The sequence below is a fragment of the Hippocampus zosterae genome, chromosome 6 (assembly GCF_025434085.1).
Source record: "Hippocampus zosterae strain Florida chromosome 6, ASM2543408v3, whole genome shotgun sequence".
In the NCBI taxonomy this organism is placed as follows: domain Eukaryota; kingdom Metazoa; phylum Chordata; class Actinopteri; order Syngnathiformes; family Syngnathidae; genus Hippocampus; species Hippocampus zosterae.
In genome coordinates, this window is record NC_067456.1 from 13,371,897 (window position 1) to 13,946,779 (window position 574,883).

The 574,883-nt window shown below is 42.2% G+C and overlaps 30 protein-coding genes and 5 long non-coding RNA genes across 87 annotated transcripts; 12 read left to right on the forward strand and 23 right to left on the reverse strand.

Annotated features, from left to right (window-relative positions):
- Window positions 1–10,626: 10,626 nt before the first annotated feature.
- On the reverse strand, window positions 10,627–14,517 carry eif4ebp1 (eukaryotic translation initiation factor 4E binding protein 1). Its single transcript, XM_052067759.1, has 3 exons — window positions 14,049–14,517; window positions 11,271–11,459; window positions 10,627–11,114 (listed from the first exon to the last, which is right to left on the reverse strand). The coding sequence occupies exons 1-3, from the start codon at window positions 14,182–14,184 to the stop codon at window positions 11,083–11,085; spliced, it is 357 nt and encodes a 118-aa protein (XP_051923719.1). The 5' UTR covers window positions 14,185–14,517; the 3' UTR covers window positions 10,627–11,082.
- A 793-nt stretch (window positions 14,518–15,310) lies between these two features.
- ank1a (ankyrin 1, erythrocytic a) lies at window positions 15,311–98,046 on the reverse strand. 11 transcript variants are annotated; one of them, XM_052067716.1, is made up of 46 exons: window positions 97,747–98,045; window positions 68,814–68,906; window positions 52,440–52,541; window positions 50,232–50,330; window positions 49,483–49,581; window positions 49,128–49,226; window positions 48,761–48,946; window positions 48,588–48,686; window positions 47,700–47,798; window positions 47,527–47,625; window positions 47,187–47,384; window positions 45,275–45,373; window positions 44,310–44,408; window positions 44,067–44,165; window positions 42,976–43,173; window positions 42,795–42,893; window positions 42,589–42,687; window positions 42,304–42,501; window positions 42,121–42,219; window positions 41,454–41,552; window positions 40,707–40,805; window positions 40,537–40,629; window positions 40,376–40,448; window positions 40,247–40,267; window positions 39,188–39,284; window positions 38,943–39,021; window positions 38,405–38,517; window positions 38,103–38,327; window positions 37,763–37,917; window positions 37,474–37,685; window positions 35,011–35,215; window positions 34,784–34,880; window positions 33,858–34,086; window positions 33,654–33,782; window positions 33,455–33,574; window positions 32,888–32,972; window positions 32,638–32,712; window positions 32,307–32,438; window positions 32,052–32,204; window positions 26,973–27,612; window positions 26,254–26,599; window positions 22,571–22,654; window positions 22,115–22,261; window positions 20,710–20,811; window positions 16,452–18,530; window positions 15,311–16,045 (listed from the first exon to the last, which is right to left on the reverse strand). In XM_052067716.1, the coding sequence occupies exons 1-44, from the start codon at window positions 97,870–97,872 to the stop codon at window positions 20,737–20,739; spliced, it is 6,072 nt and encodes a 2,023-aa protein (XP_051923676.1). In that variant the 5' UTR covers window positions 97,873–98,045; the 3' UTR covers window positions 15,311–16,045; window positions 16,452–18,530; window positions 20,710–20,736. The 11 variants fall into 11 exon arrangements, with proteins under 11 accessions (XP_051923676.1, XP_051923673.1, XP_051923683.1 ...); XM_052067713.1 differs by having other exon boundaries at window positions 39,164–39,284; XM_052067723.1 differs by having other exon boundaries at window positions 26,973–27,045; window positions 39,164–39,284; window positions 97,747–98,044.
- Window positions 20,542–24,487, forward strand: LOC127601978 (uncharacterized). Its single transcript, XR_007962676.1, has 2 exons — window positions 20,542–21,183; window positions 24,183–24,487. It is a non-coding gene; the product is annotated as an uncharacterized LOC127601978 (long non-coding RNA).
- Window positions 98,047–107,076: 9,030 nt separating the features above from the next.
- LOC127602841 (uncharacterized) lies at window positions 107,077–112,219 on the reverse strand. Its single transcript, XR_007962889.1, has 4 exons — window positions 112,034–112,219; window positions 111,733–111,846; window positions 109,062–109,162; window positions 107,077–108,256 (listed from the first exon to the last, which is right to left on the reverse strand). It is a non-coding gene; the product is annotated as an uncharacterized LOC127602841 (long non-coding RNA).
- A 3,877-nt stretch (window positions 112,220–116,096) lies between these two features.
- Window positions 116,097–149,200, reverse strand: ebf2 (EBF transcription factor 2). 4 transcript variants are annotated; one of them, XM_052069147.1, is made up of 16 exons: window positions 148,037–149,200; window positions 146,508–146,664; window positions 145,103–145,166; window positions 142,775–142,830; window positions 142,602–142,675; window positions 139,006–139,074; window positions 121,387–121,468; window positions 119,995–120,136; window positions 119,362–119,492; window positions 119,117–119,243; window positions 118,819–118,907; window positions 118,635–118,700; window positions 118,236–118,410; window positions 117,952–118,134; window positions 117,712–117,882; window positions 116,097–117,538 (listed from the first exon to the last, which is right to left on the reverse strand). In XM_052069147.1, the coding sequence occupies exons 1-16, from the start codon at window positions 148,168–148,170 to the stop codon at window positions 117,507–117,509; spliced, it is 1,752 nt and encodes a 583-aa protein (XP_051925107.1). In that variant the 5' UTR covers window positions 148,171–149,200; the 3' UTR covers window positions 116,097–117,506. The 4 variants fall into 4 exon arrangements, with proteins under 4 accessions (XP_051925107.1, XP_051925108.1, XP_051925106.1 ...); XM_052069148.1 differs by having other exon boundaries at window positions 145,103–145,160; window positions 148,037–149,199; XM_052069146.1 differs by having other exon boundaries at window positions 116,097–117,882; window positions 145,103–145,160; window positions 148,037–149,199.
- A 3,672-nt stretch (window positions 149,201–152,872) lies between these two features.
- On the forward strand, window positions 152,873–154,520 carry LOC127602805 (uncharacterized). 2 transcript variants are annotated; one of them, XR_007962881.1, is made up of 3 exons: window positions 152,873–152,887; window positions 152,964–154,294; window positions 154,367–154,520. It is a non-coding gene; the product is annotated as an uncharacterized LOC127602805 (long non-coding RNA). The 2 variants fall into 2 exon arrangements; XR_007962880.1 differs by lacking the exon at window positions 152,873–152,887 and having other exon boundaries at window positions 154,104–154,294; window positions 154,343–154,520.
- LOC127602802 (eosinophil peroxidase-like) lies at window positions 153,094–161,845 on the reverse strand. Of its 5 annotated transcripts, none has more exons than XM_052069144.1 (17): window positions 161,722–161,845; window positions 161,508–161,570; window positions 161,332–161,416; window positions 159,122–159,297; window positions 157,307–157,439; window positions 157,052–157,178; window positions 156,738–156,944; window positions 156,300–156,654; window positions 156,051–156,211; window positions 155,716–155,974; window positions 155,469–155,639; window positions 155,152–155,389; window positions 154,877–155,076; window positions 154,738–154,782; window positions 154,367–154,525; window positions 154,271–154,294; window positions 153,094–154,104 (listed from the first exon to the last, which is right to left on the reverse strand). In XM_052069144.1, exons 2-17 carry the CDS (start codon window positions 161,566–161,568, stop codon window positions 153,692–153,694), a joined length of 2,814 nt encoding a protein of 937 aa, XP_051925104.1. In that variant the 5' UTR covers window positions 161,569–161,570; window positions 161,722–161,845; the 3' UTR covers window positions 153,094–153,691. The 5 variants fall into 5 exon arrangements, with proteins under 5 accessions (XP_051925104.1, XP_051925102.1, XP_051925103.1 ...); XM_052069142.1 differs by having other exon boundaries at window positions 154,343–154,525; XM_052069143.1 differs by having other exon boundaries at window positions 154,271–154,399; window positions 154,472–154,525; window positions 161,722–161,838.
- A 13,075-nt stretch (window positions 161,846–174,920) lies between these two features.
- sftpbb (surfactant protein Bb) lies at window positions 174,921–179,497 on the forward strand. 2 transcript variants are annotated; one of them, XM_052067648.1, is made up of 11 exons: window positions 174,921–175,246; window positions 175,454–175,506; window positions 175,677–175,745; window positions 175,885–176,007; window positions 176,082–176,192; window positions 176,796–176,876; window positions 176,955–177,138; window positions 177,217–177,359; window positions 177,566–177,646; window positions 177,779–177,886; window positions 178,357–179,497. In XM_052067648.1, the coding sequence occupies exons 1-11, from the start codon at window positions 175,111–175,113 to the stop codon at window positions 178,393–178,395; spliced, it is 1,128 nt and encodes a 375-aa protein (XP_051923608.1). In that variant the 5' UTR covers window positions 174,921–175,110; the 3' UTR covers window positions 178,396–179,497. The 2 variants fall into 2 exon arrangements, with proteins under 2 accessions (XP_051923608.1, XP_051923607.1); XM_052067647.1 differs by having other exon boundaries at window positions 174,930–175,246; window positions 175,674–175,745.
- usp39 (ubiquitin specific peptidase 39) lies at window positions 178,633–186,594 on the reverse strand. 3 transcript variants are annotated; one of them, XM_052067641.1, is made up of 13 exons: window positions 186,371–186,594; window positions 184,957–185,035; window positions 184,772–184,866; window positions 184,558–184,694; window positions 183,593–183,745; window positions 183,285–183,510; window positions 183,116–183,190; window positions 182,967–183,034; window positions 181,153–181,341; window positions 180,835–180,977; window positions 180,565–180,700; window positions 179,547–179,633; window positions 178,633–178,832 (listed from the first exon to the last, which is right to left on the reverse strand). In XM_052067641.1, coding segments are annotated over exons 1-13 (1,443 nt in total). In that variant the 5' UTR covers window positions 186,372–186,594; the 3' UTR covers window positions 178,633–178,778. The 3 variants fall into 3 exon arrangements, with proteins under 3 accessions (XP_051923601.1, XP_051923602.1, XP_051923600.1); XM_052067642.1 differs by lacking the exon at window positions 186,371–186,594 and adding an exon at window positions 185,845–185,985; XM_052067640.1 differs by lacking the exon at window positions 186,371–186,594 and adding an exon at window positions 185,328–185,521.
- c6h2orf68 (chromosome 6 C2orf68 homolog) lies at window positions 185,905–189,143 on the forward strand. Its single transcript, XM_052067662.1, has 4 exons — window positions 185,905–186,050; window positions 187,360–187,475; window positions 187,564–187,709; window positions 187,788–189,143. Exons 1-4 carry the CDS (start codon window positions 185,929–185,931, stop codon window positions 187,908–187,910), a joined length of 507 nt encoding a protein of 168 aa, XP_051923622.1. The 5' UTR covers window positions 185,905–185,928; the 3' UTR covers window positions 187,911–189,143.
- A 4,019-nt stretch (window positions 189,144–193,162) lies between these two features.
- mat2ab (methionine adenosyltransferase II, alpha b) lies at window positions 193,163–198,350 on the reverse strand. Its single transcript, XM_052067646.1, has 9 exons — window positions 198,123–198,350; window positions 197,266–197,343; window positions 197,057–197,179; window positions 196,631–196,743; window positions 196,393–196,536; window positions 195,634–195,852; window positions 195,373–195,555; window positions 195,145–195,278; window positions 193,163–194,753 (listed from the first exon to the last, which is right to left on the reverse strand). Exons 1-9 carry the CDS (start codon window positions 198,214–198,216, stop codon window positions 194,651–194,653), a joined length of 1,191 nt encoding a protein of 396 aa, XP_051923606.1. The 5' UTR covers window positions 198,217–198,350; the 3' UTR covers window positions 193,163–194,650.
- A 3,824-nt stretch (window positions 198,351–202,174) lies between these two features.
- On the reverse strand, window positions 202,175–221,096 carry inpp5jb (inositol polyphosphate-5-phosphatase Jb). Of its 2 annotated transcripts, none has more exons than XM_052067630.1 (13): window positions 220,964–221,096; window positions 213,651–214,156; window positions 212,560–212,667; window positions 212,264–212,372; window positions 208,406–208,522; window positions 206,982–207,157; window positions 206,701–206,812; window positions 205,917–206,026; window positions 205,378–205,576; window positions 204,941–205,078; window positions 204,781–204,864; window positions 204,608–204,712; window positions 202,175–204,536 (listed from the first exon to the last, which is right to left on the reverse strand). In XM_052067630.1, exons 1-13 carry the CDS (start codon window positions 221,015–221,017, stop codon window positions 204,216–204,218), a joined length of 2,139 nt encoding a protein of 712 aa, XP_051923590.1. In that variant the 5' UTR covers window positions 221,018–221,096; the 3' UTR covers window positions 202,175–204,215. The 2 variants fall into 2 exon arrangements, with proteins under 2 accessions (XP_051923590.1, XP_051923591.1); XM_052067631.1 differs by lacking the exon at window positions 220,964–221,096 and adding an exon at window positions 220,011–220,903.
- A 1,220-nt stretch (window positions 221,097–222,316) lies between these two features.
- On the forward strand, window positions 222,317–225,359 carry selenom (selenoprotein M). Its single transcript, XM_052067663.1, has 5 exons — window positions 222,317–222,525; window positions 224,031–224,066; window positions 224,151–224,185; window positions 224,547–224,625; window positions 224,792–225,359. Exons 1-5 carry the CDS (start codon window positions 222,433–222,435, stop codon window positions 225,026–225,028), a joined length of 480 nt encoding a protein of 159 aa, XP_051923623.1. The 5' UTR covers window positions 222,317–222,432; the 3' UTR covers window positions 225,029–225,359.
- A 978-nt stretch (window positions 225,360–226,337) lies between these two features.
- On the reverse strand, window positions 226,338–274,548 carry smtnb (smoothelin b). 7 transcript variants are annotated; one of them, XM_052067608.1, is made up of 21 exons: window positions 274,177–274,548; window positions 258,099–258,256; window positions 256,803–256,881; window positions 256,154–256,232; window positions 255,284–255,363; window positions 249,189–249,285; window positions 244,700–245,388; window positions 243,703–243,745; window positions 242,193–242,768; window positions 240,821–240,897; window positions 233,427–233,597; window positions 233,098–233,173; window positions 232,903–232,944; window positions 232,179–232,358; window positions 232,001–232,063; window positions 231,815–231,887; window positions 231,306–231,482; window positions 231,101–231,227; window positions 230,799–230,950; window positions 228,876–229,054; window positions 227,357–227,505 (listed from the first exon to the last, which is right to left on the reverse strand). In XM_052067608.1, exons 1-20 carry the CDS (start codon window positions 274,234–274,236, stop codon window positions 228,907–228,909), a joined length of 3,147 nt encoding a protein of 1,048 aa, XP_051923568.1. In that variant the 5' UTR covers window positions 274,237–274,548; the 3' UTR covers window positions 227,357–227,505; window positions 228,876–228,906. The 7 variants fall into 7 exon arrangements, with proteins under 7 accessions (XP_051923567.1, XP_051923566.1, XP_051923572.1 ...); XM_052067607.1 differs by lacking the exon at window positions 228,876–229,054 and having other exon boundaries at window positions 226,338–227,505; window positions 232,912–232,944; XM_052067606.1 differs by lacking the exon at window positions 228,876–229,054 and having other exon boundaries at window positions 226,338–227,505.
- Window positions 274,549–276,262: 1,714 nt separating this feature from the next.
- On the reverse strand, window positions 276,263–284,716 carry trafd1 (TRAF-type zinc finger domain containing 1). The gene is made up of 12 exons (XM_052067638.1): window positions 284,284–284,716; window positions 283,972–284,019; window positions 283,756–283,891; window positions 283,551–283,604; window positions 280,978–281,410; window positions 279,867–280,133; window positions 279,722–279,786; window positions 278,229–278,480; window positions 277,936–278,068; window positions 277,395–277,611; window positions 277,229–277,286; window positions 276,263–277,010 (listed from the first exon to the last, which is right to left on the reverse strand). Exons 2-12 carry the CDS (start codon window positions 284,004–284,006, stop codon window positions 276,972–276,974), a joined length of 1,689 nt encoding a protein of 562 aa, XP_051923598.1. The 5' UTR covers window positions 284,007–284,019; window positions 284,284–284,716; the 3' UTR covers window positions 276,263–276,971.
- A 444-nt stretch (window positions 284,717–285,160) lies between these two features.
- Window positions 285,161–290,648, reverse strand: LOC127601936 (MOB kinase activator 1A). Of its 2 annotated transcripts, none has more exons than XM_052067657.1 (6): window positions 290,457–290,648; window positions 289,243–289,409; window positions 288,539–288,632; window positions 287,655–287,788; window positions 286,991–287,154; window positions 285,161–286,736 (listed from the first exon to the last, which is right to left on the reverse strand). In XM_052067657.1, the coding sequence occupies exons 1-6, from the start codon at window positions 290,468–290,470 to the stop codon at window positions 286,659–286,661; spliced, it is 651 nt and encodes a 216-aa protein (XP_051923617.1). In that variant the 5' UTR covers window positions 290,471–290,648; the 3' UTR covers window positions 285,161–286,658. The 2 variants fall into 2 exon arrangements, with proteins under 2 accessions (XP_051923617.1, XP_051923618.1); XM_052067658.1 differs by having other exon boundaries at window positions 289,243–289,406; window positions 290,457–290,647.
- Window positions 290,649–292,376: 1,728 nt separating this feature from the next.
- antxr1a (ANTXR cell adhesion molecule 1a) lies at window positions 292,377–312,188 on the forward strand. Its single transcript, XM_052067637.1, has 18 exons — window positions 292,377–292,879; window positions 294,797–294,868; window positions 294,943–295,014; window positions 296,597–296,678; window positions 296,807–296,840; window positions 297,142–297,221; window positions 297,636–297,704; window positions 298,591–298,671; window positions 299,306–299,366; window positions 299,480–299,578; window positions 301,300–301,369; window positions 301,453–301,531; window positions 302,364–302,459; window positions 303,138–303,179; window positions 304,130–304,225; window positions 304,297–304,464; window positions 305,200–305,280; window positions 310,979–312,188. Exons 1-18 carry the CDS (start codon window positions 292,725–292,727, stop codon window positions 311,387–311,389), a joined length of 1,848 nt encoding a protein of 615 aa, XP_051923597.1. The 5' UTR covers window positions 292,377–292,724; the 3' UTR covers window positions 311,390–312,188.
- Window positions 302,371–310,147, reverse strand: LOC127601944 (uncharacterized). Its single transcript, XR_007962674.1, has 3 exons — window positions 309,846–310,147; window positions 302,536–302,628; window positions 302,371–302,469 (listed from the first exon to the last, which is right to left on the reverse strand). It is a non-coding gene; the product is annotated as an uncharacterized LOC127601944 (long non-coding RNA).
- Window positions 312,189–314,884: 2,696 nt separating the features above from the next.
- On the reverse strand, window positions 314,885–330,383 carry gfpt1 (glutamine--fructose-6-phosphate transaminase 1). Its single transcript, XM_052067632.1, has 19 exons — window positions 330,283–330,383; window positions 327,725–327,832; window positions 326,914–327,021; window positions 326,689–326,814; window positions 326,057–326,115; window positions 325,835–325,969; window positions 325,707–325,768; window positions 324,945–325,024; window positions 324,757–324,862; window positions 324,472–324,635; window positions 323,589–323,684; window positions 322,414–322,511; window positions 322,175–322,295; window positions 321,801–321,958; window positions 319,927–320,041; window positions 318,626–318,753; window positions 318,179–318,346; window positions 317,467–317,628; window positions 314,885–316,340 (listed from the first exon to the last, which is right to left on the reverse strand). Exons 1-19 carry the CDS (start codon window positions 330,287–330,289, stop codon window positions 316,296–316,298), a joined length of 2,046 nt encoding a protein of 681 aa, XP_051923592.1. The 5' UTR covers window positions 330,290–330,383; the 3' UTR covers window positions 314,885–316,295.
- Window positions 330,384–330,676: 293 nt separating this feature from the next.
- Window positions 330,677–334,658, reverse strand: nfu1 (NFU1 iron-sulfur cluster scaffold homolog (S. cerevisiae)). The gene is made up of 9 exons (XM_052067656.1): window positions 334,533–334,658; window positions 333,683–333,727; window positions 333,126–333,208; window positions 332,904–333,039; window positions 332,103–332,169; window positions 331,913–332,030; window positions 331,761–331,824; window positions 331,495–331,669; window positions 330,677–331,134 (listed from the first exon to the last, which is right to left on the reverse strand). Exons 1-9 carry the CDS (start codon window positions 334,589–334,591, stop codon window positions 331,102–331,104), a joined length of 780 nt encoding a protein of 259 aa, XP_051923616.1. The 5' UTR covers window positions 334,592–334,658; the 3' UTR covers window positions 330,677–331,101.
- An 18-nt stretch (window positions 334,659–334,676) lies between these two features.
- c6h9orf78 (chromosome 6 C9orf78 homolog) lies at window positions 334,677–336,997 on the forward strand. Its single transcript, XM_052067651.1, has 9 exons — window positions 334,677–334,830; window positions 334,984–335,043; window positions 335,150–335,201; window positions 335,326–335,396; window positions 335,486–335,563; window positions 335,708–335,905; window positions 335,980–336,116; window positions 336,192–336,302; window positions 336,375–336,997. Exons 1-9 carry the CDS (start codon window positions 334,754–334,756, stop codon window positions 336,470–336,472), a joined length of 882 nt encoding a protein of 293 aa, XP_051923611.1. The 5' UTR covers window positions 334,677–334,753; the 3' UTR covers window positions 336,473–336,997.
- On the reverse strand, window positions 334,703–341,134 carry med22 (mediator complex subunit 22). 2 transcript variants are annotated; one of them, XM_052067659.1, is made up of 4 exons: window positions 340,673–341,134; window positions 339,696–339,776; window positions 339,261–339,469; window positions 334,703–337,571 (listed from the first exon to the last, which is right to left on the reverse strand). In XM_052067659.1, the coding sequence occupies exons 1-4, from the start codon at window positions 340,793–340,795 to the stop codon at window positions 337,376–337,378; spliced, it is 609 nt and encodes a 202-aa protein (XP_051923619.1). In that variant the 5' UTR covers window positions 340,796–341,134; the 3' UTR covers window positions 334,703–337,375. The 2 variants fall into 2 exon arrangements, with proteins under 2 accessions (XP_051923619.1, XP_051923620.1); XM_052067660.1 differs by lacking the exon at window positions 334,703–337,571 and having other exon boundaries at window positions 337,919–339,469.
- A 1,298-nt stretch (window positions 341,135–342,432) lies between these two features.
- LOC127601919 (AP2-associated protein kinase 1-like) lies at window positions 342,433–359,440 on the reverse strand. 14 transcript variants are annotated; one of them, XM_052067616.1, is made up of 18 exons: window positions 358,626–359,440; window positions 356,127–356,245; window positions 355,538–355,646; window positions 355,082–355,224; window positions 354,872–354,993; window positions 354,704–354,785; window positions 354,464–354,596; window positions 354,056–354,159; window positions 353,669–353,748; window positions 353,419–353,582; window positions 353,093–353,280; window positions 352,543–352,731; window positions 351,957–352,141; window positions 351,539–351,726; window positions 351,381–351,443; window positions 348,832–348,996; window positions 347,541–347,630; window positions 342,433–344,401 (listed from the first exon to the last, which is right to left on the reverse strand). In XM_052067616.1, the coding sequence occupies exons 1-18, from the start codon at window positions 358,783–358,785 to the stop codon at window positions 343,677–343,679; spliced, it is 3,009 nt and encodes a 1,002-aa protein (XP_051923576.1). In that variant the 5' UTR covers window positions 358,786–359,440; the 3' UTR covers window positions 342,433–343,676. The 14 variants fall into 14 exon arrangements, with proteins under 14 accessions (XP_051923576.1, XP_051923575.1, XP_051923579.1 ...); XM_052067615.1 differs by having other exon boundaries at window positions 351,533–351,726; XM_052067619.1 differs by having other exon boundaries at window positions 351,533–351,726; window positions 352,543–352,629; window positions 358,626–359,439.
- A 25,727-nt stretch (window positions 359,441–385,167) lies between these two features.
- On the forward strand, window positions 385,168–394,439 carry LOC127601927 (beta-1 adrenergic receptor-like). 2 transcript variants are annotated; one of them, XM_052067645.1, is made up of 4 exons: window positions 385,168–385,276; window positions 385,496–385,595; window positions 385,678–386,978; window positions 392,958–394,439. In XM_052067645.1, the coding sequence occupies exons 3-4, from the start codon at window positions 385,696–385,698 to the stop codon at window positions 392,983–392,985; spliced, it is 1,311 nt and encodes a 436-aa protein (XP_051923605.1). In that variant the 5' UTR covers window positions 385,168–385,276; window positions 385,496–385,595; window positions 385,678–385,695; the 3' UTR covers window positions 392,986–394,439. The 2 variants fall into 2 exon arrangements, with proteins under 2 accessions (XP_051923605.1, XP_051923604.1); XM_052067644.1 differs by lacking the exon at window positions 385,168–385,276 and having other exon boundaries at window positions 385,283–385,595.
- A 12,439-nt stretch (window positions 394,440–406,878) lies between these two features.
- On the forward strand, window positions 406,879–416,478 carry LOC127601930 (prolactin-releasing peptide receptor-like). The gene is made up of 3 exons (XM_052067649.1): window positions 406,879–407,067; window positions 409,172–409,631; window positions 415,623–416,478. Exons 2-3 carry the CDS (start codon window positions 409,192–409,194, stop codon window positions 416,257–416,259), a joined length of 1,077 nt encoding a protein of 358 aa, XP_051923609.1. The 5' UTR covers window positions 406,879–407,067; window positions 409,172–409,191; the 3' UTR covers window positions 416,260–416,478.
- Window positions 416,479–416,766: 288 nt separating this feature from the next.
- On the reverse strand, window positions 416,767–430,568 carry rab11fip1a (RAB11 family interacting protein 1 (class I) a). 3 transcript variants are annotated; one of them, XM_052067601.1, is made up of 7 exons: window positions 429,829–430,568; window positions 424,132–424,556; window positions 422,201–423,083; window positions 420,181–420,554; window positions 418,590–420,132; window positions 418,165–418,270; window positions 416,767–417,974 (listed from the first exon to the last, which is right to left on the reverse strand). In XM_052067601.1, exons 1-7 carry the CDS (start codon window positions 430,176–430,178, stop codon window positions 417,780–417,782), a joined length of 3,876 nt encoding a protein of 1,291 aa, XP_051923561.1. In that variant the 5' UTR covers window positions 430,179–430,568; the 3' UTR covers window positions 416,767–417,779. The 3 variants fall into 3 exon arrangements, with proteins under 3 accessions (XP_051923561.1, XP_051923560.1, XP_051923562.1); XM_052067600.1 differs by having other exon boundaries at window positions 418,590–420,554; XM_052067602.1 differs by lacking the exons at window positions 418,590–420,132; window positions 420,181–420,554 and having other exon boundaries at window positions 429,829–430,567.
- LOC127601943 (uncharacterized) lies at window positions 419,991–421,457 on the forward strand. Its single transcript, XR_007962673.1, has 2 exons — window positions 419,991–420,132; window positions 420,181–421,457. It is a non-coding gene; the product is annotated as an uncharacterized LOC127601943 (long non-coding RNA).
- Window positions 430,569–431,719: 1,151 nt separating the features above from the next.
- adgra2 (adhesion G protein-coupled receptor A2) lies at window positions 431,720–471,441 on the reverse strand. The gene is made up of 19 exons (XM_052067599.1): window positions 470,614–471,441; window positions 450,483–450,554; window positions 440,642–440,713; window positions 438,965–439,036; window positions 438,803–438,874; window positions 438,334–438,497; window positions 438,041–438,254; window positions 437,776–437,940; window positions 437,500–437,698; window positions 437,263–437,412; window positions 436,520–436,681; window positions 436,200–436,400; window positions 435,928–436,117; window positions 435,076–435,284; window positions 434,876–435,003; window positions 434,630–434,753; window positions 434,403–434,551; window positions 433,749–433,838; window positions 431,720–433,594 (listed from the first exon to the last, which is right to left on the reverse strand). Exons 1-19 carry the CDS (start codon window positions 470,856–470,858, stop codon window positions 432,175–432,177), a joined length of 4,098 nt encoding a protein of 1,365 aa, XP_051923559.1. The 5' UTR covers window positions 470,859–471,441; the 3' UTR covers window positions 431,720–432,174.
- Window positions 471,442–476,033: 4,592 nt separating this feature from the next.
- On the forward strand, window positions 476,034–487,242 carry idua (alpha-L-iduronidase). Of its 3 annotated transcripts, XM_052067634.1 has the most exons (15): window positions 476,034–476,592; window positions 478,289–478,429; window positions 478,518–478,600; window positions 479,535–479,642; window positions 479,976–480,071; window positions 480,676–480,878; window positions 481,713–481,892; window positions 482,132–482,342; window positions 483,301–483,519; window positions 483,642–483,763; window positions 484,757–484,882; window positions 486,264–486,340; window positions 486,413–486,513; window positions 486,925–487,061; window positions 487,096–487,242. In XM_052067634.1, exons 1-14 carry the CDS (start codon window positions 476,456–476,458, stop codon window positions 487,023–487,025), a joined length of 1,905 nt encoding a protein of 634 aa, XP_051923594.1. In that variant the 5' UTR covers window positions 476,034–476,455; the 3' UTR covers window positions 487,026–487,061; window positions 487,096–487,242. The 3 variants fall into 3 exon arrangements, with proteins under 3 accessions (XP_051923594.1, XP_051923593.1, XP_051923596.1); XM_052067633.1 differs by lacking the exons at window positions 486,925–487,061; window positions 487,096–487,242 and having other exon boundaries at window positions 486,413–486,749; XM_052067636.1 differs by lacking the exons at window positions 479,976–480,071; window positions 486,925–487,061; window positions 487,096–487,242 and having other exon boundaries at window positions 486,413–486,749.
- A 2-nt stretch (window positions 487,243–487,244) lies between these two features.
- LOC127601938 (purpurin-like) lies at window positions 487,245–489,307 on the reverse strand. The gene is made up of 6 exons (XM_052067661.1): window positions 489,153–489,307; window positions 488,920–489,034; window positions 488,613–488,749; window positions 488,414–488,526; window positions 487,704–487,916; window positions 487,245–487,597 (listed from the first exon to the last, which is right to left on the reverse strand). The coding sequence occupies exons 2-6, from the start codon at window positions 489,031–489,033 to the stop codon at window positions 487,587–487,589; spliced, it is 588 nt and encodes a 195-aa protein (XP_051923621.1). The 5' UTR covers window position 489,034; window positions 489,153–489,307; the 3' UTR covers window positions 487,245–487,586.
- A 6,347-nt stretch (window positions 489,308–495,654) lies between these two features.
- Window positions 495,655–498,650, reverse strand: LOC127601925 (potassium voltage-gated channel subfamily V member 2-like). 2 transcript variants are annotated; one of them, XM_052067639.1, is made up of 2 exons: window positions 497,196–498,649; window positions 495,655–496,114 (listed from the first exon to the last, which is right to left on the reverse strand). In XM_052067639.1, the coding sequence occupies exons 1-2, from the start codon at window positions 498,522–498,524 to the stop codon at window positions 495,848–495,850; spliced, it is 1,596 nt and encodes a 531-aa protein (XP_051923599.1). In that variant the 5' UTR covers window positions 498,525–498,649; the 3' UTR covers window positions 495,655–495,847. The 2 variants fall into 2 exon arrangements, 1 of the variants encoding a protein (XP_051923599.1); XR_007962671.1 differs by having other exon boundaries at window positions 495,992–496,114; window positions 497,040–498,650.
- Window positions 498,651–502,552: 3,902 nt separating this feature from the next.
- tmem150aa (transmembrane protein 150Aa) lies at window positions 502,553–511,961 on the forward strand. 3 transcript variants are annotated; one of them, XR_007962672.1, is made up of 8 exons: window positions 502,559–502,856; window positions 504,355–504,402; window positions 504,511–504,597; window positions 505,136–505,203; window positions 506,821–506,948; window positions 507,026–507,203; window positions 508,231–508,583; window positions 508,696–511,961. XR_007962672.1 is itself a non-coding variant. In XM_052067653.1 (7 exons), the coding sequence occupies exons 1-7, from the start codon at window positions 502,792–502,794 to the stop codon at window positions 508,366–508,368; spliced, it is 729 nt and encodes a 242-aa protein (XP_051923613.1). In that variant the 5' UTR covers window positions 502,553–502,791; the 3' UTR covers window positions 508,369–508,515. The 3 variants fall into 3 exon arrangements, 2 of the variants coding, with proteins under 2 accessions (XP_051923613.1, XP_051923612.1); XM_052067653.1 differs by lacking the exon at window positions 508,696–511,961 and having other exon boundaries at window positions 502,553–502,856; window positions 507,009–507,203; window positions 508,231–508,515; XM_052067652.1 differs by having other exon boundaries at window positions 508,231–511,961.
- On the reverse strand, window positions 511,703–518,150 carry rnf181 (ring finger protein 181). Its single transcript, XM_052067664.1, has 6 exons — window positions 518,041–518,150; window positions 517,672–517,763; window positions 514,659–514,789; window positions 513,630–513,745; window positions 513,455–513,529; window positions 511,703–513,387 (listed from the first exon to the last, which is right to left on the reverse strand). The coding sequence occupies exons 2-6, from the start codon at window positions 517,755–517,757 to the stop codon at window positions 513,328–513,330; spliced, it is 468 nt and encodes a 155-aa protein (XP_051923624.1). The 5' UTR covers window positions 517,758–517,763; window positions 518,041–518,150; the 3' UTR covers window positions 511,703–513,327.
- A 606-nt stretch (window positions 518,151–518,756) lies between these two features.
- On the reverse strand, window positions 518,757–537,357 carry LOC127601917 (proline-rich protein 36-like). Of its 2 annotated transcripts, none has more exons than XM_052067605.1 (14): window positions 537,169–537,357; window positions 526,063–526,265; window positions 525,763–525,845; window positions 525,539–525,678; window positions 525,281–525,461; window positions 524,974–525,088; window positions 523,631–524,878; window positions 522,911–523,177; window positions 522,395–522,805; window positions 522,115–522,273; window positions 521,858–522,031; window positions 521,689–521,770; window positions 521,451–521,599; window positions 518,757–521,359 (listed from the first exon to the last, which is right to left on the reverse strand). In XM_052067605.1, the coding sequence occupies exons 1-14, from the start codon at window positions 537,179–537,181 to the stop codon at window positions 521,093–521,095; spliced, it is 3,492 nt and encodes a 1,163-aa protein (XP_051923565.1). In that variant the 5' UTR covers window positions 537,182–537,357; the 3' UTR covers window positions 518,757–521,092. The 2 variants fall into 2 exon arrangements, with proteins under 2 accessions (XP_051923565.1, XP_051923564.1); XM_052067604.1 differs by having other exon boundaries at window positions 525,281–525,464.
- Window positions 537,358–537,980: 623 nt separating this feature from the next.
- ctu1 (cytosolic thiouridylase subunit 1 homolog (S. pombe)) lies at window positions 537,981–540,718 on the reverse strand. Its single transcript, XM_052067650.1, has 3 exons — window positions 540,525–540,718; window positions 539,368–539,868; window positions 537,981–538,837 (listed from the first exon to the last, which is right to left on the reverse strand). The coding sequence occupies exons 2-3, from the start codon at window positions 539,861–539,863 to the stop codon at window positions 538,302–538,304; spliced, it is 1,032 nt and encodes a 343-aa protein (XP_051923610.1). The 5' UTR covers window positions 539,864–539,868; window positions 540,525–540,718; the 3' UTR covers window positions 537,981–538,301.
- Window positions 540,719–574,883: the final 34,165 nt, after the last annotated feature.

The following is a 574,883-nucleotide window of genomic DNA, read 5'->3' on the forward strand; positions in this document are numbered from 1 at the left end:
TTTTAGCCGAAAAAGAAAGACCATGTATAGTAGGGCGTTTTTAGCCCCAAAAAACGACCATGTATATTAAGGCGTTTTTAGCTGAAAAAAATGACCATGTATAGTAAGGCTTTTTTAGCTGAAAAAAATGACCATGTATAGTAAGGAGTTTTTAATCGAAAAAAATGACCATGTATAGTAAGGCTTTTTTAGCTGAAAAAAACGAACATGTATCGTAAGGCTTTTTTAGCTGAAAAAAATGACCATGTATAGTAAGGCGCTTTTAATCGAAAAAAAAATGACCACGTATAGTAAGGCGTTTTTAGCCTTAAAAAAACGACTACGTATATAGTAAGGCGTTTTTAGCCGAAAAAGAAAGACCATGTATAGTAGGGCGTTTTTAGCCCAAAAAACAACCATGTATATTAAGGCTTTTTTAGCTGAAAAAATGACCATGTATAGTAAGGCGTTTTTAATCGAAAAAAATGACCATGTATAGTAAGGCTTTTTTAGCTGAAAAAACGACCATGTATATAGTAAGGCGTTTTTAGCCGAAAAAAAAGACCATGTATAGTAAGGCGTTTTTAGCCAAAAAAAACGACCATGTGTATTAAGGCGTTTTTAGCTGAAAAAATGACCATGTATAGTAAGGCGTTTTTAATCGAAAAAAATGACCATGTATAGTAAGGCTTTTTTAGTTGAAAAAAACGACCATGTATATAGTAAGGCGTTTTTAGCCGAAAAAAAAGACAATGTATAGTAAGGCGTTTTTAGCCGAAAAAAACGACCATGTATATGAAGGCGTTTCTAGCCGAAAAAAAATTTACCACGTATAGCAACCCTTTTTTGGCCGAAAAAAATGACCATGTATAGTAAGGCATTTTTGGCAGAAAAAAAACGACCATGTGTAGTAAAGCGTTTTTAGCCGAAAAAAAACGACCATGTATATATAGCAAGGGGTTTTTCGCAAGGCGTTTTTAGCCGAAAAAAACGACCATGTATTGTAAGGCATTTTTAGCCCCAAGAAAACGACCATGTATAGTAAGGCTTTTTTAGCTGAAAAAAATGACCATGTATAGTAAGGCTTTTTTAGCTGAAAAAAATGACCATGTATAGTAAGGCGTTTTTAATCGAAAAAAATGACCATGTATAGTAAGGCTTTTTTAGCTGAAAAAAACGACCATGTATATAGTAAGGCGTTTTTAGCCGAAAAAAAGACCATGTATAGTAAGGCGTTTTTAGCCAAAAAAAACGACCATGTATTTTAAGGCGTTTTTAGCTGAAAAAAATGACCATGTATTAAGCCGTTTTTAATCGAAAAAAAACGACCACGTATAGTAAGGCGTTTTTAGCCTTAAAAAAAACGACTACGTATATAGTAAGGCGTTTTTAGCCGAAAAAGAAAGACCATGTATAGTCGGGCGTTTTTAGCCCAAAAAAACAACCATGTATATTAAGGCTTTTTTAGCTGAAAAAATGACCATGTATAGTAAGGCGTTTTTAATCGAAAAAAAAAAGACCATTTATAGTAAGGCTTTTTTAGCTGAAAAAAACGACCATGTATATAGTAAGGCGTTTTTAGCCGAAAAAAAGACCATGTATAGTAAGGCGTTTTTAGCCGAAAAAAACGACCATGTATATGAAGGCGTTTTTAGCCGAATTTTTTTTTACCATGTATAGCAACCCTTTTTTGGCCGAAAAAAAAATGACCATGTATAGTAAGGCATTTTTGGCAGAAAAAAACCGACCATGTATAGTAAAGCGTTTTTAGCCGGAAAAAAAACGACCATGTATATATAGCAAGGCGTTTTTCGCAAGGCGTTTTTAGCCGAAAAAACGACCATGTATTGTAAGGCATTTTTAGCCCCCAAAAAACGACCATATATAGTAAGGCGTTTTTAATCGAAAAAAATGACCATGTGTAGTAAGGCGTTTTTAATCGAAAAAAACGACTACGTATATAGTAAGGCGTTTTTAGCCGAAAAAGAAAGACCATGTATAGTAGGGCGTTTTTAGCCCCAAAAAACGACCATGTATATTAAGGCGTTTTTAGCTGAAAAAAATGACCATGTATAGTAAGGCTTTTTTAGCTGAAAAAAATGACCATGTATAGTAAGGCTTTTTTAGCTGAAAAAAATGACCATGTATAGTAAGGAGTTTTTAATCGAAAAAAATGACCATGTATAGTAAGGCTTTTTTAGCTGAAAAAAACGAACATGTATCGTAAGGCTTTTTTAGCTGAAAAAAATGACCATGTATAGTAAGGCGTTTTTAATCGAAAAAAAAACGACCACGTATAGTAAGGCGTTTTTAGCCTTAAAAAAACGACTACGTATATAGTAAGGCGTTTTTAGCCGAAAAAGAAAGACCATGTATAGTAGGGCGTTTTTAGCCCAAAAAAACAACCATGTATATTAAGGCTTTTTTAGCTGAAAAAATGACCATGTATAGTAAGGCGTTTTTAATCGAAAAAAAAATGACCATTTATAGTAAGGCTTTTTTAGCTGAAAAAAACGACCATGTATATAGTAAGGCGTTTTTAGCCGAAAAAAAGACCATGTATAGTAAGGCGTTTTTAGCCGAAAAAAACGACCATGTATATGAAGGCGTTTTTAGCCGAAAAAAAACGACCATGTATATATAGCAAGGGGTTTTTCGCAAGGCGTTTTTAGCCGAAAAAAACGACCATGTATTGTAAGGCATTTTTAGCCCCAAGAAAACGACCATGTATAGTAAGGCTTTTTTAGCTGAAAAAAATGACCATGTATAGTAAGGCTTTTTTAGCTGAAAAAAATGACCATGTATAGTAAGGCGTTTTTAATCGAAAAAAATGACCATGTATAGTAAGGCTTTTTTAGCTGAAAAAAACGACCATGTATATAGTAAGGCGTTTTTAGCCGAAAAAAAAGACCATGTATAGTAAGGCGTTTTTAGCCAAAAAAAACGACCATGTATTTTAAGGCGTTTTTAGCTGAAAAAAATGACCATGTATTAAGCCGTTTTTAATCGAAAAAAAACGACCACGTATAGTAAGGCGTTTTTAGCCTTAAAAAAAACGACTACGTATATAGTAAGGCGTTTTTAGCCGAAAAAGAAAGACCATGTATAGTCGGGCGTTTTTAGCCCAAAAAAACAACCATGTATATTAAGGCTTTTTTAGCTGAAAAAATGACCATGTATAGTAAGGCGTTTTTAATCGAAAAAAAAATGACCATTTATAGTAAGGCTTTTTTAGCTGAAAAAAACGACCATGTATATAGTAAGGCGTTTTTAGCCGAAAAAAAGACCATGTATAGTAAGGCGTTTTTAGCCGAAAAAAACGACCATGTATATGAAGGCGTTTTTAGCCGAATTTTTTTTTACCATGTATAGCAACCCTTTTTTGGCCGAAAAAAAATGACCATGTATAGTAAGGCATTTTTGGCAGAAAAAAACCGACCATGTATAGTAAAGCGTTTTTAGCCGAAAAAAAAACGACCATGTATATATAGCAAGGCGTTTTTCGCAAGGCGTTTTTAGCCGAAAAAACGACCATGTATTGTAAGGCATTTTTAGCCCCCAAAAAACGACCATATATAGTAAGGCGTTTTTAATCGAAAAAAATGACCATGTATAGTAAGGCTTTTTTAGCTGAAAAAAACGACCATGTATATAGTAAGCCGTTTTTAGCCGAAAAAAAAGACCATGTATAGTAAGGCGTTTTTAGCCAAAAAAAACGACCATGTATATTAAGGCGTTTTTAGCTGAAAAAAATGACCATGTATTAAGCCGTTTTTAATCGAAAAAAATGACCATGTATCGTAAGGCTTTTTTAGCTGAAAAAAACGACCATGTATATAGTAAGGCCTTTTTAGCCGAAAAAAAAGACCATGTATAGTAAGGCGTTTTTAGCCAAAAAAAACGACCATGTATATTAAGGCGTTTTTAGCTGAAAAAAATGACCATGTATTAAGCCGTTTTTAATCGAAAAAAAACGACCACGTATAGTAAGGCGTTTTTAGCCTTAAAAAAAACGACTACGTATATAGTAAGGCGTTTTTAGCCAAAAAAATCAACCATGTATATTAAGGTTTTTTTAGCTGAAAAAATGACCATGTATAGTAAGGTGTTTTTAATCGAAAAAAAATGACCATTTATAGTAAGGCGTTTTTAGCCGAAAAAAACGACCATGTATATGAAGGCGTTTTTAGCCGAAATTTTTTTTACCATGTATAGCAACCCTTTTTTGGCCAAAAAAAAATGACCATGTATAGTAAGGCATTTTTGGCAGAAAGAAACCGACCATGTATAGTAAAGCGTTTTTAGCCGAAAAAAAACGACCATGTATATATAGCAAGGCGTTTTTCGCAAGGCGTTTTTAGCCGAAAAAAACGACCATGTATTCTAAGGCATTTTTAGCCCCCAAAAAACGACCATATATAGTAAGGCGTTTTTAATCGAAAAAAATGACCATGTATAGTAAGGCTTTTTTAGCTGAAAAAAACGACCATGTATATAGTAAGGCCTTTTAGCCGAAAAAAAAGACCATGTATAGTAAGGCGTTTTTAGCCAAAAAAAACGACCATGTATTCATTCATTCATTCATTTTCCGAGCCGCTTGATCCTCACTAGGGTCGCGGGGGTGCTGGAGCCTATCACAGCTGTCTTCGGGCAGTAGGCGGGGGACACCCTGAATCGGTTGCCAGCCAATCGCAGGGCACACATAGACGAACAACCATCCACGCTCACACTCACACCTAGGGACAATTTAGAGTGTTCAATCAGCCTGCCATGCATATTTTTTTGGAATGTGGGAGGAAACCGGAGCACCCGGAGAAAACCCACGCAGGCCCGGGGAGAACATGCAAACTCCACACAGGGAGGCCGGAGCTGGAATCGAACCCGGTACCTCTGCACTGTGAAGCCGACGTGCTAACCACTGGACTACCGGGCTGACCATGTATATTAAGGCGTTTTTAGCTGAAAAAAATGACCATGTATTAAGCCGTTTTTAATCGAAAAAAACCGACCACGTATAGTAAGGCGTTTTTAGTCTTAAAAAAACGACTACGTATATAGTAAGGCGTTTTTAGCCGAAAAAGAAAGACCATGTATAGTAGGGCGTTTTTAGCCCAAAAAAAACCCATGTATATTAAGGCTTTTTTAGCTGAAAAAATGACCATGTATAGTAAGGCGTTTTTAATCGAAAAAAATGGCCATTTATAGTAAGGCTTTTTTAGCTGAAAAAAACGACCATGTATATAGTAAGGCGTTTTTAGCCGAAAAAAAACGACCATGTATATGAAGGCGTTTTTAGCCGAAATTTTTTTTACCATGTACAGCAACCCTTTTTTGGCCGAAAAAAAATGACCATGTATAGTAAGGCATTTTTGGCAGAAAAAAACCGACCATGTATAGTAAAGGGCTAAAAATGCCTTACTATACCTGGTCGTAGGGCGGCCCGGTAGTCCAGTGGTTAGCACGTCGGCTTCACAGTGCAGAGGTACCGGGTTCGATTCCAGCTCCGGCCTCCCTGTGTGGAGTTTGCATGTTCTCCCCGGGCCTGCGTGGGTTTTCTCCGGGTGCTCCGGTTTACTCCCACATTCCAAAAACATGTGTGGCAGGCTGATTGAACACTCTAAATTGTCCCTAGGTGTGAATGTGAGCGCGGATGGTTGTTCGTCTCTGTGTGCCCTGTGATTGGCTGGCAACCGATTCAGGGTGTCCCCCGCCTACTGCCTGGAGACAGCTGGAATAGGCTCCAGCACCCCCCGCGACCCTCGTGAGGATCAAGCGGTACGGAAATGAATGAATACCTGGTCGTTTTTTTCGGCTAAAAACGCCTTACTATACATGGTCGTTTTTTTCGGCTAAAAACGCCTTACTTTGCATGGTCCTTTTTTTTTGGCTAAAAATGCCTTACTACATATGGTCGTTTTTTGGGGGCTAAAAATGCCTTACTATACATGGTAGGTTTTTTTTTCGGCCATAAACGCCCTAATATATATCCTTGTTTTTTTTTCGGCTAAAAACGCTTTACTATACATGGTCGTTTTTTTTTCGGCCATAAACGCCCTAATATATATCCTTGTTTTTTTTTTTTTCGCTTTACTATACATGGTCGTTTTTTTGGGGCTAAAAACGCCATGCTATACATGGTCGTTTTTTTCGGCTAAAATCATGGATGCCAGATGTGGGCCACTGCAGGACCGGCAGTCATTGAGGTATGTGGGCCGGGTGTACGTCCCATGTCTGCCCCGGAGGTGAAAACTCTGAATAGAAAACTCATCTTCCTAACCGCTTGATCCTCACTAGGGTCGCGGGGGGTGCTGGAGCCTATCCCAGCTGTCTCCGGGCAGTAGGCGGGGGACACCCTGAATCGGTTGCCAGCCAATCGCAGGGCACACAGAGACGAACAACCATTCTCACTCACACACACACCTAGGGACAATTTAGAGTGTTTCATCAGCCTGCCATGCATATTTTTGGAATGTGGGAGGAAACCGGAGCACCCGGAGAAAACCCACGCAGGCCCGGGGAGAACATGCAAACTCCACACAGGGAGGCCGGAGCTGGAATCGAACCCGGTACCTCTGCACTGTGAAGCCGACGTGCTAACCACTGGACTACCGGGCTGACCATGTATATTAAGGCGTTTTTAGCTGAAAAAAATGACCATGTATTAAGCCGTTTTTAATCGAAAAAAACCGACCACGTATAGTAAGGCGTTTTTAGTCTTAAAAAAACGACTACGTATATAGTAAGGCGTTTTTAGCCGAAAAAGAAAGACCATGTATAGTAGGGCGTTTTTAGCCCAAAAAAAAACCATGTATATTAAGGCTTTTTTAGCTGAAAAAATGACCATGTATAGTAAGGCGTTTTTAATCGAAAAAAATGGCCATTTATAGTAAGGCTTTTTTAGCTGAAAAAAACGACCATGTATATAGTAAGGCGTTTTTAGCCGAAAAAAACGACCATGTATATGAAGGCGTTTTTAGCCGAAATTTTTTTTACCATGTACAGCAACCCTTTTTTGGCCGAAAAAAAATGACCATGTATAGTAAGGCATTTTTGGCAGAAAAAAACCGACCATGTATAGTAAAGGGCTAAAAATGCCTTACTATACCTGGTCGTAGGGCGGCCCGGTAGTCCAGTGGTTAGCACGTCGGCTTCACAGTGCAGAGGTACCGGGTTCGATTCCAGCTCCGGCCTCCCTGTGTGGAGTTTGCATGTTCTCCCCGGGCCTGCGTGGGTTTTCTCCGGGTGCTCCGGTTTACTCCCACATTCCAAAAACATGTGTGGCAGGCTGATTGAACACTCTAAATTGTCCCTAGGTGTGAATGTGAGCGCGGATGGTTGTTCGTCTCTGTGTGCCCTGTGATTGGCTGGCAACCGATTCAGGGTGTCCCCCGCCTACTGCCTGGAGACAGCTGGAATAGGCTCCAGCACCCCCCGCGACCCTCGTGAGGATCAAGCGGTACGGAAATGAATGAATACCTGGTCGTTTTTTTCGGCTAAAAACGCCTTACTATACATGGTCGTTTTTTTCGGCTAAAAACGCCTTACTTTGCATGGTCCTTTTTTTTTGGCTAAAAATGCCTTACTACATATGGTCGTTTTTTGGGGGCTAAAAATGCCTTACTATACATGGTAGGTTTTTTTTTCGGCCATAAACGCCCTAATATATATCCTTGTTTTTTTTTCGGCTAAAAACGCTTTACTATACATGGTCGGTTTTTTTTCGGCCATAAACGCCCTAATATATATCCTTGTTTTTTTTTTTTTCGCTTTACTATACATGGTCGTTTTTTTGGGGCTAAAAACGCCATGCTATACATGGTCGTTTTTTTCGGCTAAAATCATGGATGCCAGATGTGGGCCACTGCAGGACCGGCAGTCATTGAGGTATGTGGGCCGGGTGTACGTCCCATGTCTGCCCCGGAGGTGAAAACTCTGAATAGAAAACTCATCTTCCTAACCGCTTGATCCTCACTAGGGTCGCGGGGGGTGCTGGAGCCTATCCCAGCTGTCTCCGGGCAGTAGGCGGGGGACACCCTGAATCGGTTGCCAGCCAATCGCAGGGCACACAGAGACGAACAACCATTCTCACTCACACACACACCTAGGGACAATTTAGAGTGTTTCATCAGCCTGCCATGCATATTTTTGGAATGTGGGAGGAAACCGGAGCACCCGGAGAAAACCCACGCAGGCCCGGGGAGAACATGCAAACTCCACACAGGGAGGCCGGAGCTGGAATCGAACCCGGTACCTCTGCACTGTGAAGCCGACGTGCTAACCACTGGACTACCGGGCTGACCATGTATATTAAGGCGTTTTTAGCTGAAAAAAATGACCATGTATTAAGCCGTTTTTAATCGAAAAAAACCGACCACGTATAGTAAGGCGTTTTTAGTCTTAAAAAAACGACTACGTATATAGTAAGGCGTTTTTAGCCGAAAAAGAAAGACCATGTATAGTAGGGCGTTTTTAGCCCAAAAAAAAACCATGTATATTAAGGCTTTTTTAGCTGAAAAAATGACCATGTATAGTAAGGCGTTTTTAATCGAAAAAAATGGCCATTTATAGTAAGGCTTTTTTAGCTGAAAAAAACGACCATGTATATAGTAAGGCGTTTTTAGCCGAAAAAAACGACCATGTATATGAAGGCGTTTTTAGCCGAAATTTTTTTTACCATGTACAGCAACCCTTTTTTGGCCGAAAAAAAATGACCATGTATAGTAAGGCATTTTTGGCAGAAAAAAACCGACCATGTATAGTAAAGGGCTAAAAATGCCTTACTATACCTGGTCGTAGGGCGGCCCGGTAGTCCAGTGGTTAGCACGTCGGCTTCACAGTGCAGAGGTACCGGGTTCGATTCCAGCTCCGGCCTCCCTGTGTGGAGTTTGCATGTTCTCCCCGGGCCTGCGTGGGTTTTCTCCGGGTGCTCCGGTTTACTCCCACATTCCAAAAACATGTGTGGCAGGCTGATTGAACACTCTAAATTGTCCCTAGGTGTGAATGTGAGCGCGGATGGTTGTTCGTCTCTGTGTGCCCTGTGATTGGCTGGCAACCGATTCAGGGTGTCCCCCGCCTACTGCCTGGAGACAGCTGGAATAGGCTCCAGCACCCCCCGCGACCCTCGTGAGGATCAAGCGGTACGGAAATGAATGAATACCTGGTCGTTTTTTTCGGCTAAAAACGCCTTACTATACATGGTCGTTTTTTTCGGCTAAAAACGCCTTACTTTGCATGGTCCTTTTTTTTTGGCTAAAAATGCCTTACTACATATGGTCGTTTTTTGGGGGCTAAAAATGCCTTACTATACATGGTAGGTTTTTTTTTCGGCCATAAACGCCCTAATATATATCCTTGTTTTTTTTTCGGCTAAAAACGCTTTACTATACATGGTCGGTTTTTTTTCGGCCATAAACGCCCTAATATATATCCTTGTTTTTTTTTTTTTCGCTTTACTATACATGGTCGTTTTTTTGGGGCTAAAAACGCCATGCTATACATGGTCGTTTTTTTCGGCTAAAATCATGGATGCCAGATGTGGGCCACTGCAGGACCGGCAGTCATTGAGGTATGTGGGCCGGGTGTACGTCCCATGTCTGCCCCGGAGGTGAAAACTCTGAATAGAAAACTGCTGGATGGAAATATTTGAGCTTCAGAAAACACACATGCAATACACACCACACTGCAGTGGATGAACTCTTTCTTCAGTGTAACTTGCTTAACCAGCACAGAGGTCCTAATATGTTTCTTCATCCTCCTGTGAATTGTATGCTGGGGTCACATCATCATCATCACCATTCCTTAGTAGGCATCTCCAGCCTCTTTTGTGGATTGTGATCACACATGCTGGCTGCGCTGGATCAATGTGGCGAGGAAGAAAAGCAGTAGCACTTGTTTGTTTAGACGAGGGGGTGTCAGGAAGCAGAGGTGACAAGGAGAGAGTTGAGGCCAGCAGGCCAATGCGGGGGCGGCGGGGGCCAGCACAAGCGTCTGGATGCGGAGGCTACCATGGAAGGAAGACAGGATGGACTGGAAGTGATCACACGAAACTGTCCAATCCACACCTCACATGCAGCAACACAAGTAGACAGAGTCATCTAACCACTGTGTGTGGATTGTTTTGTCAGTCACGCAAGGTATCTTTGAATAAAAGTGTGTTTTGTGCTTTATCAGAAACGTCCCAGTTTCGGCTTAAATACTCGTATAGTTTCAAGTGTTCAAATCATGTTCTAAATGTTTGAGGCCATATTTTATGCTGAAGTGGTGGCTGTGGGAGTTGCCTTTGTGTATATTGACCTTTTCTTCTGCACGCGGGCAGATGAATGAGCTTATCAGTTGGTGTACGCTCTTTGAGGAATTCTGCTGATATGACTTGTGTGCAGGAGACCTTGCATTCTCCCAAACACATCTGAAGTTCTAATAATAATAATAACAGAAATGACCTCCTACCGTGTAGAAATAAAACAAAGATAAGGTCAAGGTCAAACGGAGGTAGTCTTTATTTCTGAAAAATACTTAAGCGAGCAAATGTAAATGTGTGTTGCCCCTTGGAGTTGGTCTGGCCCCATTGTGTATTGCGACCAATGAAGTGAAGCAGAAGCAGATCGTTAAATCACAAGCACACACAAATGTAGAATGCAGACAAAAATGTGGAATTCAATTATATTTTCTTTAATGTCGTGACTCTCACAAAAGGACAGCTCAGATTCAAAATGGCACTCTTTTGGAAATGAACCCGGATTTAAGCCTCAAATGACATCTCGCACATTTCAAGACTGAAAGTCTGACAAGTGAAAGCGTCTGTGGAAATAACTGCATATTTTGCAGGACATATTGGGAAATGGTCCCTTTCATTCTGATTGTCTCATAGTTTACAATATGCTGAGCGGGCTTGTTGGCAAGTGTACATTTTCAATTTAGAGTAAGGCACACTTGTTTTCAGCCTTAAGACTGACTGAGGTTCGATCACAGATTTGCTCTGGGTGTGGGGGCGTGGGGTGACTGAAAATCATCCATCTTCAGGAAACAGGCAGCTGGACATGATGGTAGCCCGGGGCCTCTTTTCACAGCATCTTGTTGGTATGATTCACATGGCACCAAGACCACTCAGATGTCCATTTCAAACTGTGCATCATCACCTTAAAACACACATAAACACGGGCAGTTTGTTTTTCTGTGCGCGCAGGAACTCGTGTAAAGAAATGAATACACAAATTATACTACAGTTGTTTTGTTAACAGTCCAGTGAACTTTTTGTCAAATTGAAATATATATCGCGGTTCTCTTGAACGTACCAGTGGGGTTGCTTGCAGCTTCAGCGCTGTTGTTTAGTAGTTCTCCATCGCTGGCCTTCTTCTCATTGGTTCCGGCGGAGGGGGGACTTGTCACACCGGGAATGTCTGGAAGGCATCGCGGAGGGGTCTTGGCCAGAGGAGAGCTGCGACACCCCAGCAGGAACTTTCGGTCATAGATAATCCTGGTACCTTTAGGATTTACACACAATAATTCATTCAAAAACATTTGATAAAAAGAGTCCTCTTAATGCATGTTAATGAAACATGAGCCTGTTTTGATCCATTGAAAATTGAAACTTTTTCTATTGCATTTAATCCTCTCCCTATCTCCACTCGCAGTTGAAGGTTACTGTCAAACTAAACATAAAACAAAGAGAATTTCACATTGTCCATTGAAAGCAAACATAGAACCTGCAGCTACCTGAATGCTAACATAGGATAGGAAACCACATACGCATGTTCTAACAATTAACATCTAGGTGGCAATGGTGTTACCATTTAAGCAACACAAACGGTGCGGCAACACCTAGACAGGCCATTAATATTCGTTCACCTCCACGAAGTGAGGAAAAACAACAAATCTTTCTCCCAGAGTTAAGTTTCTCTGTGATTGAGGTGGCTTGCTGGATAAAACAGTGCACATACAAATGGGACAGTAGATTTTGTGGCCAACCAATTTCTTTGGCAAGCTTGCTCTGATATTGCTGAACCACAAGATGCATTTGTTCCATGTTGATAAGGTACAATGCATATTGACAGCATCTGTAGCAGAGGTCTTCAACCATCAGTCAGCGAACTGGTACCGACCGGGCCTCGACCTGCACTAAGACAGACCTGCAAGCATATTTTGTCCGTCAGACGGGCGGAAATGTGCGTGACTCTTTCCAAATCGGAGTCCTTCTAACATTGGTTTGCAAGTTGAAATAAACAGAATCTGCCAATAAATGAAAGAAGAAACAGTACACAGAAAGCAATAATAATAAACTGACCAAATGAAGGGCAACCATGACTTCCAAAGATGAAGCTATTTTGACGAGAGACGTTCCTACCCTAGTGGTCTCGCTAGAGCGACGCGGAGGAGGAAGCTGTTGTGCGTGCTATGTCGTCAAACACAAGACAATGTAAGAAATTCGCTGAATCATTTGAACAAGGAGCAACCATGTGATCAAGAGGAAAGCATGAAAATACGAGCAGAGTTTGCACAGCCTGACCATGTTAACATTAGCAGTTTAGTTGATAACAATTAGCCAGCAGCCACAGGATGCAGCAATCAATCATGTCGTCTTTTGTAATCTTGCAAGTAGCAATGATGCTAACACCCATGTAGGATCGTAACTTCATAAATAATAATGCTTACATCCTCAGGGGTATTCATTTATTCTATTTGTCCATTTCTCAGTAGTTCACCGTGTTATTTTATTTTGTTGTGCAGTAGAATGTTGAAAAAACGTTGAATTACTCTATAATTATCTTTGTTGTCAGTAGCAGTACTTTAAAATTGGCACGGGTTGCCGGTGCGCAAACAACATGTACTTGTCTCGACCGGTTCGTGACACAAAAAAGCTTGGGGCCCACTGAGCTATAGCACTGTGTTGATATGTACAACGGAATACTAGAAGTCAGGAGCCCTTGGAAGTCTCTCAATTTATGACGTCAACATAAACAAGCAAAAGAATGTAATCAATAAAAAGATGAATTGATTGACTGATAGAAAAGAAAGAGGCAGCGGTGTGCACTCATGATTTGCGCCTTATAGTTTTGAAGCTTGGGGCTGGAATATCTGCCCCAGCGTTCCAGTGTGGAGTTTGTATGTTCTCCCTGCGTTTGGGAACGTTTTCTATGGGTACTTTGACTTTCTCCCTCATTCCAAAAACACATTCGGTAGGTTAATGAAAGAGTGCAAATTGTATGAGAATGTGACTCTATATGGGCCTTGCGACAGGAGGTGAGTAACCAGACCACGGTGTACCCACCTCTAGCCAAAAGTAAGCTGGGACTTGTGATCGGAATGATGATAAGCAGTATAGCGAGCTGATGGATGGAAAAAACACAGACTGAATAAGACCTCATCAATTACCTTTACAAAGTAATTTTAAATTTGCTTTCTTACATTTATTCAAGGCTAGGGAGTTGACGTTTTTGAAGTACAACTAAGAAATGGGTAAAGGTTAGTCTTAAAGCTGATGTTTGTGTATAAACAATTCCAAAAATTATATAAGCAACAATAGTAATAATTTATAATAGTGTGTACAGAGAATGGATGAGTAGACAGAATTGTTTTCCTTGCGTTGTGAAATTGTTGATGGCACATTCCTCCAGACAAAAAAGTGACCGGAAGTGGCGTCACAAGCACAGGGACGGAAAATCGATACAGCCCATGCATGCACTATCAAGATAACAAATCCACTGTATCATTTTCACATTACGTAAAGACAAGATTTAAAAAAAAAACATAATTTTTCTTACTACTGCCAGTTTTCTTTTCTCTTCGACTGATACTCTCCGACTTGCACAGTTTTGTAGGACATAACTTTGGCTTTTGTAGTAACGCGTTCAAAAAGAGATTAAATGTAAAAAAAAAAAAAAAACTATTACAAGTTTGGTGCTCAATTCCAACCACCTCGTCCCATAAACGACGCTCTATCCATGAACCTTAGCAACTAGCACTAGCATGGCTTGCGACAGTGGTAGGAAGGCTCTTCGATCCTATGTCTGCAACATCCATATCCACGCTCGCGGGGAACATTCATTAAGGTGTAGACGAATTAAAGTACGTACCACCAGGAGTGGTGCTGAAAGCGGTGCCCCCGGGAGTAGTGGAGTAATCTTGGGGCATGTGCTCAGCATCGTGGATGGCCACCATCCTGCTCGACGGGATTGCAGTTGCATTGCTCGACTGGCAGTCGGTGGACATGTTCTCCAAATAAGATGTTTGCAATATCAATGGGATAGCGCTAACTAAAATCTGCTTTAACTCAAGTAGACCAGGACAATCGAGTATCCGCCACCTCGCTGTGCCTCGGATACGAGTATCCTCGCATAAACACAAATAAATACCGGATATCCTTAAGTGCAAATAATTGGAATACGTATGGAAAAAAAGTCACATTTCACTGAAATGCACACACAGACGGGTGGTTCAGGTTCTTTGTTAAAAGGACCTGAACACGTCCCCTCACTTGCACGCGCACACGCACTCACAAAAACCAAAACCACCAAACAGCCACACAGGGAAGCTAAGTAACATCCACACGTGGACACGGTGAGCCTTCACCGCCTCCAAGCGGCCAAAAGACATTCCTGCACTCAGTTTGAATAAACACTTATGTACATTGACTTGCTAAAATGCCAAAATTGCAAACTACCTTGACTTTTAAAAACCTTGAGCTATTTTTTGTTTGAGTCCCCCTTTTAAAAATTGAATCATATTTGAATAAACAGACCCAAAGACTGAATATATAGACTGGAGAAAAGGCGACAGAAACTGGCTCGATAGGGACATGGAAAGTCACCTCTCTGACTCGGAAGGACCTTGAGAGAGTGTACAGAGTGTAGCAGTTCCGACGAGATATACAGTACTTAGGCTGTGGTACCAGTCATTGTGAGAGGATTCTCTTCCAAACTGGAGTTGGCCACAGTGAGCGGCACGATACTTTTGCCTTCCGGATCAGTGTCTGTACATTGGGGTTCATCCCTGTGGATGAGCGCGTAGCCTCCCTCCCAGTTTTTCCCCCTGACTGTGGTTGATGGATGTGCTCAAACAGCAGTTCAAAGTTCCCATTGAAGTGCCTGGAGAGATGCTAGTGAACGCTCCCGCAAGGGACTCCCTCATTCTGCTTCAATGCTCACACGGGAAACAACAGTGAGACTTGGAAGAGTGTGATTGGAAGGACAACAGTGTCAGAACCCAGGTGGTGTTCATATATTGGACTTCTGTTCATAAACTAAACAAAACATTGTTTTTCATCATTATGATGTTATAGATCAGGTGAAAGGTAGAGCTGCATGATGTGTCTCATCAGAAAGAAAACACACACAAACACATTGCATTTCTTTATTAATTTTGTAAATGTTGAGCTGGTGTACAGAGAAGGTCGTCAACAGATGTTCTTGGATTTGATTGGATTGATAGTTTTTTTTAACATGTCGACTTAAAATTCATGTTTGATTCCCCATAACAATAATAAAAAATTGCAAACAAAACAAGTTCAAATGCCTGCGAGACCCTTATTCATCTTCAGGTGCAGGCATTACCCAGAAGTCAACAGTCTCTTTGTAGCTACATCTGAAGGTTTGATGCTAAAAGTACATCCATAACATAACTAGAATCCCAGTTGACACGGAGAGGTGCATAGCATTCTAAGTAAATATATATTCTCTCATATTATATCTATATATATGTCTATATATATAGATAGATATATATAGCCTTTTATGTTAAAAACATTTTCTGTGCATGTGTGCATTTGCATTCCTTAGTATTGAGTAATATGCTATTGCGTTAATATCCATCCATTCTAAAAGGAATATACAGTACATGTCTTCTCTAATTTTTGCAATGGAAATGTTTTTGCTTGGATTGGTGCATGCCGTCACTTCAGTCATCTCTTCATCAGTGAAAAAGCATCCCTCTGCGTGCACATAGCAAGACTCCTCCACATTCAGCGTGACGCCATATGGAAGCCTTTGAAGGAATATACTGGAGAGTATAGGGTAAGGCGTGGGGGGAGCAAATTGGGAGGTGGGCTGTGTTGAGGGAAAATACTTGTCATCACCTTACCTCTCTGAGCTCATCCGCCCCTACACACCTGCCCGGCGCCTCAGGTCTGTGGACCAGACTTTGTTAGAAGTACCAAGAACTAAACTGAGGCTCAGAGGGGATCAAGCCTTTTCTGTTGCTGGTCCCTCTCTCTGGAATGACCTCCCACTGAACATTCGGCAAGCCTCCTCGCTGCCCATCTTCAAAGCTCTCCTCAAAACTCACTTGTATTCTTTGGCATTCGACTCAGCATGACTTAGATTTGTTCTTGGTTTTACTGTTTGGTGCTTTCTACCGCCTTTATTACCGATTTGTCTTACTGTTTATTGTGCATGTTAAATTGCTCCATGTACAGCACTTTGTATGCAGCGATGGCTGTTTGAAAGTGCTCTATAAATACTGTTGACTTGACTCGTCTTGACTTAACCATTGGAGCCATCGAGATTTTTTTATTTGCACCCATGTAATGTCTTTAATAGATCCCCAACCCTGACATCAGTAACAGCCCCTGCTTCAAAAACAAAGCCCTTCTGTGCAAAACATAAGGGAAAGTACAGCTTTACACGCGTTCTCTTTACCTCATTAGTGTAGTGAAATGCATCGAATAGAAAAAAATATTGTGAATGATGGTTGGATCTAAAAACAAAAACAAAAAGTTGGTGGCTTCATTGAAATTAGTGTAACATATGTTTGCAATGAGGGTAATGATCGACAGCAAATACGGAGCGTACATTATACGTCTCATCTACTATTAGCATAGTCACTGCATCAACACATAACATTTACAGTATTACCAAGACTTTACATTCATCTATGACTGCTAAAAAAACCCCCATCGTACATCCATGTTTATTGCAACTTTTTGTGAGACTAAGAACAGGTAGTCAACACAATCCAATGAAGAAAAGGCTTACTGTAATTAAGTGATGTGAAATAGTACATGTACCGAGGTCAATCAATCATTCAACTTGGGAATTAGCTTTGACGGTGACCAACAAAACAGTAAGCACTTTGCTGACAAACCATCAGCATGAGGACATTTTCCGTAATCAGGACCGTGATCTCAAATAAATGATTTAAAATAATAGTTTCTCAAAGAGGCAAAGTGATCAGAATGTGCAATTCTAATGTGCTGACATCATTTCTGAATGGAGTAAAGCTGCGACCCACAGACTGAAACCCCGACTGCGACCCCCGGAATCCTCTCTCCGTGTTCTTTTATTAGTGCGCTTATTGCTTCCTCAGCATGAGACACAATGACAACTAAACACGCTTGAGCGAGGGCGGGCTCACAGTTGTGGCTCAGTCTCTCTTCACAGTGATTGCTGGCCGGCTCTGCAATATGCAAAGCCAAGGAGACAAACATGAGAGCTCAACACATAGACGACCCTCAGCAAAATATGTGAAATCCTTTTTCCCTCATGGATGGAGGGGGGCGGGGGGTGACTTTGGAGACCATCAGGGATTCTGGAGGTGGGCTGTACTGTAACGCTACATTGTTTAGAGGGACGCAGAAGTTGCATTTTGGCTTCTACGGATGAACACAAACCTCACGAGTGTAAGAAAATTGTGACGTAACTCCTCCTGGTTATCTGCCATTTACAGTGTTTAATGGCGCAAAGGTTCGCACACGGTCTCCTTCACTCCCAAGCACACTACACACTGTAAGAGTAAATGGACCCTCTGTGTGTCAAGTCAGAGGCGAAAAAAGCACATGGAGAGCATGAGGAAAAAACGGCAGATCACATTTGTATGTTGCTGTCCACACAAAGATACAGTCTATATAATATCATAAGTGATTATAGGTTCAGATTGAGAGGGAGAAGAAAAGGGAGGAATACCGTAGCAGCATCAGGAAGATGTTAAACAACAATGCAACACCGCAGTTAAGTGCATACCGTAATATGTACAAGACACACATCCTTAGGTGATGGTTGTAGCACTGCTAAGCTTCCAATTTCTGCTTTTTGTTGGAGGAGAGGTCATAGGTCACCTCGACGTCTGTAGCTGTTATTGCTCCCATTTTGTGAAAAGTTAGATCAATGTTTCCCGATTGATTACACGTACAATACCCCATATTGCATAACCGTATCCACATAGCCGAATCGACCCTGTCGCCCCGATCCTCCCCTTCCCCATCCACCATCGGTATTTGTATTTAAACACAGGCCATGCGGCAGCAGTCGCTCATGCTGACAGACAACAGGAAGCATGTCTGGGGTGCTACTTTTTTGTCCGTTTTGTTTTATAGGAAATCATGCTTCTCCTTTAGTAGTTTGTACTCATGTTGTTGTTGTTTTTTTAATAATAAAAAATTGTTGGTAAAAACTACGATTACCCTTCCAGTATGTGCGAAAGCAGTGACTTGGTGCCATTTGTTTCCTTTGCCATTTTTTGTTTGTTTGCTTGTTTGTGAGTGTTCTTCAGTTTGTGTCATCTGCTGCTGGTCATGTGTCCATGTAGGATGTTTTTGGGGATGGGCTCAACTCCTGCAGAGAACTCTGAGGACAGAGGAAAACATTTAGCTCATTTTGGACAATCACCATTTTTGACAGACCGCTATTGATGATAACGTTGGCCATCTATTGTGAGCCTTTGGGGAAAACAACATGGACAGTCAACCGCTGCATCCCCGCCGTGAGTAGATTTATACTATTCTGTACTGCCTTGAGATATGAGTGCTATTTGTTCATTGATCACACTTACAACTCATGGACATTGTTGCAGCCACCCTGCCAAAAACGTTTAATGAATGCATTTCTGAATAATGAAAATAAGACTGAAAAAGTGTGTCATGATAATACAATTAGACACACTTAAATACATGTTTACTGTATTTTCCGCACTAAAAGGCGCACCTAAAAGCCTTCCATTTTCTTAAAAGCTCACAGCACCAATACCAACGATAATACTAATCAGCCAAACGATGGCTCAAAATCTCGAAAAACTCACGTTGGGTCACCTGGGTCTCAAGGCACCTCCGTGCCTGTAATTGCCAATCGATTCCACAAGGACTACTTTTGTCTAAATGAAGCTCTTCAGCTTCCGTCAAAAGTTCATTTGCAACAAGCTACCATCAGATGTTACCAAAGCAATTCTGTTATTGCTTTGGCCTGAGCAGAAAAACAGTGAATAGGTGAGTTTTTTCTAAAAATAATAATAAATAAATAAATAAATAAATGGAGGGTAAGTTCCCCCCAAAATTTGTGATGAGGCAGCGGTTGACTGTACAAGTAGTCTTGTGAAATAAATTGGACCACATTTGACATTTATCTGTCCTCCACCTCCCCAGCGCCATTGTATTAGATATCCTGTTTACAACATGGAGCAAGCAGAAAGGCGCTGGCAGAGCTTGCTTCACGTTCAGCTGTCATTTACTTGAAATACCAACAACCTGAGGAATGTAATGGCCCCACTGTTGGAAATGGCAAGTAAGGCACGCTACCACACAGACATCTCCGTGCACACATATACACACTCGGGCTCGCGCATGGGTGCACACAAGCATGGTCACTTCAACCTTGACAACAACCTTATTTCTTTTGCTCAACTGGTCATACCTAACATGAAAAACAAAACATTTGCCCTGATGTGCGTATGCTGATGACGTTGTAAAAGAGGAAACAACAGGACGGATAGAAGTATTGGCAATATTATTAAATATGGCTAATTTCTATTTAGCAAGTGTCATGATTCATCCGCAACATAAACATATTGATCTATGTTTCTACGATCCAACTGCATCGATCTGTGCAGAGGAAATATGTCGATAAAAATCAATAGATTGTGTCGATACGAGGAAACAGCATACTGGATTCACACAGACTTTATATGAAAGCGTGTATATTACTCTGCTCGGTGCACGTTGAAGTCTTTCAAGTGAGTTTAGCTATGCTTGCAAGCCGCTAACATATGCACACGTTTGGGACTTATTTGTCATGGGCTAACAATTGGCCCCTCATGTTCAAAGCCAGAGGGCAGCCGTCTTACGTTGCCATTTGTTAGCAGCAATATTTGTTTGGTTTTCGCTGCAAACAGATTTGTTCACTTTTTCACTCGCTCTCTGTGTATATCTAACACATTATTCCCAAAAGCTTTGTCTGATGGAAACCTCATGCTGTTTTGTTTCTATCCATTAGCATCTGACTGTTTACAGGCACTGCTGAGACGCACACATCACCATTAAAAAAAGCTCTGAATTCAAGATTAATTCTCTTTTTCACACATAATTCGTTTTCTTTCGCCCAACCTTAATCCCCATTCACAGGACACTACATCAAATGCACATGCACAATAAATTAATCCAACATAAAAAGATACCCTCCCTATCTTGCTCTCTCTCTCTCTCTCTCTCTCTCTCACTCTCTCCCTTCCTGTCTGCCTCATTCTGCAGGTATAATGTTGGATCTACATGACTACTTATATTGGATTTCATTAGTTTGTGCAGGCATGCCTAATTAAATGTCCAGTGAGTATACTCAAACCCAAACAAATCGCTATTCATCAAATATTTTAGGTAAAGCTAGTCATCTTTCGGTTTTGCTGTGCCAGCATCACATTGCAATATAGGATTAGTGTTGAAGTTAAAGGTACATGCCGTGGCATTTAATTCAGGAGGAGAGTGGAGAGTGGATTAAATGCTCTCTCCCAGCACAGGCGCACTGTGGGTGAGTCCCGTACCTGCGGGAAAGCAGCGCTCAGACTGCCTCACTGCTTAACTCTCCGCAGGCTGGCACATTTCACTATCTGAGCACCTTTCTTCACAGTATCCACAGTATCGGGCTACAGTCGAAGGAAGAGATGGGATGACAGGGGCGGAACGAAAGGCGGGAGGGAATATTAATGAGGTGAAATGTTGAGGGAAACCAGAGAGGCAAAAAAAAAAAGAGGATGGACAGAATAAATAAAAGTCAGAGGTGAAGAAAGAGGGAAACAAGGGGGGAACAAAGAAATGATATACATATATATAAATATATCGACAGGCAGGCAAGGACAGAAGTGAAGGCTGGCAACTGTAGATAAGAACTATACACTATGTGGACTGGAGAGATGAAAGGTGGAGCGACAGAGCACACAGTCTGAATTGAAGTACCACAGACTTTAAATGTCACACATTCATGAAGCATTTGTCAACAAACAGGACAAACGTGTGAGGTAGGTGCAGTTTAGCGATTGTTACAATAGCTGGAAACTTGAATTCTGTGACTGGTGACTTGTGAGGATTCTAGCTGGCAGTAATGACAGCGGCTGAGTATTTTTTGCTTCGCTTCCATGCAGAGATCACAGGGGAACCTCCGAAGGTGAACACTCAAAATGTGGCACGACACGAAATGCGAGTGAAATGATTGGGAACAATATACTTCACATGTTAAAAGAAAGCGGGTACAGTGACGAATCTCAAAAATGTGTTGAGATGATTATATTGACATGACATTTACTGTTAACAAACAAACACCTTTTTGATGCCATCATGGAAGCCCAAGTGGTGGTAAATGAAAGAAATTAAAAGTGTGACGACGACCTATTTAGTACAACAAAACATGCATTTATTTCTTTTTATTAGCCATTAGAAAAAAAAAATCAGGGCAGTCGAGTTTTTCATAAACGTGCATGTGAAGGTTCCAAATAGCTCATAGGTGTGAATGTGAGTGTTAACGGGCATTTGTGCCCCGTAAATGCTTGTGGCAAGTACAGTACAGGGTTTCCCAGACTCCAGCTGAGGACAGGCGCTACACAAAACGGGTGGATGGAAAAAAAATCAAAAGGGAGTTCAACGTGCATCTTCCTGGATTGTGTTCAACTTTGGAGGTTCCACCAAACATCACACGCCTCTTTTCTACTGCTTGACAATTATCATCATCATCATCATCATCAAAGAGTGACGCTCATGCATGTTAAGCTTCTTGGTGATCTTGATGCGACCCTGATCCAGGAGCTCAAGCCTCACCAAGATACATGATGTCAATCAAAGCATCGCATCAGATGACTGAATCATCTGATGTAAATCGGTCCATCTGGGCTAAAAGTAGGAGCGGAGGGATGGGGTGGGAATGGTGAGACAACTGGCTGCAGATCAGAAGCCCACCTTGCTGCTTTCCCGGCCCAGGATGGCGTAACTCATGAACTGCTCGGCGTCCACCTCCAGCTCGTTGGCGTCCTGCAGAGAGCCGTCCACGCTCACGTCCTGAACGCCATCCTCACCCTTTCCTCTGCGCACGACCTTTCGCACAATCTGCCGCATACAATGGCGGAGTTGGCAGTGGGCCGCAGAGACATTCAGAGTTTCATATTCAGATTCGCGTAAAGACGCCCCATTTCGACATGCTCCCTTAATCCGCTACAAAGCAATCATTAAAATACTAGTGAATACCCAAATAAATAATTGATGATAATAATTTTTAAAATGCTTTGTTTTCTGACCGGCGGGAAGAAATCACCAAATGCTCTGTCGTGATTTAGCTTCACTTTGAAGATACCTACATTTGTTGGTTGCCCAATAAAATGCTTGTACTCCATAACAGAACAATGACAAGTGTCTGACCTTTTTAGTGATCATGTTTCCATGCTCGTCCATAAATTGTTCCTCGCTGACCTGTTCCCCAGGAAGATCTTCCATTTCATCCCCCTGTGGACAGGGAAGTGATCAACATACTATTACTACCGTTCGTAGACTAAAACATTCAGGAGATACAAATTGCACAGTAAAAAGGGTGGATGACATTTGCGTGAACAGATTTGTCCTTCAAGGAACTGCATTATACTGACGATGATCTGATTGCAGCTTGCGAAAAAAGTAACTATGACATCCATGATCACCAAATTTGACGTAGACAGTAACCAATGTTCAGAATTATCAACAGTCAAAGTTCAGAGTGCAAACAAGGGCAGAGCCCCCCCCAAAAAATGTCGGTGGGGTGGCCAAGGTGACACAACACCTCACTCAGGGGTGGCCGTGGGCACACATCACTCACATGATTTTAAGCCCCGCTGAAACAAATAAGTCATTGTTCATCACACCATCCGCAGTCAAGATGTACACACTTTCCCAATACGCTCAGAATACAAGCAGGAACAAGTCGAAAGAAAAGCAACCTTTGGCTGAGTTTAAATGATTAATGCCTTTTTCCCCCTGTTGCTTTGCTTTTGTTTACCATCTCGCAGTCTATGTCGATCTCTTGCATTGATTCGGTCAGAATCAATGCAAGAATCAATTGACCAATCAGAATGGTCAATTGTCACCGATGGCCGATGCCATTTTTTCATACTGTGATTGATGGCGCCTTCATTCAAATCATATCTAAAAAGCACAATGGCACAAAAACTCCTCATGCTTCACAATGCTAAACTTTTAGTTTTACTTTTACTTTTACTTTTAGTGTTGCTCCTGCTTGTATTATGAGTGTGTGTACAAGATGGATATACTCTGTGTGTATGAGACCATGCCTGTGGATGGTTTGATAAACAATGACATCTCTGCCATGTTGTTTACTTGAGAGAGTGAAAATGATGATTTGAATTCATACGTAAGAATAAAATGTCCTTTACTGAAAAGATTCTTTATGCATTTGCAATCAGATCACTTGTAAAGTCCATCTTTAACTAAGCATGTAGATTGGCCCCTGTGTGCAAAAACTTCACCTGACTAAAATAACTAAACAATTAAGCAAAAAAAAAAAAAGTACCTGTAAGTGCAGATAATCACCCCAAAAGCATGACCTACATGTTATTCCTTTTGTCAACACTTCAAAGCAGTTAGATGAACGGTTTTCAAATTTCCTGTGCAACAGCAAAATATGTCCATTTGCTACTAATTGCAGAGCATTATTAGTTTTTCCTTCTGAAAAACAAAACGATGACTTATCAGCGACCGCAGCGTATCCCACTGGACATAACAGCTGTTCTACAAAACAATCTGCTTCAAATAAGGTTAGCTCCAACCAAACCAATGACAACGATAGAAATGTCACAGCTTCATCAGAAACGAACATTTTTGTTCATTATGGGATCCCATGACTATGTGTGGTCCAAAACATTAGTTCTAAAATACATTTAACGTAATATAACTGAAAGGAGAGTTCTGCAGGAAAAAAAAAAATTCCTCTTTACGGTAAAGTCAAACAGTGCATCTAATGTTCCTGTCCTCCCTTCCTGAGGTACCTTAAGGATGACTCTCCTGCGAACCACCCTGGTGGTGACGTTCTCCTCTTCGTCAGCCACGCCCTCCCCCTCGCCAAGCTCATGGTCAAGCTGTACGTGGACGTAGGTGAGGATCGAGCGCACGGAGCCGCTGGCTATGTGTAGAATGTTCTGACAGCTGATGACCAGAAAGGCCAACAGTACCAAACTGAAGAGGAGCTCCGTCACCAGAGCCCACATTGCCCCGCTTGGATCAGCCACAGAACCGCGCAGCCCCTTGACATGCACCCCGCAGAGCAGCTCGTCAAACCTTCAGCGTCTTCTTCAATCCCAAAAAACAAACCCAGCGACAGCTGCAGCCCCCGGCCTGCCTTCACCGTCACACTTTTGCTCTTTGGTTTCTATCCTTGCATAAAGCGGGGCAGTGGGCCCTTTCCCTTCGGACTCGATTCCTTCCCCCTGGAGGACCCTGTCAATGACTTTGGTGGTTGTGGTGGCGGGGGTTCTACTCCCACCTCTCTGTCGCTTTGACCATGTGATCTGTGAGCTTTAAATACCTTGAGATCATTCGGTGACCCTGGGCAGCCACACGCAGCCATTCTTGATGTAGACATTACTTTTAGCACTACCTGGGTGTCTTACGCATTATCACGTACAAGCGCAGTAAAACGTCACAACGATGTGCAGTTACAAATGAGCTGCATAAAAATAACCTATCTGTGAGTTTGAAATTAAACAAAGCTTTGTCACCACCATACAAAGTGCCCAGATGCTCCAGAAACAAACGTCTATTTGTGCTTTCTTCCGCACTTCCAAAATTGTGGTTGTCCTTTGCAGCGTGATGTCATGAACGTCAACACGTGGGAAGGACCAGGGTGGGGAGTTTGTAACATGAGTGGCACAGTGAGAATTCTTTCTATATTTGGCCTCACGTGCTGTTTGTGTCCATCTTCGTCCTCAGACTGTATATGCCTGCTTAATGTGTACGTATTTTGGATATACTGTACAGAGTGAGGAATCTAATGAGTCTTAGACAAAATTAAGATATACTGGACTGAGAATCCACATATACCAGCTGTGAATCAGATTTGAAAGCATCTTGCTAATTTCAGTATTTGCGTGTGGAGAAAAATAATATTTATATTTTGACATATACTGTATTGGCCCGAATATATGACGGTGTTTTTTTGCATTGAAATAAGACTGAAAAAGTGGGGGTCGTCTTATATTCGGGATCTAGACATTATACCCATTCACGACGCTAAATGGCGCCAGATATCATTGAAGCGAATGCTGAACTTGACTCCCCAGGCCAAAGTGAACCCCTGTCACGAAGAATAAAAATAAAAAATAGCGGTAAGAAAGAAAAGAGAAGAAAATAATAGAAGAGATAACAGAAAATGGAGAAACGTAGGGACAATCTGGAGAAAAGTGGATCGAATATCGGCCAGGTTAACCAGCAACTAAGGAGAAGTTACGATGTAATTTACATTTCAAGAATTAGAAGTCATTCATTTATGAATGTGATTGCACTTTAGTTTACATGTTTAAATGTTCAGATATTAAGATTTGAATGAGGCAAAATAACATTTAACTTTCCCTCAAATATATTGTTATAATCATTTGTTTCAGGTGTACTGTAATTATTTTCGGCATAAAAATTAATTTGGTGTTCAAAAAGTCTTTTTTCAAACTTGACTCTTGAAAAAGAGGGTGTCGTCTTATAATCGGGGCCGTCTTACATTCGGGCCGTTTACGGTATTAACTGAAGTGGGCTATGTCACAGCTTACACTTGCAAGCTAATGAGATCCAGTACAAGGGCTGGAGAATGCCTGTCTGCAAAAATAAACGATGATCAGAGTCAGTTTTTACTAGCAGAACGGTATATATTTTTTAGAAGTTGAATACTACCGCCAAACAATGTGAAAAGTTGTTTTCATCACTGCTTTTATGCTTACATCGGAAGAATCACACAAATAATTGCAGAAGATTTGCTGAAGCACTTTTAAAGTAAAGGCCAAACGAGGAATTGGTTTCCCCTTTTTCCCATTCATGCTTGCTAGCAGTACTGCCCGGTGTTTGCTCACCTGTCCTTTGAAGCGCACGTCATCCCAGGCCCTCAGCTCTGGGGCCCTGTGGGGGAAGCCCAAACCCTTCTCAAACGGCTGGGTACCGCGGAAGTGCCCGCGTAAACTCTCAGAGTGTCCCATGTCCCTCACAGGCTGCAGCAAAGCCTCCTGGGACAAATGGGACTGGTCTCCGTCCATGGCGTTGCAGCAAGACGATATCATGGTGTCAATGACTTGCCTAGATTTTGGCTGGTTGGCCACCCAGGTCTGCGGGTCTGTGACTGGGATCCACCCTTGACCTGTCTGTTCCTGGAGGTAGGAAATGAATGAGCTGCTTCCACTTCCATTTCCTCCATTAGATGACCTGAAAAGGAAGAGCACATACTCAAGGTTCATGCACACCAAAATACAATTCTAACAATACGCTGCATTTTTATTTCTACAAATCTTTGCAAATGTTAACATTTTCAAATGATGACTTCACCAGTGAGATTTTTTTTTTAGAACAGGCCTGTTGCCTACTCATGTGGTCCTTGGGCGCTCCCTGGTGCCCGCGGGCACCATGTTGGTGAAGATTTTGAAATGAGCCTGCTAGCGTGTTTTTATGGCGTCGTTTAGAATAGTTTGTATGAATGAGCCGTCAGGCACAATGGACCTTACGTCAGATGTGAATTGTATTTTGACAAGCCGATTGTTTTGCTGGCGTGATGAATGTGGGTGGGCGGGGTCAAACTCACCTGTCACCATTACGATCCGCAACACAGGTGAGACCGGGTGACTCACTGAGTCGGGCATACAACCTTTGCTGTCCTGCAACAAGAGAAAGCCCTTCCTCTGAACTCTGAGTCCCTCCTCCTCCTCGTCTTCCTCCATTGCCACCAGTTGTACTGGTGACGGCCGACATCTCCGAACTCGCCTCTGACCCCTGCCCATCGTTCAGTCCGTTAAGATTGATACCAGCGATGGTACCGCCAAGCGAGGCCGGCGTGGCGGTGCTAAGCGAGTCAACACCCATCTCCGAATCGTCCTCGGGCAGTTCGATCGAGCTGCTCAGCACGACGCCCCCTGCGCTGGCGGCGCTAGCCCGACTGGCAGGCCGACCCAGACTTCCATAGGGCAACCCGAGCAGGCCCTCTGAGTCGTCGGCATTACTGCACTCTAACGAGGAATCCTCCACAGGCACTAGGGAGGGGGAGTTGCCGGAGGGCCACACCTGCACGTCTGACATCTCCATGAGGGTGTCCTCCTCTGTGGTGGCGATGGGCGCGCAGTCCAGGCTGGAGACCTCCTGCCAGTAGGGCTCAGCACCCAGAGGCGAGGGCAGGTTGTATTGCATGGAGGCCGGTGACAGAAGCTCATCCTGCGCCAGCCCATAACCTGGAGCGACACACAGAGAAGCACACTGACACCCGCCCCCCCCACCACCTCGCTCCCCATCTCACGGTCGCGGTACCGGGAGCCTGGGAGGGGGAGAGTGCCCCTTTGCCCGGGAGCTTGGCAAATTGGGGAGGGGTAGAGGAAGCTGAAGGGGGAGGAAATTGTAAAGGAGTAGGAAGCGAACACAGGAATGAGCCAAGACAAAGAGGAATAAAAGTGCAGAGGAAATCGAGGAAAAGAGCATGGATATTTAGAAGATGGGGGAGGGTTGTCAAATGCTGACAGGAGGGGAGGGCCAGTAGTAGCAGCAGCAGACACATATGGACCAACAAGGTTAGACTGAGGCCAACTTGAGACTGATGCTGCTCTGCTGGCTGCCACCTGTGGGGAAACGACAGCGGTTACAGCCCCCCAAAAATGGAGCCGTTAAATCCATCCACATGCGGGAATCAACCCACTCGCGTCACGTGCCTCTCATCCAGACACACAAAATCGCCGTCACACTTCTGCATGCATTCAACCCCGCTCAGGTTAGTATTGTTGTCAGGCTAAAGAACATGCATGCAAGCTATCTCATTAACATACACACACACACACACTGTCTGGCCTCAAACCATTTTGATCCAATCCTAATGAGAGCGCGAGAAAACATTTAAGCTTCTAAGTATAGGAGAGGTGGCGTTTCCGATGTAGCGACAATTTTCAGGATTAAAATAGTCAAATAGCATTAATTAGTGAAATGGCTTTGGACTCAGGTCACTCCCACATGTGGGGAAAAACATACTGTACACGGAAAGGCAGGCCATCTGTTTTAAAGCACAGGAGCAGAAGTTTTATTTTCCTTTTGTTTTGTTCTTCAAAATAAGACTGGAACTGCACTTGAACACACGTTGCAATCGGCATGAAAATGATGAACTGGGGTGAATTTGTTGAAGTTGCCCTGGGCAAAGTAAACAGGCTGCAAAGTGGAACGTAGAGCACACAGTGAAACGGGAAGAATTCTCCCCCTCCCCTTCCCCCACCTCCCACAACCAGGCCTTCGTGCACAGCAGAAAACGAGCAAGAGATAAGGGTCGGCGTTTCATTCGCTTCATGCTCAAGCACTGCTGAGAGTGCAGCAGACATCTGAGACAACTTGCGACCTCAACCACCTTGTGACCTACAAGCTACACGAACTCTCATACTCCAAACTGCTGCACTGTGATCACAGTGACAAGTGCCTGTTGCTCATTGCATTCGGTCGAATAAATGTGAAACTCATTCTAAAGGGCCTCACACCGTGATCATGTGCAATTACATTTACACGCAATCGTGTTGTGACTGGAAATCTAAGAGGAATGTAATTACCATTCCCAATGTTGACGCTAATAGTTTACAGTAAAAATGGAGCAAAGGTCGTAAAGTATATGTATCTGTATTTCTCTGTATTACAAAATATCAGACCACTTTTTGAGGTCATCGGGGGGGGGGGGGGGGGGTTCCCCAGCAATCTGCAATTCAGCATATTACATACAGTACAGTAGTTATCTAACTTGCCCGCTTCCTGGAAATAAATCAAAAGATACTGGAAAAATGACATCTGCAAAACAGACGGAGTTGACTGTGTGATCAATAACAGACTTAAGACTGGAAGGCAACCCAGTGAAACCGATGGGAAATGTACATTACTGTGCAAACGTCTCACTTGCTTTCTTATTTAAATGAGCTGCTAATATAAAGACAGATTTTGCAGGATTAAAGATTTCCACACACTTTGAAGAAAGGCACACGGTGCCCGGATCAAGGGAATACGATACATTCTGGATCCGGACCAGAGGATCGAGATTAGGGTGTGCCGCAAACATTTAATTTCATTCATTCAACCACTTTGACATCATTGGAACATGCTTTACTACTTTGTAGTCACAATCTGGAGGCTAATTTTAACTTGGTCTGCCCAAACTCGGGTCCCGCCCGCTGCTGGATTGAACTCCTTCCTCACACTATCAAACACTACTGGAATTCGCATCGTCACCCAATGACTCTCTCTTTACTGACAAATATGATTTCCTTCCTGAGCTTGTAAATGTCTTTGAATCTACGGTAAATGCATTTAAATGTTGTCATTGTGTGTTCTGTTAATAAGCTGCTTTTCCCTTTGCTTTGCCTTTGAATGCCTTGAGCTGCTCTTTTTGTAAATGATTTTGGTTGAGTGTTACACAAAGGGATACCTTGTGTGTAAAATATCATTAAAATTTGCATTGCCTTCCCTAACAAATCTAACAATGATCTTTTTTTCCATACTTTTGCACGGTATTGTAAATATATGATACAGAAATAAAGCGATGACATGACACACTGATGGGAGGACGTGAAGTAGCATTGGCTCAAATACAAAAATTGATTAACAAGGACGTATTGAAAGTTGGGGTGGATGAGGTGTCTGGAGTGGGGGAGGAGGTGCAACATGAAATTGAAACCAACGCGATACTACACACGATACAACACTTTGATTGGTTACACAAAACACTCCATCAAATGGTCACCCGTAATGGTGAATCAATCACAAAAGCATAACATTCATTCATGAAGACAACAGACTCTTGCCATTGATTACAAAAAAGGTTCGCCACCTTTTTTCACCCCCCCATATGAAGACCTCCGAGGACAGAAAGGAACATTCACCGTAGTCATGCCATGCAAAGGTAACCGTGAGATCCAGTTTCAATGCATTGTTAGAGATCTTAACTCGTTCGGCTCAAATGCAACTATGAGTGTGCAAATGCAGGGGAGGCATGCACATGCAAGGCTTGCTGGGCAAGGAGGAGGACATTGTGGGGGGGAATAATAAATAGAAAGGAGAGGGTGATGAACATAGAAGCAAAGTAGGGGAGAGAGCGAGGGTCACCTCCCCTCTCCCATTGGCCACTGAGTGCACACAGACTGTGTGATGTGAATCATTCACAGAGCGGACACTTACAAACGTGGGAGTTTCAAGACTCTTACCAAAAAAAAAAAGGGCGAGAAATAAAACAATCGCAAAAGAAAAATGCACGAAAACGTCGCAAGTAAATCAAAGAAAAAATATGGGTCAGAGGTCAACACAAGGTCGGCAGGAGGTCGGAGTTCGGAGATCAGTAAGGAGGAGGACGAGTGAGGCTGCAAATGACATGTCCACAGAAAAAGAGGAGGACAGATTCACAGGGAAGGACAACAGGGCTTCCAAAATGACATTCAGTTCACCAACAGCATTATTGGTTCAAAAGAAACTTCATGCTACATCGGGCATGACGAGTTCATCAAAATTAAACTGCAACGTCTCTCCAGAATCAGAGGGTACATTTTATTCTCTCTATGTACTTTCGACTGTCTTAACTGTGAAGGTTCTGAGCAGGAACATCGTCAGACAAAAAGTAAAGCAAGCACCCTCATTTCCTGCAGTTATATTTTTTAAATTTACTTCCACCTAATATCGATGGATATTTTTAAAAGAACGTGTTTTCCTTTGCATCCTTGCCGTTCCCGCTCATGTCAAAAGACGCGATCCGCACCTCGCACAACACTTGCACTAGGCATAAATTTAGAACCTACTGACACAACCCTGACACAAGATCTCCATGAAGTCAAAAATTAGTCTAGTATGCTCAACCTGATCTATTTAAAAATAAAAATAACTTTAATTTAAGAGGGAAGTAATTGCTTGTAATAACCGTTTTGAAAAAAGAAAAAACATTTCATTTTATTGTATCGCTCTTAATGACAATTACTTTGACAGAGCAGAAAATGCATTTGGGAGGCAAATGGGACACGACGGGATGGCAATCATTCGATGTGATCTGAATGATCTCTTCCTTTCTTTGGCTTTGGTTTCCGCTGCACGGTTACATCTCGTTACATTGCCTCCGTTTTTCACACAATTGCGCCAGCAGCCTGTCGGACATCGGATACAGGCAGGAGTGGCCAACTTTCCACCGGTGAAAATGGAGTCAATAGGATGGAAGGCACGTGTGAACGAAACCACAAGAAAAAGGGAGTAAAGGACCACCGGATGTACTGACTTTTGCTAGTCAGGCAACACTTGGGATCGATGAACGGTCTGCATCATGTGCAACAACATGCTGCAATATGAAGCAGGAATAAGACGGCGGTGAATGCTTGCAGCTTATCAAAACATTTGCGGAGACAATTCTTGTACTTGATCTCATTAGATTGTGAAGATCTATCTAACGAGTGTAAATAAATGCTTTGTAGTGGAAGGCCCGACTGGGGTTGAATGGCAGTAGGAGTGTCCTGAGTCCATGAGCATTTTGCTGCGGTTACATCCTGCAAAAGTCTCAAGGCGGCATTCGTACGCATTAGATAAGCAGGGAAATAAGAGAGGGGGATTCGGAGAGGGCTTCAGAGGATGGAAGGGAGGGAGGTAAGATGGTACACAGTCAAGCTTGTTGAGGAGCACTCACCATTGGTCATGGCAGGAGAGAGGTGCTCCCTCTCATGATGCCGTCTGCCGAGTTCACGAGATCCTTGTCGGGGAGGCTGCGCCGGTTGGCCCTCAAGCATGGTGACGATGTCCATGCGGTCGATACTCTTCAGGGCCGCATACAAGGTCTCCACTGCAGCGGCGCAAGCCGACACATAAACAGAGGACTGTCAGGACAATCGGAAGCTGGACGGTGAATGTGACGAGAGAGCGATTTGGAGCAGCCTGCACGGACTTTTGGCTCTCTTGCCCTCACGAGTTGCCCACAAGTTGAGTAGCGCAGAACTCTGCTCCAGCAGGGAGTTGGGATTCTCCACGCGGATCTTATTGATGTCATCCACACTCAGCTGAAGCTCACGAGCCAACTCTAAGGAGAATGAATCGCAAGATAAGCGCATTACGAGAACCTTGTTTCCGCCCATGCGGACAGAGGGATGACCGCTATCCACCTAAACAATTTTGAGTTTGTTGAATCAGCACAGAGGGAGACATGATGATGAGACGAGGTGAACACAGTTGGTTTTCAAAGACGAAAAGCAACATGCGCGACATTTCTGTTGACTTACCGGCCCAGCTCAGTCCTAACTGTTCCGCAATCACGGCCATCTTTAGCTCAGTCCTCTCCATGGCGCTCATTGATGCTGCGAGTTGCACATGTGACCAAAAAAAAAAAAACCCAAATTGGCGGTTTTTACTTTGTAAGTTTATTTGGCAGTGTTACCACAAAGATATTGAAACGAGGTAATTTGAAGCAACTTATTTCACAGCAAGATCATTTTTGACGAAACGTGTGAAATTGGACTGGGTGATTCCTACCCATGGCGGGTTCATTGAGAGCACTGTATCTTTCTCTTAGAGCCAGCGGGGTCAAAGTTCGTCTGCGGTCTTCACTTCCAATAATCTATCAATCAAGTACACAATAGTGAACATGGTATAAAGATCTCGACAAGACACACTGGCGGGTGCTGGTCATTCAAATGAGGGGGTAAGCTCAGCTCCGCCTCAAACAGATCATCCAATCATCATGCAGAAACTGAGCGTCCGCCCTGTAGACCCCCAGAGACGCCAAAAGCGGGATAAAGCCCCGCATTTATCCAATGTATGGCCAGTCTCGCGAAATGGCACAGCCCACTGAAGCTGTAGTCGCTCAGCGTTCGGCTGTGGAAAGCACCGTGGTGCAGCGGGCAATGAGAAGGAAGTTCATAATCATCAGTAGCTGATTATGAATAAAAGCTGAAGTCATTCGAGCGCATTTTTAGTCAATAAAATATCCAGACGGCAGTACATATTTCACCACTTTTTGGTGAGGATGCCGAGCTTCCCTCTAAGAACAATCGCGACTGCCATAGACAGATAGAGAAGCGAGCTGGCTCTGATTTGTACCTTGACACATGGAGGCATGGTGATGTTGAGGTTACACAACACATGTTGACTGTCTTCATACTTGGTGGTCTTGCGAAGGAAAGACAGGAAACCAGCGTGCTCTTTGCTGCTATCTCTCACCTTGCACACAAGCAGCAAAGGAGCAATGAAGACACACTCTCGTGCTGTACAAGGACAATTTCACTGCACATGTTGGCACCTTAACAGAGACAAGAAGTCTGTTATCTCTGAAGGCCTGGAAGCTGAAGCAGCGAGGCTGCTGGGTGGCCTTCCGTACTGGTACGAGATTGCCGGAACACTCCAGGTGAAGCGGCATTCCCTCCATTACCTGAGAGAGGAGTCGGTAAGATTCGTAAATAGCGTGTGTTGTGAAGCGATGCTTTTCCAGTTTTGACCAACCGACCTCAATGTCCCTGCTGCGGGCCACCTCGGTGAAGTTCTCATGCTGTTCCAGGGTTTTATCCATCTTATCGTCTGTCATGCAGTAACAGCGCAGGCGGCCTTCGCGTAACTCGTTCATCTTGGCGAAAACCACAAACTTTGCCATGTAAGGTACGGCTGACAGCTCTTTGTAGAGAAGGTTGGCAAAGGAGACAGACTCTGCTGTACGAGGACAGTCTGCCAACCAGAACCTTTGAGGCACCAAAAAAAAAAAAAGCTGATGATATACATGCTTATATCGGCAATTAGCAACATTTTTAGAGGGGCATAAACAACAGCATTTTTTTTTCTAACAAATCATGGCAGGGCTCAGTTAACGATGTTGAATTGTCAATTACTTTTCCTGTACAGCTAATAAAGCTTTTGGAAAGTTTATTTTTTTTCTGAATGAACCATGCTTGACATTTCATTCATTCATCTTCCGAGCCGCTTGATCCTCACTAGGGTCGCGGGGGGTGCTGGAGCCAGCTGTCTTCGGGCAGTAGGCGGGGACACCCTGAATCGGTTGCCAGCCAATCGCAGGGCACACAGAAACGAACAACCATTCGCACTCACACTCACACCTAGGGACAATTTAGAGTGTTCAATCAGCCTGCCACGCATGTTTTTGGAATGTGGCAGGAAACCGGAGCACCCGGAGAAAACCCACGCAGGCCCGGGGAGAACATGCAAACTCCACACAGGGAGGCCGGAGCTGGAATCGAACCCGGTACCTCTGCACTGTGAAGCCGACGTGCTAACCACTGGACTACCGGGCCGGATTGCTTGACATTTATGGTCAAGAAAATGAGCATTATCTGTTCTTTGAAGATGTCATTAGAGCTCCAGCTCTAATGTCGTCTCCCGTGGGTACGGGCGGGTGCATGCAGTGCAACCAAGTCAACTTACCGTGCAGATACATTGGTTGTAAAACTGGCACATTGGTTTGCGTAGACAAGCTTAGTGGTGCCAGTGATGTCCTCCCATTGGGCTGCAGCTGTCCCGCCTGAGAAGGACAAGATGAGACCCAGGTGAATACAGATATCGCATCAAAATATTTGCAATCCGATATATGGTTCCTTGAAAGCGCAGACCAACAACCAGTTCTCCTGCCAAGTAGAAGGAGCATGAAGTACCTATGACAGAGCAAAGCAGGCGCAGACTGGTGGTATCCCCCTCCCCGGAGTCCCGGGGGCTCTCCCGCCAGGACGGAGGCAGGGGGATGCGAAGGCCGATGGGTCGGTGGAATTTTCGCCGCCGAGGCTCCACCGTCACCACGGGGCCAAAGTTGGCTTGGTTACCAAGCAGCTTAGCAACCAACTCATCTGGAACGGGCTGAGCCTGAGGTCAAACGTCAGTGATGCAGGGGTGGAACACCACAACGGTGATGAAGCACAATGTGCAAATGTGGAAGGGATAGCAAGAGAGAGTCATGAGTTGACGTGAGGCAAGATGAGAAGGGAAAAACATGAGAACAGAGTAAATAACAGAAATCGAAACTAAATTGCTTATAATAACGCATAGACAAAAATCAAACCAAACTGTGTGATACAAAACATTTTTATTCCGTGAGATTTGATATTAAAGGTTTGTATAGATTTTGCCAACAAAGAAGAAACATAAAACATGAACAAAACAGAAACATAAACATTAAACTTAAGAGTGTGTGCTGAAACTTTGAACCGCATTCGTTTTATTTTCAGTCGTTTACCATTTTCCTATTGATTTTACAACATGAGTGGTGGTTTTAAGTTAGGAATAATTCATTAGGCTATCCATATATACATTTTGGTGTCTAACTGACACTAGGCACATGATGTGTTTATCACAGGGATGGGCAACTTGTGGCCCTCGTCCATTCTTAGAGAGGGAACGCTTTAAGGACCAACTTTACTGCACTACACTACACTGTTCACACAGGTGAGTTAGCCAGACTGGTAAATTGAGGATTGGAATAACATGCTGGAAAAACATATGGTACAGTAGTATTCAGGGATTCACGCTAAGTACCAGACAAGGGTGCGGTGTAATGTCAGGGGGACTGCGTGCAAACCCAGGGAACATGTTTTTTCCCCCTGTATTAAAATAAAGTGTAATTGCACATTCACTACAGTAGGTGGCGGTGGGGCTCTCATTTCAAACGAGTGTACAAAGTGTAGGTCCTCTACAGAGGTGTGCTTCTGACAAATCAGCACTTTTGTGCCATCTTTGAATGGGAATTTTTATGCAAGAGAGGCCTTTGCACTGGGGAGTGGGAGGAAATCACAGTATGTGCTTATTATTTTTTTTTTTTCAGTGTGTATTTGAAAGTCAAAATATATGACAATAATGGTACTCTTCTGCAAGTTGGTTTAAAAAAAAGCCATATTTTGTTCTCATTAAAAATTACATTTTTATCATAGATCTGGTTAGGATGTGTGCGGATTGATGCGGTCCCGCAGGTGCGCTAACGAAAAATTGTGGCCCCATCATTTCAGTTGACCATCCCTAGTCTATCATTTCATTTATTTACTGTTAAATATTCAGACATTATATTAATATATATAACTGACATTGCTTTCCCTTATAGTCATATTTGTGAACTTGGGTTCATCAGTATTTGGACAAAATTAAAAAACCCAGACAAAAAAAATTGCACTTCAGAAATCTGATCATTTGTTCCATACTATCTTGAAAAAAAGAAAGAAAAGAAAAGAAAAGGTTGGTTACTGTACTGCTTAAAAAACATTTAAAATTAGATTTCTCATATTAAAATTTTTGTACCCAACAGTATGAATCAGATAATTGGACCGATAAATCTATTCTAAGTTACACTGTACACGGTTCTAATAAAATGATCAACAAGATTTTCTGACTACTCTTGCAGTTGTGTAGCTGGTGTTTTTAAATTTACACCAATGTGTCCTGTCCATCTGATCATTGGAGTGAGCAAACACATACAGGAGATTCAAGGTCCAATAAAGAGGTCAAGTTTTTGTCAGGACACGTCTCCTGCACGTGTTCCACCTATTTTCAAAATACTTGAAATCAAAATCAGAAAGAACAATAGTGGAATATATGACCAGGAAAAAAAAATATATATATATATTACAATATATGGACATAAGTATTGGGTCAATACAAATCTTATTTCCCTTAGAACACTATTCTATGCTTCCAACTTTGTTGAAACCGATTGGACGTGTCATTTTCTGTTGCAGCACAAATATGTCCCAGTGCACAAAGTGAGGCCACGATGAATTGAGGAGAAGAACTCAATCATAACACAGAATGCCCTCGAGTTCCAACATCCAACATCCAACACTAATTCTGGATGAAGAAAACATTTTCTTCCATTTTTACATCCCCAAAATGTCCCCCAAAGTATGTCCATACAGTGCATGAGTAAGGAAATGAGAAATAAAAACAAAAAAAAACACAAGGCCACAAAGTAGCTTACTAGGATAAAGGTGCAAAGTGCATGCACTGTGTGATGGTGACAGCAAAATAAAATCACAAGCATGCAAGGCAATAGCGGACATGGGGACGAATATATCCAACAGGCTTTTCTTTCATGATTCTGTCGTCCTTCCTTCCTTCTCCTCATCGTCCCATCTCACCTGCAGTCCCAGCCGGACTCGCTTGGTGACCGCCGTCTCGGGAAATGTGGCCTGGACCAGCGGCACCAGTTTGCTCGTCAAGGAACCCCCCTCAGGCCCAATCAGGTCGCTCTCTTGCTGGACCCGTGACACAACGGCAAAATAAAGCGGGAAATCAGTTGAGATGATGCGGCGAATTCGCTTCTTCCCAAGTTCCTCCTGACTTTCCAAGTCTGACAAAAGAAAATGACCAAATGAAATGATCGTGCATCAGGCTGTAGTCATGCACACAGAGTGGAAAGATTCTCACCTTCGTCCATCCCATTGAGAATGGTTTCAAGAACCTCGTCACCATAGCGATTGCGGTGTTCCTTCCATACAGATCCATTCTCACTCCTCAGCACCACAAGCTCGCGGTCACCATGACTCAGAGCCGCAAAGTGAGGGATCTCCACGATCACTGGCCTGTCACATGACATTAAAACATTATTTTATGAAAACTTCTTCACGTCATTGTATTTTGTTATTCGTGTGTGGTGGGTGGATGAACAATTTTAAATCCAACATATCCTGGTGGGATACCCCAGTCCACCTGCTCTGCACCGCTTTGGCTAAAACAAAGCAACCAGGAAGACCAATTACGTCCTCACCCAAGAAACTGCATGCCGGCTGGGCCGAGGGAGATGATTCTGCTGGCCAGGCCCTCTCCCTCCACAAGCGGAGGTGGACTTGTGAGCTTCTGCGGCTTCACCAGGCGACAGGTGATGCGGGTGGGAGCCGCACAGGTCTTTGGGGGAATAATGACCCGCAGACCATTGTGCCTACTGCCTCGCATTGAGCCGCCTCGGGCATCCACCATAAAACTGACCAGAAACCTGTCGCCGGACAACATAGAATTTCTTTTCACACCCTGATCACAGATTAGGGTTGTCAAACGTTGTGTTGAGCTGACCCTGTGTGTATGGGACTGGCGACTGGGCTGACGTTGTCGGATGTTTCAGTTGCTGGGCTGCTGGGAATCAGCGAGTCTTCATCATACTCTTTTGGCAGTGGAAGTGGAGTGTGCTGCAGACAGAACAAACGGATCATGAAACCGGTAAACCAACGCTGCAATATGTTTGACATGCAAAGAGTAGACGCAGACAGAACTAAACATAATCCCCCCCAAAATCTAACATTAAAATATGTCTTCAAATGTTATGTTTGGTGGGTAATGTCATGATTCACATTGTCAGAGTGGAATTCATTTCGGAATGTTTACGACCAGCAAAGAAAGTTCCGTGATAGCGTACAGTTTTACATCAATGCAAACCGCCACACCAAGGACCTTCAAAGGAGTCCAACACTATAAAATGATGCACGTCATTAAAAGACATTTAAGCAGATTGCGAGTATGCAAAGTGACCTTGTGAATGAATTAGTGATGAATTTAGATGAAAAAGATCCTCTCATGTCAAATATGTGACGGCCAATTCATGCATGTGCTCAACCTGATCGAGCTCGTGTTCTTTCAGGATCACAGTCTCGGGTGAAACGCGGGGAATCCTGGGAATGGCTGGCGAGTAATTTCTGTTGAATGAGAAACAAACACAAAATTTCAGATGGAGGTTATTTCACTGGTGCTCGAGTGTTTTTATTTCATAAGTAAATCCAAGTCGAGTCCCCTGCTATCCGGTTTTGCTCTGTCCCCTGTTTCCCACAGCCCCCTTACGCTGTGCCCAGCCCTCTCTCGTACTCCAGCGACTTCTTGGGGGAGAGGAAATCGTCATCATGGTCTTTCATGTCATCCATCTTCATGTACCTGGCCCCTTCTGTCCCCAGTAGCTCCTCTCCTTCATACAACAACATGCCAACGAGAGTGAACAGACCGAGGTCAGGTTGGTCAAACCGCAAAAAGGGGAAAGAGGGAAAGAGAGAGAGAGAAAGAGAGAGAGAGAGAGAGAGAGAGAGAGAGAGAGAGAGAGGGCAAGGTGTTAATCAGCCGTTTGAAGGGTTAGACATCATGGAAACCGGATGAGATGATGCATGAGTGACGTGGATCTTGTTCATGCAAGTAGTAACATCACAACGAACACTTCAAGGATGAAACATTGCCTCATCAATTGATAGGCATGATGAATGTGGTCAAGATTGCAAGAATGTTGACATATTAAGATGATTACGATAAACAAAGTCTTCAGAACAGAGAGGACGGCATAGAAATCTAATGTCAGTCATATTCATTACTTACCCTTCCAAAACATGACCATATTGTTTTTTTGTTCAAAAGTAATGAAAAATATCATTTTGAGTTAAAATACTAAATACTAATACTAACTTTATGACCCAGCATTGATATAAGACTTAAAAGTGTTTAATATAATACATGCTATAATGAAATAGTAGTTGCTACAACTGAATCCTAACAGTGTACATTGGAGCTTTGTAAATACAAAGAAGAGGGTAAAAGGAAGTTGCAGTCAGGTTATAATACTGAGACTTTATCAAGCCTACCACAAGTGCTCAGTGATGCAAAATTTAGCCACGATTAGACCAACATCAACAACACTATTACATCATTTTAGATAACATTGTTTTCACCCACAGTTGCTCTCATACCACAGACATTTGAATTAGTGAATGAGTTGTGCGCACATGGCGGTGAGAAACTGGAGAGGAGACCACAGTGAACACCGGCACAGACAAGCTAGCAGAAGATAACAATGGAGAGGACGAGCTTGAAATGGAGACGCATACTGTACTTCATTACGTAAACCTCCAAATGGCACACATAGAGATAAAAAGACATGCATACCTAATGTTAGCTGTGCAAGGCCTAAAAAAAAGTGAAAAAACAGTTAAAAAAAAAAAAAAGAACTGTGAGGCCAGTTCAATTCAATTTATAATAAACCGGCTGCATTGCTATTTAACTGACGTGTCATACCTTCATCCTCGGACACATCCAGTATCTCGTCCACTGTTTCTGGGAAACTCATGCGGTGTTTTTCCGTGATTGTCTGAGGGGCACACAAAAAGTACATGGACATTTGAATCGTTTGTTCATACCGTTGTCCGCGTTGACAGCGAGATTTCAAACCTCCTCACCATGGAAACAGTCTCCTCAGTCACAAGCTTTAACACGTCAATCACAGAGATGTAGCCCAGCCTCTTGGCAATCGCGAGTGCTGACGTCCCATTCTAACGGACACAGACATACAATGATCCCACGGTAACGTTTCATGACAGTTGGGAGGAAAAGGTCCCGTCCTGCTCACCGTTGTTGTCTCGTTAGGCTGAGCTCCATGCTTCAGCAACAGCGTGACAATGTCTGTGTGTCCTTGCTGGGCGGCCTGGTGCAGGGGAGTGTAGCCAAGCTAGATAAGATAAGAGACAGTTATCGGTACCACTTTCTTTCTTCCTTTCTTTATGCACTAACTACAGCTGCATGACATCTAACTAATGGCATTCCCTGAATGATGCACTACATCTCTACCTTTTCCTTTGTTAGGGCTTCTCTAAGTGTCACTACACGCCCATACACCAGAAAATGTTTATTTTACCCTGACACAGAAGCCTGATTGAAGTTAATTGGCTGTAGGTTGTGTTTATAAAGCATTACATATAAACATTTATGCTGACAATATGTTACTGGCCATGTTCCAAGCAAATGTTTTACTCCATTTGATCTCCCCCAAACCTCGAAAGGAAGTGCCAAATCCTCCGCAACATCCATCATTTCTATGTCAACATAGACAAATATACTTTTATTAAGCCTGTGAGGTTCAATTAGGAGAAGATGCCAGGGCCTCCTGCATTACCCCCAAGCTACATCCTTCTGTCCACATTGTACACACAACTACACGATATGCATTGAATAAATGGCTTGTCTGCAAATACATAATTGCTTATATAAGTTAGGGTATGTTCCACTGAGTGCTACAATTGTATCAATTAGTTCATGTACAGCCATTCCGCTATAACTCTGTTGCAGATTAATTTTACAACCCGAAGGAGGAGCTCACCCTTGTTTTGCTGTTGACATTGGCCTGATGCTGCAGCAGGAATTTCACCATTTTGATGTTGCCATAGTGACATGCGATATGGAGAGGTGTGTAGCCCATCTGAGATGACACATTCAAACAGTCAAGGACTTTTAACACTAACGCTTAAAAAAAAAGACTGAAGTTCAATCATAATGAAGTTGATTTCATGCATAATAGCTGATTGTATCCGATTGTACACATTTCATTCTTCATGATACATTTTTAGTTTCTGAGACATATCTATGGCAGTGATGGTAAAATAATTTTATAAAGGGACCACATGAGAAGTGGTTGTCGAGGGCCACATCAACATGCTAACAATAGCATTGTTTTGATAAGTTGGAACTTGTGCAAATATGGTTGGAGTTGTTATAGTTATCGGAAATATAAGTGATGTGACTAAGTACATAAAAATGTTCAGTGACCTCTACTACTTAATGGCTGCTGGTCAAGTATTTTGACAATCATGAAACAAAAATATACAGTAAATTCAGTCATTTCGAATTCACATTTACAGCACATACTAACATGATTTAATCATGTTCACAGTGCTTATCAAGTTTTCAGTATCTTTTGTTGTGCTGACATTTTGACCACCAACTACTAACGCATATTCAGGTCATTGCATCATTTTTAGAAACCTTACCCGTGTGGCCGCTTGAACCGAGGCTCCTTGCTTTACTAAAATGTCAGCAATGCCAACATGTCCCTCCTGTGCCACAAGATGGAGTGGTGTCAGTCCACTCTGAAGTGAAAAAAAAAGAAAGAAAGAAGTCATACACATTTTAAATCACACATGCACACAAATATGTCTAAACGGCCTTCTTGCCTTGTTGCCAAGGTTGACATTAGCCTGTTTGGAGATGAGCAGAGAGACCATGTCGGGCCTTCCTTCCTGCGAGGCCAGGTGGAGAGGTGTGACTCCCTGTAGAGACTCAGCATTGGCTGAAGCTCCATACTGCAACAGGCTGTTAGCCACCTCCATTTGATTCTGCTTGGCTGCGATATGCAAGGCTGTGTAGCCGTTCTAAATAGAAATTATGAGGGGCAGTTACAAATAAGTCCCATCGCATGAATCGCATATACTGTATGAATGAACTTAATGATCCCTCACCCTGGCTGCACTGTGTGGTGAACCCCCCTTGCTTACAAGCAGGTTGACAACATCCAGGTTGTTGTGATGCACAGCGACGTGCAGTGGAGTCAGACCATTCTGCAAGAATGTATCATGGTAAATACATACACAGCATGCCGGTAGGTCTGAACTGACTTGAATGGAGTCTGACACAGTCTCCAAAGGGTTTTCCAAGAGTTTCTTACCTTCCCGGCGGCATTAGGGTTCGCTCCCCTTTCCAGCAACAGCTCAGCCACATCTACCTTGCCGTACTTGGAAGCCACATGAAGCGGAGTAAACCCTTTCTGCACAGACACCAACGGGAGTATGGACCCGTTATTGAACAGTCAGAAGAGCGAAGCAACCAAACGGCGCTTTGAGTCGTACCTTAGTCATCTTTGTTTGCTGTGCTTCCTTGTCCAGCAGGATACGCACAGTTTGCACGTGACCCTCCCGGGCTGCGATGTGAAGAGGCGTGTGTCCTGCTGTGGTTGTGGAGTTTGGTTTGGCTTTGTGCTCCAAAAGCAGTTTCACAATCTCCTTGTGGCCCATTCGAGACGCACAATGCAGGGGTGTTTGGTCATCCTAGCAAAGGTGGTGAGAGATGCGATGAAATGTACTCATTTACATAACTGGTTGCTTCACTCTGATGTTTAGCTTAACGCATTTAAGGTTGCTGCTTTGGTGTGTGGAGAGAAAATTGATTTAAAGTTCGAAATGCAACTAGCAATTCAGAATATTTGATTCATTTTTCAAATCCCATTTAAAGATTGGGATTTTGATTCGTGTTTAGGCATTTACTCTTTGCCAACAATGTCATGCATAGGTAACTCCTCTCCTTTCCCAACAGCACTTTCAAAACGTAAATTATGCCTTCGTCGCATCTCAGCTGGATGACTGTAGTGCACTTTTGTTTTGGAGTCAGCCAAGCCTCCAACAAGCGTCTTCAGATAATCCAAAATGTTGCTGCTCATTCTTCATTGGTACTCATAAGAGGGCCGTCCCTTCACTAACTCCCTGTACATTTTAGAATTCTTTTTAAGATTCTATTATTTGCTTTTAAATCTTGAAATGGTCTCGCCTCATCTTATCTCTCTGAGCTCTCTTACCCTTTGGCTTACGTCAGCGGTCCAGGTGCAATTAGAGGTACCGAGAACTAAGTGAGGGCTCAGAGGGGATGAAACCTTTTCGATTGCCGGTTCGTCTCTTCGGAATGCTAAAGCCCCCTCAATGCCCGTCTTTAAAATGTGTCTTAAATTACATTTTTATTCTTTGGCTTTGTACTCAGCATGAGACTTGGTTTTAGTTTGACTGTTTTTGTGCTTTTTACCCTCTTCATTATTCATTAGTTTTAACCATCTTTGCTGTTGTTTGACTTATTTTTGTTCCATGGCACTTTGTAAGCAGCGGTGGTTGTTTTAAAGTGCTCTATAAATACAGTTGAGTTGAGTTGAGGTGACGGAAGTGTAGATATCCACCTTGGCTTTGGCATCCACTGGTGCTGCATTCTGTAGTAAAAACTCTGCCACGTCAACGTGTCCTGCCCGAGAAGCCATATGGAGGGGGGTTTCGACTTTCTGCCCACGCGCACACAAATGACAAATACACACATCAACTACATCATCAAAGTCAAAATGAATGTACCGGATCACTTCTTGAAGTAGATCAGCACAGTAACTCAGACGCTCTGACTAAGCTTGTCATTGAAGAATATAACTCACCACATTAGAAGCACTGGGCGAAGCGCCTTTCTGCAGAAGGATCTTGGCAATGTTGAGGTGGCCCATGAAAGATGCCACATGCAAGGGCGTCAAGCCAGACTATTTAAAAACAATGTTGCTTTAGAAGGACTATGGCCATTAGGTACTGTATATAAGAACACAAATATTTATGTTATGTTATTTTGAAGTACAGGAGGTCTCCAAGTTATGGATGTTCATAAAATGTCATATTTTTAACCTTGTACCACATCATACTGTATGGTCATGTAGTTCCTCTTTCTGCCGAAACATGCCAAGCAGCAATGCACCTTACATGCATTTCCAACACACATCTAAGATGAGAAGAAGAGGAAGACTACTTCCGTGAGCTTGTCAGGTGCTATTAAACACCACAAAGAAGAAAAAGAAGAAGAAGAAGAAGAAGAAGAATGAAGACAACTCAGGCCGCTGAAAACTCTGCAATGCTTTCGTGATCACCTGCCTCCCCAACAATGCCAACTCAGCAGCTCACTTGAACTTGGCGCTCTTCTCCGGCGAGTATATTTGTCTATCGCCACCAATAATTTCTCTTTCCTCCACTTCCATCTATATATTGACACTCTAAAGGTAAGTTACAGTACAATACGACTGTGGTGCTTGTTGACATAATTCCAACATAAATCCATGAAACTGGTCATTGAGGGAGTCATTCAGGAAGGAGTGGTTTGCGTGTGGTGGACTTCCAGTTGACTACGTTTTTGCCAAGCAAAAAAAGAGTAAAATATTTAGTGAGACACGTCCTGTGTCTCCTTTTCTTTGGCACCTCACTCGCGTTTTTTGTTGTTGTTGTTGTTGTTATGACCTCAAATAGCTATTATAAATTGGAATTTCATGTGTCTCAACTTAAGAACAATTCATCTTATGAACAGCCTCTTGGAACCCACTGCGTTCATAAACTGCGAACCCTCTGTACTTCATGTCTTTACCTCAGTCACGGCCTCTAGTGATGCTGCGTGTTTGAGCAGAAGATCCATCACGCGCATGTGGTTCTTTTTACAAGCAATGTGCAAAGGAGTAAAGCCATTCTGAAAATAGGAAAATAATTTATCTTCAGTACATAACGTGCATACATCTTCAGCTGGAAAAGTTCAATTTAAACAACCTCACCAGGCACTTCTTTAAGTTTACGCTACAATAATAATTTTCAAAGGAGATAAGGACACTATGATGATATGACATACAATGCAAGGGCGCTCCCAAAAGTCCTTGACAGAACTAATGCTCTGCTTTAATTAACAAGAATTAATTCAATGGTGTGGTTGCAGATTCCTGATGTGGTTATAGTTTTCAGAAGTAAAGCATTGCAGAACTTCTCATGAGCTCGCCACCTATGGGAGGTGGCCAATGAGGTTGGATGCTTTGAGGGCTGGGTGCCAGCCGAATGTGGGAGCCTTGGGTGCTCCAGTGTCAAGCTACATAAATTGGCTGTCGGGACGTAGAATGTTACTTCTCTGTCAGGGAGCAGGACAAACTGGTGTGTGAGGTTGAGAAGTTCTCATTGAATGTCATCGGGCTTACCTCTGGCTCATCAGATTTAAGAGATACGGTGTTGATTTCATCCTGGATATGTAACAGGGGATCAGCTCTACACAATCCACAGATGCGTGGGAGTTCACCCAACCCGTCTACATGTGTTTTGTGGAATTGGAAAAATCTTTCGATCTAATCCCCTAAGAAGATCTGTGGTGGTTGCTTCGAGAGTATCGTACAGGGGTAACCTGATACAGGCTGGTCGACCCTTGTAATCACTTGTGTCAGAGTTTAGAGCTCTAAGTTGGATTTGTTTCCAGTGTTGGATGGACTCCACTATGGCTGCTCTTCGATTGTGCTCATAACCTTTATGGATAGATTTCTAGGCGGAGCCATGATGTTGAGGAGGTCCGGTTTGGTGACCACATCCCTGCTTTTTGCAGATGATCTGGTACTGGTGGCTTCATCAAGCCATAATCTTTCACTGGGTGAAAGTTCACAGCTGGGTGTGAAACAGTTGAGATGAGAATCGGCACCTACAAATCTGAGACCATGCTAGTCAGTTGGAAAAGGCTGGGGTGCTCTTTCCCGGTCGGGAATGAAATTCTGCCTCGATTGGAGGAGTTCAAGTACATTGGGGTATTTTTCATGATTGAAAGAAGAATGGAGCGGGAGATAGATAGACCGCTCAGTGCAGCGTCAGCAGTCATGCAGACTCTGTATTGATCTGTCATGGTGAAGAAGGAGCTCAGCCAAAAGACAAAGCTGTTGATTTACTAATAGATCTACGTTCCTACTCTCACCTATGGTCACAAGCATTGGGTCTTGACCGAAAAAGCAAGATGGCGCATACAAGCAGCCGAAATGAGTTTCCTCACGAGGGAGACCCGGTTATCCGTTAAAGATAGGCTAAGAAGCTTCATCATTCATGTGAAGGAGCCAGAAGAGGTGGCTCGGGCATCTTGTTAGGATGCCTCCTGGATGACTATGTCTCCCAGTTGACCTGCGAACACCTGAGGATTTCCCCAGAAAACTTGGACGAAGAAACTGAGGAGATGGAAGACTGGGCTTCTTTGCTTAAGCTGCTGCCACTGTGTCCAGATCCCGGATAAGATGAAGAATGGATGAATGAAAAACTGCAGTAAACTAAGAGGTGTTAATGATGTTTAGCTTATTTTAGTGCTCATAGGCTAACTGAAATATTAGAAACACTTTCTGTGTAATACAGTACAGTTCTACACAAAATAAACGTTTTAACACTTTGTAAAAGCAGTTTATCTTACAGCTCATGTCATGGATCGTATTCGATTGAGCAGGTCTACTTGAACCTAAATATATAGTGTAGTAACAGGTTTAAAAGTCACTGACCAGTGCCCGAGAGTTGGGTTTGGCCCCCTTGTCAAGGAGAACCTTTGCCATTCGGTGGTGTCCACAGTGTGCGGCCACATGTAGAGGTGTTAAATGGTCCAACGTGATGTCATCAATGCCTGCGTTGTACTGCAGAAGCTGCTTGACGCAGTCTGCATGGTCCCCTTGTGCTGACATGTGGATTGGAGAAAGGCCATTCTGGGGAAAAAAGAAATGTTGACATTCAAGTCCCTTGAAAAACGGATATATATGATATTATACACCGGTACTATGAAGAATTATTGCCAGTGTTAGTTTTATTTTGCTTGAGAAAAAATGCTCTTGACTCAAAATAGATTACCTTGGTCTTGGCCTGGATGGGGGCCCCATTGTCAAGCAGAATTTCTATTATTCTGACATGACCATTTCTAGCTGCACAGTGCAGAGGAGTGAGCTCATCCTGGTGAGAGACGGTATCTATTAGTGGCAGTGAAAAGCACGGAGTGAATCCAAGACTGTGATAAGATGCTGCACCTTGGTCTTGGCATCTATTTGTGCCCCTCTATCCAGGAGGAGTCGGACCATGATCACATTCCCCCGTCTGGATGCGATGTGCAGAGGTGTAATGCCGTTCTACAATGATATATAGATGCAATTAGATCCACACACAAAATTACAGTAGTGGAAAAAACAAACCACACGAGCATACAATGTTCTCCCGCTATTTGCTGATGCATCATTCGCACACCTGCTGTATCATAATAAAAAAAAACAGTTCTTTTTTTTACAGTCAAGTCCAAATTTAGAGCATGTAGTGCGGAATGTTGTGCGAAAACATGCTGGGTAGCCCCGAGATCTACTGTCAGAGACACAGCAAATGAAGAATAGCAAACAGAAGAGGCAGAAAACGTCCCCAAGCCCCAAACTCCAGTAATGGTTGTTGTTCTGACAGAACGTGGACAGTATATATATATGTACCTGTGAGTATTACTGTATGCTCTTTTTGAATATGTCGCTGCTCCATGTATGTGAAAGTAGAAGTCGTTACCTTCTTTGCTTTAAAAGTGTATCATTACTGTAATCTATTTTCGTTAGCCTGTGGCATTTTGAGTTATACGTTAGCATGAAGCTCGTAGGCTTTTTGTTGAAATCGATTTGTTGAACATTTCGGCGTTTCAATATCCAATGCCTTATTCTTGTTTGTTTTATGGGTCCGTTTTGAACTTCAAACAGGAGCTTAAACAGACTTTGCCTTATATTTGGAGAACTGGTAAAGTTTAAGTGTTTTAAAATGTGTTTAAAGCTTCTGAGAGGATAAAAATACACATATAGGTGTCTACAGTGCAGATTTTCACCTATATGGTTAGGTCGGGCATGTATCTCCCACTATAAATTGGGGTTCACTCTATAGTAATTCCATACCTTTGGGGTGAAATTAACATTGGCTCCTCTGTTGAGAAGAAGTTGGGCAACGTTCAAGTTTTCATAATGTGCAGCAATGTGGAGGGGTGTGAATCCAGTCTGCAAGGACAACAAAGTGGCACCTAAGTGTCACTCATTCAATGGATGATCATAACACCAACGGCGTCACGTACCTTGCTGAGCACATCAGGGTTTGGGTCGTTCTGCAGTAGCACTGCAGCCGTGCGTGTATCGTCATTGCGTGCTGCAATGTGCAGCGCAGGGAGGCGGACCTTCCCCTTGGTGCCGTAGTTAATGAGCAGCGCAACAATATTTTCATGGCCCTGTTGTAGAGCCACAGCCAGAGGAGTGAATCCATCCTGTAGAAGACGGCAGAAACTCAGAAGGCAAGTTGATTGCAGACAGACAATTAGAGCAATGTCAGCGGTGAAGACTGATGAGCACACAACACGATGGTTTGACAACGAGTCAGGATCAGCAGGATATCATCGAGCAGATTTGTTGGAGTACTGATTGAACACGTCTCTTGCTCTTTGGTACCTCGGTTGGAACGCTCTGATTAGCCCCGTTCTCCAGAAGAAACTTCACAACCTCTAGATGGTTTTCTTGTGCAGCCATGTAGAGTGGAGTGAAACCCTTCTGTCTCAGAAATAAACACACACGCACACACACACACGTACACGCACACGCACGCACAGCAGAGATGCCAAAAGCGACGAGATAGATAGTTACACATACACATAACAAGGATGCACACCGATACTCACAAATATAGAAGCAAAGACACATGTGTACATCGGCATTGTCAGTACAATACAATGGTTTCACAGTAGGCGCCGGATAGAAAAGCAGCTGAGAGAGAGAGAGAGAGAGCGCACAGCATGGGGGGCCTCACCTGCGACTGAGCATTAACGTTGGCACCGTAGTTAACCAGCTCTGTGACCACCAGCTCCTGTCCCGCCAAGGCAGCAATGTGCAGGGCCGTGTTTCCTTTCTGGGTAAACACCGATACGCGGGAACAAAAGTACACTTTACACTCGACTCTCATGAGGATAAGCGGCTTGGAAAATGGGTGGATGGATGAATGATCAGGGATGACAGGAAATTATGTTGTTTGTTGTTTTCAAACGTCTTCTTTCAAGAAACGACTGATTCAATCCGCAAAAGTATTCAGCATCAAAGCCAACTAATATACCGTCTGATTGTTTGAGTGGCCATAACCCCGTCTGCAACTCAACTCACTTTATTGATAGAGTGCTTTAAAAAAAGCAAGGCTACATCCAAAGTGCTGTCGAGAAAGTCAAAATCAGATTTATAAAAACCAAGACGGTTAAAACACTAAATGAATAACATCAAAACAGTAAACACAATAAAACACAAAAACAATGTTGATTCTCATGCAAATGCACTTTCAGACCAAGTTTAAAGATGAACAGAAAGGAGAATCAAAAAAAAGATGAAAAAAGAGAAAAAGAAAAGGGCTGCTGGCGAGACAACAGTTTGCTTTCTGAACATCTACTCATTTTATTTAATTCTAAAGAATATTGATTAACATTACTGCACAATCACTGCGCATTTGCATTTCATCAACAGTTTTTGGTAAAAATGTCATTGGTGTGGACAGACTGCTGCTCGGCGAGTTACCTTTGTTGTCGTCTCCAGGACAATTCCTTTGTGAAGTAACTCCAGCACCATTTTGACATGGCCTTCTTTTGAGGCCAGATGAAGCCCATTGAGCCCATTCTGAGGGGGAGAATCATTTTATAGGCAAGATTTACACAACGATTCCCGAATCAATAAAGCATAAGGCCAATGAGTTAACCAGTATATAGACCATGCGTGATCAAGATTTAGTTTGTTGACACAGAAGCCAAAACACTCACAAACCAGACCAGGCCATGACTGACACAGGGCACCACAGATCATTACCAAAAATAAAGTCTACAAAGATGAAAATGAGAATGAAACCATTGTCATTGGATTAATGATAATGACAGCAGAAGAAGCGAACGGCGGCAGAAGAGGAGGAGGACTGGAGCGAGATGGCAGGCCGTTGGTCTCGTGGCTGGGAAGAATACAAGCCGTGTGGGATAGGTCTGACCTCACACAGCCTTCATTCAGCCGCACAGGACATGTGAGGTTGGACCTTTCCCACACCACTGATATTATTCCTCTGAGTGGAGAGACCACAGCAGACCATCACTCTACGGCAAATGCAGGAGAGGGGTGTGACAAGGAAGGAAAATGCAAAATAATCAGGGAGAATTAAAACAGCGCACTAATACCGAGGGGGAGGCGGTTGTTGGGTTGAGAGATAAAGGAAAACAGACTGAAGCAGTGTGCCGGTGAGCAAGCCATTCTGAAGACACCAACATCACCACCAGCACCACCACAGTACAGATGCACTCCACCCCAACTCCCACCCCATTGGACCAAAATATTACACGAGCGTAAGTCAACACGGGCAGGATGGCAATGCATCATGTGCAAGTCACAACCAGTAGTTCAGGTCAATTTGAAACATTGACATCTGGGGCTTTATTTTAGAAGACAGCGTGGTTGTGCTCTGCATAAAAAGTGACACGTCTTGATTTTCTTGCCTGGTGTGGCTCCTGTCGTGCAACTTGTCCGTTCTCTGCCGTGAGTACGCACACTCATGCAGAGAAAGGTGGAATAGCGAGGGAACAGGAGGTGAGGGGTTTGTTTAAAAGACCAACTTGACAGCCAGCGTGCGGATCGGGGCTTCGGGATGGCAATGCCGCTTTAGAGCGCCCTCTTGTCGGCCTTGAGTCACAGAGAAACATTTGTGAACAATGTCTTCACACTGGTATGGCCACTGTAGAGCGCCTTGTTGTCACGACGTGGGGAGGGAATAGCCTCCAGAGGTTTCCAGCAGATATATTTGTTTTGTTACGTTTGTCGTTCAAACTTGGAAGTTATGTGCAGGCATAAGAAAGATGCTAGACAAAGTAGCATCCATTTTTCCAGGTCGAAGAACTGATCATTGATTGACAATTGATAGAGGAACAGGGCGTGACTTCAGCGCTTTCAGTGGACACGCCCATGGTGCCTGAAAGAGCATAGCGATTTTCACAATTTTGAATAAATACTTGGGGATCTAACGGGGTTGTTGTCTCTGTTGTTTAACACATTTATAATCAATTTTCACTTTCCGGGGACCTCAAGCCACTGAGAAAAAAAGTAAATAAGATTCACAGACTTTTAAATGACAATAGTTAGAATGGTTTTGTCTAAAGGCAGTTTGGAAATTTTCACTACTTGTGCATTTAAAGTCTCTCTTCGTTGGGTGTCTTGCTTCATCGCCGTGGAGAAGCGAACTACTGTTGCTGTACAAGCGCATTTGTCATGAGAGGTCCGTGTTGTTGAGGTCCACATAAAGAATGACATGATGTTGAGGACAAAGTGACAGTACTCATGCTTGTGGTCACGTTACAAGTGCTTGAGGGCAGCAGTTGGAGGCCCATTACCATGGAGAACAAGCATCAGATAAAAGGATGCAGGATGAAAGAGGTGGTGCAAAGAAGACACCATTTGCCCATTTATTACCTACCCTGGAGGCCTGAGCATGCATATACAGTACATGGCAGAGTGCAAAGTCGCAAACAACTATAATATTGCTTGGATTACTGCACACATCATGCACACCTATGATTTAAATCCAAAGTACAGAGCATCTGGAGACGACCGAGACAACGATCCAGCATTTCACATTTTCTAGGTCATTTCTCTTTGCGTTTGAAAGAGATAGTATCCATCCGGGGAGCTGTTTCATTTGCGATGAAATCTCATTATGATCACATCTCGAAAATGGAGCTCTTGCGACTCCCTCACCTGATTGGCGGTATTGATATCAATGCCATTTTTGATGTGTTCCAGAGCCTTGTCCAGGTTGCCAGAACGGGCCGCACGGAGAAAACTGTTGCCAGCATCTGCCTGCAAACACAGCGGACAAAAGGAAAGGAGGGAGGGATAAGGGGTAAAGTAAAGGACACACAAAGAAGAGGAATAAAGAGGAAAATAGAGAGAGACAGTTGCGTTAAGCATAAGGACTGTTCGAAATGACCCATCAGCTTTCCACTCATTTCATTCCTCGCTTGTGATCATTTGTTCTTTTGGTAGTGCATTTTAAAACCACCAGCACTTATAAAGAAGTGTACTGAATGCTGTGATATCTGTTACGGGTGACCTAAAGCCATGATTTCATCAAGCGGGATAGTCCAATGGAAGTTTACTGCGAAGGCGAACTAATGTTATTGTAACCAGGCTCGCATTTTGTCATCTTTTCATCGTGGCATGTGGTGATGTCTTCGCAATGTTTGGGTTCTTCCTGTTCAACACAGTTTGTCAGACTGTTGTACATTATATGTCACCATGGTTGGGACACCAGACAAAAGGTGTCCAAATGTTGAATGCAAATTTTAGAAAACAAAACACAAACAAAAACAACAACAAAAACAGAGTGCCATCCCAAAACAAGGAAAACAAAAGTTTAAGGTAACAGGTACCACTTCTCATTTGTGATGCTTCCCCATAAAAATCTAGTCACTCGATTTAAGTAAAAAGGCAAACGTGACATTTGAATGCCATTGTCTGTTCAAGCAACACCAAGTCACAGTGAACTACGTGGCAAAATATACATTGCCGACATGGCACTTTATATCACCCACGTTTTGCTTGTGCGCACTAGTTTATTGCCACTCCTGGGCAGGTGGGGGCGCTGCTGAAACATGATTACGCATGCAGCACTGAAAGGAGGAAAAGTAAGAAAGGGCAGAACCTGAATGCAGCACACTCTGCGCCCTCTCATCTCATTTCGCCTGGGCGCAACATACTCTTCCTTACGTCTAACTATTTATCTATCTGTCTAAACACGCTGCTCAGTAAAACTATAAATTCAGCAATGCATTCATTGGACAGCACAACACTTAATGCTACATCACAAACACACCGCTGAAGCGGATTTTTTTTTCTGCTCCCCTTTCAACTTTGTACCACGGTGCCTTAAGCTGTGTCGTTTATTGTTGCAGTCCGTTGGTCCTCTTTTGACAAGAGGCAGTGAGCTTGAGTAAGGGAAAAAAAAAGTAGTGAAAGGATCCACATGCCTGCAGCAGAGGCATAGCAACAAACGACACAGCATAGCCTCAGCATGACTCTAATGGCAAAGCACTGTGCAAAGACAGAGGTCACTTTAAAAAAAAAAAGGTTGGAGTGATCGCACTCGAAAGAGAAACTCGAAAAGCAAAAGCTGCTTCCAGCTAAAACACTTCCGGATTAATTGCACGTACAATGCACGCCTTGTTCCTGCCAAAATATAGACCAACACTTTCTCTTGTTGGGTAGTTCAAAATAAAGCATTTAGAGTCACATAAATTGTGCTACTTTGTGTGAGCACGCTAACCCTGCTGAGCGACTTTCCTGAGTCAGTCACTCTGACAAATTCTCACTCATTCCAAATTGGAACAGCTTCCAGGATTAGGAAAAAAAAGAAAATGTGAATTGAAAGTCTATTTTCATAAAAAATTCAGTTTTATTATTTCTGGATTGGTTGAGCGAGCGCATGTCTCTGAATTACTTACACAGTTGCCGAGTTGAGCACGTCTCCCATCTGAATGGACTCTCGTATTCCATTCTATTGGGAGATGATAACCCAACATCTGACTCGCACACGTACACGCCATCCATCAATATTGTGACCTGACTGCAGCTCGACATGCGACCACAAAAAACAAGCATAGTTGTCTCTTGAATTACAGTTATTGCATATCGAGTATGCTACATAACTCACAGAAACTGGTAAAAACAAGCAGGTGGAAATTTAACCCATTTTGCATGAGGCCAAATGAAGGGGAAGCTTTTTACACTGTCGGCAAGTAAAACCTGTTTTGTAAATATGTTACTAAATGCAAAACTGTTAAGATATAAAATGCACCAAGGACAACAGGCTGGCATGCTGTTGCATGAAATGTTTTTAAAGTGCCATGGTGACACCCCAAGCATCCTCTCATCACTGTGGGAGCAAACACAGCTGATGCGGGCCCACATCCACCATGGTGACACCTTAGAAACCCCCCCATACAAGGGCGCAGGCAACAGCTTGCCCACAGAGCTGTAGGTTAATATCACGGGAATGACAAACACATTTTCTCACCTAAGTGAAGCATTTTTGTCTTTGTGTCTATCTGCGTGGGTCATGAAATGTCTGTGCACCGAGATAAGGGTGGATGAACTCCACCCATTCCTTTACTCAGAAATAAACAGACGTATGCAGAGAAACACCCTTAAATATTTGGGGGGGGGGGGGAGTTGCTTACATTACATTGGCTGGGACGCTATGGCATGATTTAGACAAATGTGTTGCTCCTTGATTATTCCCAGGGAAAGGACACGCTTACCCACTTGGGCTGAACAAAGCTGCGTGAGCCAATTTATCATTCAATTTGTAGGAAAAGAAACAAGATAAAACACCTCGCTTCACAGCTCCACCATAAACAAGAACGACATTGCAATTGTGCATGGTTGAGTAACACTAACGAAGACGTGCTTGGCGTAAGAGAATGCAAAATTACATTCTTTAACTCACAGTGAAGGCCAAAATTCACCTTACCAAAAATCGGCATCTATGCTCACCCCCCCCCCCCCCCTCGCCCCGCCCCCCAGCCTTGTTTCTGTTCTGCTGGTGCTGCAGCAGTCAGAATGACATCACCCCCTCGCTGGTGGACTGCAGTGTCTGAAAGCTCAGAGTTTGCGTGCATGTGTGTGCGAGACCAACATCCTTGCCTTCCTCTGAAGGATCCCCATTTGGACAAAGGCTTAATTGTGTTGGTGAGAGAGTAAACAGAGAAGCAGCAAGTCAATTATACTGGATAATAGAATCAAAATTTGCAGAATGCAGATCCCATGTCATTTGGATTTGTGACATTTGGATTCGAGAAGACAACAGAGGGGTTTTCATTGGGCCGCGGGTGCTTCGTATAATCACATTTCTCACTTGTTTATGCCGTTTATTCCGAATAGAAAGCATTCTGCGATCTTTCCGTTCTATGCCTTTCATGAGGATTTTCATGCTGACACATTTGAAGGCAATCTTTCAATACTATCAAAACAGTCAACCATTTTTTTTCAGCTGAGTGAATAGTTATTGATCATATTTAAAGTAAATCAGGGGGGAAATTGCTACACGTAAAGCTGCTCTACTGGATGGTACAAGTATTGTCATACGTGTTCCGATACCTTTCGCCGTCTATGAGCAGCTTGACTCATCCAGGAGCCTGACGGTTTAATCCACATCTCTTTTCTCGCAGTCTGAACATGTTGGCCTCAGGAAGGGAAATCAAGCTAGGGATTAAACTAGCACCTTGTTAGCGGTGCAAGGGAGCTCAATCCTGTAGGTCTTCCGTAGAATGCCAATGGAAGAATATCACTGCCAAACATCCGGGATTTGGATACGGTTTCAGTGAACCGCAGCACTCTAGCAAAAAATGAAAGGCACACTCTTGCTTTCTGTTTATTTGCGTTCACCCTTCAGGTTTGCTGTAAGAGCACCAAGACCAAATCATACAACTTTGAAATCTTGCCACTATTGTCTGTTAATTTCAGGGAGAAAAGCCTGTTTAGTAAATTATGAACAATTTAACCCTTTCAGGGACAGCGGCTGCCGCAGTGGACAGCTTATCATGCTATCAGGTTACAGGGTTAAATGTGCAGAAATTGAGCTGCAAAAGAGAGTGGGATCGGAGAGTTTCCATACAATTTACGGGAACATGCATCAGCGGATATGGAAATTCCTGCAGAGTACTTAAACAGCAATTTCATCATCCTTTTCTGCTGACTTGCATTTACTCAATAAATTGATTTCCTTTCTTGGGGCCTTTTCCCCGTTAGCCTCAACACCCTGGCTTTTGTCTCTCAGGCTGATCCATGGAGATTGAGCAGGCAGCGAGCTGGTTCCGGATTCAGAGATGTAGTAAGTGTTGACTCACTGGAAAGGAGGCCCGTGAGACTGCTCTGCATCGGGCACATTTACAGGAAGCGAGCGAGCACTCCTTTGAAGCTGTTCAAATGTTTCAACTCGTCACGTGTGTCTGTATGGAGATCACAACACATCATCTCCATCTTTACTATTTACTTTTTTACACAGCATGTCTCCCCTCTGCCTTGCTTATTTATCAGCTTCTTATACGTCTCCCTGCTTTTTTCATCCACTGTGCTTCGTCAAGGTCATTGTCAATCTCTTTCAAAAAATGACCATGAGGATTAAAGCCATAGTGGTAGGAGTTCATAAACACCCGATATGGTAAACACCATGTGCAGAGTAACTGTCATTACGTACACATCATTATCTTATAATGGCCAGATGACTGATCCGCAACATGACAGCTTTGAGCTGCCAAGTTTGTATCATTAGTGGGAATAAACAAAATCTATCAGTTTGCACTTGCCAATAGCAAAAGCCAGTGAAGTAAATTACAGTTATCACACAAAACTTTTCTCAATAGATCATCAAAACATGATGAATAAGGCCAGAATGTCTCTACGCCCATTATGCCATCTTAGTGGATATTTGGGACAGAAAGATATGTTTGGAAACTTTTAATTCGACATTGTGTCAACTACTGCTGATCCACAAATGTTGAAATGAATCTACTTGTTGATGACTCACTCTGATGTATTAATAGAACTAAATCCGATGGCAATGGAATGACTAAACATTTTAGGACAGTCAAGAACCACAGTGGAAATTGGCTGCAATTTCTTTTCAGACCTGCAAAGAACAAAACTGTCCAAACACTTGGCTGTTAGCGGTTGCATGTTCTTTGTTGGTTCTTTGGATGCTTAAGTCCATAAAGTGTTCAGTAAAGTTACTTTTGAATGGATTTCATTAATTGACCACCTCATCAGTTGCCGACCTCTAGTTTACTTACCCGGCTAATCCTCGTTGACAAAATACAATGGGAACGTTAAACAGAGGAACGAGTGAAGTCAAAAATAAGATTAAGCGTAACACAACAGACACACACACACATACACTAATCTTGGATGCACACGCGACTAATTTTCGTAGATAATCCTGAGCAATCAAGCTCCCACCCATTTTGCAAAAGTGGGCCTCATTTCAATAACTTTTATCAAAAAACATCTTTTCAAAGTGAGCGCTGCACAAACAACTTGCGCTTTTAACAACTCCGATGTTGGGTAAGGCAGTGACTGAAAGTAAAAGAACGTGCCAGGTCAAACTCTTACCTCGCCGGTAGGGTTGTTACATGCTTTCTGAGTGTGTTGCTCTATCTATCACACTTTTTGGGGCAGTGTCAGACAGAACAAGATAAATTAAGGATGGGAAACATTTAGGGGTAAAGGCAGGAGCAGTCTTTTCAATGGTAGACACAAACAAACATGAATGTATATTAACGGTGTAATGTAATATAATTGACAATAAAGTTGACTTGAACTTGAATAGTTGGTGGATAGAGTCACTTCAAGCTGAGAGCCCGACCGACACTGAACAAAAGTGGCGTACCGTCCTGAGACAATGTGAGAAAATGTTTTGATGATCACAGTAATAAAAATGGCCCAAAACTCCATGAAGCATGTGAGAGAGAGAGACATTACATTGCAAAAGAGGAGAAGTAAAACGTTTGCAGTACTCACTCCGAAAGTGATGCTCTTGATTGGCATGCCTGCTGGCGCTCCACTGCCTTTTTTTTTTTAGGTTCTGTTTCTTCCAATTTGAAAGATGTCTTTCCAATTGCGCCTTGCAAGCGCCACCACGCAAGGCACGCCGAGCCCCGTCCGACGTAAACACGGGCGTACACACCCACACAGGCGCACACACTTCAGTAAGCTGGATCCGGCTCGGTGGGTGGAGAGACAGGGGGAGGGTGGGGTGAGGGGGCCCGGGGTTTTTATCTCTACAGGAATGTTGCCTGTATCTAAAGACACACATTTTACTAGCAACCAAAAACCAATGGGCGCCCCGAACTCTCAGCAAGAATCTCCTACCTACTGTACATCCTTAATGGTAAATGTTTCTGTTTTGTCCAAAGAAAGTTCCATCCAGCTTTGCACCTTTGAGGCCTAACCTCGCCATCCTCCATCCTCATTCTCCAGGCTCTGCTCTGCTCTCTACCTCACATACCCTCCACCATTCAGGATTTAGTTGCACTGGCACCTCCACTTTATCCCGCCTTTCTCTTGTCCCGTCTCCCCGACATGTCACGCCCATCTCTGCATCTCCTGTATGTTTAGTGACAGCCGCACAATCATTTGTTCACGGACCATAAATAGACCAAAATAGAGTTACTGTGGAAAATGGGTGGATTTTTTTTTTCTTGGTGGAGTGGAGGGGGAAGGGGGGCGAGGGGGTTGCAGATCTGTTTCAGTTTGTGAGGTGACTTACAGTGACAAAGCGCTTGGCGAGGGGGTTGCTGCCACCACCCCATGACAATGGGCCAGACACTCAGCTTGGTGGTGGTGGTGGTGGGGGGGGGGGCATAAAGGGGCCAGCCCCTCAAAAGGCCCTGCCTCCTTTAATAAAGCGTCCGTCATTCCTCAGTTGAAAAGGCCCTCTTTTCTCTACCTCTCCCTCCTCTCTGTCTCTCCTGGCTAAATGCTGGGAAAAGTACATCACTGCCAAAACCATGCAGAGAGATAAATGCTGTAGGAGAGTGTGTGTGTGTGTGGGGGGGGGGGGGGGGGTGTAGAAAGAAGGCGACATACAACTCAGTAGCATTAAACCATAACCTGGGCAAAAACACTATATGGGCTCTCTCTACTGTCCACACTAAAAGCATTGAGCGCTACACTGCTAAATAGTACGTGTCCCAAGAAGACACACTTTAATAGAATATCAATGAAGACTTGACAAATTGTCCTGTCGCCCTCGGCTATTAAAAGCCTGAAATTCTCTGAAATATACCTCCACTGTAGAGCGCACTACAGTACATCTGAGAAAAAGAACGATAGCTTATCACCAATGTGTGAAGAGGCTCTCTAATATGTAGCTAAGTAAACTCTTTTGGGGAAGTTGACATCAATCATGGCACACTACGTTTTGGTAGCAGAGTTGATTTAGATTCGGGTCGGATGTGCCCTCTGCACCCGATGTCAGGACCGCCTTGTCGACAGGATAAAGGGCTTCAGTTGTCCACGTGTGCTGCTTTTAGTGGGGTGCCGGATGAGCTAAGGGAAGAATTAACACGAATAATGGCCCGGAGTCAACCTCCAACTTGTCTCACTCCTCTTGCTTGATATGGCCCTGCTGCCAACAGGATCTCTTCGATATTACTGGATTTGATCAAGGGTCCAAATATCCATCCATCCATTATTCATACCACTTGTCCTAATTCTGTAAAATACATCTGATGTAAACAAGTGTTCACTTTTCTGATTTGGCTCACTTCAATTTCGTTCGCCATAAAACTACTGGGCTGTCACACTCGGAAAAGCCTTGGGGTGCCAGACTGTGATGCCTAATGAATCAACACTCGCTCCATGGCATGTAGGTGTCAGTGAGAGAGTCTGCAGCAAATCGACGGCCGCAGCAGTTTCAAATACTGTGCACATATGCACACACATATCCAACAATAAGCCTGCGAGAGACCGAAAAAAAGGGGGATGTAAGTTAGAGCTGATCATTATATACATAAATGACAAAGGATATCGAAAGCCTCGCATGAATTTTCAAAGCCCTGTGGGAGAAAATTCAAGGTATTAGAAACACAGGATTACACCACATATGAATGAAGCCAATAGAAAGAAAGATGGCATGAGATGATGGGTCGTCACTGGTCCAGGTTTCCATTCATCTTCCTAAGTAGACAGGTGGAGATAGTGTGCGTGAGCGACGCGAAAAGAGAAGCTCTTTTGGGGAGGGTATGTGTTCTTCACAAGTCTTTTGATACTGAGCACCATCTGCAAACTTTGAATGAGTTTCAAACAACTGGAGATGAGTCAGGATCAGGCAGCAGCTGCTCACACACACCACATTTTCTTATCAGTCTGGTTTGTCAAGAAGCCCTCCTCGGAATACCTTTTAATAAGAGACGATGCACCGCAAGCATGTGGCGAACCTGCTGGTCATCCACTTCCGTGTGAAATGAAGAATGATGCTCGATTGAGACAATTCACTGTGTTGGTGATTGACAGTGCAGTCTGATACATTCGCATATAAGAATGGTGAATGGCAGTGATGGCAATACTGGACAATTATTTCTTGATTGAAAACAGTTGGATATGTACTGCATCAAGTTCAGGCCACTTTCTCTAGGTTTATTTTTAGGACTCTGACATGAGTAAATAATGTTGGAATTTGATTGAGTCAAAGAAATGTGGGTCCATTTTGATAAATGGAACTCAAACAATGAAACTAGAAATAAATTACCGGTATAACAGTAGCTGTTATTAATGAATAATCTAAGTTTCATTGTATCTCTTTTTCCACAGTACTAATGACTCATGTACTAATGTAAAAGCAGGAGTGCCCAACCAGTCGATCGCGGTCAATTGTTAAACAGCAGCTTGCACCCAAGTCGACCGCGAGGGCTCTAAGGGAAGGGAAAAAAAGAATGACGCTGTGTGTGTGTGTGTGTGTGCGTGCGCGCGCGCGTGTGTGTTTATATCACTATTGGGCTACTATTGCTCAGGTTCATGAATGACAGTTTTTGGCAAAACGTAATCCTGAAATGACATCTGATGTCCATTCAACCAGCCCCAGTCATGGCTTGTTCAAACCATGCCATGAAGATAAAAGTTGGCCACCAGAACAGACAATTTCAAGAAAAACTTAATGACAGAAAGACATTATGTTTGTTTTTTGTTTTTTGCTAAGCACAGGAGCATCTGTTATTAGAACTGAAAATTAATTATGAGCAGTTCACTCAATGCAGGTTTCGCATTATTAATTTCGGAACAGCGAATGCGTGGAGTCAGCGAAAGGGGCTGCTCTACTCCGCGTACCCTGACCCACAGCATGCTGGCCGCAGCGTGGCTAAGCCAGGGACGTGCGGTCAGGGGAGGCAGGTGAGGCAGTGCCGCACCTCTGAACGCGCATTGCATTGCGCAATCATCACAAACTGGGTTGATACATGCAACTGGCACGTCCTGCTTGCCGTACATCTGCACATCAGCAATATAACATTTGCAGATACATTTATTTCATCTGCTTTTCTTAAGTCTGGCTAATGTTTTTAAAACATTTATGTTGAATGTTTTTTGTGACATATTTAGATTTGCTGATGGGAAATAAAACCGCAGTGAAAAGGCATAGGTTGCGGCAGATCGTTCTCTGCCGCAATTAAGAGGGCGTACGTGAGCAAACAGGTACTTTTGCGCTCTTCTTCTGTGCAGAGGCGCCAGGCGAGTCAAGTGCGATCCTTTTTTAAATTTGCTCCGTCGGACAGCCAAAATGGAAGAAAAGGATTATATATCGAAGCTTAAAAACTTCTCAAAACTTGACTTTCAGTCAAAAGTGGACGTGATTAACACAGGTAGACCAACGCCGGAGTGAAAAGGTTTGCTTCAAACTACGGGACAGCCCGGACAACTTTTCAAACGGAGTGGTAAAGAACAGTGATGTGGCTGTCCTTCGAAAACCCGTCTTTACTGTTTTCCCTGCCTTTTGTTCTCGATTTGTCTGGATATTGTGATATAAAAAGCGCAAGGATCGATTTGGCATTGAACGAACAGCGGAGGTTCAACGTTAGCATCCGCAATGCCAAGGTAAGGGAAAACCGAGAGATTGTGAAAGACCTCATTCATGCAACCTGCTTTTTCGCTAAACGGGAGTTGGCATTTCGTGGTCACGACGAGAGGGCAAGCTCTTCTAATCGTGGCGATTATGTAGAACTATCACATGCTTTTGATGAGAAAGATGAGAGGTTAGCTAGACATTTGGACTCATCCAGTGTGCTTTCTGGCTTGTCCAATAGAATACAGAACGATACAATTGAAGCTTTCGGTGATGTGATAATAAATGATCTAAAAAGGGAGATCAATGCTGCCCCATTTGTTTCCATAGAGTTGGACGAGACTACGGATATCACAAACAAAGCACAGATCTGTTATTTTGCGCTATGTTGCCAAAAGTGAAGTGGACTGTGGTGGTGGAAGCATTTTTAGGATTTGATGATGTAAGTGATGATAGGCGAGCCCCTGCTGTAGCTGCGTATGTCTTGGAAGTGTTGGAGAAAAAAGCTGTGTTTAAAAACTAGTAGCGCAAACCTATGATCCCGATCGCTGGGACAATGATACTCAAATGATGGTCACTGGATATGATCGATGGCTGTCAGAAGCATCGACATGCTTTTTAATGATGGCGTATGAGGGCATTTTCAGTGAAACTGATGCACTTTTTAGAGTGCTGCAAAACAAAGTCATGGACATTGGATATTGTTGTGCGCGAACCCACGACACCATCGGAGTTGTTGAACGCATGAGACGGGACTTTAACACACTGTATGAGCGATTTGAGCAGAAATGCAGCACACTTGGCCGAAACAACAGTGGAAGAAATCAGTCGGTGAGAGACGAGAGAAAACAAATGTTCGACAAGATTATGGTCAACATCAGTGTTCAAATGAAAGCTAGGTTTGATCATTTTGTGAGCTAGCTTTCCTCGGTTTGGTCGACTGTACAAAATTTAATGACATGTCACAACATTTTGATGACACCAAACTGCAGAGCCTATCAAAATCTTATAACAAAATAAATTAGGCTAAGAAAAATACAATAGAATATTGTATTTTTACCCATGGGGTCAAATTTTGGATATGAAATAACTAGTAGCCAATTGAATAAGCTACTGTTTTTGGTTGATACATTTGTAAATCTGACACTAAAGGAGTCGGTGCCTCACCAACCATGAACCTCACCGCACGCCACTGGGCTAAGCAGAAGACCGAGGATCAGGAATGAACTTGAACATTGGCTGCGGGCATTCACTGGCGGCTTGCTAATCTGGAAACGGCGCAGGTATCCCATAGTTGGTGCGAATTGGCTCTGGCTGTTGAATACACGGTCAGATACGTAGCAAACCGTGGATTTTGGGAACCATTCCACCCCTAGTCTAAATAAATTCCCATGTCATGTAAATGTGTTGGCTTCCATTTAAATAGTACACTGTATATGCCTACTTCTGGAGGAAAATGCTTAGCTCCCTGAATATGAGCTTGACAGAAACAAACAAGAAAAATAAGATACATTCTAATCGTAGCAAGTACGTGTAAAACCTAAAATGAATTTGACAATAAGAACTAAGCTAACTGCATTGGAATAGAGTACTTACAGTAAATGCTGTCTCACACAAACATACACATTCAAAATTGCACACTTTCATGACTCTAAATCTCTCTCTCTCACACACACACACGCACACGCGCACACACACACTTCGGGGAAATTCATGCAGTTATAAAATACAGACATAAACCATGTTGACATAATGCAGCAATTAGTAATCATCCAAATGCATACAAGGCTTATATTTCAGGCAGCGTACTTAAATAAAATAAAATAGCTTCTGAATAACTGTGCAATTCGGGTATGATTACAAGTGATGTACATTAATTGGGCTATGCTCACTCCTCATGAATAATATTTGGATACGGTGTAGTATACCCATTCCAAACTGCTATAAGGCAGCAGGTAGGTTCAAACTGTAGCCTTACAGCAAAGAAGTTGGGGGGTTCAAATCTCAAATTGCACATTTGTGTGATTTAGTGATGTCCTCCCTGTGCTTCTGTGAGGTTTCACTCCAAGTTTAAGTTGTGCCCCAGGTCAAGAGGGACACACTCCAGCCTTCCTATGGCTTCCCATGAGAGAAAACAGACTGCTATAAATTAATCTAAAATTAAAGGGCCCTTATGCCATGAACAAAGAATCGGTTCTCATTTATAAATAAATATTTATTACTGATGGTAATGTTGAAATCTAATCACCTATTTAAGTTTGAAAACAGAAAACAAAAGTCAAAGGTTGTAAAATGTGGACATGGAACAGAATTTTCATAAAGTTGCCTAAAATTCTGTCAATGCTTTGTTACCATGACGCGCGACAGTTTCATGAACATCAAACTCACTTGAGCCGTATGACGGGATTGATTACATGCCCTAAGACTCTTGACATTAACAGAAGTTGATAGAGATGTCCCGGTCGGATCACGTACTCTGAATTTTTTTCTGATCACGAGGTTTGCAGTTGAGCGGGCATCGGGGAAAAATGATTGCTTTTCTTCCTTTTCAGAACCTGTATAGGTCACAAAGGGACCAAATAATCCAAAGCTATAAAGATCTTGTCAAATGGAGCAGTAATATCTTTGTTTTATGTTCGGCAATGTTAAGTTTTGTTTTTTCTGGCAGCGGTCCGAGTGGCAGTAAGAGCCATGCACGCATACAAAGAGGCTCTGCCTGCGCGCAGTGCTCACCCTCCGTGCTGCAGCAGAATATAAATTGGTTGGAGCAACAAGGAGACACAGACGATACGGAAACACTCACGGTATGACATAACATAAAATAGCTAAAGTTTCCCTTGCCTGATATAAAGCCATCTTACGAAACTACATAAGAGTTTAAGAGAGCGACGGACGGGTTAGCAATTGTAAAGTGCCCAAATGACGTTACTTGAACTGAAAGTTGAGCAAGGGTAAATTATTTGGTGACAAGCGAGCTTGTTCCCCACTGGGTGCATTTAACGATGTTATAAATCAATGTCTTTTGTAGATGATAAAAGTCCCACACGTACCGACGAACATGTAGCTCTGTGGTCATTTTAGACTGCACGCGCCAAGAAATAATAATGATGTATTTATTGCTTAGCATCAGATAAATCAAGTGCACTCACACACAGGAGTCCCTCATTCTATGTTAATGCTTATATGTATACGCCATTCTACTAATTGGTGTCATTTGCTTCCCTGGGAAATAGAATGTATAAATGCACGATACAGTTACATGAAAATAAAATAAAATAAAATAAAATATAAAGCGTCCTGCACATTGTTGTATTGATGTAAAATGTGTTGTGCTTAAATGTTAGCATTCTATTAGAATAAATGTCATGGCTATACTGTACGCTTTTGTTAACAAAAACGCATGAAGAGTTTCAGTACAAAAACAATGATGTAAATTAAAACGTCTGAAATTCAACAATACACATTTTGAGTTGAAAAGAATTTAGTAGAAAAAGAAGAGAGAATCATAGAACAACAACAACAAAAAAGTGTGATCGGGACATCTCTAGCAGTTAACTTATTTTTAGACTTGTGTGACAGTTAAGAATGCTAGAATGTTGGGTAGAAAATTATCTATAGAGCTTTATGGCGGTAACAATTTGACCAAGAAGCAGGTTAGCTTTATTCCCTTTGTATATATGGGAAATTTTCTTATGAGGTCGGCCAGTACCCCTACCCGGTATCTGTTTGACCTTTGAGGTCCCACTGTATATTTTTCCATCAGGTGACACAGGGCTGGCAGATTAGCTCCGAGACCTTTGATATGTAGAACAAGCAGCCGATAGGAACTTCACTCATTCCCAAAGCAGACCAGCTTGGTTAAAATCTCTTTCCATTCACCTGGTGAAAGGTGGAAAGAGCAAGAATCTTTGCCTTGAGACTTTCTGACCACCTTCCCCACGTTGTCTGCGCATTCATCTTAATGACATGCACATGCACGCATGCATGCATTGGTTGTCACTCAAGTTTCTCTCCTTTTTAACATCACTTAGAATATGTCGTTAGATAGACTTCTCTTCGGTGATGAATGTCTTTATTGTGACTTACTGCTGCAAAAATCTGTGGGAGAACAATTCCGAATGGCTGACCATTTCTGTTGCTCTGTCTTCTCGTTAAAGTCTGTATCTAACCAACTGAGACCTTGATCTGGTGGTTCAACACACACACACACACACACCAAAAAAAACAAAAAAACAACCCTTATCCTTTAATCTGAAATCTTCAAAGCTGGTATTAATAACCCTGGGATAAAAATGAGTGTTTCAATATTTGAATAGGCCATGGCCTTTCACATGTAAATTTCACCCTGCGCCCCCTCACTGAAACAAATTACAGCCAACTGCTGGCGGTTGGACTTGAATGGGCGTTCTAATGTAGTCTGCGTCTACAGTGGGCTGGGGGAGCATCTGGAAAAGAGAAACTGAGACGGGGGAGAATTTATATGACAGTGCAGAGTTTGACAGTTTGCTTTTCTGCATATTGAATGTGCTATGCAACCACAGTGTGACGAATGGGGCTTGGCTTCCAGAGCGTCTGTCTCTGAGGACTAAATGAGGGCTAGTTAGAGCTGTAGGGGACCTTCTCCAATCTTAATAAGTGGTAATAGTATCAGAGGGGCCACGGCCTTTACACAGACCACTGACAATACACAACTGCCTGATAGGAGGGGCGTGGCGGGTTGATGAAGACGGTTTGAGTTCTCTCATCACCAAGCGGCTGGCTGAATTATCTGCAAACTGCTTGGATATCAAAACAACACTAAGTTTTTATGTTGTTTTGTCATGATAATAATTAGTGATCTGTAAAGATTGTGAATTATAAAATTTCCAGACACACCAAAATCCAGAACCTTTTTTAATCCAGACGGTTGATACTTATTTTCTGGTTTAACTTGGACCTACTGGTTTCTCTGTTAAATGTTACCATGAAAAAAAATGAAACCGTCTCAATTTTTCATTTAACTGAAGTTCAGTGTCATAATGGTACTGCACTGGTACTGAATGATTATTGATCAAAGGAGAGAAAGAAATATGCAACTGCCCATTACATATGTAAGAATGAGCAACAACAAAAATAACGGTAATAATAATAATAATAATACATTTTATTTATAAGCACTCTATATTGTTTTTAATTGCCCGTTCACATGTTTCCACTCGCCGTCTATTGGATTTGCACACATTGAGTACAATTTAAGTTTTCTGGCAAGACAATGTTTTCTGTTAGTTTGTTCAGAACAGGCATCTCCTGAAATTCGGGCTTTAAGAAACCTCATAGTGCCCCATCAACATTGGGAGCACGATGGAGATAGAAAGGGTGGCATGAGTAAATTTGAGATAGCAATCGCGAGGATTTGAGGGGAAAGAAAGGTCTGGAACAAGTTTCCCAGTGGCCTAATTGCACTTAGATGAACTCTCTTCCACTTAGTCATCATGGATTCAAGATCATCTATTCGATAGGTGCAATGAAACCGCATTGGTGAAGGAGTCCCAGACTGTTTACGTAGATCAAGGCAGACAAAAAACAGACACAGCATGTGGATTGCTGTCACATTAGAAATACACAAGAGCCACAATAAACAAATAGTGACATCAAGGCGTGCACAACCACAATGGCGCAGCAGGAAAGCGCACCCGCAAACAAACACAGCACATCGAGTTGTTTCACATCCACCGAAATGTTGAAGCACTGAAGATGCCATGCAATACTGAGAATAAGCATGCACACAACGCACTGATAAGGTCGACCGCCAAGACACAACAACACACGCCCACACACAAATGCGTCTCACACTCGCACGCACAAACACTCTTGATCGAATATGATGGGCGCCTACATAAAATCACAGCGATACAGATGAAACAAGCATATTTACTAAATTAGAAGAACCCACAGGAAAAATACTTTGACTGTGTTATCATTAGTGTGAACCTCTGCTGCAGGAACTATTTTGTGTGGATGGATATCACAAGTGTTACACCACTACATAAAAGTTATATTTTGCCCGTGGACTCTTGCCATGTAATATGCTGACTTGATAATACCAGTTCCTGATATATCACGAGACACGGAGAAAGATGTTCATATTAAAACACACTCGTGTCGCTAATGTGAAACAACAACAACGAAAAAGTTTCTACAACATTTAAAAAAAAAAAAAAACATCAAATGAATGAAACGTGTCAATCAGCAAGTTAGTACGATATGTCAAGCGGGGACAGGGAACAGTGAAAAAGCTCCAGCGTTATCTACGACACCTGTACCACTGAATTAGCTCACAGCACAACAGCGCGACTTGAATGAATTAGCGCTACGATACCATAAGCAACACAAGAAAAGTGACACCAAAAAAATGAAACAGCGGCAGTGTGACACAAAATTTACATGATGGGGTGACCATCAGTACAGAATATAGAAATACACATATATACACATATTAATATTTTAAAAAAAAGCGAGATATACGTGTTGCAGATATTTACTTCATCATCATTGAGCCATACTCCTTGGCCATCGGGCATCTCAGAGCTCACACTACTGTCCTGATCGATTAGCCAGCGATGCACGGCGTGGGCCTAAAAGAACATACGACATAAAGAGAGAGCCCAGTTAATAGCAACAGTGAGATGCAGAAGATGGAGTCACAGAAAAGAGAGCAGGAGAGAAAACTGGACATGAGAAGCAAGGAATATCAAAGAGAGCAGCAAATGAACATCATATTGAGACATGAGTAGAAACCACAGATTAGGCATCGGAAGGAAAGGGCAACAGAAGGGGCAACAGCTCCAACCAAACCTCCCCTGCCCTCCCCCCCGGCAAAAATAATTTGTCTGTGGGAAACAGGTAAGGATGATCAGCATCGCTACGCGCACCACAAGGATGTCACGCATGCAGTGGCCCTCGTGGGCAACGGGAGACTGATGGCAGTGGACAAGGTGGTTGGTGGTGGTGTCGATGATCACAGATGAATCAACAGAGTCGTGGTTCAAGTGAGTCTGGATTCCCTTTAATGCTTGCTTCAGCGGGTGTACTTACATAGAATACAGGCCTCACCAGTGAGCGGGGCAACTTCAGCCATGCCAGATTTGATCCACAATGAATACTGACCAAAAAAATATGGATAATAATAGAATGGCACACCATAGAGCACAGATCCCCCCCAAACTGTATATACAGTATATGTGAATGAGTTCATTGATTTTGGTTCGTCAGATACTTCCTGGTACATGGAGTGTGATGCAAAAAACAGGTTGGTGATGCTATTCAATCCCCCGGCTCCCAAAACACACACACACACACACACACACACACACACGCACACACACACACACACGCACACACGCACACACGCACACACTCTTGACAGTCCCATTGTCAGCATGATGACGCCAGCCACAAAAATGAATTCCTCACTATTTGGTACCTCATTAAAATGTACCGGTAAAGAGTTCTACCTTGGTCCACACAGCACCTGAAGATGCAAGGTTTCACCATTTCCATTCTGAAGCCGGGTCAAAATTGTGGCTAGAAAATAACAGAACATGAAAAGTTCCTTAGAAATCTTGCATGTTCTCCCCATGCCTGTGTGGGTTTTCGCTGAGTGCTCCATTTTCCTGCCACATTCCAAAAACGTGGCAGTTTAATGGAAGACTCAACATTGCCCAGAAGTGTGAGTGTGAATGGTTATTTGTCTAGATATGCCCTGCTAGGCAATATCCAAAGTTGCACATTACTAATTCCTATTTTTCATATCCAGGAGGTGGGCAACCGGAGGACGCTAGCCAAGCTAATAGCTATGATGGACAGACCCTCCCACCCCCTCCAGGCCACCCTGACCGCACTGGGCAGCTCGTTCAGTGAGAGACTGATACACCCGCGCTGAAAGAAGGAGAGGTACCACAGCTCATTCCTGACGACTGCTGTCAGGTTATTGAATAGATGGACCTGAAAACTGGGACTCACCCCCACTCACCCATTTTTAATATGCTTATATTTATATTTTATAGTTTATATTTATTTATGTACTTTTTGTTTTGCTACTTCTCCCTTTCATATTTGTGCTGCTGTAAATTGGGAATTTCTCCATTGCAAGACAAATAAAGGTTTTCTGATCTTATTTTATTTTTGTCTATTTAAAGTTAATGCTATCAGTTCGGAAAACTAATGAATGAATGTTAATGCCCCGTTTGACTAAAATAAATAAATAAATACATACATAATCAGAAGTCATTCAGCAGTAACATTAGTCTTACCGAAATACACATTTTGGCGACTCGACCCTCCTCTGCTGAGAGTCAACAGTGTGCAACTCGCACAAAAAATCCCCATCTGTTTCTCTTGACTGTTGCGGTATCAGCACTAAAAAACAAGCAAACACAGCTACTTTTGGAATGTCTGGCACTACTCTGCTGCAAAAAAGCCCATCAAGATGCATACAAACCGCAGATTTCTGTCATGGCGACAACTACAACGATAGCGTGAGGCTGGTAGGCGTCCCCTTAGCAAAATGATATTCGCTGCCGACTGCTGAGTTACATAAAAGTATTGTTTTGTGTTTCACAAGTTTAACCGTCTGAATCTCACACAAACCTTCCACGTGTAACTCAGGAAGCGCTGCTGGTTGCCTGCCTCCGCAAATACAGCACCACCCACATTCTCTGAGACAACTATAGTTGGCGATTCGGATACACATGCTGTTAAATACGGGGAATGTCAGCCTACTTGTGGTTTGCTAATCCCAAATTCATCTATTCTTTTTTTTTTGGAGGGGTTGGGGGTGAAACAACCTACTGTAATCTTATTGCTGAAAAATTCAGCTATGCACATATTTTTGGGCTCTTATGGTAATGCCTTAAGATGCTGCGTCAAAGCACTGGCTCAAAGTAGTAAATAGTATCAATGGAGTATTGTGGAAGTGACAAAAAAGACCAAGGGCTGGTATACCAAAGATCATCACGTAGTTTTCTGACCAGGTGTTGCCACTTCCAACAAAAGATGAAACACGCCATCCAATAACTCAACTTAATTTGGAGCACTTTAAAAACAACCACAGTGCTTTACATAAAGTAAATATCAGACACGTGTTTGTTATTCATTTAAAACACTAAATGAATAACAAACATAAAACCAGTAGAAGGTCATTCCAAAAGGAAATGAACTCTAAAATGTATGAGGAGCCAGTATGGGGAGGCCAGAACTCCGATGTCATTTTTATTTACTTATTTATTTGTTTGTTTCTTTTTGTAGAAAAGTGGGTTCCCAAGACATATTTCCTTCAGGAAGTCCTTTTTGGCCGTAGCTTCTTGAACGTTTAGATTTTCTTCTTGTACTGCATGCTCATAATAAAAACGTTGAGTCAATCAAATCAAACATTCAATCAACTATTTTTCTATTATGGTTATCTATTATGGTTACCGCTGTCATTTTAACATTGGACATCCGAGTTATTGTTTCATGCAGCATATGTGAACACAAGCCAAGCGCACCGTACCGGAATTCACTTTGATGTGCACCCAAAGAGTTTGGTGCACCAGGGATCACATGGCAGCGTTCACATTTGACTAACCTGACTAGTGTGAACACAGCAGAAAACAGGTCGTACATTTTAAAGGCAATCCACAACAACCTTTTCCCGGAGGATTTTTTTTTTTGCGAGGAAGTTTGATGTACTCGCATGAGATGCAGACGCACTAACACTCATCAAGAGAAGGCCAAAGTTGAGGTGTCAGCAGAAACAGATGCAACAGTCAACACGCGACAGCTGAGGACACACGTGGAGTCACCTCAAGGGTACTGTGAATCACACGGTGACAGCAGAGGCCAAAGCCTTTGCAAGGAAACCTTAAAATAGACAAAACCAGGTTAAAGCACTGCAGTACACTGTATCACTTTACAGACAAAGTTGTCAAAGTTGCACTTTGCGTGACCTTTCTTTTTTCATTTTTGGGAAGACTGCTCATTAAATCGCGCTTGTGATTTGCGCGGCCCTGTTTGTCAATGTTGGTGCGAGCAAATGAGATGCGGCGGCGTCATTTGCAGAGTTTGTGGCGAGTTACAGAGCGTGTCGGCTTAAAAGGATAATTGGATTAAGTAGCAGACGGGTAGTGATGACAGGAGAAGAGGGGCAAAAGAAGAGGAGGAGGTGGGAGACGGCTGAGGCAGAAGGGGATTGAGAGCTGCTGATAAGAGGAACGGGCCATTCCACTGAGGAGCCTTTGGGAGCCTTAGGGCAGCCAAAAGAAACAGGGGGAACTCCAACCGTTACGCTGTAGCTTAGAAGGATAAAGGAGATAACATTCGTCGTCTCTGGACACCTGACTCGCAGCGCCTTGCTAGTTGGGTATACTCGATACAATCAGAAACGGCGGCTAAGAAGGAAAAAAAATAACACTCGTTACAATGCCGATGTCACCTTAACGGCTGTTAAGATGCATCAGAGCCTGATAGCTCCCCACGTTCCCGGCTTATTCCTCACAGTTTGATCTGCAGGGGCAGGGTTGAAGAGTGAGGTGAAGACAGCTTGTGAGAGCTCCGCAAATCTCAAAAATGAAGACGAAATGATGAACAAGTGAGAGTGGGAGCACCTTTCTGAAAGCTAAGCTCTATACAGGAGAAAAACGATATTGAATGATAATAGTGAATCGATCCTTTATTTTCCTCGGAGCAGAGCAATTTAATTGAATACGCACATTGATTTCCTGCAGGAAAGAAGAAAAAAAACACGGCTGTAGCATAATTGACTCAACAGGCGTGGGAGTATTTAAAACTTTTCAAATTAGATTAGCCGAAAATGACTTGCTCAAACTACAAAGCCGACCATGACTTATGAAGTAAATTATCAGCTCGGCTGCCGGGATTTTTGCTAGGAAGGCATTTTTTATTTTAAGAGTTGTTAATTGGCTTGCAGCTTGCTGCTTTTCTTTATCACACCAATGAGTGGATAATCGTTTTAAATCAAGGTTAACATTTCTGGGATCGGATTTCAGAAGAATAAACATCTAAAAGAAAAAAATAAGATTGCACAACACCTGAAGAGCTGTGTTCTGATATACTGTCTATGCTAAATGTATATTTGGTCATGGCGTTGTTGTTTTTAAACAGAGGCATTGTATTTAGTACAAGAGTGACATAATGCATGTCTCACAATTTGAGACTAGCAACATCATGAGTGAAGTTACCGGCACACATGATTGATGCATGTTGCTCTTAAATCCCATTTCTTCTACTCTAATATGTTCTTGGGTTATTAAGTGATGCCTATCTCACATGTCTTACAATGTCATCTTTGACAGAGTTGCAGTTGGAATCTATGATGTACAGAAAGAGAGAGTTCAACTGAAAAGGGATCCAATGTTAACACCCATAATGCACACCAACCCTGAATATAAATCTTATCAACGTATACGGTATATAATTATCAACATTTAATGGCCATAACAGTTAACAGTGAATAACGCTCCACCAGCCATGCCAGACGTTCACCATAACAACCAAACTGATTTAGGAACTAAATAGCACCACACTAAGAATGAAGTCTAAGCATAAATATCAATCTGACCCACATATACAGTATTTACTTTGACGTTGCATCTTGATCGGCACACAGGAGAGGGTGGAGAAGCAGGTACTTTGTAATTCAAATGAATAACGTTCTCCCAGCCATGCATGTCCTTTTACTTCCTGCCCGGTGTTGACTGTTTCGTCATTAAGTACGATTATTGCGGCGTTTAACCGGTAAAATTTGGGCTGATTATTATTATTTTGAAAATATGTGCTAGGGAATAAATTGTTCGAACCCTAATTTATATCGGAATTTATTTTCAGGGAAAATAGTGTGATGGAGACTTTGCTACATTTGAAGAAAAACACAGAAACAAATAAATAAAGTATGTTGTGAGAAAGTTGCAACGGGTGAGAGGTTTTACATGTAAGCAGCCGTAAATGACTGGCTGGAGAAGTTACTAGGAAAGCGTGAGTGAGAGTATCAAGGGCTGATTAATAGTGCAAAGCAGACAGCTGGTAGCTCTGCACACAGCACACGGCAAGCAAACGAAGCTCACTGAGCAGGTGAGATGAATCTTGGAAGGGCACAGGTGGAAGCTCCAGGTGGTATGAAAGGGGAAGATGGTACAGATGCGTCTATTTTCACTCCGTCCCTGCCTTCCTCACCATCTTTTCAATTGAAGGGCAATGTATTGTTGTTGTAAAGTCAAACTTTTCTCGGGATTTACTCCGAGGATACCAACAGAGGGCTGGTTGAGGCACCAAGTGGAAATGTTTAAAGCACAAAAGTTAGTGACACCACTGTGTTCAATTTATACTGACAGGGTCAAGGGTGCATTGGGAACAAAAACGTGATGCTCAGTGAACATTCATTGCCAACATGGGCGGTGTATTGTTTGGAGGGCTGTGAGTGGAAAAAAAGGTGAGGACCTTTGGATTTTATGTTTACTAATGACTTTTAGCTGTCTCTGATTTTTGTATTTATATTGCACAGCACTGGTTTTACCATGCCAGACAAATTAAATTGTATCCACCGATGCATTACCATAATAAAACACATGCATGAAAACAAGATAAACTCAAAGAGACAGCGCGGCCAAAAACCTGGATTTGAGAGGCTTATTTTCATCTTTCTTTCTTGCGTTTCGTTCTTTTATGTTGCTCTTTTCTTTTCGCCCAGAGAAATAGAAAGAGACATGCCTTTTCTTTCAGCCTGTGCCTCATTATGGTGCTTTTCAGGTCTGCTCTTTTGTAAGGGGCCAGCCTAGAGCCTTGCACGCGCATCGCGGAACAGCCGGTGGATTACCCAGAGTCTTGTCAAGACCGCATCGGTACCCGCGACCGCTCTCGTCCACTCCCCTGCCAACTGCAGCGCGAACGTTACATGCGTTAATAAGTGAAGCCAAAGAGCCATGCCAAGACTAAACCAGCAGCAACAGCTGCCGTGCCACATACATCAATGTAAACAATACATCCACCAGGGCACGGCTGTCATATTAGCGGACACAGTCTGATGTCAAATAATCAGCATAAAATGTTTCAGCGAAAAACATACAAAGAGCGCCACGCCGCATCTGAACAGCAATGAGATTAGAAGTTCAGAAGTGATCTTCACCTGCTCCTCCGACAAACATTTGCTTAAATTAGACCCATGAGAATATCTTGTCAAATGGCATATGTAGACGTATAAGAGGAGAGCAAAGCAGGGGACGTTAAGCTTTGCAAAGGATGACACCATTGGGTAATTACAAGGAGAAACAAATATAATGAATTATTTAATCAAAAATGCATATTTTTTTTCTGTCTGTTGATATTCTACTTTGTACATACAAATGAGCGCTCTCAAAATGAACGACCTCCTCCTGAACGACAACTAATCGATTATCAAATGAATCGACATTGTTCAACGTAGTCTGTAGCAATTAGTTGAACAAAACAAAGCAACAACGGTCTACTCTTCGAGATGTGACTCTCTGTTAGTTCTCAAAACAAACAGTGGTGAGTGGCAGATGAGCCCGAAAATGAAAAACCACGAAAGAAATCAGTTGTGGATGCAAACAGTGAACAATGCAAAAGTCAAACTTGTTCTCTGCCGCGCCGGTGTGGCGTTTTCCTGCTTCCTCTCACTTTACACAAACATTGATGGTAGAATAGTGGAGTTGTCAAAATTGTGGTTGTGACTGTGAGTGTTTTGTTGATACAGGGATTGAAGAACAGTTTGATCTATATGAAGGACATTTTTTGCCTCAATGGTCACGGTTGGTATGACTTGACAAATTGTATGAAACAAACCAGTCTATTCGACATGCTAGAATAATACAATGTTAGTCACGAAAAAAAAAGTGTATTTGTGGATGAATTGAGCAGTCAGCAGAAGGTTTGGAGTCCATCTAGCAGAGCTGTTCTCTCAGCCTATGGCTGTTCCCTCTGGGGACATGAAACACCGAAGCCCTCCTCAATCACTGCAACGTGTGGCGCTAAATGAGACCCGCTGCACTTGTATGTTTACTATGTAACATATGAATTAAAGTTAGCGTATGTCAAGGCTTTTCATGTGAACAACTGATGACAGGAGGCAAATGCAAGTAACCCTTCAGGAACATGTTCGGCCTGCGGTGCGACATCGCGGAGGAGCGGTGAAATCGCATGCGGAGTGAGCGCAGACCTCTCTGCTTTGGGAAATTAAATTTGGCGCGAAATTGTCAAGTTGACAACCCCAACATCACCATATTAAGACAAAGATGGGGGCGCTAACAGCTGTAAAATTTTACTTTGCTGGCCCAGCATTATGGACTCACGACTCGATGAGGGTGATGAAGATTGATGATTCGTCAGGACAAAGACAGATTACGGCAACATCTTGAACGAAAAACAGAAGATCCTCTCCAGATGCTCCAATGTGTAGCTTCTTCTTCTGCTCAATGATGCACAACAGTACACCAGCTGCTTTGCAACCAGTCAGTGATAAAAGCCAAGAAAAACACAATTCGCCTTTGTTAATGTTTAAAACCACTGTGTGCCGTGAGGATTTGCAGGTCCCAAGTCGGGGACACGGGGGATTTATTGCGGATTCACGGTAACTAGTTACACAATGATTGACGTAATTGTCCAGCCTATGTGATAAAACCGGATAGATTGAGAAAAGGACTGTGTACACGCGGAGTGCACAGTTTGAATAAGGAATTGTTTTCTGCATTCCTCCGTTTTACTTTTCACTAAGAGTTTTAATTGTTAAATTATTTAACACTGCCAATAATATCTTCTCTGGAAGGGGACCGTCCTGCCCCTCCCTCCCCGACATTCATGAAAAAATGAAGACCACTCATGCTGTTGAAAAGCTAACGCCCAGCTGTTTGGATTTATTGATTAATTATTTACAGAAATGAATAGCAGTCACTGCTGGCTAGAGGAAGGCATCCAAAGTCTGTTACTCACACAAGCCAAATGCACTATGGTGTCGCACAGTCCACATTGCATATTCTGGGAGGAGTAGATGCAAATGCTTCAATTCAGAATGTGCAATTGTTTTTTGGATTTTTTTAAGATCTCTTCCTGTTCCTTGATCTCTGTGCTTGAAGCCATTATCACTCTGAGGCAGATGCCAGATCGTCATCAACAAGCATTATGTTGATTGAGTCCAAAACTCGAGCCATTTACTGGATACTGTACTGTCTATTGCATATCGCAGTACCCCACAATGGCAAGGAGCCACATTCAAAATGAGAGGTAACGGGGAGGACAGATCTTCTCTGCTCGTGTGAATATTTTTGAAATGCCAAAAACAAGAAATATTGCGACATGTTGTCTATTCAGCAATGGATTAGAACTTCTGATTGATGAAAGAGGGCTAACTTGAAGCCAGTCATGGTCACCTACGACCAAAGTCCTTTCAACTCTGCATTTCTGTGCACCCGGGTCAAATGGTGCTGTAGACTTCCAGAGCTGCCATTTGCATGACTCAAGTTATAAATCCAGTGTTACGCAGGATGGCCCAAAATGATCTGAGCCACATGTTTCTTTCTCCGTAACATCGTAATGTTTGTTTGCCTCTTCCGCTAACAAGTCCCTTCAAACTACAATTTGTCAGAGCAGAGCTCTCCAAAATGTTCCATGGTGCAAACCATTCTTTTAAAAGGGAAGTCTTGTCAAAAAATGTTTTGACAATATGTTCTCTGCAAAACCCCTACTCATTAACACAGTATGCTGATTCATGTTGCAACTGTGGAATGTGAATTAAACAGCATAATGGCCAGTTCTGCCAGCGCAAAATCAAGCAAAATACCACAAGAAAAAAAAACTGGACCCACGCGCACAGTTAGACTGCACTTGGCGTTGGATTTGCGCATAGAACGAAAATAGGGCCCCAAGTGGAAAGATGGCTGCCACCTTAAAATTGGGCGGATTTTGCTGCTTAATTCACATCCCCAAATGCAATATTAGTCATAATCCTTGGTTTGGACTATAAAACATGATTGTCAAGAAAACGTTTGACTTGACTTCCCATTTAAGTACAGCGCTCGCCACCACTTTTACACACATTGCCAATAGCACTCAATCTGTTACTGTGAGTAAACACGCAATCTTTGCAATTCCAGGAAAAGATTACAAATTTGGTCGATGATCTGCAACATGCCCAGTAATCGCTCGTTGCAATCTATCAGAGCAATCATGCAATTTAGCACTCGCTAAACTCGCTAAGATCCCCCTTATGATATCAGGCCCTGTGTGTTCATGAAGTGGGCGCGCTCCTTGCTGCAGCTCTCAGATTCTGCAGTCGACAATAAAAAGTCATCCAACCGTACGCCCCCTACACACAACAGGGCAGGAAACAATAGACATGAGCTAAAATGCCGTATTGTAAACCATGAGCAGGAATACAGCCGAGCATGTGGCTGCAAATATGACCTGTTCATTCAAGTAGCTCCATCCTCATTCCTCACATGCAGCACAGTCATGCACACACAGCAGGAATGCCGAATGCAACTAAAAATAGCAGCGCGTTTGCGCCGCACCGCCATCATTATTCCTTTCATCGTCCTTATCAGCAGAGCGGGGCTCCGTGAGTTGGTGGACAGTCAAATCGCTTTCATGGAGCTTTTTTAGCCTCACCCTCACTTTGACACCTCTCTGTTTTCAGCACTCGTCCTCCATGTTGCCAAAATTCAAACTTGTTTCCCCAAGGATGCCGCTCCTCATATGCACATTCACCTTCATTTTATCTTGCTTAAAAAAACATGGCAGCTGACATCCGAACACTGGACCAGGAGGAAGGACAGGAGTACTCATCATAGAGAAAAATGTGACAAGGTCACACAAATCAGCAGTCGCGCTGGCAAACACATTGAACTCATGCAACACGCCGTTTCACTTGATTATGAAGCATACTGTATATGCAGCACGACTGTTTACAGAGTATAAGTCTTCATTTGCTGTTGAAAATGTGTCCTTGTCGACACAATCTGTGAATAACAATCTCATTTATAGCTGAGCCGCCGAGATCAAAAGCACAATCTGTTGCAAAGTACAAAAGGTCAAACATCTTTAAAAAAATGCACACAAGCTTTCAAGTAACATTTTAACATTCTTAAATGTTATATGAAAAAAAGTTAAACAATAAGACAATAAGCTTAAAAATGATGGTGGTTTAAGGTACCGGTAGTTGGCAAGGTGAAAAAAAATCTTGTTCACCCACAAACTGATACCACATAGCACAGTGAATGCCCCCCAATTTAGTGTTTTCTATCAGCCTGCCATGCATGTTTTTGGAATGTGGGAGGAAACCGGAGTGCTCTGAGAAAACCCACGCAGGCCCGGGGAGAACTTGCAAACTCCACACAGGGAGGCCTGAGCTGGAATTGAACCCGGTACCTTTGCACTGTGAGGGCGACGCGCTAACCACTGGATCACTGGGCTGCCTTCACAAATTCAACAATTTCTAATTTTTTTTAATGAAAAATTAGTCATTAGCTGATAAACGTGCATGTTCTCATTTTGTGGGACATATTGTAACACCATTAGATGCCACAAGATGGCTTCAAAGATTTGGCAAAGTAGAAAAGTAATAATTTTTTTGTCAAAGCATTACGTGGGAGTGACATGTCGACAGAGATTACAGTATTAGCATTGTACAGTATGTTGGGAAGAAGCTACGTTCCACCCGGGTTGTTAGTGGAAATTAGAATGATTCTTCATAGCATGAGCATTTATTATTATTATTAATATTTTTTAATCAAAATTATCTTGTAACACATTTGCTAAGTTTAACGATGACATTGTAAAATGTGTGCATTCAACTGTTTTGGGATCACAATGTGTTCTGCATTTACAGTTCAAGCAATATGGGCAAGTATAAACATTTTGGGGGGGGGGGGGGGGGCGGACACATCAATTACTCACACTTATTCTTTTTTTCAAAACAGAGCTTGGTCCCTGTTCCACAAAAGATCCCGCGTGACTGTACCGATCTTATTTTCCTCGTTTATGGCTTGCGCGATAATCAGATAAAAGACAACGGTTATTTTCTTTCTAAACTTACGCCCCATAGAGTACTTTGTACGTTACACGTGAAGGTATGCATGTAGGTTGTGGAGTAAGCGTTGCAACTAAAAGGTACAAAAAGCCAAAGCAAAATTTCATTTGATGCTATGGTTTTAACTCGTAGGTTTTGGGGGACTTCAGCAGCATATTTTGAGCGAGCTAACTTTTCATAATTGATTTCCCTTTTCATTAATCTTCTTGTGATTTGGTTTCATGTGGAGGACTGAACAATTCAATTCACAGATTCATGTATGAGTCAACCCCTTTCTGGTCCTATTGCTTCACTGAGATACAATTAAAAGACGATCAACCACGTTCACATGGATGTATGCATTATCCTTCCACTAACCTTTGAAATTCCCCCCGCGCCCTTTTTTTTTTTGCACAGTTAATCACTTTTTGCCCTTTTGTTGGAGCCTCTTTTGGCTCACAACACAGTTATACTCAACACCTAAATGAACTTGACCAGAGCTGCACACACCTGTGGCCTGTGAAAAACACACACATCTCTTTTCACACACCCAAAATCTATCGCACTAGCACAGAGGAGACCCTCACCCTCAACAGAAAAGGAGCACTTGAACTGGGATTCCAAGGGCATGAGTGACTGAAGTAGGTTGTCGAAAGCAAGCAACGGAAAGGACCATGGTCAGCTTGGGGTTGAACAAGAAAGAAAAGCAACAAGGAAAAGCACGTGAGCATGCCTGAGAAAGCCGAGTGGTAGGAGAGAGAACAATCCCAGAAAAAGAAAAGGGCAGATTGGTTTGGACGTGATGAGAGCAGGCATTGTACCGATGAGAGTGATGGAGAGAAGAAAGGAGCCAAGTGAAGATGGGGCTCTTTTGAAGGACTAGAACAGTGGTTCTTAACCTTGTTAGAGGTACTGAACCCAACCCAACCAGTTCATATGCACATTTACCAAACCCTTTATTAGTGAAAAACAAAAACGATTTGTTTTACAAATTCCAGACATTTAAAAAAAACGCATTTATTATACACAGAAAAAAGTAAAAACAACTATCAAATACAGTCAAACCTCGGTTTTCAAATATCTCTGGTCTCGACCAAAAATTTTGAGTTTTTTCATGCCTCGGATGACGACCGAATTTTGGTTCTCAAACAAAGTGAGCGCACAAGAATGCGTCACTTGACTCCTCTCGCCGTCCTTACACGAGGAAGTGACGCTTCCTCGTGTAGCGTTACATTGCGAACAGACATGTTCAATAAAGATTTTTTTTTTTTTTTAAAGAGCGTGGTTTTGGTTTTCGAACAAATCGGTTTTCGAACAGCCTTCTGGAACGGATTAAGGTCGAAATCGAGGTATGACTGTCTACGTTTTTTTTATTGTGCACAAAATGAACCAGCCAGTGATGGCTAAGCGGGCATGACATAACTAATTCGTCGGGTGTGTCTTAACCTCCACGGCAGAGGCAAAACCCCACACAGGCAAGGGGAGAACATGCCAAGTCTGACGTGCTAACCAGTCGACCACCGGGTGGCCCGCAACATAACATATGGCAAATTTTCATTTTCTGTTGACCCTTTGAAGTCTGGGCTACCCTGCTAAAGCCGTTGTCCCCGCGACCCGGCCCCGGATAAGCGGAAGATGATGGATGGATGGATGGATGGATGGATGGCTGTTGGAATTTTTACGATGACGTCTGATTGGTCATCAATAATCAGTATTTTTCTGTAGTCGCTCATGATATCAACTAAAATATCAAATGATATGGAGTATCAGGGCTCTCAGAACAATTACATCCCTGTGATTGGATTCCTGCCTACAATCCCCCAGTTGTCCTCATTGGTACACTAGTACTTCAAAGCAGGCTGATAGTACATCTCGTTCTTGTTGCCTTACTACTGATCGGAGGACTTGGAGCTGTTCAAATGCTGATTTAGTTGCAGTTGTTGTCCTGGTTAACATCCACATAACTGCAATGTCGGTATTTCATTCCCATTTACTCACTCTCTGCTTTTATTGCTGTTTGTGAACCACTCCATTCAAAAGAAAAGGGCCTTTGGACAAAGAAACTGTGTACTAGTGTCCACTCAAGCACAACAATTGACTTGATGGACGGCGGCAGAATTGCAACGCACACGATTCTCAATATATGAGTAAAGGAAATCCGATTTATTCATACGACTGAAATGAAATGAAAATGAATCACTTTGTCGGGTCATAAATGACACCTTGAGAGCATGTGGATGACGCTCACCTTTGCTGTCTTTAAATCATTCATGACCCTGTCTCGCTGTGTGCCACGCAGTGTCACAGTTGCATCCAACAATCAGGATCCCCCGCACCTGCAATCACCCAACACTCCCAGATTCATTGTTCCATTTTTCGCACTAAAACTGACCTTAGGAGACAACGTATTAAAAAAAAAATGTCCCTCCGATGACTCCATTCACCTCTTAATTGTTCCAATAAATCCGATCTGTTTCAGTTTTATACTCGGAGCAGAAGAAGCAAGGAAAATAACCCCTGCACAGAGGTTCCCCTTTAGGATTCCTACGCGTCAACAAAGATCCACTCCCCTATATGTCCGAATCGGCTTTATGGAATTCTTGAAATGATCAAACAAACAGCAGTCAGCATTGTAAGCGGAGGACTTTTCACTTGAATCTTAATAAGATTGCTGCGTACCAACATAAATATGCTGCAGCGATGTGGTTATTTATAGAAGTTGCCCAACTATCAGTGCTGAGAGGATGTGTTGATCGCAGGAAAAGGCTGGACAGAGCTTGCAATGCTTTACTGGTGGTGACACTGTCGTTTTTTCAAAATGTCCTTAATGGCTGCTCAATGTCTTCACAAGCTTAAGATTTGATTGGCCGGGCAGACATCAGTATTAACAGCGTGATGTAGCTACAGTTGTTTTACTGACGCGCACTAAGAAGTTATCAGTTCTTTAACGTCTAATTTGCCCTCTTTGTCAAGTGCATTGCTGAACAAAAATTAATAATTGATGAGTCTGCGTACCATTATTGCGAAGCCGCGTTGAATTGCTGCATTAGAAAGGAAGGGAGGGAAAGGCGGGTGTGAACAGTGCATGTGTTTGAGTATGCATGTGTGTGCCTTTGTGTGGGTATACAGTACACACTTTTGCAATCTGGGAAAATGGAAAGCGCTGTGAGCTGGAAAAAGACGGACACTCCAAGAATCGCACCCACCGCAACTGACTCCACACAATTTGAGAATAGTGGTAGTGTCACATTCTTGAAAGGTGCTGTCCTTTCACTCCTCCTGAGCAGCTCCTGCACAGTAACACACCGTTGAGGTTTCATGCGAAGGAGCGCTAACCTCCTCGGACCAGCAGGGGGGGCAAAACTAAATCATCATCATCATTCACTTTTCTCCTAAACAAATATGGTGCAATATCAACAGCATAGCATTCAGTCAATTGACATAACATTTTTGCATTTAGATGTGTTGCGGTGATGCTGAAGCAAAGGCCTCACCTCTCAGCATCCTGAAATTACTTTCAAGAACCACAAACCCAATGAAAACAGAGATATGAGAGCAGGATTAAGAAGAACTGCTGGAGGATACTGAAGTAGGACAAACCTGTTAGTTGTTAGTTGTTTTGGTAAAGTATTTAACGCCAGAATAAACCGGATTTGCATTAAGTAGTGTCAAAGATATCATCAGACATACAAACTAGATTTTTGCACTCCCTCACACACCGCAGCTCTGTATGAGGATATTCTCAGTGCATTGCATAACAACCCGAGGCTGAAGGTCAAGGATTCTACAAGTGTCTAAAAGCAAGTGTTAAAAATACATGCGATGCAGAAAACTGAGAAGCTGCTACAGTAAATGAATTACGTTTAAGACTAAGAAACTTGTATACCGGTACAACACTTTAGTTGAAATCATTGTCATGCCCAAAAGGGAATTTTACTTTTTCCAGCCTGCCATAAGTTTTATTTATTCATTCCCGCACGCCCCCAGCATTTCCTCTCACTGATAAATGGTATCAGCGGATTAAGATGTGGCTGTTATTCAAAAGGAAACAGTGGCCACGTGAGTTGTGGTAAGACGGAATAAAGAAAGTGATGAAGTGGGTCCTTTTTCATTGACTCAGCAGGATGCAAGAATGAAAAAGTGAGTGAAATGGAGTGAAGGCGGAGAATGCAGAAAAGAAAGAAAACAGATGAAGTTGGAAATTAGCTCATCTAGGGAAATAAGTTGACATTCTCGACAGTCAGAGGCCACTTCTGTCTTTTTACAGTGAATCTGTCCTAAAATGCTTTTAAATAAGCAGTAGGGAGAGTTATTGTACGGGTAATTTTTGGCCATATGGTCCCAGAGGCCATATGGCCATACCAAAAAAAATGACATTGGCTTCTCTTATACGGGCATGTATGCACACACTTTTAGGTGAACAGGCAATTAAATATCTGCCAGAGTGGTGCAGAACAATTTCTACTTTAACAGCAACTAAGCACGCTGAGATGCCTCAAGCCCTGCTATAGATTCGCGTGCACTTTAAGTTTGCAGCAGGGGCAAAGCGCCACGGGCTAAGGAAACGAGGGAAGGAGCGGCTTGACTGTATGTGTACCATAGGGAAGCAGCAGAAAGATGGATAAGGACAAGATGAAGAGAGCCAAATGCTGAGTTGTTCGAATATGACTCCAGTCATCGATAACAATGAATAATTCATCAAATAATCTTTATAACACTGCCAATTTTCTGTGTTTCAATTAAAAAAGAAACAAGTGTATTGCCTTCCAGTGTGCAGGAGTGGGTCATCGATGATAGTGTTAGTAGAACAAGAAAGTACCTAATGAGCAGGTAATGAGACTTGGTACTTAGTGTCACAATACTTTCCTCTGACCAATTAGTGGAATTATTAATCATTTTCGAGTTTGTTTGTTTTTTTTCATCCTTGCAAAAGAGAGAGGATTTAGATTTTTTGCAAGTGTCAACTAACAACCATACGGGAAGACAGATTCTTCTGATTACAAAAAATGCTGTACAGTCTATGACGTCAGTCTTCATGCATGTCCCCGCTAGGACCACTAGGTGGCGACATCCTACATACACAGTGGGTGCTGACTAAGATCTTGCTGACAGTGAGTGGGTGTGCTTGTGCCAAGTCTACATGCATGTGCGTACTAATATGATCCAGTTGGGGGTGTGTTTGACCTTGTGGAGCAACTGCATTCCCACAAATTCGCCTCCATCCTCAGTCGACATCACTACTTTCCCTGAAGTCTGCACACACGTGCCCACACATATGTATCAGCACAAGAGAATGTAGCCAAAATGTAATCCTAAGGTTGCACACAGCTTGTGTGTGATGGAGAGTCTAGAATTTAATTGTTTTAGTCCGTGAGACTGAAAACCCTCCAACATTACTTTGTTGTATACTAATAGTGCTTCACTGTGTCACTCCAGTGCCAAATCGGCCAATGGGAGCAGAGGAGATGTTGCGATAAGAAATCCTGCAGTGTTGCACCGTGCCACAAGTAACTGCAGCAGAGAGGTGCAAACTAGGAATCTATATTGGAAGAAGAGAATTGATTCTTGGACGGATGCACGCCGAGGTGCAATGAGAATGAGAGAGTAAGGCAAAGAAAGGCGTGGGCACCTGCCTCTGCATCAGCTGGAAGAAAAAAAAAAACAATCTCGAGGGTCAGCCAATTAGAGGGAGGGTGACACTGCTCTCCTCACAGCTCGCTTGTAAATCCTGCGCCACTTTATGAGCCACGTGCCTCTGCTCCATAAATGTGAGTGCTCGCTATGAAGCACGACGGCACAAAATATAATGCTCATACAGGAGGACTGAATTGTTGACTAATTAATCACGCTGACCTATCTTTGACATGTGGCTGTTTTCGGACTATGTTAAAAATACGTATAAAAATATGTCTCATATCATTGTCTGACAAATAGTATTTATACAGCAGAACCTGAAAAAACCATATCTTAAATTGCACATGAGCGGGCAGGTCAAGATGTCATTACGTGAGACATCAACTCCAAGAGCTTGTAAAATAAGGGTGTGTTTCCACCACAGGCCTAATCCTAGTTATGGTTGCCCTCATGGGCCAGTTCAAATGGGGAAGCCACATGAATGTATAAATGCCCGGGGGTGTAGAAGTGCACCAAAAAGCACAGTTGTGTATGTATTTTTGTTTTGGTTCTTATTTGCTACAGAAAGGAAAAAAGAAAAACATGTTTGAGGTTAAACAGGGATAGATTGAATTGAATTTTAAATGAAACATAAAGAGCTTAAAACCTTTCTTTTTAAGAAAGTGTAGCAGTAATTGTTTGTCGTCTTTTTAGGAAGTTAGTGTCAGATGTGCAAGAGTGGCCCATGTGGCTCCAGTTCAACATAGTTCACATCTTGTCCTTTACCAGATATGTTCTGCGTATGTTATGTTATCCTTTGGTCATTATCATCCTTATGCTGGATAACTTTTTCGAAGAAGTCATGAACAAATTTGGCAAGCTTTCCAAGCATAGTCATCGACTCTGGTCCTCGAGGGTCGCTTTCCTGCAATGTTTTAGATGTTTTCCTCTGCAAAACACCTTATTAAAATGATCAGCTCATCAGTAAGATCTGGTAACAATCCTGATCATGCGAATTTGAAACAGGGGTGTTGGAGGAGGAAGCATCTAAAACTTGCATGATAGTGGCCACTCGAGGACCAGATCCCTGATTAACTTTGAATTTGGGTGTGCACTGCAACTCACCGAAAAATCAACTGGAATGCTAATATTTTACACACAGCCTAAAGACTTGTTTTTTTTTTTTTTAAAGCGCAAGAGACTAGCATAAGGACTGTTTTGTAACAGATGTGCTCAAAAATGATCAAAGTGAACCTGTCATCTCTTGATGGCATTATAAGGAAACGATGAGTGACTTAAGATAGTTCTGGCAAATGGAATCACAGCTCTCTTTCATGCATGTTCTCTTAGTTTTTTTTGTTGTTGTTGGCGATCCTCCTATGGAGAGGAATCAAATCAAAGTAGAACTACTTCTTCCCCTTGTGACGACACACTTGAAAGGGTTTACAAATGGCTCGGCTTTTAATTACAGGGCCATGATGCTATGACACTGTGGTGACACTTGTCTCAAGGATTAGACGACTCAAGAAATCATCATTGCACTCAGTCAGATGGCATTCAGGAGTACTGAGTATCCTTAGAAGCACCTAGGCCAAAGGCAGGTCTTTTGTTACCATCTGCATCATGAACGCCTCATCACTGGGATAAAACACAGGCTGGTTTCAGGTTTGAGGTGTCCTGAAATATTCAATCATGCTTTAGGAAATAACTCAGATGTATTGAGGTCATGTCTACATTCAAGCTTGTCTGAAAATTTGTACAAACTGCCCATTACAAAAGTACATCACAGACGTAAGATGTTTTTCAGTTACGCGGGGGGAAAAATGTCTAAATAATCACTAAAAGGTCAGTCAGCACCGAGACTTAGGAAAGGACGTGACTCAATTTTCTTGCTCAACTAGTGGAAATGAACGATGAATAAATCAATGCACAAAGAATATATACAGCGTTGAAACTGCAAAACGACAAGGTAAACTATATATTTATCTGAATATCCATATATCGGTCTCTAATCTTTTTATTTTATCGATTAACGAAATGTTTTGTAACAAAAGAAACAAACCATAAAGAGAACAAAAACCAGAACCCCCCTAAAAAAAGCAGATACATTTGTCTTGCCTGTGTGAACTTAGATTATTTACATTCCATCTTTCGGTGGGGGTGCAATTAAGATCTGCATGGATGAAGTTCAACTTCCCATGTCAATCCATCCATCCATTCATTGTATCTCGCTTATCTAGAGTGATTCACGATGGCAATAGCTTTAGCAGGGAAGCCTTCCCTCTCCCCAGCCACTTCTCCCAGCTCCTCCAGGGGGTTCCCAAGGAGGTCCCAGGCCAGCTGGGGGACGTCGTCTCTCTAGCGTGTCCTGGGTCGTCCCCGGGGCTTCCTGCCAGTGGGACATGCCCGCAAAACCTCACCAGGGAGGCGTCCAGGAGGTATCGTAATCAAATGCCCGAGCTACCTCATCTGTCCTGTCACGATGTGGAGGAGAAGTGGCTCAACTCTGAGCCCCTCCCGGATGACCGAGCTTCTCACCTTATGTCTCAGACAGCGCCCAGACACCCTGCAGAGGAAACTCATTTCGGCCGCTTGTATCCGGGATCGCGTTCTTACGATCACAACGTCACAGCTCGTGACCATAAGTGAGGAGAAGAACATAGATCGTCCGGTAAATCGAGAGCTTCGCCTTTTGGCTCAGCTCCTTCTTCACCAGGACTGACCGATACAATGTCCACGTCACAGCAGACGCGACACTGATCCGCCTGTCGATCTCCCCCTCCATCCTGCCGTCACTCGTGAACAAGATCCCAAGATACTTGACGTCCTCCAATTGGAGTATAGATCTCATCCCCGACCCGGAGAGGGCACTCCCCCCTTTTCCGACCGAGAACCATGGTTTCCAGACTTAATCTTTAGCACCGCTGCTGGTTGCAGATATGTACTGGACAAGACTCCATATATGGCTTCAAGACCACTCAAAACTAATTTTGTGTCAGAAGACATGGGATTGCATTTATGGTCAGGGCAAGGTTGATCAGTGGAGAGGGGATCCGAGACTGCCCACCGCACAGGCTCATATCTTATGAATGTCTCAGAGAGAGACTCTGCAGAGAGTGTATCACAGCAGAACCCCGAGCGTCTGCAAGCAAGCACCTGATTCCACCACCTGCTCTTTCCCTCTCCGCTGTCTCGTCAAACAAGGAGCTTAAAGGGAAAAGACCGAGATGAGGTCCCCATAGTAAAAGCTTTCTGAGAGCAAACAGCAATGACCTGTCACATTACTCACTGCACTGCATCTGTATCCGTTTGCTATCTCCGTTTTCCGTTTTATTTTTGTATTACGAGGATACATTTCAATAACCCTGATCTCTCTCAATTCTTGTTTCAGCGACTTATGAAATAGCTGCGCTGTCAGAATAACAATTGAGGGGAGAGATTAGCGCGATTGGCCAAGGAGAGAGATTGTGAGGAAGATGGGAGAGACCGAGGGAGGCACTTGACAGAGAGTCTGAGGAAGCCCCTCTCAATATGACACATCATTTCACGTGCCATCTCGGAAATAAATAGATTATGTGCCGCAGTGGGAGGATGAACGAAGGCAGATGCTTCCGTCATTAAGGTTTCACGCCGCAACTGGCGCAGTTGTATGTGCCAGCTCAGCTTTATTTACCATCAGTAATCATCACGTGCTTTTATGACACAGAAGTTCATGCGTGCACGAATGAATCATTACAGCCGCACTAAAAATCCATCAGTGACAGAATGAAAGTGTTTCATGAGTAAATACTCAAAAGCTTTAGAGTTCTGGGAAAGCCGGACGCCCTGCAGAGGAGACGTGCCTGATGGATGTTTGATGTTGCCTCTTTTCTCTTCTCGTTCATCCATTTTATGAGGAGAGAGTTCAGATCAACTTAAAAATAAGGGCAGACTTCTCGAAGGAAGTAAATCTGTTACAAGTAGGCACGCCGCAGACTGCGTGATGCTTCCGAATTCACCTGCAACCATTGCAATTAATGACAACTGGACATTGTGGTAGGTTATATGTATCAACAGCGATATCGCTGTCAACATTTCTTTCACATTGTGCAATTTTTCAGGTACATTATTGTGTTTTAATACTGCCTCAAATGAGAACACGAACGAGCCCACCGATTAGCTGTAAGGTAGGAGAGAGTGATGAAAGTCTTCATTCTGTGAAACGGCGGATTCGGAGCTGCAGCATTCAGTCACATTGGTGGCCCCAGCCAAGCGGAAGACTGCATTGCTTCAAATTGAGAGTCCTGTCACCCTGGAAATGATTCAGGCTTGACAGGGTTAAACTTGGACGGATGTTTGATATTCTCATAAGGTTCAATTTTCACACGCTCATACTCCGCATCATGCGACGATGTGCACTATGCGTAGGAACATTCCCGAAATGTGACTGCATTTGTTGTCAATTCAAACGTGCATGCAATATCAGCGCTACCGGCTCCATTTCTCTTACTGTCTGTGAAAAGGGCCGTCCGCAAATCACATATTCCAGATAGACATGTGGCACGAATCATGCTACATCAAATAAAAATCTATCTTCTTTATTTTGACTGCTGCAGTAGCTGGAAATGGTGGAACTGTCCAAATTGCACATTAAACTTGACGGATATCTCTCATGGAGAAACTACATGAAATAAAGTGTCCGAAATATTAATCAGAAATCTATTTAAACACATTTTCTCACTCTGGCAAGTTTAGTTGTTGACAGTGGGAAAACAATGCCTACTGCAGCTCAAAATGCGAATCTGACACTATGGAGTAATAGGGAACATTTAAGTGATGTAAATAAACCCCCAAGAATCACTGAAAACACTCTATATAGCCCGTGTATCATTTGAATTTCTTCATTGTTGAATATGGCCATAGAATATCGTTGTGCAACGTTTTGCAGAAGCATGAACCGTCAATCACAAACACTGTCTATCCAGAATTGTTCTATGTAGCAAATGCATTTTTTGTGTGAAATCAAATTATTGTTTATTTAAAAATACATACAGTATGTCTATATATTTATGTTTTTTGCCAATGTCGCTCATTGATATTTGGCCCCTCACATTGGGTGATGTAGCTGGGACTCCTTGTGAACTGGGCAATACTGAACAACGTTCTGATTCTCTTCATACAATACTGTATGGTGTACCACATCATTTTTTTTTTATTCGTAAAAAGATGGTGTGTAAGTTAAGGAAGACACTAGTTGCAACAGAAAGAGGACATTGGAAAGAGTAAAGACAAAAAAATATATTGAAAGATGGGGCTCGCTTCCATTCATCTCAAATACATTTTTAACACAAACTTCATTATTTCATCCACATGTGCATATGAAATTCTAAATATAGTTCAGTGTTGTTAAAAAAAAAACAAGAGGTGTTCTGTGTATACTGTATTTTGCGCACGGTAGGCGGCTGTGTCGAGCTCACTTGATTAATGTTTCCATGCATTTTAACTAGCTATACTGTAATTCGTGTCGTCACCACATCGATCAACTGTGATTCAAATTTTGAAAATCGCTGCAAAATCAAATGAAATCTTGTGTACATTGCACAATTGTGCAGTGGTGTCAGCCACATCAAACAGCTATGAACTCATTCTCTACAACCTCATTGAAAAAGCTTGAAGGCAGGAGGAGGGAATGGTGGGTTTGGTGGATTGGCCTCATGTGCATCTTCCGTTGCAGCGTTAATTAAAGGACGATGCAGCTTCCGGCCGACCTGCTCACGCAGCTCTTATACAGTCATTCCCGGCCTCCATCAACCTGAATGAGTGCCTGGACCAAGCCTGGCGAGTCATCTGACTGTGGGCTTCCACTGGGCCACCTGAGCGCACACACACTCCATCAATTCAAAGGACACGGAACTGACAGAAGTGATTTACAACCATTTCCCTGATGATTTTCCTCATGGTAAAACTATTGCCTAATTCTTACCGTACGTCGTCTTAAACCTGAGTTGACTTAGACATAATTAATGACACAAGAGGTCACAACCATAATGACAACTCCATACTTAATGTCATGTATAAGGTGTGGTTAATAGGGTCAAATATAATACGATATAATGCTGTAGCACTTCAAATCAAACACACAAAATACAGCCGAACCTTGATTTAACGGACTCAGATTCAACACGTTTTGAATGTAACAGCGAAAATAGTGTCCAATGCACTCAATGTGCCCTTTTGTACAGCAGTTGTCAAAGTCTGTAGTGGCCACGCTGGCAGGGAGCAATGGAAAGCTTGGACGCAGTGGAAAGCAGTGTAGGCTCGGAGCTCGAGATGAGTTTACAAGTTTACACGTCTATTGAACCCGTTATACTTATTTTTAGTAGAGTATACAGTTGTTTTATATCGCAAGTCTTTCTCTATGGCATCCAATTGTAACAGAGGTGCGAAAAAGCAATATGTAGTTCCTGTGCTGCCATAGAGCGAAACCTGGTTAATTTATTTTTCTCTGCTTTTGTAATAGACTTAAATTTAGTTGTCCTGTGTCGTATGATGTCATTGTCACTGTTGCAATGGGCCAGGGCCAAGGGCTAAACAGAGATGTACCGTTACCCTGGCAACCAGGACCGGCAAAGTGATGGGCAGGCCGTAGCCACGTGTTACGGAGCTGGGGCTCCTCTTCTATGATCGATTGCAATATCTATTAGTTCTCACAGATAGGTGCATTCTTCATAGATGCACTAAGAGTTGTCATAGTTTAGTTGGGTTGGGCCGGTAGGAGTGCTGCCAGGACTGCCTGGATCACCTATTCGGGATGTATACGTTGTACATTTCACACAGGATTAATTCTGCAGATTGTGAACAAGCTAGCAATAATGGCCTATAATATAATAATAGCTACTTTATATGCTGACAAATCCCGCTTGCTGCCTGTATGAGGCAATCACAGTAATTGTGCTTGTGGAACATGGAATGGAACATTACTGTCTGTTATCTAATTGTGAAAACAATAAATGCAAATGGGAGGTTGTATGTATAAAACACATGCTGCAATGTTAATTGAATTTCCCCCTCCTCTATGGATCATGCTAGAGGAATCACATGCAGGAGATGCTGCCGATGGCCCTTCTTGATCGGATAGTCTCAGGGTCAATCATTTCATCACAATTTATTTTAAACTACAGATGGCTGAAAAATTGATTGTGAAGGTGCCAATGCAGATTCTGTCTCTTGGGGGCAATTTACAAAGAACAGTCTCTGTATTGTTAAAACACTCATAAAAATGAGGAATCAGATTGTGATGGAGAGAGCTCACTGCCTTTTACAACTCACTGAATCTGACAGAAAGCTGTGTTGAACCCTCCTGTTGTCCTCGGGTCAAAATGACCCACATTGTGTTAAAAACGCCCCAAAAATGCCCTAAATTATATTTTTTAACTTGAAATTTTATGACTTTTCCTAGATTAGCCCCAACTGTAGAAACATTGAAACATTTTATTCACATTTCCACGGAAGCTGTACAAAAAATGTACAAAGGTGCTCTTCGGGTCAAAATGACCCATGAGTCAAATAGAGTTGACATCAAGGTCACAATGTTATTTACACACCATAGAATGTTTCAATGTTTTAGTTGTGTCTCAGATAAATTAGTAGAACACGTGAACAAGACAGTAGCAGACATAAATAAGACAAGATAGGGGGCGTTCTCATAGATGGCAGAACTCTTTTTTTGTGGATTTCAAGGGGTTATAAAGGTGCTACAGATGACAGGACTCCGAATTCTCTCTATGCTGATGCCACGAGTGTGCGTTATGACATTGAAGAGGCTCAAGAGCTGATTTTTTTCTGCTGTCCAGCAAGACAACAGATTCAGAAGAGGAAGTAGAGGATGTATCAGAAGAAGATGGGGAGGAATAAAACCCAGAGCATGATGAATCATCTTCAGAACAAGAATAAATCCCTGAAGCTGAAAGAGAGACTTTCCTTTCAAAAAATGGCAAAATAACATGGTGCTCAGCAGCATGAAGACCAGGAAAAAGCAGGAAAAAAAGAAAGAAACTTTAGTCATTGGAATGAATACAAATGCATCCATAACTCATTTTCGCACATTTCTTTTCCTTTTCTTAAGCTATAGAAATACAAGTGAAGAGGGAGAACTATATCTCACATAATGTGGTGAAGGACAAGTTGTTTCTTCAAGCAATATGAAATTTGGTGTTTAAAATTCAATTTAGCTGCTTATTTGTGGGGCTTTAGTGAAGATGGGTCAGTTTGACCCGGAGGACACAGGGTGTGTACAGGAAATGAGGACAACAGGAGGGTTAAAATACAGCTGACTTTGCAGAGGTAATTAGGGCTACATCTTTGTCCATAAAACTGACTAACTAATGACATGATGTAGCAGCCAATAACCAAAGTGCACTGCCAGTGGTTCAAATTAAAGAAGGATAGCTTGGAAAATGTTCACTTTAATCTCTCATTACAAGGTTCCAGGTATGCGGACAGCTATGATCAGACGCCAGTTGCTCACTGTGATGGGCTTAGTCACCACTGCAGCACCGCTAATCCATTGCACCAACCTGCATACGCAGCCATACAGTAACACACACACACGTACGCGCGCATGCACACACGCACACACACATTAACATTGCATCGGCACTTAAGACAGCCATTACAACATTGGCACAGGTACTTTGAGAAGGCTCTATTTTCCAGTTCAGGCAGGAAAAATAAGAATTTGCAGGGCAGAGAAGAAGAGCAAAACTTGAATTCTAACCAACTAAATCTTTATGCGGAAGAGAGGGACTCACTGTCGATATTTGCACGGTGCTATACCACTGGGGGGTGTACTTAAAAGATGCCTGAATGTGATGTGATGCAGCAACAACACCTTGGTGCTCGAACAGTCTACAGTAGCGAAGTAGCTTTAGTGCATACTGACCAGAGGAATTGCATTAATGAGTCTTGAGAGGGTGCACCACTAATGGGTCAAGACTTTGCTGCCACAACTATCTTTCATTGCAATTCCCTGCCTTATAAGTGTCGAACACTAGCTTACTCAACTGCAGAGTGTCGGCACCAATGGTGACCTCTTCGCCAAATCATGATACCGACTACATACACATCAGCCTACAGCGGTCTTCACACCGCTATGTTTTTTTTATTTGTCCTTCCCGTTATACAAAATGAAATGGTCAATAGAGGCAAAAAATACCGATAGAGACACTGTGGTAAGAAACATAAAAGCATCTACAATTGTAGCCAGCAATTTTTTTTTCTGTCAAACCAGCTGCTGATTGTTCACCCTATGACATGAAATTATGTATGATGATGCATGCCACTACGAGCCCAAACTACTAAATGTAGGAAAACACATGGCACATCAGAGAGAAATTATTGTATTTGAGAGAAATTGAGTGGAACGAATGAGTGTTTTAAACACGGTAGTGCTCACTCGCAAGATCAAATACCGAAGCAGCAAAGGAATTACTACAAAGAGGAAGCATATCTGTCACTGATAATAAAAGCCCATTCACAGATTCTAAAATACAACTTTTAGGTTTTGTTTACATGATAAATCTACCCTAATGTTTTGCAGACGGTGATTAACTGGGGACTAGTCCACAGTGTAAACGGCCACTCGAAGGCTACTGGGCTGTGCTCAGCTCACCCACAGCCATTTGGACAAGCGGGATAGGAAACGGATAGATGGATGTTTTGTAGAGTATAATGTCTCAAGTTAAGGCCTCGAATGGCTCCTCTGCAGAGTTCACGTGTCCTCTCTGCTTGCTCCCAGAGTCCAAACACATGACGTCTAAATTTCTCTTACATGGCAATGACCGATGCATCAGCACTGTAATCGACGAGTTATGTGGTCTAATTCCAGAGTTGTTCACCATGACCACTGCCCAGGAAAAACAGATTATTAAATGGATGGATGCTGGATAGTAACACATGGATGTTTGAAGAAATCATTTTTTCATCAGGACCAGAAAGGTGCTGACAATGATTTACCTCAGTGTTGTTTTTAATATTTCAAACTTTTTATGTCTGCATTTCATGAAATACCTGATGACCATGAGTAGAGAAAATCCCATTGGCATCTTCCTCACAAGACAATTGCCATCATGAAAATCAAACTCTTACGTACTGTCTCTTCAACATAACACTGGCGTGCTGAATCTTCAAATAAAATGTGAATAGGGTCTATCTTTAGACCTCTGAATTTATCATGGGTCCAACACGATAAACAATGCAGTAAGGTGAGCAATATAAGGTGGCTTTTGACAGAAAGGCGGAATAGGCACTAATTTAGACAATTTAGCTCAGCGACTACCGTCATTTTTTTTCTCGATAGCCCAAGTCATCTATGAATGCAAAGCTAAAACAGCATGCTCTACTTCTTAGCATCATAAACAACACATGAAAAGATAAGTACATATTAAAGGGTTGACAAGTCTTCTTACTTGAAGGGGTAAAAAACCCACCCTTAGTGCAGGATAAAAGGCTTAAATGACAAGAAGCTGCTTTGCTAGGAATAAAATACACAAGTGAGGGTGCATGTTGTCTGTTAATGTTTGGTTAGAGGTACAAGAAGACTGCTGGCTTGACAAAGTGCGGATAATCCGCTTTAAAACATACAGTATATTTTTGATAGATGGATGAGAGATTGGGAGAGTGTAGGAGAGGCTTATTTAAGAGACTTAAGCGCCATGGTTATGTAACTGATATAGGATCCCCCGAAACAATGCGTGTTGAGTCAAACTTATGCTGCTTTAGGAGCCTCAGCAGATATCTCAGCTGTGATCATGCATACCATTAGAGCGCTGCAGGCTTTCCTTACTTGTGCCTCCCCTTTCCAGACTTACTCATATGCATGTAAACATGACTTGTTCTCACACCATTGTACATGTAAGAGAGATCAAGAGCACAGGTTGATGCAAACCTGGCAGACAGTATTGGGCTTGACATTCTTGTGGAGTCAAACTGCCTTCCTCTTTTTTTTTATCATACCTACTGTAAAAAATGAAAAATGCAAGCATCCCTGGACTTGATGGAGGGTGCAGTCTTGTGTTTGGCCACAACACTCCACCGCATCAGCACCAGGTTGTTTTTTAGACAGCTTGGGACTATGCACATTTACAGGATTGCTGATGAGCTATTTTCAACCGCCACTTACTAGCGAACTCTTAAGGATGACACATTTTAATTTCAACATAAAATCTGAAATTGAACCATATGTAGTAACGCTGTGCTCGCTGCACACACCAATTTTAGCGTAGGTCCCTGCAGTTGGTGAGTGACGGAGCAGTGATTTATTGGTTACGATAAGCTTTGCATTGGAATCCTCAGGCAGAAGACAGAAGCCCGCAGGTATTCCACCACAGTGATAATTCCAAAGCCAAATAAAAAGAAAAAGCTAGGTCACTACATGAATTTCACAGTACCATGGTGAAGTGTGGATAAAAAAGGTGTGAAGAGGGACCGAGACGCATTGCTTCCCTGGCAGACAATTGATTGAGGACACTCAATAAACTGGGCATAAAGCAATAGAAAGGATTAAGAGAGCATGCAGTGTGCTAAAACGTTTCCCGTCTTTGTATGTACGTGACATACATGTGTGCCAGGGAGGATGTGTGTACACACAGTGGAAACACAACATGAAGGGCTTTCCATGTGTGCCCAGGCACCCCAGACTCAGTTAGCATGACACAAAAAAAGGGGGGGGGGGCATCTTAAGCTTTCAAAACCCCCTCCCGCCAGAACCTACCCCACCCCTGACTGACTACGACACCTGTGTATCATCCCAGTACCTTGCGCTTTTTATCCCGTGAGCGGCTCCTCTTCTTGACCTTTTCCTCCTCTTTCTCTTTGCGCTCCTGCTCTGCTTGGGCTTCTAAATCCTTGTTTTTGCGGAGGTGTTTGGCCGCTTGAGCCATGACGCTTCGGAGAGTCTGGGTGCTGTCAGCGTGTCCAGATCTTACGGTGCTGGGACTTTTACCCGGCGCGTGCCAACACTAGTGCTGCTGCCGCTGTGTTCCTCTATGGTTCTGTAGAGTCTGAGCGTGCTCACTCTGCCTCTTACTCTTCCTCCTCCTCCTCTCCTCTTCAGCAGTGCAGTCAGTCTCTCTCACAAACACACACACACACACACACACACACACACAGCGGCAGTCCTCAGCCGTCTGCTGTGGGATGCGATTGCAGCACAGCATTCTCTCGATCGTTAATGCACATTTCCCTCATCAATGTTTTTCTGCAGCCTTTGCCACCGGTGTCCTTAGACGTGAGAAGACAGAGAAGTATTTCTATAAAAGATTAAATTAAGGAGTTGACTTCCCCTTTTCTGGTTCATAGAGTAGCTCTCTGTATGTTACTTATGTGCACTGGATTGGGTTTTCTGTATCCAGCCACCCCATAGACTGATTGAAACACTCAGTTTGGGAAAGGCTTCAGCATCTTTGAGGCAAAAACACTTTTTCCTCCTCACATGACATTGATTTTGGTTCATTTTCCAGTTGCTGTATTTGATTTCTCACTATCTTGTAATCCTGCCATGTGTCCTGCACAGGAAGCTATAGACCCAATCAGGACATCACTAACACAAATTACGATAGCGGAGGAAATAAAAGAAATGTAAAATATGCATGAGGGGAGGGGGGGACAGCTATTGACTGTTAACTCTGCTCTTCTCCGTACTCCCTCTTCCTGCTGTTCTGGTGAAGCACTGCAGCAGATCGTACTGTGCAAGGATGTTGCTGCAGTGTGCTTGTGTATGCAACATCTGGGAGCTATGCGGTGCTCTTTCTTTTACAATCTATTGAAACGTTTGATACATGCAGTCTTTAGTAAGGGAATCCAAGGTGGCATCGTGATCCCCCCCACCCCACCCTTTCTTCTGGCTTCCCATTTTCTGTTTCTCAAATTTCATGAACTGTGCAACACTTCTGCAGGACATTGTTTTTATGCATCTCCTCCTGTCTAGATATATGTGCAGCTAGGATTAAGCAAATGGAAATAAGTTTTGAAGGCATCGACTCCAGCTCTCTTCTCCCTGTTCTCAGTTTTTCCCTCGTCCTCCTGATAACGCTGCTGACGCAGGTAAAAAAAAATAATCCTTTTACATCCTTTTTCATGGCTCACTATACATCACACAAATGTCCATATTAGAATATCTACGCAAAAACACAAACTTCAGGGACACAGAGGAAAAAGAGTTAGCCTATTTTCCTATGATTTAGAAATCCAATGTATCATTTCTTTGGCTGCTTTGGGGAAAAAAAACGTCTTCCTACCAGCAGTCCTTGCTATGTCTGCACTAATTCTCCCCTACAGCCTGCCCTACATCTCCCTCTTAGTTTTTCCTTCTGTTGAGGCGTCCCCAGATCCAAGAGCAGATCCTCATACAGCAGCATACTAATGAACTGACTTGTGATGATTCTGCCCTCAGTCTACAACACTACAACATAAATCACTCATATAAGCTGTTAAACTATGACACAGACAAACACAAATACTGATGGACTGACACCTCTGTGGCAAGACCATTCATCATAATATCGAACTCCTGGGAAATGTTCTCAAATCAATCACCACTGCATCTGGCTGCAATGACAATAAGGAATGTTTTGCTCAGCCAACTAGACTGGTCTCATTCAACAACACTGCTGTTGGAGCGCTAGTTTTACTGATGGTTTGAACACTGCCACTATTCCAACCCATACTCACACACAAAAAGGAGTTTACAAATGATGCTTCACTGGGGCATTCTGGGGTCTTGAGGTGAGAACTGGCTATGTTTTTGTAGCCAGTCCATGCACCACATACACAGGTTTGCAACTGATAAGTGTAAAGTGGTGGCCCATGATGAAGTGCTGCCTCCAATGAGTGAAAAGACAAACTGATGCCATCTTTGTGGAGGCTCATGTGTGCTTCGCTATTGGTATTTGCTTTTTTAAGCCTGATGCTCAAAACTGTACATCACTCCAAGTTGTCTGACAATGGTTTTCTGAAGTGTTTCTGAGCTCAGACTCGTTACCAGACCTCAGACGGAAGGGGGGCAGGGCACATGAAATGCATGGCAGGGTCCAATTGACCTCCCGGGGAAGATGAAAAAGTCAGGTAATGTTTAGCGATATGATGTTTATGAGATTGAACATCATCTGTATTTGTTTTTTGCAGTGTTAATTCAAATCAAATAATGGCGTTTTAGGTTTTTACCACTCTTTGAGTGGCTTTCGACAGCCTCCGAGTTGCGCCCTACTCTGGCTCCGCACTTGAACAAAGAAGTACAGGGTAAAATTGCATGTGAAAGATGAAAGCAAAAAACGTTCAAAGTGCCTGTTAGGATACTATGTTCATTGTGTGTAAATTGATGAAACAGTATGAGAGCTCCCAGTATGAGAGCCGGGGTCACCTACCTAGTCCGTCAAGTTACCCAGCTCACACTGAATAACAATGATCAAGATCAATTTAGAGGGTCTGTAATGATATTCAGATAATATACAGTTTTAAATAACCATAAATATAACTTTGATATCGACTTTTGTGGATGATCTTGCCTCTAGAGCTGGAGTTAATTTGACAACAAAACTAAAAGCTAGTTATCACCATGGCTGTAGCCTAGCCCATCTCTCTACCTTACAGGTCCAGTCTTAATGTTACTTTGGAGCAAATGTTTGAATGCTTGTTTATCTTGGAGACAGTTAGCTGGGAGTGAGGCTGTCCGGAATGTTTAGTCCATTGAAGATAATGCTGCAGCTGTGTTTTTGGCTTTGGGGATGTAAAGAATAGGACTCCACCTAACAAACTCATGGAATAACTAGAGCCCTCTTCCTCAACTGGCGGACCGCGATCCACGACCGGACCGCCGACCTCCTCTGTCCGGACCGCCGACCTCCTCGGTCCGGACCTCCTCTGTCCGGACCCTCGGCAAATTGTATAAAATAATTTATAAATTGATTTTTACGTTATACATTTTATATTTGTGGACTATAATCTGCGCATTACCGCGATCGCTTGTTAAATTTATCCGTTGTATTCTTTGCGTGCACTAACAGATGTAATGCAGGGGACCTCGGCAGCGCGACTTTGTGTGTATAATATTTGACTCACTCGAGACCCTGCCTGAGCAGGGCATGTCGGCGATAACGATGCGCTGATTGGCTCCTCTGAACTTAAGGTGTGTCCATACATAAGCGTAGGGATATACGATGCGCTGATTGGCTCCTCTGAACTTAAGGTGTGTCCATACATAAGCGTCAGCACCCATTCAAAATGGACGATTGTGTCAGGAAACAGACGCATGCGCGACGCCACATTGTGCTCACAGCTTCAGCCCAGGAGACTCCGCACACAGACAATTAGACAAAACGAATCGCGGGAGGTTTCGATTGTGTGCAGTTCTGCTGCCGTCTACTTTGCAGCTGTTTAATAGCAGAACACCGCAACATGGAAAATGAACATCCCAATGGCGTCCTCAAATAATATTTGCATGCCTCAGACATTGCATTCACCTATAGTGGAAGAAAAGCACTGCGCATTCTTGTGCTCTCTTGTGTCAGTATTTAAAATGGTTCTTAACTCCTCTTCTGATATATTTTTTAAGTGGTTTCAGAAGGGATGTGAAAAGGGGAATTGTACAAATGAAAATGATATTTTTGTTTTTATGTTTAGTATCTATTTTGGTAAAATTAGTATTTTGTTTTGTTTTTGTTAATGGGAAAATTACAACTACTGTTTAACAAAGTTAAAATAGAAATAGCCCTTTTAGGGAAATAAGACATTTTTATTATTAAGCAGGCTCAACTTAACAAAATAAAAGAGTTCCTGTGCCTCAACACAATACCCCTCATTATTTGCTGTGTACTGGCAAAGTGAATATTTGTTATTTTCATGCACCCCATTATTGGTTGGTTGTGAGGAGTGTTGATTTGTATAAGCTTAGCTTGACCATACTAAATGGGCATGTTGCCCTGGTCCCCATGACCGTTGTGCATGGGACCGGACCTAGGTCTTTAAAAAAAAAAAAGTGGACCGACAGCATTTCTAGTTGAGGACCACTGAACTAGAGTCTGATTTACATAATACATCGACACATCGCTTCACCATTTTGTTTGTTGGATGGCCACAGGCAGGTTTTAAGGCAGGTTTTCACAATGGACAATGTTTGGTGGACCTTGACCATTTGGGGGGCATGGTTTTGTTAATGGACAATACCCTACAGGCAGTCATACAGTGATTTTGTTGCTCCATACTTTTAGTGCGAGTGTACTCTATTCATGCACAGCTTGAGTGGCACACTTTGCAACAAAACCTTGCCTTGATTTCTTTTCTGGAACGGATTCAAATGGCTCTTCAGTTGTCCTGACTAACTTGCCACACTGCGCAAGGTACATTCTAAAGGTGTAATGTGGAAACATGTTAACGGACTCCGAATGTCCGAACACTGCGCTCAATCGTCACAAACATTTATGTCGAAATCTCTACTCATGCTCATTTCAACCTTTGAAAATAGAGCGACCGTCCCAATATTTCTGATTTTATGCACAAGAGACTTTTGCGTCTCCAGAGGTGCCCACTACAAAAGCTTATGTTGCGTAATGAGGAAAACCTTTCATCCCTAATATCTAGTGTGGGCAAAAGTAGAGATGTCTGCATACATTCTGGCAATGACTGGTTGCATTTATAAGTACATACTGCTTGTCCTCATTCGGATCATTACCGTTGAGCTGGAGTCCATTCCATCAGATTTTGGGCAGTAGGACACACAGCCATTCACAACCCAGCACGCATGTTTTGGAGATTTAGGAGGAAGTGAAAGCACAAAGACAAAACCCATGCACGCATGAAAATGTAAACTCCACACAAAGATGTTCCAATGGAGATTTTAACCCAGATCTCCTGTCTGTGAGTCAGACTTGCTAGCCACCAGTTCAGCATGTTGCTATGTAAAACATCAATACAAGTCTTTTGGGACATCTAAAGATTCGTGAACACATTGTCACATAGAACAGTCACGCATTCACACCTATGGACAATTTAGTCTGCAATCAAGATCACATGCTATACCCAAGGAAAACCCATACGACCTTGGCGAAAAATGCGCATATTCCACAGAGGAAGGCTGCAACAAAGATTTGAACACCGAACAGCAAAACTGTGAAGCAGACATGTGACCACTTTACACTCTGCTACTCTGAACAATAATCTAATCTTATAGATATCTCGGCCTGTCACAGAGGGATCACATGGGGGAAGTGACAGACAAATGCTTTATCTATTCTGTTGTTGCGCATTGGACAACAGCAGCCGCTCAGCCCAATGTTTACTATGCTGCTCATGTGGGATCAGCCTGAACATTTCTGATAGCAAATGTCTCCAGTGTGTTCGCTGGCAGAGGCCCACAACCTACAGTGGCTTACTACAGGTCTGTGTGGGCCCTCACCATTCTCTGCACCATCATGCCGAGTTCTTTTCGCAGCATTGGGACGTGATGTACAAGCGTTGTTTCTGCTTCCACAGTATGGCTGAAGCCTGTGTGTCTTTTTGAAATTTTCAGTGGCTCAAAGGATCATAACGCTGACCTTTTAACCATGGGAAACAGATTATCATTGGGTATTTGCAGGCGATCAATTGGAATGGTGACAAGTAACCAATGTGCATTAAAGGACATCAGGCTCCCTCTGCTGGTGTATAAGGGGTACTACAGAGTGGAACCAGGATTTCTTCCCAAGTACGTACGTAGTAACCCAAGTCAGTGCATGTGTCATTCATTCATTCATTCATCTTCCTAACCGCTTGATCCTCACTAGGGTCGCGGGGGGTGCTGGAGCCTATCCCAGCCGTCTCCGGGCAGTAGGCGGGGGACACCCTGAATCGGTCGCCAGCCAATCGCAGGGCACACAGAGACGAACAACCATTCGCACTCACACTCACACCTAGGGACAATTTAGAGTGTTCAATCAGCCTGCCATGCATATTTTTGGAATGTGGGAGGAAACCGGAGCACCCGGAGAAAACCCACGCAGGCCCGAGGAGAACATGCAAACTCCACACAGGGAGGCCGGAGCTGGAATCGAACCCGGTACCTCTGCACTGTGAAGCCCACGTGCTAACCACTGGACTACCGGGCCGTGATTGATTATTTTTTTTTGTCTCTAGGTTTTGTTTTGCAGTACTGTGTCACAAATGCAGGTGACAACCAAATTCATAACCTATCCAATTATGTTTTACTGTATGTATTGCATTAAGTATGTCAAATCACAGTTTCTTCCGGGCTGTAAATCAGTTAGTTTTGTTGTCCACTTAGAAAATGCAAGCTCAGTAAACTTTGGGCAGTGATCCAGACATGACATCCCGGGCTGTTGAAATCACACACTTTTTGGGGGCTGGGGAAAGTCCTAATCGAAGGTTTAGTTTAACAAGAAAAACTGAACAGATGAACTCATCATTTACTTTCAAGTAAAAATGGGGCAAATAATTGACATTTTGGCGATGAAGGGAGAAGGTGCTCACTGTTTTTGTATCCCTCTCTCCCTCTACGGTGCAATGACAACAGTGAGAGCTCTGATTGGGAAAAGCCATATGGCAGATGACAACCCAACTGCAGGTTCCATGTCCCCACTGTAGGACAGCTCAGGCACGCTGCCACATCACTTGATCTTACTCTGCAAGTCTGCATCCTATGAAAAGACTACATGGTGACAAGGCAATGAAGTGTCTGCAGCTCAGTATTGTGTACAGTAGTGAGTGTAGTGTCGCAACTGCAGCATTAGCAGTCAATATGAGCATAACACTAAGCGGGAATAATTTGACTGCAAATCGCTGCCCTCGAGCCAAAAAGCTCCTATGTCGAACCTTGGAAAATATTATATTTTTTCACAAATCTATAGTTTTGGTGAGTCCACATGCGTGGGTGTTATTTTTGACAAATTACTGACCGAGCTAATGTGTGGAAAATGGCCTGTTCTCTTTCATGATGCAATGTAAATAGTCCAAGAAACATGCCGTTTTTAGGTTCTCCTGAAAACTTGATGAATTTGGAGGTGAAGCAGTGGGGTCAAACATATGGCCACAGGCAAAACCGGCAATTCCATCCAACCAGCAGGATGGAATTTGAAAGTGGGATAATGTTGAAGCAAACTTGCAATAAAATGTTGCATCAAAAGTTTGATAATTAATGACTGGAGGGGCTTAAATAGAATGAGTACTGACTTGAGAAAGTCATCAGGAGACTCACTTGTTAAGGACAAGACAGCTAAATTTGTTGCTACTTTGGTGTGGTTCCGGCAAACTGTTGGCAATAGTCACCCATTCTGTGGGCATTAAAAAATTCTATCCAGACAATTCATTAAAAAAAAATAATAAACGAACACGCACACACACATTGCGGTTATGCCTTGTGTTTTAGCAACTGCTGTGACTAAACGGTGCTCAGTTCATCCCAAAGCGCAAGTTCTGCTTACAGTTCTTTGAAAACCAATCCATGCATGTAATAGTTTTTTTTTATTTTAATGTGCATTCCCACATTGCCAAAATATGCATGGCAGGTTAATACAACATTCTAAATTGTTCCAAGGTGCGATTGTGAGCGGGAATGGTTGTTCGTCTCCATGTGCCCTGCGATTGACTGGCAACCAGTTCAGGGTGTACCCCAGCGACAGCTCCAGTACACCCGCGACTCTCGTGAAGATCAGCGCATTAGAAAATGGATGCATGGATGGATGGATGACTCATCTTATTCTGATCATATGCATAACAGGGTATAGTGAGGCATCAAGGCTACCCGTTTTATAAAAATGTGAAAATTAAAAGAGAGGACATACAGTACCTTTGCTTTATCCGTTCTTTTGGAAAACTATTTGATGATGTCAAGTCCAGCGTATCATGCGAATCACTGCTTTGTTCTTCTTCTACCACACTTAAAAGGTTAGAAAGGTTATGGTAACAGGGCTGAATGCATGTGGTGGCACACACGGTCCATGAATAATAGTTATTTCAAATAGTATGCTTATTAAAACAAATGTTCCCACATTGACATGAAACAGTCATGAAAAAAATAACATTAAAAAAATTACATTTTAATTATTTTATTTTTCGATTTAGTCATGGGTAGGGTGGGACAAGAGACAATTTTGAGAGGGTACCCAGACTTATATAGTATTTTTAAATCTATTTTCAACCATTCTTTTGTCTTAGTTGTTTTATTTATTTTAGATTTGGTCTCACAAAAACAAAGAAACTGCATGTTTTAAAAATTTTCATTTGGATTATTTAAAATTTGATGGGTGGGCCGTAAAGTGTCCCCTAATTCTAGAATAACGTGTGTGTGTGTTACAACTCAGTTGAAAGGGTTAGCATTTTTCCTCATTGACAAAAACTAACAAAAGTAAGTCAAATTCGTACTACTAGTTTTGTGGAGCATTTTCTGCAAATGAACTGGAAATGTGATGCTCTGTGGCTACGGAAACGCCAAAGCCAATTCACTCCTCCCCTCTAGTGGTAGGACAGGGGTGCAACGTGGAATGTTGGTCTGCAACGTGAAAAGTTCCGGTACAGGGATAACAAAAGATATATTTCAAACCCTAACTATAAACTACAAGTTTTCTCCTTCAGTATTGGCCAAACAGAACCAGCATGTCTGTGTCTTAACACAGTTTTCAAATGTGTTAAGACAGGGCATTATCTGCGTAGTGTAGAGCCTGACCTGGGATGAAAAATGACTTCACAGCTTACACATTTATTCATTCATTCATTCATTCATCTTCCTAACCGCTTGATCCTCACTAGGGTCGCGGGGGGTGCTGGAGCCTATCCCAGCTGTCTCCGGGCAGTAGGCGGGGGACACCCTGAATCGGTTGCCAGCCAATCGCAGGGCACACAGAGACGAACAACCATTCGCACTCACACTCACACCTAGGGACAATTTAGAGTGTTCAATCAGCCTGCCATGCATATTTTTGGAATGTGGGAGGAAACCGGAGCACCCGGAGAAAACCCACGCAGGCCCGGGGAGAACATGCAAACTCCACACAGGGAGGCCGGAGCTGGAATCGAACCCGGTACCTCTGCACTGTGAAGCCCACGTGCTAACCACTGGACTACCGGGCCGCCCGCTTACACATTTACCACAGCTCAAATAATAATGGGATGGGCTGGAACAGCACATTTGCATCGTAGAGTTACAGTTCTAAAATATGCATCAAGCTTGTGATGCAATCACGTCAATAGAACCAAAATCAACACGTTGGATTGCCTCCATTACCTTGTGGAATTTAAAGGGCACCCTGCTTCTACTAATGAAATGTCAAGTGTATCGTGAGAATTAAAGTACATATGCCATATGTTTGTTTTTAACAAGGATGAGAGAACCTGACAGAACCTGGAAGTGACCACGAGCAAGCCACACAGTAATAATTCAAAAAATAAGAAAAAAATTAGGAATGAAAGAAAAGGAAATGGAGCAGGAAGCGTTGGGAAGGAGGCCAGAGACCGGAGGCTGTCACCACAAACAGTTGAGACTCAGTCCCCCGAGTGCCATTCCCTTCCTCTCGCTCCTCCCTGTTCTCATTCCTCATCTCTTCTCCCGTACCGTCTCTTTTCCTCTGTGTATTTTTCTTCCACGGATTCCTTACAAATGGCTTCCGCTGGTTTTCCCTTTGCACAAATTATTTCATCCCCGTTTCAGCTCCATCAATCTTTCCCCCACAGGTGGTCAACCTCTGCACAATGAGCGCACCCTCAATCAGAACCACCACTTTAATAGTAATGGGTACTTAATGGCAGGTTTCCCATACTGCTCTTATGATGCCGATCATCAATGTTGATGTTTCTAATGAAAAAGAACAAATAAAAGCACTTTTGTTTATATATTATATATATATTTGATGCTTTTAGGGCTTGTACAAATTAACTATGTGAGAAATAAAATACTGCCAGAAACCTGGGGCAGAATCTGTCAATATGACAATTCCAAAAAGGATTCTACTTAATTGTACTTAATTGTATTCAAACCAGAAAGGAGAACATCTGGCGTTACTGTTAAAGGTTCAGAAGAGAACGCCAATACAGTACTCTCTACGGACGGTTGGAGTAATTACTGGTTGTCTTTTACAAGGTGTAAGCAGAGCCAAAACAGACAGTGGCTCCCCTTATGACACCCAGCGAGTCCTCAGTTTGTCCCAATCTGTTCAACTAGATGTACACCCCGCCTCCTTCCACCTGTCCTCTATTCTTCCTTTCAAATCAGGCGTCCCTGCCAATCAATTTGATCACCATGACAACAGTTTGCAGGATGTCTCTGCCAAACGCCACCACCCAACCCTATAAACAAAAACAAAACAAAAAAAACTGAACAACGACAGCTCAGGATTGATGAGGGAGCATTTTGTCAAAGGCCAGATTAGATTAGGTCTGACACACACACACGCACACACACAAACAACTCACAGACAGCAGGTGCTTTTGGTTAAACCTTAATTACATGATCTCTGATTTCTCTGATTGATATGCTAATGACTACATAATTAATGCAAAAGCAGAAATACCAGCAGCCTTAGTAATGAGTGGATTTATTTGATTAGTTATCCTCCTGCATATTCAAGCATGTTGGTAAACAGTGGACATATCAAGTGGTTGTCGTCACAGTGTTACAAGTACTGGTATGCCACATCTACAATGCCGCTCATTTCACCATTCAAAACATGCAATATATATATATATATAAAGTTTTGATTGACACACATATACATAAATATATACACACATACTTATATGTCAATAAGTTTTGATTGACCGAGTCAAAAAGGTACGAATTAAACAACATGTCTATTATTGTGGCTAAACTTTACAGAAGTGTAGCAGTACAGCTCTTTACCACTGCAAACTACAACCAGAATAACAAACATTGTCAACACAAAAACCTCAAGGCAGTGACAAACTAAACGGATCATAATAATTGTAAAGTAAATATATATACATACACACGATACAGCGCTTGTATATATTGTTTTGTACAAATGTGCATAATGTTGTTTGGTTGGAGCAGATACAAATGCGCAGTGACACAGATATAGGTAGTGGTGACAAATGATTCCACAGAAGCAAAACAGAATGGGGCAAAACTCACAGGTAGGTGGCGCTTTGAGGCTGCTCACGCAATAGGACTCATGCAGCATCTGCTCCCAAAAGTTGTGATCATGCACTCGACGGCCATAGCATTAGGTACACCTGCGCAACGCGGTGGAATTAAGACATTTAAAAATATAATTACGCTCAGAGCCTTATTATTCAGTTAACATTCATTTATTATTGCACTTTGTATCGTGTAGCCTGGACTGCGCCATACGGAGTTGTCTCTATTTTTTTGTCTTTGATGTCATAAGTAAACAGTTTGACTGCACCACATTCATATAAGAAGTGCTTTACGGATAGGCTCGATTAAAAATAAAAAACTTTAATTTGCCTCAATATATTAATGGTGTTTTCTGTGTAATTTAAAATAATGTCATTTTTAAAACAAAAAAGGAAGTCAGTGAGCAGCTGGCTGGGAGAAGCGGAGACTCAGTTATCCCTCAATTTTGCGGACAAGAAGAAAATCTATCCACTTAAGTTATGAAATGTGGGCATGCTAGATGCACAAAAAAATGGTTAGAAGGCCTAAGGAGTCAGTCGGTGTTGTAACGTCTCAAGAAGCATGTGCTGTATAACTTTGGAAGTGATTAGAAGGACTTTAAACTATCCGATATTTCTTAAGCTGTAAAGGCACATTATCTTTAAAAAGAAAAATTCTTTTAAAAGCACAACTTGTCCCTTGTAAGCTTACATCCTATTTTCGGAAACCAACAAAGGATAAGTGTTGCTTAAGGGCACCTTGAGAGTGGTCTGGATGCAGACGTGCATCCCTTCAACAATTAGAAGTTCAAAGCACAAGCCTCTAGTGAAGCGAGCTTCCGGACAAAAAAAAACATTTGTGACGGCAACCCTGAACAATATTAACAACTGGATGGGCGGAACTTCATTTCATATTTCCTATGGCCAAAATTGAAGTTGACCAGCATCTTGGAAAAGATTCCATTCAATCTTTAATGTTCAACTGTACAATCAAAACTGATTTTATCTTTGTGCAGACATTTTCTCTTCTTGTTTTTGATTGGATTGTAAAGGTGAACCTGATGTTATGTGCATTCAAGCAAAATGTAGTAAAAACTAACTTCTTGCATCGCGAAGACTAAGCACCGACTGTAGCTTTGTACTTCAAAACCAGAGAGACACCATATGACAAATCATCTTTGGTGGTTGAGTAATGTCTTCTCCCCGCTGCTTTCACTAAACTCCAATATATTTTCCTATAAATGGGGGAGTGAAAGCACATGTGGGCCATGACCAGGTTGAGGAGTTACAACTTCACGCTACTCCCTCTTTTCTGGGGGCCTAAACCACACCACCCACAAGGCTGAAGGCTTGCATGCAGGCAGTTGAACAGTAATGGCTAAGATTATTTGATTCAGCCCTAGGTGTCGTTATGAGCCCAAATTGGTCCATTTGAAAGGAGTGATGGGTGTTGCTGTTATGTTAACACCGTAAAGGCCTGCCTATATTTTGAGTTGAAAACCTGTCAAAGAGTTATGTTCAACTTTCTGGTATGATTTTGAATACATTTAAAAAACATGCAAAAAAGAGACGACGCAAATGATGAAACAATTAAACGAACTTTGAATCATTTAAATAGCCATCCATCTTCTGATCCACTTTATCCTCACAAGGGTCGCGGGGCGTGCTGGAGCCTATCCCAGCCGTTTTCCGGCAGTAGGCAGGGGACGCCCTGAACCGGTTGCCAGCCAATCGCAGGTCATAGAAATATTAATAAGAAAATATTGCTTCTTTGTAGTTACTTTTTTTGCATGACCATAATTTTCAACATTTCACATTTTGGGGGCTTTATATCTTGTTCAGTCGGGCCACCGTCAGTAAACTTCGGGCAATCCAACCAAGTCGCTTGCCAAAAACTTGGGAATGACTTGACTTGACTTAGGACTTGGTATCTAAGCGACTCGACTTGATCTACATGACTTGAAAAGTCATCAGGTTATAGTTATATATCTGCATTTTAACACAGTTTGCCTTTTTAGGAAGGAAAGCAATAAAGAGAGAAAAAGAGAAAGATTCCGCTTCATTCCCCCCAACTTGGCAGCCCAGCCAGCATCACTGTGTTGTTGTTAAGTGGCGACTGAAACATTAACAGTGGTGAGATCAACTTCGAGGATCATTCATTTGGATTAATGAATTATCTTGCTTATGATGTTGGAACTTGAAGGTTACGACTTGAGAATTATTTGTAACTTGCACATATGCGGCTTCCTACCACGCCAATTTTGAGCGATATTAGTAGCTCATGTAGTGTGACTACACTCAATAATTGTTTGTCTTGCCACATAGTGCGATATGTCCTGCGCCGTCCTTAGATTGGCATTGACCAAATGGAAGACAGTGCCCTCCTATTTATGACGAGACCTGATGTGGTGTACTCTCACAATACAATCACAATATAGTGTACCGTATTTAAAAAGTGACTTGAACAATTGGGTAAATATTGCAAAGTATAAGTAGCATTTCAGCTCATGCTACGTTTGCTAACTGCAAAGCTTGAAGCTGATTAGCAAACAAATTGGTCTACTCGAGTTCTTTTTGGAGACTAGACAGTCCACATCAACTCTTTTCTTAATGCAGCATTTACTGAACATAGAAACAACGCACAGCCACGTAACGCCGACATCGACATGACTTTGAAAGCTGCTTACCGTCACCGATCTTGACAGAAGGACGCGAAGTCTGGTCGGTGACGGAATTGTTTTGTGACATCTCGCCAGGTCCAAGACACAGGAAGATATTGATCTGGTAGTGTGACGCTGCGACTGTCGTGAACGACAAAAAAGTCACGTAGTTCGACAAGGCCATAAAAGAGAGGGAGCTTTCCAAATATGTCTGTTATGTTGCTAACTAATTCAATTGGAGTCGCGAGTTTCACGACGGGCTAAGGCTGGGAGAGTCGGGGAGAAGTTAATACGGGTAATGAATGGCGGCCTTGGTTAACTAACGTACCTCTGAATAATGTGTTTCTTACGGGGCCACTTGGGCCACGCTTGATGGATGGCCTTACAGAAGCCAGGTCAATTAGCCGGGTAGACTTTCCCTCCATGTCGGCAGCAGACAGTACCACCACGGAGTTCACCTCTGTCACAAGCCGAGTCTGTAATTAATCACCCACCCACCCGCCCACGCCACGCACGCACGCACGCACGCACGCACGCACGCACGCACGCTCGACTCACCTCCGCCGCGGGCGCGCACCCTCAGGCAAAGCGCGCGCCCGATGACCACATGTATTATGCATCGCCCTCTTATCCAGCTAATTTTAAATATTGTAAAGTGAAAAGGGGCGGCCCGGTAGGACAGTGGTTAGCACGTAGGCTTCACAGCGCAGAGGTACCGGGCTCGATTCCAGCTCCGGCCTCCCTGTGTGGAGTTTGCATGTTCTCCCCGGGCCTGCGTGGGTTTTCTCCGGGTGCTCCGGTTTCCTCCCACATTCCAAAAACATGCGTGGCAGATAGGCTGATTGAACACTCTAAATTGTCCCTAGGTGTGAGTGTGAGTGCGAATGGTTGTTCGTTTCTGTGTGCCCTGCGATTGGCTGGCAACCGATTCAGGGTGTCCCCCGCCTACTGCCCGAAGACAGCTGGGATAGGCTCCAGCACCCCCCACGACTCTAGTGAGGATCAAGCGGCTCGGAAGATGAATGAATATAGTGAAAAGTGACTACACACAAATCATATAAAGCCAAAAGTAAACAAAAGAATATCAAACGTGTTTTTAAAAAAAGCCTTAAAACCTACTTCATTAGCTGAATACCTCACAATAATTTTTTGAACAAAAGGATTCCCAAATAATATCAAAATAATGAACACGTGACGAGAAACTAAAAGCATTCCCAGATGAAATTAGAAAACATATTTTGTAAGAGTGTGTACTGTAGTCATTTGCTAATTGGGCCTTTCGTAAACAAGTTGTCTATTATTGACCAACTCAAACGATGACATCATCAAATCAAGTCTGCAAAGATTACATGCAGCATGTAGCAAAAGGGTAATTCCATGTAAAATAAATAAGAAGCCAAGAATCAAGAAAATCAGGACTGAAATATTTATTTTTAATTTGAAAGATGATGTATTGTGTTTGATTGGATTGTAAAGGTGAACCTGATGTTAAGGTATACCTACTGCCCGAAGACAGCTGGGATAGGCTCCGGCACCCCCCGCCACCCTAGTGAGGAGCAAGGGGCTCGGAAGATGAATGAATGAATGAATGAAGATGATGTATTATATTTTCCTCCCTTTTATATCCAAGCACACCTCAAATTTTGAAGAAAGACTCAGAGATGAACAAAAAATTCATTTTTGATTTTACATGGAATGACCAAAAATGTTTATCAATTCATCTATACAACCTAAAAATAAAGAAATGTGCCAGACCTGTACCAAATCTAAAATGTTCTTGCAATATGCTATATACACATTTACCATTTCAGACTCGAAAAACTTTTCCTTGAACTTGTGAAAATGCAGTATGATTTTTCCATTCAAAAGTACTATGTCTGAATTTGCCTTCATTCATGTCATTTGTTTTTTATTATTATTTTAAGTAAAGTGACGTTGTTGGGTTGTATATACATTTGCACATTCCTATATGTTTTAAATCTATTTGAAATTAATGCTTTGATTCAACAAATATTTAATCAGAAGTCACTCACGAATGACTCAGTACTTGAGGGTACTGATTGATTGGTTTATTTTTCCTGAGTACATACTCTTAAGTAATTATTTGGAAGACTATTTTTTAACTTAAATTACAGTATACAATGAGACCTCTTATGTGAGTACAAGTTTTGGCTACTTCACCCACCTCCGCATGCCATGCCATTAGTTGGCCATGTCAACTTTTGAAAGAAACTTTGCAAGCATGAACATCAAACTTTCCAGCCTGCCTGATCTTTCTTTTGAATCTCCTTTATCAGTCTATGCACTGGACTTGAAAAGGTGACGTTAATGTGACTTTGTTTGACACATTTTGTTACCCAGCCAATGAACACTTTGCCAGAGAAAAGTTACAAGCACAAACAGTATACAACAGGCCTGTGGTCCGCTGCCCCTTTTTTTCTCTAAAAAGGTTTGACCATCATAACGGCAACATTATGTCATAAATTACTTTAAGACCATATTAGGCTGCCATTGTGTGAACATGATTACCTTTCAGCCCTTTGACTGGACAGAATACAGATTGAGAGGTAGCGACAGAGACGTCACTCTGCGTTCACAGAACATCCTCCTGTGCTCGGGACAAAGAGGCTGGCTGACAGATGAGGCTTGTGTCTGGGGGCAGGGAAGTTGTGTGTTGCCGCCGCTGCTGCTGCTGCTGCGCTGTGTGTGTGCGCGTGCTACTTATTCATATGCGGATGCATGCATGTCTGAGTGTGTGCACCTATACGTGTTTTGTGTGTGTATGTGTGTATTTAGTCGGAGGGAGTGGGCAGGGTCTCATGGGGCAGCTCTGTGTCTGTCCCATCTGCCACCCCACTCTACTGACACCCAGGGGAATGGCATAAGGGGCAGGGGATTCGTTTTAGAAACAGGAATTGGGGTCCAATGGTCTAATGGGCAACAACACAGGTTTTACTGACCGGCTCAAGTCAAAGGACACTGGCTGTGCGTGGACGCCAATCTTTTTGACAAAACAGTCGGCCGCCCCTGTCAAGCTTAGCCTCATACTGACTAATAAGGCATGGCTCAAATGAGAAAGGGGTGCTGCATATTTTAGACACACACATATTGCTTGCACCCGAGGCTAATGTCAGCCTAATGCATGGCCATGCTGTGGCCGGAGGGCTAATTGGGTATATAAACACAAACACCTCCCTTGAGAGGAAAGAGGGATGGATGTCTGTTTTTGTTTTTTGTTTTTTAATTGTGAAGGTGACGGTACTGTGCCTTCAACTTTGAAACTCATCGATTCACATGCAGTATCAATAATGAAAGATAACATCGTCTTTGCTCTCATTAGAGTTTCCTCCCAAGCGGTGCATGCAGTGTGATGTGCAACGTCTCTGTAGCAGGTGGCATCTCATCTTGTCTTTATCCAAACTGTGATCAGAAGGCAGTAAATGGCGCTGATGCTGCTGCCACAACGGCAACAGTGAGAACAGTCAAGTGGAGAAGGAGCATATGGCTCCCGCACCGCTGGGCAGGAGGAGCACTCAGTAAGATGAATGCCGTGGCATCGGGAACAAAGCTGACTTTAACTCAGCAAATTAACACCATACCAAAGCCGGGAAGAGTCAAGCAGGCAGTTTTTGCCTTACATAGATGGCCCTACTGTCAAAGTCACGTGACCGCCAGGTGAAGTCGATCCTTATATCCTAGTAGATGATTCCTTTTATCCATAAATAGAATGATATAAAGGCATGGGTGCAACCCTGCCCCCTTACTGCTTTGAGCGCTATGTTAATGAAACAGTTGCTGTTTCCTGGCATTACATTAATTACCCGATCAAAATAGAGTGGGTAATTAACTGCCCTCCTTTACCAATGCTAATTACATTAACGGAGAAGGGCCATTTCAGGAGAACAAAACGGATACGGGGACCACAGCGGAGTTGTCGTCTTGCCAGACAAAAACTTAAAAAAGCAAGGAAACCATTCGACACATGTTCTGTAAGTGCATTTTCAGAGCTGGCGAAAGATGAGGAGGAGGAGGAGGCCACAATGGAGGGAGACTCATGTGGTTCTCACTTGGGGCCCCCAGAGGGTGAGTCCTCAGAGACAAGCAGGCTTATTGGAGAGGAGAAAGGCAGAAAGATGGGGGATGGAGGTGGGTGTTGTTGTTTATCTTGACATGCTCTGCTCAGTCTTTAACACTCACATCACAATTAAGTTGCTGCGGCTAGGTAGACAAAATAAATGCTGCGCAAGCATACAGGTCGAAATACAAACAAAAATAGATCCAGCAAGACACGAGAGAACATTCTTAATGGCCGCTTTCATTGGGAATTGATAGAAGGGAATTTTAAATTCGTGGGATGAGCACGATCAAGATTAAAAACCAAAGATGCTGAATGATTTGCTTCATTGTTTTATTTGGAGCACAAAATATAATTACACCTTGCGATATACAAATCACATTTGCACCATGTTTGTACCGTTTGAAAGAAAAAGATGGGTTCAAAACATATTAAAATTGCTAATATTTTTTAAATAAATAAAGTTAACCAAACTCTAAAAACGAATTTATAAATGTCCTTGACTCTGCGTGTTTTCACATTCGGAAAATGGCGTTCATGGTTTGATATCGGTCACTAAAAGTAATATGTTGTACCCATTATGTACTGATGTCTTTTATTGTGCTTTCATTTACTGTACTGCATAGTAACTAACATGTGCTCTGCAGAAACATGTTGAATGAAGCTGAAAATGTTGATGGTAAGCTATCGTGTCAAATTTTCATTGGAGGATGACATAATTACAGTACAGAGTCGCACTGGTTCAACAAAGCATGCATTACACATGAAATAAGGCTAACTAACATTTTTTTTCCTTTATACAAGGACAAAGAACCTTCTTTTATGGCCTGACTCATAATCATAATGCACAACAGTAATCCTGGTTATGCAAAGCGCTTGCAAAACTGCAGATATGTAAAAGTTTTTGATGAAATCCACACGTAGTAAAAATTTCAAATTGAGTGGCAACGTTGTTCACTTAACTCAATCAACAGTCGGGAAAAAGAATCACTTTTATAAAACATGTTTATATTATTCCCTAAACTAGCTATAATAAGTTAAATTGCTTGTACTTAAATAAATCAATATATGAATTCCTTTATCAATAACCCTTGAGACAAACAATTGTCACTTGTAAAATCTTGGAGATCAGAACAAAAAATAAAGGGTTTGTTTGTTTTGTTTCTGGAATGTAAATTGTCTTCAAAAAGTCTACTGCAAAAAACATGTCACTAACTCACAGACAGTGTACACACATGCTGTTTAAAGTGTCCATACGCAGACGAATAGCACCCTGCTTTTCAGAGCTGTCCGTCATTCAAAAAGGTTCAGTGCTCGTGTATACATCTCTGGCAAAAGTTTTGGGCAGGTGATGGAAGAATGCAGAATATGGCATGTGGTAGCGCGCCGGAACAAAACACAGAGCTTTTGAAGCTTGTGGTAGAATTAGGACCATGAGGTTTTCTTCATGTCACAGTGTGGTATGGTCCAGCCTGGTTTGCAAAGAAACATTGCCTGCCTGTAAATAGGGTTGAAGTAATCTCCTCTACCTCTGGAAAAGATGTCTCGTCTTTGGATAGTTTCAACGTTTGCCCTTTCATCCGCCTGCGTAAAGGAGGACTAAAAATGGCGGGATGGCCTCGGGTAGCAAAGCTAGTCACGGTTGCTACTGATCAAATTTCCATCCTCCCTGCCCTCTTAGTGCCAAAAGAGGGGCTAAGTGAAGCAGTGGTCTGGGGTAGATTTGCTACATCGGGTGGACAACCAGGCCCGTCATCGCTGGAGAGAAAAAAAAATATGCACGTCTATGATTCTAATTTTGCATTCATGTACTGCACATCCAACCACTTTGCGTATCTGGGTCAGTCAAAGTGTTGTCGTGGTTAGAGGAAGGGGTTAGACTGCATTCGTAAGTTCGGAGAGCGGGGTCAGATAGTGAGTCGGATGGCTACCTCTGAAGCTGTTACCGCCTGAGGCGGGGCAGGCAGGGGAAGGGGAACCCTGGGGCCTGAGCACGGGAGCAAAAGCACTCTTCTGTTTAGCAGCGGATGGGAAAGAGGAGAAAGGCAACAGAGATGATGACGAGCTGGAGCTCCCTGGTATGGTCGGGCTGGAGGGCATGACTGTGGACGAGAGCCCGACGTTAATCTCAGGTCTTGACATTGCAATATCATGTTGGCCAATAGTCTTACTGTAGGGGGATCCCGTGGGGGAAGCGCTGCTGAAGCCGGGTGAGCCAGGAACCCCTAGACTGGTCATAGGAACGGTTCCGTAGCCTCCCGTCATAGCCCCGCTGCCGCCATAGCTCGACTGTTGAGGTGTGGAAGCTGAGGGGTAACCTCTTGGCGATAAGCTGCTTGAGTTGCGAATATAAGCTGGAGAAAATAGTTCAAGGCTGGGTCATACGTCCACAAGGGTCTCTTTTTTTTTTTGCATAAGACAAAGCTGTGCTCAAATTAAGAGCCGCTACGCTTACCTTGGCTGCTCTGCCCCGGCTCCCCGATGCTGACACCTAATTGGGAAGGGTAGGAACCCAAACCCATGACGCTGCCATGGGCTGGTGAGCTGGGCAGCGCTTGTAGCTGACTGTGAGGACGGGGAACACTGTAGAGGGCCTCGGCGATGTCGGCTGCTCTTTTTAGCAACATGTCCTAAAAGGGGAGAAACGCACCGTCATGACTCATCTTCATCTCGACTACCCATAAAGCAAGTTATGTGAATCCTCCGAAACACGATTAGTGAAGATCAAATTATCTCAAAACCAAGGAATGTGTTAAAGACATTTTTATGTGGGTTTAACATTTGCATTTTGGCTTCGGAGTCTGAAAGTCGAGTCATTTCCCACGGTAATTGGCTCAAAGTTTTTGCTTCTCACCTGATTACTGTGTGGATTCCCATACAAAGCCTCCACAAGATCTGCCGCCCTCTTAAGCAGAATTTCCTGCAAACAGTATTAATATTTCAGATGTTGACAAATTAGGTTCCAAGCTGCAATGAAAAATGTTTTTTTGTTGAGCAATACGATAACGAGCACACATTTGAAAGCGCGAGTCTCTCACCTTAGCCATTTTTTCTGGGTCGCCAGGATGCCGTGGGATTACTTTCTGAAGCCGCTGGAAACCGTAGTCTATTGTCGGCTCATTCAGGGCTGTAACAGACACAGGCATTTGGGACCTTAAACCAGTATTTCCCAACCTTAATTGAACCAAAAGCACATCTTTCACGTGAGAAAAAAAAAATCTCACGGCGCACTGCTTGGCAATCAATGACTTAAATATCTCTCACAAGTTCCAACTGTGAACAAGAACATCTGCGCCACCTTTAATTGGCAAAAGCCCCAATCTGTTGCATGAGCACCTGTGTAGATGAAGCGTCCGGGGGCTCCCTTGCAGAATTGTTTCGATTTATATGACAATGTGACCTCCACCACCCCTGGGATGTGACGAGGCGGAGTCTGGACACGGATAGCGTGCGGCGTGATTAGCTGTGGGAAAATAACTCGTTCACGTTAGGAAATAAATTAGAAAAGAGAAATACAGGCAGAATGGATGCGAATGTGAAATGTCCACCACAGTAATGAGAGGAGAAATGCTCACTCTTACCTCGCTCCAAACTAACATGCTTCCAAACACCACCTGCAGTCCATCAAAGAAGTTCTCCCCAATGACAATGACCATGGCCCCGCCTGTAGTCCAGCCCTCACTGGGACTGATGGCTTTGATGCAAGGGGTGGCTGAAAAGAAAGGCGAAAAAGGAATTCTTCAACATCGAGGGAGTGCACATTTTGCAAACAAAATGTGGGACCAATGTCAATGAATTTACACAGTGAACACAATATTGGATCTCATAGATCTAATTGGATGTCAGTGCATCTGGGATACAGTTCATTCAAAAGTTTTGAATTACCGGTAAGTTTCACATGGCTCTCCTGCCTCGTAGGTTACCTGGCATCCATTCAGCTCTGCTTTAAGCTACCAAATATGGAATTGCACCTCAGAAAGGGTGACAGTGACTTCTTGTTATTTACAAGAGGCTACTTCATTTTGGACTATAGGAATCAAAGTATTATGACAGAAAAGTAACTGTACGATATGGATAGCCTCAGTGTCATAACTAATCTATTTCGTACATAATTAGGAATGACAGCCGAGTAACTTAAGCATGTGTCATGACACCGTTCTGTTTCTGGACACGAAAGCAAACATAGACGTTAATGTAACACGGTATTGGCTTACCATACTCCATGGTATTCTCCGCAGACTCTCCCGGCTCCAGTCTGCGAGCCCTCCGACCGTGTTTGGAGTTGTTGTGAACGAACATGTTGTCAGACACTGCTAGGACGTGGCCGTCCACGCTCACAGTGCTGGACAGGACCACCTGACACAGAGGAAATGAAGCATGAGCATCCGTGCATGACTTGGACCGCATGCTGAGAGTTAGAATCTCTGGTTTCAAGAAGCAAATGCCTCAAGTGAAACAATTTGTTTCGGCACGGAGGTGATGCTATATGATTTCTCAGTCTGCAATGTGACATCGGTGGGAACTTGATAAAATATCTGCATTGACTCTTTTGGGTCTCCACCTGGGCTCCCCTAAGTTTGTGATTGATATAGCATGCAGCCAGCTCATCATCGCTGCGTGATCCTTCAATGACACCAAACATATGGAGCAAATCTCCCACTTTTGCTGGCTGTTAAAATCAGGGCATGATATAGTGCGTCCCTAATTTCATCTGGACACACCATGTGTGGGTTCTCTCACACATCTGCCATGCAAGAATGACACGGACATAGTAAATGAGAGGACACTTGTGGTGTGTCCAAGTGATAATCAGTTTCGGAATGCTCTGATTCAAAAAAAGTCGAGTTGATCTACAGTATTTGTAGCTAATACTTATTTATTCGTTCATTTTTGGAAACTGTTTGAAAATAAACACATGGTAATAATTTTGCACGTGGGGGAAAAAAAATGCAAAAGAAAGAAAAAGAGACAAAAAACACATGCTTAGGTGGTAGAAAGTGCGGGTAGCTCTAAGAAAAATAACTGTAAATTATCGATCAAGCAGCTGACTTGTATCCAGCCTTGAGCACCTTTTAACCCAGAGATGAGAGTCTTTGCGGGCTCATAACTTTCTCAGCATGTGTCACATCCCAGGAGTTAAAGCAAACACCGAGGAACGCGCAAGACGGAAAAGGGGACAAGGTTAGCCGGGAGAAACAGAATGCCAGACAGGGGCCGCTGGTGCTGATAGATGGCAATGGAAGTGAGGCAGGAGTGTCCCCGGTGACCACTTCCTGGGTCACAGAGTGTGACCTTTTCCATCTGGAGCCAATCATTCAATTCTTGACAACTTCCTGAAACACCTCAACCTATTTCCTGCATCCCAGCAGCCTCTCTTAAACATACAAATACTTTCTTTTTTCTTTTTCTTTTTTTTAACTGCAAGATCATCCTTATTGATTTCACCTTAATTCCGCCTCACTAGTCTTTTGCAAATTGTGAGTCGTGTTTTGACAAACAAGGATGAGATAAAAACCAGAAAGTTGTTCACATCAGTGCGTTGATTTCTGCATCTCATCATAAGCCCTCATCCTACAACGATGCATTTGTTCTTCATCTGCCAATACCTGGAATCTCCTCATGTCCCTGGGGTTTCCCGCTGTCTTCAGACAATTCTGGTTGCATTTCAAGAAAAACTTCAAGAAGAACCTGCAGAGGTAAATATAAGGACACGTGTTTGCAGAACGACAACAAGTAAGAAATAACATGAAAAGGATCATGTGCATGATTACTTTGCTCACAAACAACACTTGAACAGTCAAACAAGACATTCATTATTTTCAGGAACGTTCGTGGTGGGTGCGGATTCACGTGGGTGTTGATGCATATCTACCTGATTATAACTCTGACATCAATCCCAGCAGTTAAGTTTATAGTCTGTTAAGGCAATGCCATTAAAGTCGAAACCAAAGTGATGAGAATGAGAAGTAGAGTCCGGTGAAAAGCTTTGTTGTATTTCAAAGTCAACTACAGCCAGTGATGTGTGCCTGCAGACCCAAGGGAACGCTACATCCCACAACGGCCTACTCGAACCGCCACATGGGAATGAACTGGGATATGAAATACAGAGAAAGCGCAAAGTAGTGATGGAGACCGAGGCAGTGGCATGGACATGAATTTTGTTGGCAGGTACACGTGTTTCATTATGCATGTGAGTTTATTTGGAGTGGGGAAGGCTGCATAGAGGCATCGGGAAGGTTGCTGATAGCCTCTCCACCACCAAAGAAAAGCAAAGTAAAAGACGGGATAAATAGGGGAGAGGGAGACTACGCAGAGACTCCAAATCCCAGGTGTACGCAGTTCGGCAACATAGCTCGCTGCCATGGCAACGCGGCTCTGCCGCAATCCCAAAGTCCCCACGCTGAGAGGCGAAGACAGCCATGCGAAAGAGAAGCTAACAACGTGAACACATCCTGTATCACTCAAACACAGGAAAAAGAGATGCCTTGCAAGGTGAGATGTAGGGGAATTACATGTTTGTATGTGTGTGTATGTGGGGGAGGGTGGGGGGGGATAAGACATTCGTCTCAGTGATATGAGTCACATTATGGGAGCAAAAGCAAACTAAAATAATTTAAAACGGCAATTGGCCTGTCGAAGTCCATTCCTTGCCAATGAAAAACAACCATTAATGCTCCAATAAAACTAGCAACAATGGTTTCGAGAGTTTTTCCCCCACCCACACTGCGCTCTGTGCAAATATAAATTATCTTCAGGGAGAGCGGAGTGGAAACTTCACATTAACCCTGAGCTTCGAACACACCCATCAAATTCTAATCTCTCCTTCATAGTTTTTTACAAATAATTCTTCAATCTCTCTCGTCAACTTCCTCCCTTGTGAGAACAACCAGGTTGGCATTTCTCTGGCTCCATTTGCTTGTCGAATATATATCTTCATTTGCGTTGTTACATCAAAGGACAATTAATACTGATGTTGGCAGAAAGTGATCATATTTATGATTCAGCGGTTTGTCATCCAATTTGAGAATAACACTGTAAATCGGAATTTTGGGTTGAGCTAAGTGCAAAGTTCACATCGGCGAGTCTACAGCTTGATCTTTTTCTGAAGCATGAGTGATCCTGTCAGTCCAGCTAATATCTGCCGATGGGAAATTGTCATGGCAGTTGCACGAAGGAGTATTAGGGCCACAGTGAAAAGAAAAAAAGTTGTAAAGTTCACCCAAGTAGCGACTGCCACTCATGTCGTCAACTCAGTCAATCTGGTCACTGATGGAATGATCGCCTCCAACCTCCGGCTTTGCACACTTTATGAGGGCCCTTGACCTTGTTTGTTGACTTCTTCTCATCATTCTTTGTTTGTATGACACCAGATGCCTCACACACAAACACATATTCACATGCGTGCATGCACACTCTAATTCATTGACACCCCCACCTTTGTCTCCACCCCCAGCCCTTCCCAAAAAACCCATTGAGTCAACTTTTCACCCCCCTCAGTTCGGACGCACACAGCTGCAAATGCTGAAATTAAAGCGAGACATTGACGCATATATTAGCATATATTAGCTGCCTTCCCCTGCCCACTTAACATGCAAATCTCCAGCCCCGTCGCCTCGCACCTTCTGCCACACATTCATTTGCTGAATTATAATTAGACTAATCTTGCATAATTAATAAGAAGTCGAGGACCCTCTGTTTTTTTTTTTATATCCCCTTCTCTATTGTGGTTGCAAAAGTTTAATATTGCTGTTGTTTGTTTTTGTTTTGGTATTGTAATACACCCACACACCTCCCCATCCTCAAAGAGGAGATGAAGAGGAGAAGATACAAAGAAGTGGAAATGATCTTCATGCCATGGGGGTGGGGGGTATTTCAGAAAAGGGAGATTTATTTTTTTTTAAAAAGGGTGTTTATGTTTCTTATGTGTATTAGGCCATGAAATATTCCTAGTATAGTAAGCCTATGGTAAACAACAATTTCAGTCACATTGAGGAAACTGTATATGATATAAAGACACAGAAAAGGCTGAAAAATGTGTAAGTAATGCCTCGCGGTGAATATGACAACCAATTCATAAGCTTCATCGGGAAATAAAATCAAGTTCGATCTTCTTCAGCATCGACTCTGCACAGACGGACTTAAGCCAGTGGACACAAAGCAAAGACAAAAGTCTTAAAGCGAGGGATCACATTCCACACTGAAACCACAGGGAGCCTGTTTTTTTTCCTTTTCTGTCTTCACTTCTACATCTCTGTTAACCCCTTTTGTCTGCATCTGTTTCACTTCCCAAGACTAAACATGGGCCTCGCAGCATGCGGTCACTATCCAAATGGTGACAACTTGCTCAACTTAAATATCAACAATCACCCAATACATGTAAATTTGCTATTCTTCTTTCCTCTGGGACTCTCTGTTTTTACATTTTTGACCACCGGCGCATCTGTTGCACATAATGGCAACCCGCTAAGCTTTACATATGGGCTTAATAACGAAGGCTACACCTGAGCATCACAAGACCTCCAAGAAAATTTTCATAGGCATTCATCAACACTAATGATTGTTGACACAAGTGGCTTTTCACCTCGGCATAAAAGGGTGGGACAATGTATTGAAAGTTATCAATCTGTTAGCTACTGCTCAAAGACAGCTGGCATAGGCTCCATCATGCCCACGAACCTTCTGAGGATAAGCAGTTCAGGTAATGAGTGGATGGATGCGATGAAAAGGACAAAAATAAAAATGAAATAAATTCCTCATACGTTTATTTACTAGTGAATAAAAGTGGATTTTATTTGGATTATTTTCTATTCTCACAAAGTTCTTTAAATCATTAAAATACACTTAGACAGATATTTTCTGTACAGCTAATATGTAGATCCAATTAATAATGTAAACATGTTTTTACCTGCTTTTAAAAAAATGCCCGCGAAGGAAGCCACACTTTGCGCAAATCGTTCCTCATTTTGGGGGCAAAGACCTGCAAGATTATATCACCTTTAGTTTTTAATCTTGTGATATTGTAACAACTTGCAGGCTATATGAGAAAAAGATAGAACTAGAAGTAAAGAATTTTAGCACTCATGGTTAAGGTTACGCTTTTGAAGCCTCTGCCCTTGCAACCTGCGGCTGGTGCTCATTCAGCAGTTGGACTGGGCTCATTTTTCCAATCACCCTCTTCTTCTTTCCCCCTCTTGAGATTTCTGTTGGGGAAATGTGGGTCTTTTTTATTATTATTATTAGAAAGTAATCCATTGCTGAGATGGACAGCAAGCTAACGAACTCTAACCTGCGGTGCATTCAGAAATTCACGCTGATGCCCGTGCATTCCTCTGAAAGCGGATGTGATCAGAGAGATCGAGTGCGCTCCGATCTCATTCATTTCTGAATTTAGCCAGCACTGGTGCACTGTGTCCCCAGTCAAAGCACCGAGTGCATAGTGCCCTTTTTTATGCACTAAATAGCCAAACTACACGTTTCAGCAACACTCAAAGTTTCCAAGCTGTTGCAGTGAACCAATGCACGCTCGAAGATGATTTCCAAACAAGTCCCTAATGCGCAAGTAACTGAAAGACTCACCCTGCCCCTCCCTTAGCCTTGCAAACAGACATGGGGTACAGCTGCAACACAAACACGGAAACAGGTACAGTTTTGTATTGGAGCAGAGTGGACACTTACCTGAGAACTTCAAAAATGTGTATGGATATACTGTATAAATAAATACATTGTTGAGGGGGGGAGGGGAGGTGGTGAACGGGAGCTAGACATATTTCTGATGGGGCAATAACTGCCCGCCTCTCAGAGGGAACAGTGCCCATGGCAAAACACGCACCGGCCACTCTGATGATATGTTTTTAAATATTCGAAACTATCTCGATGTGTGAGCGGTCTAACAAATTTAGCGTTCACTCTGTGATTTTGTAACATTTGACAACTCTGCGTTTTGCCACATAAATGCGAACCGGTTCACAGTTTTGCGTGTCAGTGGGTTCATTTGAGGGTCAAAATACACATTTTATATTGCAAACAACGATGCAAAGTCTTGTATTTCGAACGTTGAAACCTCCTTCCCTTTAGACAGTAAAGAAACAGAAAGAAATGAAATCACAGAAAAATAGAAAAGCGGTAAAGACGGAGGAAGAGAGATGGAGATTTATTGATGTCCAGTATTCAAGGCTATCACTCATTCAATATCCACCACCCCTACACACACACACACACACACACACAAAACCGACACACCACCCAGAAAAAAAAACAGTGTCCTGACATGGTGGGGGGAAGATTAGGAAACCAGATGTGCAGCATTAAAACATACTGACGTGCTGAGGGTCTTCCTCTGCCACACTCACACACTGGGAGCACTAAGTCATACACCAGGCCCACAAATGCATGTATGCATCATGCCTGTGTCACACATGAGTAAAGGCCGCGTAGACCTCATACTCGTGTGCGTTTGCTTGGAAAAATATACAAGACTAAACGTGGCTTGCAAGCAATAAATGTACCCACAATTTATGACATCATGTCAATTACTCAGAAGCAAAACCAAATGACCAAATTGCATCCAATGGCTTTGGGTGAGAATTATGACAAAGCCATTTTGACCGAGGATACGTTTCACACAGAGACACAAGTCTACAGATGGCTCGTCATGCATCGGTGTATGAATATGCATCCAATTAGTACATGTGCCCAGGCCGAAGACTGGCCAAGGGGGAGGATTGGAGATGTTTTGTTTTCCTCTGTGGGGAGAGCTATGTTTGGGGGTGTTGGAGGGGGATCGGTAATAAATACCCCTGGACCTGGGTCCCCTGGCAGACTGGAAGCTAGACTGGTCACCAGGGTTAACACCCGGGGCACATGACCTTTGACACTGCTAATGGGGCACAGAAAACCCTCAATGAACTGATACACCCTCTGTCGCATACCACCACAGGACCTTTCACACCAGCCTTCCAGTCAACCCCCCCAACACACACTCACGCACACACACACTAACCTCCCCTCTCAAAACATACAGCCGTATCACTGGCATCAGCTTCTCACAGCCAAACTGACTCCTTGTTGGGGTTTTTTTTTTCTTTTTGCTCATTTCAGATGAGTTCTGCACAAAATCAAATGTGTGATTTATTGACTTGGATGAGACTGTTAATGTCTGAAACTGCCAACATTTCAACAGCATCCTGGGTATTTTTCACTGGAAAGCCATATGACATTGGGCTATTATGAAGGGTTGCCCTGAACAAATTAACAAGGCTCTTGTACATATGTACACTCTAATTCGCACCTGTTGGGAATTTTGAGTTGCCAGTGAACCAAATTTGCCTGTTTTGACCCACGCAGGCACACGAAGGACATATTAAAACCAAAACAGAAAGAGATCTGAACTCAGGAATGTGGAAACCACTAAACACCCGTGCATGGCAGTGGAATCATTCGGAAGAATTTAGGAGAAAGGAAAAAAAACAGTGAAATACTAAATTTTAAGAGGGGGTTAAATTACAAGGTCTTTGTATGCATGTGGTGTCCGGTTTGACTTAATTTTAAGTTTCCAAATACCTATACAGCACGGCATGCGGGGTTTGTCTCGTCTTGTGTTGTGTTTCTTGGTACTTAACTGAATCTTCCAGTGATTTGGATTTATTTAACTCATTCACTCCCAAAGACGTTTTTAAACGTCTTTTCAGACTTGGTCCAGAATTGGCTGGTTCTGAACAAGTTAAAAGTGATTTGTGTTGAACTGACTGCATGATGCCTTGGGTCGGCTCTCCCTCCGCCCAAATTACAATGTCCGAGAAAACATTTGTTTTGCGAATCTGGTGGTTTTGTTTTAAAAATCAAAGGTCGGCTAGCTAAACGACGTTGGCATTCCCAAAAGCCCTGTTTGACCTTCAAATTCCCTACTCGAATTGTTCCACCCACCTCTAAACTTGAGAACTGTGACAAAAGCGAACATTTAGCACGTTAGTCCTGATTTATAGAGTTTAGAGGGGTTGTAAAACTTTCATGTGGAGCAGAGGCTGCGAGAGGGGACAAAACAAGAGGTACTCAGGTGTTTCATCAAGTTGCTTCGTGTTCTTACTTGCTGCAAATGTGCTTTTAATTTGACTTGAATTCAATTTAAAGTCTCCCTAGCTTAACCAAAAGAGTGCCACCACATGGGACAGCGGTCAGTCTGCCAAAAAGATGGATATGAAAAGATATTCAGAGTCTGGAGAACACGCATTCACAACCAGGACAGGGAATAGAAGTCCCATCAGTGGGCTGACCTCTCCCAGAATGTTTGCTTCCTCCTGAGGGACAAGCATTCAAAATATACTCTCATAACTGTCAAATGGTGACATGGAGCCTCCTTTGCAGCTGAACAGATTTGAACATGCCAGAAGGTCATGCGCAATACGCTAACACTAATCGGGGTTTTTCAGTTTCAATCAGACACGAATCAGTTTCACCGCCACCATGTGTAAATCAAAGATTGACCCAAACGTTTCTCCAAGAGGAAGCGTGGATCAGGGGATGGATGCCGCCAAGTGAGAGAAGAGAGGAAAGAGAAGAGTCGAAGCGACAGAAGAAGAGATGTCTTCTTAATTAGCCAGTAATGATAAGATCTGACAAACAACATCTGTTTCCTGAAAGCCAGAGAAGGGGGAGGGCGGGGGTGGGGAGTTGGGGGGTCTAGGATGGGAAACCTGTGAAGTCTCCACAACAGGGACCTGCTTGTAAGAAAGTAAAGGGGGAGATGTGTGAGGGAGGGAATGCCGTGTAGCGTGACACAATAGAAGGGTGGAGGATGAGGAGGAAGACAGACAGACAGGGGAGGGAAATCTGACAGGGTTGAAAGCGTCTAAAAAGCCAGGATGAGTTTGACAGACAGTGGAGAGGAAAACAGATCAAAATGAGAGGAAAGTCGGGGAGCTAGACACACACACACACACTGCGAGGATAATGGTCCTGCAGGGAGGTGAAGGAACGTGTGAAGAGACGCGAATGGAATCGCTCAGCGGTCCAGGGTGCTGTAATTTACTGTCTGTGGCTAATACGCAGCAAATGTGTGGAGTCCGGGACGATGAGAGGTAAAGAGGAGCCCAGAGCTGGTCGGGCTTACTTGGTGTTGTTGGGGGGAGCAAGCCGACTTTTGGGGCTCACAGCATGCCTGCTGGGAGCCTGTCAGCAGTCACATGCCCCCCCCCCCCACCTTGCCCCCGCCACTGACAGATTCATCAGGGCTGCTACCAACTCATGCACACACCCAGAAGTTTATTGTGACATTGAAATAGTTAATACTTGACTCTTATTTTGTTTCTCCTCCTTGAAGAGCAACTCCACAACATCTGCTGTGTGAATGATGAAACGCAAGGCAGACGATGAGGGCATACAAATAATCATTTTAGGCTTATTTACTTCTTCCATCTATAAAATGACAGCATGATATAATCTGGAACAAAAGAGAAAGAAGTCACTCTGCCAAAGTCGTATTAGAATGTGTTGCTTGGAATACACACTCTAGTACACACAGCAAAATGAAAACTGTATATTCATTCATTCATTCATATCATATATATATATATATATATATATATATATATATATATATATATATAAGTTATAATAAAGTATATATCTATATATATATATATATATATATATATATAAATACAAAATACATACAATTTTGATGTTATAATAAAAAAATTAACTACTTTTTAAATGTTTAACTAAGGATAAAATAGTGTCGCAAAATTCTGCAAGAAAAAAAAATTCAATTGTTGGTATTTCAGGGGGAGGGCATAGATAAAGAACAGCGATACCTTCTGGCATTAACCGACAAGTATCCTGAGGATGAAACAGTTTTAGGTTTATGAAAATGTAAATATTAGCATTCCTGAATGTTTTTCTTTAAAAATACCAAATCCAACTCTGGTGAGACTATCGGCTGTCCAGATTTCAGCTAAACAGACAAACAAACAAACTTGGGAGGCTTGCTGGGCTTGAGCAGCACCAGGGGGCATTGTTAAGTCATTAGTGAAATTTAAGACCTTTACACAGGAGGGTGACCAGGCTCCATCATGCTCATGCTCATGCGCAGGCGCACACACACACACACACACACACACACACACACACACACACACACACTCCAACACTTGTGTCCAAGTAAAGAAAACAGCCGTTGTTCCTGAATACCATTACTAACTGGCCTATGACTTTGCAAAACACACACACACACACATATATATATATATATATGCGCACACACACACACAAGCATGCATACAAGAGCCTGATTATGCTAAATGTATGACAAAATAAATGATGATGCTGAGAACTTTCCCTTTAAAGCCAAGCCCGCAGAATGGGAAGTCACATCTACGCCCGCATCACAACACCGCTCACTTGCTTGTAATCTGAATTGCCCTCCAAATCATGCTAATCTGCCCTCTTCTGATCCTCTGAGCCCCACCAGTTAATCTCCGCACTGCTCAAGTAAAAGTGAACCCTATTCGGAGTCAGACAAATGGGAGTCCTTGCCCCTGCTACTTTGGAAACTCCGCAAGATTCACGCAGTACTTACACAACATCAGGGAATCCTTTTTTTTAAACTGTTCTTGAGCACGTTACTTTTAACTTTTTCTCCCTAGGTTCGAAAAATCTGTACTGTCGACTTCTTACTTCATCAAGACTCTTGTAACTATTTTCAACAACGGCAGTTGGCAACACAACGTAAAAAGATAAGAAAAAACACGTACGACATGAAGGAACATGAACCAGGGAGAACAAATGATGGCAATAACAGATTCGGAGAATAAGATATTCCTCATTCATGACAATAAAATGTCCTAACTTTAATTTTGCTTCTACTAAGAGTTGAGGCAGTATTTCTACTTTTACCTGAGTCTTTCTTCTTAAATAAGTCTGTACAGGTACTTAAGTACACAATGCAAGTAGTTTTGCCATCTCAGCGCAGCATCAATTTCAATTGGACTGAAGAATAAAAACACTTTTGTTTTGAATGGGTGATAACCTGATGTGGACCTCACAGTGGAATTTTTCAAAACCAACATCGTAATTTTCCTTTTCATTGTAAATTGTAAAATAGCCTTTAAAGACAACCAAGCCGGTCACACGTGTGTATAGTGTCCAGTCTGGGCATATGCATGCATGTCACAACAACAACAACAACAACAATAACAACCACAGAGTTCTTTGTTTTCATGGATTCATCATAACGGCTCCATTTACTTCCTGAACTGCTTTTGCAACAACTGTTGGCACATCGTTCGGTCAAATTGAACACACAAATGAACTTCAACGCTTCCCAAATCACAATATTTCTCTCATCAAAACCTTCCGCTGTGCTCTACGCCTGACATGAGGTCGGTAAACTTTTAGCAGTCTGACTGACCGAGGCTCTCAGGCAGTACCTGTCAAGAAAAGTGGTATTTTGTGGACTATGCATGGTCTCTCCCTGTCTGTCTTTGTCTCCTTCTTCTCTTTGCATCGCCCCCCAGGGAGGAAGCATCCCATGGTCCTGTGCCAGCTGCTCAGTGGTCCAGCCTGTGTGAGTGAGGTGGTGTGCACTGGAGCCTCAGGGCCCTGTCGCCGGGCTGCCCCCGCCCCCCAACCCAACCACCACCCCACACACCAAGTCTTGTCTGATAGACTTACTGACAGGGGGTGTGAAGAGTGTGTCCAAGGTTTGACCACCAGGGAGAGACCGTGACAGCGGACCGGAGGGACTTGTGGACCTAACTTTATATGTGCATAGAAATATGTGCATGTTTGTCTTCTACTACCAACACTGTAGGTCAAGCGAGACAATAAATACTCCTGTCTAGACACAATTAGAAAAATATGACTGCAAACCTTTACTGAGGCAGACCGAACAACAAGTTCCATCCAAATGTAATGGGCTTTTTTTTTTCTCGACTCGCGCCAGATACTGCGCACCATGTTTGGTGAGAATCAGCGCAGCAGGTTTTTTGGGGTTTTTTTTTGTGTAATCCGCCAGCAGACAAACATGCACACTAATAATGGTGAAAACAAGACCTCCATAGTGGAGGTAAAAATACTTTTTCCATTGACTATTTTTAAACTCTCCAGTGAGTAATACAATGAATAGCTGAAATGCCAGGCAGACATAAATTCAACAGAATAAGCATCTCTTGATTGATTATGAAGCCATTATATTTGTGTTCTGAAAAAACTGTGCCTGAAATTTGGAAACATAAATTATATTTGTCTATTCAAAGCGGTTGTGATATCAATTGGTTGTGAGAATGAAATATCAGCAAAAACTTCTGTAAAAAAAAAGAACGGAGTCAGAAAAGGAAAATAGAAATGTATGTCGATGGTTATGAATCGTACGCACGCTGTAGTCTTGCAGTCAATTTATCCGAAAGACTAAAATGACAGTTTTCGTGTTTTATTACCACTTTGGATTAACGGCACAGAACAAATTCCATTAATCTGTTAAATGTGTGTTAATGATAAAGTCGCAATTAAAACAATAATAAAAATAAAAATAATAGTGCTATTAAAAATTGCTCAGCTTCTTCTTTTTACATATCTATCTATCTGCATACTCTTTGTTGTTTGAAGCGACGATAGCGAAGCGATTCGGAGTCTCCTTTCAGCAATTGATCAGAGATGTCACGTCTGCTCCACTCACACGGCACATCTGATACAATGACATTGTTGACTCACACGTTCGGCTTTGGAGTGCTTGTACTATGATGACCTAACAGGGCTTTGTGGTACATCAAGTATACATCTGGGAAATGGGAGGAATGTGACCTCCGACACGGTCCAAAAGTGTTGCTGCATTTATTCTTTGGATGAAAGTTTAATGTTCTTTCCCAAAGAGTGATTTGATTTTCCTATGAAACAGAAGTAAGCGTTCAGGAAAGAGGGCCCCCCCCACCCACCCACCACTGTTCCAAGCCCAGGGGTACGCCATCGTGGCTGCTGGGAAAACAGCCGTGTTCAGAAGCAACACTTTACATCATGCGTAGTTTGTTTCTTAAATGGGTTTAAGTTGGCCGTGCTCAAGCAGGTGGAGCCGCAACCATTTAAACAGATGGTCTCCGAGACAGCGCAAGACATTTACATATAACAATAGGTGATATCTGAATAGTTTTTTTGTCAAACTACCCAGACAGTGTTAATCCATTCAAACAAATGTTGGCTACAGATTTACTGCATTATACCAAAGAGACCTACGTTTATATTGTGACCATATACCCATGATTTGGCAAACACCATCGGCATTGATCATCATCCCACTTGGGTAGTTTGTCAAAGAGATTCACTTTGTGGAGAAAAAAAAAACAAAGAAGAGCTCGACTAGTTGAAAACACACCCACACACGGCGGTGCATGTACATAACTAGAACTAGAAGACAACAAATGGATCAATACAACCCACAAACCCAGATTAAGACTAATGGATTCCACTTGCAGTCCAGAATCTGAAGTCAAGCCGTGACACACATAATGAATGCTTTACAAGGAAAGCGAAAATCTTAAAAAGCACAACTAGCTTCTCTAAAGACCACCAAAAAAAATCCCACCATATGTCCCCTGTTGTGTACTGTTTTCTCACTTTTAAAATGTCGACTTTAGGAATTGCTGACCTTCCAGCAGCTTTGGTGAGCCCATTTTGAGTCCTGGGGAGGACACAACAATATTGACAGCATTGGAAAATTCCTATTGATTATTCTTCTTTTCTCCGAGTGCCGGCTTGTTAAAAAAGACCGCTCTTAGGAACACGATCAATTAGTGAGATAGTGCTTGCCATTGATCACCCGCCTACCCCCACACCGCAAGGCCGCTGCCTCGCGATGGATCCCTCCGCACACTCCTTATGACCAACTATTGATTTCCGCTTCTTAGCCCAATATAAAAGCACCCGCACCCACCCAGTGAATGCTGACCTCTCCAATACAAAGCACACAGTCCGTTCTTACTAATACTAATACTGACATCTGCTTGTCTCCATTCGAAAGCCACCACAGCACTCATAAATACAAAGGTCATCTTGGGCTCACAACCATTATAACTTTGAGCTCAGAGGTCATCACGTCAATAATGCTGCCGTATTAAAAAAAAAAAAAACGGGGGGTTGAATGCATGGAGCCTTTCACAGGATGGGCAAAAATGGCACTTTGAGATTTTACTTTTTAATTGGTATGAGCTTTTAACTGGGTGGGACGCCTTTCTTTTAAAAACTGGCAAAAGTATAAAGGAATAAAATTTTCGCCAAAAGAAACGGGTGTTCCTCCATCTTGACAAAAGCAGTGGTTTCAGCTACCGTGTCACTCTGCTTCATCTTCTGTAACTTCTATAGGAAGTGTTGGTTTCGTGCCAAACATGCCTTTTGGAATTGTAGGCAAAAGTTCCAGCTTTCGTTTTATTGCACCATAACATTATCGCCCTGCAAGTGCTTTTAGAAGGCCTGAGAATTTTGGCACAAAGTAGTTGGGCCTAGATATTTCCCTTTGGAAGAAAAGTCTGAGGGAGATTTGTCTTTAGCTGAAAAACTGTGACTTTAGTCAAAGTGGAAGGGCTGATGAAACTTTCCAAATAGCAGTCACTTTTGAAGACGAACTTCATTCCAAGCATCCATCCAAATCAACAAAAGAATAACGTCACCAGAAAAAGACTTTTTGGTTCGTCAAAAGCCATTCAAAGTCCAGACCTGAATCCAATTGAAAATATGTAGCTGGGTGGGATATGAATCTGGCTGTTGAAAAATTAGAAAGATTTGTCGCACTTCTACAAAGTGGTGTCAAATATGATCAAGTATACCGTGTTAACATGCCATGAAAAAAAATACTGCTGTTTAAATTAAATTAACGGTGCCAAAATGTGATTTTATTTTTGCACACCCGTACAGCCAATAACCTTTCATACATTTTCTATTTGCTATATTCCTTGTCTGACAGATCTTTTAAAGCCTTTACTATTTTTACTTGATGATTAATGTCTTCGTTTTTTACGTTTTGAAACAATTTATGATAGTTTCATATTAGGTGCACACAGGGACAAAATTCTGCCCGGGTTGGCATAGGGGATGCTGGCCTGCGGCCGTCATGCACAGAAAAATTGTCATCGATGGGCCGTGATGCACTGAAATGCAGCCGTCACGCGCTGAAACTTAATTACTTAATTGCTGACGGGGGAAGTCGACGGCTGCCGGCGGCCACGCTGGCCAGGACCGGCCCGGGAATACATCGGCCGTTTGGGGAAATTCACATAGTTTTCCGAAATTCCCGATGGCCACCCCACCCCAGGATGCACATCAGAGCAATCGGGCTTTTTAACAAACATCTGTTCCGTTTCTATATCCACTCTACATGTGTAGTTTCAGGAACTCAAAGCCAGCAGTCAATTAAGAACGAAAAGCAGTCAATGAAGAACGAAAAGATGTGAAGAATGATTCGTTTTTCGAACACGCAGTGAGAAGAGTTAGCAAAGATTTATGGTGATGTGCCCCAAGGAGTCAATCTATCTTTCTATCGATCGGCCGTCGGACCAATCCGTGGGCAACAGTGTCTATCGGTCAAAGATAAGTGCCGCTCGCCAAACAGAGACGTCACACCGGGCCTAGAAGCGTATCGAAGAGTTGGCTCGAGTTAAGATTACACAATTGTAAAATTATTCGACACAGCAGGCAAGCGCCGATTAAATCATCTTCTCCCTCGGACAAGTCGAGAGTCATGGCTTTGTGCCTTCTTCCCCGCACCCCCTATCCGTCCTTTCACCCCTCCTCGTGGATCAGATGTGATCTCGTTCTCTTTTCACTCAACTCGGGATTAGGGGGAGAAGGGGGCGGGAGGTGTGGTGGCGGCCGCAGCGGGAGAAGGGGGAGAGGGAAAACTGAAACAATATGGAAAGGAGATTAGAAAAGTGGGGGTTTGGGGCCATTTGGGGAATTGCAAACTACCTTGTGCTTGGTTAGTCGTCCTTATGACACTGCCTAATTATGGCAAAATTAGACTGGCCAACGGAAAAGGGAGGCGTGTTTACTTAGATGCTCACTCAATTGAAAAAAAGAGAAAAGGAATTAGGTGCTAGAGGGTGAAGTACTATGTGAACGCATGTTGTGGTGAAGACGTACAGGAGATGAGAAGAGTGGATGGCAGAAGATGAAAAGAAGGGAAACGGAGGAAGAAATGGGTGGAAAGCATCATGGGCAATGGACGTGAGCGGGCCCCTGCGCACTGCATGTTAATTGGAGAACAGGTGTTGGGGCTGGAAGCAGGAGGCTGATTACTGGAAGCACAGAAACAGACTATCCTCCCCCCCTTCCCACACGAACACACACACACACACACACACACACACACATGAATTATTTAAGATCCACGAGGTGACTGGGGAAAAAGGTCAGAGTAGGGGTCACTGAGACACATATACAATTGCACACACATTCATATACAGAAATAAACGTGTACGTTTCCAAAAACACTCACATGAGAACATACCTATATACCTGGGCATGCAAATGCTCCCTATTTTTTTTTTTTGTTTCTTTCTACCAAGCGTGCGGTGTGCCGACATACAGCGGAAAGAGAAAATGCACAGAAGGGGGATTTCAAATGGAACACACCAAATTCGCTGGGCTTATCAGAAATTAACTATAGCGCCTAATGGGATGCTCCCAGAGGAGAGGATTTTGCAGGCTAGTCAAGAGGGAGAGACCCCCACCAGGATGGGATGTTCCCCGTGCGATTAGAAAGGAGCAGAGGTCAACGATTCAGCTTAAATCAGTCATAAAATCCCGCAACCCTCGCAATGGAAATACTGTATACATGATTCGTCGTCTCCGCAGCAGGCTGTGGAGTCACTTAAATTGAGGTTAAAGGCATGTAAGGAGGAAGTGTATATGGGATGGGACATCGAGAGAGAATAATGTGCAAATGAGAAAAGCAGCTGCTCCGAGGCATTCTGGGAACACTGAAAAGACAACAGCCTAGTTTTTCCATGATATGAAAAATATCCTGAGCAGAACTCCTGGGAGACACACTGTCAACAGGCAGCCAGCTTGAACTGAGAAGGGGAAGAAAAGGGTCCTTGACATAAATGAAGTGAGCGTTTTCTCCACAATTGTTATGAAAGTGGGATTGAAGGGAAGACGGAAGGAGAGGAGGTGTGGCGGGAGGGACGGCCAATGAAGGTTGCACCGATGACATCACAGCCAAAGTATTCTCGCTTATGACCATTCATCACTCTGCTGACAGAGCCCGTGAAAACCCCAAATCGCTCGAATGCGAGGGCCTTCACACACTCTGATTACTGCGGCGGTTAAAGTGTGATAAGTGGCGGTCAGGGTGAACACCGACTACACGTGTGAGTCGGCGCGCACATATGAAACATAGACATGCTTCTCCTATGAAGATTAATGTGTGTTTGGTGGGGGGGTCTCAGGTGCAACTGGTCTTGTTTGAGACCTGAACAGACATCCATCATAATTCAACACTCACTGGACACTTTATTAGGTACACCTGGGCAATCTAGTAAGATCCAAAGCAAGTGATGTACGTATTAAAAGCGCTCAATTTGAATTGACACTGTAAAGATACACATAGCAAATGTCTACCACTTGTCTTGACACGAAAACATTTTTGAAATGCCTCTGATTCGTCACTGTGCTCATAACTTGCAACCATTTCATCTGAAAAATATCTTTTCCTATTGAAATGAATGGAAAGGACAATAATCCATTCCAGTCTTCTCGCCCAGGAAAAATAAACAAACAAAAAAAATGGTAGCGTGATTTGATCAGGAAAAATAGCCCCCCCACAATATTGTACTTAGATACATTTAAATATAAACAGACAGATATACCGACCATTGAGTCATCTCAACTCTTCTGAGCACAACAATTTGGCAATATTAGTAATTCTTTGCAGAATCTGAACAATATATGACTGAGTATTTTTATTGTCTCTCTCCATGTATTGCTTCACCATAAGCGTTGCGTCCATCGCCCAAAGTGTTCAAGCATGGCAACATAGATGCTATTTAGGGCTAGGGTCTCAAAATTGGCCATTGGGCCATTTGTAGCCTGCAGAATGATATTTTGCCACCCCCCACTTGACATCAAAGTTTAATATTGGTGCAACCACCGCGTTTTTGCGATGTCGTTGCCTTGGGCATTTTGTGTGTGTATGTGAGTGTTTTTCTTTTTTTTTTTAAATCACGTGCAGGCTGTAGCTCGGGCTCATGACAGCTTTAGGTGAAAAGTAATTCTGAAGTGACACCAATTGGAAGCAAAAAGATATCCTGTGAAATAGTCCCAGCCATGTCTATTTCAAAATCTACCGTGAAGAGAAAGGTTGGCGACAAGAACAGCCAAGTTCAAGAATAACAGGAGATGGAATGTTTTTTTGTTGAACACAGGGGAACCCCGACATCTGCATAGAGGAAGTTGCGCTGTTCAAGAAATCAGATGTCATGACTCAACTAGATATGCCGAGGACTATGCAAAGTAAGACCGTGTCTTCTTTTTTTTTCCCAGAATGAGTCACTATTCGCCAAACTGCTGCTTAGTGTGAAGGAAGTCGAGTAGAGATCACTGCCACCATATCGTGCTTGCATATCAAGTCTCCACTCGCAAGTCAAAGCAACAAAATAAATAAAATACGTCTCGCAACTTGTATCTCAAGGCACCACTGTAATGGAAGTTGTTCTCCCAACCAATACACAATGTGAAAGTCACAAATTCTTGTTTTCGTACTCAACTAGATGTCTAGGATTGAAACATGACTTTTCCAAGTATTTGGCGCTGCACTATAACAGACTGTTTTTAATACTCACATCTACAATGAATCATGCAGCGCAAATTACACCACTGCAAATTACCACCACAATAAAAAACATTGTTGAATTGATACCTCACATGCCATGTCAAGCAATAGGCTTGAGGAGCAATTTTAATCTCTGTAATGACCTCTTGTGCTGGATCTATTTTTATAGTCACTATGCAATTGTCGCTTTGCATTGGGACTAACCAACATGGCCAAAGGGCTGCTTCTAATACATCAACATTCACTGCTTCATCCAGCCTGTACGACTATACAGAGAGCCCAAACCAGATGAAGTGTAACGGGGCGGAAATGCAAAAGGGGCTTGTGAGCGGTTAAATTCACCTAAAAGCGCAATCTTTCTCAGTGTGCGTGTTGTATGAACCGATGCTTTGTGTACTGTATTGGAGCTCCTTACCTGTCAATGATGACTGGGTCAGAGGGCGTCTCATTTCGGTTACCGCAACTCTTCTTCTCACAACAGCGGCTGAGTGGGCAATTAAAGGGACAGAAAAGACAAGAGGGAAAAGTCAGTGAGGAAAATAAGCAATTTAAACAGGAGCAGCCGTCATTTGTTCACAGGCCCAGACTCTGCAGTCCACCAACATCCAGCGGAACACAAAGGAGGCATGAGAGGGAAGGGGAGGAGGGGATAAAAGAATAGAGGAGGAAGAAAAGGTACAACAACATACCCTACAAACAGTGAGAGACCATTCAAAAGTGAAAAGGCAGCCAGCCAATCTGTCACATTGATTCCGAAATCAAATTCGACCCCCACGCGCGCGCATACACATACACACACACACACACACACACACGCACACAACCATTCGTCAGCAGTCTTGTCCGAGGAGCCTGCTGGTCCCCCCCCCCCCCACTCCGAAGTCCCCTTTGCTGCATAACAAAAGTGCCCCCACCCTTTACCATCTGCCACCCCTACACCTCGCCTCACCCTTCTCGTGTCCCAGCTTGGCCCTACCCTGCCCCCCTCCACCCCCCTGTCAGACGGCCTCACTCCCCAGCTGTGACGCTTGCCCTCTGCCTCTTCGGCTCTGTTATTAGCCAGCTGTGAGTCACATTCGGGCATCTGCTGGCAATACAATGGCACAGCCCACTCCATCTAAGTCCCCCATCCTTTCCCCGCTGTTGCCCTCCAACTCTGGGTCAGTGGCCCACTCATCTCTCCGTTTCCTCTTCCTGCACACACCCGTGTTTACCCATTTACCTTCAGAAAGCACGCTATTATTATATCGTTATTTTCCAAACCAAGTGATATGGAGCACACGGGGTCTTCAAGCTGCTCCCTCTCCAACTACATTTGCGCAATGTGTCCCTCATCACACGTTGACAAAGTTCAAACATGCTGTCTCGGTTCATTCCTGCAGTGTCAATTTGATGAAGGAATTGTACTAACAGTCCACTTAAGCACTTCTGGTTATGTCAGCTGTCATCTCTCCGCGCAACTACAGTGCACTGGTTGGCGACATGCTGCTTATAGTTACTTGAGGTGGGGGCGGGGGCTTGTTATTACAAGGCATTTACAGTGTGTGAAAAACAGAAGACAAAAATGCACATTGAGAGTGATGGTTAGGGAAATCTATTTGGATATATTGTTAGATTCAAGATTTAGCGCATCATACCTGAGTTTGTGTGACGCTTTCATTGACTTTCTCATTCTAAATTCTAAATGATTAAAATGTTTTAGATCTGGCCTGTCCAATGTATTCTTGCTGTGCGCCACATTATAGTTATAGCTTCCTTTTGAGCGACATTATCACTGTACGACCAGATACTCTAAATGTACGCTTCGTCATATTATTACATAATGTACAACAACACAAAACAAAATGATGGATAACTCGCTTGAATATAGAAGTCAATGTTATTTTACAAAAGTGTTTGGTATTGGAAAAAAAAAATCTGCAATATATCTCAGTTTGCAAATGCTGGCACTGTAGAACATGTCCACTGTCAATGCTCATGGGCTCCATATTCGAACACGGCACAGCTGTGCTCTCGCGTAAAAAACTGGTGTGTCCTGATTTTTGTGCCGCCACAAAGAATAGTTTTGCCGGTTTGGGAATTTAGCAAACCGCGCTGCGCCATGCCTGGGCATTCTGCTCTACCAAAGACATTCCCTTTGACATTGCCCCGGTGCACCTAACAATTTGGTGCCTGAAACTTTACTAAACTTAATACCTGCTGGGCTCACGTCTAAGTATTGGCGCAGGTTATGTAACGTGATTTGGGGTGATTTGATCAAGGTCCAGGCAGACAGATTCTGTGCTCCGGAGACATCTGTAGTGGATGTCATCATGTCAACAGGGTGGACTGTGGTCTCCACGTAGCCACTTCACAGTGGAAATATGTGATCTCCCTGACCAACATTAAACCGTCCCAAGTGGAAATCTGTTTGCAGTTCCCTCTGAACATACTTGGCATGCTTTGAACTTCCGCATTAACTCCGGCAAACCAGTTTCCTTTTTCTCCCATCAAGAACTTTGCTCATCTCGGGCGCCGATTTTGAAGGCAACGAGAAGATCCATTTTAACTGACTGAAAAACAAGTTGGCTGTGTTCGCGGTCACAATGGCGGAAAGCGCCGGCTTTTATCGACATCAAGCTGCATTCGCCTTTCAAAAATATCAAAACCTGCCCTTGGACAGATTTAGACCACAAAATTGCACAAAAATAGAGCCCATGATTTACAGTGAAGGGCCACATGCATTACTGTGGCGGGCTTGATGTGGCCCCTTGGCCTTAAGTTTGACACCGGTGCTGTAGCTCATGCTAGACGTTAGCAGCTTATAAAAACATAAGGAAAACATGATGTCACAGCGCAAACCCATCTTTTGACCTTCCCTTGAATGCAAAATCCTCCTTCACACTGATCACTGTGCAGCCCCCACAGACCTCACTGAACTCCTCCACCCACACACATCAGCTAGAACCGTGTCAGGCCAAATGCACTGTCTGCGCTGAACCAAAACTCAAGATCAGGGGCGACAGGGCCTTCAAGGCTGCTGGTCCCTGTCTGTGAAATGCCCTCCTCGATCACCTCAGGGTGCTTTTAAGAAAGAACTCAAGACCTTCCTTCAAAAAAATAAAAAAATAAAAAATAAAAAATAAAACAAAACTTTTCCTGACTGAGTTTATGGAATTTTATCTGTTGACTGTTCTATTGATTACACTCCACTCCCCACCCCAATTTTCTTTGTTAGTATTACATTTTATTGTTACCGGTGCTGTGCACTTTGAGATTTTTTTCCCCAAATGTAAAGTGTGTTATGAATAAAATATCTTATTATTATTATCATTATTATTATTATTGCTCCTGCTTTTGTGCCTACTTCAGCTACAAAAATTCTGATTCAGCATAATAACCTCAGAGGATGTCTTATGTGGTCCTTATTGTATGTATCTAAACAAACTAAACTATGGTAAAAATCAACTAATTAATCAATCAAAATGTGTACATTTTTTGAGGGAACAGTGACATATGAAATGTGCCCAAACATACAAATAACAGTACTGTATTCAGGATTCAAGCAAGAGCATGAATCTACAGTTTTTTCTTTTATATTAAGTACACAGCATTTCTCCGAAGATACATACGATCCATCCATCCATATTTGAGCTATAGGTATTTGTATGCCTTGTGCGGCCAGTTTGGGGTGTAGTCCGCCCCTCCACCCGAAGTGAGCTGGGATAGGCTCCAGCCTGCTACCCTGTTCAGGATGAGCGATGTTGAAAATGGATTTTCTTTTTACCTTTTTAAATATTTTTTTCAGCTCTTTTTTTGTAACTTTACCACTACACCAGGCTGTTACCACCAGAGGGTGTGTGTGTGTGTGTGTGTGTGTGTGTGTGTGTGTGTGCGTGTGTGTGTGTGTGTGTGTGTGTGTGCGTGTGTGTGCGTGTGTGTGTGTGTGTGTGCGTGTGTGTGTGTGTGTGTGTGTGTGTGTGTGTGTGTGTGTGTATGTTAGCGATATAGCGTGAGGTGCATACCACCCACCTGCACATGACCTCATGAGTGAGCAGGACCCTGCACATTTCGGGATTTTTGTTTTGGCCCTCGTATGAAATTGGCTGTGGAGGGGCAGGGGGCAACAGGATGTGTCAGTTTCATGTCAAATCACATCATTCCTTTGAAAGCTGAATTTCATTAGGAAAGCAGAGCTCACCGACCTGTTTTGTGACCGAGTCGATAAGTCGTGCATAGAGATCTTGCTCCGTACGGACCCCTGCACAAAAAGAGAAGATGTTTGTTTTCGATATCTTGGCATGGCAGACCTCTTTTACTCATACCTGCAGATGTTATAATAAGCAAGTGTGACAATCAGTTACCACAGAAGGAATTCATCTGCAAAAAAAACATTGTCAACCAGCAGCTCCTTAGTGCTTTATAGATTTCATACACTCTATGGACAGGAAAACAACTCTGAATCGTTTAACATTTGCATTTGCACAAGAACTCGTTTCAACATAGCCTGCATGATACGACAATATATCCAGCTTCTTCCAGTTGACCCCAAGTGTACAAAACAATTAGAAATGTTGTTTCTTTTGGAGATATAATGAAGTGGAAACTGGAAGGGGAACAAAACAGTTCCAGAAATACGATGACACGGGGCTTTTTATCTGTGTGCCGCCATATAATAAGACTTCAGCTGGCCCAAACAGTGATATAAAACATCAACGCTACAATTCTTTGAACTGTACTGGGGATGGTTTGAAATTAAAGATTGATGATCAAACTCTTATCCCCCATGGTCAGCCCCTCAATAGAAAAAAATATACAAGATTGAACTCGCTCCAAGCAACATGGAGAAATACGATTGGCATGCACCTCATATTTTCTCTCTGATGGTTTCTGAGGGATTTTGGAAGTTATTTCATGTTTGATCATTATTAGCTCTCTTCTTTTTGAGGACAGAATTTACAGCCACGCTCTCACAATCTATCAACTGCGATGACATATTCCCAAGACTTGTTGGAGACTTTGTGTAACTACAATGCGCACAGCAACAGGTAAAACAACAACAACCAGCTTGACAAGTTTTATTTCATTGGAGGCCAAAGAGAGTTAACCGTTTCTTCAATTCCTCTCTCTCTCTCGCTCTCTATATATATATTTATATATATAAACAGCAAATCACAGAGATGAAATAGAGGTGTAATGAATTGCTTCTTGAGGGAAGATATTTTTTTAATATACATATTTAAGCAACTTTAGAGAGAGTATTGCTTTTTAAAAGATGTTCCCTCATCAAAGTCTCTATTGAGATGCCTTTGATATCACATGGGGGAAGGGGATGAAGAGGAAGTCATCTTGGTGTGTGCGTATGCTGTATAAGGGGGTTGCTGGAGAACATGTCTTTTATCTTCTCTCCCATGGGTGCCACTGTGATGGCAGAGCAGGGGCAGCGGTTGCTCATGGGAACCAAATTTCTGCCTGTATCCTTAATGTGATGTGGGAAACACAATTGGAGTGTGGTTGAAGTGTTCTTTATATGACTGATCTTTGAGTTCTGGAGTGTCCAGGATGGCAATATATGTCATAACCAGGCTCCTAAAAAAACTTTCACCGTTTCTGTTTCACTTGTGCTTTTGTTGTATTTGAAGACAGACTTGTATGTTTTGCAAGTGGCCGTGTCTCATTTTTGTTTCCGTATGTCGTATAATTGCCGAGAAGTATATACTAGTACTATATCAGTACTATATCAGATGCATGAGTACAGCATGGGTGCTCTGGCTTGTAATGTGGGTTGCCCTCAAAAATGTTGATTTTTGCGCCTATGACAGCTTCTGAAGCAATTTGCATTTTTTTTCACATTTAAAGTTTTATTGACATTTCAATAATTAACGTGAGGGGGAAAGTATTAAAGATAAGATAAGATAAGATATCCTTTATTCGTCCCACAATGGGGAAATTTACAGCCTCCAGCAGCAAGAATGTATGTAGAGAGCGATGTTATACATCGACAGGCGCCTCGGTTCCACGTTATCAAAATGTGTTCAACTTACATATGTCATTTGAAGACTTTTGAGAAGGTTTACATAGAAAACACTCATCAGTAAGCTCCGCATAAACCTGATAATGATCCTGACCATTTGAATCAAGTGTGTTGAATGAGGGGAACACCTAAAACGTGCAGGATTGTGGCCCTCAAAGACCCGAGCTGCCTACCCGTGCTCTATATTAAACCTTGAAATTTGCATTTTGTACTTATTTGGTCCTCAAGGTACAAAATGCTTACTTGGAGAAAACGTTACTCTTATCAATATAGATTAAATGTAAAAGTGTATAATCCTTTGTCACTGGGCTGGCAGTGTCATGGGAACAGATTTAGTCGCCGTGATGCTTTCGATTTAAACTTCGGAAACATACAGTAGCTGGTGTAGTTTAATGTAGCTTGTACCTTGAGAGACAACAAAGGGCTCCTACTGTACTTCCTTCACCGTTTAAACATTCCTATCTGATCAATTGAAAGGTATGTGTTCACTTTCTCTTACCGTTGCTGTAGAGGAGCTGGAGCTTGTAGTGAGTGCCATTGTTGGTCTTTTCTCCCGTCTGCTCCTTGGAAAGACACGCACACACCCACACAACACAGAGCATGTAGTTAAGCGCGTTAGGGACACAGTTAAACACAAAGCCGATCTCTCCAAATCCTGCAGTTCGACCTTCTCTGGGAGCGGCGTTGAGATCACAGAGCTCAACATGATGTGCGTCGTTGCCATAAGCGCAATGCTTAACCTTGGGTCACATCTCCTCATCGGAGAGGCTGAGCCATCATGTCTCATACAAACACCAAAAGCTTGGAGAGTGGCTGGCGGAGAAGTTTGGAGTGCGACAAGTGTGTTTGACCATAGTGCATGTAAGAATGAGCAGCGGTCGACCTTGACGGGAAAACTTCCTTTGCGCTATGCTTCTACTTGCCTCCGGCCCCCCACCTCCTCTCTTGCACCCCCTTTCTTGCTCGTCTTCTACCTCTACTGGTCTTTCTAAGTGGTCTCAAAGGAATGCTCTCTGGTCCAATAACCCAGGAGGCATCTCAAAGATGAGAGCAAGGGGAGAAGAACAAGAAGCCGGGGGGGGGGCAGAGAAACTGGGAAAAGGGGAAGAGGAAGAGGGCAAATTAAGATGCATGAAGATAAGTTGGGGAAGCGGCAAAGCTTGCGTTTGTAATATCAGGAGATAGATTGATGACTGCTTTTGTAGGTTTTATCAATATCAACAGAAGATTGTTTATTTTATCATGCCATCGCCCTACCTCAGCATAATTACAAAGCCAAAACAGATGCCGGGGTAACCATGCAGAAAATGAACCCACTGGCACACACTGACAGCTTTCAAACCTGGCATTAACACACACACACACACACCCCACCCCTGACATTCTCGGCAAACCTGACTTGACAAGATGTTGGGAGCCATGATGGGCTCACACACGGCACAAGTGTCTGTCAACAGTGGACTCTCAACTGCACTTGGTCCATGTGCATGTCCCACTTGGCCAACCTGAGGAATTTGCCCCCTGCCCCACAGTGCTCTTTTGAGAAGAGACTTTGATGATGAGCTCTCTACGGATAACTTAACAGGAGTGGGAATCGTTTGCATTTTTAAATAAATAAATAAATAAAAATGGCGGTGGCCTCCTCCTTCTAATGAGGCACGCTGCTAATTAGTCATTAGATATTCTTTTTCAATCCCACATCATCAACTCACTGAGGGGATACAGAGCTTGTGTAAGCATGAAGCCGTCAGCTGTTCCACCCGGGCGCCGAACATCAAGAGGAGCAACTGGTTTCTATTGCTGTGATCTGTTAGCACGTATTCTTGCTGCCATTTGAGGGGGAGCGCATATCTTTCGTGGAGAGTGGTGGCCAAATGTACTTGTAGAGTGAAGCCCTCACACACCTTGTCGTGTTCCACAAAGTCCACAAAGGCGGTCCTCTCCACCTCCACAGGCTGCCCGTGTCTGTCGTAGAGCGCCAGCACAAAGTGGAAGAAATTGGACTTGCGCAGATTGGAAGGAGGCTGCTTCTCAAAGTGAGCTCTGGACAGGGCCACTCCACTGGGGATACACATGCAGGTGCACTCCATTAAACTGACATGACAACTTTTTCTGGGGGTCATCATGTCACAGTGTGGTGTTTGCACAAAACCAAAGGTGGGCTTTACAATTAAATTGAAGTCGGGGTTCCTCATACTGTAATTCTTCAAAAATCACATTACGTTAATAAAAGCTATTATTTAAACATCAAAGTTTCTTTCAAGATGCAAAACAAATTGTCACAATTTTTAGTATTAAAATATTACAAATCATCATAAGGTAGTTCTCAATTTAAGATTTAGTTCCACTTTATTAAATGCATCTTTCTCCAAATCGAAGTTTTAAAGTATAGCAGTACAGCATTGCAGTTTTCACAAATTTAGTATCTCCAAATCCCGCTGAAGCATACAAAATAATAAAACCAGTTTAATAATAATAATAATAATAATAATAGTAATATGAAGAAATAAAAGTGGAAGATGAAGAAGAAAAAGAAGAAAAGAAGAAGAAAGGGTGCAGAAAACTTGAAACAAAAATATTCCTTGCAAAATTTAATCCTTTGATTTATCAGGACAAAGTGATTTAATTACAAACTGCCAAAAAAGGGGAACAACCCTGCACACTTAATGTATTTCTGTTTACTTACATGTCATTAAAATTCATTTTCTCTCCTGCAACATTCTAACAGTGGGCCTATACTTTATTTTTTCACACTAAAAAAAATGCAAATACAAATTTTATACATATATATATAACATATAAACAAAATATACAAACAAACTACCGGTTGGTCTGTACTATAGATTGTAACCAAACCGTGCATTACCTCCACTCTCACTTTTAATGTATTTTCTTCAGCACAAGGTTTTATTTTGAGAGAACCTGTCGTTTCTTCTCTAAACTTTTCAATGAACAAGAATGTACAAAATTCGTTTTTCAGATCAATTAAAATATGATGACAACCAACACAGATTCAAAATGGTGTGACTGTTTTTGTTTGTTTGTTTTTCAATCAAACGAATGCGTGCGTCTGTTGAATAAGTCCCAAAAACATTCTGTATGTGTGCTTCATTTTCCAATTTATGGCGTGGGTAAACTTTAGGTTCACGTGACGCTATAGTTTTGTTAATAAGCAGTTCCCTTTTATGCCCACATTATGTGCACATTACCCATAAAATTGATTGTCATTTTTCCGACACTATTTTGTGTTTTTTTACTTTTAAAAACTATTTTCATTCAGGCTTTTAGTCCCATCGCTTTGAGAAAAGAGGAGTTATATTTCACAACACGTATGCAGAGGTTTTTTTTCAGTCGAAAAATATAATCCAGGCACTTTTCACAAATGTCTCTATATCCACAGATGATATTTAAGCATTCGACAGATGACCAGTACCTTTGCGCAGCGACGTTGGCATCCACCACGCCGACATTACGCACCCAAGAGCGGACTGGATCCATCTCCTCTCCAAGACTTCTCTCTTTTAATCCGCTCACTTCTCGCATCAAATGCTCCTGGATCCCGAACATTTAAACCCTGTCCTGAGCGGTGGGTGCACTTTTTGAAACTCAACAAAAAGTCAGCCGGGGAGCCAAAGCCCTACCGAGGGAACGCACTCCAAAATCGGCGCCGCGCTCCTCCAAGGCGCAGCAAGAAAGGCAGAGGTGGGAAGAAAAAGAGAGCTTTGGGAGCTAAAGTTGCTGATAAAGTGTGAGGTTTTGAAGAGTGTCTCGTTGTGAATCCGCTCGCACTTGCGTTTAAAGGTGCGAAGACGTGAATAAATAGATCCCGCCACCGTTTTCAATCATGGTCCAAATACAACACCCGCAATCATCTGTTCGGTTCAACTAACTCCTGCCGCACAAAATTGTGTGTAAGTCTGTTTGGATGTCAGTGCAACCGAGCAGCTCGCATCCAAACAGTTGCTCCGAGGGCCGGGGGGCTAACAGCGAACCACTGTCGGGAGGCATGAATGAGGATGCAGCGTGGAGAGGGAGGGGCCTCGGTGCCATATGTTGCCATGGATGCTCTCATTGGTGGAAAGTGCGTCCCGTTATTTGGATCACAGCCACGTTCACCATCCGCTGCCTGATATTTACACTAACTTTACACGCTCAAAACACATCCAGGCACATCAGATTTGGCATTATTCGTACCTGTAGCGTTCCTCCTCAAATTAGATAGCTACTCGTTTAATTTGAAAAGATATTCTGTATTTGTTCAAATACAGCAGCGAGCACCGAACGCGGTATCCACGAAAGGTTCATCAACCTCACACCGTATGTCAGTTACCTCTTAAAACTCTTCGCGCGTCCCTCATAGAACCGGATCAGAACCTGATGAAAAGAGCAGCAAAAAATGACAACACGCGTATATATCACATTTCCTCACTTTTTTTTTCTTGTTCAAAACATCAAGTTTTGCCCAACCCTGATTCTTTCCCCCTCAGCCTATTGTCGTCTTATTGGCCGGGACAATGTCACAATGACAGTGTAAATCTCCCCCCGACCCCCCTTTTCTGGTCGCGCCGCAGCCCACCATCTGCCGCCAGCGCGGGACAAAGTCAGATGTTCCCCCCAATTATGAGAGCCGTCCCGGGGAGTCGTGCTGCCTCCCCCGCCCCTCTCCTCCAGCCCCTCCCCACTCACCTCCACCCAGCTTTGTCGTTTTGTCCACCGCACAGGTCAGCTCTCATGACAGCTCCATTGTACCTTAAGTCTGCACACTTAAAGGACATTCCTTCACTGTTCCTGAAATATGATGTTAATGATATGCAATCAGCAGAAAAACGGTTGTTTTTATTTTGTAGAGTTAGTTAACATAAACCGCAACATAAGCAAAAAAATCTATTAAAATGAAAAAATACAAGGAACAAATTGTTCTGGATGACTGTGTCAGTAAAGAGGCCCACTTTAAACAAGGCAGTTCCATGTAACTTATATAGCCTATTCAGAAACTTTTCTTCAACTTAAAAAAATGTTTTAGGACTACTACTCCTACGTGGTGGTAGTAGTAATAGTAGTAGTGGTGGTGGTGGTGGTGGTGCACTCACCTGACTTGTATGCAGGCAGCATTGGATCGGTTCTCACTCAGTGATGGTGTGGATGTGGCTGTGAATGGTCATTTGTCTCTATATGTGCCCTGCGACTGACTGGCGAACAGTTCAGGGTGTAGTCTGCATACCGCCCGAAGTCAGCCGGGGTAGACGACTTCCCACAATCCTCTTCAGGATTAGCAGTGTTGAAAATGAATGGATGGATGGATTAATATTAATAGCAGTAGTAGTATTGCTAACTGTGCATGCATTATACTTGTGGTTACAATAATAATAAGAATAATAATTATAATATTTGTGTACATCATTGCAGCTAGCTGAAGAATCTTGAAATAAGTTTATGAAAGTACTAAAGACATTCTACAATTCTGATGTTGAGGAAGGCATGAGATTTCAGGGGTGATAATCTGCATTGTTTTGGGGTTTCTTCACAGCTTGCAAATGAGCTGATCGTTTGAACCAGGTGTGGTGAATTTATTCCATTTTATCTTGTCGGCTTGTTACACAAACTAAAGTCATCTGGATCCAGACAGGTTTATCCACCTAAAAAAAATGTAAAGCCAGATGATTCTATTGTGTGCAGCTACTTGAAAAAATAAAATGGAGTAAATTCAAAACACCATTTTTTTTTCAGTGTGGTACTTTGGCTTGACGCTCACCTCGATCATGGTGCTGCTCTGAGCCAACTTTTACTAATCAACAAGTGGACTTCACTACCACACATTCATGATGAAAACTTGAAGTCAGCAAATGACTAAATGTGAGTTTTTGACACCTGCAATATGCCAGTTTACAATTTACATAGAACTTTGTACTCACCCATTTGCTGCCATTGCAGGACTTTGTTCAAAGACGAAATGTTCGGCCCAAAAGACGCCAACTTTATGTACAGTAGTATGCCTGCAGGGGGGGATCAAGAGAACAAATATAAGGTGTTTGTGGATGACAATAATGGCTAGCCACATCAGCTTTGAACAAAGATTCAAAGGTAGCCCTAAAATATTTAAACCAGCAACAGTGGAACCACAAAAATGGCAGCGAGGAATAAGTGAAGACCACAAACAATAGTGTGCTAACGAGAACTTTATTTGCCATAGAAGTTACATGATACACGACACACCAATAGAGCAAGTTGTTTAGCTATGTGTAAATGAGACCAGGATCTATGCGTAAATGAGACCAGTTTAATAAATTTATAGAATATGACTTGACTTTCTTTGAATAATCTATAAATAATCTCTATGGACGTTCAACCCTTAGTGTGTTGTCGTTGTTGTGCGCGCGCGTGTGTGTGTGTGTTGGAGGTAGCAGCTGGTTCCCGTCCCTCTCCTCTAATAGCAGAACTAATGTAGGCCACCATCCCCATCTACCATTGACTGCCAGTGTATTGAGCTGTTTTTTTGTTAGGTTTCCTTTACTTATTAAGATGCATATCCCCAGTGAGCATGCTCAATTTACCATAGAGGCAAAGTTACTTAAGCGTTTTCCGGAATATCAGAAAATGAGTCAAATTCATGTGACCAATGTAACAGTGATTCAGTTTGTTCATATGAACGAGGCACAGTACTAATTTCGTTCAGCAAAGGAGATCTGAAAATCCTGTCTTGAAACTGTTCTTTCTGCAGCTCTGTCATAACTCTAAAGACTTGAATTTGGGACTTTAAATATACTGCACTCAAATCTTTCAAATCTGTGAATATGTATTACTAACAAGGCCATTCCATAATGTATTTTTCAGTGATACAATAGGTGAATTTAAGCAGTCCAGTGAGAGACTGAATGAATGCACCGATGATGCAACAACTGTCAATGATGCAGCGATGCACTTAAATCACTTTTCCTTTTCATTTCACTCTTGGAAAAAAGGTTTGAAATACAAAGAGCTTTTTACCTGGTTAAATAAAGGATACGTAATTAGTCAAAACATAAGGCACACCAGCACAGTTGAATGAGATCACTACATTTTGACTGATGATGGGAAACTAATATAACAGCATGTACATTTACTGTTTGATCACAAATAATCGTTTTCTTTAACATTAAAATTATTAAGATTATATTGATGAATATTTGTTTGAAAAATTCACAAATATTGTGCTGTTGCTGTGATACATTTTCTTCACGGTGGTGACGACTGCCTTCAAGCTTTATTTTATTGTTAGCTAGGTCAACAATTCAAACTATACAGTAATTTCATTGTATGTACTGTTTTAAACATTTAAAACTGTACATCACATTTACAAAGCAATTCTTTTTATTTTTTTAAGATAGAAAGATATCCTTTATTTGTCCCACTCTGGGGAGATTTACCTTCCAGCATGATTGTGGGTAGAAAGAAGAAAGAAGAAAAACAAAGTGTTTGCATTCACAAAATAAATGTACACCGTTCAATTAAGTGCAAGATAAATATATAGATATATAAAAGGTGGCTGTGCTAATTACTCTACTGTTAATTAGTCAGAGCAGCAAATGTTAAAAATTTATTCCGATCACGTTATTAATATTGATGTATAGTAATTTTTTTGGTCATCCAAGTTTTAAATGTTAGTGTGATCCCTGTGTGTTGAAGACATAAAATTCAACAGGAGAGTTGAAAATCAAAACCAAAAAAACATTAACAATTATTATATTAAAACAAAGGGAGAACGCCATCTATGACAATACGAAACTCTTTCTCATGCTTTTATGGAGAATCTACATTTCGTCTAACTGGATTTTGGAAAGTAAAATTCCACAAGTTGTAGCCCTGACTACTTTCATTTACGTACCTTGTATATTAGCGCCATCCACTGGTTAATAGAAGAACATGTCATTTTATTTGTTGAACCTACAGAGGATTATGGCATAAGTATGAGTGTAATTAACTCAAGATAGCGCAATATGTAAAATTGTACCACCACCCAAAAGTTTACCGTTAACTATATTACTGTGGTAATCGCAATTTGAAGTCAATTTTGCAGGGTATTGCATGCTTGAAAATTCATTTTGGTGGCTGAGGTTTTACACAAGTAATGGTGATTTTAAGAAAATACTATTTGCAATTTTCAGCTTTTGGTGGTGGGGCCCCAAGTGATATTTCACAGAAAAAAGGGCCCCAAATCTTTGGTGGTACCAATGGCTGCTACCAATTTCTAATATACAAATACTGTACTCCATTGGTATGCTGTGTGTGTGTGTGTGCGCGTGTGTGTGTGCGTGCGTGTGTGTGCGTGCGTGCGTGTGTGTGTGTGCGTGTGCGTGTGTGTGTGTGTGTGTGTGCTTTTTAAGTGTATTAAGATAACTTAGGATCATATTCATCAATCTATTGAAATATTAGAATCAACCCTTTGAGCAAAAGAATGATAATTCTGTTATCCATCTTAAAAGTTTGATATGATTCATCTTGTAGAGACACACGCTGTATTTATATATTTATTGGCATATTCATTCAATTTAATTATGGCAACAAAGCAGAAAAGAATAGCTTTTCTCTCAAGATGATTCAGTTGTGCTCCTGTCAAAAATATCCTATGACATGTGGGAAGTCATTGTTTCGGAAGAGGGGGAAAAAGAAAATATTTTAAAATGATGAATTCTTTTCAAAGAAGGAGAACACAATATCACATAGCACAAGTAATATGCAGCTGTAAGATATATGTATACACACACACACCCGCACACACACACACACACACACACACACACACACACACACACACACACACACACACACAAAACAAGCGCAACATTTGTACACGCCCTGGATGAAGGCAGTATCTATCTATCTATCTATCTATCTATCTATCTATCTATCTATCTATCTATCTATCTATCTATCTATCTATCTATCTATCTATCTAGCTAGCTAGCTATTGATGAAATTAAACCAAACTTTTAAAAAAATGGGGGTCAATGCAAATTCTACAGTATTTTTGCGTTTGTATTCAACAGGACAAAACGTGAGCACATGAGCTTTTCCATTTGTAACTATTCTTCAAGATGTTTTGTACTAGTGATTAGTCCTCAGTAAAGAGCAAATGCCCATTGAAGTAGCTGTCTCTTGTCAGACCATTGCCACCAAAGTTAGCTATAAGCCATACTTTGTCTCCCCTTTTCAGCTTAATGTATGTGCTTCCACTGGCTGAGATGTAACCTTCCTGCTTGGTGGTAAATGAGTGCAAAATGATTTCTCCGTTACGCATCAGATCCACACTCGCCGCATGCTCAAAGATGGTGCAGGAGAACTGAAATTCATACACTCCTGGATACATGCAAGTAAATATGCCTGTGTTGATGTCATAGCTGTTCTGCCCATTATAGATGACCTCTTGGAAGGGGATAGGAATACCGGGTCTGGGGAAATTATTGCTCAGCCGTACAGAGAAAGCCATTTTCTCAGAGCTAAAGGATCCCGGGGCTCCTGGAGGTCCTGGAAAAGGAAAAACAAAGACAGATAGATAGGCACCTGGAGTTCCTGGAAAAGGAAAAACAGATCGGTAACAACCTTAAAACTGCTGGGTAATTTTTAACCCGCCAGTTTTAAGGGTATACAGGCACCCGTGTGTCATGAAAAGAAAAAACATCAATATGTTTACCTGGAGGTCCAGGGGGTCCAGGATGTCCATATCCTGGAGGTCCAGGAGGTACATATCCTGGAGGTCCGGGAGGTCCATATCCTGGAGGTCCAGGAGGTCCATATCCTGGAGGTCCAGGAGGTCCATATCCTGGAGGTCCAGGAGGTCCATATCCTGGAGGTCCAGGAGGTCCATATCCTGGAGGTCCAGGAGGTCCATAACCTCCAGGTGCCATTCCTGACCAGGGTGACCAGGCTGACCATGCTGTCCAGGGAGCTGGTATCAATCAATGGGTGATAGCAGTCAGTCAAAATCCAATTTTTAGTCAAGCATCTCAAGAGAGTTTTGAAATTACTCCATTCCGATTGCAAAGTATTTACAAAGGTCAGAGAGACAGGCATTTGCAATGAATGTGCAATTGAAATTGTTATTATTCTTTCATAGATAGATAGATCAGAAGGTCCAAGTAACATGTGTGTTTTACACACCTGGATTGGGCTTGGTGCCTGGTATGGTGTCAGGAAATCCATACGCTACAATACATAGGATGATGAAGTCAGTCATTCCACAACACAAAGACAAACGGCAGTCTTTTTCTCAAGCTCAAGCTTTTCCCATGGGACTCACGGGTTTCTTTCCATGGAGTGAGGTCAAACTCCGGGATGTAACGGCAGTCAGTGTAACCGTCACCACGTGGCCGGAACAGGAACGGTTGGTTTGGAATTTCTGTGATGCCAGTGTTGTCACAGATAATGCGAGACATCGACGTCGTCAACAGAGAGGCTCTCTGGGCCCTTGTGAATACTCCATCATTCTCCCACCAAAATCTGGAAAGGAGATATTGTCACCGAATTTGTACGCGAAAGCAGCTTCACGGCATGTATTTGTTCATATCTCTTTACCTGTCTCCCGATCTAGCATTGCGGAATTGAATTGCAATCAGGCAGGCAAACAAGGGTCCAACTCTTCCTCCTTTCACCAGAGGCTCTGTAATTCCTCCGAGCCACGGATCAATGTTATCAGGTGTGCCGTACAGATCCAGAAGCTTCATCGCCAATTCCTTATTTCTCAGCACGTCAGCCAGTTCCTCCAGATTTCTTGGTTGTGACAGACCACAGAACTTGCGCCATTGGTTATATCCTGAGAACATGGGTATAAACCTAATAAAAATCCACTCTTGAGACAACTAACGGTTGTGTATGCTGGAAGAAACAGATACCAGGGAGTCCGTGGTCACGTCCCCGCTGCATATTGAGAGAGGCCAGATCCAGCGCCATCTCAAAAGAGAATCTAAACAGCAAATCTCTCAGCTGATCAGTAATGATGGCATCCTGAACGTTCAACTTGGCCTGCCGACCCACAAGGCCCCTCATGATTGGGTCTATACCACCTGAAACCATTTTTACATGTCCTGTGATCATATGCAAGGGCATGGAGTAGAAGGCAACTGCAGACAGGGACTATACCTTCAAAGACAATCCTCCATGGTGTGTTCAAGGCTGTGTGCAGCAATGGAGAGGGGTACAACGGGTGATCCTCATAGGACGCGTCGAGACGGAAAACAAATGGCTGAATCATCGAGTGGCCGTATCGATAGGCAGCTGTTGCATATACGTTGGAAATTGTGGCGTCGATGAATTTATCGTAGCCAGGGTAGGTAGAGAGCTGCTTCGCTAAAACTTCAGGACCAACAATGTAGCCGATGTAGTCTCTGAATGTAATAATCTATAAGAGACCACAAAGAATGTAAACGGGACAATTCTTCAAACAAGATGATTGTTCATGAGAGGCCAGCTCTAACCTGGAGTTGGGCTCCCACAATCTTGCGGGCTTCCTGGTACAGTCTCTCTCCATTCCAGTCAGGATTTAATTTCGCCAGGGCTCGAGCCAGACGGTTGTGATCACGTAAAAAGAGCGTGTGCAGCGAAGTCAAAATAACGTTCTCGTTGGAACGTTCATCACCTTCAACGTTTACATCAGTTAAAACAGTTGCAATCCAGAATCTCCGAAGGAGAACATAGCAAATGACCTCGTTCAGCCTGTCACTCACCTGCCAAAAAGCAAAGCACTTCCTTGGCATTTTTGTCATTGGTGATGCGAGCTCGGGTTGCACACACATTGGCCATCATCTTGGTAAAGGGTAGCAGTTCTCTGCCGTTGTCAGTAAACTCTTCATTAACCCTCAACAAGCCCAGATCTGTGGTGAGGTCACGGAGCTCCAGAGCTTTTTCGTCATCCGAGCCGTACACCTGACTTCCATCAATGTAGGATGTGAGGGAGTTCAGTTGTTGGCGCACAGTGGCACCGCCAAAGATGGCCCCCGTGGGGCCGGATCCACATGTTGCCGTTGATCGGAAAAAAGGGATGCACTCCTGCTTGCCAAAGCGCGGGCCATTCTTGGGAATCTGCACAGAGGGTGAGATGCGGTGAGTGTGTTTGTGTTTGCGGGTGTGCCGCGTGAGCCAGACGGTTATGGAAGATTACTGACCAAAATAGGGAAGCAAGGCTCGGTGCGCTCACAGCTCTCGTCGCAATCCAGACCGTTGCTGAATGAACGGATTACCGGGGAATGTGGCGCTAAGGTCTGGTCGTGGTCTGTCCATTGTCCAAAGGAGGGCAACAGATGAGTAAAGACTGAGTCGCTCACTATATCGCTGTTGGCTGTGGTCAGGATACGATTGGACACTTCTCTTACCTTCAATGATAAAGATATCATTTCATCAAAGGTAGCAATTTCAACTCTATATGCATTTGCATAGCGTCAGTTGAATTTTACATCGAAGCAGAATTGGATGATCGTACCAAAGGAAGAAGGAAGCCATTGATTTTAATCGGGTCCCATCCTCGGGGCACCGAGATTCCGTCCTGGTACTCAGCCGGAAGCCAGCGTACGAATGGTATGTTAGAGGCTCCCCATCGAGGATTGTGCCTGCAGGCAAGTGGAATTAATCAGGGCCTCATCATGGGTGGTGCTCAATTTAGGGTGTAAAAGCTAAGAAATTCAATCAAACTGGGAAAGGGCCAAAAGCCAGTAAGCAAGAACGACCGTTGTCTTACTCGTTGTTGCAGACGCCACTTATGGTACGAAAGACGTTCAGGTTGGGAATTGTCTTGCAAGAGGGCATGCGCTGTCGAGGTGAGCAGCCTGTCAGTTCTGCAATGAACTCCAGATCTTCCTCAGACAGCAAATCTAGCGACAAAATCATATCAAAATCAGTTATTGATGCTCTACGCCAGGGGTGCCCAAACTTTTTGGACCAAAGATCTACTTTTCGATCAACTAACCTCCCGGGATCTACCCTTACTGGCACGCGCGCGCGCACACACACACGCACACGTACACACACACACACACACACACACACACACCATGATGAGAAACGGCCTGAAACAGAGGCACTTTTTCACGCACTGTTTCAGCCTGTTAACTATCGTAGCTCACACGTACCGTTTTAAAGTGCTTCCCTGGGCCCTCCTAGATTCCTATTCTTTGCTCGTGCCCTCGGTGAATTGTACACGAAGCAAACTCTGAATGAGAATCATGACTATAAAAGATAGAGCGCAACCGCTCTGATCACAAGCTGCAATTGCAGACTGCTGAGCGCTAACAACTTCCGGTGACATAATCACACGCCATCGTAAATTCAAGATTTACCTGCTTTATTTTATTTTTTTAATATTTCTTTGTGAAAATGAGACTGATAGGATGATTAGGGTGCAGCGTACATTAACACAAAATTATATATTACTAACATGTACCAAGACACACAAATGATTGTTTGTTTTCCTACTCGACACTCCGCGGATCTATTTGAGACCTATCTTCGATCTAAAATCGGTTCTCGACCAAACTGAGCGCACTTGAATGCGCCACTTGACTCCTCTTGCTTTCCTTACACGAGGAAGTGTAAGTTCCTTAGGTAGACGAGGAAGTGACGCTTCCTCGTGTAGCATTCCATTGTGAGCAGACATGTTCAATAAAGCGTTTTATTTTTTTTTAAAGAGCGTGGTTTCGGTTTTCGAACAGCCCTCTGGAACGGATTATGGTCGAAAACCGAGGTATGACTGTATATATATATGTTAGAGGCTCCCCATCGAGGATTGTGATAACTGTATATATATATATATATATATATATATATATATATATATATATATACAGTCATACCTCGGTTTTCGACCATAATATACAGTGTATGTATATATACACATATAAGACATTCCAATCTTGGAAAGTCCCAAACACTGAGTCCAGTATTGGCCCGAATATAAGACGGCCCTGATTATAAGACGACCCCCTTTTTCAAGACTCAAGTTTGAAAAAAAACTTTTTGAACACCAAATAATTTTTATGCAGAAAATAATAACGAAACAAATGATTACAACAATATAAAAAAACATGATATTTTGCCTCATTCAAATCTTAATATCATTTAAATATGTAATCTAAAGTGCAATCACATTCGTGAATGAACGGCTTCTGGTTTTTTAAATGTAAATGACATCATACTGTAACTTCTCCTCAGCTGCCGGTTAACCTGGCCGATCTTCGACCCACTTTTCTCCAGATTGTCATTACGTTTCTCCATTTTCTGTTATCTCTTCTATTATTTTCTTCTTTTTTCTTTCATACCGCTATTTTTTATTTTTATTCTTCGTGACAGGGGTTCACTTTGGCCTGGGGAGTCAAGTTCAGCATTCACTTCAATGATATCTGGCACCATCTAGCGTCGTGAATGGGTATGCAGTAATGTCTAGACCCCGAATATAAGACAACCCCCACTTTTTCAGTCTTATTTCAATGCAAAAAACACAATCTTATATTCGCGCCAATACGGTACTGACGAATATTGAGATACTATTTTCACACACCTGTGGCGTTGATGGAACGTCTTTGACGTCTTTCTGCCGACCTTTTGACAATATTCAGTGTGGCGTCCATGTAATCAGCAGATCGGGCCACCTCACGGGTGAGTCCCATAGGTTGCTTGAAAAAGCGCAACACATCCTGAGGTCTGGCTCCATTGCGTCTGACACGATCAAGGCACCTAGAGCACCAAGTGGTCACATTCACAAACAGCGAGTCTCTTGTTCACAACCCTATTGCAGTAATTCTCATTGGGTACACCTGCACAATGTAGGAGCCTGTTTTCGTAAACAGCACACATGCGCTTGATGTAAAAACTGGTGCATATTCATCTTCATGCAAGGGCAAGTCTCGTTTACCCTGTTTGGGAATTTGGAGACCGCATTACGCCTCGCTGGGCGTTCCGGTCGAGCGAAGGCACTTTCTATTACACGCCCACAGGGCACCTGACAATTGGGTGACAGGAGGTAGGCTTTGGATCAACTCAAAGCAAGTGTACGGTAAGTTGTGGCGCAGGTGGTGTAACGCAATTTGCGCGGATTTGATCAAGGCGCAGGCAGACAGATTCTGAGATCTGTGGACATTTGTGTTGGATGTCATCGCATTTCATTCATAAATATGAAAACTAATTGAACTGACTGTCTTTTTTGTTATTATCTTAAAAATGTGATTGACAGCCAGCCCCCACCCGACCCCCAACTGCTAGATAAAACTGTTGTCACACAAGGACACACGATAGCAGTTGCTGTTCAATGTGTTTTGCGCATGCCGATCCCCTGCATGGACTCCAGAGAGTCCTTTCGCCATGTAGACTGCACAGCTCTCCTGTGCTGAATTTAAAGGAAATGACTGGAGCCACATCCACTTGATGGCAAACAAGTCGGCTGTGTTGCCTCTCACAACTGCGCACACACCCCTTCCTACTTGCGCCAGTCTATGTAAAAGCAGCAAAAGAAAGTAAATGAAAAAAAAAGAAAGAAAACAAATAAATTATCCAATTAATCTGATGCATTTATCCAAATAATCTTTATCTAACTATGCCAGCAATGACAGGCAGAACAATTCAGCGCTCTTCCACTAGGTGGCAGAATTCCAGTAACCAGTGCATCCATATTTGTCATGTTTCGGTTTGGGACCAACAGGGGGAGCCCTACAGTGCCACCTGTTGGTCCCAAACCGAAACATGACAGTCTACCACCACCGTGCAACGTGACAATATTGACATTTATGCAACGGAATAATAGTTTGCACTCAGAAATCAGTAAGTAAATTTGTGGGTAAATTGAGACAAGGTCGTGTATTTCAGTATAGTCTACATTTGTGACATTCTTTTTAATGACGTGCCGTAAGATTTTAGGCTCATTAAATTTGGGAGAAATTTCCCTCCACTGCTTGTCCTCATTTGGGTTGCCAGTTTTCTTGAAGTCAGGAACGAAGCCACGAACCAAAACAGTTGTAGAGGGCCAAGCAAATACGTTTACTCCCTAAACCGAGTCAAATATTAATTTCATGTATTTACCTCTCTGAGCTCATCCGGCCCTATATACCTGCCCGGCGCCTCAGGTCTGCGGACCTGACATTATTAGAAGTACCAAGAACTAAACTGAGGCTCAGAGGGGATGGAGCCTTTTCTGTTGCTGGTCCCTCTCTCTGGAATGAGCTCCCAGTGAACATTCGGCAAGCCTCCTCGCTGCCCATCTTCAAAACCCTCCTCAAAACTCACCTGTATTCTTTGGCATTTGACTCAGCATGACTTGGATTTGTTCTTGGTTTTACTGTTTGTTGCTTTCTACCGTCTTTATTACCAATTTGTTTTACTGTTTATTGTATATGTTAAATTGCTCCATGTACAACACTTTGTATGGAGCCATGGCTGTTTGAAAGTGCTCTATAAATACTGTTGACTTGACTTGACATATCGCAACAAATTGTCTTGGATGGCTTGAGCCTAGGTTTGCCCCGAGGACGACTGTGAAGCATATGTACTAGGCCACAAGATGCCAAAGAGTTGTTTTTACTTAAAGAAATGTTTTGTTCTGCCCCCTTGTTGCCAAACATTATGACAAAGAATTTTTTAAAAAAAACTCAATTAACATGAGTTTGCAGCTCTATTGAACCCTAATATTTGTTTTTTCATCAAAACAATGGCTAGTTAGCGTTCAACATTTCTCGGCTCCAGTACAAAAAAATCCTTTCATCCAATCTATGAACTTACTCTTGTCTTGAGTATTCATATGCCGAGTCCACCTTAGTGATGGCGGCGTTGACAGCCTGTTCAAGGCTCGCCCTGCTCAGAAATTCTGGAAGCAAATACAGAAATATAATCAAAACTAATCTGTTGAACATATCAAATCATATACGATTAAATGTGTGTGAGCAAGCTGTACTTACGGGCATTCACCTGCCACTGCGCGCAAAGCGCTGCAAGCAGCAGGCACGCACCCCGAAACATCTCTGGTGAGGAGAAAAAAAGGGGTGGGGGAGACACCACGTCAAACTCATAGAATTAAAGCTAATACGATTAAATAACAATGCCAAATAAAAATGAATAAAACGTTTCTTTTTTGTTTGCTTGTTTGTTTAAGGTTTAGGTATCGTAAGTGACCTGTAAGGAAGTAGCTCCAAGATGTTTAAATCAGCAGCGGCAGTCAGTGTACAGTAAGGGAGTTGCCAAGCTCGTAGCTTTTATAAAGGCGCGTCACTGGAAACACTTTTCGTCACCAAGAATTTGGAGCATTTGTTTTCCTTGTTTCTCTTTTGTTTTGTTTTGTTTTTTCTTTGTTCCGCCTTGGGCTCCCGGTTTAACCACTTTAACCAGGGCCGAGATAATTATGAAAAGTATACACATCACAAATCCGCTCATTCGTTTATCGTAATTAGACTGCCCTTTCATTAGGTTATTTTCACGCAATACATAATATTCTTGGGGAGGATTCATGGTTATGATTTTTGGCGGCACGGCGTCGACCGGTTAGCAGGTACACACTTCCAAAAAGCTGGCGACCCTCGTGATTATAAAGCGGTTCAGATCATGCATTGAGGAATGGCCATGATCTTTAAATGTCTGCGCACTATTTGCATAGTCTGAAACGTATTCATTCTGTGACATCGAGTAGGTACTTTTATGCCTACACGTAACGATTGTTACACAAAATATGCATGGACAATGGAGTAAGAAAAAACGTTGACAGGTGATGTCAAACAACTTCCTGGAGAAGCGTTCGTGACAAGACGCGATGCTTGATTAACATTTCTTCCAGTCTTCCACGCCCACACAAAAAACAACATTTGGATTTACTGTACTTAATTCAAACACGTACATCCTTTGCACACGAATAAAATGTGTTAAACTTAGGTCATTTTCACGTGTTTTCCTCAAAAAGAAATAAATGATACATTCATTCATTCATTCATTCATCTGTGTAAAACCTTTTAATCACGTGCAACCGATTATCGAGTACTTTTGTTTTTCGGTGCACGGCACACGCACACGCTGCGCGTGCGCTGGTTCACACGCGTTTGCAATTTTTTTTGCAAATTCTGATAATTTTCTTGTCAGTCATTTGTATTGCACTATTTTATCGATAATTTTAACCGTTATTTTAACAATTTCCATGATGCCGGTTTTTCTTTTTGTCCATTTTGTTGTCAAGTTACAGTAAAAGTTGTGACCTTATATTTTTAATCATTTGAAGTTACCCAGAATATTCATTTGTAAATATGTTTAATGTTTCAGAAGTATTTAGACAACGCAAGAGTTTATCATTTTCTCTCTTCACTCTCTTTCAGCACCTGAACAGATTTGAAATTAAAAAAAAATCAAAATGTGATTGAATTATATCAACTTTCAGCTTTACTTTAAGTGACTTTACAAAATGTGGCATTTAACATATCCGTGAGACACTCATTTCATGGATAGAACACCTTTTCAGAAGCTCAATAAGACATCATTTACTTGTAGTGAAATCCATTGCATCACTGATTAAAGTGTGAAGCCTGCATGACCAAATCATAATTGTGTTGCCTGAAGATACATGCCAGGCCTGCAATGCAACCTTTTTGGTCTTGATCATGCAAGTAAGTGAAAGGCTTGCGCTATTGTCTTGAAATCAGGCCACAGCTGGATTAAGCTTTCGTTACTTTGCAGAGAACTACAACCACAACAATGAATTGTTGAATTAATACATCTCAGTCCATCATAAGTGAGCTCTTGTATTCGGTCTCATTTAATTTAAGTCAGCAGGTTCAATTGCATGCCACCCGGTAGTCAACTGGTTAGCATGTAGGCCTCACAGTGCAGATGTGCAGGTTTCGATCCCAGCTCCGACCTCCCTGTGGGGATTTGGCCTGGGTACTCCGGTTTCCTACCACATTCCAAAAACATGCATGGCAGGTTAATGCACCACTCTAAATTGGTCCTCTGTGTGATTGTGAGTGCAAATGGTTGTTTGTCTCTGTGTGCCCCTTGTGAAGACAAGTGGATCAGAAAATGACTGGATGGAAGGTTCAATGGTTGATGAAAGTACTTCAAGTAATTCTTTGGTGTGGTCAAAAACGTGAAAATAAGAGGGATAACAGGCTAAAACTAATGCCTTAATATGACTAAAGTTATGATAACAGTTACAGAGTACAACTGGCTCGGGTGACCTTCATGAATAGAAATGATTGCTCCAACGTATAGGAAGTGACTCATGTCATATGAAGATAAATAATTTTCCATGACGTTCACTCCCATGAGGATACTCCCCCCATAGGTAGAATTCAGTGGCCATTTTATGCGTTTCAAACTTGGCGAATTCAGTGGAGACTTTGTGATTTAATTTACCTCTTAATGTCAGATTTTACTTGGTGGTAGTTGGTTGGAAGACCCCAAGAGGTAGGGGAGGAGCAGGGTGACTGACCAAGATGTATTTAACAAAAATACACTTGCAGGGTACACTTGAGGAAACTCATACTCAAAAGTCCTGGAAAACCACAGGAAACCAAAAGTAGTAAAAACCTATGACAGAAGACAAAACGTGACAGGGGGCGCACACAGACAACAACAATAACCCAACAAAGACTGACTGAACCCAGGGAACTAAATACAAACGAAGTGACAAGACCACAAGAAACACCTGGACAAGACACAAAGGGTTGAGGGAGAGAGAACAGGTGGAGAGAAAAAGGGTACACGAGGGAATCTAAATCAAATGTAAACTAAACAAAAACATAACAGTACCCCTCCCAGACGTCCCAAAATGACCCAATGGCTTGGCTCGGCGGAAACAGGGCAGGGGCGCGATACTTGCACCGCCGGGAACAGGAACGGGTGGCAGTGAGACCAGGGCCCTGGTCCTGAGGGGTCCAATCTTGGTTGGATCATTCTGTCAAGGTTTTGCATGGTGGTAGGCGGACGACCCCCCCCCCCCCACCACCACCACCACCACACACACACACACACACACACACACACACACACACACACACACAAAAGCATAGAGTAGGAGGGTGGGCTGAACAAAATGTATTTAACAAAAATGCAAACAGGAGTCCACTGGACAAAACTAACTGAAGTACTCAAAGTCTTGAAAACCACAAGGAACCCATCCATCCATCCATTTTCCAAACCGCTTGATCCTCACTTGAGTCGCGGGGGGCGCTGGAGCCTATCCCAGCTGTCTTCGGGCAGTAGGCGGGGGACACCCCGAATCGGTTGCCAGCCAATCGCAGGGCACACAGAGACGAACAACCATCCACGCTCACATTCACACCTAGGGACAATTTAGAGTGTTCAATCAGCCTACCATGCATATTTTTTGGGGAATGTGGGAGGAAACCGGAGCACCCGGAGAAAACCCAAGCAGGCCCGGGGAGAACATGCAAACTCCACACAGGGAGGCCGGAGCTGGAATTGAACCCGGCACCTCTGCACTGTGAAGTCGACGTGCTAACCACTGGACTACCGGGCCGCCCACAAGGAACCCAAATAGCCAAAACCTACGACACAGACACCCACAATGATCCGACCAAGTCTGACAGAACTCAGGGAACTAAATACAAGCAAAGTGACGAGACAACGAGAAACAAAAATGAATACATCATCAAGGGCCAGAGCTGGCTCCGGCTAGCCCAGTGAGCACCAATTTGAAATAAGCAGTCGAAATTCTCATTTTGCGCTTTATAAAAGCACATTAAATAGCAACACTTAGGATAAAATATTTTTAAGATTTTACACAATAAATTGCATTTTAGTCACTCTTTTTTCCTTTAAATTAATTTCACTCGGCTTAAAGCGGAAGCCAAACCCAATTTTCCAATGCTCAGGCTGCTGAAGTCAGAAAACAGCTGAGCCTTGATGACCTGATTGTTATCTGAGCCCTGATCAACTTGTGATGTCTTTTCCATTCAACAGCCAGTGGAAAAATGGCTGCCTGATGAGATGGACAAAAACGGGTGGATTTTACGACTAAACTCATATTCCTCATTCGCAATATTCATCAGAATGTGTTTAGAATAGTGGGGGCAGATGGAATATGTAATCGTATGGACATTTTTGGGATTGACATCCCCTTTAAGCCCGTACTTCATTGAACCGCAAAGGTTTGCACGTATCTGCACATGTAGGGAACGGTTTTGGGGGGTCAGAGTTCATTGAATGCTGAAAACATTCGCCAGACATTTCCTAACAGTTTTCATGGTTGTAGTTTTTCTTGTTGTCATCAAATTTTAAATATATATATATATATATATATATATATATATATATATGTGCCAAATTTTCTTTACAGAAGAGGTACAGAAGAAAAACTGTCTCAGACCATTCAAATTGTTGGCAAACGTCTTTGCAACCTCGAATGAACACTGATGAAAAAAACCAAAACCATTTGTTATATAAGATCCGGCCTTAAAATACGTACTACCTATTCAGAAATACAAAAGTGAAATAGAAACCTATGTACGTGTTTGAAATTGCCCCACTGAAAATATTTAAAGACATGAAAATATTTGCTATAATGCACAATGTGAATTATAAAGCTAAAAATGTGATTGTATTAAAAAAAAGGAAACAAATTCTTCCTTTGTTAGATCTTTCTTTTCTTAGATTTTTTCTTAGATCTTAGATTTTTCTTGTTTAATAACACACTTGCTTCAGGTCCCTCGGATTAACTGGCAAAAAAACGCTGCTCAACATTACAAAGTTGCTCCTCAAACGAAACTAATAAAACTGCTCCACAAAGAAAAAAAAAAAGTCCAACCTCGAAACAAAAAACTCAAACATGCACATACACTTACTGGGAGAAGAAAGTAGGCTGTTGGGGTTAAATTAATACATTTTTATGGAACAAATATGAGAATTGAAGTTGTTGATGTAGGCCAACGCATGTGATAGTAGTTAAAACAGCAAAGTAGGACTTCCTGGAACATTTAGGTCCACCGCGGGTGGACCTAAACGGTATTTGGTTCTGTCAGTTTTGCTTCATCTCTTCGTTGATTGACTGAGTCGAGCCAGAGAAGGAAGAGATCATATCCTGACTGCTTTTTATAAAGTGTTCGATTTATTTTTACTGCTGCATCTGCCATTTGGATGAACTACAACAGGGCTTGACTCCCTCACAGATCAGGTTGTGCAACATGCTTTGGATGTCAGTGAAGAGGAGTCACTCAAGTGGAGCAGGGTTTTGTTTTTTGTTTTTTTAAATGAACCTCAGGCATTGTGTGAACAGTACAGGACTAATCTGAATCAAAAATGGAAATGTTTCCATAATTTGTTTAATATTTACTGATTTACTTGAAACGGGTCATTTTAAGGAACGCATACTCTACATGGTTAGTGGACAAAAGACAAAAGTTATGGTATAGTACAAGCCTTTGAAATAATGTCACCGTGGGTTTTGCTTTGGGTGTGTCTCTGAGAAGATACAAGTGTCTGCATGTGCATACCTTTTTAGCTTCACTTTTGGAAATTGTTCACCTCAAATCACTTTTGTCATGAGGGCCCAAGGTGTAAATTACAACAATTACTCAATCAGGAGCGTTGACGTGAGGCTCCTAAATGTACAGGAATAAAAGAAATACATTATATAGTATATTATCTTGCGACCCAGATTCAGGAACCGAAAACCAGCTGCTGACCGCCATCTGGTTCACAAGGCGTCCTTGGAATCCTTGGACCCATGTACATTTTTGGGGTTGAGCCTGGACCCAGTCTTACGTGACTCAAGTGAATGTCAAACTAGAGAGTGGTAAAATGTTACATCTCCATTGCTTGAAAGCACATCATGTCTCCTAACGTCGAGTTTCTGTTATTGTGTCAACCATCAACCAGGAAATGGAAGTAATTTGAGCTTGAGAGCATCACTCATTCTTTCTGTCTCTTAACTTCTTCCCCTGCGGCACCTGTTGCGGTAAAGATTTGCTCGACAACATACTGAAGTCTCATTTTGAACTTTCCAACCCACACAATTTGACACTTAAGCAACACACCCTTACAACAATAAGATCTTTTTACTGCTTACAAGATTGAAAAAAACACATACAGTATAATGGACAAAAATCATTATCATATAACATGAATCCATCCATTTTCAACACTGCTAATCCTGAACAGGGTCGAGGGGAGCGACTGGATCCGATCCCAGCTGACTGAGCGGAAGTCCTACCCCCACTGGAAACGATTCTGACTTACTGCCGGCAATGTGAACCAAACTCTGACATCGGTGGTATAGTGACCGAACAGCCCGTATCAGGGGGTTCGGTACCCCATACCCTCGAAGCACCCCCCACAGAACTCCCCGAGGGACATGGTCAAACGCCTTCTCCAAATCCACAAAACACATGTAGACTGGTTGGGCGAATTCCCACATACCCTCGAGGACCCTGCTAAGGGTGTAGAGCTGGTCCACTGTTCCACGGCCGGGACGAAAACCACACTGCTCCTCCTCAATCTGAGGCTCGACTTCCTGACGGACCCTCCTCTCCAGCACCCCTGAATAGACCTTACCAGGGAGGGTGAGGAGTGTGATCCCTCTATAGTTGGAACACACCCTCCGGTCCCCCTTTTTAAAAAGAGGGACTACCACCCCAGTCTGCCAATCCAGAGGCACTCTCCCTGTTGACCACGCGATGTTGCAGAGGCGTGTCAACCAGGACAGCCCCACAACATCCAGAGCCCTGAGGAACTCCGGGCGGATCTCATCCACCCCTGGGGCCTTGCCACCGAGGAGCTTTTTAACCACATCGGTGACTTCAGCCACAGAGATAGGAGAGCCCACCTCAGAGTCCCCGGCCTCTGCTTCCTCCAAGGAAGACGTGTTGGTGGAGTAGAGGAGGTCTTCGAAGTACTCTGCCCACCGGTTCACAACGTCCCGAGTCGAAGTCAGCAGCGCCCCATCCCCACTGTACACAGTGTTAGTGGTGCACTGCTTCCCCCTCCTGAGACGTTGTATGGTGGACCAGAATTTCCTCAAAGCCGTCCGAAAGTCGGCTTCCATGGCCTCACCAAACTCTTCCCACGCTCGGGTTTTTGCCTCTGCGACCACCGAAGCTGCGTTTCGCTTGGACAGTCGATACCCGTCAGCTGCCTCTGGGGTCCCACAGGCCATAAAGGCTTGATAGGACTCCTTCTTCAGCTTGACGGCATCCCTTACTGCTGGTGTCCACCAGCGAGTACGGGGGTTGCCGCCACGACAGGCACCAACCACCATACGGCCACAACTCAGATTGGCCGCCTCAACAATAGAGGCACGGAACATGGTCCACTCGGGCTCGATGTCCCCCGCCTCCCCCGGAACATGGGAAAAGCTCTGTCGAAGGTGGGAGTTGAAACTCTTTCTAACAGGGGATTCCGCCAGACGCTCCCAACAAACCCTCACAATACGTTTGGGTCTGCCAGGACGGACCGGCATCTTCCCCCACCATCGGAGCCTACTCACCACCAGGTGGTGATCAGTTGACAGCTCCGCCCCTCTCTTCACCCGAGTGTCCAGAACATGCGGCCGCAAATCCGATGATACAACTACAAAGTCGATTATCGAACTGCGGCCTAGGGTGTCCTGGTGCCAAGTGCACATATGGACACCCTTATGTTTGAACAAGGTATTCGTTATGGACAATCCGTGGCGAGCACAGAAGTCCAATAACAAAACACCACTCGAGTTCTGACCGGGGGGGCCGTTCCTCCCAATCACGCCTCTCCAGGTCTCACTGTCGTTGCCCACGTGAGCATTGAAGTCCCCCAGCAGAACAAGGGAGTCCCCAGCAGGAGTACTCTCCAGCACACCCTCCAAGGACTCCAAAAATGGTGGGTATGCTGAGCTGCTGTTTGGTGCATATGCACAAACAACAGTCAGGACTCGTCCACCCACCCGAAGGCGGAGGGAGGCAACCCTCTCGTCTACCGGTGTGAACCCCAATGTACAGGCACTGAGCCGGGGGGCAATGAGTATGCCCACACCTGCTCTGCGCCTCTTACCGTGAGCAACTCCAGAGTGGAAGAGAGTCCAGCCCCTCTCGAGAGAACTGGTACCAGAACTCAGGCTGTGTGTGGAGGCAAGTCCGACTATATCCAGTCGGAAATTCTCTGCCTCGCACACCAGCTCGGGCTCTTTCCCTGCCAGAGAGGTGACATTCCATGTCCCAAGAGCTAGCTTCTGCAGCCAAGGATCGGACCGCCAGGGTCCCCGCCTTTGGCTGCCGCCCAGCTCACATTGCACCCGACCCCTTTGGCCCCTCTCATGGGTGGTGAGCCCATGGGAAGGGGGACCCACGTTGCCTCTTCGGGCTGTGCCCGGCCGGGCCCCATGGGTGTAGGCCCGGCCACCAGGCGCTTGCCAACGAGCCCCACCTCCAGGCCTGGCTCCAGAGTGGGGCCCCGGTGACCCACGTCCGGGCAAGGGAAACCTTGGTCCATCTATTGTATTCATCATGAGGGTCTATGAGGGTATATTTTCAGTGTGTGTAGATAGATAGATAGAGATAGAGAGATAGAGAGAGAGAGAGAGAGAGATTGCACATGTTGCTGGTTACATGAGCCATAAATGGACCAATACATCTCTTGGTTCCATTTGAATTCATTTTTAAACTACCCTCTTCATTATGCTGTTCACATTTTGACATTGAGAGACTAGCATGAAGGCAAGTGGCCACTGAGCCCATGAGCAGGCCCCAATATAGAGACTGAAAGATTCCCAGAAAGGCATAAAAGGAGGCCCACCTTGGATCAATAGAAGTAAAAACAACCACAACAACACCTGGAGTGAATCTTGCTCTTGAACTCTAACCGTGATTTCTTTGTCTATTTCTAAACACTGCTCGGTACGAAGTTTGTAATTTTGTAACACACAACTCATTGCTTTACACTCAATTTCCAAATGATCAACACACTCCTTGCATACAATGCACATTTGTGACTATTATTTACACTGTTCTGCCAACAGTCTGTCCCTACTGTCACAGGAAAAAACTCCATCCATCCATCCATTTTCTAATTTTCTTATCCTCACAAGGGTCACGGGATAATGCATAAGCCTATCCCAGATGTCTTCGGGCAGTAGGTGGGGTACACCCTGAACTGGTTGCCCGCCAATCGCAGGGCACACAGAGATGAACAACTATCAAAGCTCACACTCACACCTAGGGACTATTTAGAGTGTCCCATTAACCTGCCACGCATGTGTTTGGAATGTGGGAGGAAACCGGAGTTCATGGAGAAAAGCCATGCAGGCCCGGGGAGAACTTGCAAACTTCACACACGGAGGCCGGAGCTGGAATTGAACCCGGTACCTCTGCACTGTGAGGTTGACGCGCTAACCACCGGACCACCAGACGTTACCATAAAGTAACAAAATATAACAGAACACATAAGATAAAACATGGAGAGTCAATCAATCATAACAACTATTCTTGCATACGCCTTGTTGTGTGAAGCAGTTGTCCTTTCACAAGTGGATCAGAAACACCATGCTCAAAACGTGCATGACGTTCCACAAGATGGCTATAAGTTAAATTTGAAAGTAAACCAGAAGCAGTCGCCTCCATTGACGATAAAAGAAATTGGTTCATATCTCCTGTCAATTTTAGATCGGCTTCAATTCCAACCGCCAACTCTCAGTTCCAAATACGCATCTGCACTCCACGCCGACGCTACCCTCGCTACTCATCCTTGGCTCCACCAGCCGTCTATCCAGCCGCAGTAATGCAGTACCTGGATAAAACCCACGCAGGCACGGGCAGAACATGCAAACTCCACACAGGAAGGCCGCAGCCGGGATCGAACCCACAGCCTCTGCACTGTAAGGTCGACGCGCTAACTGGGAGAAACAGGAGAAACCTCTTTTCGGTAATTAGTATTGTTTGCTATCAGCCTGAGAAGTACAAATAAGCCACAAGTAAGCTGTCGGTGGGGTGTACAATTGAGTGAGCAGGAAGAAGGAAGGAAAGACATGGAGGTGAAGAAATAGGAGCAAGGGGAAGAAAAGGACACAAAGGTGAAGGAGGAAGAAGTGTAAGAAATAAAATTACTGATGGCTACATGATGTAGACTGAAAATAACTGGGGGGGAGGAGGTTGACGTGGAAAAACACTATTATGTTTGTTTTGATGTTATAAATATAGTAGACGCACTGAATAAAAAAACTGGAAGGGGAAGTAAACCCCAAAAATGTCTTTGCAATAACATGTTCTATTGCAGTCCAGCCCCACTCGTCTAAACATGGCAATCTGATCAATATTGCACTTGATCAGATGTAAACAGGTGGTTTTAAAGATGAGCAGCGAGGGTACTTGCCGAATGTTCATTGGGAGGTCATTCCACAGAGAGGGACCAGCAACGCTCGACAGCAAGCCCCACCTCCAGTTCACCCGTTCACTCGTGGAATATTCCAAACAGGTGTTTTTGGAGCATTCCCCATGGCCGGTATTTTGTTGCCCAATCTCAACTGTTTTGGAACAAGCATCAAATACAAAATGAAAGAATATTTGTTACATTAAAAAAAAGAGAATAATGTTGATCGTTTGAACAAATATCTTGTCTTTGTAGTGTATTCAGTTGAACATAACTTGAAAAGGATTTGCAGATCATTGTCATCTGTTTTTATGTCTCAAATGATATTCCAACTTAATTCGAATTCTGCTTTCGTTGTCAAATGGAAAAGAATTTGTAAGAATCTCTACCTGCAACCACACCAGATCTCAACCAGCTAAATGGGTTTTTGTCTGACATGTGGTCCCATACCACTATTTGTGCTGAGAATTAACCAACGTCAAAGCCACTTAGGTAAGATGATCAAATGATCATCTTCCTTGTTTCTCAAATTGCTGGCTGCTTTGTTTTCATGTCTTATACATTCATGTGAGTCGCCATGACGCAACTTACACACAGGTTGTAAAACAGACTCAGTGCTATGTCAGGGCTGACTTTCTTGAAGTGTAACCATCTTGACTAAAATTCACTTCAAAATATAAAATAATGAAAACTGGATAAACAAATGCAAAGAGGATTACTGGCTTCGGATTTATCATATGACAAAGTACACAGATGAGAAAAATGATGTCACAAGGCAACATTTCGCTAAGGTTTTTGTACTTTGCGCGCACTGATGCGGCGGAGTAGTTATGAGTCAAATGATGCATCGTCACGCAATTGGTTATTGCCAGAAGAACAATGGAAGTGTTTTTTATAAAGTGTTTAAGCTTATTATTAGCCTATGATGTTCACCTGAAAAGCTCTGAAAGGCAGATGGCGTGACTAATGTTGTCATACATTCTGAAACGTTAAACCTTACATTGTTAAGACCATATTTATTTAGAGCCACACAATTTACAAAATTTGCATCAATAAGATCATTTATATATTTTTTCTCTCTTTTTAAATATGTTGTATTTGCGTGGCGCTGTACAGTTCAGGATGTGCCTTAATTACAGCATGTCTCTTATGTTGTAGGTAAAGCCACCAAACTAGAAAAGTCACTTGCTTTCTTCCTTCACATCTTTTTTGAAAGCAGAGCAAAAACCAAAAAAACAACCTTCAGGCAAAGGAAATACTTCATTCATTTATGTCTGGTAACCATATATATTACAATAGATTTCAATAGATCATTTGAATTCATTCATGCATGTGTATAACATTTATATTGTTACAAAAATAGTTTATTTTTATAGTAAAAAAACAAAAGATAAGGAAGTCTGCTTGTGTGCCATTTCCGCATACATCCTACCACGTAGTCACACCTTAAAATATTGCTGAACTGAGCTTTGATTTAAAGATAAGGCAGTGTTGCTTCACTGATAGTCCTTCAGGGTTAGAATACCTTTATGCAAAAATACAAGTGCAGAGTTCGATTACGGCTGCAGCCTTTCCTGTGTGGCATTTCATGTTTTCCATGTGCCTGCGTGGGTTTTCTCTAGGAACTCCGGTTTCCTCACACATTCAAAAAACATGCATGGCAGGTTAATGGAACACTCTAAATTGTCCCTGGGTGTGAGTGAGAGCGCAGATGGTTGTTCGTCTCTGTGTGCCCTGTAATTGGCTGGAAACTGATTCAAGGTGTCCCCCGCCTACTGCCCGAAGACAGCTGGAATAGGCTCCAGTACGCCCGTAACCCTTGTGAGGATAAGCGGATTAGAAAATGGATTGATCACTATTAAATCCGAGAACCTGACAGTCATGAAATGTTCAAGCCACCAGGGAAGAAAAAGAAATCCACTGATGTGAACAACTGCCTTGGAATTGGACAGCTTGTCGTCAGTAGGGTCGCAGGTGAACTGGAAATTAGCAGATCTGACTTTAGGAGAGAGGAAGAGTAAACCCTTCATTCATACTATATGACAGTGCGGGGATTCACAATGTGTGAGTGAGAACTGTATGTCACAAGAGAAAAGAGGTGCATGCAGAGAATGAAGGGCACATTGGGTGCAAACTCAGAATAATAACGGTGGACATAAATAGGTCAGTGCACTCTTGGTAAAATGCCAGGCGCTTGTGGTTTGAAGAAACAAGACCAAGATAAAACACTTCAACAACCTTTCGACTATTATTTCAAAATCTGTAGAAATAAATTTATGTGTATTTACATACAGTACATATATAATCCATCCATTTTCCAATTCGCTTTATCCCCACTAGGGTCGCGGGTGGTGCTGGAGCCTATCCCAGCCGTCTTCGGGCACTGTGAGGTCAACGCGCTAACCGCTGGACCATCGGGCTGCCACACACACACGCACACACACACATAGATAGATATTTCAGGAGGGGATATGATAACAGTATTTTTTTCATCCGACTCAGGCCAGTCTGCACCTGAGACTGAGGCACAGCTCATTAACTGCAGCAACCTCTCTATTTCCTCGTTTGAGGTGTGCCTGGAGGGGTTCCATCTGATTGGGACAGGCTATGCAACAGGTTATTTTCCTTTCCGAGCATCGTGCATAATTTCCTTGTTGGACCTGGAGTTCCATTACCCTTCAGCATCATGAGCATTCCGCATGCTAGCAAGAAAAAAAGCTGCCCAAAACAATATTTGGTGAAGTTTTATCGTTACTATTTATATATATGCATTTTATTTTTTATTACTTTATTTTTTAAACATATTGGACTTTTTGTTTCGTTCTATTTCAATACGTTCGTCATGTACCTGAAGTAGGATTTACCAAACACGTACAATACGAGGAAGTTTACTCCCTCTGCTGCCATCTAGTGATTATTTTGCAAAAGGTGTACTGGTATCTTTGGGCTCGGCTCAATGTGAGTGAGTGAGTGAGTGAGTGAGTGAGTGAGGAACACACCCTACGTATTACAGTATTGTTGACTTGCCACATACAATATGGCGGACGCGCCAACGTGAAACAGTAGCGCCTTCCCGCTCAATTAATATATTTAACTGTCGTCTTTCTTCACTTTGGTGCACTAAACTACATCGTGTCTTTGATAAACAATTCGTAGAAAATCTATAAACTGTTAAAATTTCGTTATCATTATATGGGAAATGACGTATAGTTTTATTTGCGACCTTTTTTGATGCATGTTGAGACTGATAACTTCCGGAGCGTCAGACAAATAAATACAAGTCATCTGGTTCTTATTATGTCGTCTTCTTACATCATGTCGACTTTTGGGTTTGTCGTTGTTGTCCTAACGGTCTCTCTACACCCTGGTAAGATGAATGGACATTTTAATGTCAGCATCCATAATCACTCACCTGCCTCCGGCGAGCACTGTTGATTGTATTGTTATTCTGTACAAAATGGGATGCTGTTATTATTTTTTTAAATTCGGAATGATTAAAACACGAGTTAACAATTTGTCATCTTTGTCATTCTTTGTGTTCATTTAATATATATTTTTTGTTTTGGGTTCTAAGGACATTCCATGTTCATCAAAGACCCTCTGGCATTCGAGAAACACAATTCTCTGGTAAGTCTTTTTTTTTTTTTAAGAAAGAATTCTACTCGATTGCTTAACATGTGTGCTTATTGGGTGTTACTGCAAGCCCACCAAAATACACCAACATAGTAGTTTGGCTTCCACATTTTATCATGTATCAGTCATAACAATTTCTGTTTTTGCCATCTTGTTGTCAGAAGGCTATCTGCTCAGAGTGCAGACAGATCATCCAGCTATCTGCCAACATGATCCCCAGCAAAGATAGTAAGGTGATGATTGCTCAAATTACTCTTACTGAAAAATGAATGGCCTGATGAAAATGTGGCTTTTGCAACCAATTACTTTACAGTACACACATTCCATGTAGTCTTGCTTGAGTGCTAATGGCATTTTTCCGTGATTTTCCAGGAGCGCGTGTATGAAACCTTGTCTGCACTATGCCAGCAACTCCCGGGCAAACAAGCATTGGAATGTGACTCTCAGTTGAAGATGGATTTGCCCCAAATCCTGCTGTTACCACTTAATCACAGGGTATGTTTTGTCCTTATGAGAGAAGTGAACAAATTGAATTGAGTTTTACGATAAGGTGTGATTCCCTTTTCTAGGATAGGAGAGATATCTGCTCGGCTTTCGGGCTGTGCGCTGTCCACAAAGATGAGATTGCACTTCCCCAGCATGACAATGGGGAAGTCGTACCTGCACTCACCAACACGCACGTGAGTAAGAAAACACAGAAGTGGAATGTATTCCAAACATTATGACCCCTTTGCACAATCTAACGAGAAACTATGTACAAAAGTGAGAACGGGTTAGCTGGGAAAGGATAAGCATGATAGAAGATAGAGGGATGGATGATAAACAAACCTTGAAGTCATGGTTAACCATGCTTTGCCCAAATTAAATGACAAATGCAAGAAAAAAATACACTTGGCAGTATAGCCTGGCTCAGCTGTCTATGCTACAAGACAAACAAACTTATTTTGCTGCTACACACAAAGTGAATTTACTAAATAAATTGTTCTTTTTTTAAGGGAAAAACTATTGTACATTCATAACATATTGGTCATATTTTTATAATTTAATAAAACTCTTGCTTCAGTTCCCTAGGATTAACTTACAAAAAGACAAACCAAAAAAATGCTCTACAATGTGAGAATGTTGCTCCTCCAATGTAATCGGATTCGCAAAACTGCTCCGTACAAAAAAAAGCGCATTTTCATGTGGTTCGAATGTGTAGTGCTTATGCCCTACATAGCGTCCTCAATGTATCTGAAAAAGTAGTGAACAGTAAACATTCTTTTCTACATCTTTTCATCCAGGAGCAGTTCAACCCAGCTTGCACCCTGTGCCTGTTTGTCATCAAGAAACTGGAGACCCTGTTGCCTCAAAACATGACTGAGGTCTTGTTTTAGTCTGTTTTTGCTGTCACCCTTTGTTGTGTCTATTGTCTCTCACCATTTCTTTTCTTCTTCCCGCAGGATGCGTTGATGAAGCTCATAGACGAGGTCTGCGATCTCCTCCCTCAGAGCTACAAGGACGAGTGCGATGACTTTGTTAGCAAATATGGCGTACAGATAGTGGAGTTCCTGCTGTCTTCGGCCGCCCCTCACACCATATGTGCACTGCTGCACATATGTTTGTTCAGGGACTCTAATGTGCCAGGTCAGTAGCAGCTTCGTTGACAGGAATGCTGTATTTCCAACTTTCTCACCCAGTTATGATGCTGTGATAACTTCGCAGAGGTTCCGGTCCCCTCGGACTGCGATTCATGCCGTACGCTGGCTGTGCTGAGCCGACTTCAACTGGGTGTCAACGCCACAAAACCTGAGACGTCCTCCTTCCTGCGGTCTGTGTGTGGTCGTCACCCCAATTCCATCCCAAAGGTGTGACTCTTAGCTCACGAGATGTTTCAAATCTCTATTGGGCTTGGGTTCTTGTGTTCTTGCGTGGCTTATGTAGGTACGCTGGCTACCTTACAGGCCCCCAAAAAATTCTTGTTATAATAATTGGCGTCAAAACTGCCTGTCGGGGTCAATGTCCCTTTACATCAATAAGTTATTGTCTTTTTGTTGTTGTTGTTGTTGTTCAGTGTGAGGCGTTCACAAAAATCTATGGCACAAGACTGCAGGAGGTTTTGGAAAACCAGGTGGACCATGTAGACATTTGTGAAGTAAGTGCAGAGTACAAACCACTTCACGGGACTGAAGTTACATTTGTCTTGAAAAGTCAGAGTTATGATGCAAAAACTTAACCATTTTTGTGCCATTGTGCAGTTTGTCATCACCTTTGTTTGTCCCTTTAGAGAGCTGATCTGTGCACTAAAAAAAAGTCAAAGCTGGTGGGAAGCAATCCCTGCACTTGGGGGCCAAGCTACTGGTGCAGAGACACAAACACAGCTCAGAAGTGTGGTGTAAGTAATAGACGCAAACACGCATAAAGTGCAGGGAAAGAGATTAATTTGTAGATATGTTTGTTGCAAACACGATTCAACATATACAGTACTTCACCTAGTTCCAAACCTTATGGATGGGCACCATGCTAATGGAAGGCAGGGGGGGCTACCACTGGGTGGCAGTATTGTATAGTCCTCACAGAATATGTGCAACTGTCCTCATTTAACATGCAACTCTTTTGAAGTGTATCCAAGCTTATGGAAAACTGATTTGATCAAAACTTTGTAGAGGTAGTCTTGGCTAATTGCTTGCATCTCCTAAAATCCCTCAATAGATTGGCTTGCACTTGAGTATTTTACTTGCATTATCACTATTTAACCTCCAACATTCCCATTGGTTTGCCACCTAGAAGCATAAGATAAGATATGTACCGGTACTTAGATTTCTCTTCTTTGTAATTGATGGTGTGCCTGTGTTCTCCTTTCAGAACGTGGCCTTCTGTGAGAAGCACATGTGGAAGAAGTGAAAAGCTCTTCATCGACTACATGCACATACACGCACAGTCGCATAATTATTTGCCTGATATACTTAACATTTTTGTAATGTAGGTTTTTTTTTCCACCTCCCTATGTTTGTCTGCATGAAAAATGTGACTTACAGTCACCACTTGTTCAGTTGTCCTCTGATCAAAGATTGTGGAAATAGTCTGTGGCTAATATTAAATATCTTCAGATGATTGAAAGGCAATGGGAAGAGCTATATTGTTTTTGCGCAGTTGGGGCAGAAGAATGTTTATTTAGGAAACATGAACATAAAAACAAATACTGGAAAAAATACAAATGTGATTTTTTTTCTGACCAAAAAAAGAAAAAAAATCCTGTTACTGTTTTGTGATGCTCCTTTTAACCACTACGCACCGGTGTGGTTGTTCATGTCCTTATCATTCTCCTGTCGCTTCCAAATCTACAAGACATGAAAATGAAATCTATCTATCTGAATACCACTGAAGAAAAACAATAAGCCCTCTGTTGATTTGTTTGTCCAGTGGAGCCACAAAGGTTGAACACAACGAATTCCAAAATGCCGGCGCCCAATTTGTCGCGATTCCAAAATATGTTTTCGTCTACACCAGGGTCCAACTGAGTATTACAAACTGATCTTGCACAGGCCAAGTGTTAACTTTTTTAACGTATGTGCAAAAAGGTAACTGTTAATATTAAAATGTAAAAACTAAAATTCTGTTTCATGATAAGGCTGGCTACTGAGGTCATTTGAATCATAGATGTGGCTTGGGATCTCACAATTCATTTTTAGAATGAATCCTTTAATCTCTGTTTGGTTGAGGTTTTGCAACATTAGCCGATCTTTTCTGTCACACATGATTTTTTTTTCATTAAAATGTTACGGGCATTCAACTTGAGAGGTTCTACTGGACATGATATAATTTTTAGACATTTCTGTAAAAAGTATGAATGAGTGGATGAGCCTGTCACAGCCATTGCTTCTGTTCTATCGTGTACATTTGTATCTGTTGTATTGTTGAAAAATATGTACTGGTAATCTTGTTGCAGAATCACAACGGTGACAATCTCTGAACTCAGTACTCACAATAAAAACTGTATGAATAACTATTATGTAATAGAACTCCAGCAACACCGACACACGTAGACGGCTCACCTGGATATAGGCCTCCGATAGAGTGATCATCTGGGGGAGGATATCGATCACCTGTAGATCCTGCATCTCATACCACTTCCCAGTTCCCTGATGGGACACAAACGGGTGGTCAGCAGAACCGAGACCAATCAAGGTATTATACAAAAAACACTGCTCGACATTGTATAGTGCGTGCCCTTATAATGTATTCATAACCCTTTGCACTTTCGTCACATTTTGCCACCTCCCAACCACAATAAAAATTAAAAAAAAAAGATTTTATATGACCAAACATTACAAAGTAGCACAAAATTGTAGAACGGAAATGATATAGTTTTCACAATTTTAAGCATAAATCTGATCTGATTGTACTCAACCCACCTATCGCAATGGTTTGTCGAGCAACCTTTAGCTGCAATTACAGCTGTGTGTCTTTTCACATGTGGACTGACATTTTTGTCCGTTCTTTGCAAAACAGCTCAAAATGGAGAACATCATTGTCTTGACAGACACTTTTCACAGTGGGGTGGTGCATTCAAGGTGATGAGCAACAGAGAAATTGAGAACAAAGAAATTCAACTTTGGTCTCAACTGACCGAAGCATCTTCCTTCCCCATCATGTGTGCAGTGTGCCCGAAATGGCTTGAGGCAAAATGCAAAAGGGACTTCTTTTACCTTTCTTTCAACAATGGGCATTATTCTCGCTGCTCTTTCATTAAGATAAGCGTAATTGTTCTGTTGACAAATTCCCCCATCAGAGCTGTGGATTACTGCAGCTCTTGTCCATTAGTAGACAGCCATATGTTGCTAGGTGTGCAGTCGTGGCATAGTTTTGCCATTGTTGGATCACATATTTATAACCTAACCCTGCATTAAACTTCTTTACAACTTTATCCCTAACGTGTCTGGTGAATGCCTTCATCTTTTTAATTCTATTGTTCAAGTTCATGACTGTCCCAAAATGGGAGATTGGGGGGCGGGGGGTTCAAGGGGTAGGACTACTTTTCCATGGTACTGTACATCTTTAGACTACACCTACGTGATGCAAGACATGTATCCTGTAGGCTCCTTCAGTTGGTTTCCCATCATGCACCACATTGGCAACCAGGTCATATGTCGTATTCTTCTCCGTGACTTGGGCTTCTTCTGTCAAGTACTCACGAAGATCTACATTCCTGATTGAGAGAACACAACACGAACATTTGAAACCACTCAGTTCACTGACTTCTTTTGACTCACACGTTTGGTGACGGGTATGTCCGTTTCCTTGACTCAACACCGTGATGGACACAAGGCTGGCAACGCTTACGTGATGGGGAAGTTGACGATGGTTGGGTTCTTCTCCACAAAGAAGTTATTCTTTGTGAACCTTTTGATGCAAAAGATGAGGTACGGTGGGAGTTTGGTCAACTGGAACCTTTTCAGAAAATTCTCCTTATAGGTTTTATACTCCTGGAAAACACATCAAACGGAATGCTGCTTTTTCTTAAGCACATATTGACCTTTTTCGAGTCAGTCAAGCGTGCCCTTCTAGCTTGAAGTTATTCAATAATACAAATGGAATGCAAACACGAGCCAAATAATTGTGCACATGGTACATGTTAAACCACTGATGAACTGTTGTTACCTTCTCTGTGCTGCCATTGAACTTGCCCAGAATGTTGAAGAGAGGGACTTGTGGGATGATAAGCTGCTCCTTCTCATCCTTGTACAAGGGGGCCGTTGGAAGGTCTAGGGTCAGGAACAAAAACGTGGACTCTGACATCTGCTCCTGGTACTCGTCGGTCAGGAGCAGCGCCTCCTTTTCCTCTGGTGTCTGGAAGCATTTAAACATCGTGAGAATTCATCAAATGAGTAGAAAAGTAGCCAAAGTGGGGAAGTGGAGTGGTGCACTCTTTATAGACCATCATACACTTCAAGGGGAAATATTTAGTAACTATTGCATTTGTTTCTCGTATTTTGGTGGTTAAATCACAGGTGGTCAAAGTATAGCCTGCTTTGTTCTTTTAATCAGGTCCACCGATCCCTTAACAACAGTTGCCTTGTCCCCCCCCCCCCCCCCCCCCCTAAAATGTGTTCGATAAAATGTATTTATGAGTGTGCAGCAATTTTCTATTCAAGTACTCATTTATCTAATGCTGCGGTGTCAAACTCATTTTTGTCATGGGCCGCATTGTAGTTACTTTTTTACTTGAAGGGCCATTATGAATTTTGGGAAACCATATGAATTTTTACATACACAGCGCACAACAAATTGATGAATAACTAGGTTCTAAAATCAGAAGTCAAGAATAATGACTGTTATTGTGGATTACATATGACAATTTGAAATTTTGGTTCAGACTTCAGCAAGCATCATGGAACTTGACATGCTTGATTTGCTTTCACAGGCCACATAAAATGATGTGGCGGGCCAGATCTAGCCCCTGGGACTTGACTTTGACACCTGTAATATATTGAAACAATTTGTCATTGTGATTTATTATAAATTAAAAATGTGGTTTAAAAAAAGATTCTGTATCTGTTTTTTGGTTGCTTTTTTTACGATTGTCGCAATTATATTTCATCCATTTATCCATTATCTGATCCACTTATCCTCATGAGGGTCACGGGCATGCAGCCAAGTGCGGGGAACACAAAGACAAACAACCATTCGCGCTCACAATCACACCAACACAGAATCTTAAGACTGTTCACTGAAACCATCATGCATGTTTTTGGAATGTGGAATGAAACAGGAGTACCCAGAGGAAACGGGTACTCGCAGGCACATGGGGAGCATGCAAACTCCATACAGGGAGGCCAGAGCAGCACACAAACCTATGGCCTCTGCACTGTGAGGCAGACGCGCTTACCAGTCAACCACTGTGCTGACAATTACTATTCATTCATTCAATCATTCATTCATTCATCTTCCGAGCCGCTTGATCCTCACTAGGGTTGCGGGGGGTGCTGGAGCCTATCCCAGCTGTCTTCGGGCAGTAGGCGGGGGACACCCTGAATCGGTTGCCAGCCAATCACAGAGCACACAGAGACGAACAACCATCCACGCTCACACTCACACCTAGGGACAATTTAGAGTGTTCAATCAGCCTGCCACGCATGTTTTTGGAATGTGGGAGGAAACCGGAGCACCCGGAGAAAACCCACGCCAGCCCGGGGAGAACATGCAAACTCCACACAGGGAGGCCGGAGCTGGAATCGAACCCGGTACCTCTGCACTGTGAAGCCGACGTGCTAACCACTGGACTACCGGGCCGCCCCAATTACTATTCAATCATTTCTAAATAACATTATAATGTGATGGATTTATTTACCGGTAAATCGGATATTTTACATAGACATTTTTAGTTTTATTTACCTCATCTACAATGACCTATTTGTTCGTGTCAAAAATCAAAAGTGGCCCTTGAGCACAAATGTTTGTCCCACAAGACTCACAAGATCTGGGTGTGGTAGCTTCTTTGAGAATATCCGCATGGAACCTTGAAACGCTTTTGTCAGGATTGCTATATGGCGGGGAAAAAAAAAATCAGGATTACATTTATAGTTTTACAAAATTAGATGCGTATGTATTGCCTCCCACTCACTTGGCTTTTTCTTTGTACCGCCAAGAGCACCATGCAGCGCATTCAAAAACCATGTCATGAAGTCCACAGCGTCTCCTACAGAACACACATCACAGGCCTACAGTCATTGCCAGAGAAAAGCATTGCATTCAATCTGTATACTTCCCAACTGCGAGCACAAAATTGTGACCTTGCTTGGTGATTTGGAAGTTCTTCTTGCTGCACAGCACCACAGCCTGGAGCATCTCATGAGGAGAGACGTGAGCTTTGAAGTTTCTCGGATTCCAAAGTTTGCGCATCAGCTCACCGAAACGCTGCACCAGGAGGAACATGATATCCCCCGGTGGTCTGCGGATACCTCGATAGTTTTCCTCCTCGAGAAAGTAGTTCCGCAGTGGCGGGACGTTGGAAAAGGCCTTGAAGAGACAAAGCAGGTTCAGTATAATAACAACCTCTCGGCAATCAGCGTTCCATAAAATGAAGAAATATCACTCATACCTGCAAGACCACATTCGCGTAGTCATTGGCTTTAATGTTGTTGAGGCCAACAATGCCTGGCAGATAAGTCGTGCCATCATAGGCTCTGTAAAGTTTGCCCTGCTTGTCCAAACCCGAAATGTGCGGCTTGGTGAATGTTGGTTTGAGCACATACTGTGGAAGTAAATGAGAAGGAATTTCTGAACCACCTCAGTGAAAAGATGGTAGAAAACAAATGATCATGCGCAAAGTCACAGAAGTACATTTGCACTGAATACCCGCATAAGATAACAAAAGATGAAAAATTATGAATTTACATAGATAATAATGGCGATATTGAGGTATTAATTGAAGATATTTAGGATGAGTTTTGAGTTGTAGTACTGCATAACTGTACTGTCTGAAACACAGGTGAGTTTCATATTCTACACTGCTCAATGTATGAGTTTGACAAGTAAGCTTATCAATTTTGCAGTGAATAGCAATTATCAGACTTGATAATAAAATGTACATCTGCTGGGATTCTTGTGAATTGATTGCTCTTTTTTAGTGAGAATTTAGCTTTGTTGGTCATCTTTACAACATGAATGAATTTGTGGTCAAACTTAATTTGTAACTCACAGCCCATTTTTGTGGCCGGGAAAAACATTTGCTGGGTGCAAGGTGGCCAATTGGCCATGAGGAAAGTGAGGCTGTTGCTGAGGCGAATTCTGTGCTGTGGCGAATTCACATCAGGTCTTGAGGAGAGCCACTTTCTGTGAGGCATCTACCCGTAGCATATTGTTCATCAAACTGACTCTCAGTCTGTTTAAACTAGCATTGTGTCGTGTCATATGATTACCGGTAATGTTGCCTACATGGCGTTTTTGCAACATGAAAATGAAATGCCTTTATCTGTGATTCTGTCAGCCTTAGAAAATGGATGGACGTTATGCTGGGACAAAATGAACACATCCTTATCCTTGGTGAACAAACTGCTAACTCACCGTAATGTCTTCTAGTGAAGAGTCAATGATCTCATAGTTGTCAGGCAGACAATAAAACTTGAGTGTGTGCAAGTTGAGGAAGACATGGTGGGTGAACTGTACACTGTGGGTGTACGCGTGGGATTTCAAACCTCGACCTACACAGGGAAGTAAATGGCAAGTAAGTACAATTTAATAACTAGAAAATGATGATTCATTGAGACAATGTACATACCCTGAAAGTACTTCCCACATATGAGGCAGGCATAAACGTTGATGTGTGACAGCGAGATTGAGCAGAGCTTCTCAAAGTCGAAATCCAGCACACTCCTGAGGGACAAACACAAAAAAGTATGGGATGAGCCTGCAAACTTGTTATCATTCAGCACTGAGATCTGTACACAACCGAATCCATCTTGCCTGTTAATGGTGTCAAGATACGGACAGTGACGGCTTCGTCGGTCCTCCGCAACACGACCTCGTCTTTTTATGACTGGCACTGCAACATGAGGTGAAGCAAACAGGTGTTGAATTGTTTCATTCATTTCAAGGTTCACACTGGCTAGCCAAATACGCTAGTATGCAATAACAGATGAGAAACTAGCATGTAAATAAATATCAGTATTTTGTTTTGTTTAGATATTATTGTTAATATTAACAATAATATTTGTTGCTGAGGATGTGGGACTGGGCCAAACTGTATTAAAACTATCGCGAGGGAGTATTGCGTTGACATTAGCAACGTGCTAATCCAAAGAGCAGAATGAATGTTGTAATTTATTTTCCCCCACCGTCCTCGTTATCTTCGTTGTCCACGTCATCTTCTCGTTCTCGCTTCAGAGAATCCATTGCCGTTATCATAATGTAGGTTATTGTGGCAAGCAGAAAGATCTCACGACTAAAAACTTATTTCACACAAACCAATCGGTCGAACACGAAACGCGTCGAAGCCCGCCGTGCTACGTCACGAACTGCGACAAAAAGATTCTGCCGGCATAAAAAAAACAACCAATAGTTTACTGGAAATTATAAATCCTCATTATAAATAAAGGCATCTAATTTCGTAAAACAAATATATTATTACAGGACATATTTAAAGCGTTAAAAGCAACACTCACCTTTCATAAACATTAATCGACTGAAAATAACAAATTCTATATTCCGTCTGCCCTATGTTGTGACATTGTTTCATTCAAGTTCTATGAAATAATATGTGTATTTTTGTATTTAATTTTATTGTATTTTATTTAGAAACGTGTTCCCGCTTAACTTTGCCCCCGGAAGTGTTGTTGTTGGTCATGAACTCACTCGCAGATAGCCATGTAGCTTTTTGTCATACTCCTGTGGGTCCTTTGCGTTACTGGCATAATTATACTGGCACATTCGTGGATTATGTCTGCTGAAATGGATATTTTTAGAGACGAAGAAACGCACGATCTGAAGTACAAACGGGGCGGGCGTTTGGACATGAGCCACGGTTTCCTGCACCATATCCGCAAGAACCAGATTGCCAGGTGGCTACAGCTAATAGTAGCGGCTACAATGTTAGCAAACATCGATTATTGTCCTAGAGTCGATCCAGTCTCAACTAATTAATGGAGCAATGCAAATACTCTGGGGAGATTATTTCGACATGGTTGTGTTTTACATACAGCTCAATACAAGGACGCACTTGAGTCGTAGTTTTTGGTTCGCTATCGCACACACGTCTAAAGTTTGTGACATGTTTGTGAGGGAGGAGTTAGCATGTAATGCCAGTTCAGTATAAAGTTGGTGTAGGGGGGAAATTGAATGCAAATACATAGACATGCATTTGTTATTCGGGTGGTCTTACTTCAGGGGTGTCCAAAGTCAGTCCTCAAGGGCCGCTGTCCTGCCTGTTTTCCAGCTTTCCCCGGAGCAACACACCTGGTTCAAATAATCAGGATCGTTCTAATGCTGCTTCAGAGCTGGCTGATGAGCTGATCACCTGAATCGGGTGTGTTGCGGCCGGGAGACCTGGAAAATAGGCAGGACAGTGGCCCTCCAGGCCCGAAGCTGGACATGCCTGTCTTACTTTCACAATTATCATAGGAAGTACCGTTATAAGTTCTGCTTTTAAGCAAAATGCAGGGCTCCAGACTGTTCCTAAATGCTAGCATTTTCTCTTACAGTTGAGCTTTTTTTTTAACATATGCGATCAGCAAATTTGCTGGGTTATTTTCTTGAATACTTTTTGTTGCAGACAAACCTCTGCTCCACACGTCAGCATATTTATCAGTAATATACAGTAGTAACAATGAGTAGGAATATGAATATTTACTTGGCAAATCAATACACAGTTTTCTAATTGCAGTCCTAAATGTTCAGTTTGGGCCCACTGTGCTCCTTGTAATGACAATTAGTCTGGAGCCCTGAAAGGCGACACAGTTGTTGAAGAACATTGAGTATAACAAATGTACTCCAAATTAGGATTTTTAAATAACACTAGGAGCAATATTTTGAAAACCATCCTTTAGATGAACATATTTGTATATTTTACAAACTAGCTTGTTACAGTTGCTACTCGGAATTCTGTAGTCCATTGCCAATATGTTTAGCACAATGTATATGGTACTTTTAAATGAGTGGCTAGAACAGACCTCACCAACTCTGTTCCTCAAGAGCCTATCCTGCATGTTTTAGATGTTTCCCATTAATGAATCATACGGAGTCTTTTTTTTTTTAATGTATTGAATGGTGAACCCTACCTCTCAACCTCACCCATGACACAAATGAGAACAAATGCTTCTGAAAATTATTGGCTGGACAATCTGACTATTGATGTTTTTCTTTGCCTCCAAGAGATGACTATGACAAAGAGGTGAAGTTAGCCAAAAAAGCTGAACGGAGGAGGCACACTACAACTCCTCAACGGCCCAGGCGACCTGACATTCAGGTTTACCATCCCCGACAAAGACGTAAGGCATTGTTATGATTGAGTCTTGTTGACTGTCATTAGTTTTCAAGGTCGAAGGGAAGTCACATTCTCTAATTGTCATGTTTTAGATGAATCTGAACCTCAGGCGAGCACCGAGGCAGAAGAGTGGAACGAGAGCGGCTCAAGCACCGAAACAGAAATGCAGGGAACCGAACTGTTCTGGCTCGACTATCAGGCAGACTCGGGGACCATTACATCCTTCATTGTGCATAAGGTGGCTGAACTGCCCTCTGTACAATTGTGTGCATGTTCAATTTTCATCTCTTGGTAATCTGTTTCTCTTTTCCCCAAGGACGATAAGCCATCAAGGGTGGTAGAACGCGTCGCTGAAAAGAACGTCCTGGATTTAGCCATGAGGGCAGTCCTGGAGGTCCGCATTCGAAAAGAGATGGACAAAAGGAGAGATAAACGCTGAGGGAGGATTGTTAAGTGTGTAGTTTGCAACAGCCGCACAGTAGGCACAGACCTGCCCACAACGTCAGCATCCTGATTAGATGGAAGGCTGCAGACAGAGCTGGTGGGAAGAAGGACCCGGATAATTGTGTCAAGTAGGCAAGCACAGATCCGATCCGCATTCCTGTTGCGATTTAAAAACAAGGATGTATGGACGAGGGCAGTCGTAGCCGCATTTCACCCACCTTGTGCTGTTGTCTCCTCTGATCCACATCATCGGGGAGCACTGTGCACATTACGTTACATGTTCTATATGACCATGGAAAGTACCGGTAATACCCCTTTCCTACTGCTGCAAAACCACGGGTAAACACGCTTTTTTGGGCAGTGGGAAAGGCTCACTGGCCAATGTCTATCCATGTCCACCAGCACGCCATCGGAGGTGGGTTGTGATCGCCTCCAATCGCAATTTGAAAGCCTAACACCGGACTTCTCGGTAATTACGTGATGACATAGGGCGGTACGTGATGCATCATAACCGCGCGCCATCGGTCTCGTATATAGCAAAATATCAACATAAAGAACAAATCTGAGTCAAATGGCAAAGAATACAAGTGAGTTTTGAGGTGGGCTAGGAGATCGCCCCTTAAGCTGTTGTCTCAGTAGTGGCAAAAAGTTGATCCTCTGCTGCTTTTCGACCATTTTGAGGACAGTAAAAAGCATGATAAAAGAAAGAACACTCGCTTCCATGTTGCTTTGTCTACTACCAAGAAATCTGTTGCACTATCACCACACAATCACAGTGTGGTGACGTAACCAGACGCAAAGTGGTGGAAGGGAGGGTGCACGCAGAATCGCCTTCTGTTGGTCAATGGGAAAGGGACAATATGCCAATTGGTTGCGTGTCATCACGGATCACTACTACCCACTAATTTCAGTGGGAATGGGTATAAGAGAACGTTTCCTCTTTTATTGTTAACATTTTAAGTTTGAATAAAGTGCTGGAAGTCGCAAAACCCTATGTTTGTCAGTGTGGGTTTTAGCCTTGACCGTGTATTTATTTTGTGTCATTACCTCTAGTATTGTAATTTATTTTATTTTGGAGTAATGTATTTTGGCGGGCAACTTTTCTAATCTGTGATTTAATGTTTTTTGTTATATTTATTGCTCGGTGCAACCTTTGGAGCAAATAGCATTACAATGTGAACGTTTTCTACCTGTCAAATGAACAATAAATACTTTGGATACACGCGTATTGCTTTTCCAAGCGTCGATTCTGTTTGAACATATCCTGTGTTCTTTGATCACGTTCACGACAAACAGAAAGGTTTTATAAAGTTGCTTTCAGCAGGTGGCGACATAAATCAATGTTTCGAATGTGGAGTAGTCAAAATGTTTTAAAGTCGTACAGAATCATCCACCATGTTTTTAAATACATATAGTTTTGCACTGTGTTTAAATCCAAATTGCCACAATCCATCGTTTCGGAATCTGGTCTTTTTGGCCCACTTAAGCCACCGGTTGACTATCGTACACGGTTACTCGTTTCCGGTTCTGAATGGTTCGTAATTATGATCAGATTTGGATGCACCTGTGTTATTTTCTACATAACACAGAAATTTATCACATGGGAATAACTTTATAAATCTGCACCACTATACAATATTTAAATCAGAATCTGAAGTATAAATTCCCAAAACTAAAGCACCGGTTGGGGCAGACATTAAGATTCCAGAAAATGTAGCTCTCCAAGAAGGAACAACACACACAATTTTCTAAAGGGAAGAAATTAGCTTAAATTAGCTTGATGTTTAGTCAGACATTTTCTTACTCAAACAATGAGGAATGGCATTTTTAAATAAGTAAAGACACGTGGCTGACCTAACTTTAAGAACGTTATGCAAACTTTCAAGGAGGATCCAGATGTGCTCTGCTATTGGTGGGAAAGAAACACACCTCTTGTTCGGCTTCACTTCTCAACCAGCATGTGACTTGACCAGGGATCGGAGGAATGCCTTGCATTCCCACGAAGCTTCGTCTTGCGGCTCCAGCTTCACCGCCCCCCTACCCCATTCCCTTTGGGCTCAGCGATTGGCTAAAAAGCACCCAATCACACGCAAGGGGCACATGTGATTGGGCGTTTTTACACATTGACATTATATAAAGTACAAGTTTTCTGCTTGATAAACACCCTCAAGGGATGCTTGTTAATTCTTGAAACCCATGTCAATTTTATAACCTGCAAAGCAGCAGTTGAACTGGTTGAAAATAAGTGCCTTTACACACGGCACAGTTTCATACATTACACATTTTGTTGCTCTTCTTCCTGTACAAGTTCAGCCGCTTCTAAACAAAGTAGAATTGTAATGGAATTTAGTTCAGTAACATATTGTGCAAAAGAAGACCACTGTCTAAATTGCGTGTGCTGTACAATAGGCCGGAAATAATGTTGTTACTATGTGTGTGGCCGTAAAACAAAGAGAAATAAAGCATCTAAAAGTATCTGACTATGCCACACCATCAGAGTAATTACAACCAAGGTATGCTGTCCAAATGTCACGAGGAGGCATGGAGTGATCAAGTACGTACTCGTTGGGCCTCACGCTTTCACAAGCTATCACGCAATGAAAAATATTGCATCAGCTGTCACCATACGCCTGCAGAAAATGTCACCGCCCTCGGGAAAATATCTGGCCTGAATCTGCGCTTGTGTCTGCACGGTGCCGATCACCAGCGGCTATGCTGGAAGTGACCCGACATAGTCCCACGAGGCCTCTCAGTCGATGTCAATGTTTTATGTTGTGCTCTTTGAATCCCTATAGCTAGCAGGAAGGACTTTAATTTGAACAACAACCTTTAAAGATAATAAGAGCAGCATCTATGGCTGTGCTTATTTCAAACGGAAAGCTGTCTCCAGAGTAAGGTAGAAGGTACACCTCTCAGAATGAGACAAAGCTCTGTTTGGAGTGTATACTGTGTGTGTGCGTAAGTGGGTCTCCTTCACTGTAGTCCTAGTGAAGGAGTTTCCCATTCAAGGCTGCAATATTGCAGGCCCACACTGGTCACGACTGGTTAAATATAGACGCTCAAATGAGCCACCACAGTAGTGGACATGCAAAGCCACTGTATTTACACTGTAAGGAAGGCAATCAGAATGTGATGATGTAACTTGTGCACAAATATAATGTAGCCTGATATACCGTTGTCGTGATCCAATTTAATGTGCAAAGCCATCTGTTCATGGCAAGAAATAAATATGTTGATCAATGACTTCACAGTCAAATGTGAACAGGGTCAAATGTCTGCTAAATTGATGATTATGGGCCACCTAGCCTTCTGCGTACATGACTAGCTTGAAACTATGAATACACAGAAAACTGCACCAAAGTGCATGAGACTCAAAGTTACAAAATACAGTAGCCAGCCCCACCGGTCCAAATTTTTAAGTCAGGCCAGAGTCTTCATGTTTCCTTTTTGATATAACGCAACTGATCAATAGAGAAACTGTGATCAGAGTAAAAACGCAACAACCAGCTGTCAGGAGCTTTGTGTCAATATAATAAAGCTAATAATAACAGAATGGGAAATGCTCCAGTGATCCTTTGCTAAAACAGGATTTGGTGGCGTGGCAGCTCAATACTGTATTTCCTCCAATTGTGGTCTCGGGTGTTTGTTGACTCAACTGCAATGAGTAGTTTATTTGAACTAAGAAGGCTATTTGAGAGCAGGCCACCTCTCTATTTGCCCAAGTGACAATAGTGTTTGACTGCTATATACTAGCGGTTTCTATTTGTATTTTGTAAGATTTCACACCGTCACATATCATTTGCACACCTGTCTCAACATTGCATTCAAAACACACAAGTGCAAAAGCTCCGGCAAAGCTGCATTCTCTCAATTTGCACTTCAGCGCTGATGTGCAGTGTATTGTTTGTAGTACATTTCATGTTATAGTATGGACAAAATAGGCTCTGGTGTCACACTACCGGTAATTACTTTTAACTACTACTTGCTGTAGTTCACGTAACTATCATTCTCCCAAAACTAAATTGAGGTGTAGTGTAGAGAACCGCAGTGTCATGCGTGGTGGAATCATGGCTTGAATAGGCAAAGGGAATTGAGCTGGTGGCCACCTGCTAATTTGAAAAAATTAGCAGGTTATTAATGTTATTAATTTATTAATGTTGTCAATGTACCAGAGGTTCATTGAGGAATGACGATGAGAGCCGAAGCCATGACTTGTTGAAATATTTGAAATGACAACCTTGATTTTGAATGCCAACTCTTTACTCGGGTGTAGCCTATATGCTACTGTGCAGAATTCATTAGTGGCAGTGTTCCACATTGGCCAGATTATCCTACTCTAATCATGTATGCAACCAGTGCTCACCGCCTTAATAGTACGCTCAAAATGCATTTGAGTTCAATTCTGCTTTCTGTTGCGTACTTTCAAGACAGTAGGTTCTGATTTCAATTGGGTCATTTTGTCTGCTCTGCATCGACACCAGTCGGTTTCATCATATTAACTGTGCTAAAACTGCAATCAGAAGCGATCTTCTATATCCTCGTGTTGATTCATTTCACAAGACATTCATGCGGGCAGGGGAAGAACACCTTGGCGATAACACACCAAAGCAACCGGCATCTTTGTCTCACTGCTCCATGACTCAGACTAAAGAAAGACAAAAATCCACAAGATGTTCTCAGGCTGCAAAAGAGAAAATAGCCGACCCAAACGACAGCTGTTGCCCAGTTTCTCCCTGACAACTTTCGTGACCCAGAGACCATGTGAAAACGGGGACTGTTATGTCCTTTGTTCACCGATTAAATGTGTTCTTCGGGAAGACTCTTCTCTCCCCACGCAGAAACATTCTTGTTTCGACTTGAAAGAAGTCACACTGGATAAGAAGAAATATACAAGAATTGGGTGCACCATTTACAGGTGCTTGTAAAAAAGCAAAAAAGTGAATATCATGAAAAAGTTGATTTATTTCAGTCATACTCTTGCGGCATTGGGTAAATGCAGCACTTTTGAAATATATACTCTGCCCTAATATCGAAGAGCACGCAGATCAAATGCGAGGCTCTGAGACACTTGTGTGTCCATCACTTTGGGGTTCAACAGCACCTGCACAAGCCATCCATAATTCTGCAGTCCAAATAAACATGAGCAGTATGTCTGACAGCATTACATACGGGTGACTGACACTGGCACCGAAAAAAAAAAAACCCAACACCAGTAACCCCCCCCCCCCAAATAACAACGAGACGCTGCAAGTTGCAAGTATCTTATTTATTACAGATCACAAGGGAGGTGTCAAATCTAAACATGAAACATTACAGAAAGAGCCATCTGCCTTGACAGAAACCCATTTTTTGTGTGGAGTGTGGAAGAGAAGCAAAGGGGGAGAAGAAATAGAAAAAGGCACATGTACACTTACTGTAGCCAATGATTACCTGCAATAAGAGCACGACATTGGATGGCAATGTAAACACGGCTGGTTTCTCTGTACTACACCAACCAAATACTGCCATCGTACTGATGGAAGATTTGTAAGAGCCAAAAGGTTTGCAGATGCTTAAAAAAATATGTTTTTTTTTTAAAAAGGGACATCCACCGCACCTTAAAAAAAATTGTGCAGTCCAAAAATAAAAACGTTAAATAGTCAAACATTTACCGTTTGTTTTCGAGGTGAGCCAAAGCTTTTCTGTACAACACTCTGGTGCCTCAAGCAAACAAACTATCAAGTCAAGAGGAATTCAAGATTCAGTAAATCAAGTGTTTTAAAGCTGCCTTCTGAAAGCTCAGCTTCTCTGTATCCACGCTGAGCTCCAGAGAACAAATAAATAGTGTTGACACTGGATACCCAATAAGACTGACAAACGCCACCAGAATAAAGATGGGAAGACAGGTTTCTCTGTAACCACACCTGCAATCGATATATCGGTGGAGTCAATGGGGCCAAATCACTTGTTTTCTTTAAAAATAAAAAGTCAGGGGGCGGCCTCAAAAACTGATTCCAAATGTTTCATCACTATCAAGTTCACCCAAAACCTCTGCAGACCAGAGCAGCGACATAGCAGCCTCTGACTTTTCTGTATGACGTCAGAAAATGACAAAGATCTGCGGCGGTGTGTGGGCTTGAAAGTGCAACATTTGGCAGCTCTTGGTCATGCAAAGCACAGCGGGGGTTTTTTTTTTTTCAATTCAATTCAATTTCATTGTGCCACTCCAACATCCTCCATAAAGAAAAGAATTCATTCTAGCAACAAGAAAAGTGGGCGAGGGAACATTTAGACCAGACTGACCGAGGAGGAATGTTGCTCAATGAGATCCAAAGATCCTCCGAAATGATGAGATGAAGATTTACTTCGCAGGTCATACATGATCCTCTTGTAGTAGCACCAGTGAGTGAAGGCCAAATACAGAAGTACAAACCAACACCTGCCCATGACTACCTGACTAGACTCATATTAAATGACAGACCTGCAGCGACTCACGCTCTAGCACAGTGACAAGTGACAGAAGAAGTTCTTGGAACCCTAAAGTTTAAAGAAAAAAAAAAGACGACTTCAAGGAGCCAGCATTTCGCAACCAGCAAAACAAAGGACAATATCCAAGTGGAAAATGATGAATCATTTTTGAGAAAGGGGAAGGGAGGAAGAGAGAGAAAGACAGCAAAGGGCATTTCACCCCCCCGAATCTTGGAGGCTTCTCTGTAGTATACACCAACAAGCCTGGGGGCAAAAAGCTTAACAGGTTTAGTATTTCAGCTTTTTGGGAACCTCCCATGGGAAGGAGTCACGGCCAAAGTGGCCATAGGCTGCCGTCCTCTGATACAAGGGTTTCTTCAGATCCAGATCCCTAGAATACATAACCGACAGGTTTAGCGGCAACCACACATGCACAGAGATCAGATGCACACATTCAACCTCATGCAGGCCAAAGTCTGTGATGGGAGTGAGAGGCATTTCGCACCAAGCCCGTGAAGGTTGTTGGAGAAAATAAAATGCATCACTTACCGCTCCTACCATCCTTCGCCCTGAGCAATGTGAGGTAACCGCAACTTCCAAAAACTAATTCTGAGCCCTCACCATGCAACCCCGAGATAACAGTAGACTAGAATAGTAGACTAACCGCACTTGTAACAACATGAAGCCGAGAGCAGAGTTCTCACACCAGAAAAAGGAATAAACGCAAGGAAGCCAGGAGCTCCAATGCAAGTGAACAGCCGGTGGAGTCTGTCATGCATTACCTGACAATGACCCCGGGACGCAGGTCAAAGTTTTTCCTTACGATATCCAGCAGCTCCCGCTCACTCTTGTTAGAGGTCCCATAGTGGAAGATGGAAATGGAGAGGGGGTGGGCAACTCCAATGGCGTAGGAGACCTGACACAGCACACATTGAGACATGTAGCAAGACCTTCTGCAAGCGGAAGCTGACAGAAACTAACTCAGACTAAATATCTAGCAGCTGGCTCACCTGAACCAACACCCTCCTGCAGAGCTCAGCCTTGACAAGAGACTTGGCAACCCAACGTGCAGCGTACGCAGCAGAGCGGTCCACTTTGGTGTAGTCTTTGCCAGAGAAGGCCCCGCCTCCGTGAGCCCCCCAGCCACCGTAAGTGTCAACGATAATCTTACGCCCCGTCAGTCCGGCATCACCCTGTGAATGCAGCGATGGGTGCATTCAGATGGGTGAGCAACACACAAGTTACAACCCATCTGAATTCCGCATTGTTACCTGGGGGCCGCCAATGACAAACCTGCCACTGGGCTGCAGGTGGTAGATGGTGTCATCATCCAAATAATTGCAGGGAACAACAGACTTGATGACTTTCTCCTTCAGGGCATCTCTCATCTCTTCAAGGCAAATTTCCTCATCATGCTGAACTGAGATGACAATTGTGTGCACGCGCACAGGAAGCATGGCGCCACGGTCCTGGCGGTACTGCACTGTAACCTGAGAGAGGAGGTAAAAGAGATTTTAGCTCAAACATACAACAGACTAGAGCAAGCTAGACATGTGGGGTCGAAATTGGAGCCCAGTGCACACTGTTGGACCGCCACTTATTGTAATACACATAGGTTACCCCAACCTTAAAAAAAAAAGTTTGTTCCAAGATACACAATTTTCAAAATGGAAACCGCTTAGATTACTTCTCATTTCAAATACTAAGTAAAGCAAAATGTTAGTAGATATGAATAACTTTTTATTCACTGTTTTTTGAGTTGGATGAGACATTTCCTAACCCAAAGATAAATTGAATGTCAACTCATTCAGTCTTTGGGAGTGAACCAAACAATCTAAAAAAAGGGAGGGGGGGGGACGATAACAATAACATCAATAACATTAAATTGAGATATTTTCCCTACATATTTTTCAATGACGGTACACTTGAGTGGTTTTAGCAGCAAGATGACATGGCCAATCTCTTCTTTCAATTAGCCTTAGTGGAAAGTTTTGCAATCTCTGCGCTGGAATCATGGAATGGATAGCTACCTGTGTCTTTGAGTCAGGTCGGAGCCACGGCAGAGTGCCATTGCGTCGGAGCTCAGCCATCTTGGCATTCAGTTTGTGCGCGAGCACAATTGTGAGTGGCATGCACTCCTTGGTCTCGTCAGTGGCATATCCAAACATCAAGCCCTTGAAAGTGGGATCGGGAAACAACTTTGTGTTATGTTCACGTGCCATTTCAGCACAACACAACTCTGAACAAGAGGATGGGTGTAAAACTGACCTGGTCCCCAGCTCCAATGTCCTCTTCATTGCGGTCAACGTGGACACCCTGGGCTATGTCAGGAGACTGCTGCTCCAAGGCCACAAGCACATTGCAGGTCTTGTAGTCAAACCCTGCACAGAGAAAAACAATACCAAGACTGAACCAAAGCAGGCAAAATTTATGTAAACAAGAGGGGGGGGGGGGGGGGGACTCTGGCTTTGGCGAGAAATTGATACCAATTTCTGAGAACTGGGTTACAAGCCATTACCTAGGTGATTATCTTTTTTTGCTTTGTGCCAAGAGCCACAATTTGTGTTCCATGTGAATTTCAGTCACATCACCGGTGCCAAATCAAAAATAAATAAAGGCAGAGTACCTCCCCCACCCATGGGTAAATGAACGCCTAGAAGGTAAATATTGACATTCAAAAACACTCAAACTCACCTTTAGCTGAGTCATCATAGCCAATCTGGCGAATAGTATCCCGTACAACTTTCTGATAGTCCACTGTAGCTCGTGAGGTCACTTCACCTGCCAACAGGATCATACCCGTCTTGGCAACCGTCTCTGTTGGAACACACAGGGAATGGGATGTAATCAAAACTAACATTTGCCACGAGTTTATATGGAAAGTAAGACTTTGATCGTCTTACCACAAGCAACCTTGGCATCGGGATCTTGCTTGAGATGAGCGTCAAGGACCGCATCACTGATTTGATCGCAGATCTTGTCTGAAAATAAGTTCAATTACACGTTTGCAATGAAGCACAGGCTCAACTGCAGAGTGCAGCCCATGTGCTCGGTGGGAGTGGCCCAACGAGTCACGGAGTCGCCATTTCAAACATGTGCACAAGTGGTGGGGGTATACAGCAAACTAGCCGGCAACGGGAAAGCAATTTAACGAGGCACACGGCCGCCCAATATCCTCAGCTTTTTTAATCCTGAAATGGACCCCCGCCGGTTTCGTGTTCGCTCGTGCGGGGCTCATTTAAAATCTCAGATGTGTGATAAGCGTCTTCAAGACTTCCCCCATATGCCAAATACCTAGTGTAAAACGGGCGCTTAACAAACACAATCATTTTATCTTATTTAAGACAAGCGATTTAAGCACCAGAAACACTTAATAAGCTCCTAATGATTCCCACGTTGTTAGCTGCTCACCTAACCGACAAGCGTGGTCGTAGTGATTACTGAACCCCATCTCGAGGGAAATCGGGTTAAAAGAAAATAAAGACCCGAAATACATTTTCATTTATTAAAACTGATAGATTACGTACGGAAAATTTTCACGGCGCATATCCGAAGAGCTGTTTGAGCAAAGATTAGCAAGCTAGCGATTGGCGCGTGTGCCTGGGAGAGGCGACCGGCCCCTCATTTCCTCAGCGAGCATCGACCCGACTATAGGAACACATTTCTGGGACTTAAACGTAAAACGGTTTGAAACAAAACGTTGACCGCGCGCCGTAGGCTGATTACATTCAAGTTGGCTAAAAGGTCAGCGTGTACTTACCGGGATGCCCTTCTCCGACGGATTCCGAGGTGAACAAGAAGCAGTCCTCGTCAATGACTGAGTTGTGAAAACCATTTACTTGGCCGTTCATCATCGTTCACGATAAATAATTGTGAAGAGACCAAAGAGTAGAAATATCAAAAAGAGCAAGTGTGTTTATACTGGCAACTCTCACAAAGGACGGCCTTTGGACTCGCAGCTCAAGTAACCCTCATTGGATGCTCGGCTTCGGTATTTATTCCATTACATAGCCGGTAGACTTGACGTCATAGGAAACGGGCGATACCAATGACGGGGTGAAGGGGTGTGCCTTACGGCAATACAACGGACTGTGTACAGAACTCGGCATGTTCTCCTGAGTCAAACTGAATGAAGAAAAACGTTATGTATTTCTTATATGGTAAGTTAAGTGGCACTTACAAGTCCTAACAGGTTTTACACTGTAAATACAGTACAGCAAATTTCAGAACTAATTGGCTGTTGTGAATGCAGAAAGATTCACTAATTCTTGTTAGTTAGTCAGGAAGGCCCTGTTCTTTGTTAAAGACAAATAAAAAAAGGTGGAATTGTTTGGAATGTTAAAGTCCTTGTAAATTGAAACGGTAGAATTGACACCATAGAGAGTATACATGTTTGAAGATAATTGCTGAAAACATGGGCAAAGACTGAGAACTAAGTCATACTGAATTGTGGCGATAGAATTTAGTTGTTTTTCACCATTCCTTTTTCCAGATTTTTTTATGTAAGATACCATTGCTTTCATAGTTCATGTACAGTACACACTGCTGTGTACAGTCTGATTGACAGTTGACAGTTGAATGTGGCATGATTTCAGCACATTCAGCGGACGCAGCTAAAGTGCTTGAGAGCGGAGCCAACGCATTGATTTTCCGCCATTTTATAAACCCTCCTTTTATATACTTGGCCATTTTGTCATTCGTTGAAATTTGGTTGTCAGCAACACTCTTTTCTATATTGTGCCAAATTTACAAGACATTTTACTTTTGGATTGCAGGGTCAAAGACACGCAAAGGTCATTATTGCTGATTTTGTGACTTGTAAATGTTTTAGAATGGCTGTCTCTTCATTTAACATTCATCACCACCCTAAACGGGGTACAATATTGATGAATTTTATCTAGCAGTGGTTACCATGTGTGCTTCACAGTTTTGAGATTCAGAGTTCAAAACTCAGCCCCGTTCTTCCTGTGTGGAGTTTGCATTTTCTTCCCATGCTTGCGTGGTTTTTCTCAAGATACTCTGCCCCTCACCCCCACATTCCAAAAAGAGTCTCTACTCTAAGTGTCCCCCAAGACCACATGGGGGCCTTTTCTAATAATAACTCAACAATGAAGGGACATTGTGATTTCCTTGGAATTGTATGTCAGTGATCATTTAAAAATGTAAACATTTACAGAGTTTTATAGAAATAAAATGTTGCTTGTGGGTCTATTTCCTATTTTGTTAAAATCATTTTTGATATTTATTGTGGGGAAATCATGAACAGCAGACAGCAGTGAGCAGAGCAGAGTATAGCGATGTCTTTCTTTTTAACTTCATTATTTTTCATGGAAAAAGGTTCCTAACCTCCATTGTGCTTCAGGCGCCGTGGACTGCTATGTAATATGATTAGACTGAGTTGATTCTCTCTTGAACATGTTGTACCTGTCTGGTCGGCAAAATATACCAAATTACTTGTCAGGTTCTGGCTTAGCAGGGGTTTGAAACAGGTCCCAAAGCTTGTACAGTGTAACTTTATTGTTTATCTGAAGCTCAAATTCTCTTCAATACAATATTTCTCCACATCATCATGAATATCTGTTAGACCAGGGGTGCCCAAACTTTTTGGACCGAAGATCTACTTTTCGATCAACTAACCTCACGGGATCTACCCTTACCGGCGCGTGCACGCACACACACACAAATTTAAGATTTACCTGCTTTATTTTATTTTTTAAAATATTTTTTTTTTGTGAAAATGAGACTGATAAGATGATTAGTGTGCAGTGTATATTAACACAAAAAATATATTACTAACATGTACAAAGACACACAAATGGTTGGTTGTTTTTTTTCTTCTCGACACTCCTCGGATCTACTTGGGACCTGTCTTAGATCTACCGGTAGATCAGGATCTACCTAATGGGCACCCCTGTGTTAGACAATCATTGCCAAACTAACTTTCCTCCTGAAACAAAAGGATGACAAGGCAAAGCTGACCTTCACTGTTAAAAGAAAAACAGCCAAGTGAGGCTGGGGTATCAATCTTTGTTCATATTTAATCAAATCAGACTGAAAATAGCACAAAAACCTAAATAGTGCACATTCTGTATTCCATCCATCCGACATCGGTCCCATTTCCATAACAGCAAAGTGGTACAATCCCAGGCTGGTGTTGCATCAGTGCAAATGACTCAGCATGAATTTGCAGAACACTTTTGTTTCGGAGGGGAAGCGCATGATGCAAGATGCACCTGCTATTGCTCTGCAGGATGTAGGGTGATATTTTTTTCCAAGACCATACTTTTATCGAGAAAACAGCATCACCATGATCAGAGGCAGATTGAGCTACAGGATTCAGGGAACTTTGTCATCCCACATTTATACATGTACATGTGGTGGAATTCAATTTATACCAGAGGTCTCAGATTCACCCCAATAAGTACCCAAAAGAGACCTAGGTATGAAATAAAATAGAATGGAATAAATAAATAAAAAAAAGATGAGAATTGGGATCCTTTAGTGCAAAGAATAAAATATATGGAAGCATAACAGCCAAAACAAGTGAAAGCCTAGTTCAGTACTGCTAAAGAGACACTTGTGCAACACATTTGCTCCCATTTCTCATGAGTTGAATTCAAAAGAGCCAAGACTTTTTCTATATAGACAAAAGGCCTGTTTCTCTCAAAGATTGTTCAAAAACGTGTTTAAATCTGTGTTGGTGAGCACTTCTTTGTTGAGGTACCTGGTTTAGCAATGTATTCAACACAACACCTTTCCACACACTCATTTAGTTCATGAGTGAGGTTCTTTCCCTCATACTAAATGCAAATAATACGGTACACTGTTACCTTTTAGAGTGGCTCGTTTGCACATAGGGGGTCTCCCATTTTTTTTCTCTCTGCATTGGTCATTATTGAATTTGAATCACGACCAGTTCAGTTTCATTAAACAACAGCATCACGTCATCATGGTCTTCACTGAAATGACCCATTTTAAAGTATTCATATTTGTGAAACTGAAGCAGCCATTTTACACAGTGATTCAAAATAAAAATAAAAAAAGCGGGAGAAGAGCACTGTGACATTTTACTCCTTAGGGATCCTTTTGACCTCACATGCCAGATAAACCAAGCCAATTTTCTCAACTTAACTGTATTTATGGAGCAATTTAATATAAAACAACCACCACTGTATACAAAGTGCTGTACATGGAGCAAAAATAATGCATACAATAAACAATAACGGGGTAAGGTGGGGCGAAGCCGTTTCAAGATTTGAAAACAAATAATGGCATCTTAAAAAGAACTCTAAAATGTATATGGAGCCAGTGAAGGGATGCCAGAGTTGGAGCGATGTGCTCCCTCTTATGAGTGCCAGTCAAGAGGTGAGTAGCAGCATTCTGGACCAACTGGAGACGCTTAATGGAGGATTGGCTGATTCCAAAGTAAATTGCATTACATTAGTCCAGCAGGGATGTGACGAAGACATGAGTTACGGTTTCGAAAGGAGAGTCTGCCTAAGATGAAAGAAGGCACCAACTTGCGGGTCCAATTTAAATTTAAATTGAATTTTTGTCTAGTTTAAGACCCAAGGTCGAGACTGTTGGCTTAAGATAAAAAGCCCGGGGGCCCAAGTCCGCAGGATGAGATGTACAAGGGCCACTGGGACCAACCACCATCACTTTTGTCTTCTTTTCATTGAAATTCAAGAAATTTAATGCCATCCAGGTCTTGATTTGCTCCAAACAGGATAAAAGTGGCCTCAATGCCAAAGAAAATGTGTTTTAAGTCATACGAGACACACACACAAAAACTCAATAATCTACACATCATACAATCAAAGCAAACTTTTTTGATATTTATTTCTTTTTTAAAAGCAACTTGAGAAATCAAGCTCATAACATAAAGAAAAGAAAAACAGTTTTCAAGGATCTCCCCTGCACCCGACTGAAATAGTACTCCCTCACTGGCCAGCAGAAGTCAGGTTACAATAATGGTTACACATATAGCATTTCCAAATACGAAAATAAATAAATAATTTAAAGAAAAATAAACTTTGTGGCGTAGATTGTCAGCTATTTTTATATCATACTTCATTTTGATCATTCATATACATATTACTCTATTTCAGACACATAGTAAAACAATGACATTCTGCAGATAGACATTTTTCACGAGTCACTGATCATGACGGAAAATATTGTTCTAAATTCATCTCACATTCTTCTTCTTAATGTTTTACATCTTACTATAAACAAAGGTCCATAATGCTATACTCGCTTTATTTTCACATAAATTAATACATTGTTACACTTTGAAGTCATTCAAAGGCTTCACAATTAGGCAGGCGCACCTATCCTTGTAGTTTTCTTCACCTAACACTTACACGGGATACATTTTCAACTGTCAGATCTTTTCTAATTTTCTAACGACTTTCACAAGTGACAAAGAGTCCAAAACAGCACTTGACGGCACAAAAATCACAGCACCGGAATGTACAGTATGTCCACATGCAAACGCAGTCATAGCAAACAGCATTCAGAAACACACACACATGCACGCACGCACGCACACACACACTGAATCTTACATACACACTGAGGTAACAGCTACACAATACCGTCCTACTCTAAGAGTTCAAAAGGGTCAAAGTGTGCTAGACAGGTTATCAGAGGTCACACGCTAACAATGTCACACGACAACTGCGCTGTCAATTAATCAATCCCTAGGGTCAGTAAATGCAGTCACTGGAGATAAAACTAAAGATACTGGAAATGAAATCAAACTGGACCAAGCATGTATTTTTATGAAATATCACAGGAGAATTTGAGATGTTTTATGATGATGTGTGACGTTTTGGTTCACGTTGCAAATGCAAAACCCTGTAGCCGCTCTACATGGTAGAGTTATCCGTTTCATTACCAGAAGTCACGCGACTGTTCCGAATTGATAATGGCATCAAAGGCAAAGTATTCCTGCTGATTTGTTTTTTGCTAATTTGTTCCAACGACGGGAATCTGATTTTTGCTGTTGTTAGCGTCATCCTAATTAACTTGACAATATCAGCTGGCCTGCAGCCAATAAAAAGCAGTTCATGCAGGACAGCTGTGTTGTGTCAGCTGACAGTGATCCTCCCCCACAGGACGCCACATCTCACTGCACTCAATTGGGGATTCTATTTAAAGGCCCTTAATGCTCACGTTCACCCTCTGCACTAACATGTGCAACGTTGCTGATATGGCGAGTAGGAGAGGCCTCCTAAAGCCCGCCATACAACAATTTTGTTTTAGTTTCTGAGATTGTTTGTATTAGGTGTAGATCTGATCTGGCTGTCACGACCGCTTGGTGACATTTTCCCCCACGTAAGATTAATTGGCGTCAAGGGGCAAATGACAGTGGGTAATCTGCATGGGTCTTTCTCATAATACTCGATTATGCTACAGTATGCATGCTGTGTTATATCCAACAAATGAAAACCTAAAGCAACCTTACGCAACCTAAGCCAGATCACATCCTCCGCATGGTCATCATCATCCACACCTAAATGCATTCATTGCCCGACAAGGTGGTGAGCAAACGACCTTGACCTACACAAGGTGAGAAAATGCCCGTGAGATATACAGGATAATTTTTGAAAAACTACAATTATGTGTGGCCCTCACCAAAGGATGAGCCAAGACTGAGAAAATGCAGGACAGAGTGAAATGTTTTGGAATAAAACCTCAAGGCAAAACAAACCCTCTTGAGGAACTTGACATTTGTTCCTGAGAAGGATTGCGTCCCAAACTGCACAGTTTCACGAAAACACACTTCCAATATGGTTACTATCAAATAAATGACTCACACTTTTCACTTTTCAGCCGTGAGAAAACATCACACTCCGGTCTCCTCTCTCCGTTTGTTGTCCTCCTCAGAAGCAGGTGGTTGGTTGCCCTCTGCTGGGGATTTTACAGACTCTGTGTCCGATGTGGTCACAGACGGTGCTTTGTCAGCGGCAGTGAGCTCCTTATTTTTGTCCTGCGAGGGACTTCCGGAGCGGCTGTGGCTGCCGCTGCGACGGCGGTGGTGCTTGGCTTTGTGGGGACTGGGACTGCGGGACTTCGACTTCGTGAGGACGACAGTGCTGTCCTCCTCGGAGCTGAAGTCAGAGCTGTCTGAAGAGCTGGTATCATTGCCGGATGTGGGAAGCTGGATCTACGGATGCAAGACGGAGAGGGCTAAGAGTAGGAACTTTGAGGACAAAGATACCAACGGTTGGCGATTACCTGAAATGGCTCCGTTACGCCCACAATGGTACTCATGTTGTTGCTATAGTAACCCAAGATAAAATCTCCCGCGCCTTTGGGCAGTTCCTCTTCTGTAAAGGCTACCTGCAAAACAATTGGTTTTGTGAGAGGAAGCTGTCTCGAAAAGAGGTCACAGCATCCGCACCGCTTACCTGATGTTCTTGTCTATGATAATCTGCTTCTTCCTGTTTGGCCCACACATATCCCACATAGTCTTTGTGGTGTTTGAAACCCACCTGAGACAGCACAGGCAAAGTCACTAATGGCTGGCAAAACCAGTTTGATGTGCACAGCGAACGTTCCATTTTCTACCTTATATAGTCCGATCCAGTCCCAGGAGCTGCGAGAATAGTTGGGTGCCAGTTTGAACGTGGCTATAGCATCAGCAATGCTATTCCACTCATCCTCTACCAAGACCATGACCAGGGGAACATCCAACTTGTATGGGAACTGCAGAAGAAAGGATCATGAACGGAAGTGCACCTCTGAATCACAACTATTTGGTTAAGCAAGACGTAGGCGGTTCTGCATAACACAAGTACTGTAATATACTTAGAGTAACACATTTATTAGACTGCCACTACATTCCAGCATTCTCACTAATTTCATTTTGTTATGTTCAACCCTTTCATGCACCCTGTAAGCTGACATGACAAGCTGCCCACTCTAGTAACCACTGTCCCTGAAATGGTTAAAGTTGAAAAGCTTCTAAATGTGGATACGTCCCGATGACCGTCCGGTACCCTCACCTGCAAGGTAAAGATGGAAGAGACCGGCTTGTGGTCGCTGACGTCGTATTCCATGTGACTTCTGTAGCAATGCTGCGTTACTTTGGTGCCGCTGGTTAGCCCTGAAACAGAACCACGCTTCCCGCTGCAGGCAGCAGGTACCGTGGCTCTCAGGCGCCAGAGGATACGGTCGGTCCAAGCTGGTTTACGTTTCTTTCCACTGGGAGGAGGATACGGAGCGAAGAGAAAGAACATCTCAAATAAAGTGATTGAGGGCAGTCCAGAGCAATGTGATTACTGGCTAAGAATTGACAGCTATGCAATGTCTGCGTCATGCCAACAAAATGAGTTATCGGTGCCCCCATGAGCTCCCTTCCTATAGTGCGGCCTTGTGCCAAACTTCAGAATTAAAAAAAAAATCTGTATACATAATGACAGAAAACTAATCTTCTTAAATATTTATTGAGGGAAGAATAAACCTCTCTCCCTTCCGTAGCTGACCTAATGCTCCCCGGTTAGATGTGCTCTGACACTGTAGCTGTTTCACTAGCATCACCAACCTTGTGTCATAAATGTTTGTCCCAACATCAAACTTGTAAGTGGGGGGAAACTTCAGGGGCCCCTCTTGGAATCCCTCCAGCACCGTCTCACTATCCTTTGCCATGTTTAACTGAAATAATAAATCAAGGCGTTACAATAGTGGGTGATTTCCTCTCTTACACCCCCTTGTGGCGCCAACCATAATCAGACCGACACAACGTTAAGTAAATCGACGCAGATGGATACGATCCTGAACGAGAGCTGTATCAGTACTATATGAGATAACAATGCTCAATGATACCATCAGAGAAACCATAGCTGACTGTCAGTGTATTATTTTTGTGCACTTTGTAAATAATTTACTTCTCTTGTATCTCATTTCAGTTAGTCAGACGTAGTGGGGGTGTACCTTGACCCAGGGGTCCCCAACCGCCGGTCCGAGGACCGGTACCGGTCCGCAGGGCATTTGGTACCGGGCCGCACAGAAAGAACTTGCCTGAATTCCGTTTTATTCATTTCGGAATACGAAAGATGTTTTATTTTGAAAAATTACCGGATTCTCCATTGCGTCCGTCTGTGTCACGCTTGACACATTTCAAGCCACGCTTCTCCGTCACGTGACCGATTGCGCTAAAAACAAAACGTTGGAGCTCGCAAAATGAGTAAAAAAAACTGCTGGAGATCGCAAACACCACAGTTTTTATGCAGCTCATACCATATTGTTGTATTATTTTCGCCACACCTTAAAAAACCTGTCAATTTCAATCAATTCTCCTATGGAACATACAGAACCTTTGTGCTTACCTGATCTTTTTCCCACAAGATGGACAGCTTGTTATTGTCAATTGCCGCTTTTACCACTTGCATTTCCAGGTCATCAATGCGGAAATTGAGATCCCCGAGCCAGAACACCACACTGTAATACAATTTAAAAGGTCACCATTTATCAGTTGATCATCAAATCTGACAAAAATGAAAAATAATTATAGATTTTTTATACTGCGTACTTCACACTTCTTACCTGAAAATATGAACATACATAGATGTGTGTTGTCACTGTGCGAGTGCGTGTGCTTGTGACCTACTCGTGGTCAAGGACACCAGAGGCCGCCTGGCCCTCAAACTGCTGTTGTTGAAGGATGCTCTCAAAGTCCTCCATACGCTGATCCGAGTTTTCCATGTGAGCCGGCAGGTGGCAGTTGAGGAAGCAGATAGTGTGACCGAACACTGACATGCGGGCGCTGACTCCACCTTTATTTCCCTGTTGTGCAAAGAAGGAAAGGAATACACGATTTAAACTCATTCAACGGCAGCCCGGGTAAAAAACAATGGACCTTCGACTTCTGCAGCCGTCAATGGCAGTGAATGATTTACGACAAAAATAATTAAATCAATACAATCAAAACAGCGGGGAACTAGTCATTTGAAATGGGTGAACTAGTTGTGTGAATATGTCATTACTGCTATGCAACAGTAAATGTATTAATTGCGAGTCACAGAACCTTTTGCGCAAACAAAAACTCTACACGCATAGCAGGGGGTGGAAAGACGAGCGTGCGGCTTTTCTCCGACTGTTCTCTCCAATGTTCTGCCTCATTGAATCGCCAAAGACGCTCCAGTGCATAAAACGTGTAGAATGTGCTGACGCCCGTCATGCACTCTGGACAACAGCGGGATTTAACTTACAAGTCAGGGTTGCATAACTCTTTGGGCAGTTATTCAGTCAAGCCCTCAGCAATGAAGATAATGCGGCCAAATTATTTGCATGGGATTGCATGATTGGGATGTGCTGCAACAACAATTTTTCCCCCCCATTAAATCCAACTAAAAGAAAACATACATTACTTAGGTAAGACGGATGATCCAAAATGTGTACAATTTGTTTGAAACATTGTAAGACCTGACATAAGTAGCATTATGTCAGATTGTAGTTTGCCCTTTGGTTATTTTTGGTTTGCTTGTCTATCCAAACGTTAGGAATAGAAAGACACAAAATAATGAACACATGAGTTTACACATGGAGTATGACGGAAGTTATATAGTCCATTAGCAAAGCTAAATTAATCAAAAAATATTACTAATAATAATTAATAACAACAAACAAACAAAAACACGGCTAGAATGTAATTTTGAGACCATTTATTGTGCAGATCTCAAAATTCAAAATAAAGACTCAACGCTCCATGGTGCAAAATAGTGTAAACAAAGGAAAATAACATTGTTGATGCAACCCAATTAATGCCATCTAGCGCATATACGGCTTATAGTGCACACTTCTAATAAACCGCCAATTATAATCATTTTGTCAATTTGATCACTCTCCGACATAGTCAATCATATCATTCATTGTAGCTCTCTTGTATTCGACCCCATTAAATTGTGTACCTAATGTTGTGGCCGGTGAGTATAGGCTCTGTTGATTTCAGCGTCAGGGATGTATGTCTCTTTTACAGCGTAATGCTTTCATATGCAAGTGCTAAAGAGAGTACTGCGTGAGTGGTTGTGTCACCCAGTAACCCCCCAGGCCAGTGCGGGTGGTCTCCGTCTGGACTCCACGCAGGAATGGCAGATGGTAGTACTTGGCAAAAACCAGCAGCAACACGCCCTGCATCCTCTGGGAGGTCACCTAAGGACAAGAGGGCATCAGATATGATGCATTATTCTGAAAATAGGCAAGTTACATCTTCCAAAGTGAAACAAAATGTAGTTGTGTGAGTCAGACAGCGCTTTCATTTCAATAAATCAATTGTATGATCTCAAAGCCAACTTGGTGATGGTCCCGAACCTCGATTTGAGCCCACATGAAGCTACAGCTGAGCTCAACCACTACTTTCCAAGAACACACAAACACACGCGTGCACACACACGCACACACCGGGCTGCTGTTCAGCGTCAGGCCTCAAGGAGGAAGAAGCCTGGTTTTCAGAGTACCGGCAAATGTCACTTGTCTGAAGGTCATTTTTCAGTTTTCGTTCTCTCCACCTTGCTTTTCTTTCCACCATGTTCTGTATATTTTGACATTTTGGAGCAGCACGTGCATGATTTACAATGCAGCTGCCTGAATAAAGCATGTGCATCCGTTCAAGTAGGACAAGATAAAGTATTTGCATGCTTTGCCAAGCACTCCAATGGATTTCGGCTGTGAATCCCCCCACCCCTTCCATTCTCCTTCACTAGTCCACTCATCCCAACTGCAGGCCAATGAAGCATAATCATGCTGTGCCTGAAATGCCCTGTGGTCAGTAATGGATGCGCACATCTCCACGTGACCGAAGACGCTCTTGCTTGTGTTGTCACTGGAGAGATGTACACCTTTGTTGCAGAATGACTTCTACTGAACTGTGAGGTGGACCATCTTTTTTATGCTGATTGTTCAGAGACTAACCTTAACAGTGCCTACCAATCATTTGGTCCTATGCAATGCAATGATGGATTGTACAAAAAAAAAAAAAAAGAAAAAGATAACTGTGATTAACGCAGTTAAAAGGTCAATGCATTTGTGGCGTTAGCGGTGAGGAACTGCGCTGCATCATTATGAAAACTATTGATATGTTGATTCATTTTTTTCATTTAGCAAGCGAGACAGACAAAATATAACCATTTCTCAGTTCCTCGCATTAGGACGCATTGCGATTATATACCACCGCAAACTACAACAATAAACAAAGTTGCTGCAAAGATAGCAACCCTGTTATTATCATTCAATCAAGTAGAACGTTAATTAGTTCATACAATATTAGAGTAAATGCATTTGCCCTCTAAACAGAATGGCTCACTTCTCCATATTTTCCATTGCTGCTCCATTGTGAAATAGAGATTAGGTCTCTTGTGCGCTGTTGTTGATAACGGTCACAGACAGCTATTGTGGGAAGTTGGCTGAAGCCCAGAAGTGTTGACATAAAACTTGGAGATTAGATTTGCTCATATGAGGTTGGGCAGTGGCGGTCCCAGGACACACACATTCACAGATATATGTATATAAAAAACACACACACACCAAAAGGAACCTTACGTTTTCATTCACCCATCTTGAATCATCAACTACACTAAGAACAAAGGTTAACTAGATGTCAGGTCGGTCCAAATTGACACTCAGGAATAACCAAAAGGAGGAGACAGGAGACTCGATTCTGGTACCAGGAGGGAACGAGGAGAAGCGTTCGGTTTCAGTTCTCCACACGTAACCCTAACGATCTCCCCCTTCACCTCCTCATTTATTGGGAAAGCTACTACATAGGTGTGTCCAACCTAAAGGGTTGGGGCTGTACGGGAACCCATAAATCTCACATTGTACAAATGGAGGTGTGGGGAGCATTTTGAGGATGTTGTTTCAATAATTTCATCTTTGTTAAGAAGCAAACTTGCTTTAGTTTATGTTGATGGTTAGATTGTTTTTGCAGCTCTTCGTTTTTTAAGGCACATTTCAGGCCTTAAAACTCAATTTCACTCCAGCAATGATGCCCTGTACAGCCGCACATAATGCACAACCATCGCCGTGGTTAAGTTACATGACTAATGTCACTGTACCACCTACTCCACACAGACTCCTATAAATAGCACTTGGCTACCATAAAAGGCCTAACTTATTGTTAAACATCCACACAGAGTACACACTAAAATGATTTCACAGAGGCTTCAAGTCATGGAACGGACCATCACACGTCCGCATTGTTGCCAGAGGCCCATCGACACTGACAACATTCTGCTCCCAAAATAAAACGGCACCCCGGGAGACGTTTGTCTCACATTTTCGGCCTGACAGCTGATTTACGCTCACAAAGATGATTGCACCACATAGCATGCCAAGAGCACCAGCAAACATCCTTTTACAACAGGATACAGGGAAAACGGCTGCTTGCGATGGTATGTCTTGTTAGCTCGCCAGCTATAGAAAATATTGACACACAATATTTTGTGTGTTTGATGGATATCATCTGATTTTGCTTATGCATTCCAATATGCAAAATAACAGATAATATTTTGCCTAGCGGGGGTACGGTATACTGTTTATAGTTTTATCAATGGGGGGGGTTGAAATATTTTCTCTTATGTTGTAATGTGTTCAAAAATATATATTTTTAAATCAGCAAAATATCTTCCAATTACTATATCATCCGGTCGAATAATTGGTTGGGGCCCCATTCCAAACACAACCTAAAAATTGACCGAGCATCAGCTCGTAACTTAAAATACTCCAAGTTGATGGATTTGTTTGTCAAAGTGTGGGAAAGCATGATCGTAGATGACCACAAAAATATCTACTGGGCATCCTCCAACTCTTTACAATATTACAATATATAATAACAACAATGCATTTTATTTATTTATAAGCGCCTTTCATGTCACGTATATGTACCATACAAGTTACTCAAGAGCACAATCAAGTTCCTTGTAGCATCTTCTTGAAGATTTTTTTTTGGGGGGGGGGGGTCACCGTCGCTACCAAACTACATAAGTCAAGCTGCGTTCAATGTCCATCGGCTCTATTTGCTGATATCTTGAATGTTCGCAAGTCAAAGCAAACATTTGTGAAAAATTCATTGGTCTTGTGTTGTACAACAAGACATCACTTCATACAATCTGTATATATATTGCGCGTCGTCCCGCACGCGGTCTGTCCTTCCGTCTGTCCCTTTTCAAAACGTACCTACTTCACCGCGCCGCTGCGCGCCGCCACTGCGCCGCTCAGGCAGTGGCTCACTACGATCGCGCGGGCATCTTAGCGAAAAAATGTTGTCTACCCACAAGCATTGCAATGAAATTGTTAGTTATTTAGTAGAGCTAAACATCTCTTTATTTTCGCGATAAGCAATGAAGATGAACAAAAAGTTGAACCAAGCAACAACACTTTTGTGGGCCGAAGGCCCACCTTACCAGCCTTCCGCAGGAACTAGCTGATGAGCCACCCGGAGGGCGGCGAACCACCACCTTACCAGCCTTCCGCAGGAACTAGCTGATGAGCCGCCCGGAGGGCGGCGAACCAGCTAGTATTTTAATAAAAGGAATCAATGGCTCAAACTCTTAAAGAAATTGGGTATACTGTACAACAATTGATCTGTAACATTGAGCAACCAAAAAGGAGGAAATGGGCACTCAGGAAGACCATGAGACAACGACAACTTGACTGTGCCCAATGAGCCTTGGTAGAGAAAGGGAGATAGCGGGCACGCTAACATTGCACGCTTGTTATAAATCATCAGTCTATTTGTTGCTCTGGGAACAAAATTAGAGGAGGCAGCAGCAGCAAAATGGAAGAAAAAGGCTAGGAGGACAGACCTCATCATCACTCACATAATGCATATGAATGGAAGCTGAAGTGCATTTTTAATCAGCGAGCACATGTTCCTAACCAGAGACCATTACTGACCAGCACGTATCCAAAGGGGCTGAGTCTCTCCATGCAGACCTCGCTCCACTGGTCCGTGAAGAGGACATCTTTCAGCCGCTTGTTAATCATAGAGTTGACTTCCTGCAGCCTTGGAGACACATGACACAATGCACATGGGTCAGCCGGAGCAAGCAGAAGAGCCTTTGATCGTCTCATGGATTAGCATTTACGACAGGAACAATGAGTGTAGTGCTATTGCGGATGAGTCACAACTGGATGTCAGGCCACAGCAACGTGGACGCAAACTACGTAATGCTGCGAGAGAATACACTCACCCGATGATGTACATGTCTGTGTTCCCATCACCTATATTCAAGCCCAGCAAGGAGGTGATGTCATCAGGGGGCGTGGCTGACCCCACGTTCCAAGTGATGATGTGCACCCTGTTGGCAGAAACCTTTATTAACATTCTGCTCTGGCTCACTTATTTCCAGCCCATAGCAGGATCTAATGAAAATGATTGCAACCTTAGATATAGCTTCTAGGCGGTTGAGTTATTTTACTTTCCTCCTGGGTAGGACTGAATTGTTTGACGTGAGTGTTAAGTTCGTGTTGTGCCTTTGCAATGCAGTGGCATTTCTGGCGAAATATTTTGGGGACAGATATTCACTTTATACTTTCTGTACTGTATATTTAACTGGGGGCTGAGAGAAAACTTGCACAATGTAATTTTAAATTGAGGGATTTTCAAGAAAATGATTTGACATCTATCACCATATTTAAATCAGCATGTATTGTATTGTATATTCTGGACCTCTTCTGCAGTGGTCTGAACAATTGTGTTCTCTTTCTTTTATTTAAACATTATTTTAGATTACTTATAGAGAACTGAGTTAAAATTAAGACACAGAAAGAAACTTTGGTATTTTTGTCAAAGCACGATCAACCCTCACAGTGCATCAGGAGAATGAAGTGGGCTTGGCCCATGTGCCAACTTTGCCATTGGGCTTCGGAGCACAAATGACCGCGCTTCAGGAAATTCTGTCTGTGGGATGGGATGGGCGATTGTGTCAGTGGTGTCTGCTAAATAGCTAAAAGGTTGTTTCAATGGCGTTGATTTATATTGAATCATACATTACAGTATTTGTGTCTGGGCGATACATAACATTGCCATTTATTTTTTTAAACTATAAATTTGCCCTGCTGTCATGATACAAACTAACAAACAGTGTGCAGTGCAGTTCTCAAGCACAATAGAACCATACCGACATAATGAATCGGTGTACTGTATATTTATGGCAATAACAAGAAGTTAGAATGCTCGTACAGAGCATTGAGGCGCTACCATGACTTTGTTGGCTGTCAAAACAAACTTGTATTGAGAAGCCGAGGGGAGGCATGTTCGCACATAAGGCAGGGAACTTGCCTGAAATCTTCTACAGTCTGGGCCTGAGTGTCGGCTGTGCCTGCAACAGACAGAGCTCTCTGGGCGTGAGGGTTCAGGTGAGGGGGTACGGCCTTGCTTAAAGGCGGGTAGGGCACTGAGGCAGCCCGGACCGCGTGGTGCCCCGGACCTTTTGGGCCGGCTTTGAAGTGGGTGCCGGGCCGGTCCCCAGAGGGCCTGGCAGGTGGGCTGGAAGCCGCTTTTGCACGACTTGCCACGGCGCCATCTGGATCGCATTCACCCTGGTTATCGCCTCGTGTGGGCTCAGCTTTGGCTTCGCATACGTCAACGGACCCTTCGACTCTGGCACTTCTCTGGGGCCGCCGAGGCCTGGCAGTAACAGTGGGCATCCCAGCGGTGGGTTCACATGTTGGATCTGAAGGTTGCGGAGGAGTAGTTTGAGATGTTCCTGTGTCTGCTGCTTCACTCAAGTTGTCTTTTGGCATCTGGCTTTGGGGAGGGTCGTCTTGGTCCATTTCTCGTGGTCTCTGTCACACAAAGAGGACACAAATCAAACAACGTTTGCATTTGAAGAGTTTTACTGAAGCACAACACATCTGCCATGAAAGGGGCATTCAAAAGAGGATTGGACTTGCCATCATTATCTCATTTACATCCATTGACTACTTCATTAGGTAGACCTGTACGTTACAATGAAATAAATATCCATCCATCCATTTTCTCTTCCGCTGTATCCTCACCAGGGTCGCCGGGGGTGCTGGAGCCTATCCCAGCTGTCTTCAGGCAGTAGGCGGGGGACACCCTGAATCGGTTGCCAGCCAATCGCAGGGCACACAGAAACGAACAACCATTCGCACTCACACTCACAGTTACGGACAATTTGGAGTGTTCAATCAGCCTGCCACGCATGTTTTTTTTGGAATGTGGGAGGAAACCGTAGTACCCGGAGAAAACCCACGCAGGCCCAGGGAGAACATGAGAACTCCACACAAGGAGGCCGGAGCTGGAATTGAACCCGGCGCCTCTGCCCCGTGAGGTGGACACGCTAACCACGAGACCACCGGGCCGCCCAAAATGTTCCAGAAAAGTTCAATTGAACCTATTATTAAGTTCACGCCTTTGACACTGTCAACGATTAACAGTGCTACAAACAACAACATGAGAGCCTGACTGAACGGCAACACGACTCCTACCACTAGACTGGCAGAAAACTACGGTAAGCACATCAGATGTACTGCAGATCACTGGAATATGCAAAACTACCTCATGTTAAAAAGGCTGCTGAGTGTATATCATCATTTAAAAGGATACACAAAATATTAACAAAAATGTTTTTAGGACATACAATTAGGAGTCCCACCAAAATTGGCCAGACCGACACGCTTCAAAATTTGCATAAAATCTTTGGAAAAAATATCGGTGGTCAAACATCATCATGAGTGATGCTGCGTAAGACATCAGCTAATGTTGCGAGAATCGATGAGCATTGAAAAGATGACATGCACAAATGTTTTGATCACTTGCTATGCCGGAATAACATTTAACAGAAAATACAACAAGCATTACACAGAATAGATTGTTTTCGTGTTTGGGGGGGCCCTCCACTCAACAGTATTTGCAATTTTGAAGTATACGGTGCGATGGTAACAAAGGTTTGCTGTTGTATTCTTGTTTCATTCTCGGCCTTTTTCCATGTACTGTATGAGGAGTCAGTTGAGCCAACTCTGTTGACCCAGCAAGATGTCTTAGTTAATCATTGAGACTCTCCCCTGCCAAGTCTATTTCCTGCTCTTTTAAAACCTTGGAAATCCATTCTTGCAGCAGCATAAAACAAACACATAAACAACAACAATATATACGGTATGTATGTTTTGTGTCAGAAAATAGAAGACCAGTGCAGACTGCACATTGTCCCCGTCTCGCCGAATGCGTCTACCTTTTCTGCAGTAACCAGGGAGATGCTCGGTCACTTCATATCAACTCAGAGCACCTGACAAACATGAACACACCAAACACAAGGAGGAGCTGCATAAGCCACAACACGGCACAAGTCAGCAGCACAAGACACAGTAGCTGGAGCCAGCGTGGCAAAAAAGGAGGAATTTAAAGCCCATTTAGTCAAGCAAAAAAACTACAAAGTATTTAATCCTTGAATAATAACTGTATTCCATTCTGAGAGATGAGAATGCCAAGACACAAAAGAGATTTGAATCAAAACCAAGTGTGAGTTACAATACATCTAATAATATGATGATCCTGATAAAAACGACATGATATTCCATTTGGACTATTCAAAACGGTCACGTTAAAATGCAATCCAATCTCTCGCTTGTTATATTCTCTTCACCAATGATGATGAAAAATAAGACATGGATTTCTTCTTGTGCGTGAGACTTCAAAGAAGAACGCTGGAAAAAACTTGAGCCAGATCCATTCGTCCGTGTGCAGAATGACTGTTGTAAGTTTGCATGAAGATTTTTTGGGGAAGAGGAAGAGTCACTTTATGCTCTTGTGTGTCCAATCACACTATGCAACAAATTATTAATTGATGCAATGCCCACTGTGCTGATTACACATGACCTTAAGGAGAGGGCAACCGTGACTTGTGGCAAAGGGCTTCACAAGCCCATACTTTCTCTTATCTTTGCCTGGCAGTTATGTGTTGGCATGGTCTGTGGACGCTCTTAGCAGGGGAGGGCTGTATAAGGAAGGTCAATGTGGCCAGCGGGTGGGTCCGAAATGATAAAACGAAAGATAGATGGACAGTTGAGAGAGATGTCCCATTTTAGTGGCAACGCATGGAATCTTTGCAGTACAAAACACTTCCTTGGGGTACCGTCTATTTAATCCCCCGCTCGCCCATCTCTCTTTTGCTGTCTCTAATCCTCACTCTGGAGCTCCACTTGACCTAACTTCCATGCATTCAATCTTCTGACTAATTGTCTTTATCAAGTTGCTGTTTTACGTTACGTTTAGCTCTACGATAATCTTTCCACTCATGTCATCTCACCAAAGGAAGTCAAATCAAGACATCATAGACAGGACCAACAAAAAGGCTCTGGTGTCGACATACGTGCTGTCAATTGCACTTGAAAGCGACTAAAATATAGTGACACACATTTTCACTGTATCCGCAATGAAGGACAAAATGACAAAAACAAACACCAACAGATCAGACGAACATCTTGAGGTCAGGTGGAAGCTAAGCCGCACACAGTCAAATAAACATTCAGTGCAGCTGATCTTCCTTTTTTTTTTCTTTTTTCCTTTTGCAATGTATGGCACAGCAAGAGCAAAAATGATTTTCAACGGCAGGAACATTCAGGACAGATTAGCATTTCGTATTCTGCTCACGTCCGCAGAGGAGGAAGTGGAACAATTTGATAATAGCAAATGTGTCATGGTGTTTACATGCACCCTCCTGAGGGCGAGAGACATGCAAGTGGAGTGGATGTAGGGGAAGTCAAGGAACGAGCTTGATGTAGTCCTATGTAGACCCCCGGGTTGATTTCTGACAACATTGATAGCTCTGAATAGCTACTGATGGTTTTATTTTTGAGTTAGTTAGGAGTTAATGAAAAGACATGTGTACAGTCTGATAACGCGCATTGCGACCTGTTTTGGCTTTCTTGTGTACAAGTGCATTTGAGTCTAATACACATTTTGTGAAATTATTTCTCAATCAGAAGTTACTGGCGTCAACATGTGTTCAGATTATCAGGGCGTCTTGATAAAAATGTCTCCTTTGTGTGGAGGTCCCTGAGATAAAAAGATTTGCAAAACCCTGCATTAAATTATTCATGAAGGTCCAGTGAATGTATACAGCAGCGTCACACTGTCATTTGCAGCCTCCGAGCTGAGTACCTATCATGTTTGGTCCACATTGCCTGTTGTTTCATTTTGACATCGCAGCCAAAAGAGAGTGTTGTCATTTAGGGCCTCCGGGGCCTTATGTCCCAGTAAGGGGGGGTGGGACACCCATGATGACCTTCACGCTAATGACATGCTACCACAGCTGGAAATGTTTCTTCCAGGTCCTAGTGCCTAACACTCAACAGTGTTCTGCTCAGCGTGGCGCATCATTTTCCTGATCAGCCAAAGCTTCAGTGAGGGGATGTCAAAACTATTTTGTTAATAGTCCATAATAAATGTCCATCCATCCATTTTGTAATGCAACTTTTCCTCACTTTGGTCGCTGTTCAGCTGGAGCCTATCTGACACTTAAAGACAAAATAAACTTTCACTCTTACATTCACACCTTTGGGCAGCTTCAATTAACATCTCATGTAGCTATGATCAGAAAAGTCAAATCCTTGTTAGATTTGACAACATTCACAGACAATGAATGACTTATTGAGACCCGTATCATGTCCCAGTTGGGGAACCCGATAAGTGTAACTGACACATAGCTGGTTAGAGGAACTAAAACCCACAGCACAGGTGGACTGAAACTTCAGCTATTGGAGTCTAATGTGTGCACACTGATGACTGTAAAGGGCTGAACAACCACAAAGGAGTCACTTCACTGCTTACGTGTTCCTTCCCGTCAAGACCAAAAGCATTGCACAAGTAGCACGTCTTCATACCATTGACTTCTCAAGAGGAGGTGAGTGAGCGATATTAAGGCCAATACAACTCAAATGAAATGAAGCAGGCACACACATTATCACCTCGTACTATGCAAAAATGCATGTTTGCATGACACAGGAGCACACCACAATGTAGCTCGAACACTTGACATACTGTACATAATGCAAATGTGTCCTGTCGGTTCCTTATTTAGCTATAGCCACAGGGTGACCCTGGGTCAGAGGTCATTTGCATATCGCAAAAGAAATGACATCTCTGGCGGGTGCGTATTCATGCGGCCTAATTACACAATGGCTTCAAGGACATTTGAGTGATTGGACAAAGAGGATGAGGGTCATATGATTCCCCGTCGTTCCCTCACGATGCTTGTTGAGTGTCTGCATGTTTTATATATCTATATGTATATCTATCTACATTTATATCTATATGAGTATTTATATATCTTGATTGATGGCAAGAGTTTCTCAGAACTACTGTTACAATCAATATGGAAGACTGTTTGAGCATTTATGCGATAAATTCAGCTTGAGGTCCATGTACGAGAAGACTTATCTTCGCTCGGAGGGCAATTCAACGCACGAGTAAAACGACTGTGTCTTACAACTGATACTAGTCGGACATCTCCATCCACATAATAGTGACAAGGCTAAACTACTAGTTAGCATTTTGGTGCTAGTATCTAGAAGGCTACCACACCAGTGCCTCCTAGTAGGGCTGGGTAGTGGTACTAGTTCAGCACAGTAGTTTACTAGTAAGGTTTAATTGTGAAATTGTTTTATGTTGTGTTATTGTTATTTTATGTTAAGTGTTCGGGAAAGCACTTTGTTACAGCTGTAGCGGTTGTGAAAGCACTATATAAATATAGATGTACTGTATAGTAGGCCAAAAGTGCCACAAGTGCAATGAACACTGCGAATCGTGAAAATCAGTGACTATTTTAAGCCCCCGAAATGTTCCTAACTGTCTGGTGATGCCACAAACAGGCCCCAAAACACTACTTTCCTCAAAATGAGACCCCTCAACGGAAATATATTTGACTGACACCAAATGGCACGATATAGTGCACAAATGGTGTACAAAAACAGCAAATAGGTGTGTTTTTCAGAATTTAACATGATTAATTTAAACCGACTTACTAATAGCACAACAGAGTGTGTAGTTGTACATGAAACGTAAAAGGGGAACTTGCAATCTTCAACAATTTCAAGAACAAAAAAGGTTTTATTGTATTACTTACAACAGTCATGACTTGAAAATAGTAGATGATAAATAATCGAGTTGTTACCCCCAGAAAAGCATGTTATTTGTAATGGAATATCACTATAACACCAAATGTTGGTTTGAAGTTGTTTTTGGAAGGGTGCTGGGTGTACCCATGTGCAGTCTGTCTGATTGTTTATTTTTTCTTGGGTGAAGTGATTTTTTTGTATCACAAATTTGGGGCACAAGATGGTGCCAGAAATGGTTGATTTGTTTTCCCACAGGTCATATTTATCATCAAATCATCTTCTGCGGGTGTGGGGGTGTTAGTGGAAACTCCTCCTTGAATACAATACAACATTGAATGAATGCTCAAACAGGCTTCCATAAATTAACATCTAAATAACGTTTTCTAAACCGACTGGAGAGGTTTTTTTAATGAGGTCCTTCTTTGGAAACCTGCATTTCGATGTGAACGCCAAGAAAAGCAACACATCCGTGCAATTGTCATGCACACAAACGAGACACTTTCACAGCATATATACAAAGATGACGTAAGCAGGCTTGCGGATGTTTATATTCGTCACTCACCTGTTTTGTGCTGATTTTAAAAAAGATGATAGTTCTTCAGACGTTACCATAAAACAAAAAAGAAAAACAAGAAAGACTCTCTTAGGTTGACAATAAAAGACAAGGTTGGTGACAGCATCGGCATCCCAGCGCCTGCCTGTCGTCCTTGGTCAGAGGGAGCGCGGGAGGTGGGCTGAATGTTGAAGACACACGGCCAAGGCAGCGGGCAGGTAGGCAGGCAGGCAGGCAGGCAGGCAGGCAGAGGCTACATCTCTTGGACACAACCACAAGCACCTACTCTCCCCCCCAGCACCTCCCCACCTCCTCCTCCCTTCTCCTCCTCCTCCTTCACCCAGCGCGCGTTAAACAGAGACAAGCCCCGCCTTGTTGCCACCGAGTGTCCTTCCAACCAGCCCTTAGGAGTACAACGCTTCCGGAAACCGCCGGTGAAGGACACTTGACGATTCGAGGCGAGTATTGACTGGACGGCAACGTGACACCGACTACTTGTACGAGTCTGGAACGACCCCCACCCCACGCCCACATCCACAACCACACCGACGGCTTCTGTTTGTGACTGGACCAAACGCCGGCTGCTGAGACATGATTGGATCGAGATAGGAAGAACTAAATTGGCTGCAGCGCGCCATTATTCGGCAGGGAATTCAAGCCATACCGCCCCTCGATGGTCACAATGGAGAAGTGCACAATCAGGAAGAGCACAAGCTGGTTCAACAGACACGCAAGAGCAGGGGCGTATTTATTTATTCATTTTGGTGGTGCGAGACTAACCCGCTCATGGGACTCCCCATAGCTGAAGTTTTATTCTCATCTCTACTTTATCCTCCTCTGCAGACACTGACAGCTGTGCTCCCGCAACTCGCAAGAGTGTCTTGTTATTGTCGGTACTGCATATTCAGTGTCACTTTGAAAAACTTGAAACAGCAGTTTTGATTAAAAACATGTTTCATTACCTCTTGCCTTCTCCTCTTCTTTGGCTCCATGACCCTGGAGTAACGCCGCTTCATTTTGCTCACAATCGCGCCAGTAGGTTTGTTTTGTTACTGTCTTCCTGGATCAAGTCTCCACATGTGCAATAGAGAATGGAATAGTTCCATTCATGAGAAGGGAGGGGAGAGCAATTAAATAATCATAATGGATTAGATTTGGATGTTTTTTTATGTGGATGAGTTAACATCCATATTTTTTTGCTGTTGCTTGAAACCAAATAAAAATGTAACCAGCTTTTATGAGACATTTGGGGCCACAGGCAGTGGTGTCAGACTCAGGGCAAAGCTGCACTGAGTTGAGTTGCACAGAAGTGTTTCAGCCCTTACTGAAAATACTTTCAACTCCAGGTTAAACACTTTTTTTAACCATACCTTCTAAGCATTTGAAAAATCATTTTTTCTTTTTGTAATTTTAGAAACCTACTTCTATTTATTTACTTTTAAACATTTTTAAAGTTTGATTTTAACGTGTTTAAATGTTAATTGTCAATGTACAGTACATTCCCTTAGTAATTTTGGAAAGCTACTTTGCTTTTGAATGTTGTCAATTGTTGGGCTACACCCGGATATGGTTGCCAGCCAATCACCGGGCACACATAGACGATCAACTATTTGCACTCACACCGAAGGACAATTTAGAGTGTTCCATCAACCTGCCATGAATGTTTTTTAGAACGTGGGGGGTAATTGGAGCACTTGGAGAAAACCCACACAGGCACGGGGAGACATGCAAACTCCACACAGGAAGGCCGCAGCCAGAATCGAACCGTGGATCTCTGCACATGTGAACCAGTAGATCACAGTGCAAATATATTTTGAGAAAAAAATGGAAGCTGATTTTTTTTTCATACCTGAAGAGTAATAAAAACACTTGAGAAAAAATCCTGATGCAGGTTATCATTATTTGTTCATGAAAAGGGGAAAACGTTTTTTGGGGAGTAGTTGGGGGGCTTTGTTGGTAGTAGTGCCAACTTATCAAAACAAGTATTCTAGTACATGACAAACTGTAAAAAAAACTTTTGTATTGAAGGACGGGACAATTATTTATTAAAATAAATAAATGTATATTTTAAAATAAATATTTTGATTCAAATACAGGCGTTAAATCTCCACTTTGTTACACTAGTACTGCATTTGTGCTTTTACTTTAGAGAGTGGGTACTTCTACCACCACTGAAAACGATTACAAAATATATTTGTCTTTATGTGCTTTAATTTAACAAAATGTATCGGAATGGGAACCTCAGTGCCTTTTACCACGCCCACTCTCACGTGGAAAACCTTTGACGTGGCAACATCCGGATGTGACATCACCAAGCACAACCCTGATCCTCCCCCAGACCCTCCTCAGCCTCACTTCAACTGTGCATCCTCTTCAGGTGTGTGCGGCGCCCACATCCCTTGAGGATCGTCGTGAGTTGTGCTTCGGAACTATGTGGCTGCTACTTTTCAGTCTGCTTTCCTGTGCGTCCTCATTTGAAGTGGACGTCGACAAGCTGGAGGGGCTGGCTCGAGCCAGGGTGGAGGTACTGGACAGGACAATACTCGACACTGATCGAAAAAGAGAGCGGTGTACGAGGAGCTTCTCTGTTTACGACACATATATTACAAACTGCGCAAAAATACGTTTACATTGTTGTATATTTATTTTGATCTGACTACTACGTTAGCATAGGTTACTGACTCGCAGACTCAGACGCGTTCCGACGTAAGTAGGGAACCTCACTCGTAAACGACGACCGCTCAGAGATTTGTTTTTTGTCCTTTGATAAGTGAATGGATGCCGGTGTGCGCACGCGTAGATGAAAACTAAAACGGCTGCACGACGTAAAGAAGCAAAAAGAGAACGTGTTGGCAATATAGGACCAACATTACATTGGGACTGCAGGACCTTTTAAAGTGCAGAAAATGCGTTAACAGGACACGACGTGCATAAGCAAAGGTGTGAGGAAGTAGTGCACCATTGAAATACATAATGCACTTCCTCGGGAGAATACCTGGCTGGCCTCCACAGTTTAACCAAAGCGTGCTATAACCATTGTTGGGACAGAAATGCTTGCAACTTAAAACCCAAGTCTCGCGTTTCTATAAAACAGGTTGAGCATCTTTTCCACAAATTAATACAAATTCTACACTACTCACAAAATGTTAAAGTTTGAGGGCTTTTGGGTGAAATTTTGGAATTAACCTAAAATTCACTATTGGGTGAACTTAATTTGACCTGTCCACTTTTAGATCATGGGCAACATGTTGTGATGATACTTTATGGTCATTTACATTGTCAGCTGCTTTGATTCTTGAGTCCCCGTGAAATCGTGAAAAATCATTAGTTTCGGCCTACCACCCACACCAAGAGGGTCACCATCAAGCCCAAGGGCATCCAACTGGGCCGGTTAATCAGCACACCTGGTTCAAATGATCAGGGTCTGATCATTTGAGTCTGGTGGGTTGGAAGATCTTGGGAGATGCATGCGCTGTGTCCTCCGAAAGCCAAATGACACCACTTTCAGCGCGACTCAACCACATGTGGTCTTTAAATTTGCAGGCAGGGTCCTTCGATGGCTTCAAAGGCTCCTTGTGTAGCCACCATGGATTGGATAAACTGGCTAATTCGGAGACGATTAATGTGAATTTTGAATCCACGTGCGCTGAAGTCGAGTTGTGCCGTCATGCGGCCTTCAAAGGACAAAGCCTGTGAATTTTAGCATAGCTCAAAAACAGGCCTACTTGAGCAACCTTGCTTTATCATATGTTGATGCAGAACAGGACTAATGCTGTCTTTGAGGAAGTTGGGAAGTTGGATTTTTCCCACCTCCTGACAACTAAGCGTGCACTAGACCATTCAGAATATATTATCTAAAGATTGTGAATTGTGATTTACAGATAGTAGGTTGACATTTTGCAACACATTGTTTCCTAATGGGCTTTGCTGTCATTTCGTTGTTAATGGTTCTGTAGTAAATGTAGTGCATTACTGCACAAATCTGATGACATAATCATAACAAAATGTGTTTCGAATATCTCTTTGCAGACTTGTGGCGGATGACAGTTGAATAGACTCAGAGAGGTACCGTAAATTGTGGTGGAATAACACAAATGTTGTCAATCATCTCTGGCAGATATGTCAGTGATTGTCCACTTTTGTGTGCAGGTCAAGGCCTTTGTGGTCCAGGACATTCCTCTTTAGTATCCTTTTGAAAAATAACACCTTCACAACTGAATGAGATTCAACTTTGGAAAATGAAATCTACGGACTAATGCTCCTATCTGTCCATAATCCTGAATTTCCCCTTCGAGGGGTTATACGTTTAATCCAATTAAAATGTAGCCTGCCAACTAATAAATATTGATACAAAAAACTAAAATGGCCTGTCATATTTTTAGCATCTTGGCTTTGTCTATGTACAATTTGTGCTCTACTGAGACAATCTAGTGATGTAATGACATTAATCAAACCAAATAAAGTACCATAGTAGCCTTTTGCACAGAACTGTATGTAATCATCAGTGGACATCTATCGATCCATCCTTGACCTGCGCTCCCTCAGCCATAACCTGGTGATGAAGCACATTCCTGGGGCCGACCCTGAGCTTGTCCTCCTGAACCATTACTATGAGGAGCTGGAGGTAAAATCCATTTTGGGTTTGAGATGTCATATGCACACGCACGGAGAGTAAAATGTTAATTCTTGTGATTGCAGTTTTGTTTTGGGCAACATGCACTATATTGTAATATTTTGGTTTATTTAGCAACTGAGGAGATCTAAGCCTTGGTGTTGTATTGTTTCCTCAGCGCATCGCCTTGTCTGATATGACACGCTTGGAGATCAACGAGCTTCTGGGCAAACTGGGCTTCTACAAGAAGCTCCAAGCAGATGACGAAGTGCCAGAAGAGTTCCGGTTTGCTCCCGCCAAAGACAGCCCATTTAAAAATGAGCCAGAGTACAAGCCCGCCACTGCCTCTGTGGTCACTCAGAACACCCCTGCCACCTCAGAGCCTGAACCCGAGGCCAAGCACCTTGACCTATAACAATGTTACAATATGGGACTGCTAGACAAGGCCATCAGATTCTGTAAAAGAGGAAGGACAAACTCTTTGCTTCACTATTTTTTCTTCTTCTGCACTGATTGGCTCATAGCATATCACTTGTCATTCTCGGTTATGTGTTGGCTATCTTGAGGTCGCCTCACTTGTGTCCTCTTGTGTCTGCTTCCGACTCACTGAGCTACCTAATGAAGCCGCAGACTAAAAATCTGCTGATTGGTCTGAGGCTGATGCTACATGTACTTGTGGGTTGGCTGCTGCACACAAGATTCAAGTGTCACCACTGTAAAGGAATAAAATGTTTACAACAAATGCATTATGACTTTACAGGGGAAAGTTGATTACAATTGGGCTGAGTATAGGCATGTTTATAAATTGGCCCATCATTTGAGGAGCCTCGTGAAATAATTAGTTCAGAGAATCAGGTCGTTTGCAAGTCATTTAGCACCATGCTCTCCACAAACATGCGGTGTGATAAACCGGAGAGGGGGCACCCATCATCCGGGCGCACCCCAGCCCAGTGTCGAACGGCGTTCCGCGCGGCAGGAGCCGCTAACCTTGACCAACCGGGGGGCGGCGGCGCTACGGTATCGGCACATCTAGGCGGGATTCTGACTTGGGGGCGTTCAGTCATAATTCCGCAGATGGTAGCCTCGCACCATTGGCTCCTCAGCCAAGCACATACACCAAATGTCTGAACCTGCGGTTCCTCTCGTACTGAGCGGGATTGCTATTGCGACAACACATTATCAGTAGGGTAAAACTAACCTGTCTCACGACGGTCTAACCCCAGCTCACGTTCCCTATTAGTGGGTGAACAATCCAACGCTTGGTGAATTCTGCTTCACAATGATAGGAAGAGCCGACATCGAAGGATCAAAAAGCGACGTCGCTATGAACGCTTGGCCGCCACAAGCCAGTTATCTCTGTGCTAACTTTTCTGACACCTCCTGCTTGAAACCCAAAAAGCCAGAAGGATCGTGAGGCCGCGCTTTCACGGTCCGTACTCATACTGAAAATCAAGATCAAGCAAGCTTTTGCCCTTCTGCTCCGCGGGAGGTTTCTGTCCTCCCTGAGCTCGCCTTAGGATGTTGAAAAATACGCGTTTTCTTTTTTGAGAATACATTTGCAACGAAGTAGTCCAATTTTCAGCTAATTCATTCTATTCTACATTTTCACTTAAAAAAGCTCCACAAAAAAGCATTTGAGGAGGAGTTTTCCTTACACCACTGCATCGGTTGCAGAATACCATGTTTACCCCCCCCCCCCCGAGAAATAATCCAACACAAAAAAATTGGTTTGCCTGCTTTAATGAATTCACATTGAGGTGCGGTGCACAGAAACATTTTATGTACAACACTCCCTGCCTTGTGTGTGGAAAGTTTGTCTTAGTTGGTAGCACTGGGATTGCATTTCATCTTATGTCAAAAGCTACAGAATAGAGTGAATACATTTAGTTTTATCCAACCAAGATCTTAAAACACTGCTCATTGTAGACATTAAAAAACATTTGAAAATTCTTTTACCTGTAAAATATACACATGCACTCATGTTTGGTGTTTTGTTTAAACTGAGAGCTAGTGCTCATCAGCCCTCCCCCCCCCATTAAAAAAAAATAATCTGTTACCAATAGTTGCCCCCTCCCATTAAGAATAAACAAGCGTGATGGTGGCGGCAAGATCACTGATCATTTGTCATTGTGACACACACAGTACATAAGTTTTGTCCAAACCTGATGCTTGTTTTCAGGAGCACTGCAGACCAGACAGCTTACATCGATATGAATACAGATGTATATGTACTACAATAAACAACCCAGTGCGAATGCATTAAATAGTAATATGTTAGGTGACACCAGAAGGACAATAACTTTAAATAATAAAGTGAGTAAAGGAGTTGGGTCCAAAATGTCAAAGTACCAACATTAGATGCCAATAACGCATCACAAGAATTCTTGTTTGGTGGGAACGATGACACAATACAAAATAGATGTATAAATAAGTTAAAAAGAGAAGTTGTGTATATCATTGCCTCTCTTACTGTGTGTTACTCATTTTATATATGACTGAATTGAAAATTTTAAAAAGTAGCAAAAAGGGTGACTGTTTTGAAAATGGCACGTTTAAAGTTAGTTCCTTCAACAGGATCTTGTTAGAAACTATATATGTGATGTTATCCAGGAGAGCACAACACCAACACTGCTGACGGAATTATTGAACAAACTCACACACAATCCACCGTGCCTTTGTTCGTTAGCGAACATGCGACCCGGCACACCGAAGCTCAACATTAGTCACCAAACCTACGTCAAAAGGTCGGAGGGCCGACCCATGGCCATCTCGTGCCTGCGCAGGTGGTTGACCAGAGACTGCACGTAGGTGAACACGCATTTGGAGTCGGGCTTGTTTCCCATGATCATCATGTCCTCCACTTCCAGCAAAGGCATGCAGTTGGCGTATGTTCTGCAGGGGGGAAGCATTCAAAGACACACAGCATGAGCGAGATGACGACTAGCTAGACTTGAGATAAACACGCGAGAACTACAACAGTCTTTCGATTTGAAGGAGTAAATGGGCTGAAGTAGACCAAATTTGCTTGCAGGCCACACAAAAACGAATCTGGTTGCTGACTACTTCGTGTGAGCACTACACATTTTGACCACATGGTGTCAGTATGCAAACATAATGCAGGACTGTACTTGTATCTCAGCATTCTTCACAATGCAGCCAATCAAAAATGGCCAAGCCATACAGTCTGCCCTACTGCATGAGAAGAAACAACTTTGTAAAATAAGTCATTTCCTATTTTAGGGGCCATAGTCAACCATTCGTTCTTTAATAGCATCTTTAAAAGGGTTTAATAGTCTAATGCATAAACAGATGTAAACTATCACTGAATTAAAAGAAACGACAGGCTACAACACAAACTCGCAGATGATTATTTTCCCCCCTTTCTGTTTTGTCTCCAGAGCTGTCTGTTTGAAATAATGTGATACATTTACTCCTTTTAGAGTGTTTAAGAGCAGGTCGACCTGGACGGATGCCTATACAGTTTCAAGTCTGGATAATATGCACAAAGAGACACAAGCATACCATGTTTGGTTCTTTTCTTCAAGGGAAGTCAACCTCCCAAATTTACTTTACATTAATATATTCTATGCAGCCCCACGAGTCTAAACACCACTTTCAGATTAATATTGTGTTTGTGGAATGCAAGTTAAGCAGTAAAATTCTCCCATTTCTGTCTATTTTGCTATTTTCTGTCAACTGAGAATGACATCACAGTTGCTCACAGCTCAGGTAAGAATCAATCATGGCTTCAGATAACAGGTGAGCCGTGACTGGTGGTTACCTGAGCCTTAAGCAACTGTGATGTCATTTTCAGTTGACAGAAAATGACAAAATGGCCGCACTCTGAAATGACCAAAAATGGGTGGATTTTGTTGTTTAACTCAAATTCAGAAACACAATCAGAATGCTGTGTCTAAAAGTGTAGAGGCGCATAAAACATGTTATTGTAAAGAAGTTTCCTCACAAACGTTGAACGGCACAGCTCTCACACACACGCACAGTCTAGAATGGCTGGAGGCAAATCCAGTCCTAGAGCGCGGCTGTCGTGCCTGTTTTAGAAGTTTCACTCCTTCGATCACATGATTCAAATGATCAGGTTCGTTATCTAGCTTCTACGGAGCTTGCTGATAAGCTGATCATTTGAATCAGGTGTGTTTAGGAGAGACACTTCCAAAACAGGCAGGTAAGCGGCGCTCTCGGATCGGACTTACCAACCCTTGGTCGAGAAGAACCACAGTGAGGCTTCCTTTTCCCTCTCTCACCATGGCTCCGCTTTTAGGCTCGGATGGGCCTTTAGGATGAGTTTTTGGTTTTAACCAGGCCCTTGGTCACCAGACCTCTGTAGAACTCCTGCAGGTATGTGTACACACACTTCCAATCAGGCTCGCGCATCTTCACCATGTCATCCACATCCAGCAGCTGCGGACAGTCCACTAGTTTCCTGCGCCCGGAAAGAATCGGGAAGGAGGACACAGACAAAGAGGAGGAGGCAAACGATAGAAGGAATGGAGAGAAAATGAGATGAAAAAAGAGGACAACAACAGGTGGGAAAGACATGAAGGAGATAATGCAAATAATGCAGTGAGCAGCCATAATACAGATTCAGTGGACAGAGATAGCAGAGAGACAAACAAACATTACATTGGCAGTGATCACACAAGTGACAATGTGTTGACATGCTTCTTAAACATCACGATACATCATACATATGTAGCATAGGATACACAAAGAGACATTAAACAAAACTGTCAAATGAGCGTCAGGCGATGCTCATTTAGCCTTTTTTTTTCATTAGAACAATACGACTACTCATAGTAAGGTGAAACGCGTGTATGTGCGAAGTGTGTGTGTGTGTGTGTGTGACTCCAAATAACCACAAGAAAACAAGTGGGCTCAGTACATGTGAAGAGTGCACATTCACACACAAGCACACAGGTGGTGACTGTGTCAGGTGACAATCCATAAACCATGAACCAGTGTGGCATGGTGCACTTGGGTGACATCACAGGTATAGTATGATGACAGGAGAAATTAAAATGAGCGTGGGTAGAGGAGAAAAAAGAAGGGAGACGATATTGCATGGCTGATGGGGGATGGGGGGACCAATTTTTTTGGGGGGGGCAGGGGGAGTTGCCTACAGATCTGTGGTTTAGAAAGGAGATGAGAGTACAAGAGCCGTGGTAATCAGTCTTATATTAACCCTTTCATGCACGCTGTAAACTGATAACCTGTCCACTGTAGTAACCGCTGTCCCTGAAAGGGTTAATATCATTTAAAATTTGTATTTGATTATTTATTTCAATTATATTTTGAGTTATTGTATAACTTGCTTCTGTATGAGTCCGCTGTTTATGACCAAGTTCAGTCCCTGCAACAGCAATGTAACACAAATTTGTACAGAAGTCATAATTGCTGTAGTCGTAGGACCATGTGCTAATGCAATAAAGTCAGAACAAACAAACAAAACAATAAGTAAGAAGCATGCCTTCTTAAGACACGTACTGATGTATTTGGCTGCAGCTGTGCAAACTAGCTCGTACGCCATTCATAACCCCAAAAGGTCATAATTGTAATGACTCAAACCACTTCGTGGCTTAAAAACACTTAGTCATAAATATAAAACAATCAAATGAAAAAAGCCATACTCGAGTGTCCTTTCTTATTCCATGTGACAGTTCGTAGCCTTTGAATGCCAAGATGGACGGTACTGTCATAAACTGAGGACACCGTGTATGAAAAAGGAATTCTATTCAAATGTGTAAAAAGGGCATTGCACTGGCTTGACATTTTAATGCATTTTCCATTCGATTTCAAAATATGAAAACATTGGCTGACACATTTGTTTCTAGGTCCGTCGCTTGCGTAGCTAAATAAGGTAAAAAGCATCTCTCAATTGAATGCAGAGCAGTTCTATACCACTGCAAGTCGCAAACCTAGACATGTTAAATGACTATATCTCTGATTGTAATTAATGTCACTCTTGCATTAGCTTATCAGACTGTGCAGATGTAACTGATCTCATAGCCCATGAGTGCATATATTAGTTGTAGATCCAAGTTCTGCTGTCCATAAGGCTGAATTGGGTGAGCATACCGTACATGCTCTATCCATGTCAGAAACCACAAAAGCGCTGAAGTGGTCAATCACCAGCGACTGAGTCAACCTAGTCACATGTTTGAACTCACTCTGCATTGCTGAAGGCCACCTCAAAGTTATGCCTGCGGTTGCTGGGACTCAGGGAGCTGTAGTCAAAGGCCTCTGGAAAAAAGTTGTGTACCAGGGCGCAGAATGCCATGCCGTTGCTCCAGCTAGATGAAAAGTTTTGTATATCCACATGCTGATCGGGGAGAGGAAAAAAAAAAACGAGTTAAGTGATGGAAACATTCCCTGGCTAGTTCGATATTATCCCGGCCGAGGGCGTATTAGCAGGTTCAGATCAATGGGTGGCATGAAAGGAGAGTGGTGAGCACGTGGCTGGGATGCGCACCTCATATGAGCGAGTCTTGGCACGGCACCAGTCGAGCAGCATCTGCTTGATGGAGTTAGCGTTGGGTACACCAAAGCTGGTGGAACGCTGAACCTTGTTTACTTTGGAAACCACCGGATGTCCCGGGCTTAAAGAGGAGAGTTGATGTCAATACTTGCTTGTTCTTTCCTTTTTTTGGTTAGTCCATCTCAGTGTTTAGGCTCACCCGCCTCCCTCCTTCTCCAGCTTCTCAATCATGGCTTTGCGGGCCTGCATGGCCGAGGTCTTGGGCAAAGTCTGTGCCCTCATCAGCTCCTTGCGTCTCTCGGCCTGCCTTCGCTCCACCGCAGCCAACCCGCCACTGCGAGACGACGACGACGACTCGTCCTCGCGATCAAACACACTGAAATAATCAAATGCATAACACTTCATTCGGAAAAGAACACAAAGTGTTTGTAAAAACGCATAGTGACCGACAACCGCATTGTAGCCCCGTGGGCATCCCCAAATTGTTTTTACTGTATATGCAGTTATGCGCAAAAGTGCTCATAGCTTGGGCAAGTTAATTTCAAACTGCCGAGTGGCCTTTTGGATGAATTGAATTGAATGTCTTTCTGGCCCATGTTCCAATCTCAAGTAGTATGTAAAAATAAAGTGTATTTTGGAAAACTAAAACCACAAATTCCATGTGACCACTGGTGAGATAATATTGTGCAAAAGGCTTCAACAACTCACCTGCCTACTTTTTTGCTTGTATTAGAGGAGGACGAAGACGTATAGCTGTATGACTTAGACTGGACCGTCCCTCCTAAAATGTAGAGAGAAGCATTTTAGTAGAACACTCAAGCAAAACATGCAGTGTAGAGTACAGGTAATGATGGGTAGAATTGATTAGAAGGCGAGAAAGAAGTAACAACTCACTGTCTGTTTTCTGCACATAACTGGCCTCAAAGACAGTGCTGCGAGATGACCTGCTGCCGTCATCTAAGCACACGCATTGATATTAGACAGTTGACATCGGCAGCCCATATATTCTCAACAGGCTGAATAAAATGCCTAATTTTCGGGAGGTTTGGAAAAAGCAAAATGACAAAAATACCGGACTGAGCAAAGCGGTCTGTCTTGGTAACTTGACTAAGTGTGGAGCCATCTGCAGACTTCTCCACCTTCCTCATCACCACTTCTCCCGCTCCGACTCCAGTGCGACTTTTGTTAGAACGCTCGTCTCTCTGCTGCCGGAGCTCCTGCAGACGAGTCTCACGTTCTTTTTCTCTCTGATCTGGAAAAGAAGGGGAATAGATGGAACAAAGGGGGTGGGGGAGATGGAGAGAGGAGATGCAGTGTCATCAATGGACAAAAAGAGAGGGAGACACGATACATATGAAAAACCTGTTACTTCCACAATTAAGGATAAATAGGCTTCCGAGGGAAAGTGCATGAAGACTTCTGTCGAGTGCAATGTAAAAACAAACCGTGACAGAAGAACGAGAACAAATTTTTTGACGTACCAAATGATTTAGACCTTCCAAACTTTACAGTTATGACTATTAAGAATGAGTGTAACATGCACTTACAATTTTATACATCAGTTAAGTCAGCTGCATGAATGAAGTTGACGCGTGAATTTTTAGAACACCTGTTGTGATGATTGCCAAACACTGTTCTCAAACAAAAATATAAAAACATGCATCAAACTATCGTCTTGTCTTTGCCAACACACAGATGTATTCCATTCCAAGTGTTGGACAACGGTGCTATAGTGCAAACACACGCAAAATGGAAAATGCAAGCATATGAGCTAATAAATCGCACTGCAAACCAACCTGTCCTACCTATTTCCTCTTGAGTGCACCCCAGCATGGCCTCTGAGAGCAGAGTGAGTGGAAATATTTGGGAATACAGAACTTGTTTACAATGAACAACCCATTCGTGCCTTTGTGATTTTTAGAGGTTTGCATTTTAGAGGCATTGTGTACTCGGCTATGATAGATATCATAGATTAGTTTTACTTTTGTTACCTCTCTTTTTTTTGCGAAGGTCCCTCATGGCTGCACGGATCATTTTCCTTTCCTCAAAATCTTTGGACTCATCAAGCTGTTGGAAGAGTTACAAAGAGTAACAATGAGAGGTTAGTCCTTCCACACAATCGGGGTCACAACTGTTTACGCATGCTGTTCCGATGATAATAAAGTGCCAACACACAGCAACAAGTTGTGAATTTTCCAAATATAACCCAGCTGACAAGATTTACTGCACATACGCGGACTCTGCGCACGTCTGTAGCTGTTGTATTGGTCACCAAGTGGTTGTATAAATCATTTAAAATCATAACTTGGGTGTGAAGTACCATTTTGTCGAGGAGCTCTTCATCCTCTATAGCAGCCAACTGGTCAGCAGTCAGTTTTCCGGGAGACTCCTCAGCATTGGCCTGGATTGTGGAACCATTTGGGATGTGCACTTGGACTGACGGCCCAGATGAAAACACCGGCTCTGAGGCAGCGACGGGCTCTGTCTCCATCTATACCAGACAAAATAAAAGTCAATAAGAGCGAGAACAATAACATGCAGAGTAAGGGGCGTTTGTTATTTATTGTGAGATTGCTAAACTGTGACCATAGTTGGATACTATGCGAATCTCCAAGTCTGAATCACAGACTAAGTTTCAGCATTATGAGACCAGGGTGATGTTAAGAAAACACATTCAAAGTTTGTTGACATTTACGAAGTAATAGCCACAGAAGGATTTAGGTGAACACCATAATAGGCCTGAATCAGGGAACTTGGTTTCAAAGCCCACATCTTTCCCTCCTAATAATCTTCTCTTCTCGGACAAAGACTGCCCACTCCACTTAGCTCATTATTTCTTCCACCCCCTGCTCCATCGGGCCATGGCAGAAAGAGAGGCAATGGTCACTTGTTCATTAAGTGTGTCTGACATTGGGTTTGTTAAATGTGACCGAGCAGCCGGGAACTGACTGTTTATGTGACACCATTAGACACCGGAGAACATGGGCCAATTTTATGGAAGATTGAAAGGTTGTACTAATAAAGTAAAAATCACGATGAAAAAAACATTCTGTCCACCAAACAAATAATTTAAAAGCAGATCACAAAAAAAGCCATAGTCGTAATATGACAAAATTACACCTTACCCTACCCATACATGCAAGTACCACAACTAAATACACCAGTCATTGGTGACTAAAGTAAATGTACTTCTAAATTAACCTGATGAAGTTTTATGTACAATAAATGGTGTACTTTTTGGAAGTGGGAACATTGTGGGAAGCATTTGAGATGATGAAAGTACTTTCACGCAGTTGTTTAGAGAGGGAAACGCCTTAAGGGGTATACCAAAATATCTCCAGCGACCATGAATCCTAAACAAAACACCTCTCAAAATGTTCACATGGTGCCGAATGCCTGTGGAAGACCACTGTAGCTGCGGCCACTGTGCTTTTGCCATAATCAGGTCCAGGTCCAGATATAGCTCAGACAGCTGTCTCCATCCCGGTCCACCACTCTTCTAGGAAGGCCTCGGCCTGACCAGGTCTCTCCAGAGGGGGACAAAGGCAAGACAAGCCATGATCACTGTTGAGCAAATCTTTGTGAACTTGTGGCCCCTGGGGCTGGGTGGGAAAAAAGTCACTTGACTGACAAAGAATGTTTGGAGTTGCAGCACGGCCAAACAAGGCCTCTGAGTTTCGCAAAGACAGAATGTGTGTGGGCCTGCGGGGGGTGGGAAAAAAAAAATCTAAGAGCCTTTGTGCATAAGTCATGTTTAAGACAATTTGCAAACTCAGTGTCTAAGGTGTTTGGTGTTGTTGTGGAGAAAGAGTTGAGGCCAATTGATCAGATTAATGGTTAATTTTTAAATCTCTCTAAGTCAACATCTGTCCAGGACCATCAATTATGTATTCGGTAGCATTAATCAGATCCACCAATTATACAGTGTATAGCAAAACACACCGGTCACAATGGGTCATTTGAGGGATATGACAGTGTTAGCTCCCTCCCCGTAAAAGACAAGAGGTCCATGATAATCATGGCATTTAGAATTTGAACTAGCTTTGGGATGGAACAAAACCATTCTGCAGGGTTAAGTGCAATTTCAGGCCTTGGGTAGAAGTCCCACCTGTCATCTTCACCCATCATCCACACAAGAACAAAACAACACTCATTAAAGGGGAAACCAACCCAAAAGATTTCTTTACAATCATAAACTCTTTGCGCCCCCACGAGTCCAAACACGGCATTCAGATTAATGTTGTGTTTGTGGAATACAAGTTAAGCAGTCAAATCCAGACGTTTTTGTCCATCTCAGAGGGTGGCTATTTTGTCATTTGCTGTTCACTGAAAATTACATCACAGTTGCTCAGGACTCCAGTAACAATCAATCATGGCTTGGCTTTAGAAAAGAAGAGAGCCATGCTTGATCGTTACCTGAGCTCAGAACAACTGTTACGTAATTTGCAATTGACAGAAAGTGGCAAAATGGCGGCCCCCTGAGATGGCTAAAACAGGTGGATTTCACCGCTTAACTCATATTCCAGAAATGCAACATTAATCTGAATGCCGTGTTTGGGCTAGTGGAGGCGCATAAAACATATTACTGTCAAGAATATTTTTGGGTTGACTTCCCCTTTAAACCAACATATTAAAAAGAAGTCATAATCAGAACCATAATATGTGCACTACCATGCTGCTGTTCCATGAAATGTTTCCCATTAGGGCGGGAGCAGAGAGAGAGCGGCAAGACGCAAAGGCTGGAGGGTGAGAGACTGGTCCTGGCTCAAGTTCCAAAGTTGGTTGTGCCTCTGTGCATTCTGAAGCCGAGCCCGGGTCCTGGGTTGGTGATTTCCTTTCCTGGGGTTCAACAGGTGGAGCGTCCCCAGTTGAATTATCGAAGTTTTCCTCATGGGTTGTATGAAGCTTTGCATTTGGTGTTGTGCAAGCATGGGAATCGCTCAGTGGAGAATTGGATGGGTTGTCTGAGATGACTTGCGCTAAAGTATCAGGAAGCCCCATCGCTTTGCAAAGTGTCTCTACTTGCATCACCAACCTCTCCTGTTGACTCCTCAGCCTCAAGTTCTCCTCTTGCAAACTAGCCAGCACCTGGGCCAGAGGCATCATCTGAATTTCTGCCTGCGCCAGCTGTGAATCAACTTGCTTTTGAAATGACTTGAGGTCACCGTGGATCTCCTCCACCACACATCTCAGCGCCAATTCAAAATTCCTCTGACTGAACTGCTCTTCTTCATCCTCCTGTTGTGAAAGCAGATCTCCAATGACCTCCTCTAAGCCAGATGCAGAACAAGCACTATCTGGGCTGCCTGGTGCCTCTGGACCCTCTGGGGCTGGTAGGAAATCCAAATTAACACCGGGCATTGTCACAATTGGCGTAACTGGCTGCAAAGATGTACGAATACCCCAATGTTCAGCTCTTCATGAATTTTAAACTCATTAAACTGAATTTAAAACGTCATTCAGATAATAGTTTTTAAAAAATTAAATCAGCCAACAAGTGTTCTCTCTTGCAGTCCTTTTCTAGGACCTGTCAAACAACATATGCTCTTTATACCCCCCACACGCCACCCCTCTTTACTGACCCAAACCGTGCCAACCAATGAGCATGCAAGGAATCCCACTGCCAAGGCAACAGGCGTTCCATCCCCTTTTTCCAGGTGCCACAGACATGTCTCTTTATCTCTGGCTCGTACATGATTCCATTGCGCAAGTCAGCTGCGGGGCAATGGTGGACGCTTCAGAGGGCACAATCATATATCAATTTCAAAAACAAACAAACAAAAAACAGCACAAGGCTTCACACTTCCATTGGAAGACAGACATGATTTGGCTATGTTTTTTGGCTGAAGATAGTTCATTGTGAGTTACACAAGTCTTTTAGTGTCCTTGAGATTGCTTGTTTGACTGTGGTTAAGGAACATCAGCGTGGTTGTTTTTACAAGACAATGCATCTTTATTTATAGATCGCTTTCACAAGAGCTGCAGCTGTAACAAAGCGCTTTTTGGACTAAAAGACTGGCGGACCACTGAATGTTAGTTTGAACTTGATCTCTTATTACATTTTTTCCAATAATATTTTGTTTAACATTTGAACACAAGCAACACAGGTCGAGACACTGCACACATGCTGCCTCGTATTCTTGAGTATGTTCACATTTACAGAGTCCAGTGCATTGTGGGTTTGCGAGAGAGTTGTTTATTCATTAAATGTTTCTGGATTATGTTAGTCAATTTGCACGTGACAAGTGGAACATCAGCATGATATCTACCTAGCTATCTGTAACCAAAATGATATGACTGAAATTACAGTACATTCCATTGTTTTAGTTTCTTTTTCAATTGCTGCCATGAGCTGGACTGGTGCTCACCAGTCCAATTCATGGCAGCAACATCACACTTTCGTTGTGGAAACATTTATCAAAACAAACGAATGTGTAACTGCAACACAACGAGGGTTCAGTTTGCACTTCAATCTTGGTAGACATGACCAGCTCTAAACACAATTTTGTTATTGATTACCAACTTCAGAGCTACTGGATCTGCATTGAAACGAAAATCAAACGGCCGACCTCGCACGGCCAGAACTCGGCTTGATTTTTCTAAAACATAACGAAACAGAATGGCATTAGATGTCCTTTAAAAAAATAAAAACACTTTTTTTGTTTCTTTACTTGATTTGCCTTTTATTTAACCTACAAATGTGTCAGATCATTTTGCCTGATCCTGTATAAACCCTGACTGCTGTGTTCCTAAAAATAATGCAGGGTACTATAGCACCCTATAAGGCACAGAAATAAAGGCATGCAGTGAACGAAGAAATATTAAATGCCTGAGGGCAAGTAGGGGTATAAAAATTTGCAGTTAGCCCCCACTCTGCAAAGCAGACTATCATTTGCAATGTACAGTATGTGAAGCGGTTGTTCAAACACCGTGTGACATGGCTCGGCGGTATTTTAACAATGGTGTCATCATCACACTGCAAATCTATGACAATCCATCAGTGACTGTGGCCCACTAGGGTGCAAGCAGCAAGTTACAATTATGAGCTGGGACTCAACAGTTATCTCTGTGACGATGACACAGACTGTGACTGCGCTGTCATCAGTCTGCTTCTATTATATTGGTGCTCAAGGACGAGTGCAGGGAGAGGAGCAGGAACAGCTGTGACGACAGACTGTAAGGAATTAATATTCAGCATCGGAAAACGCCTGATTGAATGCTCCCGTGGCCATTTTGACCTCATCCCTATTAATCTTATATTATTTGTAATATTGTATTATCTATAATGAGGGCAACTCCAAAGCTACATGCAGCAAGTGCAATGTTTGTTGATTTTGAAACTTTCTGAAATTCTGGGGTCTGGAAACGCATTCTCTCGCAGTTCTAATTTTTACACAATATTTATCTACAGTAGTAACTTGTATGGACATAGGACATTGATTTTAAGAAGAAAATTTGTGTGGCTAAATGGCTCCGGCAATTGGGCAATTACAATATAATATTATCAAGCTCAATAATCTAAACAGTGTAAGAATTATTTTCATCCAAATTTTCTTGAGATGGGCAGATGTCCATATGTTAGAGAAAGCAAAGAGGCAACGCTGCCTCTGGCCACAGCTGTCACCAATACAAGAGCAATAAAAATACAACGGAGGAAATAGTGGAGGTTTTTGTCAGTGGACCACCGAGGAGAAGCCAAGACCACACAAACAGATCAAAGAGTGAGACTATATGGTGATGTGGCCAGTGATAAAAATTAGACAACGCATCTCTAAATCCTTGCCAAGATGTAGTATACTGCCTAGAAAGTAACAAACATAATATAGACTGATATTTTTTACCCTCTCATATTTTCTGATGCATCAGGGATATTCACACAGAGCTACTTCAGTACACCTACACGTAAGGCTTTCACTATTGTATAGTTTTAGAATAGCTGATTGAATCAAACAATCGGATATGAATAATTTTGTAACAAAGTTAATTGTACACTTCTGAGGTCATACATTGTTTCAGATTCAGTTACGAGTCTGGTATGTAATTATCAGAAAATTGGTATAAATGTTAATCATTTTCCAAAATAAAAGCAAATGTCTTACGGTATTTTGATTACACAACTGGTCTGCTTTCATGAAGGACTACAGAAATCAGAATATTTACTGTTGAGACGATAAAATATGAAAGGGTTTGGCCAATTTTAACTTAAGACAAGCGCTATATAAATCAGCATGTATTGTATTGGATTGTATTGTAAGACTCATAATAATTCATCAAATAATTTTATTGATTAATTTTGGCACCTCTACCTGCACTGTCTAAAGAGATTTAGTACAATTGCGGTACAAAAACAAAAATATTGTTAAATTATCAACTCCGTGTTAAGAGTCAGGCAAAATTATGTGATGGTAAAACATTTCCTACAGCTCTGTATTGGATGCTCCGTATTGAACGTAGTGTTTTTAAAATGAAAATAAATAGGCAAACACAAAATTAAACCATTTTAAGATGCCTGCGTTAAACCAAATGACAAAAACTGACTTCTTGACATCCATGTTCAACTGATACAACAATGATGGCACTGTTGTGACTCATCACTTATAAACGGGTGCCTTCGTGGTACATGCATGCAGTCATCCCCGGTGCACGACACTTTCTGGCCATCGGTAATGTCAGTGGTTCAAAGGAACCTGGGGTGAAACAAACTTGGAACCAAAGCATTGATTTCGGCTAAAATATTGATTGAGGAGTGACCTATAGGTTTCTGGATATACGCCGTGATGTTGTAGGTGGTTTAAATATTTGATAACACTTACCTAAATTGCACATATCCTTAAAAGAAAGTAAGATATTACCTGTATGGTAGGTTGATATGCTCAGGTATCTCAGTCTCATTTCCAACAAAATGCTACCTTCTTCTGAAACACTGATGAAGTGTCTTAGTTCATACCTGTCTCAGTGAGGCTCTAACTGATGGGCATGCTCTCATTCCCAACACCTTATATCAAGCCTTCAGCCCCGTAGAGGCTCCTCCTAGCCACAATTAACCAACTCCTGGATCCCAAAACATTATGTCTGCCCTCACCAGTGCCATTAAAGAGTAGGCAAGACCCACCCTCCCTCCCCTCAGTTCATCAAAACACTTCCTTTCTTGGAGGGCAGTGAAGGTTACGAAGACAACAAATTGGATTTTAACCCCACACTGACCAGCGATAACCGTTGAACACCAGTCACTCTTCTCCATCAGCAGTCATCTCCAGATGCTTCCCAAAAGAGATGCATCTTATGCGTGGCCAAATAAAGACGCAATGGAACAACTCGTCTTTCGGTGTGATGGATGATAGTCAGATGTGACTTAACAAGCACTTCCTCAATAGATCTCAGTGGGCATTTCCCTGGTGTGAGAAAAGGAGGAATGCCCTGAGCACCACCTCCTCCTTTGCTCTCCTTAACATACCCTAGAAGGAAAGATGTGACTGGCTACCCTTGCTGTATTTGATAAACACCGCTCTTCCCTCTGCTTCCCTTACTCTGTCTGGTTTTCACAGAACAGACATGCCTGCTTCATTTATAGGGGATTTCTGTTGCAGAGAAACTCTGCAGATTCATTTGAACAAAATAACCCCAACGGAGTGTGTTCGATAAAGTGCTTTTCATATTTTGATCAGCCCTGGAGAGCCTCAGTGATGACTTACAATTAATTCCCAAAGCCAGTACCTTAATCGAGGATCCAGAAGAGATGCAGGCAGATGTGGTGATCTTGAATGGTGCGGGTCTCAGGCCAAGAGTCAGCTCTAATGTAGACAGAGATTCACATTTTAGGGTTTGGACATAAGGAAGGCCCTGCTATATATGTGTGCATGCTCTGGGCTCGCCATTAGTCTGTTACAGACTTGACTTGACATAAGATGCCAGACCGCGATAAAAATAAGACTCTAGTCGTACATGACGCAAGAAAGAAATATGTACATGACACCAATTTTCACATACGGTATATAAATTTTTGAGTGTTCATATGCATCATACCCCCCTCCCCCCACCAATCAAGAAACGTTTGATCACGATGTACCCAAGACTTGAAGAATGTTTGGGTGGGAGAACAGGAGACACAAATTGAAGTAAGTAAGAGTTTGCGGGTGAGGGGCAAACTAGCAAGCAGCATAGTAAGTGCACCGAATGCATCCTAAAGGAAGTCGAGGGTGTACAATAAATGCACAAGTCCTGCCTGACCGACTGAAATGAATTGTTTGGGTTGACAGGTTGAAGTAAAACTTACAATGCCTTGTTGTTTGGATGCACTGTTAAAAGATATCATGTCAATTTTGCTTCTGAAAGAAACGCATACATTCCTACCAGCTGACAATCACTTTGCATCTTAAACAAACACACCGACTGCTTTTATCACTCCTAAAGATCCTAATGACAAATTAAGTCTAAATCAAATTACAAACACCAAAAATGTGATTAAAAATGTCTTTACACTGTATACTAACTACAACATGTTCTGTGGCGGTTAAAACATGACAGCATGGTTGTTCGATGAATGCAAATTTATACGAACATTTTACACAAACAACTGCATAGTTGTTGTACATGGAATAAATTCTATAAGGTACAATGGACTGTAAATAGCTTAGAGGAAACCTCCAATTCACCCCTCAGACTTCTCGACTTTGAAAGCGAATCACACAGCACACAAAGCAGCGCGTTGTGTTGGTTTACAAAGTCTGTTCTATCCTACTCCTCAGTCTGGTTGGAGAGGGACAGTTTTTGTGTCCCTTGTGCTGATATACTTTCTGTGGTCAACCTCTGACCTCACCCACTCAACAAGGCGCCTCTATAACAAGCACCCTTTAGAACGAGCGTGCTTCTTCATATTCAGTAGTATGACGAAACGCTTTGTCATCACCCCACGTGTGACTTGTGACTGGTGAGTGGTGCTTGTCACTTTCCACAGCTCGGAGAGTAGGAGGCCTGCTTCTGATGTGTAAAAGAGTAAATAACAGCTGCTGCCAAACAACAATGCCCTAATTATCAAAATGCTACCTAAACCGGAGTCAAAGTGTTTCCTGTTGCTAACATGCCCTACCTGTTCTCTGCCCCAGTGCATTAGCTGTGATGCGTGGGGACATGTTGCTGATGGGGACAATGTTGCCCCTCCGAGACGAAGATGTCGTACGACCATCCTTGATCTCAATGGTGAGGACCGTCTTCATGTCTTGGTCTGCTTCTTGGGTGTTCTGCTGCCCAGCTTCTCTCCCTGGGGTCTGGTCTTCCTTTGACTCCCTCAAGACGAGCTCACTCTTCTCGGCCGGGTGCGTCGTACCACCCATGGCCTGCTGGGATTGGTCGGTTGAAGGCAGAGGTTTGTTAGCCACACCTCTGAGTTGAGGTGTGGCCTGACTCTTGGATGCAGCAGAGGTGTTCGCTGCGGTGTCTGCGCGCACCCATGCTGGCCTGTTGCCAGAAGTGATGAGGGATGTTGCAGTGGGAGTCAACAGCTCCGCACCTCTGGAGAAGTTTGTCTGGCCACTGCTGCTTAAGGGAGCCTTCTTCAAAGCTGGGGAAATTATGTTCTGACTGGCCTCATTGAACTTGCGCATCCGATCCCGAACTGAGTTGGTGCGCTTGGACTGTTCCAGCGGAAGATCTTTCTTCTCAGGTGCTGTGAATTTAAACAGGAGTGAAGCTGAAATTCTTTCATCTGAATGCACAACATTGACTGTCATTCTGATATCTTAGAACGTGGTCATAATATTGTCGCTGTATGTTTGTTTTATGGTCTAGCCTCGACATGAAGAGTATTACGCGACGTGAGAGTATAAAATGGGGTCATCTTTAACCACATATTATAAATTCTTAGATTACTATTGTGGCATTAGACAAAAAACCTAGCATTCTCTTGGCTGATATCCATCACTGCATGGAATTAAACACATACTGTACAATGCTGAATTGGGATGCGAGTTTTACTTAGGTCTGTTGTATTTCAAATCTTTCCCCATTGAAATGTCAATCTGTTCCAGCGTCTCCCCCCCCCCCCCCCAAAAAAAACAACAATGCAAAGAACTAAGCTGTTTGTGCATCATAATTCGTTGTTGACCCTTCTAGTGTGTGTGAATTGGCCACCGGGCAGCAGTGTAATGCAGTCATGCAGCTATGCAAAGGTGTTTCAATCAATTATTGCAAATGATACGGTACGTCTGCAGTAACGAGTTATTTTTCGATAAAGAAAATATTGTTTTTCTACTTGTGTTGCTGTACCATTTGGTGTTCAAATATCTGCTGTAACACTGCCATATAAATGCTATTTATGTAGTAAACCAATATGCGTCGTCATTAAACTAACAAACTTCAGCCTCTTTTTGATTTTTTCTGACACTCTCTGTCAAACTGCTTTTTGTAAAGTGAGCTGAGTTGAGTTCACTGTCAAACAACATGCGTGTCCCAATTTTTGCTTGAAAGTCAAAGTAAATAAACAATTACCGGTAGTCTTTATATGTGTGTGTGTGTGTGTAAAAAAAAAACCTGAAGTCGTGTTAAACTTATCACAAGCCACCCATGCATAATGAGCAATTAGTTCATTTTTCTTTCCTTACCAGCATTCTTGCCATGAGTGAGGGTTTGATCACATGCTCTCATCTATATGAAGGAAACCAAAAACAGAACAGAGCCATCAGTGGAGAGAAGTGCAGAGAGTTGAAGTTCAATTGCAATAGATTAATAAACACACAGTGCGCTATTGTGGATTGAAGAGGCTTTTAAGTTGTTATGGATGGCTGTTGTGCAAGTTACCGGTACACATTATCCAACATACAGTGCAAAATTGACTGCTGGTGGTTTTATTACAAAACACTTGTATTTTGAGTGAAGTTGCGGGGCTCGGTTCTTTTTTTGGTGTTTACATTACATTCAGCCTTCGGAGCATCAGCCTAAATCGAAATGGAGAGTTGAGGCTAGGCTAGGGTAAACGCATTTGAAGAAGAAATCCTACACAAGAAGTAACAGTTAACACTGATGATTGTGTCTTCTGTGCTTTTGGGTGAAGAGAGACAGAACAATGCCTTCTCCTCTCAAACAACAGGTGAAGTTCACATACAACTGCTGAGGGAAACAGAGCTACTCAGATGCAGATGTGTTTGATTGTGTAGCTGAGCAACAAAGGGATAAACAGGCCAGAACTGGATGTCAGCACAGTGCGCCTATGGGTGCCAATGTAACCTGGGTGTTACCGAAGTGCCGAGTGGGTGTCAGGGGGAAAGAAAGTGACAGCTCATAAACGCATGCTTTGTGACCAAACAGCGCCCCCTGGCGGTCAGATTTGGACAGTTACAGGGGGGAAAAAATACTTTTTCACTCACACACAAAAGGTCTTGGTGGGTAAAATTACAATTTTACTCTATGTGGACGAACAACTCCGAGAACGCTCTTATTTCAGATCAAAGCCTTTCATTCCTTTTAGAAAGTTGTGACAGTTTGTAGTCTCTTGAAGAGATGTGATATGTTTTGAGTTAGCATTTGAGGCTGTTATTTGTGTCTCCATTGAACATTTTTACCAAATGACCACCAGAGCTGACAATATAGAATGTCATTTACCTTTTGATTCAGGATGTCGTGCTTTTCCTCTTCAATACCATTGAGCGGGGAAGTTTCAGGCAGTTTGCGAGACAGGGCCGATCCATCTGTAAGATCCTGGTCGACGAGGTGGTCATGGCTGGACATAATGTGGAGGCTTCTGTTCTCACTTTCCGAGTCGGTACTGTGAGCTGAAACACTTGTGTCCACCTCCTCTCCATCTTCTGGACACTTCTCTTCAGAGAACATACTCACACTGTGATCTGATGTTCCAGAGTCAGTGCGGTTTCTTGACAAATCAATGCTGTCAAAACCACCAGAACCAAGAGGGAGCCCGACACAAGAATCGGAGCCACCTGTAGCGATTGTCTGATTGATGCATGATTGGGATTCGATACTATGCTCTGACGTCCCAGAGTCTTGTCTGCTGCGCTGAGAGGAGCGCTGGCTTCTTTCTGAGGCTCCAGAATCTGAACGTGCTCTGTAGGTTGAGTTAAGGCTCTCTTCTGTCATCACAGAATCCATATTGGATCTGGAAAGTAAAGAGGTCATGCTGCAGTCTGAAGCTGCAGAATCAGACGTCTGATGGTGAGACAGAACCAGGTCAGGCTCTGTGACCACTGCTTCTCTCTGTGGCTGGATCAGCAGAGGTGCAGAGCCATCCTCTTTTGCCAAATGGTCAAGAACGAGTACCATGCTGGAGTTGGAGCCTGCAACGCAGAAGATGAAGAGTGCAAAGTGGGTTTAGCGCAGGGATGTCAATGCTGTCGTTTGTAATCGGAAAATGCTTCCAAACAACGACACAGATTGAACATGACACAGAACATTTCACCAGCCTGACATACCTTACCGGCAAGAAGCCATGTGGCGATATCTAAACGTAAACACTGATAAGAACACAATAAGAGGATGGCAAAGGGTAGCGACAGTTTATGTCCACCCCACAAAATGTGGTGGCCAGCTGTCAAGTGAATACCGAGTTTCACTTGCTGCCTCAAATTCTTATGCTTTTTCCAAATTGCAAAATGTTTCACCAGCATCGTGAATCTATGAACTACTCATAATTCTAGAGCCGCTCCATAATGTTCTTCATTAACACACACACACACATCTCTTTTGGGGGAAAAAGACTTCAGTAAAACAATTAAGCGATTGTACGATCACGCATCACCCCCTTCAGTTGTCCTGCTCCAGTTTTATTTTAGAACTGAAATGTCTGACGCTACAGGCTACATTTAAGTGAAATGTGCGTGAAGAAAAAATAAAAATAAAGAAAAGAAAATACAGTGAGATGTTCAAAAGTCATGAATAACAAGTTATTACTCTAAACAGTGAAAATTGTAACGGGCTGAAAAAACAAGTCTGTTTTGTATTTTGAACAATACTTAATACTTAGTAATGAAACACATTTTCAACACAATGTCTTCATAATATGTTCTATGTACCCCCACTATTCTAAATATTGCATTCCTGATTGTATTTTGAACAATACTTAATACTTAGTAATGAAACGCATTTTCAACACAATGTCTTCATAATATGTTCTATGTACCCCCACTATTCTAAATATTGCATTCCTGATTAATAATGTGTTGGTGGAATATGATTTAAGCAGCAAAATCCATCAGTTTTTTTCCCATTTCAGGAGGCGGCCATTTTGCCACTTGCTGTTGACTGAAAATGACATCACAGTTGCTCAGGGCTCAGGTAACGACCATTCAAGGCTCACCTGTTTTATAAATTTGTCATGTGACGTTTGCAAGTTGAGTCGTGATCGGTCGTTACCTTAGCGATGTCATTTTCAGTTGATAAGTTCCAAAATGGTCACTCCACGAGATGGATAAAAATATATTTTGCAACTTAATTCATATTCCACAAGCACAAAATACAGTGTTTAGACAAGTGGTGGTGCATAGAACATATTGGTGTAAAGATTTTTAAATTTTTCTTTTTTTATTTGACTACACCTTTGAGTATTCACTATTTCCTCTTTGTTTCACTGGATATGACGAGAAGTAACAGGTAGTATTGAAGTGACTGAAAAGGGGGGGAAATGACATACTTCCGGATACACACAGATCAAAGAGACACCGGGAAAGAAAATATCACCCAGGATCAGAGAGTTGACACATGGAGACACGACGGGATGTCAGCATTTCCTCCTGACTAGCCTCTGTTCCAGAGATAGATTTGTCAGATTGTGTTGCAAATAAAAGAGGAGGAAGTGGAGCGATGAAGCAGGCAGTGCTGCTAAAAGGTAGGCCAACGTCAAGGAGGAAGTGAAATAGAGACAAGAGCTTTCATTCCCCTCCGTCTGAGCTCCTTCGCCATTCCCGCTCTCCTCAGGAAACCACACTCCAAACAACACAGCGGCGCCCACATCCTTTCTTCCTCTAAACACACAACAGTAGGTTTAATGGGGGAAATATCTGTGGCTGGGCACATTCCTGAGATGGAGAAACCAGATCAGACTCGAGTTATCAAGCAGCTGACTTTACCCCTGCGAAGAAGTAATATGTATGCTTTCTATAGCCATTTGTTTGTTTTTGCTTGGTCGTTAGGTAAGTGGAGATGCAGTCCTACGATTCCCCCTTCCATTAACCTCGCAAGAAAAAGGCTCTTTTTTTAACCCATTCACATTACCATAGCAGTCTCCTATTATTAGAGTTGTTTAATTCATTAAATTGAAAGTACCATGCCCCCCCCAAAAAAAAACAACAACAAAAAACACATCACACTGGAATACGTTTTCAATCCCGTACAATTTAGCCAGAATTCTATCTCCCACTGATTGGCTGGTTCCGATTTGTGGCACTTTGAATACTTAACATTAGATATCAGCAGTGATACTGTATCTAATTGACCAATTTCCTCAATGAATTAAAGGTAGCGAGAAACCAAGCATGTTGGTTCCCCTGAGACGAGCGCACAATGTGTACCACGGCCGACTGAATTGGACACTCATGTACAAACTAGTCACATACTTACAGATGTACATCTGGTAATTGACACTTATCCACATACCAACTTGCTGCATAGGGGGCGGGGGAAGCGGGGTGTGTGTGGATAGTGGGAATGCGATCTTACAAACCACAAGCAAAATAGCACAGTTGTCCAGGAAGAAGTGGATTTCTATGGTCACTACATTATAAAAATATAATAATGTGAAATGGCTGAGAAATAACACAGAGAGCATGGATATATGAGGGGCTTTCATTGTTTTCAGTTATATTTATAACTAAGTGGTACGACTGTATTCACAGGCATCAATGGTGGGCAGAATATCAAGTGGTCATGCCAGACAAGGATATAATGGCTCCCGCTGAGTCTATACAAACATTTCATTTTCTAAATCATAGCCCTGGCAGTAGAAGATACTATAGAGCACAATATGCTGATCACATGGATATATATTTAAAGCTTGTAAATACTGTCAAAGCTTTTTTTGTCTGAGAAGCATGGGAATGTGTTTTTATAATGTTTACAATTTCAAAGAATGCGCTTTTTACAGGCTCATCTCTCATTTTCACATACTTTTGCCCGGGGGGGTCAACTAGCCACTCGGAAAACCACCGGCTCACACTGCCTACTCACTCCTGCCCCAACCACATAATGTTCTCCGTCTTTGTTGAGAAGTGCTTTTCACTGGTGGTCTTTTTTTGTTGTTGACACTAGCTACACCCTGTCTTAAATTATAAGGCGGGAATAAATCAGGAACATGAGGAGATTTGCTGTGCCACATCAAGAAAACATGGGTGCTGTTCTGGTATCAACTTTATATTTTTTCGAGTTGTGGCTGCTGGGTTTCCCATTGTCAGTTCCTAAAACCCAGAGCCAAAATTCAGATCCATGAGACGGACTCATGGATGAGGTCAAATAGAATTGTATTATGGTTGTAGAGAAGGGAGGTAATTGTACGCGAATAGCACTTGTGTCACGACTCAAGGATGATTACGCAGTAAATTACAATGTTTAATAAGGACAGTGATAAAAGAAGCTTTAGATATAAATACTGTAAATACAGTATTACTAAGATATCAATGATCAGGTATAATTAAAAAAAAATCTATTCATTCTGCTCTGAAGGCCTGTATTCATGCCGTTTTATTAATGGCCTCAACAGTTTACAGAACTTTCTTCACACTAAAGAGTCCAAAAAAATTTAAGCCGATGGCTTAAATGCGTCTGCACAGTTAATAAAGCTAGATGAAAGGTTTAAAAGATTCAAAGCTAATATGACTCTTTGACTGCCACCTGAGAAGAAACACTCTTTTAGCTGGCTGTTTTAACAAGCATTTGAGAGGAAGTTGTATTTAACTGCCTTAATGTAGCCACGAGTTGATTGCACACACATGGTCAGTGTTTTCTTGCAAGTTATCTAAATTTGACCTTCAGGTGAATGTTTACAGCCTATACAAGCTTTTGTATAGCAACAATCACAGATGTGTGGGATGTGGAAAATGGATCCAAGTGTGAGGGTGTGCCCTATTTATAGAGAAGTGGTTCTTACCTAGTCTGTGCAGCTCTCGACTTTGGTTCGTCTGCTGGCCACGCAACTCTCGGATCTGAGATTTAATGTGGTCTTGTTCACAGTCCTGCTCTCGCCGCTGGAAAAATGACAAAGATGATAAAACCATTAACTTAATTTCTGAGGTCAACAGAGATTTCTTGTTAGAGGTCAACTGCTCTGTTCGGAGACACAGCCATGCTGTGCAACATGCTTGCCAGGTGGAAAAGAACAAGAAAATTAGAGAAACATTTTGTGGACAGATTCAAGTTCAAGGGCAGCAGACAATTTGTCAGATGACCCCGAGCACCGAATTTAAGCCACAGTACACTGTCAAGACAGTGAAGCATGGTGGTGCAAACATAATATGGAAATGTTTCTCTTCCGACAACGTCAGTCATATTTATCGCATATCAGGGATCACAGCTCAGTTTGCATGTATCAAACTACTAGAAGGCATCATGTTTCAGAAATGCCCTTAAAATTACGGTTTCACCAAGACAATGATGTCAAACACATCCGTAAATGAGCAGCATCTATGTTCCAGACCAAATTAAAAGGTTATGCAACAGTCAGCCCAACCCACATACCCAAACTTGTGTGACATAAAAATTATGTTTCTGAGGCAAAATCAAGATATGGAGGGGAATGAAATTTTGTCAAACCATCCTGGGCAGCAATACTAATTCACGGGTGAAAGAACTTCAAATCCAGTCAAATCAATGCAATACAGATGTGAAGCAGGTCTCCATAAAACAGTGGCTAAAGAACTGAATTAGTGATTCACAGGAATGCTAACTCTTAGAGCAGTGGTCACCAACATGGTGCCCGCGGGCACCAGGTAGCCCGTGAAGACCACTTGAGTAGCCCGCCAGTGCCTGGACATTGTGATTTGCTAGTAGAAATTATGATTTAAAAATGCAAACATTGGCAGTACTGTGAGACATTTCGAAACACGATCAAAGTCTGACAATTTAAATCATCAAGTATTAAAAATAACACATCCTCATATTATTGAAGGTATTTTGGACAAATATGTTATTTCAGACGTGTATCAATTTGGTAGCCCTTCACACAATCGGTACACATGAAGTTGCTCTCACCCTCAAAAATGTTGGTGACACCTGTCTTAGAGTGTTCAATTCAGTATATGGTAAATATTTCCATCTGTTAATGCTTCATTTTCTTTAAAATAAATTGAATTTTTTAATTACACAGGTAAACACATTTATTGATTTCCATTAATTAGAGAATGTAACAATAATAGTACATAATATAGCATTATATTTAGTAATCTTTTTGAATTAAGGGTTAAGTTCAGCTGCGATTGGCTGGCAACCAGTTCTGGGTTTACTATTGCCTGAAGACGACTAGGATGTGATGGACGGTTGGATTCAGCAACAGGTGGATTTTTTTTCCTGAAATTTCAAAGCTATAAATTACAATGCATGGTAAAATCCTGCATAAGCTTTTATCTTGTAGGTCAAACTCTCAAAAACTCAATGTGTTTGGGATTTTTTTTTAAATCAGCATCAAAAATATGTTTAGGATAACAATATCTGGTTAAAATTTGCTCTTGGCTAATGTTAATAAGAGTAGGAGCTTTACTTACATTTTCAGACCCTCTGCTATTTTGAACACAACTGTATGTTCACAAGCGTAGGCATTGTAAACGCTATCACATTAGGCTGACCCTAAAGCAACCATAACATAACAAGACCCTGAAAACACACTACAAAACTCGAACGAACGCTCACACAATCAGTGTGAAAACAGACAAGACAAACCATCTCAAAGGCCTTTCAATGAAGTCACTGTGATTAGAGACTAAGCAAAGCTGGGTTGGCTGGAGACACAGACAAAATACACAATATTTTCAACTGCCGGTACAAGTGAGATACATTCTATAGTGTTGACTGTTGAGTTCCCCGCCTTTGGTAGGTTATGGAGCATAGCAATAATTCCAATCGGAAAAAATGTCAACAGGAAAGGTGTTTCTCTGTTAGGGTAAGCAACAATCATACCACATTATTAGCAGTGTCAAAAGCAATAATGTGTTTACCGGTTCAGGCTTTACATTTTGAAATCTAGTTGAGATCACTGTGTGCGAGTCTTCAGAAAGAAATGAACTGGAATTTCGTGGCCAAGTAAATGAAGAACCAAGATGCTCGCATCCCATCATTGTTTCCATTGCACTTTCTCCGCTTGTGGAACAAAAATCTTAAGAACATAGAACATTGCCTCACTTTAAAAAAAAATCCTTCAAATTCTAATCACAGTGGCCAATGCTCACAAATCAAACGGAGTCGACTACACCAAAAACCTTAAATTCTTTGTAATGTTTCCTTCACGAGTTAGTGAAGTGCTTGATTAACTCGGAAGAATACAAATAGGGTTATTTTTCCCTATTTAGCACAACAAACTAAAGACAAGTGCAAGTGGACCGACACCAGAGCCGCGGGTGGGATCATGGTGTTTGAGCTATAAACACAATTAGAGAGAAAGAGCCTTTCCGCGCCTGCCTTTTGCTTCCAGAAGCAGTGACGGCCATCAGTTCACAGCTTCCACTTAAGCACCGGGAACATGTTTTTCAGAGGGGGGGAAAAAAAAAAAGGAGGAGTAGACGGACATGCAAACCTGCTGCTAGTTGCCATGCTGTCATTAGTGGCTTCCCACTGGTCCAGACAGCTGAGACCTTAAAGAGTCAACAGTGACACCGGTCCGCTGCCCTGCTTCGTTGAAAAACTCACCCCAACTTGGCCACAGGAGCATGTTTGTGTTAAGACTGTAATTACAAATGCTCATAGCGATGACCAAAAATATGGGGACTGTCCTCTCGTGTGACCACAGCAAGGCGTAGGCCATCTGTACTCTCCTGAACCGCCAAAGGCACCAGCTAACAACAGTGCAGATTAAGGAATGCTAAAACAGAGGCCTGCTCCTTCTGGACCATGCGCTTCAGACATATGGATTAATAATGTGAGGTTCAGTGTTCACCACTGCCATGGAATTTGCATCAGTGTTCCATGATGCCATCATGTGGAAGGGAGATGAAACCTGCCGGCTTTTCCATTACTGCCTCAACACGGTCGGCCCATCTCCAAAGTCAAAGCTACAGTAGCAATCATGTCTGCATTGCAGTCTGGGATGATGGAACCCACAAAGGAAATTCATTCGCAGTACTTTCTGCTCCTCATCACATGGGCATCCATTTCTAGAGCTTCACAAGGAATCATTTTTGCGGTGTTGGTTTTTTTGTTGTTGTTGTTTTTCTTTTTGGTCAAGTTTTTCAAAACATGTTTTACAATGAGCCTTCTTAGGTTCAGAAAGGCATTTTTACAACTTTAAGAACGAACTACAACCATCCTCAAGGGAAAATACACATACACCATCACAACTTGAACGCAACATACAATATACTAATCTCGTACTCCGACTACAATTATTTACACCTTGGCCCAAATATGAGCTAAAGTGAATTTGTATCACCATTAAAGTGGACACCTTAAAGCTGAACATGTCACACACGCACAAAAGAAATGCAAAATGTTATGTGAAACAAAATCTACCATTCTCTAAGAGAGATCCTGTCATGTAAAAAAATGGCATAGAGGATATCAACACATCTTAAAGTCTTTGCTATTCCCTGTGTAATGTCAAGCTAAAAGACACACAGCTTGCACTTTCACTCAAATCTATAAACTTCACTTTTTTCCCTTATGTACGGACCTCCAGTTAAGGTCACCTGTCTTCTATGGCATACAAAGCCACAAGGAGAACCAGTGTCACAAAATGATTCCAAGTTTAGAATCACCAAAAGTGTCTCCCTGAATGAAAATGGAGTGCATGCATCAAGGTGATCATTTACATCATGAGAGGAAAGCTGCCAGTTAAGCTGAAGAAACTTGTTCACAAACCTGAAACGTAACCAGCGGGGCAGGACTGTTCCATTCTTCAGTCATATAATAAAAAATGTCATTGAAAAGTTGTCTAGATGGCTTGTTCTGTGCCAAAGGGACAAGTGTAGCAATTGGTGTAGGACACACATCTGGAGGAAAAGAAGACTGACATTTACCTCTTAACAAGAGCGACCGCCCCCTCTCTTGCTCTTGCTCTCTCGCATTTAACCCTCTGGAGTCAGGACGTCCGCTAACTCATTACACACAGACGGCATGTGCACAAACATACACACCCCACAAACAAGCCACTCCCTCGATTTCCTCTACCTCCCCTTCTGTCTCCACGGGGATCTGAACCCAACGCACACACACAACTTCCACTGCCCCAACACACACACAAAAGCACAAGTTAATGGCTCGCCCGGTTGACACATTGACTTCTGACATTCGGCCTTCATTTTGACCTTGCTTTTCCACCAAAATGCCACATTCACGTAACATCAGAAAATGTAAAATTCTAAATAGACCAGGTTACATGGACTATATATCAAATACAGAAAGGTTGTCAAAATACACTACCAATCAATTTGAACATCAACAAAATGCAGAACTTCAAGCATTTTGAAAGGAAATATTCGCCTTCTGTGAAAACTGCTAATAAGTGAATTTTTGAGGGAATAGCTAAGGAAATGTTCCACAGATAACGCAAATAGGAGAATTTATGAACAATAAACCATGAATATGTGGGGTAGTACTGTACATCTTTTGGTTGACTTGATCTGAATCAAACATAGGACAAAATATATATATTTTTTAAACACGCTCTAGAGTGCTGTGCTGACTTATGTGCCTTTTGCTCCAACTTCTTAGCGCTACAAACGTATAATTAAATTTTAATATGCTATCATGCAGTGGTTTCTGCAAGAGCGAAAATAATCTTTTACTGTAACTCAGACGTGCCATTTAAAACTGTCAATGTCAAATCGGTTTTGGCAACACTATGCTCACGCAATAATCCACTAAGTGAGCCCACATATTTTCCATGTGAAGTTTCACAAGTCGGTGATAGTTTGATACTTGTGGCATGCATTTTGGAGAGGGCGTGTGTGTGTGTGTGTGTGTGTGTGTGTGTGTGTGTGTGTGTGTGTGTGTGTGTGTGTGTGTGTGTGTGTGTGTGTGGCTGCTGAGGGGGGCCTATCTGAGACGTTCCTCTGTCACGGTACAATTGCATGCAGCTCAAAGAGATCCGCTACTGTGATGTGACTGGAAGGAGCCCTGCTGCTTTTGCTTGTGTTGGTTTTGGACACGTACATGTTCCAGGGGCGATTTCAGGCCACTGGAGCACAGCTGGTGGGCTGCCTGTGTGTTTATCAGTCTGCTTTTCCCTGTCCCGCATCTCTCCTCAGAATCACACGTCCACAACTCCTGTGACTCATGACCTCTCCAGTGTACAGCGCTCAGCTGTCTTACAAGAAGTGAAAAATCCTTGAATGCTGCGGCATCCTATGACGTCAGCTTGCTGTCATAGTTTCCTATTCTGACTACAGCACAACAGTGGCCACCTACTCTAATAACGTATTCAGACTTCCAGCGGAAACAGAGCAAAAGAAGTTGATCAAATGCAGTGGATAAGATAAGATCTGGCACCAGGGAGGCTGTCACATTATCCACTGGAACAATCATATCAATCACGGAATCATTGGTTTTATTTATTGTAAACATACCTATTGCTGTCCACAAGAGGGCTGATCAGCAGCGAGAATTAGCATCTTCAACTTTGAGAGAAAAAAAAAAAGAAAAAAAAAGCATCCACAGGAAAATACGCCAAAAGAAGCACGTGTCCATGGAGGTGCGCAAAAAGTCTGTGATTAAAAACTAAACAAAAAAGAAAAAAGTACAAGCCCGAGTTTAACCATCTGTTGAGGACTGCATTTAGCATCGCTATATGACAGGGTGCCTGTGACTCAAGTCACACACTCTTTGTTGTGCCGGATACTTAATTGTGGCAGCAGAGAAACAGCAGTGGCCACTAGAGCCCTGCAAACAATCTCCACACCCACAAATAAGCCAGTGCTCAGTTCAGATTCGCAAACACAGTCTGTCATGAGACACCTAATTCATGTTATTTAATTCGGTTTAAGACTTGAACGTTTAAATGAAGAAAAAAAAAATTCAGATTTTCTCTTTAACTGTACTCACCATAGTGCCCTTCATGCTCTGGGACTCCAGACTTTCTGTCTCCAGGCTACGACCTGGGGCTTTAACTCTTTCCACTGGTCCTAAAAGACAAGTTTCAACAGTGGCACAACCCTTGTCAACTTACACCATCATCTGCATCACTTATGACATGAGGTAGGCTACAAACAACCTTGAGATGAGCACTGAGATGACTGAATTGTTTACACTATCCTCATAGAAAGCGAGACAGAGACAAGGTAGGATGAGGACAGAATGTGCATTTGTGTGTGTGTGTGTGTGTGTGTGTTTACAGCACGTAGTCCAATTATCACAGCAATACAAAATGGCATAAGCATTGCGCACAGTAGACAGCATAAAAGAATGGCAGGAATCTGCTATCTGATAGGGTATCGCATGTGCTGTCCCGCCATAGTTACAGAGCTGTAAAAATCAATTTTTTATTATATTACATAAAACAAGATTTGATAACCAGTTATAGTGTGGTAAATATTAAGGCTGCACAATTAAAAAAACATTGCCATCGGGATAACAGCACATGGAACATGCGTATTGCATAGGCATGTGATTAATTCACATTGAATTGTATACTTTCATTTGACTTTGACCAATTAGATACAACCTTAATTAAATGCACATTGCCATCCAATAGGAGAGCAGTGTCTAGAGACATTACTCACACTAACTTAATGAAAAAAGAATAAATTATTTCTGCAGGAAAAAACCTTTTTCATTAAATAATAAAAATGTCATTTCTTCATGTTCGTGTTAAATAATGGCATAACACCCATATCGCAGGTTTTTCCAACAACATAGCCCTCGTACATATGTCATAATTAAGGATCAGGCACCGCGCATAGTCATCAAACTCACCTTGCTGCTGTTCATCTCTGATTTGTCGAATGGCTGCTCGAATCATCTTCCTCTCCTCGTACTCGCCGGCAGCACGGAGCTACAAGCACACCCAAAAATTAGGTTGTGCTCAGAATTATTCACTAACCATTATATGACTTCATATTTTGTACACTGGGCCGAAAGCTTAGTTTTACTCGGCATACTCTCAGTTACCTCACCGTTGTGATGCTTACAATGTATCTAATCAACATCATTGACAACACAACCGGCGGTGTGTTGTCAATGTGACCCGTGATATATATTTTTTTAAATATCTGGAAAAACACGGTTGTTTTGTTTTTTCTTGCAATTATGAGCTTGATTGTCATGGATGTTTTAATCAAAATTGAAATATAGAGTCGGCTAATCTTCCATTTTGGATACATATTTTTGGATTCTGACTCCAGAAAAGTCAGTGTCTCACCAATCATGAACCACACTGCATGTCACTGCTAATAAATTAGGAACAAATGAAAAAAAAAATATTGTTTTAAGCTGAATGTATTTTACAAAATAAATATAGAGAGAGCATCTTGCGCCCATCAATGTTGTAAGATGCTCTTCTTACACTCAGGTGCCGAAAAATCAAACACCATAATTAAAACTACATCCCTTCGCTGATACTGACCATCTTGGTGAGTTCGTCGACATCTCTGATTGCTTTTAGTTTGTGTGACAGGACATCCAAAGCCGTGCTGGAATCGGACCTGAGAGGGCAAGAGAGTGGTTAGAACATGGTCATCATCACTGGCCCGTAACTTCACAATACAAATTGTGGCTTCACCGATTTATATGAAGAGGCAGCAGGACACAGAATTTTCTGAGCTTTGCAAAAAATATTCCATAACTGGAAATAATGATACTGCAGCAGAAGAAATTTGGCACCGGAGAAACAGATGGTTTGAAAAAGACACATCTCATCCTTTTTATTTTTGGAATCACTTCTCCGGTTTGCTTACTATTACGCTTACACTATTTGAGTTTCCTTTAATTGCTAGCAAAATCATTCACTAGCAACCGCTCACACAGTCAGAACAAGCACTACTGTATGAAAATGGATGGCTGGATAATTGTTCACATCGTATACGATAAAGGATGATGTAATAATATTTAGTGTTTGGAACTTTTGCAAAATATTAGTAAGAAGAGTGCATATGACTGGTGCTTCATCCTCTAACATGAAATCACTTTTCTGTTTTTTTCACCCAACGAGTTTTTAAACTTGCAGTCCAATTAGTTGAAGGAAACAGTTTTTCTCATCTCTTTAAGGTCGAATTTGCCAAACATGGATTTTGTGGTTCTAATTCTTAGCGACTGAAATTGGCCTGACTCAAGAGATTCCTAGGATTTGTCAATTGAGGGAGAGTACAGCCAAGTGATGTCTTTAATGAACATTAGTTTTCTTTTCTCTTCTTTCATGGAACATAAATATTTTTTGGGGGTTTTTTTTGTTAAAAGATAAGTCAAGTGATTAGATGCAGCTATCCTCTGATCTTCTTTAAAAACATGAGCAATCTTTTGGCTGACTTTTAAAACCTTAATTCTATCTACTTAGATTTTTGTTGGAAAACCATCAACTAACAAGAATTTAAGCAAGGGATTTCCTTCCACATGGCTCAGTTTAAGACAAATGCATGAAGAACACTTCGAACAGCTTTCTTTCTGACTCACAGTTAAAATGCTGACTGGTAACTCGATATGAAGACGATGGACCAAATGGGTCCATCGTCTTGTGAAAAGGGCAACCAAAATGGAAAGTCTACTGTAGCTGCCATTTACGATTTACCCACTTCACATTTCCAGACCTTTCCTACTGGTGTGTTGAGAAATGCTGGTTTCCATTTCACCATTTCATATCCATTTTGCCTGGACTACTTTGTAATTAGGACATTCCGGTTCAGCATGTTTATGTATGTGGGCTCACCTGTGGTGGTTTTCTTTGTCCTCCTGCTGATTGAGCCGTGTGTGGCGAAACCTCTTGCTGGCCAGTGCGGCCTCCATGTCTTCGATCTCTCTCCTCCTCAACTCGCGGATCGCTGAACGGATGATGCGTCTCTCGTCCAGATCCACGGTTCCATCCAGCTGCATGTTCACCGCAAAAAGACAAACAGAGGGAGTTGAACGATTCAGGTGCAGATGTAATAACAAGGTGTCACACTGTCAAAATGGAACTCCATCATACTACACATGCAAACACAGTTGTGCATGCCATAGCCTGACAGTGGCAGGAGTGTGACAAAGAATTGTTCAACGACGTCATTCAACAGCAGACTGTAAGCAAGGATAAACTGCAATGCTGTTTATGCTGCAGGGATTAATGCTAGGGAAAGACGTTGCAGCCAATAGTCCAAAATCAGAACTTTACAGGAACCACAGAGGAGCTAAATGTGAAATGACTTTTGCTGCATTGTGCCAACATAGTTGATGAATAATATATATGGCCTAAATTTAATATTTCCATATTTTTGCCAGATGTCACACATGATATGATAAATATATTACTATGAGTTCAGTGAAAACAAACCTTTTCAAGAAAAAACAAAATATCAAAAAGATGTGACAAGTGTGTTTTTTCCCCCTTCAGAACTTACTGACAGATTTTTACATAAAAAAAACGTAATTCACATTGCACTGTAACTATGCTTTAATTATAATTATGTTATGCTATAACAGAAGTGTTTGTTGAGTTTGCATGCGTTAACCGCATCAATGTGTGTGTTCTGTACCAATTTGTCCATGCACGACCCTAGTAGGGATAAGACTTTCAGAAAACGGATGGATTGGGATAGGAGGGAGAAAAAGTCAACCACTCACCCTTGCACATGACAATGGATGTGAACAAGCAATGTAGTGTTGCATTACAGTGAAACTCCTCTACAATGAAACCTACAGGGGCGAACATACTCCCTAGTGTGAACAGGTTTTCATGCATGAAAGCCATTCCCACTTTTCTGCTCCCCCTACGACGAAAGGTCCCCCCGTTCCGTTATACGAAATATTTGTCTCTGTTCTTGCCTCGCAACGAGATTCACTACAAGGAAAACAGGCCTTCCGTAAAAGTCTAATCCAACCTCAGCATGCCACAGCGACCTCTACTGCTTCGTTCGGAAACGTGTGTTTACATCTGAGATAAAATTTGCTACAGTGAAAAGCCCCCTGTTGTGAAAAAATTATTGCTGCAAACATGATTTCGTTGTAGAGGAGTTTCACTGTATGTATGGTTTTTTTTTTATCCACAAAAAGATTCCTGCAGTCAAGGAAGACCCGCTTATATAGCACGTGGGCGATAATCATAAGCAAAGTGTTGATATGAATTAAAAAACAAAACAAAACAACCTGCACTCTGTAGACAAGGCGAACTTGAGGGACCCGAGAGAAACCCGAGAGGGACTCTCCCTCTCGCTCCCTCCCTCCGCAAGATGATTGTCATTTGCCGGCTTTAGCTGTCGATCAACGGCAAACGTCAAAGGAGGTATGTGATTAGTTGGACTGCGCTTTACATGCGACATAAGGTTGGCAAGGTCACATGACTGATATCCTCATTTCAATGTTAATATTTTTAATGTTCATATTTCAATTTTGATACGATCTTGTTTTATGTTGTCTTGAGCGGGAAGACATTTCATCTGTGCTGTATTTGACAATAAAGTTGTATCCAATCCAATAACAAGATATCGCTCAGCCGAAAACAGAACAATACGACACAAGACGTATTTCCCCAGCCATCGGACAAAATGTAGTCAAAATCGAAGTGACCACAACATTAAATACACGTGCATAATGCAGAGTGATGACAATCCAAAAGCAATTATGATGACGGTGTAGATGATGGTGGTGTAGAACTGCAGTGAATTATTCTGAGAAGAGTTCCTAATATGTTGTGCCTCTTTTGTCACCAAGATAACCAAAATAATCCAACTCATACTCAGCAGTTACACATGACTAATATAACAATACGTTTCATTAAATCAGCATACACAAAACCGTATTTTGAACATGAGCACAATTATATAACTGGAAGAAAATATGTAAATGCATTGCATTTAAACTACGGTTAAGGCTTCAAAGTAGGGTTTGAAACTATGGATAGGGTTTAAAAAAGTTCAAGACTTGCATTGAGGTTTAAGATGAGGGTTTTAAGCCGGCGTTAGGGTTTAAAAGAGGGATAGGGTTTCAAATTAGAGTTTTAAACTAGGGGTTCGTGTTTCAAAGTATAGTTTCAATCTAGAATAGGGGTTTAAAATTAGGTTTTGTTTAAAAAAAAAAAGATTTAAAAAAGATCAAATTACTATCGAAGTAGTATATTGTGTTTGTGAACAGTGCAGGTGTGCATAATGTAGTGGCCAATAAGAGCGGACTGGTGCCGACAAGTGCACACTTCAGAGACCTTTCTAATGTGAAGAGACAGGTCCACCTGGGCAAAGAGGAGCACAAACAGCTGCTGTTTGGCTTCCAGAGTGTTCGCTATTCAGGCCTCACATTTTTCTCGCATTACTTCAAGCTAATTTAAGATAGCTATGAATTTTTTAATAATTACGGTGTAGACATTGAGTTCACCTTGGTATTTTAGGCTGTGAGCAACGGAGGGTGGAGGTGTGCCGTGTGCTGTCACATAAGAGATGGAGCTCTCTTTTGGCAGACAGCATGAGCCTGTCAACACGTGCAGAGGTGAGTGATGCAAGAAAGGTTGATCCTCCTCACACTCAGCTGCACTTTTTAAGGTTTCCTGCAGCTTGCTTATTGGATGTAGTGGTTAGGCCAAGCCACACACTACAACGTCTCAAACTTGGGGTTGACGTGTTGCCTCTCCAAATGCCTCCTCCACGTGTTGTAGTCAGAGGAGGCGGGGTCTCACCAAGGATGGCGAGTGGTTTTTGAGGTCTCGCTGCGGTTTGATGCAGATATGCAGTAGCTAAGCGTCGCTCTTGCGCTGTCATTTGTGGAAATTTCAAGTTCTGAAGTGAACGTGCTCGGAAAAAGCAAAGATCAGAGGAGGGAGGAGAAGGATAAGAGTGGAAACGGTTAACAGCATAGAGGTACGAGGACAAGGGGAATAAAAGGGAGAATGAAGCTGGGATCGTCTTTGTCTAAAAATGGGCAGAGCAGAGCTGGGTGGGAAAGAGTCATTCCTCACATTCCTGCTGACTCACAAGGAAAGAGATGGTAGTGGAGACAGGAATTGGGGTCAGGTAGATTTTTTTTTTTTTTAGCAGGGAAATGCTTGTTTCTGTCACACTTTTAGTCTAATAGAGTACAGGCAAAAAATTGTAGCATCTTAAATTCAGTAATCAGAATATTTATATGACTACTGTTCCTTGTTTGCTTTCACAATAAAAATCCTGATATTTGATTTTGACTTGATCTGCTCAACAAATGTTTGCATAGATTTGTTTTAAAGCAATTTAGCTTTGCAAAAGGACCACAAAACACATACAAATTCATTCTAATTTTTGTTGGAAATTGCTCCACTGCAAATGTTTCTTGACAAGAAAATACAGCTGCTGTTACAATGTGAGTTGAAGAAATAAAAACTTTTGATTGGGAACTATTGGCTGGTCATGATTATGGTTTTCATATCAGGACATATCAGTACTTTAATACACAAATTCAAACAGCAGCAGCTAAGGTCTGGTTGATGTTTAAATGAGCCAATAAGGAGACAGACATCGAGTTGAATGCACCTGGATTGGTTGCAGCATTTAAATTGGACAATATTAGCTTGGCACAAAGCCAGCAGCTGCAATGTTCTTCCGCTTAGTAAGAGCGCAAGGGGGTGGGGTGGGTGGAATAAAATAAATTCTCTCCCAGAACTGTAACGTAATAAGTGACCATGACAACAGCAAATAAAACACCTCAGACAGAGCATGTGCCAAGAAAAACAAAAAGTAGCCGTTAAAGAAACAGAGGGTGAAATGAGTGAAGGCACAGAGTCCACGTACAGTGGCCTTCACACAGTGAAGGACTGCAGTGTGTCACAGGAAATATGAAAGGAAAAGTCTGGTTACATGTCAGCAACACCTTTAGGCCAACGACCGAGCCTGAAAGCATATTTCAAAAGACACCATTGTACTGTCTGTATGCATCGAAAACATTCATTGTATGAACCAGAGAGTAGCCGTTACTCACATACAGAACTGCTTTTCACACCACGCCGTTTGCCAGCAGACGTGTGAGTCAGAGCTCACACACACAGACACACACACACACACACACACACAGACACACACACACACACGTCACCGGTAGATCTGATCTTGTAACAGTCTGAGCTATCCGTCAACTCTTAAAAAAAAACTGTCGCACCTACTAGCCTTACAGTGGAAGTCACCTGCCCAGATAGTAGGATGTTGGCAAACAGGACTGCGAAGGTGTATGACTCACAGGAAACTGGGTAGGTAATTGCAGATGATATTACAAACTAGTAAGCGTCTGCTTCAGATTCTTGCATGACTCTTAGAATAAACCAGAAAGGCAAGATGTGACATGGCAGGCCTCAAACAAGACACTAGTCTAATTAATGTTCTAATGATAGCCTGCCACAGTGTAACAGTCCGAATGTCAGACTGAACGGCTCAATCAATCATGGTCAATTAAGGAACGTTGGTGGTTTACTTTAATCTTGCCCATCTGACAAAATGCTCCTGTGCTCCAACCTTTGTACTCATCATCTACACTACAGGCCACAAAATGAATGGAATTCCAACACCTGCGAGGTCAGTTTAGCTTACTGTGTGAACAGTCAAACATGGTCAAACGTATGCTTTAAATTTCTCAGGTGGTCAAAATACCAGAAAGGTACAATTTTGTAGGTCTACAGTCTACATTTTAATGACCACCTGCCGCCACAAAGCTGGAAAGAACTGCAGGAAAAACTGAGCACTCGGCTCAGTTACTGTACAAATACACAGCAAGTGGTTTACCAGTTGAGCTTTGCCGAAAGCACATCCCTCATGTCTACACCTTTCATTATCCCTTGACCTGCCTCTGCTAAATGGAGATTATGCTACTACCGCTGCAGCTTTGTATGTCTGTTTGTGAGAATGCAAAATCTACAGGCAGTTTGACTAAATTTGGTGGAAAGGTGTAGGCTGGACCTCTACTTTAGTGTACGAGGTTGTGATGATGGGCTGTCAGCAAAAAGAACAAAAACATCTAGATAAAAACGACAGTGTTAATGTAAACCGTGTATGAAAGGTTAGATGGCCCCTAAAGTGTACAATTTTATTCTGCACAAAAATATCGTACTAATTAACTTGTGCTGCCTGCTTATTTTCGTCATTTTTGTGTGGTTAATCTGTCACGCCACCAAAGAATGGTATTTGTTAGAAATGTCTAAAATGATGACGATAAAACCCTAAATAAGTGGTAAGAGAGAGGTACATAATCTGTCCTTAGTGCTCAGCGTTGTCTGAGTCAACAGCAGTTAGAAAATAATAAGAGGAGAAGAAGAATGGAAAGTAATGAAAGAAAGCTGGCTATATTCTGTCAGTACAGCGACCGCACAATTTCAATGTAATGTAACCCCCCTGGGAGCCCTGTACCCGCAATAAGTGGATAGCACAACGTCTTGGTCTCTTGCAGTATAATTTGTTTCACCACAAGGACGAGAAGGTACTTGCAGCTGATGACTTAAACACTCAGTTAATTTGTCAGAGAAAGCTCCCAGGAAGAACAATATGACCCCTAAGGCCGAATCTAGACTGTTTGGCTCCTAGTTTATGCACACACAGTGTGCGGTTCCCTTTGTGTTTGCAGCACTACTATCACTCGCTGATTTGTGAAAAAGGACGCATTAAAGACCACACAGATACGCGCGTGCATTGGGCATGCCAGCATACAGGTGCTTGAGTATCATGGGTATGCTGTGTAGGCTGGAATTGAGCCCTGGAATAATCATTTCCAGAACACATTGAGGTTAGAGAGCATCCAGGCAGCAGATGGGATCAGAGCGCTTTTAGCTATCTGGTGTCAAGATTCTGAGTTTTGCCTTATAAGGACAGAGGATACTCCTTGTGGAAATGCAGTGAGTTACCAGCTACCGCTGTAGATGCTGTTCAAATGGAAACACTTAGAAGAGGTCTTTCAAGAATAAATAAAAATAAAAGGCCATAAATATCATACAAATTCTCTCAAAGTGAGGTCAAATTCAACCCCAGAGTACATTTCCTTTTTTGTAAAACAATGAGCATAGACAGAAGGTAAGCACACCCTGTGAAAAATGGGAAAGTCATCAGGATACAAGAGAGCCTCGCAAGGCAATCTGTTTCTATGAAGAGGGAGTTTCGGTCACTTCACAGCTGGAAGACCAACAAAGAAATGAACTTGATTCAAGGTTGAACTACATTCTAGCGCAGGGCCCACTGGGCCTGCGTTGTGTGGGAACAAGACTGAACACGACCTGCCAATGACTTTAACCTGAAAAGAAGAAAGATTAATATACATGTGGCAACGTGCTCGCTTTGACTAAATCTACATGTGCAGGGAAGCTCAACTTCCAAGCACAACTAAATGATAGGTAAGACGGAGACATGGGAAAAACACTGCCCCTCTTTCTAGTCCACAGAGCAGAAACAAAAGGGGTGGGGGATATAGGGCATAACTGACATACTATTGAACACAAAAGATTAATGCACTGCAAAGACTATTTCATCACATGTGAAATAAGGTTTTGTGTGAACGTGGTTAAAACTGGGGTACAATAGAGTCCCTGGAGGTACAAGCCATGCGAAAAATTTACTATATTAGGATAAACGATGTGCTCCAAAATGGGTTTGGCCGAAAAAGAAACATATTCCTGTGTTCCCAAACGGTTCATTACATTTTGCATCAATAAAACCTCTTTTATTGAGTCCAGTGAAACAAGAGGCTGAACACATGCATGCACGCACACTCACACAAAATATTTTGTTAATTTTCAAATTGATCAACTCATAATATTGTATTACGAACCCTGGAGCCGTTTCAGTGGATGCATGTATCGATTTATTTTTAATGCTGTACTTTAAAATGGTTTAGGGATTGTTTGCCAAGTTAGGAGTCTTGCTTCTCTCATTAGACACCAAGCAGAAGACTCTGATGGATACTGTGAAATATTTCCAGACAAGATGCCATTTTCCTGAGGGGTCAGCATATGGGAAATAGTGAGACACTGCTGGAGTGAGGGGGGGGGGGTGCATGCCAGTTTCTGATGAATGTGTTTATCCATCAGCAGGAAGAGCATAAATTTTGAGCCCAAACAGATGCAAGCTGACTCAACTTGAATAAGAGCAGTGAAACTTGTGCCACGGCGCAGATGAGCCATGTACGATGCATCTCCAGAAACTCGCAGCATTAAAGTATTCACAACAGTGAGCTGAAGGGCCAAACATCAACATCCTCCTGATGACTTCTGCAAGATGTGAGGAAATGACCATTTCCTTAGGGATTTAATGTAGAACCAACATTCATCAGTGCCTCTCTCTCTATTTTACTTTAGAGTCATCTCCCAACCTGGCTCAATGTTGATGTATACCACAATTAACACCCCAGAAATATTCTACTTCTATGTGACAACCAAGTAAAAATTGAATTGCATTCTCTAATTTTCACGGAAAAAATGACTACAGACAAGAGCTGTGTTAAAACAATCCCTGTTGACATGGGCCTTAATAAACAAGAAGCATGCCAGGCCTGTTGTTCAGGATGTTCCTTTGTATAGAAATACGACGCAATCATGCTGATTGCTTGTCGTCAATGGTCTTACCTGAAACTATGGTCATATCTCAGAGTACAGAATTTGACGTATGCAAGTAATGCGACTCAGCTGGACGCAGGAACAACAACATGCCTGTGGTCCACATGGCTGAGTTGTTTTGCATAAACAAATTTTCAATAGTCAAAAAGGGATCACCTAGCCAGAATGATCCATTTTTCATTCACAAGATCAATTTAGGTTTTGTTTTGTTTTGAAATCAGGAAAATTACCTTGCATTTTCACTTTTATCAATTTGTTTTTGGAGAAATAAGTTAAGAAGTACTGTACTCTCAAAACGCCCCTTTTTCTAATCGGCAATATAGCCACGCCCACTTCCCCAAGTCTTGTTTCGAAATGACGAGAGGACCCGGACAATTCAAAATCATTGTATATACCTTGCTAATAATTTCCACACATGCCGATTAATCGGCACCAAAATTTATGAGAGCGTCTCAATTATGCCCACTCCAATCCCTAAAAATATCACAAGGATGAGACTCTCCATTGCTGATTTAAGAGAATGAGGAAATAAGCAGCTTACATGCATTTTCTTCCATGCCAGATTTGCTTTCTTTGATAAGTCCCCAAGATATGAACGCAATGTTTTCCAAGAGGCTTTTCGTAAGGTGAATTGTTAATAAGTTATTGTTTATTACATTTCAATATATGTGCTGAATTTTTTAAGGTGCAACTTTGAAATTTCACCAAGCTGACCTCTCGGGCTTGTCGCACAGCTGCAGTTGATGCACGGGAAAGGGCCACTTGCACTCCAACGCTGAGCTGATTCTCTGGCCGGAAAGAATAGCCGTTCGCCCTGCTTCGGCCGCATGAACGGCCGGCGTAAAGGTTTGGTAAGAGGGCGCCCGCGACACAAGCTCTTTGTCTGCCTGAAACACGTGCGTCCGCAACACAAAGTCCCATGTCTGGCCAGTAATAAAGTGAGGATTTGATTGATGGCTTTTGATTTGATGGCTCGAAATGATTACTCAATTATTGAAATACAGTAGTTAATTTGATCATTGATTACATTTTGTCACTTCTAACGGAAAATATTGAACAGAAACTCCCGAGTTCACCATAGCACAATGACTCAAGATATGTGCATTACAATGTATAAGGAAGGATTGCAGGACAACATTGCAAGACCTTATAGACAAAAAGCAGCAATGTGTGCGGTCGGGCAGACCTGTAATTCAATTACTGAAAGAATGCAATCACATTACCAACACAACCAATGCCCATCTCCGGAATATTTATTTGGTTAACTATGTGTGTAATTGCCACATTATTCCATTATGGAACAATGATAGTGTTATAATAAAAACACTGCACCTCATATTAAAGCGCAGCTTTTGAGAATGACTAAACAAAGGTCCGCTTGAATGGTGGAAAATTAAATGAACTTAAATTCAACCTCAGACTGAGAGGACACATTTGCTAAAAGTGGAGTTGGGGGGTGGTGGTGGGGGGTTGCATTGTTTGAGTGCAATAAACTCAAAGTCCAAACCTAAATATAGACCTTGAGGCTTACAGGACGGCATCTAAATGTGACCATTTATAGTTGTATTCACAAAAAGAGGTTTCCTGTTTAATCCCCCTGCAAAAAACTGACTTCTTATCTCAGTGCTGTGTATTTGGATAAGAAATGTCAACCATTTTTGTTTTGGACTGTCACTGAAGAAGTGAAGATAACTTGTTCCCATTACAGATGATTTTATATATTAGCAAGGATCATGCAAGTTGACGCAAATGATTTGCTTTCGCGGGCCACATAAAATGAGGTGGCAGGCCGGATCTGGGTCCTGGGCCTGGAGTCTGACATCTGTGTGATACAATATTCAGGAGTAACCAGCCTCCACCATCGGACCAAACTTGTGATTCTCCTTTTCGTTGAGCAGGAAGTGCTCCTTCTGTATTTTTTTTTTTTTTTTTTTTTAAATTACTTTCTTCAGGCGTCATATTCACTAAACTGCTCTGATGGTTTAATGTAACATGTTTGACATCTGTTGCCTTGGAATATTTCTAAAAATCTGTCAGACGATTTTGGTACGGAAACACAACACAGAAGGTTAAAAATATCAGTGAGTATAAATAAACCCATTTATCGAAGCAAAGATAAAGTTTGTTATTGTTGTTTCCATGTTGACGTGGCATGTAACATAAAACTGCACAATTTGGTTGATTTATTGCTCCCTGCTGATGAAGCTGAGATTTTTCAACACGTCTCTTGGGGTGAGGGGGGTGGAGACTACAGAGAGCCGACAAGCAAACTTATTCTTCCACTCTCACTGCAACTGCTGAAAAGCACAAAAGTCCAGAGGGTCATAAAATAAATTCTGGAGGGGTCCATGGAGGCCTGATCACAGCGCAAAGCTGCTACATCTTAAACACACGGATGCTTCCAGATCACCAGGGAGAAGGGACGCTCACACGGCTGGTAGGAATAATTACAAATCAATGTGCCAGACAATCCAGCGTGGGAGATCAACTGGGCAGGCGCCATGAACAGAAAGACCCCCTATGGCGGCCATTTTCTTCCAAATTGACTGCATTAATAACAAGCAGGAAGAGGAAAATCATTCCTCATTCCTTTGGTGTCGCAAGGCAAGTTTGACGAGGTAATGATAGGGCGAACAGAGCCACTGACTGATTCCACACACTGTAAACACCTGCTCGTCTTACAGGTTTGACTTAATGCATACTTGTAAAAAAGTGCGTACATATTGATTGTCTCCATTCTCCAAGGTACAGAATCACACAGACCATTTTATTTTTTTTTCTTTATGTATTTTGTCAACATACAAATACAGGTTCCAAATTTTAGGTCACTGACTCTTTGGAGAACTGTTACAAGCCCCCCTATCCAAAACTTCCCAGCACGAAAGTATATATACATATCATGTGTCATCTCCATTTTCTGAACCGCTTTATCCTCACAATGGTCGCGGGGCATGCTGGAGCATATCCCAGCAGTCTTCGGGCAGTAGGCGGTGGACACCCTGAACCGGTTGCCAGCCAATCGCAGGGCACACAGAGACGAACATCCATCTACGTTCACACTCACCCTTGGGGACAATTTTGAGTCTTCAATCAGTCTGCCTCTGACTGAAGACCCACGACCTCTGCACTATGAGGTCGACACGCTAACCACTAAACTACCGAACCGCCTGTGCCAGTGGAATTTGAAAAAATAATAACAAATAAATAAATAAATAATATGGAATATATGTACGGAGTAGTTTGACATATTTCTTTTCCCTTTAGGGTAAAGACGGGCACCTTTGATTTGAAGCGGTTTTAATTTAAAACATTTCCATGAATAGTCACTGTTCTGGGATATTTTATCGGGTTGTTTTGATGTGTGTGTGGTTGCGTGTATTTGTCAAGACATCAAAGAAGAGGCGAGAGGACAGTACTTCGAGCTCTCACTGCTGTGTGACTGCCCTGATGCACAGGTTGTTCATGGGGTAACTCCGCTTTGATGAACAGCGGAGGCAAGTGGGTTGTTGACATTTGCAGGGATATATTTATGGTTATAGAAAGCAGCAAAGTCTGTACCCTGCATATTTTTCCGACTGATGTAATAATACAGCCGTCAACACCACAAGGGTGCCATTTGTTAATAGTAGAACTCCCACAACAGTCATTCTGGCAGTTCTCAAAGTTTGATCTGTTATAACTCTGTTAACATAGATTACATTAGATGTTTCTTGCCTGTCAACTTTTCCTGTGTCTGGATGGATATTATTCCCATGCTGCCATTTTATTATATTAAAAAAAAAAAAGTAACAATTTTTATGAGTCCTTATTCCTGAAACGTGGTTTCCGGAGCAATCAATTTTCAGCTGCGGCATTGATTTGTCAGAACAGTCAGCATATATCAACAAAATCGCCACAGTATTTTGCTTTTTATGCGTCTTACCGTCTTCCTCTCTTGGGTGACCGCTCAAGCTTAATGTAGCTTTATAAGGATACGCTTGATGTCAAATCCCAAATATTGAGGCGATTATTTTAATATTAAAGTACCACCTGTTGCTTCGGAATGCGCTTGATAGCCCGCCACTGTGTCTCTATTAGTGCAGTCATTTATTTTACATTTGAAGCTACTAGCATGGGCATCAATTTTTAATTCTAGAGTGGAGGGGAAAAAAACCCACTTAAAAGAGCTCAAGTGGGCGAGTACACAGTCCTTTAAGCAGATGATTTAGTTTGAGCTCCGGCTGTAATTCTGCCATCCAGATGGATGACCACACAAATGCTGTGCAATTGCCGCACAGACTGGGATACCAACAGGTCATTTTTTTGGTGGATATTCAAATAATTGTGGCCGAACGAGAAGAAAAATGTTGGTTGCCATGGAGGGGATTAGATGCGCAAATAAAAGGCAGCCAGCTCTCTGAATAGATGAGTGGCGATGGGATTAGCGGCTTTAGAGAGGCCGCCACATGACCTTGTGACCGCTTAGTTCATCAAGTACAACACAGGACGGAAGTGTGTTCTCATTAATAGCTCCTCCACAGAGAACTTAATTGAGAGTCCCAAAACGCATGCAAACCAGGATGAGAGTGAAATTGAAAAATGCTTCACTTGGTGTCTTGCTAATTTTTTGCAGGTCCTCATTAACAGAGACCGCTTTGATCACACTGTTTGTACGTTTCTAGTATGGCAATGTCCGGTGACTGTAGCATGAGCTGTGTTGAAACTGACCAACAGTCCCACCGAGACCCGCAAGTGGAAAATACGGACTCCTCTGTCGCCACAAACATGTTCAATGAGAATGTGGGATCTTGCCGGGCACATTTGACAGATCGGAACACGACGGAAGACTTCGCTCTCTCAGAAAATCTGTCCGTGCTTAGCTCAGCAGTACACGTTGACAAACGTCAAGGATTCCAACATCTACCTGATTTCATTGTTTTGTTCTCACTCTGGACTTAAGTGTCACTCTTACAGACTTCAACAATGGTATCAGGGAAGATTCTGAAAAACTTGATTCCTCTTATGAATGCAGAGCTCTCGCTGGACTAAATCCAGCATTCAGTCCTCATTCATTTGCTGCACCGCTTATCCCCGCTGACTTCAGGTGAAAACCAGACGACACCATGGGCTGGCTGCCAGTCATTCGCAGAGCACACACACAAACAGATGGCCATTTCCAGTCGCATTCATAGAGTCACTGAGTGGGAACTGAACCCATAATTCCTGCAGAGAAGTCACGCAATTAAACCACTGCATCATCAAGGACTATAAACCCGACCCTCCATGCTAAATTCTCTAGTGAGAAAATCAAACTTAATCCTCATTACTCCCTCAGCTCTGCGATTTGCCTTTTTAAATAAACTCATAAATAAACTGATCAAAGCACCCAGGACTTTAAATACAGCTATTACACTAAAAAGGGGGAAAAATATGGTAAAGATTGTCCATCCACTGATTTATGAGCAACTCGGCAAGATGATTACAGTTGGGAAAAGTAACACGATCGTCAGAAAGGTCAAGAGAACTTTTTTTTTCTTTGTTCCAGAATAAACAAGACTTTTTCTCGTCTTACTTAGGCCTAAACAGACAAATCAAAACGGGAGGTGTTTTGTTTTTTAAGTCATTCTTGGGAAAGCAGACTTGTGAGAGCAAAGTCTTTTTAGAGGTGAACACACACACACATGTAGCTGTCCCTTGACTGTCCGCCTGTAAAAAGATAATGCTCAGTTCAGAACACGCTCATGTGGTTGTAGCAGTGTGTTTTTTTTAATCCAATTTTGTTTCCTAATTTTTTCAACATGAGAGGGCAGCATGTCAGTAGCACGCATGAAGCAGAGCAATTTTAGAAATAAAGTCGAGTTTTGCACTCTACTAAAAACCAACGGCAATCTCAAACAGAAAGCGTACCCACAAAATTCAAAAGTCCTAAAGTCACATACAATTGGGATTCTCATCTAATCGATTCATTTTGACACATCTCACAGCTTTAACTGAAATAGATAAACAACCTTTCAGTTTACTCGTGCTTTATCTTAGCATAAAACTTCCCTATAAGAAAGAACCAATTATGTACTGCATCTAAACAATATCCGAAAATAAAATTTTCAATACAAAAATGCTTTTTTTTTTTTACTCAGCATAAAATTGGACATTATTTTTGTGTTTACCGTTTCTATCAAAGGTGTGTATTTACACCTGTCCATCAGGACTGAGGGCAGGTCGGTCACTGAGGGACTCTCGCTTTCGCTGGAGGACTAACGACGACGGTAAATTTGAAACTGATGCACAAACATGTAGAAAGTGCAGATGGAAGTGATTTTCGGGCCTCCCCCCCAGTAGGAGGAGCGGTAACATACAAAAAATAAATAAAGAAGATAATTTTTTAAAAAGAATATAAAAGAGCAGTTAAATTATTTTCGCAGGTGTACGTATGACAGTCACAAATGTTATATTTTACAAAAGCATGCCTCTATAGTTAATAAAGAATTTATGAGGGTGACAGTTTGACCCTGGAGCAGATCATTGTGACATGTCCATTAGGTCCCAAGACAAAATCTATACAGATCACAGGTCAGCAATCATCCTGGAACATATTGTGTTTCAACCTTGGGCATTCAACTGCATTGTTGGGTGTACTGCATACCTCTACCCAGTGTCAGTCAAAGGTGAGCATTCTAATCTTTGTAAAGATAGAACTTAAACTTAATATTGTGTCATGGATCGAATTCTATTGTGGAGGTATGCCAAAATGTGGTTGGTGGGTGTTATCAGTACAGTGTTTAAAAAAGAAAAAAGTTTGAGGAAGCGGATTGGTTCTAAGACGCTTAATTTGCAAATGTTACTCAACGACAAAGTGTATTGGAGGCAAATGAGTCAAGCTGTGTCGTAAATATCCGTCGCGTCCTCCAGGTGTCATTCGGAAAAAAGACAAAACAGTCTCATGTTGCACCCTCTTCTGCTTGAAAATATGACTAATGTCAATTAAGCAGGACATGGCAACACCCAAAGACACTTCATCCATACGGACTAGTGACATCGCGTCTGAGCAGCAACAGCGTGGAGTCACACAACAGCTGAGAACTTACTGTACTTACTTCGATTAATCAGAATATGATTACTCAACCATTGCACACAACGCGTAAACTGAAGAATCTAGGCATGCCTGGATTTCACATGACTAATCGATGTGACTCCTACTATTCTAGACCAAATACATGAACACAGTTTACAAATGCAGCATGGTGCCTGCGGTTGGCACGTCTGCCTGACTGTTCTGAGGTTTGGGGTTGAATCTTTGGTACAGTCTCTCTGTGTGGAGGTTGCATGTTCTTGTGTGGGTTTTCTACACGTACAACAGCTCCCAAAAACATGCATCTGAGATAAATTTCTGACTCTAAATTGTTCATTAGTTGTCTATATGTGGCCTGCAACTGACTGGCTACAAGTCCAGGTTGTAACCTTGGTCAAGGCCAAAATCAGCAAATATGCTCCAATTCATCCACAGCGCGAATTAGGAAACACAAACATGAAAATGAATGGATGTGTATTTTACAAAGTGTAATCTCCTCTTTAGGATGTATCCAAATTACAGCTATAAAGACAGTTAAAAAATGTTGGGGAGAAATATTATAAATAAGGGTGTAACAATATTCATATAATGACAATCAAAAATCTCTTTTGTTCATTCTTGGTAGACTTTGGTGAGTGACTGGAATGATTTTGTCTGACTATTGGCAAACAGTAAACTCACATTGTTCCATTGGCTCACTTCCAATAAATTGCTCACCGTAAAGTTTATACAGTATTTGACGACATGAAAACAAATACAATAAAACAACCCATGATGTTAAGTTTAGTGGAATTTGTGACACTTAGACACTAATTCCCAAAGACTGTGGCACACTGTCTAGTTTGAAGAGCTCATCGATTCTGCCACAAGGAATTATCTTATTGTATTTAATTGGTCAGATTATTTATTTACTACAAATAAAGCATCTTTGTTCCTCTATCCATTCTAGCGACGTATGGTGACAGACAGACTAATTCAATGCTCCTCCACAATATTGCAATTAATTTGTATATCCATTTTTTGTGACTTTTTTTTGTTCGATGTGTGTTTTCTGATCGAAAACAGGTGCCTTGCCGCAATAAAAGGTTGGCTCACAACACAACAACGTCTCTAACTGAGGTGGCTGGTGGTGAGGTTCGAAAGCTGAAGCTGCGATAAACATGGGCATCCACGTTAATTGGCAGCGAGGGAATACTGTACTCTCGTGTGTACTGTACTCACCAAAGCACGGAGGGAGGACTCGTCCAGTGCAGCGTAACTTTCCTGGGTCATTTTGGACATGTTGTCTTGTTATCACACTCTGGTGACAAGCGACACTCTCGGGCTTCAGTGAGACTCAATGACTCCCGACGTCGACGTTCCACCTGCTCAACTTCCCTCGCAGACTTAGATCAAGTGTATTTTATCTCTTTTGTTCCTCGCGTTTTTTTTAACGCGAGGGCAGTTTTAGTTTTTAACTATAAATATATATATTTTTTAACCGTGAAGGTTTTCAAGGAGCATTTTGCAGGTCAGCGTCCTGAGTTAAAGTAGGAAACCGCCACAAGTTTACTCACCGGGAAACGTTGGCCGCTTTTTGAACTGCACAATCAGAGTGGACGGTGTAGGCCCCGCCCCTCTCCGTTGCCTGCTGCAGCTCCCGGCGCTTATTTAAATTACGCCACTTAGTGTGCAGTATAATCATAAAAAAACAAAGGAAAGCTCCAATTGGTTACCGTGTTGAGCGTACTATGTGATCCATATAGTACACTAAGTACACTATTTGTTCTCATTGATTGACACCAAGCATCAGAACAACTAAGGAATTTCGTGCATGCCTTCCACTGTATTTCTGTGCACCAGTAGAATGACAAAGGGTAACTAATGGGCACTAGTGAGTAGTGGAACGACTATACCTTACAGGTGACAAAAGATTTATTTATTTCCACTACTTACTGCCTTCTGCCTCCCACTACTGTATAACATTTCTGCACTCTTAGAACGTCCAGGTCACACCAGGAGAACAACTCGTAATCTCTTGTATGACTCTGCCTAAATAGTGACATTTCTTCAAAACATAAGAGGTAATAGTAGGACATTGCATAAATGACAATTCTGAGTTGGGCATGCGAGATGATTAGTGCCCTAAATCCCATGTAGCCTCTGCTTAAACTACTATAACACCACCATTAGAGGGGATATGTTTTTGCCAGATAAACTAAAAAGTCATTGTTTTACTGGATTATCACTTTTTAAATCATAAGCCCTTAAAAAGAAAAATATTCAATCTTACTCAAGAATCAACATTCTATAAGCAAGCAAAAAAAAAAAGAAAAATAAATTATATTACTTTTGTTTGTAGTCCATATTATATATTTGTGTACTTTTTGCCATATTATGTATTATGTTGTAATTGTAAAATTGTAAATATTTTTGTTTGTTTGTTTGTTACAACTTTGTCATTTATGCAGGAAAATGAAAAGTACAGTGGTGCCTTGACAAACAAATTTCATTGGTTCAGTTACCATGCTCCTAAATCAAAATGGTTAAAATCATTTCCCCATAGAAATGAATGGAAGGTCCTTTAATCTGCTCAAATTTACCCTGAAAAAATACTTTTGCAACGTGTTTTATTGTAAATAATTAAATAGCCTGGGCATCAAGTGGCAGTATAATAAATTCATTCAAACAATAGTTGTGGATACCACACATAATTTCGTACTCTAACCAGGAGTCATCTTTTTTTCTTTTTTGCAGAGGATATATACTTATGAGCATTGTTATATTGTCTGTCTACATATGGTGCTGGCTGCACCCTTTTTTCAAATATCCAATCCTTGAAGCATTTAACTAACACCGCCATATAGATTTTTTTTATTAGCCCGTCTGAGGCATTTCCCCATAACGTGTGAACATTAAGGCAGCGGACCTCGAGGCAAAGTTATGTGGTTGCTTAAGGTTGTGAAAATACACGATGACTCAATTTACAGTTAGGGTCGCTTGTATTTTAAGTGAATCGCTAAAATCCGGAGCTTTTTCAGTGAATTGCAATAATTATAATTCTTGCCCCATGCCACAGGTGTTTCTTCCCCACAATCGATTGAGGCAAGATTGAGGCAAATCACAGCCACAGATCATGGTTTCTTCTTTTATGCAAGCGAGTTTGTGCGCAACTAATTGGGGATGAACACACACCAGATTTGCATTATTTGTTGGTGATTTCTGCTTAACTTGCTGATGCTGAAAAATCATAGTTCTTTATTCATTAAAATCACATTACACCAATGGTTATAGTGAAGATGCTGCATAGTAAAAATAGAATACAAACTGTAGCCGTGAACATTTATTGACATTACAAAACACCCAAAGAGTCACAGAGCTGAGAGCATTGACATTGGTTGCAGTACACAGATAATGATCATCAACATGCATGAAGAAACGCCAAACCAGGAGATTTCACCATTTACTTGGTCCTCTCTGGTATGAATAACACTCATACATTTTAATCAGAATTAATCTTTTCTCTTAAAAAATGATTTGCTGCAGATCTTCAGACATTTGTGGCACATTGTATCCTGTAATTGCATTTCTTTGATATAAAACCTTATTTTTAAATCATTTAGTTTGGCTGAAAATGACGCATACGTAAATAAAGACGAAACAGAAGACAGCTGAAAAAGTAACCGCAACATGACACTTCTCAGGATACAATGAAATCCATCAACTATTAGCTAAAGTACTAAAGAATATTCAACAGTAGAAAAACACACTAATTGAAGAGTATATTAAGGTTAGAAGAAGAAATATTCAAATTCGGGACGGTGAATTTAAAAAACGCTTACAACAAAACAATGTTACGATCAGCTGAGACAAATGTATAATATTCATCGCAAAATCAAATCACCGTAGACAGTTAAATGTAGAGTTGTGTTGCTGATGACACAGGCACTTATCAGATATATTTAAGATTTTTAAACATGGACAGAAATAAAAAGCAGAGAGCGAATAAACATCTTTCTCGCCACAAGTTGCAGCTCTCATTCCTCCTGCTGATCTTCATTCTGCTTCTTAGGGAGCTATGAACAGGAGAAAGGTCAATAAAAAACAAAAATGAGTGCCAAATAAAATTGCCTGGACTCTAAAGGGGAAAATTTACCCTTCAAAAGATTTTTATCACAATTGACCCCTCCCCCCCATTTAACAGGCGGTCTGGTTGTATGTTTCGCATTAGCTTGTTCGCATGGCACTCTCAAACAAACAAAGGGAATTGATGGAGCTTAAATTTTAATGGTACCTTTGTAAACACATTCCTTCTGGTTCCTCGCCCCTCTTTGTTCTCTGTTAAATGTAGTCTGATGGAGACACATGCAAATAATGACATCACTTCTTACTTATTGTGTTTCAGCACAAAAAGTTCAGCTCACTCACAATAATTATGATTATGTTTCTTGTGGACGTACCCCTTTAGATAATCAGAACCTGGCTTGTCAGAGTCCGAGAATGACGACAGCTCCCCTTCCAATTCTCTGCCATGCTGAGCTCTTGTCTGTGCCGAAACCTCACAGTTGGATGTTTTTCGCTGACTTGGCCGCCCAATGTAGCCTCTCTGCCACTCCCTTTGGTTTTGTCCTGGCGGTGCGTCTCCAACCAATCCAAGATCTTCGTCCAAGAAATCACCTGTATGCGAAACAAACATCTCTCCAACATTCAATTTAATCAACCACCCAACCGACCAAGAAATCATCTATATGTGAAACAAACCTCTCTCTCTCTTTCTACATATCTATCTATTTATCCATCTGGTTTCCAGAGCTTGGAATTGTACGATACTTTTGACATTTATTGTAACACTATCATAGTGGCAGAATTAGATGAAATGTTTTGTTCTTTTAAATGGTAAGCAAATTAATCCTTTCCTTATGCAGCAGTGGTTCCTGTTCATTCCTCAACCATCCATGATCCACCCATTTGAATACTGTGGAAAACATCAGTACACACTACCTTGGTGCTTTATTCTCCTGTGAAAATCTGGAGAGGTTCGTCCAAACGCGTCCTTTGCAGGATTTTTTTTGAAAGATGCTTTTGTTATATTGTTCAGTGGAAAGGCAGTCTGAGGACGCATATCGCATTTGTCCTGCGTGGGAAAAGACACAGAAACAACGTCACACTATTGTTGTTAATCGAAAACACGTTCCAAGATTATCTTTACAATCTGAAGAAGACCTGAAGCTGATGTAAAAATAGGACACTGGCATTTGTCACGAGTTGTCTAACCACCCTGAGGAGTGTCATACCTGATGATGAAAGACAACAGCCTCTTCCAGTGCAACGCCACAAAATTCACATGGAATCACAACGTCGCCCTCTAGTGGACTGGCTGGTGGACTGTAAGAAACTGGCGAGACGGAGCCTGGGAAGGTGGGGATGTTGGACGCTAGCGTGTTAGGGAGGCTGCGCATCATTCCTGCTGGATTCCTGGCCTCTTTAGGGGGGGACGGTGGCTGCTTACTGAAGGACGCAAAAGCGGATGCGGGGCTGCAGCCAGTCTGAAAGACAACAGACAAGTAAAGTTTTGGCTGCCGCTGCTCAACCCTTGTTTTGTGTTTTTTGTTATTGTAAAGTGTCCTTGGGTGTCCTGAAAGGCGGTTATAAATAAAATGTATTATTATTATTATTATTATTAAAGTGGGGTATACACATACATGATTGGGACTTTTTGGAGCATTTTTCCTCTTTTGTGATAAAATCATTGGCGGATGTCACTAAAAGATTATCCTGAAGGATTATGCTATGGGGTGTGTTCAAAGTGATTTTCCCTCTCCGATATATTCCGAAATGGGTCAGTCATAACTGTTAAATATGTTCAATATTTACAATCTCAAATCATTTTGTGTGTGAGCCGTGTACTCCATGGCTGTGACGTGAAACTGAACATCAGCCAATTAGGAAGCGACCTGCATTGTCATGTGTAGGGTTTCTCACATGTTAAAAATTGGTATGTGACTATCACGCTAAAAAGGGAAGTCGGGTCGAAAAGTGTCTGTATAATAATAGGTTCTTGTGTGCCTCCACAAGTTTTGAGCTCATCATTCCGATCGATAATGTGATTGTGGGATATGAATCAAGCAGCATAATGCAGCCTTTTTTTATCCAGCTCAAAAATGTGTCTCTTAGTGTCGACTGAAAATGGGAGTCACAATTGCTCAGGGCTCAGGTAATGATCACCGCTCAACTTGGGAACATCATATGACCAAAACTCAGAAAACACTTGAGCTGTGGTTGGTCGTTACCTGAGCAACAGTGATGTCTTTTTTTTTTGACAGCAAGTGGCAAAATGGCCTTCCCTTGAGTTGGATAAAAATGGCTGGATTTTGCCACTCAATTCATATTCCGCAAATGCAGTATTAATAAGAATGCTGCGTTTCGATTAATGGGGAATATAGCATATATTCTTTACATTTTTTTACTTCCCCTTTAAAGAGGTAAACAGCAGACATCATGACGTCACACACGCAAAGGCTGCCGATAAACAAAGGTGTAAAGATCAAGAGAAGGCTCCTACATGATATCTGACAAGATAATGCTATTAGTTACATTACATTGAATGATACACAAACAATAGGTAATACCAAAGAACCTGTGCGATCGAAGGGAAGTCGACAATTCTCTTCTGATTTGTCCAGTCCGGTGAAACTTCAATACAACCCCACCGTACCATTGTTATGTATTAGTTAGCTTTTTGACCTGTGTGAGGATTGTGGGTCGTGTTAATAAAATGACACCAAACCTGATGCAAAATGAGGTCCTCTTCAGGAAACAACTCTTCACAAAACTCACAGGGAAGCATGATGTCTGTAAGAAATCATTTACATTCATGTCAACTGCAGACCACCTACTGTTAGAAAGAAAGGACACGGACGTTTTTAAAGTACCTGTTTGATCACGGTCGAGAAGGGCACTTGTGCGAGAGGGGAAGTTTGGGTAATTGTTGTTGGATGTAGGAAGTTGACAGCCGACGGAACTGTTGGACGTCTTTGTGTGGTCCCAGATGTCACTCCACAGATTGGCCTCTCCACCACCAGTCATGGACTCTCCGTCTGTTTGCAAGCTGAGCGCTAGCATGTAGTCGAGGCCTGATGAATCCTCGTCTTGAATTGGCCATGCACTGCTGCGATTCAGGATGTCGCTCTGTTCAGCTACTATAAAAAAATAAAATTAAAAAAACAGTTCATCCAAACTATGTGCAAAAGAAGAGCATTATTTGTATCGCTCTCCTGTGTTATATTTGGCACCACAACAGAATTGCAAAGATTGAAAGAACGTTCTTAATTTTGCCTGATGAAACAATGGAAAGGATGGAACTTTTTTTTTTTATGAAATATGGGTTCAGCTTTAACATTTAGCCTATAACAAGATCATATTTTCTGGTGATATTATTTCCAATGTTACAATGATGGACCGGCAAGAGGGCAACAACACTACCAGCTTCCAATAGCTGCTGGGATGAAGCAAAAAAGGTTGCATAATGGCAAAGCAAACCCCGTGGCGTTGCACAGCGAGACACACGGTGCTACAGGACATGTGTTCGGTCCTAATCCTAGCATAATAGTGCTAAATCTATCAAATAAATATTTACATTACAATAACAACAAACAATAGTTCATAAAAATTAAGCGCCTTATAACCTGGATTGCCTCATGTATGAAAATATTTTTAACTAGACCCATTTATTGATATTACCCCTAACAATACGGTACAAGCAATGGTCTGAAAAATATAGTATTATGAAAACATTACATTTGGGTGAGGAGGTAAAATTAACCCTCCACCCCCCCAAAAAAACTAAACAGTATCTATAATTATTAATATCGCCGATTTTCACATGATGAGGTTAGGGGTCTGTGATAAATGAGTGTTTCACTGCAAATTAAACTATTTGGACACCTTTACGTTCGATTCTTTTGTTCCAATTTCACATGAATAATAGATACTGTATCCCCAAAAAACAAACAAACAAAAGTTTTAGCTGAATCATCAACTCACATCGGCTGGATGTCATATTCCTTGGGGCGATATTCTTCCAGTCTGCGCTGCCTTGTCTTGAAGCGTTATAAAAAGTGGACTCAAAAGCGCGGGGAAAGACCTGACGTTTTGCTGCACTGAGGTTATTTTCCTTGAGTCCTCGCTCTTCGGTTCTTAGGGTGTTTCGGATGGAGTGGCCGTCAAACCAGGACCCCGGAGGCTGCAGGTCTGCCGGACTGCGACTGGAGTAGCTGTTGTTCCTCTCTTGGAGCAGTGTGGGACTACCACATAGCATTGGATGCAGGGCTTTTTCCCTCAACATGATATTGCACTTGCACTGTGGGCAGGGCTCAGTGCGAGCTCCACAGTAATCTTCATGCTCTCTGGCTTGACTGTAGGCAATCTCCAATTCACAGTACTGGCATGCCACCAGCTTCTGAGTGCAGTCAGAGTTCTGCAGGAGGAAAGATTGTGAAAATGCATGATTACTCAATTTACAATTAGGGTCGCTTGTATTTGAATTATTAAGATAATTATGAGGGCTCTCGTAATTTTGTCTTTACACATACACACTGTGTTTGAAATTAAACAACCAAGAGGAGTTTCAAGTGTGAATTTTCAGCTCTAAGAGGTTTCACAAAAGCAAGGCGTTTACCATTTAGGAATTACAGCCATTTATTTGGACTACCTACATTTTTAGGGGTAATGAGATACGGTTAGTCTCTATTTCTTTTCACTACTTCACAAAATGGTTTTGCATCACTGAATGCAACTCTTTGCCAGGCATTCACCTTTTGTCGTCAGTCAGTGAAATGTCCAAGTGGTTTGAGATCAGGTCATTTGAAGACTATTCAATTTCATTGTCTTCAGAGTGTTAATGTGCTTTAGTACAGAAAGCATGTCTGACTCGTAGTAGAAGGTTCTGATTCTTAACTCTTGGCCCGGAGGTTTCTGTGTTCTCACTGTGCTCTTTTGTTCCAAAAATATCCATGTTTGGGCTAAATTAAGACTCTAGATCAGTGGTCACCAACCATTTTCAAACTAAGAGCTAATTCTTGGGTACTGATTCATGTGAATCTGAAGGCAAATCACCAGTTTCATAACACGCACTAAGGAAATGACAAACTTGCTCCAATTGCCTTCTGTTATTATTCATAATTAAAGATATTCATTTATGGTAAGACACTGATCATGGTAATCATTTCTTAAAATAATTTGGAAACATAAATATGAATAGCAAATACTATATTTTTATACATCTCTGCCAAGGTTCAGATTTTCAAATGATCACTTATACAGCATTGCTAGAAACTTGGACGCGGGAACTACTCAAATGGTCCTTGAGGGCTACCTGTTGCCTACGGGCACCATGTTGGTGACACCTGCTCTGGATCAATTATTCTCAAAGTGTGCCACTCGTACAACTAGTGGTGCTCAGCCTCACTCTAAACGCTGACCAAGCATAAGTCAGCTGCAACTTTTAAGCACAATTTTGCAATATTTCGTCGTAGTTTTGATGTTCACTTAAAATATGGTTTTCATGTATGCTTAGACCTACTCCACCGTATTTGATGTTGGTATTATGATGATATTTGGAGTGCTCAGTATATTTGTGGACGGTACTTGGTGTAAAAAGTCTGACAAAGTTGTTTGACTATATTTGCTCCGTGCATAACAGGCGATCATTCCAGGGTGTACCCTAAACATGCATCTCATAAAGTCAGCTGGGCAAGGTTCCAAGTGACCCCAAGTAGTAATGGTAGTAGAAAATGGTAGATGCGTGCTTCAGACAGTAACACCACAGTTTGACTTTTTTTTTTCCTCGTGAAGAAAATTTTTTTTCGTATAGCATCAAGTCAAGAAAGAAAAATTTGGAGGTGGATGAAAATCTAAAGGGACCTTCATTAATGTCAATATGAAGGGTTCCCAACGTAGATTGTGAGCTGTATACATGCATATTGGCATTTGTGATACACCTCAACTCAACTTTATTTATAGAGCACAAAACCATAGCAGCAACGTGCTGTACATAAAGTAGAAATCAGAAATGTAAAAACAGTAAATTATACAATACAAAGACAGTAAATATAATAAAACACTAAAACTGGTATCACAAAGGAATAATGACCCTAAACATACTGTGAAAGCAAATCAATACTTGTTGAAGCCAAATAAATTGAATATTCTTCTAGCGTTACGTCAGTAACCTCATGCCTCAACAGCACAAGCTTTTCAAAACCTGAACGCAAATGGCCAAAATGAAGGTAGCTGCAGTGAAAAGTATAGCTAGAGGGAAAAAAAGCTCAAAATTTCTTGATGTCCATGAGCTCCATCCAGTCTTTGGTTGAAGGGATTTTTTATACAAGCCTTAAAATTTCTCTCATGAGTCCCTAAAAATGGAAGGACTGCACAGTCGTCTATAAAATAAATGTAAATAATTCCTATTTTTTTATTAAGTCTAGACTTCAATAACATACTGGCTGTATTATTTTAAATCTATTCTTGTGGTGCATTAGCAAATAAATAAATACTGTCACTGTTCAAACACTTCTGGCCCTAATTTAAAAAAACAACAACAAAGAATTCATAAATACCTGGTGAACTTCAATTTGATTCTTATTTATCTTGAGTCCACATTTGCAAGTAATCTGTAATGAAAGGAGATGGGAAATTAGAATGGACGATTATTCAGATTAGTGCCATTATTTGTTTTTCGACTTGAGGAAAAAAAAAAGACTGCAGCACTGAATCATCATATACAATGTTGCCTACATATGGAGGCTTCTTAAAATGTATTACCTGGCTATGTTCCTGCTGCTTATGCTCCTGCAGATCTGAGCGTGGCACCGGCTCCTGGCAGACATCACAAAGTGCAATGTTTCTTCGGCAGTGGATCTCATGGGTAGTGAAATTTGCTTCCGGAATGTCATGTTTGCTCAAAATACAAGTAAAATTAACAATTAAATATTATTCACCACAAAATGTGAATCCTTGATTAATTTGACAGGCACTTACCAGTTGCCGCAGAACTGAGTATTTTCGTCTGCCATAGTCTTACCAAGCCTGGATTTAAATACAACTGTTTTACACAAGGCCTTTACTTGAAGAGGAATTAAACCACATCAGTTTTAAAGCTAAAGAATTTATTAAAAAAGACGGTCTGTAATTAAACTGATAAGTGTGGATATCCTAATTTGCTGCGTACACCGTTTTGTTTTACCCAGCGAATAACAATAATAATAATAATGATTAAGAGACGACAGTCATGTACAGCATTTACATAACAAAAAAAAACAGTGACTGACAGTGGCTTTCAGTTTTGCTTACCCGACTAGCTAACGTTAGCAGACACAGGGGCGGTCTTCAGTAATGAGGAACAATAAGCATCTTCACCTTATGCCGGCGGGGTGTTTTAACCACACATAAAATATAAATGGCGTTGCAAGTGACGCCTGCAGCCCGGCTATGTAGCTTAGCAACCGTCCCAGTGTAGCTTTGCCTGAGCTAGTGCTATCTTTAACTTGCTGCTAGCCAACTAGCCTGGCTAACGGACCCAAAAAGCTATCGCATCATCAGATTTCTATCAGCCTTAACATGTCTAAGAAGTGACATAACAATCCTACTGAAGGCAATCATGATGGTAAATGCCTTCGAAATAAGAGCACAGAGCAAATGAGAAATTCTCAGACGCAGGCTAATCGTATCTCGAGCACGATCATCCAATTTCTTCTCTGCCTTGTAGATAGGATTACTTTGCCCAGAGTGTTGACTCACAGGCAGTCCACGTATAATAAAATGATGAGACTGTAGGACCCTATCGCAATGATAGTTCATATTTTTTAATCTGTAAAGAAAATGAAATGGCTGGACAGAGTCCTTCTTACTTAAATTCATTTTATATTGGCATATCATTGAGCAAATGCAAACCTATTTAGACAACATTTAGGCTCACTATGTGCTACTCGGAATTTGATTGGTCGAAAACTTAATTTATCGTTTCTATTTATACATTAAATGAGCAACAGGACGACTTGATATCAGTGAATGAGCACACATTTGAGTTATTTTTTATATTATAAGAACAAGCAATAATAACCATGTATGTTGGGACTAAATAAAATAGGAAAAATTGGAAGCATAAAGGTGTCTGGGTTATCAAGTCACTATCCTGCTCTTGAAGTATCCATAAAATAAAATCAAACTATTGTCCTGATGTTATTGTTTTTATTGGGCTTTAAATCTGCCAATACAGTCATATCAAGACATTTCAACAATGTAAAGGCACAGCTTTATCAGATAAAAATGCTGATCTATTTACAGCAAATGTTTGGACACATTACATACTTGTACATTTGTGCATCCCCTACCAGTCAAAGTGACCACCAAGGGATTTCGTAAAATCCTCGGGTGATTCACAAGCCCTTGTTCTTTCTGATCCTACATGTATAAAAATATGAAATGTGGCTGGAATACACACGGGGCTAGATTTGACATGCTTGCTGTAATATTAAAGTAAACAAGGGCTTTTTTTTAGGAAGTAAATTAAAAAAGAAAGAGAAGGAATGTCTACTTGTAATTACTGAAACATTACTACAGCAGATGGCAGCTGCTGGTTCCTGATGTTCAAAAGGTGCGACACCGGAGTAACCGTTGTACACCCCTTATGTCAGGAATTAAGGTCCATTTGCAGTCAATGTTGCCAAATACAAAACATCCATTAGAATCCCAGCTGCAATTGGTTACTAAAAAGATGGCAGTACACACAGCCCAGCTGCTGTAGCCTGAGTTCAAGACAGGATCATGGCTGTTATATTTACATTTTTGCCCTCTTGGCGCAGAGGCAACAAATGTTAACCTCTAGGGAAATAAGTACCACCACTGAGGAAACGCACAACTATCCACAGTTCCACAAACGATCGGCACCATAGAAATAACCTCATAAAATATCTATTTTAACTACAAATCTACATTCCAAGTCTTTCTATAAATTGTATTTTCACTATACACCTGTTTACAGGAGGCCCTATACTGTATCTTATATCTATATTCATTAAAAAAAACTGGAAAACGGACAAGAAATGCAGTCATATGTGAAAAAGGCTTCTCACAGTCACCCGTCAATGCATTGTATTGCCTTACACTACATCAAGCACATCAAACGTCTTGATTTGGGACTGAAAACATGATGTTCTGTTTGGTTCACCTACTAACTTCTAAAAATGTTTCGCTTTACTCAAATGATATAGGAGGACCTGACTTAAATGTAAGAACTGGATATTTGTTCAGTGAAAACAGTTCAACAATGAATATGAAAAAACAGCATTAACCAGTTTTTAAAAGAGGAAACAACTCAATTCCACTTCCAGATGTTCTTGGTCCAATTAAAAAGTAAACAAACCATGTTTTTTCTTATTTTTTCTTATTAACCAGTCCTGCAAAGAATACATTTAATACACAATGCTAACTCAAAGCCAAAAGGACAAAATAAAGGGAGTAGGTTATGCGTGGAGGTTCAGGCAGTCGTGAAAGACAGCAAACGGATCACAAGAAATGGTACAATCCAAATGCTCAGCTGAAAGGAATGACAAGAAGGCACACACTGAGTTGAGACCTGAAGTCACGGAGGTAGCAGAGGCCAAGAAGAGGGATGAAAAAGAAGTGTTCAAAAGCATAAAAGTAAGGGGAGGAGTGTGATACAATGTCTATCTGTCCTTGGAACCAAGCTTCTCAATCAAATCCTGCAGGGGAGCAAGCTCTCGCCGGTCGATAAGGTTGAATTCCTGCAGGGAACACATAAATAAACAATTTTGAGCTGTGTTTTTGGAAAGCAAACAGAGTAAAATCACATCCACTCCATTTTAAAATTTCACTGATTTGCTGTGGCATACATTTCAGCTGTCTGTCAACAGCTTTCATTTTGTTTTTCACTCCCAGTAAATGGTTGAGCCACAAGGAGACAGCTGCAGAAGAACACTTTTGCTGCCCCATCTCAGTATGTCGAAGATGACAAATTGCAAGTGGTACAGTAACTCACCTGGACAAAGAATATGAAGTGCTTGAAGGAGGTGTTCAGGTGAGCCTCCTCCTGCAGCTGCATCACCGAGTCGAAATGCTGATGGTAGATGTGTGCATAAACCCTGAAAAGGCGCTTCAGGATGGTTTTGGCCACAGACATGAAGTTCTTGGGAAACGGAACCCCTGTGATGGAAAATAGACTTAACTCCGTATGCAATGTAATGACATCTCTAAAACCCGATGATGTCTAATTGTTTTTGTTGTTGCAGGTTTTATTTTTTTGTTCCTCGTTTTCCGTGCGGTTTGACTGACTTTCGTCAATCAGCTGGTGCCATCTTTACTGGGCAGATGAGTCTTAGGAGTGTTTTAAACACATTACGTCATCCGATTATTCCATATAATTGAAGTCACAAGATTAGTCATTTGTGCTAAGAAACTGTCCTCAGGCTGCACACCAGTCAACTGATTCATTCTTCCATCTAAATACAGCACAAACGTACCTTTGTTTTATTTATTAAAAACGTGTTTAGTTCCTGACTTTGGCTTAGCTGTTAACACAGAACACTGATCAATTCGATGAGTTCTCCATTGGCAGTTCATATGAGGGTTAAGATCATCTAAAAATCATCAGGCTGTCATTTATCTAGAAATGAAACACCTTCCTGGTTAAAATCAAATCCTACCAATCTTGGAGGGGAAAAGAGTCTCGTCATCGAGCTGGTCTTGGACCCAAGTCATCAGATAATCTATGTACTTGGGCGCAGAGCATTTGATAGGCTTTTTAATATTGGTGCCGTCAGCCCAGTGGTACTCGTATCTGCAAAAAAAAAGTGACCGAGTTAAACTGAGCAAACAAGGTAACAGTGATATAGCTCGGGTGCAGCAGAAGATCAGAACAGCTTAAAAGCTCGACATATCAACTTAGTTCATGCCAACTTTGCTTGGCGGGAGATAAACTAAAAATATGCACAAGAATGGGAAATGGAGCAGTATCTCTTCTGCATGTGTATATTTCTGATAGCTGCTCTGTGAGCAGGAAGCGAGCCCCGGTCCCTTCCTCTTGATTAAACGCTGACCGTCATGGCAAGAGAGGAAAGAGGAAATGCCAGATTGAGATTTGAGCAACAAACGGCAAGCGTCTGAAGGGAGTGTAAGTCACATTCCAGACCACTTTATTCAAGCGATTTTCATGCTATCACTTACATTTACCATTTCAAATCCCAAAACAACTGAGAAATTCGGTGCAGGCATTTGTTTGTAAAAGCAACATTTACATGTTCTTGAACATATTGGGTCAAGGGATTCCTTATAGGATTTTTCCAAGGAGCCTCTCATAAACCTAATGCCAATTAAACAACTATAACATACCCCTAAGTACCATAGGAGTATTTTTTTCAACCTAAATTTTCATGATCTGTTTAAGAGACAATAATGTCATATAATGTTAAATCAAATTTTGAATTTTCTGTTTCCCCAGAGGAGCCCTTCATCTGTCAAAATACTTAATTTATGTGTGGCAAACTGACGTACATTTATTTCTATGAATCAGTGTGCTTTACTGCCTTACCTGGGCCCAGCAGACATGACGGAACAGCTAGCCTCAGTACAGAACTCTGTAATGGTGCCGTACAACATGTTGATCTGGTTGAAGAAATCCACCGCTGAAATACAGAAAAATGCAGTCCGTGTCTTATGTACAATAAGTTAAAAAAATAACCTTGTATGCAATGTCAATTATTTCTTAATTTATAGAACTAAAAACAGGGATGTGAAATGCAGCGTTGCCCCTATGTATGGCGGGTCAGCATTCACACCCCCACTACATAATGACTTTTTAAGCGGTGATTTGTATGGGTTTGTATACATTGTCCAACATTAGGCCTTTTTGGGTGGTTGCCAACAGGCATTGGTTTGTTTTAACGTTTTGGTGTTTAACTATACAATGTTGAAATCTCTTCTGTTGTATGTGTGTGTTTCACAGTAAACTCCAACTGGGAGTCACCAATAAAAGGGCACTTTGTCTCTCATCTGAAGTAATGGGCAAGCGAGATTGAGAAGATGTGCTCAGGAATACTTTATGAATTTCACTGTAAATGTGTGTTTTAATAAATGTAAATGTGTTTAAAGCCTAATATGGTTTTCCCATGGTCTAAATACCGTGAATTTTCACCAGTTTAGTTTTGGAAAGATTCTCTGTATTACACAGGAGTTCATTGCATCAGTTAAAACAATGTCTGACATTCAACGCGCGTCTTATATTTCCGCACTTACTGTTGACGGCGATCCACTCATTGAGATCTTCTCCCTCTGGCAGCATGACCGCCTGCCTCAGGTTCCCACTGCCAAGGGTAGCCTCAGCATGTTTCAACAGTTCATACTGATGGGAGCCCTCTGGGATGTTTTTCTTGGGCTTGAAAGTCTTGGATGAGCGACTACTACTGGAGGGAAACACAGGCAGAGCTGAACAGCTGTCCGATGCTATGAAATCTTGTATCATACAGATGAGGCAAACAATTGCAATATTAACTCCCCATTTCACAATACCGTCCAATGATTCGTCTATTCATTGGCCTTTCCAATACATGTGTTACATTGTAAAGAGATGATGGATACCCATCCTAATAATGGTGTAAACGTTCACTGGATGACTCACTGTTTATTGCGATCCCACAATTAGCTGATCACAAGTTATTTTTGATATTGGAGACAGACCTTTCATTCAATTGATACATTACATTTTTTTCACCCCCCCAAAAAAAAATTTCTGCTGAAGAATGCAAATTTCCCCAGTGTGGGACAAATAAAGGTCATCTGATCTTGTTGTAGTTGTACACCTCTAATAAACTAAAATCACATCAGTTGACATTGTTAGATGTTCAACGAAGCCTGTTGTGACTGTGCCCATCAAAACTGAGCACGATCATTTTTTGTAAAGGCAGAAGTCATAAAGTCAGCTCAGATCATGAAAAGAGTCTGTTTAGTCTTCATGTACGACACGTAAATGTACAGGTGAATTGTGCATGAGACGTGTCGCCACAGCCAGTGATAAAAGTAGCTTATTGCCGAAATGTCTCCCTGAAGCAACTGAGCAGGGATCGCTGTATAAAATTAGAATTACACAAACAGCAATTAACACAAGAGGATATACACTGTAATAAATGTTCACAGTATCTACACGCCAGACGAAAGGAACTCCCCAACACGGTGCTAGCATTTGCGTTCTAGCTAGCATGTAAGTTCGAATTAAATGACAGTTGAGTAAATAGTTCAAATATTCACATTCCATGTATTTCGTTGAATGAAAATACCCTTTTACTACAAAGTAACTCTGGTCAAGCCATCATCGCAACGTCGGTAAGCAATTTTTCGCAACGAAGTCTTCTTGCTTTTAGTTACTTCCTCTGCTGGAACTTTAGCTAACGTTAACCGCAAGCGACCAGGACAAAACGAGATCACGAGTAAGTATGTTTGTCAAATGTACTTACAATAGAAAGCTCATCTTGGCAAAGGCGTCGTCGGCGTGCCTCGATTAAACCCTCTCTCGCTCTCGGTTAGTCGATGGCGATTGTTACTTTGACAAGGGACCACTCAAACGTCTTGTACGTGCTGTACGCTAACAGCTATGATCAACTGCACCCACTGAGGTTCTTCCTCTGGCGACAAGAGGGCCACACTGTCGCCCCCTATTGCGTACACTTGGAAGCACTGACGTCTGATGAAATGTGTTGTCCGCCTGACATAAGACAGCTTTTCTCCTCCTTCTGTAAATATCAACATAACGAATTTTAAGCACCAAAGCCATAACAGCACCAACATCTTCACCAGTGGTGAGCCAGGAAGGCTCTGCTGGCTTGAATATTAGCAGAATAACTGGCCTACATTTGCAACCTAAATTGGAATATATGTTCCATGGAAGTGTGTTCATTTATTCCCAACAATCTATTTTTTTTTCATTTCGGAATGTTTTCTTGGCTGCCCTACTTACAATGAATTTTACATGTTCAGCTTGAAAATATGCATAGGAGCTGCAACACACTAATGTATTGATAATTTTCAGTTTTATGGCAACATTATTAACACACATCCTTGTTGGGTCCAACGAGACGTAACATGTGCAAACTCACTGGTGAACAATGGAAAAACATTGGACAATAAAAAGGACAAAATGAAAAACAGTGCCATAATACATGGCACAAATTTGCAAAGGGTCAACCAGAAACACCAAACCACATGCACACTGGCATGTTATTCCACAATTTTTACAAAGAGTGTACTTACTGTACGTAAGTTTTGTGGAGCCCTTATGTGCATAACTGCACAAAAACAAGCATGTGTGTGGGTGCGTATAGTAAACATTTCCGCAACACGGAGTGATTTAGAGTGGAGAGGAGAAATATCACACACATTAAAAACAAACACCATGCCGAGTATTTTTAACAAGCAAGAAGTGGAAGATCAGCTTAACTGTGTGAGAGAGGATCTGCTTTGTCTCAACCTTTTGGAATCCCTGGTGGGTGCAGGGGAACTTGTGGGCGGTATGTCCATAATGAGAACGAAGTCTGCACTATAAATGAAGCCGCTGAGACCCCAGACTAAAACAGGACTCTGGCCTCCATGCGGGTAAAGGCAGTAGGGCATATTAATTACAGGATTGACCATGAAAGTGTTTTTTTTTTCTTGTTTTTTTTGGTTTTGTTTTTTACTGCTGCAAATGGCATAAATTTATAAGGCATCCCTTTATATCAGTTTTATTAAAGGCCCCTCGCTGGTCAAAGCAATGCACTTAGTCACTTTGAAGACAATATTTAATTAGATTTTTATTAATTTTGATAGTTGATTTAGATTTTTGGTTGTTGACACCCTGAATAGATAGACCCGATGTTTACTCATTGCCAATGCATCAGCTATGAAAATGCATCCTATACGGGAGGAGCTACCAAAGTAAGGCCCACATTCAGCCCACTCTTTTCTTGAATCCAGCCCACAAAGCATTACCATGCTTGAGAGTCCTATAATATGTGTTGCATAATCAAGTTTAATTATTTCTGTTTTGTTGTTGAACTCTCATTTATATGAGTTTTAAAGGGGTTGACTTTGTAGGTTGTCCTGTATCTGAGAAAAGTCTTTGGATTTTGAAAACTGAAAGAGCCCTTTTTTAGAGGAGTTAGAATGGTGATGCAAATATGAAGTATGTAAAAAAAACATCTACGGCATACATAAATGATTACTCTTACCACTAGTCAACAATCAAATACTGCAACATATGAGTAAAATAACAGACCTGCATCAGTATGGCCTAACTTCACATCACTTTCTATCATGTACCACCTCTAGGGGGCAGAATCTACTAATTGGTGGTAGAGCGACCATTGTCCTGCTTTCTTCACTTTAAGGCAGCGCGGGGGGACAAAACATGTTAACGGTGAGAGTTAACAAGTTAGAGGGTCGCTATTTGGCAAGGTCATTTGGTGAACAAAAAAGCTCAAGTGGGAGGTTGCGATTCTAGAAGGCCTTTGCATCATCTTTGTTGGACCCACTCTTATGAGAGAGCGCTCACTTCTCCCTCTCCTCAACTTCACCTCTTGAGTTACACTTCTGCTTTGGATGATTATTTATTTTGGATGCCGCCGATGACTGTGAAGGACTGACACAGAGGTCATCAAGGGCAACTGTCTTGGCTCCATCTTTATTGACACTTTGAAAAAGGTGCTCTTAATTTTCACCTTACCTGTGTGGGATTTTCAGAAGGAATAATGTCTACATGTTGGAGTAGAAGATCGTGGATTCCAGTTTTGTTTGCTGCCACTCTGGTTGTTCCTTTTGTTCACACCGGATCCAACCACGACAGAAGGCTGGCGGGCTCGTCCTCGTGCTATGGAGGCTTTGACCTCTATTTTGTCTTGGACAAGTGAGTTGAACTCTGTAGTACAATAGAGAAGAGAGAATCGATTTGTGACAAAAAGTTTTTTTTTTATGCAACACATGAATTCATCCTGCAAACAGTTGACAAATACAAACATGCAGTCCAATATCCAGAGCCATTGAATTTGAAGCATATTAGCGAGAAATTCTTGATCCTTTTTGTGCTTGTTGTGACGATTCAGTTGAAATGTGATCAGTATGGACCCTGCACTGCTGTCTTGCCATGTCAGCAGTGTAGATGGATTGGTATTGCAATGGTGTCACAGGGTCTAAAACTACATTTTAGCATAGCACACTGTAAATCCACATTTGTTAACCATTACTCTTGTAACACCTTGTATTTGTCCTCATCAACATAACACAGACCAGATGGGGGACTTTTAACCCAAAATACCGGTAATAAATGGGCAATATTGCGCATCCACTCAAATATAAGGCAATGGTTTAGGGAGGGTTTCACATGCACAAAACTCATATTGGACAGTTCATTAGGTAGACCTGCACACTCTAATGTGATTCAGTAGTGCCAACAATTCTACCTTTAGAATGATAAGAGTACTCAGATGTGACAGACGCTGTCAGAGGAGGATTCATTTGAAAAACACTCACTATATTGTGGTTTACAGTGGTACAAAGCCAAAGTGAGAGGTGCTTCATAATGGACAGTGTACCCACCTGGTACTAACCTAAACAGTTTTGGTGAATCGGCAATCCAGAAATTAGACTGGCAGCCTTCATTGAGACACGTTGAAGAGATCTTTGCCGGAAAACAGAGTTGCCACATCTGGGACATCTGTGGCAAGAACATCAGTCTGTCTTCGAAGTTAAAGTAGTAGACTCTCCACTTTCAAACATTTCCATGTATTAATCTTTTTAGTACTTAGGCCATCAAACACAGTACTTCGGCGTATTAATGCGTGGAAGGTTAGATGTGTAACTTGAGTGCGTGTACTCATCTCCAGTCATGCCGATGCATTGTCCGAGTAAATGTAGATTCTCCGTGTGGGAATCGTGCACGTGTCAAAGTTGATGCACATCTACATGCTATTCCATGTGTTAACACAAGGCATGATATTGCTCCTTCCATTTGTTGTTTTTGCAATGCATTTTATTTTGGATATAGTGAACTTGTAGCAACCATGCCCTCTACCTGCCCCCACCCAGTATTAGCTTCATCATCTCTTGCTGTCTTCCCAGGCTATCTTTCATTGGCTCCAGATGTTTTAATGTTTCAGCCTGCTGTCTTGCTTTTTCGCACTGGAATTTATGTCATACCAACAATGGAAAAATAGGTGTTTGGTATGGAGGAGCAGAAGGAGGAGGAGGGGGTTGGGGAATCTGAGTTAATAAAATCAGAGTTTAAACAAGGACATCAAAAGTGATTCGGAGGTACGAGCACACGTGTTTGTCTTCATTTCATATCATGCAATAAAAGATACTTGTTAGTATCCTGAAAGGTGAATGACATCCTTTCGCTCTGTAATGGTCCCGTGTTAAAAAAAATGCACAGGATGTAGAGGTCTTTGCGGCAGTTGCGCTTCAACACAATTAAAACATGAAGGAAAGCAAAGAATACCAACAGCTAAGCTTCACTATGAGGTCGTACAAAAGAGAACAAAATGGATTAGCATCAACACTGAACTTGTTGTGATCTCAGAGTGGTATACACGGTGACTTAATGTGCGGTCATTTCGCAGATCGGAATAATTAATTGTGGGTGTCTGAGAAGAATGTTAGCGGTAACTTGAGCAGAGCTAAATGAGCGTTCTCCCTCAGGGGAAAGCGCCTCCAAAATGTTGCTGATTTGCTTCTGTGGAAACACTCAACACCACTCAATAAAAAAAAAAAAAAAAAATCAGCTCTCTTTTCTTTGATGTAACTAACCATGTGATGTTTTTGGTAGATCTGGGAGTGTGATGGACCACTGGACTGAAATCTACCATTTTGTTGAGCATTTAGCTCATAAATTCATAAGGTAAACTAATCGTTTTGGAATTTAGAACCTTTCAAGAAACTGATCTAACAAAATTTCATTCTACTATTCTTTAGTCCACAATTACGGATGTCATTTATCGTGTTCTCGACTGAAGGGAAGATTTTAATGAGCCTGACAGAGGACAGGTGGGTACATCTGACCTATTTTGGGATTTTTTTTAATGCTAAACTGTACTGTACTATACAAGTACTCTGCTATGCTATACTATACTATAAACCCCTGCCATTTGAACAGGGGCATGTAGACTTTATATCCCCTGTGGTTTCCTTTCACCTCCTTTGCTAAAAGTTGTATTATTGACTGTGTTGATTATGTTAACAGACATAAATAAATAAGGTAATCAATAAGACTGTTTTATCTCAATTGTAAGAATAATTCTGGTGTTGGGTGCTCTTTTTGGGGGCCTGAGCACTTGACCTCCAAAATATCCGTGCACATGCCTGGTCTGCCTCTAATTTGTTCCCCTAAGATGATGCACTAAAATATTGTAATACTCCTGTACTACTTCATCCATCTGGATCACTCTATGCGGTTGAGGCAAGAGCAATGACGCAACTTCCTTTAACGATTGTGATAGTTTGGCAAATATCACTCAAATTAAATAAACATGCAATGACTACGTAATACTACATCACAATATACTTTTACCGGTAGGTGAAGAAAGGCAACAAAGAAATACATTAAACATACAAATACCAAAAGAAAAGTATAAATGAATCTTAATTAGAGACTGACCTTTTTTTTTCTTCTTAAACTGGTCAAACTGTTCCGTTTGACAATTTCAGACTGGTTCGTCTGCATTTCCCTCAGAGTGCTAAGCCAAGATGACGGCATGCATGGTGGCATGTCATGATTCACGCTAAAGAGTACACAAGCAGTGGACAATATGTGGGTCATATCCTTCCAGCGACACCGCAGCCAGTCATATTGCATTGGGGCGCCTCATAGACTTCTCCAGTTGGATTCATAATGATACATAATCAAGCTCTGGTACATAAAACCAAAGATTTTAAATGACAAATAGCTGGAAAACACTACGTTCGGGACTTAGGTGTTTTGATTATCACAAAAACGTGGCTTAACCCAAGGATATTACAATGCTAGCATGCAGCTAGCTGGCCCCCGGGGCCTTACTGTACACGACTTGTAATAACTGCTCTACCTGATTCGGATATAAATGCCTTCAAGTTAAAACTTAAAGTCTGCAGTGAAAGCTCAGCTTTGTTGTTTAATTTCAAAGCCACTGTGGTGGTATTTAGAGCTAAAAGCGATAAGAATTCTGTCATGCCCATGAGCGAAGATATGAAGTTACGGGCGTGCATGAGTTCAGCACATTGACCTAAAGAGCTTTTATTTACTATGCTGCTGGCATAGTTAGAAGGACAAAATAATAATAATTGAAATAATAATAATATCCATCCATCCATCCATCCATTTTCCACCGCTTATCCGGGGTCGGGTCGCGCGGATAATAATACAATAATAATTATCAATAATACTGCTGTGAACATATACTTTATCTTTTAAACTAACTATACAAGACACAACTGAGTTTTCGAACAGTCAACTCATACCAAACCGAACACCGTGAGCACAAAGCCGAGATACCAACTGAACCCTAGATTTGGTCAACCACTCCTAATCTTAATAAATACTGTAAAACATTGCATTATATGAGATGGGCTTGTTTTGCGTATGCCACCTCAGAGAGCGTATCCGCAAAGGTCTGGAGGAGCTCCAGGGAGTTCATCCAGGAGGGGACACCTTCATGCACGAGGGCATCCTGAGGGTGAGTTGCGGCATTTCTCTCTCCATTCTTCATACAACATGAACAGCACACACAGAACCCACTAAACAGATGTTGCCTTCCTGCAGGGTGTGGTTTGACAGCTCATTGTCCTTGTTTTTGCTCCACAGGCCAGTGAGCAGATATACTATGGAAACATAGAAGGTTTGTCGTACAAGATTGTACCTTCCTTTTTCATGTCAAAGTCTTACCAGTAAAACCATCCTCATATTAAAGACTGAAGAGTCGGGGGGTCTCTGAAGCTTTTAAGCCTTTTTAATGTGAGGAATCATTTAAAAAATGTTAAAATGTTCTAAGTATAAGTGAAAGAGCTTTGCCTTATCTCCATTACCTGTTGCTCCATGCTCATAAATGGGGCTTGCGTATGAAATCTGACACATTTTTCTAGATAAGCACAGATAATACATTTATTCTCAAAGGATGACCATATGGTTTACATCCGCAGGTTATCGCACCGCCAGTGTGATTATAGCTCTGACAGATGGAGAGCTGCACGAGGATCTCTTCTACTATGCCGAGAGAGAGGTCAGAGAGACAAATAGGCTTCTACACTAATTGCAAGCAGGTGAAACATTTCTGTTTGCACCACTAACCCCCATTAAATGGCGCCACATCAGCGCTTTGAAAATCCTGTTGTTTACTGCTCTAAGTCAAAGCTTCTGTAAGAGCCCAGTGCAGGTGAGCTGTGTTGGACTTTGTTGTGTGTGTTCAAACACATGAAGCTAGCCATAATAATAGTCCATCATCAAAAAGCAATGATTTATTTTTCAAAATAGTCCTGCTTGTTGCATGTCTTGTAAAACATGTCGCTGTATGACACATTTCAAAGCGGTGTAGTTGTGTTTTGTAAAATGTTGTAAAATGCCAAGATGTAACTGAATCCATTTGCTGCATAGAATTTTGTTTTATTTGTGTTTTCAATCTTTGCCAACCTGACAGGCCAATCGCTCCCGGAGCCTGGGGGCCACCGTTTACTGCGTTGGGGTGAAGGACTTCAATGAGACTCAGGTGCCTGTTTGCATTCCCTTTAGTCCATATGTCTCAAACATGAAAAATTTTCCATATTTATTTGTCGTGGAATGGAGCGTAAGTGACGACTCTCTCGTAGTCGTGTAATAAAGGGGTTACAGATTTTTTAATGCAATATTTTAATAGTCAAGCTGCCAAAAATTATTTTATTTGACAATAGCAAAAATAGACTATCGTTATATACATATATTAACATCACAGAATTTTTTAAAAAATCACGGATATTTTTTTTTAAATGAAAAAATTTCAGGGGCAAAAAACACACTGTACAGCAAAACAGCATACTCTCGTGCTGTCTTTCAACAGCAATGTTCCTTCTGATTACATCACACATTTTCAGCGGCCACAGAACCTGCGTCTAACACAAAAATAAACAAACAAATAAATAAATAAAATCATCATGTGCCAGCATACAGTATGCCACACGCAGGAGTCACCAACTCCGGTCCTTGACGGCCACTGTCCTGTGTCTTTCATACGTCGGCCTACTCCAACACACCTGATTCAAATAGTCAGCTCAACAGCAATCTCTACGGAATCCTAATAATGATCCTGAACATTTGAATTAGTTGTGTTGAAGTGAGGGAAACATCTCAGACATGCAGGATGGAGGGCCTCAGGGACCAGAATTGGAGTCCCCTAGATTTGGTTATCTGGACAGACGGGAACAAAAAGTCAGCAAGAAAATCACCGTAAAATAACATTTCAAGGATCATGATGAAAGCAAAAAGGGTATTATTTTTATAATTGAATGCTGTTTTGTGTTTAGTATAATATGCACAGTGAAAAGACAGCAATACAAGCATGAATGTGGGTAAATTTGTCAACATCTGGCTCACTGGTGTTTTTAATTGCTCACCTTCAGCTGGCAAAGATTGCTGACAGTAAGGACCATGTATTCCCGGTCAATGATGGATTTGAGGCTTTGCAAGGGGTCATTGATTCTGTAAGTATCACTCTGGTCCACACAGGCAACATCTGTATGGAAATAAGCGACATGGCATTGTCGGCCCACAGGAAATCACCTTGAAATATAATACCTCCTGGACTCTATGATCTTCTAGTTAGACTCGTTAGAATGCATACCAGACTTAAAGGACCATAAGCGTCCTTTAAACGCTTGCATCCATGAAACTCTGCCTGGGACACAATCCCAGAAAAAAAATGTTGCTGTACCTGTGACTTTGCTGCCTTTGATCAATGAGGACCACGTTTGGCCGAACAGGATCAAATAGATTACTGGATCTCTTGTGACCTCGCCGTTGTCAGGAAATAAAAAGCAGTGTGTCGTGACAACAGGGTTGCCTTTCGATAGGTTAGCCTTCTCATCTGCAGCGCATTATCATCTCATTTGAATTTCAAGGAAGCAAGTATGTTGTTGTAGATGCCAGGAACAGTTAAAGTAGCAATATCATGTCAAGAAGCACAGCAATGCCGTAAGTGGATGCTTTGGGACGGGAAGCAAGAGATTAGCATAAGGAAACACTGACGCTGTAAAAATATTGAAGAGAATGCCAAGTTATTCCTGTTATAAGGCTTCCATATTGATGTTTCCCCCCCACACTCCCTCATTTCCTCAGATCCTGAAAAAGTCTTGCATTGAGATTTTGGCAGCTGAACCTTCCAGTATCTGTGCAGGAGGTGAGGAAGCACGTTTCCCTCCATGCCGAGAATCATAAATTTTGCACTGAAGATTTTGGGGTCATTACCAAATGTTGAGGTGACATTTTGTGTTTTCATTTCTCCTCTGCCAGAGTCATTCCAGGTTGTAGTGAGAGGAAATGGATTCCTCCATGCTCGCAATGTTGAGAAGGTCCTGTGCAGCTTTCGCATTAATGACACCGTTACTAAAAGTGAGTGAAACAGATCTCAAAATCCAAATGACCAAGATGTTTATTTTTTCCGGGTGTAGTTTACGCCAACATTGTTTTTACATGGGAATATTACAAATACCTCTCACTATAGTTAAGATGTAGCCAACTGTGTCAATACAAATATCCTTTATTGTTACACACCACCAACACTTCTCCGATAGCGTCAATCATGAATGAGCATTAATATCTTTGTAAGGGGAGAATGTTTGACTATTATCTTGAATCTCATTATCATATCCAAGTGAAGTTTAAATTAAATGTCCTGTGCGCAGCTGGGATCCTGCGTGATCAAAGGCAGGTGCCAAGTTTACCGCTTCTGCTATTTTATGTGAAAACGGCAACGGTGCCACACATGAAACAAAATGTTTAAATTGCCTTTAGGCTAACAAACTATTTCTCCACAGTCTTTATGGCTGGAGTACTTTAATGGTTGCGGAAATCGCTTCCCACTGTGCACACCACAGCTCAGCGGGAAGCGTTGGTTTAATTTACAAAGAAAGATCAAACACTTATGCTCTATCAGGCAAACTGGTAGAGGTCCACTGTTTTCGAAAGCTAGTTTATGTCATGTTGACATGATGACTGGTTCCATGATATCGATAAATATTGTATGGGGAGATATTACAGAAGAAAATATTCATTTATCAGTCAGTTCTGAGGTTTGAACGCAGGCTATGGCCTTACTTTGTGGCGTTTGTATGTTCTTCCTATCCTTGCGTGGATTATCCCCAGATTACGGTAGGTTACTTGAAGCATCTCACTTGACCTTAGATGTGAATGTGCTGTTCACTGGATTTGAGGAGATGTTTTTGAGAAGCCATCCTTCCATTTTCAACACCGCTTATCCTGAACAGAGTGCCGGGGGGCTCGCCGGAGCCTATCCCAGCTGAATTCGAGCGGAAGGCAGACTACAGTCTGAAATGTTCGCCAGTCAGTCGCAGGACACATCAAGAGACAAACAGTCATTGACACCCACATGCACACCGTCAGCGAGTGAGAACCAAGCCGTCGCTGCCCGCACACAAGTCAGGCGAGCGTACCACTATACCATCTGTGACCTCTCAAGAAGCCCCGCGAGTCCAATTTATCTCTCTCTTTAATGGATGACAAAGTGGAGCGAGATCATATATGATGTGGCACAGTTCCTGTTGAGCTTGTTTCTGGCCACATCATTTGCTTATCCCTCCATCCTGCATAGAGTTTCAAGAGTGGATCAGCTACGGCCCATGTGTGTCTCGTGTTGATTTCATTACTTCTGGGGTATGCTCTCCCCCAGCCAGAATAAACACAGTGGACTGGTCATGGTGCTTGTTGGAGCTGCTTTCCAAAAAGCCAGCTGGAAATGGACAAGACCTAGATTTGCCTCAAAAACAAAACCTAGTTGTTTTGCTGAGGTGTTTTCTACTAGAGACTTTGTTCCCAAAGTACTGAAAACACTTGTTTTGATTTTAAGGGAATGCGCTTCTCAGAAATTTCTGAAGCGACTTCTTGCGAAAGTCACTACGTTTCCGTGAACATGTTCCTGGAGTTCCCTCTCCTCTTGCCCAATATTCATTCACCAACTTGTTGTGAACAACAAATCGATTTCAGAAAAACATGTTTTTTTAACTTTTCAGCAGTTTTTTATAGGAGTTGATACGAGAAGACTGGAATGTTTGGCTCATGCATTTGTATTGAAACTTTTCCATCTTTGTCTCTAGTGGTCAAACCTTTGATAGTGGAGGATACATATCTTCTGTGCCAGGCACCTGTGCTCCAGGATGAGGGAATGTCAGTTCACCGTCGCACCCATGTTTGTTTTTCCACGGTGCCGCCAGTATGACAGTTCAGTCATTTTCTCATTTCTTTTCCAGGGCCGCAAATCTTTACGTCAGTATGAACGAAGGGCTCAGTTTCATCTCTAGTTCTGTCACCATTACAACTGTGAGCTGTGTGAGTACAACTCAAAAAGGAGTCCTCTAACATTGTAAAACTAAACACACACACGCGCGCACACACACGCACACACTCATTCCAGTGTCAAAACTGCCATCATAACTTTTATTAATTGTAACTTTCCACATTTTTCACTCATATTCTTAACTGACATACAATTGTAAATTAAGTTAGCGCTGTTTATTGCATTCCGTACATATTGCATATTTGAAGCTCAAAGAGACATGAGTCAATATAAACTGCCAGACTTTGAGCCTTCTCTCTAGTTTTGACCCTTGCATAATATGTAAGATTTATATGTTGTCAATATTTGGAATTGCTCCGCAAATATTGAAACCAATCCTCACTACAAACGTGACAATCTGACGCCAACCAACTAACTGCAAGCTCCAATTTACCTCAGCGCCTCCGACTGGGTGAACATATGCCCCACAGACACAATCATAGATGAACTAACTGTGTGTATTGCTGCTTCGTCTCCTTTGATTTGACCCAAAGTGAGGAGCAACTGCACCTGAATCAACCACATGCATGGTTGTGCAGTCTCACAAACTTTGCCACTACCAAAGAATCTTGCCTTTAAGCTTGTGACAAATTCCTTGCACGTTCAAAATACTTGGCCAATAAAGATGATTCTGATATGCAAGTAACAATGCCATTCAGTGCTTCACATTATTTATTTCCGCCTCTCATGACAAATAAATGACATGGTGGCCTTTTAAATTAGAAACAAAACAACTTGATCGACCAAAGGAGCAGGAAATAAAAGGGCACCATCTTTGGACAGTATAATTCAACATAGAGTGATGCTCCCGTTTATGTGTCACAGTCTGATGGGACCATTTTGGCCATTACTCTGCTCATCCTGATGCTGCTGCTCATTTTGGCTCTCCTATGGTGGTTCTGGCCCCTCTGCTGCACTGTGGTGAGTTCACCTTCTCATATAAATTAAAATATAAGTCATCCCCTTTCATACGGAAATCTTTTTACAACACGGCTACCTTTACGCTCTCTGTTCTTGTCTATTTCATGGCATTTCAAGTCCTTGCGTGTCTGTTTGGGAAAATGATGCCGGGTTACCATGGAGAGTCATTCTTGCGCCAGGATTTGGAAAAGGATGGAGGAAAATCACAAATAAGAAAAATCAGGGTCACGCATTTAATTTGCTGTCTTTATTTAGTTTAGAATCAACCTGACAGCTCATCTGTAGATGGTAAAAATGACACAGAACCACACACGAGAGGCGTGTGCGACCTGTGCCAGACAGACTAAACTGTACGTGCAATATGTGATCACATATGCTGGTAACGCTTCAGCCTTGCGGCAATCTCAAACAATGCACATCTGAAACCATGAGGAAAAGGATGACTATATTACATAGAGAGGATATTGCTCCACAAATAAATAGTTAAATAAATGTCGCATTTTTGGGAACTCAATTTTGCCCCCAAAAAATGTGGACGGCAGATTTCTAGGTCAGCGCATTGCTCATCTAAGTGGACGAAGCATTTCCTCAGCCATGGGCGGAGACAACCGTGTTTGACATGCTTTTGTGACTATCTGATGTGGACTGATCTCTCTCTCCGTGTTTATTCCTTCTCAGATCATCCATGAGCCGCCGCCACCTATTGCGGAGGAGAGTTCGGTAGGAGCGCCACTCTTTTAGACTTGAATGATTCCTTGCCAGTGTTTAGTTTATTCTGACATCTTATACCTCAATGACCAAGCGCTCTCATTCTCTCCAAGTCTTGACCAATCTCTCAAATGTGTTGCGAGTTGACGCCCTCCAAGATTAACAATGAAATTCAGACTTTTGCTATTTTCCATCTTTACCCATCCCAGTTTTGTGGCCGTTTTTAATTTACAGCCTCAAGTCAATCTTCCCCGCATTCCGTTTGGAAGTATAGCCGGCCAATAATTCACTAGTATCCCATTGCGTTTGTTTACAGTAATTATACTGTTGATTCCTGAAACTAATCGCTTTTGCGTGCTTGTCATGACTTTGTCGACTTGACAAGATGAAAGATTATTAGTCAGATGGACAATATATTACAAGGATGAAACGTCATGACAATATCCTTTTGGGCTACTGTGTTATTTCCTTGGATGTGTCAACCACTACTGACAGACAGAGAAAACCCAAGGATGGAAGTAAGAGTGGAGAATGACAGAAGAAATTCTTTTAAAAAACTATGCGTGGTTATGATGCAAGAGGATATTTGCAGGTTGTGTTCTGGTCACTAGCCACAACATTGGGTACACCTGAACAATAGAATGTCGGTTTCCAAGATTCTGCCCTTAAAAAATTAATCTCGCATCATTTTTATTGACATGTTGGAGAAGTGGAAATATTGTGTTTATTGTTTGCAGAGGTGTAGATTGTAATATTTAGACCCTTTTATGTCCAGTTTATCCAAAAAGGTCATCCAAATATTTTACTCAACACTTAGTTCGATGCATTGGATTTCTACAAATCATTCAACTGTAACCATAGCAACAAAGACATTTTGATAGGCATCATCTCAGTACATGGAGCCAGTGAAGTGGTTGATTCAAATCCCCGCATCATTGAGCTTCGTTGTCCCAACCCAACAGGATGATGAAGACGATGATACACCAAAGAAGAAATGGCCCACTGTAGATGCTTCCTACTATGGAGGACGGGGAGTCGGGGGAATCAAAAGGATGGAGGTGAGAACGGAGTGTTGAATGACTCCACCTTCGGACTTGAAATCCACTTACAGCAAAGTGGTCTTTGTTAGGTTCGCTGGGGTGAGAAAGGCTCCACAGAAGAAGGAGCAAAGCTGGAGAAGGCCAAAAATGCCAAAGTGAAGATGCCTGAGCAGGAGTTTGTGCAGTCCCCAACGCGTGTTCTCAACAATGGCATGCACAAACCACTTGGACCGCACAAGTGGTACTCTCCCATACAGGTACATGAATGAATGAATGCTCTAATAATTGCTCAGATATAGAAACTTCAACCGGATTCAGAAGTTCTTGTACATTTCAGGCCAGGCAGATAAATATCCGTTTCTGCATTTTACATAAACTTATGCAATCTGATATAATGAAATGTGACAAAAGATCTGAATATGATAAATTGCTGCCAGACCAAAGGCCAGTTGTGATCAGAGCCAGATGGACTCATATTTGCCAGTTCCCACTTATAAAGGCCCTTGAAAGCAACCGTTTGCATGTGGGTGCGTCGTTAATGCACACCTATTACAAAGGATCAATGTTAATCAGCTGCGGGCCATGTAAGTAGAAACATTGCTGAGATCTGTTTATGAAAGTGACACGAAATATTTTGAAGTAACACGGCTGCTTTGACGCTGCTCTTCCAGCGCTGGCTTAGAGGAGTGACACTTCATTCCCATTGAAAGGAGATTGTTAATAGAAACCAGGCTCCTGTTGGACTGACCTCCAGGGAACGGGGCTGCGCGACTAGCATTTTTGTGAAGGGGGGGGGGAGAACCTCAGCTGTATTGCCCTCCCTTTATCATCAGCATAGCTGCTTTATTTGAAACTATGAAGAGAAGATTCATAGATGAAGACGGGGCGTTGATATATTCTATTGTATATCAGGAAGAAGGGCAGAAACCAGGATATTGCACTACAACATCTGTGTCATTAAGATTTGCATTTTAACTGCTTTGTTTCTATAGAACAAGATGGATGCATTGTGGGCCCTTTTAAGGAAAGCCTACAACCGCGTGTCTGTTATGAGACCTCATCCAGGTGATAAGGTAAGATTGTCACAAAGTGACAGATAATGTCAATCAGTGTGTGTGTGAGATTGCATGAAATTTGCTCAACAAGGAGACCCCTTTTTGTTCCGCTAATTACAGAGAAAGTGCCGAAGCTGCGAGCGCTGTAGATCACAGTGTTTCCCCAAATATTATTGAGCCTTGTCACCCATTTTGCTTGAGGCACACCACCAAACCAAAATGTTGCCAAAATTACGCATACTTAACTGATGACGATCTTGATTCAGTTTACTCACAAAATGACTTGCTCAGTCTGAAATCTTGGCCTGTTTATTTGGACACAAAGTTAATATGCATATTTTTTTTCTTTCTAGAAAACCCTAAAAACAGCCCCAAATACTGAATACATTATATTTAACAATAATTAATAATGCTAATTTTGTATCAGCTGTTCAACTGAGGACGCCGGCAATATTAGCACAGGTGGCCAGCATGCGGAGATGTTTAAGTGATATATATTGTCTATCTTGCTAAAATAATGGCCCATGTCATATTTTTTATATATGACATAGGCCATTATTTTAACAAGATAAACAATGTGATCATTTACTGCATTGCAAACACTTTTCTGGACCCCAAGGAACCACTGACCCCAATTTGAGAACCGTTGCATAAAGAGAGCCCCACGGGTGAAGTGACTGTAAATTGGGAGTTAACCTTCGTCTGGCGTCTGGCTGGCTGCAGTGCGAATTCATGCAGGGAAGAGATGTCTGTTGAAGTCATCGCAGGAAAAAGCCAAATGTGATTTCCCGATGGCGAGCTGCGTAATCAAGGCGATAACGGTTCACTCGACTGTTGGCAGTCAACATGCAGTGTCGAGGGATGGGATTGGCACAATACAACAACATGAGCAACATCAAATTATGAAATCACATTTAACAACCTCTGTTGAGGTGAGATTGTGTCCCCCAGAAAAGTGAAATGAATGTACGGTTTGCCATACTAGCATTTGTGTTTGCTGACTACCACACCATTTTTACTCTCGCATCGTTTTTTTGTATTCTTTCAAAAATTTGTGCAGATTCCACTTGCCAAGATTCATGTTTAAGGTTAACAGTAACATGCAAGGTTAATCACCTCACACAACAGTTCATTGAGAAGCAATATTTGGCATTGTCCAGTGATGACTTGACCAGAAATCTTTTCACTGCATCAATCGGTGCTGCAGCCAGACTTGAGATGGACGTAAACTCCTTTGAGACTTACATTGAAAAAATAAAAAAAGTAAAAATGCTTTCTCAAAATTTTTACCGGGATTTGCACATTCGCTACCTCCTCAGAGTTGATGGAAATCAGTTGTGTGTTGTTTTTTGCAAGATCTTGCTAACGGCAATCAAAATAGTACTTGCATTGGATAAGCTAGTAAGGTAATGTAATAGTGATATTCAGAGCAATAATTTTCACATTTGAGATCCAACTCTTGTGTGACATTCAGTCAGCTGTACAACCCTGGCTGTGCTATACCAGTACAAAGGTCTTTACATACACATACGAACGTTATGTATACCAGCCGCTTGTTTATTTTCACAAAACTGTGTCAGGTGGCACACAGCTGTGTTTATACTCAAGTCTGACCGGGAGTATGGAACAATGTGAGTCATTGCTTCGTCACAAGTGTTTCTCATTTAACACACAAGGACAGCAGAGGGAATGGCACGGCCAGCTTTCAGGGGTACATTTTTTTTCTTTGTTATTCATTGTAGTTACGGTTTGCATGGGTATACGCTTATATCAAAGTAGGAGTATGTCAAACAATTTTCTGAAAACGCATGCCAAACTAAGTGCAAAACCAATTTGCAGAGATAGGCATTCCGTCCCCAGGACGGAACGGTCCATTCTACAGAACGGTCCATTCGACAGTCTTGGACGGACGCAGATAATTTTTTTTTTTAAAGGACAAATTAATTTAATCGTCCCTAACTGGGTTAAGTATGTGGTGTCAAAATAAGGCTAGAGTGTAGCCAAACAATGGATTTTCTTAACAGGCGATTGCATCTGAATAGAATTTTTATAGGAACGCTACCACAGGTCAGAGAACAAAGTGCCTACAGACACCCATTTCACAACAAGGGTGGGAATGGACTGGGACGGAAGCGCTTTCAATGGAAGATGATTATTATATGAATAAGGATGGAGTGACGATGACAGAAAGGTACCCATGTCGCAGACGTAGGACTGACTGGCAAAATAGGCTAAAGTGCTCATCTTTGCCAACTTTATTGTATAAATATTACACGAAAACAACATCCTTGAAATGGTCACATCCATGTGTGCAGATGTCGTTGAGCAAAGTCAACGTACGATGGCAATTCCTAGAATAGGACAAATTATGCAACCAACTCCAACATTCCACTTGCCATAAAATCATTTGATTAATCTGTTATGAGTCAAAGATCTGTTGGTAACATTTTGTCCAAGTGCTTATGTGGAGGATTGTTGACTACTGCATTGGGCAATTCTGTCATAATTTGATTTTGAACACTTTATTCAGAGAGCTTGAAAATTGTACTTCCTGTAAGACATATGGGGCAGTACAGTGTGTTACAAAGATCACCCTCACACACACACTGTCCTCAAATCCACTGACTGAGTGAGGTCATCAAGAAAAAAAATGCAAACAGGTGTTGAACATTAACCTATAGAGGTGTCAAGTTTCCCCCCCCCCCCACCAAAGTTCCATTTTAATTATATTTATGTCATTTTTTCCAAGTATAGATATTAAAAAAAATACCCACACAAGCCCTTGGATTTGATGACTTCTATAAATTTTGAGTAGGTTGTTACTCTTTGCAGGATTTAGAGAACAAGGCTTGCTGTGACGAGTGAACATTTGTAAGAAAAGACTCCACCCCAAAAGTGCTTCACTGCCCATGTTAATAGTATAAACTTTAAATGTATGTTAAATAGTATATGGCAAACAACTCTTTGGGGTCCATATCCATAAATAGCACAGCTCTGATCAACCGTGAAAACTGGCAGAGTCTGTTTTTCATGCTAACGCAAGCCTCAATGCGCTAGATTGTGGATTTGGTTCATCTTTGTGTGCTACGCTGGGCATTTCGGCGTACCGAGGGTGCTTCTTTTGACTTGTGCCAGAGTTTGATGGCTGAGAGTAGACTAACCTTTGACGCCTTCTGGAATCGCATCCAACTATTAGATGATCTCTGCACTCAACCTGCGGCATGACAAGCAAATCAGTGTATTTTTCTGCCATGTCATGGGCTATCAGTGTGCCTCTCATGCAGTACAATTCATGGCAATGAGGATACTCTCTTCGACTAGCCGTGAATCAAAGCGGCTGTGTTCACGCCCACAATGACACAAAACACCCTTTTTTAACCCTTTACAACCATTTGCACGGGTCTGTCTCCACCAGAAAACAAAACAATCTGTTGAGGCTTTCTAAAATGGGCTCTTACTAAGTATGCTACTGTCTCATATGACATGTATGAAGTGTTTGAAATATTTGTGGAATAACAAATTGTACAACCTCAGGAACTTTTGTTGATTGAATGAAGCCAACGACCAACTTCATGAGCTTGAGTGAGTCTCGTGTAAAGCGTTCTTTGGGGGCATTGAAAAAAAATAAAGAATAAAGCCTTCTTGAGGACTTGCAGTAAACAGGCTGCTCTGGTTGCAATTAGGATCCTCTCTTTTATAACTTGCCCGAAATGAATGCCGCGGAGGGACTAACAAGATCCATCCATGACAAATGCAATGTCAGGTTCCTGTAACACGACGTCTCCTACCGGGCCTAATAAGATCAACTGTGTGTGTGTTTTTTGTATCGAGTCGTGTACATTTCATACTTTGTCTCTTCTTGTGGAGAGAAGTAATTGCGTGCCCATTTAGTTTGTTAGCACACTTAAAGACAGATTTGCAGTTTTTGTGTAACCAACACGAATACCCAGAGAACACAGACCTCCACCAAGGCTTAAGCATTCACATGGACGGAAAAACTGGAGTTAGAATACTGCCTCTGATCGCCTTTAAACTTGTTGCACTTTTCAACTTTTGACCCTGCATACACATTCCATTTGAATCGAGATATGATTGTCACCGTCTCATCAATGTGCTTAATGCTAATTTAGTGGAAAGATCATTGGAAACGGTTCTTCCTATTAAATGAAACCTTGCTAAATCAAGAAATGTTGGCAGGAAATTGTACACACTGAAGGAGACAAATAAACCAAGGTACTGTAATTGAAAGCAGATTTCTGCTTCTCGTCAACACACCATTAAATGCAACACACACAAGATATATGTTGCCCTGAAGAGGAAAACCTCGACTAAACACCCAACATGTAAGAAAAAAATAAAAACCTTAAGAAACCAAAAGCAAACTCCTTATACGTACAGTATATCTTTCACTAAGGCCATCGGGTGTGATTTCACCCAGACAAGACTTCACAGTATGATTAACCTTTTCATGCACCCTGTAAGCTGGTAACATAATAAGCCAGCCACTGTCTTCGAATGGGTTAAAATAAAAAGTGCACACGTAAAGATGCATTATAAACAAGGACAAGGACAGTTTGTCCTACCTTTTGACTTCCAATGTGTCACGAACGGTGTGGTGGAGGACCCCCAAAAGGCAGGCCGGGGGGAGGAAGGAACAGGGTGAACTTGACAAACTGTATTAAAACACTGAGAAAACTAAACTCAGAACAAACTCCTGAAAAAAAACAAGGATCCAAAGTAACAAACCAAAACCCATGGCAGACGCAAAAACAAAGTGAAAGCAATAGAAAAAAAAATATCCAAAGCAGGAAGGCACAAACACTAACAAAAGCGGTGACAGCAAAAACAGAAAGGAACAACAGAAACAATGACCCGATACTAGGTGGTCGGGAGTCCTTTTGACAGAAAACTGACTAATTACATGATGACCAGCAGGTGTGCCGCTGTAGGAGGAGCCCAACAGAGCCACCTGTTGGTCCCAAACAAATCAACCGTGACACAATGACTTTTGATGATATCATGAACGGATGAGGCCAAGCTAAAATCTCTTACTTTCTCATAGCATCCGAATTACTGATTGTAAATATTATATTTACATGATGTGCTCGAGCATTATAAGCGTTCACTTAAATGGAGGGAAAGATTGATATGCTGAGTTGATTTACAGTAAAAGATAAAAGGTTTTTACTAGTGTTGTCAAGAAATTATTATTTTGTAAAAAAAAAAAAGAATCAATTTTCTGTGATTAATCGCTATTACAGTATTTGCATTTTTCGATCAAATGGTTAAACAAAAAGCGAATGTACATGACCTCGTTGGCCTTTCTTGCAGGGTGGTTTCTCGTGAACATTTAGAAAGCGAAGCAGTCAATCGTGTTTGAATTGGACTTACAGTCCTGCATTTTCCAGCGATATGAGAATCATTGGGCCTGCTCCAAGCTGAGCTTTGGACACATGCGCAAACTCTTGCACTGATGCACTCCAAAACAATGACAGTGCCTTCCTTTTTGATCTTCACAAACATTAATAATGTGCTGTGAAAATGAGTGCTCCAAGTAGTCAGTAGTCAAATAGAAGTACATATTCAACTAATTTATCCAATATATATTTAAACAAAAGAATTGAACATTTCTGCTTTTATAGGCCTGTTGAATAGACACTAAAAGTCACTGAGCTGCACCGTAAAAAGTAACATCTGGTCCGCTTTGTCATTTCAGGGCCGATGCATGAACTTCATTCGTATGAAGTCGGCCACTCCTCACTACCCCCACTATAACCCGCCGCCCATCTACACCCCTCCCAGCAGGAGCCCACCTGCACCACAGGGCACTCTCCCGCCAACCCCCTGTGGCCCACCGTCATCGCCCCTGTTCTCCACTACCCTGCCCTTACTGCTTTCGACGCCCTCCGACGCATCCCCCTCCCCTCCATCCACTCCTCCTTATTACACCCCGCCTCCCAAACGGGCCCTCCCTCCCACCTCCTTGCACACGCTCGCCGCGCCCGAGCTGCCGCTCACCCCGCCGCCGCCCCTCTCGTCCTCCGGCACCTTGCCCCCGCTACCTCAAGGCCCCGCCCCAGGACGAGCCCCGCCGCCGGCCCGCCCACCGCCACGCCCCGGCCTGTAGCTGGGAAAGTGAGAATCCCAGCAAGAAACGTAAAGAAACGTGACCATGTTTGATTGTGTCTGTAGGAGAGCAAAGCCCAGCAGGCTGTGGCCCACCTGCCTTGTGCAGAGGACAACGAGGAGATGCTTTCCGCTATTTGTCTACACTGACTTTTGGACACAACTAGCCCAACGGATGCTTGAATCACTGACCTTGAATCATATTCATTCTCCCGCAGAGAGATTTAAGTGTCCACTCCCTGTCCAGCTGAGAGATGATAGACTCGCACATGGGAGCACGATCCTATAACGATAAAATGACTCCAACTGCATCATGGAGAATCCGACACAGCCTTGCATTTTGATATCAATGAAACCTGAGCAGTTTCATCTAGCGTTTGTACTTCTTGGGGTCAAGGGTGAGTTGGAGTCTATGCCAGTAAACTTAGGCGGAGTGGCGGTCTTAGGTGGGCATTGGACTGACTCGGATGCTGGACTGTTTGGCTCGTTTCATTGGAAGAAAAAGAAAAGAAGAGAATTTGTATTTTTCTAAGGGGAGACAATCGCTGGGCACGAATAAACATTCACACTCACACTATGACACCTCTGCAAATATTAGAGTCAGTTGAACAATCGTATGTCATAATCTTTGTACAGTTCTTATTCCTTGATAAACCAGATTCCATATGGTCGTTTACGCACTTGAAAATGGGCGCGTCCGACCGGAGCATGTCTGCGATTGGAGAACTTGTTTTATACTACTCGTACCGCTAACTTGTTTGTATGAAGCTGTTGTTTTAATAAAAGTGTCAAAACAATCACTCCTACCGTGCTAATAAATGAACTACAGCATTGATAAATCACATAATGTTCACCAATGATGTTCTGATGTGAACAGCTGACCTGCTATGGATCAGAGGGTTCTCAAACTTTGACTTTCCCTTTCGGAGACTACATTTCAGATTTATTCATTTTTTATTTTACCATGATGGTGCCAGAATGTTACAGTGGGTTGTCAATCTAAATGTAAGAATGACAATTTACATGATGGACGGGTGTTTCTTTCAAAAGCAAAGTAAACCTTTTCATACTTTAAATTAACTTTGCATTTCTGGATATTTTTTTTTCTCGTAATTTTTGCAATGTCCATTCTTGATCCCAATCTTTTTTTTTTTTTAAACCCTCTATGTTTATACTCTCATATGGCTTCCATACTAGTGAACTATTAATGGCTGTGACAAAACCCACTATTGATTACGGAGCTAGTTGCGTGCACAGTGACACGGTGACTCGGATCACCAGGTTCGCACACTGTCACTCGGCAGGGCAGCCCACGCAGTGGAGACTGTGAAGTGAGGGAGGAAAAAAAAAATGAAACTTCCATTATGGCTAAGCAGCTCCAGATGTTCACACGCTGCATTATGCACACATGTGCGTGAGCCATCATGGAAAATAGCAGAGTCCGACTAATCTTCTGGAAATATGGACGGGCCTTAGGAAAGCCGAAATGGTGCTAATGACTCCTGGCGGGTTTTTGGGGTTGTGGGGGGAGTGCAATGAAGAGCTAAGGCCACCTCTCACATGGAGAAAGTCACATGAGGCTTTGTGGGTGACTCCACGAGCGGCTGCAATGAATCGCTGCAGACATGTTTGTGGCAGGAGGTCAAAATATTTCATTCCATTTATTTTTTGTCTTTTATTTCGACTTAAGTGAAGAAGCTGAATCGGTGCTTACATTTAAGTACAATGCTATGACCTCTTTAAACCACTGGGTCAAAAAGCTGGTACAAAAAGTACCATGCCAGTGGGGGGGTAATTTATTTGACCCAACCTGTCGGAACAAGATTTTAATCCAAAGAGGGGTAGTAACTAATGAGTTAAAGCTGCCAAGAACCACGTTATCAGTATAGCTGTGGTTAACCCCTTGATTCAATGCACTCACATGTTTTAAACCAAAACCAAATTTTCTAATCTAACTAGATTTTGTTGTTGTTACTTTTTTTTGTGTTTTAAAAATAATATAACTTTTAATACCAACATTTACAAAGAAGCAGAGTAGAGAACACTAAGTCAACATTTGCATGTTTGGCACAGTTTTTACACTAGATGCCCTTTCTGAAGCATCCCACCCATTTCCTAAAGGTGGGACATCCACCCTGACTGGGATTTGAACCCTGAACCCCCTGTCCAAAGGCAGCAGTGTCAGCCATCATCAATGTTTTCTCAGAATGTTACATTAAATTTCCTTCAATTCCAGTAGACAAAATTGTCCAAAATGATGACCATAACCCTTTCATGCATCGTGTAACCTGTTAACGTGATAAGCTGTCCAATGTAGTAACCACTGTCCTCGTAGGGTTAAACACATTAGCCCATCCAAATCCAAGTTTCAATTGCTCATAATCCACACCCAGTGAGTGGATTAGGAAAAGTACCCAGCATTTTATTTATTTATTGGGTGTGGAGTAGTCTACTATTTTTGCTACCTGTAAGGAAGATGAACAACATTAGGTTTTGGGCCAGAGTTGATCTAACACGTCTGAGGTGTCGATGCGGTTTGAAATGTGGCGCTTGTAAAGACTACATCATATCAACTTCATCAGACCCCTTTCACTGACCTCATCGGTGACCTCTTTTGCGCCGCCTGAAAACATCTGTGGCCCTTATGAGTTTTCACCCCTTAAACCGGAGTTCCTCTTTGATCCTGACATATACGGCCTGCTTTAATGCACCTATACTCAATCAACGTTTCCCTGTACTGTATTTTGGAGAAAAAAAAAACACTCCCTTTTCAGAAAGATGTACTTTGTTTAACACTCACTGGAGTCTTGGCAGCCTCATAGTATACATGATCTCATTGGGAATTAGGTCATCATTTGGCTCTGTTGGTGTATTCAGATGACTGACTTTGGCCTATTGTCAATGTTCATCGCCAAATCCAGAAAGTTGTTACAGTCCACACAATATCCAACAAATAGTAACAATCAATTGGCAGCACAGTGAAACTTGGTTAGCCCTCAGTGATGGGGCAAACGCTTGTGCTGAAGGGCAACATGTGATTTTTTTTCCCCCATAAATGAGTTCAAATAAAAGATTGCGTATGCTATAAATTATTTTATTAGTCTAATAATTTCTTTGCATTTTTCATGTTAATTCTAGCAAATGTAACTAACGATGTTCAATTAAAAAAAAAACAAGAACATAATTATTTGAGTGGTATTAGTTCAAGCTGACCGTGTTTGTCTATTTTTGTGACTTAGATGAAGATCAGAAAACATTTTATGACCAGTTTATGCAGAAATCCAGGTCATTCCAAAGGCTTCACATACGTTTTCTTGGAACCACAAATGACTTTACGTATTTATCACAATTTGGGGCAATTCTTTTTTTTTTTTTCAAAGGTAATAACAGTGGCACATAGTGAAAATGTTTCATGTATTTACAATGGTATTTCGTTCCCTTCCTTTATTAGGCAAGATTTTAACTTGTTATTCACTACTCAAAGATGTGAACAAGCTTATCCATCCAAAAAGTATTTATTGGAATAAATCTGTGAAGTATCCATTGCCGGTATTTCTTCTTAACGTGACCTCACAAAGACAACAAGTGGACTTCTTTTTTATAACACCAGCTGGGAATCCCAGCCTGGGATGCGCAATAGTGTCCCACAAATATTGGCAACGTCGGTTACTTGAAAGAATAGTTCTTCTCCGTAATAACATGGGATTCAAACCTGGCATACAGTGTTCCGATTACATGCACCAATTGATATTAAGGCTTGATTGCTGAAGCAAGATGAATGTCAAAAGCAAACGGAATTAAAAATGGTAACAATAGCAGCTCCTGTTCCTTCACTAACGGGTATGAATTCCAGCATTCTCTCTCCTTGTCAGCATCTAATACCTCTACAGTGTGACATGATGCCATGGAAGTGACAGTGTGCGTGAGCCATCTAAGGCCTTGGCGCATCTTACATATGGCTACAACCCCCCCCCCCCAAAATAAAAATAAAACAAAAAGAAATTCATCCCATCACATGCATATCAAATACACAGATTTTGGTTTCCAACTTCCCAAAGCGTGTTTGGTTTTCCAGGACTTTTTTTTTTCCCCTCGACAAAAGACTAACGTTTACATTTCAAATCATAGGGTAACAATACAAAACTCTTGATTTCTCATAAGAAAAATGAAAAAAATATATAAAATCACTTGCTACAAATGGTCCCAATATTGCATTAGCAGTAGTGAAGATGGAATGGTGTGGGCTGGCAGTAACTTCATCTCACTGATATCACTTCATCGTGTAGTACGAAATAAAGTACAGAATCAAGTCTTGTTCTTGTGCATGAACAAGAATCAATCAACAAAAAAATGTGACAATTGTGTAATTTATACATACTGTATACTTAAAAGAAAGAAAAAAAAAAGAGTATAAATAAAGAACGTAACTTTTCCATTTGACCATGAAGAAGAGATGCGCACGTAAATTCAACAGCATTGATGACTGTGCCCCGAAATAATTTCACATTTCAAATATTTGCTGCCAAATAGAAAGAAAGACACCAACTAAATTGCTAATGAAAGCACTTGGAACAAAAAAATAAAAAGAGGCAAAATGTTCAAAGTTTCATTGGTCAGTAACGTCGCATCCAAGATGCTCTCAGTAAAACGAACTCATCTCACTGCTTTGCTGCATTAATCGGAACGAAGAACCTCCTTTTCGATCGATGCCATTAGCGCACAAGAGTTGGAGCAAGGTGGATAATGCGAGTGCCAGCCCAGACCACCACCAGTCTACAACAACACTAAGAAAAGATACAGAGAGATGAAGCAGCCAGATATGAGTAAAATGGATAAAAGAGGACGAATGGAACCGGACATGTTACTCTTCTTTCCCTTGCCGTAGGGCAGGTGACGAGTGGGCCCTTTCACTCCACCGTCACTGACTTGGCCAAGTTCCGTGGACAGTCCACCTAAAAGTACACAGCGCAGTCTAGTTTCATCTTAAGCATTTCACACTTTTAGTTTATAACTCTCGTAAGGACAACTCAAGAGTTTTGAATTCACTAACTTTCATCTTTGTGATTCACATGCCGTAAGACGGACGGGCTGTATCTATACTGTTGAAATCAGCAGTTCAATAGTTCTGTAATAAATACTAACTGCAATTCAACTTTCTGCCACTCTGCTGTAAGGTGGAGCCTTGGCTCTGAGGTCCAACTTTCTCCATTAAAATGTTTACCAAAAAATGCACTAAGTAACAAGTACACAGTATGTGCCAGGTATGGTGCACAAAAAAAGTCGAAACCCCCCTGTTCAAATAATAGGTTTGAGTGACATGTATACATAAAAAAATGAGCCCAGGATAAATCATTTCAAAACTACTCCCAATGTTAATGGGACTTACAGTGCCATGAAAACGTATTTTCCATCTTCCTGATTTCTGTGTTCTTTGCGTATTTATCACACACAAAGATTTCAATTCATCAAACCAATTTTAATATCACACAGAGACAACCCAAAGAACTACTAAATGTGAATTTATTGAGGCACCAAAGAAAAAAAAAATTCAAAACCTACTTGTCCCTATGTAAAAAAGTAATTGCCCCCTAATAATGGGACCCAACATTTACTAACCAGTCCCCGATGGCACGGAGTGGTCAACTCGCCTGTGTTGTGGGCGTGCAGCGTGGGATCGGATCCCGCTCAGTGACGGTGTGAATGTGGGTGTGAATGGTTGTTTGTCTCTATATGTGCCCTGCAACTGACTGGCGACCCATCAGCATGTAGGCTACCTTCTGCTCAGAGTCAACCCTCCGCGACCCCCTTCAGGATAAAGCGGATCAGAAAATGGATGGACATTTATTCAACACATTAGCCAGTCACTTGACCAACTTCTGAGTGTCAACTGTCATTAATATTGTCAAGATCTTGTTTATAAATGTAAATCAGCGTTCCTTTGCTGGACAGTCACCTGTACTTGTCCAATCGTGTCTGCGGTCCAAAGTGATATCAAAGAATGATACGGTTGTGGTCGGTGGCCGCGTCGAGGCAAAAACACTTTGCAGATGTTGGCGCGGGCAAGACTAATGCACTTACGTCAAAGCCTCGGAGTACGGCCAGATGGAAAGAGAGTAGCTGCAGGGGGATGACACTCAGGATGCCCTGCAGGCAGTCAACGCAGTGAGGCACTTTGATGGTGCGGCACGAGTTGCTCATGCTCTCGTAATCGTCTCTGTCGCAGATCACGATTGGGCGGCCCTGTCAAAGCAGGAGGGGGAGAAAAAAAAACCCCATCTCGTAAAATGGAATTAAAAATTGTTCCATCACTGTCACACCTCTGATAAAACTAATGTGCTCCAGTTGTCCAACAGAGATGTCGTCATGTTACAACAAGAGGTGAGCTACAGGCCACAGAATTTTATTTATCCCATTTGTCCAAAAAGCAATATGAGGTGCATGTTTTCCATCCAGAAATCCCAAAGAGCGAAAAAAAAAAAAACAAGAAAGGTGCTAGAGTAAAGTGAGCATCGTGCATAGTTGGGGACATTGGCAAACTCTGATAAGTTCTGGTTTTGAAAAAAAGTCAGCTTTTATGAAGTGGTTTTCCTGTACTGCAAACTCACTGCCAGTAAAGTACGAAGGATTTTTAACAAAAATGAAAATGGAAAAAAGCTACACTTGCTATGGACACAGCAATGGTGGTGGTGGTGGGGGGGGGGCCTTAATGGTTAACGAACAGCATTACATTTTGTGTGTGTGTGTTTTTTGGGAGGGGGTGGGGTTCACTGATTGTTACAGGCCGTCTTACCTGGCGGGCAACGACTTGCTGCAGGGCGTTCTGACATTTGACGTACGTGTGGTCCTTCATGATGATCATGATGACTGGCATGAGATTGTCCACAAGCGCCAGAGGGCCATGCTTCAACTCCCCAGCCAGGATGCCCTCAGAGTGCATGTATGTGATCTCCTTGATTTTCTGGGTAGGACATCACCAAAGTTCAAAACTTCAACACTTACTAAGAACTTCATTACTCCGAAAGGAATCAAATGCGCTGTTGGTCCTTTAGGCAAATACAAAAGCATATTTTTGCAGGAGCTGAAATGAGTGACATTTTCCATGTATAGGTACTTCCCTCCAGAGACATTGGACACGTTACACATTGAAAGAGCTCATAAGTGAAGAGAAAAATAAAAACAAAACAAAAGAAAGATAATGACTATGAAGCGAGTCAGGAAAGGACGTTTGTTTTCTCACCAGGGCTCCTTCCAGGGAGGTAGCATAATGGTAACCTCTACCCATGATCAGTACGCTCTTCTGCTGGTACAACTCTGTCGCCAGCTTCTGGATCTCATCATCCAAACCAAGAACCTCCTTGATCAGGTCTGATACACATGGGAGGGACACAAATTCGGATTTGAAAACTTAGAAACATGCAGTGCAAAAGGCACGTGTGAAGTGTCAGATCGGAATGTTGACAATGAGCGGCAGAGTGGCCAGGCAGTCTTTTGCTGGTAACTTTACCGTTCAGGACACGCCATCATCTGCTTCAAATTCAAAAAGGCATGCGAGTGAAGACCCGCACCCCTCCCTCTTTCTCTTCATGATCCTCATTGTCATTATTTAGAGTTGCAGAAAATGAATCTGACTTTAAGGCATTGCTTGAAATGCGGACAAAATGTTGCCTGGCTGGTTCTATAAACTCGGCAGCCACAAATGATGCGGTGCGCTTCTACATATTGAAAAGGCATCACTCGGTGGTCAGTCACATCTCAACACTTGAATATTCATGAGGGACATTTGAACTTTGAGGGCATAATTCAAACAGTTAACACTTATGAAATCAGTTCCAGAATGCATGGTCAACAAGTAAACTGTTCAATTTCATTGAGCGAGACTTGGTAGTTTTCAAGATAATTGCTATTAACTCTTTCATTCCACAAGACGTACTTGTACGACGTTTTAAAATTAGGCCCCGCCTCCCAAGGACATACTTGTACGTCTAAATCTTTTTTTTTTGCGTCATAGAGAGGAGGAGGGTCTGATGCAATCAGTGTAAATCATGTAAAGAAAGCGACCAATAGGTGGCAGTGGTGCCTCACGTGATTGAAATGCACGCTTTTACAAGAAGCTCTTTTTCTCCGTTTTTTGCCCAGGAATCACCATTTCCATGAACCTTAACCACTTTGTAATGCCGATTGCTGAAGATTGGAAAAAGATATTTTACAATAATTTTTTTCTGCTGAAAGAAGAGAGTCCAACCTTTATTTTGGTAGGCTCCATGTTTATATAACATGAGAACCGAGTATTCTGTGGGCCTTGCAAGATCAATCAAAATCCAGTCAAACGCTGGAATTGAGGGGGTTGCTCCAGTGAAAATGGCTGTGATTGAATGAGTTAAAATTGTCAAATTTTACAAACAATAAAACTTTCATATGCACCTGTTGATGATAAGTTCTTGTTACGCTTATTAAATTTGGGATGAATCCAGTGAACCAAATGAAGTTTCCAGTCTGTTGTAATCAGTACAAGTCAGCAAAGCAACACCTTTGACTTACCCGGAAGCACCTTCAAGCCCTGAATGATCTCACGGCGTCTTGGCTGCATGGAAATCCTGTCGGCGCACATCAGAAGAGCAAACATGACCAGGGCCACAAACTGGCTTGTGTAGGCCTGCGCACATGGGGGGGGGAGAAAGGATGTAATAAAGTTGTGAGTGCAGCCTTTCGTTTCTGCAGACGCATAAAACAAGCGGTTGGGACCAATGACATTCACGAGCAAAGATCTCTGACTGTTTGGCATGACATCCGTTTTGAAATCCCTAAAAAAATGACACCCAAAAAGGAATACGATCCCATTGAAAGCAACATTTTTGAGACGATGATCTCTTTTCTGCCATTCTGATAATGAATTCCGTCTCCATCTAATAATGCACAACAGATGAGACATGCGAGGCGAGGTGAGTGCAGGCAAACATGGAGCTCAGTCGAAACCGGCGCTCATCCTGGAACAAATGCTTGAAACGTGGGGATACGGAGCAGCGCGTCACAAAAGTCTTCAGTGCCCTGACGCCTGGTGTCATCAACGATGTGCTGATTGTTCCTTCAACTCGCCGCATAAAGAGGCCTTCGGTGCGCATTTGAGAAAGACGATGTCCACCTGAAGCCAGTTCATAACATAAGACCCGTTCGCTGCCAATAAAATAATAGGAAAAGCCTTTGTTTTTTAAACTACTGTCCCTCAGACCTCTGACTGAATGTGCTGCCCAAAAATGTGATCAACTGCGGTACACAGTGTGATTCATGTGGAACAGAGTGAACTGTATCTAAGAATGCTGACTATGCTACTCTGCAGCTGACCTGACAAACTACATTAGGTCTCAGCGTTCGGCAATTAAAATCCATGACAAAAAACATTTAAGATGCTCATTTTAGAATGTTGCATCTCATTTTTATGAATTGTACATACAGCACATCACATTATAGTGTGCCTAAATTGCAGCGGTGGGATGTGACACATGTTCTCCAGTAATTTTGGGGAGGTTGTGCCGCACCGTTTGGTCTGGATGTTCTGCCCAGACAGCCAAGCAGTAAATGATGGCGTCTCTGAGGCGTGCTCGTAGGCTCTGGAGCAGCACCACCAACGTCCTAAGTGTGTGGTGCTTGTTTTCTTTGAGTACATGTTAAAGGTCAACTATGAAGTAACTTTAAAAGATCCCAAATGAAATATTTTTATCTCACAAGTAACTAACAAAACACATTGAATAAAGCGTGACAGAAAGAATTTCGATTTCTTAAATTTGACAAAGTACTGTCATCGGATTCCCAAAGTGAGATACTGACGAGCGACAAACCCAGAAGTGTGATGTCACTTGAAGACAATAGCGGGTCTTTCGACAGACTAAAGAGCTTATTCATAGATGCCTTTAAAAATAATAATAATAATTTAATTTGTGATTTAACCAATTATTTAAAAAAAATAAAAATCTTTTTAAATGCATACAAAAGTACTACTACATTTTATTTTATTAACAATATATCAATTAAAGTATTTAAAAAAAACTAATACACAAGTACGTCTACATTTTAACTAACCAATTTTGAGAAAACATCTAAATTAATCAAAAAAACTATTACATGACTTTTGATCATGTAAATGCAAGTACCGTATGTAGTGTCCACTGTAGTGGCTAACGTACTTGTACTGTCATAGAGTTAATGTTGAAAGGTTTAAACCTTGTCTGTACAGTGTACATTTTTTAATCATTAAAAAAATCTATTCTACTATTTTATTATATCCTATGCAATAGATTGTTTAGAAATCTGAGGTGTACCATCCTGCAACATGTTGTATTTAACCTCAGAGAGTAAATTTTGAAATAAGCTTTGTAATCTAACTTTAAAAAACAAAAAACAAAGTTCTCCTGCCTCACCTTCGTGCTGGCCACACCGATCTCAGGTCCGGCATTGATGTGGACTCCACAGTCAGTCTCCCGGGAGATGGAGCTGCCCACTGTGTTAGTGATGCCCACTGTCAGAGCCCCTCTTTCCTTGCAGTAGCGCAGGGCCATCAGGCTGTCAGCAGTCTCCCCTGAGGGATGAAACATCGGGGGAAAACTAAGTCATCCTGACTGTTAGTTTGGTAGAAAATGACTCGTATAAGGCTGTAATTAAGCAAACCTCAAAGAAACCCCACGATGGAGATCACACAAAAGAAGATAAACAAATTACTAAGCAATACACAGACTGGCTCCCTGACACGGAAAGTGGTGAACAAACAAGGCCTAGGCACTAGATCAATCCTCACCTGACTGGCTAATAAAGAAGCAAACGTCATCTCGGAAGACGGGTGTGTTCCGGTCCAGGAAATCGCTGGCCAGCTCCACCATCACGGGCAGCTCTGTTAGCTCCTCCAGGACCTGACGGGTCTGTCGGAGCAGCAAATTATGAAATCACCACCAGGCATCAGGTCAGAACAAGTTGTTAGCAGGCCGAGCCAATGTGTTGAACGGTGAAAATTTACACCAAAACTGTCTGTCTACTCACCGCGACGCCAGCATTGTAGCTGGTGCCGCATGCAATAAGGATCAGGCGTCGACATCTCTGGATCTCTTTGATGTGGTCCTTCAGTCCACCCAAGGTCACTGGGAACAAACCAAACAACCAATCCATCATTCTGCCTAACCACTTTCCACATCATTAAAACGCAACTATGACAGTGCTGAGAGGAGTCAGCCACTCACCAAGTCATTCTTCATGTGTTTATGTTTTCACATGGTTTCTAATCCCTCACAGTCAACCCCTGCTGATTTGTGACTCGCAATTTTTTTCACTCAAAAAGAAAAATGTATCTATTTGCGCATACTGTATCCGCATATATTTGTGCTCTTAACATCATAAAATCACACCCAAAAAGCCTACTTTATACATTTAATTTCTGTGGAACCTACCTGCGCCTATTTGCATTTTTTCCCCCCAGAAAAAGCGGATAAATGTCACAAGATGTTTCCAAAGCCCTGTCTAATAGGAAAGTAGTACATTGGTGTCAATGACCTACGGCTGGAGAATTCATTGTAATTTAATCGTGACTTTAATTTTGGCTTCTCACAATCATAAAAACATTACAATCGAAGAAAATAATTAACGCGCGGTTTGTTTTGGGAAGTTTGCCAATTGTGATTGTGAAAACACCCTGAATACATAGAGCAAGCATGTGGCAAATGTTATTGTGCTCTGCCTGAGCACACCTTAAGATGTTTCATGACGAACTGTAACAAACTGTGTTGAAGTGATAAGCTCGACTGAGAGTGGAGCTAAGTTTAGACTTATGAGTCAGTATTCGCCAAAAGCGCATCGACATGCGCCTCACCCCCCCAAAATTCAACCATTTGTAAGATACTAGTTATCAAAAGTAACACGTTAAATGAATTTTAAAAATACATAAGTGTTTTGGAATCATAGTTTTTGGTATATTTATTGTTTAAACTAGTAGCATATACATAAACATTCTTGGGGTCGGGTGTCAATTACTTTTGCTAGTCATATGAGGGCTCAGTGTCGTCCCTGCGACTAGTGAGGGTCCACCGTTGTCATCTCAAGTTATGTGCAGATATATGGTAATGTCTATTTGTCAAATATGCGAGTACAGTTGTTGGGATGGACAATGATCATCAATCCATCAGAACTCCAGTAAGATGCAGATCTGAGGCAAGCTATCTAACCTGTATTGTCATCAAAGTTGACTCTTCCTCTCATGGTGTTGACCACAGACTCAGGCTGCTCAAAGATTTCCTTTTGCATGAAGGAGCTGAAATTACCTGTGGTGTAAGGGTAAGATAAAGAAACAGTCGTAACACTGTTAAAAACTGCTCCTGAAAAACAATGATGGCCATTTACTCTAGAAGGTATGGTTGACAAACATTAAGCTCCAGCGCAGCAGTGAAAATTTCAGGGGTTACACTAAAACACATGCTTGATACATCGGGTAAAACAAACGTTTTCCATCAAGAAAAACAAAGGCGGGACAAGAGGGAGTTGATGTTGTTCCATCCCTAACAAACTGCAACAGTGAAATGTGTGTTTTTCAGTTTCCCCTGCAAGAAATTTGGGTCATGCGAATTAGGTTAGTCAGCAGATCGCTTCCAGAAGCGGCTGAGAAATGATTGGACCACAAAGGAATGTGCGAGTGAGCCAACAGCAGCTAATTTCTGCTCTCTGCTGGACAAAAGCGGTACAACTAGGGAATGGACACCAGTCTGTTGTGCAGATATGTCAACAGAATCGGTGATGCATTACACTTTGCTCAAAAATGCTAATCGGTCAATGGCACTTTTGTTCAAATAAAATGTAGGATGCATGCTCCATACAGGGTACAAAAAATGTCAAAACAGAAGTTTCAATTACAGGCATTCTTGATGGGAGTATGGACCGCCTCATGCCAGATCATTCAGAGCCATTCAGCGTCATAATTATCATTCGACAGTATGCAATAATAGGTTTCAAAATGGCGTGTCGCGCATTGTACCGGCGCCTACGATAGAAGTACTGCACAGAGAAAGGCAATACCTGATGCAGGAGCAAACAATTTAGGGACCTTCAACTCACCTTTCATGATTTGCTCCAACTCCATCTGAAGGGTCTGGATAGCGCGGGCAGGGTAGTCCCCGGCACGGCGTTTTATCCTGTGGATGGACAGCCTTCCCTCGGTCACAGCGGCCACGTCATCATCCTCTAGGAAGATCACCCGATTTGTGTGCTCTATAACCGCACTGTGGTCACAAACACAAGAAACACAATATTGATTCCTGTTCTGATGACACCACGGAAGCGTGGAAAGACGGTGCTTTGGAGTTGAAAAGGATGGCTGCAAGGACACGGGGATGCGCTTACCTTGCATCAGAGGCAAAGTAATACTCAACAGCTTTCTCATCCACAGGGAACAGGCTGGTATCCTGGTCGACTCTGGGGAGGGAACTGCAGCTCTTCTCTTTGGCAGCTGAGAAAAATAAACGTAACTACTCGGTCTAAATCCAACTGGGAAATTCTAAGAGACAAACATAGCTTGAAATGGCACTTACATGAGCGGTAGACCACGGGAATATGGTCTGTTGAGAGCTTGTGGTCACTTCGCACGCCGATCAACAGAGGACTTCCCCTCCTGTACATAGGAAGAAATTTTGCTGGAGCGCAACGTGTTGATAAGAAAGATAAAAAGTAGCTTCAATTGTGGGGGGAACTAACATGAATTTCAAGACCAGAGTTTTCCAACTGGGGGTACATGAGCAAATGGTAGGGTATACATGGAAACATTTAATAATTCATGGACCAGATCAATAACCTGTAGCACAGCCGCTCCAAAAATCACAACAGCGGCGTGTCAACTCGAGTGTCTCATAAAAAGCTCAGATGAGTGATGAGGACAAAAGTAAAAATTTTGTGGGTGCGAATATTATTCTTGTTCAGTGTTTTGTTACTATATTTAGACTTTAAATGGGACTTAATGGTACTCAAAAGAGTGACAAAGGTTATTAAAATTATGTATAACAAAGGCATTTTTTTACATTTAAATGTATATTTGTTTTCAAAGCAAGATACATTTTGAACAGTTGAATTTGAGTTCTAAAAACATTAATCGAGAATTCATTGTTCAAACTAGGGAAATGAATTAAAAATGACTTCACTTTGCTAATTAGTTGTGCAACGTTCTACTTTTGGAGAATCATCAACATGTGACAAAAAGATTTGGGTGGGTACACAAACCAGAAAAGGTTGGCAAGCACTGTTGTAGACTCCCAGGTTTTAGTACCAACATACAGTTTCAATAAATAGTGAGAGCTTACCTTGTGACAACTGCCTCGGCAGGATAATGAACACTCTTAAAGACCAGCGCAAAAGCACCTTCCTGAAAAGTATAGCGAGCAATATTTCATTTGATGATCAATAATCGTGTATGTGTGTGTATCCTTACCAGTTGCTGTGTTACCCTTTCCACCAGAGTGGCAAAAGTGATGTCATCATTCTCCCGGTTGTCGTACATGTACTTCACCAGCTTGGCAATGGACTCGGTGTCGGTCTCTGACTCGAACTCATAGCCTTTGCTCATCTGTGGGGTGGGAGTAAAGAGTACATTCCTGTCCGGGTCATATGTGAGGATAATAATGATGAATGAAGAAGAAAAAGTTGTGCTCACCAGGAATTTCCTCAGATCTTTATAGTTTGTGATAATGCCATTGTGAATAACAATGAACTCTGCGGAGCATAAAGAAAAGCAATGATCCCTGAGTCATTGTGACCCAATGACTCATTCGATTTACTTTCTCGAAAATCATTCATTCATTCATTCATTGGATAGTACTATATACTAAATAAAAATATGCATACTGTTGGTCCCACCCAAAGATCTAAACATTTTGCTCTTTACAGAAAATGCTTCATATTCAGAAAACCAGTCAGAACTTCATATGACCATAATTTTACTCACGCACCCTAGGAAAATAAATTATCGCTGCACAAGCTTTTGTTGTGAACAAACTATGGCAAACGTGCAATAATCATGCCGCATAATCATCAGCTTGATCACGCCTGTGAGGTGAATGGATTCTCTCAACAAATGAAAAGTGCTCACGAACATATTTTGAACACTCTCCGAAAGAAATGGGCCTTTTGTGCAAATAAAGTCCTCGATCTTTGGGGTTTAGCTGACCAAACACTGTAATAAAAGCAAATGCATTCATATTTTTGTTCAGTGTAGAAATAGCCAAGATAAAAATAATAGGATCTGATGAATGAATTCACTATTTAGATGATGAGCAAATTACTCACCATTGGTCTTGTCTGATCTGTGCGGGTGACTATTGAGCGGGCTTGGCTCTCCATGGGTAGCCCAGCGGGTGTGAGCAATGCCGAGGTGAACATCCAACTCCACCTCCAGATCCAGGTCATGCTGTTCTATATAAAAAAAAAACTACTTGAACACCCAAAATCAAAACAGTGGCCCATTCGGGAGAAGTTCTTTCATTGTCATGTGATAAACTACTCTCAGCTTACTGTGGATCTCCTCGTCAAGAGCCTTCACTTTTCCACGCTGCTTGATCAACTGGATGGACTTGGCATTGGTTTCCCACTCCTTTATGTTTCCGCCATCAATGCCAACACCTGAAAATAAACAACAAAAAACACTTGAACACTTAACGCTGTCCATACAACTAGAGCGTCCACTGATATTTAATTTACAAAAGGGGAGGATTCATTATATGCACAATAATTCAATTTTAATCACTGTCGGAGAGGATTTTATTTTTAATAACAATCAGATGATTATTCACACTGGAGTGTGAATAATCCACTGATTGTAAAAATAATCCACTCCACAGCGGTGGCTGTTGTTTTCGCCAGAAGGGGCCACCATTATGTAAGAAAAAAAATTGGGCTGACAAAACTTCGGGAGATTTTTTTTTTTAAACAAAAGGCTGTTGTTAAACAAACAACAACCACACTTTAGCCGCAGTGAAGGATCTGGTGGTGGTGGGGGTACCAGACTTTGGTTCTTTTCTATTAAGTCAGAACTGAGCTTTTAGTCAAGGTGGAGGGACTTGTCAACACTTCAAAGTTACATGCAATTGGCTTGTGACAAGTCGACGGCATACCCTGCCTCTTGCTCCAAGTCAGCTGGGATCATCACATTACATCAAACCTTAAGGACAACTGGGTGTTCATTTTCTATATCCACAACAACAATTGTGTTTTTGCGAATAGCAGCAGCTATGTCATATCAAGGTAACTGTTCTCTGGGTCGACAGCAAAGAGATAGCCAAGAATAAACAAACGTTGCTGATAACTGTTTTCTCATCTGACTCACCGGCAGAGTCATAGCCTCGGTACTCCAGACGCCGCAGGCCTTTGAGGAGGATTTCAAGGATCTCACGGCGAGTCCTTGGTACATGGTAGTTAAGATAGGCGAAGATTCCTGCAGGGGGTTGGGGGAAATAGCATTAACATTGATGACACTGATCAATGATGTTAAGCAAGGCTAGGCGGTATTCTCCTTTAGTGCAGTTTCACAAAAGTGCCTCACCATTTGCGGGAAGTTAGAGGCATGTCCATATTTCTACACATCTATTTTTAGCATACTGTACATCTGATAAAGTCACCAACTATTGCCCTCCTTGTTCATCTGCCATTACATTTCTTAGAGGAACTGATAAAATGCACCACGTGTTGGACGGGTTAGACTATACAATCAGAACAACATCACATTCTTCCACCAATATATTTGGCAGCAAAAATGAAAAGCACATCACTTGCTGACGTGTTAGAGGGTACACGAACCAGTCTTGTGAATATTACTGTGCTTTGCAACCTGTTTTTGGACAAAGGCATGTGTCAAGTAGCACCGTGTGTGTACAGTCGGTATTGTGTGAGCTATAAGCAAACAAAATATGGAGGGAAAACCCCACAAAAGAAGCAACAAAGCACAGAACCTCATATGACAAACACAATATACTTCATTTTGCAGACGGACTTTTTTTTAAATCGCAAACGAAATCAAGGAAAGTAAAAAGACTGTCACCATAAAAATAATGTGCATCAACTGTAGAGACAATGTTTGAAATAAAATTTTAATATGTCTGTCCAAATAAAAATCCCATCATAAGGACGTTAAACATTGCAAGTTTCAATGTAGAGCTATCTGAAAATTATATGTACTTCTGTATTGCAATGAAACACAGACACACACATTATATAATTTTTTTTTTACTTGAGGATCACTCTTTCAGCAAATATTTGACTTCACCAACATGCCCAGTGATAGTAATCGCTGTGTACACTTGGTCAAACAGCTAAGCACTCATGAAGCAGTAGCAGAGGACAGCTAAGTATAACAGGGCTTTCATTCAGAAGCGAAGGTGCTATGAGGGGTTTTCCTTTTTTTTTTAAGGAGCAGGAGATACACTCACGGGACACTTGCACTCTAATATGAACACACGTTTAAGTTATACAAAACAATACCAATAGACAACACAACGAATAAAAAAACAAAAAAACAACATTTTCAAAATGGGGGTGGAAGAAGCAGAGTTAAACTGATTCAATGCTTTTATACAAAATAAAAGCAGCAATATAAAAAAAAAACAACAACAACCCCACACTTATTACTGTCTGGAAAAACAACACTTCAAAGTGACTTTTCATTTCCCCTCTTCCTTTCAAATGTGTCAGCTGGGCTCATGTATGTCAATGTACCACTGTATGGTGATTTGTCGACATGGTGGAAATGTTTCAAAGGTGTTTTTTTTCCCAAGCCATATTTTGCAGAGGTCACCATGCCTTACCTGTACAAATGTACATGAGAGAATTCTTGAGAGCTGGAGAAGGTGCACTGCTGCTCATCAAACTATGCATTTTGACAGCCTGTTTTATGACGTTAAAAGATTATTGAACTTTTTCGTTGCTCATTTTCAGGACAGTGTTTATATACATTTGATTTATATTTCTTTTTACAGGAGGAAGCAGTTTTCCCATCGCTATAGGGAAAAAAATCATTTCTCTCAATTTGTAAAAAATGATGGAAGTTAAAGCTAGGAGAGGGAATTACTGTAAAAATGTTTCAAATCTTATTGGTATCAGGATAATTGTAAATTGCTTTTCTGTATATAAGCAAGGGGGAAGTGTGAGTGAGTAAGTGGGTTCTGATATAGGTTTATATTTTAAGGCCATATTGCCCAGCCCTTCGAGATCGTTGACGATGCGCTACTCAGTGTCGTTTCCGATTATAACCTAATATTTAAACCATACCATAAACCATTGTGACAAGGAAAAAAGTACAACAATCTGTGACGGTGACATTGGACACACCAAACTTCATTCCCCAAACTTAAACAGCCAGCTGAATGATTATTTCCACACTCCACACGACCTCACGTCTCTCGTTGCCGGCATTTGCTCCTTCTTTGTTCAGTCGATCGGCAAAGTTGACTCGGGCTTATAAATGACTAAATGGTTGTACAATTGCTTTAAATTAATGAGGGGCAGATTGAAAGTTAAAATGAATGTAGCTTTACTACGAACGGCGCCAATTAGCCAACGAACGTGATAGCTAGGTGGTACCACAGTCTGTCGTGATGACTTCCTTACATCCACTAAATTATTTAGTTTTGACATTCAAATCTTGCAAACAAATGCTACATGGTGAATTCAAATCCAGCATTGTTGATTTAACATTATAGGGACCACGCAGCATCACGTTTCTGACTGAGTTAGCGCACTTGGTTAGCCACCTGTGCATAATTCAAACAGACTCCGAGAAATATAAGATTATTTATGTCATATGGATTGTCGCGGTCATCCGACAGTTTCTGATAAAGATTCAGATTACCTATTAAATGGGTAAAATACATAAATACATCCAGCACTCACCACACATGACTTCTATTCGGCTGCCAGTTTCTGTCACTCAGGCAGCTTAAAACGCCTGTCAAATACCCTCCGCCTTTCAGATTTTTTTGGACAAATCAGAGTTGTAAGGCAACTTTTGCATCTTTTGTGATTGGCCAATGTGGTCTGTCAATCAGGCCGTGCCTTTCACGTTGGCTTTTGTGACGTGGCAAAACGGATGTGGATGCGTGTTCCGCCTCTACGTCAGCATCACTGCACAGCAGGCCTTTTTTAATTCAATTTGCCAAATAAATCAATGCCCCCGTCTTCGTAAACGAAACATTACAATCCACAAAATAGTTACACCATATCTTAAAATGGAATGATTCTTCATTTCTCTCTTCACAAAATGTAGTACATACAGGAAGTTAGAGAATGTTGATAGGTTACCTTTATTCATATAAATATTGTGCGTTTAAACAAGAAAGCCATTTGGAGTAGCAACGTAAGGACTTGTTCATTACTATATGATGATGAATGAAATGGCTATTAAGCTAAATAGAAGTTGTTGAAATAGAAGTTGAAATACTTTTGAATATTGAGTATTGTACACTAGCGGTGCCCAAATCCGGTCCTCAAGAGACCCTATCCAGCCTGTTTTAGATGTGTCGCTACACCAACACACCAGATTCAAGTGAGCAGGATCATTATTAGGCTTTCGAGGACCAGACTTTGGTGATTTTATGATTAACATAAGGGGTGGCGAGTAGTCCCACTGCGTGGTACTGTATACTAGCCACATGGATGCTCCTTATTGGCCAGTGCAGTGAGGAATGTGCGCTTGTCCTCGCTGAATGTTAGTCAAACTTGAGCAGCCTCCTCCTCATCCTTCACCTGTGGGGGTGGGGGAAAGAAAGTGTTTTTATGAATTTTTCTTCATATAATTCACTGCTGCATATATTTATAACCTATGAAGTCTTTATGTGTGAGGTAATTACTAATGTTAAATACAGGTACATAGCACATGCTTTGCCTTGCAAAAATATTAGCCTCCCCCCGTGGCTCGAATAAGAAAAAAGCACCACATCATCTGCTAGTTCAAACAAATCCCTTCCAGGTCTCACAGTCCTTGCACACTGAATTCCCCCCAACAGAATGAGAGACTCCACAGAGGGAGCACTCTCCAGCATTATCTCCTTGGAATCTAAGAAGGGTGAGTTCTCTGAACTGCGATGTTTTGGAATCGGTGCCAACCTGCTCTACTGATTCAACCTCAGGGACATAAAATTGTAGCATGTTTTGGATTCCACTCTTCAAAGTGACAATAGAGCTGGGACAACTGGTGCAGGATCCCTGTAACTTCAGTTTCACCACGCCATCCTCGAAGCCACAATACACAACATCTCCTCCGTCTTCCTGCACAGTGGGTCTTAGAAAAATGTCGGAAAAAAGAAAAAAAATGCTATGATACCAAAGGACGGGTGATGATACCTTAAAAGCACCACAATAATGACAGCTACCTGATTCGAGTGTCCAACAGTTCTTTGATCATTGCAACTACTTCATCGTCGTCATCTGACGGTGCTGTTCAGAGAAAAAAAGTCATCATGTACAAGTCCTTCAAAAGAAGGGTCCATGATGCATATTGTCAGCCATAGTGGGTCAATTTCACCTGTGTCTTCACTAGGTTTAGCATCCTCATTGATGACAGGAAGCCCAGAAGTGAAAAAGTCCATAATGGCCGCAAACACATCAGGTTTCAATACTTTCCATTCAATATTTTCATCAGCCTACATGAGGAAAAAATATGTTACAGACTACTGGATTTCATTGTGTTTGTCATTCAAGTTCGTCTGCTGTACCCTGGTTATGGTGATGAAGTCAGGGCCCAGGAAGACACTCTTGACACCATCAATCCTGAATAGCTGTCTACAGACAGTAGAGAACATTTTTTTAGTTTTTTTTCATATCTTACAATGAAAGAAGTTAGTAAATGTTCACATGTATATACACAAAAATCAATTTCCAGTGGATCCTTAAAATAACATCTGATTTAATGCAAAATGAAACCCATGAAATTTGTTGATTTGTAGCCCAAGGATCTGTGTAACAACACAGTTAGGTGGCACGGTGAAGCTGGGCATGACTAAATATTACAATGGAATCTCTACATTCTGCTCCAATAGTAGCAGGATTTTGGAATTTGACGTGGATAACTTCTTTTACAATCTGTATGAGTTACGAATGTTAAAATGTGCAATGTGTGCGCTATAGTAAGTAGCGGATTATTTTTACTTTAGTAGAAAAAGTATTTGTTTCATTAACTTAAAAGAACATACTTATAGGACAATTAGAAATGTCTGTATGCTTAACTCATTCACTCCCAAATACGTTTTTAAACGTATTTCCAGACTTGGTCCAGAATTGGCTGGTACTGAATGAGTTAATGATTCCAACAGTTTAACCCTGGAAGGCATTATTTGTATTTCTGTTATTAATGTTACAAAAAAATTAAACAGAATCAGAGGTTGACCTGCTTCCCAAAACTGCATTCGATCGTAAAGGTCCAATTGTATATTGTGAATGTGGTCCTGTATCCTACTACATATGATATCAAAATATCTGTCTTAAATTGTCCTTGAGTAACTAACTATACAGTATACCTGGCTAAGGGTGAGGTGTATGCTTCGCGAGGGCTGGAAAAATCCATAGTTCCCGATTCTAGAACAATACGTCCGGGCATAAACTTCAGGCTGTTTGGGTTTGGCGTGTCCTGTGTCTGCACAAACATACTCCTCCCTGTGGAGATGCATTGCACAATGAATAAAACACCGTCACTGTTGAAACAAAAGCAGCATAGACATCCATAAAGTCAAGATACAGACCAGGGAGAACCCATTGCTGAGGCAATCTGCTCTTGACTACTGTTTTGTGTGAAAGCCAGTGAAAACCAGCACTCTGGCATCCACTGCCAGCAAAACAAAAGTTAAATGGTTACACAGTGAAAAATAACAGTAAATATAGCACATTATTTGCACTATAAATAATCCCATGTCAGTTTGACAATACCCACTGTTAGGGTAAAAATAATGCTATACATTTCACCTGCAATTAAATAGTACCGGTAATCATACTACTGTATGGTGTATGATTCGTTATATCCTTGCCACTGAATTTTGTATTTTATTCAGACGCATTACAATGTTCATTTGTTTTATTTCTCTACACGCTCCATTTAAAGTGTAAACTGGGCTACCAACATATCAAATGTTAACATCTTAAATCAGTTTTACAATGCGAGAGCAAAATCGCCACACATGCTTCCTGTTTTTATTGTGTGTAGTGTATTTCAAGTGACCCATCCACACCACACCACACCACACATGTAACGGTATCTCCTCCCCAAAATCAAGTAGAGATCTGCTTTTGTGCAAAGACTGACCTGTGAGAGGCAGCATGGTGCCACAGGGTATCCAGCGTGCTGATACTGTCAAGTCAAGTCAAGTCAACAGTATTTATAGAGCACTTTCAAACAGCCATCGCTGCATACAAAGTGCTGTACATGGAGCGATTTAACATACACAATAAACAGTAAGACGAAATGGTAATAAACGCGGTAAAAAGCACCAAGCAGTAAAATCATGCTGAGTCGAACGCCAAAGAATACAAGTGGGTTTTGAGGAGGGCTTTAAAGACTGTATAAATAAATGTATGTATAAATAAAGAGAAAGAAATGGGTTTATTTGGAAAATAAATATTGTGAGTGGAGGCTGGCTTGACTGCAGTACTTCATTCCTATTGCAAACTATCTGGTCTTTTTAATACACGTTACAAGCACAGAGGTGGGACGGGTTGTTTGCCATGGCATCATATTTATCACTATATCTGTCGAAAAATACACATTTGAGGCAACAAATAACAATAAACAAAATAATAAGACATTAAAAAAATATTTATCTTTACCAAACTCATCATGACCACCACGTTCTTGCGTTCACGGACCAAAGTTATCAAAGTTCCCTCTCGATGTTTAAAAAAATGTGCGCGTTTAGCCTCGCTAAATCTGGTAATAAATAAAGAAAGTAGTCAACAGCAGCCTTATTACAACAGAGGGGGCCTCAAATGTAATGTGTCAGCAATGAAGCAGGTGACATCACATAACCAGCATGTCACACAGAAATTAGGTTACTAGCCAGCAGCTAACCTCAGGCAATCTACTAAAGCCGTTTGTGTTTTACAGTAATTTCTAAGAACAACGAAAATGTCCAGTTTAACGGGAGTAAAGAACTTACGGACGCAAAAGTCTCGCGGTTCTAGCCAGCAAACTGCCGACCTGCAATGTAGTCGCCATGTTTGTTTTGATCAGCGAAGAGACCGGAAATGATTGAGGAGTTGTTGTTGTGCGCGACTTAGAGTTGTCCCCGTCATTCCGACTAGGAACTTTTATTTTTCGGTATAACAATCGTCACGCTGCGAGTCTGAAGTGAGGACAATTTTAAAGTCGCATGTTAAAATGTCTTCTGGCAAAAACTTTAGAAGGAGAAGAAATTCTTCAGACGTGGAAGAGGATGAAACAACTCAGGAAGTCAGGTAACAGATTAAGTATTACAAGAGGGGCGCAGAGCTAACCTCTTGCTAGCGGACAGAGCTAACTGCGAACCAGTCATCTACACAAAGTGAATTTATTTGTTTGACCCAATCAAACGTGCATTTAAATGTTCCTGTGGGTCTCCTTACGTTTAGATGTAAAGTAGAAGAGGCCAAAGAGCTACAGAGTTTGCGGCGACGACAGAAGGGAGTCAGGTAAAATCTACCTAGCGTATTTTAATCACAACTAATGCAACAAAAAATACTAATAAATGTTAAATATAGTGAACAAAGAAGACAACAACTATGATTGTTTTCTCAGCGTAACTGCCTTACTAGTTGGAGAAAAATTGCCACCTGAGGCTGAGATTGATGTGAGTACTGTACTCTCCTAAAGTTCACAATTACTGTATTTCAATACTGAACCATGCACATTTTGCTTTGTACGGTTGTATTTTTGCTGTGCCGTCCTGTGAATAATATCTGCTGATTTTACAGAATGACCCGTTCAAGCTCAAAACTGGAGGGGTTGTGGACATGAAGAAAGTCAAGGATCGCAATCGAGACATGTAAATAACCCCAAATATTGGGTAATCGTGTTGTCTTTCATATTCAACACTTTGGCGTTGTCTTTAATGTATCAACTTTGTCTTTATAGGACAGAGGACGATACAGACCTTAACTTGGGTACCTCCTTTTCAGCTGAGACAAACAGACGAGACGAAGATGCTGACATGTATGTATTAGTCATTTCTGATACTCTCACGGTCTTGAAGCAATTGCTGAGTAGAGTTACATATTCAGTTAATCCAAACCAGCGGTTATTATTTTGAAACAACAAAAAAGAATGACATGTACCTTGATGAATATGTCCCGTCAGGATGAAATACATTGAAACAGAACTGAGACGAAAGAAGGGCCTTGTAGAAGCAGAGGAACAAAAAGTCAAGGTGAAAAATGCGGAGGACCACCTGTACGAGCTGCCTGAGAACATCCGCGTCAACTCTGCCAAGAAGACAGAGGAAATGTTGTCCAATCAGATGCTGAGTGGAATCCCTGAAGTCGACCTTGGTATTGAGTATGTAGCTTCTGAAAATTATGAACTAAAACATTTGAAGAAAAAACAACAACTAACATTTCATTTCTGTTCAGTGCAAAGATAAAGAACATCATCCAGACAGAGGAAGCCAAAGCTAAACTGCTTGCGGAACAACGGAACAAGAAAAAAGACAACGGAACATCATTTGTGCCTACCAACATTGCTGTCAACTATGTCCAGCACAACCGCTGTAGGAATAAACATCATTTAACTACATTTTAATGGTTAAATGTGTCCTTATCCTCCCAATTTCTCCGTTCTGCAGTCTATCATGAGGATTCCAATGCAGCTCAGAGGCACCACCACAGACGAGAGAGAGAGGAACCCAAACCAAGACCGCTGCGTGTGGGGGACACTGAGAAACCTGGGACAGAGAGTAAGTGTCCCGCCCCCACCGCGCTTTCAGCTATTTGCAACATATTTCTCATTAAACCTTATCACTCCACAGCGTCAGAGCCACCTAACTTCCGCAAACGACCAAATAACGAAAAGGCCACTGATGACTACCATTATGAGAAGTTCAAGAAGATGAATCGACGATATTAATATTTTGACGCCCGCCATCTGCTGAAAATGAAGCCTCCTATCCACCAAATGGACAAATAAAAAGGCTGCCAGTGTATTATGAGGAAAAGACAAGGTTGACGTCGAAAGACATGGAATTATTCAAATGAATGGGTGTTTACAAATTGAGGCAGACTCAAAATATCGATACTGCACCATGAATTAACGAAAGGTGTGTACTGTCTATCGGTATATTAAACAGATGGGAAAGGGAAAGAAAAGCAAATGTCAACAGACTGAATAGTCACATATGAATACGCAAAGTTCCTCGAAGTATTGTTACGTAACGGGTGACAAGATTGATTTCACTCCCCCTTTTGTATGCAAGTTATTTCTGACGAAAAATAGCTCTTGGTGATTACCATAAGGTAGTTGAGGAAACATCTTTTGAGGTTGACTCTTCTGACCTCCTGAAGCTGCGAACCTTGACGATGAGCTTTGTAAATAATGTACATATTTTAAATGTCATTACGGGCATTTCTTTGAATTAAAAACAACTTAATCGCACTGCCGTTGTTTGTTTTTTTATTAGCATCATGCTGAATAGTAGAACATGTTACAAATGAATATAACGAGAAATGAAACAAGCCCGGTATAGCAAGTAAACAAAGGAAATTTGCAGGTTTATTCTTTTGTTAGATGACGTCGGGAATGGAAAAACCTAAGATGGTTAGATTCTCACTTTCATGTCCAACTATTTGAATTTAGCTATTTACTATCCTATAGTAAAGAAATGAAGTGCCCTAACTGGAAAATATCTTTGTTGTGTGAACACATTCAGATTAAACTCAGTGGAATGTATTTCATGGCAACAATTTTATGAAGCCTATAGAAGCAAGGTTCCTTCCGCATGTAAACAATTTGATGATTCAAAGTACCCCATGTTCATGGTTTCTCGATGGAAGTGGCGCCTGCGTGTCCGTTGTGGTGGTGCTGTGAGTTGACATCTTGCTGCAGGGGTCCCTCCGACTCCTCTTGCTCCCCTTGGCTGGAGCTGCGGCTGCTGCCCACAGAGGCCCAACTATCCCGCCGCCGGTACGCCTCACACAAGGGCAGGTCGACACTGTCCCACCGATTGTAGCTTTGAGATGGGGAAGGCCAGCGGGAGGCAAAGAATCAGCACAGCAGAGGCAGAGCGGGGCAGGAGAGGAGCAGACAAGAGTGCCAAGTAAGAACAAGCACATTCATACGCCCACGAAAGCTCAGTCAGTCACAAACAAGCGTGGAGATTAAGCAACAAGCGCTAGAAACTGGAATATTGCTAAAGAACTTTAAGCCAACGCTGATCAATGGTTGTCAAGATGATTAGTTGATGAGGGGGGGGAGCCGAGCAAATGCAGAAAGTGACGCAAGTCCACACCCAGTATGATGCCAAAAAGAACATGCACACTCGTCTCTCATTGTTTTCTTGTCGAAAAACAAGACAAATTATTCATTTGTTTCCTCTCTATTTATTTCTTAATCATTAGGATCCTTGTGCACAACTGGCACATGTTCAACCATGTGAGACTGACACTTTTTTTAACAGATTGAGTCACATGATGGAAATCAATATTTGGAGGAAAATACATTTACAAAACAAAATGTCTCTCCTACTTGTCACTTTAGATTTTCACCTTGAATGAACAACATACTGTTGATTCAACACACAGTCCAATCTAAAACAATTTGCTGCAACCGTTGCATAAGAATTAAAATAATAACCTAATACATATATATACCGTATATATATATAATAACATGGTCAATGCCAGGCACTTAGTTGGGTGCACCTATAGAATTCTTCCTCAATGTAAAAACCGATACACAGTATGAGCCATACACAAAGTAGTACACAGGCTGGGGGAAGAAAAGGGATTTGAATGATGCTGAGTGTGGCGTTTTTGATCATAAGAAACAGTAAGTATTGTATTTAGAGGAGTATATCTGAATGCTCACATTGACGCTACAACCTCAGAAGACCACAACAGTTTCACATAAAAACAGTCAGATTTGTGTAAATCACAACAAACACGTCTGCTCACAATGAACACTGCACGAGGAAGCGTCACTTCCTCGTGTAAGGAAGCGCCCCAATTCCAATCAGCTGAAAATGACATGGCCGGACCCTGTTTCCAATAACATGATCGGGACATCCCTACTTAGTTTACGATGAATAATGTATCTTTGCTCATATAGTGTCAAGCAGTACAATTGAATGCGCTTCCACTAGATCGCAGAAGGTACAATAGCCTGTGTTTTGACCTGTTTCCATTCATCCAACAGAATGATAGATTTGTGTTCAGCCAAACAGGCCCAGATGACAGACCGAAGAAGTACATTTGTGATAAACTGAGATAATTACTTTTTTGGTGACATGCCTCTTTGGTAGAGTACTGTGGAGATTTTCCCTTCTGTAAATTATGTGCTTTGGCTCAAAGGTGGTTCGATGGTTCATCTACGCCAAACACAGAAGGCGTCAAACATAGAAACATGCTGCTTTTGTCTTGTATTTGAAGAGCTGCTTTTATCCTGCCGATATTCTGTTCAATATCTTCTTCAAGATCAACAATGCTCACTTCGACAGCAGTAAAATGTGAGGCACGAGATTCTTTTCGGGAGGGTCGCTATGTCACTCGACTAGGCAGTGTCTATCCACCACTCACACACAGCTACAAGTGGATGATGATGATGATGGTGACGGCTTCTGGGGCTTAGTGGAGAATGGTGAGGGTGGGAGTGCAGGACAGTAGTGGGATGGGGGTGGTGGCGAGTAGGAGTCTACTTGTACCTGGAGGAGTAATATTCTTCCTCGAGTTCGTACAGGTCGATGGCGATCTCGTCACGCAAGGAGGTCAGCTTCTTGTCGCACTCTTCCTGCAGCGACCGCAGCTGCTGGTTCTGCAGACTGATGGCGTCGTTGACAGAGGGGAAGTCGTTCAGGATGAGGAACTGCTTCAGATCCGATACCAGCTTCATCAATGACTCGCCCGCGCGAACCTGACACACCCGCACACATTTCAGCAGTGGTTAAGCACGTCTACTTCACGGTTCGGGGTTTGAATCTCTATTCCAGTCTTCCTCACTTGAGTCCTAAAGGCTTAACAATGGCTCCTAATCAGCTGTAGAAAAGATTTTAAAATTCATCTGCGGATCTATAAATCGTTATAAATGGTTTGGGTCCTGAATACATGAAAGAAATGCTGACTGATATCAACCCACTTACAATATTAGCTGCTCGTACGTGCATCTCATAATGGTCTTGCTCTGCTTGAGTTGCTCGGGAAACCTGCGTCTCGTCTTCTATCTGAAGGAGAAGACAATGACAACATTTTAGAGCAGTGACTCCCAACTGGTTTGCCCGGGGGCCAAAAAGTGGAACGTGGACTGGAAATCAATATATTTTACAGAAGGTCCTCCGTCTGCATCGGTACCAAAATATGCTGCTTTGTGGTCATGAAAGGCGCTCAGTGAACTTGTTTGCACAATAGTACAAAGAAATATTTAAAGTATATTCAAAATAAACATTACTTTGACAGGCATATGGTATAGCAGAAATGCATATTCAGATTTTTCCATAGTCTCACACAGAACACACTAGGTAAGGGAGGAAGTGTAACTGCCTCACATTCTAGTCACTCGTTTCTTATGTAAATAATATTGGAGCTCAGCCTCTTGGTATATATCAGACATTATGGCACTGGAATAATGACAATCTTGTCTAAATTTACTTGCACATTTAATATGAAATATGAGCCTACTTAGATGAACAAAAATGAACTATTCTGTTGTATGGATGGCAGCAGGTGGTTTCACAATTAAATGTTGTTTGTTATTGAAGCGACACATAATGATAGGCAGCACACTGAAATAAATCTGTGCATTATACAGAATACCGGTGTGTATTCGTGTTAAACAGGCCCAAATATCACATCAAGTATATAAATGAGACGAGATCATCATGATTTAATCATTCAAATTCTTAGAGCTCCTTTGGATTGGTGGTGTCCAAAATGGATGCCTTGGTGAGGGGACACTGCAGGAGATGAACTAGGATACATTATTTGCAGTACAGTATACAAATCCTTTGTGAATAAATCAAGCGAAATTGAATAATTTCCCGTCACCCAAGAGTACTTTACACAGTGGTAGCTTGGACAATAAACTTGAAAAGCGGCGGACCTGTACAGGATACAAACGTACCTTGGCAGTTTTGATGATCTCGGTGAAGTTGTCCAGGATGGACCTGATGTCATCTTTCAGCCTCTTGTTGTAGTTTTGTAGCAGACTTTCTTTGCTCTGAGGAAGCGCTCTCTGGGTCGCCATTGTGCTCGAGTAAATGCAATACAAGTTTTACCGACAATATTCCCAAGAATTTAAACGCATTTATCCATTGCGACGCAGAGTATTGTACTGTACAAATCAAGAGGCGATGATTAGCAAAATTATGTTGCGTCACAAGCTAGCAAAAGGTGAAACGATGTTCCGAAACATCGAGAACATTTGACTTTAAAAGGTCGTGCTGTATTAAAAAAAACGCGGTGAAAAAAGAAATTCTCACATGCTGTTTAAACAAGATCTTGTGAAAATTAAGTAACGTGTGACCAAAACAATAAAGGCAGTGATGTCTTCTTCTAGAGGCGGGAACAACCAATGTGTCAAATGACTACCGCCACCTAGTGAGAACCTAATCGTAATAACAAATCATCCATGGCTCCATCCATCCATTCTGACCCTGCCTGTCATGAGCGTGCTGGAGTCTATCCCAGCGGTGTTCGGGCAGCAGGCGGGGGACACCCTGAACTGAAAAACATGATTGTTCATCAAACACCTGTTTGGAATATCCTACAGGTGAACAGGCACACTGAGATCAAATGGGTGCCGTGATTGGCTATAAAAGGAGCTGCCTTGAATTGCTCAGTCATTCACAAGCAAACATGAACAACCAAATGACTGTTTGGCACACATTTTTGACCTTGAATGAACCCTAGTGAGAAGGCAGTATTCGCTAGCTTTGCAAATGTTCGCCACTCAGTGGGATAAGGGCTTACGAATCTTAACTGGCACGAACATGGACTAAGATAGACTATACGTAGTTTTACTTTGTTTTTCTTGTAATTTTCACACTTTGCAAAGCCAAGTTCAAATGCTGTATGTTATGTCTTCGGAATATCATCCATCCATTTTCAGTCGGCAGGGTACACCCTGAACTGTATGCCAGCTAATCACAGGGCGCACAGCGTTCAATTAACTTACGGTGCATGTTTTTGGAATGTGGGAGGAAACCGGACTACCCGGAGAAAACCCAACCAGGCACGGAGAGAACATGCAAACGCCACACAGGAAGGCCAGGGCCTGGAATCCTGCACCTCTGCACTGTGAAGCGGACCTGCTAATCATGGGCAGAACAAAACCTGTAAGCGAGAAGTTTTGAGAATTCTTTCAATGAGAAGAATTGAAGCAAGATTCATGTAAAGCTGAGTCAGTTGAAATCTTTTTTCCTCCCTCGACAGTTGTATTTTATAGAAGAATCGTACACAAGAATCTGAATAGTCTTTTAGAATGCAGACTTTAAATTGGTTTTAACATTAATTCAAAGATTTTACTCCGATAAATATTTGTTAAAAACAATAGAAGAAGAAAAATGCTATTAATTGTGATTCATTTTGGAAAATGGTGTGATTAAGGAGCTAAAACGTTTTGGTCGCTTGACAGCACAAATTTATATATACGCATAGTGCAAATAGCAATCATGCTTTGGCAACCAGAAACGGAGCAAATCAGATTGCTCAGATCTTTTGCTACATTTCAGTATGTGGCGATATTTACATGGTTCTGGGATTTGCTATGATATCCTGTCATATTATTATAGGTGATATTATGTCAATATCCTATCATATTTCACAAGTTTAGTTAAAATTCAGGATCCAAAATTTCACCATGAAAAAAATAACACTGTATAGTGTGATTTAGATTCATTTATTTATTTTTTCTTGACAACAAAAGACAGGCTGTGATGTATTTCAAGCTTTTTTTCGTCCTTACAGTATAAGTCAGCTGTTGAAACCTGCCCTTCAAACATGCACCAAAATACACTTTCCAGTTGCGTTACATTCAAACAGAACATTTTAGATTACAACAGATAAACATTTTCATTATACTTTGGGTTCAATCAGTTTGGATGCTATTACAAAAAAGTGCCATGATGAAAACCAAAGTGCTCTGTGACTTGACAGAGCCCAGCAAGCAAACAGTTCTTAACGAATGTCTTAAATAGGCTACCGATCTTTATGAAGAGTTTACCAATCCCTGACCAATAAGTGCTTTTGATACAGTATTTCAATGACATAAGAACCACATTCATTGCAAGTTACTATGCATCGAATAATGTCCAATGTTTGGGTAATAGTACATACAATGGAGTCTATTCCTAACATGTATACAAACAGTCCATAACAATGACACATGTAATGGACACATACAGTGTGTTTCGTTTTCAGCAGAGACGAGTCAGTGACTTAAACTGCTGCAAAGAGACAAAAGATGTAAATATGATCAGCTTGAATTCAAACAAAAACACCAACGAGGCAATTGTGAGGTAGGCAAGAAAACATGCTTGACCACCCTTGCTGTCTTTTTGCAGAAGGCCGTACCAAAAGGACTGAACAGGAAAAGGAAGTCCAGGAATTCCAGTGAGAACTAATTTGAGATGATTAAAGCAACAACTCTGCTGATATCAATGGCCAAGTGCAAGAGACTTGCGTCATTTAAAGAATGAACGCTGATTGGAGGGCCAAAAAGGTATGTAAACATGTAACAAAACTGGACATTTTGGTTTTCCAAGGAGCAGCAGTGCCATACGGTCTCAAAACCCCAAATGACAATTGTGTACAGTACTTGCTGTTATTGTGCTGTGAACAATGTGCGTTTTTAATTTTATTTTATTTTTTTTTAAACAAACTCATTACAATAAGCATTTAATACCATGTGACAGTGCTGTTAAGGTCTGCTCAGGTTTAGGCACAAAATGATTGGGTGGTTCAAGAAATGGTTGCAGTTTGCAGCCCTCGCATGCGTGCATGCTTTTCTCTGCTCGTTTGTGAAATGAAAGAATCAAAGAGCCACCGTGTCTCCCACTAAGAGTCTTTGCATCATCACTCCAAAACTTTCGGGGCAGTCCTGCAGTCCAGCTGCAGTGCAAGTGTGATCAGCGCTTTTCCTGTGGGGCTTTGAGGTGGAAAGGCGCAGAGACAAAAGGGTCAGTAGTGTGAACACAACTTTGATTGCTCACATTAAACGGGCCCTCATTCTGCGGGACGACAGTTCCCTCAAAGTGGCGGGAATATTTCGCAAGCTCTTGCGGGCGGAACGGATGTGGTGCAATTTGTCCAAGTGTGCCTTGCTCAGGGACAAGAGCTGCCCCGTAAAGGTACGCAGGTAGTGCAGCCTCCTTTCTTTTCGCAAACGGAGCCTGGGAGAACACGTCCGGCTGCTGTTGGGCTGCCAACGGGCCGCTCGGAAATGGCGCGTTGGCGAACACGTCGCCCGCTCCTTGCTGGGTGAGGCAAAAAGGAGCTTTTGAGAAGATATCTGCACTGGCTGGTTCGGGATCAAGTTGGTAATGATTCTGGGCAACGGTGGCGGATGATGGCACACAGGTAGCTGGTGTTGAGTGGAAGCTGGGCTGAGTTCCGTGTTCTTCGTCCTCCTCTGAGTCAAGCAGCAGTGGTCTGGAGCCGCTGAGGTCTTGGGCCGAAGTAGGACCTTCGGCGTCAGCCTCGAAATTCTGCTGTTGTTCTTGACAGGTTTCTTTTTCCTGGTCTTCATCACTGGAGTGAATACATACGTCGTTTGCTGCAGAGTCTCCAACAGTTTCGCTGCCGCACCCTTCTTGGCCAAGTACAGAGTAGCCGTTACTGTCCAGCTGCACATCTGTATGGGTAAGCAGAAAAAAAACCTTCATTGATTTTATATTGACACGCAATCAAATTTAAGGTCATACATACGTACATTGGATTAGCACTAAGTGAGGAAGCATAATGACACAATATCCACATTCTACAACATTCACCATCACAACATGGATCAGCCTTGTTTCCATAACTTGTTCTCCTTATTTCAAATGGTTGTGAGCAAGGGAGTCAGTGGAAACAAGGAGAGGGGGCCTTGGCAGCAGAGGGAGGCGTAATTAGACTAGCACAGAGCAACGCATGGGTCAGTCTTACCTCAGCAGCGTCGACAGCGACTGTAAACTGGGGGCTTTCACCAAGGAGTTAAAATGGAAAGGCTACCTGATCTGTTATTTATCTTCACCACGACTGAAACCACAAGATTGCACAAGTGCTCATTCTGCGTTCAATTCACACAGCTGTCTTGGAATTGTGCGGAATAACAGTGACTCGCAGTGCCAAATACAGTTCAGTGTCTGTTGTCTAAAGTGACGCATCTATTTTGACAGCCAACAAAGTTACTGGTCACTTTGCTTATAACTTAGAGCTGTCCATTTAATCTATCCAATCAAGTAGAAGTTGTTGTACGTCTTTAAAAAATATATAAAAAATGTCGGATTGGAGACAACATTCGTCCACTGTGATTAAGCAACACTGTGACACAATAGAGAGAAAAGACGAGGGGAAAGGTGGACATCTTGGCATTTATACACAAATCTTTCAATGTACTGTACATATATCACATTTTTACATTTGCTCTAGAGAACGAATGAGTCATCACATGTCAACATGTTCACTGAGATCAGAGGTCTTTCCTTTTAGTGTGACGGCTGTATTTTCTAACAAATGCACGTTTAGGACAAAATATCACTTCATTATTCTACCACTTTGGCGTCCCTATTTGAACATTCCCAGCGACATGTTGATATGTCTTAAGAATCCAGACATTCAATCTCAGGTACGTAAGTTTTATGTCTTTTACATTTTTTTTTATCATATGGTAGGGTAAAGGAGGGTCTGAAAATGGTTGGCATTGTAAGCCGACGCCGACATAGACTGCATGGAGAGAAGTTTTCAAATTCTTCAACTGTGAGGCATTTTGTATGCTACCAACTTTGCAAGGGGAATGCCCTTTCCTGTTCCCGTATAACAGTGCATAAATCAGGATCCATCCATAAAGCCATGCTTGGATGAGTTTGATGCGGGAGACTCAACTCCACCATAACACACTATTTGGGTGAACGTGAACAGAAATTACAAATAGCCCTGCTAGAAAAAAACCCCCAGCATAGTTTTGTTGTGTTTTCACACTGGTCTTGCTGATCAGTAAAAACACAACAAAACAGCCACGATTCGAACAGCTCTGGGCAATCCGCTCTATGAACAGGTCCAAAGCCGCCCAGCATTGCCGGAGACCCGCCTGGAGCTGGGGATTGCTGGTGACCAGCTAGAGTCTTGCTGGCATCAACAGCCAACAGCATGTTGGTCTTGCGAACTGTATTTACTGACAATGGTTTACTGAAGTGTTTCTTAGCCTGCGTGGCAATAGCCGCTACACAATAATCCAAGTTTTGAATGCAGTGTTGCCTGAGGGACTATTTACGCATGCAGTTGTTCACAGAGTAGTGAATCTCACCTCCTCCTTGCCTGCCAACAACTGAGCCTTTCGGGGATGTTGCTTTAATACCCAATCATGGCACTCCCTTGTATCCCTCTAACCTGTGGCATGTTCCAAACAGGTGTTTTTTGAGAACTCTGAAATGTTTCCTTTTTTTTTTTTGCCGCTGTCATTTGTGAATGTGCTGCGGGCATCAAATTCAAAATGTGGGAGTATTTGAAAAGAGGTAGTATTTATAAGTTTGAACATTAAATACTTCCTTGTCGCATATTCAATTGAACATAGGTTAAAAAAAGATTTGCAAATCATTGTATTGGTTTTATTTCATACAATGTCCCAACTTAACTGGAACTGGGGTTCGCATGTACTGTATGTGATGTGTGATGTTTACAAACCAGTGTATGAAAGCACCAGCACAACAACCCACAGCCATTTGAGAAACCTGCCTGGACAGAGATTTTGTCACTCCTAATGAGTCAGTGCAGGTGCATGTTTTTCCAGGTCAGAGCCTAAAATGATGGTGTGTAAGTTTTGAGAGAAAGTGCCCAAAACTCTCAATCTCACTCTTTTGGTCAAGAGTGGTTCCAAATAAAGCTTCAACTCACGCGCACACGCACGCAAGGGGAAAGCAAAGTTGCAGTCATCAAGCAGTCCATCGTGAAATGAAAAAAGACCACCATGGCTGCATGTTAAATGAGCAATTATGGGGGAAAAGCGTGAGGAAGGCCATGGTGTAGCCAATGTTAGCGGCAGAAGATATGCTTGAGCATTGATGTGAATGTTACCAGAGCTTTATGAAAACAGCCTATCAGAGCCGACGGGGAACAAGTCTATGCCAAGTCCTCTCTTTCATTTCAGAAGATGCTACATTTTTCACATCTCTCTAACCCGCCTGCCCTGTCCAACGTCAGGGTTACACACTGCCCCCTTGACCTCTCCCAACCCTCTAGAGGTCGATGAGCTGATCCACCAGTAGAAGGGAGCGAGTCAAGTTGGGAAGGCTGGACTCTGAACTGCCACTGTTGTTGCGTGAGTGACCACCTGAAACATGTCAGAGAAAGAAAGAGAGACAAGACACAGAAATGTACATGGAAGAGCCGAGGGAGATGGGGGAGCCAAAGAATAAGTCATATGAAAGGAAATTGTATGAATCAAAGAAATAAAAAAGGGACGAGTGGATGAGGAGGATCAGAGCAGAGGGGTGCATGAACAGGGGCAGGAAAAGAGAAAAAAAGCAGAGTGAGCCGGGTTAATCTTAATATGGCTGCATCAGCACAGGGGAGGGTCAGGGAGCACCGATCTAACATGGGAGGAGGACTTTTAATAGAATAACCACAAAAGCCAAACCCTTGCAGGGTGGAATCTCACATATTCCAATGTGAGAGCTTGACTTACAACTTCTCACATCACAAGTCACAGAGGGCTACGTTGAGGGAGAAGGGCTCAAAATCTGTCCTGCTGACAACAGATACGGGCGCTCATCTCAGGATTCTGTTCTTCTTACCTTGGTTTGAGGTTTTGGAGATGAGCACGGGAATAGGGTCAAACTCGTCACTATTCCCTTTCTCTCCTTGCGACATGAGGAAAGAAGAGTCTGCAGTGGAAGGAAGGAAGAGGAAGTGAAGGAAAGGCAGATCTGAGGGGAAAGCAGTTAATCCAGCCATAGCACAAGGCAACGATTAAAGGAGGTGTAGAGAAATAGCAATATAAATCCAGTAATCCCTTGCAAATTTGCACTTAAATGTTTTGCGGCTTCAGTGCCTCACGGGCTTTTCGAATGTTTATTTAAAAAAAAAAACTAAGAATAATCAGGTGCCTCACCCAGCACCTTCGTTGTTGTGTCTTGTCACGTTGTTGACTGTCTTTCCTCCTGTATCTTAATGTTCTCAGTTTTTTTTTGTTTATTCGATAACTTTTTTTGATTGAGTTAAACTGCGTTCCAGCCCCTTGCCGCAGGAAAGGCAATCGGTCCTGGGTGTGTGGGGGCATGTAAGCTCGCTCGTCCCTCCACGGAGATTGGCTCCATCAACAGGCACACATTGCTTCAACGGCAGCGGCGCAGGGCTTGAGCGCAGTTTAACTAGTCCAAAAAAGTACCTTGCGGTTTTTCCACCTTTGGCAGGGGGTTCTGGTCCCCATTAACCGGGAACAACAAGAGATTACGATATGGAATTTCAGGGTCGCTTTGGGTTTTTCTTCCACAAGCATGAGAGAGAGAGAGACACTGTTAAGATAAGAATTCAATTGGCAATTAAAAATAATTACAAATGAAAAACTGACTTGATTATTTAGTTCTTTTTAAATGATATTCAACCAAAAAACATACTGGGAAAAACATTTTAAACCATTTCAGTCACTCATTCAGTACCAGCCAATTCTAGATCAAGTCTGAAAAGACGTTTAAAGACGTCTTGGGGAGTGAATGAATTAATTATTCCAGTACTTCCATTTGTAAAGACATGTTAAAACTGGACGGACAAAGATTAGTGAAAGCGTATCTTTTGTGTCCGACGTAATACATGAAGCCGATTACAGTAACACATACAGGATGTTTTCCTGATGGACTGTGGTCATGGTTCTGACTGACTGTGGTGGGTAACAAGGTTAACTTAGCTTTACTAATGCTTGTAACGAATGCCTGTTTTTTTATTTTTGCTTTTTGGAGTTCAACTGAAAAACACAAAATAATCCATCTCGCTTCGATTGTCGAAGGAAAAAGTGGAGCAACAACAGTAAAACATTAAGCACCAATACAAAGGTGGCCAAGCAGTGCTTACAGCAGTGGAAGGGCTTACCAGCAGCTGTCTGAGCAGGCTGCAGCTCTTCCAGGCAGGCTGCGGAGCAGGAGCCAAGAGGAGCAGAGGGCCGATAGGAAGAAGGAGCAGAAACATTCTGGTTTCCATGAGAAGTATAAGATAGAAGATGGCAGCCCAGCATAGAGTCTTTCCCATTTAAAGAGTCTGAGTCACAAGAAGAATGCAAACTCATAATGAGAAGAAGTCAAAGTAAAAGAGTGGGCTGAAAGTTGAAGCAGCAGAACGCATTGGACAAGATTGGACCCACAAAAATGCGGGTGTCGTCTTAATATTACAGTGGCGAACAAATATGACGTTTAAGAAACATTATTTAGTCAATAAATGTTTTATAAAGGCAACAATTGGACCGTGAAACAACGTAACTCAACTTCCATTTTCCAATTCCTGTGGGTGGCCTGCTGGAACAAACTGAACGAAGAGATAATACTGCATTACATTGGCACTTCCAATCCGAGAAACACAATTGTTTCCATAACAAGAAAGAAGTGAAATATAACAATGTTTTATCCTGCTGACACCCCTATACTTTGCCCTGCAACACTAACCTGGCATGTTGACAGAGGTGAGCTGAACCTACACACAACACTATCTTTGCTACACAAACCTAAGAATGCAAGACAGGAGATTGATTTCCTTTGCTAAGGCTCTTCCTGTACTACATAACTGAAAACTGAGAGAAAGAAAAAAAAAGATGCAATGTGGAAACTATTTTTCAGTAAGGCGGGGAAGAAAAATGAAGATGGCACCGGTATCACCATTTGTGTTCAAAGGGTCAGTGAGTGTTGAGAGGCCAGTGGTGCAGAAGACATGTTTCATGAGACTTCTCTCCATAATCAATCAAGTTGTTTAAGTCAGTGATTCCCAGCCAGTGTGCTGAGGGAATATATCCATTGTCACTTAGTTGGACGACAGATTATTATTTCAAACGCTCGCACGCACGCTCACAGAACAGTTTAAGCATAAACAAAGCATAGACGTTCAAGCAGTGTTCAATCCAAACAAAAACCGAGTTGGTAGTATCTCACTTTATATTCATGCATTCTGTATTTATGAAAGGCTTATTTTAGCCCTATCTAACGTGTTAGAAACATAGGTCTGGTGAATACAGCAACACGCTCCAGGTTAGAGCAAGACTTTTGCCAACAGTATGAGACCTACCGGGCAAAGACAAACTTGGAAACTCCTCAGTAAGCGTTCAGCTGAGCAAACAACACTGAGCAGAGAGGGGCCCCGCCAAACCAAAAAACTCATTTTAGTCAGCTGAGCAGACAACATTACAGTTTCTCGTAGCAGTCCATACTTACGGGAAATCACAATGGGAAAAAATTGTGCTGGGGGGGGAAGGGATTCTTACAGGAGGAATGTGTTGGCTCAGAAAATGGTACAGCAGATGTGACCCTTTAGCCCCTTCTCTAAAAGAAAGACCATTGTTGAAAAGCTAATGCTAACATCAGAAAGTGACAATACGGTTGACCAAATACAAAACAGGACTAAACACATCACTAAGTACACTTGCACACATCTGATGAGTTCCACAAGTCGTTGCAAAGCTAATAAAGACAATAAAGCTAAAGTTTTTACTGACACTGTTCGAGAGCTTTGAGTTTAATTAACTATAGACATTTTTATTATTGTACTTTTCGAGTGGTAGAGAATCGCAATGTATCATACAGAGTAAGGCTGCAATTGATAAAATAATGTCATTACCTTGATGCAGGTGTTACTTAATGCCGAGTGAATATATTGTAATGTGCAGATGGTAGTTCATCAATGCCAAAAAATTGGATCTGGATTATGTTTCATGTCAATTGTTTGACAGAGGTGGAAAAACAAATCGCATCATCCAACTCACGTGCCTCTCACAGTTACACAGGTGTCAAAGTCCGTTCCACGAGGGCCCATACCGTGCATGTTCTCCATGTCTCCCTGATGCAACACACCCGATTCAAATGATCAGAATCATAATCAGGCTCCTCTCAAGCTTACTGATGCGCTGATCATTTGGATCAGGTGTGTTTCAGCAGGGAGGGATGGAAAACATGCAGGACCGGCCCTCAAAGACTGGACTTTGGCACCTGTGGTTTAGGAGGTAAAATGCACCCTTGTTATGCGATAGCATCAAATTCACTCCAACATACATTTTGGGGCATTTTTTTCGATAGAACTAAAGGGCATAAAAAACTGAGTGACTACCCGACTGGGCTCAGAGGTTTGAGAACACAGTTCATCAGTAAGGAAATCCAATTAACAAAGAAGTGTTTGTCTTTGCTGTACCGAGTGACCGTAAAAGCACAGATCTGCAAATGAGATGCGAGCTTGCTGCAGGCCGAGACTCTATTCATGGTAACTGACAAGGAGCCACTGTGCAGCTACTAACATATGTCAACAAAGGTAGGCTTCTGAAAGTAGTAGTCGCAACTGTGATGCTGGCAAGCTTCCTTAAATCAAGAACAAGAAATGATTCTGTGCCGTGGACATTTCAAGATAAAGAGGTATATGTATGAAAAAAAGAAGAATCAAACTCTTACCTCCAAATGAATTGAGCCTGTGAATGAGAGAGTCACCTCTGGACTTCTCCTCTGGTGCAGCATCTGTGTTAAAAAAAAGAAAGAAAAAAAGGTATTTAACAACTCTCTCACAGTTGTCTGTGTGTCTACAGTACAGAGAATAGTGCACATACTTTCACCTAGTTTTGCAAAGTCTTTGTTAAGCAGCTCCTCAGCAGTTAGCTTAGAGAAGTTATCATCGCCAAAGGGGTTCCAACTGGGCTGAGTATTGGGTGTCACATGGGCAGACTGGGTGTCCACATCAGCTGGGTGATATACGGTCTGCTGGGACGAGCATGGAGAGCCAGAAGGAGTCGTGCTGGCTGACCTACAGATCAGTAAGAAAGCGTTTTTTCCCATGTGTGTTACAACTCTGGCTTGATCTAATTGTGTATGAAAACAAAATGTGTGAACAGAGTGTTTCTTCAGCAAGAGTGTCTGATGTAAAAGGTTTGCTTTTGCTCTATCGTGGTCGTGTCAAGTGAAAGGCCGATCTATTGCGGCGCCATGAAAGGACAGTCACTCCTCACATCACTGAGGGGAGCTCATTCTCCTCACTTGGACTTGTTGAGGCTGGCCTCAGCTGCGGCTGTCTGCAGTAGCTGGGTGGACTTGCTGATGGGGACACCAAAGATGGCACTGTGAGTGACGTCGCTCAGGATACGTCTATGACCACTTTTGGCTGCCATTTTTGGGGACGATGGGGGTGTTAGGGAGCCGACTTTGTGCCCTCTTACAGTTGCCTGTGTGCGCGGGGGACAATAAGGGATGTGAGCATGAAAAATATCTACAGGATGTTTAACAATTAAAAAAAACAACAACAACAAGCAACAATTCCCACACTTAAATAATCAAGGATGAGTGGTTGAAGAGGAATCAGAAAAATCAGGAAAAAAGATCACATGTCTGTCTTGACACCTCCTGCCAATGAAATGAAAGCCAAACAACAGATAATGCTTAGACAAACCATGAAAGAAGTCCCGAGAGGGTTCACGTTAGAAATGATGCACCTGAAGTTTGTCCATTTTCGAGGTCAATAAGAGTAAGAGTAAGTGCACTGATTTTCGATAGGGAGAGCAATAAAGAAAGAAGGGGCGATTAAATGCCATGTCAGCAACAAACGGCACTATGAGCAGGAAGTTACCACATCTGGGTCAGCAGCTGGCCCAATGACGGAGCACTCTGGGATGGGGGTCAGATGGAGAACTGGGCTTTCCTGGACCTCATGCTGCTGCTGCCGGCGCAGTGTGAGAGCGAGGAAATCTGACTTAGCTTTGTACTGCAGCAGAGTGGGTGTCACAGTGGCAGTATGCTGGACTTGGTAGTCAAAGCTCTGTGCCAGATGATTCCACACAGGAATACGACCACATTTTGGTCATATGCGTCCATCAATTTATTTGTATTCATAGAATGCTTTAGATATTTCTACCTGCGGGGATACTGACATGCGGTAGGGGCACAGATGGTCAATTGTACCACTGAGAAACTGTGTGAATGTGTTGTCGGTTTTCATGCCTTATTAGATACTGCAGAGTATTGCTTGAAATTGAGTGGAAACATGAACCACTGTTCAAGAGTGAATAATTACAAGACACACTGACAGTGACGGACGGACTCTTAAGCGCCAAACCTTTTAGTCGTACAATACAGCCGTCACTGCATTACCTTACTTGCTCTCCTGCTGGGATGCCTACCTGCTGGGCAATCTGTAGGTGTACGAAAGCAGAAGACTGCTGCTGTTTCATGTGGAGCTGCTGAGGTCGCGGTGTGATCTGAGGCTGAATGGTGGTGGTTTGCATTGGTCGCACTGAAGCCTGTGCTGCAGCAGGAGCCTGTTGGGAAGTCTGGAGGGCACCTGGAGTTGGGACATTAACACCTACACCTAGAAGAAAGAAACAAAATAATTTTCGTATTAACCACAGATAACTGTGTTTAGTCCCATGTTAAAGTTGACTTATCAGCAAATAAAAACAAGCCAGGGTTTTAACTGTGACATGTAGAGGGATTAAAGAGCTAGTACCTATGGCCTGGGGTGCTGCAGCAGCAACATTGGGCCTCTTGCGTGGGGTCAGACCTGCTTGTATGGGAAGGATGCCTGATATAGGCTGTGGTTGAGTCTGGCCAGGCTTAGGCCTTTGTCGAGGTGCTATTGAGGTTTCGGTGGTAGGAATTGGGTCTGTGATCCTGAAGCATGGAAGGAGAAATGTGCGCTGTAACGTTTACATTCATTTTTACAAAAACAACATCAATAGTTTGGGCTTATTTCTCACCTGGCTTTGGTTTGACTTTTTTTGACCACTGCTTCACTGGCTTTGATTGGCTCGGGTAGTTTTGCAGGAATGGATGAATTCTGGATGGATAAAATGAAATTAAATCATAAAATTTGTGTCTAATTTTGCAGCTGTAGACTGCAAATTTCCCCAGTGTGGTTCAAATAAAGGTATTCTTATCTTAATCAGTGCACTCAAAAAAGACTAAAAAACCATACAGTACATCAAGTCAAAACTAGATAATCAAGTATTTTTATAGGGCCTGCAGGTACCCCACATAAAATATGAATAAATACAACAGTTTTTATTTGTCTGGGAATTAGAATGTGCCGCCATAAACGGTCAGCCAAGACAGAATTTAATTTATTTCCATCACTCTGAACTTACATGTAAATTTGGAACAGGACACTCTTGTCCATTCAGTTTAAAGGCAAAGTAAGATACTTGATAGATGTCTGGCCTCTTGTCGGGGTCGGGTTCCAGTATATATCCTGAAAAATCCACATGGGGGATCTTCAGTTTTCAGTAATGTAAATACTCCCCATCACACTTGCATAGAAACTGCACACATGCACATTTTTAAGGAACGGGACTGTCAGTTTGACCTGTATATGTATCATTTGGATACCCCGTGGAGTTTTCAGCCCTTGCAGATGGCTATCGCATTAACTAAGTAACTAAGTACATGGAAAAATAAAGGCAATGTGATACAGACATTATTTAAACATTGTGAAACTGTAACTGCAAATGGTATACAAAAACAACTAGAAAATGAAGACGAAAACTGCTGCTTACTGATGAGACAGTGCATATCGTGGGAGTAGCGTGAATTGTCTGGAATGGTGAAACTGCCATCACAGATAGCAACTTGGCTTTCCCCAAAAGGAAGCGTGAAATAGCATAGTTTATAGAGAAGACATCCCATAGCCTGCACCCACAATTGCAAAAAAACAACAACAAAAAAACACACAAGTTAATGTGGCTTAGTTTTTGACACTTGTAAACTGATATCATCCTGTGATCCAAACACCTCACCCATATATCTGCCTTTGTTGTGATGACTTTACCAGCATAGAGGTTGACCATCTCTGGCGCACGATATGATAAAGTAGTGTACCTGGTGTAAAGACATACACATAATTTCTTGAGACATCTATTAGATTGCCGAGAGGTTTGTAAAGGCAGAGGGCAAAGAAAACCAACTTTTTGATTTCCTCCTCAATGACAGGTACACCCTCTGTCTGTGGGTTTTGGAAGTGGTTTGTAGCGCTCCCAAAGTCACACAGCACATAATGTCCCTGGTCATGCAGAAGAATATTTTCCACCTAGACAGGAGGAATAAAATCAATAATTCACTGCAGTGCTATTACACAAAAACGCCAGATAAGTTAACTTTTGCAACTCATGACTTGCCTTGAGGTCTCGATGAATGATTGGAGTCTTGGACTGGTGAAGACGAGCAACAGCTTCACACGTGTCACAAAAGACCTGCAACACCTCTGCCTCTGTGAAGCCAGTCTGTAAGCGTTGGTTCATCAGGTTGACCACCTGTCCCCCTACAAAAAAAAAACAAAAAACGTAATATGCTGAAACATACGCTGGTGCCAAAATAACACTATACCTGAGGCTGAGGTTGCATCTTATGAAACCAAAATGTTCACGTCTGTATTTTCTAGACATTTCAGGCTAAAGCCAAGGTGTAACTTAATGATTAATTACTTAATTTCTTTGAATTTATCGGCCACAAATAGAGCAAACTATCTTTTATTGTGAGGTTTTTCCAACATTTGGCGGTGAAAACAAATCAAGTGAAATATTTTTAAATACCGGTAACATCGAAAGGAAAGAGCTGACGGTCGACAAATTTACCTCGACAGAAGTCCATAAGAATTAGGACCTCCCACACATCGCCAGCTCCAACTGCAGCTATGCTGGAATCCAGGAAGCCAACTATGTTTTTGTGCCCTACGAGGTCCCGCTATATCAATAAACAAGGACAGGGAAACAGTGGGAAAACAGTTACCGTTACTATGTTAAGACATTTAGAGAAATACATCCATGGTTGTATGTCTTAGCTGTAAAAATTCAGGAAAATTAGTCGCGCACACACTACCATTCTCATTCATGACAAACAGTGTGTAAGAACTGCTTATTTTTTTAATGAACATTTAGACTGTAATGAATTCGGTTTGAAAGACAAAGTGCCAATTTATTGCTTGCAAGAATATACAAAACACAGTAACAATGATTAAGATATCCCCGCGCAGCCTGGAGTTTATACGTATCATTTTATTGATCTGCAAAGTGCTCTGTTCTAAACAGGGATGATGTACTGTACATCTCGTCATTTTATTGAGCATATAAAAAGTGCAAAAGGGGGAAGACAGTTTGACTGCGACTTCTCGGAGAGCCAAAAGAAAAATGCAATGTTAAATTCCTGCTCACTTTTTCCACTCACCATAATCTGTATCTCCATTTTGCAGATTTGAAGATCATGCTCATTGTTAACATACATCCGCTTTAGCGCACACCGCTGACCCTGATTTGTGCGCACCAAAAAAACAATGGCAAAACCTCCTGCAAGAGATGGAACGATGCGAGATCAAACACTGTACTATTCACCACAGAAGGGTAGATAGATCACAGCACATTTAATCGTAAATGTGATTCTTACAACCGATGAAAATAAATCAGTTGACTATATAGGGAGGGAGTCAGCAGTGACACAAATACAACAAATCGATTGAAATTTGTAAATCTGAGTGCTGTTCTGTTTGACATTGTGATGTTTTGTCACAGAATATTTTATTAACTGACTCAGCGTTTGAAATGTCTCCAATATCGGGATGCTTGTTTGTTATTACCTTCAAAAAGATCTCTCAAAACTTGAATAAGAATAGTCATAAAACAGGGGGGGGTTGCAGTGATATGAGCGTGGTCTTTGCAGTGACACAATGCAAAACAATGATATGTTGCGACACAGTTTGCAAAAGGTATGATAACAAATTGCCTGTTCAGAATTAATTACTGACGCAAAATGGAGTGGGTTTTTTTTCTAATATTGGGACAGTGCTGATAAGTGATCATTTTGGTCACTAAAATGTTATACCGTTTCATCCCTTATCGCTTTTTCTACTGTCTCCAAAAACGGGGTACATCTGTGATTTTATTTGGAACAGAATTACTGATAATTCTATATCAATCTACATGAGACCCTAGATCCATACCTTGCGTACGTGTTCCCTAAGAGTTGAGATATCTTAAGACATTATGTCTAATCTGAGATGACTGTAAGAAATCAGAAGGATTAGCAAGCTTCTTGAGGACCATTTCACAGTGGTCTACTCTGTCAGGAGACAGTGCCAAACAAATAACTAAGTACAGCTACAAATAGCCACTGCCCAATGACATAACCAACTGTCAGGATTATTCTCCACCCGCTTTTGCATACACACAAAAAAACAAAATGCTCACGAAACGCAAATGCACCCTTTGGGCATAGCCATGAAAAGCACAATATTTGGTTCCACTTGTCAACGGCGTAATAAACGAGGCTTTCTTTACAACTACTTTACTGCAGGGTTACACAGTGATGATGAAATAAAATAAAAGTGGCATTGTCCTGTCGATTGAGGACAGATGTGCTTGGGGGTTCCGGTGTTTTCTTTATAGAGTTCTCGCGTTAGTGAATGATTTTGCTTCACAAATGAGGGAGTAAATCATTGGAGCCTTGTGTTATGCACACCATCACAAGATGGTCAACGCACATGGTCTGTGTGACTCAAGAGAGACAATTTGTATTTTTAAAAAATGCAGGCTGCAACTATTTCAAAGTGTCAAGCAAGCAAGTCTGCGAGATTTTTGCATGCATACTTCTAGCATAGTCTATAAAGATCAAGGCAGCACACGAAAACTATGTGCATAAGCAGGCCATTTTGCAGATGTCAGTGTCAAATTCCAATAAATAAATTAGAACAGAAAAGTGATCTGTTTAAACAAGTTCCAAAAAGTAGACAAACTGTGATTTCACTATCCTCCGTTTCTCATTAATTTCATCAAAGTCAATTCTAGCAACTGTGCAGTTTTTATGACATTAGTTTCTCTCTCTGTATTGTTGTTTGTGGCCAGATGACCAGACCATTCGTGAAGTGGCCACAGAGCTGGAGTCCTGCCAGAAAGCTGATAAATAAATCAGTCTTTGTAAATCTATTATTCAGTAACAGGCTCTCTTGGCTAAAACAACAAGGCTGACTTTCATTTGGGTGATGGAAAACACAAATTCTGTTTAACTGTTTAGTTAAACATAATGAAATTTTCTTCAGAAATGAATGGCGTAATGAGCACTAACAGTCAATATTACTGGAACTATTTGGACCGCCCTGCGGCAAAACCTAAAGCGTGATTGTGGAAGGAGGAAAACGCGGAGCCCAATGTTTATGCTTACAATTACTAATGACTCAGCACGTCACTGACTTTATACATTTTTTTCCAAGCTACTCCCAGCCTTGACGTAATATGTGCAACCAGGAAATTCAGTGACGTATAAACTTTTATCGAATTTTGAGGACTAAAAGAACACTTATGTACAGTACATGCGAATGGTAATGAAAACAGACTATCCTTGCACAAACAATGGTTTATAAATCACACAGGATTCATACATCATTAAGGACACAAAATATGTTGCAAAAAGCGTGATTAGAAGTCAGTCCAATACATTTATGAATGAAATATCACGTTCTTACACCCCCACCCCCAAAAAAGAACGAATGAATAAAGTATATCACGAATTAAACATTTCACGAAGAACATGCACTGCTGCGGGACGCAAGGGATTAGAAACTTAATCCTGCTTTCTCACAGTTTGGCAATTAAATCAAAAACCTGGAGGTTCCAAATGATTTCAACGTGATTTAAGTGAACGAAACTGAAACCAGGCAAAAGCACGTCCATTCACCTTCAGCCACGATCTCTTCGATGGTCACTTGATGTCGTCCAAGGGTAAAAACCCGGCCGATGAAGCTGCCTCCGCTGCTGGAACCTGCGCCCCCTCCGCCGGCTCCCTGACCAGGCCCCGAGCTCACGAGCTCCCGTCGGGAGTCGAAGAATTTCTTCATTCCCTACAGGTGTTATCCAAATCGACAATTCCGATATCAAAGTGTATAAAACACCAAAGAAAGTCTGTCGTGAATTAGGAACAATCGGTCCCCGACCGAGGTGGTGGCTGATGAGGTAACTGTCTTTGAATGACAGCAGCTAGCTTAACGCTCGCTGACAAACTGGACTTCAAAGTATTCCGAAAAAGACAAAGCAGGATGTCCGGGCTAACGCTTTGTCCGAAATTGGCAGGACCAGAACGTGTCTTAACTAGCGTTTTGGCGTCAAAAAGGGAAACACTGGTCTACTCTAAACTCCCAAAAGCGACTGCTGGATGACTGTACTAACAGTCTATTAGCCCGGAGCGGTCGTTAGCGCACCTATGCAGCTAAGCTAACCAGCTAGGTGCGATGACAGCTGCATGCACAGGCAGCAGGTAGCTCTGCACTATCCAAAGCGACTTATCACACATGCCCGCATACGCTTCTAAATCTAAGATATCACATCACGCTAAATGAATTAATCTCCCTTCTTCCAGTGTCTCCAACAAATATCGTATCTTGAGCTGTCTGTGCTATATAAATCCAGTGTATAAATCCAATTAACAAAGCTAACTGGGATTTACAGACGAGGGTTTGCTGGAAGATTCGCCATCATTTTTTCTCACTGTGATTGGTCAATGTCAGAGTTGATTTCAGACCCTTTCGTTCCAGCACCGCCCCCAACAGGAACTACCGTAAAACCACTCATTTCAATACAAAACCACAGGTCTTTTAGATTCATTACAAAGTTTGAAAAATTATATGCAACAGTCTTTAACTTAAATTAACAATGCATATTCTTCTTATGTTATATCCTCTAAGTGAAAACGTACTGGAAAATAGATTAGAAGATGGATGGATGGATGGCTTCATTCTAAGATGAAAGCGCAAAGCACTCCATTTCGAATGAAAGAGCAAAAGGACATTTAGGTTTAAGAAGTGAGTCTGCCTTGACCATATACAAGGGCAATACAATATAATGTCTCAGTTATTACTTACTCTACAAAGAATTTGATTTCAGTATGTAATCAAGAAGGATGCAAACATGATCTTGTGATATCAATAAAACTAAATTTCAGGATTCCAATGACTACCTTAACAAATTGCAGAGTTGTAATTAGAATAGAACCTCGACCACGTTTTGCGTTATAGTCCTGTTGCCTCCGAAATAGCAGATGTGTCGATGACGATATTAGTGCACGTTCACGTAGTGCATTTAACTCAGTTGCAATGTGATCATTATTCCTCTAGAGGTCCCTATTTACCCACTAAAGCCAATTTCAAAAGTTTCATCAATCCATCCGTTCTCTATGGGTTTTTTTATTCATATTTTTGTTAACACTCAGAATATGTTTTACATGAGCGTATGAGTAACCTCTTTTCCTCAACGAATTACTTTCTGGTTGTATTCAAATGCTTAGTTTGGAAGTGTTTTACATTTCTAACAGTAACTACAAGACATTTAAATGTACGGTGAGATAACTTTCTGCAGACTCATCTAATCTCTTTCTGTTTTAGGAAGGTTTGAAACAACATTATTTATTCACAACTTTTGGTGGAACAGCTAATACCTTCACAGCGATGTATGCACTCAATTTTAAACGCGTGCTGACAATTTCGCTTAAATATTTGTGCCTTACAATGGCTTTGTATGATACAATACAAATGATACAATGCCTTTGGACGCTGCCCACCTCCAGGCCTGGCTCCAGAGGGGGGCCCCGCAAGGGAAACTGAGATCCATTAATTTTACTCGTCATAAGGGGGTCTTTGAGCCGTGCTTCGTCTGGTCCCTCACCTAGAACCTGTTTGGCATGGGTGACCCTGCCAGGGGCATAAAGCCCCAGACAACTTAGCTCCTAGGATCATTGGGACACACAAACCCCTCCACCACGGTAAGGTGACGGCTCACGGAGGGGAAGAGTTTGGTGAGGCCATGGAAGCCGACCTCCGGACAGCTTCGAGGAAATTCTGGTCCACCATCCGACGTCTCACGAGAGGGAAGCAGTACACCATTAACACTGTGTACAGTGGGGATGGGGCACTGCTGACTTCGACTCGGGACATTGTGAACCGGTGGGCAGAGTACTTCGAAGACCTCCTCAACTCCACCAACACGCCTTCCTCGGAGGAAGCAGATTCTGAGGATCCTGAGGTGGGCTCTCCTATCTCTGTGGTTGAAGTCACCGATGTTGTTAACAAGCTCCTCGGTGGCAAGGCCCCAGGGGTGGATGAGATCCGCCCGGAGTTCCTCAAGGCTCTGGATGATGTGGGGCTGTCCTGGTTGACACGCCTCTGCAGCATCGCATGGTCATCGGGGAGAGTGCCTCTGGATTGACAGACTGGGGTGGTGGTCTCTCTTTTTAAAAAGGGGGACCAGAGGGTGTGTTCCAACTACAGAGGGATCACACTCCTCAACCTCCCTGGTAAGGTCTATTCAGGGGTGCTGAAGAGGAGGGTCCGTCGGGAAGTCGAGCCTCAGATTGAGGAGGAGCAGTGTGGTTTTCGTCCTGGCCGTGGAACTGTGGACCAGCTCTACACCCTTAGCAGGGTTCTCGAGGGTATGTGGGAATTCGCCCAACCAGTCTACATGTGTTTTGTGGACTTGGACAAGACATTTGACCGTGTCCCTCGGGGGGTTGTGTGGGGGGTGCTTCAGGAGTATAGGGGTACTGAGCCCCCTGATACGGGCTGTTCGGTCCCTATACTGCCGATGTCAGAGTTTGGTTCGCATTGCCAGCAATAAGTCGGAATCATTTCCAGTGAGGGTTGGACTCCGCCAAGGCTACCCTTTGTCGCCGATTCTGTTCATCACCTTTATGGACAGAACTTCTAGGCGCAGCCGAAGCGTTGAGAGGGTCCGTTTTGGGGGCCTCAGTATTGCATCTCTGCTTTTTGCAGATGATGTGGTACTCTTGGCTTCTTCAAGCAGGACTCTCCAACTCTCACTGGAGCGTTTCGCAGCCGAGTGTGAAGCGGTTGGGATGAGGATCCGCACCTCCAACTCTGAAACCATGGTCCTCAGTCGGAAAAGGGTGGAGTGCCCTCTCCGGATCAGGGAGGAGATCTTGACCCAAGTGGAGGAGTTTAAGTATCTTGGGGTCTTGTACACGAGTGAGGGCAGGAGGGAGCGAGAGATCAACAGGCGGATCGGTGCAGCGTCTGCTGTGATGCGGACGTTGTATCGGTCTGTCGTGGTAAAGAAGGAGCTGAGCGAAAGGGCGAAGCTCTCAATTTAACGGTCGATCTACGTCCCAACCCTCATCTATGGTCATGAGCTATGGGTCATGACCGAAAGAACGAGATCCCAGATACAAGCGGCCGAAATGAGTTCTCTCCGCAGGGTGTCCGGGCTCTCCCCTAGAGATAAGGTGAGAAGCTCGGTCATCCGGGAGGGGCTCAGAGTCGAGCCGCTTCTCCTCCACATCGAGAGGAGCCAGATGAGGTGGCTCGGGCATCTAGTTAGGATGCCTCCTGGGCGCCTCCCTGGTGAGGTGTTCCGGGCATGTCCCACTGGCAGGAGACCCCGAGGACGACCCAGGACACGCTGGAGAGACTATGTCACCCAGCTGGCATGGGAAAGCCTCGGGATCCGCCAGGAAGTGCTCGAAGAATTAGCTGTGGAGAGGGAAGTCTAGGCTTCCCTCCTAAAGCTGCTGCCCCCGCGACCCAACCCAGAATAAGCGGTGGAAAATGGATGGATGGATGGAAGATACAATGCTGCTCGTGTGCTAGTGACAAATGACTATACAATACTTTCATACGTACTAAAATCTACAATGTACTGTCGCTCTGTTGAAACATTAACAAAATGTCAACACATGGTTCTCATTTTGTATGGTCCCCTGGGAAGAAAATTATCCATAATTTTACATGTACAGGCAGCAGATGATGTGGAAAGTCAGGCAGTGTCAAGAAAGTCACTATTATGAATGCATTGTAGTTTCTATGAACCGAGTGGAGTCACAGTCCGGTTACTGGCTAAGTTCAATCCCGAGCTTACTGTTACTTTGATACTAAACAATATTTGTGAGTCTGTGTGGTATTAAACCCACATAAATTAAACGCCCACAGACATTTCGCAAACCCTTCCTATGGGAAAATGCATTTGTCTTTTTTCCCGTTTGCTCACACAATCATAAACTTGTCAAGTTTTGACTTACTGGGCTTTTAGACATGCCATTATGTCTGCAGTCTTCTTTGTTTGTAAATAATCCTTTCAGTGATTCATGTTCTTCTAAATAGAACTGACAATTAACAATGGCAATTCTCGACTAAACTTGTGTTATGTTTTTAGTTTGTCTTTTTCAATGAGACAAAATGAAGATGAATAGCAAAAGCTTTCCCTCTACTTCACGGCAACACCCATGATATTGTTTTCCGTATTCCTCACTCTTTTAATACAGTCCTTATTTGGTAAAGTACTGCATTCGGCACAAACACTTTCCCTATGGAGATACTTTTACAGAGACATTCAGCTTTCCATTTGAGATATGCAATAAAAGCATGATACTGCTTACATGTGGGCACATACTGTACAACAACTCCTGATGGGGTCAGTGAACTTTAACTTGGGGGAGGGGGGTTCATAAAAATAATTCCCTTATTCATCCCATGAGGGATCTTGGAACAACAATGTCATAACCTTAAAAACAATACACTCTACCTACCGTTCAATCATTCACACTCAGACCTAGAGACAATTTAGGGCACCCGTGTCAAACCCAAGGCCCGGGGGCCAGGTCCAACCCACCAGGTCATTTTATGTGGCCCGCAAAAGCAAATCATGTGTGTCAACTTGCTAAAATCTGTACCGAAATGTCAAACTGTCATGTGTAATAAATAACATTGAGATTTTGCCAGAATTTGGCTACCCAGTTTACACTCACTTGAACAATAATTGAACAAACTATTTTAATTTACTGATTTTACATGTAATAATTTGGTGGTTTCACTGTTATTGGCCCTCTGAGGGAAGACGTAACTCCAAATTGGCCCGCGACTAAAATGAGTTTGACACCCCTAGTTGAGAGTGTTCAGTTTACCTACCATGCATGTTTTCGGAATGTGGGAGGAAACCGGAGTACCCAGAGAAAACCCAGAAAGGTACTGGGAGAACATGCAAACTCCACAAAGAAAGGCCGGAGCCGTAATCGAACCCTGCCCCTCTGCACTGTGCTAATTTTATAACTTTCTTAACATTCTTTTCTCATCAAAAAGTAGACAAGGGGAATGTTTGTGGCTTGGAATCACATACTGTAAATTGGTTTTTGCACCATATAAATGGTTACCATATCATTGGCGATGTTCAATGCAATTGACAGTGAGTAGCTTCCACCAGGCTCCTTTGTTGTCATATTAACATGCTTCCAATTATGCCATTTGTTTCTCAGAAGGAGTTAAACATATTATATTTAATTTTTAAATAGTTGCTAGAGCGGTCCCACTGTTTCCAGGGCCATCTTTAGCCAAGATCATAGATTGATACATGAGGAGCTCGGAGCTGTCGCAGTGACGGCTCTGCCTGTTGGTTTGGTATCTAAAAATCCTTGAAACACTTTCTGATCCTTTCTACCACGCGACTGACCTTCTGCGCCATCTCCCCTCATTGCAAACAAGAACGCACAAAATTGAGAGCAGATTTCCCTTTTGGATCTGAATTTGGCTGTCATATGTGCAAGCTTCTTGTAAGGCTTCATCTCTTGCCAGTTGCCAACAAAAGTCAACTTTCTCTTTATTTCACTCCTGATGTCTGTCCTCAGTATAGCACATAATCTGAAGATCTTAGTGTTAAGGTGATGAAAAATAATAAAAGCAATAAAAGATAAGCCTGTCTTCATGAAACTTTGTGAAGAGGTGAATACCAGGGCCAAGTACGAACCTATTAGAATTTTTGGCAGATCTTCACCATCTGCCTAGTTAGCCAATCATGATTTGGACAAAATATCACACAGACCCTGAAACATGAGATCTGCACTCCGCTTGTGACCTTCCGTGTAATGGTGTGCCTGTGCTTTCACCTGCTACATTCTAGCAACAAATATGTGCGTGTGCGGTATTAGGCTTTAAGACCTTTCACAGGTGAGAAATTGTAGGCAGCTGACAGGTCTGCATCAGATGACGCAACTTGTAGAGTAGCCCTCTTATCGTTCACCATCAAGGGATTTTGATATGGTGACAAATAGTTAGTTCAGTTGGCTGCCAGGGTGGCAATACAGTAATTGATGGCAATTACACCATGGCAACCAGTAATCAATGTTCTTGGAGCGCTGTAAAGAAACGGAAAGTGAAACCAAACTGATGTCAGGGCTTCTAAATTCTTCCGCACTAAGCTCATCAAAGCATTACTGACCTGAGCAAAAAAGAGCAAGAAAGATTGTGTGTTTTTGACCTCACAACCAGAACTATAAACTATAAACATTTCTGCCTGCATGTGGTACTATGAAGAGATGTTTTCAAACATGCAACGAATTAGTTTGAATTATTCCTAGAAAAAGGTGTTTACCCAGAATAGCTATGGCATTTTTTCCCCGCCAATTTCATTCTGTTGAAACACGTCATTGGCTCGGTTGGAGCAAGTTCAACAAAGATAAGAGTCAGTACACAACAGAGTGGCATTGCAACATTTCTTTTAATCTTGCAATTTTAAGCTGTGAATTTCCCCAGTGTGGGACAAATAAAGGATATCTTAAAGCATTTATCTGGCTTTTAGGGGGGGGGGGGTTCATGTAAAGATTTGGAATATGAAGAAATGCAAAACATTATTAACAGCTTGGGCAGTTATTTGTTCTAAGTAGAAACTAGTGCTGACATCTTTTTCTTTCTTTTTTTGGAAGCAAATGAATGTCACATGTGCAACACATTTTCACGTCTTTTGCACAGCAGATCATCACATGACATTTCTGACAGTCAACTTGAGAATTCAGATATTTATGACTTCAAGTACATCTTGAGTTTTTGTAGTACCGACCTAAATCATGATTATGATGATAGGAAGACTAGCATCATTCTCATTAACTTCAGATGTGCTCATCAGACCTTGCTATTCACACTTTGAGAACCTGACTATCGTGCCATTTCAAAGGAGGCAAACACAAGAACTGTCTGGCCTCCAAAAAGGCCTTCCTTTTATATAAACTATTCATATGAACCATTGCACAATCTTCTAAATGAGTTATGAATCTTCTAAAAAGCAATAACATGAGAGTTCCTTTCAGACTTTTTTTTTTTAATTTGGACAAATTCTTGATTTCATCCCCCTCTTTGTGTTCACTCTTTTTTTCATTAATTGTTGTGCTGTATGAATGCTGTCCCATTGCTTCATGCGTGTATGGTGGCTGCCTTTTTATCTTTTACACCTGATATTTGTATAGTTTAGGCCTCTGCAAAATTTTCTGCCCGCTTCTGTCACTTTTTATTTTTAATTTCATTTAAGTCCATTACTTCTTTATGTCACAGCAACTGTCATATGAAGTGTTTTGAGTGTTTGTTTTGAGCTAGATTAGATGCAAACTGACCTAATATTTACTGTCTATCTGCTGTTAAAGGTTATTTGAACAGGAGGCTCTGGCAACACCTTTCTGCATGGCTAAGGCGAAAGGGTTAACAAACAGAAGATAAATGTCCAGTCAGTGTGATAGGAAGTACCGTAGATGGTGTGAATGGAAGTACATGTTAAAGCAGCTTGTTATGTGCATCAGCAATCTTTCCTGGCTTTGAGCTTGCTCTAAAATAACAATTTTCCAAATGTCTTTCAAGCTAAAATAAGAAAGTAAATGACAAAGTGACCTGGTGGTCCCGTGGTTAGCGCATTGACCTCACAGTGCAGAGGTTTCGGGTTTGATTCCAGCTACGGCCGTCCTGTGTGGAGTTTGTTCTCCCCGTGCCTGCGTGGGTTTTCTCCGGGTACTCGGGTTTCCTCCCACATTGGGAGGCAGGTGTGGCAGGCTGATTGAACACCCCAAATTGTCCCTTGGTGTGAGTGTGAGCGTGGATGATTGTTCTTCTCTGTATGCTCTGCGATTGGCTGGCCATCGGGTCAGGGTGTCCCCCGCTTAGTGCCTGAAGACAGCTGGGATAGGCTCCAGCATGCCCCGCGACACTTGTGAGGATAAAGTGGTTCAGAAAATGGATGGATGTATGGATGACAAAGTGATGATACATTTCTATTACTTGATACTGCGTTTGCAGCAAACACATCCAAAATTGATCATTTGTCCCTAGGAAACTTGGGAGATGCCAATCGATATGTGCTGCGGACACCAAAATCAGGCTTAAATGGACTTGAGTTGCACAGAGTATGTCTGGATTATTCGTTTTCATTATGTTTTGGGAATTTTTCTCAGCTTGGACTTGACCCCTTAGCAAATTGGGCATTCAGCATGAAAATCCTATCGCTTATCATTCCATTATCAATGGTACTTTCCCAGTCTGGAACTACAAATTGACCCAATTAAATTGTTGACTGTGTGATTTACTCTAGTATGACACTTCGTGCAATGCGGTTGAGTGCTGACAACAGTGGCGATACAGTTTTCTCATTCGTCCATTTTCCAATGTAATCAGGACTGCCTAATGTGTCCTGCAATTATGCCAATTGCAATGAGAGAAAGGAACCGCTTCTTGGTGCCACAGTGGATGTGTGCCAGTGTGTCATTGCTGATAACAATTTCACGGTGAGATCAGATCCATTAATGTGACGTAAGCTCCAATACTTGCTGTCAGCCTCTCTCCAGAGGCTTGCTCAAACCTTGTTTTATGGCCATAAGGTCAAAGGTCATTACAGTATGTCATGAATGACATTAACTCATGTAATGCACACCTTTGATTGCTATTTATCTAATTTCGTCTCGAAGATCCCGTTTACATTTCAGATGAAAGGTTGCAGCGATAAAATGGTCAGATCCTATATCAGTTCGCACAGCGAGCAAAGGAATAGGCCACTGCGGTTGAAGAATCAAAATGGAACTTGAGAAAATACACATGTACATTTTGCTACAGTCTCATAAGATTGTCATAAATTGTAATCATTAATAGTTCCCATCATTCCAATGACTTGATTGCACAGATTATCTTCTGCCATCGTGGTTTCATTCGTCCAAACAAGATGATTACAAAAACCAATTTGAAGACCTAAAATGTGTCTATTAAATTATATGCTCGATGTGCTTACATTCAGTCAGTCAATAAAATGTTTAATAAAATTGACTGTATTTCAACCATGATAGTCTTTCATGGCCGTTGTGCCAATGTTGCATTAACACTGTAGTACAAATACTAATAATGATCATAATAATAATCCATCCATTTTATAATCCGCTTATCCTCACAAAGGTCGCAGGCGTGCTGGAGCCTCTCCCTGCTGTCTTCGGGCAGTAAATGGGGGACACCCCCTGAACTGGTTGCGAGCCAATCGCTTGGCACACATAGACAAGCAACCATCCACGCTCACACTCACACGTAGGGAAAATTTGCAGTCTTCCATTAATCTGCCATGCATGTTTTTGGAACGTGGGAGGAAACTGGAGTACACACACACACACACACAGACACACACACACACACACACACACACACACACACACACACACACACACACACACACACACACACACACACACACACAATGTTGCTGCTCGAACTAGTTTCAGTTGTTTTTCCTTTTTTTCCCTTTAATAATATTTAGCCAGCATGTTGAAAGCAGGTAGTGTTCACTCCATCATATTGTCAAATTTGACAGACAGCTAGTGGGCCGTCTTACCATTATTATTGTGATTAAATGGTTATTTTTGTAGTAGTGTTATTACTGTAATATGCACCCCAGTTCAAATGCCAGGTTTTTGTGATACCCCCCAAAAAATGAGACCAAGATAAATTCTTAGAAATTTTTTTCCACCATTAATGTGAATGTGCATATAACCTCTGTCACACACTCTGTCAAAGTAGCCTGTAGATGACCCACACACATGCCACTGGCGACCATCAGCATGTTGATTTCACATTTGAAGTGTGACCTATTTTCCCAATTGATCTTAATGCATTTCCCATGTCTCAGGAAACTCTGCAGTCCGGCACTTTCAGAAATCCGTTTCCTCAGAATTCAGCCTCTTCAGGGGCTGTGCCCTGATTCCCAGGTTACACATTGTGGGTGTGTCTGAGGCATGGACTTATATATATGAATGGCATACCTGTCAACTTTTCTGAGCGCCAACCTGTATAAACTACCAAAAAATCCTTATAAAGAGCAAAAACTCCTTATAACATACCAAAGCATTTTATATGTCAAAATAACGGCAGAAAAAAACCCCACGACATTTTCAATGATATTTATTGTAGAACTCCATAGTACAATGTCTGGTTAATGTATAATCATCATTCTACTTAGTGGCATTACTGTGTTCAGAGTTGTATTCCTGCGTTACTTTTTTTACCAACTCCAAATGCTGATCCATCGGCTCGAAGTTACAGCATCCATTCATATTTACTTTGGAAATGAAAGCATTCGAGTAGACTAGCACCATTCTGGGCAAAAGCAAACGGAACTACCTGTTAAGGGGGAAAAAAAATGGAAATTTTCAGAATCTGTATGATTTGTGCAATACGGCCATATACGTAAGATTCAAGTCAAGTTGAAAGTATTTATAGAGCACTTTCAAACAGCCATCGCTGCATACAAAGTGCTGTACATGGAGCAATTTAACATGCACAATAAACAATAAGACAAATCGGTAATAAAGGCGGTAGAAAGCACCAAACAGTAAAACCAAGAACCAATCTAAGTCATGCTGAGTCGAATGCCAAAGAATACAAGTGAGTTTTGAGGAGGGCTTTGAAGATGGGCAGCGAGGAGGCTTGCCGAATTTTCAGTGGGAGGTCATTCCAGAGAGAGGGACCAGCAACAGAAAAGGCTCGATCCCCTCTGAGCCTCAGTTTAGTTCTTATTCACCACAAAATCCGTATGAACTATGGCTAAACTGTATGAGTTGACAGGTATGGAATGGACTTCCCTAGCGGCTGAAGCCAGAAGGCAGCCATCATATGTTGCTACTGATGTTGACAACCTGTGTTATTTTTTTCGTTGAAAACACTGTTTTCAGTGTGTGCTTTACGCTAAAATCCCTGTAAGGAGGAATGAGACGCTCAAAGAATGAACTTCACTGTTTGCATTGATGATTCAGAGTACATGATCTCGTGTATCGTGAATTGTGACTTACGTTTTTGCCATAGAATCCAAAAAATAACATGAAAATGCCGCAGTGAAATCAATGTACTTAAGTTAGCTGGGCTTTGCATTTGTCCCAGTGGAAGGCCAGCATGAGGTCCTGAGAACAAGGCTGGAATGTCAGTGTGTCACTTTACAAGCAAATACAAACTTGAGTTAAAATAAAAAAAAGTTCAAAATAAATCTGTGAGGAATTCCAAATAAATACTATATGTTAGGTTTACAGTGGAAGTTCTATTTTGGTGATCAGGATTATATACCTTATGTCTCAAGGGAAAGATTCTTTGATGATTATAATTGTACTCTGTGTTGTTGTTGGACTCTACTCACACTACAGTGCTCCCATTTGCTTTCATCGTGTGTGTGTGTGTGTGTGTGTGTGTGCATGTGCATGTGCATGCATGAGCGAGATTAATCATGATAGCACATGGAAACTGGCATTGCTCATCTTTCTCCAATGAAAACAGTGCAAGGTATTGCTTAAATTGCTAATAAAATTGTCTGCATAAAAGCAATGCCACTTGCAGTCATCACCTGGAACACAAAAGAAAACACTTTTCGTGCTGCGGTCCAATAACACAACTGCTGCTATTAATCCATGTTCACTAGTTGTTTTAAGCTACTCCCTGTACTCCATCCATGCTCGCTTGTTGAATTTATCGTGGCATAATTTAGACTGATAAGTTTGTGGCCTGTGGTCTGTCGTGCTGTTCAATCAGCAGATGGATTGTCTCATGACGGTTCCTGTTATGTGGAAAGCAAACACATGGGCTAGCAAACAAGGTGGCAGGTGAAAAGCAGGTCTATCTGATGAGGAATGAGAAGAATCTGATCAGCAGATGTAATGTATCTGGATTTACACACGGCGCCTGGGTGTGGCTGCACACAGGCTGATGGGACAAGTCACTAAGAGGACAAACACAAGAGCATTGGGAGGAAACAGCATGGTTCTCGGACCACGCGCTCGTAACTGCATCATTTTTATGGTGGAGAATGTCACAGCCTCAAACACGTGACATTGAGCGGACGAACCCTTCTGACGCTTTAGTTAATACATGAGCTGGTGTTTAAGTATCTTGAGTGCTTTTATGTGAAATCGCTCTTCATAATGGGCCCATGATGAAGTCTGTGTAATTGTTTCATGAAAAGTAAATCTCAAGTGGAGTCTTGTCAGCAGTAGAAATAAAACATTTACAATTCAAATGAGTCACCCATCTTATTTCTCCAGTATTAGGGATGCTATTGGGATTAAATAACAGTGAGCATCTCTTTTGTAATGCAATAATATTAGTATGAATTATAAAATTATGGTCATATTATAACTTTCATAAAGGAATGATGTCAGTGACAGGGCAGGGTACATGGATGGTGCCACACCCTCGTCGGGTTTATTGTTGAAGGGGGTTCAGTGGCTTGCTCAAGGGCACCTGTGCAGCGGTCAGGATGCAGACAAGCATCTCTTTAGCAACTAGTTGCAATCCAGTAATCCCCCAGTTTTTGCAGTTCATGGGTACCCTCTCCTCCCCTTCTGAACATGCAAACAGGAAGGGTGGCGCTGGAATCAAACTCTGCACCTCTGCACTGTAAGGTGGGCATGCTAACGAAGTCGACCAACGTGCCACACCTCGCACATTCAAAATGTTTTGTACTTTTTTTTTAAACCTCTTGTACAATTGCTCCCCTTTTTTTGTAACTGTGCCACCAGCATTGGGTATCTAGTGTGCGCAGGAAGGATAAGGGATTGCTGGAAACAACCAAACAAACTGCAGCCATGGAAACAAAAAAAAACTCATGAAGGAACCATGATCTCTCGTCGAGATAAGGAAATTCCATCAGTGGACATTCTTACAAAAAAAAAAAAAACAACAACAACTGTAGAGTGAGATTGGTGAAGCAAGGACACAAGAACCATGTACAACACCAATACTATACTGTTTATGTCCATTACAAAGCTACATTACATCAAGCAGTACGCTGCCCAAGAACTGCCCGGATCACATTGCCACCAGCCTGCTGCATAATGAAGAGAAATCTTGTATCAATAACACCTAATTCCATTACCGTGTCCCATGTGAGTTGGCTGTAATGTGACCTGTGCACTTGAGGCTCAAATAAGCGCTATGACCTTGTCGACGCAACACATTAAACTGGCTCAACTTGCAGTTTTTCAGTGTAAATTATACATGGTGGATTTCGACATTCTACAACAAAATATTGTCTTCTCATGTGCAGCTGGGTTATCAGATGGAAGACAAATAAGACAAGACAAATAACTCGAGAATATCAAGGCATGCGTCTCAGAATTGCCCTTTGTCTCCACTTGATGCTCTGCGGTTTGTTGGACCCCCCGCCCCCCAACCCCCATCCCTTCCCTGGCCCATGGGCAATGAGATATCTTGCTATTTCGGGCTGGTGCTCAACTGGCCTGACAAACACAAGGCAATGGTTGTTCTATTTTCAGAAAAAAGCTTGCCGACGACAGACATAGACTGTATCATTAGCAATGGAAGAAGGAAGTCAGCAGGAGATGCTATCACGGACTGCGCAGTCTCCTCGCCGTCTCAATCTGAAGTCTAAAACCCTCATACCTATCTTCTCTTCATGCTTATCCCACTCTACCCGCACATACTGACAAAATCCGCCCTCAGGTTCTCCTCTGCAATCAGACCATAAACTGACCTGTCAAGATTCTTGCCGACATGCAGGTAAGCAGGTCATCAGAATGCAAGCACAGGAAATGTGTCTTGTGGCCAATCTTAGTCTGCAGTTCAGCCTGTCTTGGGACTTGCGTGCAGAGTAGGAATTTAGGACAAAGGAAGGCAGATGCCCAAACCTCCCCACCCCATAAGCCTTTTATCTCGACAGCCTCTTGAGATCGACTCAAGAGCCATGTGTGAGAATTCGTGGATGGAGCTTTCACACACAGTTTTCATTCAAATCCCAATTAATTTTTCATGAAAGAATAATTTCGCTGTAGATTACGTAACGCAATCTCCATTCCGAGCATTTCTTTCTCATCTTTACTTTCAATCAGTACATTATGCCTTGCTATAGATTGCTCACTCTGGCGCCAGGGGTTTGACGGGGCATTCAATGGGGCATTAGCTTTGTCAAATTGTGTGCATCACATTCATGTTCTGTCCCAGTGGCATCGGGCGTCTTGTCAATGCCATCTGAGTCTTAACATAACACACATAAGGCCAAGAAGTAGCTCCCCCTGAATTGTGAATCACATGCAGTGCATACGGCACACATACGGCACATTGCTTTGAAAACAAAAGATGAACTAGATATTTCCAAAAAATGTTTCAAAAAATATCGGAAGAAATTTCAGATGCCAAAATGTCCCCCCCCCACCCCCTCAGATTGGTGACTTCGAAAAGTCTCCTCTGCTAATACGTTTTTACGGCACTTCCATCTCATTTGATGACAAATCAAGGGTGAGGCTCGGTCAGCCATTAAGAATAAATACTAAAGATCTGTGTTTGTTTGCGTGTGGGTGTATGCTTGTTTTCTGTATTTTATCACGTGGATCTCCATGCACTAATTGTGCCGGTACATGCACTGGTTATAAATAATTTGTCAGTTCACTAGATCACAAGAAGTGCATGAAACACAGCTTTGACTACTGCAATGAAATAAATTGCTTGAATAAATGACTTGTTGGGTTGCAATGAGTACACTCGCTGTTTTTGGTGGGCACTCATACAATGACCTGCTTTGAAACAGACTGACTATTGCACACACATGACAAGTAGGTGGATTTGATTGCCATAATTTCGTGTCTGAAGATGGCGCGCCTTGAAAGGTGTACTCTGAGGACAAACACAAATCAGCGGTGGTGTATAGTTTGTTTCCCCTGATCCATTAAAGGGGTGCTTGTTACAGGAATGAAACTAAATATGTGTCTGGGTTAGTCATTATTTGTAGCCCAAACTTGATTAAAAGCGGAAGCAACGTGCTTCACAAAAACATTAAAATGGAAAAGTTTGAACTAAATCGGAAAAGTGTTTCAAGATGAGTACACTACAATCTGAGATTTTCAACAGATGGTCTGTGGTCTCGGATCAGGACCCGCACCCAGATGTCTTTCTGCAATATACAGAACATCTTAAGCAGTTCAACATTTTGAGGATTTAAACCGGTGTGTCTTTCTCCAGCTTAATTTTTTTATTGCCTCCCACAAGACATGACTCAGCCAATCAAATCATTTATGGATGGAGTGAGTGTGTATGAGTGACAAGCAAGCTGTCAAAGAAGTCAGAAGAACAAAGTTCAGCGTACACAAATGATGTTGTGCTTTCAAACAGGAAAACGGCATAGAAAAATGCATTTAAGCTGCTTACTTGGTGATATTAGTTCTGATTGTTTATGTTCAAAATAGTTTGCAAGTGTCAAGAAAAAAAAAATCTGTCAAAATGCTCATCTCACTTTATGTTTCTTTAATATTTACTGCATTTATTTGATTTTTACATTCTGAGTCCTTGTTCAAAGTTTATTTTAAACACAAATATCATTTAATAGGTTTTCTGATCATTACGCTACTATGCATCCCGTCGATTTGGATTCAATATAATCCCGCGTGCCAATTGAATCTTTTATGAATTCAGTGAGTATGCAGAGAGGAAAGATATCAAAGCAAGAAAGTTCAGCATCAACAGATAATGTTGTGCTTTAAAACAACACAAAATGGCTTTCAGTTGTTTCGTTGATAATGTTGGTTCAGATTGTTTGTACCCAAAATAGAGCTTGAAAATGTCAAGAAATAATGAAGCATGACAAAATGGTCACACCCAAACCTTTTTCTTTGTTAGTTTATTTTTCAATTTAGAGTCCACACAGGATAACTTCTTTTGATGCATCAGTGACATTTTTTGGTCCTTGTAGTTCAGTGTAAGTACTTAACTGTATATAGTATATAAAAAATACTCAACCAGAATAATAATACATTTATTTATAAGCGCCTTTCAAAACACTCAAGAATAACTCAAACTAAAGAACTCAAAATGCTACAACGGTCTGTTGCTTTCTCTCTCACTTGAATCTTTTTATTCCTCGAAGACATTTGTCTTGAATCAAGCCTCTTAACCTTTTTAGATGAAGATCCTGCGGTTGAATTATAAAGTTAAGTTCAAGGAAAAGGAAAAACATGTCCTGAAATGGACTCTTAAATAGACACCATGAGTCACATAGAAATACAATAAAGAGTGTTTTGTGTGCGTGCATGTGCATGTGTGTGTTGCAAATGAAAGATCATATCTAAAGTTACTTTTCATAACCAGCAAAACAAACAACACGCAAAGAAACAACTGAATGGTTGTTATACTAAAAAAAAAAAAAAAAAGACACAAACTGATCTTGTGATCTTGTAATCTTGCAATTGTTAATGTCTGATCAAACATGCCTAAGATACAACAGTCTCGGTTGTGTTATCATAACATCATTTCACATGCAAGTGGTACAATGAAACCACTTGTGTTTTATGTTCCCACATTAAGTGTCAGAAAATATTGAGCTGCATCGGAGACTTGGAGAGAATACAGAGTTCAGTTAGCACTTCACAATCTATATAAGGCACAAAAATGAGATCTCGACACCCCTAAAATTCCAAAAACACATTTTAAAATTTATTTATGCATGCATTATTTATATATTTTATTTAAGCAGTAATGATGAATTTTCAAATAGAATTCATGTTTTCGTAGACAATTTGAGCTGGCTCTGTGTTTATTCATCTAGTTAGAAATTAATTAATCAATGAAAAATGTTTTTAAAAAATCAGGAATACAATTAAATAACTATAATAATAACTATAAATGCTCAAAATATGACAGCCAGCGTATTGCATTGGGCATAAAGAAATCTGGAAGTAAACACACGGAAATGACAATGAAATGAAGGAGTCAATGACAGTGAGCATGATTATGATGTTTTGACAGCGCTTTGTATTGCATGTTGTGCAAGTGTGCCTTACGTTATGGCTTGTGAGTGTACATTAAATTGGTTGAAAACTCAAATTGAGTGAGTGTTCGTGCTCCTAATCAACTCACAATTTCCGTATGAGGTCGAGCTTCCTGCCGTGTGCTTTTCTTGTGCCTATGCAGTATTTGCTTTTTTATGCTCAATTAACTGCCTGCTGTTCTGCTTCCATTCATCTGTCGTACTGACAAGACTGCTGCCATTACTCCAGGTACCCTGTCTTTATTTCACAGGTCTTTTTCTGCTTTTCTGATTTTACTCACTGTTGTACCTGCAATTGCACCACTTTCGGTCATTCAGCGAGGTCACAAGTGCTACTAATGAGTAATACCAGCAATTAATGTCACTGCAACTCAACAACATATTGGCTTCATGTTATTGATCCAGACCTTCTACTTCTTTCTGAGATGTGTCTGGCACGTTGGCGCCATGCACTCTGTGCTCAAACTGCCCACCCCTCCCTTAGGTGAACAAAAGCATGATCATAAGCAAACCTCTGTCCCGCTCATTCCAGCCTGAAAGACAACAGATCAAAGTATTACATTACCATACAACACCAACATTATTACAGTGAACATTGATTAAACCGGTATTCAACATTTGTCATCATTACAGATTTTTAAGCAACATTTTTTTTTTTAATCCCAAGGGCCCACCGTAAAGCGTGACACACACTGTGTGTAAGACAGTCACGGGTACTCTGGCACTCATTTGATAACTCCAATTTTAAAATAGGTGTAATTGTAAGAATGAATGGTTGCTTGTTAAAGTGTGCCTTGTGATAGAGTGGTGACTAGTCCAGGGTGTTCCCTGTCTGTCGCCCAAAGACAGCTGAACATACATGCAACCCTATTTGGGATACCGAGAATGGATGGATGGATGGATGGATGTTGTGGATGTAATATTCAAATCATCCAACTTCCTGTTGCCATTAGTTGCTCATTCTGTGAAAAACAAACAAATCTCCCAAATATTTAAGAATAAAAGTTGAATTAACAGTTAAGCCAAAGTACAAATAGAGAGGAGGATTGTTTTAAACTAGTCGATAGGATTTTTGTGCACCCACACTGAGACAGATCTACTTGATCAGTCTTCATCAGCCCTCATTCATGCTTTGGACTATTTGTGTGTCTGTCTCGGGATGCAGCACTTTACTACTGCAACTTTCATGATTTCCAATCACTCTTTTTATTTCTATTTTGCAAGGTGTTAGTACTGCAATCATTAATAAACGGCGAGTGGTGGGCCTGCATTCATTATTAAATATATTGCAAGTGCGCGTGTGCTCGTGAATGAGCTTCCTTACTGGGGGAAGATTTCTCTTACTTGTGAAGAAATTACTCAAAATGTATTTTAATCATAGGTTTGGGTCATTCGAAGTACTGTTTTAAAAGTACTTTAATAACTATGCATGCAGTTGTTAATAAAAGACATCTATTCAAGACTTATCGAGATACATTATGATGCATTAAATCGTAGCCCTCTGAATTGTTATAATATAAAATATTGTGGAGAGAATCGCACCCCAACCTCAAATAAATAATATTCAAGACGTTTGTGCTAAAAAGTGAAGTGTGACACTTCATATTTAAATGTATATGTCTTGCAGCCTTCACCACAGTGGTGACGCCTGCTCCAAATTATGCAATTGTGTGTGTGACTGGTTATTTGTCCCAAAGTGCCCTGCGAATGACTAGCGACCAATGCAGAATGTGATGATGAGAAAAAGAAAAAGTTACTATGCTCTCAAGTAACCATGCACAGCAGAGAACAAGCCACAATTAATTATGGCAAAAGCAACACCAAAGCAACTTTTATCATTTTCTTCCCACTTATTTAAGAATAGAAGCTTTAGACATAAAAGACCTCTGAGTTTTCAGAATGAAATATCTAGAACAGCCCCTAAAATAGCGCAACAGCGGTCTCCCGAGAGTGCGTGATGGGACGTTCATTGGTGATTTATGTATTTTGTGCATAACCCTCAGAAAAGACCTCAGGAATCACCAGCATGTGTTTCCATTCAAATGCAAAAATGTATGCAGGCCACCATGTGACAAGTGCCAAGATTTCTAACAATGAATATGTGCAAAATTATCTGTAGTGTGCCCAAATTTTGAGTTAAAGTACTTAAAAAAATCTTTAGTTGAATGGATATTTTTTGAGAAGAAATGAGAAGGAAGTTGCAGATGTTGTGTCCATCAAATTAGTAATTTTGCTCAATCAATTCTTGATCAAAAATAACCATCTGTTCTGTTCTTAAGGTCGAAGTAGAAAGATATTTTTTCCTAGAAAAGAAAACGCTGGTGTTTGTCTAAAATGTTCTAGTGTCAGGGGTATAATTAAAAAATGAATAGTCTTCACTTTCCCACGTCATTTACAGACGTAAGATGTCTCTTCAACAAATTCACTTGAATGCCAAATGTGGCCGGGGTAGGAATAAAAGCATTGGTGTAATAAAATTTAAAATAATTTAAACTCTGAAAGAGGCTACTAAGCTACAGAGTGAATTGACAGTAACATTAGGAATGGGTATCAGTCATTTATAAATGATATATAAATCAGCATGTATTGTATTGTATTGTATTGTATTGTATTGTATTGTATTTCAGTCGTGCAGTGCTTCACACATTTGTTAGACTGCCACCTAATGTAAGGTTTATGCTACAGCTTCCCTAAATCAATTTGTAATTATTTGTAAGTATCAAAATCTAAATAAAAATTGAAGTTGGTATAATAGTTAATGCATCATCGAAATAAAATTTAAAAAACATTTTTTGATGGGTTAGCTTAGAAATTAATTGAACAGAGTACTGTATGTCAAACAGTGACACAATGTCTGCATAGGAGCGTCTTGAGACTTTTTCAGTGTCATGGAAATCCTATTGTTTATTCTTTTCTGACAATTTCGATTCACCTAGGGCTCTATTTTTGTGCCCAGCGCCAGTCTAGCGCAAAACGCATGGGTGGAGCTTTCTTTCTTTTTGTATCTTTGTAGATGACCGCAGATGGAAAAGGGCATTTGCTTTGCGCCGTTGTGGGAGTGAACACAACCTGCTTGTTTCCCAGCCAATCGAAACGGCTCCACTCATTGCCATTAAATTCAGTGCAGAAGAATTGCACAGAGTCTTTGACATTGTGGAAGCAGAAGATTGAAGTGTGCAAAGTACACTTAAAAAGAACTGGAGGCAGACCTCCACGGGTGGATGATGTAAAGTTGGCCGGGGCAAACACAGTTCACTGCAGTGAAGTGGGCACCTGCATACCCCTTTCCATAACGGTCATTCATGTTCATGTGTGACCTCTCCCACCCGTACCCCTCACCTATCATGTGTGTGCTGTCTACGGAAATAGAGCCCATAGCGTGCAGGGACAAAAAAAACAAAAAGAGCCTTTTTGTGAACTGCCCATGTGATCGCCACTGGAAGCTTTGCCTTCCTCCTGCCTCCAGTCTTGACCAGCTTCCATTCTTTAATGGACTGTTTCCTGTCTTCTGATATCTCCAAACACACACAGGAATTTGTAAACATCTAATACACAGAAACAAGGGTGTGCTCTGAAGAATCCCAATCAAAATGGTCAATGTAACAAATGGTGAATTTCATGAACTTGTAGCCCTGAGGAAGCCACGGGTGCACTGGATTGGCTTTCGCATGCTGCTAACTGGTAAATCAGACAGCCTTGAAAAAGTACGTGCAGATGGTGAAAGGCCTCACTAACTGAGATGCCAGGCAGAATGCATCTTGGTGCACCGGTGGCTCGCAAACTTTGTGGGCGTGTTTTAGTGCTGCATTTGCGCAATATCCTTTGTGAATGGGACATTAAGATGGAGCAAACTGCGGGTGCAAATGAGGTGAAATTCACGGTGCTATCAGCAAATCAATCCTTGGGGATTCGGCCCTCAGTTTTACATAGTCAGTTTTGTCTGCATTAGACATTAATTAATCGATTGGTGCACCAGTTAATCACAATTTATAAATGGAATATGTAGAATGAATATGAGGCCCTATTCCAAAAATGGTATCTTCAGCAAAGAACAGATGAATTGTACAGCGGATTGAAAAGCAAGCTTGTAAAATCCAGATGGCTGACACAGATTAGGTGTTATTCTATGTAATAAATATGGGGAGCTTTTTTTGAATGGCAGACGATTATAACATAGTTTTTCAAGTTTCCATGGAGAGGACAGACACATTTCTGGCGCAAAATGTGTGAATAAGGGAGTGTGGTGAGTTTTTTAAAGCCCAATGACAACTCGGATTATTTATAGCCTACCTTGCAAGAATTGGGTGATTCCTATGCTAATCACTTCACAAAGTGGGACAAAGGTAAAAGCGATGCAAACATTTCACGAGCCTGTCAATGCTTCTTCAGCCAATTGGAGGGTCATGGTCGTATTAAGGCTGTCCACACCACTGTATTCCTTTTAAGGTTTCAACCATGGCAGATTTGCATCCTCTTTCTTAGAATCGCAAACCGCTGTTTGACAATGCTAGAAGGAGATTTGACGCCCGATTTAGATTTATGATGAATGAAGGGAACTTGGACAACCTTCTATTTTCTGCTTGAGTGAGTCATTGGTGGATCATTGGAGTTCAACCCTCTTGAATGAGACACTGGGGCCAAATGCCAAACCATCAATGAAAACAGCCATTTGCTAACTCCAATGTGAGGAAAAACGAAAAAACCATCCAAAGTGCCGCTAACCAAAGAAGGAGCTGCTGGGTGACAAAAGCAGCCTTGCACTCCCGCAAGATGAATATCTCAAGTCTCATGGAAGGCATTTGGCTGAATGTTCTTCTCCAGTTCACTGGATTGATAGTCATCTCTGATTGTTCTTTAGCTGCAAAGAGTCCAAGGGAGTGCAATGATTTCCTATTTTCTGCACTTAAGAGTAACCCATTTGGCAAAGAGAACATTTCACAATTTTTTTCTGATTTTGAGTCTAATAGTGACCAGAGACCATATTCAACACAGAGCCAAGAATTTTTGACAGATAACATCCATGTATCCACGGTATATTGCGTGCTGTCTGTAATGTCTAATATTCATTGAGCCAGCAGAGTACAGACTATTGAAGAATGATGTTGCAATGAAATGCGTTGAAAATATGACAGTGTTTGTTTCTGAACGAGCAGATACTATGTAAATGGAAGGAATATTATGTATCCATCCACAGATGGGGGTCGCATATTTGTAAACGTGTAAACAACTTTGAGACTTTGAGTCATATGTGCTTTGCTTAACAGAGGTCTTAGTGTGTTTCCCCCAATATATATATATATTTCATCATTTTGGAGGCATCACAGCATGGCATGTGTAACCAATGGTGTCCGACTGCGTTGTGTTTAAGAATATTGATGACGCACAGAAGGATTTCTTGTGTTGGTTGCGTTGAATCGTCTCAATCACAAAACAGCAGAAAACAATGTCCTCCCGTCAAAACCCTTACACAAATTCTATGGCACAGCAATGTATCAAAATACGTAATTCAACTTGTAAATGAGAAAAAATATCCCCTGCTCTAAAAATGCTAACTTCTCCATGGACAGCAAGAGAAAAAGGGGAGAGTCAAAGGCGTGAGATAAGATAAGATAAGATATCCTTTATTCGTCCCACACTGGGGAAATTTACAGCCTCCAGCAGCAAGAATGTATGTAGAAAGAAGAAAGAAGAAAGAGAAAAAAACAACAAACATCTTTCAATTAAATGCAATATGAACACAAAATGGATAAATCGCAGTACTATTTACAATTTTACTTCACATAATTTAATTATTATTATTATTATGATTGTTATTTTTTATTCATCAGCCTGACAGCAGTCGGTAGGAACGAGCGTCGGTATCTCTCCTTCTTGCAGCGCGGGTGTAACAGTCTCTGGCTGAAGGAGCTACCAAGTGCTGTCAGGGCGGGCTGGAGGGGGTGGGAGGGACTGGCCATCATAGCTTTTAGCTTAGTTAGCATCCTTCTGTTGCCCACCTCCTCCAGAGTGTCAAGGGAGCAACCCAGGACAGAACTGGCCTTCCTGACCAGTCGCTCCAGTCTCTTTCTGTCCCGGGCTGAGATGCTGCCTGACCAGCAGACAATGCCATAATGGATGGCCGAGGCCACCACCGAGTTATAGAACGTCTTAAGGAGTGACCCCTGAACCCCAAAAGACCTCAGTTTCCTGAGTAGGAAGAGTCGGCTCTGTCCTTTCCTAATCAGGGTGTCCGTGTTTGTAGACCAGTCCAGTTTGTCGTTCAGAAGAACACCAAGGTACTTGTAGGAGGTCACCCTCTCTATGTCCACACCCTGGATGTTCATCGGTGCTGGTGAGGACTTTTTCCTGCAGAAATCCACAACCAACTCCTTAGTTTTCCTAGGGTTGATCTGGAGGAGATTCTGCTGGCACCAGTCCACAAAGTCCTTTGTCAGTCCCCTGTACTCCCGTTCACCATAAAAGAGGCAGTGGCACATTCATGATTGAAGTAGGGGAACACATACAAATTTTTGTTGCACCTTTTGATAATGGAGGATATACTAAAAGAAGACACCAGGTATTTATCATTTCAAAGATTTTGTGTAGTTATAATGTAGGAGAGTAAGTATTTCCAAGTTTTTTAAAAACCATATACTCTTGTAACGAATGCATACTTTTTGCGATGTCTGCTCTCTACGGCTTTGGAGACTGAGGTCACCATTGTATTGAAAACGGTGTTCCACACCATTCCAAGAAAATCAAAATTATAATATAGCTATTTTTAGAACACGCCCACAAGCAACTCATAAGGTTCTTGAACGCTGATCTATTCTAGTATCTTGTGTTGAACATGTTCAGATTCACCCAATGAATTGATTTAACAAAATGACAAAAATATTTGTTAATTTTTCCTGGTGAGGTAAATAAATGTATTTATTGCAGTATAGCAAATTGAAGACGAACTCCTCCAAATGCTTCTAAAATGTGTATTTATGTAAGAAAATGTTATTTCCATGTTGTCTTGACCATGAAAAATTGTCCATTCTTCGATGGCTTTCGTTCCATCCACAAATGATGTTTTATATGTTACCACCTTGTCAATAAAAGTTAACCACCCAAACCCAGCAGAAAAGTGTTGTGTGAAACGTTGGACGGCTTCATTTGACAGTCAAGAGTATGAGCGCAGACCGGGGGTGGAAAAGCCTGTCACACTGTTGACACTGTCATGTGACAGATACACTTAATAGGTTAACAAGTCTAGCGTGGATCTTTAACACACATTAGCAAATTTGTAAAAAGACACCATCGCCAAGGCGTGCATTTCATGTGATTCACTTAGTTTGTTCACATGATTCGAGATGTCAAGTCAAGTCAACAGTATTTATAGAGCACTTTCAAACAGCCATCGCTGCATACAAAGTGCTGTACATGGAGTAATTTAACATGCACAATAAACAGTAAGACGAATCGGTAATAAAGGCGGTAGAAAGCACCAAGCAGTAAAATCAAGAACAAATCTAAGTCATGCTGAGTCGAACGCCAAAGAATACAAGTGAGTTTTGAGGAGGGCTTTAAAGATGGGCAGCGAGGAGGCTTGCCGAATGTTCAGTGGGAGGTCATTCCAGAGAGAGGGACCAGCAACAGAAAAGATGAATGGATGATTAAAAAAAAATCCCACTATAAGTACAGTTAGTTGAATATTGAGACAATGTCAAAGACTATCATCTTGCTTTTATTTATCAGCACTGTATTTGGAGTGAAATTGTACTTGAAAATGTACTTTCAGGTTAAATTTAAGAAGCACTTATAGAAATTACAGCCATTTTATTGAAACAGTACCTTCAGTTTGTGGGGCTAAAAAGTAGTAGACATTTGACTCAAAGGTTTATAGACATGGAGTAGTTGACTGAGCAGAAAGTGTTAAACCCTGTCTCTGTTCCTTCAGTTTGTGGGGCTAAAAAGTAGTAGACATTTGACTCAAAGGTTTATAGACATGGAGTAGTTGACTGAGCAGAAAGTGTTAAACCCTGTCTCTGTTCGTCTCAGTCTTCGAAGGCCTCTCTTGGTTCACCCCACCTTCTGCATCTCCAAAATTAAGCCAGTTAATCAGAGTTCCCTCGTCCCCCTGACAAGCCACTGCCTTTATACTTGTTCATACTGTGAAAAGACTTTTGGCTGTAAAAAGCGTGGATGTGGTCAACAATTTCCAGTTCACGAGGAGGGGTACAGACCACAGTAGAGATCCGGGATTCTTGAATGCAAGTTTCATTGAGCACAAAGACTTGATGAATTGATTCACTTCTAGTCATATTGCGATGCCTTTTTAGACTCAGCTACTTATTTTGTATTATTTGGTCTGAAAATGGCTGCCACTAATGAATTAAGGATTTTGTGTCTGGCAGAATCTGGGGCCATCTGGAGACATCACTACAGGGAGGGGTGCTGTCATGTCTCGATGTTTGTTAAGTTCTCAGAGTTTAAGTCCTCTTCTTCATGTTGTCATGAATGCTTTTATTTTCCAGTAATTGTTTCCTCCAGTTTCAGAAGCTTTTTCCTGCCCTTGAGTCTCCTCATCTTAATAATTGCTTCCACCTTTGCCCCGTCCCCGTGTATTGAGGTGGGAAATTTATGTCAGAACAGTCATGACAAAACAGGCATGACGGATGTTCGGCCAATGCTTTCCCAATATCCACCTCTGTATACATCTCTCTCGCTCTCTCTCTCTCTCTCTCTTTACTGGCACCTGTAACGAGGACAAGCAACAGTGAGGATGAGTGTGGTTTGTCAGCTGCTGGGTGATTTGCTATTTTTATTCAAATTAAGGGAGCCTACTGTGCAGAGCATACAGTGGCACTAAGTCTAGCCAAAATGAATGTTTGTAGGACATCCTTGTTGTTGCTCTTTAGGGACTTTTTCCATGCTCGAGACTTTGTGTATTCATCTTTTTTGTGATTTAAATGTACTTAATGAATGTGTGTGTGTGTGTGTGTGTGTGTGTGTGTGTGTGTGTGTGTGTGTGTGTGTGTGTATTCGTAGTTATAGTTATTATATTATATCAATGTCCAGTTCATAGATGGCATGTAGGGAGAAAAAAAATCCAGGAGAAATAAAGAAATACAGTACACGTAAACTCATTGTTTCGGTGTTGTTACCTTGAACAGTATTTAACTTCATGATTGAGTGTTGAGTGCTTGTTTTCTGCACACTGGACAGCGTTCACACTCTTCAACTCCTCCCCTCGGCCAATACACTTAGACAGCAGAGAGGGAGAGCACAAGGGAGGGAACCAAAGAGAGCAGTTGAAAAAAGGTGGGCTCTCACGCTGATGCACTCGTACACTTCTTGCTTTAGAGCCACTTTTCTCTTTCATTTTCAAACTGTCGCAGTTGTCTATTGTACAGCTGTTTGTGATGGTTGCTCTGATGTTGTACTTTATAAGGCTGACTTTTTTTTAAATCCAAATTTGGACTTTTACCGACTCTGTGAACTTTTATTGTTTCAGCATTGAGGGAAATGTATTTTTTGTAGAGAACATGTTGACTTCATTAAGAGGTCCTCGTTTGTGGAAGCATGGGAAGCCCGGGCTGAAGTTTGAGTGCGGCCAAACGATCCTCCTGAGGCGAGAAATGTAAGAACATCTGTTTTTTTGCAAGCAATTACCCTATTTATTACTTTTTTTTTTTTAAAATGTTGCTGTGCCAAACTTGTAGTGTCTGAGTGGGCGAATAATGGACGGCAACCTAAGCGCATCAGCTGCTTTGAGGAACAACACGGCCCCCTACCACCCGGCGGCGGGATCCTGGATCCTCCTCGTACTGGTCGCTGTCATCATCATCATCGTGGTGGGAAACCTGCTGGTCATCATCGCTGTAGCTTCTACTTCCCAGCTCCAAACAACGACAAACATTTTCATCATGTCACTGGCGTGCGCTGACCTCATCATGGGCGTCCTGGTGGTGCCCCTGGGGGCCACCATTGTGCTGACGGGCAACTGGCAGCTCGATGAAACCTTGTGTGATTTCTGGACTTCAGTGGATGTCTTGTGTGTGACGGCGAGCATAGAAACTCTCTGTGTGATAGCGGTGGACCGCTACATAGCAATTACGAGGCCGCTCCGACACCAAGTTTTACTGTGTAAGTGGCGTGCCAGGGCGATCGTTTGCTTGGTGTGGCTTGTTTCCGCCTTAATCTCCTTTGTGCCAATTATGAAAGGATACTGGCGCGCAGACGATGAATACGAAGCCAGAATCTGCTACGATGACCCTGCTTGCTGTGACTTTGTCACCAACCGGGCTTATGCCATCGTATCTTCCACAGTGTCTTTTTACATTCCTCTCTTTATCATGATCTTTGTGTATGCAAAGGTCTTCTTAATAGCGAGACGGCAGGTGCAGCTCATTGATAAAAGCAGAATGCGTTTCAAGCATGAGTGTTCAACAACGCAAATGCAAGTGGTCAATCCAGCCCTCCAGTCGGTGTGCATGAACCAGGGTATGTGCAACAGTGGAATGGGGCGGAAAGGCATCAAGCGAAGACCATCGCGGTTATTGCTTGTGAAAGAACACAAGGCCCTAAAAACTTTGGGTATCATCATGGGGACGTTTACGATATGCTGGTTGCCGTTTTTTGTTGCCAACATCATCAACGCTTTTGACCGGAGCGTTCCGTCGGAGAGGATCTTCAGACTCTTAAACTGGCTGGGTTATGTCAACTCTGGCCTCAACCCCATCATCTACTGCCGAAGCCCGGAGTTCCGCGCTGCCTTCAAGAACCTTCTGGGCTGTCCATGGCTGTCCACCCTGTGGCTCAACACATTCTATAAAGAAGTGCAGACTCGCTGCTCCTGCTTTCAATGGCGGGCCGAGTCGGGCCTGGCAGGTTCTTTCCAGAAAACTCCAACTGGTAGCGTGGCCAGTACTCGAGGGAACAAGAGCGAAGAGGCTTCCCCAGTTACTCTCCAGTCCAACGGCAGCACACAGATCAATGATGTATCACAACCAGACGCCAGATTGTAAGTGTTATTTTCTTTTTTTAACTTTTATTTTCGCTTTCTTTCAGTTGTAATGGCTTGCACACTTCATGATACATTTTTCTGAATGCATATTTTTTGGCATAGTGCTTGTTTTGACATGCAAATATTCACCTACCATAGGAATGTTATAGGGAGGAACATCTACAGCAATGCCCTCATCTCATCCTTGTACTCCTCAAAATAGCCAAGTATAGTGTTAGTGGGCTGTCATGTGACAGTTCATCAACAACCAACCAAAGTCATGGCAAAAATAAAAAATAAAAAAAGGAAGAACAAAAGAAAAACGAGTCACATTAGCCTATAATGTATTGTATTGTATTTACCACATTATGACATCCTGATGCAGATAAAGAATCCTGTGAAAAAGCAAAATGAGTTGGAAATGGCAAAACATTTTTTTTAATCCAGGCAAAGGTCAGTCCAGGTAGGGGTACAACAGCCATAAGGCAATAAATAAACAAACAAATAAATAAAAATAGATAAATAAATAAATGAATGAATGAATGAATGAATAAGCAGAGTGAAAAGTAAAAAAGCCTGAGTAGAATCAGCAAACTGGCAATGAGACCAGCCCCACGAGGGGAATATATACAGGGGCTTGATTGGGAAGTTGAAACAGGTGAGGGCAAAACAATCACGAAGCAGGTGACACAGACGAGGAAGGGGGCGGTGAGGCAGAGAGCAGCCAGCAGGTCGTGCCGTTTGATTACAACGCAACAAAATGATGAAAAGGAAATACTGTACATCCAAATTATTTTTTCTAGATTCATTATTAAAAATAAATTTGATTCTTAGCAGGGTCTATGCGCATTCTCGAAAAAAGCTAAACAACAATAAATAAAATAATAAGTACATTTTTCAATGTAAAAAAATCGGGAAGATGAAGAAATGCAACAAGCAGACAAGGTTAATTGGAAAATGCTATAATCATGTTCTGAGCTGCAATTAAGAAATATTAACTTAATATAGTGGAGGTCTGATAAAAGTGGTCTTAATATATCACGTCACATTAGTTGATTCTGTTCATAATCCTGCATATTAATATGACAGCAACGTTGAGTTTATTAATTCACTACAGGTGTCCATATTAGACTTTCTTCAGAAAATAACTCATTGGAAGCATTTGCTGTTTCAACATTACAAAATTAAACTGGAATTTAAGACCTGAGTTTGAATACAAAAGGACTGCAACATTATCAGTTCTTTTATAAAGTGTGTAATTCATTTCCTGAATTGGAATGGGTTGGAAAATAACATATTATTAACGGAGCTTTTAGCTGTCAGTAGTGAGGAAGTGGATTTACTGCCCATGTACGGCTGACACATGGAGATTTGTGGCACATATCAGCAAATATTAGCATGGCTCCTTGCCAGCGGTGAGGGCCTCCGAGGACCAAGCCCAACGCCAAGCACATCAGATAAATCTTTATCATACATGCACAGAACACTCTGTCCAATTAGATGCGCAGGCTGTTTACCACACAGTTTATACCGAAGTTGGAAATGTACATTTGGCTCAATGTCACACCAAAGTGCAGCCACAAGCAGACTAAGCTTTTAATCAACAAAAACACAACAGCAAAAAGTGACATGAACCAGAAGTACCGGTTGCTAATGGAAATAAAATACAAGAGAATAAATCACGCTGCTACCATTTATTCCGGCGTACTTATTAAGGGGTTTTAAATAAGTTATTACTGAGTTTAACGTATTATAAATCCATAATAACCTGCTATGGGTTATTAATTATAACACTTAAACATTTAGCTACAATAATCTGCTTTTGCCTGTTTGTTAGTTTTAAATTCTTGTAATTCCTGAATTACATTACTTACATTCTCATACTTTACCCTTAACCGTGATATTTTTACAACGTTTGGTTTGTATCGGGATTATTTACATCCACACCCTGGCACTCTTGTGTCAATTTTCTCTTGTATTCATAATGGATATTTCAATACCTTTCTCTTTTTATCAACTTAGTTCTGATTTATCATGATATTTAATGTTTAGAATTTATCATTTTAACTCTGATTGATGTAGGTTGTTTGTACAATTTTTTAAATTTGTTTTTGAACAACTTCTATGTCATTATCTAACTTAGTTTTATGGAAGCATGATATTTCAATTATAAATATTTGCTCTTTTGCTTTACGGCACTTCATGTATCATAAACTCTCCTGGTGGCATTTTACAGCCATCAGCAATATCGCTATGAAACAGGAGACAGTAGATCATCTTAAAATAAAATGTCATTTTCAGGGAGTTTAATGAATGAACTATCAACCTCAAATGATTGTTTCTTTCAAATGATTGTCAGCTGTGCTGTCTGTCTGCTGCAGAAATGAGGAGCAGACTATTGACAGCTGTGACTTGATAAAAAAAAAAAGGCGATAAGAAGCCCGATCTCTTGAGTGCTGAGGGACTTCGCATAAGGATGACTCTCAATACTCAGGCTACTTTGTTTTCAGAGAAATGCTCGCATTCATATCACAGCAGTTCTGTCAACATTGCCAGCGGCCGACGCAGTCTCGCTCGTACAGTACACTTGGAGTTACTTCAAGTTGAAGGGGAGACTAAGGTTTATTCAATCCACCCTTACAGATAACAATGATAACAATGTTAATCATGGGGTAATGTTAAGAAAATCTAAATCTACACATAAGCCCTTGGCGTGCAACTCAAATATGCTTATATTGTACCTTCAACCTTATTTTTTGAAAGGAACATGGCTGACCGGCATGGCTGGTAAAATTCTTTGTGAAATAAATTGCCGTACAAATAATCCTTAATTGAGGGAGAGCCTTTATGGCAGGCATGTCCAAAGTCCGGCCCGCGGGCCAAATCCGGCCCGCGGTCGAATTTCATCCGGCCCTCGGCCCCTTTCATAAAATCAGTGCCGTCTGGCCCGCAGGTTGGGCGCAATGGAACACGTGTTGCATTGACTGAGGTCTCGTAGACTGGTGAGTGATGTTTCATAGATGACTGCCTCCCTCTAGTGGCTAAATGAGTAATAGCATTCACTAAATGAGTAATAGCATTTAGACACTAGAGGGCATCACTCACGAGTTAACAAGACATCACTCCGTGTTTATATTGACTGATATGTCATATTTCAAATGATCCTTGCAGTTGTGGATATGTGTATTGCTTGTTCATTTCCCTGTTGTTCGAGTCAAAGGTTTTGTGACTATTGAAAAGTCATGGTGATACATTTTATGTTTCAAATCAATCAATTTGCACTCAGGAGACATCTGTTTAAGAAAAAGTCAAGTGAATAAGCAGTTGCATGTGATATACCTGTTTCAAATGAACCAAAAGAAATTCTTAAGATTGTTGAAATTAAAATAAAAATGGAAATGTGAAACAGACTGGCTTACTAAAATTTGTTGAACAATATTGTTGTTCAATGTAAAGAATGTCAGCCAAGGTCGGCCCCCCAACATTTTACCACATAAAATCTGGCCCCCTTGGCAAAAAGTTTGGACACCCCTGCTTTATGGGGTTTGACTGGGGATCTAACATCTCGGTTGAGGACTGTCTTGTGATCAAATGTTCAGCAAAAAGTAATCAATTAACCCGCATAACGTGAAAGAGTTCCTTTATTGATCAAAAAAATAATTAAAAAAATAATCATCTTTCATCAAAATGAGAAATATAAAAATCATTCAATCTAATTTGGGTAATTATTCACCCCACTCATGGAAGCATGTAGCTTCCAGTTGGTCATACATCTCAGGGTCCAACAGCACACTCAGGTTGGCCTGAAGCTTTTTGGAGGGATGGGTTTGTGCGAAGGGTTGACAAAAACGTGGACTAAAAATGCCCCTGTTAGTTTGACCAATGAGAAAAACCAATTGCGTTGTATACACGATACAGAATATAGGCAGTGTTCTGATAGGGGCCACATGCTACATACCCTGGTACTGTCGTGGTTCAGTATTTGCTGCTGTCTTCCATGTCGATGATGAAGGTTCATTTCCCGGTCATCATCCTCATACCCAAATAAATCGGTGCGTCGTGTCAGAAAGGCAAAAAACAGAATCTATGGTCAACAAATTATGTGGTTACCCCTGAGAGGACCAGCAGAAAATCTGAACAACATGTACAGTAGACATGTACGCCACTGGAACAAGTTCACTGCTCTTTAGTGATGATGTGACTGAAAACAGAAAAAAGCCCAAAGTGATTTGTAAAATGAAAAGGCAGCACATTTTCTCACTCACATTCAGCCAAATAATGAAAAACTAATTAAGCACGTCATGACGTCATAACAGCGGGGCTTGTCCCCTGGGGGGGGGCACGTTTGGCACTGAGGAACATCCGTTATTATTATTATTATTATTATTATTATTATTATTATTGACCTATTTATGTATTTATTGATTGCTGTACTAAAGTGTAATTGCACATCCTCTGAATTAATGTGCGCAGAAGACTATAGCTGTGTTTTGCCCCCCTTCACCCCCACTACCAGACCACAAAGATAAAAAGATTTTTAAGCACAGTTGTAATCAAGTTATTTCCATCTGTATTTTGTCTGTATGGAAGCGTGTGAGTCTTCCTGTACAGACATGTCCGGTGGACTTCATAACATCAGTCTTCGTGTTGTGTTGGGGGAAAACTGATGAACTTCCATGAGAGATTGCAGGACTAGGGGATGCTTGCTGTTATTAGCAAACAAACAACAACAAAAACACAATAAATCGCAAATGGGAGTACACTGATAGCAACTGTGTTTTCTCCCGAAGAAGGCCACCGTGCTTTGACTGTTAAAGTAATTGGTATGAACTTTTATCTGATTGCAACTGATATTCCATACAAGGCATGATCAACTCAAGCCAACAAGCTGCACAATTACATTCAACTAAGGTCATTTTTATACAACCCCACCTCCCTCCCCCAGCCTCCCAACAAACAAAAGAGTCAGATCACATACCAGGAAACATACTACAGTGGTCTCTACAGTCTGGTGTGCCCTTGTACTTCTTCCTTTGGGTGCCAATAACAATGTCATAAACCAAACCAGACAAGAACTAGCAAATGATATGCTTCATAGAACCTCATTTGTGGATCGCAGTTATGTTACTGTTGCACTGATATTCTTTTGTGTGTGTGTGTGTGTTTGAAGTGTTGTGTTCATTTTTTATAATAATGATAATAATAATAATAATGATAATTTGATATATGAGTGTCATGAGTGATGAGCGTGGACGTGAAACAAGTTAGGTTGTTCATCACATTTATTGTCTGTTTGCAGCAGGGCCCCTTTCTCTGTGAATAGCGGGAATTTACTGTATAGAACATTAGTTGCCACTTCATCTTGATGCTTTCCTTAGGCCATAAATATTGCAAAAGACGATTCGAAATGGGTTATGATACAATTCAAGCTCAGTTTTTTTTGAAGTGGATCCATTTGATTAGATTCATTCCATTCCATTCGATATGGAAAAGTTGAGAGGGTATGACCCAATCATTTTCGTCTTGCTATTTTGCTGTATGAATGAACTTGTTTGGAGAGCACTGTCAATGTGACCTTTCTTTGGATCTGGACCGTGATATATTTTAAAGTGCAACTATTTTATCCGGTTTGATTCAATGCACTCACGTTTTAAACCAAAACCAACTTCTCTAATCTAATCTAACTGTTGTTTTTTGTGTGTTAAAAGAGAAGTAGATCTACATGTCGACTTTATGCTTTCACTCCTTCAGAGAAGTTTCACAAATATTTACAATGGGAGCAAGATATCAGCAAACAACACTTGATCACTAGAATATTTGTCTCCTGGGATGAAACATGCTCAGTAATTTCCCAGAAAATTCTAAGAGAACCACAATCAAGTGTTTGTGGGAGTGTTGGTTAGAAATAGCAAGCAAAGTACTGTAAACTACCGTGCCAGTTTTTTTTTAGGCATTTTGATCGTAATCTGTTCATGTGTTTCTCCTTTTCTTCCATAGCTTCACACTGCAGGAAAAGGAAGGATGAAGATGACCACGCGTCATACTACTGAAGCCATTACTGTGAATCCCAGCAGCCACCGAGGAGCCTCGGCAGTGGATCACGAGCTCCAGCACTCAAGTGGCGGGACTGACTCATGAGAAAACGATTTGCTGTGGCTGCTCCCACGCAGCGTCATTAGCATGAAACTTTACACTGACCGAATTTGAATATGTACTTACAAATCATGATTTACATCCAAACTGATAGGCTTCTGCTTGTGGTTTCAAATTGTAAAAATAATAATAATAATAGCACAATATGATAAATAATTTATCTATTTATGATACGTAGAATCTTTTGCAAAATATGCTGCCTAATTTAATAAACTCTTTTCACAGTCAATCAATGAATATTAATTGCATAAATATGAAAAGGCTGGGCGGCCCGGTGAGCTAGTGGTTACCGTGTCGACCTCACCGCGCAGAGGTACCGGGCTCAATTCCAGCTCTGGCCTCCCTGTGTGACGTTTGCATGTTCTCCCCGGGCCTGCATGGGTTTTCTCCGGGTACTCCGGTTTTCTCCCACATTTCAAAAACACACACGGCAGGCTGATTGAGAACATTAAAATTGTCCCAATGTGTGAGTGTGTGTGCAGATGGTTGTTCATCTGTGTGTGCCTTGCGATTGGCTGTCAACCGGTTCAAGGTGACCCCTGCCTACTACCTGAAGACGGCTGGGCTAGGCTCCAGACCACCCCCCCCCCCACCTCCGCCCCACCCGCGACCCTTGTGAGGTTAAGTGGATCGGAAAATGGATGAATGGATCGATGAAAGGGCTGTCCTGTGAAATCACTTCTGATTTGTCTTTTCAGCATTCATCTTTCTAGTAAGATTTTGAACTCGTCATGTAGTTATCATATCTAAATCCTGACAATAAATGAAAAAAAATAAGTCATTTAAATCAGCCTTTTTCAATTTGCTGCCCACTCAAACCCTCTATTAGCCAGGACATACAAGTAAATTCCTATCAGCAGTTTTTCATCAATTTGCAATAACAGATGACAAACCGCATGTAAAATGTCATGAATTGCAGCATTAGCAAATATATATATACTTTTGATAACCATTTTAAGGACAACTTCTGAAGGAGCTGCCTTGCGAGGTGCATAGCAAAGCGCAGCATATCAAGCACTGTATTGGCCAATACATCTTCACCAAAGTACACAGAGATACTCTCATGTCATGTCGCCATACCACAAACTGTTCAGCATTCACAGCGCATTAATTTTGTCTTGCCACAGTTTAATCACACAACACAACCCATCGATTTTTTTGTCAGAATCAAACTTCTTTGTGTGTTTTAAGCATGTGATCATGCCATCGTTGTCGTGCACTGAGAAATAAAAATAGAAATGCAAACCATTTGTTGCATGTGTGCTCCCTGCAGACCCACCACACAGGCCGTCTCCTGTCTGTCGAGAAAGAAAAAAAAAGGCCCAAGATGCCATACCCGAAAAGACACAGGAAGTCTGCCATTTTGTTTGAAAAATTACCATTGCAGGGTAATTTTTGGTCATTTCCTTGATTCCTTCAAAACTGTACGCACTTCCAGAGATTTAGTTCGATGATACTAAATCTCCAGCCGGCATATCTTCCAACTTTCTCCCAAAAGCGTGAGGAGGTGAAGACCGCACTGTTCACAGTTTGAACTTATTGTGTTCACTGATTGTGGCTTATTATGGTAAATTTTGCTTGCAGTTATTTTTTTATTTTAGATAAGGTGAGCAAAGTCTTTGAGGAAAGCCTGCTCTACACTACTGAAAACAACTACAATTATCGTAATGTGTATGTGTGTAATGTGTGTGTTTAAAAAGTCTTCAGAGCGTTCATAGTGAGTGGATATGAAGAGCAAATAGGATTCCGGTGTTTTGGGTCTATCTGTTGCCTCAGACGTTGACATGTTTTCCCCGTCCTCATGTGGTTTTGTCCCCGTCTTCCTCCCATGAATTTTAGGCGTTGAAGGTTCACTGAAAACTCTTAACTTGCCCATAGCTTTGATTTTTATTCAGAATGGTTACCTATGGTGACCAGTCCATGGTGTATTTCCAATTGACAAAATCTTGATTCACCGGTTTATAAGATGTTGGTTCAAATACAATATCAGCTTCCAACTGCCCTGTCCTGCTTTTTCTGCTTGAACGCAGAGGGTCAAATTCACTGGAGAATTGTTGATGGCAGCAGTTGCATGCACAAGGCAACGCTGAGAGATGGAAAAGCTGCTTTTATTGCCACCTAGTGCACATTTGTGACTACTAGCTTGAAGTCTTTTCTTCTCCACGTGAATAATTACAGTCCCCGATTGTTCATATGGCACACGTCCATCTATTCTTTCCACAAGGAAAATAGATGAACCTGTCGAAAGTGCCCCCAAGGGTTTTGCTGTTACTTAAGGAGCCGATACACATAGTAGGAGGCTGAATTTCTCCTCCATCATTATCCGAAAGAAATTATGTGCCAGCGCCTGCACTAAATTACTTTCATAGGCACACATAGGGCATAATTCTGCCATAATTGACAGTACTTTGAAAGAGTACGAGAGTAACACTCAAGCACAAACAGTAAATCCGGCCCATGTTGCCGGGGCGACTGTTTCTGTTGCCTAGCAGCTCTCCCCCCCGAAACAAAAGGCTGGCGGGTCGCAGACAGTGTTGCCTTGATGAAAAGGAGTGAAAAACAGCGAAGGCCCAACAGGTAACTTTGATTGTCCACCATCCATTCCTGAAACAGTTTGCCTTCTTTCAGGTGAGGTAATCGAGCAGTACTTTTAAAGACATGCAAACAAACAGAGGTCTTTACTTGATGCCGTCACCTGTGCAAATAGTGAGGCAGTTTGCTGAGAGAGGTGTTTACTTACGAAGCTTGACTGAGTTTTCATTGTCCTTGTTATGCAAGACTTTGAAAACATCTGAGACCACCATTGCTTTGGTTTTTCACAGTAAATCAGGTTCCGTTACCATTTTGGTGTGCAATTTATTGTTCACTTCCGAGTTTTCGTTTTGATGATTTGTACTTTGAATGACAGGTCATTTTATCATGCACTGTCTAAGGAATGTGTGTAGGAATGTTTTCCCATTTCTACAGTATTTTTAGGACGACTAGCAAACGTCTATGTTGCATCTTGATGGGAAAATCAAGCAAGAAAAAAAAATTGAGAACTAATCCGTGGGCCTCTGCACAGTAGAGGTAGGATCGGGCCTAAAAAAATCTAACCTGACCCGGCCTGGCCCGCGGGTATTAAAGCCCGACCCGGCCCGAACCCGACCAATTAACTTGATTTGCAGGCCCCAGCCCGAAGCAAACCCGAAATTTCATATTTTATTTGTGAGGACTCGGTGGGAGGAGGGGTGATTTATGATAACAAATTAAAGCCTATCTTTTGTAACGAAATCTAAGTTAAACAAGACTGTACAAACATTTACATCTTTTATATTTCTGTTTCTGCAGAGGGTACATTAACCGACAATTTTCCATCATTGATGGATTTTTTTCCGTCAATGAGAGTTGACGAGAAAAATATAAGGCCGTCCGTCATTTGAAAATTGGGCCATAAACCACAGCAGCAGTACGTCCTTAAGAATCTAGCGCTGCACTTTAAGAGAGAGAAGCAGAGAGACAAATAACATATAAACAGAAGAACTTATAAACAGACATTTATTTTTAAAAAAGTCAGCGAGAGAGAAGCAAGGCCCGACCCAACCCGAAGCAATGATTGACATTTTAGGCCCGACCTGACCCGAATTTTAGGTCGGGTCGGGATGGGGTCGGGTTTGGGCTTAATATCTTACCTCTACTGCACAGACTCATTTCTGCAGTCGAGCCATAGAAGCAGTTCTGGGTCACAACTCCGTTGCCGTTTTGGACAAGCAAGGTATTGTACCGTATAAACAGACGTGAAGCTAAACATCACTGCCATCTTCTGGACGATGCATGCAACCCAATCTGGACGTATTTTTGAACAAATCAAGGAAGGGCGTTGATAAGAGAAGATAACCTTTATTTGTCCCACATTGGGTAAATTTGCAATCTACAGCAGCAAAATTGAGGGTTCGAGTTGAGGCCTGAGTTGTAGGTTCTCTGTCAGATATTGGGTGTGTGTACGGTGTACTCCTGGTTTTACTGGTCTGTTTGGAATAGACCAGTGTACCGCTCTCCCACCTGATAGTAACATTTTTGCCTTCTGACATTATTTAATAACTAAAAAAAAACCACAATGACTTTTTAATGAATATACCATGTCAGTGTTTTCATATCATGGATCTACCATGAGGTCAGAGACATAACAACTGACAATGGACCTTGACATCTCGGCAGTTTGTCGTTTGCCTGCAGTAGCCTTTGAACCGCAAAAGCAAAATGAAGGGATTTAAATTTGGTGTTATCGTGACATGGATTCAACACCCATTATTTAAGTAGTGCACATGCCCCCTTTGTGGTTGCTACACACCCACTCAACTCAGGAAACATGGCTGAGCCACAACACAGCTGCATCAGCTGCCAACCTTGTAGAATAAACTGCTTCACTTTATTTTGGGAAAAACACTGAAGCATTGTAGGACATGTAATCTGCTGTTCTGCTGTCTTCTAGCACATGTTTTTTAAGATGACTTCGTCAAAGTAAGCTTTCACACACGCTAAAAATACATTCCTGGGTTTTAAGCGACACAGCCACACGTACACAAACATTGGTCAGTCCACCAAACATTCATCTCTGGGCAGCCGCAAGGTCGCGCAATGTCACTTTGGCGGTGGAGTTAAAATGAAATCACAGCACAACTGAGAAACAGCCAGAGACTGTGGCTTCACGCTGGTCAGTCCGCCTCAGAGCGCAGTGTGACTGTGTGTCTCTCTCTCTTTATATTTTTCAGATTATCTGGAGAATTTATTTTTAATGACAGAAAGTGGTGGGGGGGTTTTTTGGGATGACAAAAAGCACAACACCTTTTCCACGAATCATTATTGTAGCAACAACCAACAACTCTATTGAATGAAGGCAGGCGTTGAGAATATCTTGCTTTCACTCTATCCATAGTGTTCTTCACTGTTGCCATAGTTGTTGGTTGAAGTTCCTTCATGTTTAAATTGTGAGACTCCAAGATCTAAATCAATCAACATCTCAACAATGTTCGACTTTCTAATGCCGTGCCATCATCTGTGGAGTTTGAAAAAAGTAACAAGCTTCTTTTGAAAAAGATGTAGAAAGCACAGGTATCTGTTTTCAAATGTAGGGAGTAAAAGTCAAAGAAAAACACAAAATATTCTAGGAATAAGAAAATTGACACTCCATGTTACGGCTGTCAAACTGTGCAAAAGCTATTCAAAATTGTCCATATGCTTTGTTTCACAATTGATTTTGCTACAAAACGAAAAATATTTGAAGCAAGAAGCATCACAGCAATGTTTCCCTCTGCTGTTTTGTCCCAATGCACCATGCAGACTGAGACATCCGTCCTTATTAGTGGGATGATGAGTTGCAGAACGTTTGTTATAGAGTAAGCTTTCTGCGGATCAGGACGAGGCTCCACAGCAAAGTGTTTTTGTCTTGACAGCTTGTGGACACGAACCCGCTGGAGCAAAATTGTCTTTCGATCACTGGTTTTGTGACTGCACATCCCATTCTGATATCAAACAAACATGGACACGCAAATCAACTTTGTCAGACTAATGAGCTTATCACTCTTGTTCCCGCTTACCTGTGTTGCTTGCCATAACGACTTGAATGAATGAATCACCACTTCATAATCTTACAAACACAAAATTGCCCCTGCTGCCACCATTTATGATTATGTACTGCATGTTCTTAATGACAAACTCATTTTGAAATCATCCGTCATGGAAAATGGTGACATTTAGTATAGCTACTAGCCGCTTTATCCTCACAAGGGTTGCGGGCGCGCTTTATGCTCACAAGGGTCGCAGGCATGCTGGAGCCCATCCCAGACGTCACCAGCAGTAGATGGCCTCGACCCTGAATTGGTTGCCCGCCAATTGCAGGGCACACACAGACAAAGAACCATTCACACTCACAATAAGGGGTGGGGTGGCCATTGAGAATTTGGGGAAAATATGTTAATTTTGTGAATTTCTGGATCTTTCCGGGCCATCATGGCCGCCAGCAGCCACCTGCACCTCCTGCCCACTGTCAACGATTGTTTCAACATATGAGGGTCGCATCCTGTAGCGCGCATGAAGGCCCGTTGATGACATCTTTTCAGAGCGCGACCACAAGCGGGCATGGCATGTTGTGCCTGCTGGAATGCCCGCCACAAGCTCACTGAGCATCCCACCTCCCTCACATTAGGCAGGTGAGGAGGGGATGCCTACACGGGCGTCTCAGCCTCGCTGTAAAATGGGCACACCGGATGAGGAGCTCGCTCGCCGTAACCCCAGCGCTGGAGAGCGACCAGTCAGCCAAAGAAGCCATCTGTCCGAACGGCAGCACTACAATTTATTTGGCTGTTCTTTGGTACAGTATTGGGGCAGGTGGGTTGTTGGGTCACACACAGACGAATGGGCGGAGGGCAAAATGGTCTCGAATTAATCACGTCACCTTCACGGTTGACAACGTCAACCACAAGGGGAGATCTTGGAGTTTACCCGAATGAAAACACATAACACACGCCACACCGTGCATGATGGTGTCATTCTTTCCATTGTTTCGTGACTAATACACTCCCTTGTCTTTGAGTGAGAAAAACATAATTTTTTTCCACTTTGAATTGAGTCAAATGACGTGGGCATTGTGCCTGGATACAGTGTCCAGTCATTATGCTTTCGACGTCACTGGGGGTTATTTTTGTTTTTGTCTTGATGGGTTCTCATCAAACATCGCTCACTATGACGCAAAATGAGCACATGAAAAGATTTCTTCTCAAATGATGATAGATTACGTCAGTAGCAGGTGGTGCGGTTTAGACCTGCACTTTAAATGGAGATTTAAGTGACTTTACACCGCCCCCCATCCCCTAATACCACCACTATCACATTGCCAATTTACAAAATAACATACAACACTTGCAACCTAATGTGTAGCACTGCAGAGAGAGAGATTTGTTTCTTTCTTCTTTTTCTTTTCTACTTTGGACTGGCAGGTGGACTTTCTATCTAGCTGAAATCATGTTTACGTGTTCTCCGCACTGAAATAAAATTGGGAGCTCCTATATAAATAAATAAATAAATAAAATATAAGGCAACTGCATTAAATTATCAATGAGACACAAAAAAGTTTTTTTTATGTTAAGCCCACATAAGATTTGTGTAAAATACTATTTTGCTCGGAAATTGGACTTGCATGCTGTAAAAAAAAAATCAAAGGTATTAAATGGTCCTTGGAAAGACATTGCAAGACAGAAAAACATACAAATCCCATCATGCAATGGGCACGAGGATCTGTGGCCGTTCCCACTTCATGATTGAGCGAATACTACAAATAGGAGATTGGTATGGCTGTAATTGTCTCTGAAATTACTTAAATGGTGCTTGTTCAGAACTCTTCCCGATTTCTAGTGTTTTGAACGAAGGAAAAATTAAAATTTTCAATGAGATTTGTCTGTTAAACATTCCAAAATAATGTTTTCATTGTTGACATTCCAACTCAACTTGACGTAACCATTACAAATGCTGAAGATGACTTTTTTTTCACTGTAGCGGTTGTCTGAATGAAAGTGCACTCAACCTGGACTTTGGTCAGAGTGCCCCCATGCAGCATGTCAGTGACGGCACATTGATTGAGCCTTTTATATGAAGCTTCTTTTGAAAGGCTCCATGTTGAATCATGTGTGGTGCCGTCTGCTCCAGCGGTTCAGTCACAATTTATGAACTCTACCTGTTTCCTTGCATGTGTGCCTTTCTGGAGGTTTGCAAATAGGCGTGGTGAAGCAAGGACCTAGCTGGTACCAATTATCTGATGGAGCCGGTCCCAAACGCCACCACTTACACAATCAGTGAGTCGGTCAAATCCAGGATATGTTTTTGTACTTTTGCCGAGATCTTAACCCAAGTACATTTTTCTTTCAGCGTTGCTGCACCAGTATATTTGCCTGGAATCCTACCTTGTTCGCCTCCCCTCTTACCTGCAAAAATCCTACCCCTGGGTTATGTTCAAATCTTGCTCGCACAGTGGTTCTTAACCTGGGTTCAAGCGAACGCCGGGGGTTCGGTGAGTCAATCTCAGGGCTTCAGAGGATATCAAGAAACACACACTGTGTCTGTGTGTGTTTGTTCCATTCGACCCACCCGTGTTATTCGTGACAATTCTTCAGAGCATCAAAAAGCAAAAGGACAGATAGTCGACAACAAGTTTTTTTTAAATATCAAATGCCATCATTTGAGACTTTTGTCTACCTGAGGGAAATTCGATTCCGTCTCGCAAATGACAAAGAAAATGATGCTGAAGAAAACGGTCTCCACTTTCATGAGTGAACTTATCGTTACTACAAGCGCATTCTTTCAGTTTCAAATAGAATTCCAGTTTCAAGAATCCCGGTGACACCCCATTTTCATGTATCATGACTAATGTATCAGACGACATGGGCTATTTTATTGATATGTTTTTAACACTATCACCGAACATTTAACACTGGCGATTTGAAATGTTTCTAATAAGATGCAGAACATATACATATTCAGCTTTTCATCATCTAAACTTCCATTCATTCATTTTCTGTTCTGCTTTATCCTCACAAGGGTCACGGGGGGTGCTGGAGCCTATCCCAGCCGCCTCCGGGCAGTAAGCGGGGGACACCCTGAACCGGTTACCAGCCAATTGCAGGGCACACATAGACAAACAGCCATTGGCGCTCACACTCACCTCTGGGGACAATTTTGAGTGTTCAATCAGCCTGCCATGCATTTTTTTGGAATGTGGGAGGAAACCGGAGTACCCGGAGAAAATCCGCATAGGCACGGGGAGAACAAGCAAACTCCACAGAGGAAGGCCAGAGCCAGGATTGAACCCACAACCTCTGCACTGTGAGGTGGACGTGCTAACCACTCGACTACTGGGCCACCCTCATCTAAACTTTTCATCATCTAATTGTTTTCAGCGGCTGCCAATGTCATCCGGACTAGTAAATTTCATACAGTAAGTATATTTTTGCAAATTGTATATTTTCAGTTAAAAGAGCATGCATGTATTCGGTCCACATTACACAATGCATTATTGTTGGCTCGTATGTGCAGGTGTTGATCCTCAGTCGCGGTAAATGCACATCACAGCCTTCGTTTTTTTTCTTCCACATACAATGCTTTTATCCACTTACTGTAATTTTCTCTAATATTCAAGCACCCGCCACTTTTTTCCACGTTATTTCTGAGTAACAGGTTGCAAATGGACATTTAATGGAGGCAACATGTTTGTTCTTTTCATTTCCGTGACCTTTGGTGAACACTGAGCACAATCAACATCCACAGTCATTCAAAGTTGCAGCCATTAGGCGCTAAAGTCTGGAACGTTATTTAATTATTATTTTTTTTAGCATGAACTCATGCTGTACACTGTGTAACTGATCCTTGCTCATATTACAGTCTGTCTGTTCAGATAAACTAACGTATTACTTATTTGTTTATAGTGTAGTATTGCTTTTAGTGGATCTCAGAGTGTCCAGTTGAACCGATTGTCGCCAGTGATTTCTTTGTGATTGCGTACAAAAGGACTGATCCATGAGTCTTAGACGCAGAATATCCACAGCAAATTTAATGAGAGTCTTTTATCACCATGTGGGCCACACATTTCAAATTGGGCTTCCAAATCTGCCGGTAAAGCTAGCAACTCTCTGCGACCCTGTTCAGGACAAGCGGTGTAGAAAATGGATGGACAGATATATTCTGTCTTGTGCCATCTTAAAAAAAATTATTTAAAAAATCACAAGCTCCCAACATGCAACAAAATCTCTCTTTAATGTGGAAAAAAAACCGTGAAGATTTATTGACCGTCTCTTGTTTGTCAGTTCACAACCTGAACAGTATTTTTTTTTTTTTGTACAAACACTACTTAAGTTAATAAAAGAGGGGCATTATTCTGATTCTTATATCGGCTGTCATCAAAAACAGATACAGTGTATTGCATTTACGTAATGGAAATTTTAAAAATCCTTCCTACTCTTGTACCTAAGTACATTTCAAAGTCAGTACCGATACTTAAAAAAAATAAATACTTAACTCATGTAGTTGATCAATAATTCTACTTTTACCTTTGTTAGTCTAGTCTATGTTTTTATGTTTGTGTGTTCTAATTGTTCTATAGCAACTCTGTACTACATATACTTAATTACAGACTGTGAGTACCTTTGCAACCTCTGGTTCTCACCATGAAATTGCACGGGCATGCTCCGTTAGTTTGTTGTTACATTTCATCAGCCATGACTCCAAGTGAGTTCATGTGTACGGCACAGCAGGCAGACTTAACTTCAAATGAAAATGACCATGACACATACACGTACCCAGTGCGTCTCCTGCTGTGAGGATAATATCAGGAGTCCCCAGATCGGCCTGGAATCGATCATCAATAAGCCTTCTGACGTCAGCAAAGCACGGGGCCGCTTCAGGAGGAACTGAGCTTTAGTTTGTTCAAATGAAACGTCATGTCCACACAGCTCACAAAACATTCAGACATCACTACGCGTCTCCTCCTTATCAGACAACCCTCAGTTGCTTGGGCAAACATGTTTGAGTATAATGAATGATCACAACTCAAACAGCAGAGCTACAACCCACATTCATTCAAGCAGCAGGGTGACCTTCTGGGCATGTGTACCTTCTTACCTTAACCTTTGTCATTAGCTATTTATATGAAATCACCACTTCATTCTGTTTCACAACTGACTTTTTCTTATGGCCTCTATTCTATGATTTTGTTTTGTTCTAGTTCCCTTTTCTAATGGCATAAAAACGTAATCTATGTTGTGAATTTACCAAAATCTTTTTTGACTGAGTTATTGCAGTAATATATTCAAAATCAACTTTGCCAGATGAAATAACTTTGTAGCTGTTGACCGAAAAGCCAAAGCCAGGCAACAGAATTGTTTAAATCATCGTTGCGTCACTCCGTTGTCTTTTTTTTAACCATGCTCCTGTCTTTGCAGCATCCATCCATGGTCTATAACAGTGTGGTCGGACCAAATGCAAGCTTTCTTTTCCTCCTTCTTCTCTGAGTGTATTGGTAGGTTACAGATTTTTGTTGCATACCAACACCTACTGTTCTCCATCAGACACCTGACAGAAAGGGAGTCGGAGGTGATGTATCATTCAGCCCATTTACAGAACATACTTTTTTCCACTGTGATCTTCCAAAGAACCTGGAAAAGAACTAAAAACTATCCATATGCTACACCACAACAAACTCTTCGGTGGAGTTCTTCCCTGATATGCAGTGTGTATTGATTGATGTCTCTGAGGTATCAGGATGGCACCGTTGTATGTTGTCCATTTTCTGCTCCGCTTTATCTTCACAGGGGTTGCGAGGTGTGCTCGAGCCTATCCCAGCCATCTTTGGGCAGTAGGTGGGGTACACCCTGAACCAGTTGCCAGCCAATTGCAGGGCGCACAGAGACGAACAACCATCCGAGTTCACACTCACACCTCGGGACAATTTTGAGTGTTCAATCTACCTGCCATTCATGTTTTTGGAATGTGGGAGGAAACCAGCGTACCCAGAGAAAACCCACGCTGAACATGAAAACTCCACACAGGAAGGCCAGAGATGGAATTGATCCCGGGATCTCTGCACTGTGAGGTTGACACACTAACCACTGGGCCACGGGGCCACATTCTAATTGTCATCATTTCAAGTCAAGTCAAGTCAAGTCAACAGTATTTATAGAGCACTTTCAAACAGCCATCGCTGCATACAAAGTGCTGTACATGGAGCGATTTAACATATACAATAAACAGTAAGACGAATCAGTAATAAGTAATAAGTAATAAGGCGGTAGAAAGCACCAAGCAGTAAAAACAATAGCAAATCTAAGTCATGCTGAGTCAAACGCCAAAGAATACAAGTGAGTTTTGAGGAGGGATTTAAAGATGGGCAGCGAGGAGGCTTGCCGAATGTTCAGTGGGAGGTCATTCCAGAGAGATGGACCAGCAACAGAAAAGGCTCGATCCCCTCTGAGCCTCAGTTTAGTTCTTGGTACGTCTAGCAAAGACTGGTCCACAGACCTGAGGCGCCGGGCAGGGGTGTAGGGGCGTATGAGCTCAGAGAGGTAAGGTGGCGCGAGATTATTCAGAGATTTGAAAACAAAGAGGAGGATCTTAAAAATAATTTCAGAGTTAGATGGATATGGTTTGACTTTGTTGATATACCGTCTTAGTATGGCCACTTCTTGGGTGAGTAGCAATGACCCTGACTGTCTGTCTTTCATGTTTTTGCGAGGTATTGTTCACACTGGGCTATGTGTATACCTTCAATCTTGCCAAATCGATTAGACTCCTGGTTGGTTGACATCGGACTGTGGTTTGCTCAGAGTAGGTATGTGAGATACGCGGACATACAGTACAGTACATTCTATATTTAATGAGGGCACCCGCTCACATTGTCTGCTGCCACACCAGCAAACAGCAGTGACAACACTCTGGTCACTCATTGCAGCTTCCTATTCTGCACAGAAATGTCTTCTTGCGACTTGTGAGCATGCCACATTTAAAGGGAATGAGAGGAGCCACTTTGATTGGATATCCGAGTTCACGCCCACAACGGTGCAAACTGACATTTATTGAATCTGCCAGTTTGTGAAATTACGAAAACCCTAACGCGCCAAGTCTCAGATTGACTCAACTTGGTGTGCTGCGCTGGACACCAAAATGGAATCCTAAGTCTTACATATTTCAGTATATTTTAAGTCTATCTGAAGAGCTCTTCTCCAAAACATGTCAGATTTTATTCTCCGACGAGGCTCATGTAGGAATAGTTGTTATGATTGCATTATTGTCAATGTTATGTGTTCTGTTGTATTATTATGTATTGTGTTATTATTATTTTAAGATATGTTCTGTAAAGCGCTTTGCTATAGCTGCAGCCGCTATATAAATAAAGATTTATTGTATTGTATCACGTTGGATTGTGTTGAATTACATTGTATTGTATTGTGTTTAGACTGCGTAATCTTTTCTCCGTGAATGAATGGTTTTCATGTGATAAAAAGTTTGAATTTGCTGGTCTGTGAAAATAAATAACATTTTCTCACAATAAGCCAAATGGATTTATAGGATATGAAATGAGCTCTCCAGCTGTTACAATACTTTTGATCCCCTAAAATGTGCTGTTTCATTACTGTGTCCGGCTGTCTGGCTTTCTTGTATGTGCAACATTTTCAAATGTAAACTGAATATCAATTAAATCTGAAATATTGATTTGTTTTTTTTTACCTGAACAGTTTCTTTCTTCTTTTTTTTTTTACAGCAACCACCAACCCTGTCCCAATACTTTTGGAGGGAAGTATACAATGAATTCTTCATATTTTGTAAAAACAAGACTAAAAGATAGACAATGGGGTGCTGAAACGTCCAACAAAAAGTGCATTGAGATGATTTTGTAACTTGTTGTGATTTGCTATTTTATTAACTGAACAGAATTTACCTGAATTGAACTGGACAGAATTGGAGGTTTCCTGGTCCACCGCCTCTTGAATCAAACCTGTACCTGTACCCACTTTTGACAATCAATAGAAGCACAACACGAACCCACAAAGTCCATCATTAAAAATGCATCTTGACTGATTTTAAGTGGTGGAGGGTGGGGGGTGGAGTGCGGGAGTATAATTTCTTCCTCTTGGATAATGGAAACGTATGTGTTCTTTAAACTCAATCCCAACTGCTGGAACAACCCAAACGTGACGTCACAGGAGAAAGTGACCAGTGATGTAAATGAAAAGTGGCAAATGAAATTTCAAAGCAATAGTGTGCCTCGACTCAGTGAGCATGAGGCTGCATCGATCAGTGTGAGAAGTGTGTGAGAGGCGCGCGCACCCTCCACGCTCGGTTCTCCATTCGCACCACTGCCTCCTTTGCCTCTTTTGGACCTTGAATAGACCTCTTTTGGACCCAGATTGGACTTCTTTTTGACCACTAACACAAGGTAGGGATGGGCAATTTAGGCTTTAAGTACACTCAGTGAGTACATTTTCCTCAGAGAGCCAGCCATATAAAGTACTTCTCTTACAGGATTTATTTTTCCACGTTGTTCCATTTTCATCTCTTGTGTGTTTTCCTTTTTCTCACACATCTTTTCATCCTACAACTAAATAATTACATGTAGGGGCGTAAACATTCTCATATGTCAGAGCTGCTTCATTAGTAAGAAATCAAATAAACATTAGTACTTTGGAAGTGGTGCAATACATTCAAACGAGTACAAACTAAATGCTATTGTTAATAAAACTAACAAGATAATATTAGATTGACGTAAACAGATTATTTATAAGAATTATGCCACAAGAAAAGGCTATTAAGGATATTTCATATATATATATATATATATATATATATATATATAGAGAGAGAGAGAGAGAGAGAGAGAGAGAGAGAGAGAGAGAGAGAGAGAGAGAGAGAGAGAGAGAGAGAGAGAGAGAGAGAGAGATATTATTAGCTTGATAGATGTGTGTGTGTGTTGGCATGGTGTTTGACTGGTCAAGATGTCCGCCTGAAGTTTGCATGGTTTCATCGTGCCTGTGTAGGTTTTTTTCTGGTAGGTTGAATGGACGCTCCAAATTGTCCCAAGGTGTGATTGTGAGTGTGCGCCCTGCGATTGGCTGGCAACCATTTCAGAGTGTCCCCCACCTGCTGGGTTTTAAAATTGCACAGTGATTTTAAAACTGGACCGGAAAATCACTGCTGTTGTTGAATCCCGTTTTTTTCATGTGAGGCCGTTGGTTAAGATGAAGCCTTTTCTGCCTCAACAGCACTTCGAAACAGTTATCCATGAATTTGTTATTTTACTGTAGTTACTGATGACTGTAATGCATTCTATTTTGGAGTCAGCCTGTCCTCGCTCAAGCATCTCCAAATGGCTGAGAATGCAGCTGTAAGAAGGAGCACATCACTCCAATTCCAGGCTCCCTTCACTGCCTCCCTGAACATTTTAAATTAAAGTTCATTTTAAGACACTTTTTTTGTTTTCAAATCTTTAAATCTTGCACCATCTTACCTCTCTGAGCAGAGCACTCCTACACGCCCTATGCCTCAGGTCTGCGATCCAGGTGCGACTGTAGGTACTGAGGACTAAGCGGACAACCTTCGCTGTTGCTGTTCCTTCCATATGGCTGACCTTCTGTTAAATGTTAGACAAGCCCCCCCCCCCCATGCCCATTTTTAAAATTAAGATAAGATAAGATAAGATATCCTTTATTTGTCCCACAATGGGGAAATTAATCTCAAGACACATTTTTATGTTTTGGCTTTGAACTCAATATGAAATTCGGCATTATTTTATGGTGTCTGCTGCATATGTGTTCGTATTAATCGATTGACCAATTGATTAATTGTTAATCATTTTGCATTGATAGAAAATACATATTAATTTCCGAGTCTGCCATTTACTTCTCTCAAAAGAATAGATAGGTGGTGAAAATGTGACAGTCAGATGTACTGTAAACAATTGAAATCCTGAAAGCATGATTGTCATTGCTCCAGTGCATTTCTCACAGCGGCAATGACAGCACAATGTTGCCAATTTCGCTATCTTGGGAGAGCAGAACACTTCCTGAGTGTCCAATCAGACACCTTCTGCTCACAGCAAAAGGAGATACATTTGCACAGTAACTAGATGTTGCTGTGATGTACCGGTATTCTGAATGAGGCGGCACGGTGGATGACTGGTTTACACGTCGGGGTCACAGTGCAGAGGCCATGGGTTTGTGGCCGGCTCTGGCCCGTCTATGTGGAGTTTGAATGTTCTCTCCATGCCTGCGTTGGTATTCTCAAAGTCCTTCGGTTTCCTACCACATTTGATTGTCTAAATTGTCCGTAGGTGTGACTGTGAGCATGAATGGTTGCTCATCTGTTTGTGCGCAACGATTGGCTGGCGCCCAGTTCGGGATGCCTACCACCCAATGAGAGTTATTTTAACTCATTCACATACGTCTCTCCAGATAACGACTCACATCAGTTCTGAAGCTCTGCGTATGTTTCCTTGTCCATTTGCATTGAAACATGCATTTTAGTAATCATAAACTAACTCCTAGGGTGACATCTACCCATTGGGATGGAGGATCCCGAGCTCACGTCACCATCACCTGTGCCCCATGAGATGAACGACACGGGTGGGATTTTCGAAGTGGCGCTCCAAAATGTCTCGTCGGAGCGCAAACCTCAGTTTGAGGGTGTGGAGCTGCTGCAGTCCTTCAAGGTGCTCATCATTCCCTGCTACACCGTGGTGGCCCTGGTCGGTGTCATCGGCAACTACCTGCTCCTGTATGTCATCTGCTGCACTCGCAAGATGCACAATGTTACCAACTTCTTCATCGGGAACCTGGCCTTCTCCGACATGCTCATGTGCTCCACGTGCATCCCCTTCACACTGGCCTATGCCCTCAACCCACACGGGTGGGTGTTTGGCCGCTTCATGTGTTACTTGATCTATCTCATCCAGCCGGTGACTGTGTACGTGTCAGTTTTCACCCTCACCGCCATCGGGGTAGATAGGTGAGTCACACTGAGCGACGGTATTTGTGGTGGGTGCTGTTTACATGCATACATCCAGCGTGAGAGACTCAGTTTGGCGATAGCTTGTTTTAGACAAGCAAATAATGCAATAGCTTAGTGAAAAATTTCACACACAATTAATGATCACCTGGCAAAGGGAATTGATCTAAAAATCGCAGTGGCAGATTTTAGCTGGAAAAAATGTCTTTGGAGCGACAACCAATTACACATCTTAATGTGTGGGATGTAGAAAAAAAACATGGAGCAATGTATATCCTAACCTTTGTGGTAGTCATTCACTGCGCCAAGGCAGCAGTTCTGAATTTTTGGAGCGCAACCGACTATTTATGATTTATTTATGATTTATGATTGTGTTACCTGAAGGAATGTATTGTACTGCATTATTATCCAGACCAGGCCGCACAGCGGTATGCTGGTTAGCATGTCCACCTCACAGTGCAGAGGCAATGCGTTGAATTACAGGCCCCGGATTTCTTATGTGGCATTTGCATGTTCTCCCCCGTCCCTGCATGGCTTTTCTCTGGGTATTCTGGTTTCCTCCTACATTCCCAAAACACGCATGCTAAGTTTGATTGAATGCTCTAAATTATCCCAAAGTGTGATTGTGACCACCAATGATTGTTTGTTTATGTGTGCCCTCCAATTGGCTGGCAATCCAGTTTCGGGTGTACCCCACCTACTGTCCGATGATGGCTGGGATTGGCTCCAGCACACCTGTGACCCTCGTGAGGATAAGCGAATCAGTTAATGGAGAAAGGATGGATGGACACTATGCTAAACTGTGCTGGACTTGACAGCAAAAGTTACATTTTATTAAGTGTTTAATTGAAAACATTGATGGGGTTGGATCGCTAAATAAACAAATAAATAAATAAAACAATATTTGAAATGTGGTCCAACATTCTGAACCAGTGAAACCCTATCATATGGGACTATTGCACCAATATTGGGCCTTCAATCTCTATGAATTGGGGTTTATCAATTAATTATTTTAAGGTTGTTTTTATTGTATATTTTTTAATAATAATTGGGAAAGGTTCAGTCACATGAGACCACCCACAATGACCAAAAGAAAGGGCTGTAGAAGGCATGCTTATGACCCGTGGCGGAATGAGACTTTTACCCGTGGGGTGGCTACGGGATAGCCAAGGCTGTCATAATGTGTCTGGAAAAAACAAACAAACTCGGAAACACGTTATCAACAATCAACATGCATTTTTATACTGATTAAAATTTGCATATGCACTTGCTCCAAATAGATGAATTATCATGTAGTCCTCCTACAGTACAGCTGCTATAATGCATGCGCGCGCACAAACACACAGACACACACACACAGACATTATCATGACATGCGCAAAACTGAATGCCATCATGTCATCCAATACACATGAAGTACCAAATACTCATGCTCTGTTTTGATGAATCATTTACTTTGTTTGTAACAAAGTAAATGATTCATCATTTGTTTGTAATGAAGTAAATGATTGTTTAGTTTTTTTGGCTGAGTGTTTGAGGTCACATATGACACTTCTGTGGAGGAAGCATCAGTCCAGTTGCCACTCAGTGAAAGTGTGGATGAGAATGAATGAGTGTCTGTCTCATATGTGCCACGTGAATGACTGGGAACCAATCCAGCAGTGTGGTAAGCTGAGATAAGCTTCAACTTTGTGAGATGCTATACAATAGTGGTCCCCAAACTTTTTCCTGTGAGGACCATATACAGTAACTTTCGCTTCTCTGATGGGGGTGCCGGGGTCAGTTTGTAACACAAAAGTGTGACTGCAGGAGTACCTAGACGTAAAAATTTATTGTTTCCCAGAAACCCACACAAAATCAAATAACTTTTTTTGATACACTCACGGTATTAAAGACGTCTTTCTTCTCGGGACACACCACCTCCGCGACAGTATTCATGCATTTCTTGACAAACTCTTCTTACCGCTGCTTGCTATCAGTTGAGGTATTAAAGACGTCTTTCTTCTCGGGACACACCACCTCCGCGACAGTATTCATGCATTTCTTGACAAACTCTTCTTACCGCTGCTTGCTATCAGTTGAGCAAACCGAAAGCTAGCCCGAACAGATGGCTGGTTCAGCTGAGCTTTGCGTACAAATGTATTTTGCTGAGCTAACGTTCCTCTTTTTAGCATTGACAGTTTGTCTGCTCTCATTTGCCCGTGCAAAAAAAATCGTAGTGTCTCCACAGATTGTATTCTTTGAATACCGCCACCGACAGATGAGACAGACAATCTTTTCTTTGCATTGAAAAAAAAAAATAGTTTCTCCATTTTGGGTTAAATTTCCTGTATTCTGAATATTTTTTTTTCTCTTACCTCACCTTTTCCATGATTACGTTCTGTTTGAGAGGGACGGGTTTAGGATTTTTTTTTCTGGGGTTGCCAGATAATGGCACAGACCGCAGAAGGATGGAACAAATGTCACGTTATACTGTATGTGTTTATGAAATTGTTACGAGCTAATAGTTAATCATGAAAATAGTTCATAACTAAGGAATATTTTATTGCAAAAGCCGAATTTTATGATACAATACAAATATACATAGATGAAAAATAAATCAAAAGACTAGGTATTGTTCAGGGGGGCCGGACCAAATGTGGAGGCGGGCCGAATCCGGCCCGCGGGCCGTAGTTTGGTGACCAATGCTATACAGGATAAGTAGTATGGATTGCACTAGATGCAGTTTGCAATGGTGTAGAACTGTGCTGCTTGCTAATGAAAGCTAAGACACACACACGCGCGCGCACACACACACACACGAAGAGGACCACTTCATCTTGTATTCTGCCTCTTAGCATAGGATTGACTTGAGCTCCTGTGTGACCTTGGAGAGGAATCAGGATAAGTGGCATAAGGTGGATAAATGGTTGATTTGGATAGCATTGCACGTGTGTGGAGAAAAAAACATGTTCATGTGGGGGAAATTTAAGGACTTTTTCTTCCGTGTGCTTGACAACAAATTCTTTCATTATCACTTGACCTTGACAACAGCATCTGAGTTGAGTGGAATACAATGTGAATTTTCAAACAGCTGAGAGAACACGAGTGAAAGCTCATAGGAGAGATGGCGAGATGGAATGATTGGAAGCTTAGATCAGCGGGTCTGCTGACGATTCAAAATAGTGATACGGATTGGAAATCATCATATCGCGCACACAGTGGTGGCACATTAGGCTGCACTGCGTCAGTAAACTGGTGGGCAGCAGGTCTGGATGATGATATGTTGGCGTATGTTAGAATGTATCCAATGGACAGCCCTGGGTCAGTGAGGTACAGTTCTACCTTTGAGACCAGAATAGAGGTCTATCTTACCGTGTCTCCCAAACCTTATTGAACTGAGCCGTATAGTTTACAAAAATATATGCCAGAGCCTATCCCAGCTGTCTTTGGGCAGTAGGCAGCGTACACCCCAAACTGGTTACCAGCTAATCGCAAGGCACACGTAGACAAACAGACATTCGCATGCACAATCACACCGAGGGACAATTGAGAGTGTTCCATTAACCTGCTATGCCTGTTTTTGGAATATGGGAGGAAACGAGTACCCGGAGAAAAGCCATGTAGGAATGCGGTGAACTTGCAAACACTACACAGGAAGTCCATAGCCAGAATCGAATCCTGGACCTCTGCACCGTGCCACTCTGATGCATTATTTGGAAAATATAAACTTTTCAGACCAATTAAGTGAAATTAGATCATGTCCAGCGGCACAACGGATAATTTCTCATTGAAGACTGCTGTGCCATGGCACAGTGGTTGGCAATCACTCTTTTACTGTATCGTGGGAGATAGGGACCAAACCTGGTCACGTGTATGAAAAACTAATTGAAGGACCCCAATTTTGATTCATTTTTCAGTCACATAGGATACATAAACAGAACATACTTGCATTAAATATTAGTATGGCACCTTAAGTGACAATACTATAGAAGAAACAAAATACCCACACCGAAAAATTTCCCATGCCTATATCAATATTTTATATTATCCCAAATAGTTTAATATAATTATGAAACCATCTTAGACTACCCCAAAAAATAAATGACTTACAGATTTATTAAAAAATGCATGCATGAATATGCGGCAAAGGGGCAAAGCCTGATAACTCGTACCCAAAATACAAAACGTGTCTAACTCAAGACATGTCATTTCAACAGTGGCGGGCCGTGCATTTCAACCTTAGGCCTTCAGTGACGTCGTATACATTAACACAATACAGTATAGGCTCATCAAGCAGCACTTAATTTCAGGAGCATTTAAAACCATCAAGTATGCATTCACAATTAAGAGCAGGAGACCAAATTTATAGATATTGTAAACCAACCAAACAATAACAAAACAAACTATTCTTTGAAAATAAAGTTAACAGATCATTTGCATTTTGAAAATCGGCGATACAACAGCAAATAACTGAAAATCTTGAGCAGCTGAGATTGAACGAACTTTCGTGCACGAAGTTGACTACAATGCGGCATTATAAATTGTAGGTGAGCAGATTTATTTGATACATTTTCATATCTTTGTCATTTTATTTCGTTACCATTAATTTAAAACTAACGAAATAAAATGACAAGAAGAAATGTAAAAAAAAATCATTTACTCACCAATGTAGTGCCTGTTCACTGAACTGCACATCTAGGCGAGTGTCCCCAAACGTTTTTAAACGCACCGTAGTTTGTAAGTGGCCAGCCGTGCTCTGATGTTTCCTTGCTGGCTTGGTAACACAATTTAAATGGGTAAATCCAGTGTGGCTCCAAACACCAAATCGGTCCGTTGCAAGCAATCGTCATTCCCAGCAGTACAATTTGCAGCGTTTCTCAGAGGCTGTGAGCCACGGGTACCGTTCATAATTGCTCATCTGAAAATGACGGACAAACCCTTTTCCTTGCTGGGACAGGCTAGCTAGCGCAGGAGTTAGGTGACCTCTTCGCACAATATCCAGCTTTTCGTGGAAGGTCCGTCTTGAAAAATGTGTGGAAAGTAGTTCTGCAACCAGATCAACGTCTTCTTCTTCAGCCATTTTGGGTTAAAATGCAGTGATAGCTTCCTCTAGCAGGCGCTAATCCAATCACCAAATGCGCACATCCAGTCTCGATGTAAAGCATTCTCGCTGGCCCCGGTGCGCAGACTCATGATCTGATTGGCTATTGCAACCTTGACTGTGCCTGTTCATTTACAGAGCACAGGCGCCTGCTCTGTTTAATCCGAAAACCCGAGCAAGTTTCATTTACCTGGCAACACAAGTTATCTGAAATATGATTGGTTAAAATTTCTACCATAATAAATAAGTTATTTATCGAGTGGCTTTCAATGTTATTTTAAATAACACTATTTTAAATAACATTGAAAAAATAGTGTTTTAAATAACACTATTTTAAATAACATTGAAAGCCACTCGACTAAGTGGAAATAATATGATGTAAAGAATACAGAGAATAATTTTGTTTACATATTTATGAAAATAAAACAACATGAATTAAATTTATGTTATTGAATGAATGTTTAGGCCACCAGAGAAGGCCTTGCTGGTCCTGAGGGTCCGCCACTGCATTTCAACATTGTTCCTTTACAGCAGGGGTCTCAAGCTCCAGTCTTCGAGGGCTGCTTTCCTGCATGTTTTCCATCTCTCCCTGCTACAACACACTTGATTCAAATGATCAGCTCATTGGCAAGCTTTGCCAGAGCCTCATAATGATCCTGGCCCTGGAGGACCAGAGTTGGGGACCCCCGCTTTACAGCAACACATATCAAAGTCCCCTTTAAGAGAAAAGCCATCCTACTTTGTAACTACTTTCTAAAAATAGGGGGATTTGTCTACTAGCCAGTGCTTTGACTGCATCTGCAAAAAAATACTTAGAGAACAGTGACTTGATAGGGTAACCATTCTCTTCCTTTTTATTACAGTATATGTTGAGTCGACCAAGGCTTATTATCTTCTTACCCTAATAGGTACTATGCCACGGTGCATCCTCTGAAGAAGCGCATCTCAATCTTGGCATGCACCTACCTACTGTGTGCTATCTGGTTACTGTCGTGTGCTCTGGTGGCTCCCGCTGTTGCACACACCTACCATGTGGAGTTCCGAAATGAGGGCTTCACCATCTGCGAGGAATTCTGGATGGGTCAGGAGGGGCAGCGTCTGGCCTACGCCTATGGCACTCTCTTCATCACCTACGTGCTGCCTCTTTCTGCCCTCAGCATCTCTTACCTGTGCATCTCTATCAAACTGAGAAACTGTGTCGTTCCAGGCTTCCACACTCAGAGCCAGGCCGAGGCCCAGCGCCTGCGCAAACGTAAGACCTTCCGCCTGGTGAGCCTGGTGGTGGCCGCTTTTGGCATATGCTGGATGCCCATCAGTGTGTTTAACGTGTTGCGTGACATTGACATCCACCTGATAGATAAGCGCTACTTCCTGCTCATTCAGTTGCTCTGTCACTTGTGTGCCATGAGTTCATCTTGCTGTAACCCATTCCTCTACGCTTGGCTCCATGACCGCTTTCGTGCCGAGCTCCGTAAAATGATGGTCTGCCACCGGCGCATTGGCATTGCTGCTAACAACGGCGCCACCGCCAGTGTCGTGCTGTGAAAGAGCCTTCAAAAATAATTCAAGTGAGACAAATCACTTTGGGGAAGGAACTATTTTTTTTTTTTTGCCTCTGTTCCATCTTTATAAAATGCATACTTATACAGCATGTTTGTACATTATTTTGCAATGTGATAGTGTTGTAAAGAGGTGGATTAGGTCACTGAAGGCCCATGTCGGAAACTCACTGGCCGTCACCGAGGTCTGGCTAATTCATCACATTATAATAAGTTCAATTTTGTTTTTCTTCTAATCTTATTTTAATGTGTGGTCCATGAATGCATGGCTTAACACTGCCCCCAAGAGGCCAAGGCTCAACATTTTTGACTCAGCATCCCCTTTCAACATCGTACAGGTATACTACAACAGGACCCTGCAGTCCTGTCACAACTCAAATGTTGGAAGGCATATGAACAATGTCTTTCAGAAAAACAAAACAATTTGTATATAATGTGTCATGACAAGCAGTTGGATGAAAGTGCATTTAATGTAAATAAAAACTAGTTTGCATTCGGATGATGAAGTGTCTTTATTTAAAATAAAACCACATTTCATTACCTCTTTGTCGACAGGATCATTACTGGAGCTACAATCCACGAGGCATCTGGGGACATTTTCAGTGCTCAGCCCACAGAATGATGAGAGGTAGCCAACAATGAGTTCTTCGGCTAATAAGACACAAGAGGCTTCGGAAGACATGTCTCTACATTCATAATAGATACATTGCAAGAATTTCTGCAAAGGCATTCACAAATATGGTAAAAAGGAAGGCAGAGATGGCGTGCTCATTTACAAGTGCTTCCACTTAAGCCGAGTTGGAAGCACAGGGACCTTTTTACTGTCTTCAATTATCATTGACTTCCTGGAAGAGCACATCATTAGGAGTCTGATTCCGTGCTATTTTGTCAAGTTCTCAGACATGACTGCGCTGTCGCCCCAACAATCACCTCATATGAGTCAGACAACTGCAAACGCAAGTGACATTAGCTACTTGCTTTATGTTGGTTTTCTCAGTTTAACCAAAGGTGCACTATATCCGGAGAAAGCAAAGCAGCTGATTAAAGGGGATAAATACCTCCGTGGTGGGAGAAAAAAAAACTGTGATCATCAGTTGAAGTTTTGCATAAAATTGATATATATACACATGTGGAATGATTGAGTGATATATACAATTATTCTGCAATGGAAAAAACATTTACGTTATTAAAATAAAGCGCATCCCACCTCTCAAGTATTGTAAATAAATCAAAACATTTCAAATACATTTAAAAGTGTTCAAAGCAACAGCAGTACCTTTGTGTCCAAATACATTCATTGACTTCAATACACACATTTAGCCGCTTGTTCATCAATCACACACCAGTTCCAGCATTCTCGAAGAAATCTCAATATTACTACACAAAGTGCATTATTAGCCTTGAGAGTCCCATAAGGATGAGTCTTAGTACAAAGTAAGACCAGCACACGCACACACAAGAAAAACTGTACTGGACCATGATGCTCGTCTTTCCTTTGCTGTTACTTCACACTGGCTTCATGGCCTGCAGGATGGCAGGCTTCTCCTCAATGACGCGCACCAGCAGGTTGTCAATGTAGTCTTCAAGCTCGTTGATTTTGCAGTCTTTCTTGGACAGATCCGCTTGTTGCCTCACCACAAGCGTGATCAGCTCTTCATGGGTTAGCTGAGTGAATGGTCCGCTGCCAGCCACGCCTGCCACCTGCGCCAAGCACAAAAATGTGTAAAGGAGTCCCGTGAGAAAGTGTGACGGTGAATCAAAAGGTGACTGAATATCTTCAACAATCTGGCACAAAAGGTTTCTACTGGATGAAACTGAGGATTAATATAATGGAGTTAATGTGAGGTTATTACATTTATCCCGTTGGTATTTTATATTCATGTCACAGTACCTTCACATTTCCAGCTGTGCCACTCTGAGCACGTGTGTCTTTCAGTGCATAAGTGGTGGTGGAATGCTGACTTTCAATCGAGTGCATTGGCTTCACTGGATGAGGCCTGGAAGGAAATTCATATTCTTAAATCCACCACACTGCATGAAGCAATCGGGCACATGACTGAAGCAGGTTTGCAAGAAACTGGGCACCTCAGGTCAGTGTGTTTCAAAGTGGGTTGCATAACATACAATAGATGAGTCTTTGCCAAAGGTTTTAATCATGTTTTCAAAGTCCAAGCCAGAATTCGCCAAGAAGGCCAACAATCCCAACCAAGGTAAAACCAACGCCCAAAGATTTCTTTATCCAAATAGCAACTGCAATCACGTTGCAGTGTGAAGCAACTGTCAGCGAATGCAAACTCATCACTTTTTAAGTCTCACCTGGATAACGTGGGGGCAAGGCCATCTCCATTGCTAAACTGGGAACTGACAAGATGAGGAGTCTCAGTGGGTGGCATCAATGCTTTCTTGGGTTTCTGTCTTGCAGACAACACTTCTGCTTGTGAGGACGGTGCCTCCGTTAGAACAGGGAGGGGGTCTGAAACAGGGAACGGGGACGATTCTGGAAAAGAATCTCGAGCAAATGGATCCTCTCCATCGGTAAGATTAACTTGTGCCTTCCCATCAGCTGGATGTCTTTGTGTGATGGATTCAATGACACCATCCCTTGTTGTGTGTTCTTGATTACTTTTGGTGGCTTGCTCTTCATCCGGAGGTCCTCGCTGTAACGTAAAAGCCTTCATAGAGTTACTTCTCGATAGAGATGATGTTCGTCTAGCTGAATTTATGAGGGGGAAGCCTGGACTGGTTTCCCTGTCCTCATCCTCATCCTGCCTTTTGCTTGTCTCATAGCCATTCAAAATTGAGAAGGGATCCCTTGATTTCTCCTCGCTGAATATTTGATCAAGATCATCCGCCGTCATTCCAAGGCTTTCGGGTTTTTGTTCCCTCTGGGTTACTCTGGTATAGAGACCATCTGATGTTCTGGCTGGTTTTGGTGGTACCACCATCTCTGTAGGCTCTTTCTTGACAGATCGTTGCCTCGGTCTAGCAGTGGGAACTTGTGTGTCAAGGTTCTCTGGAGCTTTTGTCTGGTCATCAGATGCTACCGAATCCCACTCCATTTGGCTTACAGAACTAGTCAGATATGCCGGTCGAATGGACTGTTGCAAAGCATTCTCTGATCCATTTAGAGAGATCTCGTGGAGGCTCCCACTTGTAGTTTTGTCAGTATTTAGAATTTCTGCAGTGACTTGTTTAGGTGGTGGAGGAGGGGCTGCTACTGTTTTAGACGACCGATGTCTGCTTTCCATGTAATGCGTTTGAAAATACCCAACAGAATTGTTCTCTTCTGGAAATGAAGGTTCAGCCTCCCCTGGGTCTGCTGGGCCATCCACACTCATCTCTGGACCTATCAATTCTGGTGTACTGTCCATATGCCTTTGATTGACCTCAGCAATGATATGATCCCAGCGAGTGTGTCCCTGTACCCCATGCCTCTTTTGAGGATATAGTGTTTCATAATCAGGAAGCGGAAGAGAGAGTCTTTTCGCCTGCTGAGATCCATTTGGGTTTCTGGAGATCTGCGCCTCTTTGGTTCCACTAGTCTGGGCCTCATATATGGGATACAAGGGTGGCAAGGGGGATCTTCCTGTCTTATCAGCCATTGTGGGTGAAGATGACTCGACACTGTAAGAAGGGGAGTCAGGCGGACTTCTATACGGGGAACCCGGCGGACTTATACATGGGGAAGCTGGCGGACTTCTACACGGGGAACCAGGCGGGGAACCCAGCGGACTTTTGCGCACTGAACCAAGCGGACTTTTAGACAGAGAACCAGGTGGGGAACCAGGCAAACTTTGGCGCAGCGAACCAAATGGAGAACCAGGTGTACTTTGGCGCAGCGAACCAAGCGGGGAAGCAGGTGGACTTTGGCGCAGAGAACCAGGCGGTGAACCAAGTGGAGAACCAGGCGGACTTTTGCGCAGAGAACCAAGTGGGGAACCAGGCGGACTTTTATACTGAGAACCAGGCAGGCTTTTATACAGAGAACCAGACAGGGAACCAGGCGGGGAACCGGGCGGGGAACCGGGCGGGGAACTGGGCGGGGAACCAGGTGGACGCTTACGTAGGGAACCAGACAGACTTCGCCTGAATCTCAGGGGAGCCAAGGATGAATGAAGATCGGAGAAAGTATCGGGGAAGTCATACGGTACACTAGAACGGGGAGATTCAGAGGTGATGGGGGAGGACCACTGCTGGTCCACTGGAACACTGGTGGTTTGAAACTCAGAGTATTCAGATTTCAGGTGCTCAGAGGATTCAGATTCCAGAGAATGACTCAATCTGCCAAGAAGTGGAAAAAAGGCCTACAAATCAGTGAAACTATCAAATAACCCAGGGTTCGATGCCCCAATGTATAAGCCCGTCACCAAATTAGCTTGTAGCTAGCAGAACAACACATTTTCATGACAAAATTCAATGCCAAACATTGTGTTACTCTTGTGATTGTTTGACAATTCCAAAGTTAATATACTTCCTTAAAATCATTGAGCATACATGTGAACTCTAATCATTACATGTCTACTAACCTGTTAGTAAACACGCCATTGAAGACCCAAAGACAAGGTACGGAAACAATGCCTGCTAGATGTTTCTATTTTAAGTCACAAAAAAAATATTTCGGTGTAAGGCTTCTTTTACTGCCTTCTAGTTGTCCAAACCCAATTTAATTGTAATGCAAAGCATTGTCCAAACTATTTCAAGAGAATAACGAAACCAAAATTGCCCTTCATCACCCAAATCTATCATGTAACACAAAAATCCAAATTCATTGATAAAAATGTGTTTGCTCACCATGAATGACCCAAAGCCAACAAAAAATGCCACCAAGGTCCAAACGTAGAGGAAAATCTTTAGAAAGGAGAAAAATGAAAAACCACACACCCAAGACGTCGACAATAAAAGTCACACTGTAACTACTTCTACAAGCTCTTTTCGCAACCTGTTCCACAACATCTTCACAAAAACGAACACGCCCTTTTCTTCATCATACAACAGAGCAGTCTGGCTAAACAGGTCGGTCAACTTCTGGGTGGAATACTGATGATTGTCCAAAAGTCACCGGTGCGAGTCAAATATGTCAAAGATGCATTTAATATAAATGAATGAACAGTTCCCTTTCATTTTTGAAAAGATTGTGATGAGAATGTTCTACACTTTAATTTGCAACGTGCCAAGTGGCTACCACCTTTGTGAAACAAACAAACAAAAAAAGAAATAAGCACTTCAAGGCCTCTAAAATTCCCCTTAAATAATTTCATGCAAAAACGATTGATTACCAAACTACAAGACCTTTGAGTGCCCACACCGCTCTTCTCACAAATGTCTGACTCGTGCCCATTTTAGTGGAGTTTTTAGGGAAAGTGGCGCTGTTCAAAACATCACGGTAATTTTGATGCATTGACTACAAGAACCCCTCAGAATTTCAGCAAGTTTATTGGTGGAAATTTTTTACTGAAATTTACCAGCCAATGGCACAAGGGGATCCTAGAAGACCAAATAAAAGGCTCAAGGAGTTATTCTGTCTAACTAAGCTACTCCCACCCCCCACCCCCATATCTTCTTGTGGCAACCTCATACCAAAAAAAAATAAAAATAAAAACACAAAAAAAGACTACATTTCTCAGGACCCCATCATCCAATTATTCAAATTTTTAGTGCGCTGCTCTCAGGCTGAGGTGGTCTCTTCGAACAGACTTAGCAATTATGACAGGTTGTTCTTTTTGGTAAATATTGTTACGTTGCAAGTATATACCACTCGGGTGCATTTCTCTACAAAAACCATAATCACGCACGTGCCCACTGGCACAATTTGGTGCCGCTTGCTCTTGAGACTCTTTTGTGATTAAGGGCTATATAAATCATTAAGAATTGACTTTAGAAAAGAGAAACCCTTATGACCATTAAAAACAAAAAAATTGAAGGCCTACCTTGGTTTAACTGTGGACACTTTTGAAGCACGATTTTGGAAGAGCATGGCTGACGAGCTTTGTGGGTTGAAGCTGGAATTCTGCTCATCAGATGGGCTTTCATTGCTGTTAAATTGGGTTGTAGAGCTGAGTGAAATACTCTCAAATGAGTTAGTGGCCTTGAGGACTTCCTGGTCTCTTGTGTCATAGTGGGGAGCTTGTGTGGTCATTACTTCTTCTTCTTCTTCGGGGTGCTGCGGCGCCGCCTCCTTTTTTCTTATGATTCCAAACAGAGACGAGAGCCTTTCGCTCATGGACGCCTCCTCATGAGTTTTCTGCTCTTCTCTTTTTGGGGCCAGCTCCTCCATTTTGTGGCGCTCCTCAATCTCTATTCCTTCCAGCCTTCGGCGTTCTTCTTCCTCTTCCTCCCTCTGTTTCTCTCTTCTCACTTCATCCTCAGCAAAGCGTCTGGTCCTCTCATATTCATCTGCCTTTCTCTGATTTTCTTCTTCCAGCCATCTCCGTTGCTTCTCCTCTTCCTCCTGCAAACACATGGCTTCATTCTGCCTTCTTTCCTCTTCCTCTTGTCTTTTTTGTTCTATCATAAGCCTATCTCTAGTATCAGACCTAAACAAAGGCACTGACGCATGTTTGTCTGCCAAGACACTGTCGGTGCGTTGATGTACATTCTCCATAGAACCTTGGCTGGAACTGTTAAGACTGAGAGTAGAGCCGCGCCTAGCCTCTGCTTCTTCAGCAGAAACATGGGTGCCGTTATTGCTGGGGTTGTTAAGGTCACTGGTGCTGTGCTTGGAGCGGCTCAACAAGGACAGTGGACCTAAAGACACTTTGCTGTCTGAGCTACCACTCCGCTTGTGCCCAAGAAATTTGAATTTCTTCTTGACTATGGAAGAAGAGAAAGGGACATGAGGTTATTGATAACAACAGGTATAAGAGGATTTGAATTGTGCTAATGCCCCTTTTCCACTAAATGGTACCTATTATCACTGTTCACAAATCGGCATAATCAGCACTACTCTGTGCTATTTCTAGCAAATGATAAGTCTGATATCCTAAATGTCCTGATGCGCAATATGGGGATGAAAACCTCTATTGGTCTTCTGTATTATACTCCAGTCTCAACTTTGCTGTCCTCTGAAAAATGATTGATCGGCGAATCATGGCAGTACTCATGGCAAGAAATAAATTAAATAATCCATTGTTGGTGTTTGCTAAAGCCATGGTTCCCAATCCCGCAAGTGCAGGAAATTAGCACATTTTATTTCATTAGTAATTAAATACTGATTTTTTTTTTCTATTCATGCCAGCGATGTATAGCGACAGGCAGAAAAATTAAAAACTATCACTACATCACTGGTGTCAAACTCAAGGCCCCGGGGCCAGATCTGGTCCATCACATCATTTTCTGTGGCCTGCGCCATAGGGCTGGACGATTAATCGAAATTGAAAGCGTGATTTCAATATTGGCTTCTCTCTGCCTTTACATTTTTATAAAAATAAAAACAATAAATGAGGAGAATGGCACAGTGTGCTTATCGGTTCCCCATTTTGTGAAAGTATAGCAAGCATCTAGCGCATGTGATTCTGCCATCCCTGAGCCTGCTTTAAGCAGTTTAATGACAGTTTAGTTGGAGTTCAATGTTAAACTAAACACACAACAAAAATAATCATATTTTTAAATATGTGCTTTGTTTTCAAAACATCGCTCGTGCTAATGCTAAAGTCAATGGAGGATCCCATTCAATTAGCGGGAAATTAGCATCGACTTTGGGGGTGATTTTCCTTCAAATAACGAATATTCACGCAGATATGCATGCTCACAGCTGAGATATATAGACTCACGTGAGGGCGCGCACACACACACACACACACATGACAGTAAAAAGCAAAACAATTAGGAAATGAACAACTTCTATACAAACGTAATCTACCTTCAGGGGTTTCTACATTGATACCAGACGAGCGGCTGCCGCTAAGGGACGAGTTCTTTGCAGAAAGAGTCCCTAGGGTGGACATGGACTGTGAGCTGTTCCGCTGCAAGTTGGATTTCGGTGCAAAGAGGTTCTTTAGCTTCGATTTTTTTTTCTCTCCTGAAGTTCGAGTGGAGGAGAGTGAATCACGGTCTCCCTCGCTGTCTGTCAGGACTTGGCTCATAGCCGAGCCAGAGTCAGAGAAGCTGTCTTTTTTCTTCAAACGGACTTTGTCTTTCAACTTGGACATGCGGGAACGAGGCTTGTCCCGCATAGAAAGGTCCACCATGCTCGCTGACATGTTGTTCCTCATGAAGGTGATGCCAAGCAGGACGTCGCCTCGCAGCTTGTCCGCTTTTCCACTCTTGTCCACCAACTGAAACCAACTGAAGACGAGAGAGAAGGTGAATCAAATATTGCAATATTTCAACCTTGTTTTTACATCATGCACGATTGGGGGCAGGGGGACGGTATGTATGCACAATGTCAGTCAAAACTGAGCATGTAAAAAGTAAAATAATCTGTCAGTGTGTCAAGGTAGATATTCACAGCCCGAGCATTGGATCTCATATGACGAAGGCTGTGGCCGCTGAGTGAAAGTATTGTATTTTTCACATGACGTATTTTTCACAGTTTGGCTTACACTCAGGTGAAACTTGTATACATTAAAATTAGAGCTCGGACTGGCCCCCAAAATCTCAATTCCTCAATATTAACAGCAACAAACAAGTTCCGGTCGGACAAAATTATTGGCCAACTGCCCAAACTGTAGAAGTAGTGGTCGTAATAGTGTGACGTATCGCTCGTTTAGCATGCGGCTTCTGTCGCAACAAGGATTTCCTATTTTCAGCACTAAAAGGCAGAATAATTGACCAGGATTCTTCTACAATACAATGCAAGATTCGACTTAAGGTATAGTAAAGTCATTTTATATGAAAAAGAAAAAGACGGAGTTAGACGTGGAGTTTTTAATCCAAACAGGACTGATTTGCTGCTGTCAACACGGGTTATGTTTGGAAATTCACTCTGATACCCAACCAGCACTCTTGAGAGTGTGTGTTTGGAGAGGCAGAAAGCGCTTCACTCCTCTTATTTTCAGTACACAGCCTGTATTATAAGAAGACAGCATTACTGACACTGGCCCATTTTTAGTTTTTACCCATCTGAGCACACATATATTTTGACTGTTCAGCTGGTGGACTGATTGACTGTCGCACAAATCACATGATATGATTATGTCTGACGTCCTGTATGTGTCATATAAAATCAGTAAATCATATACCGATATTCAGTTAACTCATTCACTCCCAAATATGTTTTTAAACGTCTTTTCAGACTTGGTCCAGAATTGGCTGGTACTGAATGAGATAAGGAGTAGTGGTCAAATGCAAGAAGCCAAACCAAGAAATACAACCCCACCTGGATTGGTTCTTTGTGACAGTAGTTGAGACTGAAAGGCGTGTATATTATTTTGAGCACGATGTCAAAGACGAATCAAACAGCAATTACGGGTGTACCCAGCCTCCCACCCATGTTCTCTCTGTTGTTAAGAATCAGCACTTAATGTCTGACAGGAGAGGGAGGAGTGTTCCGGACCTGGAGGGACTTTTGTTAAAAAAAAAAACAACAACTAACCGAAAAAAGGCAATTACACCAATGGCCCTCCACTTATCTTGGTACAACTGAAGTAGTTCTATAAATGCATTTAGTAATATGTCCAGACATTATGACAAGTGTTGTGGTGCTTGTTTAAAATGAAAAGCAAAAACCCTTCCTTTCACCTAAACAAGGTTGCATGGTAAGTTCTCACTCTGGTCGTTGTGTTACCCTTTTAACGTGATCATCGGAGGTTTATATGGCATTATCTGCAGTTCATGGAGTTTACTGCTGCATTAGTCAATTTAGTGTCGGGCTCTTGTAAAGACAAGTTAGGAGTCAAGCTTGGGAGAGAATCAACATTCCTCTGATTGATGTCATCAAGGTTACACTAATTCAAGCAGTCTCTCATCTTCCACTCTGAGGACTGAGCCAAGTCAAACACAACATGTCTCAAAACAACAAACACTTTGCACGCACGCACACGTACACACACAACAAGATTTCTTTTCCCAAACATCTTTCCTTCAGCAACATGTAAAATGGCAAAGTTCAGCAGCAGCGTCTGCAAGATTCCCGCGCATGGGGCTTCTTTCTTGTCACAAGGAAAAACGGTGTGAAAATCTTATTGCTCATTGCTCAAATTTGTCTCTGTGTTTGCATGAATCAAACTTGCTAGTCATCTTTTTGAAAAATAATCATTTGATGGATTGGAAAAGATGTTAAAATAGCAACCAGGCAGCTATATTGGCACTTTCTTCGAGTCTTATGAATTTCTTAGAGTCAAACAGCTCTGGATGACTCAAAAATGCCTGTAAGAAAAAAATATCTATATAAAATGTATATACAAATGAGAACAATAGAGGCAGAAATCAAATATAAGAGATACAAGAACAAATTAATAGATGTAATCAGTGTAACTAAATAAAGACTACTGCAATAATTTAATGAGGAAAAATACAAAAATAATACATTACTGAAAGTGCTCACTACTGCGATTAAAAGTAAATGGGAAAATCAGAGTACTATTTGAATAAAAATAATAAATCATATCCAGCAACCGGCACGTCAATAGAAACTGCTGACAAACTTAATTAATGTTTTGTAAATACTGTATTAACCTGTCTAAGCAAATTGTAATTTCCTTACAAAGAGGTGGATAATCTTGCCAGAAACCCAAACACCATTTTTCTGAACAAAGTCAGTGAGAACGAATTCATGAGTTGTTTTTTTTAATTATAGTTTACTGGTATATTGACGTGTCACTACTTAAAGATATTAGTTGGAATATAGCAAAGCATGTATTTGTAATCAAGTCATTTTTAACTTGAATTTTCCACGACGCCTTGAAAATAGCCACGGTCATTAAATGTAGCTCAAGCTTGAGCTTAGCTCCTTGTCATACTGTATGTGCGGAAAACTTTTGTCAAGCTTATCGGGAAATTGCCTGTTGTGACTGCAGACATCTTGTTGGCGTCAAAATGTTACCTTGGCGTGCCCTTAGTTGGTTTAAAGAGACAATGAATTGTTACATCAGCTGACTGACTGGGTGTTGATTAACACGCTGTTCTTACCCAGCCATGCCCCTCAAGCATGAGGGTTCCATCTGGTACCTACTGAGAATAATTTTTGCTGTCAAATGATGAACAAGGGGTTGTTTTAAGAACACAAAATGTGATGAATACAAAATGGTTTTGTATTTTTATTGCAATTTTAAACAAGCCGGCAATGTCATGGCTACAAGTAGCAACAAGGGTATGTCAGAAGTCCAAAACACTTGCAAAATTTGGAATTAATTTCAATTTGAGTGTGACTTTAAGGAAAAATCTGCCTCTAAAATAGTAGATAACTTAATTGTTCAATCTCCTGAACACATGTAAGACAGTGGGTTTTGTGACAGCTCGAGAAGTACGACAATGAAAAAGGGGTGAGACAAGGGATGAATACTTGCTGCTGTATAGTGTTTGAATGTTATAAGGCAGGGGTGCCCATTAGGTCGATCCTGATCTACCGGTAGATCTAAGATAGGTCCCAAGTAGATCCGAGGAGTGTCGAGAAGAAAAAAAACAAACTACCATTTGTGTGTCTTTGTACATCTTAGTAATATATGTTTTGTGTTAATATACACTGCACACTAATCAGTCTCATTTTCACCAAAAAAATATATTTAAAAAATAAAATAAAGCAGGTAAATCTTAAATTTGTGTATGTGTGTGTGTGTGTGTGTGCGCGCGCCGGTAAGGGTAGATCCCGTGAGGTTAGTTGATCAAAAAGTAGATCTTTGATCCAAAACGTTTGGGCACCCCTGTTATAAGGCATCGTCAACAACGGTACACTTCTTTTACTCCCCTTTGTGACAAGTAAAAATATTAAAACGGCAACAAATCATTGTTAAGGTCAGCAGCTATTATTCGGTTTATATCCCATATTTTTACAATTTAACTTCAGACATTTTCCAGTGGAGTTTATAATAGTTTTATGTTGGCTGATTATTTGTATTTTCATTATTCCCTGTGGGAGCATTTTTTGAAAGATGAATAAATTGGAGTTTGACCAACTTGTTGAACAAGGTTCCCTTGCGATTTGATTAAAAAGTTGTTAGCCTAGATTTCCACTGGATTGAGAAGAGTGAGGAACCGTAATCATAGCAAAGACCCAGAATCTGAACCGGAATTGTCCAAATTCAAACGATGCCTAGCCCTAATGTTTGGTGAGAACAATGTACGTTAGTTCAAGTTTTGGTGTTTGTCAAGTTATCACAGAAACGTTGATGTGAGAGATCTTTCCGTTGATGTGAGAGATCTTTCATCTGGAATGGTCATTATTCACACACGCTGTATTTGAAAGGCCATCTACAAGCTTGTCTCAAGGTGAAAAGCTGCAATAGCATCCCGCATGCTGGTCTTTCCTCAACAAACACAAGTGGAGCATTCAAGAAGAGAGAAGCTATCCAGCCATGAACAGTGAGAGAGCAAAGACTGAACTCTTCCTACAAAGTGTAAAAAGGCCCTGTGCAAACACAAGATAACACAGATATGAGCGCAGTACTCAAGAGAACAAGCCAAATGGAATTGGACGGTCTTTATAAACGGTCAATGCAATATTAAGAGGTAACACTGGAAGCAGTGGTCTCCAAATATTTAACCTTTATTTTTATATGTTCACATTAGAGTGTGTGTGTGTGCGCGCGTGTGTGCGTGCATGCGTCTAAATGTTACACCCAAGCTTCATTTCAGCAGCATTTGTAATCTAAAGTCATCCAAGACATCAGGGTGTGAGCACACGCGGCATTGAGGTAATGTCTCAGAGGAATGTGCACAGCTGACAGCAGCAATTGTGAGACAGTGATTTCAGGGTGGGTCTGAAACACATCATAGCTGGCAATAACACGTCACATTTCGTCCACATTCGTACGATTTAATGACAACAACAAATTAGAAGGGTCTGGACGCATTTCACATTCACTGTCATGTTACCAAAACGCATACTCACATTTATAAGTCTCATTTGTGGCATTAAACTGGAATTTAACCAGTGAGCCGTGGAATGCTGCAGGTTACCAAAGAAGCCATGTTCTCAAACTCTTCTCATTTGTGTCAAAAGTGAGTTGGAACCTATCCCAGCAAGACATGTACACTCTGAACTGGTTGCCAGCCAATCATGGGGCACATATTGACCAACAACCACTCACACTTATGGGCAATTTGAAGACTCCAGCGGAACTTATGTGTACGGTTTTGAAATGTGCATATGTGTATGTGGGGGTAGTAAATCTAAATGTAAGATTTGTTAATGCATTTACTTCTCTCTTTTTCAGACGTTTTAACGAACAGTAAACAAACGGGTCACGTGGCTTGGTCATGAATCAAAAGGGGACCACTGTGTCATAATAATAAACCAATGGCGTGTCTGCTTGAAACGAATATCAGTCATCACTTTCAATAAAATGGATCGAAATTGTAAATCCATTGGAGGATATAAGCCCTTTTTTCACAGTTGGGTTTTGTGTCACTTCAAATCTCGTTCGTATCACCATCAATGTGTATTGTGAAGGGCGCTTACTCTGGCTTTTGGCGTCCCTTGTTTTCGTACAGCTCCAATAAGTTGACCACAGCCTGACCCAGGAACTTGTCGAGCCCGGCCTGGACTCGGTGCATGACGATGATGTGCAGTGTACAGCGGTCGACGTTGCCCGGGTGGAAGAGCGGCAGGTCGAACGAAGCCTCCTCTTTCCACATCGGGGCCATACTCTTCTCCGCAACTGCGGTGGAAAACTTGTCTTTGGCCACCTGGATGATGGCATAGGCGTCGTTCGTGCCATTTTTCCCCTTGGGGCGAAGGTGCCGAGCCTGGTGCACCGTTACCTGCACGCTGGTGGGGAACGACTGCTGGCTCTGGTCGACCAGAGACATCGCCGCAGTCAACCGAAACGTAGCTAAAAGCTTCCCGAATGGTTGAGGAAGAGCGACTCGCGCTGGTGTTGTTAACCTTCGACGTCCTTTGAGAACTGGAGGTTTAGAGTTACCAAGCTGAGCTTCGGTCCAGAAAGCTCAACGTTTGTCCGTCTCCCTCTTACCGAGCTGAGCTTCGGGTCTCGGAAGCTCAGGTTTGTACGTCTCTCTCTTCCTCGTAACGCAACATTTAAGCCACTGGCAGCGCATCAGACGATGAAATAAAAGATAAAAGAGCAGTATAACAAAATATTTGAAGACGCATTCATTAAATACCACAGACAACTCCCTTATTGTGCGTTGCGGAAAGTTAAACGCTTACTTCCTCGATGTTCCCGATTGCCATTGATACTTTGCATACGAATACCTGATTGGCTTGATGTGACTGTCAATATTTCATGTCGTTCGCTGATTGGACCCTGATGCTGAGGGGCGTCACTATTTGGTCAACTGTTCAACCAGAGATAAGTCACTGATCGGCCAGGTAAAACAAATAAATACTGTAAATATTTATTATATATAGAATAAATTACAGTATGTCACTGATATAAAAAAGTCACCGGTCGGCCGGGTAAAGTAAATAAAGGAATGCTGTAAATATTTATAAAAGAATAAATTACAGTATGTCACCGATGTTTAAAAAAAGTGCAGTGACTCATAAAGTGTCTGTTGCCACAACACAGAGATTTCTAACTAAGGAAAGACTTCAAAATAGAAATGCATGTGTGAGCATGACGTTCCCAGGTGTTTATGGCTGATAAAATAAAATATGAATAATAAAAATAATTTGTAAAATGTAACAAAATGTGCTCCTTAAAAGGTAATAATAAATCGTATTATTATTATTGTTATAATTATTATTGTTATTATTATGCATTAATATAATATGCATTATTATTATGCGTATGTAGTCGAACCTTTGGATGAAGTGGATAAATCGATTATATATAGGAGCTGCTGAATGATTCATAGTTTCTCATCCAAAAAAAATCTTAAGATTAAATAGGAAGGAATATTTGCACTAAATTGATCACTTGGATGAACTTTAAAAACAAAAATTTAAGTTGCACATGAATTGATTCAACCTCAGTAAAAGTGCCTGTCGACAGCAGTTCTCAAAATATGCTGATCACTTTTAATCATTTCTCTTGCAGGATCAGCATCTGTTGATGCCATAATGAAACATTTGAGGATGTTGTTACGTTCTCTGGATTTCCTTTGAACAATGACAAAAGGTAGTGACGGTAAGATCCGTAGCGGAAGCCCAAGTTCCTGTAATACAACGTACTTAACTGTATAAAATTCAAATATTAAAAACAGCACTACTGGCTTTTGGTGGTCTTACATTTGAAGGCCAAATAAAGAAATTGAATATACCAATATACATTTCACTCTCTCTCTCTCACACACACACACACACACACACACACACACACACACACACACGCACACAATTGTGCTAAGGGGATTGCATAACGAAAAAAAAATATTTCCACTCTGTATTCGGAAATCTCACATTCTTTTAATTGACAATGGATTATGTACAAGCTCGCGCACACACAAACAAGCGCACACACATGCATACATGCACACACTCATACACTCTGCACATGCAAGAAGCAAACATGACTGTGAAAGGAGTTGCATAACGCCGTGTACAATAAAATTGAATTGTTTTCGGAAATGCATAGAAAAATCAAAACTAAAACAATAAATCTCTCATTAAACTTAAGTCTTAAATCCTCATTAACCAATATATGCACAGTCTTCTAACTGAATTTTCTCTCTCTACCTCAAATTATTTGCCACTGAAATAAAAGCAACACATTGGGGTCTTGGATCCCTTTTTCAAAAAAAAAAAATCTTAAATTACATAACAATAATCAAGAGCCACTTCAAACATAGTCTCATTTAAAAAGCTATAAAGGTAACACTGGCGTTCATGTACAAGTACAAATTACACAGTGGTTTCACTCTTCCACAAACTGCTCTTCACTCCCACAGAACTTTGGGAGTGATCTGTGCCACTCATGTCGTGGTCCAGTTCTCGAACCGAGTTCTTCAGGGTGCCATTTGGGGCTGCAGCTCCCGGCACAGTAGTGGTGATGCTGTTCAACGGGTACGAAGAGCGCTTCGCCTCCCGCTCTGCAGCAGCCGCGAGTTTCAAATTGTCTCTGCTGATGCATCGTCTGTGCGCGCCGTTCATGGCCACCCGGCTGGCCACCGAGGGGAGCAGCGGGTAGGGTTTGCGGCTGCCACTGCTCCCCCCGTCGCTGCCTTCCGAAGGGCTGGTGGCCACTAACTGACCATTGCGCTTTCCATTTGTCAGGGGGACTCCATGGCTCTCTGGGAGGCTGTGATGGATGCTCCCATTCTCACTGGTGGCTTGTTTATGGACCGCATGTGATGAGCTAAGGTGCTCCAAGCCCGTGGGACCCAAAGCACCAAGGCTGCCCCCGCCTCCTGCTGTCCTTAAAGCTTTGAGTCGGTAGTGACCTCTGCCATCACCCCGATGATGATACTGGATACTGCCTTGTTTAGTCCTGCTGTTCACTTTCCTTCTCTGAGGATGCACTGGCACTGAAGCGTTCATGCTGGGAAAAACATTGTTTGATGGCTTGCTGACATTGTCAGTACTGGTGCCAGTGTTGACACCGGCAGCAGGCCGCGAGGTGTTGCTCGGAGTGTCTTGCGTCACCTGCATTAGGTTGGTGAGCTTGCAGGGCCCGGGTCCGACACTGCTGATGCCACTCGGTGTGGATGATGACCGAGCCGATGAAGAATTGTGCGAGTCACCCGGTTGATGGCAGTTGATGTAAAGTTGGGATCCCTGCTCAGGGGTTTGCACGCCACTTCCTGTTGTGCAAGTGTGCGTGTAGGTAGACGCGGGATGGGTGCCGCCGTGACCCTGGCAGCACGGCAGCCACGAACTCTGCACATCCACACGTCGGAAGCAGTGGTGCACCACCAAGAACACCCCCAGGGCTATGGCCACCATTCCATAAAGCGAACTAAACAACAAGCTAGCGTGCCCAGTCAGGAACACTGCCATGGCACCACAACACCACAGCACCACAAACAGGAAGTGGGTGGCGACCAAAATGAAAAATTGTGTCTTCAGAGAGTACTGGTCCTCTGAAGCCACATTGGAATTTATAGGACTCACAACTGAGTCTGAAGACAGGAGGCTGACGCTTCCTGCCAGTGCAGGCTGGCTCTCGGTCTCAGGGGAAGACGGTGTGGTTCCTGTGCATTCTTTGGCTGTACGATGCCTCAGGCAGAACCCAGTGCACAGGAAGTAGATCCAGGTCACCAACACCACCAGGCCTGCTGGGACAAAGAAAGCCCCCAGGCTGGGGCGCCACACCAGCCAGCAGCTGCAAGAGGCAGTAAAGAGTCCGTGAAGGGTCAAGGAACAACAAGGACGTCATTGTCATTTCTCCCAATCACACAGAATAGTTCACTTTGCCGCTCAACATACCAACATAAAGTCAAGGGGTGGACTCAAGGACGAAGAAGTGCAGTACTCACTAAGGGCTGTTGTCTCCATAGTTGCTGACATTGACAGCTGCAGTGATCCCACAAATGATGAGAGGAACTCCACCAGCTATCAAATAGAACCTTGAATGAGAGTTAAAACACATCTGTTTGACCTTTGGCTGTGACATTTTTTAATGTATGCAAGCCTGTGTCATAAATGTCCCCGGCTGTCATATGAATAGAGCTGTGTGATCCTTTATTTTCTGAGTGGACAGAGGTCACTAAGGCAGCAATTTATTGCAGAATGGTGCAATATATCTGAGTGGGCAACAAAGAAAGTCTGGAGGAGCAGCACTGTGTATGATCTTTGCTGTGGGATCACAGGGGCAATACGAGGCCCAGGAGAGAAGAAACACAAGGGATTATTTGGCTCCATCCAGATTTACAGCGACCCCTCTCTGCCCCGTTATGCTGGATTCATACATTCATTCCCGCTTCTTGTCTTTTTGTGTCTTACAGAAAGCCTTCAAGGTTTCATACAAAACAGAGGGACTTTGGTTGTTGTGCACAATGGCACCTTTAATGCTACACACTCTGGGTGGTCAGGCACAAGAACATCTGCATCGGTCTAAAACATCATCCATATTGACACCTAACAACAATCTTGTGGATCGAGAGGAGGCGAAGGTGAGTTCTTGCTCTGACCTGAGCATAGGGCGCTGAGTAGGCGGAAGAGCGGAATCCCCTTCTGGCGGCAGCGGCATTCTCCACATAGCTTCCTTGTAGATGACCCTGGCACTAACACCGATCCACAGCAGGGTTGACAGTGAGGAGTAGTGCAGGGCGATGCCCACCTGTTGCATAATGCTCACACATCAAGCCTACACTTTACTAAGAAGAACATTTGCCAATTCAGTTGTAAAAGCACTTACTGCTTGACAAACAATTGGGTAGCTGGTCAAACTAATGCCCCCTACGTAGATGGCTGTTGTCATGGCGATGTGGAAGCAAGTATTCAGCAATGTGTGCCAGCTTTTTCTTGAAATGTGAATGGAACTGATCAGGGAACAAGATAATACAGATGCATATGCAAGTGATTATTTTAATCCATTCAATAGAATGAGCAAGTGTGTCCAAACATTTAAGGTACCACATGTATCTGTCACTACAACAAGTACCTGTGATGTAGTATGTGAGTGATGATGATGGTGAAGAGGCAAAGGAGCAGTAGTGCAGTACAAGCATACACCAAAGGGTGGAGCACCCTCACGGAGATGGGTGAGGAGTTGGGGAAGTCTGGCACCTCCTGGATAACAAATATAAACACAGCTAAAAGATGGTCTCGTGAGCATTGCAAGGTCAAAGTGTATCATCCTACCTGCAGCACGGCATAGTTGCTAAGCAGAGAACAGCGCATTGTGGAGGTTCTACTGTCGCTGTGGACCAGCTGGCAACCCTCTGGGCTCCAGCTGCCATGTTTGTTCGGTGTCTTTGGACTCCACTGTGCCGCCACAGCATCACTTCCAGGGGTGAAGTGACGGAGTGACACCCAGACGGGCTCTGAGTGGTTCCACATACTGCAACCGTCTGTATCACGGAGGAAGGAAACCAATGGCTGGGTCATGAATGGTGGAGTTGCATAACATCCATCAATTATCTGAACTGCTTATCCTCACTGGGGTCACAGGCATGCTGGAGCCTCCCTTTAGTTCATGCACGGGCAGTAGGCGGGGTAAACCCTGAATTGGTAGCCAGCCAATCGCAGGGCACATATAGACGAACAACCATTCACACTCACGATCACACTTCGGTACATTTTAGAGTGCTCAATTAAGCTATGAGCATGATATATTATATATTATAATTCGGTCATTCACAGTCGTGGGAAGAAACGAGATAGCCTCCATTACTGTGTTTTTTAGGGTATCTGTACTTATTTTTGCTTTTACGCTCTATATTTGAAAACAGATATCTAGCCTACTTTTTACTCAGTACTTTGTCAAAAAAGGCTTCTTACTTTTCAACTGACAAAAAAAAATGATTGGAAAAGGAAAAAAAGGCATCAAGTCAACCGCAGTTGAGATCTTGATTGATATAATTGGATTGAACTATGTGAAAAAGTGATGGAATTTTAAAGGGAAGTGCCATTTTAAAAACTGAAAGAAGATGGCAGTAAAGATTCTTCAATTTTTACATTGGGAGAACTGAGGTAGAGTTCACTTTTCCTTACCCAGGCCCACATAGATGACCGGAGTGTTGACACTGCGCCTTCGGGAATGTCCCGCACTGTTGCTTGAATTCCCAGTCAGAGGGAAAAAGCTTCCAGTTCGGAAGGCCACAAACTGCAGCTTACAGTCTGGAGGAGCATCAGAAGGAAACAAAGTAGCGGGGAGCGTCACAGAGGCCACGGCTACTGAATTCTAGAGACAGAACACAAAACAAGCATTAGATGTTGAAATTCACATGCAGAGCTTAATCACATACATAATGCTCAAAGCTCACCTTGAGGGGAAAATTGTTCAGAGATGTGTTATGGGAACCTGTGCTGCAGCGAAACCGAAGTTGTTGTTCATGTGAGAACTCTGTCATTTCCATTCCAGTCGTGGCTGTTGACAGCTCACGGCGCTCATAAGCAGTGCAGGTTATGCCAGTGAAGTGGGCTGGTCGAATTAAATGGGCTTCCATAACAATGTTCCTGGAAACCTGTACAAATAATAAACTCCACTCTAGGGTCTGGTTTGGAATGGGCTCTAGTCTGAAAGAAGCTAAAGAAGATGTGTATTTATTGATTTGTTTTTTTAACTTGTGATGAGAGCTCCTACCATGGAAAAGTCCTGAGCATGGCTGTGCAACTGAGGCCAGGCCAGAGACTCCAGAGATCCCACTATGGAGCTGCAGGCTCTCTTCTCTCTCTGGGCCAGAGCGAGGATCTGGTCATCCACCTGCATCAAGTTACTGCCCATTTCTACCAACACCCCTGGCAACTGGGGTCAATGCAGACAGAGCGCGTGTTATGTTACCACATGTGTACATATATGTATACACTCACCGGGCACTTTTGTTGGCACAATCAAACGTTGACACAAGGTTGTGAGAGCTCATCAGGTGTGCCACTTATACAATTTTACGTAAGTTGTCATTAAATGATGACATATGTGTTACACATAATGTATCTTTGTTCGTCTATGACATAAAATGACAGGCAGAATGATACATCGTTTTTCCATAAGATGTCAGAATATATAATTAACCTTTGTATCTACTAGTAGTGTGATTCCACACTGAATAAGAAAAAGTGAGTACATTGTTTTTAAATATAATGTGAAATATGTGCTGGATAAAGGATGGGAACTTCTGCGCTAAAGGGATCAAGCCACTGGATCACCATTTCTGATTGCGCAATCCAGTTGTATGCTGGTATAGAATACAGAAGAATTAGATTCAAATCATGAACTTAAATTTGACAATGTTAGTCAGAACAGCCGTCATCTTTGTAAAGGTACATTTAAAATAAAAAACAAAAGCCCCGTGCATGCATTTGACATTTGTAACAAACATTTCAAACCTCTTCCAGCTGTCTGACATATTCCATAAACTTCTCCATCATCTGCGCAACATAGAGCACATCCACTGAGTCAGTGAAGCCCGCAGCCTCCAGGGTGTATTTGCGCACTTGGTGGGCCAAAGTGACAGCATTTGATGTATTGATGGGCCTCTGCGATCCAAGTGTTTGGAAAACAAACTTTAGTTTCCCGTGTTTTACACGCAGGACACATTGAGCACACAATGCTGCATCACTGACCAGGATGAAGGTATGCAGGACACGGGTGATGCCATTTGTGTAGTGACATTTTGTGTAGTTGCCCTCCTGCCACTTCCCAAAGCGGTCACAGAGGCGAGAGGCCTTTTTCTGCTCCACGTCCCCCTCTACGGCCAGGGACGGGTAACGCAGCTGCAGGCAGTACTGATGAGAGGTGATGCCCGCCAGTGTTCTTGGCCATCTGGAGTTCCCAACAGAAGAGAAAACGAACGATGCACATTTAAATATTCAACGTGAATATGGGCAACTGTAACTTACCTGAACTCGCCCCGGTTGTTCACAACTTTGTCCTCTGGGCAGAAGGAGGCGCTGTTCTCCAGCACCACTATTTCAACAGAGCGAGATGTGTTTCCCCTCCCGGTTGTAACCACACATTCCCACTCTCCACTGGCCTCCACATGTACGTTGAATAGAATAAGCTCACTGGAAATGAAGCATATGCAACATATGACAGGGCTTTAGTGCACAGTGTCTTTAAAAACATTTGAACATGGCCTGAAAGCACCTCATGTAGCTTCTTCACCTGGTAATGAAGGTGCAATCATGCACCACATTGCTCTCCAACTGGACACCCTTCTCTGGGTCAGAGGTCACCAGCTGACCATTGTGATGCCAGTGCAAAGCGGTGACTTTATCCACCAGGGCAGCGGTACAGTGGAACGGCAGCCGATCCCCTTTGAAGACCACCTGACGCTGAGAGGGCAGCAGTGTCAGGGTGTGCAGGTCCAGAGGGCCGTCTGCCACGATGGAGAAGACAACACCTGAGATTGGCCCATCGAATGTGGGGGTTCGCTACCCGAGTGAGCAAATTCTCACCACAGTTCAAGTGGCTTTCCCGGAGTCCTCGTAGGGGTTTTCCCCTCAGGCTTCTCGGATAAGCACACAGGGTTTCATCCCCCAGTCGAGCCGAGCTGCTGCGAAAGAAGCCCGGGATCCAGTGCAGCCCGCAGTCGCATGACAAGTATTCCGAGTTGAAGTTCCTGGTGACAAAACTCACTGTCATAATGCGTGTTTCAGAGAGACGAGACTTCACACTGATGCCACAGTGCCAAAACATACACGTTGGATTACTTAAAGACAGAAGTGAAAATGGATACTATACTATAATGATGCGCTGTAGAGTCTTCACCAAAGAAACTCTTCAATATAATTTTTAGGAGTTTTGGCTTGGGACAAGCATCTATTTACATTTACAGTAGAAAGAGTTTGTAAGAGAATTGTCATTCATGAATAACGTACAATCTACTATTAATGTGGCTATTGGATATTGACAAAAAAGACTCACACGAGCTTGAGGGATGGTAGCTCCTGAAACACGCCTGGATCTAAGGTTGATATGATGTTTCCGGATAAGTTCCTAACCAAGCACAAATTGGATAAATCAGTAATGTTGGTCGTTTTCCCAAGACGCAGAAAGTGCGAGTACATCATTTTAAGTTCGTCTTACAGTTTCGTGAGATTAGTCAGCCCTTGGAACATGTCTGAAGTCAAGCAGCCAATGCGGTTGTTGGATAGGTCACTGAAAGCGGGAAACGACCAAGAAATGCACTTGGTTACTTTTGATCCATTGAATGTGTCTCAACAACCGATGATATCATGGCCCCTTTACATTATGTTTCTGTGACATCAAATTGAACTACGTTGCATTAAGAGGATGGCCTACTTTTGAACTCTGCCTCAATTGTCAGTATATTACTTCCCATCATTGTGTAGCAGGAGAAGGCTCGCGAAGTTCGAGGGTCTGAAGTCTTCACCTCACTTATCTTTAGTCCGTGGCTCCATGGAACACCAGTAAATGTTTATTGGCAAAAGCAGGGCCCCTGGCCTGAGTGTGATGTATTGCCACAGCCAGAGAGATGGGCTCTGCTGCTCCTCTGACACTACCCAGCAGAGCACTGTCCAATGCATGTGTTTATCTCCCCCCTGTTTGTTTTGAGAAGCCCCAGTCCTTGCAGGGAAAACACAAGCAGGGGGTGGAGGGAAGGCGAGTCACGTGGTGCAGCACATAGATGAGATGAGAGATGATTCAAAAATGTCAAGTTTGTGTCTCTTTTTGGCCCAAAACCGTGCGTTGAATTTTGGCCCACTGTGCAAGTGAGTTTGACACCCCTGCAGCTAAAATACAAAATCCGAATTAGGATCAGTCCACGGTGAAAACTGACTGCGTTTAAATGGTGGAAATTCAGCTCTGCTTCCACTCTCCCTCTGAGTCGGGTGCTGGACAATGTTGAACATACTGTCTAAGCTCTGGTACAACCATTACACTGGCAAACTTTCCTTGACAGGGATGGTGATGTCGCCTAGTGCTCGCTCACGTGGGCTTCAATTGGTCTCAAGTAGTTTGACACCTGCTCCATTTGTAAAGTGACTTGACACATCTGTTGTAAATCTGTACAATTTAAATGCAACTGAATTGAATTCATATAAAGGTTTTTTTTTTACCTTTTAAGACACCAAGATCTCAATCAAGCAATCAATCACAATCCCAAATACAAGTGATGTTCCCTTTCTATTTGTCTGTTGAACACCCCATTGCCATTTGCGGGGGTTGAAAAGAAGTAGCCATCCTATTCGGACTATGTAAGGAGTACTGGGAGTAAGTACAGATTTCTGATTTCAAGATAAAAGTAAAATAATGACAGATCAAAAAAAGGACAGATACCTCAAAAATCGATTTCACTGCGGTATTTTGTTACTCGATATAAGTTATTCCTGCCAAAGGAGGTGTAACCAGTTAGAAGGTTTGCATTGTTTTTCCACCCTCCACTGTGATATTTTCATGCTGTGTTCATTAAAAACACAAAAACACACTACAGTATAAGTGTGAGGTATTAGTTGAAGATCACATACAGCATGAGCAATTTTTGCCGAAATCCAGGTCATTCCATAGGGTTCACATACTTCTTCTTGCACCTGTCTATGTACTTTTTATGTTGCCTAACATGACCCACAAGATGAAACACCTTCACGGTGAACGTCACGTTTGCTAACAACTGCCAGTCCAAACCTGTGCTCTTGTAAAAAGACAGATGACTCTAAACTCCTAATTTATCTTTTAATAGTTCCAAAATTATTCTTTTTGCATTTGCTGCTGCGAACTTGAAGGCGAATCACATCCACTTACAGTTTCCGGAGCTCGGAAAGGCCTTGGAAGGCTCCAGGCATGATGGTGCTGATTAAGTTGTGCTTGAGATCCCTGTGGAGAGAGAAAATATCAAATGATATAATATACACGGGGGCAATGTTGACACATCTTCACGGAGACCCTTCACATAAACGCTTTATAAAAAAAACAAGAGAACCGCGAGAGAGTGATTCTCACGACCAAGCCTGGTTCCTCAGGCAGGACACAGGAGGATACCGCACAGCGATAGGAAATCTTATCCCAGCAGCCACATGGGCTTGAAGTGAAACGTTCCCATAAAAAGACCGGATAAATCTTTTTCTCCTTTTCTGAAATCGTTCGTTCATCCCATAATTTTGTTCAGAGAGACACCATAAATATTATTTCTTTCAGCTGCCTTTGAAGCTCTAATTTAATTTTACCTACTGCACTGTTCTCCACCCGCTTCCCATTCCACATCCACACCCATGTGGTAAAGGATTTAGCAAAACTCCCTCACCGCCAATCAACTTTGTACCGTGTTTGATTTCACATCCAAGTTTGCAGTTTTTTTTAACTGCTTTGGTGAGAATAGTGAGGCTCAAGCAGGTCAGGAGACTGATAATTATCTGCAGGACATGGTCGGTGCAAGACGGAATGTCCATTACATCACACTTTTATCACACGGATTTCCGCGCACGAGCACACAACCAGGCCATACAGGATGTGGCCTTTATCTATTCAATTTCTATAAAGGATGCTACTGCAGTAGGCACGTCATCGGGGGATTCTCTGTCGCAAATTCCGTCTGCCCTCACTTTTCTCAGCAGTGCTGTCGTACGACATGCATAACCTCAGGAGCTATGTTGATCAAACGGTAGTTTCAGAAAACAGCTTGCACAAAAAAGGTGTGGTACATCTGGGAGTGGAACGTTTCCAGATTATAGATAAATTATGGATAAAGTATCAAATGCATATATCGCAAAAAGTGTTCATTTTCCTTGGCTTCCATATGAATTTAAGTGACATCCCATTCCTAATCCATAGGGTCAATATGACGTCAGTCCACCCTTTGCAGCTAAAAGAGCTTCAACTCTTCTGGGAAGGCTGTCCACAAGGTTTAGGAGTGTGTTTAGAGGAATTTTATCACGTCACTTAACGGATGTCGGGCCAGAAGGCCCGTCTCTCAATCTCCGCTCTAATTCATCCCAAAAACGTTCTGTCAGATGGGGGTCAGGATTCTGTCAAACTCATCCACAGCAGACTCTGTCATGCATGTCTTTATGGAATTTGCTTTGTGCACTGTTGCACAGCCATGTTGAAAAAGGAAGGGGTCAGCTCCAAACTGTTCCCACAAAGTTGGAAGCATGGAATTCCAAATCAGCAGTTTTATTGTACTTGAACGAGTTCAATGAACAAAAGTTGATGAACTCGTTAATATTTTTGGGGGCGAACGTGAAGTGAACGTACTTTGAGTAAAGTCATAAAATTATTGAAGGGGATACAGCCCGGTTCTTTCAGCAAACAAGTCAGGAAATACATTCATTAAAAAATTGAAAAGTGACTTATTAATAACTATCTGCACTTTGAGGTGCATCCTTTGTTTCCTATCTCAGCTTGGTTTCTATAGCAGGGTCCAAGAACCATGTTTTCCCTCATGTTTTTGAAATCGAAGAGTGATGGGAAACCTGGATAGTCGTGTGGATGGAATAGTTAGAAACAACCTTGAAATGCTGTTCTGGCAACAGCTTGCATAAAACACAGTGGAAGAAGGGGGTAAAAAACAACTAAGAACTCGTTCATTTTTTAACTTACCGGTAGTTGAAAATTTCCATTATGAACTATGAATGGAACTAGTTTATTTTTTAAATTTGTTAGCTGAATGTTGTTACTAGTTTAAGTAGAAAATGAACTTTCCCAACACTAGAAGTTTGAACATTTTCTGAATGTGGTTCTGTCGAGGTGCCCTTGAGCAAAGCATTGTCCCCACTACCACAGCTCAAAAGGTGCAGCGCTGTTTGCACACCTATTTCAATCTGACGTTTCTTCTTCCTTGCTTTCATGACCGGTGTGGTGTGCAACACAAAATATATGTATACTGCAGAGTGTACGTTGAATTTCCCCATGAGGGATTATAATCGGTATTTAAAACAAAAATGATTTAGGACAGTGAATTCAAATTAAAGGGATGATGCTTAGGCATTCCACTCGATGTAGAAACCAGTGAATTTCTAAGCATACACACGATCTAATTGAAAAATATGAACAAATTCAATTGAAATCCTTCCTCTTTCCGTAAATCTCTTCACAAGCTGCTCACCAACTCAAACAGTGATATTTCAGTGATGATTGTCGCCGTGCCCTTTTGATTAGACCTTAAAAAGAACTTCATAAGCTCAGTGGCCTTGCCGCTTAAGACTGACAACAGCTTTCACCAAGTTGGGATAATCATCAGACCAAATACACTTCAAAGCTTCATGCATTCTGAGCACAAAAAAAAAAATATATGAAAAAGTACTGTGGTGGTAGCTATGTGTTGCTACATGTGAGGACACTCATCTGATACTGTAACTGTAGGCCGAACACCCAAGAGGCTGAATTTGAATGAAATCCTCCTTGGGCCACCTCGCTGCTGGAGAAGAGCAACATGCTTGGAGGGTGGCGAGAGGCTAATAATGACAATGTTTTAAAGTTCTCCAGACATGTAGATTTCCCTTCTAAGGAGCACCGCGTTGGGGACGTGAGTGCTCCGCTGACATTGTTTAGGGCCCGGCCCCGGAGGGAGCTGGAAAAATGACTGAGGCCGGAGAACGGCCGCTGATTATCGCTAGACTGGAATCAGGAATTTCCTGTTCCTGTAATTTTCTGATGGCAAGCCATTGCAATCCTGAGGCAAATTTCTTCACTGTAATTCTAGTTATCTCCTGTTTTAAATGTATATGTGGGTTAGAAGTCAGTTTTGAAAATACGAAAGCAAGCGTTTGACAAAGGTCAGAGGAACCATTTTTGTTCCGCGTGTCATTTCCTGTCTGGTTGCCGTCTTAGCAGAGGCCCTCACTCGTTTATTTTTATAGTTTCCTTTTTCTCCTTTTTTCACAAGCTAACTTTCCCCTTGAGGGAGGGGCAGGTGGTTTGGGGCATTTGAGCGCTAAGCAACATTGTCCCTGTGTATAGTTCAGCCCCCACCTCCATTCTCCTTAGCACACTTATTCACAATGGGGTCTCTGTACCGCACCCCCGAAACACACTCCTGCCTTTCCCCCAAAACAGGAAACCAGGATCTGCAGAGCTCTTGTTTTTCTACTAATTTCCTGCTTTGTTACCCATTGCCCTGATTATTTTCTTTCTATTCTCTCTTCCTCTAAGATTGGAGACCTAATCAACCTTTGTCTGTGTTCTGTTGGAAACTGATTGCTTGGTAAATAGTAAAGCATAAGTGAGTGAGACAAAGAGACGATATTGTGAAAGATGTTGTCGTAATAGCCAACTTTCCATTTTAGTAAATCGCATAAAATGACCGGTGCAAAATTTGAGACATTTAAGGGGCTGGAGGGGAGCACAGGAGCACCATTTTTATTTTGTGCAGCATTTCTCGAGTTGATTACATGTTTTATAGTCTGCAACAACAGAAGTGTGATGCTCTCCTGCCAGAAAAAAAAAACTTTATGAGCCTCAACTTGTTGTTGACTTCATTTTTGGCATTTGGAAGGACCAAAGAAGAAGACGATTACAGCTTTAGCGCTTGTGTTATCTTCACGGGATCAACTCACGAGCACGGTGTCTGCCATTAATGATGTTACGTCGGTGATAGAGCATTTAATGCACTGGGAACACTTTCAAGACAGGATCAGTGGAACCTCGGGAGCCCAATGCCCATGGAATTTGACCCTGGAACATATTCTGGAAAAATGCATCAGGCACAACTCGAGCGGTCCAAAATCAAGTGATGAAAATACTTGATGATGACCATAAGTACAATATGGCGGGACGTCAACAACAATAAGCAAGCAGTCATATCACTCTGCTCCTGGCTGGCGTGATGGAGGAACATAAACTGTCAGGAAGGAGAGAGTTTCTGTACAAATACATTGAAGTCCAGAGAGAGCTCAAGATTTAAGAGCATTTAAACCGTATCAATCTTTCCCAGGAAGTGTGTAAAATAGATTTACTGACATAGAAAGCATTCAATTTAGTAATTGGCCCATGAGGTGACATGCTATGTGTTTCGATAAAGGCCTACAGCCATGACGGAGTTCGGCTTCTATCACAAACACCCGGCTCCTCCAGTTTATCTGCAAGACACATCTGGAGTCTATCAAGTCCAGCAGCGCCCCCCTTTCTGTTTCCCCTCTCCGGCACGCTTAACCCTTTCCTCACCCGCTCCACCCCTGCATGATAAGCGTGAGGTTACCCAAGCAGGACGGCGCAGGGAAATGTGTTGACGTAAACGTTCATTTTCCAGAGTGCGGCATCCACTGTCATACGGCGTAGCTGTCCGGTGCGAAACTGAGACGGGGCCGGACAGAGAGGCTGCGCTCTGCGATGATTGTACAGCCCACCTCTTCTTTGTTCCAACTCATCAGCGTCCTTCGCTTAGCCTCTGTGGAAATCTCTCGCTGAGGAAAACAACCCTCACATGTATTTAAGACAAATTGCAGGGACATGTGCTTGCTCTCTCCCTCCCTCGCTCGCTCTCTCAGGCCACCATACCATCTATAGCCATCATGGCTACCCCTCCTTTGTGTCGGTAAGCCTGTTTAAGTTGGACTACTTCCGAACCGGTAAATGTTCAAGAGTCGCCTTTCTCACATTCGGCAAAAGACACAAAATGTGCTCACTTTTATCAATAATAAACATTGTGCGATAATGCCGCCTTCAGTATATTTAACATGGATGTGGACCAAACCAATCCAACATGCAAGCCAAATGATGCATGGTGTGTCCTCATCCCTGAGGCTCATTTTAGACTTTTGAGTGGAGGAAGCTACATAACGTTGCCAAAGCTCCTGAGTCACCTAGCTCATTGCTGCCGTTCGGACCTGTCCAGTGCAGCGTCCTGCTGCTCCCTCATCCATCATCATGGCTGCCCTCTGCTCTCACTCCCTGCTCCTGCTCTCCTCCGCACATAAGGGTGAGTAGAAACAGTAATGAGGGCCCCTTGCGCCGTGCCTGCCTGTCCTGCGTGTCCCAGGGTGCAGTGGAGGCCCAGTTGGACAAGAGCCAGGCATCCTCGGCCCGCTTTTGCTCATTATTTTCATTACCTCGCTTCAAATCAGCACAGGACAGGCTGCTGGGATCTGTCCACAACTCATAAAGGTTGCTTGTGGGCCTGCCTGCATCACCTCCCATCCGAGAGGGTGTTCACAGCAATGAAGGCCTGACTGTATATCCGCACGTCAACTCTCGATCAATACACTGTTATGTACGATATCCTAATTTGGGGGATTCATAACCTTTCACTGCGAAATGTACTCTGGTAGTCCGTGCCTTGCTCAAGGGCATCTCAAATGAAGGCAAATGAGCTCCTCTCCAGAATATGCCCCCATGTTTCCTTTGCAGTCATTATGGAACCATTCTCCCTTTCCCAAAATGAAAACAAAAACGGTTCTGTTATCCTCCAAGAATGAGAACGTGGCCTGCTAACTAACAAGCACAAAGACAAACATACACTCAGCAAGCTCTATGACTTTGTGAATGTATTTTGTTATGTTTGCAGTTGTGTCTCCATGGAACCTTTCCTTCAAGCATCAAAAATGACTAATTGGCTCCATTACCACGCGTTATTTTCCATGAACCAAGAAGTCACCTGCTAACTTACAGATGGACAAACAAACACAAATATAGTCCTTCACTATTATTTTCACAGTCTTTAACAACTCAGTATTGAATCCGTCTATGCTTGTGAGCAACTATACTATAAACTGTATAGCACATTATGCCACAGAAGCCAGGTAGTATTCAAGCCCAAAACTGGAAAAGAAATGAAGCATCCCGAGACCCAAATGTAGCTGTTGGACACCACGGCTATTTAAAAGAGCTACAAAAACACAGTTCGAAGGCAAAAAACAAACAAGGCTAAATTGCTCCGCTGCACTTGGGTGGTTTGGCGAGTTATGAAGGCAATCGTGGCTTTGTGGAGGTTTGACCCAATGAAAGGGCTAACTGTGAAGATTTCTGCACAGTCTGGGCGAGGGCGGCCGAGCCAGTCATTTATTCGTCCTGTTAGCAGCAGGAGCAAATCAGATTGCGTTCGCAATGAATACGCCTGGTGTGAGTGTTGTCTTTATCAGAGCTATTTCAAATGCTCTGACAAGACCCGAGGCTGCCCATACTAGCAATCATGCTTAAAGTACAAACATCACCCCTGCAAAGGGTGGTATCAGTAGCTCATATGTCAGGATTTTGGGCTTTGAAACCACAATTGATTACTGCTGAGGTGCCTTTAAGCAAGGTATCAACCCTTCCACAACACCCAACACTCTGTGACTGCATGACTGTCATCCGGTTCCCTGCATGGTGTGCAAAACCAAAATATATATGCAGTTGAATCTAAATTGAATTTCCCCTTGACGGATTATAATTCATAAAACCCAAGATAAAATGGTTTTAAATACAATTAAATTAAATTAAGTGTGTGTGCGTGTGTGTGTGTGTGCGTGTGTGTGTGTGTGTGTGTGTACGCGCATGCAGCCAGTGAGTGCTTGTCTTCTAGTAATGGAAGAGATGCTGTGTATTTCCCTGATGTGTTTACTCAGCCTTCGTGGGCTTGCCCTTTGATTATAGTACTGACCACATAATGTGACTAAGTGTTCACTACCGCTCCAAATGACAAGCATATGGAGATGACATACTGGAAGCAATGAGACGCCCAGGACAACGACGGCAGGTTCATTTGGCCGAATAGACATTGAAACTGCAGGGAGGAAAATGTATCACGGCTCCATCTCACCACAAATCACTACAACGGTGTATTGGAATGTCACATTTTTACCATCAGACGGCGATTTTCCCATGCGCTTCAATGCAATGACGAGCGGTGCGGCTCAATGAAAGGCTGAGTGAGTGGACCTCCGCTGTTGTGTGTCAGAGAGCCAGAAGAGAAATGAAATGAGCCTTGCATGATTTTATATGTGTTCTCCTTATAACGGACACCCACGACTCCCGATGTGAAACCCTCATACGTGTTGTCAGCCACTTCCCAGTCTCCAAGAAAAACTCCACCCTGTTGCCTCCCGCTAGTTTTACCACTGCTGCACATACAAGGTTGGCCCCAGTGGCTGAGCTCGTGTTTCTCGACCCAACGACCCTTCAGCCTTACGGGGAACCTTGTCTGCACGTACCAAAACAAGCACGACTAGCTCATTTTACATTCAAAATGTTTTTTCTTTGCCATATTCACATTCTCATCTGGCCATTCTTTGTCAGCGTCTTTTTAACTGTAGCACAAGAAAAAACGGGTGACAGCTTGGCGTAGGTGCAGACAAGTGAAGAAATATCAGCAAATCAATTTTGGTCTCCACTGGCACAAGCTCCCATAAGGGAGTACAAAGAAGATAATGAAAACAACAAATTACCTCTTTTCTCACATTTGGGAGATGTTTGCTGAGCTTTCTGGGTGGCAGATCTAAATGTCATGTGGAACTAATATTCCTTTATTGTGTGTTTGCGAAACTAGAGCATCCCGACAGAGACTTTGTGTTTCTTGTCAGCTACCAGGATGCTGTAAAGCTTTACTGACATCTTCAGTTATTTCGAGGGTTATGGGGGAAAAAAATAAAAATAAAAAAACAAAAAAAAACTTTCATGAAGAGCCAACTACAGAGAGCCAGACATGCCACGATGTTATTTGTAAACATTAGGCACGACTGACAAACGATGCCTGTACAAAGATAATAAGTCTGAAAAACATTTTGGGGGAAAAAAATACTTCCAGAGTTAACGCATAGCATGAGACCTTGGGGTACCTCACGAGGGCTTAGGTCAACGAGCTTCAAATGATGAACTGTGTATTTTGGTTGTTCCTATTTTGGAGGGGGGTGCCTTTTATTCCCAAAAAGGATCAGTCTCAACAAGGGGTGTTAAGAGAAGAAGAATGCACAACCATTTAGGGAAGATAAGCGGAGTATTATGATTATGAAAGTTAGTACAGTATGTAGTTGTTTTCATGCTTCACAGTTGTTCTCCTTGTTACTCTTCTGTGGCAGTTAACAATTTCCCGAGGCTAATTCACAACACTGCACCGTTATCATGCTATATGTGTTATGTTTCTGTCTGGTTACGTTTGGTTTTGTTCCCTCATGTGCCCTTTTTTGTCCACCACGCTCCGCCCTTGCCTGCTTTTTGGGGTCCTACGACTACCATCATGCAAAATGTGACAGAATGACCCAAACATTGACTGGATCCTGCAGGACCAGAGGCCCGGTCCCACTGCCAGCCGTTCCTGTTCCCGGCGAGGCAAATGTTGCCGTCACCCTCCGTTCCTGTCCCCGGCGAGGCACGTGTTATGCCCCGTCCTCCCGCCCTGTTTCTACCGAGTCAAGCCATTGGGTGACTTTGGGACGTCTGGGATCCGTCCCTTGAGGGAGGGGTACTGTTATGTTTCTGTCTTGTTACATTTGGTTTTGTTCCCTCATGTCCACCTTTTTGTCCACCATGCTCCTCCCTTGCCTCTTGCCTCGCTTTTTGGGGTCCTACAACCACCACCATGCAAAACGTGACAATATGAAAGTTATGACTGAGTCTTGTACTTTTGAATTAATATTCTAAACTTCTTTTCAAACTTGTAAGATCTGAAATCTTATTTCACGGTTTTTCACTTATCTCAAGTAGTGGCGGGGTGTCTGTATTAATTCACTGCGAAAAACAAGGGATTACTGTCGAGTGCATAAAATAATTTTTCATTGGTGACATTTGGAATTCCCCAGCATTTCTTAGTGTTTAGCTCTGAAGTTCTATTTTACATAAGTCCTTCTCAAATAGTGGGGAGGGATGTGATGCCATGAGGCGCATGTTTGACCCCAGTTAACATGATTTTAATTGTATTTTTTTAATCTTACCGGTAATAATATAAAGAGTATTTTGACATTCATTACAGTAGGTGGCAGCGGTGTTGTTATTTATTAATATTATTTTTATGTCAGTAAAACTGATGCACAATCTTATCTGTTATAGCCTAAAAAAACAAGTTAATAAATTATTTTTTGTAAGTTGATCTATATTTCTTTTTTTTAAATTTCTTTAATATCAATAAGCATACTATGTTATGCAGAGGTGTACTGATAATAATTGTACAAGCAAATTATACTATTTATCATTGCTGTACACATGACCCTCATGAGGTCAAGTGCTCTAGAAATTGGATGGCTGGATAAACAGCAGGCTACGGCTTAATTACACAATTGTTTCATACCTTGATCTGCTAGAAATGAGTGAGGAGGCTCAGCCCACTCGGAGATCAGACAAGGCACAAAAAAATCTCTCCACTGTTTATTTCACTTGCCTATCAGCTGTCTCACTGCTCATGGAAAGAAATAACGGTGCAACTAAAAATGGCTAAAGGAGGCGAAGCTGACAGCCTCCCATGACGAGGGATTTAACCTGACTGAGAATGATTGAGGTGAAACTATTAGAATGTGTCAGTGGAACGAATGCACATCCAGCCAGAGCAGAGGATCATCATCTTCCTTACTGGAGTCAAGCCCACTGAATGGAAGCACACAAGAGCTGCTCAGTTCTCATCATATCCTGTCTGATTTGCTCCCCAGAGGCCCTCAAAGTGAAATAGCAGCTCACACATATGGTGAACTACACACGCAATACACATGCCAGGCTGGTTATTGATAAAGATTGATGAGCTACTCACAGCTTCTCCAGGGCATTAAGTCCAAAGAAGGAGCCATTGTTCAGGACCCTGATTTTGTTGTGGCTCAATATTCTGCAAGGAAACACACACACACAAAAAGAGGATAAATATTCCTTTGAGGATTCATTGAAATACATTTTATTCTGATGACATTTGTTTTCGTGAAAGAGGAGGAAGTCAGGTTTCATCAAGCCGCACGCAACGAGGAGCAGAGTCAACTGCCTATGTAACGGTCACTCGTGAGACAACCCTGACTAGACAACAGGCTGGATGGTTCCAATGAAAGATCGAAAAGAACATCAAGATTATATGCGGAATGCATATCCTGATCATCATTTTGCATGCATTTTGTCCATCAAAAAGGAAGTCTGTCCGCATCAAGCACATGGCGACACAGGCTGTGTTCAATTGGTCTTTTCCCTCGGTCGCCTGTACACGGTAGTCTTATCACTGCACAGACGCACTGGAAGTGAGGCCGGGATAAGTGGCATGGGATCATGGGAAATGGACATTTAGAGTCAACAAGGCTCTTCACTCATCACAATGTGAGAGTGAAGTCCAAGTGGCAGGCGATGGGACTTACATGACACTCTTATGGTGCTGACTGGAGGAAGTGTGGGCGGGCTCCATGAACAGGATGTTTGCTTTGGCTTCATTAAGGTAGACAAGACTTAAGTCGTGGAAAAAGACAACATTTCGGGGTCTGTTTTCGTCGAGACCATATTGGCAAATCCTCATTTTTGTGCCAGGGCAAGTTTAGATTATAGTTTCTGGGAATTTGGCAGACCACGCTGTGATAGGAGGGGCATTGCGGCGGATCGGGGGCATTTTCTTTTATACGCCTCAGCGCACCTGAACATTTAGTGACTGAAAGTAGACTCATCTATGAAAAGCAGATCTAAGTCGTGGCTTAAGTGGTGTATCTCCATTTTGGAGGATTTGATCGAGTTGCAGGCAGGGAAATTCTGAGCTCTGCTGTGTGAGGTGGATGTCATTGTATTTCATTCAAAGATATGACAACAGCATGCATTGAATCCTCTGAATCATTGCAGAAATCAATTTATTGAACACAATATTATTGTTATTATTTTATTCTTACAATCTTTGATATATTTGTAAAATCATCTCCCTGGCTGCAGCACAGCTGGGGAAGTGTGTGTGTGTGTGTGTGTGTGGGGGGGGGGGGGGGGGGGTGTCACACAAAGATGCATGATCGAGGCTGGAAGGCCGAATCCAAGTACCCATTTCATGGGGTACTTGAAGTGTACAATGTACTGTACTTGGACAAACGTACAGTACATTGGACGCATCAATGGCCTGCATGGACTCCAGCGAGTGACTTCTGCTTATGGCATGTAGGTCATGCATGCGCCTCTCTGCAATGAATTTAAATGGTAAAGAGGAGCGGTTTCCACTGGTCAGGAAGCAAATTAGCTGTATTCACTCCCACAATGGCGCAAACGTCCATTTCAACACTCCATTAACACACACAGTAAGACTTGTGCTAGGCTCAAAAAGAAGGCTCTTTGTGGCACCTTCTTCAACTCACTGTAATTTTGTATTATGCTACCAAAGCACATGAAGAACAAGAACCAGTTACATATTTGACTAAAAATGTGAATAGAGCAGCTTATTGTTTCTTTTAATGTGTGAGTCATGCTGGAACTTTTGGCATGCAGCACAGTGTTATGGTGATGAGCCCTTCTGCCTCAAGTTGTAAGGTTCAGCGTTAAAGCCAGGTTAAAAACAATGCTATGAACCTATAATGAACGTATTTCAAAGCATCTTTAACATCATCTTTCCAAACTCATGTTCTTGCACTGTATGTTCTGTTCATGATGTTTAGGACAGTTTTTTTTACATTGCTCACAAATGTCTTCAACTATTTTGTTTGTAAATGATTTTAATTGTTGTACTTTTAATTATATGTTGTTAGTGTATGAAATGCATTACCTATATTCTGTAAATTCCCCCAGTGTCGGACAAATAAAGGATATCTTATCTTATATCAAACAAACGTATAAACCTCCCAGGCGGCCGGTGGTCGACTTGTTAGCGCGTCGGCCTCACAATGCAGTGGTGCAGGGTTCGACTCCTTTGTGTGTGGGGTTTATTCTCTCCGTGCCTGCGTGACTACACTCACAGTCACAACTATGGCGAAATGAGCGTCTAATTAACTTTCCATGCATGTTTTTGGAATGTGGGAGGAAACCGGTGCACCCGGAGAAAACCCACACAAGCAAGGGGTGAACATGCAAACTCGGGGTGAACGTGCTAATCCGTAAACGGCTAACACAAAAACAGTGCTCCTCTATTTTTATTATTTATTTATGACGACAACATACAGCCCCAGAGGAATGTGTTTTCTCTTCTTGTAGCTTGAGTAACATTTTAAGCTTCCCCTCTCTGCAGAATTAAACATGGTATGGTCACCCTCTATGAACCTCACATTATGTTATGTTTTATTGAGTTAAATTTGCTGTTTATGTGATACTTATGTACTCAGGTCTGGACCAAAGGAAAAAAAGAGATACATGGTGCAGACATTTGTTCTCTTCATGGTGTAAGTCGCAACCTGTCTGGATGTACTGTCTGGATGTAAAGTCCACTAATCCTTATAATATCCTACTAGTTAACATAAGTGTCTTTGACACTTGTCATTGCAGAAACTGCTTGCTTGCCATGATGCACTGCGACTGACAAACACAAATATACTCCAATAGTTCAACCTTGACAAAGTGATATTCCAGTTTGCATCGTTGAACACAAGCTTGTTGACAGTTTTGCGGGTTGATAGCCCAGTACGCTGCCTGGTGGTGTCTCGCCACAGGAGGCCCTCACTAGCGCCGCCATTAACACACTTTTTAAGTTTCACAACATTTTCTTCCATACCACGTGACGATTAATGGGGTGTTTGTGACATTAAATGTGCCTTAATCAAGACAGTCGAGCCATGGCTGCACTTTTAAAGGGGATCTGGCTGTGAACAGTCTGTGAACCCCCCCACCACCCCCACTTGTTTCCTGCCACATCAATAAAAAACAGTCAGTTAATGACCTGATTAAATCATGCAGCTACGGTTTACTGGAACAAACTGGCCAGCGCTCACTCCTTTCCTTCCACAAATATTCCTCCAGGAAGAAAAGAAAAGCATCTTGTACGCAAAATCATTTTTGCCTTTCAACAACTCACTGCAATTATCTTCTTTAACTATGAAATAAATGTTGCAGAAATGACTACCGATCGCAACATAACGAAGGTTTTATTCAAGGTGAGGCGGCACTTGCTTTCCAACCGCTTCCAGCAATGCTGCTTTAAGGCAAGCAAAATTGAACAACTTTTATTATGTTTGGCAACGGTGTTTACAACCCGCTCTTGGGGATGCAAAAACCGAGTGTGAACATGTGTTGCTATGCATCAGTCCAGACAGTATGTGCAGCTCAGATGTACTTCATTAGCAAATATAAAACGTTCATGTTTCATGCGTATACAATTTGTGATTTAGTCGCCTTCCTATGTCATCAAATCTGTTAACTGGGGGGGCTGGCTGTTGACCAATCTGGGGTTGCACCCCGCCTCAAGACAAAATTCAGATTGGACAGGTTCCAGCACACGCGTGACCCTAATGGCCCGAACTGAACAAAAAACGGAATGGATGGATGTTATCTGTGGATCCTCCACGTAACATATTTGGTCAAGCTACCAATAGCTAAAATGCACATTTTAACTGGAAAGTTGCCAATCCGATCAATAGTAATTCTAATATTTTAAAACAATGCTTAAATCTTAATCATTTTTGCATCAAATTGAAATTGGTTGGAAATATGAGAGTAGAAAATGGGGTGAATGGCCACACTGTTGTGTCAATTGCAACACTTGATTTAAAAGGCTCACACGGAAGGCAGGAGGATCACTAGGGGGAATTTTCTTCAGTCAACATGCGCAACACAACACAGGGGCAACTGCTACCCATGACACAATGGACAGGTTGTCCCACAGTCCATCATAATGTCATGGACACGGCCTGAATGACATCATAGTGCGGATAAATGACGCACGTCGCCGGAATCTGAACCTCTGACTCCCAAGACATAAGGTCTCTCACTTGACTTTGAGCATAGTATCATTGCTATAACAGAAAGCAGCCCCAAGATGAAAGCTATAGACGTCCGGAACTGGCGCAATAATTCAAAACAGATAGAAGAGGAGAAAGTCCCATCTGGTGAGGGAACACACCATTTAATTCAATGCAGGCAAGTTAAAGTACAGATTACTCTCCTTTGACTCAGCTTATTGTGAAACCGAAAAAACCCCAGAACCCATTAGTTAGATGACTGGCCATATGTTTGGCTCAATATGTATGCAGCGCTCTGTCATCTACAAGAAAATATGGTTTAAACCGTTTGAAGAAGGTTAGAATGTATACCAATGTATAGCAGAGATCATTCTTCAGAATAAGTGTTTGTACAGGTATTTTTCCAACGTGTGAGTCATTTATGATTTGGAGTTTTCTTAGCACCTGTACACACAAAATATGTCTTTCCAGAGGTGGGCCTCTCAAAAAAGTATTGATAAATGATGGGAAACTTAAGAAAAGATGATGGACTAAGCACTGACTGAGGTGGGTTTTCGTCCACCAGTGTAATCGTCAAGTACCGACAGACCACTCAGTCCGTCAATGACAGACACCCGTTTTGCTGGTGATTGACAAAAACAGGCTATGTTGTGTGTTTGTTTGCGGGGCTGAATCCCAGCAGGGTTTCTTCCATACATTCTCTACGGAAACGCTTTGCAGTAGGTGGTGTAATGTGCCAAAGTGCTGTCACCCGCCAATGAGGAAGAAAAAAAAGGAGAAGATGAAAAAGAAAATGGAAATGATGACGATGACAATGCTGACCATTTATAGGCGCAAGTAGAAGTACGACCTACATGAATTGAATTTCATCAGCGCGTTCTCGTTGTAATTAAGAGGTCAACAGATTGGTAAATAAATGAGAAATACATGTGAGAGTTTGTGTGTGGAACGTTCTTTGCGTGGTCACCGTCTGATGTAGATACACTGATATATGCACTCCATGAAGCATTTTAATCAAATTGGATTTTTCATCTGTTGGACTATGGTGAGGTTTTTTTTAGGAGGGAGCGGAGGACAAATTGACTGACCATCACAGTTTGGCTCTGCTTAAAAAACTGACAGACTGCCGATAACAGAAACAAAAATGAGTTCCGTGAAGCTCTCCAACACACAACAAACTTGCAGATTCTCAGAAGTTTTGATTACGTCCAGACTTTGCACCTTTGTGCATGTGTGTGATGTTTAGCTATATTGAGGACATTGTTCTCTTAGAAACAATCAAGAGAGCAACTCTGAGAAAGCGAGCGGCCGACCTCTGTAAACAGACAGAAATAGTCCGCGTTCCCATTAGGCTAAACAGGAAACCCAGCCAATTAGCTGTTTATTCAGAAGGCGACTTCCAGGGTCAGGCCTAGGAGAGAGAGCACTTCCCGGACGGCCATTGAGCAGACGGATCGGAGCAGTGTGTTCAGGCAGGTGGCCGCTGACACGCACACAAGGCCAAACAAGGTAAACACCGCTATGGAAGAAATGTCCTCAAAAGAGTCAAATGAGGCTTTGTGACGGATTAGCAGATGGAGTCATTTAATCGAATTAGCTATACGACACATGGCACAGAGACGCTCTAACGCCGTCCAGACCAACTAAGCACTGTATTTAGCGTCTTTGATTCACTTAAATATTGAGGACCTGCAAGCTAATTGAGTCCATGTCAGCTTTGTGATGAGTGAGGGTTCATGTCAGAGAGTCTCATTCAATGACTTCTTCTAATCCATTTACACATAATGCACATGAGACCAAAACAGTGGAACACCAGAGCCACTGGGTCCAGTTTTTCACGTCATGGTGAAACTGGTAAACAGCATCTGTTACACATTTCAACCCTTAACCCTTAAACCCCTTACATAATTTCTGTGACTCTACTCCTTAGAAACGTCAGCATTCCCAAATAGATAAAAATTGTACAGTATTTAAGGATAACGGTTTTTCTTCTTTCTTCTTCTACCCACAATCTTGCTGCTGTAGACTGTAAATTTCCCCATTGTGGGACAAATAAAGTAAATCTTATCTTATCTTATCTTAATTAAGTCAAACTATAATGACCTATACCGGTCCAGAAAAAAATGTATACATAATATTTTAATAATTAATATTTTATTTTCTGTCACAGTCCAATGAAGAGCAAACGTCTCGAAAATCACAAAGGGCGTGACTGAATACGATACAACGGTGAAAGACTCAAAGTGTTGGAGTAACTATGCTATCAATGCAATTGCTCACCCCCCAAAATCTTATTTGTACCTTTAGCTTATTCTTTATTCCCTGGCATCTCATGAACAGCTATACAGTATATGGTCCACATTACATTTCTAAAACATCAAGACTTTTCCACCGTATTGCTTATCTATAATTTGGATGTTCTACATGACTTAATTTGTTCGTTTCTCAAAGCCAGGTCCTTAGAGACAGAGTTATTCTGTCGCATGGTTCACTTCAACATGTGGCCAACACTGCATACCTGTCAGTAGTGTACACTGCAGCTGCCTTTCAATTTTTCCCCACAGCTGCTTTTGGTTGTGGGTCATTGCGTGTATAATGTAGTTGCGAAGTGTGGTGCACAGCAGCAGCAACAACAGCAGCAGCAGCAGCAGCAGCAGATTTCCAGATCGCAACCTAGTGCAGAAGCGTGTCCGTCCAAACCACAATCAGAAGGTCGAAAAGCCAAACACAAGATGATCTCCTCCCTGCTGCCACTACAGGTTTGGTGACAGAGGTCTCTTCTTTTTACTATTTATTGTACGATATATATACAGGAAATGGTCCATTCCGGTTTGCTATTTGATTTCAGGACATGAATGAGATGCATTAGTGTCTCAAGTGTGTAATCCAACAGGCCTGTGTGGCCTTAAAACATTTTGACATGCGGCACTGTACTTTGTTCTGTGGCGCTCTGCAGCTGAAGGGCTCAATGACAAGATTTATTTTTTTTGGGGGGTGGGGGGGGGCAATTTATGCAGGATAATTGGCAGCACAACATTGTAGCGGTTAGCATGTCTGCTTCCCAGGTGAGAGGTTATGGTCTCCAATTTCTGCTTCAAAAATTAAAAAAAATACAACAACAACAACAAAAACAAGCTCAGTTAATTATCAATAGGTGTTAACCGTTATTTGTTCAAATGTGCTGCAGAAATTGGATGGATGGAAATTTCTACCGTAAAATGCGATATGGGGATTAAGCGTGAAGATAATGATACCTAAACACTGCAACCAGGAGTTATTTCAGCACAGACAAAGCGGCGCAGCTCGAGTCTAATAAAGAGTGTCAAAACAAGCCAGTTGGCCGCTATGTAAACACCATTTAACTCCAGATTTGGTCTTTACACTGAAGGACCACACGTGAGGTGAAAGAGCGAAACCCTTGAAAGAGCCATAAAAGCAGCCTGAATTGGGAGACCAGTGGGAGCCAGATAATGAGAGTGATTTTCCATGAGAGTCTCGTGGCTGAATTAAACTTGTTTTAATTAGCATACTGACTCCATGATGCACAACAGCGCCTGTGTCCCGGTAGTGCTTACGCTCTTGTAAATAAGAGAAGTTTCCGAAGAGGTGATTCAGGTCTGGTGAAAGCGATACAGGCCTGCATCGCGTGACTACTTTTGATTTGTGTATGTTATGGCTCACAACGTTCTACGAAGCGCCGTCCATGTTTTTACTGCTTTTATTCCTCTCCCGCCTTATTTCAAGCGCACCACAGATGAAAAAGATATTTAGTTTTATAAATAGGTATACATCACACACTTTGCACTCCGAGTAATGAGGACAGACATGGTGAATCAACAATACAGGGCGGCCAAACCAAAGATCTCAATGCTCTGTGTTTATTGGATGAGGAAAAAAACATGAGTGAAATACATTTCGCCAGAGTTGAACATGGCAGAATTTATTATGAGGTACACTGTAGAGCTCAGTTGAGTTATGAAATACAGTTCAACCTTCAAGGGCAAACGGTATCCACTTTCATTGACATTGAACCACAACTCATTTTGTTCTGATTTGAAACACACACAATAAAAAAAAAAATGCTGGATTGTTTTCCTAACCCACTGGCTGAATAACTATGGCTTTTCAGCTGATTGGGTTACTTTTACCCAAGGCTGGGTTAAATATTATGACACAGCAGATTGGGTGAAAGATTAAATTTAGGCGGGCTGAAGAGCTGGAGCTGGTCACCGTGTGAACTGAAATTGAAGTAAACTTAATGTAACTGTTAGTGGTTGCTAAATGGCGCAGTGAGTAACTGGGGTTCAAGTCCTAATCAGGGCAGATGTAAAAACGACGCCAATCTTAATCGGAAAGTGTGCTACTGTGAAAATGTTTTCTTTCGCAGAAAATGTTGGTAATAAAATTATTACAGTCGACTACCGCTAAAAATCCTAACCCCAATGTATAAAGAACCCAGGTATATATAGATTAGGTTGGCTAATCTATTTACGGACATAAATGTCACAATGGGGCGGCCCGGTAAGCCAGTGGTTAGCACGTCGGCTTCACAGTGCAGAGGTACCGGGTTCGATTCCAGCTCCGGCCTCCCTGTGTGGAGTTTGCATGTTCTCCCCGGGCCTGCGTGGGTTTTCTCCAGGTACTCCGGTTTCCTCCCACATTCCAAAAACAAGCATGGCAGGCTGATTGAACACTCTAAATTGTCCCTAGGTGTGAGTGTGAGCGTGAATGGTTGTTCGTCTCTGTGTGCCCTGCGATTGGCTGGCAACCGATTCAGGGTGTCCCCCGCCTACTGCCCGAAGACAGCTGGGATAGGCTCCAGCACCCCCCGCGACCCTAGTGAGGATCAAGCGGCTTGGGAGATGAATGAAAAAAAAAAAAGATTAGGGTTAGCTAATACGTACGTGATGCTTGCTGAACCTATCGTGATGTACACTGACATCATAAATGACATCATGGCCTCCACTAAGAATATCATCTGAAATGCAATCGTCATAATTCATGAATAGCTAGATGGAGAGATAACAAGACGACTGAATTATTTTTTTCACTTTGTCACTGGTGTGTCTTCATCCCCACGCGACTTAAAGACAAGAAGCAATCTGCAGTTGAATTTAGATGGAAGATAACATGTTTAATTTTGCCTCTGATGTCTGAGGTTTGGCCAGACACCGTGTGGCTTTTTGGTGATTATAGTTTTAGCCTAGTAAATTGTCATTTTGGGAAACCATGTGTGAGTTAGAGTAGAAAAAGAAAAAAACGGACATAAATATCACACTGGCATGTTTGTGCCAAGCCAGCACAATGTTGTTGATTTTCCTGCCAAAGGGCTATGCCTTATGTGATGCTAATCTCCAAATAAATTGCATCTTTATCATCCCAGTTAATGATGCTTACAATGATTGGTTTCAGGTCTCAAATAAGTGTGTCAGTTGAGTCCTCATCTCCCTTACGGACACTTGCAGAATGGACAGAGTAGGATCATAAGCAGGGGATCTTTCAAACCGGGAGGTGGCTGTCATCTATGTTGCAATGAGTACTTTTGAAGAGGCCTCCAGACCGCGCTGCACTATTCAGCACCCGGGTACGTCCAAATTGCTTACCCCTTTGTTGTAAAAATACAACCTGTGCCCAAGGTCACGGTAGCCCCTTCAGCTCTGAGCTCATCCTCTTGAGAGTCATTGTATTCAATGCAAAAGAGAGACTAAATGCCCTTGGGCGCAACAGGCACTTTAGCGGCAAATGCATGTCAAGATTTGAATGTCCTCATTGTCTCTGAGCCACCGGCGGGCTTGTCGCAACCGACAGAGAACACTGACTGACTACAAGGCCTGTTTAGTACTTGTCATGGGAAGGAGCATCCATGAAATTGCACGCAAAATATTTTTTGTCTTCATGGACTGCGATCGAATGAGTCAGTCCTCTGAGAGACCGCGCTGAGGGGTGGAAGAGATTATTGACTTGCATCCCGAAGTGGGGGGGAGAATAACTTCAAAAGCAAACTAAATGGCCCACAGTCGAGCAAAAATAAACTCAGCCAAGGTGGAGCTGTTACAAAAATATATAAAATCATATCATCATGTAGTGTAATATTTTGGCAGGTTGGTGGAGAGGGTGGGGGTTGTTGTTTAGCAGGATTACACACATAATCTGCTCAAGAACCCATTCAAATTTGGCGAGGATCTGAGAGGTAAAGGTAAGGTGTGGATACAAGTTTTGTTGTTATACTTCACTTGTGCTCGACTTTTAACTAGTGTAACCTTGAGGCTTGCTAAAACGGAGCCTGCACTTGATATGCGCACCCATTTATTATAAGGCATTCTCGTCTTCGCAAAGCAGACGACGCTATAGGCAGTGTGGTTTGTGGTCTGCAGATTTAGATTTATATGCGACCTATCAGATGTATAAATATGGAAAGTGTGCAATTTTAACTGTGGCAGGGTATGTGAGTGTGTGTGCACAAGTGGTCCGAACGCTACTGGTCTAAAATTAAAATCAGGGTTTTAGAAACATCTTTAATTAAGGTGGGGAGGACCGAACGGCTATTTCGAGAGCTGCGGCCGTGCACGCCCTTTCCGCATGGGTGTGTGTGTGTCTGTGTGTGTGTGTGTGTGTGTGTTCAGGCAAACCGGGAGATGAACTCACACACACATGCACACACACACACACACACACACACACACACACACACACACACACACACACACACACACACACACACAGCACATACAGAGGGGAAGGCCTTCTACTTGGCTTGACAATGTGTGCATGAGGAGTTTTCCCAAAGATGGCCAAGCAGTGAGGCCTAAACAAATAGCCCAATATGAAATTCCGCTAAGTGATAAAAGGTCAGAGATAAACCAAAAGCAGGTTATGTTAATGACTGGCTCGCACGAATGCAGTGGTCATGTTAGCCATGTTAAAGTGTTTTTTTAACACCGCTAACGAGGCAATTTGGTGAATTTAGTGGCTTGAATCTGCGAGTGGAATGCGATGGATGCCTGGTGGCACATTGTCTCATTGTTTGGTCTCATAACCAACCTCTGTTTTCTGCTCCTGAGCAAAGGCTCCTGCTGGGAAATTGTATAAAAAAGTGGAACATTTTATCCCGCTTTCTCTCCGAAGCATTTATGACCACACCGTGCCTGGGGTATTGTTTTGAGAATCTGTGTTAGCACAACTACACAGCAAAGTCACAAATCAAAGAACTGAAAATCCACAACAACTTCATCTTTTTGACTGATTGAGTCATATCTTTCTAACCCTTAAGAGGGTAACTGAATATTCAAAATTCTAAGCCCATTTACTTCTATTATATTTCAATAGAAATGCGGCCATTTGATTACAATGGTGCAGTGCAACTGAGTGGCAACCAGCACCCCGCTGAGATCGGCTCCAGCTCATGCCCGACCTGAATGAGCAAAACTGCTTTTGAAAAAGGAATGGATGGATGAATATACTGGAATTGCACCGCATTATAAATCTATAATTAGAAATCTAATGAAACTATGAATACGTTATAAATGCACACACATATGGATGGATAGATAGATAGATAGATAGATAGATAGATAGATAGATAGATAGATAGATAGATAGATAGATAGATAGATAGATAGATAGATAGATAGATAGATAGATAGATAGATAGATAGATAGATAGATAGATAGATAGATAGATAGATAGATAGATAGATAGATAGATAGATAGATAGATAGATAGATAGATAGATAGATAGATAGATAGATAGATAGATAGATAGATAGATAGATAGATAGATAGATAGATAGATAGATAGATAGATAGATAGATAGATAGATAGATAGATAGATAGATAGATAGATAGATAGATAGATAGATAGATAGATAGATAGATAGATAGATAGATAAGAATTGAATTTCAATGTGGGCAATATGAAAGGGTTAAGTTAACTTCGCTTAATGGTCTTATAAAGGACTCCAGCTCATTTTAACATTGCGCTCATGTTTTTGGTCAGTGGGAGGAAGTCATAAGAAAGCAATGCATGCATGGGAACATTCAAACAGTACAATGCAAACGTCTCACTGCTCAAAGAGTAATGGTGAGAGGTGTTCATTTTCATGGGGTTCTAAAAAGCCGAGAGTGACAAATGAGAGTAAGGGGGGAAAAAAAACAAAAAAATAGGAGATGGCGTTGTTGATTTTCATGCAATCAAATCTTTAAAAAAACACTGAAATGTCACTAGTTATGATTAAGGAGGTGCTTAAACAATGTGTGTTTTCTTTTACTAGCAATTTTCTTCTAATTGGAGTGTCCATAGAGAGATATTTATTTTTCCTTAATCTCTTTGAAACTCCGCCGTCGTAATTAACGAGGCCGCTGGCTCACACACAGCTTTCAATGTTCAAAATGTAGCCGAAGTCGCTGAGAGAAATGTGGTGATCTCACTGCACATTAAATCCCTCTACAATAGCTCTTTGTTAGTTTCCAAAAATAAATCATTTGTATGGTCGCCATGAGGTGTTTTTTTTTCCACCCCAAAGTTGGAGTATTATATGCCGTGCTGCCATAGGCTTAGTTAAGGATGCTTTTGCGCGGATCAACGCCTTAAATGCAGCTGTGTGTTTACCTGCAATTATGTGTTATTCATATCTGATCTAGTGCCGTTTATGTGAATGAACAGGGTTGTGTTTCAACAAATTGTAAAAAGGAAGCAAGCAGACATATGTTATTGTAACAACAGATGAATGCACCATTGTCATGCATATCACACACACACACACACACACACATCATATAGCCACAGGCATTCCCAATATAGACAGCCATTATGTCCGTGTGTCTGCATCCATGTGTTTGCAGAGGCAGAACGGGAAATTCGGGGGCCGCTGTGGTCAAACACAGGGAGAGGGAAGTTAGCACTGGCAAGGAAACGTCAAAGTCAGGCATATTTGGAGTAAGATAAGAAGAGTCTGGAGCGAAAGGAAAAACTAAAACAACACTGAGCCACTTGAGACGACTACAACACATCTTTGTGTCCTTGCCAAGGCTTGAAAACAGCACAGCGTTTTAATCAACATGTACGACCGAGCGTTAAGTGAATTCATGGTCGAGATATGGCACAGCACCGTAGGTGCACATCTATGGGGGGGAGGTGGGCGGGGTCGCATTCCCTTGACCTACACGGGCATTATAAAATCCCACCCCGGTGTGGCATTGGCAGGTGCTCTAATGGGCCGTAAGCTCCGAGTATTCAATGTCAGGACTTTGTTTGCTTTTTTGATTTATTGCCGACCGCTGGCCCAGCTCACATGTGTGGAGGAGAGCCCCCTCCTCTCAACACCTTTCCCCCCCACATAAATAAACTGCAGTGCCGCAGGAATGCCTCAGCCCGCCGCTCCTCCTGCTATTGGGATCCTCCCCGCTGATAAGACGACTGCTCGGGACATCTCATTGACGTGCGCGTACTCCCGTCTGGACACACGCTCACGTGCTCAGGCACATCTGCTAGCTCTTAGCCGGCCAACTGCGTTGGGCCGCGGGTTTGAGTTCAACAACGCAGCTCATAGGGAGAAATGACAGCTGAAGGGCTCGGATTGATACTAACCTAGCCGATCAAACATTCTGTCAGTCAAGTTGGTTTTGAGTGAACAGAAGCCAACAGATGTAAGCAATAACACACAGGTGCTGCTTGGATGCGTGCCACTGACAGCAGAAAATCGTAACATAGAATTCGAAGAACTTCTAAAATAAATCAATGTATTGTTCTGAAGTCAGAGGAATGTAAAGTTAGAAGTCAAGAGTTTAAAAATGCCGTGGTGCATTTTTTTTATGCTTGATAGCAGGAATTCTTCACATGTACAGTTCGTGTTTTGCTTTTCCTTTAGCTATTTTGTGTTTTCAGTGTACTTTCTTCCCCACAAAAAAATAATAAAACCTAATAATTATTAGAAAGACAGCTGCATTTGGTATTAATGCATGTTAAATAATCCTTCCCCTCCCTTTGATTTGATTTAAAACTTACTCCAAATGCCAAAGGAGCGAACACGAAGGATGCTGAATCAAAGAGGAGAAATATACGGAGCCCCTAAGGTGACATGGAACGCAAACGTTTCTTTTTTTTTTTGTCGCCTTTGGGGCTCCATAGAAATGCGATTGACAACGGAATCATAATAGGAACGTTATCGCACTTCTGTCTTTGCTGCTCAGTCCATTTTAGTTTTATATTAATCCAAAACTGTCAAAAGAAGCTGTTATTAGTCAGCTGTATTAATCTTCACTTTCACTTTAAATACCAGTAATCCTCCTTCTCTACTTCGAGATTGGTCATTTGTTGTTAAAAGTGGGGTTGAGCACACCACGCATTTTGTTGTTTTAAAGCTTTAACATTAGCATCACTTATACTTGTATGAATGTTAAGAATGCTCGGATATTGTGACGCTTATAATGCTATTTATAATTGTAATGTGAGGAGAAGTGACAAAAAGGCTGCAATTCCCGTGCACGCGACATTAAGAGCAAATGCGCAAAGGGGAATCTCACTGAAGACAAAATTTGGATGGGATTGCCATTCTTATGCTTAACAGCAACCTTGCACTGCAGCTGTCCTGGGTGAGGGGGGCATCAGCCAAGGACGACCATGTTGACCTCACAGCATGTAATTTGGTTCGACACCCACTGGGCCGACACCAACAGTCGGAACAATGATGACAGAATGACGACAAGCAGGCGCAACAAGGCACTTCCACTCTGTTTATCTCGCACTCAATATTAAGGTTTGGAGCGCATCTCATCCTTCCTTTCTCTATATACTGCTTTTTTTCCAGGAGGGCCTTGAAGGTGAAGTCAAGTTTACAATAATATGTTCTATGCCCCCTAACTGCGCAAAACCCTGTATTCTGATTTATATCATGCTTGTGGAATATAAATTAAGTGGAAAAATGTATCCATTTGATCTATCTCAGAGGGTAGACGGTTTCCCATGTCGGTCACTTTTTGTTGACAAAAAAAAGACATCACGGTGCCTAAGGGCCCAGCCGGTGGACGTCGCATGACCAAACCCCCCAAAAAAGGGGAGCCGTGATCGTCGTTATCTGTGGCGCATAGAACATATTATTGTAAAGAAATTTTTTGGCTTGACTTTCCCTTTGAGAATAAATAAATGGCAGCCAGCCCTGCTAACCACGAAACTAGCAGCTACCCACATTACGAAATAATATGATCCACAGTTTGAACAAGAATCCAAAACCAGATCAGCACTCCAAACAAAAGCAGGACCAGGTATGAGAAGTGACCAAATGACTTGACTGCTCCCTCAGTCAGTCAGCATAACGTCAGTGATTATCAGCCAGAAAGCTAAGTGGTAATGGTGAGGTCTGCGTGTGTGTGTGTGTGTGGTAAAAGGAAAGGAGAAAGAGGAAAAATGTCAAATGGTGTTCAACTTTCAGGACTCATGTGTAAAAGGAAATAATGCGTTTCATTTCAGAAAGCACACATTGTGTATCCATCTTCAAGTTCTTTTTTTTCACCCCTCCTTCATGCATAAAGGCTAAGAATAACAAAGTCCTGGAAAAAAAAATGCTACACCGAGGAGCCCTCTTTCGCGCTGTTTGTCAGGGTCTGCGAGGATTTGGAGTCTCCAGGGGCATATACCTCTGAACCCTCAGCCCAACTTCGCTCCTTCCTCTCACAGAATGTCCTTTCTCTTTTTCTCCACCACATGCGCTTTCTCCACTTCTTTCTCGCATGTGCAATGTCCATCATATGGCCTCAGTCGGTCCTGAACAAATGCACTTTTCACTCTCCGCTTATCTGCCTCCGTCTCTCCTCCTCCCCCAGCGAAGCAGCTCCTCTGCAGCCGTGCATAATTAGACCTAAACACAAGCCTGCACAGGCTCACATCTGGAAGGAGTTTGGACATGGCAGTTTCCTACCAAGACGCCTAAATATTTAGGTTAAGAGTTACTGCGTGTGGATGAGCTCGTGATAAAGGGGTGGGAAAGGGAGAGAATCGGGGATCTGGAGATAAAGAAAAAGAGAGAAAGTGCGGCCGATGACTGGAGCGCATGGCTGTCACGAGTATAATGCATCGTTAAAGCAACGATAAGAGTTTATGGGAAGAAGGGAGGTTGTCGTTCAACGTGTTCATGCATTCAGAGTAGCGGAGAAAATAAGAATCCATCAGGAGGAGGTGAAAATATTGTGGCGACCGGTTGCTCCTTTACGGCTGGCAGGGAAAACAAACAGTGAACAAATAGTTTTCATAAACAATTCCACATTGGGATTTCCCAGGAGGGTGAGGGGCCTCAGCCGGAATGTTCGCAGGGGCCAGCTGTTGTGTATTACACGTAGAAACTGGCCCCGGAAGCCTCTGGACCTGCTGAGTCCTCGGGCCCCGCGCCGGCTCAGCGAGGAGGAGAACCCCAAGAGAGAGGGCCGATGCGGGGCGAGAGCCTTCTACCGCCGCACCTGGGATACTCTCCGCAATACTCGGAACGGATCCAGGAATGTCGACAATAATATGAATATGTACGCAGCATCTCACATTCCACATCTGGAGCAAATGTCACGAAAACCCACTGAAGCGTGGCCACCACATAAACTCACTGAATGTGCAGCACCTTCTATGAGGGTGCCGTGAGAAGCATAATTCAGGATTACGTCTCCTAAACACTATTAAAACACTGTCACAACTAAAAGACTGCTATACACCTTGTTGAAATGCTCTCATGCCCATTACTTCAACGCTCACATACACACGACTGAAATGCTTTCATACACACTATAGATTATTTTCACTCATACACTTTACTGATTTTTTTCACACTTATACACACGACTGAAATGTTCTCATACACACTACACATTTTTTTCACCCGCTCACTACTGAAACGCACTCACGCGCACTAAAAGGCTTGCTCTCACACACTATTGAAATGCTCTCATTCTAGCTCATGAATTTTCTTTCACTCATATACACTACTGAAACACACTCCTACACACTACTGAAAGTATTTCATACATACTGCTGATTTTTAAAAGTAATATAGATTATTGGCATGCTCTCATAGGCAGTACTGTAATGCTCTCGTGCACACTGCTGATTTTATTTCACTCACATGCGAGTTTTTTTCCAAATCATATACACGACCAAAATGCTCTCATATACAACACCGAAACACTCTCATACAAACACTACTGAAATACATTTCAGTATTGTATATGAGCGAAAGAGCAACCAGTAGAGTCTAAGAGAGCATTTCAATAGTATACATGAGAACATGATGGGCAGCCTGACTTCCGAAAATGAAGTTATTTTGACAAGAGCAGTTCCTTCCCTCGCGGTATCTACAGAGCGACGCAGAGGAGGAAGCTGTTGCGTGTGCTACGTCGTCAAAAACAAGACAATACGAGAAACCTGTTGAATCATTTGAACAAGTAGCACTCAAGTGGAAAGCATGAAAATGCGAGCAGAGTTTGCACAGCCTGTAAACATTAGCAGTGGAGTCGCTAATAACAAGCCGACAGCCACCGGATGACAGCAGCACTCAATCGTGTCATCTTTTGAAAATAGCAATGAAGCTAACACCCTATGTTGGATCAAAACGTATTGTTTCCATTGCAAGGCGTATTTATTATTCCTAATTGGTCCTTTTCTTAGTAGTTCACTGTGTTATTTTATTTTCTTTTATTCTAGCTTTGTTGTGCAGCAGAATAACACTGTTTGAGAGGAATGAGCGTTAATAAAATGTTGAATTGCTCTATAATTATCGTTGTTGTCGGTACCAGTGCTTTCAAACTGGCAAATAAAAAGCAATGAAAAAAAAAATTGGTTGCCGGTCCGTGAACAGAATGTTCTTGTATCAACCGGTTCGTGACACAAAAAAGATTGGGGACCAGTCGTTTACGTGCAATTGTCCATAAACGAGACGTCAATCTAATATTTTAACAAATAGCTTTTTGTGCGCAGCTTCATCGCAGCACATTAAGTCTTTGCACCAAAACAAGCCAACCATAATGAGTAGGTGGGGCCATGGAAATTATCTTCAATCACCTCAACCACTGCTATTTTTTTCCCCCTCCCGTTTCCAGCAATGTGTTTACCAGATGTATAATCCTGATTTTATTAAGCCAGAAACATACGACTCTATAAATGGACCACTGGCTGACTTTAGTTTTCCCGGAGCACAAATCCACCTACTTTACCTCATGTCTTGACTCCAGTGGCGCCTTTTCTTACAGTGCAGCGACTCTACTCACACTGTGGGAACGAATAAACTCTGAGAGCAGCTGCGAAGAAAGTATTTCAACTCATTCCTATTGAGTGTACACCAACACCACCCAAATATGTGTCACCGATAGATTATGAGCCCCTTCATCACTTAAAATTGTATGTTTTGGCACAGTTCTTTCAACTTAAATCCAAATAGACCACACAAATGAGTGCATCCCAGTATGAACATATCCGACTAAACTGGAGCTAAATTTTTATGCTGTCATACCGCTTTCACAGGCTACACATTTCTTTCCTCTGCGCAAGGTAATTGGGAGTCATATTTAATGGAAGCAGTCAGAAATGAAATGTGTTTGTGTTTATTCGCATGGAAGGGGAGGACTGTTTAAAGTGACAGGTTTATGTCAAAGAGGTGGGACTGCATGATGGTGTGGTGATGATGATGATGATGATACGGTGCACACAGTTGGCTCAAATTAAGGCCAAAGTAATTCAAGATGCCCACTTTAGGTCATCATGTATCATAATTGTAGCAAGTCCTTAATACAAAAATCAGTTCAATGGGTCACAGTTCTGCATGGGCCTAATGTGTTTACATGCAGAATATACTTGCAAAATGTAATAAGGTCCGCTATAAGAATAGTATTTTTTTTAGCCTTTGCAAAGCTAATAATGTCAAGTTAGACAAAGAGGAAGTCAGTCGACAACTTGATGATTATTGTGGTTGAATAAATAATCTTTTGCCACAACATTTGGCACTTCAGTTAAAGACAAAATAGCCCAAAAAGAACTTTGTTGCCACTTAAATAAGCTCAAGAGAAGATGTAATTACATATGGTGACCATCACAAGAAACATGTGCCCAAATGCATTGTATTTTGTAATGCTGAGAGGGTTTTATAATGAAGTACAGTCTCTTCTAAATTCCCCAAAAAGTATTTTGTCCCTGTGAGGTGTGCTAAACATTAGTGCAACGGAACGGAAAAAAATGCTGTGTTGAAATCACTGCATTTTGTTTTGTCACGAAACATAATCCTTTGTCTTCAGATCATTTTTTTAAAGACTATACATCTACTTCGATTTGATTGTGTGCTGCCAAAAGACAAAATAAAACTGTGGAAATAAAACACAACATTTTGTGCAGTGGTATGTATTTTTGTGAACGGCAACAAGTTGCTAAATTAAAAACCTACTGACATTGTCATGCATCAGTCAATTCATCAATCGTGAAATGAACGGATGGTAATAACTCAAATTAAACCACAAAGACGTGCTTACTGAATATATCAGCAGTACAAGTTGGCAGTCTATTCAGTTGTCAGATTCTAAATTCTTTGTTATCGAGTGTCCGGGTTACTTGATTTGAAATTAGAGGATGGGATGAGGTCAATGGGTGAATTAATGGTAATCAATTTCTTCGATTGAGATGTTGTTATAGGTGTCAAACTCAGGTCCTGGAGGCCCACTTTCCTGCATGTTTTCCAAGTCTCCCTGTTGCAACACACCTGGTTCAAATGAACAGGTTCAACGTCAGGCTTACGCAGAGCTTGCTGATGATCTGATCATTTGAATCAGGTGTGTTGCAACAGGTACAGTTGGAAAACATGCATGACAGCGGCCCTCCAGGACCCGAGTTTGACACCTATGTTATAGACAAAGCAATAGCCTGAAAACAACAACAACAACAACAACAATAAGCATGCACTGTTCGTTCAGATAATTTTGCACCCCTCTTATCTAATCCGTATAACAACACTTAAAACACCGCCTCTTTGCTAAATATACAATTAAATGAAGTTATAATAATAAAGAAAGTGCTGTTTTGCAGGTCTCGTCAACTCACAAAGTGACGGTTCTGTTGGGCAGCAGGCTGGCATCGGGGGGTTCGATCAGCTCCTCCTTGCCGCAGCTCACCCTCCGCCCAAGGGGCTGGGCTCCGTGCGCCTTGGAGCGCTCCTCCGTGCAGCTGCAGCCGAGTAGCCCGTGGCACGCTCGGGACTGCCGCGGCCCGAGGGCGGCCAGGAGGAGCAGCAGCATCAGTACCACACGACCCGGCAGCACAGGGATGTCAAGACCGGGCGCGCTCATTGTCCTTGGGCTGGATCTCAGCTCAGCCTCAGGTCAACCCATATCTCCGGCATGAAGCCTCCAGAGGGGGTTCGGGAGTAAAGTTGTTCTCGATCCCAATATTACAAACGTAGGGAGAGTTTGCTGTACAACACACCAGTCGGTCCTTTTAAAAAATAAATAAATAAATCACACACTGGTCCCGTTATGAGCGTTCCGTTAAGTCATGGCGGGGCGCGGCGTTCCTTTGGCTCCAAATGTTTTTTTTTTTTTGTTTGTTTTTTTTTAATCCAATGGAAAATCCAACTCCGGCTTTCTACTTACTGCGAGTGTCCAGATGAATCCTTTCTCAAACTTAATCCAGCAGTTGATGAAAGTCACGACTCGGCACTCAAAGTCACACTGACATCTGTATGAACGAGTGAACCGGAGATGAGAAAAGTTTTCCAAAACTTTTTTTCAAAATTGCTTCGCCTCTTTGAAACTTTTTCCGCCCCTTTTCTCTTCCTCCAGTGCAACCTCAGCAAAGTAGAAGGTAGAGAAGTGGCGGTGGGATGGTGTTGATAGTTCCAGTGTCAAATCCTAATCTAGTGGCTCTTGCTGCTCGTTTGCCCCATTCGCTTGGTGCGCCCTAAAGTCGTCTCCCAGGTCCTAGCGCTTCCCTTTTCAGCAAATCTTCTCACAATTTCCATTTCCATTTTGTCAAAGGTAACATGAAAATATTGGCACTAGGCTAAAGTAAAAGTACGGATACTTGTAAAGAGCAGGTGCACTGATGGTTTTTACTTTCAGTAAAATTGTATAGATTGTGAAATACCCCTAATAGAGAAGTCTAGTCAAAATCTTGACAATAATGACACTGGTATCTGTTTTTTTAATTGAAAAAAAGGTATGCAATGTATTTAAATATATGTTTATAATATAAAAACTCATCCCAAAAATTTATCATTTTTTAAATTTGAAACGTATTAACTGGTACTGATGCAAGCGCGTAGTCGTTGACTCAATACAAATGTAGATAAAGTTGCCAGAGTCGGAAAGGAACTCCATTGTCCACCCCGAACAGCTGTAAACACAAATAGTACTCATGACACATTAGCATTTATCCTCCAATTAAAAACGTTCAAAGTTTAGATCACTGTAAGAAATACAGATTAATTATATGATATGTGTCGATCATATGCCTTTAACGATACTTAAGACCCATTTTAGGTTTATAAGAAAATTCTTTCATCACACTGCATTATTAGGCTGTAGAAGTAACGGCTGGGAATGAATTAATACCACTTCATGGAATCAATTGGTATAATTTATCTTGTAGAATGTAGGTCAGTGCTTCTGAAAGGATTTAGGGAAGGTCTTGCTGGTTGGTGCTGACACATCACCAGGGATTGAAGTTAATCATTTTTGTAGTACTTGGACAGGAAGTCGGTCATTCATGGACTTGGTCCTGATTAATGATTGAAACCAATGTTGATGATGGTGGCAATGAAGATATTTGTTATGACCTGATTAGAATGAAATGAATGACTCCATTTTCTCGTTGCCATTGTTCTTGTGGGAAGGCAACGTTATTTTGATAGCATCAGTAAGAGGTGAGCTGACTGCTGGTGAATAAATGCTGAGGGTCTCATTCCAGAGCATATTGTGTTTGTATGCAGATCAAAGCCTTTGCTTTCAAGTGGAGGTAGGGAGAGGAAGAGGAGACTTGAATTTGTGTGGCACTTCTCATGTGATTTCAAAGCTGCGCAATTACATCATGACCATATATTTTCCGTAGTACGAAAAACACCTAAAAACATATCGCAAGTGTTCGTGCTCCTCTTTCTTAGGGTGCATTCATCCATCCATCCATCCATCCATCCATTCATCCATTCGTCCATTTTCTGATCTGCTTATCATCGCAAGGGTCATGGGGACGTGCTGGAGCCTAACCCAGCTGTCTTCGGGCAGTAGGCGGGGGGACGGCCTGGACTGGGTGCCAGCCAATCGCATGGGTGCATTGCATTCTTTTTTGTAGAAAATTTGACAAAGATGTCATTCCAACAGGCTGCTTTACCATAAATTGCAAGTGGCTGGACTCTAATTAATCCCAGTCTGTTTCATTCTGTTTGTACAAAGTGCAACATAATTATTTATAAACCAGCTACAGACAATGTTTAACCCTTTTCAGGGACCGCGGTTACTACAGTGGACATGTTATCATGTTATCAGGTTGCAGGGTGCATGAAAGGGTTAAATTCCAATTATTGAAAATTTGGACAGTTTAAGATAAGATAAGATAAGATAAGATAAGATAAGATAAGATAAGATAAGATAAGATAAGATAAGATAAGATAAGATAAGATAAGATAAGATATCCTTTATTCGTCCCACACTGGGGAAATTTACAGCCTCCAGCAGCAAGAATGTATGTAGAAAGAAGAAAGGAGAAAGAGAAAAAAAAAACAACAAACATCTTTCAATTAAATACAATATGAACAAAAATGGATAAATTGCAGTCAATACATTGATCACGATTGACCGCTAGCTCGCAGACTGCTCCCAAGTCGATCGCCAGGGGTGTAGCGGAAAAAAATCCAACCCAAAACATTTGTGTGTCTGTGTCCATGTCATGAATATATTTTTGTGTTAGTGCACACTGCACCCTGAGCATCCTATCATTCTCCGTTTCACAAAAAGTATTTAAAAAATAAAATAAAATAAAAAAGCAGGTCACCTTTAGCCTACGGTGGAGCGTAACCTGCATCACCGGAAGTTTTTAGCAGTCAGCGGACTGCAACTGCAGTTGTTGCTGTTTTGTTGATTGTTATTATTATTCTCATTCATAGATTGTATCATAAGATATCCTTTATTTGTCCCACAATGGGGAAATTTACAGCCTCCAGCAGCAAGAATGTATGTAGAAAGAAGAAGAGAAAAAAAAAACAACAACAAACATCTTTCAATTAAATACAATATGAACACAAATGGATAAATCGCAGTACTATTTACAATTTACCTTCACATCATTTAATTATTATTATTATTATGATTGTTATTTTTTATTCATCAGCCTGACAGCAGTTTACTTGAAGGAACTGCGTATACAGGAGTGTGACTCCAAGTCACCGAGCAATGGTTTTTGTGCAAATTTACACTTAAAATTGATGTTAAACAGACTACATGAAGACACATAAAATATTTGTGCGACTGTTATCCCTTTCTCTACTACCTCATACAAAGTTATGCAGTGTGACTGAGCGGCAACCAATGCCAGTTATACTTCATCCTAGCTGGCCTTCGGTGAGAGGTGAGCTGGATAAGAGAGGTAGCATAAAATACGGGCACGTTGCTTATATGACTTGCTCATTTCACATTGAGCAGCCAGCTCTCTTTCAATATGGTCCTTTTGTGGTTATGATCACACAAAGAAAAAGCTAAATGAATCTCAATCTCATGAAACCTTTTTCGGTGACTTTTGAGGTATATTTTCTTCACAAGATAATGTTGCAGTCCAGTCTTTTAACAAAGCAAAATAGTGCAGGGAGTTTTCAAAAGACTATGATACACAAACACGAGAGTTCACGAGTTTGGGGAGCATTTTAGCTCCCATGTTGAAAGGAAAGGCACCACAGTCATGCAAGCTCCAGCCTGGCGGTATAAAGGAAGACAGTGTTCTGACCCGCACAGGTTTGTTATTTCTGTATGCAACACTGTACGGCGAGGCGGGTGTGGGCACATAATCGCGAACAGAGGACTTTTTATCCGAGCTGTTAAAAAAAGGCTTCGAGCACAACACGCCACCTCCACCAGTACACAAGGCCCAAATCTCTCTCATCTGAGAGAAGGCAGTTTCCACTGAAAATGTCTCGATCCAAACTACACATTACATCAAATTGTACTTAATGGCATCCAGGCAAACTTTAATGCTGTTCCAACATTTTCTCTATGCATATGCACCCCATAGACAGCCGCCCCCATCCGCCTCCCCCGCTTTTTTTTTCTGGGCCAAGCAAGCAAGCTTTCTCTTTCCCAGTTCCACATCTGGACTTGATTCCAGGTGCGGTGTTGAGAATGTGGAGCACGTCGAGTAGAAGAGGTGGAACTCTGACTGGGGCCGGGAGCTGAGATAATGTCGGGGAGATGGGGTGGAAGTTGCGCAACATTTGGGAAATGGCAGAGACAATCTAAGTAAGGACAGATGATACACGAGACAACAGATGACATGGATGAATGCCTGGCGGGGAGGAGGGCATTCTCATTAAGTTCCTTTTCGAACAAAAAAAATAGATATTACGAAGCATTTGTAGCATGGTTTGATTGCAACTAGCAGGATTTACCAAAGAAGAGCGTCAGGCCTCCTGCGTCGCAGACCTCAAGCATGCTGGCCCTTTAGGGACTCATGACATCCAGTGGCGTAATCCCTTCAACACACACGCACACAGGCGTCCCTTTATGAGCTGCTCATTGGGGACATGCTTTTAATTTGGTATTGGGAAAAAGCTGAGGCTCCTACAATTCATTGGATCATAAAATGATGTAGTAGTGGCATATTTTTAATCACTAATATTCCCATTATCGAGAATTATGAGTGGTAGGGAATTGTTGCGAAACACTGGATTCCTAAAGACTAAGAATTGACAATTTTGCGTGCAAGTGTGTTCGTGTGGGCGTAAGAATTGAACGTTGTGCGTGCAAGTGTGTTTGTGTGTGTGAGGGCGCAGGGGGCGGTGCTTGTGTGTGTGTGTGTGTGTGTGTCTGGCATTTGTACTTCTACTGTAGCCCATTCATGCATCCATTGCGTTTTAAACATTGGACAAAACGGTCAACATGTCATATTTCACAGGCGTTTTATTTTGAAATGGTACATGAGCTCTGAATGGCAGTAGTCTGGTTGGATACCTGGTGTGCTCGCGTGTGTCAAAATCCTGGTGTGGTTGTGGGATAACTACGATTACTTTTTTAATGATTTTTTTTAAATATCAGGTGACATTTTTTGTCATTGATGGAGAGTTACCATTGATTTTATTTTCTATCTCAACGTCAGAACGCTTCTTAGCTCTATTCGGACAGAGTTTTTATTCTCCCTGCGTGAACTGGTTGTTGCCCGACACCCGATAAATTATTTTATAGCATTTTTTAAATCAAAACCAATGACGTGATGCATTATTTGAAATAATTTTATTTTGAAGGTGGCCAACGCCAAACAATCACTGCACTGCTAGAAATGATGCGGTTCTTGATGTCTGACTGCTGATATTTCAAATATACGATTGGTCTTAATAGGGTGTTTCTATACGCCACTGAGTCAGGCTTTGTGTCGATACATCCTTCACTGAGGTGTTCAATCACAGTTTGTTCGCTCACTGTAATCACAGGACAGTAGAAAAACTACAAGAGCGTCGTAGGAAAATGACGTAATTATGGTCAGCTGACTTCGACAACCACTTTTCTCTGCAAACACTTTTTATGCGATACTTAACATGTTCCAAAATAGTTGGGTTTTTTGTCTCTTTTCACAGACTTAGTCGAAAGTTTGCCTTGGACAACTGAACTTTTGAAATGCTGATTTTCGTCAGTTATAATCGGGGTTTTACTTGCGCAAATTCATTAAGTTGCCAAGCTCCTTTGCAGAAATGTTGACGAGAGCATTGCTTACCTTTGCGTTCATTGTTTTTTTCAAAGACGTTTTTTGCGATTCTTTTGTCATCAGTGTTGACCTTGATAAACCGGTAGGACCTTTGAAACACTTCTGGAGAAGCACCGGTTTCTGGTAGGTAAACAATCACGCCAGAAAAATACCAATCGGTCGGCAGTAATCCCTAGGTGATAAATTTCTACACAGAACTGTAGTGCGCAGTTAAACTACTTTAAGTAGTATATCCGCTATATTTGGTAGACCTGGACCATTTATTGGAATATTGCTAATGCACGTTAATGTGAATATGAATAATGTGAATGTCAGTAGGGGCGGCCCGGTAGTCCAGTGGTTAGCACGTCGGCTTCACAGTGCAGAGGTACCGGGTTCGATTCCAGCTCCGGCCTCCCTGTGTGGAGTTTGCATGTTCTCCCCGGGCCTGCGTGGGTTTTCTCCGGGTGCTCGGGTTTCCTCCCACATTCCAAAAACATGCGTGGCAGGCTGATTGAACACTCTAAATTGTCCCTAGGTGTGAGTGTGAGTGCGAATGGTTGTTCGTTTCTGTGTGCGCTGCGATTGGCTGGCAACCGATTCAGGGTGTCCCCCGCCTACTGCCCGAAGACAGCTGGGATAGGCTCCAGCACCCCCCGCGACCCTAGTGAGGATCAAGCGGCTCGGAAGATGAATGAATGAATGAATGAATGAATGAATCTCAGTAACTATTTGCCGGAAATTAATGTTGAAAAGTTTGATAGTTTGCAGTGGTACAGAACTACTCTGCTCCACGTTAGGGTCTAGAGGGGGCTAATAAAAAATGTAACCTAAACTGTCCTTGTCATTGCAAAGGCATAACTCGGGGCTCCTGAATTTACTAATGTGCAGGAGTCGTCCAGGAAGTGACAGTTTTAATGTATGTTTGTGTGTTGTGGGATTTTAATTGTATTTATAGTGCTTAATAAATTTATAAGACCACCACTACATAAACAGCAATACCAAATTCAAATTTATGTTTTGCTAATACACAGTATGTAAAAGCTTTTTCACAGATATTTTATGTTTTAGTTGAATTAATTTAATTTATTTTGTAAATTGCCCCAGTGTGGGACACATAAAGGATATCTTATTAATAAGTGGTTCAGATAATGAGTCGATGGAGTAGCCGGAAAGGTGGTGGGCAGGGTTTGGTGGGTCCAGTAGGATTTTCCGGACCCATGTCTTGGTTCTAGTGGTGTGCAAGTCCTCGAGAGTGGGTAGGACGGTGCCAATGGGTTTTTTTTTTTTTTTTCGCAGTCCTAACTGTCCGTTGTAGTCAGATGTTTGTCCTTTTATGTGGCGGCCCCAAAGCAGACTGTGCTAGAGGAATACAGGACTTATTTGATGACTCCTGTGTACAACTGTCTCAGCAGCTCCTTGGCAGGCCGTGCTTCCTTAGCAGCCTCAGGAAGAACGTCCTCTGCTGGGCCTTTGTCAGAATGGAGTTCATGTTAGCCTCCCACTTCATGTACTGAAAGACTTTTTTCTCCTCCTTATATTATTGATTTAGATGGCAAATTATAATGATCTAATTGCATTCCTGAACATGAACGATAACTTGATGTGAGAACATCTTGGATAATTTATTTCTGAGAAAACCAACGAGCCGATGCAAATTTGGTTGTCAAAAGATGAATTCAGTTTTAAATATCGCCTCCCTGTTCATGACGGTAAAACATCAAGAGTGCACCTCAATTGAAAGAGTCCTCATTAAAGCACTTCATGATGCTGTGTTGTCTCATCTCCTTTATATGAAAGGTGTGTCAAACATTTGTTAAGCACTTTGTGTTGTGTGCAGTCCTCCTCTCCCTCACACGAAGGCGCACCATTTTGACCTGAGCATTGATCAGCAACAGAACCTTGCCTACGTGGGCTCGGTCCCACATGGAGGGATCCAGCAGGTCCGAATACACTGGATGATGGAGCTGGTCACTGCCCAGTACGTGAAAGAAGCAGCTCAGACAAGCTTATAGTTAGTCTGTATTAGTGTCACTATTTTTAGCCGTCATCTGCTTTTGTTGTTTCAGAGATTTTGGAGGACAACCCCAGTACAATTTTACAAAGTTGGACCAGCTACTGAATCTCTTATGGATTAATGGACTCCGGCCAGGTACGCAGCAGTGACGCACCTTTTAATCTTTTCTTCGACAGTCCTCAACCATTTCGACATTTGTGTGTGTGTGTGTGTGCAGAATTCCAAAAGAAAACAAAATAGAATTTTGTTTTACAAATATATCTTATCTTCCCAAGTTTCTCAAACAATTCAAACATTCCAAAGTCAAAATCTTCAGCACATTCAGGCAATTACATCCAAAACTACATTTTTTTTGTTTGTTTGTAGAATTCAAAATTTTCCATGATATTATTCCCAAATGAATGGAGAATCTTAACAAATTCTGCAAGAATGTTTGCATTCCATCAACACTGATTAGAATTTGTAATGAACGATGACAATGCAAATCCTTGTCAACCCTTTTCTCTGTTCATGTTGCTCTTTGGTTAGAATTGTATAATTGTTGGTTTAGGTCATACTATTCCATCTTACTTAACATTAGTGTTTTAGCAGTTCTAATTAGAACTATTCCTAAAACACAGGGCGAGATGTTTTACCCTTATCAATATGTCATAGCTCTTTCTGTACCAAGGTTGCTCTCCTCCAATACTGTATGTTAACATAATCAGTTGGTAGCACATTAGCATTGTATCAATTGTCATTTAAAATAGAAGCCAAATACAGTTCATAAAAATTTATTAACTTGAATGCAGTATAAAGTTCTTTTTTTTCCTTGCACTTTTGCTATTTTAAGATAAGATAAGATAAGATATCCTTTATTTGTCCCACAATGGGGAAATTTACAGCCTCCAGCAGCAAGAATGTATGTAGAAAGAAGAAGAGAAAAAAAAACAACAACAAACATCTTTCAATTAAATACAATATGAACACAAATGGATAAATCGCAGTACTATTTACAATTTACCTTCACATCATTTAATTATTATTATTATGATTGTTATTTTTTATTCATCAGCCTGATTTTTTTCAGGTTTTGAACTGATGGGAAGCGTCTCAAACTACTTCACGGACTTTGAAAACAAATCTCAAGTGTTCAAGTGGAGGAATCTTGTTTATTTCACAGCCAAGAGGTACATTGGTGAGTGAGCGTCAGCTGCCCTCTCTTTAAAAGCGAAAGTCAACCCCCAAAAAATTCTTTACCAAAATATGTTCTATGCAGCCTCACTAGTATAAACACTGCATTATGATTAACATTGCATGTATGGAATCTGAGTTAAGCAGTAAAATCCACCCGTTTTTGTCTATTACCCTGAGATGGTTAAAATTGGGTGGATTTTGACACTCAATTCATATTCCACGAATACAATATGAATCAGAAAATGTTGGGGTTGACTTCCCCCGTAAACAGCGAATGACACAGCTCTGAGCAAATACAAGGCGTCACTCACTTTGTTAAAATGTCCACTTACAGAAAAATATGGTCTTGGAAGTGTTTCTCAGTGGAACTTTGAAACATGGAACGAGCCCAACAACCATGACTTTGATAATGTCAGCATGTCTATTCAAGGTATAGTGCCGTCAATGTCCACACAGCCTGCCTTGTTCATTTCCACTGTAGTTTGAAATACCCCGCTGCAGCTGTTTGCGTACTGTGAAACTGTCTTTCGATGATAGTGAGGTAACCAAAATATAAGAAATAATTTTCATGATGGGTTGTACAAAGAGTGGCCCGGTGGTCGACAGGTTACTCACAATGCAGAGGTGAAGGGTTCGATTCCGGCTCTGGCCTTCACGTGTGGAGTTTGCATGTTCTCCCCCACGCCTGTGTGGGTTTTCTCCAAGTACTCTGGTTTCCTCCCACATTCCCAAAGCATGCAAGGCAGGTGATCTCTAAGTTGTCCCTTGGTGTGGGTGTGAGTGCAGATGGTTGTTCGTCAATGTGTGCCCTGCGATTGGCTGGCAACCAGTTCAGCGTGCAACCCTTCTGCTGCCCAAGGACAGCTGGGGCGTGCTCCAGGACGACTGCGGCCCTCTTGAGGATAAGCAATTTAGAAAATGGATGAATGCATGGATTGTACAAAAGTCGAACTATCATGATATATTGATGGAAATGCTACCGTGGGCATCCCTATAGAATCTACTGTGCAATGTGTGATGTTATCTCTCCTCAGGGTTTCTAAATTATTACGATGCCTGTTCGGAGGGTCTGCGGGCCGCCAGCGACTTGCTTAGGTTTGGGGGACCGGGAGATTCGTGTCACTCGCCGCCACACTCGCCTTACTGCTGGGCCATGCTTCAACACTGCTACAATGGCACCAACTACTTCACTGGAGAGACGGGCATCCGGCTGGACTACATCGCCCTGCACAAGAAGGTGTCTGCGAGTTAACACGAATGAACGTGATCATATTTAGCAAGGCATGACTCATAGGCTATTCAGTCTTATTTGAGTAGAGTTGCTGGGGTACTCGACATCCGTGCGTAAGTAGAAGTACAAATATTTGTGTAAAAAATATATATATTATATATATATATATATTCATTCATTCATTCATTTATCTTCCGAGCCGCTTGATCCTCACTAGGGTCGCGGGGGGTGCTGGAGCCCATCCCAGCTGTCTTCGGGCAGTAGGCGGGGGACACCCTGAATCGGTTGCCAGCCAATCGCAGGGCACACAGAAACAAACAACCATTCACACTCACACCTAGGGACAATTTAGAGTGTTCAATCAGCCTGCCACGCATGTTTTTGGAATGTGGGAGGAAACCGGAGCACCCGGAGAAAACCCACGCAGGCCCGGGTAGAACATGCAAACTCCACACAGGGAGGCCGGAGCTGGAATCGAACCCGGTACCTCTGCACTGTGAAGCCGACGTGCTAACCACTGGACTACCGGGCCGCCTTATATATACACACACAAAAAAGACCTGTAGGTGTAGAAATATGTTCACCGCAAATCATTCTTAGAGTCCACATCACCAAATAATTCTCACGAAGACAACGGTGAATAGGGAATATTTCGCTCGATCAAATCTGTCATTCTTGTGATTCATGCTCCCTGGTGCACATTTCCCACTGCTATCCGCTGTCCCTAAATTGTCCGGCGTAAAAGACGCGATGAAGATCTCACCCACCCATGGTTGACTTCAGCCATCTCCATTTACGTCTTTTTTATTTTGCACATTTTTGGCATTCATTTTCTTCCAGGGAGGAGGCTCCTCTTTGCCTATCCTCCAGCAGGAGATGCAGACCATGGGAGAGATCCAGGAGCGTTTCCCTCGGTTCCGCAGTCGGCCTGTGTACAATGATGAGGCCGATCCGCTGGTGGGCTGGTCCCGGCCTCAAGAGTGGAGAGCGGATGTCACCTATGCCGCCATGGCCGTCAAGGTAACGAGCAATGACCAAGCATCGCCACAGAATTTTCAAGGTGATCGGTATGAACGAACATGAGACCTGATGGTCATGTGGTCAAATGGCTTGCGATGAACCAAAGTGAAACATTCCCGCATGGAAAATAGTGCCGCTGCACCACATATTTTTACATCCAGCTCCTTGATGTCGTAAACCGAGGGCCCCCAATGTTGTATAAGAAAATGTAAGCGCATTCTAATTGTGTCCGTGAACAGGTGATCAGCCAGCATCAGGATGTGCTGTCTGCAAACACAAGCATCAACTATACCCTGCTGAGCAACGATAACGCCTTCCTCAGCTACCATCCTCACCCCTTCACTCAGCGCACTCTGACCGCTCGCTTCCAGGTCAACAACACGCAGCCTCCTCATGTGCAGCTCATCAGGAAACCCATCCTCACTGTCATGGGCCTTCTGACTCTGCTCGGTACTGTGGACCTGCTGGACTTACGTTGATTCATATATTGCATCAGTCTGGTTTTTTTAACACTGAATTGTTGCGCTCAAATTTGACAGCAATTTAAAAAAAAAGTCATTCTTTAAACCTGGAATTTGATGCACACAAAAATGAAAATGTTAAACTGTTTCAGATTTGACCTGCATCCCCTAAAATGGGTTCTAGATTCACCACTGTGTACCGATGCAGCGATGAATCGACTAACTAACAAGTAATTGGTTATCAAATTAACTGAGAATAATTAGGATACCGGTAATCGTTTCATCTTTGGAGAGACTGTTGAATTTGAAATTGCACAAATCCTCTGGATTTCAGCCTCTCAACCGGAAACATTCTCAGATTTCTGTCATCCTCCATAAAAGCAGGCTGATTATCTTTTTTGTTGAACTAACCCCTCCCCCCGCCCCCAAAATAACATTTGTTCTATTTGCCACCGATCAAACCGGTAACTGAATCATAATGAATTTTTGTGCATTTTCTGCACTCTCAATTGGAAATAATGTCCCACTTTTGAATACCATGATGGAAATTACAACTTTTGTTTTTACCTGATTAAAGAAAATATTAATTGATTATCCAAATAATCGGGAGTTGCAGCCCTACGAGCGTGTGTTAAATCAATCAATAAAAGAGAATGGTGGAATCTCGAATCGGAAAGTGTACATTCCATAATAGTTTTTATTTATTTATTTATTTTGGGGTGGGCCTGTGGTACAGTGATCTTAACACAGTCCAAAGAACTGTCTGTGCTCCCCAAAACACTTTTCAAAAGGTCTGCAGTTCAAAATCTTATATGAGATAAACAAATATTAGGATATTAGGTTAGGTCAAAATTGCCAACACATCGCATGTGTATGGAACATGAACATGATGTAGTGGTTGAAATTTTCCTTCTTCCTTACTGGGTCTTTTTACATCACTCATCCAGGTGAGACGCAGGTCCTGGCACAAGTTTTGAACTCCTCTGGAGCCGACGATGCTCACAATGGACGTGTGGGAGTTCTCGCAAGTAGTCACCAGCCCGAAATCCCCAGAGGGCCAGACAGCTGGCAGGCCGCCTTGCTGGTCTACAGCAGTGACGACAACCGCACGTCCACCAGCACGAATGTTGTCACCGTGTCCCTGAAAGGACTGGAGCCGCACGCAGGTGGATCGCATGCATATGGTTATTCTGTTCGATAAGGTTACTATAGGAATTGCTCTCAGATTTTTATATGTGCAAGTAAGCAGTTGTTTAAAATGCCCAAGTCCTCTTTATTTGGTACTCAGGTCTTGTCTATGTCACGTATCTGATGGACAATAACGTGAGTAACCCCTATCAAGAATGGCAGAACATGGGAAGCCCCGTCTACCCCACAACAGACCAGTTCACAAAGCTCAGGAATGTCCAGGTTTGTTCACGGCTATATTTTATTAAGATCATGTTTGTGTGTGTTTGTACCAGTACCTCCCATCTCAATATGAGCCAAATGAGGAACTAGCGATAAAAATATGATGATATTTTTGCAACGGGCGGCCCAGTGGACCAGTGGTTAGCATGTCAACCTTACAGTGCAGAGGTACCGGTTCAATTCCAGCTGCGGTCTCCCTGTGTGGAGTTTGCATGTTCTCCCCGGGCCTGTGTGGGTTTTCTTCGGGTACTCCGGTTTCCTCCCACATTCCAAAAACATGCATGGCAGGCTGATTGAACACTCTAAAGTTCCCCTGGGTGTGAGTGTGAGCATGGATGGTTGTTCATCTCTGTGTGCCCTGCGATTGGCTGGCAACCGGTTCAGGTTCACGGTGCCCCCTGCCTACTGCCCGAAAACAGCTGAGATGGGCTCCAGCACCCCCGCGACCCGTGTGAGGAAAAGCGGATCGAAAAATGGATGGATGGGTTTTTGTAATGATGCCAAAGTCACAATCAATATCACACTCTCTATGCAATTGAAGAAAAGACGTCATAATGGGCACAACTGTTCAAACTCATCAAACAGCATATCTATTTAAAGCGGATGTCATATATTTTAAACTGCAACTCCCTAATCCATCGGTCAAAAATGGAGGAGGAAGAAGATAAAACGTAATTAAATCCTCCCCTTAGATAAATTATGCATCATGAATTGTATTCTAAAACATCTATACTATTACAATGGATGCTATCCATCTAGACAGGACCACAAAAAATACATCATTTGGAGTTGGGGTGGCAGAAAAGTAGTCAGTATCTGCTGTGACCACCTTTTTCCTCACGCAGTGCACCGGTTTTATTGCACAGGTGTGCCTTGGGCTACCTCAGATACTCTACCTCCTCCATATGTAGGATGTCATACGTTGAGATTTGTAGTTGCACCGACTGTAGTTTTATTCTTGTCTGGAGTTGGATTCATATGCTACTTTGTCAGGACCCTCTTGTTGATGGACCGCAACCGGTGCCTGCAGGTGACACTCTGACTTTGAAAGCAAGCCTGCATATTCCCTCTGTGCTGCTGATACATGTATGTGCCCGACCCAAAACTGCTCCAAACCAGGTCAGTAGTTTTTCTGAGTGTTGCGGTGGATTTATAAAGCGTTTTTGGTCAAAGTTCAGCACATGCTCAATGTCAATGAAGCACACGTTGATCAAGATGAGCTGAAGGTGGATATCAAGGATGTGAAATAAATAAGATTAAGATTAAGATTAAGATATCCTTTATTTGTCCCACAATGGGGAAATTTACAGCCTCCAGCAGCAAGAATGTATGTAGAAAGAAGAAGAGAGAAAAAAAAAAAAAAACAACAACAAACATCTTTCAATTAAATACAATATGAACACAAATGGATAAATCACAGTACTATTTACAATTTACCTTCACATCATTTAATTATTATTATTATTATGATTGTTATTTTTTATTCATCAGCCTGACAGCAGTCGGTAGGAACGAGCGTCGGTATCTCTCCTTCTTGCAGCGCGGGTGTAACAGTCTCTGGCTGAAGGAGCTACCAAGTGCTGTCAGGGCGGGCTGGAGGGGGTGGGAGGGACTGGCCATCATAGCTTTTAGCTTATTTAGCATCCTTCTGTTGCCCACCTCCTCCAGAGTGTCAAGGGAGCAACCCAGGACAGAACTGGCCTTCCTGACCAGTCGCTCCAGTCTCTTTCTGTCCCGGGCCGAGATGCTGCCTGACCAGCAGACAATGCCATAATAGATGGCCGAGGCCACCACCGAGTTATAGAACGTCTTAAGGAGTGACCCCTGAACCCCAAAAGACCTCAGTTTCCTGAGTAGGAAGAGTCGGCTCTGTCCTTTCCTAATCAGGGTGTCCGTGTTTGTGGACCAGTCCAGTTTGTCGTTGAGAAGAACACCAAGGTACTTGTAGGAGGTCACCCTCTCTATGTCCATACCCTGGATGTTCATCGGTGCTGGTGAGGACTTTTTCCTGCAGAAATCCACAACCAACTCCTTAGTTTTCCTCGGGTTGATCTGGAGGAGATTCTGCTGGCACCAGTCCACAAAGTCCTTTGTCAGTCCCCTGTACTCCCGATCATCCCCTTCTGTAATGAGGCCAACAATCGCAGAGTCATCGGAGAACTTCTGAAGGTGGCAGTTTGGAGTGTCATGTCTGAAGTCCGAGGTGTAGCGGAGGAACAGGAATGGAGCCAGAACAGTCCCCTGCCGCGCTCCAGTGCTGCAGAGAAGCCGGTCCGACTCACAGCTCTGCAATCTCACGTACTGCGGCCGATTTGTGAGGTAGTCTATGATCCATGCTGTGAGATGGTGGTCCACTCCGGCGTTCTGCAGTTTGCCTCCCAGCAAATTGGGCTGGATGGTGTTGAAGGCACTGGAGAAATCAAAGAATTAATTTAAGTCCTGAGTTCCAGAGGTAACATGTCATTTTTGGGATTGACGTGTGTTTTATTTGCCCTTCAAGGTCAATGGTTTGCGTTTTATCAGGATCACCAAAGGCCAAGTCCTCGTTATCTGGTCTGATGGCTGTGTTAGTTCCAAGTGGGTGCATGAACTCAATGAGATGTTTGGTGTGTGTGCGCACTCCAAAAAGCATTCATTTATTCTTTGCAGATGCATTCACACCTTTGAAGTTGAGCTCTCTGTAAATCAGAAGGACTTCAGCAGGATTAATAGCCGCAACACCATTTTTACATCATTCGTTTACTCACCCGGTAAGATGTTTTTGTGTTTTGGTCATTGTTTAACACACCAATATGTTATGACAAGTTATTGTCAGAGGTACCCAGCTAACAAAAAGTTTAGGATGGTCTGTTTATGGGTGAAATTTTAGAAATAACCTACTTTGTGCTTGATTTGACTTTTTCTCTAAGCTGCTGAATGGTGCTGCTAAATCCCTAACTTCTTGTGAGTTATGAGTAGTGTAGATGCTGAACGATTCCTTATATTTCTGGGTTACCATATCGCACATTTTAACTTCAGTGAAACACTTTTTTTAGTGATCAAGATTCTGAAATAATTGTAACCAATCAGATTCCAAAATGGTTTGGATTGGAAAAAGCAGGCTAAAATCAAGCTTCTGGAATTCTGAATTCTGATGCTGACTTGCATGTTGTGTTGCTCAGCGGACCAGCAGGTGAGCGGCTGGTACAGAGTGCGAGCGGTGGACTACTGGGCCAGGCCTGGGATGTACTCACTACCTGAGAAGTATTCAGAGGAGCTTTAGATGTCTCTCTCTCTTTCTCTCTCTCTGTCTCTCTCTCTCTCTCTCTCTCTCTCTCTCTCCGCGCACACACTAGAAGACATTCATTTCATCTGTTTACTTTAGCCCATCCGTGCAGTAATTTACAGACCTTGTTTGAAATATTAATGGTTAGTCTTTTGTGGTTTGCTGTCATTGTCTTATATTTTATTTTTTGGATAAAATCATTTTCAAAACACAATGAACCTTGCAGTTGTTTTTGTTTTTAATAAAATGTACTCCAGAATGATGGAACAGTACAGATTTCATCCATCTGCGTGATAACGACAAGACTGTTAAGAGGGGGCAGGGGGGGTTGTGTCATCTTGTTCAGGCAAACACAAAGGACGTTTTTTTTTCTCTTTATCTTGGCAACTGCATTATATTACACTGAGGCGTTCTGCCATGACAACGGGAACAATGATGACAATTTTACACAAGACAGGATTCTTCTTGTCTCTTGGGTTAGCTTTAATGGTGTACTGATTTCATGCCCACCACGATGACTCTGAAGTTCTTTCTCTCCAGCTGTTGGTTGCGACATGTTTAGCAAGCTCCTGATGAGAAGGACAACAATCAATGGATTATAGTTCAAACGTCCACCTTGGTTATGACATCTAAAATAAATCCATAATTGTGCCTAGTGCAGGAGTGAACACGTACCGGACTGGAGCACGGGCTGGAACTGACCCCCCATGCAGATTTCCTCCTGTTTTTGGCGCACGACTCTTTGGATAGGAGGTGGGAGGCCGCGGGGGTTGCGGGAGAAGACCAAGGCGTAGCCGTCCTCGCAACTTCCGTCCTCCTTCAGGCTGCGGCAGGCGTAGGTGATGGCGTAGTTATCGTAGTCGGTGTCAATGATCCAGTAGTTGTCACCTGGAGGAGCACAGAGCACATGCTGAGGTCTGTGTGTGTTTGTGTGTGTGTGTGTGTGTGTGTGTGTCTGTCTGTCTGTGTGTCCTGCACAATTTACCCTTTCAGGGACAGCGGTTTGAATTAAATAAACAAGTTGGTTAAATCGATTGGACAGATTGGTCTAGTTTCTGATCAGATCAGTGATTGTTTTTTTTTTTTCAACTCAGTGATTGACAATCTGTTCCAAAATTCTAGTCTTGTATAGCCTAATTATTATTGTGTATCGGAATAAGGAAACACTTATTTCATTGAGAAGCATTTTATTTTTAAAAGACGGTGTTAATCATCGACATTTATGCATGTGGAAAAATATATGCTGAAAATTATGTGTAACTGGCACAATAGCGGTCATGGTGATCTTTTTGTGCAAGTGTGCATTGTCCACATAAAGTAATGATTCAGCTATTCCAGATCGTGTGAGTATATGTGTGCACGTGTGCAAGATTTATTGCTCCTACCTCCACTGGACAGATAGCTGGCCAATCCCTGGTAGTTCATGAACATCTTGCCCGGGCTTTCAGGGTCTGGCACAGAATACTGAGCGGCCATGTCAGCGCATACCACCCAGAACCTGAACGTCGTACAAGGAGTTAGAAATCAGCAAGCGAGAGTTTCAGCACTTGAACAAATAGATGCACGGCAATATGCGCTGCTCACCCAAACAGTGTGACTCTTCCCCTGGAGGAGGCCACCATAGCGCCATCATCTCCAACAGTGTACTCGGCAGAAATGTTGTCCTGAAGGAACAAACCCTCAGGATCCTTCTTCTGCAAGGCATACCACTTGCCTGCATACTGATGGCAAAAATTAAGATCATTTTAGAAGCATTCAAAACAAAATACTTCTCTTCTGTACATGATACCATCACTGCATACACTAAAAAAAAAGATGACAATATCTGTACTTTTTCTTTACTACTCTACTCTTCTGAATTATTTTCCTTCATGAAACAATGCAGACTTACTCTTTTGGGGTCAAAGTCCTGTTTGACGGTGAAGCTGTCCACCACGCAGCTGGCCAGGCTGTGCTCCACGCTGGCCAGAAACAGCATGACCACGGCAAACATTTGGAAGTCCATTCTGGGCAAAGACAAGTAAGCAACATGTGTTTGCTTCATGTTTCAAATGAAGATTCTGGAGCTGCGGCTTTTCTCTGCGGGTCTGGCCCGTCCGTCCCAACAGAGGTGCGTCACCTTACCTTGTAGGGGTAGCGGCAAGATGAAGCAGGAAGGTCCAATTCAGAGTTGTGAGCGACCAGTCGGCATTGCAGTTTTTATACCTGAAGCACACCTGACTCTCAGTTTATTTTCATGTCTTGAACCTAAATACAGATTTTAAATCTACCCTTAATCCATTTAACCAAATCCCCCACTGTAAGCTGCTGACTGCTTGCATTCAGCAGTGTATGGGCTTTATGTAATTGTTTGCAGAGCTACATAATAATAATGACATAATGATTGGTGTGCTGGGTTGGCCTGAGCATTCGTCCGGTCCTCAGGCTACCTCCGTGGCTGCATTAAAAACATTTATGTGAAATTTATTGGGGTTTACAAGAAAACAAAACAAAAACCAGCACCAGCACACTTTTGATTTGTTTACACTTGGACGACATATTCACAGTATCGTTCAGGCAACATGATGGTGGTCAGCACGTCTGGTTCACAGTTACAAAGTTTGAATCTTTGCCTTCCTTTGTGGCATTTGTAAATGCGCTACGTGCGTTTTCCCTTGTGACCATGTTGAAGCGTCGTTGGGCAAGATGCTGAATCACCAGTTGCATCATCAGAAGGTGGATGAGGAGTCAGTAAAGTGCCTTGTAATTTGAAATGCGCTGTACAAATGAAAGTCCATTTACTATTCAATAATAGAATAGGTGATATCGTAACATATTTATGAATTAAGGGTTAGGTTCAGCACTTTTTAAAATAGCTGTCAAGTACAACGCATGGTAAAATCCACCTTGCGCAAGCTTTTAGGTGTCAAACTTAAAACCAAAAAATGAAAATATCTAAAAACCTGATGCGCTACATAAAAAAAACAACTAAAGACATTTTTAAAATAAGCATCAAAAATACATTTAGTGACACAATAAAGCCATTGCTGATGACAATTTGCTGTTGACCAGAATTATTATACACTGTAGGACAAATAACAAATTGGTTTGGGGAAAATAGTGACAGATGAATATTTTGGTAGCCTTCTATTTATTGTCCAAATTCTGCTGAGGAGGAATTCTCACTTTGAGTGCAGCTTTTCTCCCAAAATAAAAAGCACAAATCCCCTGAGCGGGAAACATCAAGTGGGCGCACAGCGCTAGTGGGCCACAGAAAATATGGCAGGCTGGGTTTGACTCTGACACCAGTACTCTGAACTGTCACTGCCTACCTGAGATCTAAAGGTGGCATGGCTCAGTGGTACGATGGTCATTTCCCAACCCAGAGGTTGGTGGTTTGCTCCCTGGCCATTGTGACCATGTCGAAGTGTCCTTGAGCAACATACTCCACCTTCAGTTGCTCCTGATGCTGTGTCATCAGTAGGTGAATGAGGTCATAGCAGGATGTGCAAGGAGTACACCTGGTAGAAAAACGCTATACTGTATTATATAAGTGATAGCCCATTTAATGGAGACCATTCAGGGTTAACCCCACTTCTTGTCCAAAGTCAGCTGGGAGAGACTCCAGCACAGCTGTTACTTTAATAAAGAAAATGGATGTTTGAATGATTGAAAACTCTTTATCCTTCAACTTCCCACTAACCGAGATGATGACATCACTGATATCCGTTGCAACTGTATTTGTAAATTGTGTTCAAATTACCCTCACGTGCCCTGCAATCTATGAAGCCATTTTTTTGACAGAACAGGAAAAATGGTCTTGATGTGGCTATTTTTAAGACCGGTTCATTCAGAGCAACTGCAATGTTCGGCCAGCGGAAGCTCAGGTGATCAAATCTTACTTGTTCAGTTAGGTAATGTCTATAAATAGCGGCAGACATACCTCGACGTGCTGTTGAACGTTACAATACCGTACTGGGGAGAAGGCAACCCCCCCCCCCCCCACCCCCAGGCCACATTGTAGTTTTGATTCCCTCTGAGGGCCAATATAACCGAAAGCACCTAAATGTATAATCACAGCAGCATATTATAATTGATGCATGCCAAGTTTTTAATGAGTTAGGCTAATTTGTTCAGTGTACGTTACTAAAAGGGACAAAACTTGCAATTTTCTGACAGATTTTTGCAAGAAACATGATGTAGATGTATTACGATTTGTTTTAGCAAGCCACATGCAATCAATGTGGTGGCTGCATCTGGCCCCCCGGCTTAAGTTTGATACCTGTAATAATCTTTGCCGTTAAATGTATACTGACTAAATATACTGTACCAAAACACAAATTCTAATTGAAGCAGGAAATGTATTGGTCCATTCATGAGTCAAACACCTGTGAATTTTACATTTCAGCTTGTTTGAGAAGAGCAAGTTGGGCAAAAAATAATGACATCCAGAACAGTTGGACATATGCCCATTCAAAATTTTTGCAAAGTTCAAACTACGCTCACCTGCAAACGCAATGGTGCATCTGGAGCTCATTGTGAAATTTCAATCGAAAGCTGAATATTGCTACAACGGTATCCCCTAGACATTTGTGAGCAACTATTTTTGACGACAGAAGGTGAGCGCTAAGTTTAGCCAAAGGAATGGCTTTGTGCACGCCGCACCGCTATTATTGGCAAGCTGCACTGAGGCGTTATCCAAGACTGATTGCTGACTTGGGCTGATCCAGTTGAAGACGCGCACCTTCTTAACGGGACATGACCTCACGTTGTCTGGACCGGCGTCACGTCAGGTCACTTGTCAACCGAAACCAGTCACATGACAACGTCTAGCAGAATGTCAAACTTATTAACTCATTTGAAACTGCATCACACCAAAGCAAGTGCATTTAGAAAGATGATCATTCGTTCTGTACTTTTTACGGAATGGTCTGCCGTGCCATTTCTCATGGAAAACGGGTCCCTCGACTGAAATGAGGTTTATTGGGCCGCTCCGACCCAATCAGTTTCTTTGCAACCATCAACAAAAAAAGAATTGAGTCTCGACAAGAAAAGCAAGTGCACATTAGTGGTACCACTCTACATTTATTCAAGCAACTTCACAGTCTGTAAGTACGTTGTGGACTGGGACATACAAAGTGAGAAGTGTTGTTGTTTAAAAGTGCATTCTTAAGTTCAATAATGTAACAATGGCTGGGGAAAAAAATAGTGTGTGTGGTTGGGGTTTCGCCATGCAAACATTTTCACAAACAAGCGTTTAAGGGCCAAATATTTACATGATTAATTTATCAACAGGACTAGAGGTGGGCAATCTGGAGAAATAAATTATCCCTAAACAACGGTGTCGATATCTACAAGATGGGAGCGTTCGAATGGTTGAGCACTGACGTTGCCCGTTCCAAAACGACGAGGGAGAAGTTAGGAAGTACGCATGTAAGTAAAGTTTCATTTCAGAATGGTGTCTTCATTTGCTGTAACGACAAAGTCAAATACGATTAGTTCAGTATATTTACAAGCACAACATTAAACAGTTTCAGTTTCATAGTTCAGCATGTACAAAAGATGTCTAGTACGTTTGATTACCCTCTGCAAGCTGCTTGGCAATGCGCTCCTGTTCCTCACGAGCCTTCTTCTCTTCCTCCTCAATCCTCCTCTCCTCAGCTGCAATCGGCTTCAAGTGATCTGAACAGAGGCGTGCGGTCAAAGCGGGGGGGATGTATTGACATTGATACTCAGTGGTGAACCATGCTTTAGAGTAGTGGTCCCAAAACTTTGTTGAGACAAGTACATGCTGCCAGTTTTTTTAAGAATTGGTACTGTACTGATAGCTAGCTATAGCTAGCTATTAGCGAAAAAACTGCTATTGTTTACGTGGGCAGGCTGCGTTTCTCTGCTCGCATTTTTTCATGCTTTCCACTTCATCACTCGGGCGCTACTTGTTCACATGATTCAACGTTTTTTTTGTACTGACTTGTTTTCGTCGATATAGCAAGCACAACAGCTTTCTATACGTCACTCTGGAGATAGTGCTAGGAGCAGGGGTAGGGGGGTGGGGGGGATCTCTTGTCAAAATACTTTCAACTTCAGAAGTCACGGCTCCCCATCAGCTGCGCATATAGCTGTACGTTTGGTCAATTTGTTATCATTACTTTCAGTTTACTGCTTTTTCTTTCATTTATTGGCAGATTCTGTGGATTTCAACTTGCAAACCAATGTTAGAAGGGGCACTCCAATTGGCTAGTGTGGGGCACATTCCCGCCACGTCTGATGGAGTACATTTGTTCACAACTCGCGGGTCTGTCTCTGTGCAGCTCAGTCCCAACTGTCTGTGGACCGGTAGTTGGGGACCCGTGCTTTAGAGGACAACTTACCATATCGCCTCTTGCCATATATGATGCCAGCGATCAAAGCTGAATACCTGGCAGTCTGGAAAACAATATGTGAACACACCAGTACGTCAGAAGGCCATTCTCAGACTTTAGTCTGAGAGTGGCAAGAACTCACAATCAACAAAAACTATTGAAGTAAATTGGACATATTGAAATAGCCATACATATTTCAAAAATATCAGGTGACTTTTTATTGATCAAGGTGCATCCTAATACAGTTCACTTCTCATAATAGTTTTCGCAATGCATGTATAAAAGATCCAGCCTCCAACAACAAAGGGTTTGAGCTAGGGATCTAACAATATGTTTTGTTTTGGGGTTTTTTTTACCGATAACCTTGCGGATTGATATTAGGCCAGTTCGATACATCGCTTATGGTGAATGATACTATTCAATATGATAAAAATGATTTTGTTTCAATATTTTGATATGGTAACAATAAACCTACACTAATCAAAGGTAACTCAACCCCCCCATTGGAATTCATTTTAAAAACTGAGATTTTCTTATTCCAAAATAGAAAAATATCAGAACAAGCTAGTGTTTTTAACACGAATTTACCTTAATATCAGAATAAACTGGTTCTTTCTATGCATTAAAACATCCATGTAAGCAATCTTTTGATAAATCGCTTTTTATATGTGAACAATATTCAATAGTATCTTTTGAGGAGCAAAAAATAAAAAAATTACAGTGTATATTTTCATATTAAATTGACCTGATGCTGTGATTGCTGTCCTTGCAGAACAACTGCATGTAACAGAGCACAATTTCGCCAAAGGCTCGCATATTCTTTTTCTAAAATATCAGATGTCTGGCTACAAGCCAGTTCTCTGCGTGCTCTCAATGAGCCTCATTTACTTAAGTACGCACCAATTTCTGCACAAAACATGCGTATGCAATAATAAGTCATTCTTTGAGCAGCAGGAGGAGTTAAATTGTTATATTTTGCAATAAACAAGGCAGCAACACCTTTTTTGTGTGCCCCATTATCTTGCACGGCAGTCGCTACCGTTCTTTCATTCAGTAATGTTGCTGTTTGTGATGCCGAATGAGACGCGTTGACGTGATATTGCACTTGGCATTTTCAAAGACTATATACGACAACCATCTTGTCAAGACTAGTTTCTTGCAAAATCCAAAGTGCTCACACACAAGCGAACACTGCATCGACTTAAAAATCTGCTCTTCCTCGCCGCTCAGATCCATGTTGCGTGCTTGACTTAAATCCCAAATACAGTATTAGTATTGTAGATCTACTCACATTGGAGTAGTGTAATAGTACTGTATTGTATATAGTGTAGTAGAAAATCCGCATGTACGGTTATTGACGCTCTTCATGGGGGGGGGAGTCCAAAAAGTATTTTTTTAAATCACACCAATAACCTATTATTACTGGGTAAACAAACCTTAATCAATGGAGACACTGCAACCGGGGGAGCCATGGCTTCACAACAGGCTAGCAGCAGACAGCATACAGCAGCGAAAAGTCACTTTGTCGTCGCGAAGGATTGTGGGAGGAGTAGGTGACTTCTTCATATGGTGCGGTTGGGCAGCGACAGGCTATTGTTAAAGTGCTGCCATCTTCTGGACATTCACAGAATACTTTAATTACTGTTGCTTGACTAAATTAGTTTGACTCATTCCGTCAACAAGGTTGTTATTCATTTTACTCAAATTCGTTTTACTCATTGAAATTCACAGAAATATTATTTATCTATTGATTAAAACTCCACCCGTTTTAAAATGAGTTGTATTTATTTATTTATTAGTATCATTTAGTTAAAAAATTGGCCTTTATGGTTTGAAAACATAATTAAGAGAGTTAAATCAACTGGTTACTATAAGTAAGGAGGGAACATTCGCAATTGTTCCCGTGTTCTCACCCTTCTTGCATGGGGTTTCTCTGGGTACTCCGCCTTAATTTACTTACTCCGAATAATATTTTGGAAACATTGAACATACTCCTTGGGATTTTAAGATTTAAGTGATAACAAACAAAACAAAACCTCAGTTCATAATATATGTTCTGAAAAATGTAATTGTGAGCATGACTACGTTAAGATTCAACCATGTGTGTTGAATTTTAATCTTTGTCATTGAACCAACATAACATTTATCCTCAAAGAAACAGAGGGTGCCACATTTTTGGAGTGGAGTGGAGTGCAAGAGTGGAAATAACATATAATTTATTTTAAACTATGTTTAATCCATGTTTGTTTCACTTGTAATGATGATTTATATAAAAACTGTTCTGCTTTAAGAAGGATGAGACCAGTCTAGTGTTTAATTTTCACCCAACGTTGGTCAATTATGAGGTTTTTAAATAAGACGCTATCTGCATCGGGCTTCTATTCATGTTTGTTAAGGCAGCAAAGTAGATAATCTGTGGAGTTCAACAAAAAATGATGTCGCTGACACTCCACAAATATCTGAAATTATACCGTTTCTTCAGTTTTCATGACAGTGGTCCTTTAACAAGCAGTCGTTGAGCTTCTGCATGGTCCTCTTGGCGAATCTCACTTTCCCTCGATTATTCAGGGAGGCTGTGTACTGATTGGACTTGAGTTTGGAGTAGTAGTCTGAGAACTTGTTGAAGAGGATGGATATGGGCAAACCGTTGAGGATGATTCCGAAAGCGATGCAGATGAAAGCAAAGAGACGACCCAGGATGGTCTCTGGATAAACGTCGCCGTAGCCCACCGTGGAGATGCTGACCTGCAGGATTTTCAGGGGACAGCAGTCACCATCATTATGAGGAACAAAAAAACATTTCAACTCTCTTTTGCTGATTTATTTAACGGATGTGTTTGGTTTAATTTTGGTATGTTTTTGCGACTTCCTAAATGCTACACTAGATGTCCTTCATAATAATAATAATAATAATAATAATAATAATAATAATAATGAGTTTTTCTTCAAATGCATTAGCATTTTAAACAATTCAAAACATCATGTAAATTAATATGCTGCACTTAGACGCATCTTATTGAAGCGTTGCACCAAGCACCAATGAGATTAATTTTTTGACAGACTCGCACGTCTTGATAGAATGTGCCAGTCAAGTAACTCAAGGATTACCTAGTTTTTGCTTACACAATTCGTCATCACTTGTTAGTAAGTCAAAATAATTAGTGATCCAATATCCAACGTGGTTATACAAGTCGCGTTGAAAATCCTCCCCCCCCCAAAAAAAGCAACATTTTACTCAGTCCTGGTGTATTTTACCATAGCCTACTTTCAAAAGATGTGTTAATTCCGTCCATCCAAGGTTAAGCCCTGAAACAAAACTGGTGCATTGTGAAATGATTGCAGCTATCGTGATTTACATGTAGACTGATTCATGTTTGCCATGGAGACCAGCGAACGACTGCATGAACGGAGAAGAAAAATCTACTGAATGACTGCTGTCAGGCTGCTGAATAAACACGTTAAACCTGGACTCACACCCACTCACCCATTGTAAATAGCACAGGCACCTTATGCAGCATATTTGCATATATGCTTCTATCGTATATTTCATATTTTATATTGCATTCTGTGCCGTGTACAATTATTTTTTTAATGCATGCAAATACTTTTTTTTCCACTCCTTCCCTCCAAATTTTAATAAATGTTATCTTATCTTATGACAAAGACTGACCTTGAGCGAAATGTAAGCCTCAAAGCAAAGTCAGCAGTACATGCTAAATGAGGTGATTGAATCCCGTCCAGTTTTGATGCATCGTGTTGTTGGAAAAACGTGGCTAAAAATACCCTTTTATCCACTGGATCTTTCACTTCATGAAGACCTACTTACAGATGCCCACCACCAAGCATGAGGAATGCTGGAGAAGTTTGTTTGCGGCATGTCATGTTCCACAGTGTAAACCATGGCAGAGAAGCTGAAGATCCCCATGGCAATGAAGAGAAACAGGCATCCGACTTGTTGGTAGCACTGCCGCAGAGTGAAGCCGAACGCTCGCAGGCCCGTGGAGTGTCGGGCCAGCTTCAAAATACGAAAGATGCGCATCAGTCTCATGATCCGCAAGACTTGTCCGAGCTTTCCCACCTGCCCCACGGCCTGCATGTCGGCCTCGTGCTTCACGTAGTTTTCCTTGTTGTCAAAGAATTCCAGGATGGCCTGCAGGTACTGAGGCAAGATGGCGATCAGGTCCACAGTGTTGAGCACACTCCTGCTGAAGGCTTTGAGGTCAGGGGTGGAGACCAGACGTAGCACATACTCCATGGTGAAGAAGGCAATGCACATTGACTCGACGTACTCCCAGTAAGTCTTTCCACTGAGCTGTCCCATATGAGCTCGATACTGCATCTCCTCCACTGTGTTCAGCGTCATGGCCACCAGGGAGATCAGGACGAACAGACTGGACGTCACGGCCATCAGCTTGGCCTTGATTGAAGAAAATGGCTTCTCCATCAAGTTCCAAATAGCTCGCCGCCGCTGGCCCATGAACATATCTTGAAAGAGCGCTTCGTTCTCTTCGATCTCCACCTCGGCTTCCAGCTCTCTCTGGATCTTCAGCTGCTCGTTCAGCTCGTCCTGTCTTTCCTCGAAGGAGATGCGGCAGCAGCGGTGGGTGTTCTTGATCCTCACCCCCCAGTAGTTGATCTCCTCTAGGAAGTTGCGGGGGCACAGCTCATCCTTGATCCACAGCACACCAGTCCGGTAGAAATTGAAGATGCTGTGAAAGATTTCGGGGTCTCGGTCGAAGAAGAACTCGTTGTTGGTCACACTGTAGTCATCACACAGGTCCAGTTTCATGTTGTGGTCGGTGTAAGTGGCCAGTCGTCCAATTCTGGTCTTGGGGTACCTCGCTGCCATCTTGTAGGCGATTTGGAAAGACGTCCCACCTACATTGATGTTGATCGTATAATTCTTGGATGGGGAAATTTGTTTGGAGGAGCCATGCTGGACATCATCGTCTTCATCTTCATATTCAGCGTAGATATCGTAGATGTCTTTGCTCAGCTCTTGCATGGAGTTCCATGTCCTCACACAGCTCTCCTTTGCTGACGGATAAACAATTTCTGAGGATCTCCGATTAACATCAGAGCCTGTGACTTTGTAGTTAGGGAACAGACTTCGTCTCCTGTTGAAGAACTGGAACACCTTGCCATTGCTCCCCATGTCAGTGTACAAACTGGAAAGAAGGCAGAGCACTACTTCTGTCTAACAGCCTTTTACCTAAGCATGGAAAACATGAGCGGGATACCTCATGGCCCCATTAATGTTGCTGACTGGGAGGATCCGTGTGCTTACAGGACATCTAAATACCATTATCCTCTGCTGAGCTCCCGAGCTGCGATAATGTGGGCAGGGTGGCATATCCTAACAAATGCTCCCCATCAATGTCCCCTTATACAGCAATTACCATTTATAACACTGATTGATTGTGCTCACCGTTAAGATTTTATGACAACTATAACAGCACCATACAAAACAGCCCGTTGTGCGCTGTTTTTAAACCTTGAAACATGGTATGTTGCTACCTTCGTATACGGAAGTGCTGCTATAATTGATGACCAAAATAACTACTGTATTTTCACGACCATAAGACGCACATAAAGGTCTAAAATGTTCTCTTTTTCTCATTGATGAATACAAGTACTGAAGCGTGTTATCCAGTATATAGATAGATAGATAGATAGATGGATGGATGGATGGATGGATGGATGGATGGATGGATGGATGGGTGGGTGGGTGGGTGGGTGGGTGGGTGGGTGGGTGGGTAGATAGATAGATAGATAGATAGATAGATAGATAGATAGATAGATAGATAGATAGATAGATAGATAGATAGATAGATAGATAGATAGATAGATAGATAGATAGATAGATAGATAGATAGATAGATAGATAGATAGATAGATAGATAGATAGATAGATAGATAGATAGATAGATAGATAGATAGATAGATAGATAGATAGATAGATAGATAGATAGATAGATAGATAGATAGATAGATAGGAATCTTTCTGCAGTCCTCTGAAATTACACAAAGGAAGTCCGATAGAAACACATTTCTTGTAAGATCCCACACAATGGCGGGTTCAGGAATTATGAATTATCCCTATCGAGTCAATCTCTCAGTTAGAACATTAAATCTCTACATTCATTGTTTACTGCTGAAATGCAAGGTTTTTGCCTCACTTCAACTAAGAAAGACAGCAGATACATACAAGAGGATCAAGGTATTAAGCCTTGATCTGTACATATGTACTCATTGGGGGTTGGGGTCCTGAACCAAAGTAGACGCCGTCATTCTCCGATGCCTTGAACCCGCTTATCGAGTATCTATGGCTCTCCAACCCTCTGTTTACTCAGAATGGACAATAATTGGCCGTTTTGACCACTTCCGTCAAACAATTCAATAGCTCCGCCCCGACTGACGATGGGTTGAGAGTTTGTAAGTGCTGTACATGGAGCAAAAATAATTCATATAACAACAATAAAATAAAACAATAAATTATAATTAAAAAACAATAGATTAGTGTTAAAAGGTAAGTGTGACCTCATAAAACGGCGCATTATTAAAACCACAAAGCACATGGTTAAAAAAACAAAAAGAAGGTGCTTCAAATTCATGTGGGCGGAGTCAAGCGTTTAGGTTCACCCTACGTTGAGCCTCGCCTCACTGCGTTCTGCAGACCCGGCTCAAAATTTTGAGGGCTCGAAAACGGGAGTCAAGTTGCATTGCAACGCTATCCAGCATATGTGCGATTCTGTAAAAGTAAAAGCTTAGGGAAAACGGAAGCCAAATGAGTACATTTCTAATTTCAGTGTGTATATTGTAAATGTTCCAAAAATTTTGCATGTTGCATGAAACAAAGTGTAACAGTCAGTTTGTCTTCACTTGTTTAGGCGATATACACCAGCTGCCGACTGCAAACTCAGGAGATGGCCATTTTTCCATACATGATATCTAATTTTGTTCATAGAGTTAATATTACCAATGTACACTACTGTAACATAACCTGTGCATATTGTATTAATTATTTCCTTTAAATGGTTTAGATCCACCAATCCCCTAAAAAGACATCAGATGAGCATGTAATACGACAACAAACGTCCATACTCTAAGTCTTATTTTGAAAATAACACAAAGGAAGCTAGTTTGTGGCACGGCTGATAAACTAAGAAAGAGAAATTGTCTAAAGAGGGACCAAGGTTGTTGGTGTGCGGTGAGGGTCTGCGGTGAGGCTGGCGGTAGGTACAAATTGACGAATATCCGATTGGTTCCAATGATCCATTCGCATAGTTGTCTCATAGTTTATTCGTTCGTGAGCGACTCATCGCGAACATTAACGGGTATGAAGATGGGGAAGAGCGTAAAGACCAGCCGCCAAAGTGCACAGTAGAATTGGCGATGTCTAAGCTAACGCGGCTAACAGTTGCGCGGTGTATTCGAGCAGACGGGGCAATTCAAGAATTTTGTCCCGCTTTTCCCGTGGCTGTATTCACGTTTGCCTTTCATGAAGGTAACTTGCGTCTCTTGTGTAAACTAACACGAGCGTCGTCGGATGCAGTTAGCCCAGGTCGGCTCCGAGTTGCACTGTTGTGTTTCTGGTGGCCCCCCACCACAAACAAAACAGGACAGGACATGCGCGCTCCGTGTTGCTTGCAAGCAGGATTTTTCTTTCTCTGCAGAGAATGTCGCATGACTTTGCTGCTTGCTCGTCACCTGCCACTTTTGAAGTGGCAGTGGTATGGAAGAGGAACCAATAATTAGTTGATTCATACTCAAATGGTAAGAAATTACATGTAAAAGTATTTTCGGAGGTAATTGTTGCTGTAAGTGTGAATTGCAATTTTATAAACGTTTTACTCGGTAATCAGTGTACTGTATTTAATTGGTGCAACGAGAGTATTCATTATGGAGTGAATATAATGTTTATTATTGTAGTTGTAGTTTGTAATATTGCATATTACAGAGTTTTGCCTCAGAAACAGTTGTGAGTCACACCTCATTTCGTCGATTTTTTAGGCAGTTAATGGTTTTGTAGCCAAGCACATCTGATTTTGTGGAGCAGGGGCAGTATTATTGAGGAGCGTTTCATCATATATTTTGGGATCTCCAGAGATGTCTTCAGAAATGTTAGTGGAGTCCACCAAGTCAATCAATCCTGAACGAAAGCTGTATTTGCAGAACTGTCAGTACTATCTAGCAAGAATGCAATTAAAATGACATGTCCAAGTAGACTTTCTCCAACCAACAAATGCAGAAATTAACTACAATTATTTACTTTCAGTGTCTGTCAGTGAGACATGTCTTTGCAATCTAAGGCTGAAGGTCACCCAAGTCATGTAAAATGAGACATCTGTGGTGGCTTCACCCAAGTGACATTCAATTGCGGTCTAGATACAGAAGGGTGAACATCTCCGGCGAAGGACGCGGTCTTAAATTTCTAGAAATCCCCTTTAAACGTCACTATTAGCTGCTAGATGTGTTGCTAGAATGGGCAGAAAATCACAAGACATGGTGGCCCAGTTGACAACACTGATTTTTTTCTTAAGTCACTGGATCTTTATCAGTAAATAATGTGTGATGTGTGATGAAGGTGACCTGCTTACCCTCCTATTATAATAAACGCATGAACACGTCACTGCTGTTTAATGTAATGTTATGCCCCCCCCCCAAAAAAAATCAAATGATCATTTTGCGTGATTTCAATTTATTGTTGTTTTTGTGTCTTTGCTATATCAGAGTTATTCCAGAGTTCCTTCCATGTCAATGGTGCAGATGATAAAGCAATAGGCTTAACAAATAAAAATGTCATTGAACATAATAAAAGTGGTGTTATGTAATTATGTTTTGCTCACTTGTGACTTGAGCGTGTCATGGTGCAGCACAGGAAGCAATAGCAATGATACTCTGGGCGACTGTAAAGAGCAAGTCCGCTTGAAAGATCTTTTTATGTCCTAACAAAAAAGGTCACCGTTTGATCAGGTCCGTGTATGTAGGAATAAATCAAACCAGTTTGTTGACCATTTTTATGGTATATACACTGGCCAGCTACAACATTGACCACTTGTGATATACAGTATGTCATATCCTTTATGAGAGATGAAGCAAATTGTCCATCTTCAAAAAAGATGAGAATGATCGTTTGGATTTTCAGAGCGTTATTAGATGCCAAGGTCAGTTGTACACTAGTCAATGCGGTAAAAGCACTTTGTGTCTTCTGTCAGGTTGAAGGTGGGTCGCAGGGTTCGTGGAGCAGACGTGTCCTTGTGTCCTTTCGTATCTCCCCTTCCCCCTCCCTGTGTGTTCCCCCTGTGTGTCACTGACCCCGCAACCCCACCCCATCTGATCCCCTGCACCGTGTCACCACTCCGACCCGAATCCGCCCTCTCAACCCATGCTTGGGACAAAGCCAGCTCACTGCCAGCCCAATGACTGCCTGGATCGTCCTGCCGGTCAGCCTGTCTGCCTTTTCCATCACAGGAATATGGATAGTGTGAGTGGTGCGCGCATGCCTTCAAACCTTATCACGTGTCATGTGACAATACTTGTTGTGACTGCAACCCTAAAGTGTCCCATACCATTGCCTCTACAGTTTTATATTAGTATAAACAACATGAGACAATGCACGGCTTTGCTTTTGATACACGCAGTATTCGGACTAAAGTGTTCCAGCTTTTAATTCATTACCCATTATGAATGATTACTTAACAAGTCAAGTCAACAGTATAACAGCACCATACAAAACAGTCCAGTGTGCGTTGTTTTTAAACATTGAAACATGGTAAGTTTGCTACCATCGTGCTGAAGTGCCGCTATAATTGATGACCAAAATAACTACCGGATTTTCACGACCATAAGATGCACAAAAAGTCTAAAATTCTTCTCCAAAATGGACAGGCTGCCAAATAATGCGGGTTGCCTTGTGTATGTACCGAATTCCAAAATCTGGAAATGCTGTTGTGTGACTTTAATGAGGGGTCCGATTGACTGACTGATATTGTGCCGGCACGTTGCTCATATAGACGAAAGGCGGACATAACTGCGGATGGCATGCGGATGTTAAAGTGGGAGGGTGGGTGTGAAAGAGGAGGCTAAAAGCACGCTTCAGTATGTCTTAATAGTGCCGGTACGTGCTTTGTGCAAAACAACATCCGAAAAGTGGAACACAGACGAAGAGAGAGGCTTGCGAAACGCAGTTTAAACAACAAGCTATCAAGTTACGCATAGGACCATGGGAATCGAGGACCACCGTGCCGCAGATACATCCAGCCGATTACATGGAAACGCTGGCCAATTTACGCTCCTCCTGCAGTAAAAACTGTAGTGTTCTGCATTACATTAAACAAAGGTGCTTTGCTGGAGATTTAATCCTGTATTCTGCCGCCCTAACTTGGCTTTTATTACCGACCGTTCAGTCAACCAATTCCCATATTCGTAATTTAGCCGCTCGGGCTAAGGCAGGTGGTGAGGGACAAGCATACTTTGCATTTTGAAAATACAACAAAAAGATTGCCAACAAACCCATCCAGCCCAAACACATCACCATCATGGGAGCCGACGCCGAACACAGCCCGACTAAGACTGGGACGCAGCGCCGCGCGAGTTACGCTCCAATTTGTGAATGGATTGTGAATGCTTAGTCTAACGTGCCTGCTTGTACTGTTGTTCGAACTTTCGCAAAAGCCGGCATCGTTTCTGGGGAGCCGCCAAGACTGACTCTGACAACGATGTGAGGGAACATGGCGTCTTTGGAGAACTTTGTTGAATACTTTGACTTCAATAAAGTACAACGGAACGCAGTTTTGCTCCTGCTGCCTTTCTAAAAACACATTAGCGTGCATGCATGCTATCGTACTTTTTAAGCAAGCGTATGTTTTAGCATGCCAGCATCCAAAAACACACACACGGTACTCGGAGTGCCGCCTGCAGGCTTCTGGTTGCCCTGATCTACTGAACTTCTGACACTGGAAATTGTATTGTTCACTCTGCAGGTACGCCATGGCCGTAATGAATCACCACGTTTGTCCTGTGGAGAACTGGTGAGTGCTTCTTATGTCAAATGTGGCCACACGCTGTCACGCCATCTTTATTTTCTGAAACAAATAATAGAACTATACGGTCCTTATCTGGCTATGCAATGACTGCAGGTCCTACAATGTAACCTGCACAGAGGAGTTGCTCCGGCCAGGCTTCCCCAAGACCTGTTGCACCATCCAGGACATCCCCCTCATCAGGTCTCTTCTACCTCACACACTTTCGTCAATTTTCTCACATTAGTAACCCACAGACCTCAACAAGCTCACGGTGCGATGGTTCTTTGACATCACCGATTTACTCTTTGCATATCCTCTGACTCATTAGTAGCACGCAAACATGTGAAAAGTAATTGCAAGGCCCATGGATTTATTGAGACAATGATTTCGTCAAGTAATTGGAAGCCCCTGTCACATTGCCCGTTTTCAGTTTTCTTTTCCCGTGTTGATGTTGAGCGTGAAAGGAGATCGAGAAGGAAATGGATTGAGGGGGTAGCAAAGGTGACCCGTCACTTCAGAGGTCGGACGTATGAGATGGAATAGCAGTACACTCTCTAATGAAGTCGTATCTCTGTGTGAGCGTAATGTGACACGTACGTGGGGTCTGCGTGTAAAGGCACAAACTGATAAATCCATGTTTGATTTTCCTGTTCGCCGATTTTGCCAAAACTGTTTGTAATTTTGGCCGGAACCTTAACAGTCACTGTTCACACCCCATTTTTGTCTTCATCTTTTGCAGTAAATGTGGTTCTTATCCCCCCGAAAGCTGCCTGTTTAGCCTCATCGGCAACGTTGGAGCCTTCATGGGTAAGAGCCTCACTGAAATTAAAAAACGTGGTGATGAGACAATGTGTGCGCTGCCTGGAAGCTTGTTTGTCTCTTTGGCGATTCCGTATCCTTTCAGTTCATGGGGAAAATCACCACATTTAAATATTTTAAAGAGGCACAAAATTGGGATCAACCGGGCCAGTGTTTTTTCACTTTCCTATCAAAAATGGTGACACATCAAATGATCGTGGATAGATGATGGCGTACCCTTGGTAAAGTCATCATTTCACACATGCAGATGCAAAGATGTTTCTATAGCTGTCATCCGTGCGTGGTGCCCATGTCAGCACGTTGAGCCGTGGAGGGGCTTGGAATAGCCTGAGTTCTCAAAATCAATAATGAATGCACTCTTTCCCCCCACCCCGACGTTGCTCCTTCATGCACCCTCCATTACTCCCCTTCCTCCTGTCACGCTGGATCACCATTTAGTTCTGCCATTTTTTTTGCCCTCCACTGCTCTTCATTCTTGGGAAGTGGGGAAGCCTTTTTTTTTCTTCAAAAATGTTCGGTAAACAGAATACTGAAAAGATTCATTTACTACATTTGTAATTTTGAAGATAAAAATGAGCCATCAAACAAGCATGCCTCGGCTGCTCCATCAGTCTGTTCTTCCTCCTCTTTCACTCATGGAGAGTTGTACAGGTGAGGCACGGGTGACCTCAGCATACAGTGTCTGCGGCTTGGAAGTCCCACCTTGGGCCAAAAGTTTCCAATGTGTTGAATAACTGCTATTGTACAAATGGCCGCCGTGTCTTTGGCAAGGTTTATCACAATTCACACCAAGATTTCCACCTGGCTCCTTTTTCATGTGAAAAACAATGTGATAAGGATTACGCTCATGCCATCTTTCTTTTCATGCAAATCTGAATTTTTTTTCTGACACTTTGCATTCTATACTCATCGTACATCAACTTTAAAAATAGATGGCTCACTTATGATATTCCTTCAGCAAAAAATGCCCCCGGAAGTGCAAAGGAGCCCCGTCTGCCTCTACCAGAATTGAACATCTGTTAGCTATCAAACCAGCAAGCAATCAGCCGATGGCCGCACTAGCTGGTCCTCTGCTAAAATGACTTCTTAAAAGGAGGGTGTTCAGGCAGCCTCATTCGGTGTTACAGAAAGAACACCAAAATACACGTAAGGCGTGTTTTTCTGCAAAGTTTTACAAAGCTGTTCTGTTCTGCGATGACGGTGAGTTCAGAACTCACCTTCGGCAATCTCATTGGCTGTGTATGACAATATATCAGCCCTGCTCTGTTGTCGTATTACATTAACCTCTTTCTCGTTGATCACGAGCTCTAAATAATGCTTTGGGGTATTTTCCCCCATCCGCCTTGTTTCTTAAATGTGAGGTAATGAAACACACCTAGGGTCAAATTCACCCGGTAATATCGCTGCTTCTGATGAAAGAACGTAAGAATATTTCGTTAGGTTCTTCTGATGAATGATTTGAGTGTCTTTTGCATAAGATAAGGCAATAGTGGAACAAAAGGAATTTGGGAGTAGATTTCCATTGTTGTACTTCTTGCGACTCTACAGAAGCTTGAAGGAGGTTACCAGTGTGGTTTTATGTCCCTGTGCATTTGTTGTCCGCAGTGGTGATGGTGTGCCTTCTGCGCTACGCCCAGGTGATCGAGCACAGCCACAGATGTTGGGTCAACACCAGCGCTCTGGTGTCGGGCTGTACCAACGCGTTGGGTCTGGTCATGGTGGGCAACTTCCAGGTAAACTCACTCGGCCCTCAGCCTGACCCTCCCCCTCGACGGAGATCATAATGCACGCAGGCCCGTGTGTCTGTCAGGTTGACCACGCCAAGTCTCTTCACTATGTGGGCGCCGGCGTGGCCTTTCCAGCGGGGCTGCTCTTCGTGTGCTTGCAGTGCGTGCTCACCTATCGGGTGGCCGTCACTGCCCTTGACTACTGGATGGCCCACTTCCGCGTGGCTCTGGCGCTCGGAGCAATGGTCTCCCTGGTTCTCAGTATCCTTTTCCTGACCAGATCTCAATTATGTCGAAGAAATGTGGTTTGAAGTTAAAAGGCATCATGCCATAATTTTAACTCATGTTGCTTTTGCATCGCATACATTTGTGGCCTGAATCTAAGGCTCATTTAATTCATCGGTTCATGCTTTTCTTGCATGTTTTGGGAGGTAAAATTACTCTGTTTTGTAAAGCAAAACAAGTAATTCCGGAAAAAGTATGTTTAAATCATTAAATGGTCAGCCTGTAATTCATATCTTTGTTGTTGTGAGTATGCATGCCAACAAAGTCATGAGTGGCCCCTCGGTGACCAAGGTCGGGTAAAAGAGCCAGTGCCACAATCCTACAGTGAGGGGTCAAAGCAAGAGGAGCAAACTGAAATACTTGTATGAATTATTATCTATGTACAATCAAATCTCGGTTTTCGAATGTCTCGGTTCTTGACCAAATCGTTTTTTCGACCAAAGATTTCGAGTTTTTTTATGCCTCGGATAATGACCGAAAATCGGTTCTCGACCAAACTGAGCGCACTTGAATGCGCCACTTGACTCCTCTCGCCTTGCTTACACGTGGAAGTGACGCTTCCTCGGGTAGACGAGGGAGTGACGCTTCTTCGTGTAGCGTTCCATTGTGAGCAGATGTGTTCAATAAAGATTTTTTTTTTTTAAATAGTGTGGTTTTGGTTTTCAAACAGCTTTCTGGAACGGATTCTGGTCGAAAACCGAGGTATGACTTTAAAAAAAACAATTAGCCGATTGATTGATCAACTGAATTCTTTTCAGCCAAATGTTGGCCTTGTCTTTAAAAAAAAAAAAGCCAAATTGGTCGGGGCGCTATTGTTTACATAATTTATGAATTGAAAAGTGATTACATGTCTACGCTCCACTTGTATATTTGGATGTAAAACTAAATGACATGCAGCTAGAGGTCCTCCACTTGTTACTTACGTCTATCTCAAGTCCCTCTTTTCTCCGAAACGGCCCAGAAGCTCCCTTCTACTGGATGCTCCTTCACCTTTTCCTCCCAGGCGGCATCTTCTTCGTGCACGAGAGCTTCACGCTGCAGCATGCCGCAGCCATCTGCGAGTGGGTCTTCACCGTGGACATCCTGGTCTTCTACGGCACCTTCACCTACGAGTTCGGCACGGTCACCGGCGAGACCATGATGGCCGGCCTGCAGCAGTGTCTCCGCCATGGCTCGGGGGTGATCTTGGGCCCCGGGGCCCGGGACTCCACGCTGAGCGGGGCGACCAAGAGTCTCAAGTCCCCCGGAGGGAGCAGCACGTCCACACACCTCAACTGTACCACCGAGAGTATAGCCATGTTGTAGCTCTACGCGGAGGAGCTCCGCGGTTGCCTGCCACATGGAACGATGACTGAGGTAGCATGCCAAGAGAGACTCGTTCTGTTTTATAACAAATTCAACCAACACCCCTCTGTATTCGCGGTCATATCTGTTTCTCCATTCCCCCCCCCCCCCCCCCCCCAACAAGGTGCTTGATTGATGAGCAGCTGCAGTCTGCTGTCCTTGTGCAGTGTTACAGGAATTTAAGGAAGTCATACGAAAAGTGAATTACTACACACCCCGTGACCAACAAGTGCCCCAACTGGCAGGTTTTGTGAGTTAAAATATGGCCAGTGAAGTGACAGACACACAATCACGCTTCGCTTTCATCCATTTACTGAACACTACAAACTGTCTGACTAACTTGCCATGATGTCACTCACTAGGCCACACTTCTTACTTTGGCTCGTTGTAGCATCCAGTCATTCCACTATTCCAATATTGGAAAGTGAGTTACCAGGTGGTTACTCACTGCACCCTATACCTGTGGTCCCCAACCACCGGGCTGCGGACCGGTACCGTGCCACAGGCCTCCCTAGACCAGCTTGCGGCGGGCCGCGCAGATGTAAGAACCTTTCACTACTTCCAGTTTATTTATTATCCAAGGCTGAAAAATATTTATTTTGAAAGGTAACCAGATTCTCTGTTACATCCTTCTGTGAGAGACTCTTTGTCGCATGTCAAGATGCTAGATGTCTTGGTTGCGTAACGCTAAAATTAAACACGATTGTAAAATGAGTACAGAAAATGAAGACCACACCCAAAGCCGTTCTGCACAATAATATTTTTTGATTTAGAATTTTGGTGCATTTTCATACACTTCATGTTATGTGGTGCCTTTCAGCAGGACACTGCTAATATAGTTACATAAAAATGTGGCTTGATGTATGTTGTTATATGTACGAAATACCCCCCCGCCCCCTTTTTTTTATTGTATTTTATTTGATTTTTTCTTGTGTCATTCATACACCTTATTTATTCTGTTTGTCTCTTGCATGTTTGAGTTACCATAGTGACCACGTTAAAGCGTTGATTTTATCCATGTGATTGCATTGGTGCTTCTAGTAAAGGTGCCGTACATAAAAATCCACACAGCACATTCATGTTTGTTGTCCCCAATCCCGCCCCACGGTTGCCTATCCACAATAATTATGAACTTGTATGAACCGGTCCGCAGCAAAAAAAAAAAAGGTTGGGGACCACTGCCCGAAAAAATGTCCTCAAGTCCAGCTGTAAAACAAAATGGGGAACGTGCACCGCGGAAATATCTCAAATTGGTTTTAGTTCAGTTAGTTTGAGAATAACACCTCCGCCACCCCAAAAAGGCCTTTTACTCTTTAATGACCAATTCGTTGCATAACATTTTGTATGGCATCTTTCACTGAATGTCTTCAGGATGGTTGCTGATATGATGTTTTCACTTTTAGATTTTCTGAATGAAATGTGCGTGTCTATTAGCAGGATGATGCATGTCTTGAAGCATATTTTTTCAAAGCTGGTGGAAGGTTGAATCATGGACCTTGAACCATTTTAGATAGAATTGGACAACATTCCACTGTGGTGTTTGGATTGCTTACCGCTAAGGTGTTTTGATCCATAGTTGGACAACTGGGTTGCCTTGATTTGAGAAGGTTTTTTTTTTTGCTTTTTGTTTTTAAATAGTTTTTGAAAGTTTCCCCACTTCATGGATTTCTGCACAAATCGGAGCATCCAATCAATGTTTGTGTCGTCAAACAATTCTGAATGTTGACGACAGTTAACAGGCTTGTTTTACTCTCAAGCTTTAATGATGGCACATCCAAAATTAATTAACTGGATCATAGTTTCTAATCCGAACACTCTGAATTCGAAGCCTTTTTTGTAACATTGACCATTGATCAGCTCGGCTGCCCTTGTGAGCAGATGGAACCATGATGGCCCGTTAGCTGCATGATTGTTTCATTTTACATTTAGGACATGCACACACTCGCATATGAATCGTGATTGAGCCTATCGTGGTTTTAGAATTAGACCAATCTCCGAATGAGCGTGAGTACAAGGCGTGTTTCAGTCCACCAGTGACCCAAACTGGACAATTCAAACCGATAAAATACCAGAAAAGTTCGGCACGTTCTCAACAATTATACACTTTGCCCGTGCTTACGGAGTTTCACACATTTGAATATTTTCATCCAGGGTTGCTGTCATTTCCTACTGTACCGTGTACTGATGGCAGTTGGACAGTTAGGGGATCTGATTCAAATCGGATCATTACCGGGCTTCTGCAGAGCTCGCGGATGAGCTGATCATTTGAATCAGATGTGTTGGAGAGAAACATCCAAAACATGCCGGACCGGGGCCCTCGCGAATCGGAGTTGGTGACTGTTGCTTTACAGCCATTTGAATGAAATTGCGCCAGACTTCACTCGTGTTTGTTCTTTTTAATCCCAATCTTACCTGTAGACAAACATATACCCGGTCGTTGTACTGTTGATTTATTTGATTTTTGCCAAGCAACGACAATATTGCATAGTGTCCGTGTTAGCCAACCAAATGACTCTTAAAATGAGAAAGTACCCAGTGCGTCTGTTATGACTTCTTGCCATCTGAAAACGACTACTGCGGTAAAGCTTCTCCAGTCACCTGCAAGTTTTGACCCGTTTTCAGTTTGAGCTCGGCTGCACCTTGTTGACACTTTTTAGTTTGATGGCTCCATTTTGAACATATGATTGACAGACTCGAGGTACTCTGCTCACCGCCGTTGGTTGTCCAGTTCATTCTTGTTTCTTGAACGCTGGGGATCAAGATAGAGGTGCGTGCTTCAGTCGTGTCTCACGCCTCTTGCCAATTTGTTGTTGTTTTCTGATGTTTTTAAAAAGTACACACATTTATGAATAAACAGATTTAGCCTTATCCCTTATGAAGGGAACACATTTCCTTTGTTTGGGTCTTTGCGTTGAGCCTTAACCATGTTGACTATTTTGAAACCAAATTCACATGGTGTGACTTTGACAGGCAGCTTGTCCGATTCATCACATTAATGTTGGATTTATTATTCTGTGTCAGCATCAATACAATATGCCATGTGCACATAAGTGCATTCAACACTGGATTTTAACTTTTTTTTTGGGAGCGGGGGTGTAAAATGTACACCAAAGTCCCTATTTTTTTGTGGGGGGGCATGGCATGGGCTCCAGCTCAGCTGTAACCCGAGTGAGGACATCAACATACAAAATAAATGACTGCTGTGAACTATCACGTACACAAAATGAAGTGATCACTTCATTTTGACTCGTGTCAAATGAGATACCCCCCCCCCCTCCCAAATGCACACTTTTTAAAAATTGTGTAAATATGTATGCTATGTCTATCATTTAGGTCTTTTAATTTGAAAGAGATTTATATTCAAATATGAAATAAAATTTTAAATGATGACTGTGTTATTTTCAAGATTATTGGAGATGTCCTAGCACAGCTGATGATGCATTGTAGAATTGCTGGATCAGCATTTGAGTATCACATGGAAGTTAAGTCATTTACTGAATCGTACAACAAATGGATTTATTTGAAAGTTTCAGTTAAAAAAAACGAAACAAAACAGTAGATCAAAGTCCTTCGTTTCGCTTTAAAACACTTTCATACAAATGTTGCAGTTTTTTTTTTTAAATTCGGGATTCTCTAATTTATTGGGGGGGGGGGCGTTTCAGAGAGAATGCATTCAATTCAAGTCGGGGTGCTCCTGCTCAAAAGAAAAAGCGAACAACCCCTCGACCCCCAACATTCTGTCTCCCGTTTTTGTACGTCTTTGTTGCCAGCTTTTCTCGTCATGGCAGATCTAAAAAAAAAAAACACGATGGACTGGGTGACAGAATATGCTTTCCTTAGACCAGGGGTGCCCAAACGTTTTGGACCGAAAATCGACCTATCGATCAACCAACCTCCCGCGATCGACCCATTTCCGCGCACGCACATAGACACGCATGCCATGATGAGCAACAGCCCGACGTGGAAGCATGCGCCACACTTTTCAGCCTCTTAACTGTTGTAGCTCACAAGTACTGTTTTAAAGTGCTTCCCATGGCCCTCTAGATTCCTATTCCTTGCCCGTGCCCTTGGCAAATTTTTTCTCCTCTACACCCCTCGCGATCGACTTGGGACCAGTCCGCGATCTACCGGTCGATCACGATCGACGTAATGGGCACCCGTGCCGTAGACAATGTCACTTCAGAATTATTGATAGCCCAAAAGGAAGGGAAAAACTGCAAAAAAGTGGTGACCTCACTAACATTCGACTTTGATGTCGGGGGGGTGGGGGGGGCACAAAATACCATCCAGCAGGCCACAAACGGCCCCTGGGCTGTGCGTTTGAAGCCCCTGGTTGAGATCGTACAGTACATAAACCTTGGAATAATCCTTCATGAGATTTTAAAAACAGTTATGCGACCAAACAAATCACACCACAGGGGGCATTAGGAACAGAAAAAAACCCCCATTCCAATCCATGTCAAGATAGGGCTTTTTGTTGAGCAACATTTAAAAAACAGTGATACAATGTCTAGCCTCACTAGTATAAAATGATTGGTTTACATTTTCAAATGTCATATAAAAAGTATGGAACGAATGAGAATAGGACGTGGAACAAATAAAGATGTCACATCATTTATATAATAAATTATATCTTTTTGTGGAAATTGTATAAACAATACTGAGTCACTACAGCAAACTGAAGGCTATAATGTGTGTACTTTCACTCTGATAGTTGAGAACGTCCTGAATATTTAGAAATGGTCAAAGGTCACTGTCATGTGTACATTGCTCCATGGAGGTCCTCCAATCTGTGCTCCCTCTGTCTTCTTCTCTCCTACATGACACAAACATACACGAAGCAAATACTTAGGTGTATACAGTACATGTGTTCATTCGCTCACCTTGTCTTTCTTGAACTCCTCATAATCTGGATTATCGGTGGGTAGTTCAAGTCGACACAGCGGGCAGGAGTTAGTCTTGAGTTTGAAAAAGTAAAAAACGAAAAAAAGACATGACATATAAAAACATAAATGAGATAGAATGCTGCTTTGCAACAGACCGAACCCCAAAAAGTACCTTGCCCAGCCACGGCAGGATACATCCCGAATGGAAAAGATGTTTGCAAGGCATTTCTCGAACCGTCTCCTGCTCTTCAAACTCCAGTAAACAAACAGGACACTTCAGGCCTTTGTCTGCAACAGCAAAAGGTTATAACAACTAAATGACTCTTTTCCCCCCACCCACGCTTTTGTTCGTGCTCGTTCCGGGCCAATACCCAGGTTAGCACCATGCCTTTCTTTTTCCACCACCGAAATTGACTCTCACTCTAGCTCTGGTGCTTAAGATGGCCCAAGTTATTTATTGGGCCACACTCTGGCACCAACTACATCAGGGGGCGGGGACAGGTAACGGTTGTACGGGTTATATTTTATTGACTCCCTGGACACAGAAATTCTGCACAGACTGTCGAGCTGTGAATTCGGGCACAATTCACAGAATGGTACCCACCAGAAAAGCGATCCCGGATATGCACAGATAGCATGCGATTTCCAACTCACAGGCAGCCTCGTGATCATCTTCATTGATTAAGAAAAATATACTGTACGTTATACACTACATACAGGGATAATTAATGCGATGCTAAGTTGCCAAGCAGATGCTATTCTTTGCGCTGAACGACCACCAAGTTTTTTTGGGTGGAAAAGGGGTAGCATTTGCATGAGACAGTGCCACCCCCACAAATGGCCTGATTTTAGCAACACAAGAAATTAGGTATGTAAGGTGTCCTAAAATTCTTGTTTCTTTGCTTATTTTGTTGAAAACATGTCACACACTCCTTTGACACAATTGTCCTCTTTTTATAGTCATCCTTTAGCAACATAACTGCAAGTACATACACATTTTTGCTGCAGAAATTCAACAGAATAAATAATATCTGGCCCTGCAATTAGCTGGCAACCGATTTGGGGTGTCCCCCGCCTACTGCCCGAAGACAGCTGGGATAGGCTCCAGCACCCCCCGCGACCCTAGTGAGGATCAAGCAGCTCGGAAGATCAATGAATGAATGAAAATAATATCTGTGTGAAGTGCTTATCGACCTTTCACCTGCTTGTTCAGGAGAAATGACAACCACATTGAGGGTCTGCACAGCTACTCTTGCAGCAGGAGGGGGGAGACGCTGATTCCAGTCTGATGAATCCCCTGAGTCCATCAAATCCAAACCCTGCATCAGAGACCTTCACACGCAAACACAGTATAAAAGGTCAAATGGTGTCATAATGCAATGATGGTTGTCTTAATCTCTGCCAGGACCACTGAAAAAAAATTGAACATTTATTTGATAACCGTGATCTCCGGTCCAAGGTCGATATTTTAGTTAACTCTGACAAATAAATTTGCTAATGAGGCAAAAACTGCACGAGAGCAGTGTGTGGTACCACTAGTGGTATTTTGGCTCCCTCTATTGATAAGTGAAAGAATAACTCCCTAAGGTTATTATAATAATAATAGCCTTTTTTTAGCATACTAGTTAGATATTAAGACGTTAAAGGTCTTAAATTAGTTTACTAGTCAATGTTTTATCCACCACTACTTAACAAGTGGCGATTTCAGCTCCCATTAGTTAACTCGTGCAGGAAATCATAGGCCACTAGTTTTAACATGTTAGAACAATCCACGTTTCACTAGTGAAAATGATAACACTTCAATCTTACTAGTTAACTGCTAAGACCTCTCTAGTTTGGTCCAGTGGGCCACTAGGCCATCAAAAAGCTGACTTGCTGGGAATTTGCCACTGCTAGTGTGCTTCCACGTGTCACTAGTTAGACTTGAGTCAGCACTAGTTGGACTAGAAGTGGCACTAGTTGCCGAAAACGAGTGACTAGTGAGCATTTACGTGCAGCTAGTAAGAGAAAGTGCAGAACTCGTGTGGCTGAATATCCACTTAGTGCTGACACAGCCCCTTGCGACTCTCTTCCCCCGCACTTCTTTCAGGAGGTTCTCCCGAGTGTTGGCGCATCGGTCTTGGATATCATCAACAGCAGCCTTTCTTCTGGTGTAGTTCCCCAACAGTTTAAACATGCTGTGGTCCAACCCTTGATCAAGAAACCTGGTCTTGATCCAGATGTGTTGTCAAGTTTCAGGCCCATTTCTAATCTGCCTTTCATTTACAAAATTCTGGAAAAAGTGGTGCACATTCAGTTGAAACTTTTCTTGTATGAACATAACATCTTGGAGGTCTTCCAGTCAGGTTTCAAGATGATGCATAGCACGGAGTCAGCCCTGTTACGCGTTTCTAATGACATCCTCCTGGCAAATGACTCTGGAGACCACATGTGTCTAGTTTTATTGGACTTAACTGCAGCATTTGATACAGTGGATCACAGTATTCTGCTGACTCGTTTGCAGCACTTGGTGGGCATTGGCGGCAGTGCTCTTGAGTGGTTTAGGTCCTATCTAGCTGACAGAACCTTTTGTGTCAGCCTTGGCTGTTCTGAGTCACGCACTGCTCCCCTGTCATGTGGTGTTCCACAGGGCTCAATTCTAGGGCCTCTGCTGTTCTCACTGTATCTGCTGCCATTGGGTTCCATCTTAAGGAAACATGGTATTCCCTTCCACTGCTATGCAGATGACTGCCAAATCTATGTCCCACTGAGCAAGAAAGACGCCTTCTCATTAAGGCCACTCCTATCCTGTCTGGAAGAAATCAAAACCTGGATGGCACAAAATTTCTTGAAATTCAACGAAAAGAAGACAGAGGTGATATTGTTTGGTCCCAGTGGCCCTTGTACATTCCATCCTGTAGACTTGGGCCCCCTGTCTCCTTATCTGAAATCAACGGTCTCAAACTTGGGCCTTAAACTGGACAGTGATTTCAAACTCGATCGGCAAATTGGTGCCGTTGTTAAATCCAGCTTCTTTCACCTTAGAAAGCTGGCCAAAATAAAACCTCTCCTCTCACATGAACACTTTGAGACAGTAATTCATGCCTTTGTGACATCCCGGATCGATTACTGCAATGCCCTTTACTTTGGAGTCAGCCAGTCCTCCATTAAGCGCATTCAGCTGGTCCAGAATGCCGCTGCTCGCCTCTTGACTGGTACTCGTAAGAGGGAGCACATATCTCCTACTCTGGCATCCCTTCACTGGCTCCCCATTCATTTTAGAGTTATTTTCAAGATCCTCCTCTTTGTTTTCAAAGCTCTGAATAATCTCGCGCCACCTTACCTCTCTGAGTTTATCCGCCCCTACGCACCTGCCAGGCGCCTCAGGTCTGTGGACCAGACATTATTAGAAGTACCAAGAACTAAACTGAGGCTCAGAGGGGATCGAGCCTTTTTCTGTTGCTGGTCCCTCTCTCTGGAATGAACTCCCACTGAACATTCGGCAAGCCTCCTCGCTGCCCATCTTCAAAGCCCTCCTCAAAACTCACTTGTATTCTTTGGCATTCGACTCAGCATGACTTAGATTTGTTCTTGGTTTTACTGTTTGGTGCTTTCTTCCGCCTTTATTACTGATTTGTCTTACTGTTTATTGTGCATGTTAAATTGCTCCATGTACAGCACTTTGTATACAGCGATGGCTGTTTGAAAGTGCTCTATAAATACTGTTGACTTGACAGCCCAAACTAGTGAAATACACTCATGTCTGATATTGAAGAAATTGAATAAGTGCTCAAATGGCTTGCCATAGATGTCACCGTTCCGTCAAGTGTAACCTGTACAGTAGTTACAATACAATACATGCTTTATATAGTAGTTGTCCCACAAGAGAGGACAAAGAGCGTGCTACTACTTTTACCTGGACCTTAAGACCGACCTCAAGTACAGTATGTTGTCAGCGGCTTACTTATGCAGTATATCCGCGTCACCCCTCAAGGCGGCTCGATAAACGGAGGAAAAATCTGCGTGCCACGTCTCTTGCTTTATTAGAATTAGTAGTAGTCAAGTATAACACACACACACACACACACACACACACACACACAAATCAGAAGTTGGAACAGATCCTTCAAAGTACAACAGGAAATAACTGAGAGCATATTTGTCTGTTCACAACACAGTATATGGAATAAATGCTTAAATGGCTTCGCATGAATAAATGACAAGAAGATCGTCACCTGGCCAGTTCAAGCAGAGCGTTCTGGCGGTACTGTTCTTCGGGGTTGGTGGGCTCACAGTCGTGCTCGTCGAAGTAGGATGCCATTTTGCTCTTCGGAAGGAAAAAAAACACAATGACGAATGCTAACAGTTGACGTTCTGAAGAAAACTGAATTGACTTTTTTTTATAAAGTTCAAACTTCATTATCAGTCAAAATGTTGAACAGATCAAGTACTGTATACTGTATTTGTGACCAAACAAAAATGCAGCCAGCAATATGTTCGGTTTCGTTCAGACTTCGGACAATTTCCCTCCCTTCTTAAGATTGCAAAAATTGAAAACTGTTGAACTTTAATTGCTCATAACTAGAGATTTCACTTTCACTTACCTTTAGGATCTAGAAGGCTTGTATCGAGAACCATTTGTCATTCTTCCGGATACAAGCCTAATCACGCGAGAATGCTTTTGTCCAATCACCGCACTCGAGTTCTTTGTCAAGGAGGTACTATTCCTGACACGTGATAGTTCTTCTTACCAATCACCGTGCCCGAGTTATTCTGCATTATTTTTAATTGAAAACAAAACGAAACAATCGGGATTAAAGTGCATAGTCAGGAAAAAATATTCACTCTTGACCAGATTCATCGGCATGCCCTTAACAAGTTACATCAAAGTTTTGACGAGTCCCCACCCCCACCGTGTAAGGCTGGTGTCCCAAATGTCTGCCCACAGCCGAACGAAAGCATCGGGAAAACTTTTGTTTCTAAAACAGTACCTCACTATTGCCACGTTTGTCAATAGATGAAAATTACAGGCAACAATCAAACCCGTTATCTAGATTAAATAACTAGTTGCGAAAATAATTTCAAAAATACCGTACAGTATTTGACATTTGTTACATGTGTTATTGGGATAGAGCAATTATTTTAACTGATCGCGTAGTCTCCACTCGACTCAATTTGGTAATCTGAGATCAGCGAGGGCTAGTCTCATTTTCTCACGTTTGTGTTCATTAAATGCCAAAATGTGTCAAGTCAAACACAATAGTTTTAATACAGTAACTTATATTGACAAAAGACACAAGTGCAGATATAAATATCCCAATTTGATAATCAAATGCCACAGAACGTCCTTTATTGACCAACAATTCTGTCATTGTAACAACAGTAGTCCAGCATCACTGTCCCAATAGTCAGCATCGTTGTGTAGGGAGTAATAATCAAAAAATACTCTTGGTAAGCATCCCAGTGCCTCTCGTAAAATTAAAGGTTTACAAAATACATGTTTGATTCATTCTTTTACAGTAATAGCATGGAGATGCTAGGAATCACTACAACCTGCAATGCGTGTGAAAATGTCCACTTTAGCTGCATGAATGGTGTACGTGAACGTTCATTTTCATGAGTGAAAACAAGGAATGATTTGGTAATGAAAATTTTCAAAATACAAGATTTCGCAAGTGTGTGCTTTCCCTTCGCACCATTAACTGTTGAACAATTACACTGAACTGGAATTATTCAATGACAAAAAATATCCAGATGATCAATTCTTGAAACACATCGTTACTCTTAAGAATATCTGACTTGTGTACTGTACATCAAATTTATTTTTTCCCAACATGTTGTGATAAACAATTCAAACCTAAAACGTGTGGCTGATTGAATAAATCCAGAGTGAAAAGACAAAGCATCTTCACATACGACGAAATAATCAATTTCTCACTCGACCAACTTCCAGTTGATGCTTCATTTACATTAATGCCATTGCTTTATTAAACATGGCACAATAAAACATGAAAACATCTCAACATTACCAACTGGCTGAAAATTAGTTAAAGCAGCGGTCCCCAACCACCGGTTCGCAGCTTGGTACCGGGCCACACAGAGACAGACCTGCAAGCTGTGAGCAAATTTACTCCATCAGACATGGCGTGAATGTGCGCCACTCTAGCCAATCGAAGTGCCCCTTCTAACATTGGTTTGAAAGTCGAAATCAACAGAATCTGCCAATAAATTAAAGAAGAACATCCATCCATCCATCCATTTTCTGATCCGCTTTATCCTCAGGAGGGTCAAGGGGCGTGCTGGAGCCTATGCAGCCGTCTTCGGGTAGTAGGCGGGGGACATAGCCGCACTCACACTCACACATGGGGACAATTTAGAGTGTTCAATCAGCCTGCCCTGCATGTTTTTGGAATTTGGGAGGAAACCGGAGTACCCAGAGAAAACCCACGCAGGCCCGGGGAGAACATGCAAACTCCACACTGCACTGTGAGGTAGACACGCTAACCACTGGACCACCGGGCCGCCCGTAAACAGAACGTAACAGGAACAAATTGAGCAAACGTATATCTAAACGCGTAGCTGATGGGCAGCCATGACTTCAGAAAACGAAGCCACTTTGACAAGAGAAGTTCCTCCCCTGGCGATATCGCCAGGGCGACGTGGAGGAGTAAGCTGTTCTGCGTGCTATGTCTTCCAAAAGCAAACAAACAAACAAAACAAGGCAATACAAGAAACCTGTTGAATCATTTGAGCAAGTATCAAAACTTCAAGTGGAGTTTGAACAACCTGCCCACCTAAACATTAGCGGTTTAGTCACTAATAACTAGCCAGCAGCCACCGGATGGAACCTGCAAACAATCGTGTCATCTTTTTTAAGGAGCAAAGGATCGTGACTTTAAAAATGATTGTTTACATGATAAGGCGTATTTATTATTCCTATTTGGTCCATTTAATAGTTCACTGTTATTTTGCTTCATTCTACATTAGTTGTGCAGTAGAATAACACTGTTTGAAATGAATGAATGTTAATAAAATGTTGAATTACTCTACAATTATCATTGTTATTAGTAACAGTGCTTTAAAACTGGCAAATAAAATGCGATGGAAAAAAAAATATGGATGCCGGTCCGCGAACAGCATGCACTCGTCTCAACCAGTCCGTGACACAAAAAAGGTTGGGGACCACTGAGTTAAAGTGTAATCACACAATAGCAAGTCAGCTGCTCCCTGCTATGATTGTAACTTTTTTTAATCCTAAAAAGGACATACTCAACCAGCGAGAATGTTAAAAATCCACATTTTTATGATTTTTTTTCAGTCCTCTGTCTTTTACTGTCAACCTGATAAGTAAATAAACTAGAAAATATAATAGAAAGAAAACAAAATAGCTATAAAGCTGAAGTCATCAGTCAAAACACACAACTGTTATTTCACCCTTGATTTCCATTGTTCACAAATGTCGGGTAAATCTACCACAGTTTACACACACACACTCAATCCAAAGCAGGGTGAATGTAGTTTAGCCTAAGCATGTTATGCAATTAAAACACACTTTCAAAAGGTTACATACACCCTTAGATTTACACTGTATTTATAACTTAGCTGCTCTGGTCACTCTTGTCAGCAGTACCACAAGTACTGTAGATGCCTCTCTCTTTAACTAAAGAGCTTCACAAAGCAGCCGTGGCAGTAGGGTTTGTCGTTCTGTTCTTTAAAGGTGCCCTTGTTGAGTTGCTTGAGGCAGAAGGCACAGACGAAGTGTTCCGGGTGGAACTTCTTGGACATGGCTGTGATACAGCGACCCGTGATGGGCTTCTGGCAGCCGGAGCACAGGGACCCACGGCGCTCGTGGTAGTGGACTTCGCAGTAGGGTTGGCCATCATGCTCAAAGAAACTTCCATTGACAAATGGCGTGAAACACTCCTGAAGAGAAATAATGGACAAAAGATGAAGATGTACGACATATTCTCTCGGCACACCTTAACATGGTCATAAACCACCGTCATATACACACCCTGCAAACAAAACACTCCGGGTGCCAAAGCGAATTGAGTGCTGAGATGTAGTTCTCCACAATGGCTCGAGCACAGCCACCACACTTTGGTGCAAACATGTCAAAGTAATCCTTCCTGCAGTAAGCCTTGCCATCCTTTTCGTGAAACCCTTGTATGGAAAACATGAAGGAGCTAAGAGATCAGACAACCCAATTTATATTATTTCTGAGAGATAATTTTATCAAGAACCAACACTACCGTCTGGGTCGAAGAAGCATCCACACTGAGCACAGAAGAAGTGTTCAGGGTGCCATGTTCGATCCAGCGCAGTTACAACTTGCTGTAAACATGAGAACACATTGTGCGGGTTGAGTTAAAGTCAGCACGGGTATTTGGCGACAACAACAACAAAAAAGCAGGGACGCACATTTAGTATGGGCCCGTTGCAGTAGTGGCATCGAGGAGAAAACAGGTTATGGTAGTCTCTCTCGCAGTAAGGCTGCCCTTCCCGCTCAAAAAAGTTTCTGGAGCCGATCTCCTCTTGACAGTGCGTGCACACAAAGTGTTCAGGATGCCATGTGCGGCCCATGGCAGTCACCAACTACACAAAAACAAATGAATATATAAAAGGCATCACCGAATCATTTTTGCTCTCAGATGACAGCAATTTACGGCGTATCTCACCTGTCCAACGATTGGCTTGAAGCAGGCGCCGCAAACTCCTTTCGCCACAGTTTGCACACCCAGTTTGTTGAGGTCCGACTGCAGGCTCCCGAGCATGTTGTCCAGCTTGTTCACCTGCGTCTGTGGACCGCCGGGAGCACCCCCTTTCCCTTGAGCCATCTGAGGAGGTTGGAATGCGGAAAGGGTTGAAAACACCGCTCATAGCTTATCGCGCTAATGGAAAGCATTTAAAAGGTGCGACACCCAGAATGGGGGGGAAAAAAATACGACGGGTTCATGCCTGCACCGAGGAGAAGAGAGGGTCATAGTCAGTTTGGCAGCCTACAGATACCAGGACCTTGGGTGCAACTGGCGGAACACTTTCCAGTGATGTAAGCTGGGTTGGGCTTTTATGAATAGACAGAGGGGGCTCTAGTGTGGGGGCAGGTGGGTCCTGAATGGGTGCTGGTGGCTGTGGTGCTGGTGAAGCCGTTATGATGTGCTGAAGTGGAACTTTGACTTGCTCTTGGCTGTGAGGAGGGTGAGGAGGGGGACAGGGCGGTGGAGGGGGTGGTGGTAAAGGAGCAGGAGTCTGCTGCACGGGGGGCATTCGCTTCGTTTTTTCTACGATAGGAGGATGACGAGGAGCAGGAGGTGACTGAGGCGGGAGAACCTGTTTCACAGCAACAGGTGACCCGGGGACAATGACAAACTAAAGTGGAAGAGAGACACACAGAGGGAGCACACAAAGAAACAGAGGTGACGCCGAAGGTGAATTAACTGGGGGAAAGCATCTGTTGAAAACACTGCTTCCAACCTTGTCCACCTCGCCGACCGCTCCATCAGGACGGAAGCGTTGAGGCTTGGACGTGACAATGACACCGTCCGTCAGCCAATCATCTGGCTGTTTACGGCGACGCTCAGAGCGGCTGATACCAAACTTGCCCTGGAGCTCCTCTATGAGGCGGTCCTGGGTAGAATTCTTGTTGACGATGATGGGACCCGTTTTCCTGCGCAGGACACCGTCTCGATACATAGGGTGCACATTGGGGGTCTCCTTAGTGCGCCTTATCACAGATTTGATCTAGACAGGAGTGTCAAGCAGCTCATCATCAATCCACTGTAACTATGGCCCAGTGATGAACAGCAAGAGCACACCGAGCGGGTGAGTCGCCTGATGACATTCCCAAGCAGGGATGCAGTAGTTGGGGGAGGAGCTTAAGACTCATACTTTTCCATGCTGAACCGAATCCCCCGGTAACCCCAGTATGTCAGAGCTAAGTGTTCTCGGGAGCACACGGTGAGTAGAACAGCAAAGCAACCCATGTTAAAAGTCTAACGTCAACATGGAGGCGTTCATAAATTAGAAAAAAATGTGCTGCAAGGGGTATGCATCTGCTGTGTTTCAGTCCCCACAAATGACAAGCAGAGTGTGTAGCAGCAGGCACTACTTGCGAGAGATGCGTCACTCCAATCAGCAAACAATGTTACACGTGAGAAACAAGGACATCCTGCATTGAGCAAGTGAGATGCCTACATGTCCCGAGGCAGAAACTCTGTCCATATTGGGCGGCTGCAACAAAGGTAGGTCCAGGGCAATGTCTGGAGACCCGGGGCATGTGGACGGTGTCATGGAATCGTCCATCCAGCTGGCTTCCGTCAGTGGAGTCACACTGCCATCTGTGTACAGCCTTTCAGTGTACGGCGTCATGGTGCCATCCAGTCCGTCGTGGAAAGACATGGACAGTTCCTCATCAGCCCAGTCCAAATCTCCGTTGGTGTCGGTACCTCCGTCCACAGATTCGTCTGTGATGGTGTTGGCGCTGGAAGTGAACATGTCAGGCTGCATACTGGTTCTGTCCATGGGCAGGATGAGCTCCTCCTGCATCTCGGGGGCTCCTCTGCAAAGACCGGGCGCCTCCATGCGGAGCTGCAGATCCTCCACCTCGGCCGCCGAGTCACTTTGAGAAAAACTCATCTCTAGCAGTTTGTCGAGTGCTTCATCCAGGGAGGGTTCTTCGACAGGGAGCTGATGCAGAGTGAGGGGGCTGGTATTCTTGGCTGGGGGTTCTGGCTGCATCTGATGTACACTAGCCATTGAAGAGCTCGGTAAAGTTATTGGTGAGGGAATGTTGGCCGGAGAGACCGGGGAGGAGGTTTTGAAGGAGTTACTGATTCGGGGCGGAGACACAGAAGTCATACAAGGGAGAGGTGAAGGCGTCTTTGGCACAGATAAGGGTGGGGTGAGGGACTGAAGGGGCGAGACGGAGAGATTCATATGAGGATCATGGGTGGCAAAGGAGCCACTGATCCTCTCATCAGACGAACAAGATGGTTTCAAAGCAGCTGCAGGGGGTGAAAAACGCTCCACCGATAGGCTAGGTGATTTTGAAGTCTTGTCTAAGACTGTGTTTACTGAAGTCGTTGAGGGAGTAGTGGACGGACTTGAACTGTTTCTCTGCTGGTTGTTTCTAACGGAAGTAGTGAGGACGAGCAATGAATTGTTTGCCGATGGGGGAACAGCGGCAAACACATCTGCGACAGAGTCGAGATCACTGGCTGCAGAAAGGGACGATATAGGACTGTGACAAGCGAGACGATTCAAAGAGGCCGCTGAGGAGCCACGGTCGACTCCATCCTCATCTATATGTAGTTCGAGACCAGCAGGCAAAGAGAACAGAGGAGAGGCACAGGCAGATGAGTGGGACAGACTGAGGAAAGGAGAAGCCACTGGGGTGATGAAGGTAGAGACTGGAGGATGAGGAGGGGTGGAAGAGGAGCTGGGCTAGAAAGACAGAAATGAGAGTAAGCCAGAACGCAGGAACTGCGAAACCATCCTGAATATGACAGGATTTTGTTTTTTAAACTGTGATTTTATACCTTGAAGTCAGACAAAGAGGCCATCAGTTCATCTAACTCTCGTGTGGCACATGAGGCTGAAATCCGTGTCTGCTGTTGAGAGGGGCTGTCCATATCACTGTGGCGAGGGGATGGGCTGGAAAATAGAATACACAGCATTTACCTTTGAACCATGACACTCAAAATGACCATTGTCCTAAATGCTATCTTGGGACCAGAAAGAAAAACTTCAAATGTGTACCATGAGGGTCAGAGCAGACATCCGTTTGCCGTTTGTTCATATAACAAATGAAATTAAGCAGCGAGTTGATGTTGAGCTCATCCGAACCTGGTCGAAGGCACTGAACCCTCCAGCTCATCCAAAAGACTCTCCACTGTGGGCCGGAGCTCATCCTGCCTTGTTCCATTCCTCTTGGGCTCCTCCTGAGGTGGAGGGCTAACTCTGATGTCAGGGGCATTGCCATTTTCATAGTGGGTGATGCTGGTGGATGGTAGCGGTGGGGCCCTCTCTTCTGCAAAAACATGACCATTACTCCTCCCGTTCCGCGTCAACAGGCCTGACGAAGATGGAAACCCTCGAATGTACCTGTAGTGGGGAATGAAGGGGAGCTCTGCTGAACCGCATTAAGCTCCAGAAGCAGTCTGTCAAGTTCCGACAAGTTGCTGCCCAGGGCGGAGGTCATGGCTGCTGTTGATGAGTCGGATGATTTTTGTTTGTTTGGAAAGCTGAGAGAGACAAACAAGTGTTAACCGAAGCAACACAAGCCCTCCTGTGATGCGCTGTCAATGCCAAGAGAGCAGCAAGCTAACCTGTAGACGTGGTCTTCTTCAATATGAGACGGAGGGCTGCTACTGTCCCTCGACCATGCGTTCTTCTGGACTGAACCTAAAGACTGCAGCCATTTTGAAACCAGTTATATGCACAGACTCAAAAGCAATCACAGGCGTTTTTCAAACTTTCATGATGACAATCCATTAAAACGTCTAAAACATATAAAACGTCAAATCAAGCGAGAGTTAAGGTTCCATTGTTTGATCCATCTTAGTTTCCTCTTTAAAAATCATGTCTGTGTTTGAGAAATGTTTTGGGGCCATACTAGAGATGTGCACCTGCTGAGAGGAATGATCGGAGTGGTCTTGCAGCGAACCATTCAGCGCTTCAGCTGTGGGCGGCGGAGGGACTGGAGGTGGAACTGATTGATCCTGGTTATAATTCCCACTAGTGGGGATGGAGTGGGGTGTCTCATCTGGCAAAAACATTGGTCTCTTTGAAATGTGGGACGTGGTCGATTCCAGGTCAGCCAATAACGCATCTGCAAGAAAAAGTGTGCATCAGCATTTTTCATCATCACGGTCTTAACAGACACCAGTTACATGGTCATTTTTATGTGTTATTTACGTGGTTGTTTGTCAGGCTGTAAAACGGACAACAGTAGCCTATTAATCGCTGGCTCTCATTACAGCCTGTCACCAAAAGGCAGTTCACTTCCTAACACCATCATGATGGCTTAATGTGCTGCCTGACCTTTCCAAAACATCCCCAACATTCTTTGCCCATCAGTCCTTCACTATAAATACAACTGTGCTGTCACTGAATTGCTACCTGCCCTCCTCCACTTAGCCTCCAGCTTTCAGAAACGTGGATCTGAACCCATGTGATTGTTCCGAACAAAGGGGTCTAGGTGTTTCTGAACCCTGTCCAGGGCAGGGATTGGGCCACACTGCTTAGTGGCCAACGGAATGCGAGAATAAAATAGCCTCTGACATCACACTGTTGGGCACCGTCAGCCTGTCAAGAATAGGTCACAGTCACCGGCTGCGTACTTTGACAAAAAGACATTAAGAACACTTACAGTTGGCACCTTTGATTTACAAGGAATGGAAGAGAAAGAGGGAAAAAAACTAATTGGTAAAATTCATACAATTATTATCATCTGTAAATTGTTTACCCACAGGAATCTTTTTATATGCACATGAGGGGAAAAAAAACATTCTTCGTGAAAGAGGAACTATCCCTCTTCAGACCGTCATCTCAGCCCACATCCCTCACTTTGTCCCACTGAGTGTCTACAATGAGTAGGCGTAAGAAATCATCTGTTGGTGCAACAGAAACTACGAAGTTGAAGTGCAACCTATAATCTTAGGCTCATAGCTACCTTGTAATACGGAAGTAAAGCGACACTCTACAGACATCAACGCCAATAAAACATTTAAAAGCATGACCAAATACATCTATCGTTCAATTCAAACTTTTAAAATAGGCTCCACAAAAAGGTCAGATTCTGTACTCACATTCCTGCTGCACCTGTTGGATGTGTCCATCCACAGCAGCGCATGCTCGTGAAGTAGACAAAGATAGTTAGCGAACAAGAGCAATGATAGACCGCAACAGGGGGAGGGCTTGGATCACCAAACTTGCCTGACAGTATCTCTTCAGTGACAATAATCAAAGTCATGATTCCCCCTCGCCCCAATCTTCTCATCCCAAAATGACTGCGGCAACTGTGATTGCAATCTGGCACCCTATTTGAAAAGGCGATAATTCAACAATAAGAAACAGATTTAATCCCCAGAAAAGCCTTGGATAAAATGAACACCGGCACCAATGTTCTGACCAATCCTGCACATACGTCGTGTTCATAGTACACATGCTGAAATTGGCTGGTTTACCATAAACCACTTGGGACCTCCTGCCTATTTAAAGCACTAAGCTCAGTGAGTAGCTCATGTCTGCGCAAATGAGCTGAAATATCACGGCCCTCTCAAAATAATCTGCACCTGGCGCAGACATGCTGAACAAGGTCTCACTGACGATGACCGTCACTTAAAAGATAAGGCCTCGAGGAAAGGGAAAAAAATACCAGTGACGGTGTGGAGTGTGTCATTTAAACATACTTGTAAGCACAAAAAAAGAATGGAATCAGTGTCAATGCATAATTAATTTTAATAACTCATTCCTAGAAAGCTTTATTATACTGACAAAGAAACCATACTGCGCAAGGCCCTACAAAAAACTGCAACTTTCTGAGACCATGTTTTGGACCATGTTAACTCAGCAGTTGGCATTTGCATGAGAAACATAGCCACCAAAGTAGGAGAAAACGGTATAAAATGATGACATGAAAAAAAAACAACAAGAATATATCTCAGTCGCGTTATGGTTGCTTTTGTTAGCCACTTGTGAAATATCTGTGTTGTCAAGTACTTTGTATTTTAAAACTGTCCTTATTCGCTCTTTACGCTAAACCAGGGGTGTCAAACTTATCTTTTGTAACGGCCCACATTGGAGTTATGGATTCCCTTGGAGGGCCGATGTAAAATCTCAACGTTATTTCTGGCCCATGACAATTTGACATTTCGGTCCAGATTTCAGCAAGGATCATAAAAATTGACACACATGATTCGCTCCCGTGGGCCACATAAAATGAAGTGGCGGGCCAGATCTGGCCCCGGGGCCTTGACTTTGACACCTATGTTCTAAACCATGCAATGAAAACATGTTCAGTTTTTTGCTTAACCCTTGTGGGCCAACAATTTCCCGTTTTCAAGGGAAAAGGAGATTTTCCATGTGGATGGCAGAATTGGGTGTTGCATGAGGATGACAGAGTGTGTTTGCTTGTGTCACCAAGAGTGCGGTTCACAAAGTGATAGAAGCATTCAAATTGAAAACACGCACTGTAAGCCAAGCGAGAGACTAATCTTTTCCATTCCATACCGGGACTTGAAGCCAGAGGACAAAGTCCAATTCTGCTCCAACAGTGTACTGAACTCAATCGTTCATTGTGCGGCCTCTGGAGAAAACATGTCATTCAGAGCTTTATGACTGGTGTTGATCGTTTCGCTCGAATGCCTCAGTCAGACATCTATCACAGCAATTCGAGGCCCAGTCAAATGCAGCATCTGTGTCTGATTGGGCTAACCAATGTGGATACGGTGCACATTCTTGTGGTAGTGGGTCTTGTCCAGTCTTGAGCGTGCACCCACATGAAGCTCCGCCGCACCAAGGCCTCGCAGCTTTTATCAGATGGATGTGAAGGTTGATGCAGCATTCCGTACATTCCTTTGTCCAATGTGCCGAAAGAAAGCAATCAGGCTCGAAAGGAGAGGTATAATAAGCCCTATCCACTCAGTTCACACCCACATCCGACTCGAGAGGGAAACTGAGGGAGAAAGGTAAACGAAAGCTGACTCAACCGTGCTTAATATGAAAATAATGACAAAACTGTCGACAATGGTAGGATGCATTCCGCGAACTGGTACATACTTTGATTTCCAGAATAATAGGGATGATGTTGTCAATGTTAGAACATTGTACATTTATTTACCACAGACATCACCAAAGAGTATAGATCAAGCAGAGCTGCTTAATCCTTTCTATTAACACTTGGGCCATGCGGCTGGGTCACCAGGGTGCACAGCTCATCTGTTTATGGACCCATGATGAAACTCTAGACCAGTGGTTCTTAATCTGGGTTCGATCGAACCCCAGGGGTTTGGTGAATCAGTCTCAGGTGTTCGAAGGAGAGTCTGCCATGGAGGTTAACCTGCATGCTGTACTCCACTGTATGTGTGTTTTTTTTTAACCCCACAGGCGTGTTAACATTTGCTGCCAGTCTTGTTTTATATAAATACCACATGAGCCTGTTGGTCTAGAGCAGTGGTTCTTAATTTTGTTACAGGTACCGAACCCTGCCCGTTCATATGCAGATTCACCGAACCCTTAGTGAAAAATAAAAACAAAAATATGATTAGAGAAGTTTGCGTGCCACTTGGGAAATCACGATCGCACCATTTCATTCATGGTACATAATATAGTTTAATGATGCTGTTTTTTCACCTGAGGGCAGCCATCCACCGGGCGGCGGTGGCTCGCCGGAAATAGATTTTTCGTCTATACGTGAACGCTTCTGTGCATTTGCGACGTCTCCGCATCAAGCAAAAGCAATTCATATTTTGAGTCTCCTAACCATTGGGTAAAGCCTGCCACATGTGAAATGTTACGACATGTTACGAGTAAGAATAGTGCAGCGCAAGCTAGCACAGTTCCGTTAATTCCACTACCATCCCGCTGCGTGCCTGTTGGAAAGCAAACTCAACGCCATGTGGTGTCATTTGGGGCTAATGGAAAAGAAGCATTGGTGAGTTGGATGCGTAATGGCACAAGAGGTGGATTACACCAGTATGTCGAAAATAAATGCACATCATGCTGTGTAAAGTAATTCCGTATCTGAAAGTCAAAGTGCGGACTGTAAAGTGGAAGCCCTTCTCTGCAGAGCACTGAAACAAATGAGGAGGTAGTCAAGAGACTGCTGGAACACCAATTCACCGAGTCCACATTCGTCGTCATGCACATGTCAAGAACGCGTGACGATAAGTAGCATATTGCACTTTAAGCAATTAGAATTGTGCGGGATGTGTCCGGCCCTCAAAGAAAGACCACTTTGTTGCAAGCGCTAAAAACAGAAAACACCCTGTCAACATATAGTAGCTGCTTTGTTACTGATGTGCAACTGCTCCTGCTTTCCTTTTTACTCTCAAGTTTTCAAACATTTGTAGCTCATCTAGCATTCTGTCAGGTCTCAGAGAGGGGGGCACAACAAAAAACTGAAGAAAAAAGTGGAGTGCATTTCAGCATTTCCGATATTAAGGATTCCGAAATATGACTTGGACGATGCAACAGTTTTGTTGAGGCCAGTTCCATTCTTTTGGTCTTCTAATATATTCTAATATAATAATTATGTGGAACTACCAGTAAAACAAAATGCCAGGTTTTAATTTGTTTATTTTCCTTTCTTTTTTTTAATAAATATTTATTTCAGTGACCATTGTGGGTTTTTGTTGATTTAGCGTGAGGGTGCTAAAAATGCTGTACATGTGTGTACATTGCTGACACAGATATTGCCATCTGCCCACATCACCCTTGCAAAAAGATTTGAAATTCATCTAGCATTCGCCAAGGTGAATTGCTCCGATTAAAAGAAAGCCTCCATGACATTGTAAAAAGCTCCAAATTCGATGTGACCCTGCAGCGCAAAACAAATGACTTGGGTCAAATTGAAGAAATCGAGATTTTCTGAGGGGGCATTAAAATGCTTTCCAATGATGTATAAAGTGTGGAAACCAAAGCTGAACAATTTACAAAAATAATCTAATGTGCAATAACCCACCAAAGTACCTCGGACCATATATATTTTTTGAACATACATGTACGAGCAAAACCACAAGCACAAAAATTAAATTAACACCACTTATTTCCCATATCATGACCTTTATAAGCCCACATTTTCATCCAGAAATCCCAACATGAACTTTAATAAGAAGTGGTCTATCAGTGTTAGCCTAGCAGCAAGAATATTTTGTCAACACCATGAGAGGATTATATTACGGCATGCTGCTGGTTCATACGTGTAATGGCGCAGACTTAAATTAAATCTGGGGTTGCAGAGAACCCCGGGCTTTCTGTTGATACCAGCTATGGTTTTCCTTGTCTTGCAACGGGCAGCGATCAATTAGTTTTGTTGATTTTCCAGACGCTTATCACGAAAATATCACGGTTTTCAGGTGTTAAGGGAAGAATTCATACCGAGTCCAACTGAAAAGTGGTCTTTGATTATCTAAAGTACGAATTTCCACTAGGTCAATGCTCTTTGTGCTGTAGTTCAAAACATGGCCGCGCAACCTCCAAATGCTTTGGTGCTGGAAAGTCGCGGATTAGCATGGGGGCTGACAAGGAAATTAGTAAGTGCGCAAACTGCAAAGTCATCGATGACCACGGATAGCACGGAGAAGCTGGGCGGATGAGAATGTGGCAAGAAAGTCTTGTCGACCCCAACTGTCACCTCCCACCAATGTTTCGAACAGTGGCCTTGGGTTCATTGTTTTTCTCCTGTTTCCTCAGGATGTGGGGCAGGGTCTGTTGCCTTAGCAATGAGGTCAGCCATGCTCCTCTCTCTTCCCCAGATCCAGAACAGGATGGGTGGGGAGTTCGGCGGCCAGAGCAATTTACAGCCAGGAACTTTCGTCTCGCCCAGGGAAGCCCAGTGGTTTTTACTGGGGTGCAGCCATCACCGGGTGATGATAGCTAATCGGGGTTACGAAGCCACTAAACGACTTCTAGTAAGCCGTTCAACCACACGACATTTAAGAGCATGTCGGCTCAACCTCAAGCTCTCATTCAACAAAACCTTGTCTGAAACATAATCAGCTGAGACGCTGGAGTACTGCTGCAGGTGGTAAAGGCCAGTTCCCACGATTGAAATAGCAAACACAGTACGGGAGTACTTGAACAAGGCGAACTGCAGAAAATCTTAGCGACAGAACGAGGTAGTCTTTCATGCGTCATTAGGTAAGGTTTTTTTTTTATAGCTGATATGAGAGTCAGGGTCGTTTTTTTCTGATTAAATGCTTTTGCTTTTGTGGTTTTAAAAGCATGAGAATTGTTTCCCAGAAGCTGTAAAAAGGGAAGCGATCGTATCAATAGCGGTGTCGTTACAGTGCGCCAAGGTACGGTATTGGCACTCGTAAAGATGATTCAAAACCGATAACACATCAGGACCTTATGGTTCGAAGCCATATCAGCCTTATATTTGAGGGGATACTTTAAGGACACGGATGACACTTTTGAGCAACCAAAAATTATGATCAGCAAAATGGACGATGAACTGCTGGTTAATGGTTAAAGACCTCTGTTGTCAAGATGGTCTAATTTTTACTAGTAAACTCTCCATGTATCATTTTTTTTTGCATAGGAAAATGACATTGGCATTCTTTTTTAATATCATCAATCCATGTTGGGGCAACCTCTAAATTATTATTAGATATATATTTTTTAATGAATGATTTGTACCTGGAATGCCCATTTCTCATGAGCAAAACAGATACTCCCCCACCATGTCTTGGTGTGATGTCAGCGTAGGAACTGGAGACACAGTACTCTTCTTATTCTACTACTACACTTACCAGGGATGTGACGGCCATCAGAAATTTCAGGAGGTTCGCTAACGGCAGATCCAACAGCTGCATGAAATGTGTTCAGGTACAGATTCTGAATTACAGTGAGTGTGTTGATATATTTCTGGACAATATTTTTGTTCTTGTTTTGTATTCTTAGTGTTGTCATGTTATGACAAGTTGTCACTAAAACGGTTTCGAGGTGGCTCTTGTTTGATGTAACATTTGATTATTACTGATGACAGGTAGACAGATTAGACCGTTGACTGGATATGGCTTAGGTTGAGCATTCCAGCATTTTCTTGGTATTACACGAATGATGATGTTTAGAGTTGTGCTTCTTAAAGTCCATGCTATTTTGAGTTGTGTTTTAGCCTACTAAATTATCCAGAATATAGTTTTCCATTTTTTATCCAGTTGATGTTTATTTGTGCTTTTTTAATATGCTTATCATTGGCTAATCCCTAAATCAAATCTACTTATGTCGTCCTACTTTACATTCTTGTGATCATAAAAGAGGGAGAGTGATATCAAATGGTTACTTCTGATGCATATTGGAGTCTCACGTGCATAATAAAATTCATTAAATTCAATTCATTTGGTTCCTGCTGTGTACAATTTCAAATGGCTGATTTGATGTTTTTACATAATCACAATGACTTTGTTGCATTGCTTAGGTTTTTATTTCGTAATACATTCATACTGATCATTTTGGTGCTACTGTAATAATCAGGATTTTAAGTGTTTCTATTATTTCTTCTCTAGTAACAAATGTCACTTTTTGTCAAGCAAAAGGTTAACAGTAATTATTCCAAGGCCATTGCTAGTGTTGTGGTACACATTGCTCACAATTGGACAGTGGGAGTGGAATCAATTTGCACTCAATCAAGTCAAGTCACAATCATCGTGTGATTTACCGGTGCCCTGCAAATGGGAAAAGGACGCATCCCGGGAGCCAACACACAGCAATCTGATATGGACTCCGAAGTACTGACCAGAGAAAAGCTCAGAGTCTGACTAAAGACTAGGGCGCTATTTCTCAGAGGGAATTCCTCTCAGTGCGATGTGGAGCGAGACCGGTCATGTTTCCAAACAGCAAGACTATCTAGAAGCATTTGTTGACAAGTGTGGTTGACAAGTTGGGAAATAAATACTCACCGCTGTTTGACTTTATATATCCGCAGTGCCCCACTGAGAAAAATGATGGGCCATATACAGTTCAACATCTACCAGACCTTATAGCAAATAGATATATTTGACACAAGTCCAAATCATTTGCAATTACCCGGGGGTCACACGTTTGACAGGATGACAGCTCTCCCTCTTGGGACAACATGCATGGAACCAAGAGTAGCGCAAGGTCATGACCAACGCAGTATTTGGCCTTGGAGCCTGCATCAGAGTCATGCTTGACATTCTTCTGCAGCCTCACCCCCGCCTTCAAACTTCTTCAGTGAGACTGCAGGCTCCTTTTTAACCAACAATCAGCCTTTTCACCAACTCAAGGCAGCTATGACTCCAAATGTATCCTGGAGGTGTTCACACAACAAGGCAACACAAAAAACACGGCCCAACGTCCTACCAATGAAACTATTCAAGTGTTTGACAGCTTCACTTTATTGTGAAAGGGAACCAACGTGCGAGAGTTTCATTCAAATATAGCAGACGGATCAGCTAGTGAAAAAGAAATAGACAAAATTAAGACGTTCAGAAGTTCCAACGTCAGAGGTATGGAATGAGGAGGTGGTTGGTTGTTTCTGCACAGAAAATAAAAACAACTTGTAAAATTCAGTTACCAAACCATAGCACAATTCCTCACTTGGTTAACCCCTCCTCCAAAAGGGTTTGCAATTGAAGATAGATGCCACAAAATGATGGCAAATGGCTACTTTCCGTCGAAATAATGTTGCTCCACTCACATTGTTTCTATGACACCAAAATGCCACTGACGCCAAAGCAATACTGTTATACCTTGGCCCTGAGCATGAAAACAACAATAGGTGCGTTTTCAACCATAACGGAGGTTTATTTATTTATTTTTTAATTGCAAATGCTGAACCACACTGTACATCCTTACATATGTTTGAAGGTGGGTGGTATATTCAAGTCACAGGCTTATTTCATGCCCATGTGGTTAACCACTGACTCAAATCGCTGCTAAATAAACCTGCCTTCAAGGCCCAAATTTCCCCTTGAAGGCATTGTCATTTCTGCCTTAAAGCAACAATCGATCATGAATACAGAAGCAATGAGACAACATCAACACGGCAGTCAGGGCAACAGTGTGTGTGCTGTTAAAAATTTCACAGCGCAAATGCATGCTATAATGCTCCTAACTGGTACATAGAGCAAAGGTGCTTTAACTCTGTGTCCATCTGTCAGACTGCACACAGAAAATGAGACGCGCATCAGGTTAAAACCTTCCTGAATAATTAAATAAATAAAAACCCTATCCATGTCTAGATGTGTAATTTTCCACATTAGCGGCCATCTAACTTAACTAGCACTACATGTTTTTCAAAGAACGGCTTTGACATAAAACATTGACATCTCTCGGGGACGGCGAGATGAAAGGTGCATTCAGATTCCGTCGGACATTTCAAACTCAAACGGAAAAAAAAAGTCCCTAGAGGCAGTAAATGTTAAGAGTTACAAGTCTCAAAATAAGTTGGGCTTTCTATCAATAAATCACAGCTGACAAATATCAAGAATAATGTGAGTGAAATCGCTTTGCTAAATCATTTTACTAAATCACAATCACATTTTTAAAAATTTAAATTACAATCAATTGTAACTTATGTTGCACTACCTAATCAAATCGCTAGGCTTCCATCCTTCAGTCTAGTGCAGGGGTCACCAACGTGGTGCCCGCGGGCACCAGGTAGCCCGTGAGGACCACACCAATAGCCCGCCAGTGCTAGGATTGTGATTTTCTAGTAAAAATTATGATTTAAAAATGCAAACACGGGCTGTATTGTGAGACATCTTTAAGATGATCAGAGCCTGAAAATGAAGATCATTAAGTATTAAAGTATTAAGTATTAAACATACCACATTCTAATATTATTAAATGTCATTTGTACAAATGTTATTTCAGTCGTGTATCAATTTGGTAGCCCTTCACACAATCAGTACACATGAAGTAAAAGGCTGGTGACCCCTGGTCTAGTGGTTGGAATGTCAAACAGTAAATATTCAATTTGATTTTATACACCCCAAAGCCTTAAATAAGAAACAACAACTATATTTCCGTGCTCTAAGACTTTAAGTCCTGCATATGAATACAAATATCAGTAGTATGTAAAAATTGTTACATGTTTTTCTTGTACATTGTGAAGTGTTGTAAAACGAGACGACTATACATCAGCAAATATGGTCAAGCTGTGCAGCTCCAAAAAAGGGTGCGACCAAGTCTGTGCTGGTGCGACCAACTGAAAAGGTTTGTAGCACCAGTGCAAAAGTTAGAGTCGAGCCCTGAGCAAAGACATGACTTTAAAAGCTAATGTTACCAGTGATGTACTGAATAACCTGAGCCACATCACCCTGCTTTTTCAGTAATGCAAACTTTGTTTTAAAGCTATTTGTGTTATTACATTTTGATATGACTGTAATCTCAATGTATGAGCCTTTTTTTCTCAATATTTATGCCGCGTTGCAGAGGCTCTTCAGTAAGTCAAGTCTCACCGACTGGCTGTTGCATTTGAACATTTCATCACTACGATTTGTCCAGGATTTTTGAAGGCAGGCGTAATTCATCTATTTCGAGTCTTTTTTTTTCTTGTGAAGACAGCCAAGAAGGGGACAGTAGGGCCCTGTTGGCTCGCCCAACTCTCCACGCATAAGCAGCAACTTGGTGAAGCGAAAGTTGACGAGTTATTATCAAAAGGTCAGACAAATACGGCAGGTCTGCAGTCCAGAGAAAATTCGATTTGAAAGAACACACTGTATGAGTTATTACCATGATAAACAGCTGACGTCCTAACTTGAGGTAGTTTTAAAAGGTAAATGCTAGCGATGACCAGCCGCTAGGATAACACTCTTAGAATTGCCGCAGAAACATCAAACCGCTAGAGTATCATTTCAGATGTCCCATGCGAGAAAGGTTACGTTCAGTGCAAAGTTTGCTTCTACACTAGATTGCGTCTCAAAGTGAACGGAGAAACTTTTCCTTGTCACGTTGACTCCTCCGCCCTGCTTTCGCCGCCACTTTGGCTTACCAATCCCGAGCACGACCCTTTCCCAATGCATCTTGAGGCTGCAACTCACCCAGGTCGTCCATGCTGACTGAGTGCCCGCTTCGACCAGTGTCACTCAATGCTCCAAAGTCCCTCAAACACTACGGACCACGTGTGGGCTTTTCCTCTACAAACTTCACCGCCGATTCACCGCTGGAAGTTGGTCAGGGTCGTTTACGTGAACGCGCAAACTGTGTGCGCGCTATACGTGTACTTTGCTGGAGGGCGCGCTGGAACTTGGAGCGCCATCTAGTGGCTAGGTGCCGGCATTTGAATTGAGTATGCATTTTTATGAAAACTTAAAACCGCTAAAACAGCATCTGGCGTTCCAAAATAATCTCATTAGAAAAGAAGAATAATACTCATACAAGTAGGTGTTTGTTATGATTAGCTTACTAGCATTTGTAGTTACTCGGGTCAGAACATCCACAAAGGTAGGCAAAAGAATTGTGTAAACCAATATAAAATCGCGCCTTCGTTGTTTTTAATGTCGGTCATGATGATGCTACTCAGCGAGCTAGAATTTTTTTTAGGTGGTACTTACTTTGAAACGTTGGAAAATCACACAATAAACATGTTATCATATTTGGAAGGATTACAGCTAGCAGAATCTATCTGTGCAAACGATCTAAATCTGACCGAATTGGACAACAGCATATTAAACTTTTTAAGGATCGGCAACTCCCTGTAGGAGATCCTCTGCAGTGTCAGGGGATGTCACAACCGCTAAATCCCAAGATTGCTCAAGAGGGAGGTGTGTACAGTGTTGTGTTTTTGTGACTTCTTGGCAACATACACAAACACACAGAGTTCAAGTCTTTCAACACAAAAACAGAGACCAAATGAAACATAGTGTTTATTACTGTAAGAAATAATTAATACAATACCATCGTGTGAAAATCATAAGTGACATCATAGGGACCTGGGAGGTTTAAAAAATATATAGTGGGACAATTATTGATTGTCATTTCTTGTGCTACTCCAACTCCCACCAAGAATGTAAAAAAAAAGGATAGTTATTATGATATAGCTGAGAGCTGATCATGGGTACTAATTGTGGTACAGCAGCACACATCATCCCATGATCAATTAAAGGAAGCACTAAATGTTTTGTCAAAGCTAGATTTCTGAGAAAAAGAATATCACCTATTTGTGTCACACTCGTCAAATGTCAAACACTTTCAGCTTCCTCTCCTCCTTTTCAGTAAGTGGCTCATTGTTGACAATCTTATCATGCAACCGGTGGTGTTTTCCTATGCCCAGTTTGGGCAGGCCTCTGTTCAGACCTTCCAGAAGCACGCAGGACTTGCACAACGTCTGACTGGAGATATAGCCACACCTGCTGCAAGTTCCTTGCACGGGCATCTTCACATCCTCCCGTATAGAAAGATTCTCCCCCGAATGGATGATATCAATGATGGTGCTGGAACGTATGCTCTCCAGATCTTTTAAAAAGGTCCTTGCGTAGCCACGATAAGCGTTAGGAGAGTAGATGCATTCAGTGGAAAAGTAGTCCAACTTTTTGAAATAAGCATATAAAACTATCTCTTTCTCATAGGCATATTTGAGAGGCTTGCAGCGTGGTACGACCCCGTCACCCTCGCTGTTTGTGGAGATGGCAGTACAACGCCGCAGACGTGCTATGTCCCCTCGTAAGACATTCATCAGTACCGTTTCGGCTATGTCGTCAGCATTGTGACCTGTGCAAAAACACACCCATTAGTCGTCACATACGGTACATAAAATTATATATATATATATAAAAGATGGGTATGAGTATTTCTCTTTGCACAATCTCTCGACTCTGTCTGGTGAACCATGTCTATAATTTTCAGTTTGAGAGTATGCTAAACAAATTGTCTTCATTTTAAGGCTTCTATTAAGACATCGTAACCTGGTGTGGCAATAATTATGGATGGCACTGTAAATTAATATTACAGTATCTGGTTTTCTTAGAACTTATTACAACAGAGTATAATATCCTACTTAACAACAAGCTTTTCATTTTGCTTGTGGTGGTGTAAAACCTGACTGAGAAATGAATCCCTAATGAACCAAAAAGAGGTAAGAAAAATATTAAAAACAGCCCTTATTATGATACAATGCAGTTGGACAACACTCCAAACTAAAATTGCATGTATAAATTGACCTACTGGCTCTCAAGAGAAGGGTGCCACAGTGACGGTGTACCAAATATTGGAGTGGCCGTTGTATACAAGTTTAGCATTACCTGTGCAGATCTTGTCCACTTTCAGCATGACAGCTCCTCTGTCCAGTGCCTGTCGTCTGAACACGCCACAGAAGGTGCAGTTATTTTTCAGTCCCACTTGCTTCACTATGGCATCCATAGTCCAGCCGTACAGCTCTTCATACGACACGATCTTCAGCGGCAGCTCATACTGTTGCTGGTTCCTCTTCACCGTCTCCAAAGAGTCATCCCTATAACCAGTGATGCCCTCATCCACAGAGAGGAGCATAAGATTCAAGCCATACGAGTACCTCTCGTTCAGGAGCTTCATCACGTGCGCCAGAACCGTGGAATCTTTGCCACCAGATGCGGCAATCCCAACAGTCTCACCGGGTTGGAATAAATTCGCCGCTACAATGGTTTGATGCACCTCCTCTTCAAAGGCAAAGAAGAAGCACTCCTTACATAGCGAGTGACCCGTTTTGGGACGTTTCAGCATGGCACGCTTCTCAACACAGTTGCTGCATTGGACAGGCATCTTTGCTGTTGGGAGATTAAATGAGGTTACATCAATGAAGATGCAACATGTTCCCACTCATTTTGACGTCCGAGTTTTTTCCAAAACAAAATCAACCCCGAAAGCCCGCCTTCATTGTTATAATTTACATATCGCCCTATTTTAAATGGTAACATTCGTGATGTGTCTCTATGGCATTTTCAATTAAAATCATTATTATCTTTGCAAAGTGATATCTTATATATTTGCAACTGATATTAAACTATATAATCAACGAAAACCCCACAGCGTTTATGACGTGGCACAATCACAAGAGAAGCATGCCAAGAAATTGCTAATAGAAACTTTAGTGTAGAAGAAATTCTACAGGAATGGGGAAATGCTAAGAGAATATACTCATTAGTCAATTCTTGTATGTTGTGACGTAATAAAGTTGTGTTTTCTTCATAACAAAACGGTGTTGCTAATTTCCCATTGGTAAACAACAACACATTTATTGATAAGGTTTTAGAGAGTTACACTTTAAACGTGGTCATGTAACACTAATAGGTACGTCTCGATTTCGAGTGTATTCCAGATTTAAATGTACCATCACGATTCACATGTGCCACGATGATACACGAAGGTTAGCTCCTACAGCCCAAGCTAGTGTGAAGTATCGTTTGTGTAAAATGTTTCATACCATTCAAGTGCAGTCAGCGTGGAAAATGAATACTAAGACAGACGGAAGAAATATAGCACAAATAAAAACGTCTGTAGCTCAATTAAACGCCGTAGAAAAAAATGGCATATTTAAGAGCCGCATATTGACGAGCTAATTGGGGCTTGTGTTGCATCGGCTCTTCTTCACTGACCAACGGGATGTCACGTCAATTTCCAACAGCGCACCCTGTCGTTGACGCCATGAAAAGAAATCTCAAAACGTTTTACGACCCGAAAAAATACAGTTCGGAATCTACAGACCTGGTTGACTTTAAAATCGCCCAATTAATGTACAAAGCACACAATAACATGCTCTGCCAAAACATTCAGAAGTTTTTTGAAATTCGAGAAAGCAACTATGAATTAAGAGGTACCAACTTATTCAAAAAACTCAAAACAAGAACAAACATCAAGCAAAGAAGTGTATCTAGCAAAGGTGTTAATATGTGGAATAATCTCGAAACGGACCTAAAAATGAGTAAATCGCTTGCTGATTTCAAAAACAAATTCAAAAAATAGTACAAACAACCTACATCAATCAGAGTTAAAATGATAAATTCTAAACATTAAATATAATGATAAATCAGAACTAAGTTGATAAATAGAGAAAGGTATTGAAATATCCATTATGAATAAAAGAGAAAATTGACACAAGAGTGCCAGAGTGAGGATGTATATAATCCAGATACAAACGAAAAGTTGTGAAAATATCACGGTTAAGGGTAAAGTATGAGCCTTAATGGAGACTTCTTCTTACTTTTTCTTTTCTGATTGATATAAAAATGATTTAGTAGATATAAACACATAACGGGGTAGGACTAGATACGTTTTTTTACTTCATCCTACTCCCTTGAATATAATAACTGTGTTGAATGAAGACTGATTTCTTTCTTTTTACTTGTTTATCTACCTTATTTTCTGTCAAATTATTACTGTATATGTTTGATGTTCAATAAACAAACAAACAAACAAAATGATCTTACTAGTGAACTAGTGAGCGTTTTGTGGCTTACATGTTCACTAGTAAGCGTCAAAATGACCTTACTAGTGAACTAGTGAGGGTTTGGGGCTTACATGTTTACTAGTAAGTGTCAAAATGATCTTACTAGTGAACTAGTGGGCCTTTTGTGGCTTACATCTTAACTAGTAAGCCTCAAAATAAACTTACAAGTGAACTAGTGGGCATTTTGTGGCTTGCATGTCAACTAGTAAGCCTCAAAATGATCTTACGAGTGAACTAGTCGGCGTTTTCCGGTTTACATGTCAACTTGTAAGCCTCAAAATGATCTTACTAGTGAACTAGTGGGCGTTTTGTGGCTTACATGTCAACTAGTAAGCCTCAAAATGATCTTACTAGTGAACTAGTGGGCACATTTATGGCCTTACGTGTTCACTAGTAAGTGTCAAAATGATCTTACTAGTGAACTAGTGGGCGTTTTGTGGCTTACATGTCAACTAGTAAGCCTCAAAATGATCCTACTAGTGAACTAGTGGGCATTTTGTGGCTTACATGTCAACTAGTAAGCCTCAAAATGATCTTACTAGTGAACTAGTAGGCACATTTATGGCCTTACATGTTCACTAGTAAGCGTCAAAATGATCTTACTAGTGAACTAGTGAGTGTTTTGTGGCTTACATGTTCACTAGGAAGCGTCAAAATGACCTTACTAGTGAACTAGTGAGCGTTTTGTGGCTTACATGTTCACTAGTAAGCGTGTAATTTGATCCTACTAGTGAACTAGTGGGCGTTTTGTGGCTTACATGTTCACTAGTAAGCCTCAAAATGATCTTACTAGTGAACTAGTGGGCGTTTTGTGGCTTACATGTCAACTAGTAAACCTCAAAATGATCTTACTAGTGAACTAGTGGGCACATTTATGGCCTTACATGTTCACTAGTAAGCGTCTAAATGATCTTACTAGTGAACTAGTGGGCGTTTTGTGGCTTACATCTTCACTAGTAAGCCTCAAAATGATCTTACTAGTGAACTAGTGGGCATTTTGTGGCTTACATGTCAACTAGTAAGCCTCAAAATGATCTTACTAGTGAACTAGTAGGCACATTTATGGCCTTACATCTTCACTAGTAAGCCTCAAAATTATCTTACTAGTGAACTAGTGGGCGTTTTGCTGCTTACATGTCAACTAGTAAGCCTCAAAATGATCTTACTAGTGAACTAGTGGGCGTTTTGCAGCTTACATGTGAACTAGTAAGCCTCAAAATTATCTTACTAGTGAACTTGTGGGCGTTTTGCGGCTTACATGTCAACTTGTAAGCCTCAAAATGATCTTACTAGTGAACTAGTGGGCGTTTTGTGGCTTACATGTCAACTAGTAAGCCTCAAAATGATCCTACTAGTGAACTAGTGGGCATTTTGTGGCTTACATGTCAACTAGTAAGCCTCAAAATGATCTTACTAGTGAACTAGTGGGCACATTTATAATAATAATAATAATAATAATACATTTTATTTGTAAGCGCTTTTCATCTCACTCAAAGACACTTTACAAGAGCATAAAAACACAGGATAAAAATGTGCATTTAAAACAAGCATACATAATTTACAAAAGTTCATTTGGATGAACAAAAGAAAAATTGGTAAAAAAGATTAAAAGGTATTAAAAGCATAGCGGAACAGGTGAGTTTTTAGGGATGATTTGAAGGATTGGAGGTCAGTACAGTTGCGGATGTGTTGTGGTAGAGCGTTCCAGAGGGTGGGGGCGGCGACAGAGAAGGCTCGGTCCCCCCAGGTTTTGAGCTTGGTCACGGGGATGGCGAGGAGGTTTGTGTTTGAGGAGCGGAGATTGCGGGAAGGAGTGTATTGGTAAAGAAGGTCGGAAAGATAGGAGGGTGCCTGATTGTGAAGGGCTTTATACGTGAGTATGAGCAGTTTAAATTGAATACGCTGGGGAACAGGGAGCCAGTGGAGGTTTTTAAGGACGGGGGTGATGTGATCACGAGTGCGGGTGTGGGTGAGTAGGCGGGCGGTGGCATTCTGGATGAACTGTAGTTTATTGAGGAGTTTGGAGGTTGTACCATAGAGAATGCTATTGCAGTAGTCAAGGCGGGAGGTGATGAAGGCGTGGATGAGGGTTTGAGCAGCGTTAAAAGAAAGTGATGGGCGGAGACGAGCAATGTTTTTGAGGTGGAAGAAAGCAGTTTTGGTGATTTGGGTGATGTGTTGATCGAAAGAGAGGTTATTATCAAAAAGGACACCGAGGTTGCGACAGTGAGAGGAGGGGGACAGGGTCAAGTTATCTATAGTGAGGGTAAAGTTGGTGGTTGTTTGGGTGAGGGACCGAGGACCGATTATAAGCAGTTGAGATTTAGTACAGTTAAGAGTGAGAAAGTTTGTTTGCAACCAGGATTTGACATCTGAGAGACAGTTAGACAGGGTGGAGTGGGTTGTTGGGGTAAATGATTTGGTGGATATGTACAATTGGACATCATCAGCGTAGCAGTGGAACTGGAGACCATGATGACGTATGATTTGGCCGAGGGGTAAAAGATAGAGAATGAAGAGAAGTGGACCAAGCACAGAACCCTGGGGGACACCTTGGGACAGTGGGGCAGTGTAGGAAGAGCAGTTGTTTATGTGTATGAATTGTTTCCTGTCTGTGAGATAAGAGTGTAGCCAGGTAAGGACTTTGTCGGTGATGTTTAGGGATTGTAGGCGAGAGAGTAGGATGGAATGGTTGATGGTGTCAAAGGCAGCTGTAAGGTCAAGAAGGATGAGGATGGAGAGTAGGCCGGAGTAAGAGGCGAGGAGGAGGTCATTGGTGATTTTAAGGAGGGCTGTTTCAGTGCTGTGTTGTGTGCGGAATCCAGATTGAAATTGTTCAAAAAGCTGGTTGTTGTTTAGGTAGGTTTTAATTTGAGATGTGACGGCACGTTCTGACTTTGGACAGAAAGGGAAGGTTGGAGATGGGTCGAAAGTTGCTCATGATGTCAGGGTTGAGTCCGGGTTTTTTGATGATGGGGGTTACGGCAGCCAGTTTGAGTGAGGAGGGGACATAGGCAGAGTTGAGGGAGGAGTTGACAATGTTCATGACGAGGTGGGAGATGGTGGGAAAGCAGTGCTTGACGAAGGAAGATGGGATGGGATCCAGTGTGCAGGTGGAGGAGTTCATTGTTGAAATGATATTGGTGAGTTCGGCTATGGAGACAGGTGTGAATTCAGAGAGAGGTGAAGTAGTTGGAGTGATGGATGCTGGTAGGAAGGGAGGGGGGACAGGTGAGGTGGTGAGTGAACTGTAGAGGATGTCGATTTTGGATAGAAAGTGGGATAGGAATGAATTGCATTTGTCAACGGTGAAAGAGGTTGAAATATTGTCGCTGGGTTTGAGGAGTTTGTTGACGGTGGAGAAGAGAGCCTTTTGGTTGTTGGAGTCGGTGTGGATTAGGTTGGAGTAGTAGGTGGAATGGCTGGAGTTGAGTGCAGTCTTGTATAACTGAAGGCGATCAGTGTAGGCGAGGAGATGAACAGTTAAACCAGATTTTTTATAGAGTCTTTCTAACTAGCGTTTTCGGGTTTTAAGTTTGCGGAGTTCTGGGGTGTACCAGGGGGCTGAGCGAGTGAAGGAGACAGATTTGGTTTTGATGGGGGCGAGTTGGTTAAGACAGGAGGAGAGAGTGCTGTTGTAGTAGTTGGTGAGAACAGTGGGGTCATGGGACAGTGGAGGAGGTAGTATGGACAAGTGGTTGAGGACGGAGGTAGAGAAGTCAGTTGGGGAAACGGATTTGAGGTTTCTGAATGATATGGTGCGCTTTACCTTGGGAATGGGGGTAGGGAGGTGGAGGTCCAGAGTGATAGCCAGGTGATCGGAAATGTTGAGGTTGGTGCTAGAGAGTTTTTCAATGGTGAGACCGGTGGAATAGACCAAGTCCAGTGTGTGACCGTGGGTGTGGGTGGGGAAGTTCAGAATCAGAATCAGAATCAGAATCATCTTTATTGGCCAAGTATGTAGAACACACAAGGAATTTGTCTCCGGTATAACACGCTGCACTAGTATCATCGTAAACAACAAAATCATTGAACCATTTTAGAGTAACCACTAGTTTTGAAGTACCATTTTGTGGTGCAAGAAGAGTGACTGTCAGTGACTGTTTAAGGAGTTAATGGCTAGAGGGAAGAAGCTGTTTAAGTGTCTACTGGATTTTGTGCGCATGGATCTGTAGCGTCTGCCTGAGGGGAGTGGCTGAAAAAGGTGGTGGGCAGGGTGCGGGGGATCCAGGAGGATTTTCCGTGCCCTTGTCTTGATTCTTGCAGTGTACAAGTCCTCAAGAGTGGGTAGGGCGGTGCCAACGATTTTTTCTGCCGTCCTAACTGTCCGTTGAAGTCGGATTTTGTCCTTTTTTGTGGCGGCCCCAAACCAAACCGTGATGGAAGAACACAGGATTGATTCGATGACTGCAGTGTAGAACTGTCGTAGCACCTCCTGTGGCAGGCCATGCTTCCTCAGCAGCCTCAGGAAGTACATCCGCTGCCGGGCCCTTTTCAGGATGGAGATGGTGTTGACTTCCCACTTCATGTCCTGGGAGACTGTGATTCCCAGGAACTTGAAGGTCTCGACGGTTGACACAGGGCAGTTGGATAGTGTGAGGGGCAACTGAGGAGAAGAATGTTTCCTGAAGTCCACGATCATCTCTACAGTTTTGAGCGTGTTCAGCCCGAGGTTGTGTCGGCCGCACCAAAGCTCCAGCTGCTCCACTTGTTGGCGGTACGCAGACTCGTCGCCGTCTTTGATGAGACCGATGACCGTGGTGTCGTCTGCGAACTTTATGAGTTTGACAGCTGGATCTGTTGAGGTGCAATCGTTTGTGTAGAGAGAGAAGAGCAGAGGCGAGAGGACACATCCCTGTGGGGCACCAGTGCTGGTAGTGCGTATTGATGATGTTGTTGCTCCCAGTCTCACCTGTTGTGTCCGTCCCGTCAGGAAGCTGAGGATCCACTGGCAGATCGTAGGGGACACACCGAGGTGGAGTAGTTTGGGGGTGAGGAGTTCCGGGATGATGGTGTTGAACGCAGAGCTGAAATCCACAAACAGAATCCTTGCGTAGGTCCCTGTGCTGTCGAGGTGCTCGAGGATGTAGTGCAGACCTATGTTGACTGCGTCTTCCACAGACCTGTTTGCCCGGTAGGCAAACTGGAGAGGGTCCAGCTGGGGTCCAGTGACGTTCTTTAGGTGATTCAGCACAAGGCGTTCAAAGGACTTCATGACCACAGACGTCAGGGCGACAGGCCTGTAGTCGTTCAGTTCCGATGTTGCCGATTTCTTGGGAACTGGGATGATGGTAGACTGTTTGAAGCAGGATGGGACCTCACACAGCTCCAGGGATCTGTTGAAGATTTGTGTGAAGACCGGAGCCAGCTGGTCAGCGCAGACTTTCAGGCAGGAGGGGGACACTTTGTCGGGCCCCGGAGCTTTCTTGATCTTTTGCTGCTTGAAGAGCCGTCTCACGTCCTGTTCGTGGATCTGTAGTGGAGAAAAAGAGGGTGGGGGGCTAGGTAGAGTGGTTTCTGGTAGAGGTGGGTGTGTGTGGGAAATGGGGGTGTCCTTTTCAAATCGGCAGAAAAACATGTTTAGTTCATTAGCAAGACCCTTATTGTTCACTGTTTGGGGGGATGGCATTCTATAGTTAGTGATTGCTTTCAGGCCATTCCATACAGATGCAGAGTCGTTAGCAGAGAACTGGTTTTTCAGCCTCTCTGCATAGCTTCTCTTTGCGATGTTAATTTCCTTTGTCAATTGGTTTCGGGCATGTTTGTACAGTGCCCGATCTCCACTTCTAAATGCGGCCTCTTTCTCTTTCCTGAGTTGCCTGAGTTTGGGAGTAAACCATGGCTTGTTATTGTTAAACGAGCGGAAGGACTTCGTTGGTACACACATGTCCTCACAGAAACTGATGTATGATGTTACAGTGTCTGTGTATTCATCCAGTGTGCCCGTTGAAGTTTCAAAGACGCCCCAATCAGTGCAATCTAAGCATTCTTGTAGAGCTAGCTTTGCTTCATCTGTCCATTTTTTCACAGTCTTAACAACCGGTTTAACACATTTGAGTTTCTGTCTGTATGTAGGTATTAAGTGGATTAAATTGTGGTCAGAAAGACCCAATGCTGCGCGGGCGACCGATCGGTATGCATTTTTGATTGTTGAATAGCAGTGATCTAGAATGTTGCCTTCTCTGGTGAAACAGTCGATGTGCTGCTTATATCTGGGAAGTTCACGGTTAAGATGTGCTCTATTAAAATCGCCCAAAATGATCAGGGGTGACTCTGGGTATTTTAGCTCGAGTTTGTTTACTTGTTCGGCTAGCGTTTGTATCGCCGTGTTAGCGTTAGCTTGTGGCACAATGTAAACACCGACTAGTAAAAAGGAGGTGAACTCACGTGGCGAGTAGAATGGCTTGCAGTTTAAAGACAGCGACTCCAGGTCCGGGCTGCAGTGTGCGTCGAGCTTCGTGACATCAGTGCACCATTCTTCGTTGATATAGAAGCAAATCCCACCACCCTTCGATTTCCCCGATAGCTCCGTGTCGCGGTCGGCTCGGAGAAGGCGGAAGCCGGGTAGATGTAGCGCGGGATCTGGATGGCGGTCACTGAGCCAGGTTTCAGTGAAGCAGAGCGCAGCAGAACGTGCAAATGTTTTGTTGGTCTTTGTGAGGAGAATAAGTTCGTCCATCTTGTTTGGCAGAGATCGTAGATTAGCAAGATGGATCGATGGGAGCGGGGTTCGAAATCCGCGCTGCCTGAGCTTGACGAGCACGCCGGCTCGCTTCCCCCTCCTCCGGCGGCGTCTCCATGCTCCGTACAGCGCAGCCGCTCCGCTCGCGATTAGCTCCGAAAAACCTTGTGGATTTTCGTGTGCTGGTGAAAAAAGACCGAGCGTAGACTCCCCAATGCGCAGCAACTTTTCCCTCGTGTAAGTAAGCCGCTCAGGGTCGCCAAAAACAAACGAAAATAACAAAAACAGGGATAATACTAGGGAGCGTGTGACCGAGGCTGCCATACCTGTCGGCGCCTGATGACATGTTGAGTGAAGTTAAGGCAGTCCAAAAGGTCAAGAAATTCAGAGGCATGTTTGCAGTTGGTATCGTCGATGTGGAAGTTAAAGTCGCCAAGGAGCAGAGTGAAAGGTGAGATAAGTGAAAGCTGTGTGACAAAATCTGAGAAGTCTGATAAAAATGATGGGTTGAATTTTGGGGGACGGTAAATGACAGCAATGACCAGGGGGGAGCGACCAGGGAATTTGAAGGTGATGTGTTCAAAGGACTCAGTGGGTGAGGTGGATATAGTGCTGATTTTAAACTCTATTTTATGGACTGATGCAACCCAACCACCTCGGCCAGTGAGGCGGGGCTTGTCGATGTAGGTGTAACCAGGTGGGGTGGCTTGGTTGAGTGAGAAGTAGTCCAGGTGTTTGTGCCAGGTTTCGGTGATAAAGAGGAAGTCCAGGTTATTGTCAGTTATGAATTCGTGTAAGACGAGTGCTTTGTTGTTGAGTGAGCGGGTGTTAAATAGAGCCAGTTTGAGGATTTTGTGGTGTGTGGGTGACAGTGTGGATTGGGGGAGTGGACGGAGGTTGGTATTTGATATTTTAAAATTTTTTCTCTTGTTATCATAGTAGTGCGGGTGTCTGGCTGTGATGATGGATTGAATGGGGTAGATGGCGGCAGGATCAGGATGAGACAGTGACAACTGGGGCCTGTAGAGGGGACTATGGCAAGCTGAAGTGCCGGGTGTTGGTAAAGTGGAGGAAGGGGAAGGTGCAGGTGTGTGATTTGTGATTAGTCAGCTTGTGTAGTGGTGGACAGCATGCTGGACATTTGCTGCCAGTATTCTGCTGCCTAATTTGTTGGGGTGAAAACCGTCCGCCTTTAAAAGGGATGGACGGCGCCAAAATATATCAAAATTGTCAATGAAGCCCACATTATGTGTCCTGCAGGCAGTTTGTAGCCAGGTGTGGAGGCTAAGAATACGGCTGAAAATGCCCATGCCACGTTGCGGAGAGAGTGGGCCGCTAATGAAAGTTGATTTCCCTTTTATGGCCTTACATGTTCACTAGTAAGCGTCAAAATGATCTTACTAGTGAACTAGTGAGCGTTTTGTGGCTTACATGTTCACCAGTAAGCATCAAAATGATCTTACTTGTGAACTAGTGGGCGTTTTGTGGCTTACATGTTCACTAGGAAGCGTCAAAATGACCTTACTAGTGAACTAGTGAGCGTTTTGTGGCTTACATGTTCACTAGTAAGCCTCAAAATGATCTTACTAGTGAACTAGTGGGCGTTTTGTGGCTTACATGTCAACTAGTAAGCCTCAAAATGATCTTACTAGTGAACTAGTGGGCACATTTATGGCCTTAAATGTTCACTAGTAAGCGTCAAAATGATCTTACTAGTGAACTAGTGGGCGTTTTGTGGCTTACATGTTCACTAGGAAGCGTCAAAATGTCCTTACTAGTGAACTAGTGAGCGTTTTGTGGCTTACATGTTCACTAGTAAGCGTGTAATTTGATCCTTCTAGTGAACTAGTGGGCATTTTGTGGATTACATGTTCACTAGTAAGCCTCAAAATGATCTTACTAGTGAACTAGTGGGCGTTTTGTGGCTTACATGTCAACTAGTAAGCCTCAAAATGATCCTACTAGTGAACTAGTGGGCATTTTGTGGCTTACATGTCAACTAGTAAGCCTCAAAATGATCTTACTAGTGAACTAGTGGGCACATTTATGGCCTTACATGTTCACTAGTAAGTGTCTAAATGATCTTACTAGTGAACTAATGGGCGTTTTGTGGCTTAAATCTTCACTAGTAAGCCTCAAAATGATCTTACTAGTGAACTAGTGGGCATTTTGTGGCTTACATGTCAACTAGTAAGCCTCAAAATGATCTTACTAGTGAACTAGTAGGCACATTTATGGGCTTACATGTTCACTAGTCAGGGTCAAAATGATCGTACTAGTGAACTAGTGGGCACAGTTATGGCCTTACATCTTCACTAGTAAGCCTCAAAATTATCTTAATAGTGAACTAGTGGGCGTTTTGCTGCTTACATGTCAACTAGTTTAGCCTCAAAATGATCTTACTAGTGAACTAGTGGGCGTTTTGCAGCTTACATGTGAACTAGTAAGCCTCAAAATGATCTTACTAGTGAACAAGTAGGCGTTTTGCGGCTTACATGTCAACTAGTAAGCCCCAAAATGATCTTACTAGTGAACTAGTGGGCATTTTGCGGCTTAGATGTGAACTAGTAAGCCTCAAAATGATCTTACGAGTGAACTAGTGGGCGTTTTGCGGCTTACATGTCAACTAGTGAGCCTCAAAATGATCTTACTAGTGAACTAGTGGGCATTTTGTGGCTTACATGTTCACTAGTAAGCGTCAAAATGACCTTACTAGTGAACTAGTGAGCGTTTTGTGGCTTACATGTCAACTAATAAGCCTCAAAATGATCTTACTAGTGAACTAGTGGGCGTTTTGTGGCTTACATGTCAACTAGTAAGCCTCAAAATGATCTTACTAGTGAACTAGTGGGCACATTTATGGCCTTACATGTTCACTAGTAAGCGTCAAAATGATCTTACTAGTCAACTAGTAGGCGTTTTGCGGCTTACATGTCAACTAGTAAGCCTCAAAATGATCTTACTAGTGAACTAGTGGGCATTTTGCGGCTTACATGTTCACTAGTAAGCGTCAAAATTATCTTACTAGTGAACTAGTGGGCGTTTTGTGGCTTACATGTTCACTAGTAAGCGTCAAAATGACCTTACTAGTGAACTAGTGAGCGTTTTGTGGCTTACATGTTCACTAGTAAGCGTGTAATTTGATCCTACTAGTGAACTAGTGGGCGTTTTGTGGCTTACATGTTCACTAGTAAGCCTCAAAATGATCTTACTTGTGAACTAGTGGGCGTTTTGTGGCTTACATGTCAACTAGTGAGCCTCAAAATGATCTTACTAGTGAACTATTGGGCGTTTGGTGGCTTACATGTTCACTAGTAAGCGTCAAAATGACCTTACTAGTGAACTAGTGAGCGTTTTGTGGCTTACATGTAAACTAGTAAACCTCAAAATGATCTTACTAGTGAACTAGTGGGCGTTTTGTGGCTTACATGTTCACTAGTAAGCCTCAAAATGATCTTACTAGTGAACTAGTGGGCACATTTATGGCCTTACATGTTCACTAGTAAGCGTCAAAATGATCTTACTAGTGAACTAGTGGGCGTTTTGCGGCTTACATGTCAACTAGTAAGCCTCAAAATGATCTTACTAGTGAACTAGTGGGCGTTTTGCAGCTTACATGTGAACTAGTAAGCCATAAAAATGATCTTACTAGTGAACTAGCGGGCATTTTGTGGCTTACTTGTCAACTAGTAAGCCTCAAAATGATCTTACTAGTGAACTAGTGGGCACATTTATGGCCTTAAATGTTCACTAGTAAGCGTCAAAATGATCTTACTAGTGAACTAGTGGACGTTTTGTGGCTTACATGTTCACTAGGAAGCGTCAAAATGTCCTTACTAGTGAACTAGTGAGCGTTTTGTGGCTTACATGTTCACTAGTAAGCGTGTAATTTGATCTTACTAGTGAACTAGTGGGCGTTTTGTAGCTTACATGTTCACTAGTAAGCCTCAAAATGATCTTACTCGTGAACTAGTGGGCGTTTTGTGGCTTACATGTCAACTAGTAAGCCTCAAAATGATCTTACTAGTGAACTAGTGGGCACATTTATGGCCTTACATGTTCACTAGTAAGCGTCAAAATGATCTTACTAGTGAACTAGTGGGCACATTTATGGCCTTACATGTTCACTAGTAAGCGTCAAAATGATCTTACTAGTGAACTAGTAGGCGTTTTGCCTAGACCTCAGTTTCCTGAGTAGCGCTTACTAGTGAACTAGTGGGCATTTTGTAGATTACATGTTCACTAGTAAGCATCAAAATGATCTTACTAGTGAACTAGTGGGCGTTTTGTGGCTTACATGTCAATTAGTAAGCCTCAAAATGATCTTACTAGTGAACTAGTGGGCACATTTATGGCCTTACATGTTCACTAGTAAGCGTCAAAATGATCTTACTAGTGACCTAGTGGGCACATTTATTGCCTTACATGTTCACTAGTAAGCGTCAAAGTGATCTTACTAGTTAACTAGTGGGCACATTTATGGCCTTACATGTTCAATAGTAAGCGTCAAAATGATCTTACTAGTGAACTAGTGGGCACATTTATGGCCTTACATGTTCACTAGTAAGCATCAAAATGATCTTACTAGTGAACTAGTGGGCGTTTTGCAGCTTACATGTCAACTAGTAAGCCTCAAAATGATCTTACTAGTGAACTAGTGGGCACATTTATGGCCTTACATGTTCACTAGTAAGCGTCAAAATGATCTTACTAGTGACGTAGTGGGCACATTTATGGCCTTACATGTTCACTAGTAAGCGTCAAAGTGATCTTACTAGTTAACTAGTGGGCACATTTATGGCCTTACATGTTCACTAGTAAGCGTCAAAATGATCTTACTAGTGAACTAGTAAGTGTTTTACGGGTTACATGTCAACTAGTAAGCCTCAAAATTATCTTACTAGTGAACTAGTGGGCACATTTACTGCCTTACATGTTCACTAGTGAGCGTCAAAATGACCTTACTAGTGAACTAGTGAGCGTTTTGTGGCTTACATGTCAACGAGTAAGCCTCAAAATGATTTTACTGGTGAACTAGTGGGCGTTTTGTGGCTTAAATGTTCACTAGTAAGCGTCAAAATGACCTTACTAGTGACCTAGTGGGCACATTTATGGCCTTACATGTTCACTAGTAAGCGTCAAAATGATCTTACTAGTGAAATAGTGGGCACATTTATGGCCTTACATGTTCACTAGTAAGCCTCAAAATGATCTTACTAGTGAACTAGTGGGCATTTTGTGGCTTACATGTCAACTAGTAACCCTCAAAATGATCTTACTAGTGAACTAGTGGGCACATTTATGGCCTTACATGTTCACCAGTAAGCATCAAAATTGTCTTACTAGTGAACTAGTGGGCACATTTATGGCCTTACATATTCACTAGTAAGCATCAAAATGATCTTACTAGTAAACTAGTGGGCGTTTTGTAGCTTACATGTTACCTAGTAAGCATCAAAATGATCTTACTAGTGAACTAGTGGGCACATTTATGGCCTTTCATGTTCACTAGTAAGCGTGTAATTTGATCCTACGAGTGAACTAGTGGGCGTATTGTGGCTTACATGTTCACTAGTAAGCTTCAAAATGATCTTACTAGTGAACTAGTGGGCGTTTTGTGGCTTACATGTCAACTAGTAAGCCTCAACATGATCTTACTAGTGAACCAGTGGGCGTTTTGTGGCTTACATGTCAACTAGTAAGCCTCAACATGATCTTACTAGTGAACTTGTGGGCAGATTTATGGCCTTACATGTTCACTAGTAAGCGTCTAAATGATCTTACTAGTGAACTAGTGGGCGTTTTGTGGCTTACATCTTCACTAGTAAGAGTCAAAATTATCTTAGTAGTGAACTAGTGGGCACATTTATGCCCTTACATGTTCACTAGTAAGCATCAAAATGGTCTTACTAGTGAAATAGTGGGCACATTTATGGCCTTACATATTCACTAGTAAGCATCAAAATGATCTTACTAGTAAACTAGTGAGCGTTTTGTGGCTTACATGTTCACTAGTAAGCGTCAAAATGATCTTACTAGTGAACTAGTGAGCGTTTTGTGGCTTACATGTTCACTAGTAAGCCTCAAAATGATCTTACTAGTGAACTAGTGAGCGTTTTGTGGCTTACATGTTCACTAGTAAGCATCAAAATGATCTTACTAGTGAACTAGTGGGTGTTTTGTAGCTTACATGTTCACTAGTAAGCGTCAAAATGATCTTATTAGTGAACTAGTGGGCACATTTATGGCTTTACATGTTCACTAGTAAGCGTCAAAATGATCTTACTAGTGAACTAGTAGGCGTTTTGCGGTTTACATGTCAACTGGTAAGCATCAAAATGACCTTACTAGTGAACTAGTGAGCGTTTTGTGGCTTACATGTTCACTAGTAAGCGTGTAAATTTATCCTACTAGTGAACTAGTGGGCGTATTGTGGCTTACATGTTCTTACTAGTGAACTAGTAAGCCTCAAAATGATCTTACTAGTGAACTAGTCGGCGTTTTGCGGCTTACATGTCAACTAGTAAGCGTCAAAATGACCTTACTAGTGAACTAGTGAGCGTTTTGTGGCTTACATGTTCACTAGTAAGCGTCAAAATGACCTTACTAGTGAACTAGTGAGCGTTTTGTGGCTTACATGTTCACTATTAAGCGTCAAAATGATCTTACTAGTGAACTAGTAGGCGTTTTGCGGCTTACATGTCAAATAGTAAGCTTCAAAATGATCTTACTAGTGAACTAGTGAGCGTTTTGTGGCTTACATGTTCACTAGTAAGCATCAAAATGATCTTACTAGTGAACTCGTATGCGTTTTGCGGCTTACATGTCAACTAGTAAGCCTCAAAATGAACTTACAAGTGAACTAGTGGGCATTTTGTGGCTTACATGTCAACTAGTAAGCCTCAAAATGATCTTACTAGTGAACTAGTAGGCGTTTTGCGGCTTACATGTCAACTAGTAAGCCTCAAAATGATCTTACTAGTGACCTAGTGGGCACATTTATGGCCTTACATGTTCACTAGTAAGCGTCTAAATGATCTTACTAGTGAACTAGTGGGCGTTTTGTGGCTTACATCTTCACTAGTAAGCGTGTAAATTTATCCTACTAGTGAACTAGTGGGCGTATTGTGGCTTACATGTTCTTACTAGTGAACTAGTAAGCCTCAAAATGATCTTACTAGTGAACTAGTCGGCGTTTTGCGGCTTAGATGTCAACTAGTAAGCCTCAACATGATCTTACTAGTGAACTTGTGGGCAGATTTATGGGCTTACATGTTCACTAGTAAGCGTCTAAATGATCTTACTAGTGAACTAGTGGGCGTTTTGTGGCTTACATCTTCACTAGTAAGCCTCAAAATGATCTTACTAGTGAACTAGTGGGCATTTTGTGGCTTACATGTCAACTAGTAAGCCTCAAAATGATCTTACTAGTGAACTAGTAGGCACATTTATGGCCTTACATGTTCACTAGTAAGCGTCAAAATGATCTTATTAGTGAAATAGTGGGCACATTTATGGCCTTACATGTTCACTAGTAAGCCTCAAAATGATCTTAGTAGTGAACTAGTGGGCACATTTATGCCCTTACATGTTCACTAGTAAGCCTCAAAATGATCTTACTAGTGAACTAGTGGGCATTTTGTGGCTTACATGTCAACTAGTAAGCCTCAAAATGATCTTACTAGTGAACTAGTAGGCGTTTTGCGGCTTACATGTCAACTAGTAAGCCTCAAAATGATCTTACTAGTGACCTAGTGGGCACATTTATGGCCTTACATGTTCACTAGTAAGCGTCTAAATGATCTTACTAGTGAACTAGTGGGCGTTTTGTGGCTTACATCTTCACTAGTAAGCGTGTAAATTTATCCTACTAGTGGGCGTATTGTGGCTTACATGTTCTTACTAGTGAACTAGTAAGCCTCAAAATGATCTTACTAGTGAACTAGTCGGCGTTTTGCGGCTTAGATGTCAACTAGTAAGCCTCAACATGATCTTACTAGTGAACTTGTGGGCAGATTTATGGGCTTACATGTTCACTAGTAAGCGTCTAAATGATCTTACTAGTGAACTAGTGGGCGTTTTGTGGCTTACATCTTCACTAGTAAGCCTCAAAATGATCTTACTAGTGAACTAGTGGGCATTTTGTGGCTTACATGTCAACTAGTAAGCCTCAAAATGATCTTACTAGTGAACTAGTAGGCACATTTATGGCCTTACATGTTCACTAGTAAGCGTCAAAATGATCTTATTAGTGAAATAGTGGGCACATTTATGGCCTTACATGTTCACTAGTAAGCCTCAAAATGATCTTAGTAGTGAACTAGTGGGCACATTTATGCCCTTACATGTTCACTAGTAAGCCTCAAAATGATCTTACTAGTGAACTAGTGGGCATTTTGTGGCTTACATGTCAACTAGTAAGCCTCAAAATGATCTTACTAGTGAACTAGTAGGCACATTTATGGCCTTACATGTTCACTAGTAAGCGTCAAAATGATCTTATTAGTGAAATAGTGGGCACATTTATGGCCTTACATGTTCACTAGTAAGCCTCAAAATGATCTTACTAGTGAACTAGTGAGCGTTTTGTGGCTTACATGTTCACTAGTAAGCATCAAAATGATCTTACTAGTAAACTAGTGGGCGTTTTGTAGCTTACATGTTCACTAGTAAGCATCAAAATGATCTTACTAGTGAACTAGTGGGCACATTTATGGCCTTACATGTTCACTAGTAAGCGTGTAATTTGATCCTACTAGTGAACTAGTGGGCATTTTGTGGCTTACATGTTCACTAGTAAGCGTCAAAATGATCTTACTAGTGAACTAGTGAGCGTTTTGTGGCTTACATGTTCACTAGTAAGCCTCAAAATGATCTTACTAGTGAACTAGTGAGCGTTTTGTGGCTTACATGTTCACTAGTAAGCATCAAAATGATCTTACTAGTGAACTAGTGGGTGTTTTGTAGCTTACATGTTCACTAGTAAGCGTCAAAATGATCTTACTAGTGAACTAGTGGGCACATTGAGGCTTTACATGTTCACTAGTAAGCGTCAAAATGATCTTACTAGTGAACTAGTAGGCGTTTTGCGGCTTACATGTCAACTAGTAAGCATCAAAATGACCTTACTAGTGAACTAGTGAGCGTTTTGTGGCTTACATGTTCACTAATAAGCGTGTAAATTTATCCTACTAGTGAACTAGTGGGCGTATTGTGGCTTACATGTTCTTACTAGTGAATTAGTAAGCCTCAAAATGATCTTACTAGTGAACTAGTCGGCGTTTTGCGGCTTACATGTCAACTAGTAAGCCTCAAAATGATCTTACTAGTGAACTAGTGGGCATTTTGTGGCTTACATGTTCACTAGTAAGCGTCAAAATGATCTTACTAGTGAACTAGTGAGCGTTTTGTGGCTTACATGTTCACTAGTAAGCATCAAAATGATCTTACTAGTGAACTAGTGGGTGTTTTGTAGCTTACATGTTCACTAGTAAGCGTCAAAATGATCTTACTAGTGAACTAGTGGGCACATTTATGGCTTTACATGTTCACTAGTAAGCGTCAAAATGATCTTACTAGTGAACTAGTAGGCGTTTTGCGGCTTACATGTCAACTAGTAAGCATCAAAATGACCTTACTAGTGAACTAGTGAGCGTTTTGTGGCTTACATGTTCACTAGTAAGCATCAAAATGATCTTACTAGTGAACTAGTGGGTGTTTTGTAGCTTACATGTTCACTAGTAAGCGTCAAAATGATCTTACTAGTGAAGTAGTGGGCACATTTATGGCTTTACATGTTCACTAGTAAGCGTCAAAATGATCTTACTAGTGAACTAGTAGGCGTTTTGCGGCTTACATGTCAACTAGTAAGCATCAAAATGACCTTACTAGTGAACTAGTGAGCGTTTTGTGGCTTACATGTTCACTAGTAAGCGTGTAAATTTATCCTACTAGTGAACTAGTGGGCGTATTGTGGCTTACATGTTCACTAGTAAGCCTCAAAATGATGTTACTAGTGAACTAGTGGGCGTTTTGTGGCTTACATGTCAACTAGTAAGCCTCAAAATTATCTTACTAGTGAACTAGTGGGCAAATTTATGGCCTTACATGTCAACTAGTAAGCCTCAAAATGATCTTACTAGTGAACTAGTGGGCACATTTATGGCCTTACATGTTCACTAGTAAGCGTCAAAATGATCTTATTAGTGAACTAGTGGGCACATTTATGGCTTTACATGTTCACTAGTAAGCGTCAAAATGATCTTACTAGTGAACTAGTAGGCGTTTTGCGGCTTACATGTCAACTAGTAAGCATCAAAATGACCTTACTAGTGAACTAGTGAGCGTTTTGTGGCTTACATGTTCACTAGTAAGCGTGTAAATTTATCTTACTAGTGAACTAGTGGGCGTATTGTGGCTTACATGTTCTTACTAGTGAACTAGTAAGCCTCAAAATGATCTTACTAGTGAACTAGTCGGCGTTTTGCGGCTTACATGTCAACTAGTAAGCCTCAAAATGATCTTACTAGTGAACTAGTGGGCACATTTATGGCCTTACATGTTCACTAGTAAGCGTCAAAATGATCTTACTAGTGAACTAGTAGGCGTTTTGCGGCTTACATGTCAACTAGTAAGCCTCAAAATGATCTTACTAGTGAACTAGTGGGCGTTTTGTGGCTTACATGTCAACTAGTAAGCCTCAAAATTATCTTACTAGTGAACTAGTGGGCAAATTTATGGCCTTACATGTCAACTAGTAAGCCTCAAAATGATCTTACTAGTGAACTAGTGGGCACATTTATGGCCTTACATGTTCACTAGTAAGCGTCAAAATGATCTTATTAGTGAACTAGTGGGCACATTTATGGCTTTACATGTTCACTAGTAAGCGTCAAAATGATCTTACTAGTGAACTAGTAGGCGTTTTGCGGCTTACATGTCAACTAGTAAGCATCAAAATGACCTTACTAGTGAACTAGTGAGCGTTTTGTGGCTTACATGTTCACTAGTAAGCGTGTAAATTTATCTTACTAGTGAACTAGTGGGCGTATTGTGGCTTACATGTTCTTACTAGTGAACTAGTAAGCCTCAAAATGATCTTACTAGTGAACTAGTCGGCGTTTTGCGGCTTACATGTCAACTAGTAAGCCTCAAAATGATCTTACTAGTGAACTAGTGGGCACATTTATGGCCTTACATGTTCACTAGTAAGCGTCAAAATGATCTTACTAGTGAACTAGTAGGCGTTTTGCGGCTTACATGTCAACTAGTAAGCCTCAAAATGATCTTACTAGTGAACTAGTGGGCGTTTTGTGGCTTACATGTCAACTAGTAAGCCTCAAAATGATCTTACAAGTGAACTAGTGGGCATTTTGTGGCTTACATGTTCACTAGTAAGCGTCAAAATGATCTTACTAGTGAACTAGTGAGCGTTTTGTGGCTTACATGTTCACTAGTAAGCCTCAAAATGATCTTACTAGTGAACTAGTGAGCGTTTTGTGGCTTACATGTTCACTAGTAAGCATCAAAATGATCTTACTAGTGAACTAGTGGGTGTTTTGTAGCTTACATGTTCACTAGTAAGCGTCAAAATGATCTTACTAGTGAACTAGTGGGCACATTTATGGCTTTACATGTTCACTAGTAAGCGTCAAAATGATCTTACTAGTGAACTAGTAGGCGTTTTGCGGCTTACATGTCAACTAGTAAGCATCAAAATGACCTTACTAGTGAACTAGTGAGCGTTTTGTGGCTTACATGTTCACTAATAAGCGTGTAAATTTATCCTACTAGTGAACTAGTGGGCGTATTGTGGCTTAAATGTTCTTACTTTTGAATTAGTAAGCCTCAAAATGATCTTACTAGTGAACTAGTCGGCGTTTTGCGGCTTACATGTCAACTAGTAAGCCTCAAAATGATCTTACTAGTGAACTAGTGGGCACATTTATGGCCTTACATGTTCACTAGTAAGCGTCAAAATGATCTTACTAGTGAACTAGTAGGCGTTTTGCGGCTTACATGTCAACTAGTAAGCTTCAAAATGATCTTACAAGTGAACTAGTGGGCATTTTGTGCCTTACATGTTCACTAGTAAGCGTCAAAATGATCTTACTAGTGAACTAGTAGGCGTTTTGCGGCTTATATGTCAAATAGTAAGCCTCAAAATGATCTTATTAGTGAACTAGTATGCGTTTTGCGGCTTACATGTCAACTAGTAAGCCTCAAAATGAACTTACAAGTGAACTAGTGGGCATTTTGTGGCTTACATGTCAACTAGTAAGCCTCAAAATGATCTTACTAGTGACCTAGTGGGCACATTTATGGCCTTACATGTTCACTAGTAAGCGTCTAAATGATCTTACTAGTGAACTAGTGGGCGTTTTGTGGCTTACATCTTCACTAGTAAGCCTCAAAATGATCTTACTAGTGAACTAGTGGGCGTTTTGTGGCTTACATGTCAACTAGTAAGCCTCAAAATGATCTTACTAGTGAACTAGTAGGCACATTTATGGCCTTACATGTTCACTAATAAGCGTCAAAATGATCTTACTAGTGAACTAGTAGGCGTTTTGTGGCTTACATGTCAACTAGTAAGCCTCAAAATGATCTTACTAGTGAACTAGTGGGCACATTTATGGCCTTACATGTTCACTAATAAGCGTCAAAATGATCTCACTAGTGAACTAGTAGGCGTTTTGTGGCTTACATGTCAACTAGTAAGCCTCAAAATGATCTTACTAGTGAACTAGTGGGCACATTTATGGCCTTACATGTTCACTAGTAAGCGTCAAAATGATCTTACTAGTGAACTAGTAGGCGTTTTGCGGCTTACATGTCAACTAGTAAGCGTCAAAATGACCTTACTAGTGAACTAGTGAGCGTTTTGTGGCTTACATCTTACTAGTGAACTTGTGGGCACATTTATGGCCTTACATGTTCACTAGTAAGCGTCTAAATGATCTTACTAGTGAACTAGTGGGCGTTTTGTGGCTTACATCTTCACTAGTAAGCCTCAAAATGATCTTACTAGTGAACTAGTGGGCGTTTTGTGGCTTACATGTCAACTAGTAAGCCTCTAAATGATCTTACTAGTGAACTAGTAGGCACATTTATGGCCTTACATGTTCACTAGTAAGCGTCAAAATGATCTTACTAGTGAACTAGTAGGCGTTTTGCGGCTTACATGTCAACTAGTAAGCCTCAAAATGATCTTACTAGTGAACTAGTAGTTACATTTATGGCCTTACATGTTCACTAGTAAGCGTCAAAATGATCTTATTAGTGAACTAGTCGGCGTTTTGCGGCTTACATGTCAACTAGTAAGCCTCAAAATGATCTTACTAGTGAACTAGTGAGCGTTTTCTGGCTTACATGTTCACTAGTAAGCGTGTAAATTTATCCTACTCGTGAACTAGTGGGCGTATTGTGGCTTACATGTCAACTAGTAAGCCTCAAAATGATCTTACTAGTGAACTAGTAGGCGTTTTGCGGCTTACATGTCAACTAGTAAGCCTCAAAATGATCTTACTAGTGACCTAGTGGGCACATTTATGGCCTTACATGTTCACTAGTAAGCGTCTAAATGATCTTACTAGTGAACTAGTGGGCGTTTTGTGGCTTACATCTTCACTAGTAAGCCTCAAAATGATCTTACTAGTGAACTAGTGGGCGTTTTGTGGCTTACATGTCAACTAGTAAGCCTCAAAATGATCTTTCTAGTGAACTAGTAGGCACATTTATGGCCTTACATGTTCACTAGTAAGCGTCAAAATGATCTTACTAGTGAACTAGTAGGCGTTTTGCGGCTTACATGTCAACTAGTAAGCCTCAAAATGATCTTACTAGTCTTACTAGTGAACTAGTAGGCGTTTTGCGGCTTACATGTCAACTAGTAAGCCTCAAAATGAACTTACAAGTGAACTAGTGGGCATTCTGTGGCTTACATGTCAACTAGTAAGCCTCAAAATGATCTTACTAGTGAACTAGTAGGCGTTTTGCGGCTTACATGTCAACTAGTAAGCCTCAAAATGATCTTACTAGTGACCTAGTGGGCACATTTATGGCCTTACATGTTCACTAGTAAGCGTCTAAATGATCTTACTAGTGAACTAGTGGGCGTTTTGTGGCTTACATGTCAACTAGTAAGCCTCAAAATGATCTTACTAGTGAACTAGTAGGCACATTTATGGCCTTACATGTTCACTAGTAAGCGTCAAAATGATCTTATTAGTGAACTAGTAGGCGTTTTGCGGCTTACATGTCAACTAGTAAGCCTCAAAATGATTTTACTGGTGAACTAGTGGGCGTTTTGTGGCTTAAATGTTCACTAGTAAGCGTCAAAATGACCTTACTAGTGACCTAGTGGGCACATTTATGGCCTTACATGTTCACTAGTAAGCGTCAAAATGATCTTACTAGTGAAATAGTGGGCACATTTATGGCCTTACATGTTCACTAGTAAGCCTCAAAATGATCTTACTAGTGAACTAGTGGGCATTTTGTGGCTTACATGTCAACTAGTAACCCTCAAAATGATCTTACTAGTGAACTAGTGGGCGTTTTGTGGCTTACATGTTCACTAGTAAGCGTCAAAATGATCTTATTAGTGAACTAGTAGGCGTTTTGCGGCTTACATGTCAACTAGTAAGCCTCAAAATGATCTTACTAGTGAACTAGTGAGCGTTTTGTGGCTTACATGTTCACTAGTAAGCGTGTAAATTTATCCTACTAGTGAACTAGTGGGCGTATTGTGGCTTACATGTTCACTAGTAAGCCTCAAAATGATGTTACTAGTGAACGAGTGGGCGTTTTGTGGCTTACATGTCAACTAGTAAGCCTCAAAATGATCTTACTAGTGAACTCGTAGGCGTTTTGCGGCTTACATGTCAACTAGTAAGCCTCAAAATGATCTTACTAGTGACCTAGTGGGCACATTTATGGCCTTACATGTTCACTAGTAAGCGTCTAAATGATCTTACTAGTGAACTAGTGGGCGTTTTGTGGCTTACATCTTCACTAGTAAGCCTCAAAATGATCTTACTAGTGAACTAGTGGGCGTTTTGTGGCTTATATGTCAACTAGTAAGCCTCAAAATCATCTTTCTAGTGAACTAGTAGGCACATTTATGGCCTTACATGTTCACTAGTAAGCGTCAAAATGATCTTACTAGTGAACTAGTAGGCGTTTTGCGGCTTACATGTCAACTAGTAAGCCTCAAAATGATCTTACTAGTCTTACTAGTGAACTAGTAGGCGTTTTGCGGCTTACATGTCAACTAGTAAGCCTCAAAATGAACTTACAAGTGAACTAGTGGGCATTCTGTGGCTTACATGTAAATAGTAAGCCTCAAAATGATGTTACTAGTGAACTAGTAGGCGTTTTGCGGCTTACATGTCAACTAGTAAGCCTCAAAATGATCTTACTAGTGACCTAGTGGGCACATTTATGGCCTTACATGTTCACTAGTAAGCGTCTAAATGATCTTACTAGTGAACTAGTGGGCGTTTTGTGGCTTACATCTTCACTAGTAAGCCTCAAAATGATCTTACTAGTGAACTAGTGGGCGTTATGTGGCTTACATGTCAACTAGTAAGCCTCAAAATGATCTTACTAGTGAACTAGTAGGCACATTTATGGCCTTACATGTTCACTAGTAAGCGTCAAAATGATCTTATTAGTGAACTAGTAGGCGTTTTGCGGCTTACATGTCAACTAGTAAGCCTCAAAATGATTTTACTGGTGAACTAGTGGGCGTTTTGTGGCTTAAATGTTCACTAGTAAGCGTCATAATGACCTTACTAGTGACCTAGTGGGCACATTTATGGCCTTACATGTTCACTATTAAGCGTCAAAATGATCTTACTAGTGAAATAGTGGGCACATTTATGGCCTTACATGTTCACTAGTAAGCCTCAAAATGATCTTACTAGTGAACTAGTGGGCATTTTGTGGCTTACATGTCAACTAGTAACCCTCAAAATGATCTTACTAGTGAACTCGTGGGCGTTTTGTGGCTTACATGTTCACTAGTAAGCCTCAAAATGATCTTACTAGTGAACTAGTGGGCAAATTTATGGCCTTACATGTTCACTAGTAAGCGTCAAAATGATCTTACTAGTGACCTAGTGGGCACATTTATGGCCTTACATGTTCACTAGTAAGCGTCAAAGTGATCTTACTAGTTAACTAGTGGGCACATTTATGGCCTTACATGTTCACTAGTAAGCGTCAAAATGATCTTACTAGTGAACTAGTGAGCGTTTTGTGGCTTACATGTCAACGAGTAAGCCTCAAAATGATTTTACTGGTGAACTAGTGGGCGTTTTGTGGCTTAAATGTTCACTAGTAAGCGTCAAAATGACCTTACTAGTGACCTAGTGGGCACATTTATGGCCTTACATGTTCATTAGTAAGCGTCAAAATGATCTTACTAGTGAAATAGTGGGCACATTTATGGCCTTACATGTTCACTAGTAAGCCTCAAAATGATCTTACTAGTGAACTAGTGGGCATTTTGTGGCTTACATGTCAACTAGTAACCCTCAAAATGATCTTACTAGTGAACTAGTGGGATTTTGTGGCTTACATGTTCACTAGTAAGCGTCAAAATGATCTTACTAGTGAACTAGTGGGCGTTTTGTGGCTTACATCTTCACTAGTAAGCCTCAAAATGATCTTACTAGTGAACTAGTGGGCGTTTTGTGGCTTACATGTCAACTAGTAAGCCTCAAAATGATCTTTCTAGTGAACTAGTAGGCACATTTATGGCCTTACATGTTCACTAGTAAGCGTCAAAATGATCTTACTAGTGAACTAGTAGGCGTTTTGCGGCTTACATGTCAACTAGTAAGCCTCAAAATGAACTTACAAGTGAACTAGTGGGCATTCTGTGGCTTACATGTCAACTAGTAAGCCTCAAAATGATCTTACTAGTGAACTAGTAGGCGTTTTGCGGCTTACATGTCAACTAGTAAGCCTCAAAATGATCTTACTAGTGACCTAGTGGGCACATTTATGGCCTTACATGTTCACTAGTAAGCGTCTAAATGATCTTACTAGTGAACTAGTGGGCGTTTTGTGGCTTACATCTTCACTAGTAAGCCTCAAAATGATCTTACTAGTGAACTAGTGGGCGTTTTGTGGCTTACATGTCAACTAGTAAGCCTCAAAATGATCTTACTAGTGAACTAGTAGGCACATTTATGGCCTTACATGTTCACTAGTAAGCGTCAAAATGATCTTACTAGTGAACTAGTAGGCGTTTTGCGGCTTACATGTCAACTAGTAAGCCTCAAAATGATCTTACTAGTCTTACTAGTGAACTAGTAGGCGTTTTGCGGCTTACATGTCAACTAGTAAGCCTCAAAATGAACTTACAAGTGAACTAGTGGGCATTCTGTGGCTTACATGTAAATAGTAAGCCTCAAAATGATCTTACTAGTGAACTAGTAGGCGTTTTGCGGCTTACATGTCAACTAGTAAGCCTCAAAATGATCTTACTAGTGACCTAGTGGGCACATTTATGGCCTTACATGTTCACTAGTAAGCGTCTAAATGATCTTACTAGTGAACTAGTGGGCGTTTTGTGGCTTACATCTTCACTAGTAAGCCTCAAAATGATCTTACTAGTGAACTAGTGGGCGTTATGTGGCTTACATGTCAACTAGTAAGCCTCAAAATGATCTTACTAGTGAACTAGTAGGCACATTTATGGCCTTACATGTTCACTAGTAAGCGTCAAAATGATCTTATTAGTGAACTAGTAGGCGTTTTGCGGCTTACATGTCAACTAGTAAGCCTCAAAATGATTTTACTGGTGAACTAGTGGGCGTTTTGTGGCTTAAATGTTCACTAGTAAGCGTCAAAATGACCTTACTAGTGACCTAGTGGGCACATTTATGGCCTTACATGTTCACTATTAAGCGTCAAAATGATCTTACTAGTGAAATAGTGGGCACATTTATGGCCTTACATGTTCACTAGTAAGCCTCAAAATGATCTTACTAGTGAACTAGTGGGCATTTTGTGGCTTACATGTCAACTAGTAACCCTCAAAATGATCTTACTAGTGAACTCGTGGGCGTTTTGTGGCTTACATGTTCACTAGTAAGCCTCAAAATGATCTTACTAGTGAACTAGTGGGCAAATTTATGGCCTTACATGTTCACTAGTAAGCGTCAAAATGATCTTACTAGTGAACTAGTGAGCGTTTTGTGGCTTACATGTCAACGAGTAAGCATCAAAATGATTTTACTGGTGAACTAGTGGGCGTTTTGTGGCTTAAATGTTCACTAGTAAGCGTCAAAATGACCTTACTAGTGACCTAGTGGGCACATTTATGGCCTTACATGTTCATTAGTAAGCGTCAAAATGATCTTACTAGTGAAATAGTGGGCACATTTATGGCCTTACATGTTCACTAGTAAGCCTCAAAATGATCTTACTAGTGAACTAGTGGGCATTTTGTGGCTTACATGTCAACTAGTAACCCTCAAAATGATCTTACTAGTGAACTAGTGGGCGTTTTGTGGCTTACATGTTCACTAGTAAGCGTCAAAATGATCTTACTAGTGAACTAGTGGGCGTTTTGTGGCTTACATCTTCACTAGTAAGCCTCAAAATGATCTTACTAGTGAACTAGTGGGCGTTTTGTGGCTTACATGTCAACTAGTAAGCCTCAAAATGATCTTTCTAGTGAACTAGTAGGCACATTTATGGCCTTACATGTTCACTAGTAAGCGTCAAAATGATCTTACTAGTGAACTAGTAGGCGTTTTGCGGCTTACATGTCAACTAGTAAGCCTCAAAATGAACTTACAAGTGAACTAGTGGGCATTCTGTGGCTTACATGTCAACTAGTAAGCCTCAAAATGATCTTACTAGTGAACTAGTAGGCGTTTTGCGGCTTACATGTCAACTAGTAAGCCTCAAAATGATCTTACTAGTGACCTAGTGGGCACATTTATGGCCTTACATGTTCACTAGTAAGCGTCTAAATGATCTTACTAGTGAACTAGTGGGCGTTTTGTGGCTTACATCTTCACTAGTAAGCCTCAAAATGATCTTACTAGTGAACTAGTGGGCGTTTTGTGGCTTACATGTCAACTAGTAAGCCTCAAAATGATCTTACTAGTGAACTAGTAGGCACATTTATGGCCTTACATGTTCACTAGTAAGCGTCAAAATGATCTTATTAGTGAACTAGTAGGCGTTTTGCGGCTTACATGTCAACTAGTAAGCCTCAAAATGATTTTACTGGTGAACTAGTGGGCGTTTTGTGGCTTAAATGTTCACTAGTAAGCCTCAAAATGATCTTACTAGTGAACTAGTGGGCAAATTTATGGCCTTACATGTTCACTAGTAAGCGTCAAAATGATCTTACTAGTGACCTAGTGGGCACATTTATGGCCTTACATGTTCACTAGTAAGCGTCAAAGTGATCTTACTAGTTAACTAGTGGGCACATTTATGGCCTTACATGTTCACTAGTAAGCGTCAAAATGATCTTACTAGTGAACTAGTAAGTGTTTTGCGGGTTACATGTCAACTAGTAAGCCTCAAAATTATCTTACTAGTGAACTAGTGGGCACATTTACTGCCTTACATGTTCACGAGTAAGCGTCAAAATGACCTTACTAGTGAACTAGTGAGCGTTTTGTGGCTTACATGTCAACGAGTAAGCCTCAAAATGATTTTACTGGTGAACTAGTGGGCGTTTTGTGGCTTAAATGTTCACTAGTAAGCGTCAAAATGACCTTACTAGTGACCTAGTGGGCACATTTATGGCCTTACATGTTCACTAGTAAGCGTCAAAATGATCTTACTAGTGAAATAGTGGGCACATTTATGGCCTTACATGTTCACTAGTAAGCCTCAAAATGATCTTACTAGTGAACTAGTGGGCATTTTGTGGCTTACATGTCAACTAGTAACCCTCAAAATGATCTTACTAGTGAACTAGTGGGCACATTTATGGCCTTACATGTTCACCAGTAAGCATCAAAATTGTCTTACTAGTGAACTAGTGGGCACATTTATGGCCTTACATATTCACTAGTAAGCATCAAAATGATCTTACTAGTAAACTAGTGGGCGTTTTGTAGCTTACATGTTACCTAGTAAGCATCAAAATGATCTTACTAGTGAACTAATGGGCACATTTATGGCCTTACGTGTTCACTAGTAAGCGTGTAATTTGATCCTACGAGTGAACTAGTGGGCGTATTGTGGCTTACATGTTCACTAGTAAGCCTCAAAATGATCTTACTAGTGAACTAGTGGGCGTTTTGTGGCTTACATGTCAACTAGTAAGCCTCGACATGATCTTACTAGTGAACCAGTGGGCGTTTTGTGGCTTACATGTCAACTAGTAAGCCTCAACATGATCTTACTAGTGAACTTGTGGGCAGATTTATGGCCTTACATGTTCACTAGTAAGCGTCTAAATGATCTTACTAGTGAACTAGTGGGCGTTTTGTGGCTTACATCTTCACTAGTAAGCCTCAAAATGATCTTACTAGTGAACTAGTGGGCACATTTATGGCCTTACATGTTCACTAGTAAGCCGCAAAATGATCTTAGTAGTGAACTAGTGGGCACATTTATGCCCTTACATGTTCACTAGTAAGCATCAAAATGATCTTACTAGTGAACTAGTGGGCACATTTATGGCTTTACATGTTCACTAGTAAGTGTCAAAATGATCTTACTAGTGAACTAGTAGGCGTTTTGCGGTTTACATGTCAACTAGTAAGCATCAAAATGACCTTACTAGTGAACTAGTGAGCGTTTTGTGGCTTACATGTTCACTAGTAAGCGTGTAAATTTATCATACTAGTGAACTAGTGGGCGTATTGTGGCTTACATGTTCTTACTAGTGAACTAGTAAGCCTCAAAATGATCTTACTAGTGAACTAGTGGGCGTTTTGTGGCTTACATCTTCACTAGTAAGCCTCAAAATGATCTTACTAGTGAACTAGTGGGCACATTTATGGCCTTACATGTTCACTAGTAAGCCGCAAAATTATCTTAGTAGTGAACTAGTGGGCACATTTATGCCCTTACATGTTCACTAGTAAGCATCAAAATGATCTTACTAGTGAACTAGTGGGCACATTTATGGCTTTACATGTTCACTAGTAAGTGTCAAAATGATCTTACTAGTGAACTAGTAGGCGTTTTGCGGTTTACATGTCAACTAGTAAGCATCAAAATGACCTTACTAGTGAACTAGTGAGCGTTTTGTGGCTTACATGTTCACTAGTAAGCGTGTAAATTTATCATACTAGTGAACTAGTGGGCGTATTGTGGCTTACATGTTCTTACTAGTGAACTAGTAAGCCTCAAAATGATCTTACTAGTGAACTAGTCGGCGTTTTGCGGCTTACATGTCAACTAGTAAGCCTCAAAATGATCTTACTAGTGAACTAGTGAGCGTTTTGTGGCTTACATGTTCACTAGTAAGCGTCTAAATGATCTTACTAGTGAACTAGTGGGCTTTTTGTGGCTTACATCTTCACTAGTAAGCCTCAGAATGATCTTACTAGTGAACTAGTTGGCGTTTTGTGGCTTACATGTCAACTAGTAAGCCTCAAAATGATCTTACTAGTGAACTAGTAGGCACATTTATGGCCTTACATGTTCACTAGTAAGCGTCAAAATGATCTTACTAGTGAACTAGTAGGCGTTTTGCGGCTTACATGTCAACTAGTAAGCCTCAAAATGATCTTACTAGTCTTACTAGTGAACTAGTAGATGTTTTGCGGCTTACATGTCAACTAGTAAGCCTCAAAATGAACTTACAAGTGAACTAGTGGGCATTCTGTGGCTTACATGTCAACTAGTAAGCCTCAAAATGATCTTACTAGTGAACTAGTAGGCGTTTTGCGGCTTACATGTCAACTAGTAAGCCTCAAAATGATCTTACTAGTGAACTAGTAGGCACATTTATGGCCTTACATGTTCACTAGTAAGCGTCTAAATGATCTTATTAGTGAACTAGTGGGCGTTTTGTGGCTTACATCTTCACTAGTAATCCTCAAAATGATCTTACTAGTGAACTAGTGGGCGTTTTGTGGCTTACATGTCAACTAGTAACCCTCAAAATGATCTTACTAGTGAACTAGTAGGCACATTTATGGCCTTACATGTTCACTAGTAAGCGTCAAAATGATCTTATTAGTGAACTAGTAGGCGTTTTGCGGCTTACATGTCAACTAGTAAGCCTCAAAATGATCTTACTAGTGAACTAGTGAGCGTTTTGTGGCTTACATGTTCACTAGTAAGCGTGTAAATTTATCCTACTAGTGAACTAGTGGGCGTATTGTGGCTTACATGTTCACTAGTAAGCCTCAAAATGATGTTACTAGTGAACTAGTGGGCGTTTTGTGGCTTACATGTCAACTAGTAAGCCTCAAAATGATCTTACTAGTGAACTAGTGGGCAAATTTATGGCCTTACATGTTCACTAGTAAGCGTCAAAATGATCTTACTAGTGACCTAGTGGGCACATTTATGGCCTTACATGTTCACTAGTAAGCGTCAAAGTGATCTTACTAGTTAACTAGTGGGCACATTTATGGCCTTACATGTTCACTAGTAAGCGTCAAAATGATCTTACTAGTGAACTAGTAAGTGTTTTGCGGGTTACATGTCAACTAGTAAGCCTCAAAATTATCTTACTAGTGAACTAGTGGGCACATTTACTGCCTTACATGTTCACGAGTAAGCGTCAAAATGACCTTACTAGTGAACTAGTGAGCGTTTTGTGGCTTACATGTCAACGAGTAAGCCTCAAAATGATTTTACTGGTGAACTAGTGGGCGTTTTGTGGCTTAAATGTTCACTAGTAAGCGTCAAAATGACCTTACTAGTGACCTAGTGGGCACATTTATGGCCTTACATGTTCACTAGTAAGCGTCAAAATGATCTTACTAGTGAACTAGTAAGTGTTTTGCGGGTTACATGTCAACTAGTAAGCCTCAAAATTATCTTACTAGTGAACTAGTGGGCACATTTATGGCCTTACATGTTCACTAGTAAGCGTCAAAATGATCTTACTAGTGAAATAGTGGGCACATTTATGGCCTTACATGTTCACTAGTAAGCCTAAAAATGATCTTACTAGTGAACTAGTGGGCATTTTGTGGCTTACATGTCAACTAGTAACCCTCAAAATGATCTTACTAGTGAACTAGTGGGCACATTTATGGCCTTACATGTTCACCAGTAAGCATCAAAATTGTCTTACTAGTGAACTAGTGGGCACATTTATGGCCTTACATATTCACTAGTAAGCATCAAAATGATCTTACTAGTAAACTAGTGGGCGTTTTGTAGCTTACATGTTACCTAGTAAGCATCAAAATGATCTTACTAGTGAACTAGTGGGCACATTTATGGCCTTACATGTTCACTAGTAAGCGTGTAATTTGATCCTACGAGTGAACTAGTGGGCGTATTGTGGCTTACATGTTCACTAGTAAGCCTCAAAATGATCTTACTAGTGAACTAGTGGGCGTTTTGTGGCTTACATGTCAACTAGTAAGCCTCAACATGATCTTACTAGTGAACCAGTGGGCGTTTTGTGGCTTACATGTCAACTAGTAAGCCTCAACATGATCTTACTAGTGAACTTGTGGGATAGAATGGTGATGTCGTCTGCATATGTAACTGTGTGTACATTTGGAGGTGGTTGTGGTAAGTCTGCCATGTATATGTTGAATAGTGTTGGTGAAAGTACTCCCCCCTGTGGTACCCCCGTTTTCGTGTTTCTATGTTCTGATGTTTCCCCCCGGTATTGAGTGTATTGTCTGCGTCCCCTTATGTAGTTGAAGATGTATTTGATGATGATGTTTGGGGTGTTAGTGTTGTTGAGTTTGTTTGTGAGTGTGTGTAGGTTTACCGTGTCAAAGGCTTTGGACATGTCTAGGGCTATGGCAACTGTTCGTTGTGGTGGTTTTTGTTGATTGAAACCTGTGGCTATGATGTTGTGTATGTGGTGTAGTGCTGTGGTTGTGGAGTGTTGTTTTCGGAAGCCGTGTTGGTGAGAGGGTAGTTGAGTGTTGTTGGTAATGAAGGGTAGTATTACCTTTTCCATTGTTTTGGCTATTGGGCTGAGTAGTGCTATTGGTCTGTAGGATGGGCCGAGTGCGTGGTTTTTGTTGGGTTTTGGTATTGGGATTATTTTTGCAGTCTTCCATATTGCGGGGATGGTGTTGGTGTTGAGTGATGTGTTGTAAGTGTGTGTGAGTAGTGTTATTGCTTTGGGGCCTAGGTGTTTCAGATGTCTGATGTTTATGTTGTCTGGGCCTGTGGAGTTGTTGCTTTTGGAGCGTTGTAGTGCTTGTTTGACTTGTTGTTCTGTGATGGTTATGGGCGTGGTGTTGAGTTTTCGTATTTTGCGTTGTAGTTGTCTGTATGTTCTGTTGGTTTTGTGTTGTATTATGTTGGTGAATTGTTTGTTGAATGCTCGTGCTTTCTGTTTGTTGGATATTGCCGTGTGTTGTCCGAACTGTATTGTGGTGTTTTCTGGTGCTTTTTGTTCTTTGTTTGATAGTCTTGTTACTGTGTTGTTTGTGTCTGTGGTTCCATGCATCCGTTAAGTGTTCTTTCCATAGCTCTTGTTTGTGTTTTTGGATTTGTGTCTATTTCTTTGTTTAGGTCTGTGATGCGTGGGTCTTGGTGGTTTTGTTGTCTGATGTCGTTTCTTTGGCTGATGAGTGTTCTGATGTGTTGTGGTAGGAGAAGTGATTTGCTTTTTATTTTTCCGTGGGGTATGTGGTGTTTGTCTGCTGTAAGTATGAGGTTTGTGAGCATGGTGTTGGCTGTGTGGATGTTGTCAGGTATGGTTAAGTTCTCCAGTGCTGATTCTATTTCAGAGGTGTATCCTTCCCAGTCTGCTTTCCTGTAATTTGTGTAAGTTTGAAGGTGTTGTTGTAGGCGGAAAGGAGCACGCGTGTTGTGTGTGATTTTGATAGGAAGGTGGTCTGAACTGAGTGCGTGTATTGTGGTCCATGTTGTTCTGTTTGTGATGCTGTTGCTGGCTGTTGTGATGTCCGGTGATGTTGGTTGTTGGTTGATGTTTGTAGGTTTTCTGGTGGGTGTGTTTGCGTTTAGAGTGATTTGTTGGGAGTTTTGTAGTATGTCTGCAATGTGGGTGCCTCTGTGGTCGTCGTAGGGAGAGTGCCATTGTGTTGAGTGAGCGTTGATGTCTGCGGTTAGAATGGTGTTGTTCAGCGAGTTTATGTATTGGAAGGTGTTGGTGATGTCTGTGTCTTCTGTGGCGTGGTCTGGTCGGGTGGTATCTCTGGGGGGTATATACATGTTGCATATGTGTAGTCTTTTGTGGTTGGTTATGTGAATCTTTACGGTTTGAATTTCTGTAGTGTTGGTGTTAATGTTGTTGGGGATGTTCATGGGAGTGAATGTGACTGATTTGTGAATGTATGTGAGCAGTCCTCCTCCTCCCTTGTGTTCTCTGTCTTTCCTAATGCTGGTGTAGTTGGTGAGACGAGGTGTGTTGTGTTGTTTTTCTAGTTTGGTTTCTTGTATGGTGATGATGTCTGCGTGCTGTTGTGAGGCGAGTTCTTCTAGTTCTGTTTTCTTGTTTTGGATGCCGTTGATGTTTATTTGTAGTATGGTCAGTGTGTGTTTGTTGTTTTTGTTGGTGGGTGTTGTTCTTTGTGGGTTGTTCGGGGGTTGTGGTGTTGGGGTGTTTGTTGTTTGCGTGTGTGTTCTGCATGTCCACGTGTTTGTGTATTGGCGGGTGGTGATGCCGGAGCAATGTCTGTGTATCCAGTGTGGGTGTGTTGAGTTGCATCTGAGTGAGGTTTGTCTGCGTGTGATGATTCTATTGCAGCTATTGCAGGTCCAGGTTTGGGGGGGTGGTCTTGTGTTTGTTGTATCTCTGTTGGAGTTGTCTGTCCGTGTTGCCTTTGAGGGTAGTGTTGGTGAGGCGAGTGTGTTGTTTTGGTCTGTTTGTGCTCTGCTGCCTGTTGGTGTCCTACGAGGTGTTGTTGTTCGTGGTGGTGTTTTGGGATGTAGTCTGCATTTCCATGTTATGTTGTATTGTCTAGTGTTTATGTTTGTGCAATGTTTGTGTACCCAGTGTGGTGTGTGGTGGTTGCATCTGAAGGATGTCTGTCTTCTTGTAATCTGTTGTGTGCAAATGTCGCATGTCCAGGTAGTTTGTTGTGTGTGTGTTTGTTGCGTGCGTGAGAGTGTCTGTGTGGGCCCCGGATTTGTCTCTATGTCCCCCGCCTGGAGCAAAAGGTCCGCCCGCCACCCTGCCAGGTTCAGGGGGCGGTTAGCCGAAAAAAAAAAAAACGGCCGTAAGGGCACCCCGTTCGGGGTGCAGGGATTGGTTCCTTGATTTGTCCCCCCGTTCGGGGGGAACCCTCCAACTGCGAGTAAGCCAAGGCGTTTGGAGGTACAGCAGGTTGACAGCAGTGTGATCGAGCAGATTAGATAGAGTAGAATTTGAATGGGGCTTCACTGATTTATTTCATACAATTCATATCTAAAACACAGTTGAAAAATATTTGATTGTTAAAATATTTAAATACAAGAACTATATCAAGAAATTAACAAAACATAGTTTTTTTAGTTAGGAGAAAAGTCTAAAAACATATCACAAATGACAAACGTTGTGCCTC

Coding starts and splice junctions, on each gene's coding strand:
- LOC127601927 (XM_052067645.1), top strand. CDS start 385,696: ATGGACGGCAACCTAAGCGCATCAGCTGCTTTGAGGAACAACACGGCC. Junction 386,979..392,957: donor TCACAACCAGACGCCAGATT/GTAAGTGTTATT, acceptor TTTCTTCCATAG/CTTCACACTGCAGGAAAAGG.
- ank1a (XM_052067713.1), bottom strand. CDS start 97,872: ATGGCTCAAGCGGCCAAACACCTCCGCAAAAACAAGGATTTAGAAGCC. Junction 33,575..33,653: donor GACTTCTTGTCTCTGTTAAG/GTGCCAACATGT, acceptor CTTGTGTGCAAG/GTGAGAGATAGCAGCAAAGA. Junction 27,613..32,051: donor CTCTCCTGCCATGACCAATG/GTGAGTGCTCCT, acceptor GTGTCGCTCCAG/GTTATGGGCTGGCGCAGGAT.
- tmem150aa (XM_052067652.1), top strand. CDS start 502,792: ATGACTGCCTGGATCGTCCTGCCGGTCAGCCTGTCTGCCTTTTCCATC. Junction 502,857..504,354: donor ATCACAGGAATATGGATAGT/GTGAGTGGTGCG, acceptor TTCACTCTGCAG/GTACGCCATGGCCGTAATGA. Junction 504,403..504,510: donor GTTTGTCCTGTGGAGAACTG/GTGAGTGCTTCT, acceptor CAATGACTGCAG/GTCCTACAATGTAACCTGCA.
- LOC127601917 (XM_052067604.1), bottom strand. Junction 522,274..522,394: donor CTCTCTTCTCCTCGGTGCAG/GCATGAACCCGT, acceptor CAACCTCCTCAG/ATGGCTCAAGGGAAAGGGGG. Junction 522,032..522,114: donor TCAAGCCAATCGTTGGACAG/GTGAGATACGCC, acceptor GTTTTTGTGTAG/TTGGTGACTGCCATGGGCCG.
- LOC127601938 (XM_052067661.1), bottom strand. CDS start 489,033: ATGGACTTCCAAATGTTTGCCGTGGTCATGCTGTTTCTGGCCAGCGTG. Junction 488,750..488,919: donor AGGACTTTGACCCCAAAAGA/GTAAGTCTGCAT, acceptor TTTTGCCATCAG/TATGCAGGCAAGTGGTATGC. Junction 488,527..488,612: donor GGAAGAGTCACACTGTTTGG/GTGAGCAGCGCA, acceptor TACGACGTTCAG/GTTCTGGGTGGTATGCGCTG.
- trafd1 (XM_052067638.1), bottom strand. CDS start 284,006: ATGGCAGACGAAAATACTCAGTTCTGCGGCAACTG. Junction 279,787..279,866: donor TCTCGACCGTGATCAAACAG/GTACTTTAAAAA, acceptor GATTTCTTACAG/ACATCATGCTTCCCTGTGAG. Junction 277,612..277,935: donor CAGGAGAATAAAGCACCAAG/GTAGTGTGTACT, acceptor TTTCGCATACAG/GTGATTTCTTGGACGAAGAT.
- rnf181 (XM_052067664.1), bottom strand. CDS start 517,757: ATGGCATCCTACTTCGACGAGCACGACTGTGAGCCCACCAACCCCGAA. Junction 514,790..517,671: donor GCTCTGCTTGAACTGGCCAG/GTGACGATCTTC, acceptor TTGCGTGTGAAG/GTCTCTGATGCAGGGTTTGG. Junction 513,388..513,454: donor AGGAGTTCAAGAAAGACAAG/GTGAGCGAATGA, acceptor TGTGTCATGTAG/GAGAGAAGAAGACAGAGGGA.
- ebf2 (XM_052069145.1), bottom strand. CDS start 148,170: ATGTTCGGGATCCAGGAGCATTTGATGCGAGAAGTGAGCGGATTAAAA. Junction 139,075..142,601: donor ACTCATGAGGTCATGTGCAG/GTGGGTGGTATG, acceptor TTGCCCACTCAG/CCGCTGTTGTGAGAAGAAGA. Junction 117,883..117,951: donor CCCCACGGGATCCCCCTACA/GTAAGACTATTG, acceptor TCTCGTCCACAG/TCATGCCCTCCAGCCCGACC.
- nfu1 (XM_052067656.1), bottom strand. CDS start 334,591: ATGGCGACTACATTGCAGGTCGGCAGTTTGCTGGCTAGAACCGCGAGA. Junction 332,170..332,903: donor TACACCTCACCCTTAGCCAG/GTATACTGTATA, acceptor TACTGTCTGTAG/ACAGCTATTCAGGATTGATG. Junction 331,670..331,760: donor CTGTTGGACACTCGAATCAG/GTAGCTGTCATT, acceptor CATTTTTCTAAG/ACCCACTGTGCAGGAAGACG.
- c6h9orf78 (XM_052067651.1), top strand. CDS start 334,754: ATGTCTTCTGGCAAAAACTTTAGAAGGAGAAGAAATTCTTCAGACGTG. Junction 334,831..334,983: donor GAAACAACTCAGGAAGTCAG/GTAACAGATTAA, acceptor CCTTACGTTTAG/ATGTAAAGTAGAAGAGGCCA. Junction 335,044..335,149: donor CGACGACAGAAGGGAGTCAG/GTAAAATCTACC, acceptor TTGTTTTCTCAG/CGTAACTGCCTTACTAGTTG.
- LOC127601919 (XM_052067615.1), bottom strand. CDS start 358,785: ATGAAGAAATTCTTCGACTCCCGACGGGAGCTCGTGAGCTCGGGGCCT. Junction 354,994..355,081: donor TCATTCATCGAGACCTCAAG/GCAAGTCATGAG, acceptor CCTCCTGTCTAG/GTGGAAAATATTCTTCTGCA. Junction 353,281..353,418: donor TGCAGCACCCCAGGCCATAG/GTACTAGCTCTT, acceptor TCTTTCTTCTAG/GTGTAGGTGTTAATGTCCCA.
- usp39 (XM_052067640.1), bottom strand. CDS start 185,397: ATGATAACGGCAATGGATTCTCTGAAGCGAGAACGAGAAGATGACGTG. Junction 184,867..184,956: donor TATCTTGACACCATTAACAG/GCAAGATGGATT, acceptor TTTGTCCCTCAG/GAGTGTGCTGGATTTCGACT. Junction 183,511..183,592: donor ACGCGAATGTGGTCTTGCAG/GTATGAGTGATA, acceptor TGTCTCTTCAAG/GCCTTTTCCAACGTCCCGCC.
- eif4ebp1 (XM_052067759.1), bottom strand. CDS start 14,184: ATGTCCACCGACTGCCAGTCGAGCAATGCAACTGCAATCCCGTCGAGC. Junction 11,460..14,048: donor TTTCAGCACCACTCCTGGTG/GTACGTACTTTA, acceptor TAAATCCTAAAG/GTACCAGGATTATCTATGAC. Junction 11,115..11,270: donor AGCTGCAAGCAACCCCACTG/GTACGTTCAAGA, acceptor GTGTGTTTTAAG/GTGATGATGCACAGTTTGAA.
- gfpt1 (XM_052067632.1), bottom strand. Junction 325,025..325,706: donor GCCGAGGCAGTTGTCACAAG/GTAAGCTCTCAC, acceptor TCCTATGTACAG/GAGGGGAAGTCCTCTGTTGA. Junction 324,636..324,756: donor TACTTTGCCTCTGATGCAAG/GTAAGCGCATCC, acceptor TTGTGACCACAG/TGCGGTTATAGAGCACACAA.
- med22 (XM_052067659.1), bottom strand. CDS start 340,795: ATGGCGACCCAGAGAGCGCTTCCTCAGAGCAAAGAAAGTCTGCTACAA. Junction 339,777..340,672: donor AGATCATCAAAACTGCCAAG/GTACGTTTGTAT, acceptor CTTCTCCTTCAG/ATAGAAGACGAGACGCAGGT. Junction 337,572..339,260: donor GAAGAATATTACTCCTCCAG/GTACAAGTAGAC, acceptor CCCATCTCAAAG/CTACAATCGGTGGGACAGTG.
- LOC127602802 (XM_052069140.1), bottom strand. CDS start 161,568: ATGTTTCGGGGTGCGTGCCTGCTGCTTGCAGCGCTTTGCGCGCAGTGG. Junction 157,440..159,121: donor ACGTTCCATCAACGCCACAG/GTGTGTGAAAAT, acceptor TTTTGTCGCTAG/ATTTGCTGTCTGAGGAAGAT. Junction 156,212..156,299: donor AGTGCTTTGCTTTTTGGCAG/GTGAGTGACAGG, acceptor TAAACGTTGAAG/GTGATGAACGTTCCAACGAG.
- mat2ab (XM_052067646.1), bottom strand. CDS start 198,216: ATGATGAACGGCCAAGTAAATGGTTTTCACAACTCAGTCATTGACGAG. Junction 196,537..196,630: donor ACATTGGAGCTGGGGACCAG/GTCAGTTTTACA, acceptor CCCACTTTCAAG/GGCTTGATGTTTGGATATGC. Junction 195,279..195,372: donor GCAGGAGGGTGTTGGTTCAG/GTGAGCCAGCTG, acceptor GTGCTGTGTCAG/GTCTCCTACGCCATTGGAGT.
- LOC127601925 (XM_052067639.1), bottom strand. CDS start 498,524: ATGGGGAGCAATGGCAAGGTGTTCCAGTTCTTCAACAGGAGACGAAGT. Junction 496,115..497,195: donor ATGCTTGGTGGTGGGCATCT/GTAAGTAGGTCT, acceptor AAAATCCTGCAG/GTCAGCATCTCCACGGTGGG.
- antxr1a (XM_052067637.1), top strand. CDS start 292,725: ATGTCTACATGTTGGAGTAGAAGATCGTGGATTCCAGTTTTGTTTGCT. Junction 292,880..294,796: donor CTCTATTTTGTCTTGGACAA/GTGAGTTGAACT, acceptor TGTTTTTGGTAG/ATCTGGGAGTGTGATGGACC. Junction 299,367..299,479: donor TTCCAGTATCTGTGCAGGAG/GTGAGGAAGCAC, acceptor CTCCTCTGCCAG/AGTCATTCCAGGTTGTAGTG.
- LOC127601930 (XM_052067649.1), top strand. CDS start 409,192: ATGGAGGATCCCGAGCTCACGTCACCATCACCTGTGCCCCATGAGATG. Junction 409,632..415,622: donor ACCGCCATCGGGGTAGATAG/GTGAGTCACACT, acceptor TTACCCTAATAG/GTACTATGCCACGGTGCATC.
- ctu1 (XM_052067650.1), bottom strand. CDS start 539,863: ATGCCTGTCCAATGCAGCAACTGTGTTGAGAAGCGTGCCATGCTGAAA. Junction 538,838..539,367: donor AGTGGACAAGATCTGCACAG/GTAATGCTAAAC, acceptor GTTTTTGCACAG/GTCACAATGCTGACGACATA.
- LOC127601936 (XM_052067657.1), bottom strand. Junction 288,633..289,242: donor TGAGTGGATCGCCGTCAACA/GTAAGTGCGGAA, acceptor TCTGTATTTCAG/CGGTGGATTTCTTCAACCAG. Junction 287,789..288,538: donor GTCATGTCTGCTGGGCCCAG/GTAAGGCAGTAA, acceptor TTTTTTTTGCAG/ATACGAGTACCACTGGGCTG.
- idua (XM_052067633.1), top strand. CDS start 476,456: ATGTTGACGAGAGCATTGCTTACCTTTGCGTTCATTGTTTTTTTCAAA. Junction 478,601..479,534: donor GATTAATGGACTCCGGCCAG/GTACGCAGCAGT, acceptor GATTTTTTTCAG/GTTTTGAACTGATGGGAAGC. Junction 481,893..482,131: donor ATGCCGCCATGGCCGTCAAG/GTAACGAGCAAT, acceptor GTCCGTGAACAG/GTGATCAGCCAGCATCAGGA.
- adgra2 (XM_052067599.1), bottom strand. CDS start 470,858: ATGAGCGCGCCCGGTCTTGACATCCCTGTGCTGCCGGGTCGTGTGGTA. Junction 450,555..470,613: donor CCCAACAGAACCGTCACTTT/GTGAGTTGACGA, acceptor GTTTCCTTGCAG/AATATTGAGCCACAACAAAA. Junction 433,839..434,402: donor ACTCAGCGCCCTATGCTCAG/GTCAGAGCAAGA, acceptor CTCTCATTCAAG/GTTCTATTTGATAGCTGGTG.
- c6h2orf68 (XM_052067662.1), top strand. CDS start 185,929: ATGTCTGCTGAAATGGATATTTTTAGAGACGAAGAAACGCACGATCTG. Junction 186,051..187,359: donor CGCAAGAACCAGATTGCCAG/GTGGCTACAGCT, acceptor TTTGCCTCCAAG/AGATGACTATGACAAAGAGG. Junction 187,710..187,787: donor CATCCTTCATTGTGCATAAG/GTGGCTGAACTG, acceptor CTTTTCCCCAAG/GACGATAAGCCATCAAGGGT.
- sftpbb (XM_052067647.1), top strand. CDS start 175,111: ATGCATGTTGAGACTGATAACTTCCGGAGCGTCAGACAAATAAATACA. Junction 175,746..175,884: donor TCCCCAGCAAAGATAGTAAG/GTGATGATTGCT, acceptor GTGATTTTCCAG/GAGCGCGTGTATGAAACCTT. Junction 176,008..176,081: donor TGTTACCACTTAATCACAGG/GTATGTTTTGTC, acceptor TCCCTTTTCTAG/GATAGGAGAGATATCTGCTC.
- rab11fip1a (XM_052067600.1), bottom strand. CDS start 430,178: ATGTCTCTGGTCGACCAGAGCCAGCAGTCGTTCCCCACCAGCGTGCAG. Junction 420,555..422,200: donor GTGTCCACAGTTAAACCAAG/GTAGGCCTTCAA, acceptor ACTTCTTGGCAG/ATTGAGTCATTCTCTGGAAT. Junction 417,975..418,164: donor GCACAGCTGGAAATGTGAAG/GTACTGTGACAT, acceptor TGCTTGGCGCAG/GTGGCAGGCGTGGCTGGCAG.
- inpp5jb (XM_052067630.1), bottom strand. CDS start 221,017: ATGAAGCGGCGTTACTCCAGGGTCATGGAGCCAAAGAAGAGGAGAAGG. Junction 212,373..212,559: donor ACAGACATGTACATCATCGG/GTGAGTGTATTC, acceptor TGTGTCTCCAAG/GCTGCAGGAAGTCAACTCTA. Junction 208,523..212,263: donor GCCCCTTTGGATACGTGCTG/GTCAGTAATGGT, acceptor TCTTGTCCTTAG/GTGACCTCCCAGAGGATGCA.
- smtnb (XM_052067606.1), bottom strand. CDS start 274,236: ATGTCCAAAATGACCCAGGAAAGTTACGCTGCACTGGACGAGTCCTCC. Junction 232,945..233,097: donor CCTTCGCAAAAAAAAGAGAG/GTAACAAAAGTA, acceptor CTCTGCTCTCAG/AGGCCATGCTGGGGTGCACT. Junction 231,888..232,000: donor TTATGTGCAGAAAACAGACA/GTGAGTTGTTAC, acceptor TCTACATTTTAG/GAGGGACGGTCCAGTCTAAG.